The following is a 405,155-nucleotide window of genomic DNA, read 5'->3' as shown; positions in this document are numbered from 1 at the left end:
ACCCCCTCACCCGTGTATGAAGTCCGGGGCCATCTGAGGCACGGATATTGTTGGGGTGTCGGAGGGGTTTTGCTTGTGAGGCTTCAGGCAGGCAGCTGAAGCGCTCTTTGGGACTGGTTTGTGGCTTATTTGGGAAGGTCTCCAGTCTGGGGGCTAGAGAAAGCCCCAAATTTGAGCAATTTGCCCTGAGCAGACGCCCTCAGCTGTGCCACACCCGGCCCGGTCCGTCACAGAAGGCAATCAGGTTGGTCACGTATGACTTCCCCTTGGTGAATCCATGCTGACTATTCCTAATCAAGTATCAGAGGGGTAGCCGTGTTAGTCTGAATCTGCAAAAGTGGCGAGGAGTCCTGTGGCACCTTCTAGACTAACTGAAGTGTAGGAGCATAAGCTTTCGTGGGCAAAGACCCACTTCGTCAGATGCAAGTAGTGGAAATTTCCAGAATATTTCTAATCACATTCCCTTTTTCCAAGTGCTTCACAACGGATTCCTTGAGGATCCCCTCCATGATTTTGCCAAGGACTGAGGTGAGGCTGACTGGTCTGTAGTTCCCTGGATCGTCCTTCTCTTTTTGGAAGATGGGCACTACATTTGCCTTTTTCCAGTCATCCGGGATCTCTCCTGATCTTCACGAGTTTTCAACGTTAATGGCCAAAGGCTCCGCAATAACATTTGCCGACTCCCTCAGTGCCCTCAGATGCATTAAATCTGGCCCCATGGATCTGTGTATGTTTGCCTTTTCTAAAGAGTTCCTAACCTGTTCTTCCTCCACCGAGGGCTGCCCACCTCCTTCTTACACTGACTTGCCTAGTGCTGTAGTCTGGGAGCTGACCTGTCTGTAAAGAGAGAGGCAAAGAAAGCATTGAGTACTTCAGCTTTTCCCACGCCATCTGTCACTGGGTTACCGCCCTCATCCAGTAAGGGTCCTGCACCCTCTCTGCTCACCCTCTTATTGCTAACATGCCTGGAGAAACCTTTCTTGTTCCCCTTCACATCCCTTGCTAGCTGCAATTCCAATTGTGCTTTGGCCTTCCTGATAACTCTCCTACATTCTCGAGCAAAATATTCATACTCCTCCCTAGTCATCTGTCCAAGTTTCCACTTCCTGTAAGTTTCCTTTTTGGGTTTGAGCTCACGAAGGATTTCCCCGGGAAGCCAAGCTGGTCGCCTACCATAGTTGCTTTTCTTACTGCGCATCGGGATGGTTTGTTCTTGTGCCTTCAATAAGGCACAAGAAAGTGCCTTATTGTGAGCAGTTAAGCCCCTGATTTCCCCTCCTCTCCTCCAGCCAGGGCAGAGCAGGGCAAGGGCCCGGCCGGCCACAGGGATGGAGTCAGCTCCCTGCTGGGCACGGGGCTGTCCCTGCCTCCTGAGAGGAGATGCCCAGGCCCAGCCCCTGAGGAGCCAGCTGCACTGCAGGGGTAGGACCAGGCTATGGGGAGCATCTCTGAGTCATGAGCTCTAGCTGCTCCTTATTGAGTGAGGCTGAGTCTAGGCTGCAAGTTTTTGCAGCAGAGAGTATGCTAATGACTCATTAGCATGAATTGCGATGTCATTAGCATATTTCGTGCTGATGCTTTTTGCACAAGGGGTTTTTGCGCAAAAAGGAACAGCGTAGCCACTTCCGTTTTTCGCCATAAAGCCCTTTTGCACCAGATCCGGAGAGGCATAAGGATCTTGTGCAAAAAGGAGGTTTTGAGCAAAACAGAAACGAATACCCTGCTTCTTTTTGTGCAAACACCCCCTTGCGCAAAAACCATCAGTCCCTCATTAGCATACTCTCTGCTGCAAAAACCTCTTGGCGTAGACAAGCCCGAGAGCAGTAAAACCAGCAGCAAAAGAAGAACAGAAGCAGCAGCAGAAACAGCAGCAGCAGAAGGCGGCGGAGCAGCGGAAGGAGCAGAAGTAGCATCAGCAGAAGAATCAAAAGAGGAAGAAGCAGAAGAAGTAACAACAACAGAAGGTACAGCAGAGAGAGGAACAACAGGAAAAGAAGCTGCAGTAGCACAAACAAAAGAAGAAGAAGCATGAAAAAAGCAGGGGCAGAAGAAGTAGTAGAAAAAGAATAGTAGAAGAAACAGGACGTAGTAGCAGAAGAAGAAGAAGAATTAAAAGAAGCAGCAGTGGCACAAGAAGAAAAGTAGCAGCAGCAGGAGAAAAAGCAGAAGAAGAAGGAACAGAAAAAGCATCAGTAGCAGAAGAATCAGTAACAGATTGAAAGGAAGCAGAAACAGGACAGAAACAGCCACAGAATCAGCAGCAGCAGCAGCAGCAGAAGAGACAGCAACAGATTGAGGCAAAAGTGGCAGCAGCCAGGGGCAGATGACCGTTTTGCGGGGCCCCAGGCAGCATAATTTCGCGGGGCCCCCCCTTTGCCACAGCGCATGTGCAGTAATGCCATGCGCATGCGCGGTGGCGCCACGGCGCATGCGCGGGGCTTTTTGAAGCGCGGGGCCCAGGGCGGCTGCCCCGTTCGCCCTGCCCTATATCCGCCCTTGGCAGCAGCAGTAGCAATACTAGAAGAAGCAACAAAAAGGATAGAGGAGCAGAAGCAGATGAAGCAGCAGGAGAAATATAAGAAGAAGCAGTGGCAGCAACAGAAAAGCAGCAGCAGTAGAAGTTGCAGCAGAATAAGAAACAGAAGAAGCAGCCTGAAAAGAAGTTGGGGCAGGGAAAGGTGCAGGAACAGAAGCTGATGAAGCAGCAGCAGAAACATTGGGAGAAGTAGCAGAAGAAATGTGGCAGGAGGAGAAGAAGAAATAGCAGAAGAAGGAGAAACAGGAGCACAGGAAAAGAGCAGAACAAATAGGCGGTAGCAGCTACAGCAGTAGAAGAAACTCAGCAGAAGAAGGCAGAAGAAGAAAACTAGCAGCAGAATAAGTAGTAGCAACAAAGGAAGGAGGAGCAAAAGCAGCAGCAGAAGAATCAACAAAAGAAACAACAGAAGAAACAACAGCAGCAGAAGAAGAAAAACCAGCAGCAACAGAAGAAAAGAAACAGATGAACAAGAAGCAGAAGCAGAAGAAGCAGACACAGTGGAAGAAGCAGCAGCAGAAGTAGCATGAGCATCAGAAGAAGAGCAGCAGCAGGAGAAGAAGGCAGAGCAGCGGAAGGAGCAAAGAAGCAGCAGCAGAAGAATCGAAAGAGGAAGAAGCAGAACGGCTGTGTCTAGACTGCATCCCTTTTTCATAAAAGGGATGCAAATTAGACATATCGCAATTGCAAATGAAACAGGGATTTAAATCTCCCCCGCTTCATTAGCATAAAAATGGCTGCTGCTTTTTTCCGGCTCGGAGCTTTGCCGGAAAAAAGCGCCAGTCTAGACGCGGATCTTTCGGAAAATAAAGCCTTTTCCGAAAGATCCCTTATCCCTCTTCTCCATTTTCTGGCAAAGCTCCGAGGGAGAAGGGATCTTTCAGTGTCTTCTTTATGACTCGGCCGTGGCACAATCTAGTTATTTCGCGGGGAGGGGCAGGTATCTCACAATACTGAAAGCCCCAGGCCCCCCGCCACTCTGGGTCCCAGTCCAGGCTATTGGATTCTGCACCTGCTGCCTAACTCTCTTCTCCATTATTAAGGGCAAAGCAGCAGAGACAACACCAACAGCTGCCCTTCATAGCTCAGCCGGCAGCGTGGAGAGCGGTAGTGGGGTCACAGCAAGTTATCCTGACGTGGCTGGTTCGGCTTGAAGGAGAGTTTCTTTCCCCTCCCCTGGCTGAGGCAGGGCAGGGGAAGGAAGGCAGGGCATGCTGGGCCCTAGGGGGAGCAGCAGGGCAGGCAAGGTGCTTCCAGAGAGCTGCTGAAGGGCAAGAATTCTCCGCAGGCCAGGGGCACAGCTGTGATGCTGTAAAGAGCCCAGCCCTAGAGGGTCAGGGGAGAAAGAGCCCAGCCAAGCCCCGGGACTTAAGCAGGGGCCTTTTGCTCTTCTAACATGGGCCCAACTGAGCTACCTCAGCAGGAGCTTCCCAGGTGCTTTGGTCACCACCTCAGGTGACTGGGGGAGTCTCTCCACCGTAGCACACAAGGAAGAAGCTGTTGCAAGGGGCCCTGTGAGGCAAGATGAGTTTTGCCTGCTTCCCTCAGCTTGACTCGCTTCCTGCCTCATTCCTGCCTGGGGTCACCGGACCTGGAGATCATGGGTTTAATTCCACCTGGAGTAAAGACCTGCATTTCCCCCTGTCTACGGCAAAGTAAAGTGACGATTGAAGTGTGTGAAGCATGTTCCCCGAAAAGCAGAGAGTCCGGAGCCCACAGCAGCCAGCTTAGCAAAAATCACCCCCCCCACCTCTGTGAATTTCTGTTGTCACCCGCTGGTACCCAGCACGCATGGAGGAGAAGGGACAGAGCTAGGTCAAGGGAAGGTTCTGCCTCCTGCCTCCCTTCCCAGTAGCTTTCCAGTATGAACCAGCTGTGGGTGTTAGCGCTGCCCCCTGCCTGGCCGTGCGATGGGATGAGTTACCTGGGCGGGGGGTGTCTCTGTGTGGAGGCCTGAGTGTATTGTGATGTCATGTGTGACAACAACAAAGAATGTGGCTGCAGCATTCTTGTCCTGCCTCCAGTCCAACTGGTTGGCAACGGCTGGTGCCCAAGGATCTGAGAGACGTGAACTGAGCCTCTGTCAAGAACCTCAGGAAGCCGCTGTCCCCGCGGGCGTGAGAGAGGATGAGTCTGTACAGAAGGTAATTCCCGGAGTCTTTCCCTGCCCCCGAGAGCCCACCTTGGAGATTGGAGCCTCCTCGGCCTAGGACGGGTGGGGGCAGAGGCTGCAACAGTCAGTTCCCAACACTCCGTTTTGATTTGACTCGGGGCATCTTCCCCTCTCCTTCTGCTTCAGCCTTTCCCGTGCTCCTGAGGCAGATGGGGATGATTTTCCCTCCCTGCCGACCAGTGGGGGTGAATTTCCATGTTTCTTACTTAAAGGGAACGTAGCAAAACTTGAGTAGAATTTGTGTTTATTTCTCCATGGAGCTTATTCCTCTTGGAGGTGCCCCTAAGGCATCCCCTGCCTTCAGGATGGGTAGAGAAATGTTTGGTGTCAAGTAATGATTGTCCAATATCGATGTGTTCAGACAACATCCAGCTCAGAATGTACAGAATTAGAATAACAAAGTGCTATTTGAATTATATTGAAAGTGCTACAGCTCCATAGCCAGTCCCAAGCTCTCATGTGGGTGCTTCTCTCAGAAATTCAAAACCCCATATGAATTCTCCTGTACCCCCTCCAGCCTATAAAATATCTGTGTAAATTCCCTCTGACATTCCATTCCAGGTAACGGGTTGAAATAAACTGCTACCTCATTTTGTCACGAGTCTCGGTGTGTTTTCTTTGTAACTTTTTGGTGACCTCAGTTCTGATTCGATCTTCTAAATAGTGTGTAAAACTCTTCATTGAATGCTCACTGGTTCTTTTCCCCCTGCTAGCAAAATCCAGATTTTGAAATACTTGACAGGAATTAAACACATTTGCAGCTGATACTCTGTCCTTCCAGTGCTTCAACCCCGCTACTTAACAATCTTTTGTTCCTTTTACTGGGTTTGATGGGAACAGAGGGTTCCTCATTTTCAGCTTGGCCCCTATCTGTAGCCAGAGTCCCAACATTCTGAGCACAAAGCTGTGGGGTTTGAGAGAAGGCCCAGCTGAGAATCATAGAAAATAGATGGGACCAGTGATCCCTCTAAGATTCTCCATCCACGAGTTTTGTCTTGTGCACCAAGAATGAGGTCGTGTGAGCTTGTTTGGATTTGTGCCACTGTGGCATCAGCAGTTACTAACAAATACCTTAGATATATTTAAAATGTTATGGAAGAAAGAATACTACAACAAGGGATCGTTGGCAAGGTGCCTGACTTTAAATGTTTGTTTACTATGAAATCAAATACGTTGTTTTCAGCAGCCATTTGGCATCTTACAGGTGTCCTGTTCCTCTGAGGCATAACACAAAACTGCTATTTCTTGGCATAGCAAACAAAATCTGTTATCATTTGTACTGACATATTAAATGAAAAATGTGTTACAGTTTATGCTTGAAATTAAAGATTATGTCTCTTGGCTTGATGCACATGAAAAAAACTTTCTACAGGCAAAAGTGTTAGAGAGTCTCTGTTGTTGTGACTTGTGAAACAAAAACTAAATCATTTGGTTTTAACACAAAAAATCACTTCATTTATTTGCTGTATGTAGAAGAGCACTAATCACAGTTCTTGTCTGTCTGTCATGTGATTTTCAATTGGACCCTCATGAGCACGTGCCGACCGCCCCCACCAGCTCCTGCAGCAGCTCCTGCAGGCATGTGCATGTGTGTGTGTGTGTGTATGTGTGTGTGTGTGAGAGAGAGAGAGAGAGAGAGAGAGAGAGAGCTCACCGTGAGTTCTGGGTGTGTGAGTGATACCACTGTGGCCTGCAGAGTGTGTGTGGGGGGGCTGCCCTAGACTAACTGCCACCAACTGGCGCCCTAGGAGATCAATGCAGTAGGCGCCCCCCCACCCCAAAGGCAGATATTGACTGAGGGTTTTGGTTCTGTGCTGGGGAGAGGGGGGTTGGGGATGGAGTTCTGTGGCTGGGGGCCTGGAGGTTGGGGTTGGGGGGTTGGGGATGGAGTTGGAGTGCTGGGGCTGGTGGCTGCAGGCCTGGGGATGGAGTTTGGGACCTGGGGGCCGTGGAGAAGGAACAGGGTGCCAGCCGGGGGACAGAGTACCCTGCACTCGCCTCCTCCCAAGATCCCACCCACCCCAGAGAGAAACCCCCCATGTTCCTCCTCCCCCGGGACCGACCCCCCCGCATCCCTTCTCCCCTGGGGATGACCCTTTCTGCGGCACAGGGGAACCCCCCGCCCCCACGCGTTCCTCCTCCTCCTCCACCCTTCCACGGCACAGGGGAAACACCCCCACCCCACCCGTGCACTCCCACTCCCAGGACTTTCCCCTCCTGGCCGCAGGGCAGCCATGCTCCAGGTAAGGCACAGCAAAGGGAATGGGAAATGGAAGGGGCAGAGTTTAGAATTTGGCGCTCCATGCAGCTTGGCACCCTAGGCAGCTGCCTAGTATGCCTATAGGCACGGGCTGTGTGTGTGTGTGTGAGTGAGTGAGTGAGAGAGAGAGATCATGGTGTCCTGCAATGTGTGTGTATGTCAGTATGCTTGTGAGATCACTGTGGCTTGTAGAGTATGTGTGTATGTGATCACTGTGTGTGTGTGACAGATATCGATCACTGTGCGGGGTGTGGGTGTGTGTGTAAGTGATCACCGAGGCACACTTAAGACCAAAATGACAAAAGTTTATGCAGAGATAGTTTGGATATTCTAGAGAAGACTAAAGCCAGGCTCACAGACAGCACTGGAAGTTTGAAATGTTGCCCGTGTATCCACTAGTTGTGACACTGCATTGCATTGTGTGACGTAGTGGGGGTACCTGGCTGGTTTCTATGCTGCTGGCTCTGGGGTAACCCCCACTGGCTGCCGTGGGTACCACGACCCAGCAAAACAGGATGAGTCACTATGCAAACCAGTGGCCAGACACCCCCCATGGAGAGGAACAAAGGAAGGTGGAATGCTGCCCTGGCTGGGGGGCAGGGCTGGAAGGGAGTTCGTTAGTTGCTGGCTGTCTGGGAGCATGGAGGAGACAGCCTAGGGAAAGGGGCTGGAGTTTAGGGGCCCAGTCTCCCCCATCTCAAGGGGGCCTGAGGCATCCTAGCCCAGCTCTGTGACCAGATTACATCTGTGCTGTGCTGTATCCTGGAGAGGCAATAAACTTCCTCTATTCCACCGGCTGGTGCAGTCTGTTTGTGCCATTTCGGGGTGCAGGAGACGGGGGACCCCCAACGCGCCGTCACACATTGTCCTACATTCTGTCACCATAAAGTCCCCATTTCCTGCAAATTTGTCATGAGCTTTGCTTCATTATGTCTCTGCAATGATTTATTTGTAACCCTTGTTCTGGTTTGCAATGAACTCCTTCTCCTCCTCTGTGGTCTTTCGGCTGATGATTTCACTTGACTACTGCCCCAAATTGTTCTGTATTTGTTAGCTCGCTTGCTAATGATTTCAGTGCCAAATTCATCCCTGAATTGATGTGTGGAAAGTGAGGCAAAGCTGCCCGTTCATTTAGTCCATTCTCTGGAAACCTCTTATGCAGAGGCTTACACAGCAGGGAGATGAAACATAGAACAGGTTCACTGCAGAATGTTCATCGGTTGTGCTTGATTTGGTTCGATTTTTCACACTGTTGCTCCAAGAGACTGTTTTACCGAGATCCTGCCCTCTCATCCTGTGGATCTGAGCCCTTGCTAATTTTACAGCTTCACTTGTTGTTAAAGCTTCACTTCTGCCAGCGTCTGGTCAGTTCTGCTAATTTGCATGAGACATCATTTAATACAGCTGCAGTGACGTGGCAATTAGTGTCAGAGATCTTATTCAGGCAGCACTTTGTTAATGGGTCATTATTTCCTCAGATTTCTTGTTCCAAATATTTAAGAAGGGGCTCATAATTACACAGCAAAATGTCTAGCTAGCCACCGTTCTTCAGTTAGAGGTTTCAACGATACAGTCTCATTTTCTGTGACATTTGCTCTTTCCTCAAATTGTCCTCCTTGGACTGAGGAGCTGCAAAAGACCCTATAAACGGTCTTAAAAAGGATCTCTCCTTTCTTCAGCATTGGCACTTGGTTCCACGCATCCGCTAAACCCAGGTCTTCTCGATGTGCCACTCAGGGTTGTGCTGTTAAATATGGGATGCCCTGCTTGAGTTGTGTGGCAACACCATTGTTTTTCCCTAGTATGACTGACGTGAACATCACTGTTTCATCACATCCCGCTTATTCAGGCTGTCAGAGGCTTAGACAGCAGCTGTAACAGCTTGTGCATTACAAGCAGATCATTGACTAATTCCACCAAACAGTCTTCTGCCCTGCCCATGCTACACCTCTGAACTTGAAGCAAATGATAAGCAAGTTGGTGACAGGAATCGCTGCACTTTCATCAGTAATAAGCGTATGGTAGCAAGACAGGTGAATAGCTGTCACGATTCGGAATGGACAATGATGTCAATTGACTCCAAAACCTCAAAAGCAGAGTTTTTTCTGTGCCAGCTTGTACATGCTGGTGCGTTCCCATGTGGAGCTGTTCATTTGTATTGGAAGCAGAAAATTATCCATGAGAATTTTTATTTCTTCTGGCTTTAAATGTTTTCTTTCCTTCAGTTCCAGTCTCTTCTGTTTCTCATTCGAGGTTTCTAAGAGCATAATTCACAGGTCAAATCCCAGGGGATGAGAATTTCTGCTCCTAAGAATATGTACAGCAGATTCACGACTTTGGCTTGCAAAATCCTCCTCTTGTAGTTCAACGGCCTCTCCATTCCCATTTGTGGCCTGGGGAGAAGAAGCTGGATATTGTAGCCTTAGCACAAGTTTAGAAGGTCAAGTCCACATCAGCACTGTACAGGAACATGTCTCTCCTCTGTACACAGATCTTGCCTTTAGATCATTGAGATTCTGCTTCATCTCTTTCATTCAGCCATTCTCCTTTGAGCGTGGGGCAGCATTTCTTAGGGTTTCCCGCTATGTTGGTTGATGCTCTTTGCCTTCATTTACAAATGACTGTTATATGCTCCATTATATTTCCTGGCATAGAAGTTAAGCCGAGTGGTCTCCACTTTCTTGGGTTGTTCCTACTTCCCCTTTTATAGATAGACACTGTATTTGCCCATTTCCAGTCTTCTGGTATCTCTCCCAACCTTAATGACCTTTCAAAGACGATAGCTAAAGGCTCAGATACCTCCTCTATCAACTCCTTGAGCATTCTAGGATGCGTTTCATCCATCCCTGGTGACCTGAAGACATTTAATTTTTCTTACTAATTTTTCATTTCTTTTGTTTTTTAGTTTAACTTCTAAACCTCCCCCATTCCCACTAGCATCCACTACCTTAGGCATCTCGTGGTCATCAAACTTGTTGGTGAAAACTGAAACAAAGTGTCAGTAAGCACCTCTGTCATTTCCAGGTTTCCTGTTATTGTTTCTCCCTCCTCACTGAGCAATGGGCCTACCCTGACCTTTGTCTTCCTCTTGCTTCTCACATATTTGTAAAATCTCTTTTTGTTACCCTTTCTGTCTCTAGCTAGACTGAGTTAGTTTTGTGCATTCGCCTTTCTCATGTGGCCCTGCCTAGCTGTGTTGTTTTCTTGTATTCATCCTTTGTTATTTGACCTAGTTTCTACCTTTTACACAACTCCTTTTTAATTTTTGGATCGTGTAGGAGCTCCTGGTGAAGCCAAGGTGGACTCTTCCTGTACTTTCCATCTTTCCTGCTCAGTGGAATAGTTTGCTTTTGGGCCCTAATAATGTCCCTTGGACAAACTGCCAGTTGTCTTCCTCTCTTTTTCCTCTTCATCTTGCTTCCCATGCGAAACTTACGTACCACCTCTCTGAGATTACTAAAATCTGCCTTCCTGAAATCCACTGTCTCTATTTTGCTTTTCTCTCCTCTACCTTAGAATCGGGACCTCTATGATTTCATGATCTCTATCACCCAAGCTGCCTTCCACTTTCAAATTTCAACCAGTTCCTCTCTATTTGTTGAAATCAAATCTAGAGCAGCTTTCTCAGCCTTCTGAAATAAAAAATTGTCTCCAATGCAGTCCAGGAATGTATTGGCTAATCTGTGCCTTGCTGTGTTAGTCTCCCAACATGTGTATGGATCGTTGAAGTCCCCCATCACCACCAAATCCTGTGCTTTGGGATGTTTTTGTGAATTCTTTTAAAACAGCCTCATCCACCTAGAATCATCGAATCCTAGGGCTGGAAGAGACTTTAGGAGGTTATTGAGTCCAGCCCCCTGCCCAATACAGGAGCAACCCCAACTCAATCATCCCAGCCAGGGCTTTGTCCAACCAGGGCTTACAAAGCTCTAGGGATGGAGATTCCACCCCCTCCCGAGGTAACGGATTCCAGTGCTTCACAACTCTCCTAGTAAAATAGTTTTTCCTAATAGCCAACGTAGACCTGCCCCACTGTAACTTGAGACCATTGCTCCTGTTCAGTCTTCCATCACTACCGAGAACAGCCTCTCTCCATCCACTTTGGAATCTCTCTACAGGAAGTTGCAGGCTGCTACCAAATCCCCCCTCACTCTTCTCTTCTGTAGACTAAATAATCCCAAATCCCTCAGTCTCTCCTCATAGGCCATGTGCTCCAGCCCCCTCATCATTTTGGTTGCCCTTGGCTGGATCCTCTCCAATGTGTCCACATCCTTTCTGTAGTGGGTGGCACAGAACTGGATGCAATACTCCAGATGTGGCCTCACCAGGGTCGAATAAAGAGGAATACAGGCAGTCCCCGAGTTACGTGGATCTGACTTACGTCGGATCCGCACTTACGAATGGGGCTTTCTTGCCCCGGAGCTCGCAGGCGGCGGGACCGCCCAGAGCTCAGCGGTCCCGCCACCTCGACCTCCGGGGCGAGAAAAGCTGCTCCCGGTGCCCCTGGTCTGCTGGGGACCGTCTCCAGCAGACCAGGGGCACCGGGAGCGAAGCCGCAGCCACGGCGGGGTACCGCGCTTCTGAGGCTTGTGGACCCTGGGGCAGAGCAGCTGGGGCGCTGCCGGTTGATCCCGCAGCGCCGCTCTGGGCACTACTGGACCAACCCGGCAGCACCCCAGCTGCTCTGCCTCGGGCTTCCTGATTCAGCTGCTGATCAGTTTCAGCAGCAGCTGACTTGGGGACGCTTGGGGTTCTTTAGTTGAATCTGTATGTAAGTCAGAACTGGCGGCTGAATCTGGACGCCAGTTCCGACTTACATACAGATTCAACTTAAGAACAAACCTACAGTCCCTATCTTGTACGTAACCCGGGGACTGCCTGTAATCGCTTCTCTAGATCTGCTGGCAATGCTCCTCCTCATGCTCCCTAAGAGGCCATTAGCCTCTTGGCTCCAAGAGAAAATTGTTAACTCATACGCAGCTTCTCATCCACTGTAATGCCCAGGTCCTTTTCTGCCAAACTGCTACGTAGCCAGTCGGTCCCCAGCCTGTAACAGTGCTCTGGATTCTTCCGTCCCAAGTGAAGGACTCTACAGTCGTCCTTGTTGAACCTCATTAGATTTGTTTTGGCCCAATCTTCCAATTTGTGTAGGTCAATCTGGACCCTATCCCTGTCCTCTAGTGTATCTACCTCTCCTCCTAGCTTAGTGTCATCTGCAAACTTGCAATCCATCCCCACATCCAAGTCATTAATAAAGATGTTGAAAAAATCCGGCCCTAGAACCAATGCTTGGGGCTTTCCTCTTGAAATTGATCGCCATCCAGACATCAAGCAATTTATCACTAGCTATTGGGCCCGACAATCTAGCTCCGTGGTCCCCAACACGGTGCCCGCGAGCCCCGGGCGTGTGGCGCTTGGGGCGGGGGGTGCCGGCCCCGGCCGCTTGGAGGAGGGGGGGCGCCGGCCCCAGGCGCACGGAGCTTGGGGGGGAGAGGGCGCCAGCCCCGGGCGCACGGCGCTTGGAGGGGGGGCGCTGGTGCCGACCCTGGCCCCTGGCGCTTGGAGGAGGAGGGGCGCCGGCCCCGGGCGCACGGAGCTTGGAGGGGAGGGGGCGCCGGCCCCAGACGCGCAGCGCTCGGGGCGGGGGGCGCCGGCGCCGACCCTGGTCCCCGGCGCTTGGAGGAGGGGGGGCGCCGGCCCCGGGCACAGCTATGGGGGGGGGGCGTGCACCTATGGGGGGGGCGCGCACCTATGGGGGGGCCCCGCCCCAGTCCCCGCTCCCTGGCGCCTGGCGAGCGAACGGCCACGCCCCCAGGCGCCCGGCCACCAACACAGGTTGGGGACCACTGATCTAGCTCACTTTATATCCACATTACAGTCCATATGTTCAATCCATACTTCCTTAACTGCTGGCAAGAATATTGTGGGAGATCAAATGAAAAGTTTTGGTAAGTCAAGGTATATCACATCCACTGACTTCCCCATGTCCACGGAGCCAGTTACCTCATCATAGAAGCTAATCAGATTGGTGACGCACGACTTGCCCTTTGGGAATCCATGTTGACTATTCCTGATCACTTTCCTCTTTTTTAAGTACTTCAAAATGGATTCCTTGAGGATGCCCGCCATGCTTTTTCTGGGGACTGAGATAAGGCAGACTGGTCTGTAGTTCACTGGATTGTCCTTTTCCTCTTTTAAAAGATAGACACCGCATTTGCTTTTTTCCAGTCATCCAGGATCGCTCCAAATCTCTATGAGTTTTCAAAAATAATGGCCAGTTCTGCAATGACATTTGCCAACTCCCTCAGAATCCTCGGATGTGTTAAATCCAGATCCATCGATTTGTGTATTTTTAGCTTTTCTAAATATTTCTTAACCTGTTCATTTTCCACGGAGGGCTGCCCAGCTCCTTCCCATACTGTCTTGCCTAGTGCAATAATCTATGAGCTGACTTTCTTTGGGAAGACAGAGGCAAAGAAAGCATTGAGTACTTCAGCTTTTCCCACATCACCTGTCATTAGGTTACCTCCCTCATGCAGTAAGTGCCCCACGCCATCTCTGAGCACCTTCTAATTGCTAACATGCTGTGACGGACTGGGCCATGTCTGGGCACAGCTGAAGGCATCTGCTCAGGGTGAATTGCTCAAATTCGGTGCTCCTTACAGCCCCCAGACTGGAGACCTTCCCAAACAGTCCACAAACCAGTCCCACAGAGCGCTTCAGCAGCCTGCCTGAAGCCTCACGAGCAAAACTCCTCCGACACCCCAGCGATATCCGGGCCCCACATGGCCCCGGGCCTCATACACAGGTGAGGGGTCTTAGAACCCAATCCCACCTACCCTGAACAAGCTCTGTCCGGTTCCAATAAACCAGCCACAGATCCCTGGTCAATTTACCCTCTGGACCTTACCCACAAATCACGCTGGGCCAATCCTTTAGCATCTAACTTCTAAAGGTTTATTGCTACCAGAAAGAAAAGCATGAGAGTGAGGTTGCTAAAGTATCATACGTTCCATGCATCGAATCTCCCAGTTTTCGATGCAGGCTCTAGCAGAGATTAGAAGTCCTTGGTGCACATCCTAGGATCAGGACGGGTCCAAAGTTCTTTCTGGCTCTTCAATCCCTGCACTGCTGCCTCTGGGATGAAGTGCTGAGCTGAGTACCAAGATGGAGTGGACCACATGGCATATTTATATACCTCCTTCCTGGGCTCTTCTTGGCTGCAGCAGCTCACCTGGCATAGTATCCCTGTGTTCCCTGCTGGCAGCCCTTAGGTGTCAGGCCTCATTCTTGAGGTGTATCCTTGGCCTATTGAGTGCCATTGTTCCACACAGCCTCGCTAATTAGCATGTCCATAGGCCAGGCTCTGCCCAGTGCTCAAGCACATTCAGGGAAATATTCAGTATCCATACAAAGTACAGTAAAACTCCATTGGTCCGGCATCTGATGGTCCGGCATCTGATCGTCCGGCACTCCTGATGGTCCGGCACCATCAGGAACCCGGAAGTGCTCCGGGCAGCCGGACCATTGGAACTGGTCTGCCCCCGGCTTCCCTGATTCAGACGCTGCTGAAACTGACCAGCGGCTGAATCGGGGAAGCTGGGGGCAGAGCAGTTGGAGTGCTGCCCGGTAGGTCCCATAGCGCTGCCCCTTGGGGCTGCGGGACCAACCGGCAGCACCCCAGCTGCTCTGCCCCAGGCATCCCCCAGAGCAGCTGGGGTGCTGCCGGGTTGGTCTCGCAGCGCCAAGGGGCGGCGCTACCGGACCAACCCGGCAGCACCCCGGCTGCTCTGCTGCAGGCGTCCCAATTCAGCTGCTGCTGAAACTGACCAGCAGCGGCTGAATCGGGGATGCCTGGAGCAGAGCCCGACCATGGGAAGAGGGGGGCTAAGAGGGGTCTGGGGTGGCATCTCCCCCCATCCGACCCGTCATAGCCCCCCCTTCCAATAGTCCAGTATAGCTGATAATCCGTCATCCCCTGGGTCCTAAAGGTACCAGATTATCAGAAGTTTACTGTACATGCTTATAATTTCACACACAGACATTGTACAATCACATGAATAGCGTACATAGGATTAGCAGACAGTAAACTTCTATTCAACACCTCACATGGCCCCCTTTATACCACTTTTGGGGCAAACACACCCCCATGGGTGCAGCAGTGATCTGGCTGCTCCCCTCAAAATCCAGGAACGTGACACATGCCTGTTGAAACCTTTCTTGTTACCCATCACATCCCTTGCTAGCTACAAATCCAATTGTGCTTTTTCCTTCAGGACGACTCCCTTTTATTCTCAAGTATATTTAGACTCCTCCCAAGTCATCTCTCCAAGTTTCCACTTCTTATAAACTTCCTGTTTGTGTTTAAGATCACGAAGGATTTCCCTGCTAAGCCCATCTGGTTGTCCACCATATTTGCTTTTCTTACTGTGCATCGGGATGCTTTGGTCTTGTGCCTTCATTAAGGCTTCTTTAAAATCCTGCCAGCTCTCCTGGATTCCTTTCCCCTTCATGTTAGCACCTCAGGGAATCCTGCCCATCACTTCCCTGAGGGAGCCAAGTCTGCTTTTCTGAAGTCCAGTCCCCTCTTCTGCCTGGGTTGGTGGGCTGGAGTGGACCCCTAGCATGACATCACCCTTCTTTTTACCTCTTTTTACCTAACCCAGACACTCTTAACAAGTCTGTCTTCTACGCCTATCTCCACCTCAGCCCCATGTACATTCTTAATAGATACGGCAACACCTCCTCCCTTTTATCCCTGCCTGTCAGTCCTGGGCAAGCTGTACCCTTCGGTATCAATATTCCAATTGTGTGTATTATCCCACCAAGTCTCTGGGATACCAACTGGGTCATCCTTGTGTTTCTTTATTAGCACTTCAAGTGCTTCCTGCCTATTCCCCGTCCTCCTTGCCTTTGTACACCGGCATCTAAGATACCGATTGGATTTTGCCCCCCACTTCTGCCTTGTCCCTCCTTTCTCTCTGCTGTTATAGCCCATGCTCCCTCCCATTTCCAACCCATCTCCCAGGTCTCCATGTTTTTCATTTGCCTGTGGGCTTTGGCCACCTGTCCCCATCAAAACTAGTTTAAAGCCCTTCTCACTAGGGGTATGTCTACACTACAATGTTAGTTCGAACTAACGGACGTTAGTTCGAACTAACATTCATAGCCGCTACACTAGCGCTCCGCTAGTTCGAATTTAAATCCAACTAGCGGAGCGCTTAGTTCGAACTAGGAAAACCTCATTTTACGAGGATTAAGCCTAGTTTGAACTTACTAGTTCGAATTAAGGGGTGTGTAGCCCCTTAATTCGAACTAGTGGGAGGCTAGCCCTCCCCAGGTTTCCCTGGTGGCCACTCTGGCCAATACCAGGGGAAACTATTGACCCCCTCCCGTCCCCAGACCCCTTAAAGGGGCACAGGCTGGCTACGGTGCCCGTGCCAGGTGCAAGCCTGCCAGCACCCAGCCAGCAGACCCTGCACCTGGCACGGCACAGAGCCACCCACCCGATGTCCCCCAGCCCACCCCCTCTTCCCGGGACCAGGCTGGCGGCTCCCGGGAGCTTGCCCTGGACCGCAAGAGGCGGGCACCTTCCTGGGCTAGTGCGGACATCGTGGACCTCGTCCACGATCTCCGCACTAGGCACAGGAAAGTGGCCGGCTAGGGCAGGAGAGCTGCCAGCCTGGCCACCCAGGAGCAGGTTGGCATGAAAATCAAGGGGGTCCACTGAGACCCCCGACACTGAGCCCTGAGCTTACAATGGCCGTCCTGGGTCAGACCAAAGGTCCATCTAGCCCAGTAGCCTGTGTGCCGACAGCGGCCAACCCTAGGGACCCTGGAGGGGATGGACCGAAGACAGTGACCAAGCCATTTGTCTCGTGCCATCCCTCTCCAGCCTTCTATCCTGTCCCCGCTCCATCTCCTCTTTTGTAAGCTGAACAGTCCCAGTCTCTGTAGCCTGTCTTCATCTGGGACCTGTTCCCAACCCCTGATCATGTTAGTTGCCCTCCCCTCTCCCAGCCTTTCTCTTCCCCTCTCCCACCTCCTTTTCCCAGTCTCCCCCAGTTTTGTTCAATAAAGACAGAGTCAATGTTGGAAGAAACGTTATCTTTATTTTGTACATCAATAAGAAGGGGGGCTAGGGAAGGGTAAGTGGAAGGAGGTGAGGGAGGAATGGGGTACGAGCCCCCGATGGGGAGGACTGTGCTGGCTCTGCGGGCTTCTGGGGGTGGAAGCTCTCCTGCAGCCCCCCAATTGCCCCCTCTCCCCAGATGGCAGCCTGCAGCAAGTGCAGCCGGGCTGATGGCCGAGTGGTGTGATGTGCCCAGTGTGGGTACTCCGGGCACTCCAAGCCAGGACTGCTTTGCAAGCGGGGCACCCCTTAGAACTGTCTGTCCGGGGTGGGGATCGGGACCCTTTAAGCACAGCCCTCGGCTAGCCTGAGACAGCATCTCCACGCTCTAAGTCCTCCTCTGATGCCCTGCCAGCACTGCTTCCGGCCATCCTTAAGCCCTGTTCAGGGTCCACTCAATGTGGACTTGCTAGTTCGAATTAGCAAAATGCTAATTCGAACTAGTTTTTAGTTCTAGACGCGTTAGTTCGAATTAGCTTACTTCGAATTAACTAATTCGAACTAAGTTAGTTCGAATTAACGTTGTAGTGTAGACATACCCTAGGTTAGCCACTCTGTGACCAAATACTCTCTTCCCCTTCCTCGAAAGGTGAACCCCATCTCTGCTCAGCAGTCCTTCTTCTCGGAGCAGCGTCCCGTGGTCAAGGAGGCCAAAGCCCTCTTGGTGGCACCATCTTTACTGCCAGGCACTCACCTCCAGGATGTACCTGTCTCTGCCTGGGCCCCGAAAATTGACAGGAAGGACTAAGGAGAACACCACCTGTGCGCCAAACTCCTTCCCCTGTGCTCCCACGGCCCCGTAATCACCCTAGCTCCTCTCAAGGTCACACCTTGCAGTATCATTAGGGCCCACATGGATGAGAAGCAGGGGGTAGTAGTCAGGAGGTTGGATATTCCTCAGCAATGCCTCCGTAATATCTGGGATATGGGCCCCTGGCAGGCGGCATACCTCCCAAGATGACATGTCAGGGCAACAGATGGGTGCCTCAGGGGTGATTCCTTCTCTCCCTTATTCAAAACAACATGACAGTTCTCTGGAGCGATAGTGGAAGGGTTAGTAGCACAGGATGGAAAACACCAGACTGAAGAGAAGGAAATAGCTCATTGAGTTTTGCCACCAAAGGCAAATCAAGTATAAAACACTCAGGAGGATTTCACAAAAGCATGTTGCAAGTCTGTACAAAGCAAAACTGACTCCAAAGGGATCAGTTTCTGAGGCCCAGTGAGATTCAGAACTGCTTAAGAACAATCTATAATACATCTGATTTCACTGAACAATTACTATTTGCTGTGGTAGCTTCTAAAAGATAGTAACTATCTGGATTCCATCTGCTGAAGCCCAGAAAGGCACTACCCAGTGAATCACAGCTAGAATCCTAAATAATTCCAGTTAGATAGGCCAGTTTCTTCTGCCTCTTTGTCGACTTCCCAAAATAACAAATCCAAATCCTGTACAGTTTAGAGTAGGAATAATGTTAATTTAGTTAACCCACATGGCCCCTCCCTGGGAGCAGCTCAGAAGCCACCATGCCACCCGGGCCCCACAACCAGCACTGGGGACAGCAGAGAGATGCCAGGCTCAGTCTCCTACCCCCACTGAACCCACAACTAGCAACAGCTTCCCTTCCACCAGTAGGACGGTGACTGCAGGCCCAAAGCCGTTAAGAGCAAATGGAGGATGAACTTCAGCCACGTCTATAACTTGAGGGTCATCAGCCCCTAGAGTCCCAGGCTGTAAGGCCAGAAGGCACAGCCCTGCTCCCCGAGTCTGAGCTCCTGCACCACACAGGCCCTAGAAATTCCCCACAAGAATTCCTGGGTCACCCACAGCCCCATGTGTCTTCACTGGGTTCTATGGACCAGTTCTGGCTCTTAGAGAAGCGGATGGTTTCAATAGAGCGCTCTTGTATCTGAATCCTGGCAGATTAATGTCTTGCCTTTCCAGGGCAGAAAAACCCATTGGCTCCTTCTTTTTCTTCCAGGCTGTGTTCCTTCTTTGAAAGACTCACCTCAAGGGAGCACAGACACAGCCGAGTGCTCCGGGTGGTGGTCCGACCTGCAGCAGCCGAGGCATGCGCCGGCCTCAGCCAGCAGGAGCAGGCCTTGCCAGAGGAGCCCAAGAGAACCAGAGGCTCCTGGAAGATCCTGTCAGGCATAAGAAGACTCTGTGCCTGCAGCCAGTGTGGCAGCTCCCTGGCAGAGGCTGAGGAGGAGAGAAGAGCTTCCTCTCCCAGGCGGTGGACACGCTTCTCCCTGAAGAAGAGGAAGAAGAACTCAGCGGAGAAGCAGGAGGAGCCAGAGGAGGAGAAGCCACCGGAGAGCCCAGACAAAGACCAGCTGGATCCCACAGGTGAGGATACAACCCACCCGGTGAGAGGGGAGCATGTGAGGGACACTGACCCCAGTCACTGTACAAGCCTTGAGCATTAGGGCCGGTTCCTGGGACAGCGATGGGCTCCTCAGAGGCTGGAATCCATCGAGTGCCAGACGCTCTGGTACAGGGGGGCAGGTTCCTCCCTGAAGTGGGAAGAACAGACAATGGCAGGGCACAGCTCTCTGGGGGTCTGGCATCCCCAACCTGCAGCCCCTGTTCCCTCTCACCGGCTGTCAGACAAGGGGGTAGGAGCAGTGTTCCCGCTAAGATTTTCCAACCTTGGGCCGACTGAATTTTCTCATGTGCAACACCAATATCGCGGTGGTGTGTGGTGTGTGGACCCAAACCCGTGGGTATAAATATGTATTTTCAATAGGCCGTGGGTGTGGAAGAAAATATATTGGGTGTGAATTGGGGAGAGCAGGGGCAAAGGAGCAGGCAGAGAATAAACAGAACTGAATGAGCATCAGGGGAGTGTAACGGGAGAAAACAGGATCCCTGCTGGGCCAATTCCCCAGCGGGAGGCAGGGGAGGAGGAGGATGCGAGGGAGGCTGCTGCCCTGTTCGCAGTTCACCGCGCAGGGAAGACTTGGAGCAAAGTAGAGAAGTTGGCCTGATCTGAAGGGACCTGTAACCTCCCCAGCTTTCCCATGTGGGCGGTGGCAGCCAATGCAGCACAATTGATCCCTCCTCCCCTTCAGCATGGTCTGGGTCACATGATCCCCCAAGTACGTCCTGGCTCCCTGATTTGCTCCCCCAGCCAGTACGGACCCTGCAGGGGGCTGGGAGGGGTGGGGGGACAGGGTGGAGGCTGGAGGCAGGACCCCCTCCTCCACCACAGGAGAGCGAGTGCCCCATGTCCTTCCCCAGCCAATCAGGAAAGGGATTCGCACGCAGCTTCCAGGGATCCTTGGATGGGAGCCGAGGGGCAGCTCCAACCCCCTGCGCCAGCAGCAGCTGCTGGAGAGGAGGGAACAGAACCGTTAAAAAGGGACCAGGGGTCACCCCGTCCAAAGGTCACAGCAGCTCTCAACTGGGAACTGGGCTGGGCTGGGCCATCACTTCCTGGGGTGTCACACGGGAAACGAGGCCTGTTCCCATCACTGCAGGAAGGGGGCGAGGGCCGGGGAGAGGAGAACGCACCGTGGGAGAGACTCTGCCCCTAGGGGAGAGAAGCCCAGTGGGGAGAGCCCCCAGCTGAGAGTCATGGGAGCGGCGCTCTCTGCTCGGCCCTGCAAGCACCTTGCTGTGTGACCCTGGGCAAGTCACGTCAGGGCTCTGGGCCCCGTGTCCTGCTGTCGCCCAGGGTAACACATTCAAACCAGCGCGTCTCCTCTGCTCCAGGGGTGGAGAACGAGCTCTCCCAGAAGACGCCCAACGGGGCGGAAGGGAGCGAAGAGGAGGAGGAACCAGACCGCCGGCCCACCCCATTAGCACAGAGCAGCGCCCACATGACATTGGGAATGAGGCTTGTGACTGAGCCAATGGGAAGCATCTCCTGTGGGGCGCGTGACTATGTGCCGGAGCCGGTGTCTCAGAGGAGGACGCCCCCCCCCCCCTCCGGCTCAGGGACCAAAGGAAACACTCCTACGTGTGACCAGCTCCCTGGAGCAAAGCCGTGTAATATGGGGGCTTTCTGGGAGCACCACGCCGAGGGTGGAAGCAGGGCTCTGCAAGAGCTCTCCAAACCCTTGCCTGGCACCGGGGGAGGCTGCTCAATCAAAGGTCTCAGCAGGCTCTTCCATGCTCACTAGGCCCTGCCAGCCCCCAGGGAGCGAGTGTCCCAGGGCAGCTGCCCAGTGGAAATGCTCAGACCCTACAGGCTCTGCCCCTGTTCATTGCAGACCCTCGGGGAGCCCCCTGCCTCAGCCCAGCCCACAGCCCTGCTGCTGGCAGCCGTGAAGGCTCTGACGGCCCCCGCCCTGGAGAGCTTTCGGGCGGCGGAGGAGGCGCTGAGAGCCACCGTGTCCCAGCACAGCACCCGCATGGAGCGAGTAAGAGACGCCCGGCGAGGGGCAGGGGCGTGTGGGGAGAGGGGCTGGGAGAACTGGCTCTGAGGAAACCGGCCCTGGGGCACAGGGTCCCGATCTGGCAGGTCGGCTCAGCCCCTTTCCATTCGGTGCTGGGGTGGGCAGGTGTTTCCAGAGCTCTGCGCGCTGGAGCTTGGACACGTCCCTGGGGCCAGCCCAGCCCCACGGCAGGTGGGTCACAGCCCCGCCCTGGAGCGCGGCACTGACAGAGTCTGCCGAGGGGTCGCCACGCTGGGCTCCCGGAGCGGACGGGGTTTCCTCACGTGCCCTGCAGGGCCCTCGTGTGACCCACCGGTGCAGCAGGAACCATTTGGCTTTGCACTTTGCCCCGGTGCCTGTGATGTGTGATCCTGCTGCCCGGCCCCACCGGCTCCGGTGCCCCCCCCGGGAATTAGACTGGCGCAGGGAGGGCTCTGCCCGAGTCCATTTCTACAGCCCCTTCCTAGGAGGTGTGAGCATCAGTCACTGCCCTGATCAGTTGAGCTCCATCGCCCTCTGGGGAGGCAGGAATTTTACCCGCGTGACACGGGGACCTGGGACCAAGAGCGGCTCAGTGACTTGGTGACGTTCCTGCCCTTCTCCGAGCGCCGTCTGCCAGGAGGGGTGACCTGGCAGGAGGCCGCTCTTGGGCAATCCCCCCCCCTCAGCTTTCTGGCTGCCTCCAGGTGGGAGATGTCGTGGGAGAGATTTTCACCTGGCTGGACGACGTCGAGGACCCCAGAGCCAGAAGAGCCGCGCTGGGAACCATCGCCCTGCTGGCTCGCGCCCACCCCCGGGACGTGGTTCCAGCCTGTGTGGCCCACGCGCCGCCATGGGAGAGGTAGGGAGAGGCTGTTATCACCTCAGCCCCTGATTGCCCCTCCCTCCTCCTCCAGGGCAGAGCGCGGGAAAGGCCTGGCAGGCCACAGCGATGGAGCAAGCTCCCTGCTGGGCACGGGGCTGTCCCTGCCTCCTGAGGGGAGATGCCCAGGCCCAGCCCCTTGGAAACCAGCCCCTCCCCCTTCCCTGCCCAGAGTGCAGACGTGACAGGTCCCTGGAGAGTTCCAGCAGGCTCCTGATTTCTGTGGGTCACCCCCTTCCCGCCAGCTCCACCAGAGGGGCAGGACCAGGCTATGGGGAGCATCCCTGGGCCGTGACTCCAGCGTAAATGTCACCGAGCAGCCTTTGGTGCAGGCTGGGCTGGGTGGTGTCACGCTGTGCGCAGCCCCAGGGCAGTTACTGGAAGCAGCGGCACAGGCTGCAGGAGCAATGAGGCCTCTGGGGAAGGGAATAAATGAAGAGCTCGCGGAAGGGACTCACCCGCCTCAGCCTCCCCGCCCCCGGGCGTCTCCTCTAAGGCCCCCTTTCCCGCCGGCCTTCCCAGCCTCTCCCTGGGGACACAAGGGGGGGCAAGCAGGGACGCTCTGATTTCGGTTTCTGACCTTGCAGAGGTGCCAGGGAGCTGTGGAAGGCCTTGGGGGAAGAAGCACAGCTCTCCCGCCACGTGCTGCACCAGCTGCTGGACAAGCTCCGGAAGAGCCACCGGGAGGAGAGGAGCCGCAGCGTGTCTCTGGCCGTAAGTGAGACTGGCGCTGTCACGTAGCGAACTCGCCAGCGAACACGGAGGCCCCTCACTTGGAGCTCAACCCCGTGTGCGTCCCAATGCTCCAAATCAACCCTGCAGCTCCCTGCACACAGGGCTTAACTCCCTGTGTGCTCCAAATCAACAGGGCAGCTCCCTTCACACAGGCCTAGCAGCCAGAGGTGTGTTAGAACTCCTGGTGTGGAGGGCCAGGGGGACCCAGGCCACCCTCTCCACCGGGTCCCAGTGCACCCTGTCAGCGTTGGAGTGGGGCACCACTAGCTGGGTGGGGAATCCAGCCGAAAGACGCCAAGCACCCGGGGTTCAACTACCCGCCCTGGGCTGCTTCCTGCCAGCTTCTCTCCCATCCTGAGCGCCGTCTCTTTCCTCCAAACCGGGGCTTCTGCTGCGGTTCCCTGCTGACTGGTGACGGCGTCCGGGTGCACATGCGCTTCTCCTCGGGAGCCCCAGCGGCACCTCTGCCCCCGTAGGCCTCAGCCCTGTCTGAGCTGCTCCACCGGCCTTTCTAGCTACCCCCAGCTGGAGCGCACCCAGCACGCCTGTGGGGGTGCGACCTTCTCTGCTAGGCAGCCAGGCTTCACCTCTGCAGCCCCAGTGCAGGGTCGGGACACCACGTGCCAGGGCTGATCTCCACTCTGAGCACAGAACGTGGGGACCTGCAAGAAAACTTAAAAAAAAAAGATTCACACAGATGATGTGTAAAAGGGAAGTCAAATCCCCCGGAGCCATTGATTCCCCTATGAGGGGCACGTACAATATACATACATTGCTAATGCTTAGATATATTTGCTATTTGTATAGGAGTAAGACATGACAAAGGTCAAGGCCTGTCACAGGTAATAACTTATAATAAGGAGACGAGGGGAGGTGAAACCAGTCTTCTGTTAAGTAGAGATATGGATAGATTCCACATCCTTTAAACTTGTGACCGGCTCAAGCAGGAAAGGGAAAAGGGAAGTATGGCTTGCCCATTGTTCAGCAAGAGTGAATGAATGTAATACAGCTGTAACCGCAAAGTCAGCAAGTAGGCACTGTATTTAACCTCGTTTGGAAAATTAACCTGACCTATAGGAATGCTAAACGTCAAAAAATGAAGTAACCTATCATGTTAAGGCACCTAAACCAGGAAGGATGTGAACCCTATAAAAACCCCTGCATATGAGATGTTGGGGGTCGGCTCTGATTTGAACATTGAGTTCCTTAGCCTACCGTGGTTGCAACCAATAAACTTGAGTTGGACCCAGCCTGAAAGTGTGACTCTCTTCTTGGGGTAAATCAGACTAGCCTCCAAGGGGACGAAACCAGCAATTTATGCAACACAGAGCAATTCAAACCAGCCAAAAGTAAAGAAAAATACCCACCTGACGACTAGATTCCCTTTCCCCCTTTATTTACTCATGATCTTTTCTTACTTCATTTCATTTCCATACCCAAAGTGCAAAGGGTAACGTCTGAGCGGGTAATTTTCCATAGAAGGTGGGGAGAGTGTTCCACGTTCCCATCCACAGTGATTTTTATGAACCCCAGAGAAGTGAGCTGCCCCTGTGTCTGTGCCAGGCATAGCACTCCCCAGAGAGAGAGCCAGAGACCCCAGGGAAAAGACCTGACCTTGCTGGGAGGTTTAACCCAATAAGAACAGTTGGATGGTGTGTTTGTAAGAGGCTCGAGTGTGTGTTAAAACTACGGATGCGTTTCTTCTTATTTGACATTTGTAATTCACTTTGCTCTGCCCTTTCTCACTTGCAAACACATAAATCCCACAGCTTGTGCTTAATAAAATCACTTTTGTTCACTGTCAAGCGTTGTGTAAACAGTTGTGACCTCAGACCACAATAGACTCAATGTCTGTATAGCTCTGGGGGCGGGGGAGGGTCTCTGCTCTGTGCCTCGGCTGGGGGAGACCAGGAGACCTGGCCCAGCAGGACAGTGTAGCGAGAAGCTCTTGAGTGCCAAGAAGCGAGTGTCAGCGGCTTTGCCAGCGCTCTGGGAAACGCCCCCAAGGAGTCTTCTGTGATCGCGCCCGTGACACGGATCCTGCCGGGGGCAGGCAGGAATGGGCGCAGCGACACCGCCCGGTGCCCTCGCTGAAACTGTCTCCCTGCTTGAGGACTACGTGGCCTCAGAGGAGCCAGGGAAGCCAGACCCCAAGCCGGGGCATCTGAGAGAGTCAAAGAAGCAGCACGGTCGGGGTCCCTCTAACTGGGGCAGGAGGATTCGAACCCGACCCGGCAGAAGTTCCCATTGACCCTGGTGAAGTAGTTTGGGATCTTGGGGGGATGTTCTCCAAGAGCAAAGGAGTGACCCAACCCTCCAAGGCCTGGCAGCAAGGGGCAGACACAAGCCAGGGAGATGGTCAATCTCAGTGCTGGCCCCAGGGGTCCTGGTTTGAGATCAGCAAGGAACTTAGATCTGGTGGCACCCTTCTAGAAGAGCAGCACAAGCCATTAGTCTACCCTCCTGCTAGTGGGCTACGCTGTTATGCTTAAACGAAGCACACGAGATCTTTTATGGGGCAAAGGCAGTACGCCGCATTGATTGAGAATACAACAGTTGCTTATGCTTTTCAAACACACACCTACACACAAAACATCATGCATACACAGCTCTGCCAGATGATATAGTTACCAGTCCAGAGTCTGTGTCCATCTAGTGGCCAGGTAGATTGAGCACAGGGGGGAGCAGGGCCTTGTCGGTCGATCGATCCGATACTCCTCTCCAGATAGTGTGGCAGACGAACGCAAAGTTCCATAGCAAAGCGCCCTGCTTTATATATTCCTCCTTCTTGTTAAAATCCATGGATCTCGCTCTGTCCGCTTGTGACCGGAATGTTATCTTTTGATGTGAGTGTTCCCAGAACATCTCTCGAAGGTTCATCCTGTTGTCAATCGTCCTTTCGGGGGGCTTGCTCCGCTCTAAGGCTCGTCAATCTGCCAATTATCCCATCTTCTCATGAGTAGGGGTACTCATTGATAGTTATGGATGACTCCTCTGCAGTCAGGTTGTCTCATCCTCTGTATCGAGCTTAAGCAATGGAGGGGAAGAAGCACACTTAGTTTTTACTACAGGCCCAGAACACACAAGCAGCCCTGCACGATGGGGGAATGAAAACGAGGACCTGCAAACCATGAGCTGCTGGAAAGTCAGTCGCCGGGAGCAACGTGGGGTCTGGACTGAAACTGCATCGACCTCCCGGCATCGCCCCGGCTCCCTGCTGCTTGTGGCACTGGAGTTACTCAGGCAGCAGAGGAATCGTGGGATGCCCTGTACATGCGCCTAGAAGTTTGGGTCTCCTCATGATGGTGTCGCCCCCTCCGGTCAGGCCTGGGAAGGGGAAGGGCGAGGGCTAGGCCATGGAGAGAGATAATGGGGAATAATGTCAGCTGGACTCTTCTGATCTTTCCAAGAGGTTCCCTTCTGCGCCCATTCTAGCAATGGAAGACGGGTCAGGGGCCATCACATCTCCCCTCCCCCCGAGGAACTAACCCTCCTTCCTCAGAAGCCACAAGGATGTGAGAAACGGCACCAGCATGACAGCAAAATGCCATGGGAGCGGATGGGAGGTGGGGACAGCTCAGTGACTTTTCTGTCTCGTTCTGACTCCAGGCTATGGACACGCTCTATGAGATCTTTTTCCTGTGGGGATACCGAGAAGCCATCTTGCAAATGTTTCCCCACTTGCTCCTCCTCTGCGTCAGGCAGGTGCAGCATGTGCTGGACCTGCGCCTGCCAGGGACCTGGACGGCCAGCCAGAAATCCAGCCCTGAGGGATCCAGCCACCTCAGCCCCTTGAGGTAACGGCAGAAAGGAAGGGGAGGAACAGATTTGATCTGCTGCACCCGCAGGTCACACACGGCCCCTGCGGAGCCCAGGCGCAGTTCTGGGCAGGTCTGTCTGGGGGGAGCGGTGCTGGGCACCCGTGTGCTTGTGAGTCACGCTTGCTCCTCTGACCCCGCCCACAGGCCGGCTCCTTCCCAGCACAGGCAGGGACCACGTCGGTACCTCCCCATGCGCCACCTGCCGAAGTGTTAGGGCCTCGGCCCCACAAGGCCCCAGCCCAGGGCAGGGTCGCCAGAGCACATGCAGAGAGAGCAAGGCCGGCAGCACTGGGGCCCGGCCCGGCAGGGGGGCCGTGTCACAGGCAGGCAGGAGCAAGAGGGACCATGAAGCTGATTCCGTGTGGACTCCCCTGGGGGGAGCCGGGGAGCCCGAAGGCACCTCAGCTGCTGCAAACGGGCAGAGTTTTGCTCCCTCGCACCAACTAAGGATCTGGCCCATGTGCCCAGTGACCTGGTGCCGGCCCCAGCGAAGAGTCGGGTGTTGGACCATTGGGAGCGAGGGCACCGAGCATCTGCAGAAGCTGCAGTGTCGCCACCTGCCAAAACCTCAGTGAGCCCCGACAGGGTGCTGGGTCCATCCCGGGGGAAACCGGCTACTGCTGACCATGCCTTGTGCCCCAGGCCTTGAGCGGGTTGGGCTGCAGTAGATTTCTGACACCAGGATTTTTTTTTCTTTTTGAGTTTAGCACGTCCCTGGAGGCCGTGAAGACCCTCTTTTCCATGCCCAGATACTGGAAGGAATTTGCCAGTATCCAGTTACAGCAGGGCTGGGAAATGATCGCCTCCCGCCATCACTTCTCCCGAGGGGTGGGCTTGATCGCAAGGTAGGAGTCTCAAGTTTCCTCTTCCTGCGGCCTGTCTGGGCAATGGGAGTTGGGCGGGAGATCCTCCTCTGCCCCAGCCGGCCCTCTCAGCCCCGCAATGGGGGAGGGACTGTCTCTCCCTTTGGTAATCCCGGGGACTTTCCCTTTGCTCTTCCAGAACCATGGTCGAGCACCGGAACCCACAGGTCCCTGTGGTTCTCAGAGAGGCCATCGCCATCGTGCAGAGTCGGGAGGAGGAGGAGGCGCTGAGAGAAATCGCCCTGACTTTCTGCACCGAGGTGAGAGTCCGGAGCGGCCTGGCACACGTGGGCTTGTGCAGAGCAGCTCAGACCCCTCCTGGGCCAATAGGGGCTGGGGCCCATGGCCAGCGGTTCAGCAATCTCACAGCCAGCCAGCTCTTCTGCCCACGCAGATACTAGTGGGACTGGGCAGAGTGGAGGGGGGCAGGGTGAGATTGCTCCTGGCTGCATGCACCTCCCTGGGACCATGTGACAAGAGGAGATGTTTCTCCAGCACCCCAAGCCCGGTCCTCTCTCCTCGCCTTCCCCGGGGGTTTCTTTTTCCTCTGCCACAGCGCTCTGCCCAGGACGCTTAGCGGTCCCCAGAGAGTCCTCTGTCCCTGGAGTTCATTAGGCGCTTGTAGATTAGTTGCCCTTCTAGGAATGGACCATTTCAAACACCAGCCACTGGCTCCTTCACTCCAGAGATTTTGTGCAGCAGAAAGTGGCCAGTTGGCAAAGATGATGGAGCAGGCACAGAGCAAAGGCAGATTTCTGCTCCTTAGCCTGACGCTGATTTTCTCTTTCCAGTTTCTCCAGAGTCCTTCCATCCTCAGCACTGTCACCAAATCAGACCTCCAGGAACACCTGATGGAATGGAGCCGAGACAACAACCCTGCGATACGGAGGCTCTGTCTGCGAGGCCTGGCCAGTGTTCTCTTCTGGCCGGGGAAGGTGAGGGCGCATCTCAGGGCTTGCTGGGGTGACTGCTGGCTAGCCAGTGTGGGGAACAGCAGTGCTCTGTGTGGCTGGTTTGGTGCCTCAGAGGGAGGGCCCCAGTCGTGGGCTGGAAGTCGCCCTGTCTCTGAGGAGTTTGCCTTTGACTTGCCTCTCAGCAGTGCCCCAGGGAGCCCCGATCTGACACCAGGGGACTGAGGAAGCCTGTGGTGCTCCCAGCGCCCAGTTCCTGGGGTGCGATACTGAGCAAACCAGGCGCAAGGGGGTGTCCCTGCTCCCACGCGTTGGCAGAGCATGGTCAGTGGAGGCAGTGGGGAGGGGAAGGAGACTCAGGTCGTCGCTCAGGGCAGTGGGGGGTTGGGAGTCGGGCAACAAAGCCCAGACTTGGCAACGGCAGAGGAGTCGGGGGGCGGGGTCAGAGCTCGGTGGGCGGGGCCTGGAGCGGCTCTCAGCAGGCGACAGGGCAGGCTCTGCTCAAGGGCCAGGGGTGCAAAGCACCTGGCGGAGCGGCAGGAGAAGGACTTTCTCCCCTGCTGGGGGCTGGGCCGTCCCTGGGATCTGGCCGATGGGGAGGGAGGGTCCAGCCCCTGCCCCAGGCTGCGTCCCAGGACAGTGGGGAGCTGCCTTCTGCATTCCCACAGGGGCAGTTGATACGGGCCCAGCTGCCCGGGACCATCGCCATGTTCTGCGCCACGGACGCAAGGACTGTCCTGGAGGCCATGACGGAGGCGGCAGACGCCATCTACCTGCTCGCCGGGGAGGGGCTTGGCTCCATCTCCCAGGACATGGCAGCCAGCCTGCGCCCGCTCATTGACCACGTAAGGCTGGGAACCCCGGAGAAGCACATTCCCCCTCCCTCCTCTCCCTGCCGCCCTGCTATGTCCCTGCCCAGCCCCTTCCCCCCTCAGGCCGGCCACGCAGCACCCAAGGGGGCCCCTGCCAAGGGTGGGGCGTCTCCGACGCAGCCCCCTCCCTGGCAGAGACCTTCTGGGCCAACCTGAGCACCAAGCTCCCAGCCCTGCTGCAGCCTCCCCCCCGAACCTCCTGTCCCCAGATCCTCCCCCGCCTGCTGCTGCTCCCCAAGGGGGCAGGCGTGAGCGCCAGGCCCCAGGGCCCCGGGAGGGGAGCCCAGAGCAGCCTCTGTGGCCAGGGACACGGCCCGGCTCTCACCGGCTTCCCCGCCCCCGCGTGTCCTTGCCAGGAGAGGGGCAGTGTCCGCTCAGCCGCCATTTCCCTGCTGGGCACCATGCTGAGCGGGGGTGAAGGACCCAGACAAAGCGGCCGTGCAGCAGGAACTCACCAGCTGCCTGCTCCCGCTGCTGCTCCACCTGGCAGACGAGGAGCAGAGCGTGATCCTGGTAAGTGCCGCGCTCGGTATTTCCAGAGAGCAAAGCGCCAGAGTCCCCTGGGCCCCACCCGTCTCCAGAGCCCCTGCCCAGCCAGGGCCACTGGGGACGTGCAGGGGCCACAGGGGAGGGCCCCTGGGCTCAGACCCCTTGGGGTCCCAGAGCGGCCTGGCGCTGCCGTTGCCGTCTCTGCGCAGAAGGGCTGAGCTGTGGAGATCCCGTCCGGCTCTCGCCAGCCAGTTCTCAGCCCCTCCCCTGAGCAGCCTCCCTTTGGGAACAAGGGGCAGGAACCTCCCCTGGCAGCGAGAGCAGGAGCCCAAGGAGCAGGGAGGAGGGGACGTGCCCCAGACGCTCCCTCTCTCAGCGAGGCCCCTCGCTCTCCCCTTGTGCTGCAGAGCTGCAAAGTGACCCTCTTCCGCTGCGCCGTGTTCCTCGGCTGGGCCAATCGGAAGAGTCTCTTCTGCAGCCTGGCCTGGGACGGCTCCTCGCAGCTCTTGCCGTGCGTCGGGAAGTGCCTGGTAGGTGTGTTCTTTGGGCCCGCAGAGCAGTGAGTGGGGAGCTCAGGGAGACCTTTCTAGCCCCACCCCCGGGCACCCAGGGGGTTCTCCACCCCGCTCGTCACGCAGGGACATCAGAGGCAGCCCCTCCTAGAAGGGCTCCCGTGGGGTCCTGCCCCTTTTGCTTGTGGGGTGGGCACAGCGGCTGTGCACCCTGCTCCTGCCCTCCACTCCCCTGCTGCCCTGCAGGCCCTGTGGGGTTAGGACACTGGGACTGCTGGGCACCCTCTGCATCCGGCCCTTCCGAGAGGGGCAGCTCCATCGTCTGGGCTCCTACTGGCTCTTGCCCTGCCCTCCCTCTGAGCTTCAGCAGCCCTGGCCTGCCCGCTGTGGGCAGATCACGTTGTCTGCACTGAGCATTTCTCCCTGCTCTGTTCCTAGATGGAGAATAACGAGAGGAACATCCCCAGGCTCCTGTTCCAGGCTTTAAAGTATCTGGAAAGCTCCCAGCCGTCCATCCGACATTCTGCAGCCCTGTTCATCGGTAAGCAGAGCAAACCCACGTGAGCTTTTCCCGTGCTTCCTTCAAAGCTCTTTTTCCACTTCCCACTCCGTTCTCTGGGACCAGGGGGAATTTTCACTAGTTTCATTGAACAATCAGTTCAATAGGTTACGATGTTATCACAAACATGCGCTGCCCATCCCGACAGTCTCATCCAATCGCATTAATGGCTCTAGTCTCTCCAGCCTAACCAGCATCTCTTCCTCCTTGTCAGTTCTGGGCTTTCATTGTCTGTCATCCCGCTGAGACACATGGGCACAGACAGACATAGCCCGGATCCGATATGTTTTGTTCTCTGCTTGTGTGGTGGTGAGCCTGGGCCAGGCAGAACTCAGCTTTCCCAAAGGTCCCCCCGCTATACGTCTTTCAGTGGGCTTACAGCCAAATTAAGTGTCTCCCAAGCACAACTTAGCTTTTTGGGTCACTTGGCTTAAGAGCTGCATCACAATGCCAGTGGGAGGGGGGAAGAGGAGAGCTCCCTGCAGAAGTCGTAAGGACGCCGCACATTTAGCATTCTGGGGACACGTCTGTTTGAATTAATAAAAAATGAACATGAACCGAAAGGGGTTTCAGGACAAGCATCAGCCAGCAACTCAGGAGCCTCCTGCAACTGCAAATGTGAAACATGGATATAACATGGAAGAGTTAGTTGAATAAAATATCAGCCCTATTGTGGTTTTGTGTATGATTTAGTCCTTCCCATCCCTAACATGCTGCTTCAAGGTCTGCAGCTTAACACTGGTGATCATGTGCTATTTCCTAAATTAACAGAAGTCAGGTTATCTACCAGAATGACACACAGGGTGCTCTCTTAGCTGGTGTAAAATGCTACTCCCAGCTATAAATTACGATGTGTCACTGAGGAGATTTGCACTAGTGTTTGAAGAAATTTGAAAAGTAATACCAGTGGGAAACTTGATTTAAATCAACGCACCCTGCCTGACAAGCACCAGAATCCGACAGTGGGGATCTGCGTGTGCCAGAATTCACATTTACTGCAAGCTGGAGGGAGCCACTTTGCCATTTGGTCCCTTCCAACTTCTCCTGCCCACAACTTTTTGGCCACATCTCCAGGAAACCAGCAAGATGTAATTTCAGTCTCCTTTGCAATCGGCCTTTCAGTGACTTCTGGGGTCGGATGCTTTCTCCCATGTGCTTCGTGCCACATCGAAGGGCCGGGTATTGAATTTCCCAAGGGCTGTCTTGTGGGAATGGCTGAATCTTTAGCAATTTTCAGGGATGATGTTGAAAAGTCCTGAGCTCCGGGGTATTCCTTGTCTGTTTAGGAGAGACCATCCACCATTTCGTCTACCTGTTGGCGGAGACAGTGAGTGCAGATGGCATCTTCCGCCTGTGTGAAGGTAAGGAAACAGCTCTGGGCGTTCGGGCATCTGTGGGCAGTATGAGGCCTGAACACAGCTGCCCCAGTGTCTGTCTCTGTCTGGGGACAGTGCTTAAGGGGGAAGAATGGTCTTGCTGGTCAATGTAAGAATGGGAGTCAGGAGATTTGAGCCACCAGGAGCAACTCTGTGCCTCACCTTCCCCACCTGTAAAATGGGGATAAGAACACAAAGGCTCTCAAGGGAGGCCGCCCAGAACTGAAGATGACTAGTCAGTAGGAGGAGGAGAAGGATTCTTACCCTCTGTCACAAAAAGTTCCACCACCTGCTCCCCTCCACTAGAGAGGCTGTAGGCCAAGGACCTTCACCCAGAGTTGGGTTCTTGGCTCCTAGGCCATCCCGTGCGGGCCCCCAGGAAACACCTTTCCCTGCCACCTCTGGAGCACTGAAGGTGGCACAATTGCACAAAGGATTCGGTAGAAGTTAGGAGCCAAAACCCCTTTGTTGCTCTGCACCTAAATGCCAGAGTTACGGTTGCTGTCGTGTTCCCGTGGCAAAGGCCATTCGGAAGCAAAGATTTCCCAGCCACCTGTGACAGCAGCTCTGTGAGTTTTCCAAGCCATTTCCTCTTTCTTTCAGCTTTCCAGGAAGTGCCTTTAAGATCAGACAGGACCACAGCGATCGTCCTGAATGAACATTTTAAATGGCTGCAGAAGCTTGCGACCCTCGTGTGGGGTGCGTTTTGATTAGGGAGCGGCACCGACACAGAAGGACTCTTCATCCTGCCACGGTACGTACAACACACGGGAGCAGCTCTTTGGAGCCGGGGCTGGGCCGTGGGGTGGGTATTCACAAAGGACATCAGCTTCCGTAGCAGAGTCCAGCCCAGAGACACCTGGGAAGACGTTCCGAGACTCTCGCAAAGCCAGGGCCCTGGGCAGCCAATGGGGGTACGTCTACACTACAGCGCTAATTCGAACTAAGCTAATTCGAACTAATGCATCCAGACTAAAAAACTAGTTCGAATTCGCGTTTTGCTAATTCGAACTAGCATGTCCACATTAAGTGGACCCTGAACCGCGGTTAAGGCTGGCTGGAAGCAGTGCCGGCAGGGCATCAGATGAGGACGTAGAGCATGGAGCTGCTGTCACAGGCTAGCCAAGGGCTGTGCTTAAAGTGACCCGACCCCCACCCCGGACAGACAGTTCTCAGGGGTGCCCCGCTTGCGAAGCAGTCCTGGCTTGGAGTGCCCTGAGTGCCCACATTGGGCACATCACAGCACTCGGCCATCAGACCGGCTGCACTTGCTGCAGGCTGCCATGTGGGGAGGGGGGCAATTGGGGGGCTGCAGGAGAGCTTCCACCCCCAGAAGCCCGCAGAGCCAGCCCAGTCCTCCCCATCGGGGGCTCGTACCCCATTCCTCCCTCACCTCCTTCCACTTACCCTTCCCTAGCCCCCCTTCCTGATGTACAAAATAAAGAAAACGTGTGTTCAAAAATAGAATCTCTCTTTATTGAACAAAACTGGGGGAGACTGGGAAAAGGAGGTGGGAGAGGGGAAGAGAGAGGGTGGGAGAGGGGAGGGCAACTAAAATGATGAGGGGTTTGGAACAGGTCCCATATGAAGAGAGGCTAAAGAGACTGGGACTTCTCAGCTTAGAAAAGAGGAGACTGAGGGGGGATATGATAGAGGTCTATAAAAGCATGAGTGGTGTAGAGAGGGTGCATAAAGAAAAGTTCTGCATTAGTTCCCATAATAGAAGGACTAGAGGACACCAAAGGAAAGGAATGGGTAGCAGGCTTCAAACTAGTAACAGAAAGCTGTTCTTCACAAAGCAAAGAGTCAACCTGTGGAACTCCCTGCTGCAGGAGGCTGTGAAGGCTAGAACTAGAACAGAGTTTAAAGAGAAGTGAGATATAGTGATGGAGGTTGGGTCCATGGAGTGGTATTAGCCAGGGGGTAGGAGTGGTGTCCCTGCCCAAAGTTTGTGGAAGGCTGGAGAGGGATGGCACGAGACAAATGGCTTGGTCATTTTCTTCGGTCCATCCCCTCCGGGGTACCTAGTGTTGGCCACTGTCGGCAGACAGGCTACTGGGCTAGATGGACCTTTGGTCTGACCCAGTACGGCCATTGTAAGCTCAGAGCTCAGGGCTCAGGGTCGGGGGTCTCAGTGGACCACCTTGATTTTCATGCACACCTGCTCCTGGGTGGCCAGGCTGGCAGCTCTCCTGCCGAAGCCGGCCACTTTCCTGTGCCTAGTGCGGAGATCGTGGACGAGGTCCACGATGTCTGCACTAGCCCAGGCGGGTGCCCGCCTCTTGCGGTCCCGGGCAAGCTCCCGGGAGCCGCCAGCCTGGTCCCGGGAAGAGGGGGAAGGCTGGGGGGCATCGGGTGGGTGGCTCGATCCGTGCCAGGTGCAGGGTGTGACCGCGCGTTGGGGGTTCCCCTTCTCCTGCACCCCGAAATGGCACAAACAGACTGCACCAGCCAGTGGAATTGAGGGTGGTTTATTGCTCCTCCAGCACAGCACAGCACAGCACAGCACAGATGTAATCTGGTTACAGGAACTGGGGCTAAGAGGCCTCAGTGCCCCCCCTTGAGATAGGGGAGTCCCAGCCCCCTCCCCAGCTCCTTATTCCCTGCCTTCCAGCCAGGAACTAACTCACCCTCTTCCAGCCCTGCCCCCCAGCCAGGGCAGCATCCACCTCCCTTTGTTCCTCTCCATGGGGGGTGTCTGGCCACTGGTTTGCATAGTGACTCATCCTGTTTTGCTGGGTCGTGGTACCCACGGCAGCCAGTGGGGGTTACCCCAGAGCCAGCAGCATAGAAACCAGCCAGGTACCCCCACTACGTCACACAGGGTCTGCTGGCTGGGTGCTGGCAGGCTTGCACCTGGCACGGGCACCGTAGCCAGCCCATGCCCCTTTAAGGGGTCCGGGGCCGGGATGGGGGCAATAGAGTTTCCCTGGTGTTGGCCAGAGTGGCCACCAGGGAAACCTGGGGAGGGCTAGCCTCCCACTAGTTCGAATTAAGGGTCTACACAGCCCTTAATTCGAACTAGTAAGTTCGAACTAGGCTTAATCCTCGTGGAATGAGGATTACCTAGTTCGAACTAAGCGCTCCACTAGTTCGAATTAAATTCGAACTAACGGAGCGCTAGTGTAGCGCCTATGAAAGTTAGTTCGAACTAACGTTAGTTCGAACTAACTTTGTAGTGTAGACATACCCATAGATAGTTGGGTTTGTGATGACCGGGAGACCCGTATGGTCACTTGCCTGCCTCGTGCAAAGGTTGCAGATCTCTCGAGGCATCTACATAGACTTATGTGTAGTGCTGGGGAGGAGCCGGTGGTTGTGGTACATGTAGGTACCAATGACATAGGAAAGGGTAGGAGAGATGTCCTGGATGCCAAATTTAGGCTGCTAGGAAAGAGACTGAAATCCAGGACCTCTATGGTGGGATTCTCGGAAATGCTTCCAGTTCCATGCGCAGGGCCAGGTAGGCAGGCAGAGCTTCAGAGTCTCAATGCGTGGATGAGACGATGGTGTAGGAAAGAGGGGTTTGGATTTATTAGGAACTGGGGACACTTTTGGGAGAGGGGGAGCCTATACAGGAAGGATGGGCTCCACCTAAACCAGGGTGGAACCAGACTGCTGGCACTAAACCTTAAAAAGGCCGTAGAGCACTTTTTAAACTAAGAGATGGGGGAAAGCCAATTGGTGCGGAGATGCACGTAAATCGGAGGGAGACTTCTCTTAGAGGAGAATCCATCGATAGAGATTCTTTAAGCTATAGTCAGAAAGAGAGGAGGGGAGACGACAAACCATAGGCCAGAGCAGACAAACAACCGCATACAGAGGAATCCAATGCATCAGGGAAGGGCAGACAAATAAGCAGTGGCAAATTTTTAAAGTGCTTCTACACAAATGCTAGGAGTCTGACTAATAAGATGGGTGAACTAGAGTACCTCGTATTAAAGGAGGAGATTGACATAATAGGCATCACTGAAACCTGGTGGAATGAGGAAAATCTGTGGGACACAATCATACCGAGATATAAAATATATCGAAAGGATAGAGCAGGCCGGGTGGGTGGCGGAGTGGCACTGTATGTGAAAGATAATGTAGAATCAAATGAAATACAAATATTAAATGAATCAACATGTTCCATAGAATCGCTATGGATAGTAATTCCATGCTCCAATAATAAGAAATTAGCAGTTGGGATATATTACCGACCACCTGACCAGGACAGCGATATTGACATTGAAATGCTGAGGGAGATTAGCGAGGCTACCAAAATAGAGAACTCTATAATAATGGGGGATTTTAATTATCCCCATGTTGACTGGATACATGTTACCTTAGGAAGAGAAGCAGAGAGAAAATTTCTCAATGGCTTAAATGACTGCTTCTTGGAGCAGCTGGTGCAGGAACCCACCAGGGGAGAGGCAATACTCGATTTAGATCTGAGTAGAGTGCAGGATCAGGTCCAGGAGATAACTGTTACAGGACCGACTGGGAATAATGACCATAATTTAATAACATTTACCATGCCTGTGGTGGGAAGAACACCCCAGCAGTCCAACACCCTGGCACTTAATTTCAAAAAGGGGAATTACACAAAAATGAGGAGGTTAGTTAAACAGAAATTAAAAGGCACAATGACTAGAGCCAAATCCCTGCAAGCTGCATGGAAACTTTTTAAAGACACTATAATAGAGGCCCAACTTAAATGTATACCCCAAATTAAAAAACATAGCAAGAGACCGGTAAGTCTAACTTCAGTACCGGGCAATTTAGTCGAAACAATAGTAAAGAATAAATTTGTGAGGCATGTAGAAGAACATAATTTGTTGAACAAAAGTCAACATGGGTTCTGTAAAGGGAAATCCTGTATTACTAATCTATTAGGGTACGTTTAAACTTCATGCCTCTGTCGACGGAGGCATGTAGATTAGTTTATTCGAAAAAGGGAAATGAAGCCTCGATTAAAATAATCGCGGCTTCGTTTAAATTTAAATGGCTGCCGCGCTGAGCCGACAAACAGCTGATCAGCAGTTTGTCGGCAGATCGGGGCAGTCTGGACGCGCCGCGGTCGACAAGGAAGCCTTTGTCGATCAGCGCAGGTAAACCTGGTTTCACGAGGCATACCTGCGCCGATCGACAAAGGCTTCCTTGTCGACCGCGGCACATCCAGACTGCCCCGATCTGCCAACAAACAGCTGATCAGCAGAGCGGGGCAGCCATTTAAATTTAAATGAAGCCGCGATTATTTTAATCGCGGCTTCATTTCCCTATGCCGATCTGTCTAATCTACATGCCTCCGTCGACGGCCATCCCTAGAGAGGGATGGCAAGAGACAAATTGCTTGATCATTGCCTTCGGTCCAGCCTCTTTGGGGCACCTGGTGCTGGTCACTATCGGCAGACAGGATACTGGGCTAGATGGACCTTTGGTCTGACCCAGTACAGCCATTCTTATGTTCTTACGGCAAACAACCTTTTCACACTCTTTCCCCCAGGTTATCTGGGTAGACACCATCACAAGGTAAACATGGATCCCGTTCAGCAGTAAAGAGCGATGGTCATCACTGCAAACAATTCACAACTTATGTCCAGGGCCTAGCCAGGAGCCGCTAGAGCAAGAAGAACGTGCGGAGGCCATGAACACAGAGGTGAGTGAAACACCTGAGTGGAGATGCTAGCGGCAATCGATTCTTCTGACAGAGAGAAATGCCAGTTCTGGACCCAGGCGACAAGCAGAGACTGGCAGGACTGCAGCTATGGGACAACGACCAGTGGCTGCAAAACTTGTGCATGCATAAGGCGACTTTCATGGAGGTTTCCTTCCCTGAGGTGCAGCAGTGCCAGAATGAGACTGGCTTTGATAGTTGAGAAGCGAGTGGTAATAGCCATGTGGAAGTTAGCAAGGCCAGGCAGCTACCGGTCAGCTGGAAATTAATTCAGAGCGGAGGAATAAGACGGTGGGAGGCTGCTGTGATCCAAGCAGCCAGTGATCCAAGTAGCAACGAAGGACAGTAACTCTGGGAAACATGCAGGCCATAGTGGATGGCTTTGCTGCAATGCAGTTCCCTAATGGTGGTGGGGTGGCAGATGAAACATACATTCCTATCTTGATACCTGGCCACTATCCCAAAGAGCTCATAACTGGGAAGTGGTAGTTCTTGCTGGTGCCATGGGCTTTGGTGGATCACAAAGGCCGTTTCACTGGCATCAATATGGGATGGTCAGGAAAGGAGCATGACATGCGCATCTATAGGAACTTTGGTTTAGTCAGAAAGGTACAAGGTGGAATTTTCTTCCCACCTGGAAATCTTGCATCGGAGGCATTGAAATGCCAATTGTGATTCTTAGAAGCCCAGCCTCCCCTTCTTGCTGTGGCCCCTGAAGCAGTACGCAGGCAGCCTGGACATCAGTAGGAAGCAGCTCAGCTATAGGCCGAGCAAATGCAGAATGGTGGTAGAAAGAGCTTTTGGACGTTTAAAGGGAAGGTTTTGCCGTCTATTGACTGGGTTAGACCTCAGTATAAGCAGCATTCCCATTGTTGTAGCAGCCTCCCGTGAGCTCCCTAAAATTTTATGTCAGGGTAGGAGCATATTAAATGTGCTGACCTGTATATTTTACACAGCCCTGTCTCCGATCTGCCATGCACCACAAGCAATAACCATACTGTTGCTGAGAAATCCGGCCCCTCCCATGCCTGTACAGGCATGTCAGCCGCTCTGTTTGCTGCCTCAAGATCTGCTCCTGGGTCTTGGTTTCACATTCCATGCACGTTATCCTCTCCTCATGCTCCACGCATCTTCTGCAGCATCGTTCTCCTCTGCCCATTTAACCGCACCCTGCCCATGCGGGCGGGTTGCATTTGCTCATGGAATGTCATTCCGTTATGTTTTCGCCTTCAGATCTGTTCTAGCTGAACAGTTGGATGAGCCAGGGGAGTGGGCCTCAAGCTCACTGTTGCATCCTCTCCAAGAAAACAAGGGAAGGGCAGACGCTAGAGAAGACACATTGCAGAATGCAGAAGCTAATCTCTGAGCATAAAAGAACATTTGTCCGACACAACAGGCGTGTGTTAGTTACAAGGCAAAAGGCGTCCTTTAAGCAGGCTCCATGCAGCAGATACAGCACAGAGGTCTTAAGGGAGCTGCTGGACTTGATTTGGTGGTAGGCATGGTAGGGAACAGTTTGGGGCTCGCTCTACTAACTCTGCTTTGAAAACACGGTGGTTGAAGCTCCCATAGCTAGGCAAGGGCCTATGTGTGCAAAGGGGCCCAGAGTGGCATGGAGACAGGGAGGGAGTCTCGTGGCCACCACATGTTCAGGCGCAGGAAAGAGTCTGTTCCCCAGAGCTGAGCCCTGTGAAAGCCCCAAAGCTCGGCTCTCTCACCAACAGGTGGAAGATATCACCTCCCCCACCGAGTCTGTCTAGGGAGACCGAGAATTGTCTTGCAGCTTGGGTGGGAAAACGCCCCCTACAAACACAGTCACCGCTCCAAAATAAACCCACTAACTCATTTCTGTTGTACAGGAAAAAACTCCAGGCCCATGTGGCGACTCTGAGGGAAAGGAGAGCGAAGCTGCTGGGGTTAAAGGAGACCAGTGAGCAGAGAAGCCAGCAGTACCTGGTAGGTGTCTGTTGTTTTTCCCTGGCTGGGAGACGTAGTTGAGACTTAGGATTGTTTATTGTTAGATTTCTCTGTGGCCTTGGTGAAGGTGGGTTTATGTGAGTTTCTCCGTTCTCACGGGATAGTGTGTGCGTGTTGCAAATATTCTCTCCCTTGAAAAAATGGAAGCTGCATTTTAATGAATGAATGAATGAATTTCTATTCACTGTGACGTTCATAAACAACTTCTCCCAAAACACAAGGGTTGTTTCCCAGGAGACTAGGGCTGTGTCCAGACTCAGGGGTTTTTTCGGGAAAAGTAGCCTTTTCCCGAAAAAACTTCCCCTGCATCCAGACTCAAGCCGCGTTCTTTCGAAATTATTTCGAAAGAACGCGGCTTTTCTTTCGATGGCGGTAAACCTCGTTTCACGAGGAAGAACGCCTTCTTTCGAAAGTTCCTCTTTCGAAAGAAGGCGTTCTTCAATGTAAATAGGGCTTCCTCGAAAGAGAGCATCCAGACTTGCTGGGTGCTCTCTTTCGAAAAAGCAGATTGCTCTTTCGAAAGATCCGCCTGCAGTCTAGACGCGATCTTTCGAAAGTGGCTCTTTCGAAAGATGCTTTCGAAAGAGCCTCTTTCGAAAGAAGCCTGCAGTCTAGACATAGCCTAGGACACAGGCCCTTATGGGATATTGGGAGCAAAGTGTAAAAAAGTCCCCCCCTTGTGATGAAAACATACAGTCAAGTATCCGGCTGTGAAGGATTCAAGGTTTTGAACCCCAGTCAGGGGAGCTGACACCCTTGACAACCCCCTAAGCAAGGTGTTCATGTGTGTGTGTGGGGGGGGCGGGGGGGAGGCAGCGCCATGTTCCTGGAAGGGGACAGTCCCATATTTAAAAGCTGTTCCCAGTGTTCTGACTTTGTCCCATATTCCCCCGGAGCGGCCAGCACTCAGCAGGGTTTTGGGGGTTGGAAACCTGCAGCTTGCGGGACACCAGCAGCACACGAGCCAATTTTCTGTGGCCCCTTCCCACCGCAGAGCAGGGAGCTTGTGCTGCAGCTTCCGGCTGGGAAGGGGAAGGGGTGGGAAAGGTGCATGCGAGTCCCTGGGGCTGCCCCTGCCCAGCCTGGGGATGCAATTCCTGGGAGCCAAGGGAAAGCCCCAGCGTGTGCCTCCTCTGTGCATGACTCCCCCCTCTCCCCCGAGGAGGGAAAGCCCTGGTACACGCCTCCTCTGGAGACCCCCCCCCCACACCACACCATGCCACTCCAGTTCTCAGCACACCACAGACCTGGGGGAGAGGAGCAGCCACTGCACTTCCAGAACCCCCAGAAGTGGCGCGTGGCTGGACTCCCATCCACCTCACGGGATGCCGCCACTATCTCCATTGTCACTGGAGGTGGGCAGTGGGACTCCTTGGGGTGGGGGAAATCAGAGGGGGGCCTCCCAAACAGCTCATGAACGACTGTTCGCACCCTCGCAATTTGACCAGTTGGTCACGATTGACGGGTTGGTGACCATCGCCATAGCGACTGGGGGTCAGGCTGGGCTGGGAGTTTGCACAGGAAGCTGGAGGCTGCAGCCCTGTGGGTGTTCACGTTGGGGTGGGGGTGTCAGAGCATCCAGCATCAGGGGCTCTCTCCTGCTAAAGGGCTCTGCTCAGCCAGGACAGGGCTCCCAGCCAGCCACAGGCAACTCCCCTTCCACTGCCCTGATGCCAGGGTGAGGGGCACAGCCTGTCTGAAAGGGAAGTGTCGGGCCCTGTCACTTGTGGTCTGGGTCCCTCGCCCACAATCCCCATGAGGCAGGGGAGGAGCCAGGGTGCACAGTCCTGAAATGCAGAGTTTGTGTCCTCGTCTCCCTGTGGCACCCACGGGTGTTTGTTAGCTGGGCCTTAGCCCCGCCCCTTCACCATGAGGCCACGCCCCCTGCTCCTTCTCATCCTCCCTGGGGCCCAGTCCCTCCAACTGCCCTGACTGGCCTGCCCTGGGCTGGGGACACAGGCTAGGGACTGCTCTTGGGTGCTCCAGCCTCTGCCCAGAGCAGGTGGATGGTCCTGGACAGCCCTTGTCCAGCCTGGCTCTGACGTCCATCCCGGGGGGCGTGGGGGGTTCTTTGTGCTTTTCATTTTCACTTTTTCTTCCTGGTTTTAAATGCCTTTTGGGGCGGGGCAGGATCCCTCTTTGTTTTACTTTGGGGGAGACAGTCCAGTTTCCCGGAGTACGATTTCCCTTGTGGGTTTGTTTGTTTCTTCCCTTCCCATCCCACTTCTTTTTTTCCCCATTTCTGCTTCCTGGCCAATCAGTTTCAAAAAGAAAAGAATTTGCAAGGAGAACAGGGGGAGAAATTGTGATTTAAAAGAAATCAAGCCAGATGCTGTGTCTCCGAGGCAGCACTCAAGGCAGCAGGCGTGGGACAGAGCATCTCTAGGCCCAGAGACCGGGGCATGGGTCTGTTCCCAGGCACTTACCCACACGGCTCTGCACGATCACAGCCAAGGCCAGAGAGACGCACCCGGTGCCCAGCACCACTAGGCAGTGTCGGTACCTGAGGGGAGCAGGCGGGGGAGCTGGAACAGAGGGGTTCAGAGCACAGGGTCAGCAGCTGCCACAGCGGGATCAGAGCTATGTCACCACTAGTACTGGAGGCAGATCCACAGCTGGTGCCAACCCACCCCACAGAGCTCACAAGCAGCAGGTCAGTGGCACAGAGACTGGTTTTCTGCACTTAAAGGCTCCTCGCCCAATCGCAGGCCGTGTCAGTCAGCTGCAGCCCGACTGCCAACCCTGGGACCAGATCCAGCTGCTGGGAGTTACCTGAAGTGCTGCACTGATGTGAGAGAATTTATCCTGATTCACACCCCTTGGAAATCCATCCCTGTCAGAGTGCAGGGCACGAGCAAAGTCCGTTCTCATAACAGTGGTGGCCGCACACACCAGCTGGGATCAGGACCCTGTGGTGCCGGGCGCTGCACAGACTTGATTTGTTTTCTATCAAAGACACACAGCAGTGAGAGAGAGAGGGAGGTGCACCAAGGGAGACCTAGTGAGAGACTCTGTGAAAGAGAGTTTTGTCCTTGAGGCTACATCTTCACTGCATTCTTATTTTGGAATAAGCTATTCCGGAGGAGATATTCCAAAATATCTTATTTCAAAATAGCGTGTCTACACTACAGGGAAGCCTCACAATTAGTCCAAGGCAGGCTTCTCTAATGTGGATGCACTGTCTCGATTTAGACCCCCCCAGGAGGCACTGGGGAATAATTACTTTGTATGGCCCTGGGGAGGAGTTATTTTGAATTAGCAGCAGTGGAGCATCCACACTACCGCTATTCCGAAATAGCTATTTTGGAATCAACGTTATTCTTTATGGAATGAAGTTTACAGACATCAGAATAAGCTGTCTGTTATGTCAAATGTATTTTGATAACGGAATTGCTATGTAGATGCTATATAGGAAGCCTAATCCGAACTACCTAGTCCGTGCCGCATGTAGCCGCGGGCACGGAGTCCGAACTAGCCGGCATTTAAAAATAGCGGCGCCTGGCAAGATGCAAATGAAGCCCGGGAAATTCAAATCCCGGGCTTCATTTGCAACTTCGGTTGCCTACATTAACCACCCTAGTTCGAACTAGGGTGGTAGTGTAGACATACCCTCTGTACCTGGGAGCAAGTCACAGAATTACACTGAGCCTTAGTTTCCCAAATGTAAAATGGAGTTCATGCCTCCTTTCTCTGTACTGTTTGTAACTTTTGGGGGGCAGGGCTTGTCTCTCTATGGCTGTGTCTACATTGGCACCCTTTTCCAGAAAAGGGATGCTAATGAGACCAGTCGGAATAGCAAATGCCCTGGGGATTTAAATTCCCCCCCCCCCCCCCCCCCCCCCCGGCATTTGCATGAACATGGCTGCCGCTTTTTTCCAGCTCGGGGCTTTGCCGGAGAAAAGCGCCAGTCTAGACAGGTATTTTCGGAAAATAAACCCTTTTCCGGAAGATCCCTTATTCCTACTTAAAATCAGGAATAAGGGATCTTCCGGAAAAGGATTTATTTTCCGAAAGATACCTGTCTAGACTGCACTATGCAAATTCCATATCTGATTTTGATTGAATTTCAAAATAGGCTGTTTCGAAATTTGGTGCATCGACACAGCACCAGATTTCAAAATAACACGCTATTTTGAGACATCTCTTAACCCTCATGGAATGAGTGTGACTGGGATGCCGAAATAGCACGCCTGTTGTCTGAAAAATATTTTGAAATAATGGGCAGCTTGTTATGATGTGTGGTAGCTATTTCAGGATACCTCCAGTGTCCCAAAATAGCTGTACAGTGTAGACCTACTCTTATTCCTCGTGAAATGACGGTCACAGGAGTCAGAGTTGTAAGCAGTCCTCTGGCTGCATGTTATTTCAGCATTATCATATATATAGTAGCCCAGTGTCTGAGAGTCTATAACGCTGTAGCGTTACAAACTCGCCTCTGGGGGGTGTTCCAGACTGGTTATAGTAGCTGTAACGTTACAAACTCGCCTCTGGGGGGTGTTCCAGACTGGTTATAGTAGCTGTAGCGTTACAGACTCACCTCTGGGGGGTGTTCCAGACTGGTTATAGTAGCTGTAGCGTTACAGACTCACCTCTCGGGGTGTTCCAGACTGGTTATAGTAGCTGTAGCGTTACAAACTCGCCTCTGGGGGGTGTTCCAGACTGGTTATAGTAGCTGTAACGTTACAGACTCACCTCTGGGGGGTGTTCCAGACTGGTTATAGTAGCTGTAGCGTTACAGACTCGCCTCTGCGGGGTGTTCCAGACTGGTTATAGTAGCTGTAGCGTTACAAACTCGCCTCTGGGGGGTGTTCCAGACTGGTTATAGTAGCTGTAGCGTTACAGACTCACCTCTGGGGGGTGTTCCAGACTGGTTATAGTAGCTGTAGCGTTACAGACTCACCTCTGGGGGGTGTTCCAGACTGGTTATAGTAGCTGTAGCCTTACAGACTCACCTCTGGGGGGTGTTCCAGACTGGTTATAGTAGCTGTAGCGTTACAGACTCACCTCTGGGGGGTGTTCCAGACTGGTTATAGTAGCTGTAGCGTTACAGACTCACCTCTGGGGGGTGTTCCAGACTGGTTATAGTAGCTGTAGCGTTACAGACTCACCTCTGGGGGGTGTTCCAGACTGGTTATAGTAGCTGTAGCGTTACAGACTCACCTCTGGGGGGTGTTCCAGACTGGTTATAGTAGCTGTAGCCTTACAGACTCACCTCTGGGGGGTGTTCCAGACTGGTTATAGTAGCTGTAGCGTTACAGACTCACCTCTGGGGGGTGTTCCAGACTGGTTATAGTAGCTGTAGCGTTACAGACTCACCTCTGGGGGGTCTTCCAGACTGGTTATAGTAGCTGTAGCGTTACAGACTCACCTCTGAGGGGTGTTCCAGACTGGTTATAGTAGCTGTAGCGTTACAGACTCGCCTCTGGGGGGTGTTCCAGACTGGTTATAGTAGCTGTAGCATTACGAACTCGCCTCTGGGGGGTGTTCCAGACTGGTTATAGTAGCTGTAGCGTTACAGACTCACCTCTGGGGGGTGTTCCAGACTGGTTATAGTAGCTGTAGCGTTACAGACTCACCTCTGGGGGGTGTTCCAGACTGGTTATAGTAGCTGTAGCCTTACAGACTCACCTCTGGGGGGTGTTCCAGACTGGTTATAGTAGCTGTAGCGTTACAGACTCACCTCTCGGGGGTGTTCCAGACTGGTTATAGTAGCTGTAGCGTTACAAACTCGCCTCTGGGGGGTGTTCCAGACTGGTTATAGTAGCTGTAGCGTTACAGACTCACCTCTGGGGGGTGTTCCAGACTGGTTATAGTAGCTGTAGCGTTACAAACTCGCCTCTGGGGGGTGTTCCAGACTGGTTATAGTAGCTGTAGCGTTACAGACTCACCTCTGGGGGGTGTTCCAGACTGGTTATAGTAGCTGTAGCATTACAGACTCGCCTCTGGGGGGTGTTCCAGACTGGTTATAGTAGCTGTAGCGTTACAGACTTGCCTCTGGGGGGTGTTCCAGACTGGTTATATTAGCTGTAGCATTACAGACTCGCCTCTGGGGGGTGTTCCAGACTGGTTATAGTAGCTGTAGCGTTACAGACTTTCCTCTGGGGGGTGTTCCAGACTGGTTATAGTAGCTGTAGCGTTACAGACTTGCCTCTGGGGGGTGTTCCAGACTGGTTATAGTAGCTGTAGCGTTACAGACTCACCTCTGGGGGGTGTTCCAGACTGGTTATAGTAGCTGTAGCGTTACAGACTCACCTCTGGGGGGTGTTCCAGACTGGTTATAGTAGCTGTAGCCTTACAGACTCACCTCTGGGGGGTGTTCCAGACTGGTTATAGTAGCTGTAGCGTTACAGACTCACCTCTGGGGGGTGTTCCAGACTGGTTATAGTAGCTGTAGCGTTACAGACTCGCCTCTGGGGGGTGTTCCAGACTGGTTATAGTAGCTGTAGCGTTACCAACTCGCCTCTGGGGGGTGTTCCAGACTGGTTATAGTAGCTGTAGCGTTACAGACTCACCTCTGGGGGGTGTTCCAGACTGGTTATAGTAGCTGTAGCGTTACAGACTCGCCTCTGGGGGGTGTTCCAGACTGGTTATAGTAGCTGTAGCGTTACAAACTCGCCTCTGGGGGGTGTTCCAGACTGGTTATAGTAGCTGTAGCATTACAAACTCGCCTCTGGGGGGTGTTCCGGACTGGTTATAGTAGCTGTAGCGTTACAGACTCACCTCTGGGGGGTGTTCCAGACTGGTTATAGTAGCTGTAGCGTTACAGACTTGCCTCTGGGGGGTGTTCCAGACTGGTTATAGTAGCTGTAGCGTTACAGACTCACCTCTGGGGGGTGTTCCAGACTGGTTATAGTAGCTGTAGCGTTACAGACTCACCTCTGGGGGGGTGTTCCAGACTGGTTATAGTAGCTGTAGCGTTACAGACTCACCTCTGGGGGGTGTTCCAGACTGGTTATAGTAGCTGTAGCCTTACAGACTCACCTCTGGGGGGTGTTCCAGACTGGTTATAGTAGCTGTAGCGTTACAGACTCACCTCTGGGGGGTGTTCCAGACTGGTTATAGTAGCTGTAGCGTTACAAACTCGCCTCTGGGGGGTGTTCCAGACTGGTTATAGTAGCTGTAGCGTTACAGACTCACCTCTGGGGGGTGTTCCAGACTGGTTATAGTAGCTGTAGCGTTACAAACTCGCCTCTGGGGGGTGTTCCAGACTGGCTATAGTAGCTGTAGCGTTATAGACTCACCTCTGGGGGGTGTTCCAGACTGGTTATAGTAGCTGTAGCATTGCAGACTTGCCTCTGGGGGGTGTTCCAGACTGGTTATATTAGCTGTAGCATTACAGACTTGCCTCTGGGGGGTGTTCCAGACTGGTTATAGTAGCTGTAGCGTTACAGACTTGCCTCTGGGGGGTGTTCCAGACTGGTTATATTAGCTGTAGCATTACAGACTCGCCTCTGGGGGGTGTTCCAGACTGGTTATAGTAGCTGTAGCGTTACAGACTTGCCTCTGGGGGGTGTTCCAGACTGGTTATAGTAGCTGTAGCGTTACAGACTTGCCTCTGGGGGGTGTTCCAGACTGGTTATAGTAGCTGTAGCGTTACAGACTCACCTCTGGGGGGTGTTCCAGACTGGTTATAGTAGCTGTAGCGTTACAGACTCACCTCTGGGGGGTGTTCCAGACTGGTTATAGTAGCTGTAGCCTTACAGACTCACCTCAGGGGGGTGTTCCAGACTGGTTATAGTAGCTGTAGCGTTACAGACTCACCTCTGGGGGGTGTTCCAGACTGGTTATAGTAGCTGTAGCGTTACAGACTCACCTCTGGGGGGTGTTCCAGACTGGTTATATTAGCTGTAGCGTTACAGACTCGCCTCTGGGGGGTGTTCCAGACTGGTTATAGTAGCTGTAGCGTTACAAACTCGCCTCTGGGGGGTGTTCCAGACTGGTTATAGTAGCTGTAGCGTTACAGACTCGCCTCTGGGGGGTGTTCCAGACTGGTTATAGTAGCTGTAGCGTTACAGACTCGCCTCTGGGGGGTGTTCCAGACTGGTTATAGTAGCTGTAGCGTTACAGACTCGCCTCTGGGGGGTGTTCCGGACTGGTTATAGTAGCTGTAGCGTTACAGACTCACCTCTGGGGGGTGTTCCAGACTGGTTATAGTAGCTGTAGCGTTACAGACTCACCTCTGGGGGGTGTTCCAGACTGGTTATAGTAGCTGTAGCGTTACAGACTTGCCTCTGGGGGGTGTTCCAGACTGGTTATAGTAGCTGTAGCGTTACAGACTCGCCTCTGGGGGGTGTTCCAGACTGGTTATAGTAGCTGTAGCGTTACAGACTCACCTCTGGGGGGTGTTCCAGACTGGTTATAGTAGCTGTAGCATTACAGACTCGCCTCTGGGGGGTGTTCCAGACTGGTTATAGTAGCTGTAGCGTTACAGACTCGCCTCTGGGGGGTGTTCCAGACTGGTTATTGTAGCTGTAGCTTTACAGACTCGCCTCTGGGGGGTGTTCCAGACTGGTTATATTAGCTGTAGCATTACAGACTTGCCTCTGGGGGGTGTTCCAGACTGGTTATTGTAGCTGTAGCATTACAGACTTGCCTCTGGGGGGTGTTCCAGACTGGTTATTGTAGCTGTAGCATTACAGACTCACCTCTGGGGGGTGTTCCAGACTGGTTATAGTAGCTGTAGCATTACAGACTTGCCTCTGGGGGGTGTTCCAGACTGGTTATAGTAGCTGTAGCGTTACAGACTCACCTCTGGGGGGTGTTCCAGACTGGTTATAGTAGCTGTAGCGTTACAGACTCGCCTCTGGGGGGTGTTCCAGACTGGTTATAGTAGCTGTAGCGTTACAGACTCACCTCTGGGGGGTGTTCCAGACTGGTTATAGTAGCTGTAGCATTACAGACTCGCCTCTGGGGGGTGTTCTTGCCTCCCACCATGGTGCTCGGCTGAGTTCTGTGCCGCTCAGCTGGGCTGCGGTGGAGGAGCAAGCAGTGGAAGCGCGGCGGCCCAGATGAGCGGTACAGAAGGCAGCCGAGCGCCACAGCGGGAGGGGAAGGAGGGCGGGGCGGTGATGTACACGGCCCCACCCCCTGGCTGTGTACGTCACCCCAGACACCCTTGATCGGGGGCGGGAGGGGGGAGGGACTGGCTGGGAGAGGAGTGGGCTGGCTGGGGGGGAAGCAGATATTGGGGGGAGGGGCAGAGGCAGCAGTAGCTGGCCAGGGGAGAATGGAGCTTGGGTGGCTGGTGGGAAGCAAAGCTGGTGGGGGCTGGGGGGTGGGAGTCAGGGGCAGTGAGGCTGGCCATGGGAAATCAGGAGGAGGAACTGGCTGGTGGGAGAGGGAATTGGTTTGCGGGGAGCCGGACTCACCCAGGCGCATGCAGATCCCAGGGTGCTGTCCGCCACACTCATGCATCCCCTACAGAGACAGAGGAGAGCGGAGAGAGAGTGAGAGGCAGGAGGGGGAGAAGAGAAAGAGAGAGACAGAGAGAGGCAGAAGGCGGAGGAGAGCTGGGGGTGGGGGAGGCAGTAGGATGAGGAGAGAGAGAGAGAGAGAGACAGAGCGAGAGACCGGAGGCTCAGAAGAGAAGACCGACATGAAGGAGAGACCTGAAAATCCCGTCTTATGCCGGGCTAATTGGCTAGTCATATCTATAGTAGCCCCATGTCTGTGACTGTGTAACTCTGAAATGCTGACTGTTGCCTCTGGGTGGCGAGTTGCCTCCCTGGCTGTTCCCCAGGAGTGCTGCATGGGGAGTGCTGCATGGGGAGCGCTGGGCCCAAACAGCCACTTGCACTTATTCCCCCACGGCGGCCCGGCTGAGCAGCACAGAAGTCAGCCAAGCGCCAAGACAGGAGAGGAAGGGGGGAGGTGGCGTACACGGCCAGGGGGCGGGGCCTGGCTGTGTGCATCACTGCCCCGCCCCCGTTCGTGCCCCCCTTCACCTCCTGCCATGGGGCTCAGCTGACTTCTGCACCGCTCAGCCGGGCCGCTGAGCGGGAGCAAGTGGCGCAAGCGACCGTTTGGGCTCCGCACACCCCATGCAGCTCAGGGAGCGCGGTGCCCAAACGGCCATTTGGGCTCCATGGTCCCCCACGTGAGAGGGAGGAGGGGGAGGAGAAGAGAAAGACAGAGACAGAGAGAGAGGCAGGAGGCGGAGGAGAGCTGAGAGTGGGAGGAGGCAGTAGGAGGAGGAGAGAGAGAGAGGGATGAAGAGGAGAGACCCGAAAATCCCATCTTATGACACGCTATTGGCTAGTATTGAAATAAGGGTCTGAAGTGTAGAAATGACGCTGCTGTGTAAACATGCCCCTAGTGCAGAGTTTCTCAAACTGTGGGTCCCAACCCCCTCCCCCACCCCGGGGGGCTTGCGAGCAACTTAGAGGGTGGTTTCAGCAACTGAAAGGGGGGTTGAGAGCAACTTACAGGGAGGTCGTAGTATCACAAGTTTGAGAACCCCTGCCCTAGTGGGTTGTTTTAAGCCTATTGAAATAAATGGGAATTGGGCCCTTAAGGCCTAGGTTCCCAAATATATTGCGCTGCCCAGCACCCAAGGGAGTTAGGCACCTGGATACTGTTGAGGAGCTGGGCCGAGGTGCTTTTGAAAACCTCCCTCAGGCATTGCTGCAGTTTTAGGTGCCTAAAATCCTTGAATTATCCCATGATCCTCCCCTCCCCTGCATCACAGGGAATGTGGGCAAGAGGCAGAGAGGGGAAGTGACAGATGCCAGATAAAGTCCTAAGCAGGCAGGCTGTGCCCCTCACAGGTGGGAGCACTCGAAGGGGAGGGGCACCCATCCCAGCCTGGGAGGAAGTCTGTGAGCAAAGCAATGACTGTAGCAGCAGAGAGACCCAGGCACTCTGACCACCAGCCTGACACCCTCAGGGCTGCAGCCCAGCCCCTCAGCTTCCTGTGCGATCTCACACCCCCGCCCATGTCTCCTGGCCTTTCCTCTGAGACCCGACACAGGTGAGGAGAGCTGCACTGTATTGAACCTGCAGCCCCAGAGGGCCAGATCACATGGTCTGTCCCCAGCCTGGGATCCAGACTGGTCCTCCCTCTGTGCCTCAGTTTCTCCAGTGGTACAGTGGTGATAACGGCTCTGTGCTGTGTCTCACCTGGGGTGGGGAGGCTAAATCCGGTCAGACTCTGAGGTGCTCTGACACTGTGGAGGAGAGCGGTGAGTAACTGAGAGAGCTGCAAACACAGGCTGGGTTTGCAGAAAGGCCCAAGGGATTTAGGTATCTCTCAAGCTGATTTTTCAGTCCCAGCCACTTTTTCAGACCCAGTAGCCCAGGGGAGTCAGAAGTGATGAGGCTGAACAGACTTAGTTCTGTCTCCACAGGGCTCTGTCAGTTCTCCTGTCTAACACCCTCCTGTAACACTGACCAGTCACCATTCTCCCCAACGCTGCTTTGCAGTATCCCACCTGGCGTCAGAGAAGGGACAGATCCCGGCAGCCCCTGGGAGTGGGGACCCCAGCACAGCAGCCTGCAGCGCCTGCCTGGAGCGTGTCCGATCCCAGCTGTGCCCCCCGGCCCAGCCCGGCCCAGCAGGTAACCCCAGCTCATGTGTGTCTGAGCCGCCCACCCCCAGGCACTGCCAGAGGGAACCCAGCTGCGGGGCCAGGCCATGGGGCTCCTGCAGGGCAGGGACACGCCGCCCCCTGCTGGCTGCACTGATCTAGTGCCCATCCCCACTCAGAGCCAGGCTGGGAATGTACCTGCCTCAGCAGGGCCTGGCTGTGGGGCAGTGACACCTAGTGTCCGTGTTCTGGTATTACATGGGAAGATTGAAATAGCTGTAATACAAAGTGATCCAGGGTTTTTTCGGTGGGAGGTGGGGTCAAAACTCATTATTAGAGACACTGTCTCATGGTTCCACACACACACACACACACACACACACACACACACACACACACACACACACCATTCCCTGGCATCTGGGCCCATGTCCCCCCCATTTCACATCACCCCTTGGTTCCAGCCTTCCCTGCTAGTCTGAGTTTATCCCACAGTTACTCCAAGACCTTCTAGGCCACTCTGGCTGTGAACAGGGGTCTTAATGTGGGTACTTACCTGGTCCCAGATAGACCAGTCCTGCTGGCGTGGAGCTGCTGGAAGGGTCCCTCGCCAATGTTCCCTCTAACGTTTTCCAGCCGTGTGCAGAATGCCCTGTGCACTGAGGCATGTGTGGATGTGCACCACCAATAGACACACATGCTGCTGTCTGTGCGCGCTCTGCTAATCGGCTGGGCAGCATTTGAATGTCTCCTGGGTGCTCACCCAAAGGCTCAGCTTACAGGAACCCTGCGCAACAGCCTCTTCCCAAGTCCCACAGTAGGGGCAGAGCAGGGTGTGTGGCTAGAGCACAGTGCACCATGGGAATTCTCTGCTCTCCAGGGCCCAGATGGGAGCAATGGGTTAGGCAGAGCAGCCCCAAGGCTCCTTTGACCATCCCCCTGGAGCCAGGCAGGGCCCAGCCCCCGATTGCAGGGAGCACAAAGGGGATTCAAGGGGAAAGTACAAACTGGAGATGGAAGAGTGCAGTCGATCAACCGACAGGCAAAAGCTTATAGGTGAATGCTCTACACGACACGCATTTCCCCCTTCGTTTAGCAGGATGCCCAGCAGCCCGGCTCAGTTCTGGCTCATGCAGGGTCCAGGACCTACCCCCGTTGCGGCTCTGCTTTTAAAGAGTATTAGGAGCTGGGTGTGCAGGCAGCTTGCACCAGGTCCAGGAGCTCAGATTCCTGCCATGCCCCCAACCCCTGGACAGGGGCTGCTGCTGTCCCAAGAGGAGAGCTGGTTTTTAAACGGGTTCCCCTTGCAGACCTGCTCCCGCCTGGCACCTCTGCTGCTGCCTCTGATACAGAGGCAGCAGGGTGGGTGGGCAAGGGGCTCCTCGGGAGTGGGGCTGGAGCGCACTGGCGGCTGACTATAGAATAATCGAGTAAGGGATACGAATTCATGCAGTTACTCGACTGTTCAGTTAACCACTATGGAACATCTCTAATTCAAACCCATTTATCCCCATCCCTGCCCGTCACAGGAAGGGGGTAGCTGGGAATGAGCCTCAGAGCACTAATGGTGCCCGTGTCTTTGCAGGGGGCGCCGGGCGCAGTCCCAGGGCTGAAGGGGAGGCAGATAGCAGGGGCCCCAGTCTGCTCTGCTCGCCAGGCTCCTAGAAGCATGACTTGGGGAAAGGGCGGAGTCACCCCCTCACACACACACCCCCTGGTCGCTGGTACCAAGAAGCAGTTGGGAACTGGTGGAGCCATGTGGTCTGGGGAGGGGTCGCTTCGCTGCTGGTTACTAAGGGGGCAGGCTTGACTCCTGCTGCTATTCTGGTGCTACTAAGCCCCCAGGCCATTTCAAAAAGTGGCCTGGAATGGGGGCAGGAAGGGTGGAGAAATGGGGCCAAGATGCTGGGGAGCTCAGCATCCCCCAGTAACGGCCCTGCTGGGTGCAGCTTGTAAGAGGTCAGCTGGAGCTGGGGCTACCATTTACGTGCCATGTGGCTGCCTAGAGCACCATGAAATCAGGGGCAATTTGGTGCCACAGGTTTCGTGGTGCCCCACATGGCTGTGTAGCTTGCGTATTGGTAGGGGTGGCCCAGGAGAGAGGGAGGGGGAAGAGAGATGCAGGTCAGGGCTACACGTCCTGTAGGCCACATGTGGCCCGCAGCCTGTTTGTTTGTGGCCCGCAGTGTAGTTTGTGTTTACGCAGAGCTCAACGTGTGGCCCACAGGAGGAAGCCAGAACAAAGAAGTAATCGATGTCATGCTGTTCTGCAGCTGCGTATTTTCGGAGTTAAATTCCTGGACTGTCATTGCTCAGTGAAAGTGCTGCCATAGGGGTGGAAATTGGGTAATTGTTGCATTTTGTTCATATCAGCAGAACTGACTTAACTGGGGCCTGCGTGTTGTGTAGTCTTTGTGTTCATGCCTGTCGGTGTGAAAAAAGGGATTTGCATGTCTATGAACCACGCTTAAGTTGTGGCCCTCAGCACGTGCTCGGAGCATCACTGTGGCCCCCAGGGCTTCCAAAGTTGAGTAGCCCTGATGTAGGGGGACGGATGGAGGGAGGGTCTACATGGGGATTGCCAGGCTCACAGCCCCATAATTCTGGTGCTGGACTTGATGATGACTTGGACACGAGAGAACATTCAGGTCACCAGGTGCCTGTCACACTCCCTGCAGGAGGCCCTCCAGGACCTGACGCAAGGCCCCTCTCAGCTCTGGGTGGGACTGTCCCACCCCTCCCCGGAGAAGGCCTGGACCTGGCTGGATGGATCCCGGCTGGATCAGACCCGGTGAGAGATTCCTTGAGTCACTTTCCCTGTGTGGGCAGAAGGGGACAGGGACGGGGAGGGCAGAGGAGGAGCAGGGATGTTCAGGGTGAGGTGACGCTGAGGTTGTCCATTGACAGTCTGTGGAGGGAGCAGAGCAAAGGGGTGAGGCCGGAGCCCTGGGGATCCCCAGAGAGGGGGGCAGGAGAGGGGCAGACATGGACCAGCCAGAGGCAGGAGGGGACCAGGAGGGGCAGCGTCGGCACAGCCCGGCAAGGAGGAGCCGTGGGGAAGGAGAGAGATGGGCAGGGCCTAGCGCAGCAGGGAGGAGGGAGCTGGAGCTGGGCTTGGGCCAGGGAGAGGCCGTTAGAGCCCCTGGGCTGGCCCTGGCAGTGGTGGGGAGGGGCAGCCCCAGGGCAGAGCTGGACGGGAGAACAGGGCAGCTGCGGATCCTGTTAGCACAGGGAAGAGCCGCTGCCGAGTGAGTGTGATGGGCCCACAGGTGCTGACAGGGGCCTTTCCTGTGTGTCGCAGGCTCCCGGTGTCAGGCCCAGCTGAGGGGAACAGCTGTGGGATGATGAAGGGGAATCAGATTCATTCACAAGGCTGCAGCTCTGCACATCAGTGGATTTGCCAGCGAGACGCCGTCCCCCTCTGAGCAGGGTATGGAGGAGACCTCAGAGCACGGCTCCATTATCCCCGTGTCACACCTGGGGAAACCGAGTCACAGACACTCACCTGCCCAAGATCACACCGAGAATTGGTGACAAAATGGAAAATGGAACCCAGGAGTCCTGGCTCCCAGCCCTCCCTCAGTCTGTAGAAGCGAGTCCAAGTTCCGGTTTTGTTGTTCCAACAGGGCTAGGCTGAGGGGTGTCACGCTGTGCTGAGCCTTGGGGACGGTTATCTCTAGTCCTCTCCCCTAGTACTGGGGAGAGAAGAGTCTGCCCCAGATCCCCAGCTCACGTAAATCAGCCCAGATCCAGAGTGTCCCAGCTGGGCATCTGGCCAGTGACTCCAGGGGAGCTTCGGCTCCATTGGCACCAGCTGGGGATCTGGGTTTTCCCCTCTATTTCACCCCTTTTCATTTCCTGGCACCTCTGTCAGGTCCCACTCTCAGCTCTGTTCCCCGGCCCCTCCATTGCTGCCATCAAGCCTGTGACCTGACACCCCTCTGCCCATCCTGCCCTAACCGATCGTTAACTCCTGTCACTAGGCTGCTGGATAGGATGCTAAACACCTGCTGGGTGACTAAGACACTTTCCCTCTCAGTGCCTCAATTTCCCCATCTGTGAAATGGGGATAATCAAACTGACCTGGCTGCAGCATTTCAAGATCTCCTGCAGCAGCCCCTCAGTCAGCAAGAAGCCATGGGGGGCAGGGTGTTTTCACGGGCAGGCCAGCTTTGGGACTCTGCAGTCCAAGGGCCCAGCCCCACCCTTTCAACACACTCAGCTCAGAGCTGGAGGGAACATTTTTAGGTTTAAACTTTGTGAAACTTCAGAGCCAGAAGGGAAAGTAACAACCCAACCTATCCCCCACCGCACTCCAGCAGCCACAGGGTGCATCTACATGGCAGGGTTTTTATGCAAAAACAACACTTACGTCCACACTGCAATTGCGTTCTTGTGACAGGTAGAACAGAGGGTTTTTTCTGACAGTAGTAAACCTCATTCCAGAAGGAAGACGCCTTTTTCAGAAAAAGACGTGTGCGGACAAGGAAGAGGGAGTTTTTTTGAAAGAAGAGGTCTCCAGGAAAAAGCATAGGTGCCCTGGTGGCCACCCCGTCCACAGTAATCACAATGCGAGAGTGTCCAATCAGTGTGGATGCTCTCTGTTGAAAAATCAGATGGTTGTTTTGATGCACTTTGGCCATGTGGACCCGCTCTTTTGAAGAACACATTTGCGCCGTAGGTCTAAATCAGTGTTTCTGAAACTTTTTAAGACCGAGAAACATCAATCATTTTTTTTAATGAGGAACACCAAGATCTGCAGGAAAATATGCAAATGAGATTGTGGCTCATGCAAATGAGTCCCTTATTAGTATATTTTTTGCAGAGAAAACTCGTAGTGTAGACATGGCCACAGTGTATGTGTCTGGCTTTATAAAGCAGATGCTCACTGCTTCTCTAGTATATTCTCAATTAACACAGTGTGTTGCCTTCTCCCCTGAAAAAGATCCCGTGTGCTTCTTATAAGCATAACTAGCTTCATCCGCTGACACCCCTGCTCCCTCTGTGCTGTTGGTTTGTATTGTGGGAACAGGTCAATCCCACTTCTCTAGCCACGTGTTTCTGCACCTTTCGTTCTTTGCTAGACGCCCCTCAGATCCCTTGGTAGCTGCCTCGTCCCTAAGCTGGGCAGCCTGATGCTCTTAGTTGCTCCTCCTATGGACCCATTGCCTGGGCTTTGTCATCCCTGGTCCCTGGCTCTGAATGTTTTCCTGTTCCTCCAGGGCCCTTTATTATAAGTCACCAGCCTCTAGATGCTGAAGAACCCATGCTCAGAGGGACACTAATATGGTACTTCCTGATCGAGGGGTACATGTCCAGCCCTGGATTGGGATTCAACAGACCTGGGTCTACCACTTTCCAGTGGGGTGACTTTGGGCAAGACACTGTCCCTTTCTGTGACTCAGTTTCCCCATCTGCCGAATGGGGATAATGAACCTTCTTTCCTTTGGAAAGTAGGTTGAGCGCTGCAGATGAGACAAGCTAGAGGCGCTTTGCCAATGTATCAACTGTCGTTAATGTGGGGGAAGGAAAAAACTACCAGGGAGTCGGTCCCACCCGTGTGAAAGAGTTTCTAGCAGGAGCTGATTCCAGCTCAGGACCAACATTAAAGTCTAGGAAGAGAAGGGTCCATGCTAGTGCTTACACCAGTCCTGTTAACAATTCCCCCCTCCCCCAGTTACAGTGGCCTAATGTCTGAGGTGCTGAGGGAGGGGCAACCTCTACTGACCCACGAATGGGCTTGTCTGGCCTTACACTCTGCTAAGGACCGACAAGCTGGGTGGGGCCGAGGGAGCAGCCCCTGGGGCATTAGTGGCCAGCCGGCTCGGCCCCAGACCCAGCTGCCATTCAGTGGGGCTCCAGGGGAACCCCTCAAACACCCAGAGGGGCCGGCCAGGGCCAGGTCATCAGCCTTGCAGGGGAGGGGGTGGTGGAGCAAAGGCCTGTGGCAGGACCACAGCCCATCGGGGACAGGGATGACCTCACAGAGAGACTCTGACAACAGCCACTCAGGACAGAGGCGCAAGGCCGGGGCAAGCTCAGAGATTCCCGCGGTTTGGCAGCAGCGCGGCCCCTTCCCAGGGTCTCTGCGGGGGCCAGATGGAGAATTGGGACCGAGGGGCGGGGGCAAGAGGAGCCTCATCGGCCTTTTCTACTTCCCTGCGGCCGGCAGTGCCGGACCCGGAGAGACAGTGGGAGCCTCAGAGAGGTTTGGAGCCTGCTCAGTTTGGTTCCCCTTTGCCCCCTCCCCTCCCCTCCCTCTGTCTCGCCTTCTTCGGGCTTTTCCCCCCTTTCCCTGCCCCACCAAGCACGGTGGGTGGGTGTTGGGGCGGTCGGAGGCCTCACTCAGAGCTGAGCTGGCAGAGCGCTGGGAGCCAGAGGTGACCTGGCCTGTCCTTTCGGACATCTGTTGAGCCCTCTCCCCTCCCCCTGCTGCCTCGGAGCTCCAAGTCTCGCTGCGGATTGGTCGAGTGGGTGGTTACTGACAGGGGAGACTCGCGGCCTTTTATTCTCTTTAAAACTGTTCTCGGTGAGTCGTTATTAATAGTTCCCAGCCATGCTGGAAGGGCCTAACACGTGGGGCTCTGCAGGGGTCTGTTCTGGGACGGCTCTCTTCAATCTCCATCAGTGATTTAGATATTGGCATGGAGAGGGCGCTTATTAAGTTTGCAGATGATACGAAGCTGGGAGGGGTGGCAAGTGCTTTGGAGGAAGGGTCAGAATTCAAAGTGATCTGGACAAACTGGAAAAATGGTCTGAGGTAAATAGGATGAAGCTTAATAAAGACAAATGCAAAGTGCTCCACTTCGGAAGGGACAATCCACGTCACACACACAGAACGGGAAGTGACTCTCTAGGAAGGAGTCCTGCAGAAAGGGATCTAGGGCTCAGAGTGGACCACAAGCTAAATAGGAGTCAAAAGTGTGACACTTGCAAAAAAAAGCAACCGTGATTCTGGGAGGCACTACCAGGAGTGTGGTGAGCAAGACAGGAGAAGTCAGAATTCCGCTCTGCTCTGCGCGGATTAGGCCTCACTTGGAGTCGTGTCTCCAGCTCTGGGCACCATGTTTCAGGAATGAATTGGAGAAATTGGGGAAGGCCTGGAGAAGAGCAACAAAAATGTGGAACAGTTTAGAAAACATGAGAGTGAAAGAACTGGGCTTGTTTAGTCTGGAAAGGAGAAGACTGAGAGGGGACATGAGAGCGGTTTTCACGTACCCAAAAGGGTGTCCCAAGGAGGAGGGAGACAAACTGTTCCCCTTGGCCTCTGAGGACAGGACAAGGAGCAATGGGCTGAAACTGCAGCAAGGGAGGTTTAGGTTGGACATTAGGAAAATGTTTCTGCCAGTCAGAAAAACTTCCTGTCAGGGGGGTGAAACACTGGAACAAATCGCCCTTGCAGGCTGTGGAATCTCCATCACTGGGGATATTTCAGAGCAGGTTGCACAGACACCTGTCAGGGATGATCTAGACGGTGCTGGGTCCTGCCGTGAGGGCAGGGAACTGGACTCGATGGCTTCCCGAGGTTTCTTCCTGTTCTACTGTTCTGTGATTCTGTGATTCCCAGACCAGACGGATCAGTCCCAGACCAGCAGGGCTGGCGGGGAAGGGGAGGGGTGGTGGTCAAGCTGTTTCTCTACCGTATCTATCTCTGGGCAGTTCCTGAGTCTCTAAGGGCAGGGCCCATGAGCAGTGGTTGGGCTGTGGCTGGTTGTACAGCTCTGGGCTCTGATTGTCCAAATGCCCCAAGGGGCTGGCTGGGGGCAGGACACCAGCCGTGTGGGGGGAGGGGACGGTGATGCCACAAAGGCCTGGGGGGGAAGGAGCTGTGGGGGGCCGAGCTCATGGAGATTCCCTGACATCAGCTGCAAGGCAGGGCAGCCTCAGAGACACCCCCCTCCCCAGCCCTTTCTGGCTGTGTGGGAGCCCCCCAAAGAGGCGGGGCTGGAATCGCTCTGAGACCGACCCCTCGGGGGTGACCTGGGCCAGCCCTTGGGACGTCCCCTGAGACCTCTCGCCCGCCCCCTCTCCCAGTCTCACTGCTGTTTGGCTGAGCAGGGGGCCATGGCGAGGGAGGAGGTTTCCCAGCGGTGACCCCGTCTCCTCTTCCTTTGCAGGCTCCGCACGGCGGGGTCTGGCCTCGGGCCGGCCCTGCGGGGGGACCTGCGGGCAGAGCCCCACACGGGCGCGCAGACAGCGGGGAGGTGAGCATGGGCGAGCAGGGGGAGGCTGTTTTCCTTTAGCACTGGGGGGGTGGGGGCGGGGAAGGGGACACTGGGGACCCTTGGGCAGGGCTGTGTTGGGCCCTTCCCCCTCCAGGGTCAGGGCTGGGAGTGGAAGTTGATCTCAGGGCCTGGCTGGTTCTGGGAACAAGAACCTCAAATCCCATCCCCTCCCCCTCACAACTGCCCCCTCCCCCACTATGGGATCCATCCACATTGTCCTAGTCTGGAGAGACAAGGCCCTTCCCAAGAGCCAGGCCCCATGGATCCGACTCGCTCCCCTGAGCACCAGGGCCCAGCCCCGGGGATGGGGATGGGGGCTCGTTGGCACAGCCTGGGCTCGGGTCTATTGACCTGCCCCCCCCTCTCCTCCCAGCGTGTCAGCTCCTGCATCGCGCCCAGAGTGTCCCAAGGGAGCCAAGGCCCCAGGGAGCAGCAGAGCCCGGTTGTAATTGCCCCCCCGCACCCGGCATGGGAGGTGAGTGACCTCTGAGCCTCTCTGGCCCGGGGGTGAGCAGGCGGCTCCCACAGGCTGCAGGGCGGCAGCGGCAGGGCTGTGGGCTGGGAGTGACCCCTGGGGAGGACAGAGTCAGAGCCGGGCCTGACCCAGACTTGGGTCCAGCTCATCTTCTCCTGGCTCAGGGGAGACCCGGGGACGATAAGGACCCATGATCCGGCCTGGGCTCCAGCCAGGTTCCTTTCTGGCCCTGGGCCCTCCTTGTCCCCTGGTAGGGTTACCAGATGGGTTTGAAAAACCTCCCAGACACACGTGATCTCAGAACGGGAAGGGGGGACTGGCTGGGAGGGGAGTGAGGCTGGGATGGGGCTGGGGGAATGGAGCTGGCGCGGGGAGATCGGGGGCGGGGAAGACCAGCCAGTGGGAAGCAGGGCTGGCTGGGAGGAGATTGGGAGGAGCAGGGCTGACGAGGGGAGAACTGGGAGCGGGGAGGGCAGGGAAGGGACCATTGGGGCTAAATGGGATGGAGTTGGGGGGAGGGGGTCTGGCCAAGGGGGGAACGGCCAGTGGGGAGCGGGGCTGGCCCAGGTGCACACAGATCCCGGGGCGCTGCCTGTCCCGTGCCCCTCTCCCAGGCACTCCCCCTACCCCGCCAGGCTTCCGTCGGGTGTCCAGCCGGAAAACCAGAAAACACTGACCTTGCTCATGTCCGGTGAGTTCTGACTGTTCTCACCGGGCAGGGGGCCCAAAAACTGGACTGTCTGGTCGAACACCGGACACCTGGGACCCTGAATGGGAGCCCTGGGGCAGCCGGTTGCTGTGGGGAAACAGCTGGCATGGGGGAGGGGGGGAGGCGGTAGCAGCTCCTGCAGTGATAGGCCAGAGGGGTCTGGCCCTGGGGGCCCTAGAGAGGCGCCGCCCAGGGCCAAGCCCCCACTGCCCCCTGGGTCCCGGGCCCCGCATATGACAGGCCCTTGCTGTCTTGGGACAGGAGGAGCCCGGCCACGGGGATGCACCAGCTCCCCCACCCCCAGCTTGGCTCCAGGGCCGGTGTTGCCTGCAGGGAAGGAGCTGCCAGCAGGAGCCGGAGCATCAGTCGGAGCTTTTCCTGCTCACGCCGGGACTGGAGCCACGGACATGATCTGGCCCTGGGCCGGGAGCCAGGAAAGAAGGAGGAGCTGCCCCTCCCCCCCGCGGGGGATAGAACCTCCTCTCCCCCACTCCTGTCCCTGGACAGAGGCCTGCACAGCCCAGTGAGTCAGGGCCAGCTTATGGACTGTAGCCATTGGGCTGCACAGCCCTGACTAAAGGGGCAAGGTACCGACACTGGCCATTGGGCCACACTGCCCTTGGAAAAGGGGTAAGGTACTGACACTGGCCATTGGGCCACACTGCCCTTAGAAAAGGGGCAAGGTACTGACACTGGCCATTGGGCCACACTGCCCTTGGAAAAGGGGCAAAGTACTGACACTGGCCATTGGGCCATACTGCCCTTAGAAAAGGGGCAAAGTGCTGACTCTGGCCATTGGGCCACACTGCCCTTGGAAAAGGGGCAAAGTGCTGACTCTGGCCATTGGGCCACACTGCCCTAAGAAAAGGGGCAAAGTACTGACTCTGGCCATTGGGCCACACTGCCCTTAGAAAAGGGGCAAAGTGCTGACTCTGGCCATTGGGCCATACTGCCCTTAGAAAAGGGGCAAAGTACTGACACTGGCCATTGGGCCACACTGCCCTTAGAAAAGGGGCAAGGTACTGACACTGGCCATTGGGCCACACTGCCCTTAGAAAAGGGGCAAAGTACTGACACTGGCCATTGGGCCACACTGCCCTTGGAAAAGGGGCAAAGTGCTGACTCTGGCCATTGGGCCACACTGCCCTTAGAAAAGGGGCAAAGTGCTGACTCTGGCCATTGGGCTAAACTGCCCTGAGAAAAGGGGCCAGTTACAGACTCCAGCCACTAGGCCGCCCTGCCCTACGGGAAGCTCTGCCAGAGGGGAGTTTGGAGCCCACAGGCTTTGAGGCGGGAGAAGTTGCCGTCACCTCAGAATCAGGCGCAGTCTGGATCCAGCGACCCCACAGAGAAGATTCCAGCCCCAGGGACGGGTGTCACGGCGTAGACTGAAGACTGAACAACCCGCCCAGCAGACAGGACCAGGCGAGGTCACACACGGGACCAGGGCAGCGAAGGAGGAAACCGGCCGGCCAGGGCAGAGAGGCCAGACGGGGGCTCACCTCGGGGACCTGCTGAACCTCGGGGACCTGCTGAAGCTGGAACAGACGAAGGGGCCTCCCCGTCGCGCCGCTTCCCCCAGACCCGAGCTCGGGTTACCGGTGCCTTTCAGCCAGGACGCCGGGCAGAGAAGCCACAGAAACCACGGCACCTCGCAGCCCTGCCCTGGGCGTCGGAGGCCTGGCCAGGCCCTTCCCACCCAGTGCAGATCCCTACGGCGGGGGGGGGAAACCTTAGGTGTGGGGGCCGGATGCAGCCCCGGCTTGCGGGGATCCGGCCCCTGAAGGTCGGGGCTCCCCCCTGCATTGGGGGCCCACGCTGGGGAGAGGAGGGGGGCTGTTTCTCACTTGTGGGCAGCCCCCCATAGATTTCTCTGTGGGTCAGTAGCCCCGACCCAGCAAAGGTTCCCCACCCCTGCTCTGTGGGGGGTAAAGGTCCCTGGGAACCTGACTAGGGCCCCACCCATTTCACAGCCAGGAGACGTGCAACGGGGGGAGAGGAGGGGATGGGGGAATGGCGAGGGGAGTCTGAGCTCCCCATGTGACGAGGGGCCTGGGGCACCAGCTGCTCCCTGACCTGGCTGGGATGGTACAGGAGTTGTCCTGCCCCGACACGGGCACTCGCGGAGGGGGCAGATCAGAGCCACCCTGAGGGGCAGGGAGAAGTGAGGGTGGAACGGCTCTAGCTCTGCCCCACAGACTGCTGGGAAGTGAAATTGGCACTCTTGGGGCGCCCCACCCCCATTGCACACTATCCTAGTTTGGGCCAGGACCCGGCCGGTCAGAGAGCCGGGAAATTTCCCAGGGAAGCCCCTGGGAGTGTGCCAGGGAGCAGCGTGGACACGGTCTGGCTGTGAAATGGGCGAGGTTGCAGGGGGACGCGATGGGGCCCTAGTTCCGGCGTATTCCCTGGAAGTTGTGGGAAAGGGTCTGCCAGAAACTCCTGGCCCTGTTGGTCTCCAGGGTCATTGGGGAATCCCCTAGTGCAGCCTTTCTCCAGCTGGGGCTCCCCACCCAAAAGGGGGTCCCAGGGTCAGGGGAGGGGGCTCGCGAGCAGGGTCACTGGCCGCCTGGGTTTTCCCAGCCATGACCTTGTCTTCAGGCCCCAAATCTTCCTCTGGGCAGATGTTTGGAAATATTAAAATCTGTCGGATTTCTCCCGGCTTTCCCAGCTGAGTGGCTGGAGAGCAGCGGCTACTGTCTGGCCATCCGGTTTGGGGGCAGCCCCATTGACAGCAGCAGCACAGGAGGAAGGGAGGCCAGGTCCGGTGTTGCCACCCTTCCTTCTGCACTGCTGCTGGCGGGGGGGCTGCCTTTCCATCTGGGTGGCTGCAGAGCAGCGGCCTCTGGCAGGTCACCCAGCTCAGAATTCAGCGCCAGCACCAGCTGCAGCGCAGAGGGAAGGGGGCATGATAAGGTCTTGCCTCCTCCCCTTCTGCACTGCTGCAGGGTGTGGGGCTGCCTTCTGACCCGGGTGGCTGGAGAGCAGTGGCTGCTGGCCAGGGGCCCAGCTTAGACGACGGCGCCCTGCCAGCAGCAGCACAGAAGCAGGGTGGCTCCGTGTTGTGTCACTCCTACTTCTGCACCACTGCTGGCGGGGGCCCTGTCCTCCGAGCTGGGCGCCCCAGGAGCAGCCACGACTCTCTGGTCACCCGCTCGGCCGTCAGTGCTGCCCCAAGAGCGGTGCAGCAGGAAGTGCAGGAGGGGCGGGATTGCAGCACTTCCTTCAGCACCGCGGCGGGTGTCAGCCCTGCCTCCCACACCGGGTGACCAGAGAGCGGGTGCCACTGGCCAGGGGCTACCTCAGAGGGCAGCGCCGATACCAGCAGCAGCACAAACTAGGGGTGTCAACGTGTGTAGCTGGCTACACGATTAACCGATACGTCTGGGCTTATTGGTTAATCCTGTCGCCTCCACACCCCCCTCCCCCGGCTGCCTCAGGAACAGAAGCAGCAGGGGGGGGGAAGGTGGGAGCTGGTGTCTGCGGGGATCCAGCTATTAAGCTGCCTCCCCATGAGCACCAGATCCCATGGAGCTGCCTGGCCCGCGCCATGGGCTGCTGCCTCTCATAGAGATGCAGCAACACGGAGGGTGAGGGAGTCAGGCAGGAGCTGGTGCACACGGGAAGCAGCTTTTAAGACAGCTCCCCATGTGTATCAGCTCCTGTGGAACCACGTCTCACCCATCCCCCTCCACTGCTGCCTCCCTATCAGCGTGGGGGCAGGGCAGACATGAGATGAGATGTTCGGGGAACTATCTTCTAAGCCGGCTCTCCACACAGGCCAGCTCCATGGAGCCCCCTTTCCTCCCTCGCTGTCTCACATAGAGGAGAGGGGGGTGGGGGGTTGCTCGAGGGGAGCTGACTTAAAATCTAGTTCTCCGTGAGCACCAGTTCTGCGGAGCTGCCTGCTCCTCCCTCTCTCACTCCAGAGGAGGCTGCTGCAGAGCAGCCTCTGTCCGGGGCTGGCACAAGCTCTCGTCGCACAGAGGCTGCTGTGTGGGATGCTGGTGCAGCCTCCGTCTGCTGTGTGGGATGCCGGTGCAGCCTCTGTCTGCTGTGTGGGATGCCGGTGCAGCCTCTGTCTGCTGTGTGGGATGCCTGTGCAGCCTCTGTCTGCTGTGTGGGATCCTGGTGCAGCCTCCGTCTGCTGTGTGGGATGCCGGTGCAGCCTCCGTCTGCTGTGTGGGATGCCAGTGCAGCCTCTGTCTGCTGTGTGGGATGCTGGTGCAGCCTCCGTCTGCTGTGTGGGATGCCGGTGCAGCCTCTGTCTGCTGTGTGGGATGCCGGTGCAGCCTCTGTCTGCTGTGTGGGATGCCGGTGCAGCCTCTGTCTGCTGTGTGGGATGCCGGTGCAGCCTCCGTCTGCTGTGTGGGATGCCGGTGCAGCCTCTGTCTGCTGTGTGGGATGCCGGTGCAGCCTCTGTCTGCTGTGTGGGATGCCGGTGCAGCCTCTGTCTGCTGTGTGGGATGCCGGTGCAGCCTCTGTCTGCTGTGTGGGATGCCAGTGCAGCCCCTCATTGCTGACTCAGGCACCAGGGACTATCGAATAATCGTGGAATTGCTACAGTTTGATGCAGTGACATGATTGTTCAGTGACTCCCTGTCTGACATCCCTAGCAAACAGGGAGGGGGGCCCTGGACTGTGCTCCCCTCGTCCTTCTCTGCCATCGCTGGCAACAGCGCCGCCACTCCCGCCGGGCAGCTGGACAGTCCGTGCTGTCTCCGGTAACAGTGCAGAAGGCAGGTGGGCTGCTGCAGCTTTGCCTCTCTGCCTTCCGTGCCGCTGCTGCTGGGTAAGGATGTTAAATAACGATTCACGGACAAGTTGAGGAGTCGATGGAATTTCCATTGGCTACTCGACTAGTCGATGGGCACTTTCTGCACTTTGAACTGGACAAGGGCCCCAGCAGGGCCTCCTGTGCACTTCAAAACGGGAACTCCGTGTGCAGCCCGGGGCCAGCAGGAAGTCCCACTGACTCGGCTTTACGAGGGTCCTTCCGCTTTGAAAGGCTCAGGATCCTGGAGGCTCTTGTGCATTTCTGAGTGGAAGCACCTGCATGGAGCCTGGAGTCAGTGGGGGACTCAGACCCCTGGCATCCCCGAGGTCCATGTGGCGCTGCTCCTTTGGAGAACCCCCTTTTCACACCTTTTCCCATGAGCAGGCAGCGCCAGCACCACCAGCAGCGCAGAAGGGAGGACGGCCTGGTGTGGCGGTGCCTCCCTTCCCTCTGCACTGCTGCGGGCAGAGGCTCTGCCTACTAATGGGGAGGCTGAGGAAGTTATAAGGGGTCAGGTGCCCAACCTGGATGGCAACCCCACCGCCAGCAGCAACGCAGGAGGGAGGGGAGCTGGTCTGGTATCGCCACCCTCCCTGCTGTGCCGCTGCTGGCCGTGCCTCTCCCTTCTCAGCTGGGCAGCTAGAGAGCGCAGGCACCATGTGCACAAGGCCGCCTGACCCAGCAGAGCCACCCTCCCTTCCGTGCCACTGCTGGGGGCAGCCCTGCCTGCCACACTGACGCTACGTCTAGACGACAGGCTTTTGTCCACAGAAGTTTTGTCGACAGATACTGTGGACAAAGCTTCTGTCAACAAAGAGCATCTAGACTACGTCCAGTTCTGCAGACAGAGCAAGCCGCTTTGTCAACATGCCAGTGTAGACGCAAAGGGCAGTGGAGATGCAATAGCGCCTTCTGGCGACAGAACTCTCTCGACAAAAGGCGTCATTCCTCGTAGAACGAGGTTTACAGCTGTCGACAAAACAGCGGAGTCAACAGAACTCAGCAGCAGTGTAGACGCAGGTATAAAAGTCCACTTTTGTCGACAGCACCCTGTAGTCTAGACACACCCTGAGTGGCCTGCGAGTGGCCCATGCTGGCAGGACTCCCAGCTGCAAAGTCAGCGCCAGCAGCAGCGCAGGAGGGAGGGAGGCCTGGTCTGGTATCTCAGCCCTTCCTTCTGTGCCGCTGCAGGCGGTGGCGCTGCCTTTGGACCTGGGCGGCAGCAGAGCAGCGGCTGCTGTTGTGGGGCCCAGTTCGGAGGGGGCCCCACTGAGCAGCGAGTGAGGGGTGGTCACTGACGGGTCCCCCAGCTCAGAAGTCAACGCCGCCCCAGCAGCAGCGCAGAGGCAGGGTGGCCTGGCATGTTGTTGCCACCGTTCCTTCCGCACTGCTGCTGGCAGGGCTGCCTTCTCTGCTGGGGACCACAGAGCAGGGGCCACAGGGGAGGTGCCCAGCTCGGAGGGCAGCTCCGCTCCCAGCAGCAGCGCAGAAGGAAGGGGGAGTGGCTGCCATTGCATCCTTCCCTCTTCCCCCTGCTGGGGGCATCGCTCCCTTCCAAGCTGGGTGGCCAGAGCGAGCGGGATCCCAGTGAGGTCAGTGCCAGCAGCAGCAGCAGCGCAGGAGAAGTGGAGGCAGCGATGCCGTTGCCACCCGTCCGTCTGCGCCGCTGCTGGCCAGGTTGGGGGCAGAGAGCAGCTGCCCCTCCAGCCGCCCAGCTGGGGAGGCCAGGAGAGATCAGGGACATTTCTTCTTATTTCCAAACTCCGCCGGGATGGGGACCTGGGGACTGAACACGAGGCCACGGCTGGGAAAGCCCAAACGTCCGGTGCCCCCGTGAGCGACCCTCCTGCCCTCGCCTTGCCGCCCCCTTCTGGGCAGGGACCCCCAGGGGGAGAAACGCTGCACTAGGGGATTCCTCTACGACCCCGAGGGCCCCCACGGCCAGGAGTTCCCGGCAGCCCCTTTCCCACCACTTCCACGGAGGAGGCGGCAGGTTCTCAGGGGAGGTTTCCCCGACTCAGAGATCTGCCTGGATGGAGAGTGGAGGAGCAAAGGGAGGGCCTGGCCAGGATCGCCCAGGGCCAGGGCAGGGCTCACACGGCAGCACCCGCGGCAGGGAACCTGTTGCTCAGCCAGGCCCAGAACTCTGTGTCTCCCGGCCACTGGGGCCAGCCCAGATGTATCCAGCCTCCTGATGACTTGAGAGTCCCAGCTGCCTCTTCCTGTGTAGCCTGGAAGAAGAAAAGCAACTCGAGACCTCCAAGAGATGCTCCCTCGATGCCAAAATCTCCACCCAGCTCAGGGGTAGCAACAGCAGGAGCCAAATAAAAAATTGTGAGATTGATTTAAAATAAATACATTACAGAGAAATACACAAATTATGTTTTTATGAGCTTTGCTTTCTGGGCCCTAAGCGCACGCTTGGGTCCGTCTCAGCCATTCCCTGCAAACCGGAGGACTTGAAACACTTTTCCCATGACAGCCGAGGGGGCGGCTACACCCCAGGGCCTGTGGGGACAGAGCGGTGCCAGGAGAGCCCCCTCACTGGGATGCAGCCCACAGGCACAGCAGGGGTGTTTCCGTTGCCACGACAACAGCCCCTCCCCAGGGAAAGCCCTCCCAGACTTCTGGCTGGAGCAGTCATGCCTAGCAGTCAGAGCAGGGGCTGTGGGTCAGAGCTGGGCCCAGGAGTCCCTCAGCAGCTGAAAGGCCGGTCTCCTGGGCTCAGACTTGAAGGGCCGAAGGGACCATCATGAGCACCTGGTCTGACCCCTTGCACCTTGCAGACCCTAGAACCTCACCCACCCCTCCGGTCCAGACCCAGTCTCCCTGGCTGTGTTACTGACGCCCTCACGTCACGGCTCAGCGATGGGGAGGGATGGAAAATCCCCCATTGACACGACTTGATCCCAGCCTGGGACCCTGCCCCACACTGCAGAGGGAGGCAGCCTCGTCCACCCTGCCCCCATGGGCTCTGCACATCTCCCCCTTGACAGTCCCTTCCCACCCCCAGACACGGGATCAGTCGGCGCAGGCGTGTTCTGGCCGGAGCCCCCAGCCACACGGCGGGGAAAGAATTGTCTGGAGCCGCTCAGCACGGGGAGCCCACGTTTCCCTCTGCGGAGCGCGGGGCAGCCGGTCCAATTCCTCCCACTCACGTGAGTTCAAGGGTCGCGGATGGGAGCTGGGCAGCACAGACGCTCACACTGACTCCCAGTTGCCTGAGCCCCCGTGTCGGGGGCACAGCCGGGGGGTGGCTACCCCTCGAGATGAGCCCTTCCAGGGGCGTTGTGCTGCCTTTACTCCAAGGCTGTGCCCTTTCCCCACACTCAGTGTTAACCTGGCTGGTCAGCCACGTCTGGAGGGGTGTCTGCTAACACCTATGTGACTCCGCGGCCTGGCACCCAGAGGGGTCCCCTCGGTTAGAGGCTCCCAGGCCCAGAGGCCTCGTTGAGAAGTGAGTCTCCTCTCCCTTCTGAGACATATGGCCAAGAGGTCCAGTCCATAGGTCAGTCCCTTCTATCAGGAGCAATAGGGCCTAGCTCAGAGGTGAGTGCAAACTTCCAGAGAACTCTCTTGCTACGGGTAGTGGGGTTAGCTGGACCCGGGCCCTCCCGCTACCCTGGGTCCAAGCCCCGGGCTCTGTTGGCCGTTGAGCAGGGACTCCGACCGCCACACGCTGAGCTTGCGAGGAGCAATCCCCGCCTTGGGCACCTTCGCACCAGCTCTGGCGCATCTCTCCTGTCGTGCAGCCTCTGGGCAACGTCCGGCTGCTGCTGGAGTCTCCCGCCGCCCCGTTACACCGAAATCCTGCCTGGCTGCAGATGAGCACTCATAGTTTCCCCCTCCTGAAATAGCATTTTCCAAGGGCCGGGACCCTTTGTGGAAGCCTCCCTATCCCCAGGCTGAAATCCTATTTCAAGTGTGTTCCAGCACCAGCTGGCAGGGTCCCATGTCTCTGTGGGTCCGACCGTAACTTGGGCTTCAAGGGAAAACACAAAGCCATTTCCAGATTAGTGCTCTGAGCACCGGGCCGGCAAGGTCCTTACTCACCATGAATGGCTGTGTCTATAAGACCCAGATTAAAAACACAGGTATTGGGGGAGTGGGAGCCGTGTCAGTCTGTGTCTATAAAAACAATGAGGGGTCCAGTGGCACCTCAGACTAATGGATTTATCTGGGCGTCAACTTTTATGGGCAAACCCCACGTCCTTGTTACTTTCCTACGTGCCTCCAGCGTCCATCCAGGACCCATCACATGCTCCATGTCCAACGCCAAGCCCTGAGACACACCCACACGGGCTCCAGTCTGTCAGAGACAGACACCCCCAGGGTCTGGGCCAGCCATTCTGCAAACTGCACCATGCGCCTGGGGAGGGGAGGACACAGACTGACAGGACCAGACATGCACCCAGAAGTCACCTCCTGCAGGACAGACCCAAGAAGGAAACTCACAGAACACCCCAGAACACTCATGTACAGCCCCCCACTCACACCCCTCCAGACAGGCCCTGAGACAGCTCCAGCAGCCCCTCAGCCTGGTCTGTGTCGCCTGGTGACCCCCTCAGCCTCGCACCCACCACCTAACAGCTGCTCAGGACCCACAGAAACGGCATCCCGCTCCCATCACCTCCCCAGCTGGGCCTGTAGCCGGGGAGTCCAGGGACGAGGGTCTCTGGGCAGGGTCTGCAGGCAGCGCTGGAAGAAGGACACGTGCCGCCCCTTCTGGGAATCCAGCCGCTCCTCATCCCCAGAGCCCGGATCCTTCCCCGTCATCTGAGAACCCCCCTTGGGCACTAACCTGCCCCCCTCAGCCATTACCCACCCCCCCACCTCCAGCCGCTAAACCCCCAACCTCCACCATAACCTGCCTAGCCTCTAACCCCCCCTACATCAGCCATTAACCCTTCCCCCCAGCCATTGACCCCTCCAGCCACTAACCCCGCCTACGTCAACCATGAACTGTCCCAGTCACTCACCCCCTCCCACCTCTACCATGGACCTCCTTGCTGCTAACCCTCCCCCCGACTCAGCCACTAACCCCACCATCTCAGGCATTAACTTCCCTAGCTACTAACACCCCCAACTCAGCCACTGACCCCCCAGCCACTAACCTCCTCCAACTCAGCCACTGACCCCCCCAGCCACTAACCCCCTCCAACTCAGCCATTGGCCACTAACCTCCTCCAACTCAGCCATTGGCCACTAACCCCCTCTAACTCAGCCACTGACCCCCCCGGCCACTAACCTCCTCCAACTCAGCCATTGGCCACTAACCCCCTCTAACTCAGCCACTGACCCCCCGGCCACTAACCTCCTCCAACTCAGCCATTGGCCACTAACCCCCTCTAACTCAGCCACTGACCCCCCCGGCCACTAACCTCCTCCAACTCAGCCATTGGCCACTAACCCCCTCTAACTCAGCCATTGGCCACTAACCCCCTCCAACTCAGCCATTGGCCACTAACCCCCTCTAACTCAGCCACTGACCCCCCCGGCCACTAACCTCCTCCAACTCAGCCATTGGCCACTAACCCCCTCTAACTCAGCCACTGACCCCCCGGCCACTAACCCCCTCCAACTCAGCCATTGGCCACTAACCTCCTCCAACTCAGCCATTGGCCACTAACCCCCTCTAACTCAGCCACTGACCCCCCCGGCCACTAACCCCCTCCAACTCAGCCATTGGCCACTAACCCCCTCTAACTCAGCCACTGACCCCCCCGGCCACTAACCTCCTCCAACTCAGCCATTGGCCACTAACTCCCTCCAACTCAGCCACTGACCCCCCGGCCACTAACCCCCTCTAACTCAGCCATTGGCCACTAACCTCCTCTAACTCAGCCATTGATCCTTCTGGCCTCGAAACCCCAAAATCAGACATTAACCCCTCTGATCTCTAGCTCTCCCCAGTAGCCAATAAATGCCCCAGACACTTACCCCCCCCACCTCAGCCACTTTCCCTCCTGGCCTGTAACATCCCTCCACACACAAAGCACAGCTGCTAACCACTGCTAACAGCGCACCTCAGCTATTAGTAGCTCCCCACACTGCTCATTCCCCCCATTCTGTCATGACCCCCCCCAGCCACTCACCCCCCATCTCAGCCACTAACCTTCCTGGCCTGTAACCGCTCCCCCCACCCCACCTCAGCCATTAACTCCCCTGGCCACTAACCCCACCCAGGCATTATAGAATCATAGAACCATAGAGCCGGAAGAGACCTCAGAAGGTCGTCAAGTCCAGCCCCCTGCTCTAGGCAGGACCAATCCCAACTAAATCAACCCAGCCAGGGCCTTGTCAAGCCGGGACTTAAACTCCTCTAGGGATGGAGACTCCACTACTTCCCTAGGGAACCCATCCCAGTGCTTCACCACCCTCCTAGTGAAATAGTTTTTCCTAATATCCAACCTGGACCTCTCCCACCACAACTTGAGACCATTGCTCCTTGTTCCACCATCTGTCACTACTGAGAACAGCCTCTCTCCAGCCTCTTCGGAACCTCGCTTCAGGAAGTTGAAGGCTGCTCTCAAATCCCCCCTCACTCTTCTCTTCTGCAGACTAAATAGACCCAACTCCCTCAGCCTCTCCTCATAAGTCATATGCTCCAGCCCCCTAATCATTTTGGTTGCCCTCCGCTGGACCCTCTCCAGTGCGTCTGCATCCTTTTTGTAGTGGGGGGCCCAGAACTGGACACAATACTCCAGATGTGGCCTCACCAAAGCTGAATACAGGGGAATAATGACATCTCTGGATCTGCTGGCAATGCTCCTCTTAATGCAACCTAATATGCCATTAGCCTTCTTGGCTACAAGGGCGCACTGTTGACTCATATCCAGCTTCTCATCCACTGTAACCCCCAGGTCCCTTTCTGCAGAACTACTACTTAACCGGTTGGTCCCCAGCTTGTAACTATGCTTGGGATTCTTCCGTCTCAAGTGCAGGACTCTGCACTTCTACTTGTTGAACCTCATCAGATTTCTTGTGGCCCAATCCTCCAATTTGTCTAAGTCATTCTGGACCCTATCTCTGCCCTTAAGCATATCTACCTCTCCCCCCAGCTTAGTGTCATCCGCAAACTTGTTGAGGGTGCAATTCATCCCCTCATCCAGGTCATTAATAAAGATATTGAACAAAACTGGTCCTAGAACCGAACCTTGGGGCACTCCGCTAGAAACTGACCGCCATCCTGACATCGAGCCGTTGATCACTACTCGCTGGGCCCGGCCTTCTAGCCATCTTTCTATCCATCTTACCGTCCATTTATCCAATCCACATTCCCTTAACTTGCTGGCAAGAATATTGTGGGAGACTGTATCAAAAGCCTTGCTAAAGTCAAGGTATATCACATCCACTGACTTTCCCATGTCCACCGAGCCAGTTACCTAATCATAGAAGCTAATCAGATTGGTCAGGCAGGACTTGCTCTTTGTGAATCCATGCTGACTATTCCTAATCACTTTCCTCTCATCCAAGTGCCTCAAAATGGATTCCTTAAGGATCCCTTCCATGATTTTTCCAGGAACCGAGGTAAGACTGACTGGCCTATAGTTCCCTGGATCGTCCTTCTTCCCTTTTTTGAAGATGGGCACCACATTTGCCTTTTTCCAATCATCCGGGATTTCTCCCGATCTCCACGACTTTTCAAAGATAATAGCCAAAGTCTCCTCAATGACATTTGCCAACTCCCTCAGATGCATTAAGTCCGGATCCATGGATTTGTATTCGTTTAGCTTTTCTAAATAGTTCCTAACCTGTTCTTTACCCACCACGGGCTGTCCATCTTCATCCCATCTTGCGTCACTTAGCACAGAAGTCCAGGAGCCAACCTTGTCCGTGAATACAGAGGCAAAGAACGCACTGAGTACTTCAGCTTTCCCTACATCATCCGTCACTAGGTTACCTCCTTCATCCATTAAGGGCCACACACCCTCTCTGATCACCTTCTTCTTGTTAACATGCCTGTAGAAACCTTTCTTGTTCTCCTTCACATCCTTAGCCAGTCGCAATTCCATTTGCACTTTCGCCTTCCTGATAACCCCCCGGCATTTTCAAGCTATACATTTACACTCCTCCCGGGTCATTTGTCCAAGTTTCCACTTTTTGTAAGCTTCCTTTAGCAGCCCCACCCACTACCCCCCTCTGCTCAGCCAGAATGTGAGGGGGCTGTTAGCCACTTACTAAAACACAGTGGGAGTGTTTGGTTGTCCAGCTCCCAGTATCAAAAGGGGAAGGGTCCATGAGAAATCAGGGCCCTGAGACCGACAGACCCCAGGGACAATGGGAAGAGACCAATGCTCCAGGTCAGCCTCACTGACAAGTTGGACAGATCAATGAGGGAATTAGGAGGCTAAGTCCCGTCCTCCGTGTGAGCTGGGATTTTCTGGGTCTCTCTGAGGAAAGGAGAGAGAACCAAGGGGAGCAGCAAGAAGAGCAAACTGTGCTGAGGGGCAGACCTGCCGTGACAGAGCCAGGCACACACAGCCCAAAAAGTGCAGACAGCCTCCTGTTTCCTGTTTCCTCCCCTGCCCTAAGACAACAGGGCTTCTCTCTCCCCTTTGAGCTTGTGTGGAGGTGAGAAACTGGCTCAGCTGCAGGGCCTAGGCCCAGTCAGCCCAGCAGGGTGGGGTCTCTGTGGCTGGCGCCCAGGTGCAAGGTCCCCAGGTTCCACCACAATTCCAGGCCCCACAGGTGGGAGCTGGTTTGATGCTGAACCCCACAGCTCAGCAACAAGTCCTTCAAACTCCCCCTGGGCTCTGGGTTCACTGTTTGGATTCTTTTTGTGGGGGGTTCTGTTTCTGCATTAACCCTTCCATGGAAAAGGATCTGCTCAGACCCTGCCAGTGGGGGTCATGTGCCTCCACAGCCCATGTTAGAGATTAATTTGGAATATATACTGTAATTGTGCAGTATTGTAACCATCATCAACACCTGGGATTTGAACCTGGGACCTCAGGAGCTGACTCTAGGAGCTTCTACCCTCTGAGCTAGAAGCCAGCTGGCACCCAGGCCATGCTGTACAGGTCTCTTGATCTTAACTGTTGCAGTGGTCTCAGTGCCACTTGCCGTACTCAGTAACCACGCTAGGTGTGTGGGTTACAGCATGTTTAATGACTATATGTTTGTGCTTTTAATGTTCAAAAAATGTAAAACAAAATGGAGTCGGTCTCCTTAGACCCCGGGGCTCCATCTTGGGCTTTGCCCCCTCCCTCTGGAACATTCCGAGACAGTTGGGGAACCGGTTCTAACCGGATTTTCCCGCCTTGGCGAGAGTTCCGCTCCCCTCAGGTGCGCGGCCAAGCGGGCTGGGAGTGAGGCTGCTCACTGCTGCCCCCTGGGTCGTTTTTCCAGCTCACAGACAATCGTTATCAGCGCTTAAATCTGGGCTGCTGGGGGGCTCCGTGCAGGCCTGTGGTGGCTACAGAAAATAACCAGCCATTCTCTGAAGTGTCAAAAAGTTGCATAAACAGTGTCAATGTTGTACAAAGGCGAGCATGTGTCTGGGTAAAACATTTCCCTGAATCCAGCCTCCTCTAGCAGCTCAGTCCCACAGTTCAGACAGAGATGAATGTTACCCCACATTTCACTGGAGACCACCCCAGGGGTATACTAGTATGGATTTATTAAACGAGGAATTAACAATCCACTTCAGGGTTACATTCAAGGGCTATGTCTATACTACAAGATTTTGGTGCAAAAACAGGCAGAGCGTCCACACCTCAAGCGTGCTTTTGCACAAGAAAATTGACAGAACAGAGGACTTTTGCTGGTAGAGTTATTCCTCTCCCCACGAGGAATAACTCCTTTTTTGCACGACAGCTCTTGCTCAAAAAGGCAGGTATAAATGCTCTGCAGGGGTTTTTGCACAAAGCAGAAGTTCTCTAATGCCCATTTTGTGAATGGCAGTCAGAGCTTTCTTGTGCAAAAGTGTCCATGCAGTGTGGACACTCCCTTGTGCAAAAGCACATTACATTTGCAATGCACTTTGACATCTGGATGCGCGTTTGCACAAGAAGTGTTTGCATGAGAACTCTTCCACAAAAGGCTTCTTGTGCAAAAACCCTGCAGTGTAGACTAAGCAAGGGGATTGAGCTGTCATTGATTGTCACTCTTGGGTTAAACCAAAGGGGAGTGAACTATCTCTCTCACCCACACAAACACAGACTGTGATGGGACAGGGCTTATGGACATGAATATACATAACTCAAAGGTGGTTTGAGCAAATGATTTCACCTAACCTGTCCATCTTCATGTCATGATCCACTGGTTCTGTTTATCTTACTCTGTTGTATGTATCATTTGAATGTGTAAAATTAGACAGGTGGAGTGGGGAATACTTTGTGAGTTTCAAGTGTGTGAATGGGAGACATGGAGGGGGTTACCTGAAACTTCTTGATGAGCCACTGTAAAACAATCTTTTGCCCTTAAGTCTGAGCAGTGGTTGGAAGAGAGCGGCCTCAACTCCTTAACAAAAAGAGTAGGAAAGCAAAGGGTCTTTTGGCTGGGCTGTACCTGAAGGAAGAAGCCAGGCTTCATGGTGTGGAAGAGAGCCCTGGTTTAGAGTGGCATCTGGAAAAGAGGTTTTAGGGTGAGTTTGTGCTGAGGTGTCAGTGTAGAAATAGCCAAGCATTTTTGTTTCTTTTGATTGTAACTTACTTTGCTCACTTATTACAGCTTAAATCCTACTGCTTCCACTTAATAAAATAATTTTTGTTTTCTATCAAGCCCAGTGTAAGCAATTGTTACCTGGGGGGGGGGGGGGGGGATGACAACCAGTGTGCACATTCCCCCTTTCAGTGTTAAAGTTGGCTTATCTAATTTCTTGGGGTTTGATCCCATTTGGGGAGTGCTCTTGCAGGAGGCTGGGCCCTAAACTGCACTCTCCTGGGATATAAAGATGTTCAGTGTCTGTACTGCTTCTAGCTTGGGGCAGGGACCTCATCTTGGGGCTTTGGTTGGGGAGACCAGTAGAGGAACAGGGGAAATGGAGAGAGAGATGGAAAGGATCACATTGCTGTGGAAGAATGGAAGGGCTGGCATGTCCCCAGATCCTCAGGCAGCTCGGCGTGGGAAACCTACCGATGTGGAGCAGACCACGCTGAGCGTGACAGCTGGAGCTAACTAGTCAGTCTAGTTCAGGGTACATCTAGACCAGGGGTCTCCAAACTTTTCAGCCCGAGGGCCGCATTAACTATCAAACAGCAGTTCGGGGGCCGACTACACACTTGAGGTCCAAATAAAAAACAATCAAAACATGGATGTTGTTTTTAATTATTTATTTAATATTATTTTATTCAGTTATTATTTAATAACACATTGATACACTACACATGAACACCTGTATTAGTGTGAATGGTGAAATTGTTTCCTGGATGCCAAAATAGCAGACATTTCTGGCTTTAGATTTGTTGTCCCTAACATCAACAGTGACCTGAGATTATCATCGGACAAGTTTGTTCTCAAATTGTTCTTCACATATTTCATTCTTGAAAATGTTTGTTCACACAGGTATGTTGTTCCAAAGATTGAAAGGTACCTTGATGCAAAAGTTTTGACATTAGGAAAGTCTTCCTTGGGCAAAAACTGGTAAAAACCCACCAGTCCTATTTTGAACTTGTCCCTAAGGAGGTCATTTGCTTGCAATTCAATGACTTCCAGCTGCAGTTCATCTGGGCAACTAGCCACATCTGCTTCAAATGGGTTTTGAAACAATCTCACTTCTTCTGCCTTTGAATCCAAGTCAGAAAACCGCTGCTGAAACTGCAGCTGGAGGTCTTTGATGATCTCACATGCAAATGACGTGGGGAACTCAGCTGTTGCTTCAGCCATGAAGACCTTGCACTGCTGAAAGTGCGTCAAGTTGTTGGCCTGTACTTGTTCCAAAAACAAGACAAGTTTGGATCTGAAGGCCTTTAGGTGGGTGTATAGATCAGAAACTAGATTTTGCTCTCCTTGTAGTTTTAGGTTCAGAAAATTTAAATGACTAGTTATGTCTGCAGCAAAAGCCAATTTCCATACCCACTCTTCATCAGACAGTAATGGCTGTGGCTTGCCTTTACTTTCCAGGAAGTCACCTATTTCCTTTCTTAACTTAAATACTCTGCTCAGAACTTTCTCACAACTTAGCCATCTTACTGCTGTGTAATATGGTAAATCTTGTGATTCTGTGTCTGTATCTTTCAACATGTCTCTGAACTGTCTATGGTTGAGCCCATGTGACCTTATTAAATTCACCATCTTCACCACAGGATTCAGTACACTGCTAATGTCCACATATTTAGCACACAAAGCTTGCTGGTGAATAATACAGTGCAGGAACATTGGTTGTATAATGTTTCTCTCATTACACATCTGCTTCACTTGTCCAACCAAGCCTTTCTTTATGCCACTCATGTTCTTTCCTCCATCAACAGTCAGGCAACTGAGGTTAGTCCAGTCCAAGTTATAATCAGCAAATGTTTTTTTCAACTCATTGAATATATCCTCTCCGGTAACAGTGCCATACATGCTATGTAGGGAAGCCAGCTCTTGTGTTATGTTCATGTCTTCATCCACACCTCTAATGAACACAAGCAGTTGAGAGGTGGAGCAGCTGTCCAGCGATTCATCCATTGCAATTGAAAAATGGCGAAACTTGCTTGCATTTTTCGCTATTTGAGTCACAATGTTTTCACCCATGTCTGCAACACGGCGGGCAATGGTATTCGCACCCAAAGCTACGTTTTCAAATTGTTTTGACTTTTCTGGGCAAAGTTCCTCAGCCACTTCCAACAAACATTCCTTCACTACTTCACCATCTGTAAAGGGTTTGCCACTTTTAGCCAGGACGTAGGCAACTTTATAACTGGCCTTAGTTAAGGATTCATTTTCATTTGAGGATTTACTGAACAATGTCCTCTGAGATGTGAGTTGATTTTGTAATTTAGAAAATTTTTCGGCACGGACTTTACCCTTCAACTGTACATATTTCTCCTGATGTTTGCTTTGATGATGACGGCGCAGGTTGTATTCTTTCATCACAGCCACGGTTTCGTTGCAAATCACACACAATGCTTTCTCGCCGGATTTGATGAAGAAGTATTTCAAACTCCATTCTTCTTGAAATTGCCGACACTCATCGTCTATTTTTCTTTTCCTCTTCTCGGCCATCGCTGGGCACTAAAATAAAGTGAATTCAACATGAATAAATAATGAAACTGAAAGTATCTTGCACACAATATCGCTCAAAAAACCTGATTATGCGAACTAATTTTGTCGCAATAATAGCTGCAAATGACCCGAAACAATTTTTAAAAATTCTTATGATTTCTTAAGTTAAACTTACCTGAATATAGTGTGCAAATATATCCACTTAAGGTAGAGAGATTGTTGCTTTTAATGTTTCCTCTTCAGAATATTCGCCTGCGAATCCGTTTCTCCTGGAAGGGGGGGGCTTTTCCCCCTGCTCTCCCCTTCCTCTGCACGCTGTCCTCCCCTCCTGCTTGCCACCGCTCACTCCTTCCCCCCCCCGGGCGGAAGGGGTCACCTTTTTAAAGTTCCCGCCGGGGTTCACGTTCCCCCGCACGTCGCCGGGCGGGCGTTACCACCACCGCCCATCCTGCCCCCTGATTGGCCAGCTGCCCTGTCAGTCTGGGCGGGGGAACGCCGCCCGTGCTAACCCCCGCCCCTGCGCCGTTTGCCGCCGCGCGGCCGCTTGTCAGAGGAGCGGCCCGCTTCTCATGCCCCCTGATTGGCCGGCTGCCCTGTCAGTCTGGGCGGGGGAACGCAGCCCGTGCTAACCCCCGCCCCCTGCGCCGTTTGCCGCCGCGCGGCCGCTTGTCAGAGGAGCGGCCCGCTTCTCCTGCCCCCTGATTGGCCGGCTGCCCTGTCAGTCTGGGCGGGGGAACGCAGCCCGTGCTAACCCCCGCCCCCTGCGCCGTTTGCCGCCGCGTGGCCGCTTGTCAGCGGAGCGGCCCGCTTCTCCTGCCCCGGCGCGGCGTGAGTACACGCCGCACAACCCCTAACAGGGCAAGAAGGGCCCGTTCGGCGGTACCCCAGGGACGGTCTCCACGGGCCGGATGAGAGGGCCTCGCGGGCCGCATCCGGCCCGCGGGCCGTAGTTTGGAGACCCCTGATCTAGACTGCAGAGTTTTCCCAGGATATCCTGGAAAGGGTCTGCTGTGTCCAAGGACCGAGTGAGTCTGCTTTACTGAAAATTTGTTTGGAAATACAGAGGCATTTTTTTTTACATCTCTGTAAACTTCATAGTCGGAAGAAGAAGGGATGTTCTGAAGGAGGGTTTTTTCCCAGCATTTGTCCCCATGTAGACTGGCCGAATGTTGGAAAAGCCTCATTCAGAAGAAAAGCAGAAAAAGAGACACAAATTGCAATTTGCGTCTCTTTTTCTGAATTCTCTTGGTGGTGTGGACACAGCCCCTGGGGGGAGTCAAGTTCCCCTGTAACTAGAAACACTTCAGATGCACCAGACAGTCCTGCAGCACCTAAGAGGCTGACCACACATGAAGCCGGGGTGACAAGCTCTCGTGGAAGAAGCGGGCTGTGCCCACGAGAGCTCATTGTACCATCGACGTGTGTTGTTAGCCCTGCCGCACCTGAGGGACTGTCAGCCTGGGAAGGTCAGAGCCACCCAAACGCTGTGGGTCAGGCCTCAAGGGGTTTGCAATGCCTCCACCCAGAGGTGACTAGTGCACCGAGGGGACCTTTTGTGGTGCTCCAACACTGCCCCCCATCGGGCTGGGCCTCTTGCACCCCGAAATTTTCACCCCACTTCCAGGTGAGCTTCTCAGGCTTGGGGGCAGGCTCCACTCTGGCGCACAACACCCCGGGTGCTCCCTGTGGGTGCCGTAGGCACTAGCTCTCGGCCTATGTTTTGGCAGGGAAAGTTTCCCCCAGGTCTGTGTCTCTGGGACCTCCCATGGGAACAGGGGGATACTCCAAGAATACTTGCGCAAGAGGGCCAGTGTAGACAGGGAAGAATTGTTTTGCGCAAAAAAGCCCCGATGCACAAAATGGCGACTGGGGCTTTCTTGCGCAAAATCGCGTCTAGACTGGCCACGGATGCTTTTGCACAAAAGCACTTTTTGCTTTTGGGGTGCTCTTGCTGGCCCCCAACTTCTGTATTTATTGTGCCAAAGTGGGGCATAGCCCTGACAGGGGCTCCTGGAGGTGGGGCTAATCTGGGGCTGCCAGATCTGTTAGCTCCCGGGGGAGGGTCGCCCCTTGACAGGCGGTGTCCCCTCCTGTCGCTATCTCGTGTCCCGGGAAGGGGTTGGAGGTGCTGAAGCTGGAGCACTGTGGAGGGCTGGACGTGCTTGCCCAGGGCTGGGGGGTGCGGATGTCATAGGCTCCTTCCCCACTCTGGCATGATAAATGCAGAAGTGGGGCCTGCAAAAGTACCCAGAACCTGATCTCTCCAGGCTGTGGTAAAAACTTCCCCTCAAAAACTTAACCTAGATTTGGGGGACAAAATCCGCTGCCACCACCCAAGTGATGAGAAAAAAAACCTGGGGGAGAGCACTTGGGAAATCTCCCCCCTAAGGAAAAAACCAGGACACAACAATTAACCGATGCCAGGTTAATACAAAGAAACGAGAAAGAACGTTTATTATGGTGACGGCGTGTGGGGGTTCCCGATTCTGCCCCCCGTAGCAGTGGGAACAGGCTCCGCCAGCCAGTAGAACAGGGGGGCTTATTGCTTCTCCTGGGTACAGCCCAGCACAGACGTGATGTGGCTACAGGAGTCAGGGCCAGGCAGCCTCAGACCCCTTGGGGTGGGGGGTCAATCGTCCCTGGACCCTCGCCCTCAGCTTCCGTTGTTCCCTTCATGTTTCCAAGCCAGCTACTGCCCCTTCCCCCCAAAACCTCCCTCCTTTGTCCCCTCCCTGCCCTCCACTGGTCGGACAGGTTGGGTCTTGGCCTAGGAAGGTGACCGTAGGCAGCCGTCCTGCTGGGCCGTGCTACCGACACCGGCCAGTAGGGGTCACCCCCAGCCCACACCGCCACCAGTGGATGTCCCAAGGGTACGGCTGCCCAGTGCACCACAGTCATCACCACAACACTCCTGTTGCAAGCAGAGCGACCAGCTAGAAAAGTCCCACAGTGATGTCCCCATGGAGGGACCCGCCCCGGGCCAGGGCTGGGTTACAAAGGCGAGCGCGGAGCTTTGGCGCTGAGCAGGCTGGAGCGAGGGGAGAGTCCAGAGCCCGGCAGGAGATTCAGTCGGGACCCTCCGCGGCTGCAGGGCCCACGGCTCCGTCAGACATTAGGAACTGGGCAGGGAGAGGCAGGGTCAGGCGGGCAGGGCCGGTCACACTGTACGGCTCACGGGTGCTCAGGGGAGGGGGGGCTCTGACCGGGGCCCACGTGGAAGGGAACGGACCCCGCAAGCCGGTCACCCACCACCGCGCTGTAGCCACCCTGCTCCCGGTGCCGGCGCCATCTCCCGTCCAAGCCAGACACGCCCCCACCACCACCCCATAGCCTCTCCTGCCTGGGACCCGCCAGTCTCTGGCCCTGACCCCCCCCGGTCCCTCGTGCCAGCATCCCTCTGCCCCAGGGTGGGTGTGAGGCTGCCCCAGGTGAGAGGCTGCACTGAGCCCTGAGGTGTGGGGCGACGCAGGGAGGTGGCGGAAGTCGGGGGAGTTACACATGGGGCTGGTACCTGCTCCCTGGGCTAAGACCCTGCACCACCCCAAGACTGGGCACATGGGGTGGGGCTTTCAGAAGCACCTTGGGGACTCAGGAGCCCAAACCCCAGTAAATCAGTGGGGCTGAGGCTCCTGCCTCCCTCCCCCTCGGTGTAGGACACGTCCCACCAGTCCCCAGCCACAAGGCCAGGAGCCAGGCTAGACACAAGCCAGACACCCCCAGAGCCACAGCTGGCCAGATGCAGCCGACGGGAGGGGCGGGGGGCAGACTGCTGAGCCCCAGAGCGCACAGTGAGCCGCACAGGGATGGGGGAACGACTCAGCACTTACCTGCGGCTTGTCTGCGGCAACCTCTCTACTTCCCTGCGGAGGGAGACAAGGCAGAGCAGTGAGTGCGGGGAGTCTGGGGAGTCCCAGCGTCATCCCCAGGGCGCAGGAAGCTGGGGGCAGGTCCGGGTGCCACAGAACAGACAACAAAGCCTGTCCAGCCATCCTGCTTTGGGGGGTCCTGTCTGTGGGGCTGGGCCCAGCTCCCCGCTCTGAGCCCTGCGACTGGGCACAGCAGGGAGAGGAGAAAGAGCCTGAAGCAGGAGCCTGTCGCGAGGCCTGAACCCAAGTGAGCAGTAATTGTGCTAGGAGCAGGAAGTCGGCGCCTGGGACGTGAACTCGGCCCTAGCCCGGCTAAACCGCACAGACGTGCAAACGCCTCCCGCCAAGAAGGGCCCCATGAGGGAGAGGAAACGCTGCTGGGGTGTCTCCCCTGGGCCTACAGCTTCTCCCCAGGGAGTCCTGGGCCAGTGCTGGGGACGTTGCTGTGGGCTCAGTCCCTGGCCCGACTGCAGAGCTTGGTGGGAAGGAACACGCCAGGGCCTCCTGCCACTCCTGCATCTGCAGCCACTTTGTTGCGGAAAACGTGTTTCCCAAACATAGCCCATGTACACGGGGCCAAAGTTTGGGAAAACCTGTTCTGTTGGAGGGGTGAAACCAGGCACAGCAGCTCCCCTCCCGCAGTCCCTCTGAGCCCCTCAGAACCTCCTCCATGGGCGCCGCGCCCTCGGTCTGGTCCCAAGTTCACACCCCCAGCCCCACCGGGAGTCCATTTGAGCCCTCTCCTAGCCTTGCACGCAGCCCCTCTGCACAGCTGGTGTTCCACTCAGACCCCCCGCTCGAATGCCCCGCACTCACCCCCGCTCTGGCTGAGGGGCTTACCCCTGGTCTTTCGGTCACTGTCCACTTTGGGCTTGTCCTGGAAGAGTTTGCAGATCCCTGTGTCGAGAATGCAGGGGGGTATCAGGAAGGCAAAAGCACAATTGGAATTGCAGCTAGCAAGGGATGTGAAGGGGAACAAGAAAGGTTTCGACAGGCATGTCAGCAAGAAGAGGGGGATCAGAGAGGGGATGGGCCCTTCCTGGATGAGGGAGGAAACCTAGTGACAGACGATGTGAGGAAAGCAGAAGTACTCAAGGCTTCCTTTGCCTCTGTCTTCTCAGACAAGGTCAGCTCCCAGATGAATGCACTAGGCTAAGCAGTATGGGAAGGCAGAGGACGGCGCTCGGTGGGGAAAGAACAGGTCAGGAACTATTCAGAAAAGCTAAACGTATGTAGCCCTTCTGCCGGGTAGGCCTGGCAGGAACCAGGGCTGGGTTCAATATCTTGGGGTCAATCTCACAAAGAACCGGCTCGAGCCCCCACCCAGTGATCTGGGAAATTCACGCACCCCTGGGCGCCTCTGAGAGGCAATGCTTCCCCACTCGCAAGCACTGAGTCTGAGTGTAGGAAAAGAACATTTAATGAAACAGAGGAAGAATTCATACGGCATTAGCTTGGGGAAAACACCACAAACAGAGTTCATAACCCAAACATGAGCCCCCACCCCGGCCAAGATTCGCCCGAAGTCCACCGACTCCCCAAAAGTCTCTGTCCCCACAAGTCTCTGTGCCACCCAGAGTCCCAAAGTTCACCTGCAGGGTTTCACCTCCCAACCTGGGTAGAAATGGGGGTGGGGAGATAGATAGGGGGCACCTTATACGAAACTCCGCTACGCTTCACCAGCTGTCTCGTCCCACACCTCTGGACGCTCCGCTGGGCACCTGTCGCCGCTTCTCGCCTGCCGCCGCTCCATGCCACGCCACTGGTCGCCGCTCCTCGCCTGCCGCCGCTCCACGCCACGCCGCTGATGGCCGCTCCTCGCCTGCTGCCGCTCCACACCACGCCACTGATGGCCGCTCCTCACCTGCCGCCGCTCCACGCCACGCCGCTGATGGCCGCTCCTCGCCTGCCGCCGCTCCACGCCACGCCGCTGATGGCCGCTCCTCGCCTGCCGCCGCTCCACGCCACGCCGCTGATGGCCGCTCCTCGCCTGCCGCCGCTCCACGCCACGCCGCTGATGGCCGCTCCTCGCCTGCCGCCGCTCCACGCCACGCCGCTGATGGCCGCTCCTCGCCTGCCGCCGCTCCACGCCACGCCGCTGATGGCCACTCTTCGCCTGCTGCCGCGCCACGCCACGCCGCTGATGGCCGCTCCTCGCCTGCCGCCGCTCCACGCCACGCCGCTGATGGCCGCTCTTCGCCTGCTGCCGCGCCACGCCACGCCGCTGATGGCTGCTCTTCGCCTGCCGCCGCACCACGCCACACCGCTGATGGCCGCTCTTCGCCTGCCGCCGCGCCACGCCGCTAGTCGCCGCTCCTCGCCTGCTGCCACTCTACTGGTTGCAGTAGGTCTGGCTCTCAGCCAAACCAGTGATTTCAGCTTAGTGATTTCAACTCTCAGCCAAACCAGTGATTTCAGCTCTCAAATGAATCCAGCTTTCACTGGACTAGCAAACAAAAAGACTCCTCAGGGAGTCTGCTTTAGGTCTGTCCTTAAAACAAAGGGGGAAAGGTGCAGGCTGGGCCAGTCTTCTAGCTCACACCTGGTAGGTGTGAAGCAGGCTGACTCAAGTCCTTTAACCCTTTCCCCCAGCTCTGCTCTCTCTCAACTCTGGAAGGGGGGAGGCTTGTTCTTCCGAGACCTCTTACCATGATGGTGGTGTCTCTCCTGCAAGCACTGGTGGCATGTTTGACAGTTCCCACATTTAGGGGTAGCATGATTAGTGACCCCCACAACAGTCCCAAATTATATACAATTCTCCACATTCCATTCCAACACTGACCCTCCATCAGCCCTGGCTGAATGGGATTTACATAGCCACACCTTGGATTCTCTCCTGAGCAGTATTTACATGTCAACAGTTAACAGTTAATTACCTTGTAGAGCTAAACAACTGTAGTGGGCACACCCACCCCTCCTTTCAGCTGGCTGACAGCAAGCAGCAGTTCAGCCCCTGCTTACACATACACAAATCCATGCGCCCGGATTTAATGCATCCGAGGGTACTGAGGGAGTTGGCAAACGTCATGGCGGAGCCTTTGCCCGTTATCTTTGAAACATTGTGGAGATCGGGAGAGATCCCGGACGACTGGAAAAAGTCAGATGTAGCGCCCATCTTTAAAAAAGGGAAGAAGGACGATCCAGGGAACTACAGGACTTCCGCTTCCAGCCCGGCAGGCAGCCGTGCCCTGAGCCCAGTGTGTTGCTTCCCAAGCCCCAGGGCTGTTTGCGCCATTTCTGGGAACTATTTGGGCTTGTCCCCCCTAGGGGGCGACTTTGGACCCAGGGAAGTTTGCCCCCAGCAGCAGCTCAGGCGGGGGGCTGCTGACAGACCCCAGGTCCCACACGTCCCCTGCCAGGAGTGCACCAGCAGCGCAGGAGGCAGGGGAGAGGTGCCAGGCAGCCGCAGCGGGCGCTGTTTTGCCTGAGCCGCCATCACCCCTCCCGCACGAGCTCTGCTCTGTCGGAGGGACTGTGGGGGAAGAGGAGCAGCCCAGCCCCAAAGGGCCATGTCCCTGGTCCAGCTGCAACGCGCGGCTCTGCTCTCACCTGCGCTCTCCAGAGCATTCAGGAACAGCTCCATGTCTTCAGGTGACCAGCTGACCTCCCCCGCTCTAGGCTGCCTGCACAGGAGCTCTGCCGTGGCCTTGCGTTAGGCTGAAGGGAGACGGGGGGGTCAGAGCCACCTGCTCCAGGACCCCGCATCCCTTCTCCCCCCCTTCCCACCCCCGACATCGCCCCCTGCACCGCCTGGGCTACAGACCTGGTCTCAGAACAGACCCCGAAGGGAACCCGGCAGAGCCTGGAATCCCAAGACCAGCTGTTCGGTGCACACAGACCCGCCCCCTGCTTCCACCGGGCCCCGCCCCCTGAAGAGCCATTGAACACTGATTGGGAGAGAAATTTAGAGGGCAGGACCAGACCTCCTCCCGCCCAGGCCTGGCTCCCCACGCCCCTCCCCCCAGCAGTGCCCTCGCCAGGCACAGGAGCTGGTCCCAGCCACTAATGCCCAAGCAATTAACACCCTGCTGGGGCTCCCCCCACTCACCCACCGCCCGGCGCATTTAGTGTGTGGGCAGGGGCCCCATGGTCCTGTCTGTGCCCAGTCTGGAGACCTGCCACCCCCGTGTGGTCACTGCCCCCCACACCCAGAGGCAGGGAAAGACCCCAGGAATCCTGGCTCCCAGCCCCCTGCTCTAACCACTGGCCCCCACTCCCCTCCCAGAGCCGGGGGAGACCCCAGGAGTCCCGCTCCCACCCGGCAGACAGCCATGCCCAGACCCCAGTGTTTGGCTTCCCAAACCCCAGGGCTGTTTGCGCCATTTCGGGGAACTATTTGGGCTGGTCTCTCCGGGGGGTGGCTCTGGGCCCGGGGCAGTTTGCCCTGAGCAGCAGCTCAGGCTGGGGGGATGCGGGTCCCAGGCTCTGTCTGCCCTGCAGACTTTCTCCAGGGGGGTTTCTGCCGTGTCCAGGGAACGCAGCTGCCCCCCACTTGCCGGGGGAGGTGCGGGGGGGTCGGGTGACCTCTGAGCGAGGGGTGTCCCAGACAGGGAAACCAGGGGAGGTGGGCCAGACACGGACCAGTTGGGGTATGTCTACACTACAAAGTTAGTTCGAACTAACGGATGTTAGTTCGAACTAACTTTCATAGGCGCTACACTAGCGCTCCGCTAGTTCGAATTTGAATCGAACTAGCGGAGCGCTTAGTTCGAACTAGGAAAACCTCATTTTACGAGGACTAAGCCTAGTTCGAACTAGCTAGTTCGAATTAAGGGGTGTATAGCCCCTTAATTCGAACTAGTGGGAGGCTAGCCCTCCCCAGGTTTCTCTGGTGGCCACTCTGGCCAACACCAGGGAAACTCTATTGCCCCCCTCCCGGCCCCGGACCCCTTAAAGGGGCACGGGCTGGCTACGGTGCCCGTGCCAGGTGCAAGCCTGCCAGCACCCAGCCAGCAGACCCTGCACCTGGCACGGCACAGAGCCACCCACCCGATGTCCCCCAGCCCACCCCCTCTTCCCGGGACCAGGCTGGCGGCTCCCGGGAGCTTGCCCTGGACCGCAAGAGGCGGGCACCTTCCTGGGCTAGTGCGGACATCGTGGACCTCGTCCACGATCTCCGCACTAGGCACAGGAAAGTGGCCATCTAGGGCAGGAGAGCTGCCAGCCTGGCCACCCAGGAGCAGGTGTGCATGAAAATCAAGGGGGTCCACTGAGACCCCCGACACTGAGCCCTGAGCTTACAATGGCCGTCCTGGGTCAGACCAAAGGTCCATCTAGCCCAGTAGCCTGTCTGCCGACAGCGGCCAACCCTAGGGACCCTGGAGGGGATGGACCAAAGACAGTGACCAAGCCATTTGTCTCGTGCCATCCCTCTCCAGCCTTCCACAAACTTTGGGCAGGGACACCACTCCTACCCCCTGGCTAAGACTACTCCATGGACCCAACCTCCTTGACTTGATCTCACTTCCCTTTCAACTCTGTTCTAGTTGTAACCTTCACAGCCTCCTGCAGCAAGGAGTTCCGCAGGTTAACTATTTGCTTTGTCAAGAACAACTTTCTCTTACTAGTTTGAAGCCTGCTACCCATTCCTTTCCTTTGGTGTCCTCTAGTCCTTCTTTAGGGGAACTCATGAAGAACTTTTCTGAATGCACCCTCTCCACCCAACCCCTGCTTTTAGAGACCTCTATCCTGTCCCCCCTCCGTCTCCTCTTTTCTAAGCTGAAAAGTCCCAGTCTCTGTAGCCTTTCTTCATCTGGGACCTGTTCCCAACCCCTGATCATGTTAGTTGCCCTCCCCTCTCCCAGCCTTTCTCTTCCCCTCTCCCACCTCCTTTTCCCCGTCTCCCCCAGTTTTGTTCAATAAAGACAGAGTCAATGTTGGAAGAAACGTTATCTTTATTTTGTACATCAATAAGAAGGGGGGCTAGGGAAGGGTAAGTGGAAGGAGGTGAGGGAGGAATGGGGTACGAGCCCCCGATGGGGAGGACTGGGCTGGCTCTGCGGGCTTCTGGGGGTGGAAGCTCTCCTGCAGCCCCCCAATTACTCCCTCTCCCCAGATGGCAGCCTGCGGCAAGTGCAGCTGGTCTGATGGCCGAGTGCTGTGATGTGCCCAGTGTGGGCACTCCGGGCACTCCAAGCCAGGACTGCTTTGCAAGCGGGGCACCCCTTAGAACTGTGTGTCCGGGGTGGGGGTCGGGACCCTTTAAGCGCAGCCCTCGGCTAGCCTGAGACAGCATCTCCACGCTCTAAGTCCTCCTCTGATGCCCTGCCGGCACTGCTTCCAGCCATCCTTAAGCCCTGTTCAGAGTCCACTTAATGTGGACTTGCTAGTTTGAATTAGCAAAACGCTAATTCGAACTAGTTTTTAGTTCTAGACGCGTTAGTTCGAATTAGCTTAGCTCGAATTAACTAATTCGAACTAAGTTAGTTGGAACTAGCGCTGTAGTGTAGACGTACCCTTTGGTAGTGCGGGGGACTCTCAACTGTGTACGATGGGCCCACATGCCAGAGATGGCCCAGGGCACCGCTGGAGGAGAGTCTGGCAGTGCGGGGGTGAGGACACACCCGCCCCACGGCCCCCACCTGGCTAGAACTGGAAGGCGCCGAGTGGCATCGAGCCCAAGGCCCTGGTGTGGGCAAGGGCAGGATTGGGGCCTTACAGCCCTGGGGGAGGGGAGATTTCCAGAAAGGGCCCCGTGAGGCAGAGGGGACACTGGGGCATCTGCCCTGGGCCAGATGGGCCTGGATCCAGGCACGAGGGTCCAGGGGACACGTCCCAGACCGGAGGAAAAGGACCAGGCAGGTCTGTGGCCCGGTAAGCACAGAGCCCCCCCGCCCCACTGCCCTCCTCCCCTGCCTGCCTGGGGAGGGAAGAGGGAGCAGCCATTCGCTGGGACGCACTTCCACTGCCGGGCAATGGGCGCAGCCGGAGGGGGGAGTGACGGTGACTCGCCGGGGGGGGAGGGGCTGGAAAGTGGCCAGGCCTCAAAGGCCATTTCCCTGTTCCTCCCCCCTCCCCGGGCCTGCTCTCACCCCCGCTCTGGCCGAGCCGCTCCCACAGCTCCTCCAGGGTGTGCTCGTTGTCCAGGGACTTCAGGACCGAGGCGACAGCCTTCAGGGTGGCCTCGTCCGGCAGCGGGAAGATGAACTGGAACTGGGGTTGCTGCTCCCCACGCTGCTCCGCTCCGCCCTCCCCACCAGCAGGCCGCCGGCACAGACAGCCCGGCTTGAGCATCACTGGGGGGGGGGGGTCAGAGTCACCGGCCCCCCACGTCCCTTCCCCCTGCACCTCACGTCCCTCCCCGCGCTGCCCCGACTCACCAGCGTAGCCCCCCCGCAGCGCCAGGGCCATGTGGCTGCCAGCACCAGACGCTCGTAGCTGGCAGGCCCATGAACGCTGATTGGGGGAGAAAGTTGGAGGGCAGGGATGAATCCCCCCCTCCAGCCGCTGGCTCCCCACAGCCTCCCCCCAGCCCTGCCCTGGCCAGGTACAGGAGTGGCAGCCTGGCACAGCCATTAACATCCAAGCAATTAATGCCCTGCCCGGCCTCCCCTCTCCCCCAACCGGTGGATTTTCTGTGTGGGCAGGGGCCCATGGTCTTTTTTGTGTCCCGCCATCCCCATACTGGACACCTGCCACCCGTGTGATCACTGTCCCTCTGCCCCAGAGCCAGAGGAAGAACGCAGAGGAGTTCCTATCCCAGCTCCCCTGCTCTAACCACTGGCCCACACTCCCCTCCCAGAGCCAGGGGGAGACCCCAGGAGTCCCATTCCCACCCGGCAGGCAGTCGTGCCCTGACCCCAGTATTTTGCTTCCCAAGCCCCAGGGCTGTTTGCGCCATTTCTGGGAAGTGTTTAGGCTGGTCCCCCCTGGAGAGCAGCCGGCCCCGCCGGCGAGGGGAGAGGACCAAGCCCGGGCAGGTTTGGCAGGACGGGGGGGGGGGGGGGGGGGAGGTCCCTCCCATTGGCACGATGGGCCCACGCACCTGAGCTGGCCCAGGGCACCGCTGGGGGAGAGTCCGGCAGCGCAGGGGTGAGGACGCACCTGCCGCACGGCCCCCACCCGGCTAGATCCGGAAGGGACTGAGCCCAGGGCCCAGGAGCAGCTGGGGCAGGATTTGGGATCTTACAGTCCTGGGGGAGCGGAGGGGAGGCTGCCGGGGGGGGGGGGCTGCTAAGAAGGGCCCCGTGATGCAGAGGGAAGGCTGAGGCCTCTCCCCCGGGCCAGATGGGCCTGGATCCAGGTGCGAGGGCCCAGGGGACACGTCCCAGGTTGGAGGAGAAGGACCAGGCAGGGCTGGGGCCTGGTGAACACAGACACCCCCCTCCTGTTTCCCCCTCCGCCCGCTTGGGGAGGGAGTTGGGAAAGCGTCCGGACCCCAAAGTCAATTTCCCTGCCCCCCCTCCCCGCGCCCCCCGGGGCTGCTCTCCTCTGCGCTCTGGCAGAACTGCTCACCCGTCTCCTTCACCGTGCTCTCGGGGCACTGGACCTCTTGATCCGCAGGCAGCCTGTACAGGGATCCTGGCTTGAGCGTCACTGGAGGGGGGGGTCAGAGTCACCGGCTCCGGGACCCCACGTCCTTTCCCCCCGCACCTCACGTCCCTCCCTGCGCTGCCCCGACTCACCGGCGTAGCCCCCCTGCAGCGCCAGGGCTGTGTGGCTGCCAGCACCAGACGCTCGCCGGATCCCCCCAATGCTGCCCTGGCCAGGCACAGGGGAGGCAGCCTGGCACAGTCATTAACGCCCAAGCAATGAACACCCTGCCCAGCCTGCCCCCGCATCCCCGGCCTGTGTATTTACTGGGTGGGCAGGGGCCCCACGGACCCTTCTGCGCCCTGCCCCCCATATGGTGGGGCTGCGGCTGGCATCCAGGTGAGCACCAGCCCCCCCCCCCCCCAGGTCTGGGGAGAAAAGGGAAAAATCTGCTTGCGGGGATGTGCTTCTGCTGCTGGGCAGTGCACCCACAGCTGGCAGGGAGGGGAGGGGGAGGGGGAGAGGGAGGAGCCGGGCCTCAAAGGGGCATCCCTGTTCCCGCTGCCCCCACCCCCCGGACCTGCACTCACCCGAGTCTTGGTTGAAGGACTCGTGCTGGGGCTGCAGGACCATTTCGCCTCTGGGCCACTCCAAGATGCGATTGCTAGCAAATAATCCACTTGGATTTACTTAGTAAATGCTGCAAGCCATAGTTTCAGCTTGTCTGCCACTGTTATTACTTGACAATGTCCGACTGCGATAGCTTTCTTTGATGGGATAACGAGTCTTGTGGATAAGGGAGAGGCGGTGGACGTGTTATGTCTAGACTTTAGTAAGGCGTTTGATATGGTCTTGCGTGATAGTCTTATCAATAAACTAGGGAAATACAACTTAGCTGGGGCTACTATAAGGTGGGTGCAGAACTGGCTGGATAACCGTAGTCAGGAAGTAGTTATTAATGCTTCTCAATCCTGCTCGAAAGGTATAACAAGTGGGATTCCGCAGGGGTCTGTTTTCGGACTGCTTCCCTTCAATATCTTCATCAGCGATTTAGATATTGGCATAGAGACGATTCTTATTAAGTTTGCAGCTGATCCCAAGCTGGGAGGGGTTGCAACTGCTCTGCAGGATAGGGTCAGAATTCAAAATGATTTGGACACACTGGAGAAATGGTCTGAGGTAAATAGGATGAAGTTTTATAAAGACAAATGCACTTAGGAAGGAACAATCAGTTTCACACATGCAGAATGGAAAATGACTGTCTAGGAAGGAGTACGGCAGAAAAGGATCTAGGGGTTATAGCGGACCACAAGCTAAATAGGAGTCAACAGTGTCATACTGTTACAGAAAAAGCAAACATGTTTCTGGGCTGCATGAACAGGAGTGTTGTGCGCAAGACACGAGAAGTCATTCTTCCGCTCTACCCTGAGCTGATTAGGCCTCAGTTGGAGTATTTTGTCCAGTTCTGGGCACCGCATTTCAAGAAAGATGTGGAGAAATTGGAGAGGGTCCAGAGAAGAGTAGCAAGAATGATTAAAGGTCTAGAGAACATGAGCTATGAAGGAAGGCTGAAGGAATTGGATTTGTTTAGTTTGGAATAGAGAAGATAGCAGTTTTCAGGTATCTAAAAAGGTGTCATAAGGAGGAGGGAGAAAACTTTTTCATCTTGGCCTCTGAGGACACGACAAGAAGCAACGGAGTTAAACTGCAGCGAGGGAGTTTTAGGTTGGACATTAGGAGAAAGTTCCTACCTGTCAGGGTGGCTAAGCACTGGAATAAGTTGCCCAGGGAGGTTGTGGAATCCCCATCTCTGGAGATATTTAAGAGTAGGTTAGATAAATGCCTATCATGGATGGTCTAGACAGTATTTGGTCCTGCCATGAGGGCAGGAGACTGGACTTGACCTCTCGAGGTCCCTTCCAGTCCTAGTGTTCTATGATTCTATGATTCTTAACCCGTGAGCTGAGATTTGACATAGATTCCTCTAAGATCTCTTCCTGTGTTGCCTGGGTAGGGAGGGAAGTCAACAGACAGGATGGGAGGCTTTCCTCCTTGCAAAGCATGCTAATCCAGGCTGCCCTGCTGCCCTGGGGATGAGAGCCTGTGTTGCTCCCCAGTACTGAGGAGTTGGGGAGCAGCAGAGGGCCCAGCAGGGCTGGATTTGGAAGGAGGCCTGCAGAGCTGGGAAAACATGATGTCCGGGGGGGCTTGGTCTGGGGTGACCATTAAACAGTCTTTCCATGCCTCCTCAAAACCTCCTCGCACACAGCCTGGGTGCACTCTTCCCTCGGGGGATCCAGTACTTGACTGAGCACAAGGAGCTGACCTCAGACTTGGGAGAGATCGCCAGGTTCCTCTACAAGGGAGAGGGCCTGAACAAGACAGGCACTGGGGATTATCTGGGGGCAAGGTGAGCAGGAGTGTAGTGAGGATGTTACGTGCCCAAGGGCAAAGAAAACATTTAGGCACCCCCCTCCCCCCGCGCGCCATGTGACACGGCCCTGAATCTGGTGCACAGCTGAGGAGAACTTCTACTGCATCTTCCCCCACCCTCTACAGCAGTGGTTTCCAACCTTTTTATACCCAAGATCACTTTTTAAATGACAGACCAAGCCAAGAGCTACTGCCCCGCCCCTTCCTTGAAGCCCCGCCCTCTCTATTCTCCTCCTCTCCATCACTTGCTATTCCCAATCCTTATACTGCTACTTTAAAAAAAATTCCCACCATTCCTCGCAGCTACTCACCTGTGCTGTTGCTCGGTGAGTAGCTGCTCCTCAAATGAGGAAATCTAATGTAAATGTACTGCGCAGGCGCACAGTTCAGAGAGGGCTCAGCAGCTACTCTTAGAGCCTCCGAGATCTACCGGTAGATCGCGATCGACTGGTTGGTGACCACGGCTCTACAGTTTGAGGCCGGGCTCCCCCATGCACTAACCAGCCAGTGGAGATGGAGGAGGGTCGGGCTTAGAGCAAAGAGGCAGGGAGGAGGCTCCAGGTGCCGGTGGCAGGCGGAGTAGGAGCACGTGAGCTCAGGGACGACAGGGGGAGCAGAATGGGATTAAATTGGTGCCTCCCTAGCATGGTGCCCAGGGACAACTGACCCCTCTGGCCCCCCCTCTATGCCACTGTCCCCACCCCCTGCAGATCTATCATCTTATGCATGTGCAAGATCTGTGAGAGCGTCCCCTGAATCTGCAGTTAGTGTCTGTGGCGCCTGCTTCTGGGTGGTGTCTCAATGCTGCCACATTCACCTCCAAAGAGGGGGCTTCCCAAAGCAGGCCCTTGCTGCTGACCCCCAAGGCATCCACAGGTCCAGTCTCCTTTCAATGGGCCCACTTCCCAGGGCTCATTGATCTTGGATCTGGCTTCCATCCCCTCTCCAACCTTTGCAACTGCCCAGAGGTGCTCACCTTCTGCCTTATCCCTTCCCACCTCATTCACCCTACAGGGACAGTCTTTGCCTCACTTGTCTTGTCCTAGGGACTATTCTACCAAGACGTAATACAGAGTTTCCATGTAAAAGTACTCCCTGCAAAGCTAAACATTTCAATGAGAGAATGATTAATACAGAGATGTGTCTACATCTGCCACAGGGAGACACCTCTGCCTGCCTCCACCCCTCTTCCCCCAGAGTCTACAGCCCCATTGCAAAGCAGGGGAGGAGAAGGAAAGAGGCTGAGGCCCATCAATGACACTGAAGCAGTCACAAGCAAGCCATGCCGGGAGCCATTCTCCTGTTCATTGTACATCAAGAAGAGGGGCTAGGGAAGGGTAAGTGGAAGGAGGTGAGGGAGGAATGGGGCACGAGCCCCCGATGGGGAGGACTGGGCTGGCTCTGTGGACTTCTGGGGGAGGAAGCTCTCCTGCAGCCCCCCAATTGCCCCCTTTCCCCAGATGGAAGCCTGCGGCAAGTGCAGCTGGTCTAATGGCCACGTGGTGTGATGTGTCCACTGTGGGTAGTCCGGGCAATCCAAGCCGGGACTGCTTTGCAAGCGGGGCACCCCTGAGAACTGTCTGTCTGGGGAAGGGGTCAGGACCCTTTAAGCACAGCCCTCAGCTAGCCTGAGACAGCATCTCCACGCTCTAAGTCCTCCTCTGATGCCCTGCCGGCACTGCTTCCAGCCATCCTTAAGCCCTGTTCAGGGTCCACTTAATGTGGACATGCTAGTTCGAATTAGCAAAATGCTAATTCGAACTAGTTGTTTAGTCTGGATCCGTTAGTTCGAATTAGCTTAGTTCGAATTAACTAATTCGAACTAAGTTAATTCGAACTAACGTTGTAGTGTAGACATACCCGGAGGAAGGCTGGCTCGCCCTCTCCACATATGTTCCATGAGTCACTGCTTAGCACCTGCCAGTTTCATGGAAAAAGTCTTTGTAAGACTTTCTACCCAGCCCAAGTGGTTACCCCTGCAAGGTGGCCTGGAGGGCAAGAGAGAGCAGGTGTGAGTCCCAGGATCTCTCTCTCTCTCACACACACACACACACACACACACACACACACACACACACCCCTCATTGCTGCATTGTGCAGACTCAGGAGGAACTGGAGTCCTTCTGGTGCCTCTCTGGTACATTTCCTCCTTTCTCCCTGCGCTACCTTTCTCACCCCCCTTTCCTCAGCCTCTCCCTCCCTCGCCATCCCTGTGTGCCTGGCTCCATCCTCTCAGCAGAGAGGGACGGCAGGTTTATGGGGCCGGTGAGGCTCTCCCGGGGGGAGGGGAAGCAGAGGTGCACTGCTCTGAGGAAGTTGTTGTGGGAGCTGCCCCTCCCCCCCCCCCGCCGCCTGCCCCGCCTGTGACGGCGATTGCCCCACCCAGCGCCCGCCCCGTGCTTCGGGCAGGGCCACTATCAACGGAGGCGCCGCCGCTCATCTTAGGGTGCAGCTTGGACAAGTGCATCTGTGTGCAGTGATGGGGCAAAGTAGGAAGACTTGGGGGGTGGCAGGAGGAGGGCATATAAGAGGTTTCCGAGGGGGGCAGGCTGGGAGCCGGGACTACTGGGGTCTCTCCCGGGTCGGGGAGGAGAGTGAGGGCCAATGGTTAGAGCAGGGGGGCACTGGGAGCCAGTACTCCTGGGTTCTCTCCCGGCTCAGTGCGGGGAGTGAGGGCCAGTGGTTAGAGCAGGGGGGCACTGGGAGCCAGTACTCCTGGGTTCTCTCCCGGCTCAGTGCGGGGAGTGAGGGCCAGTGGTTAGAGCAGGGGGGCACGGGGAGCCAGTACTCCAGGGTTCTCTCCCGGCTCAGTGCGGGGAGTGAGGGCCAGTGGTTAGAGCAGGGGGGCACTGGGAGCCAGTACTCCTGGGTTCTCTCCCGGCTCAGTGCGGGGAGTGAGGGCCAGTGGTTAGAGCAGGGGGGCTTGGAGCTTCCCGGCCAGTGGTGGCCAAGGGGATCCCGTGTGATTTCAGCCTATTGTCCCTTCCCTGCAGGCACCAGCAACAGCGGCAAAATCATTGGCAGCATCATCGGCAGCAGCAACACCCACAACACCATCGTGGTCCTGGCGGCGCCATGCCCCAGCTGTGAGCAGTGGGGGGCGGGGAGGTGATGGGGTGTCTCCGGCGGCGCCGCTGACTCCCCGGCTCTCCGCAGTGTTCCTGGGCTCTTCCCACCCGGGGCTGACGGCCGACCCGGAGCAACTTGCCTCTTGGAGCGGCCCAGAGGAGACATGGGTCCTGCAGCCCCAGTCCCGCAACCAAGACTCTGGTGAGTGCAGGTTCTGGGGGCGGCAGCTGCAACAGGGACATGGCCCTTTGAGGCCCGGCTGCCTCCCCACAGACAGAGCAGCGAGTGTGTGGGCAGGGGCTCTGCTCCGCTGCCTAACGTCACTTCCCCCCCCCGCCCCACAGTGGCGCACTGCCCGGCAGCAGAAGCTTCCTCTTCTCTCCCCTGGCGCGGGGGGTGTGTGTGTCTGTGCTCACCTGGATGCCCAGCCACACCCCCGGCTCCTCTTCTGCCCTGTGACATTTCCCCTCCCCCCCTCCCCCAACCTGGACCCAGGCCCAACTGGCCCGGGGGGAGATGCCTCACGGGGCCCTTGGCAGCCCAGCCTCCCCTCCCCCCCAGGGCTGTAAGGTCCTCTTTCCTGCTCCCAGGCCCTGCACTCGGTGCCCCTCAATCCCTCCGGGTTCCAGCCGGGTGGGGGCTGTGGGGCGGGGGCGTCCCCACCCCCGCGCTGCCGGACTCTCCCCAGGCGGTGCCCTGGGCCAGCTCTGGCATGTGGGCCGCTCGTGCCGGGGTGAGGTGGCCCCCACCCTGCGGACCCCACCCATGCCTGGCCCCTGCCCTCACCAGCTGGGCCGGCTGCTGCCCAGGTTGGGACAACCCTCGCTCAGCAGGCCCCTGGCCCTGCCCCTCCCCTGGCAAGTGGGGGGCAGCCACGTTCCCTGGCCATGGCAGAGACCCCCCGGAGAAAGTCTGCAGGGCAGACGGAGCCTGGGACCCGCTGGGGGCAAACTGCCCCTGGACTCAGAGCCACCTCTCAGGGGGGACCAGCCAAAATAGTTCCCAGAAATGCCGCAAACAGCCCTGGGGTTTGGGAAGCAAAACACTGGGGTCAGGGCAGGGCTGCCTGCCGGGTGGGAGCGGGACTCCTGGGGTCTTCCCCCGGCTCGGGGAGGGGAGCGTGGGCCAGTGGTTAGAGCAGGGGGCTGGGAGCCAGGACTCCTCAGGTTGTCCCCTGGCTGTCAGTGAGGGGTGCAATGCCCACACGGGGGGCAGGTGTCCAGCATGTGGGTGGCAGGGCGCAGAAAGAACCGTGGGGTCCCTGCCCACCCAGTAAATACACAGATCAGGGGTGCGGGGGCAGGCTGGGCAGGGTGTTCATTGCTTGGGCATTAATGGCTGTGCCAGGCTACCGCCCCTGTGCCTGGCCAGGGCAGCATTGAGGGAAGGGGGGTGGGCAGCCAGGGGCTGGAGCTGGGGGGGATCCAGCGAGCGTCTGGTGCTGGCAGCCACACAGCTCTGGCGCTGCAGGGGGGCTACGCCAGTGAGTCGGGGCAGCGCGGAGAGGAACGTGGGGGGGGGGGGGGAAAGGACCTGGGGTCCCGGAGCCGGTGACTCTGACTCCCCCTCCCTCTCCAGTGATGCTCAAGCCGGGATCCCTGTAGCAATGCTTGGGAATCTTACTCCCCATGGGCTGGACTCTGCACTTGTTTCACCTCATCAGATTTCTTGTGGCCCAATCCTCTAATCTGTCCAGGTCACTCTGGACTCTATCCCTGCCCTCCAGCATATCTACCTCTCCCCAGATTAGTGTCACTCCGCTAGAAACCGACTCCCAACCTGACATCGAGCCGTTGATCACTACCCGCTGGGCCCGACAGTGTAGGCAGCTTTCTATCCATTTTACCGTCCATTTATCCAAACCACATTCCCTTAACTTCCTGGCAAGTATATTTCGGGAGACCGTATAAAAAACCTTGCTAAAGTCAAGGTATATCACATCCGCTGACTTTCCCATGTCCACAGAGCCAGGTACCTCATCATAGAAGCTAATCAGATTGGTCAGGCAGGACTTGCCCTTGGTGAATCCATGCTGACTATTCCTAATCACTTTCCCCTCTTCCAAGTGCCTCAAAATGGATTCCTTGAGGATCCCTTGCATGAGTTTTCCTGGGACTGAGGTGAGGCTGACCGGTCTGTAGTTCCCTGCATTGTCCTTCTTCCCTTTTTTAAAGATCCAGTCATCCAGGATCTCTCCCAATCTCCACCACTTTTCACAGATAACAGCCAAAGGCTCCGCCATGACATTTTCCAACTCCTTCAGTACCCTCGGATGCATTAAATCTGGGCCCACGGATTTCTGTATGTTTAGCTTTTCTAAATAGTTTCTAACTTGTTCTTTCCCCACCAAGGGCCATCCACCTCCTTCCCATACTGCTTAGCCTAGTGCATTTATCTGGGAGCTGACCTTGTCTGAGAAGACAGAGGCAAAGGAAGCCTTGAGTACTTCTGCTTTCCTCACATCATCTGTCACTAGGTTTCCTCCCTCATCCAGGAAGGGCCCATCCCCTCTCTGATCCCCCTCTTCTTGCTGACATGCCTGTCGAAACCTTTCTTGTTCCCCTTCACATCCCTTGCTAGCTGCACTTCCAATTGTGCTTTTGCCTTCCTGATACCCCCCTGCATTCTCGACACAGGGATCTGCAAACTCTTCCAGCAGAAGCCCAAAGTGGACAGTGACCCAAAGACAGGGGTTAAGCTCCTCAGCCAGAGTGCAGGTGAGTGCGGGGCCTTCGAGCGGGGGGTCTGAATGGGGCACCGGCTGTGCAGGGGGGCTACATGCAGGGCTAGCAGAGGCTCAAAGGGACCCCCAGTGGGTGGGGTGGGGGTGTGTGGTGGTGTGAATGTGGAACCGGACCGAGGGCGCGGTGCCCATGGGGGAGGTTGTGAGGGGCTCAGAGAGGCTGGGAGAGGGGATGTGAGGTGCCTGGTCTTAGCCCTCCAAGAGAGCAAGTTTTCTCAAACTTTGGCACCGTGTACATGGGCTACGTTTGGGAAACACGCGTCCCTTCCCACCAAGCTCTGCAGTCGGTTCAGGGCCTGAGCCCACAGCAACGTCCCCAGCACTGGCCCAGGACTCCCTGGGGAGAAGTTGTAGACTCAGGGGAGACACCCCGGCATTTCCTCTCCCTCACGGGGCCCTTCTTGGCCGGAGGCGTTTGCACATCCGCGTGGTTTAGCCAGGCTAGGGCCGAGTTCACGTGCCAGGGGCTGAATTCCTGCTCCTGGCCCAATTCCTGCTCACTTGGGTTCAGGCCTCACCCCAGTCCCCTGCTTCAGGCTCTTTCTCCTCTCCCTGCTGTGCCCAGTCGTAGAGGTCAGAGCGGGGAGCCAGGCCAAGCCCCATGGACAGGACTCCCCAAGGCAGAATGGCTGGACAGGCTTTGCTGTCTGTTCCATGGCCCCTGGACCTGCCCCCGGCTTCCCGCACTCTGGGGATGGTGCTGACCACGTCTCCGTTTGCACCTGGCCCCTGAAATGTTGCGGGGTGGGACTCCCTAAACTCCCTTACAGCTCCGCTCACTCCACGTATTCCCTCCTCATCTCCCCTCCCTATGAGCTCTTGGTCTGGGGCTGCTCAGGCGCCCCACTCCCCAGCCGGTCAGCTGAGCTCCCTGCCATTGTGGGTGCTCTGAGCCTCTGGGAGGAGCTCACTAAACAGCTGTGCAGCCACGCAGCTTCCAGGGCACTTAGCTGTCACCTCCCTTGGGATGGGCCGTGGGCATGGAATGAAGCTAGGTCCTGTCCCGGGAGTCTCCACGCTCACTGCTCTGCCTTGTCTCCCTCCACAGGGAAGTAGCGATATCACCGCAGACAAGCCGCGGGTGAGTGCTGAGTCGTTCCCCTGTCCCTGTGCTGCTCACTGTGCCCCCTGGGGCTCAGCAGTCTGCCCCCCACCCCTTCCGTCAGGTGCATCTGGCCAGCTGTGGCTCTGGAGGTGTCTAGCCTGGCTCCTGGCCTAGTGGCTGGGGGTTGATGGGACATGCCCGACACTGACGGGGGTGTGGAGGGGGGAAGCAGGAGCTTCAGCCCCACTGATTAACTGGGGTTTGAGCTCCTGAGTTCCCAAGGTGCTTCTGAAAGCCCCATCCCCGTGTGCCCAGTCTTGGGGCAGTGCAGGGTCTTAGCCCAGGTAGAAGGTATCTGCCCGATGTGTAACTCTGCCGACTCCCGCCAGCTCCCAGCGTCGCCCCACACCTCAGGGCGAAGTGCATCCACTCACCTAGGACAGCCTTACACCCACCCTGAAGCAGGGGGATGCTGGCACGAGGGACTGGGGGGTCATTGCCAGAGACTCTAACGCCAACTTGCCCTTCGCCCACCAGGCAGTAACCAGGGTGCAACCCCAGCACTCAGGGGAAGTGAGGGGGGAACGGAGGGGGGGAGACACAGGAAGAGCCCGGGTCCCTTTCCAGAGTCCCCCAGGCCCTGCCCCTCTGACCTGCCAGCTGGGGAGCCAACCCCTGGTCGCCCACAAAGACGGGTTCCAAGAGGGTGGCTGCTGCACGGGGGTGGGTGACCGGCTTGCGGGGTCCGTTCCCTTCCACGTGGGCCCCGGTCAGAGCCCCCCCTCCCCTGAGCACCCGTGAGCCGTACAGTGTGACCGGCCCTGCCCGCCTGACCCTGCCTCTCCCTGCCCAGTTCCTAATGTCTGACGGAGCCGTGGGCCCTGCAGCCGCGGAGGGTCCCGACTGAATCTCCTGCCGGGCTCTGGACTCTCCCTCGCTCCAGCCTGCTCAGCGCCAAAGCTCCGCGCTCGCCTTTGTAACCCAGCCCTGGCCCGGGGCGGGTCCCTCCATGGGGACATCACTGTGGGACTTTTCTAGCTGGTCGCTCTGCTTGCAACAGGAGTGTTGTGGTGATGACTGTGGTGCACTGGGCAGCCGTACCCTTGGGACATCCACTGGTGGCGGTGTGGGCTGGGGGTGACCCCTACTGGCCGGTGTCGGTAGCACGGCCCAGCAGGACGGCTGCCTACGGTCACCTTCCTAGGCCAAGACCCAACCTGTCCGACCAGTGGAGGGCAGGGAGGGGACAAAGGAGGGAGGTTTTGGGGGGAAGGGGCAGTAGCTGGCTTGGAAACATGAAGGGAACAACGGAAGCTGAGGGCGAGGGTCCAGGGACGATTGACCCCCCACCCCAAGGGGTCTGAGGCTGCCTGGCCCTGACTCCTGTAGCCACATCACGTCTGTGCTGGGCTGTACCCAGGAGAAGCAATAAGCCCCCCTGTTCTACTGGCTGGCGGAGCCTGTTCCCACTGCTACGGGGGGCAGAATCGGGAACCCCCACACGCCGTCACCATAATAAACGTTCTTTCTCGTTTCTTTGTATTAACCTGGCATCGGTTAATTGTTGTGTCCTGGTTTTTTCCTTAGGGGGGAGATTTCCCAAGTGCTCTCCCCCAGGTTTTTTTTCTCATCACTTGGGTGGTGGCAGCGGATTTTGTCCCCCAAATCTAGGTTAAGTTTTTGAGGGGAAGTTTTTACCACAGCCTGGAGAGATCAGGTTCTGGGTACTTTTGCAGGCCCCACTTCTGCATTTATCATGCCAGAGTGGGGAAGGAGCCTATGACATCCGCACCCCCCAGCCCTGGGCAAGCACGTCCAGCCCTCCACAGTGCTCCAGCTTCAGCACCTCCAACCCCTTCCCGGGACACGAGATAGCGACAGGAGGGGACACCGCCTGTCAAGGGGCGACCCTCCCCCGGGAGCTAACAGATCTGGCAGCCCCAGATTAGCCCCACCTCCAGGAGCCCCTGTCAGGGCTATGCCCCACTTTGGCACAATAAATACAGAAGTTGGGGGCCAGCAAGAGCACCCCAAAAGCAAAAAGTGCTTTTGTGCAAAAGCATCCGTGGCCAGTCTAGACGCGATTTTGCGCAAGAAAGCCCCAGTCGCCATTTTGTGCATCGGGGCTTTTTTGCGCAAAACAATTCTTCCCTGTCTACACTGGCCCTCTTGCGCAAGTATTCTTGGAGTATCCCCCTGTTCCCATGGGAGGTCCCAGAGACACAGACCTGGGGGAAACTTTCCCTGCCAAAACATAGGCCGAGAGCTAGTGCCTACGGCACCCACAGGGAGCACCCGGGGTGTTGTGCGCCAGAGTGGAGCCTGCCCCCAAGCCTGAGAAGCTCACCTGGAAGTGGGGTGAAAATTTCGGGGTGCAAGAGGCCCAGCCCGATGGGGGGCAGTGTTGGAGCACCACAAAAGGTCCCCTCGGTGCACTAGTCACCTCTGGGTGGAGGCATTGCAAACCCCTTGAGGCCTGACCCACAGCGTTTGGGTGGCTCTGACCTTCCCAGGCTGACAGTCCCTCAGGTGCGGCAGGGCTAACAACACACGTCGATGGTACAATGAGCTCTCGTGGGCACAGCCCGCTTCTTCCACGAGAGCTTGTCACCCCGGCTTCATGTGTGGTCAGCCTCTAAGGTGCTGCAGGACTGTCTGGTGCATCTGAAGTGTTTCTAGTTACAGGGGAACTTGACTCCCCCCAGGGGCTGTGTCCACACCACCAAGAGAATTCAGAAAAAGAGACGCAAATTGCAATTTGTGTCTCTTTTTCTGCTTTTCTTCTGAATGAGGCTTTTCCAACATTCGGCCAGTCTACATGGGGACAAATGCTGGGAAAAAACCCTCCTTCAGAACATCCCTTCTTCTTCCGACTATGAAGTTTACAGAGATGTCAAAAAAAATGCCTCTGTATTTCCAAACAAATTTTCAGTAAAGCAGACTCACTCGGTCCTTGGACACAGCAGACCCTTTCCAGGATATCCTGGGAAAACTCTGCAGTCTAGATGTACCCTGAACTAGACTGACTAGTTAGCTCCAGCTGTCACGCTCAGCGTGGTCTGCTCCACATCGGTAGGTTTCCCACGCCGAGCTGCCTGAGGATCTGGGGACATGCCAGCCCTTCCATTCTTCCACAGCAATGTGATCCTTTCCATCTCTCTCTCCATTTCCCCTGTTCCTCTACTGGTCTCCCCAACCAAAGCCCCAAGATGAGGTCCCTGCCCCAAGCTAGAAGCAGTACAGACACTGAACATCTTTATATCCCAGGAGAGTGCAGTTTAGGGCCCAGCCTCCTGCAAGAGCACTCCCCAAATGGGATCAAACCCCAAGAAATTAGATAAGCCAACTTTAACACTGAAAGGGGGAATGTGCACACTGGTTGTCATCCCCCCCCCCCCTCCCAGGTAACAATTGCTTACACTGGGCTTGATAGAAAACAAAAATTATTTTATTAAGTGGAAGCAGTAGGATTTAAGCTGTAATAAGTGAGCAAAGTAAGTTACAATCAAAAGAAACAAAAATGCTTGGCTATTTCTACACTGACACCTCAGCACAAACTCACCCTAAAACCTCTTTTCCAGATGCCACTCTAAACCAGGGCTCTCTTCCACACCATGAAGCCTGGCTTCTTCCTTCAGGTACAGCCCAGCCAAAAGACCCTTTGCTTTCCTACTCTTTTTGTTAAGGAGTTGAGGCCGCTCTCTTCCAACCACTGCTCAGACTTAAGGGCAAAAGATTGTTTTACAGTGGCTCATCAAGAAGTTTCAGGTAACCCCCTCCATGTCTCCCATTCACACACTTGAAACTCACAAAGTATTCCCCACTCCACCTGTCTAATTTTACACATTCAAATGATACATACAACAGAGTAAGATAAACAGAACCAGTGGATCATGACATGAAGATGGACAGGTTAGGTGAAATCATTTGCTCAAACCACCTTTGAGTTATGTATATTCATGTCCATAAGCCCTGTCCCATCACAGTCTGTGTTTGTGTGGGTGAGAGAGATAGTTCACTCCCCTTTGGTTTAACCCAAGAGTGACAATCAATGACAGCTCAATCCCCTTGCTTAGTCTACACTGCAGGGTTTTTGCACAAGAAGCCTTTTGTGGAAGAGTTCTCATGCAAACACTTCTTGTGCAAACGCGCATCCAGATGTCAAAGTGCATTGCAAATGTAATGTGCTTTTGCACAAGGGAGTGTCCACACTGCATGGACACTTTTGCACAAGAAAGCTCTGACTGCCATTCACAAAATGGGCATTAGAGAACTTCTGCTTTGTGCAAAAACCCCTGCAGAGCATTTATACCTGCCTTTTTGAGCAAGAGCTGTCGTGCAAAAAAGGAGTTATTCCTTGTGGGGAGAGGAATAACTCTACCAGCAAAAGTCCTCTGTTCTGTCAATTTTCTTGTGCAAAAGCACGCTTGAGGTGTGGACGCTCTGCCTGTTTTTGCACCAAAATCTTGTAGTATAGACATAGCCCTTGAATGTAACCCTGAAGTGGATTGTTAATTCCTCGTTTAATAAATCCATACTAGTATACCCCTGGGGTGGTCTCCAGTGAAATGTGGGGTAACTTTCATCTCTGTCTGAACTGTGGGACTGAGCTGCTAGAGGAGGCTGGATTCAGGGAAATGTTTTACCCAGACACATGCTCGCCTTTGTACAACATTGACACTGCTTATGCAACTTTTTGACACTTCAGAGAATGGCTGGTTATTTTCTGTAGCCACCACAGGCCTGCACGGAGCCCCCCAGCAGCCCAGATTTAAGCGCTGATAACGATTGTCTGTGAGCTGGAAAAACGACCCAGGGGGCAGCAGTGAGCAGCCTCACTCCCAGCCCGCTTGGCCGCGCACCTGAGGGGAGCGGAACTCTCGCCAAGGCGGGAAAATCCGGTTAGAACCGGTTCCCCAACTGTCTCGGAATGTTCCAGAGGGAGGGGGCAAAGCCCAAGATGGAGCCCCGGGGTCTAAGGAGACCGACTCCATTTTGTTTTACATTTTTTGAACATTAAAAGCACAAACATATAGTCATTAAACATGCTGTAACCCACACACCTAGCGTGGTTACTGAGTACGGCAAGTGGCACTGAGACCACTGCAACAGTTAAGATCAAGAGACCTGTACAGCATGGCCTGGGTGCCAGCTGGCTTCTAGCTCAGAGGGTAGAAGCTCCTAGAGTCAGCTCCTGAGGTCCCAGGTTCAAATCCCAGGTGTTGATGATGGTTACAATACTGCACAATTACAGTATATATTCCAAATTAATCTCTAACATGGGCTGTGGAGGCACATGACCCCCACTGGCAGGGTCTGAGCAGGTCCTTTTCCATGGAAGGGTTAATGCAGAAACAGAACCCCCCACAAAAAGAATCCAAACAGTGAACCCAGAGCCCAGGGGGAGTTTGAAGGACTTGTTGCTGAGCTGTGGGGTTCAGCATCAAACCAGCTCCCACCTGTGGGGCCTGGAATTGTGGTGGAACCTGGGGACCTTGCACCTGGGCGCCAGCCACAGAGACCCCACCCTGCTGGGCTGACTGGGCCTAGGCCCTGCAGCTGAGCCAGTTTCTCACCTCCACACAAGCTCAAAGGGGAGAGAGAAGCCCTGTTGTCTTAGGGCAGGGGAGGAAACAGGAAACAGGAGGCTGTCTGCACTTTTTGGGCTGTGTGTGCCTGGCTCTGTCACGGCAGGTCTGCCCCTCAGCACAGTTTGCTCTTCTTGCTGCTCCCCTTGGTTCTCTCTCCTTTCCTCAGAGAGACCCAGAAAATCCCAGCTCACACGGAGGACGGGACTTAGCCTCCTAATTCCCTCATTGATCTGTCCAACTTGTCAGTGAGGCTGACCTGGAGCATTGGTCTCTTCCCATTGTCCCTGGGGTCTGTCGGTCTCAGGGCCCTGATTTCTCATGGACCCTTCCCCTTTTGATACTGGGAGCTGGACAACCAAACACTCCCACTGTGTTTTAGTAAGTGGCTAACAGCCCCCTCACATTCTGGCTGAGCAGAGGGGGGTAGTGGGTGGGGCTGCTAAAGGAAGCTTACAAAAAGTGGAAACTTGGACAAATGACCCGGGAGGAGTGTAAATGTATAGCTTGAAAATGCCGGGGGGTTATCAGGAAGGCGAAAGTGCAAATGGAATTGCGACTGGCTAAGGATGTGAAGGAGAACAAGAAAGGTTTCTACAGGCATGTTAACAAGAAGAAGGTGATCAGAGAGGGTGTGTGGCCCTTAATGGATGAAGGAGGTAACCTAGTGACGGATGATGTAGGGAAAGCTGAAGTACTCAGTGCGTTCTTTGCCTCTGTATTCACGGACAAGGTTGGCTCCTGGACTTCTGTGCTAAGTGACGCAAGATGGGATGAAGATGGACAGCCCGTGGTGGGTAAAGAACAGGTTAGGAACTATTTAGAAAAGCTAAACGAATACAAATCCATGGATCCGGACTTAATGCATCTGAGGGAGTTGGCAAATGTCATTGAGGAGACTTTGGCTATTATCTTTGAAAAGTCGTGGAGATCGGGAGAAATCCCGGATGATTGGAAAAAGGCAAATGTGGTGCCCATCTTCAAAAAAGGGAAGAAGGACGATCCAGGGAACTATAGGCCAGTCAGTCTTACCTCGGTTCCTGGAAAAATCATGGAAGGGATCCTTAAGGAATCCATTTTGAGGCACTTGGATGAGAGGAAAGTGATTAGGAATAGTCAGCATGGATTCACAAAGAGCAAGTCCTGCCTGACCAATCTGATTAGCTTCTATGATTAGGTAACTGGCTCGGTGGACATGGGAAAGTCAGTGGATGTGATATACCTTGACTTTAGCAAGGCTTTTGATACAGTCTCCCACAATATTCTTGCCAGCAAGTTAAGGGAATGTGGATTGGATAAATGGACGGTAAGATGGATAGAAAGATGGCTAGAAGGCCGGGCCCAGCGAGTAGTGATCAACGGCTCGATGTCAGGATGGCGGTCAGTTTCTAGCGGAGTGCCCCAAGGTTCGGTTCTAGGACCAGTTTTGTTCAATATCTTTATTAATGACCTGGATGAGGGGATGAATTGCACCCTCAACAAGTTTGCGGATGACACTAAGCTGGGGGGAGAGGTAGATATGCTTAAGGGCAGAGATAGGGTCCAGAATGACTTAGACAAATTGGAGGATTGGGCCACAAGAAATCTGATGAGGTTCAACAAGTAGAAGTGCAGAGTCCTGCACTTGAGACGGAAGAATCCCAAGCATAGTTACAAGCTGGGGACCAACCGGTTAAGTAGTAGTTCTGCAGAAAGGGACCTGGGGGTTACAGTGGATGAGAAGCTGGATATGAGTCAACAGTGCGCCCTTGTAGCCAAGAAGGCTAATGGCATATTAGGTTGCATTAAGAGGAGCATTGCCAGCAGATCCAGAGATGTCATTATTCCCCTGTATTCAGCTTTGGTGAGGCCACATCTGGAGTATTGTGTCCAGTTCTGGGCCCCCCACTACAAAAAGGATGCAGACGCACTGGAGAGGGTCCAGCGGAGGGCAACCAAAATGATTAGGGGGCTGGAGCATATGACTTATGAGGAGAGGCTGAGGGAGTTGGGTCTATTTAGTCTGCAGAAGAGAAGAGTGAGGGGGGATTTGAGAGCAGCCTTCAACTTCCTGAAGCGAGGTTCCGAAGAGGCTGGAGAGAGGCTGTTCTCAGTAGTGACAGATGGTGGAACAAGGAGCAATGGTCTCAAGTTGTGGTGGGAGAGGTCCAGGTTGGATATTAGGAAAAACTATTTCACTAGGAGGGTGGTGAAGCACTGGGATGGGTTCCCTAGGGAAGTAGTGGAGTCTCCATCCCTAGAGGAGTTTAAGTCCCGGCTTGACAAGGCCCTGGCTGGGTTGATTTAGTTGGGATTGGTCCTGCCTAGAGCAGGGGGCTGGACTTGACGACCTTCTGAGGTCTCTTCCGGCTCTATGGTTCTATGATTCTATAATGCCTGGGTGGGGTTAGTGGCCAGGGGAGTTAATGGCTGAGGTGGGGTGGGGGGAGCGGTTACAGGCCAGGAAGGTTAGTGGCTGAGATGGGGGGTGAGTGGCTGGGGGGGGTCATGACAGAATGGGGGGAATGAGCAGTGTGGGGAGCTACTAATAGCTGAGGTGCGCTGTTAGCAGTGGTTAGCAGCTGTGCTTTGTGTGTGGAGGGATGTTACAGGCCAGGAGGGAAAGTGGCTGAGGTGGGGGGGGTAAGTGTCTGGGGCATTTATTGGCTACTGGGGAGAGCTAGAGATCAGAGGGGTTAATGTCTGATTTTGGGGTTTCGAGGCCAGAAGGATCAATGGCTGAGTTAGAGGAGGTTAGTGGCCAATGGCTGAGTTAGAGGGGGTTAGTGGCCAATGGCTGAGTTGGAGGAGGTTAGTGGCCAATGGCTGAGTTGGAGGAGGTTAGTGGCCGGGGGGTCAGTGGCTGAGTTAGAGGGGGTTAGTGGCCAATGGCTGAGTTGGAGGAGGTTAGTGGCCGGGGGGTCAGTGGCTGAGTTGGAGGGAGTTAGTGGCCAATGGCTGAGTTGGAGGAGGTTAGTGGCCGGGGGGGTCAGTGGCTGAGTTAGAGGGGGTTAGTGGCCAATGGCTGAGTTGGAGGAGGTTAGTGGCCGGGGGGGTCAGTGGCTGAGTTAGAGGGGGTTAGTGGCCAATGGCTGAGTTGGAGGGGGTTAGTGGCCGGGGGGGTCAGTGGCTGAGTTAGAGGGGGTTAGTGGCCAATGGCTGAGTTGGAGGAGGTTAGTGGCCAATGGCTGAGTTGGAGGGGGTTAGTGGCCGGGGGGTCAGTGGCTGAGTTAGAGGGGGTTAGTGGCCAATGGCTGAGTTGGAGGAGGTTAGTGGCCGGGGGGGTCAGTGGCTGAGTTAGAGGGGGTTAGTGGCCAATGGCTGAGTTGGAGGGGGTTAGTGGCCAATGGCTGAGTTAGAGGGGGTTAGTGGCCAATGGCTGAGTTGGAGGAGGTTAGTGGCCGGGGGGGTCAGTGGCTGAGTTAGAGGGGGTTAGTGGCCAATGGCTGAGTTGGAGGAGGTTAGTGGCCGGGGGGTCAGTGGCTGAGTTAGAGGGGGTTAGTGGCCAATGGCTGAGTTGGAGGAGGTTAGTGGCCGGGGGGGTCAGTGGCTGAGTTAGAGGGGGTTAGTGGCCAATGGCTGAGTTGGAGGAGGTTAGTGGCCAATGGCTGAGTTGGAGGGGGTTAGTGGCTGGGGGGGTCAGTGGCTGAGTTGGAGGAGGTTAGTGGCTGGGGGGTCAGTGGCTGAGTTGGGGGTGTTAGTAGCTAGGGAAGTTAATGCCTGAGATGGTGGGGTTAGTGGCTGAGTCGGGGGGAGGGTTAGCAGCAAGGAGGTCCATGGTAGAGGTGGGAGGGGGTGAGTGACTGGGATGGTTCATGGTTGACGTAGGCGGGGTTAGTGGCTGGAGGGGTCAATGGCTGGGGGGAAGGGTTAATGGCTGATGTAGGGGGGTTAGAGGCTAGGCAGGTTATGGTGGAGGTTGGGGGTTTAGCGGCTGGAGGTGGGGGGGTGGGTAATGGCTGAGGGGGGCAGGTTAGTGCCCAAGGGGGGTTCTCAGATGACGGGGAAGGATCCGGGCTCTGGGGATGAGGAGCGGCTGGATTCCCAGAAGGGGCAGCACGTGTCCTTCTTCCAGCGCTGCCTGCAGACCCTGCCCAGAGACCCTCGTCCCTGGACACCCCGGCTACGGGCCCAGCTGGGGAGGTGATGGGAGCGGGATGCCGTTTCTGTGGGTCCTGAGCAGCTGTTAGGTGGTGGGTGCGAGGCTGAGGGGGTCACCAGGCGACACAGACCAGGCTGAGGGGCTGCTGGAGCTGTCTCAGGGCCTGTCTGGAGGGGTGTGAGTGGGGGGCTGTACATGAGTGTTCTGGGGTGTTCTGTGAGTTTCCTTCTTGGGTCTGTCCTGCAGGAGGTGACTTCTGGGTGCATGTCTGGTCCTGTCAGTCTGTGTCCTCCCCTCCCCAGGCGCATGGTGCAGTTTGCAGAATGGCTGGCCCAGACCCTGGGGGTGTCTGTCTCTGACAGACTGGAGCCCGTGTGGGTGTGTCTCAGGGCTTGGCGTTGGACATGGAGCATGTGATGGGTCCTGGATGGACGCTGGAGGCACGTAGGAAAGTAACAAGGACGTGGGGTTTGCCCATAAAAGTTGACGCCCAGATAAATCCATTAGTCTGAGGTGCCACTGGACCCCTCATTGTTTTTATAGACACAGACTGACACGGCTCCCACTCCCCCAATACCTGTGTTTTTAATCTGGGTCTTATAGACACAGCCATTCATGGTGAGTAAGGACCTTGCCGGCCCAGTGCTCAGAGCACTAATCTGGAAATGGCTTTGTGTTTTCCCTTGAAGCCCAAGTTACGGTCGGACCCACAGAGACATGGGACCCTGCCAGCTGGTGCTGGAACACACTTGAAATAGGATTTCAGCCTGGGGATAGGGAGGCTTCCACAAAGGGTCCCGGCCCTTGGAAAATGCTATTTCAGGAGGGGGAAACTATGAGTGCTCATCTGCAGCCAGGCAGGATTTCGGTGTAACGGGGCGGCGGGAGACTCCAGCAGCAGCCGGACGTTGCCCAGAGGCTGCACGACAGGAGAGATGCGCCAGAGCTGGTGCGAAGGTGCCCAAGGCGGGGATTGCTCCTCGCAAGCTCAGCGTGTGGCGGTCGGAGTCCCTGCTCAACGGCCAACAGAGCCCGGGGCTTGGACCCAGGGTAGCGGGAGGGCCCGGGTCCAGCTAACCCCACTACCCGTAGCAAGAGAGTTCTCTGGAAGTTTGCACTCACCTCTGAGCTAGGCCCTATTGCTCCTGATAGAAGGGACTGACCTATGGACTGGACCTCTTGGCCATATGTCTCAGGAGGGAGAGGAGACTCACTTCTCAACGAGGCCTCTGGGCCTGGGAGCCTCTAACCGAGGGGACCCCTCTGGGTGCCAGGCCGCGGAGTCACATAGGTGTTAGCAGACACCCCTCCAGACGTGGCTGACCAGCCAGGTTAACACTGAGTGTGGGGAAAGGGCACAGCCTTGGAGTAAAGGCAGCACAACGCCCCTGGAAGGGCTCATCTCGAGGGGTAGCCACCCCCCGGCTGTGCCCCCGACACGGGGGCTCAGGCAACTGGGAGTCAGTGTGAGCGTCTGTGCTGCCCAGCTCCCATCCGCGACCCTTGAACTCACGTGAGTGGGAGGAATTGGACCGGCTGCCCCGCGCTCCGCAGAGGGAAACGTGGGCTCCCCGTGCTGAGCGGCTCCAGACAATTCTTTCCCCGCCGTGTGGCTGGGGGCTCCGGCCAGAACACGCCTGCGCCGACTGATCCCGTGTCTGGGGGTGGGAAGGGACTGTCAAGGGGGAGATGTGCAGAGCCCATGGGGGCAGGGTGGACGAGGCTGCCTCCCTCTGCAGTGTGGGGCAGGGTCCCAGGCTGGGATCAAGTCGTGTCAATGGGGGATTTTCCATCCCTCCCCATCGCTGAGCCGTGACGTGAGGGCGTCAGTAACACAGCCAGGGAGACTGGGTCTGGACCGGAGGGGTGGGTGAGGTTCTAGGGTCTGCAAGGTGCAAGGGGTCAGACCAGGTGCTCATGATGGTCCCTTCGGCCCTTCAAGTCTGAGCCCAGGAGACCGGCCTTTCAGCTGCTGAGGGACTCCTGGGCCCAGCTCTGACCCACAGCCCCTGCTCTGACTGCTAGGCATGACTGCTCCAGCCAGAGGTCTGGGAGGGCTTTCCCTGGGGAGGGGCTGTTGTCGTGGCAACGGAAACACCCCTGCTGTGCCTGTGGGCTGCATCCCAGTGAGGGGGCTCTCCTGGCACCGCTCTGTCCCCACAGGCCCTGGGGTGTAGCCGCCCCCTCGGCTGTCATGGGAAAAGTGTTTCAAGTCCTCCGGTTTGCAGGGAATGGCTGAGACGGACCCAAGCGTGCGCTTAGGGCCCAGAAAGCAAAGCTCATAAAAACATAATTTGTGTATTTCTCTGTAATGTATTTATTTTAAACCAATCTCACAATTTTTTATTTGGCTCCTGCTGATGCTACCCCTGAGCTGGGTGGAGATTTTGGCATCGAGGGAGCATCTCTTGGAGGTCTCGAGTTGCTTTTCTTCTTCCAGGCTACACAGGAAGAGGCAGCTGGGACTCTCAAGTCATCAGGAGGCTGGATACATCTGGGCTGGCCCCAGTGGCCGGGAGACACAGAGTTCTGGGCCTGGCTGAGCAACAGGTTCCCTGCCGCGGGTGCTGCCGTGTGAGCCCTGCCCTGGCCCTGGGCGATCCTGGCCAGGCCCTCCCTTTGCTCCTCCACTCTCCATCCAGGCAGATCTCTGAGTCGGGGAAACCTCCCCTGAGAACCTGCCGCCTCCTCCGTGGAAGTGGTGGAAAAGGGGCTGCCGGGAACTCCTGGCCGTGGGGGCCCTCGGGGTCGTAGAGGAATCCCCTAGTGCAGCGTTTCTCCCCCTGGGGGTCCCTGCCCAGAAGGGGGCGGCAAGGCGAGGGCAGGAGGGTCGCTCACGGGGGCACCGGACGTTTGGGCTTTCCCAGCCGTGGCCTCGTGTTCAGTCCCCAGGTCCCCATCCCGGCGGAGTTTGGAAATAAGAAGAAATGTCCCTGATCTCTCCTGGCCTCCCCAGCTGGGCGGCTGGAGGGGCAGCTGCTCTCTGCCCCCAACCTGGCCAGCAGCGGCGCAGACGGACGGGTGGCAACGGCATCGCTGCCTCCACTTCTCCTGCGCTGCTGCTGCTGCTGGCACTGACCCCACTGGGATCCCGCTCGCTCTGGCCACCCAGCTTGGAAGGGAGCGATGCCCCCAGCAGGGGGAAGAGGGAAGGATGCAATGGCAGCCACTCCCCCTTCCTTCTGCGCTGCTGCTGGGAGCGGAGCTGCCCTCCGAGCTGGGCACCTCCCCTGTGGCCCCTGCTCTGTGGTCCCCAGCGGAGAAGGCAGCCCTGCCAGCAGCAGTGCGGAAGGAACGGTGGCAACAACATGCCAGGCCACCCTGCCTCTGCGCTGCTGCTGAGGCGGCGTTGACTTCTGAGCTGGGGGACCCGTCAGTGACCACCCCTCACTCGCTGCTAGTGGGGCCCCCTCCGAACTGGGCCCCACAACAGCAGCCGCTGCTCTGCTGCCGCCCAGGTCCAAAGGCAGCGCCACCGCCTGCAGCGGCACAGAAGGAAGGGCTGAGATACCAGACCAGGCCTCCCTCCCTCCTGCGCTGCTGCTGGCGCTGACTTTGCAGCTGGGAGTCCTGCCAGCATGGGCCACTCGCAGGCCACTCAGGGTGTGTCTAGACTACAGGGTGCTGTCGACAAAAGTGGACTTTTGTCGACACAATTATACCTGCGTCTACACTGCTGCTGAGGTCTGTTGACTCCGCTGTTTTGTCGACAGCTGTAAACCTCGTTCTACGAGGAATAACGCCTTTTGTCGAGAGAGTTCTGTCGCCAGAAGGCGCTATTGCATCTCCACTGCCCTTTGCGTCTACACTGGCATGTTGACAAAGCGGCTTGCTCTGTCTACAGAACTGGACGTAGTCTAGATGCTCTTTGTTGACAGAAGCTTTGTCCACAGTATCTGTCGACAAAACTTCTGTGGACAAAAGCCTGTCGTCTAGACGTAGCGTCAGTGTGGCAGGCAGGGCTGCCCCCAGCAGTGGCACGGAAGGGAGGGTGGCTCTGCTGGGTCAGGCGGCCTTGTGCACATGGTGCCTGCGCTCTCTAGCTGCCCAGCTGAGAAGGGAGAGGCACGGCCAGCAGCGGCACAGCAGGGAGGGTGGCGATACCAGACCAGCTCCCCTCCCTCCTGCGTTGCTGCTGGCGGTGGGGTTGCCATCCAGGTTGGGCACCTGACCCCTTATAACTTCCTCAGCCTCCCCATTAGTAGGCAGAGCCTCTGCCCGCAGCAGTGCAGAGGGAAGGGAGGCACCGCCACACCAGGCCGTCCTCCCTTCTGCGCTGCTGGTGGTGCTGGCGCTGCCTGCTCATGGGAAAAGGTGTGAAAAGGGGGTTCTCCAAAGGAGCAGCGCCACATGGACCTCGGGGATGCCAGGGGTCTGAGTCCCCCACTGACTCCAGGCTCCATGCAGGTGCTTCCACTCAGAAATGCACAAGAGCCTCCAGGATCCTGAGCCTTTCAAAGCGGAAGGACCCTCGTAAAGCCGAGTCAGTGGGACTTCCTGCTGGCCCCGGGCTGCACACGGAGTTCCCGTTTTGAAGTGCACAGGAGGCCCTGCTGGGGCCCTTGTCCAGTTCAAAGTGCAGAAAGTGCCCATCGACTAGTCGAGTAGCCAATGGAAATTCCATCGACTCCTCAACTTGTCCGTGAATCGTTATTTAACATCCTTACCCAGCAGCAGCGGCACGGAAGGCAGGGAGGCAAAGCTGCAGCAGCCCACCTGCCTTCTGCACTGTTACCGGAGACAGCACAGACTGTCCAGCTGCCCGGCGGGAGTGGCGGCGCTGTTGCCAGCGATGGCAGAGAAGGACGAGGGGAGCACAGTCCAGGGCCCCCCTCCCTGTTTGCTAGGGATGTCAGACAGGGAGTCACTGAACAATCATGTCACTGCATCAAACTGTAGCAATTCCACGATTATTCGATAGTCCCTGGTGCCTGAGTCAGCAATGAGGGGCTGCACCGGCATCCCACACAGCAGACAGAGGCTGCACCGGCATCCCACACAGCAGACAGAGGCTGCACCGGCATCCCACACAGCAGACGGAGGCTGCACCGGCATCCCACACAGCAGACGGAGGCTGCACCGGCATCCCACACAGCAGACAGAGGCTGCACCGGCATCCCACACAGCAGACGGAGGCTGCACCGGCATCCCACACAGCAGACGGAGGCTGCACCGGCATCCCACACAGCAGACAGAGGCTGCACCGGCATCCCACACAGCAGACAGAGGCTGCACCGGCATCCCACACAGCAGACAGAGGCTGCACCGGCATCCCACACAGCAGACAGAGGCTGCACCGGCATCCCACACAGCAGACAGAGGCTGCACCGGCATCCCACACAGCAGACGGAGGCTGCACCGGCATCCCACACAGCAGACGGAGGCTGCACCGGCATCCCACACAGCAGACGGAGGCTGCACCAGCATCCCACACAGCAGACAGAGGCTGCACTGGCATCCCACACAGCAGACAGAGGCTGCACTGGCATCCCACACAGCAGACAGAGGCTGCACCGGCATCCCACACAGCAGACAGAGGCTGCACTGGCATCCCACACAGCAGACGGAGGCTGCACCGGCATCCCACACAGCAGACGGAGGCTGCACCGGCATCCCGCACAGCAGACAGAGGCTGCACCGGCATCCCACACAGCAGACAGAGGCTGCACTGGCATCCCACACAGCAGACAGAGGCTGCACCAGCATCCCACACAGCAGACAGAGGCTGCACTGGCATCCCACACAGCAGACAGAGGCTGCACCAGCATCCCACACAGCAGACAGAGGCTGCACCAGCATCCCACACAGCAGACGGAGGCTGCACCGGCATCCCACACAGCAGACAGAGGCTGCACCAGCATCCCACACAGCAGACGGAGGCTGCACCGGCATCCCACACAGCAGACAGAGGCTGCACCAGCATCCCACACAGCAGACAGAGGCTGCACAGGCATCCCACACAGCAGACAGAGGCTGCACCGGCATCCCACACAGCAGACAGAGGCTGCACTGGCATCCCACACAGCAGACAGAGGCTGCACCAGCATCCCACACAGCAGCCTCTGTGCGACGAGAGCTTGTGCCAGCCCCGGACAGAGGCTGCTCTGCAGCAGCCTCCTCTGGAGTGAGAGAGGGAGGAGCAGGCAGCTCCGCAGAACTGGTGCTCACGGAGAACTAGATTTTAAGTCAGCTCCCCTCGAGCAACCCCCCGCCCCCCTCTCCTCTATGTGAGACAGTGAGGGAGGAAAGGGGGCTCCATGGAGCTGGCCTGTGTGGAGAGCCGGCTTAGAAGATAGTTCCCCGAACATCTCATCTCATATCTGCCCTGCCCCCACGCTGATAGGGAGGCAGCAGTGGAGGGGGATGGGTGAGACGTGGTTCCACAGGAGCTGATACACATGGGGAGCTGTCTTAAAAGCTGCTTCCCGTGTGCACCAGCTCCTGCCTGACTCCCTCACCCTCCGTGTTGCTGCATCTCTATGAGAGGCAGCAGCCCATGGTGCGGGCCAGGCAGCTCCATGGGATCTGGTGCTCATGGGGAGGCAGCTTAATAGCTGGATCCCCGCAGACACCAGCTCCCACCTTCCCCCCCCCCCTTGCTGCTTCTGTTCCTGAGGCAGCCGGGGGAGGGGTGTGTGGAGGCGACAGGATTAACCAATAAGCCCAGACGTATCGGTTAATCGTGTAGCCAGCTACACACGTTGACACCCCTAGTTTGTGCTGCTGCTGGTATCGGCGCTGCCCTCTGAGGTAGCCCCTGGCCAGTGGCACCCGCTCTCTGGTCACCCGGTGTGGGAGGCAGGGCTGACACCCGCCGCGGTGCTGAAGGAAGTGCTGCAATCCCGCCCCTCCTGCACTTCCTGCTGCACCGCTCTTGGGGCAGCACTGACGGCCGAGCGGGTGACCAGAGAGTCGTGGCTGCTCCTGGGGCGCCCAGCTCGGAGGACAGGGCCCCCGCCAGCAGTGGTGCAGAAGTAGGAGTGACACAACACGGAGCCACCCTGCTTCTGTGCTGCTGCTGGCAGGGACGCCGTCGTCTAAGCTGGGCCCCTGGCCAGCAGCCACTGCTCTCCAGCCACCCGGGTCAGAAGGCAGCCCCACACCCTGCAGCAGTGCAGAAGGGGAGGAGGCAAGACCTTATCATGCCCCCTTCCCTCTGCGCTGCAGCTGGTGCTGGCGCTGAATTCTGAGCTGGGTGACCTGCCAGGGGCCGCTGCTCTGCAGCCACCCAGATGGAAAGGCAGCCCCCCCGCCAGCAGCAGTGCAGAAGGAAGGGTGGCAACACCGGACCTGGCCTCCCTTCCTCCTGTGCTGCTGCTGTCAATGGGGCTGCCCCCAAACCGGATGGCCAGACAGTAGCCGCTGCTCTCCAGCCACTCAGCTGGGAAAGCCGGGAGAAATCCGACAGATTTTAATATTTCCAAACATCTGCCCAGAGGAAGATTTGGGGCCTGAAGACAAGGTCATGGCTGGGAAAACCCAGGCGGCCAGTGACCCTGCTCGCGAGCCCCCTCCCCTGACCCTGGGACCCCCTTTTGGGTGGGGAGCCCCAGCTGGAGAAAGGCTGCACTAGGGGATTCCCCAATGACCCTGGAGACCAACAGGGCCAGGAGTTTCTGGCAGACCCTTTCCCACAACTTCCAGGGAATACGCCGGAACTAGGGCCCCATCGCGTCCCCCTGCAACCTCGCCCATTTCACAGCCAGACCGTGTCCACGCTGCTCCCTGGCACACTCCCAGGGGCTTCCCTGGGAAATTTCCCGGCTCTCTGACCGGCCGGGTCCTGGCCCAAACTAGGATAGTGTGCAATGGGGGTGGGGGCGTCCCAAGAGTGCCAATTTCACTTCCCAGCAGTCTGTGGGGCAGAGCTAGAGCCGTTCCACCCTCACTTCTCCCTGCCCCTCAGGGTGGCTCTGATCTGCCCCCTCCGCGAGTGCCCGTGTCGGGGCAGGACAACTCCTGTACCATCCCAGCCAGGTCAGGGAGCAGCTGGTGCCCCAGGCCCCTCGTCACATGGGGAGCTCAGACTCCCCTCGCCATTCCCCCATCCCCTCCTCTCCCCCCGTTGCACGTCTCCTGGCTGTGAAATGGGTGGGGCCCTAGTCAGGTTCCCAGGGACCTTTACCCCCCACAGAGCAGGGGTGGGGAACCTTTGCTGGGTCGGGGCTACTGACCCACAGAGAAATCTATGGGGGGCTGCCCACAAGTGAGAAACAGCCCCCCTCCTCTCCCCAGCGTGGGCCCCCAATGCAGGGGGGAGCCCCGACCTTCAGGGGCCGGATCCCCGCAAGCCGGGGCTGCATCCGGCCCCCACACCTAAGGTTTCCCCCCCCCGCCGTAGGGATCTGCACTGGGTGGGAAGGGCCTGGCCAGGCCTCCGACGCCCAGGGCAGGGCTGCGAGGTGCCGTGGTTTCTGTGGCTTCTCTGCCCGGCGTCCTGGCTGAAAGGCACCGGTAACCCGAGCTCGGGTCTGGGGGAAGCGGCGCGACGGGGAGGCCCCTTCGTCTGTTCCAGCTTCAGCAGGTCCCCGAGGTTCAGCAGGTCCCCGAGGTGAGCCCCCGTCTGGCCTCTCTGCCCTGGCCGGCCGGTTTCCTCCTTCGCTGCCCTGGTCCCGTGTGTGACCTCGCCTGGTCCTGTCTGCTGGGCGGGTTGTTCAGTCTTCAGTCTACGCCGTGACACCCGTCCCTGGGGCTGGAATCTTCTCTGTGGGGTCGCTGGATCCAGACTGCGCCTGATTCTGAGGTGACGGCAACTTCTCCCGCCTCAAAGCCTGTGGGCTCCAAACTCCCCTCTGGCAGAGCTTCCCGTAGGGCAGGGCGGCCTAGTGGCTGGAGTCTGTAACTGGCCCCTTTTCTCAGGGCAGTTTAGCCCAATGGCCAGAGTCAGCACTTTGCCCCTTTTCTAAGGGCAGTGTGGCCCAATGGCCAGAGTCAGCACTTTGCCCCTTTTCCAAGGGCAGTGTGGCCCAATGGCCAGTGTCAGTACTTTGCCCCTTTTCTAAGGGCAGTGTGGCCCAATGGCCAGTGTCAGTACCTTGCCCCTTTTCTAAGGGCAGTGTGGCCCAATGGCCAGTGTCAGTACTTTGCCCCTTTTCTAAGGGCAGTATGGCCCAATGGCCAGAGTCAGCACTTTGCCCCTTTTCTAAGGGCAGTGTGGCCCAATGGCCAGAGTCAGTACTTTGCCCCTTTTCTTAGGGCAGTGTGGCCCAATGGCCAGAGTCAGCACTTTGCCCCTTTTCCAAGGGCAGTGTGGCCCAATGGCCAGAGTCAGCACTTTGCCCCTTTTCTAAGGGCAGTATGGCCCAATGGCCAGTGTCAGTACTTTGCCCCTTTTCCAAGGGCAGTGTGGCCCAATGGCCAGTGTCAGTACCTTGCCCCTTTTCTAAGGGCAGTGTGGCCCAATGGCCAGTGTCAGTACCTTACCCCTTTTCTAAGGGCAGTGTGGCCCAATGGCCAGTGTCGGTACCTTGCCCCTTTAGTCAGGGCTGTGCAGCCCAATGGCTACAGTCCATAAGCTGGCCCTGACTCACTGGGCTGTGCAGGCCTCTGTCCAGGGACAGGAGTGGGGGAGAGGAGGTTCTATCCCCCGCGGGGGGGAGGGGCAGCTCCTCCTTCTTTCCTGGCTCCCGGCCCAGGGCCAGATCATGTCCGTGGCTCCAGTCCCGGCGTGAGCAGGAAAAGCTCCGACTGATGCTCCGGCTCCTGCTGGCAGCTCCTTCCCTGCAGGCAACACCGGCCCTGGAGCCAAGCTGGGGGTGGGGGAGCTGGTGCATCCCCGTGGCCGGGCTCCTCCTGTCCCAAGACAGCAAGGGCCTGTCATATGCGGGGCCCGGGACCCAGGGGGCAGTGGGGGCTTGGCCCTGGGCGGCGCCTCTCTAGGGCCCCCAGGGCCAGACCCCTCTGGCCTATCACTGCAGGAGCTGCTACCGCCTCCCCCCCTCCCCCATGCCAGCTGTTTCCCCACAGCATCCGGCTGCCCCAGGGCTCCCATTCAGGGTCCCAGGTGTCCGGTGTTCGACCAGACAGTCCAGTTTTTGGGCCCCCTGCCCGGTGAGAACAGTCAGAACTCACCGGACATGAGCAAGGTCAGTGTTTTCTGGTTTTCCGGCTGGGCACCCGACGGAAGCCTGGCGGGGTAGGGGGAGTGCCTGGGAGAGGGGCACGGGACAGGCAGCGCCCCGGGATCTGTGTGCACCTGGGCCAGCCCCGCTCCCCACTGGCTGTACCCCCCTTGGCCAGACCCCCTCCCCCCAACTCCATCCCATTTAGCCCCAATGGTCCCTTCCCTGCCCTCCCCGCTCCCAGTTCTCCCCTCGTCAGCCCTGCTCCTCCCAATCTCCTCCCAGCCAGCCCTGCTTCCCACTGGCTGGTCTTCCCCGCCCCCGATCTCCCCGCGCCAGCTCCATTCCCCCAGCCCCATCCCAGCCTCACTCCCCTCCCAGCCAGTCCCCCCTTCCCGTTCTGAGATCACGTGTGTCTGGGAGGATTTCAAACCCATCTGGTAACCCTACCAGGGGACAAGGAGGGCCCAGGGCCAGAAAGGAACCTGGCTGGAGCCCAGGCCGGATCATGGGTCCTTATCGTCCCCGGGTCTCCCCTGAGCCAGGAGAAGATGAGCTGGGCCCAAGTCTGGGTCAGGCCCGGCTCTGACTCTGTCCTCCCCAGGGGTCACTCCCAGCCCACAGCCCTGCCGCTGCCGCCCTGCAGCCTGTGGGAGCCGCCTGCTCACCCCCGGGCCAGAGAGGCTCAGAGGTCACTCACCTCCCATGCCGGGTGCGGGGGGGCAATTACAACCGGGCTCTGCTGCTCCCTGGGGCCTTGGCTCCCTTGGGACACTCTGGGCGCGATGCAGGAGCTGACACGCTGGGAGGAGAGGGGGGGGCAGGTCAATAGACCCGAGCCCAGGCTGTGCCAACGAGCCCCCATCCCCATCCCCGGGGCTGGGCCCTGGTGCTCAGGGGAGCGAGTCGGATCCATGGGGCCTGGCTCTTGGGAAGGGCCTTGTCTCTCCAGACTAGGGCAATGTGGATGGATCCCATAGTGGGGGAGGGGGGAGTTGTGAGGGGGAGGGGATGGGATTTGAGGTTCTTGTTCCCAGAACCAGCCAGGCCCTGAGATCAACTTCCACTCCCAGCCCTGACCCTGGAGGGAGAAGGGCCCAACACAGCCCTGCCCAAGGGTCCCCAGTCTCCCCTTCCCCGCCCCCACCCCCCCAGTGCTAAAGGAAAACAGCCTCCCCCTGCTCGCCCATGCTCACCTCCCCGCTGTCTGCGCGCCCGTGTGGGGCTCTGCCCGCAGGTCCCCCCGCAGGGCCGGCCCGAGGCCAGACCCCGCCGTGCGGAGCCTGCAAAGGAAGAGGAGACGGGGTCACCGCTGGGAAACCTCCTCCCTCGCCATTGCCCCCTGCTCAGCCAAACAGCAGTGAGACTGGGAGAGGGGGCGGGCGAGAGGTCTCAGGGGACGTCCCAAGGGCTGGCCCAGGTCACCCCCGAGGGGTCGGTCTCAGAGCGATTCCAGCCCCGCCTCTTTGGGGGGCTCCCACACAGCCAGAAAGGGCTGGGGAGGGGGGTGTCTCTGAGGCTGCCCTGCCTTGCAGCTGATGTCAGGGAATCTCCATGAGCTCGGCCCCCCACAGCTCCTTCCCCCCCAGGCCTTTGTGGCATCACCGTCCCCTCCCCCCACACGGCTGGTGTCCTGCCCCCAGCCAGCCCCTTGGGGCATTTGGACAATCAGAGCCCAGAGCTGTACAACCAGCCACAGCCCAACCACTGCTCATGGGCCCTGCCCTTAGAGACTCAGGAACTGCCCAGAGATAGATACGGTAGAGAAACAGCTTGACCACCACCCCTCCCCTTCCCCGCCAGCCCTGCTGGTCTGGGACTGATCCGTCTGGTCTGGGAATCACAGAATCACAGAACAGTAGAACAGGAAGAAACCTCGGGAAGCCATCGAGTCCAGTTCCCTGCCCTCACGGCAGGACCCAGCACCGTCTAGATCATCCCTGACAGGTGTCTGTGCAACCTGCTCTGAAATATCCCCAGTGATGGAGATTCCACAGCCTGCAAGGGCGATTTGTTCCAGTGTTTCACCCCCCTGACAGGAAGTTTTTCTGACTGGCAGAAACATTTTCCTAATGTCCAACCTAAACCTCCCTTGCTGCAGTTTCAGCCCATTGCTTCTTGTCCTGTCCTCAGAGGCCAAGGGGAACAGTTTGTCTCCCTCCTCCTTGGGACACCCTTTTGGGTACGTGAAAACCGCTCTCATGTCCCCTCTCAGTCTTCTCCTTTCCAGACTAAACAAGCCCAGTTCTTTCACTCTCATGTTTTCTAAACTGTTCCACATTTTTGTTGCTCTTCTCCAGGCCTTCCCCAATTTCTCCAATTCATTCCTGAAACATGGTGCCCAGAGCTGGAGACACGACTCCAAGTGAGGCCTAATCCGCGCAGAGCAGAGCGGAATTCTGACTTCTCCTGTCTTGCTCACCACACTCCTGGTAGTGCCTCCCAGAATCACGGTTGCTTTTTTTTGCAAGTGTCACACTTTTGACTCCTATTTAGCTTGTGGTCCACTCTGAGCCCTAGATCCCTTTCTGCAGGACTCCTTCCTAGAGAGTCACTTCCTGTTCTGTGTGTGTGACGTGGATTGTCCCTTCCGAAGTGGAGCACTTTGCATTTGTCTTTATTAAGCTTCATCCTATTTACCTCAGACCATTTTTCCAGTTTGTCCAGATCACTTTGAATTCTGACCCTTCCTCCAAAGCACTTGCCACCCCTCCCAGCTTCGTATCATCTGCAAACTTAATAAGCGCCCTCTCCATGCCAATATCTAAATCACTGATGGAGATTGAAGAGAGCCGTCCCAGAACAGACCCCTGCAGAGCCCCACGTGTTAGGCCCTTCCAGCATGGCTGGGAACTATTAATAACGACTCACCGAGAACAGTTTTAAAGAGAATAAAAGGCCGCGAGTCTCCCCTGTCAGTAACCACCCACTCGACCAATCCGCAGCGAGACTTGGAGCTCCGAGGCAGCAGGGGGAGGGGAGAGGGCTCAACAGATGTCCGAAAGGACGGGCCAGGTCACCTCTGGCTCCCAGCGCTCTGCCAGCTCAGCTCTGAGTGAGGCCTCCGACCGCCCCAACACCCACCCACCGTGCTTGGTGGGGCAGGGAAAGGGGGGAAAAGCCCGAAGAAGGCGAGACAGAGGGAGGGGAGGGGGCAAAGGGGAACCAAACTGAGCAGGCTCCAAACCTCTCTGAGGCTCCCACTGTCTCTCCGGGTCCGGCACTGCCGGCCGCAGGGAAGTAGAAAACGCCGATGAGGCTCCTCTTGCCCCCGCCCCTCGGTCCCAATTCTCCATCTGGCCCCCGCAGAGACCTTGGGAAGGGGCCGCGCTGCTGCCAAACCGCGGGAATCTCTGAGCTTGCCCCGGCCTTGCGCCTCTGTCCTGAGTGGCTGTTGTCAGAGTCTCTCTGTGAGGTCATCCCTGTCCCCGATGGGCTGAGGTCCTGCCACAGGCCTTTGCTCCACCTCCCCCTCCCCTGCAAGGCTGATGACCTGGCCCTGGCCGGCCCCTCTGGGTGTTTGAGGGGTTCCCCTGGAGCCCCACTGAATGGCAGCTGGGTCTGGGGCCGAGCCGGCTGGCCACTAATGCCCCAGGGGCTGCTCCCTCGGCCCCACCCAGCTTGTCGGTCCTTAGCAGAGTGTAAGGCCAGACAAGCCCATTCGTGGGTCAGTAGAGGTTGCCCCTCCCTCAGCACCTCAGACATTAGGCCACTGTAACTGGGGGAGGGGGGAATTGTTAACAGGACTGGTGTAAGCACTAGCATGGACCCTTCTCTTCCTAGACTTTAATGTTGGTCCTGAGCTGGAATCAGCTCCTGCTAGAAACTCTTTCACACGGGTGGGACCGACTCCCTGGTAGTTTTTTCCTTCCCCCACATTAACGACAGTTGATACATTGGCAAAGCGCCTCTAGCTTGTCTCATCTGCAGCGCTCAACCTACTTTCCAAAGGAAAGAAGGTTCATTATCCCCATTCGGCAGATGGGGAAACTGAGTCACAGAAAGGGACAGTGTCTTGCCCAAAGTCACCCCACTGGAAAGTGGTAGACCCAGGTCTGTTGAATCCCAATCCAGGGCTGGACATGTACCCCTCGATCAGGAAGTACCATATTAGTGTCCCTCTGAGCATGGGTTCTTCAGCATCTAGAGGCTGGTGACTTATAATAAAGGGCCCTGGAGGAACAGGAAAACATTCAGAGCCAGGGACCAGGGATGACAAAGCCCAGGCAATGGGTCCATAGGAGGAGCAACTAAGAGCATCAGGCTGCCCAGCTTAGGGACGAGGCAGCTACCAAGGGATCTGAGGGGCGTCTAGCAAAGAACGAAAGGTGCAGAAACACGTGGCTAGAGAAGTGGGATTGACCTGTTCCCACAATACAAACCAACAGCACAGAGGGAGCAGGGGTGTCAGCGGATGAAGCTAGTTATGCTTATAAGAAGCACACGGGATCTTTTTCAGGGGAGAAGGCAACACACTGTGTTAATTGAGAATATACTAGAGAAGCAGTGAGCATCTGCTTTATAAAGCCAGACACATACACTGTGGCCATGTCTACACTACGAGTTTTCTCTGCAAAAAATATACTAATAAGGGACTCATTTGCATGAGCCACAATCTCATTTGCATATTTTCCTGCAGATCTTGGTGTTCCTCATTAAAAAAAATGATTGATGTTTCTCGGTCTTAAAAAGTTTCAGAAACACTGATTTAGACCTACGGCGCAAATGTGTTCTTCAAAAGAGCGGGTCCACATGGCCAAAGTGCATCAAAACAACCATCTGATTTTTCAACAGAGAGCATCCACACTGATTGGATACTCTCGCATTGTGATTACTGTGGACGGGGTGGCCACCAGGGCACCTATGCTTTTTCCTGGAGACCTCTTCTTTCAAAAAAACTCCCTCTTCCTTGTCCACACACGTCTTTTTCTGAAAAAGGCGTCTTCCTTCTGGAATGAGGTTTACTACTGTCAGAAAAAACCCTCTGTTCTACCTGTCACAAGAACGCAATTGCAGTGTGGACGTAAGTGTTGTTTTTGCATAAAAACCCTGCCATGTAGATGCACCCTGTGGCTGCTGGAGTGCGGTGGGGGATAGGTTGGGTTGTTACTTTCCCTTCTGGCTCTGAAGTTTCACAAAGTTTAAACCTAAAAATGTTCCCTCCAGCTCTGAGCTGAGTGTGTTGAAAGGGTGGGGCTGGGCCCTTGGACTGCAGAGTCCCAAAGCTGGCCTGCCCGTGAAAACACCCTGCCCCCCATGGCTTCTTGCTGACTGAGGGGCTGCTGCAGGAGATCTTGAAATGCTGCAGCCAGGTCAGTTTGATTATCCCCATTTCACAGATGGGGAAATTGAGGCACTGAGAGGGAAAGTGTCTTAGTCACCCAGCAGGTGTTTAGCATCCTATCCAGCAGCCTAGTGACAGGAGTTAACGATCGGTTAGGGCAGGATGGGCAGAGGGGTGTCAGGTCACAGGCTTGATGGCAGCAATGGAGGGGCCGGGGAACAGAGCTGAGAGTGGGACCTGACAGAGGTGCCAGGAAATGAAAAGGGGTGAAATAGAGGGGAAAACCCAGATCCCCAGCTGGTGCCAATGGAGCCGAAGCTCCCCTGGAGTCACTGGCCAGATGCCCAGCTGGGACACTCTGGATCTGGGCTGATTTACGTGAGCTGGGGATCTGGGGCAGACTCTTCTCTCCCCAGTACTAGGGGAGAGGACTAGAGATAACCGTCCCCAAGGCTCAGCACAGCGTGACACCCCTCAGCCTAGCCCTGTTGGAACAACAAAACCGGAACTTGGACTCGCTTCTACAGACTGAGGGAGGGCTGGGAGCCAGGACTCCTGGGTTCCATTTTCCATTTTGTCACCAATTCTCGGTGTGATCTTGGGCAGGTGAGTGTCTGTGACTCGGTTTCCCCAGGTGTGACACGGGGATAATGGAGCCGTGCTCTGAGGTCTCCTCCATACCCTGCTCAGAGGGGGACGGCGTCTCGCTGGCAAATCCACTGATGTGCAGAGCTGCAGCCTTGTGAATGAATCTGATTCCCCTTCATCATCCCACAGCTGTTCCCCTCAGCTGGGCCTGACACCGGGAGCCTGCGACACACAGGAAAGGCCCCTGTCAGCACCTGTGGGCCCATCACACTCACTCGGCAGCGGCTCTTCCCTGTGCTAACAGGATCCGCAGCTGCCCTGTTCTCCCGTCCAGCTCTGCCCTGGGGCTGCCCCTCCCCACCACTGCCAGGGCCAGCCCAGGGGCTCTAACGGCCTCTCCCTGGCCCAAGCCCAGCTCCAGCTCCCTCCTCCCTGCTGCGCTAGGCCCTGCCCATCTCTCTCCTTCCCCACGGCTCCTCCTTGCCGGGCTGTGCCGACGCTGCCCCTCCTGGTCCCCTCCTGCCTCTGGCTGGTCCATGTCTGCCCCTCTCCTGCCCCCCTCTCTGGGGATCCCCAGGGCTCCGGCCTCACCCCTTTGCTCTGCTCCCTCCACAGACTGTCAATGGACAACCTCAGCGTCACCTCACCCTGAACATCCCTGCTCCTCCTCTGCCCTCCCCGTCCCTGTCCCCTTCTGCCCACACAGGGAAAGTGACTCAAGGAATCTCTCACCGGGTCTGATCCAGCCGGGATCCATCCAGCCAGGTCCAGGCCTTCTCCGGGGAGGGGTGGGACAGTCCCACCCAGAGCTGAGAGGGGCCTTGCGTCAGGTCCTGGAGGGCCTCCTGCAGGGAGTGTGACAGGCACCTGGTGACCTGAATGTTCTCTCATGTCCAAGTCATCATCAAGTCCAGCACCAGAATTATGGGGCTGTGAGCCTGGCAATCCCCATGTAGACCCTCCCTCCATCCGTCCCCCTACATCAGGGCTACTCAACTTTGGAAGCCCTGGGGGCCACAGTGATGCTCCGAGCACGTGCTGAGGGCCACAACTTAAGCGTGGTTCATAGACATGCAAATCCCTTTTTTCACACCGACAGGCATGAACACAAAGACTACACAACACGCAGGCCCCAGTTAAGTCAGTTCTGCTGATATGAACAAAATGCAACAATTACCCAATTTCCACCCCTATGGCAGCACTTTCACTGAGCAATGACAGTCCAGGAATTTAACTCCGAAAATGCGCAGCTGCAGAACAGCATGACATCGATTACTTCTTTGTTCTGGCTTCCTCCTGTGGGCCACACGTTGAGCTCTGCGTAAACACAAACTACACTGCGGGCCACAAACAAACAGGCTGCGGGCCACATGTGGCCTACAGGACGTGTAGCCCTGACCTGCATCTCTCTTCCCCCTCCCTCTCTCCTGGGCCACCCCTACCAATACGCAAGCTACACAGCCATGTGGGGCACCACGAAACCTGTGGCACCAAATTGCCCCTGATTTCATGGTGCTCTAGGCAGCCACATGGCACGTAAATGGTAGCCCCAGCTCCAGCTGACCTCTTACAAGCTGCACCCAGCAGGGCCGTTACTGGGGGATGCTGAGCTCCCCAGCATCTTGGCCCCATTTCTCCACCCCTTCCTGCCCCCATTCCAGGCCACGTTTTGAAATGGCCTGGGGGCTTAGTAGCACCAGAATAGCAGCAGGAGTCAAGCCTGCCCCCTTAGTAACCAGCAGCGAAGCGACCCCTCCCCAGACCACATGGCTCCACCAGTTCCCAACTGCTTCTTGGTACCAGCGACCAGGGGGTGTGTGTGTGAGGGGGTGACTCCGCCCTTTCCCCAAGTCATGCTTCTAGGAGCCTGGCGAGCAGAGCAGACTGGGGCCCCTGCTATCTGCCTCCCCTTCAGCCCTGGGACTGCGCCCGGCGCCCCCTGCAAAGACACGGGCACCATTAGTGCTCTGAGGCTCATTCCCAGCTACCCCCTTCCTGTGACGGGCAGGGATGGGGATAAATGGGTTTGAATTAGAGATGTTCCATAGTGGTTAACTGAACAGTCGAGTAACTGCATGAATTCGTATCCCTTACTCGATTATTCTATAGTCAGCCGCCAGTGCGCTCCAGCCCCACTCCCGAGGAGCCCCTTGCCCACCCACCCTGCTGCCTCTGTATCAGAGGCAGCAGCAGAGGTGCCAGGCGGGAGCAGGTCTGCAAGGGGAACCCGTTTAAAAACCAGCTCTCCTCTTGGGACAGCAGCAGCCCCTGTCCAGGGGTTGGGGGCATGGCAGGAATCTGAGCTCCTGGACCTGGTGCAAGCTGCCTGCACACCCAGCTCCTAATACTCTTTAAAAGCAGAGCCGCAACGGGGGTAGGTCCTGGACCCTGCATGAGCCAGAACTGAGCCGGGCTGCTGGGCATCCTGCTAAACGAAGGGGGAAATGCGTGTCGTGTAGAGCATTCACCTATAAGCTTTTGCCTGTCGGTTGATCGACTGCACTCTTCCATCTCCAGTTTGTACTTTCCCCTTGAATCCCCTTTGTGCTCCCTGCAATCGGGGGCTGGGCCCTGCCTGGCTCCAGGGGGATGGTCAAAGGAGCCTTGGGGCTGCTCTGCCTAACCCATTGCTCCCATCTGGGCCCTGGAGAGCAGAGAATTCCCATGGTGCACTGTGCTCTAGCCACACACCCTGCTCTGCCCCTACTGTGGGACTTGGGAAGAGGCTGTTGCGCAGGGTTCCTGTAAGCTGAGCCTTTGGGTGAGCACCCAGGAGACATTCAAATGCTGCCCAGCCGATTAGCAGAGCGCGCACAGACAGCAGCATGTGTGTCTATTGGTGGTGCACATCCACACATGCCTCAGTGCACAGGGCATTCTGCACACGGCTGGAAAACGTTAGAGGGAACATTGGCGAGGGACCCTTCCAGCAGCTCCACGCCAGCAGGACTGGTCTATCTGGGACCAGGTAAGTACCCACATTAAGACCCCTGTTCACAGCCAGAGTGGCCTAGAAGGTCTTGGAGTAACTGTGGGATAAACTCAGACTAGCAGGGAAGGCTGGAACCAAGGGGTGATGTGAAATGGGGGGGACATGGGCCCAGATGCCAGGGAATGGTGTGTGTGTGTGTGTGTGTGTGTGTGTGTGTGTGTGTGTGTGTGTGGAACCATGAGACAGTGTCTCTAATAATGAGTTTTGACCCCACCTCCCACCGAAAAAACCCTGGATCACTTTGTATTACAGCTATTTCAATCTTCCCATGTAATACCAGAACACGGACACTAGGTGTCACTGCCCCACAGCCAGGCCCTGCTGAGGCAGGTACATTCCCAGCCTGGCTCTGAGTGGGGATGGGGACTAGATCAGTGCAGCCAGCAGGGGGCGGCGTGTCCCTGCCCTGCAGGAGCCCCATGGCCTGGCCCCGCAGCTGGGTTCCCACTGGCAGTGCCTGGGGGTGGGCGGCTCAGACACACATGAGCTGGGGTTACCTGCTGGGCCGGGCTGGGCCGTGGGGCACAGCTGGGATCGGACACGCTCCAGGCAGGCGCTGCAGGCTGCTGTGCTGGGGTCCCCACTCCCAGGGGCTGCCGGGGTCTGTCCCTTCTCTGACGCCAGGTGGGATACTGCAAAGCAGCGTTGGGGAGAATGGTGACTGGTCAGTGTTACAGGAGGGTGTTAGACAGGAGAACTGACAGAGCCCTGTGGAGACAGAACTAAGTCTGTTCAGCCTCATCACTTCTGACTCCCCTGGGCTACTGGGTCTGAAAAAGTGGCTGGGACTGAAAAATCAGCTTGAGAGATACCTAAATCCCTTGGGCCTTTCTGCAAACCCAGCCTGTGTTTGCAGCTCTCTCAGTTACTCACCGCTCTCCTCCACAGTGTCAGAGCACCTCAGAGTCTGACCGGATTTAGCCTCCCCACCCCAGGTGAGACACAGCACAGAGCTGTTATCACCACTGTACCACTGGAGAAACTGAGGCACAGAGGGAGGACCAGTCTGGATCCCAGGCTGGGGACAGACCATGTGATCTGGCCCTCTGGGGCTGCAGGTTCAATACAGTGCAGCTCTCCTCACCTGTGTCGGGTCTCAGAGGAAAGGCCAGGAGACATGGGCGGGGGTGTGAGATCGCACAGGAAGCTGAGGGGCTGGGCTGCAGCCCTGAGGGTGTCAGGCTGGTGGTCAGAGTGCCTGGGTCTCTCTGCTGCTACAGTCATTGCTTTGCTCACAGACTTCCTCCCAGGCTGGGATGGGTGCCCCTCCCCTTCGAGTGCTCCCACCTGTGAGGGGCACAGCCTGCCTGCTTAGGACTTTATCTGGCATCTGTCACTTCCCCTCTCTGCCTCTTGCCCACATTCCCTGTGATGCAGGGGAGGGGAGGATCATGGGATAATTCAAGGATTTTAGGCACCTAAAACTGCAGCAATGCCTGAGGGAGGTTTTCAAAAGCACCTCGGCCCAGCTCCTCAACAGTATCCAGGTGCCTAACTCCCTTGGGTGCTGGGCAGCGCAATATATTTGGGAACCTAGGCCTTAAGGGCCCAATTCCCATTTATTTCAATAGGCTTAAAACAACCCAGTAGGGCAGGGGTTCTCAAACTTGTGATACTACGACCTCCCTGTAAGTTGCTCTCAACCCCCCTTTCAGTTGCTGAAACCACCCTCTAAGTTACTCGCAAGCCCCCCGGGGTGGGGGAGGGGGTTGGGACCCACAGTTTGAGAAACTCTGCACTAGGGGCATGTTTACACAGCAGCGTCATTTCTACACTTCAGACCCTTATTTCAATACTAGCCAATAGCGTGTCATAAGATGGGATTTTCGGGTCTCTCCTCTTCATCCCTCTCTCTCTCTCCTCCTCCTACTGCCTCCTCCCACTCTCAGCTCTCCTCCGCCTCCTGCCTCTCTCTCTGTCTCTGTCTTTCTCTTCTCCTCCCCCTCCTCCCTCTCACGTGGGGGACCATGGAGCCCAAATGGCCGTTTGGGCACCGCGCTCCCTGAGCTGCATGGGGTGTGCGGAGCCCAAACGGTCGCTTGCGCCACTTGCTCCCGCTCAGCGGCCCGGCTGAGCGGTGCAGAAGTCAGCTGAGCCCCATGGCAGGAGGTGAAGGGGGGCACGAACGGGGGCGGGGCAGTGATGCACACAGCCAGGCCCCGCCCCCTGGCCGTGTACGCCACCTCCCCCCTTCCTCTCCTGTCTTGGCGCTTGGCTGACTTCTGTGCTGCTCAGCCGGGCCGCCGTGGGGGAATAAGTGCAAGTGGCTGTTTGGGCCCAGCGCTCCCCATGCAGCACTCCCCATGCAGCACTCCTGGGGAACAGCCAGGGAGGCAACTCGCCACCCAGAGGCAACAGTCAGCATTTCAGAGTTACACAGTCACAGACATGGGGCTACTATAGATATGACTAGCCAATTAGCCCGGCATAAGACGGGATTTTCAGGTCTCTCCTTCATGTCGGTCTTCTCTTCTGAGCCTCCGGTCTCTCGCTCTGTCTCTCTCTCTCTCTCTCTCCTCATCCTACTGCCTCCCCCACCCCCAGCTCTCCTCCGCCTTCTGCCTCTCTCTGTCTCTCTCTTTCTCTTCTCCCCCCCCCCGCCTCTCACTCTCTCTCCGCTCTCCTCTGTCTCTGTAGGGGATGCATGAGTGTGGCGGACAGCACCCTGGGATCTGCATGCGCCTGGGTGAGTCCGGCTCCCCGCAAACCAATTCCCTCTCCCACCAGCCAGTTCCTCCTCCTGATTTCCCATGGCCAGCCTCACTGCCCCTGACTCCCACCCCCCAGCCCCCACCAGCTTTGCTTCCCACCAGCCACCCAAGCTCCATTCTCCCCTGGCGAGCTACTGCTGCCTCTGCCCCTCCCCCCAATATCTGCTTCCCCCCCAGCCAGCCCGCTCCTCTCCCAGCCAGTCCCTCCCCCCTCCCGCCCCCGATCAAGCGTGTCTGGGGTTTTTTACACCCTACCCCAGTGACGTACACAGCCAGGGGGTGGGGCCGTGTACATCACCGCCCCGCCCTCCTTCCCCTCCTGCTGTGGCGCTCGGCTGCCTTCTGTACCGCTCATCTGGGCCGCCGCGCTTGCACTGCTTGCTCCCCCACTGCAGCCCAGCTGAGCGGCACAGAACTCAGCCGAGCACCATGGTGGGAGGCAAGAACACCCCCCAGAGGCGAGTCTGTAACACTACAGCTACTCTAACCAGTCTGGAACACCCCCCAGAGGTGAGTCTGTAACGCTACAGCTACTATAACCAGTCTGGAACACCCCCCAGAGGTGAGTCTGTAACGCTACAGCTACTATAACCAGTCTGGAGCACCCCCCAGAGGCGAGTCTGTAACGCTACAGCTACTATAACCAGTCTGGAACACCCCCCAGAGGCGAGTCTGTAACGCTACAGCTACTATAACCAGTCTGGAACACCCCCCAGAGGCGAGTCTGTAACGCTACAGCTACTATAACCAGTCTGGAACACCCCCCAGAGGCGAGTCTGTAACGCTACAGCTACTATAACCAGTCTGGAGCACCCCCCAGAGGTGAGTCTGTAACGCTACAGCTACTATAACCAGTCTGGAACACCCCCCAGAGGCGAGTCTGTAACGCTACAGCTACTATAACCAGTCTGGAGCACCCCCCAGAGGCGAGTCTGTAACGCTACAGCTACTATAACCAGTCTGGAGCACCCCCCAGAGGTGAGTCTGTAATGCTACAGCTACTATAACCAGTCTGGAACACCCCCCAGAGGCAAGTCTGTAATGCTACAGCTACTATAACCAGTCTGGAACACCCCCCAGAGGTGAGTCTGTAATGCTACAGCTACTATAACCAGTCCGGAACACCCCCCAGAGGTGAGTCTGTAATGCTACAGCTACTATAACCAGTCTGGAACACCCCCCAGAGGCGAGTCTGTAATGCTACAGCTAATATAACCAGTCTGGAACACCCCCCAGAGGCGAGTCTGTAACGCTACAGCTACTATAACCAGTCTGGAACACCCCCCAGAGGTGAGTCTGTAATGCTACAGCTACTATAACCAGTCTGGAACACCCCCCAGAGGTGAGTTTGTAACGCTACAGCTACTATAACCAGTCTGGAACACCCCCCAGAGGCGAGTCTGTAACGCTACAGCTACTCTAACCAGTCCGGAACACCCCCCAGAGGCGAGTCTGTAATGCTACAGCTAATATAACCAGTCTGGAACACCCCCCAGAGGCAAGTCTGTAACGCTACAGCTACTATAACCAGTCTGGAACACCCCCCAGAGGTGAGTCTGTAACGCTACAGCTACTATAACCAGTCTGGAACACCCCCCAGAGGCAAGTCTGTAACGCTACAGCTACTATAACCAGTCTGGAACACCCCCCAGAGGCGAGTCTGTAACGCTACAGCTACTATAACCAGTCTGGAACACCCCCCAGAGGCGAGTCTGTAATGCTACAGCTACTATAACCAGTCTGGAACACCCCCCAGAGGCGAGTTTGTAACGCTACAGCTACTATAACCAGTCTGGAACACCCCCCAGAGGTGAGTCTGTAACGCTACAGCTACTACAACCAGTCTGGAACACCCCCCAGAGGCGAGTTTGTAACGCTACAGCTACTATAACCAGTCTGGAACACCCCCCAGAGGTGAGTCTGTAACGCTACAGCTACTACAACCAGTCTGGAACACCCCCCAGAGGCGAGTTTGTAACGCTACAGCTACTATAACCAGTCTGGAACACCCCCCAGAGGCGAGTTTGTAACGCTACAGCGTTATAGACTCTCAGACACTGGGCTACTATATATATGATAATGCTGAAATAACATGCAGCCAGAGGACTGCTTACAACTCCGACTCCTGTGACCGTCATTTCACGAGGAATAAGAGTAGGTCTACACTGTACAGCTATTTTGGGACACTGGAGGTATCCTGAAATAGCTACCACACATCATAACAAGCTGCCCATTATTTCAAAATATTTTTCAGACAACAGGCGTGCTATTTCGGCATCCCAGTCACACTCATTCCATGAGGGTTAAGAGATGTCTCAAAATAGCGTGTTATTTTGAAATCTGGTGCTGTGTCGATGCACCAAATTTCGAAACAGCCTATTTTGAAATTCAATCAAAATCAGATATGGAATTTGCATAGTGCAGTCTAGACAGGTATCTTTCGGAAAATAAATCCTTTTCCGGAAGATCCCTTATTCCTGATTTTAAGTAGGAATAAGGGATCTTCCGGAAAAGGGTTTATTTTCCGAAAATACCTGTCTAGACTGGCGCTTTTCTCCGGCAAAGCCCCGAGCTGGAAAAAAGCGGCAGCCATGTTCATGCAAATGCCGGGGGGGGGGGGGGGGGGGAATTTAAATCCCCAGGGCATTTGCTATTCCGACTGGTCTCATTAGCATCCCTTTTCTGGAAAAGGGTGCCAATGTAGACACAGCCATAGAGAGACAAGCCCTGCCCCCCAAAAGTTACAAACAGTACAGAGAAAGGAGGCATGAACTCCATTTTACATTTGGGAAACTAAGGCTCAGTGTAATTCTGTGACTTGCTCCCAGGTACAGAGGGTATGTCTACACTACCACCCTAGTTCGAACTAGGGTGGTTAATGTAGGCAACCGAAGTTGCAAATGAAGCCCGGGATTTGAATTTCCCGGGCTTCATTTGCATAAAGCCGGGCGCCGCTATTTTTAAATGCCGGCTAGTTCGGACTCCGTGCCCGCGGCTACATGCGGCACGGACTAGGTAGTTCGGATTAGGCTTCCTATATAGCATCTACATAGCAATTCCGTTATCAAAATACATTTGACATAACAGACAGCTTATTCTGATGTCTGTAAACTTCATTCCATAAAGAATAACGTTGATTCCAAAATAGCTATTTCGGAATAGCGGTAGTGTGGATGCTCCACTGCTGCTAATTCAAAATAACTCCTCCCCAGGGCCATACAAAGTAATTATTCCCCAGTGCCTCCTGGGGGGGTCTAAATCGAGACAGTGCATCCACATTAGAGAAGCCTGCCTTGGACTAATTGTGAGGCTTCCCTGTAGTGTAGACACGCTATTTTGAAATAAGATATTTTGGAATATCTCCTCCGGAATAGCTTATTCCAAAATAAGAATGCAGTGAAGATGTAGCCTCAAGGACAAAACTCTCTTTCACAGAGTCTCTCACTAGGTCTCCCTTGGTGCACCTCCCTCTCTCTCTCACTGCTGTGTGTCTTTGATAGAAAACAAATCAAGTCTGTGCAGCGCCCGGCACCACAGGGTCCTGATCCCAGCTGGTGTGTGCGGCCACCACTGTTATGAGAACGGACTTTGCTCGTGCCCTGCACTCTGACAGGGATGGATTTCCAAGGGGTGTGAATCAGGATAAATTCTCTCACATCAGTGCAGCACTTCAGGTAACTCCCAGCAGCTGGATCTGGTCCCAGGGTTGGCAGTCGGGCTGCAGCTGACTGACACGGCCTGCGATTGGGCGAGGAGCCTTTAAGTGCAGAAAACCAGTCTCTGTGCCACTGACCTGCTGCTTGTGAGCTCTGTGGGGTGGGTTGGCACCAGCTGTGGATCTGCCTCCAGTACTAGTGGTGACATAGCTCTGATCCCGCTGCGGCAGCTGCTGACCCTGTGCTCTGAACCCCTCTGTTCCAGCTCCCCCGCCTGCTCCCCTCAGGTACCGACACTGCCTAGTGGCGCTGGGCACCGGGTGCGTCTCTCTGGCCTTGGCTGTGATCGTGCAGAGCCGTGTGGGTAAGTGCCTGGGAACAGACCCATGCCCCGGTCTCTGGGCCTAGAGATGCTCTGTCCCACGCCTGCTGCCTTGAGTGCTGCCTCGGAGACACAGCATCTGGCTTGATTTCTTTTAAATCACAATTTCTCCCCCTGTTCTCCTTGCAAATTCTTTTCTTTTTGAAACTGATTGGCCAGGAAGCAGAAATGGGGAAAAAAAGAAGTGGGATGGGAAGGGAAGAAACAAACAAACCCACAAGGGAAATCGTACTCCGGGAAACTGGACTGTCTCCCCCAAAGTAAAACAAAGAGGGATCCTGCCCCGCCCCAAAAGGCATTTAAAACCAGGAAGAAAAAGTGAAAATGAAAAGCACAAAGAACCCCCCACGCCCCCCGGGATGGACGTCAGAGCCAGGCTGGACAAGGGCTGTCCAGGACCATCCACCTGCTCTGGGCAGAGGCTGGAGCACCCAAGAGCAGTCCCTAGCCTGTGTCCCCAGCCCAGGGCAGGCCAGTCAGGGCAGTTGGAGGGACTGGGCCCCAGGGAGGATGAGAAGGAGCAGGGGGCGTGGCCTCATGGTGAAGGGGCGGGGCTAAGGCCCAGCTAACAAACACCCGTGGGTGCCACAGGGAGACGAGGACACAAACTCTGCATTTCAGGACTGTGCACCCTGGCTCCTCCCCTGCCTCATGGGGATTGTGGGCGAGGGACCCAGACCACAAGTGACAGGGCCCGACACTTCCCTTTCAGACAGGCTGTGCCCCTCACCCTGGCATCAGGGCAGTGGAAGGGGAGTTGCCTGAGGCTGGCTGGGAGCCCTGTCCTGGCTGAGCAGAGCCCTTTAGCAGGAGAGAGCCCCTGATGCTGGATGCTCTGACACCCCCACCCCAACCTGAACACCCACAGGGCTGCAGCCTCCAGCTTCCTGTGCAAACTCCCAGCCCAGCCTGACCCCCAGTCGCTATGGCGATGGTCACCAACCCGTCAATCGTGACCAACTGGTCAAATTGCGAGGGTGCGAACAGTCGTTCATGAGCTGTTTGGGAGGCCCCCCTCTGATTTCCCCCACCCCAAGGAGTCCCACTGCCCACCTCCAGTGACAATGGAGATAGTGGCGGCATCCCGTGAGGTGGATGGGAGTCCAGCCACGCGCCACTTCTGGGGGTTCTGGAAGTGCAGTGGCTGCTCCTCTCCCCCAGGTCTGTGGTGTGCTGAGAACTGGAGTGGCATGGTGTGGTGTGGGGGGGGGGGGTCTCCAGAGGAGGCGTGTACCAGGGCTTTCCCTCCTCGGGGGAGAGGGGGGAGTCATGCACAGAGGAGGCACACGCTGGGGCTTTCCCTTGGCTCCCAGGAATTGCATCCCCAGGCTGGGCAGGGGCAGCCCCAGGGACTCGCATGCACCTTTCCCACCCCTTCCCCTTCCCAGCCGGAAGCTGCAGCACAAGCTCCCTGCTCTGCGGTGGGAAGGGGCCACAGAAAATTGGCTCGTGTGCTGCTGGTGTCCCGCAAGCTGCAGGTTTCCAACCCCCAAAACCCTGCTGAGTGCTGGCCGCTCCGGGGGAATATGGGACAAAGTCAGAACACTGGGAACAGCTTTTAAATATGGGACTGTCCCCTTCCAGGAACATGGCGCTGCCTCCCCCCCCCCCCCCCACACACACACACATGAACACCTTGCTTAGGGGGTTGTCAAGGGTGTCAGCTCCCCTGACTGGGGTTCAAAACCTTGAATCCTTCACAGCCGGATACTTGACTGTATGTTTTCATCACAAGGGGGGGACTTTTTTACACTTTGCTCCCAATATCCCATAAGGGCCTGTGTCCTAGGCTATGTCTAGACTGCAGGCTTCTTTCGAAAGAGGCTCTTTCGAAAGCATCTTTCGAAAGAGCCACTTTCGAAAGATCGCGTCTAGACTGCAGGCGGATCTTTCGAAAGAGCAATCTGCTTTTTCGAAAGAGAGCACCCAGCGAGTCTGGATGCTCTCTTTCGAGGAAGCCCTATTTACATTGAAGAACGCCTTCTTTCGAAAGAGGAACTTTCGAAAGAAGGCGTTCTTCCTCGTGAAACGAGGTTTACCGCCATCGAAAGAAAAGCCGCGTTCTTTCGAAATAATTTCGAAAGAACGCGGCTTGAGTCTGGATGCAGGGGAAGTTTTTTCAGGAAAAAACCCCTGAGTCTGGACACAGCCCTAGTCTCCTGGGAAACAACCCTTGTGTTTTGGGAGAAGTTGTTTATGAACGTCACAGTGAATAGAAATTCATTCATTCATTCATTAAAATGCAGCTTCCATTTTTTCAAGGGAGAGAATATTTGCAACACGCACACACTATCCCGTGAGAACGGAGAAACTCACATAAACCCACCTTCACCAAGGCCACAGAGAAATCTAACAATAAACAATCCTAAGTCTCAACTACGTCTCCCAGCCAGGGAAAAACAACAGACACCTACCAGGTACTGCTGGCTTCTCTGCTCACTGGTCTCCTTTAACCCCAGCAGCTTCGCTCTCCTTTCCCTCAGAGTCGCCACATGGGCCTGGAGTTTTTTCCTGTACAACAGAAATGAGTTAGTGGGTTTATTTTGGAGCGGTGACTGTGTTTGTAGGGGGCGTTTTCCCACCCAAGCTGCAAGACAATTCTCGGTCTCCCTAGACAGACTCGGTGGGGGAGGTGATATCTTCCACCTGTTGGTGAGAGAGCCGAGCTTTGGGGCTTTCACAGGGCTCAGCTCTGGGGAACAGACTCTTTCCTGCGCCTGAACATGTGGTGGCCACGAGACTCCCTCCCTGTCTCCATGCCACTCTGGGCCCCTTTGCACACATAGGCCCTTGCCTAGCTATGGGAGCTTCAACCACCGTGTTTTCAAAGCAGAGTTAGTAGAGCGAGCCCCAAACTGTTCCCTACCATGCCTACCACCAAATCAAGTCCAGCAGCTCCCTTAAGACCTCTGTGCTGTATCTGCTGCATGGAGCCTGCTTAAAGGACGCCTTTTGCCTTGTAACTAACACACGCCTGTTGTGTCGGACAAATGTTCTTTTATGCTCAGAGATTAGCTTCTGCATTCTGCAATGTGTCTTCTCTAGCGTCTGCCCTTCCCTTGTTTTCTTGGAGAGGATGCAACAGTGAGCTTGAGGCCCACTCCCCTGGCTCAACCAACTGTTCAGCTAGAACAGATCTGAAGGCGAAAACATAACGGAATGACATTCCATGAGCAAATGCAACCCGCCCGCATGGGCAGGGTGCGGTTAAATGGGCAGAGGAGAACGATGCTGCAGAAGATGCGTGGAGCATGAGGAGAGGATAACGTGCATGGAATGTGAAACCAAGACCCAGGAGCAGATCTTGAGGCAGCAAACAGAGCGGCTGACATGCCTGTACAGGCATGGGAGGGGCCGGATTTCTCAGCAACAGTATGGTTATTGCTTGTGGTGCATGGCAGATCGGAGACAGGGCTGTGTAAAATATACAGGTCAGCACATTTAATATGCTCCTACCCTGACATAAAATTTTAGGGAGCTCACGGGAGGCTGCTACAACAATGGGAATGCTGCTTATACTGAGGTCTAACCCAGTCAATAGACGGCAAAACCTTCCCTTTAAACGTCCAAAAGCTCTTTCTACCACCATTCTGCATTTGCTCGGCCTATAGCTGAGCTGCTTCCTACTGATGTCCAGGCTGCCTGCGTACTGCTTCAGGGGCCACAGCAAGAAGGGGAGGCTGGGCTTCTAAGAATCACAATTGGCATTTCAATGCCTCCGATGCAAGATTTCCAGGTGGGAAGAAAATTCCACCTTGTACCTTTCTGACTAAACCAAAGTTCCTATAGATGCGCATGTCATGCTCCTTTCCTGACCATCCCATATTGATGCCAGTGAAACGGCCTTTGTGATCCACCAAAGCCCATGGCACCAGCAAGAACTACCACTTCCCAGTTATGAGCTCTTTGGGATAGTGGCCAGGTATCAAGATAGGAATGTATGTTTCATCTGCCACCCCACCACCATTAGGGAACTGCATTGCAGCAAAGCCATCCACTATGGCCTGCATGTTTCCCAGAGTTACTGTCCTTCGTTGCTACTTGGATCACTGGCTGCTTGGATCACAGCAGCCTCCCACCGTCTTATTCCTCCGCTCTGAATTAATTTCCAGCTGACCGGTAGCTGCCTGGCCTTGCTAACTTCCACATGGCTATTACCACTCGCTTCTCAACTATCAAAGCCAGTCTCATTCTGGCACTGCTGCACCTCAGGGAAGGAAACCTCCATGAAAGTCGCCTTATGCATGCACAAGTTTTGCAGCCACTGGTCGTTGTCCCATAGCTGCAGTCCTGCCAGTCTCTGCTTGTCGCCTGGGTCCAGAACTGGCATTTCTCTCTGTCAGAAGAATCGATTGCCGCTAGCATCTCCACTCAGGTGTTTCACTCACCTCTGTGTTCATGGCCTCCGCACGTTCTTCTTGCTCTAGCGGCTCCTGGCTAGGCCCTGGACATAAGTTGTGAATTGTTTGCAGTGATGACCATCGCTCTTTACTGCTGAACGGGATCCATGTTTGCCTTGTGATGGTGTCTACCCAGATAACCTGGGGGAAAGAGTGTGAAAAGGTTGTTTGCCGTAAGAACATAAGAATGGCTGTACTGGGTCAGACCAAAGGTCCATCTAGCCCAGTATCCTGTCTGCCGATAGTGACCAGCACCAGGTGCCCCAAAGAGGCTGGACCGAAGGCAATGATCAAGCAATTTGTCTCTTGCCATCCCTCTCTAGGGATGGCCGTCGACGGAGGCATGTAGATTAGACAGATCGGCATAGGGAAATGAAGCTGCGATTAAAATAATCGCGGCTTCATTTAAATTTAAATGGCTGCCCCGCTCTGCTGATCAGCTGTTTGTTGGCAGATCGGGGCAGTCTGGATGTGCCGCGGTCGACAAGGAAGCCTTTGTCGATCGGCGCAGGTATGCCTCGTGAAACCAGGTTTACCTGCGCTGATCGACAAAGGCTTCCTTGTCGACCGCGGCGCGTCCAGACTGCCCCGATCTGCCGACAAACTGCTGATCAGCTGTTTGTCGGCTCAGCGCGGCAGCCATTTAAATTTAAACGAAGCCGCGATTATTTTAATCGAGGCTTCATTTCCCTTTTTCGAATAAACTAATCTACATGCCTCCGTCGACAGAGGCATGAAGTTTAAACGTACCCTAATAGATTAGTAATACAGGATTTCCCTTTACAGAACCCATGTTGACTTTTGTTCAACAAATTATGTTCTTCTACATGCCTCACAAATTTATTCTTTACTATTGTTTCGACTAATTTGCCCGGTACTGAAGTTAGACTTACCGGTCTCTTGCTATGTTTTTTAATTTGGGGTATACATTTAAGTTGGGCCTCTATTATAGTGTCTTTAAAAAGTTTCCATGCAGCTTGCAGGGATTTGGCTCTAGTCATTGTGCCTTTTAATTTCTGTTTAACTAACCTCCTCATTTTTGTGTAATTCCCCTTTTTGAAATTAAGTGCCAGGGTGTTGGACTGCTGGGGTGTTCTTCCCACCACAGGCATGGTAAATGTTATTAAATTATGGTCATTATTCCCAGTCGGTCCTGTAACAGTTATCTCCTGGACCTGATCCTGCACTCTACTCAGATCTAAATCGAGTATTGCCTCTCCCCTGGTGGGTTCCTGCACCAGCTGCTCCAAGAAGCAGTCATTTAAGCCATTGAGAAATTTTCTCTCTGCTTCTCTTCCTAAGGTAACATGTATCCAGTCAACATGGGGATAATTAAAATCCCCCATTATTATAGAGTTCTCTATTTTGGTAGCCTCGCTAATCTCCCTCAGCATTTCAATGTCAATATCGCTGTCCTGGTCAGGTGGTCGGTAATATATCCCAACTGCTAATTTCTTATTATTGGAGCATGGAATTACTATCCATAGCGATTCTATGGAACATGTTGATTCATTTAATATTTGTATTTCATTTGATTCTACATTATCTTTCACATACAGTGCCACTCCGCCACCCACCCGGCCTGCTCTATCCTTTCGATATATTTTATATCTCGGTATGATTGTGTCCCACAGATTTTCCTCATTCCACCAGGTTTCAGTGATGCCTATTATGTCAATCTCCTCCTTTAATACGAGGTACTCTAGTTCACCCATCTTATTAGTCAGACTCCTAGCATTTGTGTAGAAGCACTTTAAAAATTTGCCACTGCTTATTTGTCTGCCCTTCCCTGATGCATTGGATTCCTTTGTATGCGGTTGTTTGTCTGCTCTGGCCTATGGTTTGTCGTCTCCCCTCCTCTCTTTCTGACTATAGCTTAAAGAATCTCTATCGATGGATTCTCCTCTAAGAGAAGTCTCCCTCCGATTTACGTGCATCTCCGCACCAATTGGCTTTCCCCCATCTCTTAGTTTAAAAAGTGCTCTACGGCCTTTTTAAGGTTTAGTGACAGCAGTCTGGTTCCACCCTGGTTTAGGTGGAGCCCATCCTTCCTGTATAGGCTCCCCCTCTCCCAAAAGTGTCCCCAGTTCCTAATAAATCCAAACCCCTCTTTCCTACACCATCGTCTCATCCACGCATTGAGACTCTGAAGCTCTGCCTGCCTACCTGGCCCTGCGCATGGAACTGGAAGCATTTCCGAGAATCCCACCATAGAGGTCCTGGATTTCAGTCTCTTTCCTAGCAGCCTAAATTTGGCATCCAGGACATCTCTCCTACCCTTTCCTATGTCATTGGTACCTACATGTACCACAACCACCGGCTCCTCCCCAGCACTACACATAAGTCTATGTAGATGCCTCGAGAGATCTGCAACCTTCGCACGAGGCAGGCAAGTGACCATACGGGTCTCCCGGTCATCACAAACCCAACTATCTATGGGTATGTCTACACTACAAAGTTAGTTCGAACTAACGTTAGTTCGAACTAACTTTCATAGGCGCTACACTAGCGCTCCGTTAGTTCGAATTTAATTCGAACTAGTGGAGCGCTTAGTTCGAACTAGGTAATCCTCATTCCACGAGGATTAAGCCTAGTTCGAACTTACTAGTTCGAATTAAGGGCTGTGTAGACCCTTAATTCGAACTAGTGGGAGGCTAGCCCTCCCCAGGTTTCCCTGGTGGCCACTCTGGCCAACACCAGGGAAACTCTATTGCCCCCATCCCGGCCCCGGACCCCTTAAAGGGGCATGGGCTGGCTACGGTGCCCGTGCCAGGTGCAAGCCTGCCAGCACCCAGCCAGCAGACCCTGTGTGACGTAGTGGGGGTACCTGGCTGGTTTCTATGCTGCTGGCTCTGGGGTAACCCCCACTGGCTGCCGTGGGTACCACGACCCAGCAAAACAGGATGAGTCACTATGCAAACCAGTGGCCAGACACCCCCCATGGAGAGGAACAAAGGGAGGTGGATGCTGCCCTGGCTGGGGGGCAGGGCTGGAAGAGGGTGAGTTAGTTCCTGGCTGGAAGGCAGGGAATAAGGAGCTGGGGAGGGGGCTGGGACTCCCCTATCTCAAGGGGGGGCACTGAGGCCTCTTAGCCCCAGTTCCTGTAACCAGATTACATCTGTGCTGTGCTGTGCTGTGCTGGAGGAGCAATAAACCACCCTCAATTCCACTGGCTGGTGCAGTCTGTTTGTGCCATTTCGGGGTGCAGGAGACGGGGAACCCCCAACGCGCGGTCACACCCTGCACCTGGCACGGATCGAGCCACCCACCCGATGCCCCCCAGCCTTCCCCCTCTTCCCGGGACCAGGCTGGCGGCTCCCGGGAGCTTGCCCGGGACCGCAAGAGGCGGGCACCCGCCTGGGCTAGTGCAGACATCGTGGACCTCGTCCACGATCTCCGCACTAGGCACAGGAAAGTGGCCGGCTTCGGCAGGAGAGCTGCCAGCCTGGCCACCCAGGAGCAGGTGTGCATGAAAATCAAGGTGGTCCACTGAGACCCCCGACCCTGAGCCCTGAGCTCTGAGCTTACAATGGCCGTACTGGGTCAGACCAAAGGTCCATCTAGCCCAGTAGCCTGTCTGCCGACAGTGGCCAACACTAGGTACCCCGGAGGGGATGGACCGAAGAAAATGACCAAGCCATTTGTCTCGTGCCATCCCTCTCCAGCCTTCCACAAACTTTGGGCAGGGACACCACTCTTACCCCCTGGCTAATACCACTCCATGGACCCAACCTCCATCACTATATCTCACTTCTCTTTAAACTCTGTTCTAGTTCTAGCCTTCACAGCCTCCTGCAGCAGGGAGTTCCACAGGTTGACTCTTTGCTTTGTGAAGAACAGCTTTCTGTTACTAGTTTGAAGCCTGCTACCCATTCCTTTCCTTTGGTGTCCTCTAGTCCTTCTATTATGGGAACTAATGCAGAACTTTTCTTTATGCACCCTCTCTACACCACTCATGCTTTTATAGACCTCTATCATATCCCCCCTCAGTCTCCTCTTTTCTAAGCTGAGAAGTCCCAGTCTCTTTAGCCTCTCTTCATATGGGACCTGTTCCAAACCCCTCATCATTTTAGTTGCCCTCCCCTCTCCCACCCTCTCTCTTCCCCTCTCCCACCTCCTTTTCCCAGTCTCCCCCAGTTTTGTTCAATAAAGAGAGATTCTATTTTTGAACACACGTTTTCTTTATTTTGTACATCAGGAAGGGGGGCTAGGGAAGGGTAAGTGGAAGGAGGTGAGGGAGGAATGGGGTACGAGCCCCCGATGGGGAGGACTGGGCTGGCTCTGCGGGCTTCTGGGGGTGGAAGCTCTCCTGCAGCCCCCCAATTGCCCCCCTCCCCACATGGCAGCCTGCAGCAAGTGCAGCCGGTCTGATGGCCGAGTGCTGTGATGTGCCCAATGTGGGCACTCAGGGCACTCCAAGCCAGGACTGCTTCGCAAGCGGGGCACCCCTGAGAACTGTCTGTCCGGGGTGGGGGTCGGGTCACTTTAAGCACAGCCCTTGGCTAGCCTGTGACAGCAGCTCCATGCTCTACGTCCTCATCTGATGCCCTGCCGGCACTGCTTCCAGCCAGCCTTAACCGCGGTTCAGGGTCCACTTAATGTGGACATGCTAGTTCGAATTAGCAAAACGCGAATTCGAACTAGTTTTTTAGTCTGGATGCATTAGTTCGAATTAGCTTAGTTCGAATTAGCGCTGTAGTGTAGACGTACCCCCATTGGCTGCCCAGGGCCCTGGCTTTGCGAGAGTCTCGGAACGTCTTCCCAGGTGTCTCTGGGCTGGACTCTGCTACGGAAGCTGATGTCCTTTGTGAATACCCACCCCACGGCCCAGCCCCGGCTCCAAAGAGCTGCTCCCGTGTGTTGTACGTACCGTGGCAGGATGAAGAGTCCTTCTGTGTCGGTGCCGCTCCCTAATCAAAACGCACCCCACACGAGGGTCGCAAGCTTCTGCAGCCATTTAAAATGTTCATTCAGGACGATCGCTGTGGTCCTGTCTGATCTTAAAGGCACTTCCTGGAAAGCTGAAAGAAAGAGGAAATGGCTTGGAAAACTCACAGAGCTGCTGTCACAGGTGGCTGGGAAATCTTTGCTTCCGAATGGCCTTTGCCACGGGAACACGACAGCAACCGTAACTCTGGCATTTAGGTGCAGAGCAACAAAGGGGTTTTGGCTCCTAACTTCTACCGAATCCTTTGTGCAATTGTGCCACCTTCAGTGCTCCAGAGGTGGCAGGGAAAGGTGTTTCCTGGGGGCCCGCACGGGATGGCCTAGGAGCCAAGAACCCAACTCTGGGTGAAGGTCCTTGGCCTACAGCCTCTCTAGTGGAGGGGAGCAGGTGGTGGAACTTTTTGTGACAGAGGGTAAGAATCCTTCTCCTCCTCCTACTGACTAGTCATCTTCAGTTCTGGGCGGCCTCCCTTGAGAGCCTTTGTGTTCTTATCCCCATTTTACAGGTGGGGAAGGTGAGGCACAGAGTTGCTCCTGGTGGCTCAAATCTCCTGACTCCCATTCTTACATTGACCAGCAAGACCATTCTTCCCCCTTAAGCACTGTCCCCAGACAGAGACAGACACTGGGGCAGCTGTGTTCAGGCCTCATACTGCCCACAGATGCCCGAACGCCCAGAGCTGTTTCCTTACCTTCACACAGGCGGAAGATGCCATCTGCACTCACTGTCTCCGCCAACAGGTAGACGAAATGGTGGATGGTCTCTCCTAAACAGACAAGGAATACCCCGGAGCTCAGGACTTTTCAACATCATCCCTGAAAATTGCTAAAGATTCAGCCATTCCCACAAGACAGCCCTTGGGAAATTCAATACCCGGCCCTTCGATGTGGCACGAAGCACATGGGAGAAAGCATCCGACCCCAGAAGTCACTGAAAGGCCGATTGCAAAGGAGACTGAAATTACATCTTGCTGGTTTCCTGGAGATGTGGCCAAAAAGTTGTGGGCAGGAGAAGTTGGAAGGGACCAAATGGCAAAGTGGCTCCCTCCAGCTTGCAGTAAATGTGAATTCTGGCACACGCAGATCCCCACTGTCGGATTCTGGTGCTTGTCAGGCAGGGTGCGTTGATTTAAATCAAGTTTCCCACTGGTATTACTTTTCAAATTTCTTCAAACACTAGTGCAAATCTCCTCAGTGACACATCGTAATTTATAGCTGGGAGTAGCATTTTACACCAGCTAAGAGAGCACCCTGTGTGTCATTCTGGTAGATAACCTGACTTCTGTTAATTTAGGAAATAGCACATGATCACCAGTGTTAAGCTGCAGACCTTGAAGCAGCATGTTAGGGATGGGAAGGACTAAATCATACACAAAACCACAATAGGGCTGATATTTTATTCAACTAACTCTTCCATGTTATATCCATGTTTCACATTTGCAGTTGCAGGAGGCTCCTGAGTTGCTGGCTGATGCTTGTCCTGAAACCCCTTTCGGTTCATGTTCATTTTTTATTAATTCAAACAGACGTGTCCCCAGAATGCTAAATGTGCGGCGTCCTTACGACTTCTGCAGGGAGCTCTCCTCTTCCCCCCTCCCACTGGCATTGTGATGCAGCTCTTAAGCCAAGTGACCCAAAAAGCTAAGTTGTGCTTGGGAGACACTTAATTTGGCTGTAAGCCCACTGAAAGACGTATAGCAGGGGGGACCTTTGGGAAAGCTGAGTTCTGCCTGGCCCAGGCTCACCACCACACAAGCAGAGAACAAAACATATCGGATCCGGGCTATGTCTGTCTGTGCCCATGTGTCTCAGCGGGATGACAGACAATGAAAGCCCAGAACTGACAAGGAGGAAGAGATGCTGGTTAGGCTGGAGAGACTAGAGCCATTAATGCGATTGGATGAGACTGTCGGGATGGGCAGCGCATGTTTGTGATAACATCGTAACCTATTGAACTGATTGTTCAATGAAACTAGTGAAAATTCCCCCTGGTCCCAGAGAACGGAGTGGGAAGTGGAAAAAGAGCTTTGAAGGAAGCACGGGAAAAGCTCACGTGGGTTTGCTCTGCTTACCGATGAACAGGGCTGCAGAATGTCGGATGGATGGCTGGGAGCTTTCCAGATACTTTAAAGCCTGGAACAGGAGCCTGGGGATGTTCCTCTCGTTATTCTCCATCTAGGAACAGAGCAGGGAGAAATGCTCAGTGCAGACAACGTGATCTGCCCACAGCGGGCAGGCCAGGGCTGCTGAAGCTCAGAGGGAGGGCAGGGCAAGAGCCAGTAGGAGCCCAGACGATGGAGCTGCCCCTCTCGGAAGGGCCGGATGCAGAGGGTGCCCAGCAGTCCCAGTGTCCTAACCCCACAGGGCCTGCAGGGCAGCAGGGGAGTGGAGGGCAGGAGCAGGGTGCACAGCCGCTGTGCCCACCCCACAAGCAAAAGGGGCAGGACCCCACGGGAGCCCTTCTAGGAGGGGCTGCCTCTGATGTCCCTGCGTGACGAGCGGGGTGGAGAACCCCCTGGGTGCCCGGGGGTGGGGCTAGAAAGGTCTCCCTGAGCTCCCCACTCACTGCTCTGCGGGCCCAAAGAACACACCTACCAGGCACTTCCCGACGCACGGCAAGAGCTGCGAGGAGCCGTCCCAGGCCAGGCTGCAGAAGAGACTCTTCCGATTGGCCCAGCCGAGGAACACGGCGCAGCGGAAGAGGGTCACTTTGCAGCTCTGCAGCACAAGGGGAGAGCGAGGGGCCTCGCTGAGAGAGGGAGCGTCTGGGGCACGTCCCCTCCTCCCTGCTCCTTGGGCTCCTGCTCTCGCTGCCAGGGGAGGTTCCTGCCCCTTGTTCCCAAAGGGAGGCTGCTCAGGGGAGGGGCTGAGAACTGGCTGGCGAGAGCCGGACGGGATCTCCACAGCTCAGCCCTTCTGCGCAGAGACGGCAACGGCAGCGCCAGGCCGCTCTGGGACCCCAAGGGGTCTGAGCCCAGGGGCCCTCCCCTGTGGCCCCTGCACGTCCCCAGTGGCCCTGGCTGGGCAGGGGCTCTGGAGACGGGTGGGGCCCAGGGGACTCTGGCGCTTTGCTCTCTGGAAATACCGAGCGCGGCACTTACCAGGATCACGCTCTGCTCCTCGTCTGCCAGGTGGAGCAGCAGCGGGAGCAGGCAGCTGGTGAGTTCCTGCTGCACGGCCGCTTTGTCTGGGTCCTTCACCCCGCTCAGCATGGTGCCCAGCAGGGAAATGGCGGCTGAGCGGACACTGCCCCTCTCCTGGCAAGGACACGCGGGGGCGGGGAAGCCGGTGAGAGCCGGGCCGTGTCCCTGGCCACAGAGGCTGCTCTGGGCTCCCCTCCCGGGGCCCTGGGGCCTGGCGCTCACGCCTGCCCCCTTGGGGAGCAGCAGCAGGCGGGGGAGGATCTGGGGACAGGAGGTTCGGGGGGGAGGCTGCAGCAGGGCTGGGAGCTTGGTGCTCAGGTTGGCCCAGAAGGTCTCTGCCAGGGAGGGGGCTGCGTCGGAGACGCCCCACCCTTGGCAGGGGCCCCCTTGGGTGCTGCGTGGCCGGCCTGAGGGGGGAAGGGGCTGGGCAGGGACATAGCAGGGCGGCAGGGAGAGGAGGGAGGGGGAATGTGCTTCTCCGGGGTTCCCAGCCTTACGTGGTCAATGAGCGGGCGCAGGCTGGCTGCCATGTCCTGGGAGATGGAGCCAAGCCCCTCCCCGGCGAGCAGGTAGATGGCGTCTGCCGCCTCCGTCATGGCCTCCAGGACAGTCCTTGCGTCCGTGGCGCAGAACATGGCGATGGTCCCGGGCAGCTGGGCCCGTATCAACTGCCCCTGTGGGAATGCAGAAGGCAGCTCCCCACTGTCCTGGGACGCAGCCTGGGGCAGGGGCTGGACCCTCCCTCCCCATCGGCCAGATCCCAGGGACGGCCCAGCCCCCAGCAGGGGAGAAAGTCCTTCTCCTGCCGCTCCGCCAGGTGCTTTGCACCCCTGGCCCTTGAGCAGAGCCTGCCCTGTCGCCTGCCGAGAGCCGCTCCAGGCCCCGCCCACCGAGCTCTGACCCCGCCCCCCGACTCCTCTGCCGTTGCCAAGTCTGGGCTTTGTTGCCCGACTCCCAACCCCCCACTGCCCTGAGCGACGACCTGAGTCTCCTTCCCCTCCCCACTGCCTCCACTGACCATGCTCTGCCAACGCGTGGGAGCAGGGACACCCCCTCGCGCCTGGTTTGCTCAGTATCGCACCCCAGGAACTGGGCGCTGGGAGCACCACAGGCTTCCTCAGTCCCCTGGTGTCAGATCGGGGCTCCCTGGGGCACTGCTGAGAGGCAAGTCAAAGGCAAACTCCTCAGAGACAGGGCGACTTCCAGCCCACGACTGGGGCCCTCCCTCTGAGGCACCAAACCAGCCACACAGAGCACTGCTGTTCCCCACACTGGCTAGCCAGCAGTCACCCCAGCAAGCCCTGAGACGTGCCCTCACCTTCCCCGGCCAGAAGAGAACACTGGCCAGGCCTCGCAGACAGAGCCTCCGTATCGCAGGGTTGTTGTCTCGGCTCCATTCCATCAGGTGTTCCTGGAGGTCTGATTTGGTGACAGTGCTGAGGATGGAAGGACTCTGGAGAAACTGGAAAGAGAAAATCAGCGTCAGGCTAAGGAGCAGAAATCTGCCTTTGCTCTGTGCCTGCTCCATCATCTTTGCCAACTGGCCACTTTCTGCTGCACAAAATCTCTGGAGTGAAGGAGCCAGTGGCTGGTGTTTGAAATGGTCCATTCCTAGAAGGGCAACTAATCTACAAGCGCCTAATGAACTCCAGGGACAGAGGACTCTCTGGGGACCGCTAAGCGTCCTGGGCAGAGCGCTGTGGCAGAGGAAAAAGAAACCCCCGGGGAAGGCGAGGAGAGAGGACCGGGCTTGGGGTGCTGGAGAAACATCTCCTCTTGTCACATGGTCCCAGGGAGGTGCATGCAGCCAGGAGCAATCTCACCCTGCCCCCCTCCACTCTGCCCAGTCCCGCTAGTATCTGCGTGGGCAGAAGAGCTGGCTGGCTGTGAGATTGCTGAACCGCTGGCCATGGGCCCCAGCCCCTATTGGCCCAGGAGGGGTCTGAGCTGCTCTGCACAAGCCCACGTGTGCCAGGCCGCTCCGGACTCTCACCTCGGTGCAGAAAGTCAGGGCGATTTCTCTCAGCGCCTCCTCCTCCTCCCGACTCTGCACGATGGCGATGGCCTCTCTGAGAACCACAGGGACCTGTGGGTTCCGGTGCTCGACCATGGTTCTGGAAGAGCAAAGGGAAAGTCCCCAGGATTACCAAAGGGAGAGACAGTCCCTCCCCCATTGCGGGGCTGAGAGGGCCAGCTGGGGCAGAGGAGGATCTCCCGCCCAACTCCCATTGCCCAGACAGGCCGCAGGAAGAGGAAACTTGAGACTCCTACCTTGCGATCAAGCCCACCCCTCGGGAGAAGTGATGGCGGGAGGCGATCATTTCCCAGCCCTGCTGTAACTGGATACTGGCAAATTCCTTCCAGTATCTGGGCATGGAAAAGAGGGTCTTCACGGCCTCCAGGGACGTGCTAAACTCAAAAAGAAAAAAAAATCCTGGTGTCAGAAATCTACTGCAGCCCAACCCGCTCAAGGCCTGGGGCACAAGGCATGGTCAGCAGTAGCCGGTTTCCCCCGGGATGGACCCAGCACCCTGTCGGGGCTCACTGAGGTTTTGGCAGGTGGCGACACTGCAGCTTCTGCAGATGCTCGGTGCCCTCGCTCCCAATGGTCCAACACCCGACTCTTCGCTGGGGCCGGCACCAGGTCACTGGGCACATGGGCCAGATCCTTAGTTGGTGCGAGGGAGCAAAACTCTGCCCGTTTGCAGCAGCTGAGGTGCCTTCGGGCTCCCCGGCTCCCCCCAGGGGAGTCCACACGGAATCAGCTTCATGGTCCCTCTTGCTCCTGCCTGCCTGTGACACGGCCCCCCTGCCGGGCCGGGCCCCAGTGCTGCCGGCCTTGCTCTCTCTGCATGTGCTCTGGCGACCCTGCCCTGGGCTGGGGCCTTGTGGGGCCGAGGCCCTAACACTTCGGCAGGTGGCGCATGGGGAGGTACCGACGTGGTCCCTGCCTGTGCTGGGAAGGAGCCGGCCTGTGGGCGGGGTCAGAGGAGCAAGCGTGACTCACAAGCACACGGGTGCCCAGCACCGCTCCCCCCAGACAGACCTGCCCAGAACTGCGCCTGGGCTCCGCAGGGGCCGTGTGTGACCTGCGGGTGCAGCAGATCAAATCTGTTCCTCCCCTTCCTTTCTGCCGTTACCTCAAGGGGCTGAGGTGGCTGGATCCCTCAGGGCTGGATTTCTGGCTGGCCGTCCAGGTCCCTGGCAGGCGCAGGTCCAGCACATGCTGCACCTGCCTGACGCAGAGGAGGAGCAAGTGGGGAAACATTTGCAAGATGGCTTCTCGGTATCCCCACAGGAAAAAGATCTCATAGAGCGTGTCCATAGCCTGGAGTCAGAACGAGACAGAAAAGTCACTGAGCTGTCCCCACCTCCCATCCGCTCCCATGGCATTTTGCTGTCATGCTGGTGCCGTTTCTCACATCCTTGTGGCTTCTGAGGAAGGAGGGTTAGTTCCTCGGGGGGAGGGGAGATGTGATGGCCCCTGACCCGTCTTCCATTGCTAGAATGGGCGCAGAAGGGAACCTCTTGGAAAGATCAGAAGAGTCCAGCTGACATTATTCCCCATTATCTCTCTCCATGGCCTAGCCCTCGCCCTTCCCCTTCCCAGGCCTGACCGGAGGGGGCGACACCATCATGAGGAGACCCAAACTTCTAGGCGCATGTACAGGGCATCCCACGATTCCTCTGCTGCCTGAGTAACTCCAGTGCCACAAGCAGCAGGGAGCCGGGGCGATGCCGGGAGGTCGATGCAGTTTCAGTCCAGACCCCACGTTGCTCCCGGCGACTGACTTTCCAGCAGCTCATGGTTTGCAGGTCCTCGTTTTCATTCCCCCATCGTGCAGGGCTGCTTGTGTGTTCTGGGCCTGTAGTAAAAACTAAGTGTGCTTCTTCCCCTCCATTGCTTAAGCTCGATACAGAGGATGAGACAACCTGACTGCAGAGGAGTCATCCATAACTATCAATGAGTACCCCTACTCATGAGAAGATGGGATAATTGGCAGATTGACGAGCCTTAGAGCGGAGCAAGCCCCCCGAAAGGACGATTGACAACAGGATGAACCTTCGAGAGATGTTCTGGGAACACTCACATCAAAAGATAACATTCCGGTCACAAGCGGACAGAGCGAGATCCATGGATTTTAACAAGAAGGAGGAATATATAAAGCAGGGCGCTTTGCTATGGAACTTTGCGTTCGTCTGCCACACTATCTGGAGAGGAGTATCGGATCGATCGACCGACAAGGCCCTGCTCCCCCCTGTGCTCAATCTACCTGGCCACTAGATGGACACAGACTCTGGACTGGTAACTATATCATCTGGCAGAGCTGTGTATGCATGATGTTTTGTGTGTAGGTGTGTGTTTGAAAAGCATAAGCAACTGTTGTATTCTCAATCAATGCGGCGTACTGCCTTTGCCCCATAAAAGATCTCGTGTGCTTCGTTTAAGCATAACAGCGTAGCCCACTAGCAGGAGGGTAGACTAATGGCTTGTGCTGCTCTTCTAGAAGGGTGCCACCAGATCTAAGTTCCTTGCTGATCTCAAACCAGGACCCCTGGGGCCAGCACTGAGATTGACCATCTCCCTGGCTTGTGTCTGCCCCTTGCTGCCAGGCCTTGGAGGGTTGGGTCACTCCTTTGCTCTTGGAGAACATCCCCCCAAGATCCCAAACTACTTCACCAGGGTCAATGGGAACTTCTGCCGGGTCGGGTTCAAATCCTCCTGCCCCAGTTAGAGGGACCCTGACCGTGCTGCTTCTTTGACTCTCTCAGATGCCCCGGCTTGGGGTCTGGCTTCCCTGGCTCCTCTGAGGCCACGTAGTCCTCAAGCAGGGAGACAGTTTCAGCGAGGGCACCGGGCGGTGTCGCTGCCCATTCCTGCCTGCCCCCGGCAGGATCCGTGTCACGGGCGCGATCACAGAAGACTCCTTGGGGGCGTTTCCCAGAGCGCTGGCAAAGCCGCTGACACTCGCTTCTTGGCACTCAAGAGCTTCTCGCTACACTGTCCTGCTGGGCCAGGTCTCCTGGTCTCCCCCAGCCGAGGCACAGAGCAGAGACCCTCCCCCGCCCCCAGAGCTATACAGACATTGAGTCTATTGTGGTCTGAGGTCACAACTGTTTACACAACGCTTGACAGTGAACAAAAGTGATTTTATTAAGCACAAGCTGTGGGATTTATGTGTTTGCAAGTGAGAAAGGGCAGAGCAAAGTGAATTACAAATGTCAAATAAGAAGAAACGCATCCGTAGTTTTAACACACACTCGAGCCTCTTACAAACACACCATCCAACTGTTCTTATTGGGTTAAACCTCCCAGCAAGGTCAGGTCTTTTCCCTGGGGTCTCTGGCTCTCTCTCTGGGGAGTGCTATGCCTGGCACAGACACAGGGGCAGCTCACTTCTCTGGGGTTCATAAAAATCACTGTGGATGGGAACGTGGAACACTCTCCCCACCTTCTATGGAAAATTACCCGCTCAGACGTTACCCTTTGCACTTTGGGTATGGAAATGAAATGAAGTAAGAAAAGATCATGAGTAAATAAAGGGGGAAAGGGAATCTAGTCGTCAGGTGGGTATTTTTCTTTACTTTTGGCTGGTTTGAATTGCTCTGTGTGAATCTTTTTTTTTTAAGTTTTCTTGCAGGTCCCCACGTTCTGTGCTCAGAGTGGAGATCAGCCCTGGCACGTGGTGTCCCGACCCTGCACTGGGGCTGCAGAGGTGAAGCCTGGCTGCCTAGCAGAGAAGGTCGCACCCCCACAGGCGTGCTGGGTGCGCTCCAGCTGGGGGTAGCTAGAAAGGCCGGTGGAGCAGCTCAGACAGGGCTGAGGCCTACGGGGGCAGAGGTGCCGCTGGGGCTCCCGAGGAGAAGCGCATGTGCACCCGGACGCCGTCACCAGTCAGCAGGGAACCGCAGCAGAAGCCCCGGTTTGGAGGAAAGAGACGGCGCTCAGGATGGGAGAGAAGCTGGCAGGAAGCAGCCCAGGGCGGGTAGTTGAACCCCGGGTGCTTGGCGTCTTTCGGCTGGATTCCCCACCCAGCTAGTGGTGCCCCACTCCAACGCTGACAGGGTGCACTGGGACCCGGTGGAGAGGGTGGCCTGGGTCCCCCTGCCCCTCCACACCAATCCCACCAGGAGTTCTGGCTGCTAGGCCTGTGTGAAGGGAGCTGCCCTGTTGATTTGGAGCACACAGGGAGTTAAGCCCTGTGTGCAGGGAGCTGCAGGGTTGATTTGGAGCATTGGGACGCACACGGGGTTGAGCTCCAAGTGAGGGGCCTCCGTGTTCGGTGGCGAGTTCGCTACGTGACAGCGCCAGTCTCACTTACGGCCAGAGACACGCTGCGGCTCCTCTCCTCCCGGTGGCTCTTCCGGAGCTTGTCCAGCAGCTGGTGCAGCACGTGGCGGGAGAGCTGTGCTTCTTCCCCCAAGGCCTTCCACAGCTCCCTGGCACCTCTGCAAGGTCAGAAACCGAAATCAGAGCGTCCCTGCTTGCCCCCCCTTGTGTCCCCAGGGAGAGGCTGGGAAGGCCAGCGGGAAAGGGGGCCTTAGAGGAGACGCCCGGGGGCGGGGAGGCTGAGGCGGGTGAGTCCCTTCCGCGAGCTCTTCATTTATTCCCTTCCCCAGAGGCCTCATTGCTCCTGCAGCCTGTGCCGCTGCTTCCAGTAACTGCCCTGGGGCTGCGCACAGCGTGACACCACCCAGCCCAGCCTGCACCAAAGGCTGCTCGGTGACATTTACGCTGGAGTCACGGCCCAGGGATGCTCCCCATAGCCTGGTCCTGCCCCTCTGGTGGAGCTGGCGGGAAGGGGGTGACCCACAGAAATCAGGAGCCTGCTGGAACTCTCCAGGGACCTGTCACGTCTGCACTCTGGGCAGGGAAGGGGGAGGGGCTGGTTTCCAAGGGGCTGGGCCTGGGCATCTCCCCTCAGGAGGCAGGGACAGCCCCGTGCCCAGCAGGGAGCTTGCTCCATCGCTGTGGCCTGCCAGGCCTTTCCCGCGCTCTGCCCTGGAGGAGGAGGGAGGGGCAATCAGGGGCTGAGGTGATAACAGCCTCTCCCTACCTCTCCCATGGCGGCGCGTGGGCCACACAGGCTGGAACCACGTCCCGGGGGTGGGCGCGAGCCAGCAGGGCGATGGTTCCCAGCGCGGCTCTTCTGGCTCTGGGGTCCTCGACGTCGTCCAGCCAGGTGAAAATCTCTCCCACGACATCTCCCACCTGGAGGCAGCCAGAAAGCTGAGGGGGGGGGATTGCCCAAGAGCGGCCTCCTGCCAGGTCACCCCTCCTGGCAGACGGCGCTCGGAGAAGGGCAGGAACGTCACCAAGTCACTGAGCCGCTCTTGGTCCCAGGTCCCCGTGTCACGCGGGTAAAATTCCTGCCTCCCCAGAGGGCGATGGAGCTCAACTGATCAGGGCAGTGACTGATGCTCACACCTCCTAGGAAGGGGCTGTAGAAATGGACTCGGGCAGAGCCCTCCCTGCGCCAGTCTAATTCCCGGGGGGGGCACCGGAGCCGGTGGGGCCGGGCAGCAGGATCACACATCACAGGCACCGGGGCAAAGTGCAAAGCCAAATGGTTCCTGCTGCACCGGTGGGTCACACGAGGGCCCTGCAGGGCACGTGAGGAAACCCCGTCCGCTCCGGGAGCCCAGCGTGGCGACCCCTCGGCAGACTCTGTCAGTGCCGCGCTCCAGGGCGGGGATGTGACCCACCTGCCGTGGGGCTGGGCTGGCCCCAGGGACGTGTCCAAGCTCCAGCGCGCAGAGCTCTGGAAACACCTGCCCACCCCAGCACCGAATGGAAAGGGGCTGAGCCGACCTGCCAGACCGGGACCCTGTGCCCCAGGGCCGGTTTCCTCAGAGCCAGTTCTCCCAGCCCCTCTCCCCACACGCCCCTGCCCCTCGCCGGGCGTCTCTTACTCGCTCCATGCGGGTGCTGTGCTGGGACACGGTGGCTCTCAGCGCCTCCTCCGCCGCCCGAAAGCTCTCCAGGGCGGGGGCCGTCAGAGCCTTCACGGCTGCCAGCAGCAGGGCTGTGGGCTGGGCTGAGGCAGGGGGCTCCCCGAGGGTCTGCAATGAACAGGGGCAGAGCCTGTAGGGTCTGAGCATTTCCACTGGGCAGCTGCCCTGGGACACTCGCTCCCTGGGGGCTGGCAGGGCCTAGTGAGCATGGAGGAGCCTGCTGAGACCTTTGATTGAGCAGCCTCCCCCGGTGCCAGGCAAGGGTTTGGAGAGCTCTTGCAGAGCCCTGCTTCCACCCTCGGCGTGGTGCTCCCAGAAAGCCCCCATATTACACGGCTTTGCTCCAGGGAGCTGGTCACACGTAGGAGTGTTTCCTTTGGTCCCTGAGCCGGAGGGGGGGGGGGGGCGTCCTCCTCTGAGACACCGGCTCCGGCACATAGTCACGCGCCCCACAGGAGATGCTTCCCATTGGCTCAGTCACAAGCCTCATTCCCAATGTCATGTGGGCGCTGCTCTGTGCTAATGGGGTGGGCCGGCGGTCTGGTTCCTCCTCCTCTTCGCTCCCTTCCGCCCCGTTGGGCGTCTTCTGGGAGAGCTCGTTCTCCACCCCTGGAGCAGAGGAGACGCGCTGGTTTGAATGTGTTACCCTGGGCGACAGCAGGACACGGGGCCCAGAGCCCTGACGTGACTTGCCCAGGGTCACACAGCAAGGTGCTTGCAGGGCCGAGCAGAGAGCGCCGCTCCCATGACTCTCAGCTGGGGGCTCTCCCCACTGGGCTTCTCTCCCCTAGGGGCAGAGTCTCTCCCACGGTGCGTTCTCCTCTCCCCGGCCCTCGCCCCCTTCCTGCAGTGATGGGAACAGGCCTCGTTTCCCGTGTGACACCCCAGGAAGTGATGGCCCAGCCCAGCCCAGTTCCCAGTTGAGAGCTGCTGTGACCTTTGGACGGGTGACCCCTGGTCCCTTTTTAACGGTTCTGTTCCCTCCTCTCCAGCAGCTGCTGCTGGCGCAGGGGGTTGGAGCTGCCCCTCGGCTCCCATCCAAGGATCCCTGGAAGCTGCGTGCGAATCCCTTTCCTGATTGGCTGGGGAAGGACATGGGGCACTCGCTCTCCTGTGGTGGAGGAGGGGGTCCTGCCTCCAGCCTCCACCCCGTCCCCCCACCCCTCCCAGCCCCCTGCAGGGTCCGTACTGGCTGGGGGAGCAAATCAGGGAGCCAGGACGTACTTGGGGGATCATGTGACCCAGACCATGCTGAAGGGGAGGAGGGATCAATTGTGCTGCATTGGCTGCCACCGCCCACATGGGAAAGCTGGGGAGGTTACAGGCGCCTTCAGATCAGGCCAACTTCTCTACTTTGCTCCAAGTCTTCCCTGCGCGGTGAACTGCGAACAGGGCAGCAGCCTCCCTCGCATCCTCCTCCTCCCCTGCCTCCCGCTGGGGAATTGGCCCAGCAGGGATCCTGTTTTCTCCCCTGTTCCACTCCCCTGATGCTCATTCAGTTCTGTTTATTCTCTGCCTGCTCCTTTGCCCCTGCTCTCCCCAATTCACACCCAATATATTTTCTTCCACACCCACAGACTATTGAAAATACATATTTATACCCACGGGTTTGGGTCCACACACCACACACCACCGCGATATTGGTGTTGCACATGAGAAAATTCAGTCGGCCCAAGGTTGGAAAATCTTAGCGGGAACACTGCTCCTACCCCCTTGTCTGACAGCCGGTGAGAGGGAACAGGGGCTGCAGGTTGGGGATGCCAGACCCCCAGAGAGCTGTGCCCTGCCATTGTCTGTTCTTCCCACTTCAGGGAGGAACCTGCCCCCCTGTACCAGAGCGTCTGGCACTCGATGGATTCCAGCCTCTGAGGAGCCCATCGCTGTCCCAGGAACCGGCCCTAATGCTCAAGGCTTGTACAGTGACTGGGGTCAGTGTCCCTCACATGCTCCCCTCTCACCGGGTGGGTTGTATCCTCACCTGTGGGATCCAGCTGGTCTTTGTCTGGGCTCTCCGGTGGCTTCTCCTCCTCTGGCTCCTCCTGCTTCTCCGCTGAGTTCTTCTTCCTCTTCTTCAGGGAGAAGCGTGTCCACCGCCTGGGAGAGGAAGCTCTTCTCTCCTCCTCAGCCTCTGCCAGGGAGCTGCCACACTGGCTGCAGGCACAGAGTCTTCTTATGCCTGACAGGATCTTCCAGGAGCCTCTGGTTCTCTTGGGCTCCTCTGGCAAGGCCTGCTCCTGCTGGCTGAGGCCGGCGCATGCCTCGGCTGCTGCAGGTCGGACCACCACCCGGAGCACTCGGCTGTGTCTGTGCTCCCTTGAGGTGAGTCTTTCAAAGAAGGAACACAGCCTGGAAGAAAAAGAAGGAGCCAATGGGTTTTTCTGCCCTGGAAAGGCAAGACATTAATCTGCCAGGATTCAGATACAAGAGCGCTCTATTGAAACCATCCGCTTCTCTAAGAGCCAGAACTGGTCCATAGAACCCGGTGAAGACACATGGGGCTGTGGGTGACCCAGGAATTCTTATGGGGAATTTCTAGGGCCTGTGTGGTGCAGGAGCTCAGACTCGGGGAGCAGGGCTGTGCCTTCTGGCCTTACAGCCTGGGACTCTAGGGGCTGATGACCCTCAAGTTATAGAAGTGGCTGAAGTTCATCCTCCATTTGCTCTTAACGGCTTTGGGCCTGCAGTCGCCGTCCTACTGGTGGAAGGGAAGCTGTTGCTAGTTGTGGGTTCAGTGGGGGTAGGAGACTGAGCCTGGCATCTCTCTGCTGTCCCCAGTGCTGGTTGTGGGGCCCGGGTGGCATGGTGGCTTCTGAGCTGCTCCCAGGGAGGGGCCATGTGGGTTAACTAAATTAACATTATTCCTACTCTAAACTGTACAGGATTTGGATTTGTTATTTTGGGAAGTCGACAAAGAGGCAGAAGAAACTGGCCTATCTAACTGGAATTATTTAGGATTCTAGCTGTGATTCACTGGGTAGTGCCTTTCTGGGCTTCAGCAGATGGAATCCAGATAGTTACTATCTTTTAGAAGCTACCACAGCAAATAGTAATTGTTCAGTGAAATCAGATGTATTATAGATTGTTCTTAAGCAGTTCTGAATCTCACTGGGCCTCAGAAACTGATCCCTTTGGAGTCAGTTTTGCTTTGTACAGACTTGCAACATGCTTTTGTGAAATCCTCCTGAGTGTTTTATACTTGATTTGCCTTTGGTGGCAAAACTCAATGAGCTATTTCCTTCTCTTCAGTCTGGTGTTTTCCATCCTGTGCTACTAACCCTTCCACTATCGCTCCAGAGAACTGTTATGTTGTTTTGAATAAGGGAGAGAAGGAATCACCCCTGAGGCACCCATCTGTTGCCCTGACATGTCATCTGGGGAGGTATGCCGCCTGCCAGGGGCCCATATCCCAGATATTACGGAGGCATTGCTGAGGAATATCCAACCTCCTGACTACTACCCCCTGCTTCTCATCCATGTGGGCCCTAATGATACTGCAAGGTGTGACCTTGAGAGGAGCTAGGGTGATTACGGGGCTGTGGGAGCACAGGGGAAGGAGTTTGGCGCACAGGTGGTGTTCTCCTTAGTCCTTCCTGTCAATTTTCGGGGCCCAGGCAGAGACAGGTACATCCTGGAGGTGAGTGCCTGGCAGTAAAGATGGTGCCACCAAGAGGGCTTTGGCCTCCTTGACCACGGGACGCTGCTCCGAGAAGAAGGACTGCTGAGCAGAGATGGGGTTCACCTTTCGAGGAAGGGGAAGAGAGTATTTGGTCACAGAGTGGCTAACCTAGGGTACGTCTACACTACAACGTTAATTCGAACTAACTTAGTTCGAATTAGTTAATTCGAACTAAGCTAATTCGAACTAACGCGTCTAGAACTAAAAACTAGTTCGAATTAGCGTTTTGCTAATTCAAACTAGCAAGTCCACATTGAGTGGACCCTGAACAGGGCTTAAGGATGGCCGGAAGCAGTGCCGGCAGGGCATCAGAGGAGGACTTAGAGCGTGGAGCTGCTGTCTCAGGCTAGCCGAGGGCTGCGCTTAAAGGGTCCCGACCCCCACCCCGGACAGACAGTTCTAAGGGGTGCCCCGCTTGAAAACCAGTCCTGGCTTGGAGTGCCCGGAGTACCCACATTGGGCACATCACACCACTCGGCCATCAGCCCAGCTGCACTTGCCGCAGGCTGCCATCTGGGGAGAGGGGGCAATTGGGGGGCTGCAGGAGAGCTTCCATCCCCAGAAGCCTGCAGAGCCAGCACAGTCCTCCCCATCGGGGGCTCGTACCCCATTCCTCCCTCACCTCCTTCCACTTACCCTTCCCTAGCCCCCCTTCTTATTGATGTACAAAATAAAGATAATGTTTCTTCCAACATTGACTCTGTCTTTATTGAACAAAACTGGGGGAGACTGGGAAAAGGAGGTGGGAGAGGGGAAGAGAGAGGCTGGGAGAGGGGAGGGCAACTAACATGATCAGGGGTTGGGAACAGGTCCCAGATGAAGAGAGGCTAAAGAAACTGGGACTTTTCAGCTTAGAAAAGAGGAGATGGAGCGGGGACAGGATAGAGGTCTCTAAAAGCAGGGGTTGGGTGGAGAGGGTGCATTCAGAAAAGTTCTTCATGAGTTCCCATAAAGAAGGACTAGAGGACACCAAAGGAAAGGAATGGGTAGCAGGCTTGAAACTAGTAAGAGACAGTTGTTCTTCAGAAAGCAAAGAGTCAACCTGTGGAACTCCTTGCTGCAGGAGGCTGTGAAGGTTACAACTAGAACAGAGTTTAAAGGGAAGTGAGATCAAGTCATGGAGGTTGGGTCCATGGAGTAGTCTTAGCCAGGGGGTAGGAGTGGTGTCGCTGCCCAAAGTTTGTGGAAGGCTGGAGAGGGATGGCACGAGACAAATGGCTTGGTCACTGTCTTCGGTCCATCCCCTCCAGGGTCCCTAGGGTTGGCCGCTGTCGGCAGACAGGCTACTGGGCTAGATGGACCTTTGGTCTGACCCAGGACGGCCATTGTAAGCTCAGGGCTCAGGGTCGGGGGTCTCAGTGGACCCCCTTGATTTTCATGCACACCTGCTCCTGGGTGGCCAGGCTGGCAGCTCTCCTGCCCTAGACGGCCACTTTCCTGTGCCTAGTGCGGAGATCGTGGACGAGGTCCACGATGTCCGCACTAGCCTAGGAAGGTGCCCGCCTCTTGCGGTCCAGGGCAAGCTCCCGGGAGCCGCCAGCCTGGTCCCGGGAAGAGGGGGTGGGCTGGGGGACATCGGGTGGGTGGCTCTGTGCCGTGCCAGGTGCAGGGTCTGCTGGCTGGGTGCTGGCAGGCTTGCACCTGGCATGGGCACCGTAGCCAGCCCGTGCCCCTTTAAGGGGTCCGGGGCCGGGAGGGGGGCAGACGAGTTTCCCTGGTGTTGGCCAGAGTGGCCACCAGAGAAACCTGGGGAGGGCTAGCCTCCAACTAGTTCGAATTAAGGGGCTACACACCCCTTAATTCGAACTAGTAAGTTCAAACTAGGCTTAATCCTCGTAAAATGAGGTTTTCCTAGTTCGAACTAAGCGCTCCGCTAGTTGGATTTAAATTCGAACTAGCGGAGCGCTAGTGTAGCGCCTATGAATGTTAGTTCGAACTAACATCCGTTAGTTCGAACTAACATTGTAGTGTAGACATACCCCTAGTGAGAAGGGCTTTAAACTAGTTTTGATGGGGACAGGTGGCCAAAGCCCACAGGCAAATGAAAAACATGGAGACCTGGGAGATGGGTTGGAAATGGGAGGGAGCATGGGCTATAACAGCAGAGAGAAAGGAGGGACAAGGCAGAAGTGGGGGGCAAAATCCAATCGGTATCTTAGATGCCGGTGTACAAAGGCAAGGAGGACGGGGAATAGGCAGGAAGCACTTGAAGTGCTAATAAAGAAACACAAGGATGACCCAGTTGGTATCCCAGAGACTTGGTGGGATAATACACACAATTGGAATATTGATACCGAAGGGTACAGCTTGCCCAGGACTGACAGGCAGGGATAAAAGGGAGGAGGTGTTGCCGTATCTATTAAGAATGTACATGGGGCTGAGGTGGAGATAGGCGTAGAAGACAGACTTGTTAAGAGTGTCTGGGTTAGGTAAAAAGAGGTAAAAAGAAGGGTGATGTCATGCTAGGGGTCCACTCCAGCCCACCAACCCAGGCAGAAGAGGGGACTGGACTTCAGAAAAGCAGACTTGGCTCCCTCAGGGAAGTGATGGGCAGGATTCCCTGAGGTGCTAACATGAAGGGGAAAGGAATCCAGGAGAGCTGGCAGGATTTTAAAGAAGCCTTAATGAAGGCACAAGACCAAAGCATCCCGATGCACAGTAAGAAAAGCAAATATGGTGGACAACCAGATGGGCTTAGCAGGGAAATCCTTCGTGATCTTAAACACAAACAGGAAGTTTATAAGAAGTGGAAACTTGGGGAGATGACTTGGGAGGAGTCTAAATATACTTGAGAATGCAAGGGAGTCGTCCTGAAGGAAAAAGCACAATTGGATTTGTAGCTAGCAAGGGATGTGGTGGGTAAAAAGAAAGGTTTCTACAGGCATGTGACACGTTCCTGGATTTTGAGGGGAGCAGCCAGATCACTGCTGCACCCATGGGGGTGTGTTTGCCCCAAAAGTGGTATAAAGGGGGCCATGTGAGGTGTTGAATAGAAGTTTACTGTCTGCTAATCCTATGTACGCTATTCATGTGATTGTACAATGTCTGTGTGTGAAATTATAAGCATGTACAGTAAACTTCTGATAATCTGGTACCTTTAGGACCCAGGGGATGCCAGATTATCAGCTATACTGGACTATTGGAAGGGGGGGCTATGACGGGTCGGATGGGGGGAGATGCCACCCCACACCCGTCTTAGCCCCCCCCTTCCATGATCCGGCTCTGCTCCAGGCATCCCCGATTCAGCCGCTGCTGGTCAGTTTCAGCAGCAGCTGATTTGGGACGCCTGCAGCAGAGCAGCCGGGGTGCTGCCGGGTTGGTCCGGTAGCGCCGCCCCTTGGCGCTGCGAGACCAACCCGGCAGCACCCCAGCTGCTCTGGGGGATGCCTGGGGCAGAGCAGCTGGGGTGCTGCCGGTTGGTCCCGCAGCCCCAAGGGGCAGCGCTATGGGACCTACCGGGCAGCACTCCAACTGCTCTGCCCCCAGCTTCCCCGATTCAGCCGCTGGTCAGTTTCAGCAGCGTCTGAATCAGGGAAGCCGGGGGCAGACCAGTTCCAATGGTCCGGCTGCCTGGAGCACTTCCGGGTTCCTGATGGTGCCGGACCATCAGGAGTGCCGGACGATCAGATGCCGGACCATCAGATGCCGGACCAATGGAGTTTTACTGTACTTTGTATGGATACTGACTATTTCTCTGAATGTGCTTGAGCATTGGGCAGAGCCTGGCCTATGGACATGCTAATTAGCGAGGCTGTGTGGAACAATGGCACTCAATAGGCCAAGGATACACCTCAAGAATGAGGCCTGACACCTACGGGCTGCCTGCAGGGAACACAGGGATATTGTGCCAGGTGAGCTGCTGCAGCCAAGAAGAGCCCAGGAAAGAGGTATATAAATATGCCATGTGGTCCACTCCATCTTGGTACTCAGCTCAGCACTTCATCCCAGAGGCAGCAGTGCAGGGATTGAAGAGCCAGAAAGAACTGTGGACCCGTCCTGATCCTAGGATGTGCACCAAGGACTTCTAATCTCTGCTAGAGCCTGCATCGAAAACTGGGAGATTCGATGCATGGAACGTATGATACTTTAGCAACCTCACTCTCATGCTTTTCACATGCAATAAACCTTTAGAAGTTAGATGCTAAAGGATTGGCCCAGCGTGATTTGTGGGTAAGGTCCAGAGGGTAAATTGACCAGGGATCTGTGGCTGGTTTATTGGAACTGGACAGAACTTGTTCAGGGTAGGTGGGATTGGGTTCTAAGACCCCTCACCTGTGTATGAGGCCCGGGGCCATGTGGGGCACGGATATCGCTGGGGTGTCGGAGGAGTTTTGCTCGTGAGGCTTCAGGCAGGCTGCTGAAGCACTCTGTGGGATTGGTTTGTGGACTGTTTGGGAAGGTCTCCAGTCTGGGGGCTGTAAGGAGCACCGAATTTGAGCAATTCACCCTGAGCAGATGCCTTCAGCTGTGCCCAGACATGGCCCAGTCCGTCACAGCATGTTAGCAATTAGAAGGTGCTCAGAGATGGCGTGGGGCACTTACTGGATGAGGGAGGTAACCTAATGACAGGTGATGTGGGAAAAGCTGAAGTACTCAGTGCTTTCTTTGCCTCTGTCTTCCCAAAGAAAGTCAGCTCATAGATTATTGCACTAGGCAAGACAGTATGGGAAGGAGCTGGGCAGCTCTCCGTGGAAAATGAACAGGTTAAGAAATATTTAGAAAAGCTAAAAATACACATATCTATGGATCTGGATTTAACACATCCGAGGATTCTGAGGGAGTTGGCAAATGTCATTGCAGAACTGGCCATTATTTTTGAAAACTCATAGAGATTTGGAGCGATCCTGGATGACTGGAAAAAAGCAAATGCGGTGTCTATCTTTTAAAAGAGGAAAAGGACAATCCAGTGAACTACAGACCAGTCTGCCTTATCTCAGTCCCCAGAAAAAACATGGCGGGCATCCTCAAGGAATCCATTTTGAAGTACTTAAAAAAGAGGAAAGTGATCAGGAATAGTCAACATGGATTCCCGAAGGGCAAGTCGTGCGTCACCAATCTGATTAGCTTCTATGATGAGGTAACTGGCTCCGTGGACATGGGGAAGTCAGTGGATGTGATATACCTTGACTTACCAAAACTTTTCATTTGATCTCCCACAATATTCTTGCCAGCAGTTAAGGAAGTATGGATTGAACATATGGACTGTAATGTGGATATAAAGTGAGCTAGATTGTCGGGCCCAATAGCTAGTGATAAATTGCTTGATGTCTGGATGGCGATCAATTTCAAGAGGAAAGCCCCAAGCATTGGTTCTAGGGCCGGATTTTTTCAACATCTTTATTAATGACTTGGATGTGGGGATGGATTGCAAGTTTGCAGATGACACTAAGCTAGGAGGAGAGGTAGATACACTAGAGGACAGGGATAGGGTCCAGATTGACCTACACAAATTGGAAGATTGGGCCAAAACAAATCTAATGAGGTTCAACAAGGACGACTGTAGAGTCCTTCACTTGGGACGGAAGAATCCAGAGCACTGTTACAGGCTGGGGACCGACTGGCTACGTAGCAGTTTGGCAGAAAAGGACCTGGGCATTACAGTGGATGAGAAGCTGCGTATGAGTTAACAATTTGCTCTTGGAGCCAAGAGGCTAATGGCCTCTTAGGGAGCATGAGGAGGAGCATTGCCAGCAGATCTAGAGAAGCGATTACAGGCAGTCCCCGGGTTACGTACAAGATAGGGACTGTAGGTTTGTTCTTAAGTTGAATCTGTATGTAAGTCGGAACTGGCGTCCAGATTCAGCCGCCAGTTCTGACTTACATACAGATTCAACTAAAGAACCCCAAGCGTCCCCAAGTCAGCTGCTGCTGAAACTGATCAGCAGCTGAATCAGGAAGCCCGAGGCAGAGCAGCTGGGGTGCTGCCGGGTTGGTCCAGTAGTGCCCAGAGCGGCGCTGCGGGATCAACCGGCAGCGCCCCAGCTGCTCTGCCCCAGGGTCCACAAGCCTCAGAAGCGCGGTACCCCGCCGTGGCTGCGGCTTCGCTCCCGGTGCCCCTGGTCTGCTGGAGACGGTCCCCAGCAGACCAGGGGCACCGGGAGCAGCTTTTCTCGCCCCGGAGGTCGAGGTGGCGGGACCGCTGAGCTCTGGGCGGTCCCGCCGCCTGCGAGCTCCGGGGCGAGAAAGCCCCATTCGTAAGTGCGGATCCGACGTAAGTCAGATCCACGTAACTCGGGGACTGCCTGTATTCCTCTTTATTCGACCCTGGTGAGGCCACATCTGGAGTATTGCATCCAGTTCTGTGCCACCCACTACAGAAAGGATGTGGACACATTGGAGAGGATCCAGCCAAGGGCAACCAAAATGATGAGGGGGCTGGAGCACATGGCCTATGAGGAGAGACTGAGGGATTTGGGATTATTTAGTCTACAGAAGAGAAGAGTGAGGGGGGATTTGGTAGCAGCCTGCAACTTCCTGTAGAGAGATTCCAAAGTGGATGGAGAGAGGCTGTTCTCGGTAGTGATGGAAGACTGAACAGGAGCAATGGTCTCAAGTTACAGTGGGGCAGGTCTACGTTGGCTATTAGGAAAAACTATTTTACTAGGAGAGTTGTGAAGCACTGGAATCCGTTACCTCGGGAGGGGGTGGAATCTCCATCCCTAGAGCTTTGTAAGCCCTGGTTGGACAAAGCCCTGGCTGGGATGATTGAGTTGGGGTTGCTCCTGTATTGGGCAGGGGGCTGGACTCAATAACCTCCTAAAGTCTCTTCCAGCTCTAGGATTCGATGATTCTAGGTGGATGAGGCTGTTTTAAAAGAATTCACAAAAACATCCCAAAGCACAGGATTTGGTGGTGATGGGGGACTTCAACGATCCATACACATGTTGGGAGACTAACACAGCAAGGCACAGATTAGCCAATACATTCCTGGACTGCATTGGAGACAATTTTTTATTTCAGAAGGCTGAGAAAGCTGCTCTAGATTTGATTTCAACAAATAGAGAGGAACTGGTTGAAATTTGAAAGTGGAAGGCAGCTTGGGTGATAGAGATCATGAAATCATAGAGGTCCCGATTCTAAGGTAGAGGAGAGAAAAGCAAAATAGAGACAGTGGATTTCAGGAAGGCAGATTTTAGTAATCTCAGAGAGGTGGTACGTAAGTTTCGCATGGGAAGCAAGATGAAGAGGAAAAAGAGAGGAAGACAACTGGCAGTTTGTCCAAGGGACATTATTAGGGCCCAAAAGCAAACTATTCCACTGAGCAGGAAAGATGGAAAGTACAGGAAGAGTCCACCTTGGCTTCACCAGGAGCTCCTACACGATCCAAAAATTAAAAAGGAGTTGTGTAAAAGGTAGAAACTAGGTCAAATAACAAAGGATGAATACAAGAAAACAACACAGCTAGGCAGGGCCACATGAGAAAGGCGAATGCACAAAACTAACTCAGTCTAGCTAGAGACAGAAAGGGTAACAAAAAGAGATTTTACAAATATGTGAGAAGCAAGAGGAAGACAAAGGTCAGGGTAGGCCCATTGCTCAGTGAGGAGGGAGAAACAATAACAGGAAACCTGGAAATGACAGAGGTGCTTACTGACACTTTGTTTCAGTTTTCACCAACAAGTTTGATGACCACGAGATGCCTAAGGTAGTGGATGCTAGTGGGAATGGGGGAGGTTTAGAAGTTAAACTAAAAAACAAAAGAAATGAAAAATTAGTAAGAAAAATTAAATGTCTTCAGGTCACCAGGGATGGATGAAACGCATCCTAGAATGCTCAAGGAGTTGATAGAGGAGGTATCTGAGCCTTTAGCTATCGTCTTTGAAAGGTCATTAAGGTTGGGAGAGATACCAGAAGACTGGAAATGGGCAAATACAGTGTCTATCTATAAAAGGGGAAGTAGGAACAACCCAAGAAAGTGGAGACCACTCGGCTTAACTTCTATGCCAGGAAATATAATGGAGCATATAACAGTCATTTGTAAATGAAGGCAAAGAGCATCAACCAACATAGCGGGAAACCCTAAGAAATGCTGCCCCACGCTCAAAGGAGAATGGCTGAATGAAAGAGATGAAGCAGAATCTCAATGATCTAAAGGCAAGATCTGTGTACAGAGGAGAGACATGTTCCTGTACAGTGCTGATGTGGACTTGACCTTCTAAACTTGTGCTAAGGCTACAATATCCAGCTTCTTCTCCCCAGGCCACAAATGGGAATGGAGAGGCCGTTGAACTACAAGAGGAGGATTTTGCAAGCCAAAGTCGTGAATCTGCTGTACATATTCTTAGGAGCAGAAATTCTCATCCCCTGGGATTTGACCTGTGAATTATGCTCTTAGAAACCTCGAATGAGAAACAGAAGAGACTGGAACTGAAGGAAAGAAAACATTTAAAGCCAGAAGAAATAAAAATTCTCATGGATAATTTTCTGCTTCCAATACAAATGAACAGCTCCACATGGGAACGCACCAGCATGTACAAGCTGGCACAGAAAAAACTCTGCTTTTGAGGTTTTGGAGTCAATTGACATCATTGTCCATTCCGAATCGTGACAGCTATTCACCTGTCTTGCTACCATACGCTTATTACTGATGAAAGTGCAGCGATTCCTGTCACCAACTTGCTTATCATTTGCTTCAAGTTCAGAGGTGTAGCATGGGCAGGGCAGAAGACTGTTTGGTGGAATTAGTCAATGATCTGCTTGTAATGCACAAGCTGTTACAGCTGCTGTCTAAGCCTCTGACAGCCTGAATAAGCGGGATGTGATGAAACAGTGATGTTCACGTCAGTCATACTAGGGAAAAACAATGGTGTTGCCACACAACTCAAGCAGGGCATCCCATATTTAACAGCACAACCCTGAGTGGCACATCGAGAAGACCTGGGTTTAGCGGATGCGTGGAACCAAGTGCCAATGCTGAAGAAAGGAGAGATCCTTTTTAAGACCGTTTATAGGGTCTTTTGCAGCTCCTCAGTCCAAGGAGGACAATTTGAGGAAAGAGCAAATGTCACAGAAAATGAGACTGTATCGTTGAAACCTCTAACTGAAGAACGGTGGCTAGCTAGACATTTTGCTGTGTAATTATGAGCCCCTTCTTAAATATTTGGAACAAGAAATCTGAGGAAATAATGACCCATTAACAAAGTGCTGCCTGAATAAGATCTCTGACACTAATTGCCACGTCACTGCAGCTGTATTAAATGATGTCTCATGCAAATTAGCAGAACTGACCAGACGCTGGCAGAAGTGAAGCTTTAACAACAAGTGAAGCTGTAAAATTAGCAAGGGCTCAGATCCACAGGATGAGAGGGCAGGATCTCGGTAAAACAGTCTCTTGGAGCAACAGTGTGAAAAATCGAACCAAATCAAGCACAACCGATGAACATTCTGCAGTGAACCTGTTCTATGTTTCATCTCCCTGCTGTGTAAGCCTCTGCATAAGAGGTTTCCAGAGAATGGACTAAATGAACGGGCAGCTTTGCCTCACTTTCCACACATCAATTCAGGGATGAATTTGGCACTGAAATCATTAGCAAGCGAGCTAACAAATACAGAACAATTTGGGGCAGTAGTCAAGTGAAATCATCAGCCGAAAGACCACAGAGGAGGAGAAGGAGTTCATTGCAAACCAGAACAAGGGTTACAAATAAATCATTGCAGAGACATAATGAAGCAAAGCTCATGACAAATTTGCAGGAAATGGGGACTTTATGGTGACAGAATGTAGGACAATGTGTGACGGCGCGTTGGGGGTCCCCCGTCTCCTGCACCCCGAAATGGCACAAACAGACTGCACCAGCCGGTGGAATAGAGGAAGTTTATTGCCTCTCCAGGATACAGCACAGCACAGATGTAATCTGGTCACAGAGCTGGGCTAGGATGCCTCAGGCCCCCTTGAGATGGGGGAGACTGGGCCCCTAAACTCCAGCCCCTTTCCCTAGGCTGTCTCCTCCATGCTCCCAGACAGCCAGCAACTAACGAACTCCCTTCCAGCCCTGCCCCCCAGCCAGGGCAGCATTCCACCTTCCTTTGTTCCTCTCCATGGGGGGTGTCTGGCCACTGGTTTGCATAGTGACTCATCCTGTTTTGCTGGGTCGTGGTACCCACGGCAGCCAGTGGGGGTTACCCCAGAGCCAGCAGCATAGAAACCAGCCAGGTACCCCCACTACGTCACACAATGCAATGCAGTGTCACAACTAGTGGATACACGGGCAACATTTCAAACTTCCAGTGCTGTCTGTGAGCCTGGCTTTAGTCTTCTCTAGAATATCCAAACTATCTCTGCATAAACTTTTGTCATTTTGGTCTTAAGTGTGCCTCGGTGATCACTTACACACACACCCACACCCCGCACAGTGATCGATATCTGTCACACACACACAGTGATCACATACACACATACTCTACAAGCCACAGTGATCTCACAAGCATACTGACATACACACACATTGCAGGACACCATGATCTCTCTCTCTCACTCACTCACTCACACACACACACACAGCCCGTGCCTATAGGCATACTAGGCAGCTGCCTAGGGTGCCAAGCTGCATGGAGCGCCAAATTCTAAACTCTGCCCCTTCCATTTCCCATTCCCTTTGCTGTGCCTTACCTGGAGCATGGCTGCCCTGCGGCCAGGAGGGGAAAGTCCTGGGAGTGGGAGTGCACGGGTGGGGTGGGGGTGTTTCCCCTGTGCCGTGGAAGGGTGGAGGAGGAGGAGGAACGCGTGGGGGCGGGGGGTTCCCCTGTGCCGCAGAAAGGGTCATCCCCAGGGGAGAAGGGATGCGGGGGGGTCGGTCCCGGGGGAGGAGGAACATGGGGGGTTTCTCTCTGGGGTGGGTGGGATCTTGGGAGGAGGCGAGTGCAGGGTACTCTGTCCCCCGGCTGGCACCCTGTTCCTTCTCCACGGCCCCCAGGTCCCAAACTCCATCCCCAGGCCTGCAGCCACCAGCCCCAGCACTCCAACTCCATCCCCAACCCCCCAACCCCAACCTCCAGGCCCCCAGCCACAGAACTCCATCCCCAACCCCCCTCTCCCCAGCACAGAACCAAAACCCTCAGTCAATATCTGCCTTTGGGGTGGGGGGGCGCCTACTGCATTGATCTCCTAGGGCGCCAGTTGGTGGCAGTTAGTCTAGGGCAGCCCCCCCACACACACTCTGCAGGCCACAGTGGTATCACTCACACACCCAGAACTCACGGTGAGCTCTCTCTCTCTCTCTCTCTCTCTCTCTCTCACACACACACACATACACACACACACACACATGCACATGCCTGCAGGAGCTGCTGCAGGAGCTGGTGGGGGCGGTCGGCACGTGCTCATGAGGGTCCAATTGAAAATCACATGACAGACAGACAAGAACTGTGATTAGTGCTCTTCTACATACAGCAAATAAATGAAGTGATTTTTTGTGTTAAAACCAAATGATTTAGTTTTTGTTTCACAAGTCACAAAAACAGAGACTCTCTAACACTTTTGCCTGTAGAAAGTTTTTTTCATGTGCATCAAGCCAAGAGACATAATCTTTAATTTCAAGCATAAACTGTAACACATTTTTCATTTAATATGTCAGTACAAATGATAACAGATTTTGTTTGCTATGCCAAGAAATAGCAGTTTTGCATTATGCCTCAGAGGAACAGGACACCTGGAAGATGCCAAATGGCTGCTGAAAACAAGGGTATGTCTACACTACCCCGCTAGTTCGAACTAGCGGGGTAATGTATGCATACCGCACTTGCTAATGAAGCCCGGGATTTGAATTTCCCGGGCTTCATTAGCATAAGCGGGGAGCCGCCATTTTTAAATCCCCGCTGCTTCGAACCCCGTGTAGCGCGGCTACACGGGGCTCGAACTAGGTAGTTCGGACTAGGGTCCTATTCCGAACTACCGGTACTCCTCGTGAAACGAGGTGTACCGGTAGTTCGGAATAGGCACCCTAGTCCGAACTACCTAGTTCGAGCCCCGTGTAGCCGCGCTACACGGGGTTCGAAGCAGCGGGGATTTAAAAATGGCGGCTCCCCGCTTATGCTAATGAAGCCCGGGAAATTCAAATCCCGGGCTTCATTAGCAAGTGCGGTATGCATACATTACCCCGCTAGTTCGAACTAGCGGGGTAGTGTAGACATACCCCAACGTATTTGATTTCATAGTAAACAAACATTTAAAGTCAGGCACCTTGCCAACGATCCCTTGTTGTAGTATTCTTTCTTCCATAACATTTTAAATATATCTAAGGTATTTGTTAGTAACTGCTGGTGCCACAGTGGCACAAATCCAAACAAGCTCACACGACCTCATTCTTGGTGCACAAGACAAAACTCGTGGCTGGAGAATCTTAGAGGGATCACTGGTCCCATCTATTTTCTATGATTCTCAGCTGGGCCTTCTCTCAAACCCCACAGCTTTGTGCTCAGAATGTTGGGACTCTGGCTACAGATAGGGGCCAAGCTGAAAATGAGGAACCCTCTGTTCCCATCAAACCCAGTAAAAGGAACAAAAGATTGTTAAGTAGCGGGGTTGAAGCACTGGAAGGACAGAGTATCAGCTGCAAATGTGTTTAATTCCTGTCAAGTATTTCAAAATCTGGATTTTGCTAGCAGGGGGAAAAGAACCAGTGAGCATTCAATGAAGAGTTTTACACACTATTTAGAAGATCGAATCAGAACTGAGGTCACCAAAAAGTTACAAAGAAAACACACCGAGACTCGTGACAAAATGAGGTAGCAGTTTATTTCAACCCGTTACCTGGAATGGAATGTCAGAGGGAATTTACACAGATATTTTATAGGCTGGAGGGGGTACAGGAGAATTCATATGGGGTTTTGAATTTCTGAGAGAAGCACCCACATGAGAGCTTGGGACTGGCTATGGAGCTGTAGCACTTTCAATATAATTCAAATAGCACTTTGTTATTCTAATTCTGTACATTCTGAGCTGGATGTTGTCTGAACACATCGATATTGGACAATCATTACTTGACACCAAACATTTCTCTACCCATCCTGAAGGCAGGGGATGCCTTAGGGGCACCTCCAAGAGGAATAAGCTCCATGGAGAAATAAACACAAATTCTACTCAAGTTTTGCTACGTTCCCTTTAAGTAAGAAACATGGAAATTCACCCCCACTGGTCGGCAGGGAGGGAAAATCATCCCCATCTGCCTCAGGAGCACGGGAAAGGCTGAAGCAGAAGGAGAGGGGAAGATGCCCCGAGTCAAATCAAAAGGGAGTGTTGGGAACTGACTGTTGCAGCCTCTGCCCCCACCCGTCCTAGGCCGAGGAGGCTCCAATCTCCAAGGTGGGCTCTCGGGGGCAGGGAAAGACTCCGGGAATTACCTTCTGTACAGACTCATCCTCTCTCACGCCCGCGGGGACAGCGGCTTCCTGAGGTTCTTGACAGAGGCTCAGTTCACGTCTCTCAGATCCTTGGGCACCAGCCGTTGCCAACCAGTTGGACTGGAGGCAGGACAAGAATGCTGCAGCCACATTCTTTGTTGTTGTCACACATGACATCACAATACACTCAGGCCTCCACACAGAGACACCCCCCGCCCAGGTAACTCATCCCATCGCACGGCCAGGCAGGGGGCAGCGCTAACACCCACAGCTGGTTCATACTGGAAAGCTACTGGGAAGGGAGGCAGGAGGCAGAACCTTCCCTTGACCTAGCTCTGTCCCTTCTCCTCCATGCGTGCTGGGTACCAGCGGGTGACAACAGAAATTCACAGAGGTGGGGGGGGTGATTTTTGCTAAGCTGGCTGCTGTGGGCTCCGGACTCTCTGCTTTTCGGGGAACATGCTTCACACACTTCAATCGTCACTTTACTTTGCCGTAGACAGGGGGAAATGCAGGTCTTTACTCCAGGTGGAATTAAACCCATGATCTCCAGGTCCGGTGACCCCAGGCAGGAATGAGGCAGGAAGCGAGTCAAGCTGAGGGAAGCAGGCAAAACTCATCTTGCCTCACAGGGCCCCTTGCAACAGCTTCTTCCTTGTGTGCTACGGTGGAGAGACTCCCCCAGTCACCTGAGGTGGTGACCAAAGCACCTGGGAAGCTCCTGCTGAGGTAGCTCAGTTGGGCCCATGTTAGAAGAGCAAAAGGCCCCTGCTTAAGTCCCGGGGCTTGGCTGGGCTCTTTCTCCCCTGACCGTCTAGGGCTGGGCTCTTTACAGCATCACAGCTGTGCCCCTGGCCTGCGGAGAATTCCTGCCCTTCAGCAGCTCTCTGGAAGCACCTTGCCTGCCCGGCTGCTCCCCCTAGGGCCCAGCATGCCTTGCCTTCCTTCCCCTGCCCTGCCTCAGCCAGGGGAGGGGAAAGAAACTCTCCTTCAAGCCGAACCAGCCACGTCAGGATAACTTGCTGTGACCCCACTACCGCTCTCCACGCTGCCGGCTGAGCTATGAAGGGCAGCTGTTGGTGTTGTCTCTGCTGCTTTGCCCTTAATAATGGAGAAGAGAGTTAGGCAGCAGGTGCAGAATCCAATAGCCTGGACTGGGACCCAGAGTGGCGGGGGGCCTGGGGCTTGCAATATTGTGAGATACCTGCCCCTCCCCGCGAAATAACTAGATTGTGCCACGGCCGAGTCATAAAGAAGACACTGAAAGATCCCTTCTCCCTCGGAGCTTTGCCAGAAAATGGAGAAGAGGGATAAGGGATCTTTCGGAAAAGGCTTTATTTTCCGAAAGATCCGCGTCTAGACTGGCGCTTTTTTCCGGCAAAGCTCCGAGCCGGAAAAAAGCAGCAGCCATTTTTATGCTAATGAAGCGGGGGAGATTTAAATCCCTGTTTCATTTGCAATTGCGATATGTCTAATTTGCATCCCTTTTACGAAAAAGGGATGCAGTCTAGACACAGCCGTTCTGCTTCTTCCTCTTTCGATTCTTCTGCTGCTGCTTCTTTGCTCCTTCCGCTGCTCTGCCTTCTTCTCCTGCTGCTGCTCTTCTTCTGATGCTCATGCTACTTCTGCTGCTGCTTCTTCCACTGTGTCTGCTTCTTCTGCTTCTGCTTCTTGTTCATCTGTTTCTTTTCTTCTGTTGCTGCTGGTTTTTCTTCTTCTGCTGCTGCTGTTTCTTCTGTTGTTTCTTTTGTTGATTCTTCTGCTGCTGCTTTTGCTCCTCCTTCCTTTGTTATTACTACTTAATCTGCTGCTAGTTTTCTTCTTCTGCCTCGGCTTCTTCTGCTGAGTTTCTTCTACTGCTGTAGCTGCTACCGCCTATTTCTTCTGCTCTTTTCCTGTGCTGCTGTTTCTCCTTCTTCTGCTATTTCTTCTTCTCCTCCTGCCACATTTCTTCTGCTACTTCTCCCAATGTTTCTGCTGCTGCTTCATCAGCTTCTGTTCCTGCACCTTTCCCTGCCCCAACTTCTTTTCAGGCTGCTTCTTCTGTTTCTTATTCCGCTGCATCTTCTACTGCTGCTGCTTTTCTGTTGCTGCCACTGCTTCTTCTTATATTTCTCCTGCTGCTTCATCTGCTTCTGCTCCTCTATCCTTTTTGTTGCTTCTTCTAGTATTGCTACTGCTGCTGCCAAGGGCGGATATAGGGCAGGGCGAACGGGGCAGCCGCCCTGGGCCCCGCGCTTCAAAAAGCCCCGCTCATGCGCCGTGGCGCCACCGCGCATGCGCATGGCATTACTGCGCATGCGCTGTGGCAAAGGGGGGGCCCCGCGTAATTATGCTGCCTGGGGCCCCGCAAAACGGTCATCTGCCCCTGGCTGCTGCCACTTTTGCCTCAATCTGTTGCTGTCTCTGCTGCTGCTGCTGCTGCTGCTGCTGCTGCTGCTGCTGCTGATTCTGTGGCTGTTTCTGTCCTGTTTCTGCTTCCTTTCAATCTGTTACTGATTCTTCTGCTACTGATGCTTTTTCTGTTCCTTCTTCTTCTGCTTTTTCTCCTGCTGCTGCTACTTTTCTTCTTGTGCCACTGCTGCTTCTTTTAATTCTTCTTCTTCTTCTGCTACTACGTCCTGTTTCTTCTACTATTCTTTTTCTACTACTTCTTCTGCCCCTGCTTTTTTCATGCTTCTTCTTCTTTTGTTTGTGCTACTGCAGCTTCTTTTCCTGTTGTTCCTCTCTCTGCTGTACCTTCTGTTGTTGTTACTTCTTCTGCTTCTTCCTCTTTTGATTCTTCTGCTGATGCTACTTCTGCTCCTTCCGCTGCTCCGCCGCCTTCTGCTGCTGCTGTTTCTGCTGCTGCTTCTGTTCTTCTTTTGCTGCTGGTTTTACTGCTCTCGGGCTTGTCTACGCTGAGAGGTTTTTGCAGCAGAGAGTATGCTAATGAGGGACTGATGGTTTTTGCGCAAGGGGGTGTTTGCACAAAAAGAAGCAGGGTAGTCGTTTCTGTTTTGCTCAAAACCTCCTTTTTGCACAAGATCCTTATGCCTCTCCGGATCTGGTGCAAAAGGGCTTTATGGCGAAAAACGGAAGTGGCTACGCTGTTCCTTTTTGCGCAAAAACCCCTTGTGCAAAAAGCATCAGCACGAAATATGCTAATGACATCGCAATTCATGCTAATGAGTCATTAGCATACTCTCTGCTGAAAAAACTTGCAGCCTAGACTCAGCCTCACTCGATGAGGAGCAGCTAGAGCTCATGACTCAGAGATGCTCCCCATAGCCTGGTCCTACCCCTGCAGTGCAGCTGGCTCCTCAGGGGCTGGGCCTGGGCATCTCCTCTCAGGAGGCAGGGACAGCCCCGTGCCCAGCAGGGAGCTGACTCCATCCCTGTGGCCGGCCGGGCCCTTGCCCTGCTCTGCCCTGGCTGGAGGAGAGGAGGGGAAATCAGGGGCTGAGGTTATAAGAGAACATCTCCCTCCCTCCCATTTAACACATCATTGACAGCAACAGCAGAGTGGGAAGGGCTTCCAAAGGATGTCACAGAACTAGTTTCAGAGGGGCAGCCCTGGGAGTCTGTAACTTTAAAAGACAAGGACTTGTCCTGTCGCACCTTAGGGTGTGTCTACACAGCTCCCTGAACTCAAAATAAGAGATGTGCCAAAGATACAAAGATGCTAATTCCCTTGCCCATTACAATGATAGCTTCCCCGCTCATCAGCCCCTGATTAGCCATTCATTAACAGCTATTCCCTCCCTACCTCTCCGTCACCCCACCTTCTGTACTTAATCTAATTTGTCAGGTTAATAATGTGTTCACTTTTTTTCATTCTATTCCTTTGGTGTATATGGTAATGCCAACTGTCTTCCAGAATATGATCTGAGGAAGTGGGTCTGGGCCCAAGACAGTGAACACAGAGAACCACCAACCTTAGCGAAACATCTCCTTGGGTCTGACGTACTGGCTCAGACTTGCACAAGGACAAGGACCTGAGACTCCTCCCCATCAATGCCTCTGTCCTGCCAATCGGAGAGACTGAGGGAGGGCAGTGGAACGTTCTCACCAAAGAGCCCAAAGCATGGCCACATCATGGGGGCGATCCCAGTCAGAGCACTATTTATGCCCCACCTTTCTGGTTTGACTCCTGGGAGACCAGCTCTTCATGTGGGGTGGGGAGCAGAAGAGGACAAAAGAGACAAGAAAAGAAGAGAAATGCGGGCGGGACGGAGGGAAAGAGAAACCAAACAGGAGAAACCCCCACGGCCCCAGTGGTTCTAAGGGACAAAGCCCCAGGTGGGGAATAAAATTCCGACCCTTTCACCCAGTGTTCCGTGCCTAGAATCCAGCTGGGACCAGGTGGATCAGACTGAGCAGTTCCCACCCCCTCAGAGGCTCTTACCTTCTCCGCAGGGATGTCTGAGCTGTAGGGAAATCAGGAGAAGGAGGAGGAAGCTCGACAGAGGTTCCTCCAGGTGCTCACGTGCAGGAACCAGGAAGCTCTGAGTCCTCAGAGAGACATCGCGAGACAGAGACTTGCCTTAGCAAATGCCACAGGGGTCTGCGAGGTCATCCCGGCCTTGCCCCTCTTGTGCCTGGCTGATGTCACCATCTCTGTGAGGTCACCACCTCCCCACCATCTTTGCCTAATATGGGGAGGGCCTGCCAAAGGCCTGTGTGAGGTCACGGCCGCCCCCTCCCCCCACGCTGCAGGATGAGTGTCCTGCCTCTGGCCACCCCTCGGGATGTTTGAGCCATTCCCTGTGCTCCCCCCACTCAATGCCTGTTCCTCCTAGGAAGTCAGCCGGCTGCACAGTCGCACCTCAGAAGTGTCACATTATTGGATTGTGAGGGGAGCAGCCGGGTCACTGCTGCACCCATGGGGGGGTGTTTGCCCCAAACGTGGCACAAAGGGGGCCATATGAGGGGGCAAACAAAAGCTTGCTTTCTTCTGATTCTGTATCTGCTCTTCATATATCTGTATAATGTCTGTGGTTGTGTCTAAACTGGCACCCTTTTCCGGAAAAGGGATGCAGATGAGACAAGTCGGAATTGCAAATGCAGCGGGGATTTAAATTTTCCCCGCTCCATTTGCATGAACATGGCTGCTGCTTTTTCCGGCTCAGGGCTTTGCCGGAAAAAAGCACCAGTCTAGACGGGGATCTTTCGGAAAATAAAGCCTTTTCCAGAAGATCCCTTATTCCTTTTAAAATCAGGAATAAGGGATCTCCCGGAAAAGGCTTTATTTTCCGAACGATCCCTGTCTAGACTGGCGCTTTTTTCTGGAAAAGCCTCGTGCCGGAAAAAAGCGGCAGCCATGTTCATGCAAATGGAGCGGGGAAAATTTAAATCCCCGCTGCATTTGCAATTCCGACTTGTCTCATCTGCATCCCTGTTCCGGAAAAGAGTGCCAGTGTAGACTTAGCCTGTGTGTGTAGTTAGGAATCTGTAATCTGTGTGGAGACTGGAAGTCTCTCTGAATGTGGTTGAGCAGTGGGCAGAGCCCGGCCTATGGACATGCTGATTAGTGAGGCCCTGTGGGACAACAGCACTCAATGGGCCAAGGACACGGCTCGGGAATGGTGACCGACACCTAAGGGCTACCAGCAGGGAACACAGGGATAGGCCACTGGCCAGGTGACATGTTGCAGCCAAGAAGAGACCAGGAAGGATGTATAAAGAGGCCATGTGGTGGACTCCATCTTGGTAATCAGCTCAGCACTTCATCCCAGAGGCAGCAGTGCAGGGATCGAAGAGCTAGAAAGAACTGAGGACCCGTCTTAACCTAGGATGTACAAGCACTTCCAAGCCAGCAGCTATAACATCTCTGCCAGAGCCTGCATTGAGAGCTGGGAGATGCAATGCATGTAGCGTATGATACTTTAGCACCCTTACTCTGATGCTTTTCTTTCTGGTAGCAATAAACCTTTAGATGTTAGATGCTAAAGGATTGGCTCAGTGTGATTTGTGGGTAAGCTCCAGAAGGTAAATTGACCAGGGATCTGTGGCTGGTTTCTTGGAACCGGACAGAACTTGTTCGGTGTAGGTGAAATTGGGTTCTAAGACCCCTCACCTGAATGTGAGGCCCAGGGCCATCTGGGGCACGGATATTACGGGGGTGTTGGAGGGGTTTTGCTCCTGAGGCTTCAGGCAACTAGCTGAAGCGCTCTGTGGGACTGGTTTGTGGCCTGTTTGGGAAGGTCTCCAGTCTGGGGTCTGTAAGGAGCCCCAAAGTTGAGGAATTTGCCCAGAGTGGACACCTTCAACTGTGCCAGGCTGGTCCAGTATGTCACACACCCCTTCCTGAGACATCTGTCCATTCTCAAGCTCCTGCTGCACCTAAATTCCCTCCCAGAGTTTACATCTCTCATCCCTTCCCACACCCAAATCCCCCATTCCCACCTCAGAGCCCGCACCTCCTGTCTCAACCCAGGGAGAGTGCGTAAGGGCCGGGGACAGCAAGTGATGGAGAGGAGGGGAACGGAGAGGATGGGGCCTCAGAGAAGGGATGGGTACTTGGGAAAGGTGGTGGGTGCTTGGAGTAGATCTTGGCTTGCCCTGACATTGAAGAAGGGATCTTGGGTGTAAAAAGGTTGGAGAGAACTAATAACGAAACTGAGAGGCTCATTGAATCCCTTGACTCTGGGAGCTGGGGCTGAAAAGCAAATGACAAAGTTCACAGGATGCATGAGAAAAAGATGACAAATAGCCACACAGTGTGCAGGAGGCCAATGCGAGAAGTAAATGCTCCTGTTCCAGTCACAGGGCTCTGGAGGCAGAAGGTGATTCCAACAACACCTAGAAAAGCAGAAATTCAAAGCTTGTTCCGGGAAGAATTTCATTTTGAAAAAAGGCCGTTTTTTCCCAGCTGGGTCTCCTCCTGCCTGCCCCAGGAAAGCCAAGTTCAGACACTGGGGCGATCTGTTTAGTAGCTGAGAAGCTGTTTAACGGGCTGTGATGCTTCAGGTGCAGGAGCAGTGATCTACTGTCCCCCCAACTCCTCAGCCAGTTTTCATCTCTGTCCGTGTCAGGTGGTGGGTGCCAGGCAAATGCTGCGGCTGCTTTGTCCAGTGCCAATGGGATTATTTCACTCGACATCATCAGTGGTGCCAGGGGAGGAGAATCACTTACACAGGGCTAGAGCTGTGTCCACACTGGGGGGTTTCCACTGCCCCAGCAACACTTCCTGGTGCGGACCAGGCTCAGGGTGCTGCCTTGGCCCCCACTACCATAGTGATCACCTCCTGGGCATCGCTGAACTGATCCTCTCACCTGCCTGTGAGGCAGGGCAGGGCTATTAGCCCCGTGCTACAGGTGGGGGGAACCGAAGCACGACACGACTATGGGATTCACAGAGCTGTGTAGGTGCCTGACACTGACTGACCTTAAGGGGAGTTGGGTTGGGAATCCCAGCCCAGTGACTTACCCCGAGTGTCCCAGGAACCAGGCCAGAGCAGGGAGCTGAACCCAGCTCAGTTCTCTAACCACTGAACCAGCCTTCCTCTGTCACCTGTGTCATGAATCATGGGTAGTGTGAATGGTTAGCACGAGTGCATGAGTGAATCAACAGTAAGTGAGCTGAAGAGAGGCCATGCTGAGGTCCAGGCAAGCGCCCCAGAGAATTATGGACTTGTTTGTTCTGGACAAAACCCCTGGAGGATCATGGACGTGTTTACAACTTTAAGAAGAAGGACCGTGGGAAATAAAAGAACTCTGTGTATGTGGCTGAGGCAGCGTTTCCAGCATTGCCAGATAAGAAAAAGGAACAAGAGAAGAGTCTAACCAAGGACAGACCATTGTTTCTCACTAGTGGTGAGGCAAGTGGTGCAAAAACCGGATATTTCTGGATCAGTCGTGGACACACCAGTAAGAACGGGGTGTCACTAAGGGTATGTCTACACTACCCTCCTAGTTCGAACTAGGAGGGTAATGTATGCATACCGAACGTGCAAATGAAGCACGCGGCATGCACTTGATAGTGCGAACTAGCTAGCTATTCCGTTCCACGAGGCGTACAGATAGTGGAGAATAGCTAGCACAGGGTTCGAACTAGCCGGCTTTTAAAAATGGCGCTGGCTGGCTTCATGCAAATGAAGCCCGGGAAATTCAAATCCCGGGCTTCATTTGCACGTTCGGTATGCATACATTACCCCGCTAGTATATATAGCACCCCTCTTCATCTGGTTACCTTCTTTAAGGCCAATCTCCTTACAGGTTTTGATGGAGAGGTCTGGGTTCTTCTGGATCCCGCCACCCACTCAACTTTATTTTTTCCGATGGATTTATTTGGCGGTGCCTCCACCCCCCTCACTCCTTCCTGGCAGGGTCACCAGGGCAGCTTGGGAGAAAAATTCTAATCCAGGGGAATCCCCACATACTTGCCAGGTAGTTGGAGACTCTCAGAAAATAGTACAAACACATACACTATAATAAACACAGTTATATTGAACAGGAGACAAATAGAACAGGGTAAAACACTATTTTTCAGTTCACTGGTGAGCAACAACTGTAAGGTCAGTGTCCTGTTGGTACGTGCACTTTGTTGGGGCCCTTGATGACTTTTGACCACAAAATTCTTCTCTGCAGTGGTTTAGCAGTGGGGCTGACTGGGTCCAGTACAGCGCACAGGACTCACAAGTGGGAGAAGGTGGTAAATCCCCCACAGGTTTAATATGCAGCAGGTAATAAAATCCCCAAACAAATTCCCTGAGGGTATGTCTACACTACAACGTTAGTTCGAACTAAGGGACGTTAGTTTGAACTAACTTTGATAGGCGCTACACTAGCGCTCTGCTAGTTCGAATATAAATCGAACTAGTGGAGCGCTTAGTTCGAACTAGGAAAACCTCATTTTACAAGGATTAAGCCTAATTCGAACTTACTAGTTGGAATTAAGGGGTGTGTAGCCCCTTAATTTGAACGAGTGGCAGGCTAGCCCTCCCCAGGTTTCCCTGGTGGCCACTCTGGCCAACACCAGGGAAACTCGTCTGCCCCCCTACCGGCCCCGGAGCCCTTAAAGGGGCACGGGCTGGCTACGGTGCCTGTGCCAGGTGCAAGCCTGCCAGCACCCAGCCAGCAGACCCTGCACCTGGCACGGATCGAGCCACCCACCTCGTCCATGATCTCCGCACTAGGCACAGGAAAGTGGCCGGCTAGGGCAGGAGAGCTGCCAGCCTGGCCACCCAGGAGCAGGTGTGCATGAAAATCAAGGGGGTCCACTGTGTGGGAGAAAAATCAAATAACTCCAATTGTGTCAAAGGGGGGACTGTGCAGGAAATCAAAACTCTCTAAAGAAAACTGCTGTAAGGGTTAAAAAGTTTTCCAGGCCTCTCTCCCTGTAACAGAGAGTAATCAAATTAACTCTAATCAAAGACCCTTACAAATGACTATCTCAAATTCATGGATACTCCTAGTCTGTCACAATTTGTCATGTAAACCCTTATCTTTGTCACAGTTTGCCTTGTAGACTCCTCCACTCAAGTTCTCATGTGGCTTTGTTCTGTAAAACTTACTTCTAGCACTCCTGGGGTGAACAGAAGTCTCAGAGTGCTTCTGCTGAGACTTTGATATGTTAAAGAAGAACAATCCACAACTGAACTGTCTAAGCATTCTGTATATAGGATACCTGTCAGGGCTGCTGCTTCACTCTTGGAAGTGACAGCCTGCATGCATGCATCATAAAGTTTTCCCTTCTAGGTTTCTCTCCTGCCTCACTGATTTGACCTCCGGCCTCGGACCCTTCTGGGGGCTCTGTACCCCAGGGGAGCGAGATTTCCCCCTCAACTGAGACCCCCGACCCTGAGCCCTGAGCTTACAATGGCCGTCCTGGGTCAGACCAAAGGTCCATCTAGCCCAGTAGCCTGTCTGCTGACAGCGGCCAACCCTAGGGACCCTGGAGGGGATGGACTGAAGACAGTGACCAAGCCATTTGTCTCGTGCCATCCCTCTCCAGCCTTCCACAAACTTTGGGCAGCGACACCACTCCTACCCCCTGGCTAATACCACTCCATGGACCCAACCTCCATGACTTGATCTCACTTCTCTGTAAACTCTGTTCTAGGTCTAGCCTTCACAGCCTCCTGCAGCAAGGAGTTCCACAGACTGACTCTTTGCTTTGTGAAGAAGAACTTTCTGTTGTTAGTTTGAAGCCTGCTACCCATTCCTTTCCTTTGGTGTCCTCTGGTCCTTCTATTATGGGAACCAATGAAGAACTTTTCTGTATGCACCCTCTCCACCCAACTCCTGCTTTTAGAGACCTCTATCCTGTCCCCCCTCCATCTCCTCTTTTCTAAGCTGAAAAGTCCCAGTCTCTGTAGCCTCTCTTCATATGGGACCTGTTCCCAACCTCTGATCATGTTAGTTGCCCTCCCCTCTCCCAGCCTCTCTCTTCCCCTCTCCCACCTCCTTTTCCCAGTCTCCCCCAGTTTTGTTCAATAAAGACAGAGTCAATGTTGGAAGAAACGTTATCTTTATTTTGTACATCAAGAAGAGGGGCTAGGGAAGGGTAAGTGGAAGGAGGTGAGGGAGGAATGGGGTACGAGCCCCCGATGGGGAGGACTGGGCTGGCTCTGCAGGCTTCTGGGTGTGGAAGCTCTCCTGCAGCCCCCCAATTGCCTCCTCTCCGCAGATGGCAGTCTGCAAAACGCGAATTCGAACTAGTTTTTTAGTCTGGATCCGTTAGTTCGAATTAGCTTAGTTCAAATTAACTAATTCGAACTAAGTTAGTTCGAACTAACGTTGTAGTGTAGACGTACCCTGCCTTACTAACTAAAAGATGCTGCACTCACACACTCCATGGATGAGGCTCAGGTTCAGAGATGACTCGGTCACTGCAGAGGGGCTGGTCTCTTCTGGCAGGGATCCTCTTCAGGCAAGAATCAGGCTGCTTCAATCCCGGAATTTCCCCTCACCGCAAAGGGGTGCCAGGCTCAAGGTGCAGGCCACACAACTGCACCAAAATTCAAACTATAATCTCCTAGCCCAGCATTCAGACACACACACAGCAGGCAGCAGCCCCGAACCAGCAGACGGGAAAGAGCTGAGCATGGTGGCTGGTCTCACCCAGGGAGCGGGAGAGCCAGCTCTGCCTCGCTGGGGAAGCCTCCCAGCAAACTCCACAAACTGGGAATCAACAGTGGAGACATAACACCCAGCTGAGGGATCCTGCCTTCCGGTCCCTAGAGGCTAGTTCTCAGGGGGAACCCTGCATGCAGGCCTGGGGTTCACTAGCTCCCACACAGCCAGCTTCCCCTTCCCAGGCTGGCTCCAGACTTTCCAGCCAATGGCTCCTCCTTCCCCTCCTGAACTCCCTGGGAAGGGCATCTCACTCCCTATGGGTTGCCGGGCAGACTCTGTCCCTGGTAGGGAGGGGGAGCCAAGGCAAACTCCGTGCGCCTGTCCCTGAGCTGCCAGCAGACAGAGCCCCAGGAATCTAGGTCATCTCCTTGGGGTTACAGACACATATAGGCTGTGTCTACATTGGCACCCTTTTCTGGAAAAGGGATGCTAATGAGACACTTCCGAATTGCAAATGCTGCAGGGATTTAAATTTTCCCTTGGCATTTGCATGAACATGGCTGCCGCTTTTTTCCTGTCACCATCCGGCCCCTGGGTCTAACTCGCTCCTGGTGCCGAGGGGACGACAGCTTCTCTGGCCACAAAGCCTGCAGGCTCCCAGCTTCCCTCTGGCAGAGCCCGGCATAGGGCATAGGGCAGGGCAGCCTAGTGGGTGGAGTCCGTAACCGCAGTGTGGCCCGATGGCCAGTCAGTACCTTGCCCCTTTCCTCTGGGCAGTGTGGCCGGGAGCTAACAGATCTGGCAGCCCCAGATTAGCCCCACCTCCAGGAGCCCCTGTCAGGGCTATGCCCCACTTTGGCACAATAAATGCAGAAGTTGGGGGCCAGCAAGAGCACCCCAAACCCTGCCTCTGCAGACTTCCCCAAATCCCAATACCCAGTTTTTGGGGGACCTGCTGCCACCATCAAGTGTTTGGAACCCACAAGTGGGGCAGACAATGGAAACCAACCCCGGGGCACCCCAAACTCTGTGCCCCCCAAAGAGCTTGTGAGAGGCGAGAGAAAAGCAAGCGGCCGCCTCTGGTACTGACCTCTCTGGCAGACCCCCCCCCCGTCCTCCCCCCCGAGAGCTCTTCCCGGACACAAAGTCCAGCCAACACCAGCCCCACTGAGCTGCTCCCCCTCCCCCTGCTTTTATAGCTGCCTTCCGCTGGAGCATGCCCAATAGGGATCTCAGGCGGGGACCCTCGCTCAGGGAGCCAGGTTGAACCCCTGCAGCCCCAGAACGGGGTGGGGTACTCATCACACTGCCCACGTTCCGCTCCCATGGAGCCCTGCCTGCAGGAAGCAGGACGTCCGCCCGTCTCTGGTCCACGCCCACCCACCCACCGGGGTGCTTAGAACAGACGCACTCATTGCAGCAGTGAGCATGTCATTGGGGGCAGGACAGCCAGGCCCTTAGCCTAACTGTGCCCCCTCCCTGTGCCCAGCCAGCTGGGGGCGTGGGGGTCTCCAAGCAGGCAGCAAAATCAGTCACAAGCCCCGAACTCCAGCCTGACCCCCGCTAGGGTCCTGCCGCCACCTGGTGGCCAAAGACACTCACTGCACCTGCCCTCTAACTCCCCTCCTATTCCTGCCCCTGACCCCTCTGGACACTCGCCCGCCCTCCCTCCCCTCCACCCCAGAGCCTGCTGTGACTCAGGCCTCCATCGGCTGCCAGCTGCTCCCCACAACCTGCACGCGGAGATGCAGCCACCTCTGGGGAAGAGGTGGGGCTGTTGGTACAGGGGCCCCTCGCCCAGCACTGAGAGGCAGCCGTCCCATGGGCGCAGGTGTGGGGCTTTTTAGCCAGCGTCGCTCACCTGGGACAGAGATGCAGCCACCGCTGGGGCAGGGCGGGGCGGTTGGTGCAGGGACTTCCTGGCCTGGTGCCAAATGCAGCTGTAGCTGGGGTGCAGAGCAGCAGCCACCTCCTAGACACACGGCACAGCAGTTTGGGACGGGAAGTGCAGGGGGTCCCGGCCCCACTGGTAACAGGGCCCAGGGGGTCAGGACCCAGCTGGGCAGGAGGGGCCCACGTGTGAGCGTTGTCTGTTCTGCATCAGCAGCTGGGGCCTTTGCTGCTGCACACGGGGCCCTGGCTTGTGCCAAACCAGACGGAGCCGCAGCAGCCTCCATCGGCAAGAGGAACTGGAGTCCTGGAGGTCCAGGGACCAGGCATGGGTGGGGGCGCATGGAGGATGCTGTTCAGCCCTTTTCTCCCCAGGGTGCAGGACCTGCCAGTGTCTCCCAGAGGGGCCTGGCAAGGTCAGTCCTGGGCCCAGCCCTTCCCCACGCGCTGTCTGGGCACGGGGTGTTGCCAATGCGATGGCCGCCCTGGGATGTGAGGCACAGAAGGTGGCTTCCAGGCCTGAATTTTCGGTGATAGTTTCCAGGAACGGTGTGCTTCAGTTTCCCCTCTATACTGCATTGTTCGTGGTAGGGGTGGGAATTTGCTGTAATAGTTTTCAGGAAGATGGTGTCTGCCTCAGTTTCCCCAGCATGCTACACTGTTCGTGGTGGGGGTAGGGTGGGAATTTGCTGTAATAGTTTCCTGGAGGATGGTGTCTGCCTCAGTTTCCCTGACATGCTGCACTGTTCGTGATGGGTATGTGGGTGGGAATTTGTTGTAATAGTTTCTAGGAAATCCCTGCAGGAAACATTTCAAGGACACCGTAATAGAGGCTCAACTTAAATGTACCCCCAAATTAAAACACAGTGGCTGCGTCTAGACTGGCATGATTTTGCGCAAATGCTTTGAATGGAAAAGTTTTTCCGTTCAAAGCATTTGTGCAAAAGAGCGTCTAGATTGGCACGGGTGCCTTTGCGCAAAAAGTGCTTTTGCGCAAAAGCATCCGTGGCCAGTCTAGACGCGATTTTGCGCAAGAAAGCCCCAGTCGCCATTTTGTGCATCGGGGCTTTTTTGCGCAAAACAATTCTTCCCTGTCTACACTGGCCCTCTTGCGCAAGTATTCTTGGAGTATCCCCCTGTTCCCATGTGAGGTCCCAGAGACACAGACCCGGGGGAAACTTTCCCTGCCAAAACATAGGCCGAGAGCTAGTGCCTACAGCACCCACAGGGAGCACCCGGGGTGTTGTGCGCCAGAGTGGAGCCTGCCCCCAAGCCTGAGACGCTCACCTGGAAGTGGGGTGAAAATTTCGGGGTGCAAGAGGCCCAGCCCGATGGGGGTCAGTGTTGTAGCACCACAAAAGGTCCCCTCGGTGCAGTAGTCACCTCTGGGTGGAGGCATTGCAAACCCCTTGAGGCCTGACCCACAGCGTTTGGGTGGCTCTGACCTTCCCAGGCTGACAGTCCCTCAGGTGCGGCAGGGCTAACAACACACGTCGATGGTACAATGAGCTCTCGTGGGCACAGCCCGCTTCTTCCACGAGAGCTTGTCACCCCGGCTTCATGTGTGGTCAGCCTCTAAGGTGCTGCAGGACTGTCTGGTGCATCTGAAGTGTTTCTAGTTACAGGGGAACTTGACTCCCCCCAGGGGCTGTGTCCACACCACCAAGAGAATTCAGAAAAAGAGACGCAAATTGCAATTTGTGTCTCTTTTTCTGCTTTTCTTCTGAATGAGGCTTTTCCAACATTCGGCCAGTCTACATGGGGACAAATGCTGGGAAAAAACCCTCCTTCAGAACATCCCTTCTTCTTCCGACTATGAAGTTTACAGAGATGTCAAAAAAATGCCTCTGTTTTTCCAAACAAATTTTCAGTAAAGCAGACTCACTCGGTCCTTGGACACAGCAGACCCTTTCCAGGATATCCTGGGAAAACTCTGCAGTCTAGATGTACCCTGAACTAGACTGACTAGTTAGCTCCAGCTGTCACGCTCAGCGTGGTCTGCTCCACATCGGTAGGTTTCCCACGCCGAGCTGCCTGAGGATCTGGGGACATGCCAGCCCTTCCATTCTTCCACAGCAATGTGATCCTTTCCATCTCTCTCTCCATTTCCCCTGTTCCTCTACTGGTCTCCCCAACCAAAGCCCCAAGATGAGGCCCCTGCCCCAAGCTAGAAGCAGTACAGACACTGAACATCTTTATATCCCAGGAGAGTGCAGTTTAGGGCCCAGCCTCCTGCAAGAGCACTCCCCAAATGGGATCAAACCCCAAGAAATTAGATAAGCCAACTTTAACACTGAAAGGGGGAATGTGCACACTGGTTGTCATCCCCCCCCCCCCCCCCCCCAGGTAACAATTGCTTACACTGGGCTTGATAGAAAACAAAAATTATTTTATTAAGTGGAAGCAGTAGGATTTAAGCTGTAATAAGTGAGCAAAGTAAGTTACAATCAAAAGAAACAAAAATGCTTGGCTATTTCTACACTGACACCTCAGCACAAACTCACCCTAAAACCTCTTTTCCAGATGCCACTCTAAACCAGGGCTCTCTTCCACACCATGAAGCCTGGCTTCTTCCTTCAGGTACAGCCCAGCCAAAAGACCCTTTGCTTTCCTACTCTTTTTGTTAAGGAGTTGAGGCCGCTCTCTTCCAACCACTGCTCAGACTTAAGGGCAAAAGATTGTTTTACAGTGGCTCATCAAGAAGTTTCAGGTAACCCCCTCCATGTCTCCCATTCACACACTTGAAACTCACAAAGTATTCCCCACTCCACCTGTCTAATTTTACACATTCAAATGATACATACAACAGAGTAAGATAAACAGAACCAGTGGATCATGACATGAAGATGGACAGGTTAGGTGAAATCATTTGCTCAAACCACCTTTGAGTTATGTATATTCATGTCCATAAGCCCTGTCCCATCACAGTCTGTGTTTGTGTGGGTGAGAGAGATAGTTCACTCCCCTTTGGTTTAACCCAAGAGTGACAATCAATGACAGCTCAATCCCCTTGCTTAGTCTACACTGCAGGGTTTTTGCACAAGAAGCCTTTTGTGGAAGAGTTCTCATGCAAACACTTCTTGTGCAAACGCGCATCCAGATGTCAAAGTGCATTGCAAATGTAATGTGCTTTTGCACAAGGGAGTGTCCACACTGCATGGACACTTTTGCACAAGAAAGCTCTGACTGCCATTCACAAAATGGGCATTAGAGAACTTCTGCTTTGTGCAAAAACCCCTGCAGAGCATTTATACCTGCCTTTTTGAGCAAGAGCTGTCGTGCAAAAAAGGAGTTATTCCTCGTGGGGAGAGGAATAACTCTACCAGCAAAAGTCCTCTGTTCTGTCAATTTTCTTGTGCAAAAGCACGCTTGAGGTGTGGACGCTCTGCCTGTTTTTGCACCAAAATCTTGTAGTATAGACATAGCCCTTGAATGTAACCCTGAAGTGGATTGTTAATTCCTCGTTTAATAAATCCATACTAGTATACCCCTGGGGTGGTCTCCAGTGAAATGTGGGGTAACATTCATCTCTGTCTGAACTGTGGGACTGAGCTGCTAGAGGAGGCTGGATTCAGGGAAATGTTTTACCCAGACACATGCTCGCCTTTGTACAACATTGACACTGTTTATGCAACTTTTTGACACTTCAGAGAATGGCTGGTTATTTTCTGTAGCCACCACAGGCCTGCACGGAGCCCCCCAGCAGCCCAGATTTAAGCGCTGATAACGATTGTCTGTGAGCTGGAAAAACGACCCAGGGGGCAGCAGTGAGCAGCCTCACTCCCAGCCCGCTTGGCCGCGCACCTGAGGGGAGCGGAACTCTCGCCAAGGCGGGAAAATCCGGTTAGAACCGGTTCCCCAACTGTCTCGGAATGTTCCAGAGGGAGGGGGCAAAGCCCAAGATGGAGCCCCGGGGTCTAAGGAGACCGACTCCATTTTGTTTTACATTTTTTGAACATTAAAAGCACAAACATATAGTCATTAAACATGCTGTAACCCACACACCTAGCGTGGTTACTGAGTACGGCAAGTGGCACTGAGACCACTGCAACAGTTAAGATCAAGAGACCTGTACAGCATGGCCTGGGTGCCAGCTGGCTTCTAGCTCAGAGGGTAGAAGCTCCTAGAGTCAGCTCCTGAGGTCCCAGGTTCAAATCCCAGGTGTTGATGATGGTTACAATACTGCACAATTACAGTATATATTCCAAATTAATCTCTAACATGGGCTGTGGAGGCACATGACCCCCACTGGCAGGGTCTGAGCAGGTCCTTTTCCATGGAAGGGTTAATGCAGAAACAGAACCCCCCACAAAAAGAATCCAAACAGTGAACCCAGAGCCCAGGGGGAGTTTGAAGGACTTGTTGCTGAGCTGTGGGGTTCAGCATCAAACCAGCTCCCACCTGTGGGGCCTGGAATTGTGGTGGAACCTGGGGACCTTGCACCTGGGCGCCAGCCACAGAGACCCCACCCTGCTGGGCTGACTGGGCCTAGGCCCTGCAGCTGAGCCAGTTTCTCACCTCCACACAAGCTCAAAGGGGAGGGAGAAGCCCTGTTGTCTTAGGGCAGGGGAGGAAACAGGAAACAGGAGGCTGTCTGCACTTTTTGGGCTGTGTGTGGGCTGTGTGTGCCTGGCTCTGTCACGGCAGGTCTGCCCCTCAGCACAGTTTGCTCTTCTTGCTGCTCCCCTTGGTTCTTCTGCAATTTTTGTGCAAAAACCGGTGGAGCATCCACACCTCAAGTGCTCATTTCACAAGGCGTAACGGTAGTTCGAGCTAGGAAGCCTAGTTCGAACTACCTAGTTCATGCCTCGTGTAGCCGCGCTGCACGGGGTTCGAACCAGCGGGGTTTTAAAAATGGCGGCTCCCCGCTTATGCAAATGAAGCCCGGGAAATTCAAATCCCGGGCTTCATTTGCAAGTGTGGTATGCCTACATTACCCCGCTAGTTCGAACTAGGAGGGTAGTGTAGACATACCCTGACAGACTGGAGCCCGTGTGGGTGTGTCTCAGGGCTTGGCGTTGGACATGGAGCATGTGATGAGTCCTGGATGGACGCTGGAGGCACGTAGGAAAGTAACAAGGACGTGGGGTTTGCCCATAAAAATTGATGCTCAGATAAATCCATTAGTCTGAGGTGCCACTGGACCCCTCATTGTTTTTATAGACACAGACTGACACGGCTCCCACTCCCCCAATACCTGTGTTATTAATCTGGGTCTTGTAGACAAAGCCATTCATGGTGAGTAAGGACCTTGCCGGCCCAGTGCTCAGAGCACTAAGCTGGAAATGGCTTTGTGTTTTCCCTGGAAGCCCTAGCTGTGGCACAGAGACATGGGACCCTGTCAGCTGGTGCTGGAACACACTTGAAATCTGATTTCACCGTGGGGATGGGGAGGGTTCCACAAAGGGTCCTTGGAAAATGCTATTTCAGGAGGGGGAAGCCATGAATGCTCATCTGCAGCCAGGCGGGATTTCTGTGTAACAGGAGGTGGCGGGAGACTCCAGCAGCAGCCACGGAAGCCCTCGGACGGGATGCTGCCCAGAGACTGCACGACAGGAGAGATGCACCAGAGCTGGGATTGTTCCTTGAGAGCTCAGCGTGCTGCAGTCGGAGTCGGAGTCCCTGCTCCACGGCCAACAGGGCCCGGGGCTTGGACCCAGGGTAGCGGGAGGACCCGGGTCCAGCTAACCCCACTACCCGTAGCAAGAGAGTTCTCTGGAAGTTTGCACTCACCTCTGAGCTAGGCCCTATTGCTCCTGATAGAAGGGACTGACCTATGGACTGGACCTCTTGGCCATATGTCTCAGGAGGGAGAGGAGACTCACTTCTCAACGAGGCCTCTGGGCCTGGGAGCCTCTAACCGAGGGGACCCCTCTGGGTGCCAGGCCGCGGAGTCACATAGGTGTTAGCAGACACCCCTCGAGACGTGGCTGACCAGCCAGGTTAACACTGAGTGTGGGGAAAGGGCACAGCCTTGGAGTAAAGGCAGCACAACGCCCCTGGAAGGGCTCATCTCGAGGGGTAGCCACCCCCCGGCTGTGCCCCCGACACGGGGGCTCAGGCAACTGGGAGTCAGTGTGAGCGTCTGTGCTGCCCAGCTCCCATCCGCGACCCTTGAACTCACGGGAGTGGGAGGAACTGGACCGGCTGCCCCGCGCTCCGCAGAGGGAAACGTGGGCTCCCCGTGCTGAGCGGCTCCAGACAATTCTTTCCCCGCCGTGTGGCTGGGGGCTCCGGCCAGAACACGCCTGCGCCGACTGATCCCGTGTCTGGGGGTGGGAAGGGACTGTCAAGGGGGAGATGTGCAGAGCCCGTGGGGGCAGGGTGGACGAGGCTGCCTCCCTCTGCAGTGTGGGGCAGGGTCCCAGGCTGGGATCAAGTCGTGTCAATGGGGGATTTTCCATCCCTCCCCATCGCTGAGCCGTGACGTGAGGGCGTCAGTAACACAGCCAGGGAGACTGGGGCTGGACCGGAGGGGTGGGTGAGGTTCTAGGGTCTGCAAGGTGCAAGGGGTCAGACCAGGTGCTCATGATGGTTCCTTCGGCCCTTCAAGTCTGAGCCCGGGAGACCGGCCTTTCAGCTGCTGAGGGACTCCTGGGCCCAGCTCTGACCCACAGCCCCTGCTCTGACTGCTAGGCATGACTGCTCCAGCCAGAGGTCTGGGAGGGCTTTCCCTGGGGAGGGGCTGTTGTCGTGGCAACGGAAACACCCCTGCTGTGCCTGTGGGCTGCATCCCAGTGAGGGGGCTCTCCTGGCACCGCTCTGTCCCCACAGGCCCTGGGGTGTAGCCGCCCCCTCGGCTGTCATGGGAAAAGTGTTTCAAGTCCTCCGGTTTGCAGGGAATGGCTGAGACGGACCCAAGCGTGCGCTTAGGGCCCAGAAAGCAAAGCTCATAAAAACATAATTTGTGTATTTCTCTGTAATGTATTTATTTTAAATCAATCTCACAATTTTTTATTTGGCTCCTGCTGATGCTACCCCTGAGCTGGGTGGAGATTTTGGCATCGAGGGAGCATCTCTTGGAGGTCTCGAGTTGCTTTTCTTCTTCCAGGCTACACAGGAAGAGGCAGCTGGGACTCTCAAGTCATCAGGAGGCTGGATACATCTGGGCTGGCCCCAGTGGCCGGGAGACACAGAGTTCTGGGCCTGGCTGAGCAACAGGTTCCCTGCCGCGGGTGCTGCCGTGTGAGCCCTGCCCTGGCCCTGGGCGATCCTGGCCAGGCCCTCCCTTTGCTCCTCCACTCTCCATCCAGGCAGATCTCTGAGTCGGGGAAACCTCCCCTGAGAACCTGCCGCCTCCTCCGTGGAAGTGGTGGGAAAGGGGCTGCCGGGAACTCCTGGCCGTGGGGGCCCTCGGGGTCGTAGAGGAATCCCCTAGTGCAGCGTATCTCCCCCTGGGGGTCCCTGCCCAGAAGGGGGCGGCAAGGCGAGGGCAGGAGGGTCGCTCACGGGGGCACCGGACGTTTGGGCTTTCCCAGCCGTGGCCTCGTGTTCAGTCCCCAGGTCCCCATCCCGGCGGAGTTTGGAAATAAGAAGAAATGTCCCTGATCTCTCCTGGCCTCCCCAGCTGGGCGGCTGGAGGGGCAGCTGCTCTCTGCCCCCAACCTGGCCAGCAGCGGCGCAGACGGACGGGTGGCAACGGCATCGCTGCCTCCACTTCTCCTGCGCTGCTGCTGCTGCTGGCACTGACCCCACTGGGATCCCGCTCGCTCTGGCCACCCAGCTTGGAAGGGAGCGATGCCCCCAGCAGGGGGAAGAGGGAAGGATGCAATGGCAGCCACTCCCCCTTCCTTCTGCGCTGCTGCTGGGAGCGGAGCTGCCCTCTGAGCTGGGCACCTCCCCTGTGGCCCCTGCTCTGTGGTCCCCAGCGGAGAAGGCAGCCCTGCCAGCAGCAGTGCGGAAGGAACGGTGGCAACAACATGCCAGGCCACCCTGCCTCTGCGCTGCTGCTGGGGCGGCGTTGACTTCTGAGCTGGGGGACCCGTCAGTGACCACCCCTCACTCGCTGCTAGTGGGGCCCCCTCCGAACTGGGCCCCACAACAGCAGCCGCTGCTCTGCTGCCGCCCAGGTCCAAAGGCAGCGCCACCGCCTGCAGCGGCACAGAAGGAAGGGCTGAGATACCAGACCAGGCCTCCCTCCCTCCTGCGCTGCTGCTGGCGCTGACTTTGCAGCTGGGAGTCCTGCCAGCATGGGCCACTCGCAGGCCCCTCAGGGTGTGTCTAGACTACAGGGTGCTGTCGACAAAAGTGGACTTTTGTCGACACAATTATACCTGCGTCTACACTGCTGCTGAGTTCTGTTGACTCCGCTGTTTTGTCGACAGCTGTAAACCTCATTCTACGAGGAATAACGCCTTTTGTCGAGAGAGTTCTGTCGCCAGAAGGCGCTATTGCATCTCCACTGCCCTTTGCGTCTACACTGGCATGTTGACAAAGCGGCTTGCTCTGTCTGCAGAACTGGACGTAGTCTAGATGCTCTTTGTTGACAGAAGCTTTGTCCACAGTATCTGTCGACAAAACTTCTGTGGACAAAAGCCTGTCGTCTAGACGTAGCGTCAGTGTGGCAGGCAGGGCTGCCCCCAGCAGTGGCACGGAAGGGAGGGTGGCTCTGCTGGGTCAGGCGGCCTTGTGCACATGGTGCCTGCGCTCTCTAGCTGCCCAGCTGAGAAGGGAGAGGCACGGCCAGCAGCGGCACAGCAGGGAGGGTGGCGATACCAGACCAGCTCCCCTCCCTCCTGCGTTGCTGCTGGCGGTGGGGTTGCCATCCAGGTTGGGCACCTGACCCCTTATAACTGCCCCCAGCCATCCCGTTAGTAGGCAGAGCCTCTGCCCGCAGCAGTGCAGAGGGAAGGGAGGCACCGCCACACCAGGCCGTCCTCCCTTCTGCGCTGCTGGTGGTGCTGGCGCTGCCTGCTCATGGGAAAAGGTGTGAAAAGGGGGTTCTCCAAAGGAGCAGCGCCACATGGACCTCGGGGATGCCAGGGGTCTGAGTCCCCCACTGACTCCAGGCTCCATGCAGGTGCTTCCACTCAGAAATGCACAAGAGCCTCCAGGATCCTGAGCCTTTCAAAGCGGAAGGACCCTCGTAAAGCCGAGTCAGTGGGACTTCCTGCTGGCCCCGGGCTGCACACGGAGTTCCCGTTTTGAAGTGCACAGGAGGCCCTGCTGGGGCCCTTGTCCAGTTCAAAGTGCAGAAAGTGCCCATCGACTAGTTGAGTAGCCACTGGAAATTCCATCGACTCCTCAACTTGTCCGTGAATCGTTATTTAACATCCCTACCCAGCAGCAGCAGCACGGAAGGCAGGGAGGCAAAGCTGCAGCAGCCCACCTGCCTTCTGCACTGTTACCGGAGACAGCACGGACTGTCCAGCTGCCCGGCGGGAGTGGTGGCGCTGTTGCCAGCGATGGCAGAGAAGGACGAGGGGAGCACAGTCCAGGGCCCCCCTCCCTGTTTGCTAGGGATGTCAGACAGGGAGTCACTGAACAATCATGTCACTGCATCAAACTGTAGCAATTCCACGATTATTCGATAGTCCCTGGTGCCTGAGTCAGCAATGAGGGGCTGCACCGGCATCCCACACAGCAGACAGAGGCTGCACCGGCATCCCACACAGCAGACAGAGGCTGCACCAGCATCCCACACAGCAGACGGAGGCTGCACCGGCATCCCACACAGCAGACAGAGGCTGCACCAGCATCCCACACAGCAGACAGAGGCTGCACCGGCATCCCACACAGCAGACGGAGGCTGCACCAGCATCCCACACAGCAGACAGAGGCTGCACCAGCATCCCACACAGCAGACAGAGGCTGCACCGGCATCCCACACAGCAGACGGAGGCTGCACCGGCATCCCACACAGCAGACGGAGGCTGCACCAGCATCCCACACAGCAGACGGAGGCTGCACCGGCATCCCACACAGCAGACAGAGGCTGCACCAGCATCCCACACAGCAGACGGAGGCTGCACCGGCATCCCACACAGCAGACAGAGGCTGCACCAGCATCCCACACAGCAGACAGAGGCTGCACTGGCATCCCACACAGCAGACAGAGGCTGCACCGGCATCCCACACAGCAGACAGAGGCTGCACCGGCATCCCACACAGCAGACAGAGGCTGCACCGGCATCCCACACAGCAGACAGAGGCTGCACCAGCATCCCACACAGCAGACGGAGGCTGCACCAGCATCCCACACAGCAGCCTCTGTGCGACGAGAGCTTGTGCCAGCCCCGGACAGAGGCTGCTCTGCAGCAGCCTCCTCTGGAGTGAGAGAGGGAGGAGCAGGCAGCTCCGCAGAACTGGTGCTCACGGAGAACTAGATTTTAAGTCAGCTCCCCTCGAGCAACCCCCCGCCCCCCTCTCCTCTATGTGAGACAGCGAGGGAGGAAAGGGGGCTCCATGGAGCTGGCCTGTGTGGAGAGCCGGCTTAGAAGATAGTTCCCCGAACATCTCATCTCATGTCTGCCCTGCCCCCACGCTGATAGGGAGGCAGCAGTGGAGGGGGATGGGTGAGACGTGGTTCCACAGGAGCTGATACACATGGGGAGCTGTCTTAAAAGCTGCTTCCCGTGTGCACCAGCTCCTGCCTGACTCCCTCACCCTCCGTGTTGCTGCATCTCTATGAGAGGCAGCAGCCCATGGTGCGGGCCAGGCAGCTCCATGGGATCTGGTGCTCATGGGGAGGCAGCTTAATAGCTGGATCCCCGCAGACACCAGCTCCCACCTTCCCCCCCCCCCTTGCTGCTTCTGTTCCTGAGGCAGCCAGGGGAGGGGGGTGTGGAGGCGACAGGATTAACCAATAAGCCCAGACGTATCGGTTAATCGTGTAGCCAGCTACACACGTTGACACCCCTAGTTTGTGCTGCTGCTGGTATCGGCGCTGCCCTCTGAGGTAGCCCCTGGCCAGTGGCACCCGCTCTCTGGTCACCCGGTGTGGGAGGCAGGGCTGACACCCGCCGCGGTGCTGAAGGAAGTGCTGCAATCCCGCCCCTCCTGCACTTCCTGCTGCACCGCTCTTGGGGCAGCACTGACGGCCGAGCGGGTGACCAGAGAGTCGTGGCTGCTCCTGGGGCGCCCAGCTCGGAGGACAGGGCCCCCGCCAGCAGTGGTGCAGAAGTAGGAGTGACACAACACGGAGCCACCCTGCTTCTGTGCTGCTGCTGGCAGGGACGCCGTCGTCTAAGCTGGGCCCCTGGCCAGCAGCCACTGCTCTCCAGCCACCCGGGTCAGAAGGCAGCCCCACACCCTGCAGCAGTGCAGAAGGGGAGGAGGCAAGACCTTATCATGCCCCCTTCCCTCTGCGCTGCAGCTGGTGCTGGCGCTGAATTCTGAGCTGGGTGACCTGCCAGGGGCCGCTGCTCTGCAGCCACCCAGATGGAAAGGCAGCCCCCCCGCCAGCAGCAGTGCAGAAGGAAGGGTGGCAACACCGGACCTGGCCTCCCTTCCTCCTGTGCTGCTGCTGTCAATGGGGCTGCCCCCAAACCGGATGGCCAGACAGTAGCCGCTGCTCTCCAGCCACTCAGCTGGGAAAGCCGGGAGAAATCCGACAGATTTTAATATTTCCAAACATCTGCCCATAGGAAGATTTGGGGCCTGAAGACGAGGTCATGGCTGGGAAAACCCAGGCGGCCAGTGACCCTGCTCGCGAGCCCCCTCCCCTGGCCCTGGGACCCCCTTTTGGGTGGGGAGCCCCAGCTGGAGAAAGGCTGCACTAGGGGATTCCCCAATGACCCTGGAGACCAACAGGGCCAGGAGTTTCTGGCAGACCCTTTCCCACAACTTCCAGGGAATACGCCGGAACTAGGGCCCCATCGCGTCCCCCTGCAACCTCGCCCATTTCACAGCCAGACCGTGTCCACGCTGCTCCCTGGCACACTCCCAGGGGCTTCCCTGGGAAATTTCCCGGCTCTCTGACCGGCCGGGTCCTGGCCCAAACTAGGATTGTGTGCAATGGGGGTGGGGGCGTCCCAAGAGTGCCAATTTCACTTCCCAGCAGCCTGTGGGGCAGAGCTTGAGCCGTTCCACCCTCACTTCTCCCTGCCCCTCAGGGTGGCTCTGATCTGCCCCCTCCGCGAGTGCCCGTGTCGGGGCAGGACAACTCCTGTCCCATCCCAGCCAGGTCAGGGAGCAGCTGACGCTCCAGGCCCCTCGTCACATGGGGAGCTCAGACTCCCCTCGCCATTCCCCCATCCCCTCCTCTCCCCCCGTTGCACGTCTCCTGGCTGTGAAATGGGTGGGGCCCTAGTCAGGTTCCCAGGGACCTTTACCCCCCACAGAGCAGGGGTGGGGAACCTTTGCTGGGTCGGGGCCACTGACCCAAAGAGAAATCTATGGGGGGCTGCCCACAAGTGAGAAACAGCCCCCCGTCCTCTCCCCAGCATGGGCCCCCAGTGCAGGGGGGAGCCCCGAGCTTCAGGGGCCGGATCCCCGCCAGCCGGGGCTGCATCCGGCCCCCATGCCTGAGGCTCCCCACCCCTGCCATAGGGATCTGCACTGGATGGGAGTCTCCCTGGGAAAGTCCTGGCCAGACCACGAGCGCCCAGGGTAGGGCTGCGAGGTGCCGGGTTCGCGGTGGCTTCTCTGCCTGAGCTTGTCTTCCGGGGGGAAGCGGCGCGACGGGGAGGCCCCTCCGTCTATTCCAGATTCAGCCGGTCCCCGAAGTGCAGCCTCCATCTGGCCTCTCTGCTCTGGCCAGCCGGTTTCCTCCTCCGCTGCCCTGGTCCTGGCCTCTGGGTGAGTTCTTCAGCCTTCAGTCTGTGCCACGACACGCCCCATCCGTGGGCTGGAATCGTCACCATCCGGCCCCTGGGTCCAACTCGCGCCTGGTGCCGAGGGGACGACAGCTTCTCTGGCCACAAAGCCTGCAGGCTCCCAGCTTCCCTCTGGCAGAGCCCGGCATAGGGCAGGGCAGCCTAGTGGGTGGAGTCCGTAACCGCAGTGTGGCCCGATGGCCAGTCAGTACCTTGCCCCTTTTCTAAGGGCAGTGTGGCCCAATGGCCAGTGTCAGTACCTTGCCCCTTTTCTAAGGGCAGTGTGGCCCAATGGCCAGTGTCAGTACCTTGCCCCTTTTCTAAGGGCAGTGTGGCCCAATGGCCAGTCAGTACCTTGCCCCTTTTCTAAGGGCAGTGTGGCCCAATGGCCAGTGTCAGTACCTTGCCCCTTTTCTAAGGGCAGTGTGGCCCAATGGCCAGTCAGTACCTTGCCCCTTTTCTAAAGGCAGTATGGCCCAATGGCCAGTGTCAGTACCTTGCCCCTTTCCTCTGGGCAATGTGGCCCAATGGCCAGACACCACCTTCCCCTTTTTCTAAGGACAGTGTGGCCCAATGGCCAGAGTTAGCCCCTTGCCCCTCTCCTCTGGGCAGTGTGGCCCAATGGCCAGTCAGTACCTTGCCCCTTTTCTAAGGGCAGTGTGGCCCAATGGCCAGTGTTTTGCCCCTTTAGTCAGGCAGTTCAGCCTAACGGCTGTAGTCCGTAAGCTGGCCTTGACTCACGAGGCTGTGCAGGTCCCTGTCCAGAGACAGGAGATGGGTGGATGGTTCTATCCCCAGCGGTAGGCGGGGGGAAGCCCCTCCCTCTCCCCGGTGCCCGGCCGCAGCTGCGGCTCCACTCCCAGCGTGAGCAGGGAAAGCGAGGTGCTGATATCGCAGGCGGCTCCCTCCCCAGCTGTCGTCACCTGCCCTGGGGCAGCCCCTGCCGAGCTGCAGGCACCTGGGGCCAGGGTCAGCCCAGGGGAGCTGGCGTGTCCCCGTGGCCGGGCTCCTCCTGTCCCAAGAGAGCAAGGGCCTGTCAGACGCGGTGCCTGGGAACCAGGGGGTAGAGGGAGCTGGCCCTGGGATGGGCGTAGCACCTCTCTAGTGCCCCCCAGGGCCAGACCCCTCCTGGGCTATCAGTGCAGGAGCTGGTGATGCCCCTCTCCCCCGAGCTGTTCCCCTGCAGCGTCCAGCTGCCCTAGGGCCCTGGCTGGGGCTGGGTTCCCAGCGGGCTGCATCCCTGGCCCCACAAAGAGCAGGTGCCTTGGGGCCTGGGGAGGGGCTGGTCCTACATGGAGTGTGGGGGAGGGGAGAGAGACAGACTCACCCTCCGTGGGGCTGGTCCCAGAGGGTCTGGTGTGTAGCAACCAGGCTCCCATTCCCGGGGGGGGGGGCAGGATCATGGGGCTACACTTCAGCAGGGCCCCCGGCCTGGCGTCTGTCGGTGTCAGTGCTTGGGGGCCCGTTGCCCAGCGGGGTCCCTCACCTCTGGTGCAGCAGCAGTGGGCACAGGGGTCAGGACCCTCCCTGGCCGGCCGGCCGGTGTCCTCGGCTGGGCCCCTGAGGGACAGTCCCAGCTGGGCCCCAAGCTCCCTAGTGGAGGCTGTGCTGAGCTGGGATGGAAGGGAGGAGACGGGGCCCATCAGTGCCCTGCTGCCAGCTAGGGATGGCAGGTGTCCAGTTTTCTACTGGAGAGTCTGGTTTTTGCAGTCCTGCTGCCAGCTCTCAACCCCCCTGGGCCAGGCGCCTCCCTCCCCACATCCCTCCGCTGAAGCCACTGGGGAGAGGAGCTAACGAGACCCCCAGCTCCTGGGGCAAAGAGCGGTGGGCAAGGCCCTCCAGGGGGATTTGCACCCCCAGATGCTCCAGGGGGACAAGGAGGGACCCAGGTCGGGGCAGGAGTCTGGCTGGAACATGGGCCCCTAACATCCCAGGGTCTCCCCTGAACTGGGCCTAAGTCTGGCTCAGGCCTGGGTTTGCCAGATGGTCTCAACAAAACTACTGGACACACTTGACATGACATCACAATCGACATTCCGTCTCCCCAGGGAAATCCCGCCCATTCCCATTGTCTCATTTCTATTGTCTCCATTTCTTTCCCACACAGAAACCTCAGATTCTGGCCTGTCCGGTTCCAAACCGGACACTGGCCACCTTGCTCAGGCCCGGCTCGGATTTGGCCCTCCCCAGGGGTTGCTGCCAGCCCGCAGCCCTACCGCTGCCGGCCCTGCGGGAGCCTCCTGCCCACCCCAGGGTCCGGGGCCGGCTCAGAGGTCACTCGCCTCCCATGCGGGAAATGGGGGGGGGGGTTACAACCGGCTCTGTTGTTCCCTGGGCCTTGGCTCTCCCCTAGGACACCATGGGCGTGATGCAGGAGCTGACGTGCTGCGGGGGAGAGAGGTAGAGCCGGGTCAATAGACCAGTGCCCAGGCTGTGCCAACAAGCCCCCCCCCCCCCCCCCGCCAGGTGTATGGGATTTGAGGGTCCCTATCCCAAAGCCAGCCAGGCCCTGACTTCAACTTCCATCCCCTTCACCTGTCCCAGATGGAGAAAAGGCCCAACACAGCCCTGTCTTGCCGGCCCTGCCCCAGGGTCCCCATGCCCCCCTACCCCAGTGCTAAGGGAAGACTGCCCCCACACCCCTGCTCATGCTCACCTACCAGCTCTCCTGGCACCTGTGTGGGGCTGTGCCTGCCGGTCCCCCTGCAGGGCCAGCTGGAGGCCTGGACCCCGGCCGTGCAGAGCCTGCAAAGGAAGGGCAGGGGGGTCACACCTGGGAAACCTCCTCCCTGTCCGTGGCCCCCGGCTCAGATTGGGAGAGGGGGGCGGGCGAGAGGTCTCAGGGGACGTCCCAAGGGCTGGCCCAGGTCGCCCCCAGCAGGGTCAGTCTCAGAGCGATTCCAGCCCCTCTTTGGGGGGCTCCCACACAGCCAGAAAGGGCTGGGGGGTGTCTCTGAGGCTGCCCTGCCGTGCAGCTGTCAGGGGATCTCCATGAGCTCAGCCCTTCCCTAGCCCCTCCCCTCCATAGGCCTTTGTGGTGTCATTGCCCCCCCAACCCCAGTCAGGCTGATGTCCTGCCCCCAAGCACCCCCTTAGGACACAGAGAGGCCTTCCAACCGGCCACAGCCCAGCCACCACTAATGGGCACCAGCCATCACGGATCATTGGGTCCAGCCCCCTACCCTTCCGGCAGGACCAAGCACCGTTAGAGCATCCCTGACAGGTGTCTGCTCTGAAATATCTCCCGAGTGTAACCCCCCTCACAGGAAGTTTTTCCTCATGTCCAGCCTAAACCTCCCTTGCTGCAGTTAAGCCCATTGCTTCTTGTCCTCTCCTCGGAGGCCAAGGAGAGCAATTTATCTCCTCCTCCCTATAACCCCATTTTAGGCACTTGAAAACTGCTCTCGTGTCCCCTCTCAGGCCTGGTATATACTGCTGTATCCCAGAAACACGCCCCCCCCCCCCCCCCACACACACACCTGCCCATCCCCGCCCCCGCTACATCCAGGGAACACGTTTGCTCAGCTGGAAGTGGAAACCTACTCTTTTGGAAGCCCAGTCTTCCTCCTCCCATCAGGAAGAAGGGAGCTTCTGAAAGAGGGCTTTTTGTGACATTTGGCCCCAGAAATGCCTCTTCAAAAAACAAAACAAAAACAAAACCCCACCCCGGAAGAAAGGTATTCAAATTACGGTTCACAGTTTCCTTTTTTTCCCCTGGAAGTAGAACACGCTCTCTTGAAATGCAGTGCCCAGAACTGCACACAAAACTCCAACAGAGGCCTAATCAGCAGCGAGACTCCAACTGAGGATTAATCAGTGCACAGTAGAGCAGAAGAATGACTTCTCCAATCTTGCTCACGACATGCCTGTTAACGCCTCCCAGAATCATGTTTGCTTTTCTTGCAACAGTGTCACACTGTTGACTCCTGTTTCGCTTGTGGTCCACTCTGACGCCCTAGATCCCTTCCTGCAGGACTCCTTCCTAGCCATTCAGCATGTGTGAAATGGGTGGTTCCTTTCTAAGTGGAGCGCTTTGCATTTCTCCTCATTAAACTTGATCCTGTTTACTTCAGCCCATGTCTCCAGTTTGTCCAAAGCAGTTTGAAGTATGACCCTGTCCTCCAAAGCACTTGCCACCCTTCCCAGCTTGGGGTCATCTGCAAACTTAATAAGCAGACCCCTGTGGAACCCCAGGTGTTAGGCACTTCCCGCATGGCTGGGAACTGTTAATAATGACTCCCCGAAATCGGTTTGAAAGAGAACGAAAGGCTGCAAGTGTCCTCCGTCAGTAACCACCCGCTTGGCCATTCGGGAGCAAGACTCTGGGAGCTAGGAGGTGGGGGGTGGGTCTCAGCACACGTCCAAATGGAGGGCCAGGTCGCCTGCTCCGAGAACTCTGCCAGTCTGAGTTCTGTGTGAGGCTTCCCACTGTCCCAACTCCCCAACACCTCCTCCTGCTTGGTGGGGCAGGGAAAGGGAAAAAGACGCAGGAGAAGGCGAGACAGAGAGAGGGAATGGAGCAAAGGGGAACCAGACTGAGCAGGCTCCAAACCTTTCCGAGGCTCCTACCTTGTCACCTGGGACGACAGGACCAGCTGCAGGGAAGGAGAAAATGTCGACGAGGCTCCTTCCTCCGCCCCTCGGTCCCACTTCTCCATCCGGCCCCTGCAGAGACCCTGAGAAGGGGCCATGCTGCTGCCAAGCCGCAGGAAACTCGGCGTTTGCCCCGGCCGTGCACCTCTGTCCTGAGTGCTTGTTGCCAGAGACTCTTTGTGAGGTCATCACTGTCCCCCAATAGGCTGTGGTCATACAATAGGCCCTTTGTGATGTCACTGCCACCTCCCACCCATCCTCTGCTAGGCTGGTGTCCTGGGCCTGGCACCCCAGAGGCTGCTCCCCATCCAGCTTTATTTCCCGAAAGATCCCGTCTAGACTGGCGCTTTTTTACGGCAAAGCCCCGAGCAGGAAAAAAGCGGCAGCCATGTTCCTGCAAATGCCAAGGGAAAATTTAAATCCCTGCAGCATTTGCAATTCGGAAGTGTCTCATTAGCATCCCTTTTCCAGAAAAGGGTGCCAATGTAGACACAGCCTATATGTGTCTGTAACCCCAAGGAGATGACCTAGATTCCTGGGGCTCTGTCTGCTGGCAGCTCAGGGACAGGCGCACGGAGTTTGCCTTGGCTCCCCCTCCCTACCAGGGACAGAGTCTGCCCGGCAACCCATAGGGAGTGAGATGCCCTTCCCAGGGAGTTCAGGAGGGGAAGGAGGAGCCATTGGCTGGAGAGTCTGGAGCCAGCCTGGGAAGGGGAAGCTGGCTGTGTGGGAGCTAGTGAACTCCAGGCCTGCATGCAGGGTTCCCCCTGAGAACTAGCCTCTAGGGACCGGAAGGCAGGATCCCTCAGCTGGGTGTTATGTCTCCACTGTTGATTCCCAGTTTGTGGAGTTTGCTGGGAGGCTTCCCCAGCGAGGCAGAGCTGGCTCTCCCGCTCCCTGGGTGAGACCAGCCACCATGCTCAGCTCTTTCCCGTCTGCTGGTTCGGGGCTGCTGCCTGCTGTGTGTGTGTCTGAATGCTGGGCTAGGAGATTATAGTTTGAATTTTGGTGCAGTTGTGTGGCCTGCACCTTGAGCCTGGCACCCCTTTGCGGTGAGGGGAAATTCCGGGATTGAAGCAGCCTGATTCTTGCCTGAAGAGGATCCCTGCCAGAAGAGACCAGCCCCTCTGCAGTGACCGAGTCATCTCTGAACCTGAGCCTCATCCATGGAGTGTGTGAGTGCAGCATCTTTTAGTTAGTAAGGCAGGGTACGTCTACACTACAACGTTAGTTCGAACTAACTTAGTTCGAATTAGTTAATTTGAACTAAGCTAATTCGAACTAACGGATCCAGACTAAAAAACTAGTTCGAATTCACGTTTTGCTAATTCGAACTAGCAAGTCCACATTAAGTAGACCCTGAACCAGGCTTAAGGATGGCCGGAAGCAGTGCCGGCAGGGCATCAGAGGAGGACTTAGAGCGTGGAGATGCTGTCTCAGGCTAGCTGAGGGCTGTGCTTAAAGGGTCCCGACCCCACCATGGACAGACAGTTCTCAGGGGTGCCCTCCTAGCAAAGCAGTCCTGGCTTGGAGTGCCCTGAGTGCCCACACTGGGCACATCACACCACTCGGCCATCAGCCCGGCTGCACTTGCCGCAGGCTGCCATCTGCGGAGAGGAGGCAATTGGGGGGGCTGCAGGAGAGCTTCCACCCCCAGAAGCCCGCAGAGCCAGCCCAGTCCTCCCCATCAGGGGCTCGTACCCCATTCCTCCCTCACCTCCTTCCACTTACCCTTCCCTAGCCCCCCTTCCTGATGTACAAAATAAAGGACAATTGTGTTCAAAAATAGAATCTGTCTTTATTGAACAAAATTGGGGGAGACTGGGAAAAGGGGGTGGGAGAGGGGAAGAGAAAGGCTGGGAGAGGGGAGGGCAACTACAGTGATCAGGGGTTGGGAACAGGTCCCATATGAAGAGAGGCTAAAGAGACTGGGACTTCTCAGCTTAGAAAAGAGGAGACGGAGGGGGTACAGGATAGAGGTCTCTAAAAGCAGGAGTTGGGTGGAGAGTGTGCATCCAGAAAAGTTCTTCATTAGTTCCCATAAAGAAGGACTAGAGGACACCAAAGGAAAGGAATGGGTAGCAGGCTTGAAACTAGTAAGAGAAAGTTGTTCTTCAGAAAGCAAAGAGTCAACCTGTGGAACTCCTTGCTGCAGGAGGCTGTGAAGGCTACAACTAGAACAGAGTTTAAAGGGAAGTGAGATCAAGTCATGGAGGTTGGGTCCATGGAGTGGTATTAGCCAGGGGGTAGGAGTGGTGTCCCTGCCCAAGATTTGTGGAAGGCTGGAGAGGGATGGCACGAGACAAATGGCTTGGTCACTGTCTTCGGTCCATCACCTCCAGGGTCCCTAGGGTTGGCCACTGTCGGCAGTAAGCTCAGGGTCGGGGGTCTCACTGGTCTCCCTTGATTTTCATGCACACCTGCTCCTAGGTGGCCAGGCTGGCAGCTCTCCTGCCCTAGACGGCCACCTACTGTGCCTAGTGCGGAGGTCGTGGACAAGGTCCACGATGTCCGCACTAGCCCAGGAGGGTGCCCGCCTCTTGCAGTCCCGGGCAAGCTCCCAGGAGCCGCCAGCCTGGTCCCGGGAAGAGGGGGAGGGCTGGGGGTTATCGGGTGGGTGGCTCGATCCGTGCCAGGTGCAGGGTCTGCTGGCTGGGTGCTGGCAGGCTTGCACCTGGCCCGGGCACCGTAGCCAGCCCGTGCCCCTTTAAGGAACCCGGGGCCGGGAGGGGGGCAGACGAGTTTCCCTGGTGTTGGCCAGAGTGGCCACCAGGGAAAGCTGGGGAGGGCTAGCCTCCCACTAGTTCGAATTAAGGGTCTACACAGCCCTTAATTCGAACTAGTAAGTTCGAACTAAGCTTAATCCTCATGGAATGAGGATTACCTAGTTCGAACTAAGTGCTCCGTTAGTTCGAATTAAATTCGAACTAACGGAGCGCTAGTGTAGCGCCTATAAAAGTTAGTTCGAACTAACGTCCGTTAGTTCGAACTAACTTTGTAGTGTAGACATACCCTCTGGGTATGTCTACACTAGAAAGTTAGTTCGAACTAACGGACGTTAGTTCGAACTAACTTTCCTATGCGCTACACTAGCGCTCCGCTAGTTCGAATTTGAATCGAACTAGCGGAGCGCTTAGTTCGAACTAGGTAAACCTCATTTTACGAGGACTAACGCCTAGTTCGAACTAGCTAGTTCGAACTAAGGGCTGTGTAGCCCTTTAGTTCGAACTAGTGGGAGGCTAGCCCTCCCCAGGTTTCCCTGGTGGCCACTCTGGCCAACACCAGGGAAACTCTATGCCCCCCTCCCGGCCCCGGACCCCTTAAAGGGGCACGGGCTGGCTACGGTGCCCGTGCCGGGTGCAAGCCTGCCAGCACCCAGATAGCAGACCCTGCACCTGGCACGGCACAGAGCCACCCACCCGATGCCCCCCAGCCCACCCCCTCTTGCCGGGACCAGGCTGGCGGCTCCCGGGAGCTTGCCCTGGACCGCAAGAGGCGGGCACCTTCCTGGGCTAGTGCGGACATCGTGGACCTTGTCCACGATCTCCGCACTAGGCACAGGAAAGTGGCCGTCTAGGGCAGGAGAGCTGCCAGCCTGGCCACCCAGGACCAGGTGTGCATGAAAATCAAGGGGGTCCACTGAGACCCCCGACACTGAGCCCTGAGCTTACAATGGCCGTCCTGGGTCAGACCAAAGGTCCATCTAGCCCAGTAGCCTGTCTGCCCACAGCGGCCAACCCTAGGGACCCTGGAGGGGATGGACCGAAGACAATGACCAACCCATTTGTCTCGTGCCATCCCTCTCCAGCCTTCCACAAACTTTGGGCAGGGACACCACTCCTACCCTCTGGCTAATAGGACTCCATGGACCCAACCTCCATGACTTGATCTCACTTCCCTTTAAACTCTGTTCTAGTTGTAGCCTTCACAGCCTCCTGCAGCAAGGAGTTCCACAGGTTAACTATTTGCTTTGTCAACAACAACAACTTTCTCTTACTAGTTTCAAGCCTGCTACCCATTCCTTTCCTTTGGTGTCCTCTAGTCCTTCTTTATGGGATCTCAGGAAGAACTTTTCTGAATGCACCCTCTCCACCCAACCCCTGCTTTTACAGACTTCTATCCTGTCCCCCCTCCGTCTCCTCTTTTCTAAGCTGAACAGTCCCAGTCTCTGTAGCCTCTCTTCATCTGGGACCTGTTCCCAACCCCTGATCATGTTAGTTGCCCTCCCCTCTCCCAGCCTTTCTCTTCCCCTCTCCCACCTCCTTTTCCCAGTCTCCCCCAGTTTTTTTCAATAAAGACAGAGTCAATGTTGGAAGAAACGTTATCTTTATTTTGTACATCAAGAAGAAGGGGGGCTAGGGAAGGGCAAGTGGAAGGAGGTGAGGGAGGAATGGGGTACGAGCCCCCGATGGGGAGGACTGGGCTGGCTCTGCGGGCTTCTGGGGGTGGAAGCTCTCCTGCAGCCCCCCAATTACTCCCTCTCCCCAGATGGCAGCCTGCGGCAAGTGCAGCCGGGCTGATGGCCGAGTGGTGTGATGTGCCCAGTGTGGGCACTCAGGGCACTCCAAGCCAGAACTTCTTTGCAAGCGGGGCACCCCTTAGAACTGTGTGTCCGGGGTGGGGGTCGGGACCCTTTAAGCGCAGCCCTCGGCTAGCCTGAGACAGTATCTCCATGCTCTAAGTCCTCCTTTTATGCCCTGCCGGCACTGCTTCCGGCCATCCTTAAGCCCTGTTCAGAGTCCACTCAATGTGGACTTACTAGTTCGAACTAGCAAAACGCTAGTTCGAACTAGTTTTTAGTTCTAGATGCGTTAGTTCGAACTAGCTTAGTTCGAATTAACTAATTCGAACTAAGTTAGTTCGAACTAGCGCTGTAGTGTAGACGTACCCTCTGTTAGTAAGTCAGGGAATTTGCTTGGGGATTTTATTACCTGCTGCATATTAAACCTGTGCGGGATTTACCACCTTCTCCCGCTTATGAGTCCTTTGGGCTGTACTGGACCCAGTCAGCCCCACTGCTAAACCACTGCAGAGAAGAATTTTGTGGTCAAAAGTCATCAAGGGCCCCAACAAAGTGCACGTACCAACGGGACACTAACCTTACAGTTGTTGGGCACCGGTGAACTTAAAAATAGTGTTTTACCCTGTTCTGTTATATTTGTCTCCTGTTTAATATAACTGTGTTTATTATAGTGCATGGCTACGTCTACACTGGCATGATTTTCCGGAAATGCTTAAAACGGAACAGTTTTCCATTATAAGTATTTCCGGAAAAAGAGCATCTACATTGGCAGGATGCTTTTCCGGAAAAGCCCTTTTTCCGGAAAAGCGTCTGTGGCCAATGTAGACGCGCTTTTCCGGAAAAAAGCCCTGATCAACATTTTCCCGATCGGGGCTTTTTTGCAGAAAAGACTACTGTGCTCTCTACACTGGCCCTTTTCCAGAACAGTTTTCCGGAAAAAGGACTTTTGCCCGAGCGGGAGCAGCATAGTTTTTCCGGAAAAGCAGCTTATTTCTTACATTAGATCGTCAGTGCTTTTCCGGAAATTCAAGGGGCCGGTGTAGGCAGCTCGCAGCTTATTCCAGAAAAGCAGCTGATTTTCCGGAATAAGTGGCCCAGTGTAGGCACAGCCTATGTGTTTCTGGGAGTCTCCCACTATCTGGCACATACATGGGGATTACCCTGGGTTAGAATTTTTCTCCCAAGCTGCCCTGGTGACCCTGCCAGGAAGGAGTGAGGGGGGTGGAGGCACCGCCAAATAAATCCATTGGAAAAAATAAAGTTGAGTGGGTGGCGGAATCCAGAAGAACCCAGACCTCTCCATCAAAACCTGTAAGTAGATTGGCCTTAAAGAAAGTAACCAGGTGGAGAGGGGCGCTACATGTATATTTAGTACTAAGCAATTAAAACAACAATACAAGGCATCACAAGCATTAAAAGGCATTAAAAGCAATATTTGAACGGAATAACAATCTACATCTACTCCTTAACCCAATTTAGCAGCTTAATTCTTAATTCAGTTTAACACACTCACACACACTCACCCTCTGGGGCTGGCCAGACCCCAGGGAATGTTGGGTAATTTGGTTGAGGTGGAAGTCCAATGTGCACATCACCCCAATATGCCGAATCGATGGACTCCAACTCCTGGGGGGAAATGGTGTGGTACATATCCCCTCGGCAGGGGCCAGGCCGGTGGCATGCATCCACTGGCTGCTCACAGTCCAGGTGGGGTGATGTCCGTTAGTGACACCCCCTTCTTCTTACTGGTGTGTCCACGACCGATCCAGAAATATCCGGTTTTTGCACCACTTGCCTCACCACTAGTGAGAAACAATGGTCTGTCCTTGGTTAGACTCTTCTCTTGTTACTTTTCTTATCTGGCAATGCTGGAAACGCTGCCTCAGCCACATACACAGAGTTCTTTTATTTCCCACGGTCCTTCTTCTTAAAGTTGTAAACACGTCCATGATCCTCCAGGGGTTTTGTCCAGAACAAACAAGTCCATAATTCTCTGGGGCGCTTGCCTGGACCTCAGCATGGCCTCTCTTCAGCTCACTTACTGTTGATTCACTCATGCACTCGTGCTAACCATTCACACTACCCATGATTCATGACACAGGTGACAGAGGAAGGCTGGTTCAGTGGTTAGAGAACTGAGCTGGGTTCAGCTCCCTGCTCTGGCCTGGTTCCTGGGACACTCGGGGTAAGTCACTGGGCTGGGATTCCCAACCCAACTCCCCTTAAGGTCAGTCAGTGTCAGGCACCTACACAGCTCTGTGAATCCCATAGTCGTGTCGTGCTTCGGTTCCCCCCACCTGTAGCACGGGGCTAATAGCCCTGCCCTGCCTCACAGGCAGGTGAGAGGATCAGTACAGCGATGCCCAGGAGGTGATCACTATGGCAGTGGGGGCCAAGGCAGCACCCTGAGCCTGGTCCGCACCAGGAAGTGTTGCTGGGGCAGTGGAAACCCCCCAGTGTGGACACAGCTCTAGCCCTGTGTAAGTGATTCTCCTCCCCTGGCACCACTGATGATGTCGAGTGAAATAATCCCATTGGCACTGGACAAAGCAGCCGCAGCATTTGCCTGGCACCCACCACCTGACACGGACAGAGATGAAAACTGGCTGAGGAGTTGGGGGGGACAGTAGATCACTGCTCCTGCACCTGAAGCATCACAGCCCATTAAACAGCTTCTCAGCCACTAAAACCATCGCCCCAGTGTCTGAACTTGGCTTTCCTGGGGCAGGCAGGAGGAGACCAGGCTGAGAAAAAACGGCCTTTCTTCAACATGAAATTCTTCCCGGAACAAGCTTTGAATTTCAGCTATTCTAGGTGTGTTTGGAATCACCTTCTGCCTCCAGAGCCCTGTGACTGGAACAGGAGCATTTACTTCTCGCATTGGCCTCCTGCACACTGTGTGACCATTTGTCGTCTTTTTCTCATGCATCCTGTGAACTTTGTCATTTGCTTTTCAGCCCCAGCTCCCAGAGTCAAGGGATTCAATGAGCCTCTCAGTTTCGTTATTAGTTCTCTCCAACCTTTTTACACCGAAGATCCCTTCTTCAATGTCAGGGCAAGCCAAGATCTACTCCAAGCACCCACCACCTTTCCCAAGTACCCATCCCTTCTCTGAGGCCCCATCCTCTCCGTTCCCCTCCTCTCCATCACTTGCTGTCCCCGGCCCTTACGCACTCTCCCTGGGTTGAGACAGGAGGTGCGGGCTCTGAGGTGGGAATGGGGGATTTGGGTGTGGGAAGGGATGAGAGATGTAAACTCTGGGAGGGAATTCAGGTGCAGCAGGAGCTTGAAAACGGATAGATGTCTCAGGAAGGGGGGTGTGACATACTGGACCGGCCTGGGCACAGCTAAAGGTGTCCACTCTGGACAAATTGCTCAACTTTGGGACTCCTTACAGACCCCAGACTGGAGACCTTCCCAAACAGGCCACAAACCAGTCCCACAGAGCGCTTCAGCTGCTTGCCCTAAAGCCTCATGAGCAAAACCCCTCCAATCCCCAGCAATATCCATGCCCCAGATGGCCCTGGGCCTCACATTCAGGTGAGGGGTCTTAGAACCCAATTTCACCTACCCCGAACAAGTTCTGTCCGGTTCCAAGAAACCAGCCACAGATCCCTGGTCAATTTACCTTCTGGAGCTTACCCACGAATCACACTGAGCCAATCCTTTAACATCTAACTTCTAAAGGTTTATTGCTACCAGAAAGAAAAGCACGAGAGTAAGGGTGCTAAAGTATCATACGCTACATGCATTGCATCTCCCAGCTCTCAATGCAGGCTCTGGCAGAGATGTTATAGCTGCTGGCTTGGAAGTCCTTGTACATCCTAGGTTAAAACGGGTCCTCAGTTCTTTCCAGCTCTTCGATCCCTGCACTGCTGCCTCTGGGATGAAGGGCTGAGCTGATTACCAAGATGGAGTCAGCTACATGGCATTTTTATACCTCCTTCCTGGTCTCTTCTTGGCTGCAGCAGGTCACCTGGCCAGTGGCCTATCACTGTGTTCCCTGCTGGTAGCCCTTAGGTGTCGGTCACCATTCCCGAGCCGTGTCCTTGGCCCATTGAGTGCTATTGTCCCACAGGGCCTCACTAATCAGCATGTCCATAGGCCGGGCTCTGCCCACTGCTCAACCACATTCAGAGAGACTTCCAGTCTCCACACAGGTTACAGATTCCTAACTACACACACAGACATTATACAGATATGTGAAGAGCAGATACAGAATCAGAAGAAAGCAAGCTTTTGTTTGCCCCCTCATATGGCCCCCTTTGTGCCACGTTTGGGGCGAACACCCCCCCATGGGTGCAGCAGTGACCCGGCTGCTCCCCTCACAATCCAATAATGTGACACTTCTGAGGTGCGACTGTGCAGCCGGCTGACTTCCTAGGAGGAACAGGCATTGAGTGGGGGGAGCACAGGGAATGGCTCAAACATCCCGAGGGGTGGCCAGAGGCAGGACACTCATCCTGCAGCGTGGGGGGAGGGGGCGGCAGTGACCTCACACAGGCCTTTGGCAGGCCCTCCCCATATTAGGCAAAGATGGTGGGGAGGTGGTGACCTCACTGAGAGATGGTGACATCAGCCAGGCACAAGAGGGGCAAGGCCGGGATGACCTCGCAGACCCCTGTGGCATTTGCTAAGGCAAGTCTCTGTCTCGCGATGTCTCTCTGAGGACTCAGAGCTTCCTGGTTCCTGCACGTGAGCACCTGGAGGAACCTCTGTTGAGCTTCCTCCTCCTTCTCCTGATTTCCCTACAGCTCAGACATCCCTGCGGAGAAGGTAAGAGCCTCTGAGGGGGTGGGAACTGCTCAGTCTGATCCACCTGGTCCCAGCTGGATTCTAGGCACGGAACACTGGGTGAAAGGGTCGGAATTTTATTCCCCACCTGGGGCTTTGTCCCTTAGAACCACTGGGGCCGTGGGGGTTTCTCCTGTTTGGTTTCTCTTTCCCTCCGTCCCGCCCGCATTTCTCTTCTTTTCTTGTCTCTTTTGTCCTCTTCTGCTCCCCACCCCACATGAAGAGCTGGTCTCCCAGGAGTCAAACCAGAAAGGTGGGGCATAAATAGTGCTCTGACTGGGATCGCCCCCATGATGTGGCCATGCTTTGGGCTCTTTGGTGAGAACGTTCCACTGCCCTCCCTCAGTCTCTCCGATTGGCAGGACAGAGGCATTGATGGGGAGGAGTCTCAGGTCCTTGTCCTTGTGCAAGTCTGAGCCAGTACGTCAGACCCAAGGAGATGTTTCGCTAAGGTTGGTGGTTCTCTGTGTTCACTGTCTTGGGCCCAGACCCACTTCCTCAGATCATATTCTGGAAGACAGTTGGCATTACCATATACACCAAAGGAATAGAATGAAAAAAAGTGAACACATTATTAACCTGACAAATTAGATTAAGTACAGAAGGTGGGGTGACGGAGAGGTAGGGAGGGAAGAGCTGTTAATGAATGGCTAATCAGGGGCTGATGAGCGGGGAAGCTATCATTGTAATGGGCAAGGGAATTAGCATCTTTGTATCTTTGGCACATCTCTTATTTTGAGTTCAGGGAGCTGTGTAGACACACCCTAAGGTGCGACAGGACAAGTCCTTGTCTTTTAAAGTTACAGACTCCCAGGGCTGCCCCTCTGAAACTAGTTCTGTGACATCCTTTGGAAGCCCTTCCCACTCTGCTGTTGCTGTCAATGATGTGTTAAATGGGAGGGAGGGAGATGTTCTCTTATAACCTCAGCCCCTGATTTCCCCTCCTCTCCTCCAGCCAGGGCAGAGCAGGGCAAGGGCCCGGCCGGCCACAGGGATGGAGTCAGCTCCCTGCTGGGCACGGGGCTGTCCCTGCCTCCTGAGAGGAGATGCCCAGGCCCAGCCCCTGAGGAGCCAGCTGCACTGCAGGGGTAGGACCAGGCTATGGGGAGCATCTCTGAGTCATGAGCTCTAGCTGCTCCTCATCGAGTGAGGCTGAGTCTAGGCTGCAAGTTTTTTCAGCAGAGAGTATGCTAATGACTCATTAGCATGAATTGCGATGTCATTAGCATATTTCGTGCTGATGCTTTTTGCACAAGGGGTTTTTGCGCAAAAAGGAACAGCGTAGCCACTTCCGTTTTTCGCCATAAAGCCCTTTTGCACCAGATCCGGAGAGGCATAAGGATCTTGTGCAAAAAGGAGGTTTTGAGCAAAACAGAAACGACTACCCTGCTTCTTTTTGTGCAAACACCCCCTTGCGCAAAAACCATCAGTCCCTCATTAGCATACTCTCTGCTGCAAAAACCTCTCAGCGTAGACAAGCCCGAGAGCAGTAAAACCAGCAGCAAAAGAAGAACAGAAGCAGCAGCAGAAACAGCAGCAGCAGAAGGCGGCGGAGCAGCGGAAGGAGCAGAAGTAGCATCAGCAGAAGAATCAAAAGAGGAAGAAGCAGAAGAAGTAACAACAACAGAAGGTACAGCAGAGAGAGGAACAACAGGAAAAGAAGCTGCAGTAGCACAAACAAAAGAAGAAGAAGCATGAAAAAAGCAGGGGCAGAAGAAGTAGTAGAAAAAGAATAGTAGAAGAAACAGGACGTAGTAGCAGAAGAAGAAGAAGAATTAAAAGAAGCAGCAGTGGCACAAGAAGAAAAGTAGCAGCAGCAGGAGAAAAAGCAGAAGAAGAAGGAACAGAAAAAGCATCAGTAGCAGAAGAATCAGTAACAGATTGAAAGGAAGCAGAAACAGGACAGAAACAGCCACAGAATCAGCAGCAGCAGCAGCAGCAGCAGCAGCAGCAGCAGCAGCAGAGACAGCAACAGATTGAGGCAAAAGTGGCAGCAGCCAGGGGCAGATGACCGTTTTGCGGGGCCCCAGGCAGCATAATTACGCGGGGCCCCCCCTTTGCCACAGCGCATGCGCAGTAATGCCATGCGCATGCGCGGTGGCGCCACGGCGCATGAGCGGGGCTTTTTGAAGCGCGGGGCCCAGGGCGGCTGCCCCGTTCGCCCTGCCCTATATCCGCCCTTGGCAGCAGCAGTAGCAATACTAGAAGAAGCAACAAAAAGGATAGAGGAGCAGAAGCAGATGAAGCAGCAGGAGAAATATAAGAAGAAGCAGTGGCAGCAACAGAAAAGCAGCAGCAGTAGAAGATGCAGCGGAATAAGAAACAGAAGAAGCAGCCTGAAAAGAAGTTGGGGCAGGGAAAGGTGCAGGAACAGAAGCTGATGAAGCAGCAGCAGAAACATTGGGAGAAGTAGCAGAAGAAATGTGGCAGGAGGAGAAGAAGAAATAGCAGAAGAAGGAGAAACAGCAGCACAGGAAAAGAGCAGAAGAAATAGGCGGTAGCAGCTACAGCAGTAGAAGAAACTCAGCAGAAGAAGCCGAGGCAGAAGAAGAAAACTAGCAGCAGATTAAGTAGTAATAACAAAGGAAGGAGGAGCAAAAGCAGCAGCAGAAGAATCAACAAAAGAAACAACAGAAGAAACAGCAGCAGCAGCAGAAGAAAAACCAGCAGCAACAGAAGAAAAGAAACAGATGAACAAGAAGCAGAAGCAGAAGAAGCAGACACAGTGGAAGAAGCAGCAGCAGAAGTAGCATGAGCATCAGAAGAAGAGCAGCAGCAGGAGAAGAAGGCAGAGCAGCGGAAGGAGCAAAGAAGCAGCAGCAGAAGAATCGAAAGAGGAAGAAGCAGAACGGCTGTGTCTAGACTGCATCCCTTTTTCGTAAAAGGGATGCAAATTAGACATATCGCAATTGCAAATGAAACAGGGATTTAAATCTCCCCCGCTTCATTAGCATAAAAATGGCTGCTGCTTTTTTCCGGCTCGGAGCTTTGCCGGAAAAAAGCGCCAGTCTAGACGCGGATCTTTCGGAAAATAAAGCCTTTTCCGAAAGATCCCTTATCCCTCTTCTCCATTTTCTGGCAAAGCTCCGAGGGAGAAGGGATCTTTCAGTGTCTTCTTTATGACTCGGCCGTGGCACAATCTAGTTATTTCGCGGGGAGGGGCAGGTATCTCACAATATTGCAAGCCCCAGGCCCCCCGCCACTCTGGGTCCCAGTCCAGGCTATTGGATTCTGCACCTGCTGCCTAACTCTCTTCTCCATTATTAAGGGCAAAGCAGCAGAGACAACACCAACAGCTGCCCTTCATAGCTCAGCCGGCAGCGTGGAGAGCGGTAGTGGGGTCACAGCAAGTTATCCTGACGTGGCTGGTTCGGCTTGAAGGAGAGTTTCTTTCCCCTCCCCTGGCTGAGGCAGGGCAGGGGAAGGAAGGCAAGGCATGCTGGGCCCTAGGGGGAGCAGCCGGGCAGGCAAGGTGCTTCCAGAGAGCTGCTGAAGGGCAGGAATTCTCCGCAGGCCAGGGGCACAGCTGTGATGCTGTAAAGAGCCCAGCCCTAGACGGTCAGGGGAGAAAGAGCCCAGCCAAGCCCCGGGACTTAAGCAGGGGCCTTTTGCTCTTCTAACATGGGCCCAACTGAGCTACCTCAGCAGGAGCTTCCCAGGTGCTTTGGTCACCACCTCAGGTGACTGGGGGAGTCTCTCCACCGTAGCACACAAGGAAGAAGCTGTTGCAAGGGGCCCTGTGAGGCAAGATGAGTTTTGCCTGCTTCCCTCAGCTTGACTCGCTTCCTGCCTCATTCCTGCCTGGGGTCACCGGACCTGGAGATCATGGGTTTAATTCCACCTGGAGTAAAGACCTGCATTTCCCCCTGTCTACGGCAAAGTAAAGTGACGATTGAAGTGTGTGAAGCATGTTCCCCGAAAAGCAGAGAGTCCGGAGCCCACAGCAGCCAGCTTAGCAAAAATCACCCCCCCCACCTCTGTGAATTTCTGTTGTCACCCGCTGGTACCCAGCACGCATGGAGGAGAAGGGACAGAGCTAGGTCAAGGGAAGGTTCTGCCTCCTGCCTCCCTTCCCAGTAGCTTTCCAGTATGAACCAGCTGTGGGTGTTAGCGCTGCCCCCTGCCTGGCCGTGCGATGGGATGAGTTACCTGGGCGGGGGGTGTCTCTGTGTGGAGGCCTGAGTGTATTGTGATGTCATGTGTGACAACAACAAAGAATGTGGCTGCAGCATTCTTGTCCTGCCTCCAGTCCAACTGGTTGGCAACGGCTGGTGCCCAAGGATCTGAGAGACGTGAACTGAGCCTCTGTCAAGAACCTCAGGAAGCCGCTGTCCCCGCGGGCGTGAGAGAGGATGAGTCTGTACAGAAGGTAATTCCCGGAGTCTTTCCCTGCCCCCGAGAGCCCACCTTGGAGATTGGAGCCTCCTCGGCCTAGGACGGGTGGGGGCAGAGGCTGCAACAGTCAGTTCCCAACACTCCCTTTTGATTTGACTCGGGGCATCTTCCCCTCTCCTTCTGCTTCAGCCTTTCCCGTGCTCCTGAGGCAGATGGGGATGATTTTCCCTCCCTGCCGACCAGTGGGGGTGAATTTCCATGTTTCTTACTTAAAGGGAACGTAGCAAAACTTGAGTAGAATTTGTGTTTATTTCTCCATGGAGCTTATTCCTCTTGGAGGTGCCCCTAAGGCATCCCCTGCCTTCAGGATGGGTAGAGAAATGTTTGGTGTCAAGTAATGATTGTCCAATATCGATGTGTTCAGACAACATCCAGCTCAGAATGTACAGAATTAGAATAACAAAGTGCTATTTGAATTATATTGAAAGTGCTACAGCTCCATAGCCAGTCCCAAGCTCTCATGTGGGTGCTTCTCTCAGAAACTCAAAGCCCCATATGAATTGTCCTCTATCCCCTCCAGCCTATAAAATATCTGTGTAAATTCCCTCTGACATTCCATTCCAGGTAACGGGTTGAAATAAACTGCTACCTCATTTTGTCACGAGTCTCGGTGTGTTTTCTTTGTAATTTTTTGGTGACCTCAGTTCTGATTCGATCTTCTAAATAGTGTGTAAAACTCTTCATTGAATGCTCACTGGTTCTTTTCCCCCTGCTAGCAAAATCCAGATTTTGAAATACTTGACAGGAATTAAACACATTTGCAGCTGATACTCTGTCCTTCCAGTGCTTCAACCCCGCTACTTAACAATCTTTTGTTCCTTTTACTGGGTTTGATGGGAACAGAGGGTTCCTCATTTTCAGCTTGGCCCCTATCTGTAGCCAGAGTCCCAACATTCTGAGCACAAAGCTGTGGGGTTTGAGAGAAGGCCCAGCTGAGAATCATAGAAAATAGATGGGACCAGTGATCCCTCTAAGATTCTCCAGCCACGAGTTTTGTCTTGTGCACCAAGAATGAGGTCGTGTGAGCTTGTTTGGATTTGTGCCACTGTGGCACCAGCAGTTACTAACAAATACCTTAGATATATTTAAAATGTTATGGAAGAAAGAATACTACAACAAGGGATCGTTGGCAAGGTGCCTGACTTTAAATGTTTGTTTACTATGAAATCAAATACGTTGGGGTATGTCTACACTACCCCGCTAGTTCGAACTAGCGGGGTAATGTATGCATACCGCACTTGCTAATGAAGCCCGGGATTTGAATTTCCCGGGCTTCATTAGCATAAGCGGGGAGCCGCCATTTTTAAATCCCCGCTGCTTCGAACCCCGTGTAGCGCGGCTACACGGGGCTCGAACTAGGTAGTTCGGACTAGGGTGCCTATTCCGAACTACCGGTACACCTCGTTTCACGAGGAGTACCGGTAGTTCGGAATAGGACCCTAGTCCGAACTACCTAGTTCGAGCCCCGTGTAGCCGCGCTACACGGGGTTCGAAGCAGCGGGGATTTAAAAATGGCGGCTCCCCGCTTATGCTAATGAAGCCCGGGAAATTCAAATCCCGGGCTTCATTAGCAAGTGCGGTATGCATACATTACCCCGCTAGTTCGAACTAGCGGGGTAGTGTAGACATACCCTTGTTTTCAGCAGCCATTTGGCATCTTCCAGGTGTCCTGTTCCTCTGAGGCATAATGCAAAACTGCTATTTCTTGGCATAGCAAACAAAATCTGTTATCATTTGTACTGACATATTAAATGAAAAATGTGTTACAGTTTATGCTTGAAATTAAAGATTATGTCTCTTGGCTTGATGCACATGAAAAAAACTTTCTACAGGCAAAAGTGTTAGAGAGTCTCTGTTGTTGTGACTTGTGAAACAAAAACTAAATCATTTGGTTTTAACACAAAAAATCACTTCATTTATTTGCTGTATGTAGAAGAGCACTAATCACAGTTCTTGTCTGTCTGTCATGTGATTTTCAATTGGACCCTCATGAGCACGTGCCGACCGCCCCCACCAGCTCCTGCAGCAGCTCCTGCAGGCATGTGCATGTGTGTGTGTGTGTGAGAGAGAGAGAGAGAGAGAGAGAGAGCTCACCGTGAGTTCTGGGTGTGTGAGTGATACCACTGTGGCCTGCAGAGTGTGTGTGTGTGTGGGGGGGGGCTGCCCTAGACTAACTGCCACCAACTGGCGCCCTAGGAGATCAATGCAGTAGGCGCCCCCCCACCCCAAAGGCAGATATTGACTGAGGGTTTTGGTTCTGTGCTGGGGAGAGGGGGGTTGGGGATGGAGTTCTGTGGCTGGGGGCCTGGAGGTTGGGGTTGGGGGGTTGGGGATGGAGTTGGAGTGCTGGGGCTGGTGGCTGCAGGCCTGGGGATGGAGTTTGGGACCTGGGGGCCGTGGAGAAGGAACAGGGTGCCAGCCGGGGGACAGAGTACCCTGCACTCGCCTCCTCCCAAGATCCCACCCACCCCAGAGAGAAACCCCCCATGTTCCTCCTCCCCCGGGACCGACCCCCCCGCATCCCTTCTCCCCTGGGGATGACCCTTTCTGCGGCACAGGGGAACCCCCCGCCCCCACGCGTTCCTCCTCCTCCTCCACCCTTCCACGGCACAGGGGAAACACCCCCACCCCACCCGTGCACTCCCACTCCCAGGACTTTCCCCCTCCTGGCCGCAGGGCAGCCATGCTCCAGGTAAGGCACAGCAAAGGGAATGGGAAATGGAAGGGGCAGAGTTTAGAATTTGGCGCTCCATGCAACTTGGCACCCTAGGCAGCTGCCTAGTATGCCTATAGGCACGGGCTGTGTGTGTGTGTGTGAGTGAGTGAGTGAGAGAGAGAGATCATGGTGTCCTGCAATGTGTGTGTATGTCAGTATGCTTGTGAGATCACTGTGGCTTGTAGAGTATGTGTGTATGTGATCACTGTGTGTGTGTGACAGATATCGATCACTGTGCGGGGTGTGGGTGTGTGTGTAAGTGATCACCGAGGCACACTTAAGACCAAAATGACAAAAGTTTATGCAGAGATAGTTTGGATATTCTAGAGAAGACTAAAGCCAGGCTCACAGACAGCACTGGAAGTTTGAAATGTTGCCCGTGTATCCACTAGTTGTGACACTGCATTGCATTGTGTGACGTAGTGGGGGTACCTGGCTGGTTTCTATGCTGCTGGCTCTGGGGTAACCCCCACTGGCTGCCGTGGGTACCACGACCCAGCAAAACAGGATGAGTCACTATGCAAACCAGTGGCCAGACACCCCCCATGGAGAGGAACAAAGGAAGGTGGAATGCTGCCCTGGCTGGGGGGCAGGGCTGGAAGGGAGTTAGTTAGTTGCTGGCTGTCTGGGAGCATGGAGGAGACAGCCTAGGGAAAGGGGCTGGAGTTTAGGGGCCCAGTCTCCCCCATCTCAATGGGTCCTGAGGCATCCTAGCCCAGCTCTGTGACCAGATTACATCTGTGCTGTGCTGTATCCTGGAGAGGCAATAAACTTCCTCTATTCCACCGGCTGGTGCAGTCTGTTTGTGCCATTTCGGGGTGCAGGAGACGGGGGACCCCCAACGCGCCGTCACACATTGTCCTACATTCTGTCACCATAAAGTCCCCATTTCCTGCAAATTTGTCATGAGCTTTGCTTCATTATGTCTCTGCAATGATTTATTTGTAACCCTTGTTCTGGTTTGCAATGAACTCCTTCTCCTCCTCTGTGGTCTTTCGGCTGATGATTTCACTTGACTACTGCCCCAAATTGTTCTGTATTTGTTAGCTCGCTTGCTAATGATTTCAGTGCCAAATTCATCCCTGAATTGATGTGTGGAAAGTGAGGCAAAGCTGCCCGTTCATTTAGTCCATTCTCTGGAAACCTCTTATGCAGAGGCTTACACAGCAGGGAGATGAAACATAGAACAGGTTCACTGCTGAATGTTCATCGGTTGTGCTTGATTTGGTTCGATTTTTCACACTGTTGCTCCAAGAGACTGTTTTACCGAGATCCTGCCCTCTTATCCTGTGGATCTGAGCCCTTGCTAATTTTACAGCTTCACTTGTTGTTAAAGCTTCACTTCTGCCAGCGTCTGGTCAGTTCTGCTAATTTGCATGAGACATCATTTAATACAGCTGCAGTGACGTGGCAATTAGTGTCAGAGATCTTATTCAGGCAGCACTTTGTTAATGGGTCATTATTTCCTCAGATTTCTTGTTCCAAATATTTAAGAAGGGGCTCATAATTACACAGCAAAATGTCTAGCTAGCCACCGTTCTTCAGTTAGAGGTTTCAACGATACAGTCTCATTTTCTGTGACATTTGCTCTTTCCTCAAATTGTCCTCCTTGGACTGAGGAGCTGCAAAAGACCCTATAAACGGTCTTAAAAAGGATCTCTCCTTTCTTCAGCATTGGCACTTGGTTCCACGCATCCGCTAAACCCAGGTCTTCTCGATGTGCCACTCAGGGTTGTGCTGTTAAATATGGGATGCCCTGCTTGAGTTGTGTGGCAACACCATTGTTTTTCCCTAGTATGACTGACGTGAACATCACTGTTTCATCACATCCCGCTTATTCAGGCTGTCAGAGGCTTAGACAGCAGCTGTAACAGCTTGTGCATTACAAGCAGATCATTGACTAATTCCACCAAACAGTCTTCTGCCCTGCCCATGCTACACCTCTGAACTTGAAGCAAATGATAAGCAAGTTGGTGACAGGAATCGCTGCACTTTCATCAGTAATAAGCGTATGGTAGCAAGACAGGTGAATAGCTGTCACGATTCGGAATGGACAATGATGTCAATTGACTCCAAAACCTCAAAAGCAGAGTTTTTTCTGTGCCAGCTTGTACATGCTGGTGCGTTCCCATGTGGAGCTGTTCATTTGTATTGGAAGCAGAAAATTATCCATGAGAATTTTTATTTCTTCTGGCTTTAAATGTTTTCTTTCCTTCAGTTCCAGTCTCTTCTGTTTCTCATTCGAGGTTTCTAAGAGCATAATTCACAGGTCAAATCCCAGGGGATGAGAATTTCTGCTCCTAAGAATATGTACAGCAGATTCACGACTTTGGCTTGCAAAATCCTCCTCTTGTAGTTCAACGGCCTCTCCATTCCCATTTGTGGCCTGGGGAGAAGAAGCTGGATATTGTAGCCTTAGCACAAGTTTAGAAGGTCAAGTCCACATCAGCACTGTACAGGAACATGTCTCTCCTCTGTACACAGATCTTGCCTTTAGATCATTGAGATTCTGCTTCATCTCTTTCATTCAGCCATTCTCCTTTGAGCGTGGGGCAGCATTTCTTAGGGTTTCCCGCTGTGTTGGTTGATGCTCTTTGCCTTCATTTACAAATGACTGTTATATGCTCCATTATATTTCCTGGCATAGAAGTTAAGCCGAGTGGTCTCCACTTTCTTGGGTTGTTCCTATTTCCCCTTTTATAGATAGACACTGTATTTGCCCATTTCCAGTCTTCTGGTATCTCTCCCAACCTTAATGACCTTTCAAAGACGATAGCTAAAGGCTCAGATACCTCCTCTATCAACTCCTTGAGCATTCTAGGATGCGTTTCATCTATCCCTGGTGACCTGAAGACATTTAATTTTTCTTACTAATTTTTCATTTCTTTTGTTTTTTAGTTTAACTTCTAAACCTCCCCCATTCCCACTAGCATCCACTACCTTAGGCATCTCGTGGTCATCACACTTGTTGGTGAAAACTGAAACAAAGTGTCAGTAAGCACCTCTGTCATTTCTAGGTTTCCTGTTATTGTTTCTCCTTCCTCACTGAGCAATGGGCCTACCCTGTCCTTTGTCTTCCTCTTGCTTCTCACATATTTGTAAAATCTCTTTTTGTTACCCTTTCTGTCTCTAGCTAGACTGAGTTAGTTTTGTGCATTCGCCTTTCTCATGTGGCCCTGCCTAGCTGTGTTGTTTTCTTGTATTCATCCTTTGTTATTTGACCTAGTTTCTACCTTTTACACAACTCCTTTTTAATTTTTGGATCGTGTAGGAGCTCCTGGTGAAGCCAAGGTGGACTCTTCCTGTACTTTCCATCTTTCCTGCTCAGTGGAATAGTTTGCTTTTGGGCCCTAATAATGTCCCTTGGACAAACTGCCAGTTGTCTTCCTCTCTTTTTCCTCTTCATCTTGCTTCCCATGCGAAACTTACGTACCACCTCTCTGAGATTACTAAAATCTGCCTTCCTGAAATCCACTGTCTCTATTTTGCTTTTCTCTCCTCTACCTTAGAATCGGGACCTCTATGATTTCATGATCTCTATCACCCAAGCTGCCTTCCACTTTCAAATTTCAACCAGTTCCTCTCTATTTGTTGAAATCAAATCTAGAGCAGCTTTCTCAGCCTTCTGAAATAAAAAATTGTCTCCAATGCAGTCCAGGAATGTATTGGCTAATCTGTGCCTTGCTGTGTTAGTCTCCCAACATGTGTATGGATCGTTGAAGTCCCCCATCACCACCAAATCCTGTGCTTTGGGATGTTTTTGTGAATTCTTTTAAAACAGCCTCATCCACCTAGAATCATCGAATCCTAGGGCTGGAAGAGACTTTAGGAGGTTATTGAGTCCAGCCCCCTGCCCAATACAGGAGCAACCCCAACTCAATCATCCCAGCCAGGGCTTTGTCCAACCAGGGCTTACAAAGCTCTAGGGATGGAGATTCCACCCCCTCCCGAGGTAACGGATTCCAGTGCTTCACAACTCTCCTAGTAAAATAGTTTTTCCTAATAGCCAACGTAGACCTGCCCCACTGTAACTTGAGACCATTGCTCCTGTTCAGTCTTCCATCACTACCGAGAACAGCCTCTCTCCATCCACTTTGGAATCTCTCTACAGGAAGTTGCAGGCTGCTACCAAATCCCCCCTCACTCTTCTCTTCTGTAGACTAAATAATCCCAAATCCCTCAGTCTCTCCTCATAGGCCATGTGCTCCAGCCCCCTCATCATTTTGGTTGCCCTTGGCTGGATCCTCTCCAATGTGTCCACATCCTTTCTGTAGTGGGTGGCACAGAACTGGATGCAATACTCCAGATGTGGCCTCACCAGGGTCGAATAAAGAGGAATACAGGCAGTCCCCGAGTTACGTGGATCTGACTTACGTCGGATCCGCACTTACGAATGGGGCTTTCTCGCCCCGGAGCTCGCAGGCGGCGGGACCGCCCAGAGCTCAGCGGTCCCGCCACCTCGACCTCCGGGGCGAGAAAAGCTGCTCCCGGTGCCCCTGGTCTGCTGGGGACCGTCTCCAGCAGACCAGGGGCACCGGGAGCGAAGCCGCAGCCACGGCGGGGTACCGCGCTTCTGAGGCTTGTGGACCCTGGGGCAGAGCAGCTGGGGCGCTGCCGGTTGATCCCGCAGCGCCGCTCTGGGCACTACTGGACCAACCCGGCAGCACCCCAGCTGCTCTGCCTCGGGCTTCCTGATTCAGCTGCTGATCAGTTTCAGCAGCAGCTGACTTGGGGACGCTTGGGGTTCTTTAGTTGAATCTGTATGTAAGTCAGAACTGGCGGCTGAATCTGGACGCCAGTTCCGACTTACATACAGATTCAACTTAAGAACAAACCTACAGTCCCTATCTTGTACGTAACCCGGGGACTGCCTGTAATCGCTTCTCTAGATCTGCTGGCAATGCTCCTCCTCATGCTCCCTAAGAGGCCATTAGCCTCTTGGCTCCAAGAGCAAATTGTTAACTCATACGCAGCTTCTCATCCACTGTAATGCCCAGGTCCTTTTCTGCCAAACTGCTACGTAGCCAGTCGGTCCCCAGCCTGTAACAGTGCTCTGGATTCTTCCGTCCCAAGTGAAGGACTCTACAGTCGTCCTTGTTGAACCTCATTAGATTTGTTTTGGCCCAATCTTCCAATTTGTGTAGGTCAATCTGGACCCTATCCCTGTCCTCTAGTGTATCTACCTCTCCTCCTAGCTTAGTGTCATCTGCAAACTTGCAATCCATCCCCACATCCAAGTCATTAATAAAGATGTTGAAAAAATCCGGCCCTAGAACCAATGCTTGGGGCTTTCCTCTTGAAATTGATCGCCATCCAGACATCAAGCAATTTATCACTAGCTATTGGGCCCGACAATCTAGCTCACTTTATATCCACATTACAGTCCATATGTTCAATCCATACTTCCTTAACTGCTGGCAAGAATATTGTGGGAGATCAAATGAAAAGTTTTGGTAAGTCAAGGTATATCACATCCACTGACTTCCCCATGTCCACGGAGCCAGTTACCTCATCATAGAAGCTAATCAGATTGGTGACGCACGACTTGCCCTTCGGGAATCCATGTTGACTATTCCTGATCACTTTCCTCTTTTTTAAGTACTTCAAAATGGATTCCTTGAGGATGCCCGCCATGTTTTTTCTGGGGACTGAGATAAGGCAGACTGGTCTGTAGTTCACTGGATTGTCCTTTTCCTCTTTTAAAAGATAGACACCGCATTTGCTTTTTTCCAGTCATCCAGGATCGCTCCAAATCTCTATGAGTTTTCAAAAATAATGGCCAGTTCTGCAATGACATTTGCCAACTCCCTCAGAATCCTCGGATGTGTTAAATCCAGATCCATAGATATGTGTATTTTTAGCTTTTCTAAATATTTCTTAACCTGTTCATTTTCCACGGAGAGCTGCCCAGCTCCTTCCCATACTGTCTTGCCTAGTGCAATAATCTATGAGCTGACTTTCTTTGGGAAGACAGAGGCAAAGAAAGCACTGAGTACTTCAGCTTTTCCCACATCACCTGTCATTAGGTTACCTCCCTCATCCAGTAAGTGCCCCACGCCATCTCTGAGCACCTTCTAATTGCTAACATGCTGTGACGGACTGGGCCATGTCTGGGCACAGCTGAAGGCATCTGCTCAGGGTGAATTGCTCAAATTCGGTGCTCCTTACAGCCCCCAGACTGGAGACCTTCCCAAACAGTCCACAAACCAATCCCACAGAGTGCTTCAGCAGCCTGCCTGAAGCCTCACGAGCAAAACTCCTCCGACACCCCAGCGATATCCGTGCCCCACATGGCCCCGGGCCTCATACACAGGTGAGGGGTCTTAGAACCCAATCCCACCTACCCTGAACAAGTTCTGTCCAGTTCCAATAAACCAGCCACAGATCCCTGGTCAATTTACCCTCTGGACCTTACCCACAAATCACGCTGGGCCAATCCTTTAGCATCTAACTTCTAAAGGTTTATTGCATGTGAAAAGCATGAGAGTGAGGTTGCTAAAGTATCATACGTTCCATGCATCGAATCTCCCAGTTTTCGATGCAGGCTCTAGCAGAGATTAGAAGTCCTTGGTGCACATCCTAGGATCAGGACGGGTCCACAGTTCTTTCTGGCTCTTCAATCCCTGCACTGCTGCCTCTGGGATGAAGTGCTGAGCTGAGTACCAAGATGGAGTGGACCACATGGCATATTTATATACCTCTTTCCTGGGCTCTTCTTGGCTGCAGCAGCTCACCTGGCACAATATCCCTGTGTTCCCTGCAGGCAGCCCGTAGGTGTCAGGCCTCATTCTTGAGGTGTATCCTTGGCCTATTGAGTGCCATTGTTCCACACAGCCTCGCTAATTAGCATGTCCATAGGCCAGGCTCTGCCCAATGCTCAAGCACATTCAGAGAAATAGTCAGTATCCATACAAAGTACAGTAAAACTCCATTGGTCCGGCATCTGATGGTCCGGCATCTGATCGTCCGGCACTCCTGATGGTCCGGCACCATCAGGAACCCGGAAGTGCTCCAGGCAGCCGGACCATTGGAACTGGTCTGCCCCCGGCTTCCCTGATTCAGACGCTGCTGAAACTGACCAGCGGCTGAATCGGGGAAGCTGGGGGCAGAGCAGTTGGAGTGCTGCCCGGTAGGTCCCATAGCGCTGCCCCTTGGGGCTGAGGGACCAACCGGCAGCACCCCAGCTGCTCTGCCCCAGGCATCCCCCAGAGCAGCTGGGGTGCTGCCGGGTTGGTCTCGCAGCGCCAAGGGGCGGCGCTACCGGACCAACCCGGCAGCACCCCGGCTGCTCTGCTGCAGGCGTCCCAATTCAGCTGCTGCTGAAACTGACCAGCAGCGGCTGAATCGGGGATGCCTGGAGCAGAGCCGGATCATGGAAGGGGGGGGCTAAGACGGGTGTGGGGTGGCATCTCCCCCCATCCAACCCGTCATAGCCCCCCCTTCCAATAGTCCAGTATAGCTGATAATCTGGCATCCCCTGGGTCCTAAAGGTACCAGATTATCAGAAGTTTACTGTACATGCTTATAATTTCACACACAGACATTGTACAATCACATGAATAGCGTACATAGGATTAGCAGACAGTAAACTTCTATTCAACACCTCACATGGCCCCCTTTATACCACTTTTGGGGCAAACACACCCCCATGGGTGCAGCAGTGATCTGGCTGCTCCCCTCAAAATCCAGGAACGTGTCACATGCCTGTAGAAACCTTTCTTGTTACCCACCACATCCCTTGCTAGCTACAAATCCAATTGTGCTTTTTCCTTCAGGACGACTCCCTTGCATTCTCAAGTATATTTAGACTCCTCCCAAGTCATCTCTCCAAGTTTCCACTTCTTATGAACTTCCTGTTTGTGTTTAAGATCACGAAGGATTTCCCTGCTAAGCCCATCTGGTTGTCCACCATATTTGCTTTTCTTACTGTGCATCGGGATGCTTTGGTCTTGTGCCTTCATTAAGGCTTCTTTAAAATCCTGCCAGCTCTCCTGGATTCCTTTCCCCTTCATGTTAGCACCTCAGGGAATCCTGCCCATCACTTCCCTGAGGGAGCCAAGTCTGCTTTTCTGAAGTCCAGTCCCCTCTTCTGCCTGGGTTGGTGGGCTGGAGTGGACCCCTAGCATGACATCACCCTTCTTTTTACCTCTTTTTACCTAACCCAGACACTCTTAACAAGTCTGTCTTCTACGCCTATCTCCACCTCAGCCCCGTGTACATTCTTAATAGATACGGCAACACCTCCTCCCTTTTATCCCTGCCTGTCAGTCCTGGGCAAGCTGTACCCTTCGGTATCAATATTCCAATTGTGTGTATTATCCCACCAAGTCTCTGGGATACCAACTGGGTCATCCTTGTGTTTCTTTATTAGCACTTCAAGTGCTTCCTGCCTATTCCCCGTCCTCCTTGCCTTTGTACACCGGCATCTAAGATACCGATTGGATTTTGCCCCCCACTTCTGCCTTGTCCCTCCTTTCTCTCTGCTGTTATAGCCCATGCTCCCTCCCATTTCCAACCCATCTCCCAGGTCTCCATGTTTTTCATTTGCCTGTGGGCTTTGGCCACCTGTCCCCATCAAAACTAGTTTAAAGCCCTTCTCACTAGGGGTATGTCTACACTACAATGTTAGTTCGAACTAACGGATGTTAGTTCGAACTAACATTCATAGGCGCTACACTAGCGCTCCGCTAGTTCGAATTTAAATCCAACTAGCGGAGCGCTTAGTTCGAACTAGGAAAACCTCATTTTACGAGGATTAAGCCTAGTTTGAACTTACTAGTTCGAATTAAGGGGTGTGTAGCCCCTTAATTCGAACTAGTTGGAGGCTAGCCCTCCCCAGGTTTCTCTGGTGGCCACTCTGGCCAACACCAGGGAAACTCGTCTGCCCCCCTCCCGGCCCCGGACCCCTTAAAGGGGCACGGGCTGGCTACGGTGCCCATGCCAGGTGCAAGCCTGCCAGCACCCAGCCAGCAGACCCTGCACCTGGCACGGCACAGAGCCACCCACCCGATGTACCCCAGCCCACCCCCTCTTCCCGGGACCAGGCTGGCGGCTCCCGGGAGCTTGCCCTGGACCGCAAGAGGCGGGCACCTTCCTGGGCTAGTGCGGACATCGTGGACCTCGTCCACGATCTCCGCACTAGGCACAGGAAAGTGGCCGTCTAGGGCAGGAGAGCTGCCAGCCTGGCCACCCAGGAGCAGGTGTGCGTGAAAATCAAGGGGGTCCACTGAGACCCCCGACCCTGAGCCCTGAGCTTACAATGGCCGTCCTGGGTCAGACCAAAGGTCCATCTAGCCCAGTAGCCTGTCTGCCGACAGCGGCCAACCCTAGGGACCCTGGAGGGGATAGACCGAAGACAGTGACCAAGCCATTTGTCTCGTGCCATCCCTCTCCAGCCTTCCACAAACTTTGGGCAGGGACACCACTCCTACCCCCTGGCTAAGACTACTCCATGGACCCAACCTCCATGACTTGATCTCACTTCCCTTTAAACTCTGTTCTAGTTGTAACCTTCACAGCCTCCTGCAGCAAGGAGTTCCACAGGTTGACTCTTTGCTTTCTGAAGAACAACTGTCTCTTACTAGTTTCAAGCCTGCTACCCATTCCTTTCCTTTGGTGTCCTCTAGTCCTTCTTTATGGGAACTCATGAAGAACTTTTCTGAATGCACCCTCTCCACCCAACCCCTGCTTTTAGAGACCTCTATCCTGTCCCCGCTCCATCTCCTCTTTTCTAAGCTGAAAAGTCCCAGTTTCTTTAGCCTCTCTTCATCTGGGACCTGTTCCCAACCCCTGATCATGTTAGTTGCCCTCCCCTCTCCCAGCCTCTCTCTTCCCCTCTCCCACCTCCTTTTCCCAGTCTCCCCCAGTTTTGTTCAATAAAGACAGAGTCAATGTTGGAAGAAACGTTATCTTTATTTTGTACATCAATAAGAAGGGGGGCTAGGGAAGGGTAAGTGGAAGGAGGTGAGGGAGGAATGGGGTACGAGCCCCCGATGGGGAGGACTGTGCTGGCTCTGCAGGCTTCTGGGGATGGAAGCTCTCCTGCAGCCCCCCAATTGTCCCCTCTCCCCAGATGGCAGCCTGCGGCAAGTGCAGCTGGGCTGATGGCCGAGTGGTGTGATGTGCCCAATGTGGGTACTCCGGGCACTCCAAGCCAGGACTGGTTTTCAAGCGGGGCACCCCTTAGAACTGTCTGTCCGGGGTGGGGGTCGGGACCCTTTAAGCGCAGCCCTCGGCTAGCCTGAGACAGCAGCTCCACGCTCTAAGTCCTCCTCTGATGCCCTGCCGGCACTGCTTCCGGCCATCCTTAAGCCCTGTTCAGGGTCCACTCAATGTGGACTTGCTAGTTTGAATTAGCAAAACGCTAATTCGAACTAGTTTTTAGTTCTAGACGCGTTAGTTCGAATTAGCTTAGTTCGAATTAACTAATTCGAACTAAGTTAGTTCGAATTAACGTTGTAGTGTAGACGTACCCTAGGTTAGCCACTCTGTGACCAAATACTCTCTTCCCCTTCCTCGAAAGGTGAACCCCATCTCTGCTCAGCAGTCCTTCTTCTCGGAGCAGCGTCCCGTGGTCAAGGAGGCCAAAGCCCTCTTGGTGGCACCATCTTTACTGCCAGGCACTCACCTCCAGGATGTACCTGTCTCTGCCTGGGCCCCGAAAATTGACAGGAAGGACTAAGGAGAACACCACCTGTGCGCCAAACTCCTTCCCCTGTGCTCCCACAGCCCCGTAATCACCCTAGCTCCTCTCAAGGTCACACCTTGCAGTATCATTAGGGCCCACATGGATGAGAAGCAGGGGGTAGTAGTCAGGAGGTTGGATATTCCTCAGCAATGCCTCCGTAATATCTGGGATATGGGCCCCTGGCAGGCGGCATACCTCCCCAGATGACATGTCAGGGCAACAGATGGGTGCCTCAGGGGTGATTCCTTCTCTGCCTTATTCAAAACAACATAACAGTTCTCTGGAGCGATAGTGGAAGGGTTAGTAGCACAGGATGGAAAACACCAGACTGAAGAGAAGGAAATAGCTCATTGAGTTTTGCCACCAAAGGCAAATCAAGTATAAAACACTCAGGAGGATTTCACAAAAGCATGTTGCAAGTCTGTACAAAGCAAAACTGACTCCAAAGGGATCAGTTTCTGAGGCCCAGTGAGATTCAGAACTGCTTAAGAACAATCTATAATACATCTGATTTCACTGAACAATTACTATTTGCTGTGGTAGCTTCTAAAAGATAGTAACTATCTGGATTCCATCTGCTGAAGCCCAGAAAGGCACTACCCAGTGAATCACAGCTAGAATCCTAAATAATTCCAGTTAGATAGGCCAGTTTCTTCTGCCTCTTTGTCGACTTCCCAAAATAACAAATCCAAATCCTGTACAGTTTAGAGCAGGAATAATGTTAATTTAGTTAACCCACATGGCCCCTCCCTGGGAGCAGCTCAGAAGCCACCATGCCACCCGGGCCCCACAACCAGCACTGGGGATAGCAGAGAGATGCCAGGCTCAGTCTCCTACCCCCACTGAACCCACAACTAGCAACAGCTTCCCTTCCACCAGTAGGACGGCGACTGCAGGCCCAAAGCCGTTAAGAGCAAATGGAGGATGAACTTCAGCCACTTCTATAACTTGAGGGTCATCAGCCCCTAGAGTCCCAGGCTGTAAGGCCAGAAGGCACAGCCCTGCTCCCCGAGTCTGAGCTCCTGCACCACACAGGCCCTAGAAATTCCCCACAAGAATTCCTGGGTCACCCACAGCCCCATGTGTCTTCACCTTTGACTGGGTTCTATGGACCAGTTCTGGCTCTTAGAGAAGCGGATGGTTTCAATAGAGCGCTCTTGTATCTGAATCCTGGCAGATTAATGTCTTGCCTTTCCAGGGCAGAAAAACCCATTGGCTCCTTCTTTTTCTTCCAGGCTGTGTTCCTTCTTTGAAAGACTCACCTCAAGGGAGCACAGACACAGCCGAGTGCTCCGGGTGGTGGTCCGACCTGCAGCAGCCGAGGCATGCGCCGGCCTCAGCCAGCAGGAGCAGGCCTTGCCAGAGGAGCCCAAGAGAACCAGAGGCTCCTGGAAGATCCTGTCAGGCATAAGAAGACTCTGTGCCTGCAGCCAGTGTGGCAGCTCCCTGGCAGAGGCTGAGGAGGAGAGAAGAGCTTCCTCTCCCAGGCGGTGGACACGCTTCTCCCTGAAGAAGAGGAAGAAGAACTCAGCGGAGAAGCAGGAGGAGCAAGAGGAGGAGAAGCCACCGGAGAGCCCAGACAAAGACCAGCTGGATCCCACAGGTGAGGATACAACCCACCCGGTGAGAGGGGAGCATGTGAGGGACACTGACCCCAGTCACTGTACAAGCCTTGAGCATTAGGGCCGGTTCCTGGGACAGCGATGGGCTCCTCAGAGGCTGGAATCCATCGAGTGCCAGACGCTCTGGTACAGGGGGGCAGGTTCCTCCCTGAAGTGGGAAGAACAGACAATGGCAGGGCACAGCTCTCTGGGGGTCTGGCATCCCCAACCTAATCCGGCACCTCCCTCCCTTCCAGATACCCTACCCCAGCCGGCTCCTGCACCTTCCCTCCTGTTCAGACCTCACCGCCTCCAGCACCCAAAGTCCCAGGCCACTCCAGCACCCTACCCCCCACCCACACTCCCACCCTTACTCCCTCCTGCGCCACTATCCTTATCCCATGCCCTGGCAGCCACCTCCCGCACACCGAACCCCTCATCTTGGACTCACCCCAAAAGCTAGGGCAGGTCATACAAATCTACTATCACGGGTATGGAAAAGAGGTAATCTGGCCCATAGGAATCCTTGAACTCTGGTCCTCTCTTGTCTCCCTCCGCTCTCCAAGCTAGAGGCGCTTTGCCAATGTATCAACTGTCGTTAATGTGGGGGAAGGAAAAAACTACCAGGGAGTCGGTCCCACCTGTGTGAAAGAGTTTCTAGCAGGAGCTGATTCCAGCTCAGGACCAACATTAAAGTCTAGGAAGAGAAGGGTCCATGCTAGTGCTTACACCAGTCCTGTTAACAATTCCCCCCTCCCCCAGTTACAGTGGCCTAATGTCTGAGGTGCTGAGGGAGGGGCAACCTCTACTGACCCACGAATGGGCTTGTCTGGCCTTACACTCTGCTAAGGACCGACAAGCTGGGTGGGGCCGAGGGAGCAGCCCCTGGGGCATTAGTGGCCAGCCGGCTCGGCCCCAGACCCAGCTGCCATTCAGTGGGGCTCCAGGGGAACCCCTCAAACACCCAGAGGGGCCGGCCAGGGCCAGGTCATCAGCCTTGCAGGGGAGGGGGAGGTGGAGCAAAGGCCTGTGGCAGGACCTCAGCCCATCGGGGACAGGGATGACCTCACAGAGAGACTCTGACAACAGCCACTCAGGACAGAGGCGCAAGGCCGGGGCAAGCTCAGAGATTCCCGCGGTTTGGCAGCAGCGCGGCCCCTTCCCAAGGTCTCTGCGGGGGCCAGATGGAGAATTGGGACCGAGGGGCGGGGGCAAGAGGAGCCTCATCGGCGTTTTCTACTTCCCTGCGGCCGGCAGTGCCGGACCCGGAGAGACAGTGGGAGCCTCAGAGAGGTTTGGAGCCTGCTCAGTTTGGTTCCCCTTTGCCCCCTCCCCTCCCTCTGTCTCGCCTTCTTCGGGCTTTTTCCCCCTTTCCCTGCCCCACCAAGCACGGTGGGTGGGTGTTGGGGCGGTCAGAGGCCTCACTCAGAGCTGAGCTGGCAGAGTGCTGGGAGCTGGAGTGAAGATGTGCCACACTCCTGGGTGGGGGAGCAGACGCCCTACAGAGGCTGAACCTCCGACCGCACCCTCACGTGGGGAGACGAGTCTCTCCAGGGGCACGAGCGTGTGCAATTCTGGCCACCAACTGCCCATTGTGTAATGGGAACGACAGCCAGTCAGTCAGCGATCTGACCCAGGGATGCAATAGCTGAGTCAATTAACCGAGAAGCAAAAGCTTATTGGTTCATGCTTCAGATTACAGGCATTTCCCCACCTCTCTTGCCAGTACACTTGTTAGCAGACTGGCCAGCAGCCGGGCTTAGTCCCACCTTGCACCGGGTTCAAGACCTACCCGGGCTGTGGGCCTGCATTCCACGTGTGTTACATGGTGGTCCCAGTGCCCTGGGTGAGAGAGATGTGCCTGTAACTCCCTGCTGTGAGCTTGGGCCCTGCCCTGCCTGGTGGGGGAGGGGACAAACACAAGCCAGTTGACAGGGGCTGGTTCAATTCCCAGTCAGGGAAACTGTCCTCAACTTTCACATAACAGTTCCCTTGCCATTTTTCTCACCGCATGTTACAGCAGCTGTGACCCAAAAGGTTAACTCAGGTCCTCTTTCCCACCTCTCCCTCACTGCTAAGACAGCACTTGCCATTTTCAGAAGGGGCAGAATTGATGACTCAAATTGCCCCTCCCCTCTCCCATGTGGGCAGCACTGGAGGAAGCTCTGTGGCACACACAGCACTAGCCCAGCGGTTCAGCTTTAGTTGTTGAAGGAGACAACCCAGAACTGGCTCCAGCCCCCACTCAGTAACCTGGGGAAATGCCCCACCAGGCCTGGGCCCCTTGGAGAGGCAACGATTCCCCACTGGCCAGGGCAGAGCCTCCCTCTGACACAGTCCTGGAGCCTTCTCCCCCTGGTCCTGCCTCCCCCTTCACGCAGCTCTCACTGCTCGGTGCTGCCAGGGAGGGGCCTCACCGTGAGAGCCGCCTGGGCAGGTTCCTGCCACAGAGACACGTCCCAGAGCAGGACGGATGCTCAGACCGACACTGAGTGTTGCTCAGCGCTGGGGTGAGACAGGGAAGGACAAAAGGGTCTAACGGCGCCTGCAGCCTTTCAGAACAGCCCCCAGCCCCACCCCCAAGTACCTTCCCTCTGCCTCTGCTGGGCTCCACTGGACACTGCCTGGACTCAGGGCTCCCCAGTGCCAGCCTAAGGGCTCTGGAGAGGACAGGGCAGCTCCAGGGGCAGAGTCCTTTTTTCTGCAGGGCTACGTCTACACTGGCCCCTTTTCCGGAAGGGGCATGTAAATTTCACCAGTCGTCGTAGGGAAATCCGCGGGGGATTTAAATATCCCCCGCGGCATTTAAATAAAAATGTCCGCCGCTTTTTTCCGGCTTTTAAAAAAGCCGGAAAAGAGCGTCTACACTGGCCCCGATCCTCCGGAAAAAGTGCCCTTTTCCGGAGGGTCTTATTCCTACTTCAAAGGGCACTTTTTCCGGAGGATCGGGGCCAGTGTAGACGCTCTTTTCTGGCTTTTTTAAAAGCCGGAAAAAAGCGGCGGACATTTTTATTTAAATGCCGCGGGGGATATTTAAATCCCCCGCGGATTTCCCTACGACGACTGGTGAAATTTACATGCCCCTTCCGGAAAAGGGGCCAGTGTAGACGTAGCCCAGTAGTTTAAACCCAGCCCCTTGGTTCGAATGAACATTACCCCTCATTTTTGCCTTCTGTGCCTCCCCCGCCCAACACACCCCCTTCCCACTTTCCTCTCCCCCTCCCCCTCCCGTAACACAAACAGGACTTTTCCCTGTTGAAAGAACAAACTCTCTGGTTTTTATGTGGGGAATGTAGAACTGGGCAGGGGCTGGGGAAAGACCCTGGGAGGGGGAGGAGGCTGGGAGGAAGGGCTAAGGCTGGCACCTTCCTCTGGTGGTCCCACTGCCTCATGTCAGGGGCCTCAGCAGCGCTGGGGGGGTGGCTCCAGGGGGAGAAGCTGGTTCAGGGGAACTTGAGCTTCTGGGCCACTGAAGCAGGCCCCCAGCAGCAGCCTCTGTGCAGGGCTCACACGCTCCAGGCCTCCCGGTCATATTGAGTCTCCCCGTGTGGCTTGGGCTCCAGAGCCTGCCCCCCAGCTGGTGCCTTGAGGTAGCCACTGCAGCAGCAGGAATTTGGGCATCAGTTCCCCTGCTTTTGGGGACAGGAAGCCAGGCCCAGGCCTTTTTAGCCACTGGAGCTGTGCAGATGTTTCAGAACAGCAATTTATTTGTTCTTGTGTTATTGGCCGTAAAGTGTTGTTTCTGGGTCGTTTGCCTAAGATCGAGCGCTTCTGCCTTCCGGAGAGCCATGTCACAGCATAAGCCCCCAGAGACCCCTCCAGGGACACATCACAGGACCAAGCAAGGGGCAGAAACACTGGGCACTGTCAGTGTCTGGGCCAGAGATAAAGACCCTCTTGGAGCTGTGATCCGAGGGGGAGTCTCTGCAGGCCCGGCAGTCCAGGAGGAGGAACGTGGACATTGTGAACATATGAACATCAGAACGGCCATAGTGGGTCAGACCAAAGGTCCATCTAGCCCAGTGTCCTGTCTGCCGACAGTGGCCAGTGCCAGGTGCCCCGGAGGGGGTGGACTGAAGACAACGATCAAGCAATTTGTCTCCTGCCATCCCTCTCCAGCCTCTGACAAACAGAGGCCAGGGGCACCATTCCTACACCCTGGCTAATAGTCTTTTATGGACCTAACCTCCATGAAATTATCTAACATATGGCCCAATGGCTGCTGGCCTTGCAGAGAAAGGCCACCTCCCCCCTCCTGCATCCTAGCCCAAGTCAGACCCAAGGTCAATGAATTGCGGGAGGGGTATGTGAGGGCCCGTGAGGGCAGGTCCCGCTCTGGGGAAGCACCGCAGCACTGTGCATACTGTGAGGAACTGGACCGAATCCCGGGGTGTGGGGAGCCCCTGTCTCCAGGGATAGTTGTGGAGTCTGGGATGGAGATACCTGGGAAGCAGCGGCTGCAGCTTCAGGATGACAACGCTGATGACCTGCAGCGCCAGGAGACGCAGGAGGACTCCCAAACGGCTTCAGACAGCGGGGAGGGAACATCAGGTGAGTGCTGGGAGGTTGCAACACACAGGACATGTCGACACTTGCAGTCCCCTTCAGGAGAGGGATGCAAATGGAGACATTTGAAATTGTAAATGAAATTGGGATTTAAATATCCCGCGCTATATTTGCATAATCACGGATGGGCGCTGTTTCAAAATACTTTATTATGAAATAAAAAACACCATTTAGATGCAGTTATTTGGGGAGAAAACCCTTCTTCCGAAATAACCCTTAAACACTCCCCTCTGGTCTGGACCTAACAGCAGTGTCAGCGTTTGCTACTCGGGGCTCTGGACAGCACCTGCACAGAGGGAGATGGCAACTGCGGGACGCTCTGGCCAACTGTCCCAATGTCTCACAGCAGAAAAGAAAACAAAAGAGGCCAATGCAAACAGCCCCCTGGCAGCGAGGGAGTCAGCACGTCGGTGGGTGGGGCAGGGAGCTGGGGGCAGAGCTGGGCTCTAACTCGCTGGGTGACCTTGGCCCATTCAGTGAATCTCTCCCTGCCTCTATGGCCCTGTCTGTACAGCAGGGACAGCAACACTCACAGGCCCTACAGGAGGGGGCTGGTTTGATGCTTCACCCCATGGCCCAGAAATGAGCCCCCCCAACTCTCCCTGTTCTCGGGGAACCAGGTTTGCTGTGTGAATTTGGTGGGGGAGGTGACGTCAGGGCTGGGCACTGGGATTAGTTACCCATTTCCCTGGCCCTGCGGCATTACTGACCTCACAGCTGTGATGGCCGAGTGGTTAAGGAGTTGGACTAGAAATCCAATAGGGTTTCCCTGCACAGATTCAAATCCTGCTCACAGTGAGGCCTGTGTTTTGGCCACACCCCTAACCAGGCAACAAACTGCACAACCCCTGAGCCACTCTCCCTGCCCCCAGTTACTCCCTTTCTGCGCCTTCCGAGAGATGTGGGGCCTGGTGCCTCATTATGGGTCTCTGAGCTCTAGGGAAACTCTCAGCTCCTGCAGCCTCTGCCCCTTGCCCAGCACCCCGTGGCTCAGCCCTACCCCTGGGGGCTGTCCTGCTCTAATGTGTGACAGGAGTTGAGAGGATGGAGCGTCTGGGCCTGCCCCCAAAGGTCCATCCATGAAGGGCCGAAATGCTGGGGATATGATGTGGGTCACTCCTCCCGAGGCACACAGCCCCTCCCCCCCCCCCCCCCCCCCCGCTCTGTGTTGGGAGCAAAGGGTCTAGAGAAGTATTGGGGGAGGGGGTCTTGTTCCCTGCTCTTGCTCTGCCTTGGGCAAAGAATTAGTAACAGAATATTTGTCCAAGTTTATGTACAGAAAAAAACTGACAAGCATGTTTCTGTCCCATGTTTCTGTGGGGTGGTGGTTATCATGTTTGCTTAATATGCAAAAGCCTCCAGGTTCAAAGCCAAGCAGAAACAGAGGTGAGGGGGTTCTGCTCTTATTGTGGCTCCCCAGGTAAACACAGCTCCTGCTGCTTGGGAAAAGCCCAACTCCCAGGCTGAGTAAACCAAGGAACAGCAGGAGCCCTGCCCTAGAAAGGGGCCAGTGTGTGTGAGTGCATGGCCCAGACAGACAGCCCCCAGGCTGGGAGGACAGAGCTGCCTGACATCTCTAGTGCTCCTCAGGACCACAGGGACACATGGGTGTTAACATGCTCATGTGGTGCCATGTTCCAGCCAGGCCAACAGGAAGTGTTTCTTGTGGCATCACCTCGAGGCTTCCAAAGTTGAGTAGCTCTGTATTAAGGGCTCTTATTAATGTCAAGAACCTCAAGCAATGTAAAGCCAGATTGCGATGGAACTGGAAACAAAAATATCGCTAGTAGAACTTTTTCCAAGGGGGCACTTGGAGGGCACTTGGAGTTGAACCAAGGACCACTTGATCTGCCATCAAAAGCTCTATCATTGAGCTACACCCCCATGAAAGTAGACAGCTGCAGCCAGTGTTGGGAATTGGGCAGGAAACGAAGCTTTTGTGTGACTCACATCTCAGGTGGAAGGGACCCTCACGGACCCCAGAGTGTGACTGGTGCTAACAAGGGATTTGCCCTGAAAGCAGCAGAGCTGGGGCAGGACAGAGACTCCTGAGCCATGAAGGGGCTGGAGGGAAGCCAGGAGAAGAGGCCAGCCTGAGAGCTGAGAGGCCCAGGTGCCCCCGTGGGCTGTCAGCTGTAGGTGCCATGGTGCAAAGGGCAGCACTCGGGACTCTGAATCCTCCAAGATGAATGTAAGTCTCAGTGGGACTGGCTGGGCTGGTTACTGCAAGGTCCTCGCGCTTCACGTGCTTTGGCTTCCTTGTCCTTAGGGACAGTGGAGACAATTTTGTTCCTCCTGCTGGGTGTCTGAGGCCACTGGAGCTTGGTCTCCAGACTGAGCAGGCGGGAGGGGGGGTCTGATGCTGTCACAGCTGCAAGACAAGTCACCCACCTGGCCCCTGAGCTCAGCATGTGGGCGACAGCCAGACAGTGTGAGTGGAACAGAGGGTCGGTGGGGTGGGGGGGGGGGGAGCAGGATTCATATATTTGGGGAAGGGCCCTGAGTCCTGGCTCCCAGCTACACGCCTTGGAACAAAGACCAATGGCCCCTGCACAAAGTGCCTTGTGGGAATAAGAGTAGGGGCAGCAGGAAAGGAGATGACCCCTCAGCACCAGCAAGTAGGTGGGAGAAGATGGGAGTGAATCCTGCTACCTCTCACTTGCAAAGGCAGCACTTTTCCAATGCAGCTAATTCTGCCCCACCTGCAACCTGTCTCCAGTGCTCCTGCCACTGCCTGGCCCAGGAGGGCTGGTGTCCAGCAGCTCTCTGCCCCAGCGTGGCTGGCTTTTGGGGACAGCAACTAGGAAGTTGTGGGGCTACTGGAGCTACTTAGCCCCCTGGCTGGCTCTGCCAGTAAAAAGTCAAACAAGGATTTCTCCCAGCATTGATCCCTCCACCTCTTACATGCTAACTGAACACACTGCCATTTGAGCTAATACCCCTGCAGGGCTGTGTCTAGACTGGCCAGTTTTTCCAGAAAATCAGCCGCTTTTCCAGAAAAACTTGCCAGCTGTCTACACTGGCCGCTTGAATTTCCGCAAAAGCACTGACTTCCTACTGTAAGAAATCAGTGCTTTTTGCAGAAATACTATGCTGCTCCTGTTCGGGCAAAAGTCCCTTTTGCGCAAAACTTTTGTGCAAAAGGGCCAGTGTAAACAGCTCAGATTTGCAAAAATGGCAATCGGGGCTTTTTTGCGGAAAAGCGCGTCTAGATTGGCACAGATGCTCTTAGAGTGAGTCCCTGGTCTGTTTGGAGAGAGAACTTTCACCCTTCCAGCACTCCAAGTACCACCAGGATGGCCGAGTGGTTAAGGCATTGGACTTAAGATCCAATAGATGTTTGTCTGCGTGGGTTCAAACCCCACTCCTGGTAGTTTCCTATTTTGGACAGACATCCATCTGGATGGTGCTTTGTCCTGCTGTGAGGCAGGGGACTGGACTTAATCTCTGAAGGTCCCTTTGGCTATGTCTGCACTGGCGGTATCTTGCGCAAGGGTTCTTATGCAAGAACACGTCCACCCTGCCAAGTGGGAGATGTGCTTTTGGGCAACAGCATCCATGGCAGTGTGGACGCTCTCTTGTGCAAGAAAGCCCTGATGGCCATTTTAGCCATAGGGCTTTCTTGCACAAGAAACACCTGTCCCATGTCCACACTGCCCTCTTATGCAAGAGCTCTTGAGCAAGAGGAATCACACCTGTTAGAAAAGAGCGTAGCTCTTATGCAAGAAGCCCTTTCTTACCACGCTTTACTGTAAAATGTCTTGGCTACGTCTAGACTACATCCCTTTTTCAGAAAAGGGATGTAAATTAGATGTATCGCAATTGCTAATGAAGCGGGAATTTAAATCTCCCGCGCTTCATTAGCATAAAAATGGCTGCCACTCTTTTTGTAGGAGAAAAGCGCCAGTCTAGACGCTGATCTTTCAAAAAATAAAGCCTTTCCCAAAAGTGCAACCTCTGCAGCTCCTGCAACCGTGGAGAGTGACTCTCGTCCCCCCTCCCTTGGGATGGGCAATGGCAACAGGTGGAGGAGCTGGGAGAGAAGTCCCATAGAGCAGCCCCATGACTAAACTGGCCAAGCAGCTGCTGGGTATGGGGGAGGCGAAGGAGGCAGCCCCCCAGTGGTGCCTGGCCAATGTGTCTGCTATTCCTGCCATCCCTCCCTACGTAGCTGGAGTTGGCCATGTCCCCACAGCAGGAAGCCGAAGGGGGCAAAGAGCAGAAGTGCTGGAAGCTGGTGGAGGTGGCCTCTGGGTTTGATTTAGTGAGTCTTAGTTGGACTTGCTAAATCAAACGCTGTCAGATGGATTGTGGCCATTCATCCCCAGCTGGACCTGGTCCTTGTTCTTCTGCAGGACACGGCCAAAGGAGAGTAAGGACAAGCCAATGGGCATCCAGATCAGATCACACCCTTGTTGAATGGATGGAAACAGAAACCAGACACACACACAGAGCCGGTTTGAATTGGTTCCAGCTGAGGGACGGGTTTGTCTGGTTTATGTGCATTGGCACTAGAGCACGTGAGGGGTTTGTGGCCATTTGAAGAATCCCTGTTCAATAGAAATCCAAAGTGTGACACAGCTGGAGATGTAAAAGTTTCATTTCAATTGATGAGCTTTTTAAGGGGGCACTTGTTACACCCCCAGAGCAACCATGTGTTTGCATCCAGTGTTGGGAACGGAGCAGGAAACGAGGCTTTTGTGTGACTCACATCTCAGGTGGGAGGGACCCTCACGGACCCCAGAGTGTGACTGGTCCTAACAAGGGATTTGCCCTGAAAGCAGCAGAGCTGGGGCAGGACAGGGAGTCCTGAGAGATGAAGCAGCTGGAGGGAGCTGAGAGTCAGAGGTGCCCACTGCACTATCACACCCCGGGTCCTATGGTGTAAGGGGCAGCACTCAGAACTCTGAATCCTGCAATCTGAGTTCAAATCTCAGTGGGACCTGCTGGAGCTCAGCTGGCTGTTACGTGGTTCAGGTGCTTCCGCTTCCATGTACTGACTTTCAAGAAAGAGAGTTTTTTTCCTCTCGCTGGGTGTCTGAGGCCACTGGAACTCCATCTCCAGACTGAGCAGGCGGGCAGGAAGGGCCTGATGCCCTCACAGCTGCAGGGCAGGTCACCCACCTGGCCCCTGAGCTCAGCCTGTGCTGGAGGCAGCCAGACAGTGTGAGTGGGTCAGATTGGGGGAAGGGTCTTGAGTCCTGGCTCCCAGCAATACACCTTGGCACAAAGACCAACGGCCCCTGCACAAAGTGCATTGTGGGAATAAGAGTTGGGGCAGCAGGAAAGGGGCCGGCCCCTCAGCACCAGGGCGCAGGCAGGAGAAGATGGGAGTGAATCCTGCTACCTCTGCCATGGCTTAGCCTGGGAGGGCTGGGGTCTAGCAATTTTTCACCCCAGCTTTGTGGGAAGCCAAGTAGGAAGGGGCCATTGCAGATGCACAACCCCCTGGCCTGCTATGTCTGTGGGAAGGGTTCAAGCCCCTTGCTGGGTGAAGCCCTTCGGGTATGTCTACACTAGAAAGTTAGTTCGAACTAACGGACGTTAGTTCGAACTAACTTTCCTATGCGCTACACTAGCGCTCCGCTAGTTCGAATTTGAATCGAACTAGCAGAGCGCTTAGTTCGAACTAGGTAAACCTCATTTTACGAGGACTAACGCCTAGTTCGAACTAGCTAGTTCGAACTAAGGGCTGTGTAGCCCTTTAGTTCGAACTAGTGGGAGGCTAGCCCTCCCCAGGTTTCCCTGGTGGCCACTCTGGCCAACACCAGGGAAACTCTATGCCCCCCTCCCGGCCCCGGACCCCTTAAAGGGGCACGGGCTGGCTACGGTGCCCGTGCCAGGTGCAAGCCTGCCAGCACCCAGCTAGCAGACCCTGCACCTGGCACGGCACAGAGCCACCCACCCGATGCCCCCCAGCCCACCCCCTCTTGCCGGGACCAGGCTGGCGGCTCCCGGGAGCTTCCCCTGGACTGCAAGAGGCGGGCACCTTCCTGGGCTAGTGCGGACATCGTGGACCTCGTCCACGATCTCCGCACTAGGCACAGGAAAGTGGCCGTCTAGGGCAGGAGAGCTGCCAGCCTGGCCACCCAGGACCAGGTGTGCATGAAAATCAAGGGGGTCCACTGAGACCCCCGACACTGAGCCCTGAGCTTACAATGGCCGTCCTGGGTCAGACCAAAGGTCCATCTAGCCCAGTAGCCTGTCTGCCAACAGCGGCCAACCCTAGGGACCCTGGAGGGGATGGACCGAAGACAATGACCAAGCCATTTGTCTCGTGCCATCCCTCTCCAGCCTTCCACAAACTTTGGGCAGGGATACCACTCCTACCCTCTGGCTAATAGGACTCCATGGACCCAACCTCCATCACTTGATCTCACTTCCCTTTAAACTCTGTTCTAGTTGTAGCCTTCACAGCCTCCTGCAGCAAGGAGTTCCACAGGTTAACTATTTGCTTTGTCAACAACAACAACTTTCTGTTACTACTTTGAAGCCTGCTACCCATTCCTTTCCTTTGGTGTCCTCTAGTCCTTCTTTATGGGAACTCATGAAGAACTTTTCTGAATGCACCCTCTCCACCCAACCCCTGCTTTTAGAGACCTCTATCCTGTCCCCCCTCCGTCTCCTCTTTTCTAAGCTGAACAGTCCCAGTCTCTGTAGCCTCTCTTCATCTGGGACCTGTTCCCAACCCCTGATCATGTTAATTGCCCTCCCCTCTCCCAGCCTTTCTCTTCCCCTCTCCCACCTCCTTTTCCCAGTCTCCCCCAGTTTTTTTCAATAAAGACAGAGTCAATGTTGGAAGAAACGTTATCTTTATTTTGTACATCAATAAGAAGGGGGGCTAGGGAAGGGCAAGTGGAAGGAGGTGAGGGAGGAATGGGGTACGAGCCCCCGATGGGGAGGACTGGGCTGGCTCTGCGGGCTTCTGGGGGTGGAAGCTCTCCTGCAGCCCCCCAATTACTCCCTCTCCCCAGATGGCAGCCTGCGGCAAGTGCAGCCGGGCTGATGGCCGAGTGGTGTGATGTGCCCAGTGTGGGCACTCAGGGCACTCCAAGCCAGAACTTCTTTGCAAGCGGGGCACCCCTTAGAACTGTGTGTCCGGGGTGGGGGTCGGGACCCTTTAAGCGCAGCCCTCGGCTAGCCTGAGACAGTATCTCCATGCTCTAAGTCCTCCTTTTATGCCCTGCCGGCACTGCTTCCAGCCATCATTAAGCCCTGTTCAGAGTCCACTCAATGTGGACTTACTAGTTCGAACTAGCAAAACGCTAGTTCGAACTAGTTTTTAGTTCTAGATGCGTTAGTTCGAACTAGCTTAGTTCGAATTAACTAATTCGAACTAAGTTAGTTCGAACTAGCGCTGTAGTGTAGACGTACCCTTCTTTAGCTCACATTCTCAGTTTGCAAACAATTCACCTTCAGCTTTCACCAGGGTTTTAGAAAGAAAAAGTCTAGTCCTGGGGTCCAGCTTTAGTAGAACCAGAGAGAGAACCAACTGCAATTTCCATCTTCTGAGGGGAAGGGAAGAGGATTTTCTTCTAAGTTCTGTCCACATTAGCCCAGGGAGGAGAAAAAATAACCCTCCGCCCGCTGATTGTCCCCTGTCAGCTTCTGTAGCTTCACCTCCTTCCACAGCAGCTCCAGCTTTGAGCTCCAAATCTCAAGGGGCTGGTGAGGAAATGAGGAGCTGGCAGCTCGGGTGAGTCGCTTCCCTGAGAACAAGAGGTGGAGTGTTCACAAGGTGCAGAGCAGGGTGCTAGAAAGTTTTGAAATTTGCGTAGCTTTTTGCAGAAGAACAGTGCAGTGTAGACACAGCCTGAGTGTTGTTCAGCACTAGGAGACAGGGAGGGAGAAAACGATCTAACGGCACCTGCAGCCATTCAGAATGTCAGGGACTCTAACCCAGACGGCTCGGTTCGTTGTCTGACCGCAAAGAGACAGGCAACACCAGCAAAGTCCAATCACAAGCTCTTTATTGAAGAGTGCACACAACAATAGAGAGCGGCCCGTCTCCAAAGAGAACCAGCCCCGATTTTAGTAACAGGTAGGCTTATAAAGACAGTTCCGTCGCGTCATAAGCTCTTCACCCAAGCCACTTACCCCCCTTTCTAGAAACTTTTAATATCTATGCCTATCTTAGCCAACTATACATTGTGGCCAAAAGCGCTTCATAATGCATCAGTAACTTTCTTATCAATCACAAAAGGCAGGTACCAGGAACAAGGAGACAAAAGAGTCGGGTACAAACAAAGGGCAAAAATAGGGAGGTAAGATTAGCGAAGAGGAACAAAAACAGGGAGTTACAGACCAGTTCCCAAAGCAAGCCATTCTACTTACAGTAGGTACAAATATATAATTTATCACTCATCTTACTTTATAACCTAAGCCAGCATGGAGGGTGCGCCTCTGTTTGAACCACATTTCTGCTTCTGGTCAAAAATACCCAGAGGCCTCCGTGATTAGCCTTTGCTAACTTTCCTTAGCATAACGTTGACCAGGCCTTGTTTTCCTGGTCCCAACAATCCCCCCTTTGTCCCTGGAGTTCCCTATGGGACTCCTGGGACACCCAGAATAATCGGTACCTACTTTTTAATGGTACACAATTTGGTACCAATCCAGCATCCACAGCGGATCATAACATACAGCACAAGTAACCCACAAATAATAACTACAGCACTACGAATCAAATTATGGAGCCAGCCCCCTATGTTTGGAAACCAGTTAAATAAGCTACTCCACCAGGAATCTCCTTTTTCTCCTCCATGATCCCTCGCCACTTGCACAAGGTGCTTTGCTCTGTCCCAGGTCGCGTTATAGACATCAGGAATGTACACACAACACTCTTGTCCTATCAAGGCACATGTTCCTCCCTGAGAGGCTAGCAGAATGTCCAGCGCTAAGCGATTCTGGAGAACCATTTGCCGGATTTTTTTCTGTTCAGTAGCCAAATCAGTTAACGCATCAGCAGTGGTATTTGCCATTATTTCCAGAATCCCTTGAAGCCTCATTATTCCCTCTCCTAACCTCCAGGTGGCTCCCCCACAAGCAAGGGGGAATCCTGCACAGGCCCCTGTCCAATCATTTAATGCTCGCCAAGTAAGAGGGCGAGATTCCTTAGCATCGGTCTCTGCATCTCGCATGTTTCTGATCTTTCCTATGGGGAGGTGAGACCGATATACTATTGGGGGCTCTAACCACGCTAGGTAGCAGGATCCAGTCCAGGAGTGGGGGAGAATCAGGTAGGCCTTATCTCCACACACCCAGTATACTCCAAATAAGGGAGTGTTCCATGGTGCCCAACTACGAGGAGCAACTGGTGCTAGGAGACTATCAGGAAAATAACAAGCACAAAGCAATCGGTGACCAGGTCCCTGATCACAGTGAGTGCAATTTAAGGGAGAGCAGTTATAAGAGTAATTTGCCTGAGTCGGGACACACAAGGAAGGGTCTATTGTCATCCATGTAGGGAGAAGTGAAATAGAGATTCCATTGAGGATCAGATATTTTGATTTCTTTCTTTCAACCTGATTCCCGTGACGGGAGATATTGTATTGTATTTCTATCCTTTTAAATTGGTACCCAATATGTGAGGTATTATAATAGATTTCACACTGACTTTCACCAACCCATAAAGTATTGAATGTAGGGGATCCCCGAAGGAGGCACCATTTACCGGGTCGTTGCCAGACCAACAGGTAGTTACCGGTATGGATTCCGGCATTTGCCCAAGTTATATTCTGAGTGCCTAAGGGATCTTTCCATGAAGGAGTCCAAGTCATATTTGCTGCGCTAAGGGCAATGGGAATCATGAGAAGGCCCTTTTGACTATCGGTTGGCATTAAGGAGCATACCCAGCAAGATAAGTTATATAATGCAGGCATGCGAGTTTTCATTTCATGAGCAAAACGTAGGAAGGTATTAGCCTCTGATACCCTTATATTCCATACCACCAAAAGAGCAAGGCAACAAATAAAAGACAAAGTAACACACAGAGGACCCCGTAAATATAACCATGCCATTTTTCAGCAAAGGGGCACCACCGATCTAAGTCCTTTTCAGCTGAAGCTTCAGGTCGCCCAAAGGGGTGGCAGTCCATTTGCCTTGGGAGCTAAAATCGTCTGCTTCTGGTTCACCCATTTCGCGGTGGGGTGAACTAGCGCGGCTCCTTTGATGTCCGACGTCGTCTGCTTCTGAGGAACCCTTTACCTGGTCAGATTCCCTGGCGGTGCTCCTCTTGACCCTGGTATGATGAATCCAGGTGGGAAGTTCTTTAACCCGAATGGCAGTACGGCTTACCAGGAAAGTCTCAAAAGGACCAAACCACTGAGGCCGAAGCGGAGTCTTATACATTTTTACCCACACAGAATTACCTTTATCACTGGAGATCACAAGGTGTATTCTTCATAATGGGATGTAATGATTTAGAAGTTTCTTTGCCACTGTGATGGCATCAGTTTTCCTGCAGGGAATAAGCTTTTACCCATCCCCAAAACAAGCAAACAATCACCAGCACATATGCAAAAGATTGACATTTAGGCAGTTGAACAAAATCCATTTGTAAATTTAGAAATGGTCCCAAAGGCGGAGGTCTGGTTGCCAAAACTGTCTTTACAGGTCTACCCTTGTTGTGGGCTTGGCAGACAGGGCAAGCCAGACAATAATCCTTGGCTGCTTGGGAGAATTTGAGAGCAAACCAATTTTGTTTTACCTTTTGCCAACGTACAACAATTTATGGCGCACGGAGGCAAGGTGAGGTAGCAAGACCACTGGGGCAACAATGTGGCCATCAGAGCTGCACCAGTAGTGGTCTGGGTGCAAGGTGCACCCTGCCAGTCTCCACTCCTGCTTTTTCGACTCTGGGCTTGGTCTTGCAGGAGGGCCAGTTCTGAAAGAGATGGCAAAGGAGCTGGCAATCATAGGAGAGAAGGGAAAAAACAGCAGGTAGAGGAGCAGATTCCACTACGTTCCAGACAGTACAACCTGCAGAGCCTGTTACCAAAACTCCACTAAAATTATAGAAGCAAAAAACCATTTGTGTAAAGCACAAAGTTAAAATTATTTAAGGGACTTAAATTATTTTTTCATTAAAACAACCATGTTTGAAATACATATATCACAATTAGGACACACTACAACTTTGGATAGAACACAGAACACAAACTTATTGTGTTATGACACAGAACCATGGTTCTTCTTCACTTACTTTTTAGCAGACATAAACGCTTTTTGATTATCTGAAAGACAAAGAAAACACTTCTACCCACATTGGGGTGGTGCATTATATTTTAGAATACTTTTTCTTTACAGATTTTCTTTGTTAGTTTTGATCAGCCTGCTGTTACCCAATGGTATGCTTTTGTTTTGCACACCAGCTTCAGAGGGTTTAAGTAAATTACTTTATTGTTCAATTAAGTTAAATATGACATACCTCAGTTTTCCTTTTGTACTGCAGACCAGACTTTTTTTTTTAAATGTGTGAAGCTTCAAATGATTTACTGCTACAGAAACTCTTTCTTAGAACAAGGTGCTTGCTAGTTACTATTCCAGCAAGCAAAAAAAGTTTTGTTTTTTTTTCTTCTTGAAAAGAATCATATACAATGTTACAGGCTTACTTATGGGGGACAATGCCCCCCCCCTTTCCAGAACAGACAGGCAGTTTGCAGACACACACAACCTTGGATCTGAAAGCAAACCAGAAGTGCTATCAGCTCAGCCTTAAACGGAAACACCGTGAAGTTTCTGGGCTTGGATTTTTAAAACAGTAATTAGTTTCCTTGGAAGACAAATGCAACCGGCAGGTGTGCAGGTTTTACAAATTTACAATGTATAGATTTCATTCTTTTGTACCAATAACCAGTTAAGTTCCAGTAAAATTTCTTATTTCTTTTTAATAGATTTAAGAAATTGTCTGTAGCCAAATGTTTAAACTTGATTGTTTCTTTGCCTAGATGATTAAAAGAGGCTACAAGAAACAAGGAATCATTTTAAAGCAGGGTTCCTTTTACATATTACAACAATTGCTTAATTTCATCCACTCTCCCACAGAGTCACTTCTCACCTTCACATACCCTTTAATCACTTGACATAGTTCTTCCAAAGAAAACGTTCCTCATTCCCAATGACGCTTTAATGTTTGCTCTACCTTCCTTATTCCTTTCACTACACCTATAGGGCTCCAAACTTCTTGCCTTCCCCTTTCACATGCTTTTCCCTTCTTATGGTCCATCCTGATTTCTGCTAAATGATGTCTTCCAATGACACAAGTCTGTTCAGTATTAATTTGGTAAGGAGTGTGGACTTTCCAATTAGCCCCCCACACCTCCTGATTCCTTTCAGTTATTTTTCGTGTTTCCTCTTTATCTGTGTATGCGGCATAAAAGGGAGGGGGGTGATGTTGTGCCGAATTCCCCCCCCCCCCCTCAAGCTTGGTTGATACGGGTGTGCCAACAAAGAAATCCCTTTTTCCTACTTCTTGTGCATTATTTTTGGCACATAGGTGCTGCAGCTCTCACTGCAGGGCAGATTTTTTTTGCTTTTTCTAAGCTTCACTTTCATCCCTCAGGGCTTTAATTTTTCTCTTTTCCAATTTGTTAAATGCTTACAGGTCCTTGAACCATTATGCACATACATATAGTACGCAAGGGTGCCTTTCAGCAGTGTAGGGAAATGTTTAGACTAATCCCCACCTAAACTAACTCTACACACTCCAAAGAAAGAGTCTGCCGGGTCTAGAGTGTCAGACCTTAGCAGCTCATGAAATAAGGAGAGTTGTCACTTCCTCACATATCCGCTGAGTCTTGAGGTTCAGCTGACCCACTACCTTAGTCTTGAAATCAGGGTTTGGTCTGAAAGGACATTCCCTTTTCCAGTGTCCTGCCTTTTCACAATAGTGGCACTCATTACGACCAGGGTCACACTACCTTCACATCCTCATCCTCTTGCTATTTTACCCCTTCCTCTTCCAATAGGTCCTCCCTGGTTATTATGACTCCACCCGGGGCCCCCTCCTCTGCCTCCTGCTACAGCCACTGACAACAAGGATACTTGATCCCTCATATCCTTTTGTTTTTCTTTCCTTCTCTCTCTCTCCCTCCTTTCCTCTCTTCCATTATAAACCCGCGTCGCAATGCTAACTATTTCAGGTAGGGTTTTCCCTTGCATACCATCCGGATGTTCCCTAAACCTTTTTGCAATATCCTCTGCACACTGTGCCATAAAAACCATTTTTATCATCTCCCTTCCATGCTCTGTATCAGGATCTAAGCTACCATGCTTCCGGATCTCATTTGTTAATCGAGTACAAAAATCAGAAGGATGTTCATTGGGAAACTGAATACAAGCTGTTACTTTGCCCCAATTAGGGGTTACTTCCCCTGCCGCTTTTATTCCATGCAAAATAGCTTGTCTATAACGACTCAAATTTCCCCTTCCCCCATCATTATTAGGATCCCAAGTAGGTTCAGCACTGGGCAAGGTTCCCCATGCCTGATCTTGGTAATATGTTCTCGCCTTTTCCTTAACCTTCTGTCTCTCGTCTTCAGTGAGGAGAGTGTCTAGTAACTGATTCACATCAGCCCAGTTTGGTAAGTGGGTAGAGAAAATAGTACGGAAAGTTCTTTCCACTGCCTCCGGGTTATCCCGGAGGCGTGGCAGAGAGCACTGCCAATTTAGTAAATCAGCAGTTGAAAATGGGGCATGAGTATATACAAATGTAGCTTGCCCATTATTCTGGGGAATGGGATAAACTCGAAGCGGATACTGAGAGGACTCTCCAGCCCCCTCTGTTTTTCCCGAACCAGTCCCAGAGGAGGTCTCCCCCATTTTCCCATCCTCCTCTTGTAACCTGGGACTTTGTCTCCGTGGTATCCGCATCGGACGATACCAGTCTTCCTCCGACTGGGTCTCAGGGGCATAAGGTGGAGGGAGCTTGATAGGTCCCCCCATACTAACAGCCTGCAAGGCCACTTCCCTCTCTTTTGGGTTATAATTGTACCATACAAATAGATACGCCATTTGTCCGGGCCTAAGATTAACCAATATATCCCTAAGGGCATTCATTCTTTCTACGGAAAAGGTTCCGCAATCTGGCCAATCATTATCCGGGGACAAATGAGCGGTAAGGGAAGGCCACTGAATTTGGCATAAATCTTTCATCCTGGACTTAGCTAAACCGGTTGTTCCAGAGATACCCTTCCAATCTCTGAGTATCAGGGACAACGGGGCGTCCCCCGGGCATGAGCTGCCAGCCTGTCCCATTTCCCACGGTTAAGGGACTCTAACCCTCTAACCCGAGCGCTCACTTACCTGTCCAGGGACTCTAACCCCGAACACTCCAGGGACTCTAACCCCGAACACTCCAGGGACTCTAACCCCGAAGACCTGGATCCTACTCAACGGGTAGGTCGACGTTGCTGGATTTCTACGGGCTCTGGCTGGTTCACAGGACACGCCTTATCGCCGATGCAGGGATCAGTTCACCGGGCAAGGCTCCTCAAAACCGGAGGATGCGCGCTGCATTGCATCGGAGTCCAATCCTGCACCGGAGAGTCAGACGAGTCCCATCTGGGGTGCCAAATCTGTCAGGGACTCTAACCCAGACGGCTCGGTTCGTTGTCTGACCGCAAAGAGACAGGCAACACCAGCAAAGTCCAATCACAAGCTCTTTATTGAAGAGTGCACACAACAATAGAGAGCGGCCCGTCTCCAAAGAGAACCAGCCCCGATTTTAGTAACAGGTAGGCTTATAAAGACAGTTCCGTCGCGTCATAAGCTCTTCACCCAAGCCACTTACCCCCCTTTCTAGAAACTTTTAATATCTATGCCTATCTTAGCCAACTATACATTGTGGCCAAAAGCGCTTCATAATGCATCAGTAACTTTCTTATCAATCACAAAAGGCAGGTACCAGGAACAAGGAGACAAAAGAGTCGGGTACAAACAAAGGGCAAAAATAGGGAGGTAAGATTAGCGAAGAGGAACAAAAACAGGGAGTTACAGACCAGTTCCCAAAGCAAGCCATTCTACTTACAGTAGGTACAAATATATAATTTATCACTCATCTTACTTTATAACCTAAGCCAGCATGGAGGGTGCGCCTCTGTTTGAACCACATTTCTGCTTCTGGTCAAAAATACCCAGAGGCCTCCGTGATTAGCCTTTGCTAACTTTCCTTAGCATAACGTTAACCAGGCCTTGTTTTCCTGGTCCCAACAAGAACGACCCCCAAACCCAACCCCAAGAACCAGCTCTTTCCTCCATCCTCACTGGGGTCTGCTGGGAACTGTCTGGACTCAAACCTACCCCGGTTTCACCCTAAGGATTGCCTGTTCTGTAAAAGCTGCATCCTGGAAATGAGAAAGCAGCTAAAGTGACACTCGTGGGACATGAACCCACAACTTTTGAATGGTTAGTTGGGCTCACATAGATCAGTGCAGTTTACAAGTCCAACATGCGTTCCATTGCACCACAGAGCCAGGTATCACCTGGGTCTGCTTTGCAGCATGGCAATTGCTGGGGGGAAAAGAAAGGGGAGCCAGGTCGGCCTCTTTTGGGAGAGCAGGTAGGAAGAGGAAGGGGGCCACTGAGCCCCTGACAGTGAAAATAAGAGATGAGAACAAAGCTACAGCTGGAGAATGTGGGCATCGATCCCACTGCCTCTCGCATGCTAAGCAAGTGCTCTACCACTTGAGCTAATTCACCTGCCCATGAAAGACTCTGCTAGCTCACCTACCTTGTTCCAGAGCCCGTAACGTCCCTGCAGCAAAAAAAATTCAGGACCAGACTTGAGAGAGAAACTGCTGAGCTACACTTCATCTTCAAGTTTGACACAATCAACTCAGGATTAAACAAAGACTGTGAATGGCTCCCTAACTACAAAAGCAGCTTCTCCTCTCTTGGAATTCACACCTCCAGATCAGCTGCTAGAAGTGGGCCTCATCCTCCTTGATTGGATCCACCTCGTCATCTCCAGCCTGATTCTGGCCTGCATATTTATACCTGCCTCTGGATATTTCCACTACATGCATCTGACGAAGTGGGTCTTTGCCCACGAAAGCTTATGATCCTACACTTCAGTTAGTCTATAAGGTGCCACAGGACTCCTCGCCGCTATAACGTCCCTGCGGCTGCCTAAGGCTTCTTTCTGAAAGGGCCACTTGTGAGACTGACACCCGTGGGCCGGCAAGGTCGGAGGTTTAGGACGTGGTGCTCATATCACACAGACGCGTCTTAAGAGCAAGCCCCTTATTTCAAACCATAACGGGCTCGCTATTCCGACGTCCCTGCAAACCTCATGTCGCGAGGAGTGAGGAGTGAGGGATCGGAATTGTGATTTATTTGGAAACAAGTGCTGTGTAGCCAGCGCCAAATTACAAAATAAGCTATTTCAAAATTGACTTGACTACCCAATTGCATCGCTTATTCTGAGCTATGGGACGCACCCTAGTGAGTTAGAGCCCAGCTCTGCCCCCAGCTTCCTGCCCACCCACAATGAGCTGAGGTGCTGCAAAAGTTCCTTGCGAAGGGGATTGTCCCCATCAGTGGAGAACATGGTCATCGATCCCACCCCCTCTTGCATACTAAGTGAGCACTCTACCACTTGAGCTAATTCCCCTGCTGGAGCAACAAAGCCCCTCTTGGAGGCTCTTCCCTTCTCCACAGGAATGTCTGCCTTCTAGTTCAGCTAGTCGAGGGAAAGGAGAAAACTCCAAGGAGGCTCCTCCTCACACTCGTGCTTGGGACCCTCATTCTCTCTCTGGCCTCAAGGGCAGATCTCCAGAAGGAGACTCCCTGCAGCAAAGCCATGGGGGGCTCTGAGACTCCCTGCAGCAAAGTCTCTGAGGTTTCCTCTGCCCTGCAGCCTGTCCCACCGGGCCATTGTCATGGACTCTCTGTGAGGTCATCACCTCCCAACCTCCTTTAGCCAATAAGATGAGGGGCTGCAAAAGGCCCTTGTGATGTCACTGCCACACCCACCCCTGCCCTCCAGGGCTAATGTCCTGCCCCAGGCAGCCCCTTTGCATGGCTGAGCTGCTCCCAGGGGTGAAAGTGACACATTTCTTACAGGGCCTGTTCTATTGGGCACCACCCCTTGGGCAGGGGGAGACTCAAGGCAGGAAGTTGGGGGAGGGGTTGGGATAGGACAGTACCTGTAAGAAATTACAGTGTGGAGTGGCATGTGGGAGGCTTAAGGCAGAGATCTGGGGATTGTGTGTTGGGGGTGGGTCTCAGGGCAGGGGTGAGGATGTGGGAGGATATGGGAATCAGGGCACAGGATTAGGGATGTGGGGGGGCTTTGGGCTGGGATTGTGTGTGTGTGTTGAGGGGATCAATGGGTCCAGAATCCCAGCTCCCTCTGCTCTGGGCTCCCTGAGGCCCTTTAACACACAAGAGCTTTCTCTGCAGTGCACTGAGGGGAGGAACCCCTGAGCCAGTGATGCCGCTTTGCCCAGGTTGGCAGGGACAGGAAGCAGGCTGGGTGCCCAGTAACCCCAGACAGATGTGCACATCTTCATGAGAGCAGCAGCTGTTGTGGGACTCTAGAAATCTCCCCCTAGATCTAATTCCCCACGTGCCCGGCACCAGTCAAAGCCAGGGCTCCGGGGTCTCAAGCAGAGCACTGCGGGGGGCGGATACGTGTCTATTTGAGGCAGGTTTCTCACTCCCACGTCCCAGACACGTGCTGTGGCACAAAGACCAACGGTCCCTGCACAAAGTGTGTCCCAGGGATAAGCATTAGCCCGGGAACAAGCATCACCCTGCAGAAGAGACACCCCTGGTCTGGAGCCAACAAACCCAGGAGCTGCACAACTCAGGATCCCCAAGGGCAGTGACACAGACTCCCTGGCACAGGAGAATCCCAGGCCTCAGTTCTGCCGGCCAGCAGTTTCCACTCTTCTGCTTCTTGTCAGCTCCCTGCAAAACACCTCACAAGGGTGAGTGGGGATAAACCCAACTGTGCTGTAGAGCGGCTGTTCGGTGGGGAAAGAGAGGTGCTCCTGCCGCCTCCCCGAGCAACTCACACATGTAAGAAAACTGCATTTGAGGTGTTTGTATGGGTGTCAGGATTGCAGAGTGGACTAAGGTGCCAGACTCAAGGACCTGTCTTTCTGTTTGTTGGGTGGTCTGGTCTCCAAATGGAGCTGTGGGTTCCAATCCCACTCCTGGCACATCCTCTGTTTTATATTTAGAGAGGTGACCTCATTTTCCCCTCTCCCCTGACGTTGTAGGAGCCCTTCCTCAGCATTTCTCTGAGGCTGCATCTACACAGCAGTGTTACTTGGGCATAATGGCCATTACACTGCAATAACAATGGGAGCGTCTACACAGCAATTCCATTATTCCGACGTCTGTAACGCTCCATCCAGACCAGTGGTCTGAGGAGCCAGGAGGTTTCCAGGCTGCAGACAGACAAGCCCACAGGCAAAGACAAAGCAAAGTGCCAGCCACTTCCTCGGAGCGGGAGACTCCAACCTAAACCCTGAGACCAAGGGGTTTACAAGCCAGATACTCAAAGTTTGCTCCATTTCTCCCTCCCACAACCCTGCAGAACCTCAAAGGCAACTCCACAGTCCCAGCATGTGGTAAGGAGAGTGCCATGGCTTAGCTGGCTAAAGCCCCTGCTTAGTAAACAGGAGATCCTGTCTTCAACTCCCAGTGGTGCCTTGTTGCAGCCTTTGCTCACATTTTCCCAGGTCCTTCTGGGACACAGAAGAGGCCTCCCCTGGCCACCTATGGAACTGCTGGTTCAGGAAAAGGCTGATTGGGGAGGGGCCTTGGGAAAGAGGAAACCACAAGCCTGGAGCAGGTGCCATTGGTGGTCAGGACAGGCCTCTTCTGTGTCCCAGAAGGAGCATAAGTAAATCGGAGCAAAGGCTGCAACAAGGCACCAGCAGTTACTGACCCCAGGAGCTGCCTTTTATTAGGCAAGTGCTTTAACCAGCTAAGCCACTGTGCCCTCCTCAGACCCACCTCTAAACTGTTCTACTGCGCTTCTCACCTGCGGGGCTTGCAGCTTCCTTCTGCCCAACTCTCAGGCTCTCTAGGCCCTGACCCCCTGAGGGAATCACAAGGGTGTGTGGTGTTTGCTCTCCTGTCCCGGAAATTGCAGTCAGAGCCCTGCCTTGCCAGTGCCAGTCACAGCAGCCTCTCTACCCGCTCCAGGATTGTGGTTTCCTTCTTCCCAACACTCCTCCCCAATCAGCCTTTTCCTGAACCAGCAGTTCCATGGGTGGCCAGGGGAGGTCTCTCCTGTGTCCCAGAAGGACATAAGTAAATGTGAGCAAAGGTTACAACAAGGCACCACTGGGACTTGAACCCAGGATCTCCTGTTTATGAGGCAGGTGCTTTAGCCAGCTAAGCCATGGTGCCCTCCTCCAAATGGTTTTTTAAAATGGCTCCTTATGTTTGCAGGCAACACTTTTGACCCCCAAAGTGCAGCCGTTCCCCACTTCCCTCCAGCCATCGAGCCCAGGCAGTGTCATGCACCCTGGGCCCAGAAAGCTACAGCTCGGTGGGCAGGGGCCTTTGGCTTCCTTGCCCATGGGATGCTGTTGCAGGAAGGGCTGCTCAGCAGGGGTGGGGTTCGCCTGTGGAGGAAGGGAAGAGTATTTGGGTGCAGACTGGCTAACCTAGTGAGGAGGCTTTAAACTAGGTTTGATGGGGGCAGGTGCCCAAAGCCCACAGGTAAGTGAACAACATGGACACCTGGGAGATGGGGCAGAAATGGGAGAGAGCAGGGGCTGTAACCGCAGAGATAAATGAGGGACAAGGGACCACTGGGAAGCAAAATCTAATCTGTGTCTTAGATGCTGGTACAGACACACAGGACTATGGGTAATAAGCAGGAAGAAGTTGGTATCACAGGGACGTGGTGGGATAATACACTTTATTGGAATATTGGCACAGAAGGGTTCAGCTTGCTCGGGAGGCATTGGCAGGGAAAAAGGGAGGAGGAGTTTCCTTCGATATGAAACATGCGAACACTTGGCCTGAGGCGGAGATGGACACAGGAGTGGACTTTTCAGGAGTCTCTGGGTGAGGTTAAAGGGGTAAAACCCCAGGGTGATGTCACACTAGGCTTCTATTACAGACACCTCCCCAGGCAGAAGAGGTGCCTGAGGCTTTTTAAACAATTAACAAAATCATCCAAAGCACAGCTGGTTTCACACACACTCAGCCTCACCCACAGCTGGGAGGCAGTTTGCAGGGAGCTGAAAAGAAACTGCCTGGTAGAACCAAGGCTCAGGATGCTTCCGTGTCCAGATGTGCAAACAGCTGGCAGCCAAGTGCTGGTCTGTTCCTGCCCTCCCCAGGCAGGTGAATCCCCTCCTCTGGGTGTTACAGGCTGGATTTTTCCTGTCTGGCTTTTAGCCAGGGACCTTTTCTATGCCCGGCAAACATGACACCCACTGCACTGCAGAAACCAGCCCCCTGCCTTTTGCAGAAAGAGGCCCCTAGAAGCACTTAGCCCCCTTGTTGTCTCTGCCTGTAAAATAAAGGAACAAGGAAATCTCTACCACTGGAGAATGTGGGTATCGATCTCACATGCGAAGCGAGTGCTCTACCACTTCAGCTAATTCCCCTGCCCATGAAGAGTTTTCCTGCACCACCCACCTTGTTCCAGAGCCCGCAAAGTCCCGTCTGATAAACCTTCATATAAAACTCAGCAAATATCCGGAGACGTTGCTGTTCCCTTTACAAGACTCTGCACAGCTCAGTTCCAATCAGCCGGTCTTCCCTAGAGCCCAGAACATCGACTGCGGCAGCATCGCTCTTACGCCCAGTGTAGACACGGCCTGAGAGTGTCACAAACCAGCCCCGGACACATTCCTGGCTAGGACCAGTCACAGTCTGGGCTCAGTGAGGGTCCGTCCTACCTGAGACGTGTGTGACACAAAAGCCTCCTGTTCCCTGCCCAGTTCCCAACACTGGCTGCAGACCCAGCGATATTTGGTGCCTTGGCTGCTGTCCCTGCTGGCAGGGAGCTGTCCCGCACCTGCAGTTCATCCGCCTCCCGGAGAGGCAGCAGCTCTGTGAGGGGGAGAAGCCGGGGAATTTCCCTGCATGTGTAAAAACCATCACTGCCGGCCCGGGCTGGGCCAGTGCGCTGGCATCCCTCATGTCTGGAGCATCCCGCCAGGGAAAAACTGAAACCGCATCAGGAGATAAGGGGTCAGGGTCCCTCCTGGCAGGAGCTATAGGGAATGGGCTACCTCTACTTCTCCCCAGCAGGAAATACTGGACGGGGTCCCTCCACCCATCTCCAGGAGGAGCTATGGGGCCTGGGGACCCTCCACCCCCCAGCAGGAGCCAATGGGCGCCATGGGGGCTCACACACAAACAGGTGCACATGCCCTCAATATTGGTGCCCAGGGAAAAACTCGTTCCGCTCCTGGAACGGGAACAGCGACTAGCAGTGAGGTCCCTCCCAGGCAGCACCGTGTCAGATGGTTTTTTTTTGGCCTGGTGCCTCCTGAATGCCGGGAGCAGCTACCTGGCCCGAGGGGCTGCAGTTCTCTGGAGAGAGGGGCTGGGGCCGGTGGCTGCAGGAAAACCCTTGTGCTGTGTCTGTGGCTGAGCGGCACAAAGGAAGATACAAGATCCCTGGGGGCGGGGGGGGTCTTTGCCGGATGAACGTGCCTGAGGAAAGACGCTGGAAGCGCAACAGACACACAAAAGGGGACGAGGGGCAGTTTGAGTCACACACATGGCAGGTGGCGCAGCTCAGCCAGGGACCTTATCCACTCACAGAGCTTCACAGCTTCTCCACCCCGCAACCCCCCCCCCCCGGCGAACTGCCCCATGGGCCTTGCCCGCACCATGCTCAGGGCCTGGGGATTTTCTGTCAGTTTGCCAGACCAAATAACTAGCCCCCCACTGCTCTGGAGTCTCTGCCTCTCATGGGCCTTCTCATCCTCAGGCTCCTCTTTGTCCCCAGATAGACTCTGTTGTGCCACAGCCACCTCCCTCTGGCTGTCACTCCTGGGCCTTCTAGAACACAACGCACCCCTTCATTCTGACTCTGGCTTTTAGCACTCGGATCTGCACCTAACACCAGCATTGGCTAGTGAGGGGTCTGAACAGCTTCCATAGAAGGGGAGACAGCCACTGTGGAGCAGCCTTGCCAACTCTGTCAAAGAGCAGAGAAAGGTAAGTTCTTTATGACTGAAAGGAAATGATCACCCCAGGGGGAACTTGAACCCACAATTCCTGGCTTAGAAGGGCAGTGGCCACTCCTCTCCCCCTGAACCAGACATTCACCCTTCTAAATGGCCCTTCTTCAACTTATAGCTCCTGATTAAGCCCCTTTGAAGAAGCCAGATACACAGGAAGGGCTGATCTCACCCCTCTGAAAATCAGCTTTCCATGGGTATCTGTAGCTGGCTCCAAGTCATGGGCCTTGACGTCTCGTCTCCCTCCCGAAACCAGGGAAGTGTCTCATCAGGGAGCTACACTGGTGCTCACACTGCTCTTAGGGGTCCCACAGTGGCTGGGTGGGGAATGTCCGGTTGTTACTGAAGGGGAAGGACAGAACACAGCTACATTGCCGAGGGTGCGGAAGGCCGGCCTGGTGACGTCATGGGACTGCCCTGGGGGACCTCTGCAATGTGACCCAGGCTCCCAAGGCAGCAAGTGCAGAATCCCCTTCGATGAGCACAAGAGGTTCCAACTGGCCTGGTCTGAATCAGGCTGGACAGCCCCACTGCTGGAGTGTCAGAGCCAGACACTAGAGTTACAGGCATGTCTCTTGCACCCAGAAAGGTCCTGTCACAAGCTCCCTGCCACTCCCATCATGCAACAGGGGCAGATCCAGCCTCTTCTGTAAAAGCTGCTCTGGAAATCAGATAAAAGTGACAGTGGTGGGATTTGAACCCAGAATCTTTGAATGAGTGGACTGGTTCATTTCAAGCACCACTGTTTAGAGGGCTAACATGCTTATGCTTGTGCCACAGAACCCCAAAGTAAAGATAGATCCTCATCCTCTCCCTCTGCTTTGCAGCAGGGCAATTCCTGGGGTAGAAGAAAGGGAAAAGCTGAGCCAGAGGAACACACGCTCCCCCTCCCACACTCCGACCCCCCCATACCCAGCACCCTGCCCACAGTCTCAGCTGTGGCTTAACCCTGGTTCCAGAGAGAAGAGGTCAATGCAAACAGCCCCCTGGCAGTGAGGGAGTCAACACGTCAGTGGGTGGGGCAGGGAGCTGGGGGCAGAGCTGGGCTCTAACTCACTGAGTGACATTGGCCTGTTCAGTGAATCTCTCCCTGGCTCTATGGCCATGTCTGTACAGCAGGGACAGCAACACTCACAGCCCCACAGGAGGGCCCCTGGCCTAGCAATGTGGCCCCCTGAGCAGCCTCTGATGTTCCCTGCGTGAACCCCAGAACCAGCCCTGATTGACAGGGGCAGGGAGAGCAGCTCACACATGCCAAGGGGCTGGCCAGGGGCAGGACATGAGCCTGCAAGGCAGCAGTGGGTGGGTGGAGCAGGGATCTGGGGGCAGAGCTGGGCTCTAACTCACTAGGGGTGTGTCCCATAGCTCAGAATAAGCGATGCAATTCAGTACCTTATTTAGAGTCAATTTTGAAATAGCTTATTTTGTAATTTGGTGCTGGCTACACAGCACTTAGTTCCAAATAAATCACTGTTCTGAAACACCCCTTACTCCTCGTGCCATGAGGTTTGCAGAGACGTCGGAATAGCGAGCCCGTTATGGTTTGAAACAAGGGGCTTGCTCTTCAGATGCATCAGTGTGATATGAGCACCACGACCTAAACCTCCGAGCTAGCCGGCCCACGGGTGTCAGTCCCACAAGTGGCCCTTTTAGAAAGGTGCCTTGGGCAGCCCCAGAGATATTGTGGGCTCTGGAACAAGGTGGGTGGGGCAGTAGCAGCTTTTGCAGACAGGGGAATTAGCTCAAGTGGTAGAGCGCTTGCTTAGCATGCGAGAGCCAGTGGGATCAATGCCCACCTTCTCCAACTGCAGCTCAGCTCTTATCCCTTACTTTCACTGTCAGAGGCTCAGTGGCTTCCTATCTTTTCCTACCTGCTCTCCCAAACGAGACAGACCGGACTCCCCTTTCTTTGCCACCAGCAATTGCGATGGTGCAAAGCAGAGAGTGGAGCTATCAGGCTCTCTGGTGCAATGGAAAGCATGTTGGACTTTTAAGATGCAACAAAATACAGGACTATGTAGCACTTTAAAGACTAACAAGATGGTTTATTAGATGATGAGCTTTCGTGGGCCAGACCCACTTCCTCTGATCAAATAGTGGAAGAAAATTGTCACAACCATATATATCAACGGATACAATTAAAAAAACCGAACACATATGAAAAGGACAAATCAAATTTCAGAACAGAACGGGGATGCGGGGGGGAAGGTAAATGTCTGTGAGCTAATGATATTAGAGGTGATAATTGGGGAAGCTATCTTTGTAATGGGTAAGATAACTAGAGTCTTTGTTAGGACCCCGCCGTAAAGTGTCGAATTTTAGCATGAATAACAGTTCAGAGGATTCCCTTAAAAGTGCAGTTTTAAAAGGCTTTTGAAGCAGGATGCAGGTAATTAAGTCATTGAGATAATGTCCTTTCTGGTTGAAATGGCAAGAAACTGGTTTTTTTTCTGTATTTTCTTTCAGCTACCCTAGACTAACATGGCTACTTTTCTATCACTATTTTAAGCTGCAGTGATTCATGTGAGCCCAGCTAGACATTCAAAGTTTGTGGGTTCAAGTCCCACGAGTGTCACTTCAGCTGCTTTCTCATTTCCAGGGCGCAGCTTTTACAGAACAGGCAATCCTTAGGGTGAAACTCGGTTGGCTTGAGTCCAGACAGTTCCCAGCAGACCCCAGTGAGGATGGAGGGAAGGGCTGGTTCTTGTGGCTGGGGCTAGGAGTTGTTCTGAAAGGCTTCAGGCGCCATTAGATCGTTTTATCCCTCCCTGTCTCCTACCAGTGCTGAGCAACACTCAGGCTATGTCTGCCCTACACTGCTCTTCTGGGAAAAGCTACGCACATTTCAAAACCCAATTTGTGCAGCTTTTTCTTCTGCTTTTTTTTTTTTTTTTTTTTTTTTGGAAGAGGCTTTTCCAACATTTGGCCTATTACGCTGGGCAAGTCACACAAGGGAGGCAGCAGGCAGAGCCGGCCCAATGCACCAGCCTCCCAGGGCAGGGGAGGCCAAGGCACAAGCAGCTGCCTGGCCTGATTCATCTTCCTTTCCCAGGTTGGCACCCAGGGGCATTATCAGCTGACGTTACCCCCCGTCTGTCACATGAGTGCTGGGCTCATCAACAGGCTGGTCAGCAGCAGCTGCAGTTACCTGGGCACCGCAATAAGAGAAGACCCTGTGTTTCTGCCTGGCTTTGAACCAGGGACCTTTTGCGTGTTAGGCAAACGTGATAACCACTACACCACAGAAACACATTTCAAGGAGTGGAACTTGTCTGACTGTTCTGTTCCTGGCTCTTTCTAACACCCTGCTCTGCAGGGGAGGGGGATGCTCCTTGTGAACACTCCACCTCTTGTTCTCAGGGAAGCGCCTAATTTCCTCACCACCCCCTTGAGATTTGTAGCTCAAAGCTGGAGCTGCAGTGGAAGGAGGTGAAGCTACAGAAGCTGACGGGGAACAATCAGCGGGCGGAGGGTTATTTTTTCTCCCCCCTGGGCTGATGTGGCTAGAACCGGGGAGAAGAAAATCCTCTTCCCTTCTCCTCAGAAGATGGAAATTGCAGTTGGTTCTCTCTTTGGTTCTACTAAAGCTGGACCCCAGGACTAGACTTTTTCTTTCTAAAACCCTGGTGAAAACTGAGAGCCAATTGCTCACAGGCTGCAAATGTGAGTTAAGGAAGGGGGTCCATCACAGTCTGGGCTCAGTTAGGGTCCATCCCACCTGAGATGTGTGATACACAAAAGCCTCGTGTTCCCTGCCTAGTGCACAACATGGGCTGCAGGTATCTGTTTTGTGTGGGGGTGTAGCTCAGTGGCAGAGTGTTTGACTGCAGATCAAGTGGTCCTTGGTTCAAATCCAAGTGCCCCCTTAGGAAATCTTCCTTCAATAAACATTTACCTCTCCACTTCTATTGCCTCCTGGATTTCTGTTGTATGTGGACTCTTTAAATGAATACAAACCCTTAATGTTTTCTGGCACCAATACACATAAACCAGGCAAACCCGTCCCTCAGCTGGAACCAGCTCTAACCCGCTGTGTGTCTGGTTTGTGTTTCCAGCAATTCAACAAGGGTGTGATGTAAATGCCCATTGGCACGTCCTTGGTCTCTATGGGCTGGGCTGTGCAGAAGAACAAGAACCACACGCAGCTGGGGAGGACGGGCTGCCGTCAACCTTCTGGAGTTCGATTTAGTGAGTCCAACTAAGACCAGAGAGCACCTGACTAGGGGCCAGAAGTCTGCTCTTTGCTGCCTTTGTCTTCCTGCTGTGAGGACATGGCCAAGCTCAACTGAAGGAAGCTGCCTCCAGCTACATAAGGGGGGATGGTGGGAGGAGCAGACACATTGGCCAGGCACCACTGGGGGCTGCCTCCCTCACCTCCCCCATACCTGGCAGGTGCCTGGGCCTGCTTAGCCATGGGTCCGCACTCTAGGACAGCAAACACGGACACAAGGCAGGATTCTCTCATTCTAGGACCATTTGTTGGTTTTTACGCTTTCACAGCTACAGACTAGCAGGGCCTCATAGAAGGGAATGACTATGTGGCCCTCAGACCTTTTATTTGCTGTTGCCCAGGCACTGCTGAGGTGATGGCTGAGTGGTTAAGGTGCTGGACTTTAAATCCAATAGGGTTTCCCTGTGCAGGTTCAAATCCTGCTTACAATGAGGCCTGTGTTTTGGCCACACCTCTAACCAGAGCAACAAACCCCTGAGACACACTCCCCACACTCCCCATCCCCTGTCAATCCCCTTCTACTTCTTTCAGTGCCACGTCCAGACTGAAGAGGACACTCTTTCTACGAGGCAGAAGGGACGTGTCCAGAGAACAGGGTTTTCCAAAATTTGGTGCCATGTAGCAGCAGATGGCAGGAGCCAAAGAGGCTTGACAGCCTGTTCCATCCCAGCGCGCCGCCCTCCCAGCCTGCTGCTGCTGCTGCTCCAGGAGGGGGGGGGGGTGTCAAGCCATGTGCATCAGGGCGTTCATGGTGTCACGTGATACCAACACACAAAGCCCTGCCCCACCCCAGGAGCTACTGTCAGACAGGTACAGAACCTCTGTCCTTACCTTCTGCAATCAGCTGTTTCCAAGAGGGTGAGTGAGTCTGGGCAGGAAATGATTCCAGGATTCTGTTCCTGCCCTTGTGGACAGAGACACCTGGACCAAGCAGCAGCCCCAAAAGGTCCCTCCATAGCTCAGCTTATAGAGCAGAGGACTGGAGCAGCTGCCCCTCAGTGGCTGCTTTCACTCCACCTCTAAGGAGAGTTCTTTCCCCTTCCCTTGGCTGAGGGAAGGCAGACAAGGTGTTTCCAGGGGGAACAGACAGGTTCTCCACAGAGAGTCCAACTGACAGTTCAGCCACAAGGACAAGTGTTTCTGTCTAAACCTGGAATTGAACCAAGGACCTTTAAATCTTCAGTTTAACACTCTCCCCACCAAGCTAATTCAGCAGCTGATAGAAAAACTTTTCTCCACAGCAGCACACAAGAGAGCAGCTGTTGCCAGTGGCCCTGTAGGGCAAGATGAGCTTGACCAAGCCTCAAACCAGCTGGACTAGCCAGCCCACGTCACAGTGAGTCACTAGTGGCCCTGTCAGAGAAGAGCCCTTGGCAGCTGCAGCGACATCCCTGCAGCTGCCTGTGGTGTCTTTTCCAAAAGGAGCACTTGTGGGCCTGCTGGCTCAGGTGTTTAGTGCTTGATGCTAATAATGCCAAGGTTGTGGGTTCAACCCGTATGCTGGCCACAGGGGTATCTGGTTTGGTGTCTGGTTTTGTTGACAAAACTATACCTGCGTCTACACTACCACTGAGTTCTGTCGACATAACGTCGACAGAACTCAGCAGTTTTGTCGACGCTGGTAAACCTCATTTTACGAGGAATAACACCTTCTGTCGACAGAGCTCTGTCGACAGAAGGTGTTATTGCCTGTAGGGTTGCGTCTAGACTACAGGGTTTTGTCGACAAAGCAGCTTGCTTTGTCGACAGAACTGAATGTAGTCTAGACGTTCTTTGTTGACAGAAGCTTTGTCGACAGTATCTGTCAACAAAACCCTGTAGTCTAGATGTACCCTTTGTGTAGCTGCCTGCTATGGACAAGGAAGGAGAAACAAGCCCTGAGAGATGAAACAGCAGAAGGGAAGCATGGAGTGGTGTCAGCTGTCAGCCCCTCTTCCTATAGCACTGCCCATGCAGGAGAGAGAATGGGCAGTTTGAGTCACCAGCTCTGCCCCATGTGAAAATGGCAAGTGTTGTCTTACCAGCGAGGGAGAGGTGGGAAAGGGGCCTGAAGTAACCTCTTTGGTCACAGCTGCTGTAACATGTGACAATGAGGTGAGAAAAATGACTAGGCAGTGGCCATGGGAAACATCAGGCTGGTTTCCCTGAGTGGGAATCAGACCAGCAAGAGTTTTGTATCCCAGCCACGAGACCACCAGGGACACAGGACACATGCTTCTTTGCTCACCTGCACTAGCTTTTCACAGGATGAGGGGTCCCTTCTCCCTTGCCCAGAGGGGACAAGAACAGAAACCAAACAGAACATCAAGGCAGCCAGACTGGGCCATGCCAGTTGTCCAACTAGCCCAGGATCCTGTCTCAGGACAGCAGCCAATTTCATTGTCCCGAGGGAATCCTCAGGACAGACAGTTATTAAGTGATCCCTCCCGTCGCCCATTCCCAGCTTCTGGAATACACCAGCTAGGGACACCTGCCCTGTCCATCCTGGTTAAATGCTATTGATTATGGCTGCCAGGGATCCCAAAGTTGAGTAGCTCTGCATTAAGGATTCTTATTAATCTCAAGCAATGTAAAGCCAGAGTGTGATGGAACTGGAAAGGAAAATGTTTACACTCGAAGGAATTTTTTCCAAGGGGGCATTTGGAGTTGAGACAAGGACCAGTTGATCTGCAGTCAAAGACTTTACCACTGAGCTACACCCCCATGGAAGTTAACATCAGCAGCCAATGTTGGGAACTGGGCAGGGAACAAGAGACTTTTGTGTAAAACACAACCCACGTGCTACCCTTGGGCTTGGTCTGCACACTGAGCAGACGGGTGGGAGGGGTCTGATGCTGTCACATATGCAAGGCAAGTCACTCACCTGGCCCCTGGGGAGGGCGGGGGATTTGTATATTTTAGGAAGGGTCCTGAGTCCTGGCTCCCAGCCACGCACCTTGGCACAAAGACCAATGGCCCCTGCACAAAGTGCATTGTGGGAATAAGAGTTGGGGCAGCAGGAAAGGGGCCGGCCCCTCAGTACCGGGGCACAGGCAGGAGAAGATGGGAGACTCTTAATCTCAGGGTCATGGGTTCAAGCCCCATGCTGCGTGGTGCCCTTCCTTAACTCACATTCTCAGCCTGTGAGCAATTGGCTCTCAGTTTCCACCAGGGTTTTAGAAAGAAAAAGTCTAGTTCTGGGGTCCAGCTTTAGTAGAACCAGAGAGAGAACCAACTGCAATTTCCATCTTCTGAGGAGAAGGGACGAGGATTTTCTTCTCCTCAGTTCTAGCCACATCAGCCCAGGGGGGAGAAAAAATAACCCTCCGCCCGCTGATTGTCCCCCGTCAGCTTCTGTAGCTTCACCTCCTTCCACAGCAGCTCCAGCTTTGAGCTACAAATCTCAAGGGGCTGGTGAGGAAATTAGGCGCTTCCCTGAGAACAAGAGGTGGAGTGTTCACAAGGAGCATCCCCCTCCCCTGCAGAGCAGGGTGTTAGAAAGAGCCAGGAACAGAACAGTCAGACAAGTCCCATCCCTGGAAATGTGTTTCTGTGGTGTAGTGGTTCTCACGTTTGCCTAACACGCAAAAGGTCCCTGGTTCAAAGCCAGGCAGAAACACAGGGTCTTCTCTTATTGTGGGTGCCCCTGGTTCCAGGGTCTGCCCCTGGTGCAGGGCTGGGTGGCCTGTGTGCTGGCTTTCAGGAGCATGTGGGAGACAGTGAAACAGGTTAGGCTGAGATGGGAGGAGGCAGGGCTGTGAAACAGGTTAGGCTGAGATGGGAGGAGGCAGGGCTGGGGCTGAGACTTCTCAGCGGTGCCTTACCTGGGAGCAGGTCATTGCAGCCACTCAGTCCAGGGCCCACCCTGGAAGTGCCACTACTGTGGCTGTGCACATGACGTCCTGCCTCATTCCCAAACCCCAGCCACCCCGTTCCCCTCACTTTCTTCCCACCCAGCACCCTCAACTTGCTTTGACACCCTCCCTTGTTCCTGCTCCCTCTATCCTGGCCAGACACCCCACTCTGCTCCTGCATCCACGTTCCTTCTGCACCCTTTCTCCTGGCCACACACGGCTCCTTGGAGCGTCTCAAGCCAGGCCCTGCAAGGAGCCACCAGGGCAGGAACCAGCCCTTGGAGCTCGGCTTGCACCAGGTCTGGTAGTTTCCCACCACATCTCACCTGGGAAGAGGTGACTTGTTCTCCTTCCTTCTGATCTTACGTAAGGCAGAGGGGGGCAGAGGGTTTGGTTTACGTGCGGTACCCGGGGGTTGAGGGAAGGGAGGGGCTGGGGTGCCAGAGGCAGGCTCTGCCTGGGCAACTTATCTGGCTCACTCCTGGCCAGCAGCCCAGCACGTTTCTCAGGCAGCCTGCCCTGCCCCCGCACAGGCTGCAGGGGCCATGTGGGTTGGTGAATAGGAGCCTGAGTGGAGGGGGGATGGTGCTTCAAGTGGCCAGAAACCAGCCAATGGGATTGTGCCAGGAGCAGGGACACTAACAGCTTCACTCAGCTCTCAGGGTTCGTCTACACAGTGCGCTTGTTTTTCAATAGCTTGTTTCAAAGTAGCACGTCCACACGGCAGGGAAGCCTCGACTTAGAGCCCCAGGAGGCACTGGGGAGTAATGACTTTGAATGGCCCTGGGCAGGAGCTATTTCGAAATAGCTGCAGTGGAGCAGCCACTCTCCGGCTATTGCAAAATAGCTATTTTGGAAGAGGCGTTATCCCTCGGGCAATGGGGTTTACAGATTTGGAGCTAAGCCGTGGTGGCTTTTGGGGTGAGTGAGTAGGAAGAGGGAGGGGCACTGCAGGTGCTTGGCCCTCAGCTTGCAAAAAAAAAAAAATAACCTTGTGCAAGAAGCCCCTATGGGGCGAGGAATAACTCTTCTGGAAGAGGCCCTGTTTTCCGACGCTGCACTGTACATTTACTTGTGCAAGAACATGCAGGCAGTGTAGACGCTCTGTAAGCTTTTGTGCAAGAAGCGTAGACATAGCCCTGGAGCGGGATTGCAGCAGAAACCTGCCCCTGAGTGAAGACATGGCCTAATGGTGCAATTAGTTATACTCTGACACCAACAGCCCCGCTGCTGGTAACTCACAGAGGTTCTTGTTGCACTTAGAAGGGGTGTGGTCAAAACACAGGCCTTGCTGAGAGCAGGATTTGCGCAGCGAAACCCTATTGGATTTCAAGTTCAAAACCTTAACCACTCGGCCATCACAGCTACAAGCAATGACAAGCCAGGGAAACTGGTAACTAATCCCAGTGCGCAGGCCTAACGTCACCTGCCATAGAATTCACACAGCAAACCATTGCAACAGCTGTGCAGAGGAGTCCTGGCTGTTTCGGTCTTAGGCTGCCTTGGACGTGAGTTCTGCTTCAAGGTCTTCCCTCCTCCTTCTTGGTCTTCCTTTGCCTTTTCCTTCCTCTTCTCTTCTCCCCTTTTCCTTCTTCTTGCTGGTCTCCTTCTTGGACCCCAGTTTATATAGAGAAACTCAATACTGCTTAGTTCTACCTTAACCAATTATTTTAGTATAATTTCACTAACCAATCAGAACATACTGTAACAGAATTACCTAACCAATCAGACCCCACCACCTTAGCTGATTTACACCTAGCAAAATCAATTATCTAGCAGACAGAGACAGATCCAAACCAGACTATCACCTGGACAAACAACACTACTCGAGGGGGTGGCAAAATGGAATCTAGGAGGCCAGACTCCTTCGTGCTTCGCCAGGACCATGCACGGGACGGGCAGCACCCCAGGATCTGCATGCGCCAGGATCAGTCCCACTCCCCGCCGGCCAATTCTTTTCCTCCTGCTTCCCCCCTGGACATCCCCGCTCACCCCCACCCTCTGTCGGCCTGGCGGTTCTCCCCAACTTCTCCTCCTGATCTACCCCGCCAACCCTGCTGCCTCAGGTCAGTTCTCCCCCCGCATCTTTCCCAGCCAGCCCCACTGATCCCCCCTCCCCACAGCCAGCCCTGCTTCCGCCAGCAGAGCCAGAGTAATCCAATAAACCCTGCACCACCACATCGTGTACTGGAAAGAGGCTCGTTTATTTTCAGAAAGGCGACACCATCTTTGGAATTTTGTATCCATATTCTCATTCTGGATGGTGAATGCACCAGGCTCTCTCCATTCCGACACATGGCAGCGCCTTAAACCTCACTGGCACTGGCAGCAGCAGGGATATTTAAAAGGCTTTTACATTTGTATTCAGGATCTGTGCGCACCTTGATCTGTCCCACTCCCTGCTGGGTGATTCTCTCCCCCCCCCCCAAGCCAGGCCAGCATGACCCTTCTCTCCTGGCACCATCAGCCCTGCTTTCACAAGCCAGTAGCCCCCCTGCCCTGCAATATCCCCCATAGTTTAGACCTACTGAACAGCTACAGGCCTTCCAATGGGGTCAGAGAAAAACCACATTGTCACATAGGACCTTTCCAGGGCAGCAACATCAGGATCCATAAGCACAGATAAAGGAACTAAATGCAACTGTGAAGGGACTCGAACCCTCAATTTTCTGATCCGAAGTCAGACACCTTATCCATTAGGCCACACAGTCTTGACTTACAGAAGACTGGACTTCCTGCAATGTGTGGGTAGAGAAAAGTCTCGCTAGTCCAGTGGTCCCCAACGTTTTGGGGCTGCCGGGTGCCTGGGGGTGGGGCCGCTCATGTACCACACGTCCAGGGGCAGGGCCGCTCGTGGTCCACATGCCTGGGGGCGGGGCCAAGCATGCGCCACGCACCCGGGGCCAGCACCGGATTGTGCTGCGACCCCAGGCAGGGGCTTTCCAGGTGCCGTGGGCCTGCGGCCAGCACCGGCATGTGCTGTGATCCCGGGCAGGGGCCGCCCATGCACCTGGGGCTGGCACCTGCCACACGCCTGGAGGCGGGCCAGCCCAGATTGCTCCACGAGCACACATAAATGGCATAAATGGAGCGTCCACACTACCACTATTTCAAAATAGCTATTTCGGAAGAGGCGTTATCCCTCATGCAATGGGGTTTACAGATTTGGAAATAAGCCATGGCTGGCTTCTGAGGTGAGTGAGTCGGAAGAGGGAAGGGCCTCTGGAGGCACTTGGCTCACCGGCTAGCTCTGCTTGTGGGAAAAAAAATAGATACCAAATATCACTGGAGAATGTGGGTATTGATCCCACTACCTTTCACATGCTAAGCAAGTGCTCTACCATGTCAGCTAATTCCTCTGCTGTGCTACTACTGTACCTCTTGGTGACCCTTCCCTTCTTCACAGGGACGTCTGTCTTCTAGGTAGGTTAGTCAAGGGAAAGGAGAAGGCTCCAATGAGGCTCCTCCTCACACTCGTGCTTGTGACCCTCATTCCTTCTCTGGCCTCAAGGGCAGATCTCAAGAAGGAGAATCCCTGCAGCAAAGCCATGGGGGGGGGGGCTCTGAGATGGCCCCTGCCCTGCAGCAAAGCCATGGGAGGGGGGGGGGGCTCTGAGATGGCCCCTGCCCTGCAGCCTGTCCCACCTGGCCATTGTCATGGACTCTCTGTGAGGTCATCACCTCCCAACCTCCATTAGCCAATAAGCTGAGGGGCTGCAAAAGGCCCTTGTGATGTCACTGCCACACCCACCCCTGCCCTCCAGGGCTAATGTCCTGCCCCAGGCAGCCCCTTTGCATGGCTGAGCTGCTCCCAGGGGTGAAAGTGACACATTTCTTACAGGGACTGTTCTATTGGGCACCACCCCTTGGGCGGGGGGAGGCTCAAGGCAGGAAGTTGGGTGAGGGGTTGTGATAGGACAGTACCTGTAAGAAATTAAAATGTGGAGTGTGGGAGGCTCAAGGCAGGGATTTTGGGAGAATGGAGCTCAGATCAGGGTGAGGATGTGGGAGGGTACAGAAATCAGGGCACAGGATTAGGGATGTGGCAAGGCTTGGGTTGTGTGGATCAATGGGACTAGAATCCCAACTCCCTCTGTTCTGGGCTCCCTGAGGCCCATTAATACACAAAGGCTTTCTCTGCAGTGCGCTGGGGGGAGAAACCCCTGAGCCACTGACATGGACTGACCTGGGTGCAGGCGAACGACGCGGGTTTCAGTAAAGCTGAATCCAGGACTCAGCAAGGCAGGCCGGGTGCTCAGTAACCCCAGACAGACGTGCACATCCCCACGCTGTCAGCAGCTGCTGTGGCACTCTAGAAATCTACCACTAGATCTAAGTCCCCTCCCGCAATTCCCCACGTGCCAGGCACCAGCCAGTCAAAGCCAGGGCTCTGGGCTCTCAAGCAGACAGAGTGCTGGGGGTGAGGGGTTTGTGTCTATTTAGGGAAAGTTCCTCGGTCCCACATTCCAGGCACGTGCCGTGGCACAAAGACCAACGGTCCCTGCACAAAGTGTGTCACAGGGATAAGTGTTATCCCCGGGAACAAGCACCTGATGACCAACATACCCAGGTGCCCCCCAGGTCAGCATCCCCACGTGCACTGACACAGACTCCCTGGCACAGGAGAATCCCAAGTCTTGGTTCTGCCAGCCAGAGGTTCCCCTCTTCCGCTTCTTGTCATCTCCTGCAAAACACCCCACACCGGTGAGTGGGGATAAACCCAGCTGTGCTGCAGAGCGGCTGTTAGGTGGGGAAAGAGAGGGCCCCCTTGGCCTCCCCGAGCAACTCACACATGTACGAAAACTGTGGTTGAAAGTACAAACGTAGGTGGCAGGATGGCTGAGTGGTCTAAGGCATCAGGCTCAAGTTGCTGTTTTTCCCTCAGTGGGGTGGTCTGCTCCCCAAAGGGAGGTGTGGGTTGAAATCCCTCTCCTGACGCTTCCTCTCCTTTCTATCCAGAGAAGTGACCTCATTTCCCCCTCTCTCCTAACACTGTACAAACACAAAGCTTGTAAGAATCCTTGCTCAGCATTTCTCTGAGGCTGCATCTACACAGCAGCGTTCCTTGGGCATAACGGCCATTACACTGCAATAACAATGGGAGCGTCTACACAGCAATTCCATTATTCCGACATCTGTAACGCTCCATCCAGACCCGTGGTCTGAGGATCCAGGAGGTTTCCAGGCTGCAGACAGACAAGCCCACAGGCAAAGACAAAGCAAAGTCCCAGCCACTTCCTGCTCAGCCCAGCAGGGTCTCTGTGTGGCCCCTAGACTTTTTGTTTGCCATTCCCCAGGTGCAGGGGCCCAGATTCAGCAACACTCACAGGGCCCACAGGAGGGGGCTGGTTTGCTGCTTCACCCCACGGCCCAGCAATGAGCCCACAGACTCCTCCTGTGCTCGGGGAGCCAGGTTTGCTGTGTGGATTCTGTGGGGTAGGTGATGTCAGGCCTGGGCACTGGGATTAGTTACCAGTTTCCCAGACCTGAGGGGGTCCACTACCCTCACAGCTGTGGTGGCCGAGTGGTTAAGGTGTTGGACTAGAAATCCAACAGGGTTTCCCTGCGCAGGTTCAAATCCTGCTCACAGCAAGGTCTGTGCTTTGGCCACACCCCTGGCTAGAGTGACCCTTCTGCTAGGAGTGCTGGTAGCAGCCAGGGCTGGGTTTGATTTCTAGGGGTTCCTTTTCATCCCTCTCACACACAACTGGCTCTAGCACAGAGCTGCTGGGCCTCAGGGAGGCACAAGCACTAGAGATGAGTTGCAAGTGTGTTAGTGCTCCCTTCGCATGGGGGGGATTCCCTCCCACCTGCTGGCTGGTGCTCAGGGAGCGTCTTTCCTGCTGCCCCATCTCTCATTCCCACAAAACATTCTTGTGCAATGCCGTTACACCCATTATTTTCAGGAAGAACAGCATTGCGCACGAGGGTTTTTGAGGCGCAAAAAGGGGCAGTGTAGACAGCTCCTTCTGAGGCAAGAGCCTCTTCCATATATATGGTGGCTCATTAGCTATGCAAATAAGGCTTGGCAATAGTCCACGCTTAGCCTCATTTGCATATTACTCACACAAGAAGCCACAAATGTAGACATAATCATGGAGTGTGAGGACCTCACACCAATCCAGCCTGCCCCAGCAAGTCCTACTGAGAATTCATCTCAGATTGCAGGATTCAGAGTCCTGAGCACTGCCCCTCACACCATGGGACCTAGACAGGGAACCTGTGTTGGGTACCTGGGCACTCAGGTCTCAGACTGGCCTCTGCTCTCCTGGCTTCCATCCAGCTGCTTCATCTCTCTGGCTACTTCTACATGGCACATTTACTTCGGAATAGGCTATTCTGGAATAGTTATTCCAAGATCGCGTCTTTCGAAATAGCACGTCTGCACTGCAGGGAAACCTCAGAATAGTCCGAGGAAGGCTCCTCTAATATAGAAGAGTTATCTCAAGTAAGAGCTGCAGGAGGAATAACTTGCAATAGCCCTAGAGAGGGGCTATTTTAAAATAGCAGCAGTGAAGCATCTACAGACGCCTTATTTTGAAATAGCTAATTTGGAACAGGCTTTATTCTTCGTAGAATGAGGTTTGCAGAAGTCGGAATAAGCCGTCTGTTACTTCAGAATTATTTTAAAATAACGGAATTGCTGTGTAGACTCTGGGGGCTTGTGCCTGTGACATGGCTCGCCGAGAGGCAGGAAGTGCTCGATCTTAAGCAAATGGCCAAGGAGCAACGCTTTACGGCAAAAAACACAAGAACTGCTCTTGGGCTGGATCCCCAGGTCACTCAGAGCGCCCGTAGCCACTTCCCTGCCTCTCCCTTCGCTGCTCTTGCACTTAGCCCAAGAGTCGAGAAGCTGCACTCTCCCACCCAGAAACCTCTGGGACTTCTCTCCCTCCCAGCTCTTCATGTCATGGAGAGTGCAAGGAAGCCACTCCCCCCATCATCACTTCCGATCTTGTCCAAATGGCCAAGAAGTTATGCTTTACCCCAAACCACGCAGGCCCCTCTCACCTAGAGCACAAAGGTGCAGGCATGGGTGGTGCAGTGGTGAGCATTGCTCCCTTCCAAGCAGTTGACCTGCATTCAATTGCCAACCAGTGCACTCTGAGGAGGAAGCAGCAAAGCTTCTCAGGGAGGTTTCCCTTTAACCCCCCCAAAACGGGCCTGAGTGGGTCCTGCAGCTGCAGGCTGCCTTGCACAGCTTCCCATCCTCTCCTGGAGGCAGGAAGCCCTCAATCGTAGCCAAACTGCCCAGAAGCAAAGCTTTATGGCAGAAAACCTGAGCACAGCTCTTCGTCCAGATCCCTGGGCCACGCAGAGCATCCAGCAGCCGCTTCTCTGACTCTCCCTTCACCTCTCTCATCCTTCGGAACTGAGCTTCCAGCCCCACTTGTTCAATTCCACTTTATGCTTCTTGACTTTTTCAATCTAAGGACTTTGAAGAAAGACTTCAAATATCTGCTCCAGTGGCGCAATGGGTCAGCGCACAGTACTTATAAGGCAGTGCTTGTGGTAGACATGCTGAGGTTGTGAGTTCAAACGTCGCCTGGAGCAGTAGCTTTTAGTCCCCGCTGGTCTGGCCCCTTCCAGTGAACGCTGGGGGAGCTCAGAGGAGGGTCTTTGTTGCCCATTTTCTTCCCCCCACCCCCATCAGCAGCCACCGTCCCTTTCAGCCACTGGAGAAGCTCATGAACAGAGACAAGCTACTTTGTCCCATTTCCCACTTCTTTTCCCAGTCCGACCCAATAGCTGAAAGGGGCGGAGGCTGCTGATGGAGATGGGGAAGATGGTTCTCTCTCTGGTTCTACTAAAGCTGGGCCCCAGGACTAGACTTTTTCTTTCCAAAGCCCTTATGAAAGCTGAGCCAATTGCTTGCAGACTGAGAATGTGAGTTAAAGAAGGGCATCGCCCAGCATGGGGCTTGAACCAATGACCCTGAGATTAAAAGTCTCATGCTCTACCAACTGAGCTAGCCAGGCTGTGTGCAAAAAGTTTCCTAATATCCCATCACAGCATAACAAGAGCCAAGTGTTCTCCACTGCCTGACTTCAGACTCTTTTTTGCCCCTAATGTGGGGTTCTGGTCTGTGAAGAGGTTTGAACTCTAACCCCACTCCCAACACACCCACTTCTTTCCCCACAAGGAACGGCCCCATTTCCATCTCTCCAGGGACAGGGGAAGGGCTCTGGCCTGTTCTCTGCAAAATGCTCAGCCTGTTTCATTTTCTGCAGGAACGAGTGGGATCCATGCGCCCTGTCGCCAGTGAGAGGTATGTGTCCTCTTCCCCCTTTCCACAGACACAGCAGGCCAGGGGGATGTGCACTTGCAGTGGCCCCTTCCTACGTGGCCGGGAAGAAAGCAGCTTGGACTGACGGGCGAGTCTCACTTGCTGATCAGACTCCCAGGGCCTGAGCTCTGGGGCCAGCCCGGGGCGGGAGGGAGAGGGGGTGTGAAGAAATTCCAGGGGAGGGGGAAGAGGTGACCCAGCCCTCCCCCCATCAATTTTTTTTCTTTTTTGCTAAAACAAGTTTTGCTTCTATTTGGGGGGGGGGGACATGAGGGTTTTTCAAAAATCAAAAAGGGGGGAGTGATGCTGAATAGTTTGGGAACCACTGCAAGGGGACAACCCAGCAGGGTCTCAAAGGGAGTGCTGCAGGTGAGGTTTGAACTCACAACCTCAGCATGTCTCCTACAAGTACTGCCTTATAAGTACTGTGCACTGACCCATTGCACCACTGGAGCAGATATTTGAAGTCTTTCTTCAAAGTCCTTAGATTGAAAAAGTCAAGACGCACAAAGTGGAATTGAAGTTTCTGCCTGTGCCCTTGTTCTTTCTTTTCACAGGCAGAGCCGGGGGACTCCGCACATCCAGAGACCCCTCCCTCTTCCTCTCTGGTCTCTGAAATAACCCACCCTAGTGGGGCACAAAGCTGCTGGAGGCCAGAGCACTAGAGATGAGTTGCACGTGGGTTAGTGCTCCCTTTGCACGTGAGAGGTAGGAGGATTCACTCCCATCTTCTCCCACCTGCTCGCTGGTGCTCAGGGGTTGGCCCCTTTCCTGCTGCCCCAACTCTTATTCCCACAATGCACTTTGTGCAGGAACCGTTGGTCTTTGTTCCAAGGTGTGTGGCTGGAGCCAGGACCCTTCCCAAAGTATACAACTCCCCCGCCCCCGTTCTGCTCACACTCTCTGGCTGCCTCCAGCATGGGCTGAGCTGGGGGGTGAGATGGGCCTCAGGCACCTGACCACAAGTCTGCTCACGAAGCTCTAATGGGCCTCAGACAAGCAAAACCACCTTAGTGAACCTCAGGGCAAGGAAGCTGAAAAGCCTGGAGCACAAGGACCTCCCAGCAACCACCCCAGCCAGTCCCACTGAGATTTAAACTCAGATTGGAGGATTCAGAGTCATTAGTGCTGCCCCTTACACCTGGGACCTAGACAGAAGGCCTGGGGTAGACACCTGGGACACTCAGTTCTCAGTCTGGCCTCTGCTCTCCTGGCTTCCCTCCGGCTGCTTCATCTCTCAGGACTGTCTGACTACGTCTACATGGCACGTTTATTTTGGAATAAGCTCTTCTGGAACAGTTTATTTGAAAATAGCACGTCTGCACTGCAGGGAAACCTCAAAATGAGTCCAAGGAGGCTTCCCTAATGTCGACGTGCTACCTTGATTTAGAGCCCCAGGGGGAATAACTTATAATGGCCCTGGGGAGGGGATATTTTGAAATAGCAGAAGTAGAGCATGTACACGCACCTCATTTTGAAATAGCTATTTCAGAATAGGCATTTTTCTGCGTACAGTGAGGTCTACAGAAGTTGGAATCAGCCATCCGTTATTTCAGAGTTATTTCAAACTAACGGAATTGCTGTGTAGACTCTTGCATTGTTATTTTGGAATAACGGCCATTGTTCCAAAAGAACTTTTCCGTGTGGACAGAACCTCTGTCCTGCCCCAGTTCTGCTGCTTTCATGGCAAACTCCTTGTTAGGACCAGTCACAATCTAGGGTCAGTGAGGGTCCGTCCCACCTGAGATGTGTTGTCTACAAAAGCCTCTTGTTCCCTACCCACTTCTCAATACTGGCTGCAGCCCCAACTCTCACATGGGGGTGTAGCTCAGAGGCAGAGTGTTTGACTGCAGATCAAGTGGTCCTTGGTTCAAATCCATGTGCCCCCTGAGAGAGTGTTGATTTAATGCAGACATTCACCTTTCTTGGATTTCCATTATATGTGAACTGTTTAAATGCATACAAACCCTAACGTGACATCTATACTGCAGGCTTTCTGTGCAAGAACAATTGTTCTTGCAGAAAAATGTGCAGAGTATCTACACTGCACAAGCATTCTTGCACAAGTAAATTTGCACTACAGCTTTGGAAAACAGGGCTTCTTCCAGAAGAGTTATTCCTCTACCCATGAGGAATAAGCCTTCTTGCACAAGAGCTCTTCCACAAGAGGGCGGTGTAGACCGGCAACATGAATTTCCTGTGCAAGAAACCCCTATGGCTAAAATGCCCATCAGAGTTTTCTTGTGCAAGAGAGCAACCACACTGCCATGGACGCTCTTGCACAAAAGCACATCTCTTGTGCAAAGCACTTGGCAGTGTGGACGTGTTCTTGTGGAAGACCTTTTGCACAAGAACGCTTGCGCAAAACAGTTCTTACACAAGAAGGCTGCAGTGTAGACGTAGATGTCGAGTTATGATGGTGTTTAGGTCAGTAACTGGGGCCACTAAATGGAGCCTTGTGACCTGTGACCTAGGGATCCATGTTGGATCCCCTCAGGCACTGGCCGCTCAGAGACTGCTCAGAACTGGATTTTCCTGCCAACTGGCACGAGGGTTCCTGACAATAAGTGGCGGAACGGCTCTGCACAAGAGGGTTTTTTTGTGCAAGAAGGAGCAGTGTAGACAGCTCCTTCTTGCACAAAAGCCTGTGCTGCAAAAATGATGGCTCATTAGGTATGCAAATGAGGTGTGGAAATATTCATCCCCACATTTCATTTGCATATCTTATTGCGCAGCAATGCGCAGCGTAGACACAGCGAAGGAAGCCAAATACTGGCATTACCAAGGATTTGCAGCAAACCAACATCTCCCCAGCGGGTCCCACTGAGGTCATGGTGCAGGATTCAGACTCACTTGCCTACGAAGATGCTAGAATCTCCCTGCTTCACACAAAAATTTTTTTAAGCTTAGACAGAAAGCAGAAAGCAGAGGGGCCATGTTTACACTAGTGGGCTCTTGCGCAAGCAATATGCAAATATGCAAATGAAGCATGGACTATCACACTGCTCACTGCTCCTTCATGCACAAGAACCCCCCCTTGACAATAAGTAGCAGAACAGCTCTTCACACGAAGGCTCTGTCTACACTACACTGGTGGCTGGTGGCTTCTTGCTTAAGAACACAGCCACACTGGGCAGCTGAGCCGCTGACACAGGTGACCAGGTTGGCAGCAGCCCTGTGGGCTGGGCACATGCTCCAGGACATATGAAGCCTCCCTCTGTGGCTTGGGCTGGCAGAACCTGCCCCCTGCAGGGAGCCTTGGGCCAGCCACTGCAGCAGCAGGAATTTGGGAATCACATCACCCCACTGGGGTAATGGAGGGAAGAGAAGGGTTTTCCCTGCCATTAGGGAAAGCAGGCCAGGCCAAGGCCCTTTTAGCCACTGGGGCTGTGCAGGATGGAGCCTCCTCCTAACAGCTCTCTGCCCTGCTTCCTGCAAAGCTCTCAAACTCTTTCCTGTCCATAGCAGGGAGCTACAGTGTGGGTGGGAGCAATCACCACGGCAAACATCTCAGTGGCCAAGATGGGGCTTGAACCCATGAGCTTGCCATTATGAGCACCACACACTAACCAACTGAGCTAGCTAGCTTGCTAGAAATGAGCTCACAAATGGCCCTTTCGGAAAGGTGCCTCCAGCAGCGTCAGGGATGACTGCAGCTGCCAATGGCTCTTCTCTGAGGGGCCACTAGTTGTTGCATAAATTGCTGGTTTCGTCCCCTTGGAGGCTAGTCTGATTTACCCCAAGAAGAGAGTCACACTTTCAGGCTGGGTCCAACTCAAGTTTATTGGTTGCAACCAAGGTACGGCTAAGGAACTCAATGTTCAAAGCAGAGCCGACCCCCAACATCTCATAGGCAGGGGTTCTTATAGGGTTAACATCTTTCCTGGTTTAGGTGCCTTAACATGATAGGTTACTTCATTTTTGACATTTAGCATTCCTATAGGTCAGGTTAATTTTCCAAATGAGGTTAAATACAGTGCCTACTTGCTGACTTTGCAGTTACAGCTGTGTTACATTCATTCACTTTTGCTGAACAATGGGCGAGCCATACTTCCCTTTTTCCTTTCCTGCTTGAGCCGGTCACAAGTTTAAAGGATGTGGAATCTATCCATATCTCTACTTAACAGAAGACTGGTTTCACTTCCCCTCGTCTCCTTATTATAAGTTATTACCTGTGACAGGCCTTGACCTTTGTCATGTCTTACTCCTATACAAATAGCAAATATATCTAAGCATTAGCAATGTATATATATTGTACGTGCCCCTCATAGGGGAATCAATGGCTCCGGGGATTTGACTTTCCTTTTATACATCAATTCCCCCCTCAAGAGGCTTTCTCTTTCTTATACCTCATCAGTTTCTTCTTTAGCTAATCTTTGGTAATGTACAAGCATTTCATGGTTGACAGTAGTCAATACAGTGCGACGTATAGAGGCAATTATACAAGGTATAAAACAGGGCTTTAAGCATAATATAATCACAACAAAACAAAACTAAACAGGAATGTGTACCAACATAGCACAACAAGAGTTTTCCTCTTTTTCTTTGAAACAGTCGTGGTTCAGCATCATGCAGGGGAGAGGTTACTAGCACATCACCCTGTAATATTTCGATTCTTCTGGTGTCCAACAGGTGGGAAAGCAGGACCAGAAGAGAGAGGCTTATCAGCAGTCGGGGTAGGATCATTTTGCAATGGGAAGCATTGGCTAACAGTCAGTTCTTGGCACTTCACAGCGCTGATGGACATAAGAGTCTTTATTCTCTGAGCCAAAAGCCAGCTAGCTCTTTTGGAACCAAGGTTATTTCCTAGGAATGAAGCAAACCGTAAAAACAATCCCACGCGGTTGCTTGATACCAGCCTTATCAAAGTGAGGCCTTTTTGGCATGTGGTTGCCAGGGGAACCAGGGTCGCAGTTACTGCTGTAGCATACGCTTCTCAGGCTGACTTAATGATTTGAGTTTGTTAGTCCTTAGCAAGATACCATGGACTGCCTCAGTTTACTCCTATAGTTCTTTTCTCTTGACTTTGGGGTTCTTCTTAATCTACTAGGTTAAATACAACAATTTAAGGGATCTTAATTTACTTCTGGAAGTGCTGGTACAGCACTATCATTATTATAAATGTTAAAATCAAAACTCTCTACATAATTTGGCAAACACTATTCAAATCCATCCCCAAGATATTTCGTCGCCTTACTGGCACTGCCCATGATTATAGGTTTGACCTCTACTGCCTGGTTGAGTGCTGCAGAGATAGGTGTTTGGCATGGTCCACGGTGTTTCCCTATCTGTGTGTACCTCAGACGGCCAGCCCCGATATATCTTTGGGCATTGGCCACCAACTTCTTGATCTTTGCCTGCAGGGCCAGTAAACCCTCCTCTTGGTACTTACTTCCGCCATGCCACTCAGCATCTCATGTGTAGTTATCTCCACTACCAAAGTGTGATATGTCCACATTCTATTGACGGTTAGGCCGCTTGATGAGGGACTGTTATGCACACAGACGGATATACAGAGGGGCAGGATGGAGTGATCAGTCTGGGTAGTCAAACACCAGTAGGTACCGTTCATTTGGACCAGCTCGATGTTCATTTGTTTTTCTATGACAACCACATCAAGCCTAGGCAGATTCGTCATGATGTTAAATGGGCAGGTACATAAAATTTTCTTATCAAAGTGGGTGCAACAATCCCTGGGTATAGGGAGGCTCCCACACCTTCAGAATAAGCAATGCCTTCTATTCTATCTATATGCCCTTGCTTTGGTACAAGCAGGGAGGTTACCATTCTGATCTGATCTGAGTGAGGAATCCTCAGAGGGACCAAAAACAAATGGTTGTACTATGCCCTGTCCAGGTGGGCCTTTGGGTCCTCATGGATTCTCTCTTTCCCTACTCCAATGGGTAGGCACAGGGGAGATTGGGGACTCACCACCATAAGAACTAAGTGGTAGTGGCTAAAGCTTACCTTATTCTTCAATACTGGCCTTCTAATTTCTTTATTTTACTTCCAATCCAATTAGCTTCTGGTCCAAACATCAGGTTAGGTCTACAGAGCTGGACAGATCCTTCAAATTATTTAGGATCAATTGATTAGCTTGGCTGGTGTGTAGGCCTTTACGGGCACTGGATATTACTGCATTTACAAGTCTGGATTCTCATACAATTTCTGGGCTACGACATAAGTGTTGCTGATAGGGTTACCAGGCTCAAACCAATCTGCGATGGTATCTGCTAAACCTTGTCATTGCCTAATTAGGCATTTGCCAATTTGATTAGCCAGTCTAGCACACAGCTGGTCTGTACCAGTGTGGAACATCATCAAGGTAAGGACCAGTGACAGTTGTCCTGGTTCTGGAACAGGGGCCTGTTCAGGGCATGGTGCACAACTGGGAGGCTCCATTTTGTCCTTAAAGTCCTGGTTGATGATATCCAAATGAGGGCAAGTTAGCAATGGCCATTAAAACAAAACTAGTCTGGTGGGAAGGAGCTAGTCATGTCTCCCATCCTTCTGTTCACGTGATGTACTCCTTGCTTCCTTCCAGTTCTTTTTGTTCACCTGTGGAGACACTGTTAACATTCTCCTAGCCTAAACAATTTTCTATTCACAACATTTGCAATACGTATTACAATTAAGACACACAAGACAAACTTGGACAGAACACAAACTCATTATGTCATGACACAGAATCATGGCATTTTGTTGTTGTTTTTTTTCAACTGGCACCAGCGCTTTCTGATGATCTGAAAGACAAGAAAACATTTCTCCCCCCCCCCCCCCCATCGGGGTGGCCTATTATAACTTAAAATACTGCCTAAGATCTGCTAGGGGAACGGGTTACAGCTAGTTCCTTATCATTTTCATGTGCGAGTGAGCTGCAACTTTCTGAGAACAAGAGCGCTTCATCGGTACTCGTGACCTTCCACTCCCTTGAATTACCTTAGAGTTGCTAGCCCTCCCCAACAGTGGCATGGTTCTGTTTCCCTCTCGTATTGCAGACCGGGCCCTTTTTTTTTTCTTATGATCTGTCTTGATCCTGCTAAATGACTTTTCTTAATTACACAGATTTGTCTAGCATTAATTTGGTAAGGAGAGTGGGCTTTCTAATTAGCCCCCACACTTCCTAATTCTTTTCAGTATATGATTTTCATAACATCCATGCTGCAGCAGTTGAGTTATGCTGCTGGCTCTGGGGTGAATCACTTGCTCATGTAAGGAGATTTATGTTGCAGAATGTGTCTCCTTGTTAGGGCAGATTTAGTTTTTAGTGATTACATCTTCACATTCAATTTCTACTGGTTGACATTTGGGTGGCTTTTAAGTTACCTTCCCCCACGCCCTCAAGCCAATTATAACGGCGTGTGAGGGAAAGGTTTTAACTGTTTGTTATGTTTTTTCCTCTGGATGGCCCCCACTCATATGTTGTGAAACATCTTTGGGTTGCCTGCGTTTCTAGCCATAGAGGCTGTCGTTATCTATTTGCTAAGAAGGGCTTGAGAATTTCCTGAAGTTGCTTGGATTCGATCCTTGCTCAAAGCCCGCATTCCCTTTTCAATCTCATAGCTTAGGAAGGTGCATATTTGGGCCTTCTCTTGTGAAACTTTATATCCCTTCTTCCCTAGGGCATTCAACAGGGGCTCTGTTGCCCTTTTTCCCTTTTGCATATCAGGACTGGTAATCAACAAATCATCAATATACTGGAGGAGAGCTACCTCAGGGTGCTGCCCCCTCCAGTCTTCTAAGTCTTTTTGCAATGTCGTCCCAAAAATATGGGGGGATGACACAAAACCCTGGGGCAACACAGTCCACAACAGCTGGGTTTTGTGATGGGTGTCCGGGTCTTCCCATTCAAAAGCAAATAATTTCCAACTATCTTTGTGTAAAGGTATAGAAAAGAAAGCATCTTTCAAGTCTAATACCATAAACACTGTTGTGTCTGCTGGAATTTGTGTTAAGATAGTGTGTGGGTTGGGGACCATAGGATGGTCTACAAGAACTTTCTTATTTATTGCCCGTAAGTCTTGCACGAGTCTATAAGAGACGCTATCCAGTTTTGGCATCCCTAAAATAGGGGTGTTGAAGGGAGAGGAACTTTCTACTACCTAGCCATATCTTTTGAATTGTTCGATTAATGGCTTTAAGCCTATCCAGGTGGCTCTTTTTTTTTTTCTCTCAGGGGATATTGCTTTACACCCACAGAGCCTTCTCCTTCAATGAGAGGAATTCTTACTGGAGTCACAAACTTTGCTCGGGCAGGGGTCTCATCTGCCCATACACATGGATTGACTCCTTCTAAGACCTCAGTCCCTTTTGTCTCTAACAGCATCTCAGCTGCACAGAGGGCCATCTGGTAATTTGAGCCCTGTTTCACCAGCAACTGCACTACATTCTGATCACTACGGAAGAAAATTTTAGCTTGCAGCTTAATTAGCATATCTCACCCTAGCAGGGCAACTGGGCATGCAGATGAAACAACAAAGGCATGTTCCAGCATAATTTTTTTTTTTCTAATCTTCGTGAGGAGGGGTCTACATACGGGTAGCCTGCTTCTCTTTCCCTCAATTCCTTCCACTATCACATGCTTTCCACTTTCCTTAGCTGAGGGGGGTTTTACGGGAATCATAGAAAATGTGGCTCCAGTATCCACCAGAGCCTCATAGTCCCTGCCACCCACCCTTATTTTTACCATGGGATCCTTTCGAGCTTTAGCTCATAGGGTGGTGGCCTTAGATCCCGGTCCCCTTCAACTAGATTCTTCTCCGGAGGATACTGCCCGCATCTGGCGGTTCTCCGGTTGTCTTTTCTTCCCCTTTGCCTTCAATTTTTGGGCAGTCTCTCTTCCAATGTCCTTTTTCCCCATCAGTGCACACATTCATCAACTGCTACCCGTCCCTTTCCTTTCTGAGGGGGCCCCTTATGGTCCGGCCTCTGGTTGCTGGAGAGTGCTGCAGCCAGCACTGCCATCTGCTTCTGCGCTCTCTTATCTTCCCTCCTCTATTACTTCTCTAAGGGGGTACTGATGGTATGATGATCCCGGATCTGATGGGCCTTTTCGCAAGAAGTATTTTTTTGCCCGAATTGAGTAGTCCACCCTGTTGGCTCAGCCCCCCTCACTTCAGCCTCTGCAGGGGGGGCTGAAGTGAATCCAGGACCAGCAGGAGTCTGATAAGGGGGGGTAACTTTTCAGATGTAAGTTCACTTATGATTTCAGAGTTACTGTTTCCTCATGAAGTGGCAGGAGAGGAACAATTCTCATTCTCTCTAATAGGGCTAGACCCTCCTGAAGAAGAAGGGGGTTTCCTCTTCTTTCCATAGGGCTCAAATTCCTCATCACTAGAGGGAGCCAGTATTCCAGGGCTTTTACCTCCCAAGGTCTTTGCCTTTGCAGACATGACCTTACACACACCCATACTACATTTTAATATCCATTTTGGTCGATCCTGGATGTGGAATAACCAACAATCATATATGGGAAGTGATCCCACTGTCCGTCCCGCGTCACAACGCTATGTGTTAGGGATACCAGGTTTACATCAAAGGAGCCCGTATCTGGCCATCCGACACCAAAAGTAGGCCACTCAAGTTGACAAAATTTAATTAACTCATCTTTTGCCATTTTTACTCTATAGTCACTTTTAAAATTACTAAAATTCTGTAACATGCATCCCAATGGGGTTGCGGAGTTTTCTATCCAGGAACTCCCCAAATCCATGTCTATATATTTATTATACACACACATGCAGGCAACAAGCTTTCACCACGGCTCCGTGTGTCGATGGAATGACACCACACCAGCTTTTAGCGTCCGAACCCAGAGGGTCCAGCGCTTGGCTGTCTCACTAGAGACACCGGTGTGCCCTTGTGGAACCGTGACACTTAAGACAGGTCTATTAGACAGCAACAAATATAGACAAACAGGGGGCTTGGAGACTCGCTGGGTCACGAGGTTCGGCTGACCCCCCTTGCAATCAAGAAATCCTGGTCATCGGGTTTCCCCTTGCAGGATTCTTGGGGCGGCTGGAGTCAGCTTAAGTCTCAGACCTGGTCAGCGACAGTCATGCTTACACACAAACCTGTGGTTTCACAATTTAGGTTTCCAACAAATCATTAAAACAAAGAACAAGAGTACTCCTACTAAAAACAAAAGCAATCCACTGGAGTTTTCCTAACTCCTCATAACTTCCCCACGCAACCCACGGGTTCATGGTGTTCCTTCTGGGGCTTACAGAGGCTTTTACCATTCGGGTGCGACCCGCCTACCCTATACGTGTTTTCCTACCGGATACACCATGTTTATTCGAAGTTCCCACTGTCCTCGAAGGACAGTTCTCGAATTACTAACACTACCCAAAACACAGGGAATTATCGGTATACTCACTCTGTCTCCGCCCCGGCGCCTTCTCTTCGGACCTCACAGCCTAGTTGACTCGTTCAATAGAGACTCCTTTAACTTTCCGGATGTCCCGACTCACGCTTTCGGTGCCGTGACGGACTCAAACAGTCCGGTGCGCACTTCACGGTCACCTACGGCGAATCTTGTCGTCCGACTCCGGAGTAGTCCAAGGGATGTCCCATCTGGGGTGCCAATTTGTTGCATAAATTGCTGGTTTCGTCCCCTTGGAGGCTAGTCTGATTTACCCCAAGAAGAGAGTGACACTTTCAGGCTGGGTCCAACTCAAGTTTATTGGTTGCAACCAAGGTACGGCTAAGGAACTCAATGTTCAAAGCAGAGCCGACCCCCAACATCTCATAGGCAGGGGTTTTTATAGGGTTAACATCCTTCCTGGTTTAGGTGCCTTAACATGATAGGTTACTTCATTTTTGACATTTAGCATTCCTATAGGTCAGGTTAATTTTCTAAATGAGGTTAAATACAGTGCCTACTTGCTGACTTTGCGGTTACAGCTGTGTTACATTCATTCACTTTTGCTGAACAATGGGCGAGCCATACTTCCCTTTTTCCTTTCCTGCTTGAGCCGGTCACAAGTTTAAAGGATGTGGAATCTATCCATATCTCTACTTAACAGAAGACTGGTTTCACCTCCCCTCGTCTCCTTATTATAAGTTATTACCTGTGACAGGCCTTGACCTTTGTCATGTCTTACTCCTATACAAATAGCAAATATATCTAAGCATTAGCAATGTATGTATATTGTACGTGCCCCTCATAGGGGAATCAATGGCTCCGGGGGATTTGACTTTCCTTTTATACATCATAGTCACTCAGTGTGATGTGGGCTGGCTAGTCCAGCTGGTTTGAGGTGTCACGGAAATCCAGACTCAGGGTTGGAAGGAGAGAAACACTTTTATTAAGAGCTGTGGGAAGTTTCAAAAGAAAGACTTCCAAAATCAAATGTCCATGGAAACCTTATATACATTCATGGTTGCACACAAAATAGAATAGACATCACATAAGCTAGTGACAGCGTTACGATTGGCTTAATGCTTAAAGCTACTTTTATCTCAATATGCAGAGATAAACTTAGTTACATGGGTGTTAGTCTCATCCTTGCAGCAGAAAAGCTAGATCAGGCTGGTTTTAGTAGGTTCACTATGTCTCACACACAACGCAAGGTCACGTTCAGTCAGTTGCATACACACTTCACATTGTTCCTTTTAACAAAATACATTTTCCTTCTCAGAGGTTTGGTCCCGGTGGCTGGCGGCCAGCATGGTATGTCACCCCTCCCGTCACACTTGGTGCCAGAAGAACAAAGCTTGCAAAGGAGTTTGAATTCCCTCCATCTCCCCATGCTGCAGCGGTAAAAGAAATCCTGAAACCGTCCCCTTCTCCTGTCGCTGGAGAGATGGAAATGGAGCCGTTCCTTGTGGGGAAAGAAGTGGGTGTGTCAGGAGGGGGATTTGTGCTCAAACCTCCCCACAGACCAGAACCCCCCATTGGGGGCAAGAAAGAGCCTTGAGTCAGACACTTGAGAACTCTCGGTTCCTGCTACTCTACAATGGCATATTAGGAAAGCTGTTGCACTAGCCTGGCTAGCTCAGTTGGTAGCGCATGCGACCCTTAATTTTAGGGTTATGGGTTCAAGCCCCATGCTGGGCAATGCCCTTCTTTAACTCACATTCTCAGCCTACAAGCAATTCACACTCAGCTTTCACCAGGTTTTAGAAAGAAAAAGTCTAGTCCTGGGGTCCAGCTTTAGTAGAACCAGAGAGAAAACAAGCTGCAAGTTCCATCTTCTGAGGAGAAGGGAAGAGGATTTTCTTCTCCACATCAGCCCAGGGAGGAGAAAAGGTGCCTGGTCTGTAAAAGGTGCCTTGGAAATGAGAAAGCAGCTGAAGTGACTCTGGTGGGACTTGAACCCACAGCCTTTGAATGGCTTGTTGGGCTCACATTAACCACTACAGCTTAAAAGTCCAACATGCTTTCCATTGCACCCCAGAGTCTGCTAGCTAGCTGAGTCTGAAAACTCCACTCTCTGCTTTGCAGCATGGCAATTGCTGGGGGGGGGGGAAGAAAGGGGAGCCAAGTCTGTCTCTTTTGGGAGAGCAGGTAGGAAGAGAGAGGGGGCCACTGAGCCCCTGACCCTTAAAGTAAGGGATAAGAACTGAGCTGTAGTTGGAGAATGGGGGCATTGATCCCACTGCCTCTTGCAGACTAAGCAAGCGCTCTACCAATTGAGCTAATTCCCCTGCTGGGACAAAAAGAAAGCTCTCCTGCCCCACACACATTGTTCCAGAGCCCACACGGTCCCTGCAGATGCCCAAGGCTTCTTTCGGAAAGGGCCACTTGTGATTTATTTCGAAGTGCTGTGTAGCCAGCCCCAAATTACAAAATAAGCTATTTCAAAATAGGCGCATTGATTATTTTGAACTATGGGACGCACCCCTAGTGAGTTAGAGTTGAACTCTGCCTCTAGCTCAACCCACCCACGTACTGACTCCGCTTTGCCATGGGGCTGTTTGCATTGGCCTCCTCTCTCTGTAGCCAGGCTTCAGCCAGGAGTGAGGCTCAGGGGAAACCTCCCAAAGGAGATTCCAGGCAGCCAGGCCATGGGGGTCTCTGAGATGCCCCAGCCCTGCAGCCTGTCCCGCCTGGCTGTTGCCAAGGTTGCTCTGTGAGGTCACTGCCTCCCAGCCAATGAGCTGAGGTTCTGCACAAGGCCCTTGTGATGTCACTGCTGCCTTGCAGGCTCATGTCCTACCCCTGGCCAGCCCCTTGGCATGTGTGAGCTGCTCCCCCTCTGCCCCCGTCACTCAGGGCTGGTTCTGGGGCTCAAGCAGGGAACATCAGAGGCTGCTCAGGGGGACATATTGGGGCCTGTGAGTGTTGCTGTCCCTGCTGTACAGACACGGCCATAGAGCCTCAGGAGGCTGTAGCCGTGGGAGTCACTTCCCTGGTTTCGGGAGGGAGACGAGACGTCAGGGCCCATGACTCGGAGCCAGCTACCGATACCCATGGAAAGCTGATTTTCAGAGGGGTGTGATCAGCCCTTCCTGTGTATCTGGCTTCTTCACAGGGGCTTAATCAGGAGCTAAAAGTTGAAGAAGGGCCATTTAGGAGGGTGAATTTCTTTCCCTGGCAACTTTTTCTGTGCGCTGCATGGGCCTAATGGGCAAGCCACGGGCTTCCTGAGTCAGGGATTGTGGGTTCAAGTCCCAGCTGGGGTGACAGTTTCCTTTCACTGACAAAGAGTTCCTCTGCTCTCTGAAGTAGTTGGCAAGGTGATGGGCAGTTGCTGTCTCCTTCTCTACAGAAACTGTTCAGACCCCTCACTAGCAAGTGCTGGTGTTAGGTGCAGATCTGGTTGCTAAAAGCCCAGGTGTCCGAATGAAGGGGCACATTTTGCTCTAGAAGGCCCAGGAGTGACAGCCAGATGGAGGTGGCTGTATCAGGGTCTGTCTGGAGACAAAGAGGAGCCTGAGGATAAGAAGGCCCATGAGAGGCAGAGACTCCAGAGCAGTGGGGAGCTAGTTATTTGGTCTGGCAAATTGACAGACAATCCCCAGACCCTGAGCATGGTGCGGGCGAGGCCCATGGGGCAGTTTGCCTGGTGGGGTTTGGGGGGTGGAGAAGCTGTGAAGCTCTGTGAGTGGATAAGGTCCCTGGCTGAGCTGCGCCACCAGCCTCGTGTGCGACTCAAACTGTCCCTCGTCCCCTTTTGTGTGTCTGTTGCGCTTCCAGCGTCTTTCCTCAGGCACGTTCATCCAGCAAAGACCCTGCCAGGGATCTTGTATCTTCCTTTGTGCAACTCAGCCGCAGACACTGCCAGAGCTGAAAGGAAATTGCTGCACTTTGGGAGTCAAAGGTGTTGTCTGGGACCATAAAGCAGTTTCACCCAGGAACCTGAAAAGGGCACCATGGCTCAGCTGGCTAAAGTGCTTGTTTCGTAAACAGAAGATCCTAGGTTCTATGCCTGCTGGTGCCTTATTGCAGCCGGTGCTTGCATTTTCCTATGTCCTTCTGGGGCACAGAAGAGGCCTCCTCTGGCCACCCATGGAACTGCTGGTTCAGGAAAAGGCTGATTGGGAAGAAGGAAACCACAAGGGAGAAGCACCTGATGCCCACATACCCTCACTCTCCATGGCTGCAGGAGCTGCAGAGGTTGCACCCTCAGGTTCTCTGAGCACGGACACCCCCAGGGAATCACAAAGGCGTGTGGTGCTGGCTCTCCTGTCCCAGCAATTGCAGTCAGAGCCCTGCCTTGCCAGTGCCAGTCACAGCAGCCTCTGCACCAGCTCCAGGCTTGTGGTTTCCTTCTTCCCAACACTCCTCCCCAATCAGCCTTTTCCTGAACCAGCAGTTCCATGGGTGGCCAGGGGAGGCCTCTCCTGTGTCCCAGACGCTGCCAGGCTCTGACTCTTGTCCCCTTGGTGCCCCCGTCTAAATTCTCTTTTAAATTGGTCTTTATGGTCCTGCTCAGAGCGTTTTTCTCCTCAGCAGCACACAAAAGAGAAGCTGTTGTCACTGGCCCTGCAAGGCAAGATGAGTTTTGCCTGCCCCCCTCAGCCTGACTCCCTACTTGGCCCCATTCCTGCCTCTCTTCCTTGGCTGACCCAGTGACTGAAAGGCGCTGTGGCTGCTGCCGAGAGGGAAGGAGCTGGGAGGCAAGGTGCTGGCAGCAAGAGATTCCAGCTGCCTCTTTGCCCTGGGTCTCAGTGGTTGTTGGGTGGGAGAGTAGAGTTTATCGGACTTTGGGCTAACCACTAGAGCAGCCAAGGGAGAGGTGGGGAAGTGACTTCTGGATACTCTGTGTGGCCCGGGGATGCGGACCAAGAGCTGTTCTCGTGTTTGTGGCTGTAAAGTGTTGTTTCTGCGTCATTTGCCTAAGATCGAGCACTTCTGCCTTCCGGAGAGCCATGTCACAGGCACAAGCCCCCAGAGACCCCTTCAGGGACACATCACAGGCAGGGCCGGGCCGAGCCATTCCGGTGCCCCGGGCTGACAGTTCAATTGCGCCCCGGGTTGGAGGAGGGCGCATGCATGTAGCTGGCGGTGGCAGGATGCACGTGCCTGGCCCAGCCCGGCTACCGCTGCTGGTGGGCAGCCTTAGGGCACCTGGGGCAGGCTGAGCTTGGCCATGCAGGGCCCCGCAGCCATGGGGGGAGGGCGCTGCTGGCCAGCGCTGCAGGGGTTCACGTGGCCCCCACCCGGGCAGCTGCCACAGGGTGGCTGCTGGGAGCTACTGCAGCCCACAATCCGGGAGCCAGGCATGCGGCGCCTGATGGCAGCTATAAAGGGCGGCTGCCCGGCTAGCCCAGGCCTTAATCCGGCCTGGTCACAGGACCAAGCAAGGGGCAGAAACACTGTCAGTGTCAGTTTCTGGGCCAGAGATAAAAACCCTCTTGGAGCTGTGATCCGAGGGGGAGTCTCTGCAGGCCCGGCAGTCCAGGAGGAGGAATGTGGACATTTGTGAACATATGAACATCAGAACGGCCGTACTGGGTCAGATCAAAGGTCCATCTAGCCCAGTGTCCTGTCTGCCGACAGTGGCCAATGCCAGGTGCCCCGGAGGGGGTGGACTGAAGACAACGATCAAGCAATTTGTCTCCTGCCATCCGTCTCCAGCCTCTGACAAACAGAGGCCAGGGGCACCATTTTATCCCCTGGCTACTAGCCTTTTATGGACCTAACCTCCATGAAATTATCTAACATGTGGCCCAATGGCTGATGGCCTTGCAGAGAAAGGCCACCTCCCCGCTCCAGCATCCTAGCCCAAGTCAGACCCAAGGTAAACGTATTGCGGGAGGGGTATGTGAGGGTCCGTGAGGGCAGGTCCCGCTCTGGGGAAGCACTGCAGCACTGTGCATACTGTGAGGAACTGGACCGAATCCCGGGGTGTGGGGAGCCCCTGTCTCCAGGGATAGTTGTGGAGTCTGGGATGGAGACACCTGGGAAGCAGCGGCTGCAGCTTCAGGATGACAACGCTGATGACCTGCAGCTCCAGGGGACGCAGGAGGACTCCCAAACGTCTTCAGGCAGCGGGGAGGGAACATCAGGTAGGTACTGGGAGGTTCCAACACCCAGGACATGTTGACACTTGCAGTCTCCTTCAGGAGAGGGATGCAAATGGAGACGTTCAAAATTGTAAATGAAACCGGGATTTAAATATCCTGCGCTCTATTTGCATCGTGTCCGGGTGCTGTTTCAAAATACTTTATTATGAAATAAAAAACACCATTTAGATGCAGTTATTTGGGGAGAAAACCCTTCTTCCGAAATAACCCTTAAACATTCCCCTCTGGTCTGGACCTAACAGCAGTGTCAGCGTTTGCTAGTCGGGGCTCTGGACAGCACCTGCACAGAGGGAGATGGCAACTGCGGGACGCTTTGGCCAACTGTCCCAGTGTCTCACAGCAGAAAAGAAAACAAAAGAGGCCAATGCAAACAGCCCCTGGCAGCGAGGGAGTCAGCACATCGGTGGGTGGGGCAGAACGCTGCGGGCAGAGCTGGGCTCTAACTCGCTGGGTGACCTTGGCCCATTCAGTGAATCTCTCCCTGTCTCCATGGCCCTGTCTGTACAGCAGGGACAGCAACACTCACAGGCCCTACAGGAGGGGGCTGGTTTAATGCTTCAACCCAGGGCCCAGCAATGAGCCCCCAAGCTTGCCCTGTTCTGGAGCCATTTTTGCTGTGTAAATTCTGTGGGGCGGGTGAGGTCAGGCCTGGGCACTGGGATTATTTACCACTTTCCCTGATCCTGGAGCACTGCTGACTTCACAGCTGTGATGGCCGAGTGGTTAAGGCGTTGGACTAGAAATCCAATAGGGTTTCCCTGCGCAGGTTCAAATCCTGCTCACAGCGAGGCCTGTGTTTTGGCCACGCCCTAACCAGGGCAACAAGCTGCACAACCCCTGGGCCACTCTCCCTGTCCCCAGTCAATCCCTTTCTGCGCCTTCCGAGAGAGACACGGTGCATGGTGCCTCCTTATGGGTCCCTGAGCTCTAGGGAAACGCTCAGCTCCTGCAGCCTCTGCCCCTTGCCCAGCACCCCATGGCTCAGCCCTACCCCTGGGGGTGCCCTGCTCCAGTGTGTGATAGGAGTTGAGTGAGAGGATGGAGCGTCTGGGCGTCCCCCAAAGGTCCATCCATGAAGGGCAGAAATGTTGGGGATATGATGTCTGTCACTCCTCCTGAGGTGCACAGCTCCCCCCCCCCCCCCATGTTGGGAGCAAAGGGTCTAGAGAAGTATTGGGGGGGGGGGGTCTTGTTCCCTGCTCTTGCTCTGCCTTGGGCAAAGAATTAGTAACAGAATATTTGTCCAAGTTTATGTACAGAAAAAAACTAACAAGCATGTTTCTGTGGGGTGGTGGTTATCGTGTTTGCTTAATGTGCAAAAGGCTCCTGGTTCAAAGCCAAGCAGAAAGTGGGAACAGGGGGTTCTGCTGCTATTTGTGGCTCCCCAGGTAAACACAGCCCCTGTTGCTTGGGGATAAGCCCAACTCCCAGGCTGAGTAAAGGAAGGAACAACAGGAGCCCTGCCCTAGAAAGGGAGGGGCCAGTGTGTGTGAGTGCATGGCCCAGACAGACAGCTCCAGGATGCAAGGACAGAGCTGCTGGACATCTCTAGTGGCCCTGAGGGGGGGAGACATGGGTGCTAGCAACATGCTCATGTGGTGCCATGTTCCAGCACCACCAACAGGGAGTGTTTTTTGTGGTGTCACCTGATTGCCCCCAACTGTAGCCCTTGTACCTGCCCTGTGGCAGGATAGAGCCCCAGGATGCAGCTCATCTCCCCTTTTCTCCTGCAGTGCAGGTTGTGATAACAGCTCTAAGCAAAACCATCAACCTGAAGTAATTAGCCCCTATTGGAGCATGCCAAAGCCAGGAATTAAAACAGGGACCTTTAGATCTTCAGTCTAACACTCTCCCCACTGAGCTACTTTGGCTGTGAGAAGAGTCCTGTGTGGCCTGTAATTCTCTGTCCAGGATGTTTTGCCGCATGTTGTCATGCCCTGCCCAGGAAGGCCAGACTGGCCTTTCCACAGCGCCCCTCCCCCACAGCCAGAGCCAAGGGTCCCTCTACGCCAGGCCTGGGCAATACAGGCCAGCGGGCTGGATCCAGCCCATGAAGCCACCCAACATGGCAGCAAGAAGCCTCAGGCAGATTCCCTGCTCGCCCTGCCCCCACGCACAGCTGAGAGAAGGGGCTGCTGGGCCCTTTGTGTCTCTCAGCTGTAGAGGAAAAGGCTTCACGCCTGGTCCCTGCTCCCAGCTTGTGTGTGGCCAATGGGAGCTGCCTGCTTGAAGCCCTGGCCAGTCCCCACAAGCTCTTATTCACCCAGGCGTGTGACCTGTACCCCCTGTGCAGGGAAGGGGCTGCCTGAGAAATGTGCTTGGCTGCTGGGAGTGTCTCCCAGTCAGAGCCTGCCTCTGGCACCCCAACCCCTCCCTTCAGCCCACTGGCCCTCCCTGTGAGCGAAAAGGGGAAAGACTTGGCAGATTTTATGAGTGCTTTCCCTGACTGGGAATTGAACCCAGGCCTCAGCAGTGAAAGTGCTGAATCCTAACCACTAGACCATCAGGGACACATGAACATGGATCTCTCCTTAACCACCCTTGCCTTTCACAGGCCACTTTCTGTCCCCTTCAGGACATGGGTCTATTTTCCATTGGCCAGAGGGGACAAGAACAGAAACCAAACAGAACATCAGAACAGCCAGACTGGGCCATGCCAGTTGTCCAACTAGCCCAGGATCCTGTCTCACGACAGCAGCCAATTCCATTGCCCAGTGGGAATCCTCAGGACAGACACTTGTTAAGTGATCCCTCCTGTCACCCATTCTCAGCTTCTAGAATACACCAGCTAGGGACACCTGCCCTGTCCATCCTGGTTAAATGCCATTGATTGACCTTCCCTGCATTAAATTATCCAGTTCTGTTTTGGATCAACTGTCTTGGGCTGCGCAGGCCTTGAGTCATGGCAAGAGCTGGAGGGGAATGGGGAACGGCTGCAGTCTGGAATGGGAAGGGGGTGTCTGGCACCATAAAGTAGAACAGTTTCAAATCCCTTTCCAAGGAGGGCACCATGGCTTAGATGGCCTCCCCTGGCCACCCATGGAACTGCTGGTTCAGGAAAAGGCTGATTGGGGAGGGGTGTTTGGAAGAAGGAAACCACAGGTGAGAAGCACCTGATGCCCACATACCCTGACTCTCTATGGCTACAGGAGCTGCAAAGGTTGCTCCCTCAGGCTCTCTGAGCACGGACACCCCCAGGGAATCACAAGGACGTGTGGTGCTGGCTCTCCTGTCTCAGCAATTGCAGTCAGAGCCCCGCCTTGCCCGTGCCAGTCACAGCAGCCTCTGCATTCACTCCAGGCTTGCCAGTGACAGCAGCTTCTGCAGGGGCTCCAGGCTTGTGGTTTCCTTCTTCCCAATACCCCTCTCAAATCAGCCGTTTCCTGAACCAGCAGTTCCATGGGTGGCCAGGGGAGGCCTCTTCTGTGTCCCAGAAGGGCATAAGTAAATGTGAGCAAAGGTTACAACAAGGCACCACTGGGACTTGAACCCAGGATCTCCTGTTTATGAGGAAGGTGCTTTAGCCAGCTAAGCCATGGTGCCCTCCTCCAAAGCTGCTTTAAAATGGCTCTTTATGTTTCCAGACAACACTTTTGACTCCCAAAGTGCAGCCGTTCCCCACTTCCCTCCAGCCATTGAGCCCAGACGGTGTCTGACCCCTGGGCACAGAAAGCTACAGCTCAGTGGGCAGGGGCCTTTGGCTTCCTTGCCCATGGGATGCTGTTGCAGGAAGGGCTGCTCAGCAGGGACGGGGTTCACCTGTGGAGGAAGGGAAGAGTATTTGGGTGCAGACTGGCTAACCTAGTGAGGAGGCTTTAAACTAGGTTTGATGGGGGCAGGTGCCCAAAGCCCACAGGTAAGTGAACAACATGGACACCTGGGAGATGGGGCAGAAATGGGAGAGAGCAGGGGCTGTAACTGCAGAGATAAAGGAGGGACGCGGGACCACTGGGAAGCAAAATCTAATCTGTGTCTTAGATGCTGGTACAGACACACAGGACTATGGGTGATAAGGAGGAAGAAGTTGGTATCACAGGGACGTGGTGGGATAATACACTTTATTGGTATATTGGCACAGAACGGTTCAGCTTGCTCGGGAGGCATTGGCAGGGAAAAAGGGAGGAGGAGTTTCCTTCGATATGAAACATGTGAACACTTGGCCTGAGGCGGAGATGGACACAGGAGACTTGTCAGGAGTCTCTGGGTGAGGTTAAAGGGGTAAAACCCCAGGGTGATGTCATACTAGGCGTCTATTCCAGACACCTCCCCAGGCAGAAGAGGTGCGTGAGGCTTTTTAAACAATTAACAAAATCATCCAAAGTGCAGCTGGTTTCACACACACTCAGCCTCACCCACAGCTGGGAGGCAGTTTGCAGGGAGCTGAAAAGAAACAGAAGAGGGGAAACTGGAGCCTGGCAGAACCAAGTCTTGGGATTCTTCTGTGTCCAGATGTGCTAAGCAGCTGGCAGCCAAGCTCCCAAGTGCTGGTCTCTTCCCACCCTCCCCAGGCAGGTGAATTCAGCGTCACCTACAGCTGGGACGCAGTTTGCAGTGAATTGAAAAGAAACTGGCTGGTAGAACCAAGGCTCAGGATACTTCTGTGTCCAGATGTGCAAACAGCTGGCAGCCAAGTGCTGGTTTGTTCCTGCCCTCCCCAGGCAAGTGAATCCCCTCCTCTGGGTGTTACAGGCAGGACTTTGCCTGTCTGGCTTTTAGCCAGGGAACTTTTCTATGCCCGGCAAACGTGACACCCACTGCACTGCAGAAACCAGCCCCCTGCCTTTTGCAAAGAGGCCCCTAGAAGCACTTAGCCCCCTTGTTGTCTCTGCCTGTAAAACAAGGAAAAAGCAAATATCAATCACTGGAGAATGTGGGTGTTGATCCCACTGCCTCGCACATGCAAAGCAAGCACTCTACCACTTGAGCTAATTCCCCTACCTTTTATGGACAAATGATGCAATCTAGACACAGCCATTGTGTAGACACGGCCTTGGGGTGTCACTAAACTAGCCCCAAGACACATTCCTTGCTTGGACCAGTCACAGTCCTACCTGAGACGTGTGTGACTCAAAAGCCTCCTGTTCCCTGCCCAGTTCCCAACACTGGCTGCAGACCCAGCGATATTTGGTTCCTTGGCTGCTGTCCCTGCTGGCAGGGAGCTGTCCCGCATCTGCAGTTCATCCGCCTCCCGGAGGGCAGCAGCTCTGTGAGGGGGAGAAGCCGGGGCATTTCCCTGCATGTGTGAAAACCATCACTGCCGGCCCGCGCTGGGCCAGTGCGCTGGCATCCCTCCTGTCTGGAGCATCCACCAGGGAAAAACTGAAACTGTATCCTGCCAGGCGGGACTCTGACCCGCTATAGGGCTTGGGGTCCCTCCAACCCTCCCCAGCAGGTAATACCAGACCAGGAGGAGCTATGGGGCCAGGGGACCCTCCACCCCTCAGCAGGAGCCAATGGGAGCCATGGGGGCTCACACACAAACAGGTGCACACACCCTCAATATTGGTGCCCAGGGCAAAACTCACTCTGTTCCTGGAACAGTGACTAGCAGTGGGGAAGACAGCAACTGTGCAGCATCCTTGCTAACTGTTTCAGAGAGCAGAGGAGAGTAAACTCATTCCACGAGGAGTAACGGTAGTTCGAACTAGGAAGCCTAGTTCGAACAACCTAGTTCGTGCTGCGTGTAGCCACGCGGCACGGGGATCGAACGAGCGGGGATTTAAAAATGGCGGCTCCCCGCTTATGCAAATGAAGCCCGGGAAATTCAAATCCCAGGCTTCATTTGCAATTGCGGTATGCCTACATTACCCCACTAGTTCGAACTAGCGGGGTAATATAGACATACCCCCAGATACACAGGAAGGGCTGATCACACCCCTCTGAAAATCAGCTTTCCATGGGTATCTGTTGCTGGCTCCAAGTCATGGGCCTTGACATCTCGTCTCCCTCCTGAAACCAGGGAAGTGTCTCCCACCGCTGCAGCCTCCTGAGACTCTATGGCCGTGTCTGTACAGCAGCACAGCAACACTCACAGCCCCACAGGAGTGTCCCTGGCCTAGCAATGTGGCTCCCTGAGCAGCCTCTGATGTTCCCTGCATGAGCCCCAGAACCAGCCCTGAGTGAGGGGGGCAGGGGGAGCAGCTCACACATGCCAAGGGGCTGGCCAGGGGCAGGACATGAGCCTGCAAGGCAGCAGTGACATCACAAGGAACTTTTTCAGCACCTCAGCTCATTGGCTGGGAGGCAGTGACCTCACAGAGCAACCTCAGAGACCCCCATGGCCTGGCTGCCTGGAATCTCCTTTGTGAGGTTTCCCCTTGAACTCACCTCTAAGCCAGATCCCTGGTCAATTTACCCTCTGGATCTTACCCACAAACCACGCTGAGCCAATCCTTTAGCATCTAACATCTAAAGGTTTATTACTACAATAATACAATATAGGACACAGGACACATGCTTCTTTGCTCACCTGCACTAGCCTTTCGCAGGATGAGGGGAACCTTCTCCCTTGCCCAGAGGGGACAAGAACAGAAACCAAACAGAACATCAAAGCAGCCAGACTGGGCCATGCCAGTTGCCCAACTAGCCCAGGATCCTGTCTCACAACAGCAGCCAATTTCATTGTCCCGAGGGAATCCTCAGGACAGACAGTTATTAAATGATCCCTCCCGTCGCCCATTCCCAGCTTCTGGAATACACCAGCTAGGGACACCTGCCCTGTCCATCCTGGTTAAATGCCATTGATTATGGCTGCCAGGGATCCCAATGTTGAGTAGATCTGCATTAAGGGATCTTATTAATGTCAAGAACCTCAAGCAATGTAAAGCCAGAGTGTGATGGAACTGGAAAGGAAAATGTTTACACTCGAAGGAATTTTTTCCAAGGGGGCACTTGGAGTTGAGACAAGGACCAGTTGATCTGCAGTCAAAGACTCTATCACTGAGCTACACCCCCATGGAAGTTAGCATCAGCAGCCAATGTTGGGAACTGGGCAGGGAACAAGAGGCTTTTGTGTAACAAACAACCCAGGTGCTACCCTTAGGCTTGGTCTGCACACTGAGCAGACGGGTGGGAGGGGTCTGATGCTGTCACATATGCAAGGCAACTCACTCACCTGGCCCCTGGCGAGGGTGGGGGATTTGTATATTATAGGAAGGGCCCTGAGTCCTGGCTCCCAGCCACGCACCTTGGCAGAAAGACCAATGGCCCCTGCACAAAGTGCATCGTGGGAATAAGAGTTGGAAAGGGGCCGGCCTCTCAGTACCAGGGCACAGGCAGGAGAAGACAGGAGTAAATCCTGCTACCTCTGCCATGGCTTGGCCCAGGAGGGTTGGGGTCTAGCAGCTTTTCACCCCAGCTTTGTGGGAGGCCAAGTAGGAAGGGGCCTCTGGAGGCTCATAGCCCCCTGGCCTGCTGTGTTTGTGGAAAGGGGGAAGAGGACACATATCTCTCACTGGGGAACAGGGCGCATGGATCCCACTCGTTCCTGCAGAAAATGAAACAGGCTGAGCATTTTGCAGAGAACAGGCCAGAGCCCTTCCCCTGTCCCTGGAGAGATGGAAATGGGGCCGTTCCTTGTGGGGAAAGAAGTGGGTGTGTCGGGAGTGGGGTTCGAGTTCAAGCCTCTCCACAGACCAGAACCCCACATTAGGGGCAAGAAAGAGCCTTGAGTCAGGCAGTGAACACTTGGCTCTTGTTACCCTGAGATGGGATATTAGGAAACTTTTGCCACACAGCCTGGCTAGCTCAGTTGGTAGAGCATGAGACTCTTAATCTCAGGGTCATGGGTTCAAGCCCCACGCTGCGTGGTGCCCTTCCTTAACTCACATTCTCAGCCTGTGAGCAATTGGCTCTCAGTTTTCACCAGCATTTTAGAAAGAAAAAGTCTAGTCCTGGGGTCCAGCTTTAGTAGAACCAAAGAGAGAACCAACTGCAATTTCCATCTTCTGAGGGGAAGGGAAGAGGATTTTCTTCTCCTCAGTTCTAGCCACATCAGCCCAGGGGGGAGAAAAAATAACCCTCCGCCTCCTGATTGTCCCCCGTCAGCTTCTGTAGCTTCACCTCCTTCCACAGCAGCTCCAGCTTTGAGCTACAAATCTCAAGGGGCTGGTGAGGAAATTAGTCGCTTCCCTGAGAACAAGAGGTGGAGTGTTCACAAGGAGCATCCCCCTCCCCTGCAGAGCAGGGTGTTAGAAAGAGCCAGGAACAGAACAGTCAGACAAGTCCCATCCCTGGAAATATGTTTCTGTGGTGTAGTGGTTATCACGTTTGCCTAACATGCAAAAGGTCCCTAGTTCAAAGCCAGGCAGAAACACATGGTCTTCTCTTATTGCAGTGCCTAGGTAACAGCAGCTGCTGCTGACCAGCCTGTTGATGAGCCCAACGCTCATGTGACAAGGGGGGAGGGGGGGTAACGTCAGCTGATAATGCCCCTGGGTGCCAACCTGGGGAAGCCAGATGAATCAGGCCAGGCAGCTGCTTGTGCCTTGGCCTCCCCGCCCTGGGGGGCTGGTGCATTGGGCTGGCTCTGCCTGCTGCCTCCCTTGTGTGACTTGCCCAGTGTAACAGGCCAAATGTCAGAAAAGCCTCTTCCTGGCCCCCCAAAAAAAGCAGAAGAAAAAGCTGCACAAATTGGGTTTTGAAATGTGCGTAGCTTTTCCCAGAAGAGCAGTGTAGGGCAGACAGAGCCTGAGTGTTGCTCAGCACTAGTAGGAGACAGGGAGGGATAAAACGATCTAATGGTACATGAAGCCTTTCAGAACAACTCCCAGCCCCAAGCTCAAGAACCAGCCCTTCCCTCCATCCTCACTGGGGTCTGCTGGGAACTGTCTGGACTCAAGCCCACCCCAGTTTCACCCTAAGGATTGCCTGTTCTGTAAAAGCTGCGCCCCGGAAATGAGAAAGCAGCTAAAGTGACACTCGTGGGACTTGAACCCACAAACTTTGAACGTCTAGGTGGGCTCACATGAATCACTGCAGCTTAAAATAGTGATAGAAAAGTAGCCATGTTAGTCTAGGGTAGCTGAAACAAAATACAGAAAAATACCAGTTTCTTGCCATTTCAACCAGAAAGAACATTATCTCAATGACTTAATTACCTGCATCCTGCTTCAAAAGCCTTTTAAAACTGCACTTTCAAGGGAATCCTCTGAACTCTTATTCATGCTAAAATTCGACACTTTACGGCGGGGTCCTAACAAAGACTCTAGTTATCTTACCCATTACAAAGATAGCTTCCCCAATTATCACCTCTAATATCATTAGCTCACAGACATTTACCTTCCCCCCAGCATCCCCGTTCTGTTCTGAAATTTGATTTGTCCTTTTCATATGTGTTCGGTTTTTTTAATTGTATCCGTTGATATATATGGTTGTGACAATTTTCTTCCACTATTTGATCTGAGGAAGTGGGTCTGGCCCACGAAAGCTCATCATCTAATAAACCATCTTGTTAGACTTTAAAGAGCTACATAGTCCTGTATTTTGTTGCAGCTTAAAAGTCCAACATGCTTTCCATTGCACCAGAGAGCCTGATATCTCCACTCTCTGCTTTGCAGCATGGCAATTGCTGGTGGCAAAGAAAGGGTAGCCAGGTCTGTCTCTTTTGGGAGAGCAGGTAGGAAGAGGGAGGGGGCCATGGAGCCCCTGACAGTGACAAATTAGGAGTAAGAGCTGAGCTGTAGTTGGAGAATGTGGGCATCGATCCCACTGTCTCTCACATGCTAAGCAAGCGCTCTACCACTTGAGCTAATTCCACTGCTGTATTTATAGAGGCCTTCTTGGAGGCTCTTCCCTTCTCCACAGCGACGTCTGTCATCTAGGTCAGTTAGTCGTGGGAAAGGAGAAGGCTCCGAAAAGGCCTCAAGGGCAACTCTCAAGGAGACTCCCTGCAGCAAAGCCATGGGGGGGGGGGGGGGGCTCTGAGATGGCCCCTGCCCTGCAGCCTGTCCCACCTGGTCACTGTCATGGACTCTCTGTGAGGTCATCACCTCCCAACCTCCTTTAGCCAATAAGATGAGGGGCTGCAAAAGGCCCTTGTGATGTCACTGCCACACCCACCCCTGCCCTCCAGGGCTAATGTCCTGCCCCAGGCAGCCCCTTTGCATGGCTGAGCTGCTCCCAGGGGTGAAAGTGACACATTTCTTACAGGGAGTCCTGGGAGATGAAGCAGCTGGAGAGAAGCCAGGAGAGCAGAGGCCAGCCTGAGAGCTGAGAGTCAGAGGTGCCCACTGCACTTTCACACCACAGGTCCTATGGTGTAAGGGGCAGCACTCAGGACTCTGAATCCTGTAAGCTGAGTTCAAATCTCAGAGTGGGATCTACTGAGACTCAGCTGGTTGTTACAAGGTTCAGGTGCTTTGGCTTCCATGCCCTGAGGTTCAATAAAGAGAGTTTTGTTCCTCTTGCTGGGTGTCTGAGGCCACTGGAGCTCCATCTCCAGACTGAGCAGGCCAGCGGGAAGGGCCTGATGCCATCACAGCTGCAGGGCAGGTCACCCACCTGACCCCTGAGCTCAGCCTGTGCTGGAGGCAGCCAGACAGTGTGAGCAGGTCAGAGGCGGGATTGGGGGAAGGGCCCTGAGTCCTGGCTGCCAGCCACGCACCTAGGCAGAAAGACCAATGGCCCCTGCACAAAGTGCATTGTGGGAATAAGAGTTGGGGCAGCAGGAAAGGGGTCGGCCCCTCAGTACCAGGGAACGGGCAGGAGAAGATGGGAGTGAATCCTGCTACCTCTGCCATGGCCTGGCCCAGGAGGGCTGGGATCTAGCAGCTTTTCACCCCGGCTTTGTGGGAGGCCAAGTAGGAAGGGGCCTCTGGAGGCTCATAGCCCCCTGGCCTGCTGTGTCTGTGGAAAGGGGGAAGAGGACACATACCTCTCACTGGGAAACAGGGCGCATGGATCCCACTCGTTCCTGCAGAAAATGAAACAGGCTGAGCATTTTGCAGAGAACAGGCCAGAGCCCTTCTCCTGTCCCTGGAGAGATGGAAATGGGTCCGTTCCTTGTGGGGAAAGAAGTGGGTGTGTCGGGAGTGGGGTTCGAGTTCAAACCTCCTCACAGAGCAGAACCCCACATTAGGGGCAAGAAAGAGCCTTGAGTCAGGCAGTGGAGAACACTTGGATCCTGTTATGCTGTGATGGGATATTAGGAAACCTTTTACACACAGCTTGGATAGCTCAGTTGGAAGAGCATGAGACTCTTAATTTTTAGGTTGTGGGTTCAAGCCCCATGCGGGGCGGTGCCCTTCTTTAACTCACTTTCTCAACCTGCCAATCTCAACCTGCAAGCAATTGGCTTTCCGTTTTCACCAGGGTTTTAGAAAGAAAAAGTCTAGTCCTGGGGTCCAGCTTTAGTAGAACCAGAGAGAGAACCAACTGCAATTTCCATCTTCTGAGGAGAATTACGGGTCAAATGTGTCAGCTAAAGTAGCTCACTTGGGAGAGTGTTAAACTGAAGCCCTGAAGGTCCCTGGTTCAATCCCAGCCTTTGCCAGGTGTTAATAGGTAATCCTTTCTAAGGTTCCCCATTATTTAATGATCATTTCACCCTTTTTGGCCACAGCTGGGCCTGACAAACCATGTTTGTGTGACTGGCCCCTGTTCCTCCCAGCCCTTCCTGAGAGTTGCTGCTTCCTTGGCTAATGCCCACCCAGCGCTGGCACAAGGGCTGTGGCTCAGGGTGAGGTGCTGGTGTGGGCACATTTGACTAGTCTCGTGTGAGCTCCTTGGAGCCAGCCAGCTGAGCAGGAGGAGAAACCCAGCAACCAGCTCAAGCAGGGTGGGAGGACAGAGACCCTCTCTCACCTGGACACTGCAGGCAGCAAGAATTGGAGTCATCAGTGGAGTGGTGACAATGGGGGCAAGACACAGACATCTTCTCCTCCCCCTGAGGAAGGGGGCTGGGCCCGGGATCCAAGTCCCTTTCAGCCCCCAGGAGAAGGGAGCTGAGAGAGAGGGGAGGGAAGGAGGTGGCCAGAGCCTCCTCCCAGCAGGCTGGGTCTGTGGGAGCAGGGGTGAGGGAGCCTGGACCTGCTTTCCTGCCCCCTTCTCACACTGGTCTCAGAGCGTCAGCAGCCGCCCGCTATCTGGTGGGTGGGGCCTTCGCTCAGCGTTTGGCAGCCAGAGGGCTCTGCATCCATACGTAGGCCTGGCCTGCCCCCCTCTTGCCCTGCCTCGGTTGCTCTGTGGCTTCTGAGCCTTCCCTTGGAGCTGTCAGCACCAGCCCCCCCCCCCCCCCCCCGCCCGTGCTCAAGGTGCCCACAGGAGGAAAGGGGATCTGGGCTCCAGTCTGAGGCTCTTCCTGCCTCCTGCTTTCCCCTGGTTCCTGCCTGGCCCTGGGCCTCTTTCCTGCCAGCCCCACGGGGGGCAGGGGAAAAGCAGGGGGGTGGGTACAAGGGCCACATTTGTGGGCATCAGGTGGCACCAAAAGAAACGCTCCCTGTCGGCCTGGCTAGAACATGGCGCCACATGAGCAATTTGTTGGCACCAGCGTGCCCCCCTGGCCAGTCTGAGCGGGGAGCCAGGGACGGTCCCTGCAAACCTGGGGCCATTGGCCAAGGCTGCTGCTCTTGTGTCTGTGCTGGGACCCCCTGGGCCTCAGGAGCGCTAGAGATGTGGGGCAGCTCTGTCCTCCCAGCCTGGGGCTGCCTGTCTGGGCAACGCCCTCACACACGCTGGGCCCTCCCCTCCTGGGACAGGGCTCCTGCCGTTCCTTGGCTACTCAGCCTGGGAGTTGGGCTTATCCCAAGCACAGGCCAAGCAGCAGGAGCTTAGCTGGGCATTAAGGGAAGCTTCAATAAGAGCGTAACTGCCTGGCTTTGAACCAGAGGCCTTCTGCGTATTAACTAAACACGCTAACCACTACCCCACAGAAACATGCTTAAACCACTTTTTTTCTGTACATAAACTTGGACAATAATTCTGTTACTAATTCTTTGGCCAAGGCCTGGGGGCAGAGGCAGAGCAAGAGCAAGGAACAAGACACCCCTCCCCCCCCACACACACGATACTTCGCTAGACCTTTGCTCCCAACACAGGGTGGGGGGGGGGAGGCTGTGCGCCTGGGGAGGGGTGACCCACATCATATCCCCAACATTTCTGCCCTTAATAGATGGACCTTTGGGGGCAGGCCCAGACGCTCCATCCTCTCACTCAACTCCTATCACACACTGGAGCAGGGCAGCCCCCAGAGGTAGGGCTGAGCCATGGGGTGCTGGGCAAGGGGCAGAGGCTGCAGGAGCCGAGAGTTTGCCTGAGAGCTCAGGGACCCATAACGAGGCACCATGTCCCTTATCTCTCTTGGAAGGCACAGAAAGGGATTGACTGTGGATGGGGAAAGTGGCTCAGGGGTTGTGCAGCTTGTTGCCCAGGTTAAGGGTGTGGCCAAAACACAGGCCTCGCAGTGAGCAGGATTTGAACCTGCGCAGGGAAACCCTATTGGATTTCTAGTCCAACACCTTAACCACTCGGCCATCACAGCCACAAGTGCAGTAGTGCCCTGGGGCCAGGGAAACTGGTAAATAAGCCCAGTGCCCAGGCCTGACTTCACCTGCCTCTCAGAATTGACACAGCAAACCTGGCTCCCAGAGCACAAGGGGGCTAATCTTACAGCACGTCTGGGCCCTGGGTGTTTCTCTGCCTCCTGCTTTCCCCTGGATCTAGCCTGGCTCTGGGTGTCTTTCCTGCCAGCCCCACGGGGGCCAGGGGAAAAGCAGGGGGGCGGGTGCAACGGCCACGTTCATGGGCATCAGGTGGCACCACAAGAAACGCTCCCTGTCGGCCTGGCTGGAACATGGCGCCACTTGAGCATGTTGTTAGCACCAGCGTGCTCCCCTGGCCAGTCTGAGCGGGGAGCCAGGGACGGTCCCTGCAAACCTGGGGCCATTGGCCAAGGCTGCTGCTCTTGTGTCTGTGCTGGGACCCCCTGGGCCTCAGGAGCGCTAGAGATGTGGGGCAGCTCTGTCCTCCCAGCCTGGGGCTGCCTGTCTGGGCAACGCCCTCACACACACTGGCCCCTCCTTCCCCTCCTGGGACAGGGCTCCTGCTGTTCCTTGGCCAGTCAGCCTGGCCTGATGCGCATTCCCTTGAGCACCACGGGGGCAAGAGGCAGAGCCTGGCACCTGCTGGGACCAAACAAGAGGGCATCAGGGGCAGCAGCAAGAAACATGAAACCTCAGCACCCTGCAAGCCCAGGGTCCCAGCACATCCCAGCCACCCACTGAGCAGCAGACACCCAGCGTGAGGTAAGAAATGGTCTCATGAACCTAAGGGGAAGGAAGACAAAGCAGTGGAAGTGGAAGGGTTCTGCAGCCAAACAGTGGCAGGTCCCAATGAGATCTGAGCTCAGCTTGCAGGACTCCCCAGGCCTAAGGGCTGTTCCTTACACCATGGGACCTACACCAACCACCACTCCCTCAGCTGGAGCACCAGCTCATGCCCACTGGGACCAGCTTTGCTTGTTTTCTTTCCACCCAGAGCCCCCTTTTTCTCCTGGGCTGCAAGGAGCATCCCTGGGACACTGTGAGACAGACACAGGACTCTGCCTCCCCACAGCCAGCCCCACCCCACAGGATTTGGCAGAACAAGGGGCAGGACTCTTCTCTACCATTGACTCCCAGAGCTTCTGGTCTGCCTCCCTCAGCTTGGCTTCCATTCCTGCCTTGCTTCCTCCTTGGGCCAGCAGGAAGAGCTGACCCCATACCTAGCCTCCCAGGCACAGGTTGGGCAGCAGGAGCTGTGCTTTCCTGGTCACCAAGGGGAGCTGCGCTGAAAGCAGACACTCTGTTTCTGCCTGGCTGTGAACCAAGGACCTTTTGCATGTTAGACAAACATCGTACCCACTACACCACAGAAAGCCACAAAAGTGCTTAAACTTGGCTAACTATTCTGTTACTAACTCTTTTTCCAGCACCATGATGGGGAGGGGAAAACACCTTTTCATGAAAAATTGCTGTGAGCTCTGAGTCTGGCAATTAATCCGTATAATTAGTATAAACAATTAGTAACACACATACTAAATGGAAACAAATCTGCCTACAACAAGTCACAGCTGGAGAGCTCTCTAAAAACATCCACTCCATGTAGAGCCACAAATGGGATGTCAGAAATTATTTTAAAAGGCCTTGACAATAAGACAGTGACTATCATATTACATCTCTGTAAATCCATGCTGTGCCCACAGCTTGAGCACTGACTGGAAATGTGGTTGCCTTACCCCCCCCCCCCCCCCAAAAACCCATACCTTGGCATTGGAAACTTCAGACAAGCACAACAAAAATGATGAAAGGTTTGGATCAGCTGCCACATGAAGAGAGATTGGGACTTTTCATCTTAGAAAGATGGAGACAGAGTGGAAATAAAATAGAGGTCTATAAATCATGGCTGTTTTGAGACTGTAAATAAGCAAAGGTATTTTTCTTGTTCCCATAATAGAAGAACTAAGGGGCTGTGTGACGGACCGGGCCATATCGGGACACAGCTGAGGGCATCCGCTCAGGGCAAATTGCTCAAATCCGGGGCTCCTTACAGCCCCCCTGACTGGTGACCTCTCCAAATAGGCCACAAACCAGTCTCACAGAGCACTTCAGCAACCTGCCTGAAGCCTCCCGAGAAAAACCCCTCTGACACCCCAGCAATATCCATGCCCCAGATGGCCCCGGGCCTCATACACAGGTGGGGGGTCCTAGCACCCAATCCCACCTACCCTGAACAAGTTCTGTCCGGTTCCAAGAAACCAGCCACAGATCTCTGGTCAATTTACCCTCTGGACCTTGCCCACAAATCACGCTGGGCCAATCCTTTAGAATCTATATCTAAAGGTTTATTATTACAAGAAAGAAAAGCCTGAGAGTAAGGTTATTAAAGTACAGTACGTTACATGCACCGAATCTCCCAGTCCTCGATGCAGGCTCTAGCAGAGGTGTTGCAGCTGCTGGTTTAAAAGTTCTTATTGCACATCCTACGATCAGGATGGGTTCACAGGTCTTCCGGGCTCTTCCATCCCTGCAATGCTGCCTCTGGGATGAAGTGCTGAGCTGAGAACAAAATGGCATCGACCGCATGGCCTCTTTATACCCCCTTCCTGGCCTCTTCTGGTCTCAGCCGGTCACCTGGTCCTCAGCCTCTCTCTGCTGGCCGCTCTTAGGTCTCCGCCCTCATGCTTTAGGTGTGTCTTTGACCCATCAAGTGCCATTGTTCTACAGGGCTTCGCTACTCAGCCTGTCCATAGCAACGCTTAACCTATTCCAAGAAATATTCATCTTCCACACAGATTCCTATCTACACACACAGACATTATACACTCACATAAACAGTGTACCCAGGATCAACAAACAATAAGCTCCCATTCAATACCCCACATGGCTCCCTTTTATACCAATTTCTGGGGCCAATACCCCCACCTAGGGGTGCAGCAGCGATCTGGCTACTTCCCTCCAATTCAGTAATGTGACAGGCATGAATTTCCGGAAATGCTTAAAACAGAATAGTTTTCGTTATAAGTATTTCCGGAAAAAGAGCGTCTACATTGGCAGGCTGCTTTTCCGGAAAAGCCCTTTTTCCAGAAAAGCATCTGTGGCCAATGTAGACGCGCTTTTCCGGAAAAGAGCCCCAATCGTCATTTTCGCGATCGGGGATTTTTTCCGGAAAAGACAACTGGGCTGTCTACACTGGCCCTTTTCCGGAACAGTGTACCGGAATCAGGACTTATGCCCGAGCGGGAGCAGCGTAGCTTTTCCGGAATAGCGGCTGATTTTGTACAGTAGAGAGTCGTTGCTTTTCCGGAAATTCAAGGGCCAGTGTAGACAGCTCACAGCTTATTCCGGAAAAGTGGCTGATTTTCCGGAATAAGTGGCCCAGTGTAGACACAGCCAGGATGCGCCATGATATTAGCAGGTTGAAAACAAACAAAAGGAACAATTTCTTCACACAACGCACAGTCAACCTGTGGAACTCCTTGCCAGAGGATGTTGTGAAGACCAGGACTATAAGGGCATGTGTATACTTGGAAACTATTTTGAAATTGCTTAAATCAACATAATAACTTCCAGTCTAAGAAAATAGAAATAGTGTGTCCTCAGTATGGGGAAGCCTCAGATTTAGTCCGAGGCAGGCTCTGTTAATGTTCATTTCTGGGGGCATGGAATTAAAAACAGAGATGCAAGGCTGGGAGCAGCTGAAGCCAAGAGCCCTGTTCTACTGTGTCAACAATCTCTGAGGTGACATGAAATCCCCTCTCCCACTTCTAACCCTGAAATATCATCAACTTTATTATGTCATTCCCAGCTTCTTGATACAGCCTTTGAACTCTGACTGCAGATATTGGCCTGCCAGATATGGAGAGATGCCAAAACAGACTAAGCCACATTGACTAAGGCTTCTGTCAAAGCCCGGGATTGAACCAGGGACCTTTAGATCTTCAGTCTAACGCTCTCCCAACTGAACTACTTTAGCAACTGCTGCAAGCTTTTTGAGGCCCATGTTTCTCTCAGGCATATTTTTCTCTCAGCAGACTACACGAGAGATGCTGCTGCCAGGGGATCTGCAAGGCAAGATGAGCTTTGCCTGCCCCCCTCAGCCTGACTTGCACTTGGCCCCATTCCTGCCTCTCTTCCCGGGGTGTCCCAGTGGCTGAAAGGGACTGTGGCTGCCAATGCAGGGAAGAAGATGGATAGGGGGGCCGTGTTCCCTCTGAGATTTTCCATCCATGGGTGGAGTGAGTTTCATAATGTGCACCACTAGTGAGGTCGTTTGCGCTTGTGCGGATGTGGGCTACTGTGGTACCCGCCAGTTATTCACAAACAGCTTAGCTAAATATAGCTTTATAATTTTATAGAAGAAAAAATACTGAAACAAGGGATGTCATTCCTGGACACTTGGTACAGCCTTTGAACTCTGACTGCAGGGCTAGGTCTACAAGGGGAGGTTCTTGCGCAAGAAATCCTGAAACCGGCCCCTTCTCCTGTCCCTGGAGAGATGGAAATCGGGCCGTTCCTTGTGGGGAAAGAAGTGGGTGTGTCAGGAGGGGGATTTGAGCTCAAACCTCCCCACAGATCAGAACCACCCACTGGAGGCAAGAAAGAGCTGAGTCAGGCAGTTGAGAACACTTGGCTCCTGCTACCCTGTAAAAGGGTATGAAAATACTTGTTACAGCCCGGCTAGCTCAGTTAGCAGAACAACATAAGGCTCTTAATCTCAGAGCCATGGCTTCAAGCCTTATGCTGGGCAATGACTTCCTTTAACTCTCAGTCTACAAGCAATTCACTCTCCGCTTTCATCAGGGTTTTAGAAAGAAAAGTCTAGTCCTGGGGTCCAGCTTCAGTAGAACCAGAGAGAGAACCAACTGCAATTTCCATCTTCTGAGGAGAAGGGAAGAGGATTTTCTTCTCCTCAGTTCTAGCCACATCAGCCCAGGGAGGAGAAAAAATAACCCTCCGCCTGCTGATTGTCCCCTGTCAGCTTCTGTAGCTTCACCTCCTTCCACAGCAGCTCCAGCTTTGAGCTACAAATCTCAAGGGGCTGGTGAGGAAATGAGGAGCTGACAACTCAGGTTAGTCGCTTCCCTGAGAACAAGAGGTGGAGTGTTCACAAGGTGCATTCGCCTCCCCTTTTAGAAAGAGCTAGTAACAAAACAGTCATCCAAGTTCCACAAGCACCCAAGTGTGTTTCTGTGGTGTAGTGTTTATCACATTTGCTTAATATGCAAAAGGTTCCTGGTTCAAAGCCAAGCAGAAACACAAGGCCTTCTGTTATTGCTGCTTCCCCTGGGTGCCCAGGTACATGCAGCTGCTGCTGAGCAGCCTGTTCCTGGGATGAGCCCAACTCCCATTTGACAGAGGAGGGTGATGTTAGCTGAGAATGTCCCCTACGGTACGTCTGCCTTCTAGGTCAGTTAGTCCTGGGAAATGAGAATTCTTCACAAGGGCAACACTAAGGGTACGTCTAGACTACTGCGTTTTGTCGACGGAAGTTTTGTCGACAGATACTGCCGACAAAACTTCCGTCGACAATTTGCGTTCAGACACATGGAGTTCTGTCGACAAAGCTGCTTTGTCGACAGAACTCCATAGTCTGGACGCAATGTTACAGGGAATAACACCTTCTGTCGACAGAGTTCTGTCAACAGAAGGTGTTATGCCTCGTAAAATGAGGTATATCAGTGTCAACAAAACTGCTGAGTTCTGTCATTATGTCGACAGAACTCAGCGGTAGTGTAGACGCTGGTATAGTTTTGTCGACAAAAGTCCACTTTTGTCGACAAAACTAGGTAGTCTAGACACACCCTTAGTGCCAGCCTGGGAAGGGGAGATGAATCAGGCCAGGCAGCTGCTGGAGGCTTGTGGCTTGGCCTTCCCTGCCCTGGGAGGCTGGTGTATTGGGCTGGCTCTGCCTGCTGTCTCCCTTGTGTGACTTGCCCAGTGTAACAGGCCAAATGTCAGAAAAGCCTCTTCCAAAAAAAGCAGAAGAAAAAGCTACACAAACTGAAACTAGGTTTTGAAATGTGCGTAGCTTTTTCCAGAAGAGCAGTGCAGTGTAGACATAGCCTGAGTGTTTCTCAGCACTAGTAGGACACAGGAAGGGACAAAAGGGTCTAACGGCACCTGCAGTCTTTCAGAACAACCCCCAGCCCCTACCCCAAGGACCAGCCCTTTCCTCCACCCTCACTGAGGTCTGCTGGGAACTGTCTGGACTCAAGCCCACCCCAGTGTCAGCCTAAGGATTGCCTGTGTCAGTGACATCACAAGGGGCTTTTGCAGCACCGCATCTTATTGGCTATAGGAGGTTGGGAGGTGATGACCTCACAGAGACTCCATGACAATGGCCAGGTGGGACAGGCTGCAGGGCAGAGGCACTCTCAGAAACCCCCCATGGCTTTGCTGCAGGGAGTCTCCTTCCAGAGGGTGTGTCTAGACTACCTAGTTTTGTCGACAAAAGTGGACTTTTGTCGACAAAACAATACCAGCGTCTACACTACCGCGGAGTTCTGTCGACATAATGTCGACAGAACTCCGCGGTTTTGTCGACGCTGGTATACCTCATTTTACGAGGCAAAACACCTTCTGTCGACAGAGTTCTGTCGACAGAAGGTGTTATTGCCTGTAACGTTGCGTCCAGACTACAGAGTTCTGTCGACAAAGCGGCTTGCTTTGTCGACAGAACTCCATGTGTCTGGACGCAAATTGTCGACGGAAGTTTTGTCGACAGTACCTGTCGACAAAACTTCCGTTGACAAAATGCGGTAGTCTAGACGTACCCTTAGTGTTGCCCTTGTGGCCTTTTTGAAGAATTCTCATTTCCCAGGACTAACTGACCTAGAAGGCAGACGTCCCCGTGGAGAAGGGAAGAGCCTCCAGGAAGGCCATGCTTTGTATAGCAGGGGAATTAGCTCAAGTGGTAGAGCGCTTGCTTTGCATGCGAGAGGTAGTTGGATTGATACCCACATTCTCCAGTGTTGGGGGAAATCCCTGTTTTCCTTTTTACTGGCAGAGCCAGCCAGGGGGCTAAGTGGCTCCAGTAGCCCCCTCCTCCCCCTCACCATTTCCTACTTGCTGTCCCCAAAAGCCAGCCACACTGGGGCAGGCAGCTGCTGGACACCAGCCTTCATGGAACTTCTTCTCAGCTGGGGAAAGGGACAAGCAAGGGGCGATGGGACAGAGGTTTATGCGATGACGACAGGGGTGCAGAAAGCAAATAAATTATTTTTTCTCCTACTCAAGAACCAGGCTGACAGAATGAAACTGATCAGTAACCAAGTTAAAAATAGATCAAAAGGGAGCATTTTTGCACCCAGTGGAACTCCTTGCCAGAGGATGTTGTGAAGGTGAAATCTACAAGAAGGTCCAAAAAAGAACTGGATAATTTAATGCAGGAAAGGTCAATCAATGGCATTTAACCAGGATGGACAGGGCAGGTGTCCCTAGCTGGTGTATTGCAGAAGCTGGGAATGAGTGACTGCATGAAAACATCAGGATCAGGACCAGAGCAGTTCGGCTATGTCTACATTGGCAAAATTTTGCGCAAAATCTTGCCGCCCATCTACTCTGGCTGTGAGTATTTGTGCAAGAACACTGAGTTTGTAATGTACAATATCAGTGGTTCTTGCGCAAATACTCTGACGCGCCCACTCACGGATAAGCCCTCTTGTCAAGTATTCTTGCGCAAGAGGGCCAGTGTAGACAGCAATGTTAATTTCTTGCGCAACAAAGCCCAATGGCTAAAATGGCCATCGAATCTTTCTTAAACAAGAGAGCATCTACACTGGCACGAATGCTTTTACGCAAAAGCACATCTCTTGCGCAAAAGCACATGCTAGTGTAGATGCTCTCCTGTACAAATGCTTTAACGCAAAAATTCTTGCATTAAAAGTATTAGTACTATATCATACCAGTGTAGATGTAGTTGACAAGTAAATACAGGAATTAAACAAAAGCCAAGACAAAACAATAAAGTGAAATCCCCCTTCCTCTCTACTGCAAAACTAATTTTGAACTGTTTTACAGTAGCCAACCACTCAGCTTGTGCTCTCTTCTTCCAGCTTCCCAACTGGAAAGAAGAAACAATCATCAACAACAAACAGCAATGACATTAAAGCAACACTGTCTGCTTGCTTCATGCTCAGAAGAGAACACTGTCACTCATCCTCATGGTTAGCAAGACAAACCACTATCAGCTGCATTTCTCGAGTTACCAACTATAGAAATGATCCCTGAAAGTACAGTCTTATTAGCACCCACTTTCCTACACACCCACACTCATGTGCATTCACTTTCTCCTCATGAGGAATGTTTTCACACAACACTTGTGTGAAACAGAAATAATCTCAGCAAAGTGCTTGTCCCATTCAAACACACTCCACCAGGTTTAGAAATCTGCATATTAGAATATGCTGCATGTCCCTGTTTACAGAAACACGCCTCCTGATTAGCATGTGGAGCACCTGGCAGCCAATCAAAATCTCCTGCTGTTTCTTCCTGAAACTGCAGTTCCTGGGGCTCCTCTAAGTCAGTGGTAACAAACTGCCAGTCCACAGACCAGCAAGGGGCCAGGAACCCCTGCCTGCTGGGCTGAGGTGGAAAATAACTGTCCCCATTCCCCCTGGGACAGAGGCCCCTGTGGAAGCCCTGTGGGGGGAGGTGGGGCAGGCTGTGCTGGAAGAGGCTGGGGGTGGGCGGCTGAGGGGGGTGGGGATTGAAGAGGCGTCTGTGAGGGCAGTTGGGCAGCCAGTTCGTCAGTGAGCAGCAGAGCACACGGGCCCGTCGCCCCCCAGCCGAGCCCCCCAGCTGCTCTCCCAGGGCTGTGGCCGACCAGCCTGCACTGCTGCCAGCCCGGGCTCAGCTCTGCCAGGGACCTGCCCAGCCGCCTCCCTGCCAGGGGCTGCAGACGTGTCTGCCGGGGTAAAGAGGAGGGACGTGTCTGCCCAGCCAATGTGATGGGTGAGCCTTTGGGACAGAGAATTTCTGTCCCATCTCATTGTTTCTTGTCTGGCCCCAGTGGCCTAATGGACAAGGCACTGGCCTCCGGAGCCAGGGGTTGTGGGTTCAAATACCACCTGGGGTATAGAACAGTGACCTGGGGTTGGTTGGGAAGCGTTGCTTTGCTTTTCCGCATGGGAACTGAGAGGTGGTTCCCCAAGAAGTGCCACATCCCATAGGACAGCAGGTGTCTAGTCCCACCAGCTCCAGGAGTGACTCAGACAGAGGGAGGGGGCTGGAGCAGAGCAGGGTCTGTCTGGTGACAGGGCAGAGCCTGAGGAGGGGCAGCTCTGGCAGAGGCTCAGTAGGAGCAAGGGGGGAGCTACTTTGGCCTGGCCCTTTTACAAAGCCCTTGAGCATGGGGCTGGCATTGGGGGAAAGTTCCCTCAGTGATGGGATGGGGAGGAGGCTGGGCTAGGAAGGCGCCGTTCTCCCTGCTCTTGCCCCCAGACGACATGCCCGCCAGGCCTGGGTGCGGGCAGACTGGCAGTTGCTGCACCAACACGGGCAGGAGGCCCCACTGATGTCGGGGGAGGCAGCCCCACCAGCAGGCAGAAGGCTGGGCCAGCATATGGGGGGAGGTGTTCGACTGCGTTTCCCTGCTGACGTGGAGCTGGGTTACCAGGTGTCCAGTTTCGAACCAGACAGTCCAGTATTTGAACTTTCTGATCAGGAAACAAACTGAGACAATAGAAATGTCCATTAATTTCTCAATAATGTCAATTGTGATGTCATATCAAGTCAAGTGTGTCCGGTATTTTTGTAGAAACCATCTGGCAACCCCACATGGAGTCTAGAGGGACAGGACACCTCCCAGTACTCACTGCTGCTAGCAACACCCTCACACCACTCCTCACAGCTCCCCCCACCATGGGGCAGGCAGGAGGGGATTGTTCCCCCCAACTGACAGAGGGAGGGACAGAGGCTGAGAGGCAAAGGGCCTTGTCTGACCTCACACAGCCAGTCTGGGGCAGTGCTGAGCACAGGACCCAGATGCTGAAACTCCCCCTCAGTCTGGAGTTTCACACCCTGACTGATCAGAATAACGTGACCTCCAGTGAGATACAGCCCCACAGCCCAGCCTAGGGATGGCTCAGCCAGTGGGGTAGAAGCACCGGGACACAGAGAGACTCAGGAGCTGCTCAGAGACAACCACTGACAAGAAGCAGAACAATTCCCCGAGCAGACGATACGTTCTGGCTCATTTGCTGGGACTTAAGGAGAACAACAAAGTCCTGAGTCTCCTCCCTGTGACTGGCCCCGGCTCAGCCAATCAGAACTGAGACTAGAGGACTAGACCTGGAAGAGACCTTCAGAGACAAAGTCCTGTCGCTTACCCTTGTAGCAGAACAAAGCACCATTCAGATCGATGTCTCTCCAAAACAGGAAGCTACCAGGAGTGGGGTTTGAACCCACGCAGACAAACATCTATTGGATCTTAAGTCCAACGCCTTAACCACTCGGCCATCCTGGTGATGCTGTGGGGATGGGTGGGGCCAAGAGGGTGAAAGGTCTTTTGACAGCCAAACCCATTCACAAACTTTTCCCAGACCGGTAACATCACATTTACATATCTGCATATCCATTATGCAAATAACAAATCTGCAAATATGGAAATAAACTGTTGCCAGTCCCTACAGATCAGTGTTTGCAGGTATCTACTCTTCAAAAAATCACAGAAACAATTCCCCTCGGGCTGCTGGAGGGGGCAGCTCCTCCCCCGGGGGGACTGGAGCCTGCAGAGGGAGGGGCGCAGGGAGAGGCACCCACAGAGGCAGGGGGCATTTGGGACACCCTGGTTATAAACTTCAGAAATGTTGTCAGGGCAGAGGATCTGGTGCCCCCCAATGCTCCCACCCATCACCTCTGCCCATGGGGGTGGGGGAGCTGCATTGTATCTTTCCCCATCTCCTTCTGTGCAAGCCCTGCCCTGTGTCTCCCCTTCCCCAGCCAGGCTGCTCTTGCTCCCCCTGTCTCCTCTCAACCTCCCCTGCCCCCTTTCCCTTCCTGTGACCCCCAAGTTTCCATCCATTGCACCCCTACTCCCAGCCACCCCCTGACTGGCATGATCCCCCCAACCTCCCTTCAGCACCTCCTGCCTCCCCTTCCTGCCCCTGCCCCATCTCACATGTCCCTGATTCCCTTCACCTCTCTTATCTGCCCCACCCCTCTTGATCCCCCTCCCCACCCTCTCTGGGATGGCTCCCCCTGCCCCGCACGAGCTGGTAGCAGCTTCCCTGGCCCCAGGCTGGGATCACAGCCCCCTCTGCTGAGAGCAGCCCTGGGCCAGATCCTCCCTCTGCAGCTCGGAGGGGGGCTGCTCTCTGGGAAGGGGAGGGGGGGTCTCTCTTACCTGCCCCCCCGAGCGCTGCCCACCCTGGGGCGGGGGCTGGGCCGGGCAGGGACTGGCCAGGCTGGGGGCTCTGCCGTGGGAAAGGTTCCCAGGGAGCAGCTTTCTACATCCCACCGGCCCTGCAGGAGATTCCCCCTCCTGGCTGCAGCCCGGGCTCTGGGGGCCCAGCAGTGCTGCACCCAATGCTGGGGCTCAGGGGATCTGCTCGGAGCCTGCCCCCAAAGGTCCTGCAAGCAGAGGGCAGGAAAGGAGCCAGGCTGAGGCTTTGCAGGGAGCAGGCCGGGGACCTGCAGGAGGAGGCTCCAGCGAGCACAGAGCCTGCGCAGGGCCAGCCTGCTGGGAGGGGAGCAGGAGCATCCAGCACCATTCAGGCCAGCGGCAGCCGACACTGGGGAGCTCTGAGACTCCAGGGCAAAGGCCTCCAGCCCCCAGCCCCGGGATTAGGTGGCCCTGGAACCAGGCCCCGTGGAGTAGCATTGTGGCCGGGGGGCTCTGACCCACAGGGGGGCTGGCCCCATAGCCAGGGCCTGGGAGTCTGGTCAGCAAGTGAGACTCGCCCGTCAGTCCAAGCTGCTCTGTCCCGGCTGCCGTTCCTGCCTGTTCCGTGCCAGCGCCGCACGCAGGCCAGTGGGGCAGGACGGGGGGTGTCGGTGGGGCCCTGCTCTCAGTCCGTCCCTCACAGGCCCTGTGGGCTGCTCGAGGGCTGAGCCCGTCGCCCAGGCCTGGCGCGGGGATGGAACATGGGGCACGTTTCCCCCTGTGAGCGTGTGCGGGGGCAGGAGGGAGCCACATGGGCCCTGCTGAAGGTTTTGTGCTGGGGCTGGAGGCTTGAGCCCGAGCTGTCGGCCTCAGCGGGACTTGCTCCTCCCCCCTCTCCTGCCTTGCTGCCTCCTTTGGCCGCAGCGCTCAGGGGCAGCCGGGAGAGCCGGCACCAAGGGCAGAGGAGGCCGAGGCACAAGCCCCTCAGAGGGGACAGGCCTGAGGCCTCTGGCTTGCCCAGGCTCACGCCAAGGGGGTTTCTGTGGTGCCGGGCGGGGGAGGGAGGCCAGGCCCAGGCCGGTGGGAGAAGGGGCAGCGCCTGCCAGGGCAGCAAGGGGAGCTGCAGGGAGCGAGACGCGGCGTTTCTGCCTGGATCACTCAAGGGTCCTTCTGCGGGTGAAGCGCCTGTGACACCCCTGTGCTGCTGGGTTCCTCTGCCCCGCCCCTGGGAGGCCGGCCCCATGGGGGGGGCTCTCGCCCTGACACTCATCCAAGGGCCACCTGGGCAAAGCAGCCTGCCCCAGGCACCTTCCATAGCTCAGCTGGCAGAGCAGAGGCCTGTAGCGGGTGCTTGGCAAGTGTCCTTAGGTTGCTGATTCAACTCCAGCTGAGAGGAGAGATTCTTCTCCCTCCCCCTGGCTGCAGGCCCGGCCTTAGGACCAGGCGGCTGCCTTGGGTCTGTCCCTTTGGAGCCTGGTGCTACAATTGACAAACAGGTTTTGGATACCAGCTGCCCAGCTAATGTCTTGGGCTGCGCAGACCTTGAGTGCAATTTTACAGGTGCTTTCAAGGAGGGCACCATGGTTTAGTTGGTTAAAGCACTTGCCTCGTAAGCAGGGGATCCTGGGTTCAACTCCCAGTGGTGCCTTGTTGGCAAGTCAATGGGTCTTTTCTTCCCACCATTTTTCAACATGTATCTGGAGTTGGTTTTACCTTCAGCTGAGCTTGGTGGTGCCCTCACAGTGGGAGTAGGACAGTAGCAAAGAGCAGGAGGTGCTCTAGGGGTTTGATTTAGAGAGGCTTAGCTAGACTTGCTAAATCAAGCTCTGGAAGATGGATTGCAACAGCAATCTCCATCTGAGTGAAGACATGGCCTAATGGTGCAATTAGTTAGATGCCGACACTAACAGCCGCACTGCTGGTAACTCACAGAGGCTACATCTACACTAAGGCTGTGTCTAGACTGCATCCCTTTTCCGTAAAAGGGATGCAAATTAGACACATCGCAATTGCTAATGATGCGGGGATTTAAATCCCCCCCCCCACTTCATTTGCATAAAAATGGCTTCCGCTTTTTTCTGGCTCGGAGCTTTGCCGGATCTTTCAGAAAATAAACCCTTAAAATAAGGATTAAGGGATCTTTTGGAAAAGGTTTTATTTTCTGAAAGAGCCGCGTCTAGATTGGTGCTTTTTTCCAGCAAAGCTCTGAGCCTGCGTGTTGCACAGCACTGGTAGGAGACATGGAGAGTCTATTGGCACCTGCAGCCTCTCAGAACAACCCCCAAGTACCAACCCTTCCCTCCACCCTTACTGGGGTCTGCTGGGAATTGCCTGGATGCCAGCCCACCCCAGTGTCAGCCTAAGGATTGACTAGTCTGTAAAAGCTGCATCCTGGAAATGAGGAAGCAGCTAAAGTGACTCTGGTGGGACTTGAACCCACAACCTTTGAATGTCTAGCTGGGCTCACATTAACCAATACAGCTTAGAAGTCCAATGTGCTTTCTATTGCACCACAGAGCCTGATGGACTGCTGGTGTTGATATCTCCACTCTCTGCTTTGCAGCTTGGCAATTGCTGCGGGAAAAGGAAGGGGAGCCAGGTCTGTCTCTTTTGGGAGAGAACGTAGGAAGAGGGTCACTGAGCCCCCAGCAGTAAAAACTAGGAAGCAGGACAAAGCTGCAGTTGAAGAACATGGGCATCAATCCCACTACTTTTTGCACACAAAGCAAGGGGTTTCCCATTTCAGTTAACTCCCTGCATATGAGCACCTCACCTGCCCCACCCACCATGTTCTAGACCCCACAAGGTCTCTGTGGCGGCTTGAGGCTCCTTTCTGAAAGGGCCACTTGTGGGACTGACACCCGTGGGCCGGCTAGCTCGGAGGTTTAGGTCGTGGTGCTCATATCACACATACGCGTCTCAAGAGCAAGCCCCTTGTTTCAAACGATAACGGGCTCGCTATTCCGACATCCCTGAAAACCTCATGGCAGGAGGAGTGAGGGGCATTTCGGAATAGCGATTTATTTGGAACTAAGTGCTGCGCAGTCAGCACCGAATTACAAAATAAACTATTTCAAAATTGACTCGAAATAAGCTACACAATTGTATCGCTTATTCTGAGCTATGGGACACACCCCTAGTGAGTTAGAGCCCAGCTCTGCCCCCAGATCCCTGCTCCACGCACCCACATACTGACTCCCTCGCTGCCATGGGGCTGTTTGCATTGGCCTCTTCTCTCTGTCGCCAGGCTTCAGCCTGGGCTGAGACTCAGGCAGGAGAATGTGACCCGGCTCCCTGCACCTGGGCCCTGCATTTCTCATCCCTTCAGAGACACTTGCTAGTGGAGGAATCAATCACAGTCACATGAGTGTAGATTATGAAACTTTGTAGTTGTTGTTGCCTTGGAAACTCCCCACAGACCTTCCCCTGGGGTCCCGGGCAGCCGCTCACATTGCACAGCTCACTTCGAGGTGAGGGTGCTGTGTAGACGTGCCCGTCCTGTTGAGGGCCAGCCTGCTGGGGGGAGGCTCTGTCCACTTCCTTTCCTTGTCTCTCTCAGGGTGTGTCTACACAGCAGGGCTACGTCTACACTGCAGGCTTTTTGTGCTAGAGCAACTGCTCTTGTGTAAAAACTTGCAGAGCGTCTACATTGCAGGCAGGTTCCTGTGCAAGTAAATTTATAGTGCAGTACCAGACAACAGGGCTTCTTGCACAAGAGTTATTCCTCTCCCCATAACGAATAAGCCCTCTTGCACAAGAAGGCAGTGTGCACAGGCAAGAGGGATTTCTTGTGCCAGAAACCCCTATGGCTAAAATAGCCAAAAGAGCTTTCTTGCACAAGAGACTGTCCATGCATGTTCTTTGTGAGGATATATAGCACCTCATAGAGCTGGGAAGAGCCTTGAGAGGTCAGCTAGTTCTGTCTCTGTGCTCATGGAAACTCCAAAGAACCATCCTTGACAGATTTGCCCCAGATTGCTAAATGGTCACCTCAATGATTGAGCTCATAACTCTGGGTTTAGCAAACTAATGCTCAAACTACTGAGCTATTCTGCCCTTTTGGGTGAGAGCACATGGCCGTGTGGATGTGCTCTTGCACAAGAACGCTTGCCCAAAACCGTTCTTGGGCAAGAAGCCTGCAGTGTAGATGGAGCCTAAAGTTTTTCATATTTTTTGTTTTAAAAATATTTCAAACAATTGTTCAATGTGCCCCAGGCCTGGAATTGTGCTGCAGCCACCTCCCTCGCTACAGTCGCTGGCTCCTGGAGCACGCTAAGGATAACAAAGAGACAGAAATTCCCTCTTCCGAATGCACATTCCTCAATTTTAGGTGCCAGATTCAAGCCCTTGGAAGGAGTCAGAAAGACAGGAAGGACTGATCACACCCCTCTGAAAACCAGCTCTCAGGAGGCACCTCCAGCTGCCCCCAGAGTGTGGGTCACCCCACACTAGCCATGGGTGAAACTCAACACCTGGACATTTTGTCTCCCTCCCAAAGCCAGGGGCTTGTTCCCACAGCCACAGCCTCAGCAGGGAGCCGCACTAGCGCTCACTGCTCATAGGGAAGGGAGCGGGTCCCACAGGATCTGGGGCTGGTGGGGAATGGCTGGTTGTCACTGAAGGGGAAGGATAAAACGCAGCCACGTTGCCGAGGGCAGGGAGAGTGGCTGTGGCTGGCCTGGCGGCACCGTGGGACGTCCCTGGGGGAGCTCTACAATGTGACCCTGGCTCCCAAGGCAGCAAGTGCAGAATCCCCCTTGGCGAGCGCAGGAGGCTCCGACCGGCCTGGTCTGAATCCATCTGACAGGCTGGACGACCCTGATGCTGGAGTGTCAGAGCCCCTGTCAACCGGCCCTGTGTTTGTCCCCTCCCCCACCAGGCAGGGCAGGGCCCACACTATCAGCAGGGAGTTACAGGCATGTCTCTCACACCCAGAGCCCTGGGACGACCATGGAGCAGGACTCACTGGCCAGTGTGTGGTACCCAGGGACTTACAGCGGGAGTCAGAGCCCTGCCTGGCCAGTGCCAGTCACCTCTGCACCCGCTCCAGGCTTGTGGTTTCCTTCTCCCTAACAAGCTTCCCCAATCAGCCTTTTCCTGAACCAGCAGTTTTATGGGTGGCCAGGGGAGGCCTCTTCTGTGTCTCAGAAGCAAATAGGAAAATATGAGTAAAGGGCACAGCAAGGCACCACTGGGAATTGAACCCAGTATCTTCTGTTTATAAGGCAGCTAAGCCAGGGTGCCCTCTGCAGTCTTACTGCTAAAACTGTTCTATTCTATGGACCCAGACAACACCTTTGACTCCCAGGCTGTCTACACTCGTGGCTTCTTGCACGAGTAATATGCAAATGAGGCTAAGCGTGGAATATCGCCGAGCCTCATTTGCATGCCACCATTTTTTTCAAAAGAAGCTTTTGCACAAGAAGGAGCGTCTACACTGCCCATTCTTGCGCAAGAAAAACCCTCTAGCGCAATGCCATTACACCTATTATTTTTCAGGAAGAACGGCATTGCGCAAGAGGGTTTTTCTTGTGCAAGAAGGGGCAGTGTAGACACTCCTTCTTGCTCAAGAGCCTCCTCTGAGCTCAGGGGTAAGGTGGGTGACCTGCCCTGCAGCTGTGATGGCATCAGACCCCTCCCACACGCCTGCTCCGTCTGGAGATGGAGCTCCAGTGGCCTCAGACACCCAGCAAGAGGAACAAAACCCTCTTTGTTGAACCTCAGTGCATGGAAGCCAAAGCACCTGCACCTTGTACCAACCAGCTGAGCCCCAGCAGGTCCCATTGAGACTTGAACTCAGATTGCAGGATTCAGAGTCCTGAGTGCTGCTTACAGCATGGGACCAACAGCTAATACAATGGGTGTGACCTGTGGTGTGAAAGTGGCCCCCCCACCACCATCCTGCACTTCTGCTGGTTGTCCCCTTCGGCTTCCTGCTGTGGGGACATGGCCAACTCCGGCAACGTAGGGAGGGATGGCAGGGAGAGCAGACACATTGGCCAGGCACCACTGGGGGCTGCCTCCCTCACCTCCCCCACACCCAGCAGCTGCTTGGCCAGCTTAGTCATGGGGCTGCTCTCTGGGACTTCTCTCCCAGCTCCGCCACCTGTTGCCATTGCCCATCCCAAGGGAGGGGGGACGAGAGTCACTCTCCACAGTTGCAGGAGCTGCAGAGGTGGCACTTGCAGGGTCTCTGGGCCCTGACACCCCCAGGGAATCACAAGGGTCTGTGGCGCTGGCTCCCCTGTCCCAGCAATTGCAGTCAGAGCCCTGCCTTGCCAGTGCCAGGCACAGCAGCTTCTCAGGGGTTAGGTTGGAGTCCCCAGGCTGGGGCCGGGCCTCCTTCCGTTTGGTCCCTTCCTGAGGCCACAAAACTGACAACAGGGAATTCCTTTGCCCTGCAGCAATCTCTGTTGGCCAAAGGGTTAGCAACCGAATATTTGCCCAAGTTTAAGTGCAGCAGCAGAAACCCCTTTTACGTGTGTTTGTGTGGTGTAGTGGTTCTCACATTTGCCTAACCCGCAAAAGGTCCCTGGTTCAAAGCCAGGTAGAAACGCAGGGTCTTCTCTTATTGTGGGTGCCCCTGGTTCCAGGGTCTGCCCCTGGTGCAGGGCTGGGCAGCCTGTGTGCTGGCTTTCAGGAGCATGTGGGAGACAGTGAAACAGGTTAGGCTGAGATGGGAGGAGGCAGGGCTGGGGCTGAGACTTCTCAGAGATGCCTTGCCTTGGACCAGGTCATTGCAGCCACTCAGTCCAGGACCAACCCTGCAAGTGCCACTACTGTGGCTGTTCACCTTTGGCGCAGTGTGGCTGGTGCTTTTGCCGCACGGGGACACAAAACTACATAATGTCCTGCCTCATGCCCAGGCCCCAGCCACCTCGTTCTCCTGGCTTTCTTACCACCCAGCACCCCCCGCTTCCTTTGACACCCTCCCTTGTTCCTACTCCCCCACCCTGCTCCTTCAGCCACGTTCCTTCTGCCCCCTTTCTCCTGGCCACACACGGCTCCTTGGCGCTTCTCAAGCCAGGCCCTGCAAGGAGCCACCAGGGCAAGAACCAGCCCTTGGAGCTCGGCTTGCAACAGATCTGGTAGTTTCCCACCACATCTCACGTGAGAAGAGGTGACTTGTTCTCCTTCCTTCTGACCTTACGTCTCCGCTCCCTTTAAAGGTCTCTGCTGCCTTGGGACCCGCCTCCTCAGGGCGCTGCCCCTCTGCCACTGGGCTGGGAGTGGGAGACTCCACAGTCTCTGCACTTGGGCTGAGAAGTCTCACGGGGACTCGTCTGTTGATGGGTTAGTCAGCCCGATGGCCAGCCGGATCCATTCCGTAGCGCTGCCCGAGAGGGAGCTTTACAAGTGCCCAGTGTCCATTGGTATTTTCTGGGGCTCTGTGTAGGGGATTGGTCTCGGCCATCTTTGCCACAGGAAATGCCTCTTTTTTGGAACAGCAGCTCCCAGGAGTTCATGGAACTCCTTCTTCTCAGCTTGGGAAAGGGACAAGCAAGGAGGCGACGGGACAGAGGTTTACATAACGATGACAGGGGTGCAGAAAGCAAATAAGATTTTTTTTTCTCCTACTCAAGATCCTGGGTGAGAGAATGAAACTGGTAAGTAACCAAATTAAAAATAAATCAAAAGGGAGCATTTTTGCGCCCAGTGGAACTTCTTGCCAGAGGATGTTGTGAAGGTGAAATCTACAAGAAGGTCCAAAACAGAACTGGATAATTGAATGCAGGAAAGGTCAATCACTGGCATTTAACCAGGATGGACAGGGCAGGTGTCCCTAGCTGGTGTATTCCAGAAGCTGGGAATGGGCGACAGGAGGGATCACTGAACTATTGTCTGTCCTGAGGATTCCCACTGGGCAATGAGATTGGCTGCTGTTGTGAGACAGGATCCTGGGCTAGTTGGGCAACTGGCATGGCCCAGTCTGGCTGTTCTGATGTTCTGTTTGGTTTCTGTTTTGTCCCCTCTGGGCAATGGAAAATGGACCCGTGTCCTGAAGGGGACAGAAAGTGGCCTGTGAAAGGCTAGTGCAGGTAAGGAAAGATGGTTATTCATGTGTCCCTGGTGGTCTAGTGGTTAGGATTCAGCACTTTCACTGCTGTGGGCTGGGTTTGATTCCCAGTCAGGGAAACCAGTCTCAACTTTCATGACAACTCCCCACTCATTCATCTTACCTCATTGTTCCACCAGCTGTGACCCAAGAGGTTCACTCAGGGCTCTTTCCCAATGTCACCTACCACAGTATTCACACAGCAAACTGTAGTGCAGAGGAGTCCTGGCTGTTCTGGTCTTAGGCTGCATTGGAGGTGAGTTCTGCTTCAAGGTCTTCTCTTTTCCTTCTTCTTGCTGGTCTCCTTCTTGGACCCCAGTTTATACAGAGAAACTCAATACTGCTTAGTTCTTCCTTAACCAATTATTTTAGTATAATTTCACTAACCAATCAGAACATACTGTAACAGGATGACCTAACCAATCAGACCCCACCGCCTTAGCTGATTTACACCTAGCAAAATCAATTATCTAGCAGACAGAAACAGATCCAAACCAGACTATCACACAGACAAACAACACTACTCGAGGGGGTGGCAAAATGGAATCTAGGAGGCCAGACTCCTTCGTGCTCCGCCAGGACCATGCACGGGACGGGCAGCGCCCCAGGATCTGCATGCGCCCGGATCAGTCCCAAACCCCGCCGGCCGATTCTCTTCCCCCTGCTTCCCCCTGGACATCCCCGCTCACCCCCACCCTCTGTCGGCCTGGCGGTTCTCCCCCACTTCTCCTCCTGATCTACCCCCGCCAGCCCTGCTGCCCACACCAGCCCTGCTTCCTCCCATCAGTTCTCCCCCCCATCTTTCCCAGCCAGCCCCACTGCTCCCCCCTTCCCCCAGCCAGCCCTGCTTCCACCAGCAGAACCAGAGTAATCCAATAAACCCTGTACCACCACATCGTGTACTGGAAAGGGGCTCGTTTATTTTCAGAAAGCCGACACCATCTTTGGAATTTTGTATCCATATTTTCATTCCGGATGGTGAATGCATCAGGCTCTCTCCATTCCGACACATGGCAGCGCCTTAAACCTCACTGGCACTGGCAGCAGCGGGGATATTTAAAAGGCTTTTCAATGTTTATTCAGGATCTCTGTGCCTTGATCAGACCCCCTCCCTGCTGGCTGATGCTCCACCCCCCGGGGCCAGGCTGCCACTTCTCTCCTGGCACCACCAATCCTGCTTTCACAAGCCAGTAACCCCCACACCCCGCAATTTCCCCCATAATTTAGAACTACAGGCCTTCTAATGGGGTTATAGAAAAACCACATTGTCACATAGGACCTTTCCAGGGCAGCAACATCAGGATCCATGAGCACAGACAAAGGAAGGTAAACGCAACTGTGAAGGGACTCGAACCCTCAATCTTCTGATCCGAAGTCAGACACCTTATCCATTAGGCCACACAGTCTCGACTTGCAGACAACTGGACTTCCTGCAATGTGTGGGTAGAAAAAAGTTTCCCTAGTCCAGTGGTCCCCAATGTTTTGGGGATGCTGGGTGCCTGGGGGCAGGGTCGCTCACGCACCGCGCCTCCAAGGGCGGGGCCGCTCATGGGCCATGTGCCTGGGGGCGGGGCCAAGCATGTGCCACGCGCCCGGAGCCAGCACCAGATTGTGCCATGACCCCGGAGCCAGGGCTGGCACCAGCATGTGCTGTGACCCCAGGCAGGGGCTTTCCAGGCACCGTGTGCCTGGGGCCGGCACCGGCATGTGCTGTGACCCCGGGTAGGGGCCGCCCATGCTCCTGGGGCTGGCACCTGCCGCATGCCCGGGCCAGCCCAGATTGCTCCGCAGGCCACATAAATGGCCCAGCCGGCACCATGGCGCCTGCGGGCACCGCACTGGGGACCACTGCCCTAGTCCATCAGGTTTTATTATTTTCCTTATTTGGCGGATTAGAAATCACGTCTGAGCTGGTGAATTATTCTTATTGTGTGTAACTAAGAATTGCAGCCCAGGGATTGTTCCTGAGTCTATGTCACTTCATGGCTCTCTACCCCCTAGGCTATCTCCATACTGCATCTCTCCTCCGCAAAACCTCATGCAAATGTAGCACAGATTAGCATATTGCCATGTTCATTTGCATAATTAATTGGGGTCCGTTTTTGCACAAAAGGCTTTTGCACAAAAAGGAGCTGTATAGACTGGGGATCTCCCTGCTTCCTGCTTCCCCTGGCTCTAGCCTGGCCCTGGGCCTCTTTCCTGCCAGTCCCATGGGGCCGGGGAAATGCAGGGAGCCATTTCAGAGTCTGGTTGGGGGCTGTGACCTGTCCATGCCGTGATGGGGGGGGGGGGAGAGTGTCACACGGCTTCTACTAGAGCTGGTACTTAAGTTAAAGCAAAAATAAACAAGCAGCTGGGATGGGGCAGCTGGAGGGAGCCGGGAGAGCAGAGGCAGCCTGAGAGCTGAGAGCCCCAGGTGCCCACCAAAAACATCAGCTGTTTGTCCCATGCTGCAAGGGGCAGCGCTCAGGGCTGTGAACTTTGCAACCTGAGTTCAACTGTCAGTGGGATTTTCCTAGGCTGGTTGTTGCAAAACCCTCCTGCCTTAGGTTTCTTGTTCTCAGGCTGGTGAGAAGAGATTTTTGTGCCTTCTGCTGGGTGTCTAATGCCCACTGGGGCTCGGTCTCTCATCTGGCTGGCTCAGATGAGCTGGGGCCAGGAAACCTACCAGCCTGGCTAGAGACGCAGGGGGCTGAGTTTGTGTTTCTTGCTCCTTCCCCTGATGCCCTCAGATCTGGTCCCAGCAGCTGCCAGACTCTGCCTATTGCCCCCTGGCCTCTGCTAACCCATCCATTGGGTGTGGAGCTATTGTCTTGGGCGTAGGAACAGTCTGGGAGAGGGAGCAGCACAAGTGAGAGGCTGGACCAAGATGCACTCGACCGGTTTGGTTCTTTTGGGTCTGCCCCTTCTGCACCCCTGGAGACATTGAAACAAGAAAAGACCCATGAGAAGAACCCAGCTATTTTACTTTTGCTGTGATGTGAATGGATCTAGCTCAGGGGTCCTTCTGCATGGGAAGCTCCCCTGTGCTCCTGGGTTCTTCTGCGATGCCACTCGCTTGGGGGAGCACTGGCCCTGACACTTGTAGACGGGCCAACATGGACAAACCAGCAGCACTCAGGCCCCATTCTACACGGGCCCAAATGCGGGGAAAACCTCCTCTTTCAGAAGAGTCCTTATTCCTAATAAAATGAGGAATACAGGGCTTCCGAAAGAACACGCCCACTTTTTTGGAAACTGATCTGAAAAAGTTGACCTGTTCCATGGACAGGGCAGAGTTTTTCCCAGATACAAAAGTTATCCTGGAAAAGTTCTATAGTGGGGAATGTAGTCAAGAAGGGCACCATGACTTAGGTGGCTAAAGCATCGGCCTCGTAAGTAGAAGATCCTGGGTTCAAATCCCAGTGGTGCCTTGTTGTAGCCTTTGTTCATGTTTTCCTGTCCCCTTCTGGGAGACAGGAGAGGCCTCCCCTGGCCACCCATGGAACTGCTGGTTCATGAAAAGGCTGATTGGGGAGGAATGTTGGGAAGAAGGAAACCTGGAGCAGGTGCAGAGGCTGCTGTGCCTGGCACTGGCAAGGCAGGGCTCTGACTGCAATTGCTGGAACTCCGGCAGTGCCAAGTGCCCTTGTGATTCTCTGGGAGTGTCAGCGCCCAGAGACTCTGTGAGGGATGCAAATGTAGACACTCAAAATTGTAAATGAAGCTGGGATTTAAATATCCTGCACTTCATTTGCATATTCACAGACCGGTGCTATTTCAAAATACTTTATTTTGCAATACAAAACGCTGTTGAGATACGCTTATTGTGGAAGAAAACCCTTCGTCAGAACTAACCCTTAAACCTCATTTCATAAGGAGTAAGGGTGATTTTGAAAGAAGGGTTTTCTTTCCAAAGAACTGTGTCTAGACAGCGCCTGTTAGTTCAAACTAGCATATTTCGAAATAGCGGCCAGACATGATTATGCAAATCCCCACTTCATTTGCAATGTCACTCAGCTGAATTTGCATTGCTCTCTGGGAAGAGGAATGACGTGTAGACAAACCCTCACATGGGGAGATGCAGAGATCAGAATTTCCCACCTCCCTCAGCTTGTCTGGCTCCTTTGTCCCATTTCCTGCCTCCCTGCCAGAGCTGACCCAATGGCTGAAAGGGACAGCATCTGCTGCTGATGACAGGTAAGGGGAGAAGATGGGCAACAAGACCCTGGAGACCACTTGGCCTTAGATCCTGGCCACCCACCATTCACTCTGATGAGGCCATAATCTGTGAAGGGGGAATTTTGACTGACAGTCTCCTCTGAGTTGGAATCCCAGCTCCTACAGAGTTCAATGGAAGGGGACAGCCCAGTAGGGACTGAAAACCACTGCTCCAGGTGAGGTTTGAACTCACATCCTGAGCATGTCTCCTATGCGCACTGCCTTATAAGTACTGTGCACTGACCCATTGCACCACTGGAATAGAGTTTTCTCCAAAGTCCTTACATCGAGAATGTAGAATTGAGTGAGAGGGGCAAGAAGATCAATTCTCAAGGATTGACACAAGCCAACATTTCACTAGCAAGCCCCACTGAGATTGGAACTCAGCTTATAGGACGTAAAATCCGGAACCCTGCCCCTTCCACTATGGCACCATCACACTGCCACATGCTTGAGGTTCTCAGCTGGTAGCTGACACTCTGCTCTCCTTGTTTCTGCCATTCAGCTGCGTCACCTCTCCAGACCCTGCCCCAGCTGTGTGTGGGCTCATGGCAATGAGCTGGCTCCCTCCCCGGCAGAGGAAGGAGAAACGTTGCCCTGTCCCTCCTGCTTAGCTGGCTGGCCCCAGGTAAGGTCACATGAGATTATCCAAACACATCTGTAACCCCAAGGAGATGACTTAGATTCCCAGGGCCTTGTCTGCTGGCAGCTCAGGGAGAGGCTCTGAGTTTGCCTTGGCTCCCCCTCCCTACCAGGGACAGAGTCTTCCCGGCAACCCATAGGGAGTGAGATGCCCTTCCCAGGGGGAAGGAGAGACCATTGTGGGCGGGAGTCTGGAGCCAGCCAGGGAAGGGGAAGCTGGCTGTGTGGGAGCTAGTGAACCCCAGGCCTGCATGCAGGGTTCCCCCTGAGAACTAGCCTCTAGGGACCGGAAGGCAGGATCCCTCAGCTGGGTGTTATGTCTCCACTGTTGAGTCCCAGTTTGTGGAGTTTGCTGGGAGGCTTCCCCAGCCAGGCTGAGTTGCTGCACTCACACACTCTATGAATGACCTCAGGTTGAGAGATGACTCGGTCACTGCAGAGGGGCTGCTCTCTTCTCGCAGGGATCCTCTTCAGGCAGGAACCAGGCTGCTTCGGTCCCAGAATTTCCCCTCACCACAAAGGGGTGCAGGGCTCAAGGTGCAGGCCACACAACTGCACCAAAATTCAAACTATAACCTCCTAGCCCAGCATCCAGACCCACACAGCAGGCAGCAGCCCCGAACTCACCGCTAGAGCTGAGCTGACCATGCGGTGACTCCTCTCACCCAGGGAGCAGGAGAGCCGACTCAGCCTGGCTGGGGAAGCCTCCCAGCAAACTCCTAGGATGCCCTAGGCTGTGAGCTCCCACCTGGGGGAGAAAGTTGGAGGGGAGAGAGTTGGGAGCCAGGGGGCTCTGAGAGAAGAGGTACGGGGGGGTGGGAGGGCACAGCCCCAGGAGCAGCTGCACCGCAGCCCAGCTCCAGCCCTGGGAAAGTGTTGGAATTAGTCGTTGGAGCAGCCTCCCCATCCCCCCACCCCTGGCCTTGGTGGAGGCCTCCAGCCACCAGACCAGGGCCCTGGCTGCCAGAGCAGATCCTGCCTACCCCATCCGTATGCTACATGACTGCAGCAGGCCCTCAGATCAGGCTGTGGCCCCCACTATGTGGCAGGCCCTGGCTCCCCACTGGAGCAGCCTCCCCCCAGCCACGTGGCAGTGGCCAGCTCCCAAAGCAAGCCTCAGCCTCCAGAGCAAGCCCTCCTCACCACGTGGCCTCGGCACAGGCCCTTTCCCCACCTCCCCCTGCCATGTGGCCACAACATGCAGGATGTTACCAGAGAAAGCCCTGCACCCCCCACGGCACCCTCTCCAAGAGACCAGAGCAGGCCCCACCCACCAGAGCACGTCACTCACCTCTGTGGAGGTGGGGTGGGTGGGTCATTTTTTGTGTGTGGCTGTACTGGCGCACACCTTAGAGGGAACGCTGCCCGGCATTTTTCAGCGCTGTCCCTCGGCCAGGGTAGACCACCCCTTCGAGTGCAGGGTATATTTTCTGAGGACAAGTAAATCTCATTGTGGCCCTTGCAATAACCAGCTCGGCCTCGCCTACCCTGGCCTGTGACTGCGCAGTGAATTGGATCCCACGCCTCTAACGCCTGAGGTGTCCACACTGGCCTAGCAAACCACCACCATGAGAGACACGGTCCCCCTAGGTCGACATTACTTCAAAATAACGGCTCGCTGTTGCAATGCGCGTGTTATTTCGAAATAAAGTCAGTTATTCTGAAATAACACTGCTGTGCAGACATCCCCTAAATGTATGACAAACAAAAATATCATCTTTTCAGTTGCTTTATGCCTGGGAAGAAAGCTTCACCACACTCCATGTTATGAGTCAGTACATGCCAGCGCCGTTAATACAATTAAGTTAATCTGTGAAGACTCGGTAAAAGGATCCCTTCTCTGTTTCTTTACCAAACTGTATTTGTTGTGTTTTTAAAACCAAGGACATGAAGAGCCCAATGCTGCTCTGAAATCAACAGTGGACACTGACTGCAAATAATATTTCTACAGAAAAATAAACAAAAGAGGATATTGCAGCAGAGATTTCTATGGCGAGGAAGGCAGGATGGCAGACTGAGGAAGGAGTGATATTAAATGATGCAGGAGCAGGGAGGGGCTATATCTTGATTACCAATGATATGTGGCTAGAAAGTTGAAAATCGCAGGAATTAATGCAGCCAGAAGTTCAAAGAATGTTACAAACGAGATTGGTTAATTCGTTCTATGTTTTTTCACCTATGAATGTTCAAAGGTGCAGCGCTGTATGGGGTGTATGTGCTCTGCTGTCTAGAGAGAGCCAATCAAGATGAGAGTGAGGGAGAGTCACACACATGTGTCGCTGTGCTGGTTATGACACATGGACATTGTCACTGAACAGTTGGACAATGCCATAATGAATTGGGTTCAGTGAAATGTTTTGGATTTCTTCAAGTGCCACAGCTGAAATACACACGATATATACAAATGTAAACCTGTCAGATGTTGATATAGACATGAGGGAAGAAAAAGGTCAATAATTCCATTTCTAAAAATTGATTTTTAATAAAAAAAACTGTTGAAATTTAAAGGAAAATGTTGTGCTGACACCTTGTTACAGTGACAGGCTTCTAAATTAGAAGACATTTTTTCTTTCATGTTTGACATTGAGATTTCACAGCAGTAGAAAACAGAGAAGTGAGGTCCCCTCCCCCGTCCCGTACCATCTGCGCACCCTGGCCCAGGGGATGGGGCAAGGTGAGGGCAGCAAACCCCACCCACTGTCTGGCCGTGTTTCTTACCAGCCTCACCCTGTGCTTGGGTGCAGTAAACCCGGGACAGGGGATGGAAAGCAGCCTTGGCTCCTTCCAGCCAGGGGGTCCCATTCACCCAGCCTGGGCTGGGCTGCCAGGTGTCCGGTTTTCCAGTGGAAGCTCCAGTTGCAAAGGGAAAGGGGCAGTGACTGGTTGGCACAAAACATCCAGGTACCTGCAGTATCCAAGCCCTGCCCCTGGGAGGAAGGGCCAGTCGGTGCCGCAGGGTCACTGTCAGGGGCAAGGATTCCCTCCCGCCAGGGCCGGCACCGGGCAGATGGTCAGGGGAGCCGCGTTGGTGCCCCCGGCGTTGAGACCGGGACAGAAGAAAGGGCGCAGCGTCCCAGAGAAGGTGCCGGTGAAGGTGAAGAGATGGGACCTGTCAGTCACATTGTAAAACAAGACCTCACCCGCCTCGTAGTTCAAGAAAACCCCCACCCGCCTAGGCCTGGTGCTCACGGGGAGGGGGGTCGGGGAGGAGATGCAGGCCTTGTATCCCCCGTCCCTCAGCCACACGGCCCAGTATCCGTTCCCAGGTGTGAATATGACCTTCCCCTTCCTGTTCACAGATTCCCTGCAAACCCCCAGAGTCCAGCCTGTCTTGTCTCCCACCTCCACCTCCCAGTAACACCTCCTGCCTATGAAGCCTGCAGCACCCAGGACAAAGATACAAGGGTCAAATCTCTCGGGGTTGTCGGGCAGATCCTGGTGCGTGTCTCCAAGTCTCACACTTTTCCGATCCTCAGACAGGACGAGTTTGGAATTTGCCGTGTCTGGATCCAGTGTCACGTCCACTGGGGAGAGAGTCACAGAGTCAGGGCCGGGGGCAGGGGCGGGTCCCTGGGGTCAGGGGGAAATTAACCTGCCCCCCCCCCCCCCCCCGTTAATCGCTGTGCGGGGGGGTGTTATTGTCTGAGGGGAGTCAGGGCCCCTCTGCCGGTGATGAGACAGAGTGGGAAAAGGGCAGGAGGAGCGGGGGAGGGATGGGAAGCTGTCAATGAGGGGAGAGGCAGGGTAATGCTGGGAGAGGAAAGGGGAGGGGCAAATGATGGGGCAGAGAGCAACCATAGGGCCAATGTGGGGCAAGAGTAGCAGGCACAAGGGGACAGAAGGGTGAGGGGAGGGGCAGTCCCCAGGAGGGCTGGGGGGGAGGGGCAGATGTAAGGAGGGCAGAGGGAGGGGTGGACACCAGGGGGTAGAAGGGCACAGGGGCAGACAGAGGGGTGTGGGGAAGGGCAGGCCCTAGGGAGGCAGAGGGGGGAGGAGATGTGGGCACCAGTGCGGCAGAGATGGGGTGGGGCCTACACCACAGGACCCAAAAGGAGGCCCAGGGAGGAGACCCCCAGCAGGCCGAGGGGCAAAGGGAAGAGCAGGCACCAGGGAGGCAGATTCCTAGGAGCGCTGTGAGTGAGACACGAGGAGTCGTCCTTCCGCTCTGCTCTGATCAGGCCTCAGCTGGAGTCTTGTGTCCACATTTCAGGAGAGAGGTGGAGAAATTGGAGAGGGTCCAGAGAAGAGCAACAAGAATGATGAAAGGTCGAGAGAACATGAGCTAGGAGGGGAGGCTGAAGGAATTGGGCTTGTTTAGTTTGGAAAGGAGAAGGCTGAGAGGGGACATGAGAGCAGTTTTCAAGTATCTAAAAGGGTGTCACAGGAGGAGGGAGAAAAATTGTTCCCCTTGGCCTCTGAGGGCAGGACAAGAAGCAATGGGCTGAAACTACAGCAAGGGAGGTTGAGGTTGGACATGAGGAAAAACTTTCTGCCTGTCAGGGTGGTGAAACACTGGAATAAGTTGCCTGGGGGGTTGTGGAGTCTCCACCCCTGGAGATATTGAAGAGCAGGTTGGACACACACCTGTCAGGGCTGGTCAGGATGGTGCTTGGTCCTGCCATGAGGGCAGGGGACTGGACTCGATGACTCTCGAGGTCCCTGCCAGTTCTATGATTCTGACGGAGGTGAAGGCAGAGAGGGGCCTCAGGGAGGCAGAGAAGCAGTGACCAGAGGGGCTGGTACCAGGGGCTGGAGGGGGAAGAGAGGTGCAGGATCGGGACACAGAGGACAGGGGCAGGGGAGAACTAAGGGGAAGGTGGAAGGAGTGTGAGGGGAGGAGGCAGGCAGCAGGGGTGAGGGTGGGGAGAGGAAACGGGCTTGTGCTGAGGGGAGGGAGCAGGGCAGGAGGAAAAAGCGGAAGCACCAAGGGGAGAGCAAGGGAGAGTAAATGTCAGGGGACAGGGATGGGCAAGGCACCAGGGCAGATGGGGATGGGATGGACAGTTTGATCCTCAGTGGGTGGGGAGGTGAGGGAAGGGTGGAGCCAGGGGGCTAGAGAGGTACCAGGGGAGGGGTAAAGAATGGGGGGCAGAGGATGAGCAGACGGGCTGGCAGCAATGGGGCAGGGGGAGGAGCAGGCACCTGGGCTATCAGGGGCCAAGGGGAGACAGTGAAGGGAAAGGGCAGGAGGAGCAGGGGAAGGATGGGAAGGTGTCGGGGTGGGGGAGGGAGGGGACAGGCTGATGCTGTGAGAGGGAAGGGGAGGGGCAGATGAGAAGGGCAGTAGGGAGACCATGGGGGCAAGAGGAACAGGCACCATGAGGACAGAGGGGGGTGAAGGGAGGGGCAGGTTCCAGCCGGGATTTCCCTAGGACCCCCGGGGGGTGTACACCAGTGCTCCCTCCAACTGTGCCTAGCCGTGTGCGGAATACATTTTATGACGTGCACTGCGGCGCGCCCAGGAGACACACGGGCTGTGGCCATGTGAACGCTCTGCTGATCCGCTGGGCAGCTCCTGACTCTCCCCTGAGCGCGCAGGGCGGGTGTGTCAGCAGGGCCCGGACGAGCTCTCCCGGCTGCTGTTTATGCCGGTGGGGCTAGTCTGGCTGCCAACCCACTAGTTTGTAAGTAGGGCGAGTGAGCCTCCCACCTCCAACAGCTCGTGAGGGAGCCACCAGGCCCAGCCTGTATTGCCAGGGACACGCCTGCCCTGCCTGGGGCCTGGCCCAGAGCTGGGCTGCCCGGGATCCATTCTGCCTGGGGCTGGGCACAAACCACTGAGGTGCCATGTGGGGCCAGGAAATGTTGGGACCCTTTTAGTGTCTGAGTGACGGGCAGCAGCAGGGCTGGGCTGGGCCTGCCTGGGGGAGGGGATCTCTCAACACCAAGGCTGTGTTTACATTGGCACCCCTTTCCGGAAAAGGGATGCTAATGAGACACTTTGGAATTGCAAATTCCGCGGGGGATTTAAATATCCCCCACGGCATTTGCATGAACATGGCTGCCGCTTTTTTCCGGCTCGGGGTTTTGCCGGAGAAAAGCGCCAGTCTAGACGGGATCTTGCGGAAAATAAACCCTTTTCCGCAAGATCCCTTATTCCTACTTGAAAGGAGGGGCAGGGCAGCAGGGGATGGGAGGGGGGTGCAACTGCAAACCAATGGGCTGTTGCCAATGAGTGGAGTATGAGGGAGTGGCCATTTCTCCACTTCCTGCCCCCTTCACCTGGGGGCCAGTCCCAGTTCACACCCATGTGGTTGCACTGGGGGTTTGCACGGGGGCAGCTGCATCAGTGCAAGGGAACCCGGCTCCCACGGCCTCAGACACTGTTGTCCCGGGGCCGTGCCCCTCCCCTCACTGAGTTATGGGTCAGTAACTGCAGGTCGCTGGGGCTGGGGGCTGGACTCTGGGCAGCTGAGGCGCCCTGGACCAGTGACTGGCAGGGAGGGACTGTCCCCAGCCCCAGCCCCTTGTGGCGATGGGCAGGCTGGGCTCAGGGCACCAGCTGGACACTCCAGAGTGGCTCCCTCTGGTGGCTCCCTCACGAGCTGTGAAATGTGCCCTGGCCAGGAAAATCCCCCCAGCCCTGATCTCAGCCCACAGACCGGGCTGCCAGAGACTCGGCTCCAGCCTGAACTCTCTGCCCAGAGCGACGTGTCCCCTGGGCCCTGTGAGCGGCACAGACCCTCTGCCGCTGCCCCGGCATCTCCTAGCACCGGCACTGGCCACAGAGCCCCTCCCAGAGCCCAGGGGGGCAGCTAGCAACTGCCCCAGACACCCTCCTGGCTCCCCTCGTCCAGCCCGGAGGCAGACGTGCTGGGGGTCTCACACCAGGCTCTGCAGACATGGCAGGTTTGGCTACACAGGCGGGCAGCGCGTGCCAGAGCCGGGAGGGGCAGACACTGGTTATGGGGTTCGTGCCCCAGCACTAAATAGCCCTGAAGAGCTTGGGGGCTGTTCTCACACGACCTTCTCTACTGAGCCCCCCCAGGTATCAGGGCCTGCGCCCGGCCTGTGCTGACACAGCCACCCCTCTGTTGTGTGCTCCCCCTGGCTTGGAGACTCACTGCCCTGGGCCGAGCAGACAAACCCCTTGGCTACTGCGCTGTTTTGTGCAAGAAATATGGAAATGAGGCAAAGCATGGAATACTGCCACACCTCATTTGCATAATTAACGAGCAGCCGCTTTTTGCACAAGAGACTGTTGCATAAAAGGAGATGTTTAGATGGTGCCTTTTTGCGCAAAAACCTCGTGTGCAAAAATGAAGCTGAATTAAACAGGAGACAGGGCCCAAAGACAGACCCTGGATTTGCCTTGGGCCTAGCCCCACTGGCTGGACACGCCCGGAGTTTTCTCCCCAGGCTGCAGAGCGCCAAGGGGACCCTGCCAGGAAGCCGCTTCCTGCCCCAGACCGAGGGGGGATGAGAGGGTTCAGGTGAGAAGCGGCTCCTGGCCTTAGCTCTGGAGTCACAACCCGGCTCCATAACACCCCCCAGCCCCTCCCCAGGATCCAGCTTTGCCAGCAGGGTGTGTGAGGCCCCCCGACTCCCAGCCCCTGCCTGTGGGGTCCCTGCACTGGGGTGAGCCCAAGGGTCTGGTGTTATTGCTCTCCCAAGGGCCGGGCCATCTCCTAGGCCTGAAGCACTGGCACAGTGCCGGAGGCGGGGGGGGGGGGGGGAGGGGGGGCTTCCGGGAGCCAGTCACTCCCCAGAGCGGGAGATGGCGTCACCGACACCAGTGCAAAGCCAATTACCTGCGAATCCTCGGGCTCGCCTGAGTCCTGGAACAAGCAGAGAGGGAGAGAGAGAGGTGAGAATTCCCACCGCAGAGCCCCCCGGAGCGGGAGCAGGGATGTCCTGGCTCCTTCCACCACCCCCAGCTCTGCCCTGGCTCCCCACAGCCTCTGACTCCCCTCGGCTGCTCTGTCCCATGCTCCCCGGCTGGACTCCCCCCTGCGCCGATTCCCTCACACCCGCCCAGCCATGGGGCTTCTCCAGGTGGGGGAACAGGCTCCCAGAAGCTGCTGTGCCCGGCGCTAGGGCAGCACCCCAGGATCCTCACCTCTCTCCGCAGCCAGCGCCCCTGGAAGGGAAAAGAAAAACCCGTCAGTGGGGGGGCAGTGCCCAGGGCTCACGGCCCAGCTCTGCCCCGCGCTGCCAGAGGGTCCTGGGGAGCAAGGCCCCAGAGCCAGCTTCTCTCAGATGTTTCCACCCCCAGCCACACAGCCCCTGGGATTTCACATGCACCCCCACAGGGGTGGTGCCCAACTCCTATGGGCACCAGTGGGAGTTCGGGGCCCAAGCTGCTCCGGGGCTGCTGAAACTCCCGCCAGGCCCCTGTGTGACTCACTGGGCACCTACCCAGCTCTGAGCGTCTGGCCCAAGGGGTTCAGACACCGGGCCCAGGCGTGCGGCTGGTGTCAGTTAGGGAGGCTCCGTGAACGTCCAGGGAGCTGGGACTCGGGTCCTGAGTCTGTGACGTCGTCTCCCATGGCAACCAGCTCCCAGCGTCCCCAGAAACCCTCCCTGCCCCTGGGCTCGCGCAGGCTGGGCTGGGGGACTCTGCTTGGCAGCAGGAGGGGGCGGCCACAGGGACCGGGGCAGCGGGGGAGGCACCTTCACTTCCTGCGCCTGTTCTCCACCATCCACGTCCCTCTGGGATCCTGCCATTCTGCTCAGTGCAGCTCCCCCTGCCCAGGAACCCGCCAGCCCCCCAGGAGCAGACCCTGGGGCCTCAGGGACCCAGCTGGGCCTTTCCACGCCCCTCCCCACACCTGCATAGAGTGAGAGAGGAGCCCCCAGCAGCGCCGCCCCGTACCCAGGAATCCCGTCACGGCCCCCTGGAGACTGTTCTCTCCTGGGAAGTCCCGGATTCTCCGCTCCAGCTCCGGGCACTTGGGCGCTGGATGCGGCGACGTCGCCTCCTCGCCCCTGCAGAGACACAGGGGCGTTATTGGCCTCCTGCCTCAGCCCCTCAAAGCCAGACAGGGGAGCAGGTGGGAGCTGGGCCACAGGCAGAGCTCACAGGGCCCGGACCTTGGATGCTCAGGGGGGTTTTTCCTGCCAGGCCAGGCCTGGGGGCCTCTCTCCAGCCAGAGGGAAAACAGCCCGGGCAGCACCAGGCCCAGCTCCCACACACCTGGCCTGGCCCATGTGCCCCCCTAGGACCTGGCTGGGCCGCTCCCAGGGCTGAGAGAGGGGCCCATTCTCCAGGCCCAGACACTCCTCAGCTTCTCCGCTCAGCCCCCAGGGGCCGGGTCACTCTCCATGGGGTGGGGGCTCCGGATGAGGAAACTCCCACCTCCCCGAGGCCTGGCCTGGGACACTTGGCTCTTTCCCCACAGGCCCTCCATGGGCCATGCCAAAGCTGGGGCCGGGTCCCAGCTGGGCCGTTGGGATGACCAGCCTCAGCTCTATTAATAACCCCCCTGAACCAGCCAGGTCCCAGAGAGGTTCCCCAGCCCAGAGCTGTGGGGCAGTCCCCTCCAAGGGTGCATCACACCCCGGCAGTGGCCCCAGGGCGGTGGGTACAGAGGAGGCAGGGTTCAGAGGGTGAGACAGGCCCATTGTGGGGGGCTGGGGCTGGAGTCACTGCCTGGGCTCTGAGCCTGCTCCAGCATGACAGGGGGTGAGGGGCAGATGGAGCCCGGACGTACCTGCTCACGGCGCTTCTCACACCCTAGAGGGGAAGGAGACAGAGCAGAGAGTCACTGCCCATGGCCCAGCCCGGCCCCTACCCCTCAGAGGTCACACTGCTCCCCTGCCCCACAGGCTGCTCCCCCAGGTGGGAGACCCACTGAAGGGCTGTGCTAGGGAGAGCCAAGCCCTTTTCACCAGCTGCTTTGCACGGGGGGGAGGGGGGCAGCTTTTCACCAGTCTTCCCAATGGCTCAAACTCCTGCCTCTCTGCAGTCCTGGGGCCCCGGCCCTGAAGCCACCCCGGGCCCTGCTCCCCCCCCAGAGTTACCCTGTGAGCCCCCAGTGACTCAGGGGCACCCCTCCCTGCACTGGGCTCCAGGCGTGTCTGACCCCCCCGTCTCACCTGCAGCAATTCCAGCGCCGGCTGCCGATACTTCTCCTCCAGTTCTGAGATCAGGGCACTGAGCCGGGAAATCTCCTCGCCCAGGCGGGCGGCGTGTTCCTCCCTCCTCCTCCCAATCTCCTCGTCCAGCTCCCCCAGTCAGGCCAGCAGGAGGCGCTCTCACTCCACCAGGAACTGCCGCAGCCGCTTGCACTCCCAGCCCACCAGCTGTCGCTCCACGTCCGTCTGCCTCTGGGGGCGCAGAGCGGGCGGGGCCGAGTCACGGGTGAGTGGGGCCGTGAGAAGTGGCAGGGCCTTGTCCGAGCTGCAGGGAGCGTTTCACTCGGTGTCTTTGCCCGGCCGGCTGGGCCTGGCCCAGGGCTTGTCCCAGGGCAAAAATGTCACCGAAAATCACCCCAACCCCCATCACTGCACCAACAGACTGAGGTGCAGCCCAGGCCGTGGGAAATGGGGCCCAAGCCAGCTGCTGGCATCCCTGGAGTGTCTGACACTCACACCTGGGGGTCAGCACAGATCTCCCCTCAGCCTGACCCTGCCACATCTGGGCACACAGAGCAGTTTGACAGGCCTCACCCCTGCCCCCCATGGGAGAAAGGCAGAGCCAGAGGCTGCTCCCAGCCAGCCTGGGGTGAACTCACTGACCTCAGTGGGAACTAACACCAGCGTCCCCCAAGAGTCTGACCCAAACCCCACCGACTCCAGTGGGAACTAGCACCAGGGTAACAGAGGAGCCTGACCTGAACCCCAGTGGAGTCACTCTTGATTTATACCAGGTAGCTGTGAGCGGAGGCCGCCCCACACTGAAGTGACCCTGAGCTGTGTCCCTGCATTAACCCTGGAAACCCTTTAACCTTCTGAAGGACCCAGACACCAGCCAGCACAGAGACCCGCCTGATGCTGTCACTGCTCCTCCCCCACCATGCAAAGCGGCTGGGCAGGACCGGGCACCTACCAGGAGCCTCTCGCTCTCCTCGTCCCAGTCGGATTCCAGGCCCCGGAGCGCGTCTCTCTCCTCCCGCAGACGCTGCAGGCGGCTCAGGATTTGCTCCTGCAAACACAGACAGCGGCTCTGGGGGCTGCTTGGAGCCATTGGCTCGTGCCCAGCAAGAACAGCGCCACGGAGCAGTGAGGCAGGGGGAGCAGGCCCCCCCCTCTCCAGCCCTTGGTAACTGCCCAGCAGCACTGCTGGGCCTGGCCCAGCTCCATGTGGCTGGGTCGTGTTCCCAGGCAGGCCCCTGGCTCTACCCAGAGCAGGTCAGAACACGCAGGGGGCTCTGGCGCTGCAGAGAAATTGTCCCGTAAGTCTGGTCCCTACCTTGCAGTCTTGGGCAGCCTCCTCGATGGGCACCACCGTGTGCGCGCAGTGAGCCCGGGACCTGTCGCACACCACACAGATGGGGGCTTGATCCTCTTGGCAGAAGAGCTTCAGGGCCTCCTGGTGCCTCTCGCACCCTGGCTGCCCCTCGGGCGCTGGCCCTGACGGGAGCCGCAGGCGTTTCACCAGCTCCACGAGGTTCCCCAGCTGGTAGTTTGGCCGCAGGTGTCTCTCTGGGATAGTCTCTCTGCACTGGGGGCAGGAGAAGTTGGGCTCCGACTCCCCCCAGCACTGGCTGAGGCAGGCCCAGCAGAAGTTGTGCCCACACTCGATAGACACCGGGTCTGTGAAATACTCCAGGCAGATGTCACCTCATCCTGGAAGCTCCTGGCCAGGTTCCCAGAAGCCATGGCCCCTCTGCAACCCTGCCCTGCAGGTTGGTTTTGCTTCCCAATTAGAGGAAGCAGCGTAGCCTGTTCAAGCTGCTTTATTTTTTTCTAAGCAGGTTGTACAACTCGGAGCCAATCACACTTGCTGGATGGAAATGCAGAAATTAAAAAACCGCCACAGAAGTCAGACCCTCAGAAATGCCCCAAACAAGCACCAAGCTACCTAAGAAAACTCCCAGGCAGTTACAGACACACAGAACCTTGCCTGGTGAAAAGGGGGAGCCGTGTTAGTCTGTGACTAAAAGAAGCTTAAAAATCAACGAGTTTTCATGGGCACCGCCCACTGCTCCGTGTTTGCTGTCTGAGGCAGTGGGCTGTGCCACGGAAGCTCATGACACTCTCCAGATTTTTTGCTAGTCTCTCTGATGCTACAGGGCCAGGGGTTTCTTAGGGCACCCAGAAGCCGGCGCTGCTCCCGTTTACAGGCGTAGGCAGGAGCTGAAGGACTGTGTCCCCTACAGCAAGCAGGGACTGGGGAGGGACCCTGAAGGGGCAGTGGGATTAATCCCCCCCATTTACTCCTGTTTCACAATCAAATTCTGTTCCCCTTTGCCCCAATAATACTGGGGGGCTGCTGAGGCCCGTGACTCGCCCCCTCATTAACCATCAGCAGAGCCAGGGTCCCATTTGGGGGCCAGTGTCCCCCAGCGGCTAAGTCAGGGCTGCCCCCCCACAGGGTGTTCTACTGCCCCAGGTGGGGAGGAGAATGGGGGTGATAAGGGCCCCCCCACCCCAGGGCAGGACCCAGAGCGGCCACAGACCCTGCTCCAGGCCCTCGTGTTCCCCTCCCCTCGGGCCCCACAAGCTCAGGCCCATGGGCCCAAGGGGGCGGCTGCCCCCCTTGCTCAGACAGAGCCCCCCAGGTACCAGACTCGCTCTGTGCCCCCCCAGCTGCCCCCTTGTGACACGGGCTGTGACCCGCTTTGGGCCCCCCCGTCAGACCAAGGTCCCCGCCCCGCTCTCACCCCGGGGAAAGGCCCCGTCGGGCCGAACTCGCAGCAGCGCCCCCGCTCCGGCTCCGCGGCACGTGCGGAACCCCCCGCGTCGTGACACGCGGTGCCGGCCCCGCCCCCTGCATTCGCTGCTGCCGCCCGGCCCGGGCGCCCAATCGCGCGAGGCGGGGGCGGGGCCAGGCAGCTCCGGGTCAGAGCTAAACCCGGGCGCGGATCCCAGACCGGAGTCAGTGACCCGCCGCGCACGCGCGGTCCGACCCCTCCCCCCTTCCTCTGCCGCGCGACGGCCGGGTTTTCAGTGCGTCCCGCCCGCCGCTCCCTGCCCCGCCCGCCTGGGCGTCTGACTTTGTGGCGGGAATTCTGAAGGAGCCGTTGGGGCCGTTACTCGCCGCGCGCCTGGTTCGGCTTCCGGTCAGCGCCGAGCGGGGGGGGGCGGGGCAGGAGGACTCGGAGGCGCTGAGGTGAAGTGGGCGGGTGGAGGCGGTGACGTGTCAGATGGGGGCGGGGCAGATACATCGCTGCGGGGCAACGGCGGGAGGTTTTGCCGCCTCCCTACCCCGAACAGGTGAAGATCAACCGCCCCGCCCCTTCCTCGAAGCCCCGCCCCCTCTATGCTCCTCCTGTCCGTCACTTGCTGTCCCAGCCCCCAGCCCCCCTCTGACACACTCTATTTTTAAATTCTGCCAAACATGCCATTACAATCACGTGTTATAGCTATGAATAAATGGCCTGGTTTATCCCTGCTATTTCATCTACACTGATACATGGGGAGGGGGGGGGGGGGCAGAGCTCTGCAGCTGGGGAGCCAGCGAGTCCCTGCCTCTCCCAGGATTCTCCCCCCAGGGAAACCAGCGCCTGCCCGCCTGGGGCCAACCCCCCCCAGTGCACCCCCTGCAGGGCTGACTCCCCCCTGCACTCCACTTCTGGAATCTCCCACCGTGGCACTGAGCTGCAGGACTTCTGTCCATCCCCAGGAAGCCCACACTGCCTCCACTGTCACTGGAGGAGCAGACAGGACACCTTGCAAGCCACTGCTCACCGCCTTGCCATCAACCTGTTGGTGACCACAGCTTTAAACAGTTCACATACAATGGAAATCCAAGACAGGTGAATGTCTTCATTGAATCAACACTCTCCCAGGGGGCACTTGGGTTTGAACCAAGGACCACTCGATTTGCAGTCAAACACTCTGCCACTGAGCTATACCCCCATGCGAGAGCAGTGTCTACAGCCAGTATTGAGAAGTGGGTAGTGAACAAGAGACTTTTGTGTAACATCTCAGCTGGGACAGACCCTCACTGACCCTAGATTGTGACTGGTCCTAACAAGGAGTTTGTCCTGAAAGCAGCAGAACTGGGGCAGGACAGAGGTTCTGTCCACACGGAAAAGTTCTTTTGGAACAATGGCCGTTATTCCAAAATAACAATGCAAGAGTCTACACAGCAATTCCGTTAGTTTGAAATAACTCTGAAATAACGGACGGCTGATTCCAACTTCTGTAGACCTCACTGTATGCAGAAAAATGCCTATTCTGAAATAGCGATTTCAAAATGAGGCCTGTGTACATGCTCTACTTCTGCTATTTCAAAATATCCCCTCCCCAGGGCCATTCTAAGTTATTCAACATGGGGCTCAAAATCAAGGTAACATGTCTACATTAGGGAAGCCTCCTCGGACTCATTTTGAAGTTTCCCTGCAGTGTAGACGTGCTATTTTCAAATAAACTGTTCCAGAAGAGCTTATTCCAAAATCAATGTGCCGTGTAGACGTAGCCAGACAGTCCTGAGCGATGAAGGAGCCGGAGGGAAGCCAGGAGAGCAGAGGCCAGTCTGAGACCTGAGTGTCCCAGGTGTCTACCCAAGGCTCTGCCTGTGAAAAGAAAGAACAAGGGCTCAGCAGAAACTTCAATTCCACTTTGTGCGTCTTGACTTTTTCAATCTAAGGACTTTGAAGAAGCACTGCAAATATCTGCTCCAGTGGTGCAATGGGTCAGCGCATAGTACTTATAAGGCAGTACTTGTAGGAGACATGCTGAGGTTGTGAGTTCAAACCTCACCTGCAGCACTCACTTTTGGTCCCTGCTGGGTTGTCCCCTTGCAGTGGTTCCCAAACTTTTCGGCATCACTCCCCCCCGCTTTTTGATTTGTGAAAACCCTCATGCCCCCCTCTGGAATTTCTTCACACCCTCTCTCCTCCCCACTCCCCCCCCCCCCCAGGCTGTCCCCAGAGCCCAGCGCCCGGGAGTCTGGTCAGCAAGTGAGACTCGCCCGTCAGTCCAAGCTGCTCTGTCCCGGCTGCCATTCCTGTCTGTCCCGTGCCAGCGCTGCACGCGGACCAGTGGGGCAGGACAGGGGGTGTTAGTGGGGCCCTGCTCTCAGTCCGTCCCTCACAGGCCCTGTGGGCTGCTCGAGGGCTGAGCCCGTCGCCCGTCGCCCAGGCCTGGCGCGGGGATGGAACATGGGGCACGTTTCCCCCCTGTGAGCATGTGCAGGGGCAGGAGGGAGACACACAGGCCCTGCTGAAGGTTTTGTGCTGGGGCTGGAGGCTTGAGCCAGAGCTGTCGGCCTCAACGGGACTTGCTCCTCCCCCCTCTCCTGCCTTGCTGCCTCCTTTGGCCAGCAGCGCTCAGGGGGCAGCCAGGAGAGCCAGGACCAATGTAAGGGGACTGTTACCCCTTACTAAAACTCTGTGGGAGTTTTTTGGTTTGCCAGCTCCCAGCTTCAGAAGGGGAAGGGTTCATGAGACTGACAGACCCCAGAGACAATGGAAAGCAGTCAACACTCCAGCTCAGCCTGACTGACAGGTTGTAAATGGGGATTGTTCTGGCTCTCTCTGAGCAAACAGAGAGCTGAAAGAGTAGTGCAAGCTGTGTGAAGAAGTCCTGCAGCGACAGAACCAGACACAGACAGCCCGAGCAGTGCAAGCTGTGTGCAGAAGAAGTCCTGCAAAAGGAACAGAGAGCTGAGAGACTGCTAAGAGGAGCAAGCTGTGCTGAGGGGCAGTTTTTGCAGCAGCAGAGCCAGGCATACACAACTCAAGGAGCGCAGACCCTGTGTTGAGCAGCAGACTGGCAGTGCTCAGAGCCAAAAGGAACAGAGAAGCAACACAAGAAACTGGAGACTGACAAGGCAGCACAGCCTGCAGCTGGATGTGGTGAGCACCTGGGACCAGCAAAGTGTGGGGAAAGGCTCTGGACTGGGAGAGGGGTCTGGCCACTTCGAGCTTGAGACTGTGTGGTCACTACCAGAGCTAGCGTGTCCAGCCTGCAGCCCCCTGCAGCACATCCAGGGCCTCTAAGAAAGGGACTGTGGACTGTCCTTACACCCTGCAGACTGCTGTGTTGATGTCCCTGTGCTACAGAGCAGGGCTGTGTGTTCTCAGTTAACCATTCCCATTTTGTCTTATTCTTTTCTCTTTAATCAGTTGATGTTTAATAAATTGTATTTGCTTTGAACCTTATGAAGTGATCACTGGGCCAAGAAGGCCTGCAGTGTAAAGAGAGCACCTCGGAGTGGGGACACCCTAACTCCTGCCCCTAGTGACTACAAAGCCGGGGATTAAGCCCCAGGAAACCTGGGCCCAGCCTTGTTGGGGTTTCAAGGGCTCCGCTACTCAGGAGAGTGGCGGGGGAGCCCTCAGGATCAGAGAGCCATGGGGTAAAGGAAGTGGGAGCGGGGACTCAGATCCTTTTGCTGGTTCATTTCACCGGGGTGTATAGAATCCAGGAAAGTTCCCCACAATAGCGGGACCATTCTCCCGCTTACACATAGGGCAGAGGAGGCCAAGGCCAAGGCACAAGCTCCTCAGAGGGGCCAGAGGCCTCTGCCAAGGGGCTTTCTGTGGTGCCGAGCAGGGGAGGGAGGCCTGGCCCAGGCAGGAGAAGGGGCAGCACGACACTGTGTTTCTGCCTGGTTTCACTCAAGGGTCCTTCTGCAGGTGAAGCGCCCATTAGAGCCCTCTGTGTTGCTGGGCTCTCCTGCCCCAACACTCACCCAAGGGCCACCTGGGCAAAGCAGCCTGCCCCAGCCCCCTTCCAAAGCTCAGCTGGCAGAGCAGAGGCCTGTGGCTGGGGATCAGCAAAGGCTCTTAGGTTGATTTAAAAAAAATAATAATAATGGAGATTGCCTATCTCCTAGAACTGGAACAGACCTTGAAAGGTCATCAAGTCCAGTCCCCTGACTTCTCAGCACGACCAAGTACCATCTCTGATGAATTTCTTGCCCCAAATGGCCTGTGCAAGGATTGAACTCACCACCCTGGGTTTAGCAGGCCAATGCTCAAACCACTGAGCTATCCCTCCCCAAACATCTCTGTAGTCAGTATGGGGCTTGAACCCATGACCTTGGTATTGTTAGCACCAAGCTCTAACCAACTGAGCTAGCTGGGTTGCTTAGTCAACTACACTTGAAAGGAGAGATTCTTCTCCCTCCCCCTGGCTGCAGGCCCGGCCTTAGGACCAGGCGGCTGCCTTTGGTCTGTCCATTTGGAGCCTGGGGCTACAATTGCCAAAAAGGCTTTTGGGTTCCAGCTGCCAATCTAATGTCTTAGGCTGCACAGACCTCAAGACATGGCAGGAGCTAGAGGGGAACGGTGAACAGCTGCACTTTGGAATGGGAACAAGTTCTCTGGAACCATAAAGTAGAACAGTTTGAAGGTTGCTTTGAAGGAGGGCACCATGGCTTAGTTGGCTAAAGCAGCTGCCTTGTAACCAGAAGGTCCTGGGTTCAACTCCTTGTGGTGAGGCCAATGTGTCTCTTCTTTCCACCATATCCCAACACATATCTGGAGTTGGTTTTACTGTTTGCTGGTGTCCTAACAGTGGAAGTGGAAGTAGGATGGCAGCAAAGAGCTGGTGCAGGTGCCCTCTGGGTTTGATTTAGAGAGTCTTATCTAGACTCGCTAAATCAAACTCTGGGAGATGGATTGCAGCAGAAATCTCCACCTGAGTGAAGACATGGCCTAATGGTGCAATTAGTTAGATGCTGACCACAACCAGTCTGAGCCATTCTAGTGCTCCGCGCATGTGGCACTGCCCCCCCGCTCATGGTGCATGTGCAGCTCCACCCTGGGTGCACAGTGCATATACAGCCCCTCCCTCTCCATGCATGGAGCTTGTGGTGGCAGGATGCTCTTCTGCTGCACAGCCTGGCCCTGCCACCACCTGCATGCAACCCAGGGTCCTCTGGGGCAGGCCATGCAGAGCCCCACAGCTGCATGGGGAAGGGCACTGCTGACAGGTGCTGTGGAGGTTAATGCAGCCCCAGGGAACTGCTGCAGCCTGCCAGGAGCCAGGCAGGCAGTGCCTGATGGCAGCTGCCCCACTAGCTCAACCCTTAATCCAGTCCTGATGCCAACAGTAACAGCTCTGCTGCTGGTAACTCACAGAGGCCCTTGCTGCCCGAGGAAGAGGTGTGGGCATAACACAGACCATGCTGTGAGCAGGATTTGAACCTGCACAGGGAAACCCTATTGGATTTCTAATCCAACACCTTAACCACTTGGCCATCACAGCTCTGGTTGAAGTGGATCCACCTCTTCCTCGGGCAGCAAGGGCCTCTGTGAGTTACCAGCAGCAGAGCTGTTACTGTTGGCATCAGGACTGGATTAAGGGTTGAGCTAGTGGGGCAGCTGCCATCAGGCACTGCCTGCCTGGCTCCTGGCAGGCTGCAGCAGTTCCCTGGGGCTGCATTAACCTCCACAGCACCTGTCAGCAGTGCCCTTCCCCATGCACTGGCCTGGGGGCCTGAATTCTTGCTGCCCCTGGGTGCACCCAAATGCCCTTCTGGGGGGGCAGGTTCCCCGGCTCACACCCCTCCTGTCACACAAAGCTTGCAAATGGGGTTGATTTTCCTGCATCTCCTCTTGCTTGCTGCTGCGCTAAAAGAAATCTTGAAATCAGCCCCGTCTCCTGGCACTGGAGAGATGGCCCTGTGCTGGGATATGAGAGAGTATCCCAGTGATGCTCCTCGCAGCCCAGGAGAAGAAGGGGGCTCTGGGTGGAAGGAACCCATGTAAAACAGGTCCCAGTGGGCATGAACTGGGCACCAGCTTGGCCCAGTTGAGTGAGGGGAGGTTGGTCCCATGGTGTCAAGGGTAGCGCTCAGGACTCTGCTGCTGCTGGCAGAGAAGAAGCTGGGAGGCAAGGTGCTGGCAGCAAGAGAGTCCGGCTTCTCTTTGTCGTGGGTCTGCCGGCCGCCAGCCACCTTGACCAACCCTCAAACCAGCTGGACTAGCCAGCCCACATCACAGTGAGTCGCTAGTGGCCCTGTCAGAGAAGAGCCATTGGCAGCTTCAGAGACGTCCCTGATGCTGCCTGAGGTGCCTCTCTTGAAAGGGCACTGGTGAACTGTACTTTCGTAGGCCAGCTAGCTCAGCTGGTTAGAGCGTGGTGCTAATAACACCAAGGTGATGGGTTCAAGCCCCATGCTGGCCACAGGGGTGTTTGGTTTGCTGACTTCCCTTCCTTTAGTTGCCTGCTATGGACAGGGAAACAGACACAAGCAAAAGGCTGAGAGCTTTGCAGGAAGCAGGGCAGAGATCTGGTAGGGGGCGGCTCCATCCTGTACAGCCCCAGTGTCTAAAAGGGCCTTGGCCTGGCTTCCTGTCCCCAAAAGCAGGGGACCTGATGCCCAAATTCCTGCTGCTGCAGTGGCTACCTCAAGGCACCAGCTGGGGGGCAGGCTCTGGAGCCCAAGCCACATGGGGAGACTCAATATGACCGGGAGGCCTGGAGCGTGTGAGCCCTGCACAGAGGCTGCTGCTGGGGGCCTGCTTCAGTGGCCCAGAAGCTCAAGTTCCTCTGAACCAGCTTCTCCCCCTGGAGCCACCCCCCAGCGCTGCTGAGACCCCTGACATGAGGCAGTGGGACCATCAGAGGAAGGTGCCTTAACCCTTCCTCCCAGCCTCCTCCCCCTCCCAGGGTCTTTCCCCATCCCCTGCCCAGTTCTACATTCCCCACATAAAAACCAGAGAGTTTGTTCTTTCAACAGGGAAAAGTCCTGTTTGTGTTACCTGAGTCCAGGCAGTGCCCAGCCAAGGGGGAGGGTTTAGGGTTAGGCCCATGCTACGTCTCAGCTGCTTTAACATGTGGCAAGAAGATTGACAAGGGATATGTTTTGGGAAAGTTGCAGCTGGTTTCCCTGACTGGGAATTGAACCCACACCATAGGAGTGAGAGTGCTGGATCCTAACCACTAGACCATCAGGGACACATAAAACAAGTCTCTTTGCTCACCTACACTAGCCTTTCGCAGGCCATTTTCTGTCCACTTCAGGATGAGGGGGGGGTCCATTCTCCCTTGCCCAGAGGGGACAAGAACAGCCAAACAGAACATCAAAGCAGCCAGACTGGGCCATGCCAGTTGTCCAACTAGCCCAGGATCCTGTCTCACAACAGCAGCCAATTTCATTGTCCGGAGGGAATCCTCAGGACAGACAGTTATTAAGTGCTCCCTCCATTCCCAGCTTCAGGTATACACCAGCTAGGGACACCTGCCCTGTCCATTCTGGTTAAATGCCATTGAGTGACCTTTCCTGCATTAAATTATCCAGTTCTTTTTTGGACCTTCTTGTAGATTTCCTCTGGCAAGGAGTTCCTCTGGGTGCAAAAATGCTTCCTTTTTAACTCGGTTACTTACCAGTTTCATTCTGTCACCCTGGTTCTTAAGTAGGTGAAAAAATAATTTCTTATTTGCTTTCTGCACCCTTGTCATCATCACATAAACCCCTGTCCCGTCGCCCCTTGCTTGTCCCTTTCCCAAGCTGAGAAGAAGTTCCATGAGCTCCTGGGAGCTGCTTTTCCAAGAAGAGGCATTTCCAGCAGAGAAGATGGCCAAGCCCAATCCCCCTACACAAAGCCCCAGGAAATACCAATGGAGATTGGGTAAGCGCCCTCTCCGGCAGCGCTACGGAATGGACCCGGCTGGCCATCGGGCTGACTAACGCCATGAACAGACGAGTCCCCGTGAGACTTCTCAGCCCAAGTGCAGAGACTGAGGAATTTCCCACTCCCAGCCCAGTGGCAGAGGGGCAGCGCCCTGAGGAGGCAGGCCCCGAGGCAGAGAAGACCTCTGAAGTGAACGGAGACAAGGGAGACGTGAGATAGAAGAAGGGGAACAAGTCACCTCTTCTCAAGCGAGGCGTGGTGGGAAACTGCCGGTTCCAGTGCAAGCCGAGCTCCAAGGGCTGGTTCCTGCCCCGGTGGCTCCTTGCAGGGCCTGGCTTGACACGCCCCAAGAAGTGCCATGTGTGGCCAGGAGAGAGGCTGCAGGAGAACGGAAGGTGTTGGAGCAAGCTGGGGCTGCTGGGTCTTGGGGGATCTGGGCATCAGGGGGGAACCTTACCTGGTTTTGTGTCCCCTTGCAGCAAAGGCCACAGGTGTCCCAGAGGCTGGAGGTGCTGCCATTGGCCTTGGCCTATGTGGTTGCAATGCCCTGGTCCCTGCCAAGGCACCACTGAGGAGCCTCAACCCCAGCGGCGCCTCCTCCCATCTCAGCCTAACGTGCCTAGGGCTATGTCTATGCTCGCGGCTTTTTGCGTGAGTAATATGCAAATGAGGCTAAGCATGGAATATCGCTGAGCATCATTTGCATACCTAATGAGCCACCATTTGTTTCAGAAGAGGCTCTTGTGCCAGAAGGAGCATCTACACGGCCCCTTCTGGCACAATAAAAACCCTCTTGTGCAAGGCCGTTCTTCCTGAAAAGTAATAGATGTAACGGCATTGCACAAAAGCGTTTTTCTTGCGCAAGAAGGGGCAGTGTAGACAGCTCCTTCTTGCGCAAGAGCCTCTTCCGCAATTTCTGCTGAGATGTGTTTTAGTAGTTAAATTCCTGGATTGCCCTTGCTCATTAAAACTGCTGTCATGTGGTTGGAAATGGGGAAAATATTGAATTTTATTAACATCAGCACAACTGACTTACATAGGGCCTGTGTGTTGTGTAGTCTTGCCTTAATCTTTGTATTCATGCCCATCAGTGTGAAAGAAGATATTTGCATATATATTTGCATATACAGACAACTGTGGATAATTCCCTGTAATATTATCACTCTCCTATAACTTTGTATTAACATCTCCTTTCAGATATATCTCTAAGGCTGTGTCTACACTCACGGCTTCTTGCGCAAGATGGGGTTCTTGTGGAACAAGTCATGCGCAAGAAAACGTCCACACTTCCACATGCACGCTGTGCTTTTGTGCAAGAGCTCTCATGGCAGTGTGGACGCTCTCTTGTGCAAGACAGGGGTGAGGATGTGGAAGGTAGAGAAGTCTGGGCACAGGATTCGGGATGGGGGGAGTCTTGGGGCTGGGACTGTGTTTGTGTGTTGAGGGGATCCCTCTGCTCTGGGCTCCCCGACGCCCTTTAACACACAAGGGCTTTTTCTGCAGCGCACTTGGTGCCGTGAGAACAAAGCTTGGAGAGGGGGTTCATTTCCTCCATCGCCCCTTGCTGCTGCGCTAAAAGAAATCCTGAAACAGGCCTCTTTACCTGTCACTGGAGCGATGGCCCTGTGATGGGGGTATACTGCAACATGGAGCCTGGCTAGCTCAGTTGGGAGAACATAAGACTTTTTATCTCAAGGTCATGGGTTCAAGCCCCATGCTAGGTGATGTCCTTCTTTAACTCACATTCTAAGTCTACAAGCAATTCACTTGCAGCTTTCACCAGGGTTCTAGAAAGAAAAAGTCTAGTCCTGGGATCCAGCTTTAGTAGAACCAGAGAGAGAGGAACAAGCTGCATTTTCTATCTTCTGAGGAGGAGGGAAGAGGATTTTCTTCTCTTCAGTTCTCACCACATCAGCCCAGGGAGGAGAAAAAATAACCCTCCGCCCGCTGATTGTCCCCCATCAGCTTCTGTAGCTTCACCTCCTTCCACAGCAGCTCCAGCTTTGAGCTACAAATCTCTGTGTGTAGCCATATGGAATACTGAGTTTTCAGGCTGGCCTCTGCACTTCTGGCTTCCCTCCTTCTGCTTCATTCTTCTGGCTTCGACTACACGGCACATTTATTTTGGAATAAGCTGGTCTTGAATAGTTATTACAAAATATCTTATTTCGAACTAGCACGTCTACACTGCAGGGAAACCTCAGAATAGTCCGAGGCAGGCTCCCCAGTGTAGACGAGCTACCTCGATTTAGAGCCCCAGGAAGAATAACTTAGAATGGTCCCGGGGAGGGGATAGTTCAAACTAGCAGCAGTGGCGCAGCTACACGGGCCTTTTTTTAAAATAACTAATTGGAACAGGCGTTATTCTTTGTAGAATGAGGTTTGCGGAAGTCGAAATAAGCCATCTGTTACTTCAGAATTATTTCAAAATAACGGAATTGCTGTGTAGACTCTTGCAGTGTTATTGTGGAATAACGGCCATTGTTCCAAAAGAACTTTTGTGTGTAGAGAACCTGCGCAGCCCAAGAAATTAGATTGGCAGCTTGTACCCACAATCTTTCTGTCAATTGCAGCGGAGAGCTCTGAAGACATGGACCCAAGGCAACCACCTTGATTGCCTTCTGCTAAGGCCAGGCCAGAGGGAAAACAATCACTCCTTCGAGCTGGAGTTGAACCAGCAACCTAAGGATCACTTGCCAAGCACACACTACAGTCCTCCGCTCTGCCAGCTGAGCTATCGAAGGGAGCCTGACTAAGGGTGGCTAGTCCAGGTTGTCCCTTCTATAAGTCTCGGGGCATGTGCTCCCCCAAGTATATGGCATTGCTGATGAGGGGCAGAAGCGCACAGGTGCTGTCACAGGTGTTGTACCAATAAAAGCAAGCAGGATCTTATGAGGGGGATAAGGCAAAAAGCCACATTTATTGTAAAGATAATAATAAAGAATAAAGAAAAGATAGAAGCAAACAACGTTGTTTAACTACTTATTCCTATCACTACTTAACCCTTATAAATATATATATATATATATATATAAACATTCATTCAATCATTCATCCAGGTTCTGTGTAGTTGTTATAGTTACCAGCCTGGAAGTTGCTTGTGACAGAATACTGGCCAGGTATTCTGTATACAAGTGAGGGTAGTGGGGAGCAAAGTCCTGATCAGATGCGCATCTGAAGCTCCTGGTGGGCTGGCAGCAGAACGTTGGACTCTGACTCCATAGTCTTTTAGTCCAGTTCTTATAGGAATTTCTTCCTATGTCAGTCTATGGGAATTGCTGCATCACGTTCAGGGTGGCTGTCAGGTGCTCATCAGTGATCTCATAGGGTGGGCCTCCAGTACTTGGTTTTCTCCACTTGACACCTTTTGGTTGCCCTGGCACCTGACGCCTTCTTCAGCCCTTTGTTGCTGCATTCTCAGGCTGGCACCTCTCAAAACCATTCATTCATCGTCCAAGCAATCTCTCTCTCTTACATACATTCCCTAATTAATGTTTCCCATACAGTATTTTGTATAATAATAACTTTACATATACAAGAGTTGCAGTTACAAAAAGTCACAGGTTTCTGGGTGGCATTTCTTAAAACATTCTCTCTCTGAGTGCTGAGTTAGTTACTGTTATAGTTACAATGTTTCACTTTGCGATTAGGGTTAAGTGCTTCACAATGCTTTGAAGAGAATGGGCGTCAATTGTGTAACAATAAGTTTGAGCATGCCCTGGGACACAGAGAGGGGACCTGTTTCTGGCTACATAGTATTATATTTTTAACAGTTTTAAGTTACATGACCTAATATTACATTCCTAACAAATTATATTCTAGAGGGGCAATAATTATAAATCTAAACATTTAACAATCTTAACAAATAATAATAATAATAATAATAATAATAAATCTAAACACTTTAAGTTGTGGGGAACAAATTATGGGGAGTCACTTCCACTTGGGGGAATCATTTTTAATACATTTATATGTTATCCCTACACAGGTACTTCACATGCAGACGGACCCCTTGAGTGAAACCTGAGCTAGATCCATCCATGTCACAGCAAAAAGAAGAAAGTTGGGTTCTTCTCATGTGTCTTCTTTGTTCCAGAGTCTCTAGGGGTGCGGTCGGGGCAGGTCCACAAAAAAAAACCCACTTGAATGAACCTCGGTCTACAAACACACAGAAACACCCCTGAGGGTTTCCTTGCCTCTACTTAAATGTTGACAAAAAATTTGTTGCTAACTCCTTGGCCAAATCTGATTGCTGTGGGGTTAAGAAATCTTCTCTTGTTAATTCTGTGTCCTCAGGAAGGGAGCAAATTGAAGAAGGCCAGGCCCCCTCCTTGGGGCTCTAACCCAAACCCTAGGACCAAGGGATTTATAAGCCAGCTGATTAATGTTTGTTGTACTTTTCCCTCCCCACATCTGGGCCAAACCGCAAAGGCCACTCTACAGCCCCAGCGGCTGGGGGAGATGAGCATGTCAGAGCCTCTGCCCGCTGAGCTGTAACTTTCTGTGCCCAGGGAGCCAGACACCGCCAGGGCGGGAGGGAAATGGGGAATGGCTGCACTTTGGGAGTCAAAGATGTTGTCTGGGACCATAGAATAGAACAGTTTCACCAGACTTCCTGAGGAGGGCACCATGGCTCAGCTGGCTAAAGCACCTGTCTAGTAAACAGGAGATCCTGGGTTCAACTCCCAGTGGTGCCTTTTGACACCCTTTAATCACATTTTCCTATGTGTTTCTGGGACACAGAAGAGGCCTCCCCTGGCCACCCATGGAACTGCTGGTTCAGGAAAAGGCTGATTGGGGAGGAGTTTTAGAAAGAAGGAAACCAAAAGTGAGAAGCACCTGCTGCCCACAGACCCTCACTCTCCATGGCCGCAGGAGCTGCAGAGGTTTCACCCTCAGGCTCTCTAGGTGCTGACCCCCCTCAGGGAATCACAAGGGCATGTGGTGCTGGCTCTCCTGTCCCAGCAATTGCAGTCAGAGCCCTGCCTTGTCAGTGCCAGTCACAACAGCCTCTGCACCCTCTCCAGGCTTGTGGTTTCCTTCTTCCCAATGTTCCTCCCCAATCAGCCTTTTCCTGAACCAGCAGCTCCATGGGTGGCCAGGGGAGGCCTCTTCTGTGTCCCAGGAGGACCTAGGAAAATGTGAGCAAAGGCTACACCAAGGTACCACCGGGAGTTGAACCAAAGAACTCCTGTTTACTAGACAAACGCTTTAGCCAGCTAAGCCATGGTGCCCCCATCAGGAAGTCTGGTGAAACCGTTCTACTCTATGGTCCCAGACAACACCTTTGCCTCCCAAAGTGCAGCCATTCCCCATTTCCCTCCCGCCCTGGTGATGTCTGGCTCCCTGGGCACAGAAAGTTACAGCTCAGTGGGCAGAGGCTCTGACATGCACATCTCCCCCAGCCGCTGGGACTGTAGAGTTGGCCTTGAGATTTAGTGTTGCTGGGGGGAGGGAAAAGTGAAGCAAACATTGATCCTCTCTATTATAAACCCCTGGGTCTCAGGGTTTGGGTTGGAGTCCCTGGGACTGAAAACCACCCCTGAGATCTTATCTGCCCTGAGCAAGGGCAGCAACTGTGAGTGGGGTATGGAGAAAGTTTGGGCACGTGAGTGGGACACTTATATGGCTGGACTAACATTGCTGGCAAAGGACACTGCTCAATCCTCTTGAGCAGGGACTTACTTGTGGGTTGGTTCTGAACCCTGTTTGTGCCTAGGCCTGAGATAACCTGCCCCACAGAATTCACACAGCAAACGGGGCTCTCAGAGCACAGGGGAGTTTGGGGGCTTGTTGCCGGGCCGTGGACTGAAGCATCAAACCAGCCCCCTCCTGTGGGGCCTGTGAGTGTTGCAGAATCTGGGCCTCCTGCACCTGGACAAGAGCAAACAAAATGTCTCAGGGCCCCACAGAGACGCACCTAGACTGCCTGGGCCTGGGTCATGAAACAGGAAGTGGCTGAGGCTGCGGCCAGCCAGGGAGCTCCCTGGCCCCTGCGATTGCAGGCATTAGGGTTGCCAGATGATTCAACAGAAATACTGGACTCACTTGACAATACCTCACAATTGACATTACAGCTTATTTAGAAAATACCCGACATTTCTATTTCCTCATTTACACTTTCTCAGTTTGTTTCCCGAACAGAAAGCTCAAATACTGGACAGCTCGGTTCAGAACTGGACCCCTGGCAACTCTAGCCAGCATGGAAGCAGAGCGTAAGGCTGTGAGAGGAGGCCTCCTGTTGCCTCCTCCGGCCTGAGGCAACAGGACTTCCTCCTGTCTGAGGAGGGAGCAACAGAGACCGGGCTGAAGGTTTTCTGCTGGGGCTGGAGGCTTAAGCCCGAGCTCTCGGCCTCAGTGGGACTTGCTGCTTCTCCCTACTCCTGCCTTGCTGCCTCCTTTGGCCAGCAGCGCTCAGGGGGCAGCTGGGAGAGCCGGCCGCCATGGGCCAAGGAGGCCAAGGCACAAGCCCCTCAGAGGCAACAGGACTGAGGCCTCTAGCTTTCCCAGGCTCACGCCAAGGGACTTTCTGTGGTGCTGAGAGGAGAGGGATGCCAGGCCCAGGCCAGTGTGAGAAGGGGCAGTGCCTGCCAGGGCAGAAAGGGTTGCTGCAGAACGTGAGACGTGGCATTTCTGCCTGGTTTCACTCAGGGGACCTTCCCTTGCTGCTACGGACTCTTCTCCTGTTACTTGAGAGACTGAAATGGAGCCATTCTTGTGGTAAAAGAGGCCAGTGTGCTTAGGCCTCCCCACACAGATCAGAGCGCCCCACTGGGGACAGGACAGAGCCTTGAATCAAGCATTTGAGAACACGCTGATCCTCTATCCTGTGACAGGGTATTGGGGGCGAGACACTGCACACGGAGTGGCTAGCTCAGTTGGTAGAGTATGTGACTCTTAATTTCAGAGTCATAGGTTCAAGCCCCATGCTAGACAATGCCCTCCCTTTAGTTACACTCTCTGCATACAAAGCAATTCAGTCTTAGCTTTCTCCAGCTCTCAGGTAGGAAAAGTCTCTGATTTCTCTAGTAGGAGGGAGGACACTAACTGACATCTCCAGCCTCATAGGAGAACAGAAGCAAATTTCCCCCAAGGAGGGGGCAGGGGGAAAAAAAATACTTCAGTATCTGATTATTCCCCTTCAGCACTGTGTAGCTTCCTGTCCTTCAGCATCAGCTCTGTGATGGGACAATAAGAGCATGTCTACACTGGAGTGTTATTTGGAAATAAAGTGCCTGTCTACACAGCAAGCTGTTGTTTCAAATTAAGTACAAATTGGCAGACTTCCTACTCTGACTCCAGTAACCCCCATTTCATGAAGAGTAGGGAAAGGTCTCTTCCTGCCAAAAGCCAAGTTAAGCTACTTCAGCTACACAAATAAGTAGCTGAAGTTGTGTATCTCAGTTTGACTTTTGCCCTGCTGTGTAAACATGCCCTAAATGAGCTACTAGTTAAGAAGCTGGCAAAGGATCCCTTCCCATGGTATTATAGTGCCAGGGAAGGATACACACCTGGGCAGAAAGCAAAGCAGCTGGGGCTGTGTGAGAGACAGGAGTGGGCCTGAGGGAGCAGAGAAGGAATTGAATGGAGAAAGAGGGGGGCTCTTTCCGCCTGGGTTTGACACAGACCTTTTGCATGGCAGACAATTGGGATAACACCACAGAGCAGAAACAACAGGACAGAGGAAATTTTTAAACGAAAGCTTCAAACCCCCCACTTGCAGAAACAGTTTACATCCATCGACATTTACAAAATGCTTCCCCACAAACATCTCTCCAGCTTGTGTCTCTCTGGGAAAGATTTCTGCCAAGTCTGGTCCCAGCCCAGTGGTCAGAGCTCCCTGAGAAACAGGACACCCTCAGTCCCAGCCATGTCCCCGCCCAGGTGAGGAAGGGGAAATTAGCCACTGGCTGCTGTCCCCTGGGTCAACAGACGAGTGGGTTGACTGTTCTCAGGGACACCACAGCAATATCCCTGCTTCCCCCTCGGAGGGGGTTTCCTCAGGGCCAGAACAAGCCATTCCAGTGCCCTGGGCAGACAGCTTAATTGCACCCTAGGTTGGGGAAGGGCGCATGCATGGCCCAGCCCCCACCTGGAACGTGGGAGAAGGCGCACGGAGCTGGCAGCAAGGCACATGCCTCCTGCTGCCCGGCCACCGCCACTGGTGCTCAGCCTGGTGCCGCCGGGAGCAGGCCAAGCAGGGTCCCGCAGCCGCGGGGGGAAGGGTGCTTCTGGCCAGCGCTGCAGGGGTTAACGCGGCCCCTTCCTTGGGTGGTCACTGCAGGGTGGCTGGTGGGAGCTGCTGCAGCTTGTGATACAGACACGTGGTGCCTGATGGCAGTTATCAGCTGTAAGGGGCACACAGCACCCCTTATATCAGGCGCCCCGGGCAGCTGCCCGGCTAGCCCATGCCTTAATGCGGCCCTGGGTTTCCTGCATAGAATGACCGAAGCCCCACAGATCAGGGGAGGGGTTCCCAGCTGGGGATCTCTGGCAGCAGCCACGGGGTGGTGGGAGCCAGTTACTGCAGGACAAAGGACACCAGGGCTATGTCTACATTTGCGGCTTCTTAGCAAGTACAGCCGTTCTTGGCAAGAATCCATAGAGCGCCCACACTGCCCGCCAGCTCTTGCTCAAGGAAAGTTACAGTATGGTGTGGTAAGAGAGGGCTTCTTGCGCAAGAGCTACGCTCTTTTTTAACAGGTGTAAGACCTCTTGCACAGGAGCTCTTACGCAAGAGGGCAGTGTGGATGCTCGGCAGGGATTTCTTCCGGAAGAAAGCCCTATGGCTAAAATGGCCATCAAAGCTTTCTTGCGCAAGAAGGCATGAGTGTAGACATAGCTCATGAGTGGGACAAACTAACCATCTGCTTTATTGGCAAAGGAGAAACAAAGACAAACCCCACCCCGCTCTGCCTGGCACTTTGCACCCCCAGCCAGGGCCAGATTAAGGCAGGGGTGCCAACCTATGGAAGCACCTGATTGAAGTGGTAAGGGACGCCACATCAGGTGCCCCCATAGGTTGCCGCCATGGGACGGAAGCATGCATGCAGCATGCGCCCGCTGCCCAGGGTGCAAGAATGGCTCGGGCCGGCCCTGCCCCCAGCCCAACTCTTCCAAGCACCCCTAGAGAGCAGCACTCACACATGGGGGGCTGGAAAGTGGAGAGACTACCACTCAAAAGGAATCGCTCTGGGTAGGTCTGCACTGAGATAGCAGCCCAGTGGCCAGGCTGTAGCTGGTCCAGCTCAGCTGTACCTGGCCTGGAGGGCTTTGGTTGGGAGAATAGAAACCTGCAGACAGGGGCATCTCCGGAGGGCAGGTGGGGTATGTCACAGTGTCAGGGCAAGTGTCATGCCCCCCCATCTTCCTTTGCTCCAGCCCCACTGCTGAGAGATACTGACCATTGTCAGTGCTTAAACTGCACACAGAACTTGTGGCAAAGGCTAGCATATGGTTAAAATACAACGAACATTCTGGTAAATTATCAGAGGGGTGGCCATGTTAGTCTGAATCTGCAAAAGCGGCGACGAGTCCTGTGGTACCTAATAGACTAACTGAAGTGCATCTGACCAAGTGGGTCTTTGCCCACGAAAGCTTATGCTCCGACACTTCAGTTAGCCTATAAGGTGCCAAAGGACTCCTCGCCGCTTTTATTTTGGTAAGTTCTCATTTGTGTTGTGCTGTCTGCACATCTAACTCACCAGAGATCAAAGTGCATGACCCGAAGGACTTCACAGAGAGAGAGAACCCACAACACAGGGTAGGTTATTCAACACGTTCACATTTATAAGAGTGAAACATAAGGAATTCTTTTAAGCCTCAGAATCTAGGAAATAAATAAACTTACTCCTTTTCTTCTGCAGTGGCTAAACCTGCTTTATTTCTTGCCTCGTTACATGTCTGTGTTATAGAACTTTTTAACTATGTCATTGTACTAAAACAAAAACACAAGTTCACCTGAACAAATGATCTGGAGTAGTCCAGAAGAGCCCAGCAGGAACTATACCCAGAGACGGAACCAGTGCTCTGAGATGGGACCAATAACGCTCTGCCAGGAGGTTCATTGGGATTTCCCTGTCCACACCAGGTCTTTCTCCTGCAGCCCTCAGACGCCGGACTTAGGAACACAGAAACCACACTGGGATTCCTGAGTATGGGGAGCCCAGGCCACTGGTCAGTGACCTTTGGGGTGCATCTACACAGCAGCCTTATTTCGGAATTACAGTGCATGTCTACACCGCAAGCCGTTATTTGGAAATAACATCCACCTGGAGGACTTGGTCTTTTGGCTGGGCTGCATCTGAAGGAAGGAGCCAAAGACCCCAGGGTGGGGGAGAGCCCTGGTTTGGAGGGGCAGCTGGAAAAGAGGTTTTAGAGGGAGTTTGTAAAAGTTTGTACTGAAGTTTCAGTGGAGCATTAACAAAGCATTTTTTGTTACCTTTGAGTTTGTAATCTGCTTTGCTCTGCCTGTTCTCACTTATCACCACTTAACTCCTACAGCTTGTACTTAATAAAACCACTTTTACTTACTATCAAGCCTAGTGTAAACAATTACTACCTATGGGAGCAATCGGTGTGCACATCCCCCTTTCATTGCTAAATGGGGCTTACCCCATTCTTTGGGGTTTGATCCCATTTGGGGAGTGCTATCCTAGGAAGCTGGGCCCTAAACTGCTCTCTCCTCAGACCTGAAGAGGATCAGCATCAGTACCGTTGCTCAGAGGCGGGGGTGGGGGCGGGAATCTCAGCTCGGGGCCTTGGCCAAGGAGCTGCCCCAGCAGGACCAGGTGGTGAGAAGCCCCAGAGAGCAGAAAGGTGAGTGGCAGTGGCCAGGTCAGTAACCCAGGAGGCCCTCCCCAAGGGGGTCTTCTGGGACCACAGCCACCTAGCCAAGCAGCTTAGAGGAGAGAAACGTATATCCCGAGTTCCCTTCGTGGGTCCTCCAAAGGCTAAGAAGATTTGAGCTCTGACTGAAGCTTTCCCCTCAGTCAGAATAACTGAATGGTTTTCTCCCCTCTGTGGACTGTCTAATCTTTAACAAAGTCTGACCTGTGTTTGAAGCCTTTTCTGCAATCAGAGCTTTTATAAGGCGACTCTCTTGTATGTATTCTGATGGCTAGTAACGCAGGAGCACTGACTGAAGCTTTTCCCGCAGGCAGAGCAATTGAAAAGTTTCTTTCCTGTGTGGGTTCTCTTATGGTATAAAAGGCTTGAGCTGTGACTGAAGCTTTTCCCGCAGTCAGCAATTGTAAGGTTTCTCTCCTGTGTGGATCCTGCTATGGATAACAAGGTCTGAGTTTCTTCTGAAGCTTTTCCCACAGTCAGAGCAGTAGAAGGGTTTCTCTCCTGTGTGGGTCATCCTATGTCTAACAAGGTGTGAAATCTGACTGAAGCTTTTCCCACAGTCAGAGCAATTGAAAGGTTTCTCTCCTGTGTGGCTCCTGCTATGGGTAACAAGGTTTGAGCTTCTACGGAAGCTTTGTCCACAGTCAGAGCAGTAGAAGGGTTTCTCTCCTGTGTGGATCCTCCAATGGTTAATAAGTTCTCCATTACTACTGAAGCTTTTCCCGCAGTCAGAGCAATTGAAAGGCTTCTCTCCTGTGTGAGCCATCCTATGGATAACCAAGTGTGAGTTTGTACTGAAGTTTTTCCCACAGTCCGAGCAGTTATGGGGTGTGTCTCTTGTATGTATTTTCTGATGGTTTGTAAAGTGTGAGTGCTCAGTGAAGCTTTTCCCAGAGTCAGAGCACTTGAAGGGCTTCTCTCCCGTATGGACCCTTTGATGTTCAGCAAGAGTTTCACAGTCACTACACGTGCAGGGTGACTGTTGATGGGGGATTTCCTGTTGGACGGTTTCTGTGTTTCTTTTCTCCCCTGTGCTCCTGGAGTTACCCTGTCCCTCTCCTAGATGGTTTCCCTGCTGCTTTTCTGGGCTATGCTGACTCTCACAGCTCTCTCCGTGCTCACGTATCTGGAAAACATGTCCTTCAGATCGTCTCAATAATAGTCCACATGGAGACACTTGCTCCAGTCCTTCCTGCTGAAGACTCTTTTCATGGTTCTCAGTCAGTGTCCTGTCACCTGTTGGAATAGAGGAATGATCCACACAGGAGTTATTCTCCACGATGAACTGCAAGGAAACTCTAAAAGAGGAATAGAAAAGGGGACACATGCTCAAATAACGGTCAAATTATCATGAGCTGAGTTCATTGTCCTCCTTCACAACCCTTCCACAGAGAAGAGAACCCAGCCTTTCCTTGCCCACCACACTCTTACTGGAGTTGAAGACAAGCTGAACAGTCAGTCAGATTTCATGAAAACACACAAGTTACATCTGCTATAAGGAAACAGAAATTGGTTTCTGAGTCAGTTTAACTGATTGCTCACCTGTCTGGGTGTTGCTGATGATCTCCCCTTCCTCACAGCTCGGAGGATCTGGGACCCACAGCTCCTCCTCTCGCTCCACCCAGGAGATCACATCAGTTTCGGAGACTGGAAATGCTGTTTGAAGAGCAAAAAACCAAGTGCTGATCTTGTTCATTAAGGTCTTTGCCATTCCTGCTTTCAGAGCCAGGATCCGAGTCACCGACCCAGAGAGGCTCCTTTCCCCACCTTGCAGAGACTGGGCTCTGGCTGGTACAAGATCCCAGGACACACTCACCTGCAGTAAAGATGCATCACTCCCCCACCTTGGGAATGGCCCAGCTCATTCCCCAGGACAGCTAAGCGCTCTGCTGCACTCTCTAGGGTACAACTCAGACCCCCTCACAGCCCGGTCCATCCACCCGGAATCCCACAGTTGGACAGGAACACACTGCTCAGAAGGGGAGCTCTAGTGAGGGCATGAAGGTGTGACACCAAGTTCCCCAGGCAGGACTCAGACAGCAGCTGCCACATGGCAGGTCACTAGAACTTGGAGATGAAGGACCCAGCAGATGTCTAGCTCCCCAAGTCTCTGTCCACAAAACCCCTGGCTGGTGGGCTGGGCTTGCCCTGATCTTTGGCTCAGATGTTCTACTTGGGCCAGGAGGAGGCAGAGGAAGTTTCCTAAGCATCTAAGTGAATCCTTGGCTGCTTGCTTCACGCCCTGCTTATGTGCCACTCCTGATCCCAACTGCCTGTGTCTGGGTGGGCCCTGCCAGCTGCCCACAACAGTTGCCATTCCCATGGCTGCCCAGGGTGGCGCTGGGCTTCTGTTGGGGCAAGCCAGGGCGGAGCTGGGCCGTGCTGCTTCTCTGGTGCTTGTGGCTGTTGCTCAGCAACCCCTCTGCAACCTCCATTCTACTCTGCCAGCAGCAGCCTTTGTGTGGTTTCCCAGTCTGACTCTTGTGGCCAGCCTGGCCTTTGATTTGGTGCCCCTCCAGGGCTGCACAGAATCTATCACCTTTACACCTTGGCTACGTCTACACTGGCCCCTTTTCCGGAAGGGGCATGTAAATTTCACCAGTCGTCGTAGTAGGAATAAGACCCTCCGGAAAAAGGCGCTTTTTCCGGAGGATCGGGGCCAGTGTAGACGCTCTTTTCCGGCTTTTTTAAAAGCCGGAAAAAAGCGGCGGACATTTTTATGTAAATGCCGCGGGGGATATTTAAATCCCCCGCGGATTTCCCTACAACGACTGGTGAAATTTACATGCCCCTTCCGGAAAAGGGGCCAGTGTAGACGTAGCCCTTGTGTGTGTGTTTCCCTCGGCTTTGGCCCCACCCCTTCTTGGAACTTCATTTTCTGTTCAGAAGATCCACCTGTGACATGACCATGGAGATCACTGTGCTACTGCTGTTAAATAAGATAATCATAGTCATCACATCAGAACATTCCCATTGATGTGGCACCCAGCACACTTCGCAAAAGGTTTATTGCAGCTGTGTATGTCCATTCTTTTTTAACTAGAACAGGCTGGGCTTTGGCAGAATGGTGGAACACTGGGGACCAACTAACCAGGAAAGAACATTCCTGAGCAGGAAGAGGCCAATCAACACACATCTCCACAGTAACTGGAAAAACAGTCCTAAGAGATGGCTCAGAAAGACACTGACCCTTGTGCACAAGAGCGGGATGAGGGGATAATGGATACGGATGTTTTGTTCAAAATAAACAGGCAGGAGGCTAAGGGGTAGAACACATGGAACATGCATCTTGTTTGTGTCAATGTGTGAGAAGTCACAAGAGGGGCATGTTGATGCTGGCTGAGGGGCAGCATTCTCACTGCTGACTTATTGGTACCGTTATTGGGTTGGGACAAGTCTCACTATACCTGTGCCTAAGGAGCTGGGACACTAGCATCCTGCTCCTTTTCACAATAAACTTGGCCGAGTGCCTTAGCCTCCAAATGGAGCCTGGATCCTTCTTAGCGGCAACCCTGAACTGTGCTGCATGGATAAGCCGCAGGCTCTGTCAGTGCTGCTGGCATCAGAGCTCCAGAAAGAGCCACCCTGAACAGCAATAACAACGCTCTGCGGCGCTAGCAGCAATTCTAATGGCACTGCAGTCACTGTGGGAAGCAAAATTATCAATCACAGCAGCACCTGGGAACTCTGGTATAAATCAGGACCCCACTGTGCTAAGCATTATCCCTCTTTAATGTAGGTATCTTTCCCAGCCCTGAGAAACAGGGACACTCTATAAGAGTTATTAAAGAGAGAGGTGACTGCACACAGAGGCTGCGTCTAGACTGGCATGATTTTCCACAAATGCTTTTAACGGAAAAGTTTTTCCGTTAAAAGCATTTGCGGAAAAGAGCATCTAGTTTGGCACGGATGCTTTTGTGCAAAAGCATCAGTGCCAACCTAGACGCGGTTTGGCGCAAGAAAGCTCCGGTGGCCATTTTCGCCATTGGGGCTTTTTTGCGCAAAACAGTTTTTACCTATCTACACTGGCCCTCTTGCGCAAAAGCATTTGTGCAAGAGGGCTTTTTCCCGAGGTAGCGTCAGTGTATTTGTGCAAGAAAGCTGACAATCATACATTAAATCGTCAGTGTTCTTGCGCAAATTCAAGGAGCCAGTGTAGACAGCTGGCAAGTTTTTGCGTAAAAGCGGCCACTTTTGTGCAAAATCTTGCCAGTCTAGACACAGCCAGAGAGTCTAAGGGATTTGATCAAGGTCACACAGGAAGACTGTGATGGGCAGAGAAGTGAACACAGGTCTCCTGAGCATGAAGCCAGACATTCACACAGGAAGAAAAAGTCCCTACCCAAAGATATTTCACTCTAAAAAGACAACACAGATGATGTGATTTAGCTCCACTGCACACAGAGGCAAGTGAGCCCCAGAGAGAGTGAAGCTGAACTTTTGAAAGGAAACCCAACCTGTGCCTGAAATGCAAGGAGAGCTCTGCTCACGTTTCTCTACTACAGAGCTACCTCGGACAAAATACTCACAGAGCGTGAACTGCCTCATCCACCCTCCCTCAGCCCCAGCATCCAGCCCCTCTCACTGGCAAAAACAGCATGTCATAGAGATTAGCTACAGGCAGCTGATCAACTGTTTGTCGGCTCAGCGCGGCAGCCATGTAAATTTAAATGAAGTGGCGATTATTTAAATCGCCGCTTCATTTTACTATGTCTTGTAGCCTAATCTACATGCCTCTGGCGACAGAGGCATGTAGTCTAGACGTACCCCTAGAGACAGACATGGGTGTTCTGCAGCCTCGCAGGGCGAGAAGGAGAATTAAAGACATTTCAGAAGGGGCTTTAATCCTTTCCACACCCCCATTCTCCCCAGACTCTGTCCCTAGTGACGTGACACACGTTAAGACTCTGCCACTGTGGACAAAAGTTTTAGCCTACATATTCCATTAACAGCACACGGGACTTAGATCCCAAATCCATATTCATTTCTCTCTGCACCTGGCTTGAGTTACAAGATTACTGCATCTGCAACAATGGAATTTAGTTCTCAGCACCCAGTGTTTCTGATAAGGCACATATTCACCTGCCTGAACATAGACATAGGTTAAATGCAGGCTGTTGTATTTAAAACCCTTAGTCTTCATTCACAGATTTGCAGCACAAACATTGCTCTCATCTCACAGAGACGTTATAATCCCTTTCCAAAATAGAGAATCAGTGACGTTAAGCATCTGAATGGTGGTGTTATTATTAAATACGTGTGCTTATTATTAAACACTTGCGCTGAGTGTTTGCAGGATGAGATCTTAAGATTCATGAGATCAGAAGATATCCTCAGTCATGCAGTCTGACCCCCTCTGTGGCACAAGCCATTACACTTAGTCCAGTTACCCAGGCACAAAGCTGTTTCTCCACAGTGTATTTTCTAGAAAGTCCCCCAGTGATTTGAAGACATCAAGAGATGGGAGAATCCACCAGCTCTTTGTTCATTTGTTTCAGCAGCTAATCCGCTTCCCTATCAAACATTTGTGTCTCTCCTCTAGTCTGAAATAGTCTGGCTTCAGCTTTCAATTATTGGCTCTCACTGAGCCATATCCATTCGAAGAAGTGGGCCAAATAGAAAGTGGCTGAGAGCTGCACTTTTCCATGACATAAATGCAGGAAATGGAGGATCCGGGATGGGCACTGGGAGGAGGAGGATGCTTGGGGTAACGGTTTGGGATACACGACAGATAGAGGGGTCTAGGAGGGAGTTTGGGTGAAGGAGTCTTTCAGCCTATTTATTGTTTGAAACCAACCCCATATTGAAACTGACTGAGCAGTGAAATCTGAGCCTGAAGGTGCGGTATGTTTTGTGCTTTAACTTCAACCCTTTAGTATCACAAACCTATAGACCAGTGTTTCTCCAAATGTCCACAGGTCCCCATGCAGCACCCCTGGGGCTCCTCACTGATCACTGGGTGATTTAGGGCTCTGTGCACCGTGCTCGCTGGGTTTGGTTGGTAACTTCAATGAAAATCCCATGAAGACGTTTTCACAGGAATTCTCACGTCACTTAAAGAATTTCCACCAGAAAACTCACCCTGTCTGAAAGCTCCAAGGGACTTTCCTCTTGCTCTCTCCAGTGCAGAGGGCAGCGTGTCTAGTGGGGGAAGGGATAAGAGAGGTGAGATTCCAGGCTCTCCTATTTATAACAATGTCCCACTCTGAACTCTGTGTTTCAATTGTATCAGAGACAGATACACACACACTCAGGTATTTAGTATGAAAGAGTCTGAAACTTTTATTTCCTCTCTCTCACTCGGGCACCTCCCAGCAATGGAGCCAATATCCCTGCAGCCTCACACCTGTCCTAGGAGAGAGAAGCTGTAAATAAGATTTACTCTTCCCTCCTCACCCCCGCCCACTTGGCTTCTCACTCACTTACTGCCTCTTATCATATCCTGGAGCGGTGGTGGTGGGACACGTGGCCATCATAGTAACTTTAGCCATTTTGATCTCTGAATGGGAGGTTCAGAGTTTGCAAACCCCTGGCTCTCTCTGCATGCAGTTGGGTCTGTTCGCTCAGTGTCTCTAAGGAGAGCAGTGTGATGGGGCCGTCATTCTCCATGTGGGAATTGAGGCAGGGGAATTTTGGCTTCAGAGCCCAGATTCAATAGTCTCTGGGTATGTCTACACTACCCCGCTAGTTCGAACTAGCGGGGTAATGTAGGCATACCACACTTGCAAATGAAGCCCGGGATTTGAATTTCCCGGGCTTCATTTGCATAAGCGGGGAGCCGCCATTTTTAAATCCCCGCTGCTTCGAACCCCGTGCAGCGCGGCTACACGGGGCTCGAACTAGGTAGTTCGGACTAGGTTCCTATTCCGAACTACCGTTACTCCTCGTGAAATGAGGTGTACCGGTAGTTCGGAATAGGCACCCTAGTCCGAACTACCTAGTTCGAGCCCCGTGTAGCCGCGCTGCACGGGGTTCGAAGCAGCGGGGATTTAAAAATGGCGGCTCCCCGCTTATGCAAATGAAGCCCGGGAAATTCAAATCCCGGGCTTCATTTGCAAGTGCGGTATGCATACATTACCCCGCTAGTTCGAACTAGGAGGGTAGTGTAGACATACCCTCAGATACTTGAACCGCTTTCTCCTCCACCATCCCTTCTACGTACCTTTGAATTCCCTCAGTCTCTGACAGAGCAATCGTTTTCTGGGAGAAATCTCTGACTTGTTCTTCTAGTTCAAGGGAAATCTCTTCCGGCAGCTGGAATTGCCCAGTCTCACACCTGGACAGAAACAATTCACTGTGATTGTATGTCATTTACTGCTGGTAAGTTCTGGCTAGTAAGTCTCAGCTCTAACAAGCCTGGAGTTAGAATCCTCCAATTCTCCCAGCCTGAGAGCAGGGGCAACACATCCCATGGCCATGCAACCTTCCCCTCAAAGATCCCATTTTTGTTCTTCACTTCTGCCCTGGGAAGTCTGGCTGGGGGAGTAAAGGGGAATAGATTCTCCATGGCCAACTCACTCCTTGGCCTCTAGATGCTGAGGGACATGCGGTTCCCATGGGAAGGGCTGAAGGAATCTATCCATTAGGGATTAGACTGAGACACCAGCTCCCCTCTCCCCAGCTCCTTCCGCACAGGTCTCCAAATAGCCCTCGAGTGGGACACACTCTTGATCCCTGCTATCCTGGGCTGAATATGTTCAGTGCCCAGCAGTGACAGGCCCATGTTCCACCCCACAGTCCTGTGGCAACCAATCCCCAAGGAGGTGACATCTCAAAGAAACACTTGGTCAGACTGTGCCCTGAATGGGGAATTCCAGAGTCTAAAGTGTGAGCATGAGCCTCAGAATTAAATGCATCAGAGATATTCATGTTTAACATCTGGCTGTAGAGCTCTGGGGAGATGTGGTGCTAACATCCGCTCCAAGCCTTTTCCCTGCTCTGTGCAGTGTGAGGGGAGAGCCACGTACCTACTCAGGGTGCCTCTGACGTCCTAGAAAAAAAAAAGACAAAAAAGAATCTCAGCCCCATTGGACACACACAGGGGACCTCTGAGAAGGGATTTTGCAAACCTAGGCAGAGAGGCCCTGCCCTGGCCCCAGGAACATGGATCCCCTGAGCGAATGGGGCTTTGCCATCTCTAATAGATCTGTGCCTGTAACTCTACAAAGCACAAGAGTCATTCACATGGCAGCAATGCACAAAGTGTTACACTGAGATCTGACAACTGGGACCGAGCACTTCTGATTCAGGAGCCTCTCTTCGCTGTGTGAGGAGCTGGCATGTTTGTCCCTCAGTCTCACCTGCAGGAATTCACTTCCTGGCTTCTGACATGTCCCCTCCAGTTCCCCAATCCTCTCGCTGATACGGGAAATCTGCACAGAGAGGTTCCTGACAGTGTCAATCTGGAACCTCCCAATCTCCTCATCTAATTTCTCCAGCTGGGCTAGGAGTTGCTGCGTTTGTTCCTCCAGAAACTGCTGCAGCTGCTGAAACTCAGCCACAATCATCTGCCTCTTGGCTTGGGTCCATTTCTGTGTGAAAACAGGGAAAGGGCTGGTCAGGGGCATGGATGGAGCCCACGGCCCTTTCACAGGGAGCTGAGTGCGCAGTAGGGCGAATTTCTTGGAAAACTCTAAAGTTTGCCTCTTTGTGATTACTAGGCAGATGCATCTCTCCCAGCATCTCCTTTGCCCTATGTCCCTCTGAAAGGGATGTTCCCATGTCTGTCATGGGCAGCATCTTTTGTTATTCATGGGCTCTGGGAATTCATATCCAGAGCACCAGGAGGCAGGACTCAGCACCAGCCTGACAGAGATACCCAGGGAGGGAAAAGAAGCAAACATATAAATGCACCAAGTGAGCAGACAGTCCTACAGGGGCACATGCAGCTTCAGAGCCTCCTGGTGCTCCCCGCACACCCCGTCCCATCTTGCTCTCTCTGCTGCTTGGAAACTCAGCGGCTTGGCTAGTTCCACCACGTTTGCCAGCTGCCGGTTGGGCCGGAGGGGTCCCTGCTGCTCAGTGTCTCTGCCCTGAGGGCTGAGGGGGGCCTGGCAGGAATTGTGCCCACACTGCAGAGCGACAGGGGCTGTGAAATCCTCCAGACAGACGGGACGCGGCGCTTCCTCCCGGACACCTTCCACGGGGCGCTCTGCAGCCATGGCTGCCGCTGGGCTGGGGACCGGGGCCGGGTCACTGTCCTGAGCTCAGCAGGTCGGGGGGAGGGGGGGGGGAGGGCAGGGTTGAGGCGCCAGCACTGAGGACAAAAAAACATCAAAATTAAAAACCAAAAAAGCCCCAAAAGCTTCGCTCCCCCCTGCAGGGTCCATTGGGCCTCCCCCGCGAACTGCCCCGGCCAGAACCGCCCCCCCATCGCTGCGCCCCTCAGGCCAGGGCCCCTCCCCGCCCTGTGTTCAAATCCCCCTCCCAGCCCCGCCCGGCACCACCCAGGTCCCCCCCCGCCAGGCCAGCGCGAGCATCAGGAAGCGCCAACAGCCCGGGGGGGGGGGGGGGGGCGACCGCAGCGGCAGGTGAGGCCATTGCCCATTCGGACCCGCCCCCTCCCTGCCCCCAGCGGGCGCGCCCCGATACCCAGCGCCGGACCCACCAGCAGCGCAGGTCACAGCCCCTCCCCCCAGCGAGTAACGGCCCCAACGACCCCTCACAACGGCTCCCGGCCCAGGGAGCGCGGCGTATGGGCGGAGTAGCCCGTCAGACCGCGCATGCGCAGCAGCTCCGTGACTCCGCCCAGGCTCCAGCGCCAGGGCTTAGCTCAGACCGGGCGCTGCTTGGCCCCGCCCCCCCGGCCAGAGGCTACTTCCGCGTCTCGGAGCCCGGGCCGGCTCGCAGGTGGGGCGGGGCTTTTGCAGCGCGTGTAGCGACCCGGGGGATTCCCTCCCTGCCGGGCTGGGAGCGGGGGGCTGGCGCGCGCTGCTGGCGTTGCAGGGTTCGCCCCACGTGGCTGAGCAGGCGCGCGGGGTTGCGGCGAGTGCGCGCGCGGGGCGCTGGGACCGGCCCTTTGTTGCGGGGGCGGGGCCGAGAGAGGCCCACGTGGGCCAGTCCCGGCTTCTGCCCAGCGCGTCTGGTTGGTCCCGGGGCGGCGCGCGGAGGGGGGCGGGGGATGCTCACCTGAGAGGCGGTGCCACTGTGATCTTCTGCCAGGGCGCTGCGCATGCGCAGCGGTTCTGGCGCAGCCCTTGCCGGTCTCTCTGCTCGTGCGCGGTGAGTGTCCTAAGGGGGACGCGGCTCCACGTGGACTTGCGGGGGGCGGGGCAGATGCAGATGCAGGGGCGGGGCTAGGGTGGGCTCTGGGCAGACTCAGCGCGGGGCAGGGGGATGAGGCGCGAGTCAGAGAGTGGCCCTGGCTCCAACATTTATTGTCATCGCTTATTCACCTGGGAGGCGCGGGGCAGGCTCAGGAGGCTGCAGACCCCCCCCCCCCCCCGCACTGCGCCCGGCCCACTCGAGTGTGTGTTTGTGCTGCTGCATTTGAAAGGCGTTTGCAATGTAACAAGCATGGTATCGTCAGTTTTCGTGGGCACAGCCCACTACTGCAGATGGCCGGAGTTTTGAGTTTAGGCTGTGCAGACGTATTTATTTTGGCTCTGCACAGCCTAAACTCAAAACTCCAGTCATCTGAAGAAGTGGGCTGTGTCCACGAAAGCTCGTGATACCACATATATGTTCTGTTAATCTATAAAGTGCTACCAGACTGTTAGTCTGTACAGGATAAACTGAAAAAAAATCTCTGCTACCCCCTGAAGCTGGTATAATGTACGAAGCTGCACTCCATTCCATTAGTGTACTTATCTGTGCTTGGATAATATTTAGTGCTTTCACCAATGGGCCCATAACCATGCCATATTCTGCCAATAAAACCAGCTCTGCTACATTCAGCCTTTTGACCAGCCAATACATAATGTTAATAAAAATACAGAATGATCAGCGGGGGGGTTTTTTAACAAAAAGAAAAGCATAACGCAAAAAACTGCTTCTTGCATACTGAATGTGGAGTCCTGGGAACCCATTTCTCATGGATCTTTCTTGTTCATTCCGTATGCACCGAATTCTCTCCACAGCCATGAACACAGAGTTCCATCCTTTCTGGCATGGCCGAATGAACTGTGGCTTGCATTCTGCTTCCACCATTTTTGCTCCAATTGCTGAGTGTTCAATTTTAATTTAGTGCTTAGCATCTGGCAAAAGTGGGCCTGGCCATCTTTTTTTAGATGTCATTTAATTCTTGTACCACATCTATAAATGAAACTAGATTCTGCAAGTGGCAGGCTCAATGTTGGTGTTTTGGTACAATTTATTCACGGTTGTTATTGCTGTCAGGGACATCTTCAGTTTTCTGAAATTCAGCTTATCAACATGAAACCCTGTTGTTGAAAACACAGTTGAAACACACCTCCTCCTCCTTCCCCCCCCCCCCAAAAAAAAACCCAAGCCACATTAGTATGTCCCCCAATTGATATACCATGCTGGGAACAATAAATTGACAGGATCCTGGGAGAAGCTGTGACTCCACCCCCGAGCCAGACATCCTCTGGTCCATCCCTCTCTCCTGTCCCCTGCACTCCAGGCCACCCATCTAGCCCCCAGCTGCTCTCCACACATGAGGATTCCCCTGCCCTTGGCCCCATGACTGCACCATGCCAAGCAGTAGGGCTGGCAGTGGGGCAGCCGTTCCAGCCAGGCACTGGAGGAACTGGGTGCGAGGGGGGGGGGGGGCAGAAGGGAAGGGGCTTGGATTAAAGTTAGGGAGCCTGGTCAGATAAAGTTAGGGAGCTAAGAGCCAGATATGCCGACTCAGGGACTTTCCCCACGGGCTGCACAGGGGCTGGTAGGGAGCCTGTGGAGCCACAAACTGGGTGTTTGACAGCCTGGGCCAGTGGCGCTGCCTGGCATCTCCAGGAGCCTGCTGGGCCAGGGGCTTCCAGTCCCAAACTGGACACCTGCCTCCCTCATCCCTCCCCCTCTCGCCCTGCTCCCATCCCCTCACAGCTCCCCTCTCCCACCCCTCATAACTTCTGCTCCTCAGCTAGGGAGAGCCACTATGCAGGCACAAGTGCTGGGGTCCAGCCATCTGATCTGGGTGTAACTCAGGGTGTGCATTGCTGCCATGCGAGTGACTGTTGTGCTTTGCAGAGCTATTAGAGATGGCAAAGCCCCATTAGCTCACGGAATCTATGGCTCTGGGGTCAGGTCAGGGTGTCTCTTCTCCATATTTGCAAAATGCCTTCCCTGTGTGTGTCCAGTGCAGCTGAGATTCTTTTCTGTCTCTTCTCTAGGACGTAAGAAACACCTTGAGCAGGTAGGTGGCTCGCACTCCTGTCATATTGCACAGCACAGGGAAAGAGCTTGGAGCTGATGTCGGCACCACATCTCCCCAGGGCTCTACAGCCAGATGTTGGATAGAAATGTCTCTGGCTCACTTAATTCTGAGGGTCTCACCCTTGCACAGCAGACTCTGGAATTCCCCATTCAGGGGCACAGTCTGACTTCAGATATTTCCTGGAGCTTTCACCTACCTGGGGACTGGCTGCCTCAGGACTGTGGGACTGGAATATGGGTCTGTCACTGCTGGGCACACTTAGACCAGGGCAGCAGGGATCCGGAGTCTCAGTCTGGTTTCTAGTGGGCAGATTCCTTCAGCCCTTCATGTAGGAACATCCTGTCCCTCATCGCCTGGAGGCCAAGGAGTAAATTGGCCATTGAGACTCAATTCCACTTTTGTCCCCAGCTGGTCTCTCCGGGCCAGAGGTGAACAGCAGTGGGACCTTTCAGGGAAAGGTCCACCTGCCGGAGGAGATTTCCCCTAAACTGGAAGAACAAGTAAATTCTTTCTCCTAGATAATGACTGCACTGTCGGAGACTCTGAGGGAATTCAAAGGTACCTAGAAGGGATGGAGTAGGGGAAAGTTTTAGAAACTATTGAATCTGGCCTCTGAAGCCAACCCTCCCCTGCCTCAATTCCCACGTGGAGAATGACGGCCTCATCATGCTGTTCTCCTTAGAGGCACTGAGCAAACAGAGTCAACTGCTTGCAAATAGAGCCAGGGGTTTGCAAATTCTGAATCTCCCGTTGGTGTAAATGGATCAAAATAGGTAATGTTAATGTCATGGCAATGTCTTCCCCCAGTGCAGCTCTAGGTTATGACAAGAGGTGGTTAGTGACTGAGAGAAACCAGGTGGGAGGGGATGAGACGGGAAAAGTAAATCTCACTTTCAGTTTGTCTCCTGGGGCGGGGATGAGGCTGCAGAGATGTTCGCTCCATTGCTGGTAGGAGCCCAAGCAAGAGAGGACACGGAAGGTTTCAAACCGTTTCATACTAAACACTTGAGTGTGTTTCTGTCTGGTCTCTGATACAAGTGAAATGCAGAGTTCAGCGTGGGGACATTGTTATAAAGAGGAGAGCCTGGAATCTCACCTCTCTTATCCCTTCCCCCACTAGACACTCTGCCCTCTGCACTGGAGAGAGCAAGAGGAGAATCCCTGGGAGATTTCAGACAAGGTGAGTTTTTCATGTGGCGATTCTAAAAATGAGAAAATTCCAGCAAAATCATCTTCATAGGATTGTCATTGAAGTTACCAACCAAACCCAGTGACCACGGTGCACACAACCCTAAATTGAGATCAGTGAGGAGCCCCAAGGACACTGCAAGGGGACCTGCAGACACTTTGAGAATCACTGATCTACGAGGTGTGATGCTTAAAGGGGTGATGTTAAAGCACACAATGGACGGCATCTTCAGGCTCAGATTTCACTGGTCAGTTTCAATACGGGGTTGGTTTCAAACAATAAATAGACTGAAAGGCTGAGAGCTGACTGGCTTCCATGGTATCAGTTTGTTCATGGTGAGAAACTGCTGGATATGCAAGGGCTCTTCAGTTTAGTGCAGGCCTGGGCAAAATACAGCCCATGGGCCAGATCTAGCACGCCAGGCCATCACATCCGGCCCTCTGATGCTTGGCGAGCTATGGGCTAGTTCCGCGGTTGCCACTTCCCACCTGCAAGCCACTCAGAAAGTGAAGGTGAGCCCAGAGATAAAGCAGGAAGGCATCCACTCCCAGGCCAGAAAGGAAGCACTGTGCCCTCTCCCCTCTGGCTCATAGTTATTCAAACACACACATGGCCCCACAGCCTGTGCGAGGGTTGGGCAGGCTTCCTGTCTGCTTCAGAGAGGTGCTAGGCTGCTGGTCGGGAGTCACTCAGGTTAGTCTCCTAGGCAAAGCCTGCCTCTGGCACCCAAACCTCTCTCTTCCCCTCCTAATTCTCTGCCCCACACTCCTGCCCCCAACTCCACGTACCCAAACTCTTTGTTCTCTTCCTGCATCCAAATATGCAAGGAGCTCTTCATGGTCAGAAACCCTCAGCCCCTTATTTGTCCACTCAGTCACTTCTCTAAATTAACCTTACTTTAAATATCTCATGAGTAGTTGGTTAATCCAGTGCCCCAGATCACACCTGCTTTTTTCACCCAAACTCCTTCCCAGACCCCTCTTTCCCTCCTGCATCCCAAACCCTCACCCAAAACTCCCTTCTTCTCCCAGTGTCCATCCCATTCGCTGTATTTCCTGCTTAATGTCTTGGAAGAGTGCAGCTCTCAACCACTTTCCAAAATCTTGGCGTGCCCCCCCCACATCAAAATGAATTGCCCACCACTGGTCTAGTGGATACAGTTCAGTGAGAGTCAATAACTGAAAGATGCAGCCAGAGAATTTCAGGCTAGAGAGGAGGCACAAATATTTGATGGGTAAGAGGATTCGCTGCTGAAACCAATCAGCAAAGAACTAGTGGGTTCTCCCATCTCTTGATGTCTTCCAGTCAGCACTGGGCAACTTTCTAGAAAACATGCTGTGGGGGAAAAGAGCTTTGTGCCTGGGTAGCTGGGCTATGTATAATGGCTTGTACCGCAGAGGGGACAGACTGCATGGCTCGGGATATTTTCTGATGCCATGAATCCATGAATTTTAAGGTCTTATCTTGCAAACACTCAGCACACGTGTTTAATAATATGCATCTGAATACTCATATTAACTTCACTTCCTCTCTGTTGTGGAGAGAGTTTATAAAGTCTGTGTCAGATGAGAGAACCAAAGTTTGGGCTGCAAATCAATTCATGAAGACTAAGGATTATAAATACTGCAGCCCAAATTAAATTAAACCTATGTCCATGTTCAGGCAGATGAATATGTGACTTGTTAGCAGAAACACTGGGTGCTGAGAACTGAATCTCCATTGTTGCAGGCAAAGTAATATAACTCAAGCCAGGTATTGAGAGAAATAAATACGGCTTTCGGATCTAACTTGTGTGTGGTGTTTATGGAATATCTAGACTCAGCGTTTGCCCGAAACGGGAGAGCCCAGCATGTTTTTCACCGGGGACAGAGTCTGGGCAGAATTGGGGTGTGGAAAGGATTAAAGCCCTTTTTGAAATGTCTCCAATTCCCCTTTTCCCCCTGCCAGGCTGCAGAACACCCATGTCTGTCTCCAGCTCAGCCCCTGGCCTGCAGAGCCAGGGACAGGAAATGGCTGTGGCGGAGCCTGTGAGCTTCGAGGAGGTGGTTGTGTATTTCTCTGAGGAGGAATGGGCTCTGCTGGACCCGGGCCAGAGAACCCTCTACAGCGATGTGATGCAGGAGAATTATGAAGCTGTGAGCTGGCTGGGTGAGGATTCCTGTCCCCTTGCGTAACAGAAGCTGGGTGGGCTCTGGAGCAGCTGGGCTGGGTTTGGTTCAGGGTCCTTCATTGCCCGAACCCCCAATATTAGCAGTATCTGCCCCAGTAATCCTGGCTCCTGTGTGAGAGGAGGTTCAGTGACATAATAGCGGTGCTGCTCTTCCCACAGCCAAGGTCTCATTGTGGTTCCCACCATCTTGCCCATGTTGTGCCTTGGCCGGAGTGTCAGTGGAAGGGCCCAGGCAGGAATGGCAGGGACCAGAGTTGTGGGGCTGGGTGCAGCTGCTCTTAGCATCTGTAGGGTCCCCTTGTGCTATTGTGCTGAGCCCCTGGAAGAAAGGCGCCAACTCATAGTCCTTCCTTGCCTCTGGTAGATTCTGTGCAAGCCAGAGAGGCACCAAATGGCAGGCCCGATTGGCCACAAGAGGAGGGCTGCTGCTACTGGCAGAGTAGAATCAAGGCTGCAGAAGGGGAGCTGAGCTGCAGGAGCATCTACAAGCAGCAGAGAAGCAGCCCATCCTGTCTTCACCTTGGTTGCCCACAGGAACAGACCAGCACTGCCCTGGCTGTCTGCAGGACTGCCAGCTGTTGTGGGCCGCTGACAGGGCCCACCATGGCACAGTCAGTCAGGATCAGGAGTGTGGACCATAGGCAGGGCCTGAAGTGGCCAGCCAAGGATTCATTTTCCTCATCAGACAATTCCCCTGCTTCCTTCTGGCTCAAGTAGAGCATCTGAGCCCAAGAGCAGGGCAAGTCCAGCCCCCAGCCAAGAGCTTTGTGGACAGAACCCATAGGGCTCTAGAGCTCTGCTGGATCATTTCCCTCCCAGCCCTAGAGACCTCACATGTGACAGCTCAAATGAGAGTCCTGGCCAGAGGCATCTGTCAGTCCTGAAAGTCTTAGAGTTCTCCCCTTATGAACAGTGTATTCCTGTCCTGCCCAAGTATAGAACAGGCCCTAAGGGAGACTGAATTGTATCCAGGAGAGTGCAGCAGAGCGCTCAGTTCCCCATGGGAGTCAGCTGTGCTATTCCCAACATGGTAGTGGAGCAGGGGGAGGATGGAATTAGTGTGTCCTGGGATCTTGTACCAGCCAGAGACCAGTCTCTGGAAGGTGGGGAAAAGTCTCTCTGGGTAGGAGACTCAGATCCTGGCTTTGGAAGCAGGAATGGCAAAGACCTTAATGAACAAAATCAGCACTTGGTTAATTGCTCCCCGAATAGGATTTCCAGTCTCCAAAGGTCATGTGCTCTCCTGGGTGGAGCGAAGGGAAGAGCTGCAGATCCCGGATCTCCAAGGCTGTGAGGAAGGGGAGATCATCAGTGACTCCCACACAGGTGAGAAATCAACTAAACTGACTCAAACCAATTTCTGAGTTTGCATAGCAGATGTTGGTTTTGTGTTTTCATCAAGTCTGACTGGCCCTTCAGCCTGTCTCAACTCCAGTCTGAGAGTGCTGGGTGGGGAAAGATTGATGGGGGAAGCAGGGTGAACTCAGGTCATGATTATTGTATTTTTCCAGCCATTTTTTGGGTTTGTCCTGCATTTTCTATTCACCATTCCGAATTTTTATTTCAGCTCAGCACAGAGAATGACTCCTGTGTGCTTTCTCTGTCTATCCCAGCAGGTGATGGGATGCTGAATGAGAACAGTGAGAGGAGTCTTCAGAAGGAAGGACCTGAGCGAATGGCTCCATGTGGAGTGTTAGTAGAAAGATGTGAAGGGCATGTTTCTCAGAGTCCTGAGCAAGGAGAGACTCGTGAGAGACAGCGTAGTCTACAAAGGCAGCAGGGAAACCATCCAGAAGCAGGACAGGATAAATCCAGTCAGAAAAGGAGCAGAAGGTTGAAAACAAACACAGAAACTGTTCAAAAGGAAATCCCCCATCAACATTCACCTTGTGCTTGCAGTGACTGTGCAACTCCTATTAAACATGAAAGAGCCCAAACAGGAGAGAAACCCTTCAGCTGCTCTGACTGTGGGAAAAGCTTCAGTCAGAGGTCACAGGTTGTTATCCATAGGAGAGTTCACACGGGAGAGAAACCCTTCAGCTGCTCTGACTGTGGGAAAAGCTTCAGTCGGAGGTCAAACCTTGTTATCCATAGGAGAGTCCACACAGGAGAGAAACCCTTCAACTGCTGTGACTGTGGGAAAAGCTTCAGTGACAGGTCACAGCTTGTTATCCATAGGAGAGTTCACACGGGAGAGAAACCCTTCAGCTGCTCTGACTGTGGGAAAAGCTTCAGTCAGAGGTCAAACCTTGTTATCCATAGGAGAGTTCACACGGCAGAGAAACCCTTCAGCTGCTCTGACTGTGGGAATAGCTTCAGTCAGAGGTCACAGCTTGTTAGCCATAGGAGAGTTCATACGGGAGAGAAACCCTTCAGCTGCTCTGACTGTGGGAAAAGCTTCAGTGACAGGTCACAGCTTGTTTTCCATAGGAGAGGTCACACGGGAGAGAAACCCTTCAGCTGCTCTGACTGTGGGAAAAGCTTCAGTCAGAGGTCACAGGTTGTTATCCATAGGAGAGTTCACACGGGAGAGAAACCCTTCAGCTGCTCTGACTGTGGGAAAAGCTTCAGTCAGAGTTCAAACCTTGTTATCCATAGGAGAGTTCACACGGGAGAGAAACCCTTCAGCTGCTCTGACTGTGGGAAAAGCTTCAGTCAGATGTCAAACCTTGTTATCCATAGGAGAGTCCACACAGGAGAGAAACCCTTTAGCTGCTCTGTCTGTGGGAATAGCTTCAGTCACAGGTCACAGTTTGTTATCCATAGGAGAGTTCACACGGGAGAGAAACGCTTCAGCTGCTCTGACTGTGGGAAAAGCTTCAGTGACAGGTCACAGCTTGTTATCCATAGGAGATTTCACACGAGAGAGAAACCCTTCAGCTGCTCTGACTGTGGGAAAAACTTCAGTCAGAGGTCACAGGTTGTTATCCATAGGAGAGTTCACACGGGAGAGAAACCCTTCAGCTGCTCTGACTGTGGGAAAAGCTTCAGTCACAGGTCAAACCTTGTTATCCATAGGAGAGTTCACACGGGAGACAAACCCTTCAGCTGCTCTGACTGTGGGAAAAGCTTCAGTCAGAGGTCAAACCTTGTTATCCATAGGAGAGTCCACACGGGAGAGAAACCCTTCAGCTGCTCTGTCTGTGGGAATAGCTTCAGTCACAGGTCACAGCTTGTTATCCATAGGAGAGTTCACACAGGAGAGAAACCCTTCAGCTGCTCTGACTGTGGGAAAAGCTTCAGCAACAGGTCACAGCTTGTTATCCATAGGAGAGTTCACACGGGAGAGAAACCCTTTAGCTGCTCTGACTGTGGGAAAAGCTTCAGTCAGAGGTCACACCTTGTTATCCATAGGAGAGTTCACACGGGAGAGAAACCCTTCAGCTGCTCTGACTGTGGGAAAACTTCAGTCGGAGGTCACACCTTGTTAATCATAGGAGAGTCCACACAGGAGAGAAACCCTTCAGCTGCTCTGACTGTGGGTAAAGCTTCAGTCACAGGTCAAACCTTGTTATCCGTAGGATAATCCACACAGGAGAGAAACCTTTCACCTCCTCTGACTGTGGGAAAAGCTTCAGTCAGACCTCAACCCTTGTTAGACATAGGAAAACCCACACGGAAGAAGCTATTCACCTGCTCTCACTGTAGGAAATGCTGCTTTCAGAGTCACACCTTATTATCCATGACAACTCTCACAGGAGAGAAATCCTTTAACTGCTCTGACTTTGGGAAATGCTATAGCGAGAGTTCAAGCCTTGTTGCATATAGTTGAACCCTATAGTGGGGGTGAGCAAAATTTTCTCTTTTAGCAGAATCCAGCGTTTCTAAGACTTTCATCCTGTCTACAAGGCAGTGCCAGGCCCCACCTCAAAATGAGCATGTGCTGAGGGTGAAGGAACTTAGCCCCATCCCCTCTTCATGATTTGTAGCCATTAGAGAGGAGGCAGTGCTAGGCTGAGTCTTTGCCACCCAAACTGAGGCCGGCACTAAAAGCACTGCTGCCACTGCACTGCTGGCCTCCAGGGCCACATGGTCATTTCAGGGTTGCCTCTGGGGCTGTTCCTGGGCTGCATTGCTGCAGCAGCAACACCTCCAGTCCTGGACTGAATGGGTGCAGTAGTGGTGTCTCTGGTGTCCGGGGCTGGTCCTAGTCTGTGTGGCTGCTGCTGCAGCAGTAGAGCCTCCCTCTGGGGTGACCAGGACAGTGTGACTGGAGATGTTTCTGCAAGGGGGCCGAAAGCCAGGTAATATTTGCTATCCTTCCCAGACACTCCCTCCCAATCTCCTCAATTCCCTTTCCCCTAGCAGCCAGCACCCCCAGCTTGCACTGACACCCTCCTTTTTTCTTGCACCCTCTCTCTTGGCCACACACTGCAGCTTCCCCCAGGACAGACACCTGCCTGCTTCTGCATACCAGATCCTTCTTCAAGACCCCAACCCTTTCTTGAGGCCCCTGTCACATTATTGGATTTTAAGATGAGCTTACTCACCTTAAGATCATTGCTGTGCTCACGGGAAACTGTTTCCCCCAAATTTGGTACAGAGTGGGCCATGAGAGGTGTCAAATGAAAGCTGATATTGTGCTGATTCTATGTGTGGTATTGATGTACTTGTCTGGAGTTTGTATGGGAGTTATGACTATGGGCTCTGCTGATGCTGTGTATGGACTGCCTGTCATGAGGAAGGAATGTCCAATGAGTTACTATGGTAATCCGTATGGCTCCAAGGACAATGGTTCTCAGGGTGGCCAATACACACCCGAGGAATGCGTGTGGAAAGCTGTAAAGCAGCCAGGGCACAATGGCTGCTGGCATATGAAACAGGTCACTTGACCATGTAAATAGCTCCAGCTTGGGAGACACCAGAAATGAATATCAAATGCCATGAGGGGGGCTCCATCTTGTCTTCAGTCTTGCTAATTATCCCAGATGCAGCCTTGCTAAGGACAGAGACACGGGAAGGATTGCTGACCCATCCTGACATACGATGTACGCCAAAGACTTTTATGCTAGCAGTTTGTAACATCTCTGCTAAGATCCTGCATCAAGAATTTGCTGATTGATGTATACAATGTATTCTCCTTAACAACCTTACTCTCAACCTTTTCTTTCTTGTATTAATAAACCTTTAGATTCTAAAGGATTGGTCCATTGTGATCTGGTGGGTAGATCTAAAGTATAAATTGACTAGGGATTCATGGCTGGTTCTTTGGAACAGGGTGGATCTGTTCTGGGTTGGAGAGATTGGGCTCTATAACCCCTCACCTGTGTGTAAGCCCAAGGCTGATTGTGGTATAGGAAGAGCTGGGGTATTTGAGGGGTTTTGCTCATGAGGCTTCCTGCAGGCTGGATTGGCAGCTGAAGTGCTCAGTGTGACTGGTTTGTGGCTTATTTCAGAAAGATCTCCAGTCAAGGGCTGTCAGCAGTCCTGGTTTTGAGCAATTTGCCCTGAGTGGATTCCCTCAGCTGTGCTCAGGCCCGGTCCGGTCCGGCCCGGCCAATCACAGCCCTGCCCTCTCCAAACCTGCTGTAGATTACTGTTGCTAATGGAAACTCACTGTTAATTACATAATTAGTTAAGCCATTTTGCTAGGACTGCATCTGGGCTGTTGCATTTAAATTATTAAAGAGATTAAACCTTTTAACTTTCTCCTGTTAATTGATCAAACTTTATTTTAAATTAAGTAAAATATTTATGTCCAATACATACTGTGGAGGTAGGCCTCGCTAGCCTGGCCTAAGACTGAACCGTACACAGTGCATCCTGCATCAGAAGCGAGCTTCCTAAGCAAGTTGAGCAAGAAACCACAATGCTGTTAAACAAACAAACAAAAAATCGCACTGCTTGCAATTTGTTATCGGGTCAAGCAGAGGGTACCATTTAAGGATAAAGTGCCTTATGTTCTCTTTTCTCTGTAAATTTCCACTGTGACTTTGTAAGAAGGTATAAATATCTCAGGCATTTCTCTCAATGGACACTCTCTCAATGACTTGACCACCTGCATTCTGCTACAAAGACCTTTTACATCTGCACTTGAAAGGGAATCCTCTGAACTGTCATTCATGTTAAAATTCGACACTCTTCGAGAAGGAATGAAAAACACTCAAACTATCTTACCCATTACCAAGATAGCTTCCCCAATTATCACGTCTAATACCATTAACTCACAAACATCCCACTCTCCCCACCTCTAATATCATCAATTCACAGACACTTACCTTCCTTCCTTCCCCCCCCCCCCCCGCATCCCGCTCCTGTTCTGAAATGTGATTTGTCCTTTTCATATGTGTTCATTTTTTTTTAAATTGTATCCTTTGGTATATATGGTTGTGACTATTTTCTTCCACTATTTGATCTGAGGAAGTGGGTCTGGCCTACGAAAGCTCATCATCTAATAAACCATCTTGTTAGTCTTTAAAGTGCTACATTGTCCTGCATTTTGCTTCAGGCATTTGAGTGTGAGGAAGGGGCTTGTATTGGTAAGGGGTGACTCCCTGCCATCTGTGACAACCTCTTCCCCCACAGCTGGGTTATTAAGGTGGTTTTGTCTGTCTTGAACCCTAAAGCTAGCGTGTGTTTATTCCATGACAGCTGGGAGCATAAAATCCCCTCTCCAGTTTCTAACCCTGAAATATCATCATCTTTATGATGTCATTCCCGGCCTCTTGATACAGCCTTTGAACTTGATTGCAGAGCTATGTCTACACTGGCGGGTTCTTGTGCAAGAATCCACAGAGCGTCCACGCTGCTCTCCTGCTCTTGCAGAAGAAGATTTACAGTACGGTGTTGCAAGAGAGGACTTCTTGTGCAAGAGCTATGCTCTTTTTTTAACAGATGTAAGCACTCTTGCACAGGGGCTCTTGCACAAGAGGGCAGTGTGGACACTCGGCAGGGGTTTCTTGTGCAAGAAAGCCCTATGGCTAAAATGGACATCGGAAAGTTCTTGCACAAGAGAGCATCCACACCGCCATGGATGCTCTAGCACAAAAGCATGGCAGTGTGGACATGTTCTTGCATAGAACTTCTTGCACAAGAACCTAAAAGTGTAGACATAGCCCAGATGTTTGCTTACCAAAGATGGAGAGATGCCAAAATAGACACAGCCCTATTGAGAAAGGCTTCTACTGAAGCGAGGGATTGAACTAGGACCCTTCAGAGCTTCAGTGTAACACTCTCCCAACTGAGCTACTTTGGCAACTGTCTGCAGTTTTCTAAGGCCGACACTTCTCTCAGGCGTGTTTTTTTCTGTGGCAGTATACAAGAGAGATGCTGCTCCCTGTGGCCTTGCAAGGCAAGATGAGTTTTGTCTGCCCTCCTCAGCCTGACTCACACTTGACCCCATTCCTGCCGCTTTTCTCAGCGTGTCCCAGTGGCTGAAAGGACTGTGGTTGCCAATGGATGAAGTGAGTTTCATATTGTGCACCACTAGTGAGGTTGTTTGCACTTGTGCGGATGTGTGCTACTGTGGTACCCGCCAATTATTCACAAAGAGCTTAGCTAAATATAGTTTTATAATTTGATAGAAGAAAAAATACTGAAACAAGGAATAGTTAACAAGGTACGTGACTTCATGTATTTAGTATGAAATCAAATAAAAAGAACATTAACACTGCAACACATTCCATAGCTATTTGGTATTTTACAGGGATTGTTCCTTTGAAGCATAAAACAAAATTATCCATCTTCTTGATTTAGCAAACAAGCAATGATGATTCATTTTGTTACATGATATGAAATAGTTGTTACACTTTATGATGGAAATTAAATATTCTGTTATTTAATGGGCTCAGTTCAGAGTGCTGTTTGGATACATCTACATTTGCTACCTAGTTCGGACTAGAGATGCAAATGTAGGCGACCGAAATTGCTAATGAAGCAGAGATTTAAATATCCCCTGCTTCATTAGCAAGATCTCGCCCGTCGCGCTAGTCCAAATCACAGCTGATTTGAACCCGGAAGTGCGTGCCTGGGCGCGCTAGTTCAAACCAAAGCCCTTGGTTCGAACTAATGTTACTCCTCATTTTTTGAGTCCAAGGTGTTGTCCTGGACCATAAACCAGAACAGCCCTGTCCAGGGAAGGCACCATGGCTTAGCTGGTTAAAGCACCTGCCTTGTGAACAAGAGATCTAGGATGCAACTCTCAGTGGTACCTTGTAGTCTTTGTTCACATTTTCCTAAGTCCTTCTGGGTATGTCTACACTACCCTCCTAGTTCGAACTAGGAGGGTAATGTAGGCATACTGCACTTGCAAATGAAGCCCGGGATTTGAATTTCCCGGGCTTCATTTGCATAAGCGGGGAGCCGCCATTTTTAAAACCCTGCTGGTTCGAACCCTGTGTAGCGCGGCTACACGGGGCACGAACTAGGTAGTTCGAACTAGGCTTCCTAGTTCGAACTACCGTTACTCCTCGTGAAATGAGTTCGAACTAGCGGGGTAGTGTAGACATACCCTACGAGACACAGAAGAGACCTCCCCTGGCCACCCATAGATCTGCTGGTTCAGGAAAAGGCTGATTGGGGAAGAATGTTGGGAAGAAGGAAACCACAAGCCTGGAGTGGTTGCAGAGGCCACTGTGACTGGCAAGGCTGTGGGAGAGTTTGAACTTCCTGGATTTCGTACTGGAGCCCTGCTTAAAGCTGCAGGATCTGACTTCAGAGGCTGCTCTTAAATGCAACAGAGTTTGAGCTGCTTGCAGCTCTGCCTTTGGGACAGGGAGTTTGTACTAGAAAGAGGCAGGCTGGGTGACTAAGAACAAGAGGCTGGGCATTCCCTTCATTGAAGGGTTGTCAGATCATCGTGAGAACATTGCCCGGTACGTCACTTAAAAGATGGGGCGGCAGGGAAGAGTAGGAATGAGACTGGCAGGGGGCTGAAGCAGCAGGGTTGGAGTGACCAGGCCAGCTGTGCCAGGGGCAGGAATGTCTCCGCCTTGTTCTCACAACTATTCTGGAGGACACTTGGGGGATGTTCGACTCGCCAAGGTCCAGCCAGGGGAGCAGACAGTGGAATCTCTCTTTAAAGGGCCCGAAGGCTCCTCCACACCAATACGGGCCCTGCTGAGCCTGCCTGAGAAACAATCCTTGCTTTAGGGCTGTCCTGTGTAGGGCTTCATCAGCCCAGGGAGCAAAGGGCAGGTGGCATCCCCAACGATGCACAGGGGCAGGTCCACGTCTCTGGCCCTGAGAGTGCGGTCGGGGGAAAAGTGCTGGGAGACACCTTCTGGTAGAACCTGGAGCTGCAAAATATGCCGGCATCACGCGCCTTCGCTGAGAATGGACCCATGTCCTGAAGGGGACAGAAAGTGGTCTGAGAAGAGCTAGTGTAGCTGAGCAAGCCATGCAGCTGCTTTTGTCACTGGTGGTCTATTGTCTAGGATTCAGCACTTTTACAGCTGTGGCCTGGGTTCGATTCCCAGTCAGGGAAACCAGCCTTGTCATGAAACCTGTCTGGTGTTTGCCCTTTTCTATCACAGGGAGTGCCAGCGGGTTGAGGGAAGGGAGGTGGAGGTGCTGGGGTGCCAAAGGCAGGCTCTGGCTGGGAGACCTACCAAGCACAATTCTCAAGCAGCTCCTTCCCTGAATGGGCAGCACAGGTTGTATTCCTTGGTGAATAAGAGCTTGTTGGGATGTGCCAGGGCTTCAGCTGTGAAAAACAAAGGGCCCAGCAGCCCCTTCTCTCAGCTGTGTGTGGGGGGCAGGGGAAGCAGGGAATCTGCCTGAGGCTTCTTGCTGCCATGTTGGGTGGCTTCATGGGCTGGATCCAGTCCACTGGCCTGTATTGCCCAGGCCTGGCTGAGAGGGAACCTTGGCTCTGGGCTGTGGGGGAGGGGCGCTATAGACAGGCCAGTCTGGCCTTCCTGGGCAGGGCATGATGATGTCTATTTCGTGCAGCACGGCTACCAAACATCCCAGATAGAGAATTAGAGGCCAGAGAGCGCCATGTCCAGCAGCCAAAGTAGCTCAGTTGGCAGAGTATTATACTGAAGCTCTAAAGGTCCCTGGTTCAATCCCAGGCTTTAGCATGTGACAACATAGGGCAGGAACATATCTGCTGAGCTGGTGATATTCCTGTGTTTTATCCTTACCTTGCTGGTTATGGCCACAGCTTGGCAAAGACAAATCAAGATCATCTGATTAGCCCTGTCCCTGACTTCTTCCTGTGAGTTGTTGCCTCCTTGATTAATGCCCATCCACTGCTGGCCCTAGATATAGAATAGTGGCTATGGGGATGTGTTTGGATAATCTCATGTGATCTTATCTGGGGCCAGCCAGCTAAGCAGGAGGGACAGGGCAATATTTCTCCTTCTTCTGCAGAGAGGGAGCCAGCTCATTCCTGTGAGGCTGCATACAAATGGAGCATGATCTGGAGAGGTGAAGCAGCTGAATGGAAAAAGCAAGGACAGTAGAGTACCAGCTGAGAACCTCAAGCATAGCACAGTCTGTTGTTCCCATAGGCTACGTCTACACTGGCATGAATTTCCGGAAATGCTTAAAACGGAATACATTCCGTTTTCAGCTTTTCCGGAAAAGGAGCGTCTACATTGGCGGCGCGCTTTTCCGGAAAAGCAAAAAGCCCGGAACCATTTTGAAAAGGGCAAAGGCCACCAGACCTTTCCGGGGGCGGGGCCGGAGCTCCGTCCAGACGCGTGGTTAAAGGGGTCTCGCCGGGCAGCCGTTTGTCTCGTGCTCCCGTGCCTTGTGACCTCTGCCAGAGACTGGCACCCTTCACAGGGTCGGTGGTTGCCCTGTGAGTTTTGGGGACACCACCCTTTGGCCCCCCACCAGCTTTTCCTGGCATTTTATTTTTTCTGCTCTGCACTGTCTGCTATGGAGCCGTGGGTGGCCATGTACCTGCTCGGGCCCCTGTTAGACCTGTACAGGTGCCTGGAGCTCGTGCTGCAGGCTGGTGCCCTGGTGTTCATGTACCAGGAGGCAGAGATTGCCTTGGACTCCCTCACCAGGGAGGTCCTGGCAACCGCGTGGCATCAGCACCCAACGATAGACCGGCCCATTTGGACTTTGGAAACGAGCACCGACTGGTGGGACCGTGTGGTCCTCGGACGATGGGACGACTACCAGTGGATCCGGAATTTCCGAATGAGAAAGCGGACCTTTTTGATGCTGTGCACCTGGCTGACCCCCGCGCTGCAGAGAACTGCCACCCGGCTGCGGGCACCCATCCCCGTCAACAAGAGGGTTGCCATCGCGCTGTGGAAGCTGGCCACACCGGACAGCTACCGCTCGGTGGCACACCAGTTCGGGGTGGGAAGATCCACCGTTGGTGTTATCGTCATCCAGGTAAGTCCCAGGGGGAGTGAGATGGGGGGAGGGTGCTCCACTCCAGGCCCAGGGACACCCAAGACTCCAGGCTGGGTCGCTCAGGGGTTTCGACCGTCCCTCCCTTGCACCGGCCCACTGGTGGGGGGGGGCGTGGGGCGAGGGGGGCCCTGGGTGTGTGTGTGTGTGTGTGTGTGTGTGTGTACAGAGGGAATCAAGGGGGGGACCCAAGGGAGCGCACACTCACCCCTGGCTGTATGTAATGTGTTCCCTTGTGTTTCTCTGCACCCTTCTGCAGGTCGTCCACGCCATCAACGACGTCCTGCTGCCAAGAATCATCCGCCTGCGCAACGTTGATGAGACCATGGCCGGCTTCGCTGCCCTCGGGTTCCCCAACTGCGGGGGAGCCCTGGACGCCACCCACATCGCCATCCGGGCCCCGGAGCATCGAGCAGCCCACTTTATGAACAGAAAGGGGTACTGCTCCATCGTCCTGCAGGCCCTCGTGGATCACCGGGGCCGCTTCCTGGACATCTACGGCGGCTGGTCCGGCCGGGCACACGACGCCCGCATCCTCCGGAACTCTGGACTGTTTCAGAGGTTGGAGGCGGGCACCTACTTCCCCTGGCGGGACTTGACTGTCGGGAATGTGCCAATGCCCATCTGCATCGTCGGGGATGCGGCCTACCCCCTGATGCCCTGGCTCATGCGGCCCTACATGGGGCAGCCGGACCAGAACCGGGCCCAGTTCAACGACCGCCTCAACCGGGCCCGAAACCCAGTGGAGCTGGCGTTTGGACGGTTAAAAGCCCGCTTCCGTTGTTTGCTCACCCGTCTCGACATGGGTGAGCAGAATGCAACGGAAGTGCTGGCCGCGTGCTGCGTGCTCCACAATATTGTGGAGCGCAGTGGGGAGGCCTTCCTCCCTGCATGGGTGGCAGCTGAGGCACAGACCTTGGACCAGCCCGACACAGCTGCCATCCGCCAGGAGCGCCAGGAGGCGGTGCGCATTAGAGAGGCCCTGGTGGACATGTTTGCCCAAGCCCCGTAGCAGGGTCGCTTGGGTCACCCCAGAGTACTCCGTCCCAGCTCCTACCCTTCCCCACCTCCTCCCCTTACCTCCCCCCCCCCCATAGTATAGTAAAGCGTCGGGTCACAGCACATCGCGGCCGTCATCGAGTCTGTTCGTCGGGTGTGTCGGGTGTAGTTAGGGTTTTTCTTTTAAGTTAGGCTAGGGTTTAGGCCACCATCGCCGTCCTGAGGAACAGCCAACAGGATTTGGGACTTGTGTGGAAGGCTTACATCAGTGCCATCTTCAATGGATCTCCTGGCTGTTCCTCTCCTGAGGCCCGGAAGGACCAAAGGATCGAGGTGGCCAGCAACACCACAATCGTCCTCCCTGCGCCTAACTTATGTTTTGAATCTGTACTGTACTGCATATTGTAACCATTTTTTTCTGCTTGTTTGTTGCTATGTAAATATAGTTTCTGGTTTACATCTTTACTGAAAAGTCTCAGTATTTCTTTATGCGCCGCGAACCAATGACCACTGAAAAAGGCCCCCCCCCCCCCCCGGTGATAGAGTCATGAATTTGTTGTCCACAGTTGTAACCCTCTTAAATTGAAGTGGCTAATTGGCATCTCACATAATTTCTGTACAGTTACTAGAGGAACACAATAACCACACAAGATTGAAATGAAAACAGAACTTTTTATTTACAAAGGGGGGGGGGAGCTTTAACTGCGAGAAGGACGGGGGGGACCTTTAACTGGGAGAAGGAGGGGGGGACCTTTAACTGCGAGAAGGAGGGGGGGACCTTTAACTGCGAGAAGGGGGGGGCAGTTACTGGGACGGGTGGCCCCTGCGAGTGCCCCTCTGGGGGCGGACCTGCCCACGCTGGGCAGACCGCGTTGGGGCAGCCTGCACGCTGAGGTGCCCACGAGTAGGAGCACGAGTAGGAGCACGAGTAGAAGCACGAGTAGGAGCACGGTCTTCAGGGTCAGGAGCAGGAGCAGGAGCAGGGTCAGGAGCAGGAGCATGAGCAGGGTCAGGGTCAGGAGCATGAGCACGGTCAGGGTCAGAAGCATGAGCAGGAGCAGGGAGAGGAGCAGGAGCTGGGAGAGGAGCAGGGATAGGAGGGGGCATGGGCTGTGCTCCCGGAGGGATGGCGGGGGCATGCGGTCCGGCCATGCCATAGTGGATGGCATGTATTAAATGTGCCGTCAGGGTGCCCATTGTGGCACGCATCTCGCGGCATTCCTCCAGGAACGCAGCCCATCCCTCCTGCCGCCACTCCTGGTCCCCCTGCACACGCTCCACAATGGAGGTCTGGATCCCCTCCACCGCGGTGACATGACGCCGAAGCAGCTGGTCCCGGTGTCGGAGCCTGGTCCTCCGGGCTTGGGCAGCTGGGGGTGCCGCTGCTGCTGGAGTCGCTGGTCTGGTGCTGGGTCCCACTGCAGGGAAGAGAAGAAAGGACGGGTCAGTCAGGCAGGCCATCCACTGTCCCCACACCTCCATGCCCTCCACCCCAGAGCCCCAGGTGACCGCACAGTTGTGGCTTGGGCCCACTCAGTTCCCCTCCTGCTCCCGGGGGGTGTTGTATGTTGGCAAGAAGGACCACCCCTGGGAGTAGGGTCCTCCCTGCAGTATTGTAAGCACCGGTCTGTATCCTGGCTCCGTGCAGGGCAGGAGGGTGCTTGTGCTGCGTTCACCTGTGGAACTCCCTGCCGGTGGACACTGTGAAAAGCTTAGGGCTAATCACTGGTGTTTGACAGGGAGCGAGATGCATCCCCACACAGTGCCTGGGAGCACACCTGTCAGTGGCGGTCTGGGCTCTCAGATCCCATTGCGTGCGATATCTCCTGGTCAGAACCAGAAAGGGTGACTGGGTGGGGGGATGTCCCATCCTTGCAGCAAAACTCAGGGGCCCATCTCCCTCCCACTATCCCTCCCGCAAGCCTGGTAGCCCAGGGACAGGTGTGGCCGCAGTGGGGACTTCCCTCGGGGAACCTGCCAAGGCACTGGGAGCAGGTGAGCGGCTCAGTGGCGGTCCACGGTCACAGGACTGTGACGCTGCACTTATCCCAGGAGCAGCTGGCTGTGCCTCACAGCCAGGCCTGGGACAGTGTGCCATTCCCTGTGCTGCACCCCTTGGTGGAGCAGCAGGCTCTGGGCTGAGTCCCTCGGGCCCTGGCCGGTTCCAGCCGGCATCCACCCTTCCCCCTGATCCTGCTGAAATGTGTGTGAGAAGCACGGTCCCAGCCGTGCCCGCAGCTGCCTGCCACGGCCACCTGCCGCTCAGTCACCAGGCTGCACGTGGTTGCACGTGCTGCTAACTGCCACATGCTATGCAGCGTGCAGCTCACGTGGCCTGAGTGACATGCTCTCCCCTTCCCCCCTCCGGACACTTGGGTCTCGCTCCCCCCCGCCCTCCGCCCCCCGCCCTTTGGGAGTGTAACCTTCAAAGACTCACCAGTGGGTTCCTCCCCGGCCACAGAGGAGCTGCTGGAGGGGGCCTGCTGGGTGGCAACGCTGGCCTCCTCTCCCGAAGCGCCGCCGCTCTCGTCTTCCTCCTCCGGTTCGGTGGGACGAATGATCGGGGGGTGCTGGCAGGTGTCAACGGGGACAGCTGGGCCTTGCGGGGCTGGCTCACCCAAAAATGAGTTCAGCTGCTCAAAATAGGGGCAGGCATCAGGCCCTGCTCCCCTCCCCTCCGTGGCCCGCACGTACCCCAGCCGCAACTCCTTAACCTTCGAGCGGACCTGCTCGCAGTTGCGGCTGGGGTGCCCTTGCTGGGCAAGGTTCCGGGCCATCCGGGTGTACAGCTCAGCATTCTGGCAGCGGGACTGGAGGTCATGGAGACCCTCCTCCTCCTCCCACAGGTCCAGGAGGGCCTCCAGCTCCCTGGGGGTCCAGGATGGGGCCCTGCGCTTCCGGCCCCTGGGGGCTTCCTCCTCTGCTCCGGGTGACGGTGGCTGACCACCTCGAGCTGCCATGCCTCCGCTGAGGTGGCTGGGCAGCACACTTGCCACGTCGCAGAGCTGGGAAGGGAGGTCTCTGGGGGCCTCCTGCCACGTGCGGCCAGTAGTGTGCGTGCTCTTTAAGCCCTCGGGTAATGCGGAAGTCCGTGGCTTCTACGGGGTCTCCCGCCGTCCAAACCGCTTTTTTACGTTTCTTCTGCTTTTCCGGAAAAGCTGTCTACACTGGCCCTTTTCCGGAAAAGCTTTTCCGGAAAAAGGACTTATGCCCGAGCGGGAGCATCGTACGGTTTCCGGAATAGCGGCTGATTTTGTACAGTACAGCATCGTTGCTTTTCCGGAAATTCAAGGGCCAGTGTAGACAGCTCGCGGCTTATTCCGGAAAAGCGGCTGATTCTCCGGAATAAGTGGCCCAGTGTAGACACACCCATAGAGTAAGGGGCAGGGTTCAGGAGTTTGAATTCTATAAGCTGAGTTCAAATCTCAGTGGGCCCTACTGGGGAAATGTTGGTTTGTATAAATAAATCCTTGAATAGTGATCTTCTTGCCTCTCTCACTCAGTTCTACTTTGTGCTTCTTCACTTTCTCAATGTAAGGACTTTGGAGAAAACTCTCAAACATCTGCTCCAGTGGCGCAATGGATCAGCACACAGTACTTATAAGGCAGTGCGCATAGGAGACATGCTGAGATTGTGAATTCTAACGTCACCCAGAGCAGTGGTTTTCAGTCCCTACTGGGCTGTCCCCTTCCAGTGAGCCCTGTGGGAGCTGGGATTCCAGCTCAGAGGAGATTCAGTCAAAATTCCCCCTTCACAGATTATGGCCTCATCAGAGTGAATGCTGGGTGGCTAGGATCTAAGGCCAAGTGGCACAGAAAGAGTTGGACCTTGGTCCTTCTTGCTTCCAGGGTCTTGTTGCCCATCTTCCCCCCGCCCCGCCCCAACCAGTCAGCAGCTGTTGTCCCTTTCAGCCATTGGGTCAGCTCAGGCACGGAGGCAGGAAATGGGGCAAAGGAGCCAAACAAGCTGAGGGAGGCGGGAAATTCTGATCTCTGCATCTCCCCTATGTGAAGGTTTGTCTACTCGTCATTCCTCTTTTGAGAGACAAATGCAAATTCAGCTGAGTGACATTGCAAATGAAGTGGAGATTTGCATAATCATGTCTGGCCGCTATTTCAAAATGCGCTATTTAGAAAGAACAGGCGCTGTGTAGACACAGCTATTTCAAAAGAAAACCCTTCTTTCAAAAGTACCCTTACTCCTTATAAAATGCGGTTTAAGGGTTATTTCCGAGGAAGGGTTGTCTCCCGAAATAAGCATATCTCAACAGCATTTTGTATTTCAAAATACTTTATTTTGAAATACAAAACACTGTTGAGATACGCTTATTTCATATTTAATATTATATTTTCAAAATAAAGTATTTTCAAATAGCACTGGTGTGTGAATATGCAAATGAAGTGCAGCATATTTAAATCCCTCTTTCATTTTCAATTTCATGTGTCTACATTCACATCCCTGGCAGGTTCTCTGGGCGCTGACAGCCCCAGGGTATCACAAGGGCGTGTGGTGCTGGCTCTCCTGTCCCAGCAATTGCAGTCAGAGCCCTGCCTTGCCAGTGCCAGTCACAGCAGCCTCTGCACCCGCTCCAGGCTTGTGGTTTCCTTCTTCCCAACATCCCTCCCCAATCAGAAGTTCCATGGGTGGCCAGGGGAGGCCTCTTCTGTGTCCCAGAAGGGCACAGGAAAACATGAGCAAAAGCTACAGCAAGGCACCCCTGGGATTTGAACCCAGGATCTCCTGCTTACAAGGTAGGCTGTTTAGCTAGCTAAGTCATGGTGCCCTTTTTGGCTTCACCCTCAATACAGTTACCCTTCTTGGCTGTATACCAAATATCGAGCTTTTCCAGGATACCTTTTGTATCTGTGAAAAACTCTGCTGTGTCCATGGAATGGGTCAACTTTTTGAGATCAGTTTCCAAAACAGTGGGCATGTTCTTTTGGAAGCCCTGTATTCCTCATTTTATTAGGAATAAGGGCTCTTCCCAAAGAGAAGATTTTCCCCACCTTTGGGCCCGTGTAGATGGGCCAAATGTCAGAAAAGCCTCTTCTGAAAAAAGAAAAGTGTCTCCAAAAGTGTTCCAATTTATGGTCCCAGACAACACCTTTCAATTCCAAAGTGCAGCCATTCCCCATCAGTCTGGGAGGGGTCTCAAGGCCTGTGCAGCCCAAGAAATGTGATTGGCAGCTCGTACCCACAATCTTTTTGTCAATTGCAGTGCAACCTAAGGATAACTTGCTAAGCACACACTACAGTCTACCGCTCTACCAGCTGAGCTATTGAAGGGTGCCTGAGTGCCACTGGTTTATCCATGTCGGCCCATCTACAAGTGTCAGGGCAAGTGCTCCCCCAAGTGGATGGCATCGCAGGCGAGGGGCAGAAGAACCCAGGAGCACAGAGGTGCTTCACATACAGAAGGACCCCTGAGCTAGATCCATTCATGTCACAGCAAAAGTAAAATAGTTGGCTTCTTCTCCTGGGTCTTTTTTTGTTTCAGTGTCTCTAGGGGTAAAGGAGGAGCAGATCCACACAAAAAAACAAACAGATTGAGTGAATCTTGGGCCAGCCCCTCACTTGTGCTGCTCCCTCTCCCAGACAGATCCCAAGGCAATAGCTCCACACCCAATGGATGGGTTAGCAGAGGCCAGGGGGCAATAGGCAGAGCCTGGCAGCTGCTGGAACCGGACCTGAGGGCATCAGGGGAAGCAGCAAGAAACATAACCTCAGCCCCCTGCATCTCTAGCCAGGTTTGTAGGTTTCATGGCCCCAGTTCATCTGAGCCAGCCGGATGAGAGACCGAGCCCCAGTGGGCACCAGACACCCAGCAGAAGGCACAAAAATCTCTTCTCACCAGCCTGAGGACAAGAAACCTAAGGCAGGAGGGTTTTGCAACAACCAGCCTAGGAAAATCCCACTGACAGTTGAACTCAGGTTGCAAAGTTCAGAGCCCTGAGTGCTGCCCCTTGCAGCATGGGACAAACAGCTGATGTTTTTGGTGGGCACCTTGTGCTCTCTGCTCTCAGGCTGCCTCTGCTCTCCTGGCTCCCTCCAACTGCCCCATCCCAGCTGCTTGTTTATTTTTGTTTTTATTTAAATACCAGCTCTAGTAGAAGCCGTGTGACACTCTCCCCTCCCCCATCATGGCATGGACAGGTCGCTGCCCCCAACCAGACTCTGAAATGGCCCCCTGCTTACCCCTGGCCCCATGAGACTGAGAGGAAAGAGATCCAGGGCCAGGCTGGAGCCAGGGAAAGCAGGAAGCAGGGAGAGCCCCAGTCTACACAGCTCCTTTTTGTGCAAAAGCCTCTTGTGCAAAAACGGACCCCAATTAATTATGCAAATGAGCATGGCAATATGCTAATCTGTGCTACATTTGCATGAGCTTTTGCGGAAGAGAGATGCAGTATGGAGATAGTCTAGGTGGTAGAGAGCCATGAAGAAACATAGATTCAGGAAAAATCCCTGGGCTGCAATCCTTAGTTACATGAAATAAGAATAATTCACCAGCTCAGACATGATTTCTAAACCCCCAAACAAGGAAAATAATAAAACCTGATTGACTAGGGAGACTACTCCCTACTTACACATTTCAAGAAGTCCAGACCTAGTTAACACAAGAGCGTGTGGCCTAAAGAATAAGGCATCTAACTTCAGATCACAAGATTAAGGGTTCAAGTCCCTTTGCAGTTATATTTGCCTCTATTTGTCTGTGCTTGTGGATCGTGCTATCTTTGGCCTGGAAAGGTCCTATGTAGCACTGTGGTTTTTCTGTAACCCTATTGGAAGGCCTGTAGGTGTTCAGTAGGTCTAAACTGAAGACTTCTTCTGCAGCCAGATGGAAGAGCAGCAGCAATTAGCTGTAAAGCCTAGAGTCACATGCTCATATTCCAGCTATATGACATTTAAATAGTGTTACAAGGTGGGGGGGGAGTGTCTTATCCTAGTGGCACCCTCTGTCACCAGGCAGGAAACAGATCTCAAGGTGAGTAGAGAAAACTTAATACCAGCATGTTGTCTGGTAAAAGACTGCTTACCAATAGTTGTGCTTGTGCAATGGGCATTCTATGATTCTTGTCCTCACTTTCCTATTGTTTGTCTGCGTGATAGTCTGGTTTGGATCTGTTTCTGTCTGCTGTAGAATTGATTTTGCTAGGTGTAAATCAACTAAGGCGGTGGGGTATGATTGGTTAGGTAATTCTGTTACAGTGTGTTCTGATTGGTTAGCAAAATTATACAAAAATAATTGGTTAAGGAAGAACTAAGCAGTATTGAGTTTCTCTATATAAACTGGGGTCCAAGAAGGGGACCAGCAAGAAGAAGAAAAGAGGAGAAGAGAAGAGGAAGGAAAAGGGAAAGGAAGACCAAGAAGGAGGAGAGAAGACCTTGAAGCAGAACTCACCTCCAAGGCAGCCTAAGACCAGAACAGCCAGGACTCCTCTGCACAACTGTTGCAATGGTTTGCTGTGTGAATTCTATGGCAGGTGACATTAGGACTGTGCACTGGGATTATTTACCAGTTTCCCTGTCTCCCCAACACATGCAGCTGTGATGGCTGAGTGGTTAAGGTGTTGGACTTGAACTCCAATAGGGTTTCCCTATGTAGGTTCAAATCCTGCTCACAGTGGGGCTTGTGTTTTGGCCATACCCCTTCCTAGGGCAACAAGGGCCTCTCTGAGTTACCAGCAGTGGGGCTGTTAGTGTCAGCATCTAACTAATTGCACCATTAGGCCATGTCTTCACTCAGTTGGAGATTTCTGCTGCAATCTATCTCGGGGGTAACGTCTACACTGCAGGCTTTTTGCTCTAAGAAGAGCTCCTTTTTCCTTCCCTGGCAGAGGAGGGGCAGGACTTGCTGGCTCCTAGGCGGAGCAGCAGGGCAGACAAGGCCTTTCCAGGAGGCAAAGCTGGGCTTTTCGCAGAGAAGCCAAAGAAGGGATAAGCATCAAGAACAAACACTTTTGGCAAAGCCTGGGATTAAACCAGGGAACCTTCAAATCTTGAGTATAACGCTCACCCCACAGAGCTATTTCAGCAACTGACACAGGGGCTGTTCTGAGCCTGCCACTTCTCTCCCAGTATGTCCCCACTGAGCTACTTTGGCACCGCATGTAATTGCCTTCCCGCTCACCTCTCAGCTCGCCTGCCCCCCAGTATGTCTCCACTGCATGTTGTGCTTGCACAAAAACCTCCCCCTGTGCATGTGGCTGGCAGTGGTTGCTAGATGGATCTATTCACATGTAGCTTTACTGAAACCCCCCTTGTATCTGCATTGAGCCTCTCCCAGCCCAGGGGGTGGTGGGTCATTTCCCCAGGTTACTGAGTGGGGGCTGGAGCCAGTTCTGGGTTATCTCCTTCAACAACCAAACTGAACCAATGGATCTTGTGCCAACCTGACACTGCGCTGGGCTAGTGCTGTGTGTGCCACAGAGCTTCCTGCAGGGCTGCCCACGTGGGAGAAAGAAGGGGCAGTTTGAGTGACCCAGCTCTGCCCCTTCTGAAGGGCTTGTGAAAATGACAGGAGCTGTCTTGGCCCTGAGGGAGAGGTGAAAAAGGGGCCAAGAGTGAACTTCTTGGGTAACAGCTGCTGTAACAAGGAGGTAAGATGAATGAGTAGTCAGTTGTCATGTGAAAATCAAGCCTGGTTTCCCGGACTGGGAATCAAACCCAGGATTCAGCAGTAAAAGTGCTGAATTATAACCACTAGACCATCAGGGACAGATGCCTGCACTAACCTTTCACAGACCACTTTCTATCACCTTCAGGATGCGGGTCCATTTTCCATTGCCCAGAGGGGACAAGAACAGAAACCAAACAGAACATCAGAACAGCCAGACGGGGCCATGCCAGTTGTCCAGCTAGCCCAGGATCCTGTCTCACGACAGCAGCCAATTTCATAGCCCAGTGGGAATACTCAGGACAGACAATTGTTAAGTGATACTTTCTGTCGGCCATTCCTAGCTTCTAGAATACACCAGCTTGGGACACCTGCTCTGTCCATCCAGGTTAAATGCCATTGATTGACCTTCTTGTAGACTATACCTTCACAAGATCCTCTGGCAAGGATTTCCACTGGGCGCAAAAATGATTCCTTGTGATTCCCTGGGGGTGTCAGGGCCCAGAGACCCTGCAAGTGCAACCTCTGCAGCTCCTGCAACCATGGAGAGTGACTCTCGTCCCCCCTCCCTTGGGATGGGCAATGGCAACAGGTGGAGGAGCTGGGAGAGATGTCCCTTGAGAGCAGCCCCATGACTAAGCTGGCCAAGCAGCTGCTGGGTGTGGGGGAGGCAAGGGAGGCAGCCCCCAGTGGTGCCTGGCCAACGTGTCTGCTCTCCCTGCCATCCCTCCCTACGTAGCTGGAGTTGGCCATGTCCCCACAGCAGGAAGCCGAAGGGGGCAAAGAGCAGAAGTGCTAGAAGCTGGTGGAGGTGGCCTCTGGGTTTGATTTAGTGAGTCTTAGTTGGACTTGCTAAATCAAACGCTGTAAGATCGATTGTGGCCATTCATCCCCAGCTGGACGTGGTCCTTGTTCTTCTGCAGGACATGGCCAAAGGAGAGTAAGGACGAGCCAATGGGCATCCAGATCAGATCACACCCTTGTTGAATGGATGGAAACAGAAACCAGACACACACACAGAGCCGGTTTGAATTGGTTCCAGCTGAGGGACGGGTTTGTCTGGTTTATGTGCATTGGCACTAGAGCACGTGAGGGGTTTGTGGTCATTTGAAGAATCCCTGTTCAATAGAAATCCAAAGTGTGACACAGCTGGAGATGTAAAAGTTTCATTTCAATTGATGAGCTTTTTAAGGGGGCACTTGTTACACCCCCATAGCAACCATGTGTTTGCATCCAGCGTTGGGAACGGAGCAGGAAACGAGGCTTTTGTGTGACACACATCTCAGGTGGGAGGGACCCTCACGGACCCCAGAGTGTGACTGGTCCTAACAAGGGATTTGCCCTGAAAGCAGCAGAGCTGGGGCAGGACAGGGAGTCCTGGGAGATGAAGCAGCTGGAGGGAGCCAGGAGAGCAGAGGCCAGCCTGAGAGCTGAGAGTCAGAGGTGCCCACTCCACTTTCACACCACAGGTCCCATGGTGTAAGGGGCAGCACTCAGGCCTCTGAATCCTGCAATCTGAGTTCAAATCTCAGTGGGACTTGCTGGGCCTCAGCTGATTATTACAAGGTCCTCTTGCTTCAGCTTCCATGCACTGAGGTTCAAAAAACAGAGTTTTGTTCCTCTTGCTGGGTGTCTGAGGCCACTGGAGCTCCATCTCCAGACTGAGCAGGCGGGCAGGAAGGGCCTGATGCCCTCACAGCTGCAGGGCAGGTCACCCACCTGGCCCCTGAGCTCAGCCTGTACTGGAGGCAGCCAGACAGTGTGAGCGGGTCAGATTGGGGGAAGGGTCTTGAGTCCTGGCTCCCAGCAATACACCTTGGCACAAAGACCAACGGCCCCTGCACAAAGTGCATTGTGGGAATAAGAGTTGGGGCAGCAGGAAAGGGGCCGGCCCCTCAGCACCAGGGCGCAGGCAGGAGAAGATGGGGGTGAATCCTGCTACCTCTGCCATGGCTTGGCCCAGGAGGGCTGGGGTCTAGCAATTTTTCACCCCAGCTTTGCGGGAAGCCAAGTAGGAAGGGGCCACTGCAGGTGCACAACCCCCTGGCCTGCTGTGTCTGTGGGAAGGGTTCAAGCCCCTTGCTGGGTGAAGCCCTTCTTTAACTCACATTCTCAGTTTGCAAACAATTCACCTTCAGCTTTCACCAGGGTTTTAGAAAGAAAAAGTCTAGTCCTGGGGTCCAGCTTTAGTAGAACCAGAGAGAGAACCAACGGCAATTTCCATCTTCTGAGGAGAAGGGAAGAGGATTTTCTTCTCCTCAGTTCTAGCCACATGAGCCCATTGAGGAGAAAAAATAACCCTCCGCCCGCTGATTGTCCCCTGTCAGCTTCTGTAGCTTCACCTCCTTCCACAGCAGCTCCAGCTTTGAGCTCCAAATCTCAAGGGGCTGGTGAGGAAATGAGGAGCTGGCAGCTGGGTTAGTGGCTTCCCTGAGAACAAGAGGTGGAGTGTTCACAAGGTGCAGAGCAGAGTGCTAGAAAGTTTTGAAATGTGCGTAGCTTTTTGCAGAAGAACAGTGCAGTGTAGACACAGCCTGAGTGTTGTTCAGCACTAGTAGGAGACAGGGAGGGACAAAAAGATCTAACGGCACCTGCAGCCTTTCAGAACAACCCCAAACCCAACCCCAAGAACCAGCCCTTCCCTCCGCCCTCACTGGGGTCTGCTGGGAACTGTCTGGACTCAAACCTACCCCGGTTTCACCCTAAGGATTCCCTGGTCTGTAAAAGCTGTGTCCTGGAAGTAAGAAAGCAGCTAAAGTGACACTCATGGGACTTGAACCCACAGCCTTTGAATAGCTAGCAGGGTTCACATGAATTGCTGCAGCTTAAACATCCCACATGCTTTCCATTGCATCCCAGAGCCTGGTATCACCATGCTCTGCTTTGCAGCATGGCAATTGCTGGTGGCAAAGAAAGGGGAGCCAGGTCTGCCTCTTTTGGGAGAGCAGGTAGGAAGAGGAAGGGGGCCACTGAGCCCCTGACAGTGAAAATAGGAGATGAGAACAAAGCTACAGTTAGAGAATGTGGGCATCGATCCCACTGCCTCTCGCATGCTAAGCTAGCGCTCCACCACTTGAGCTAATTCCCCTACCCGTGAAAGCATCTGCTACCTCACCTACCTTGTTCCAGAGCCCGTAACGTCCCTGCAGCAAAAAAACTTCAGGACCAGACTACAAAGAGAAACTGCTGAGCTCCACTTCATCTTCAAGTTTGACACAATCAACTCTGGATTAAACAAAGACTGTGAATGGCTCGCTAACTACAAAAGCAGCTTCTCCTCTCTTGGAATTCACATCTCCAGATCAGCTGCTAGAAGTGGGCCTCATCCTTCCTGATTGGATCCACCTCGTCATCTCCAGCCTCATTCTGGCCTGCATATTTATACCTGCCTCTGGATATTTCCACTACATGCATCTGACGAAGTGGGTCTTTGCCCACGAAAGCTTATGCTCCTACACTTCAGTTAGTCTCTAAGGTACCACAGGACTCCTCGCCGCTATAACGTCCCTGCGGCTGCCTAAGGCTTCTTTCTGAAAGGGCCACTTGTGAGACTGACACCCGTGGGCCGGCAAGGTCGGAGGTTTAGGACGTGGTGCTCATATCACACAGACGCGTCTTAAGAGCAAGCCCCTTATTTCAAACCATAACGGGCTCGCTATTCTGACGTCCCTGCAAACCTCATGGCACCTTCCCTTGCAACAAACCCCGTTGCCAGCTTTGTCCACATATTCATTCTGCTGATACCATTATTGGACCTAACCAAGTGAGTTATAAGATCAAGAACACATATTCCTGCGCATCCAGAAATATAATCTATGCTATCATGTGCCGAAAGTGTCCGTCTGCTATGTACATTGGACAAACATCTCAGACACTTCGCCAAAGGATTAATGCCCACAAAACAGATATCAGACAAGATCACAAAGAGAAAACAGTTTCTTGCCATTTTAACCAGAAAGGACACTCTCTCAATGACTTGACCACCTGCATTCTGCTACAAAGACCTATTACATCTGCACTTGAAAGGGAATCCTCTGAACTGTCATTCATGTTAAAATTCGACACTTTCCAAAAAGGACTCAACAAACATTTGAACTATCTCACCCATTACCAAGACAGTTTCCCCAATTATCACCTCTAATACCATTAACTCACAAACATCCCACTCTCCCCACCTCTAATATCATCAATTCACAGACACTTACCTTCCTTCCTTCCCCCCCCCCCCCGCATCCCCCTCCTGTTCTGCAATGTGATTTGTCCTTTTCATATTTGTTCATTTTTTTTAATTGTATCCTTTGGTATATATGGTTGTGACTACTTTCTTCCACTATTTGATTTGAGGAAGTGGGTCTGGCCCACGAAAGCTCATCATCTAATAAAACATTTCTTAGAGGGACTGTTCTATTGGGCACCACCCCTTGGGCTGGGGGAGGCTTAAGGCAGGAAGTTGGGGGAGGGGTTGTGATAGGACAGAAAGTACCTTATAGTACCTGTAAGAAATGACAGTGTGGGAGGCTCAAGGCAGAGATCTGGGGATTGTGTGTTGGGGATGGGGCTCAGGACAGGGGTGAGGATGTGGAAGGGTAGAGAAGTCAGGGCACAGAATTAGGGATGTGGGTGGGCTTGGGGCTGGGACTGTGTGTGTGTGTTGAGGGGATCAATGGGACTAGATTCCCAGCTCCCTCTGCTCCGGGCTCCCTGAGGCCCTTTAACACACAAGGGCTTTCTCTGCAGCGCACTGAGGAGAGGAACCCCTGAGCCAGTGATGCCACTTTGCCCAGGTTGTCAGGGACAGAAAGCAGGCCGGGTGCCCAGTAACACCAGACAGATGTGCACATCTGCATGCAAGCAGCAGCTGTTGTGGGACTCTAGAAATCTCCCCCTAGATCTAATTCCCCACGTGCCCGGCACCAGTCAAAGCCAGGGCTCCAGGATCTCAAGCAGAGCACTGCGGGAGGGGGAGGGGGAAGGTGGTGGATACATGTCTATTTGAGGCATGTTCTTCACTCCCACGTCCCGGACAGGTACTGTGGCACAAAGACCAACAGTCCCTGCACAAAGTGTGTCTCAGGGATAAGCGTTAGCCCAGGAACAAGCACAGCCCTGCAGAAGAGACACCCCTGGTATGGAGCCAACAAGCCCAGGAACCGCACAACTCAGGATCCCCAAGGGCAGTGACACAGACTCCCTGGCACAGGAGAATCTCAATCCTCAGTTCTGCCGCCCAGCAGTTTCCCCTCTTCCGCTTCTTGTCAGCTCCCTGCAAAACACCCCACAAGGGCAACTGTGGATAAACCCAACTGTGCTGTAGAGCGGCTGTTCGGTGGGGAAAGAGAGGTGCTCCTGCCGCCTCCCCGAGCAACTCACACATGTAAGAAAACTGCATTTGAGGTGTTTGTATGGGTGTCAGGATTGCAGAGTGGTCTAAGGTGCCAGACTCAAGGACCTGTCTTTCTGTTTGTTGGGTGGTCTGGTCTCCAAATGGAGCTGTGGGTTCCAATCCCACTCCTGGCACATCCTTTGTTTTATATTTAGAGAGGTGACCTCATTTCCCCTCTCCCCTGACGTTGCAGGAGCCCTTCCTCAGCATTTCTCTGAGGCTGCATCTACATAGCAGTGTTACTTGGGCATAATGGCCATTACACTGTGAAGGGTATGCATGGAGAGGCATGCTGTGGCTCACCACCCTAGCAACAGCCTGGGGGAGGCTAAGGGGAGGGAGGTGAGCTCGGCATGTGGACTGGAGAGGTGCGGGCATGTGACAAACAAAGCCATATATGGAAAGGTTGAATCTGATTGGTTTAGAAGTTTGTGTTATGTAACCTGTAACCATGTGCTATAAAACAGCAAGGGGAGGGGCTCCTTGCTCGAGGGGCTCTGGCTGATTTTAGTACCAGGGGCTCTCCCTTTGTGCACATTGAATAAAGTATTGAATTGAATTGAATCGAATTGAATTGAATTGAATTGAAGACCCTTGATTCTGCCCAGCACCTGAGTCTCTGGGAACCGCAAAATCCCAACAGTTTCTTGGCGCAGCGAGCAGGGTGAGAAATATCCTTCAGGATCAAGACCTACAATCAAGTTAGAGGGTGATTTTGTTCATTTTTCATTTGGTTGTGTGTCCCTGACCTGACTGGTGACTCTCACACCTTTTGGAGTAAGTGAAACTGGGTGTTGGAGAATTTAAGGGGTTTGTTGCAGTTTTGTAACATTTTGGTTGCAGTCTTAAGACACTGTGCTTAGTGTGGGGGCAGGTTAAGCTGTAAGTTCCTCTGACTAAGTGTTGTTGAAGTGGGAAATCAAAGAGGCCATAAGGACCAACAGTTAATGTAGGGGCAGGTATAGCCATAAGTACCTCTAGTTAATGTGTTGGCTGGCCCAGATCTCCTAAGTGCAAATTGTTATTAGTTTGTAAACAGTATTGTATTTAAAGATTTTGAGATTGGAGGCTATTTAGGTTTAAAAAAAAGGGGTAAGATGAAGGGATTTAGTGATCCACAATATGAAGAGTGTTTAATTAGTGCTTTTATCACTATTGTAGCAGTAAGTTTATTAGTTTTCTTGTTGAGATATCTTGGCTGTGTGACTGAAAGAAAGAAGGATGACCAACCCCCATTACAAGTGGGCAATACTGATTTTGTGCATAAACCACAATATTTATCAAAGGACAAATTGGCTGGCATGTGTTTAATTGTTGATTATGAACAGCTGGTTAGAAAGTGTGATATGCTAAAAGGAAGGGTAGGAGAGTTAGAAGCAGAGGTAGAAAAACTGCAAACAGAAGCAAAAAACTATAAAGAAACAGCCTTGCAGGAAGAGAGAGCTTGTCCCTCAGCACCTTTGGACCCTACATGTGGAATGTGGGGATATCAGTCTGGTTTTACGGCTCCAGTGAGAGTGCACACTGTCCCTAATCCTAATCAAGGGGAAGGGGACCCTGCTACTGTTAGTCGCCTAGAGCACACTCCTATGAGTCCATCTGACTTGCAGAGCATGTTAAAAGAATTGCCATCTTTGCAGCTTAATAACCCAAACCTACCCTTCTGGGAAAAGGTGCAGGAGTGGATGGTCGTGGGAGGCCTGCATGCTTTTGATGTTTTCACCATGGTAAAAGCAAAATGTCCTGTGCACCCTGACAGTCTATTTTGGTTTGCATTTACTGTTAAAGGGAAGCAATATACTTTTACTCGCCTAAGCCAGGGTTTTCATAACTCACCTACTTTGTTTCATAGAGCATTAGCTGATGTGCTGGCAAAGCTGCCAGACATGGCTTCTTGTGTTGTACAGTATGTTGATGATCTTCTTATCTCCTCACCAGATCGCCAAACGCACATGAAAGACTTAGAAGTGATCCTGCAGCACTTGGCAGACAGTGTGGTAAAATGTAATGCTAGAAAGGCTCAGATTGCAAAGGAG

The 405,155-nt window shown here is 54.3% G+C and overlaps 3 protein-coding genes, 1 long non-coding RNA gene, 32 other non-coding genes and 1 pseudogene across 43 annotated transcripts; 18 read left to right on the top strand and 19 right to left on the bottom strand.

Moving 5' to 3' along the window:
- Positions 1-77,104: 77,104 nt before the first annotated feature.
- On the bottom strand, positions 77,105-370,943 carry LOC142826092 (general transcription factor II-I repeat domain-containing protein 2A-like). 8 transcript variants are annotated; one of them, XM_075918518.1, is made up of 8 exons: positions 370,718-370,943; positions 369,964-370,366; positions 369,411-369,641; positions 369,078-369,100; positions 368,273-368,386; positions 367,192-367,251; positions 362,653-362,766; positions 77,105-78,989 (listed from the first exon to the last, which is right to left on the bottom strand). In XM_075918518.1, the coding sequence occupies exon 8, from the start codon at positions 78,978-78,980 to the stop codon at positions 77,175-77,177; it is 1,806 nt and encodes a 601-aa protein (XP_075774633.1). In that variant the 5' UTR covers positions 78,981-78,989; positions 362,653-362,766; positions 367,192-367,251; positions 368,273-368,386; positions 369,078-369,100; positions 369,411-369,641; positions 369,964-370,366; positions 370,718-370,943; the 3' UTR covers positions 77,105-77,174. The 8 variants fall into 8 exon arrangements, with proteins under 8 accessions (XP_075774633.1, XP_075774634.1, XP_075774635.1 ...); XM_075918519.1 differs by having other exon boundaries at positions 370,181-370,366; XM_075918524.1 differs by lacking the exon at positions 77,105-78,989 and adding an exon at positions 355,670-362,408.
- Positions 125,629-129,835, bottom strand: LOC142826101 (uncharacterized). The gene is made up of 4 exons (XR_012900372.1): positions 129,700-129,835; positions 127,388-127,527; positions 126,943-127,055; positions 125,629-126,432 (listed from the first exon to the last, which is right to left on the bottom strand). It is a non-coding gene; the product is annotated as an uncharacterized LOC142826101 (long non-coding RNA).
- LOC142826093 (maestro heat-like repeat family member 5) lies at positions 140,440-149,192 on the bottom strand. Its single transcript, XM_075918526.1, has 6 exons — positions 148,939-149,192; positions 148,400-148,555; positions 147,894-148,016; positions 147,371-147,473; positions 145,991-146,065; positions 140,440-140,492 (listed from the first exon to the last, which is right to left on the bottom strand). Exons 1-6 carry the CDS (start codon positions 149,074-149,076, stop codon positions 140,440-140,442), a joined length of 648 nt encoding a protein of 215 aa, XP_075774641.1. The 5' UTR covers positions 149,077-149,192.
- TRNAS-AGA (transfer RNA serine (anticodon AGA)) lies at positions 237,648-237,729 on the top strand. The gene has a single exon. It is a non-coding gene; the product is annotated as a tRNA-Ser (tRNA).
- On the top strand, positions 240,222-240,304 carry TRNAL-UAA (transfer RNA leucine (anticodon UAA)). Its single transcript has one exon. It is a non-coding gene; the product is annotated as a tRNA-Leu (tRNA).
- Positions 256,223-256,296, bottom strand: TRNAM-CAU (transfer RNA methionine (anticodon CAU)). The gene has a single exon. It is a non-coding gene; the product is annotated as a tRNA-Met (tRNA).
- On the bottom strand, positions 262,277-262,349 carry TRNAV-AAC (transfer RNA valine (anticodon AAC)). The gene has a single exon. It is a non-coding gene; the product is annotated as a tRNA-Val (tRNA).
- Positions 262,895-262,966, top strand: TRNAC-GCA (transfer RNA cysteine (anticodon GCA)). Its single transcript has one exon. It is a non-coding gene; the product is annotated as a tRNA-Cys (tRNA).
- TRNAV-AAC (transfer RNA valine (anticodon AAC)) lies at positions 266,857-266,929 on the top strand. The gene has a single exon. It is a non-coding gene; the product is annotated as a tRNA-Val (tRNA).
- Positions 269,803-269,875, bottom strand: TRNAR-UCG (transfer RNA arginine (anticodon UCG)). Its single transcript has one exon. It is a non-coding gene; the product is annotated as a tRNA-Arg (tRNA).
- TRNAS-AGA (transfer RNA serine (anticodon AGA)) lies at positions 272,675-272,756 on the top strand. The gene has a single exon. It is a non-coding gene; the product is annotated as a tRNA-Ser (tRNA).
- Positions 274,625-274,718, top strand: TRNAI-UAU (transfer RNA isoleucine (anticodon UAU)). The gene is made up of 2 exons: positions 274,625-274,662; positions 274,683-274,718. It is a non-coding gene; the product is annotated as a tRNA-Ile (tRNA).
- On the bottom strand, positions 275,071-275,143 carry TRNAK-UUU (transfer RNA lysine (anticodon UUU)). The gene has a single exon. It is a non-coding gene; the product is annotated as a tRNA-Lys (tRNA).
- Positions 277,269-277,340, top strand: TRNAC-GCA (transfer RNA cysteine (anticodon GCA)). Its single transcript has one exon. It is a non-coding gene; the product is annotated as a tRNA-Cys (tRNA).
- On the top strand, positions 292,633-292,714 carry TRNAS-AGA (transfer RNA serine (anticodon AGA)). The gene has a single exon. It is a non-coding gene; the product is annotated as a tRNA-Ser (tRNA).
- TRNAF-GAA (transfer RNA phenylalanine (anticodon GAA)) lies at positions 293,726-293,798 on the bottom strand. The gene has a single exon. It is a non-coding gene; the product is annotated as a tRNA-Phe (tRNA).
- TRNAE-UUC (transfer RNA glutamic acid (anticodon UUC)) lies at positions 294,366-294,437 on the bottom strand. Its single transcript has one exon. It is a non-coding gene; the product is annotated as a tRNA-Glu (tRNA).
- Positions 299,663-299,735, top strand: TRNAK-CUU (transfer RNA lysine (anticodon CUU)). The gene has a single exon. It is a non-coding gene; the product is annotated as a tRNA-Lys (tRNA).
- TRNAV-AAC (transfer RNA valine (anticodon AAC)) lies at positions 300,169-300,241 on the top strand. The gene has a single exon. It is a non-coding gene; the product is annotated as a tRNA-Val (tRNA).
- Positions 305,323-305,404, bottom strand: TRNAS-AGA (transfer RNA serine (anticodon AGA)). Its single transcript has one exon. It is a non-coding gene; the product is annotated as a tRNA-Ser (tRNA).
- Positions 309,303-309,375, bottom strand: TRNAF-GAA (transfer RNA phenylalanine (anticodon GAA)). The gene has a single exon. It is a non-coding gene; the product is annotated as a tRNA-Phe (tRNA).
- On the bottom strand, positions 313,428-313,643 carry LOC142826107 (small nucleolar RNA U3). Its single transcript, XR_012900375.1, has one exon. It is a non-coding gene; the product is annotated as a small nucleolar RNA U3 (small nucleolar RNA).
- Positions 314,406-314,478, top strand: TRNAR-CCG (transfer RNA arginine (anticodon CCG)). Its single transcript has one exon. It is a non-coding gene; the product is annotated as a tRNA-Arg (tRNA).
- Positions 315,785-315,867, bottom strand: TRNAL-UAA (transfer RNA leucine (anticodon UAA)). Its single transcript has one exon. It is a non-coding gene; the product is annotated as a tRNA-Leu (tRNA).
- On the top strand, positions 318,300-318,373 carry TRNAT-CGU (transfer RNA threonine (anticodon CGU)). Its single transcript has one exon. It is a non-coding gene; the product is annotated as a tRNA-Thr (tRNA).
- Positions 319,141-319,245, bottom strand: TRNAR-UCU (transfer RNA arginine (anticodon UCU)). Its single transcript has 2 exons — positions 319,209-319,245; positions 319,141-319,176 (listed from the first exon to the last, which is right to left on the bottom strand). It is a non-coding gene; the product is annotated as a tRNA-Arg (tRNA).
- Positions 324,790-324,861, top strand: TRNAE-UUC (transfer RNA glutamic acid (anticodon UUC)). Its single transcript has one exon. It is a non-coding gene; the product is annotated as a tRNA-Glu (tRNA).
- TRNAR-UCG (transfer RNA arginine (anticodon UCG)) lies at positions 326,115-326,187 on the bottom strand. Its single transcript has one exon. It is a non-coding gene; the product is annotated as a tRNA-Arg (tRNA).
- LOC102450629 (zinc finger protein RFP-like) lies at positions 331,337-341,386 on the bottom strand. Its single transcript, XM_075918517.1, has 9 exons — positions 341,348-341,386; positions 340,977-341,228; positions 340,614-340,709; positions 339,662-339,796; positions 339,277-339,299; positions 338,439-338,551; positions 337,683-337,703; positions 337,375-337,401; positions 331,337-333,147 (listed from the first exon to the last, which is right to left on the bottom strand). The coding sequence occupies exons 1-9, from the start codon at positions 341,384-341,386 to the stop codon at positions 332,588-332,590; spliced, it is 1,266 nt and encodes a 421-aa protein (XP_075774632.1). The 3' UTR covers positions 331,337-332,587.
- Positions 343,517-343,588, bottom strand: TRNAC-GCA (transfer RNA cysteine (anticodon GCA)). The gene has a single exon. It is a non-coding gene; the product is annotated as a tRNA-Cys (tRNA).
- Positions 347,809-347,890, bottom strand: TRNAS-AGA (transfer RNA serine (anticodon AGA)). The gene has a single exon. It is a non-coding gene; the product is annotated as a tRNA-Ser (tRNA).
- Positions 348,738-348,811, top strand: TRNAI-AAU (transfer RNA isoleucine (anticodon AAU)). The gene has a single exon. It is a non-coding gene; the product is annotated as a tRNA-Ile (tRNA).
- TRNAY-GUA (transfer RNA tyrosine (anticodon GUA)) lies at positions 352,917-353,006 on the bottom strand. The gene is given in 2 exon segments: positions 352,917-352,952; positions 352,970-353,006. It is a non-coding gene; the product is annotated as a tRNA-Tyr (tRNA).
- On the top strand, positions 354,886-354,959 carry TRNAT-AGU (transfer RNA threonine (anticodon AGU)). The gene has a single exon. It is a non-coding gene; the product is annotated as a tRNA-Thr (tRNA).
- A 306-nt stretch (positions 370,944-371,249) lies between the features above and the next one.
- Positions 371,250-382,238, top strand: LOC142826091 (uncharacterized; annotated as a pseudogene).
- A 4,517-nt stretch (positions 382,239-386,755) lies between these two features.
- On the top strand, positions 386,756-386,828 carry TRNAF-GAA (transfer RNA phenylalanine (anticodon GAA)). The gene has a single exon. It is a non-coding gene; the product is annotated as a tRNA-Phe (tRNA).
- Positions 386,829-396,664: 9,836 nt separating this feature from the next.
- Positions 396,665-396,746, top strand: TRNAS-UGA (transfer RNA serine (anticodon UGA)). Its single transcript has one exon. It is a non-coding gene; the product is annotated as a tRNA-Ser (tRNA).
- The last annotated feature ends 8,409 nt before the right edge of the window (positions 396,747-405,155 follow it).

Source organism: Pelodiscus sinensis, unplaced genomic scaffold (assembly GCF_049634645.1).
Source record: "Pelodiscus sinensis isolate JC-2024 unplaced genomic scaffold, ASM4963464v1 ctg46, whole genome shotgun sequence".
In the NCBI taxonomy this organism is placed as follows: Eukaryota; Metazoa; Chordata; order Testudines; family Trionychidae; genus Pelodiscus; species Pelodiscus sinensis.
This window is presented reverse-complemented; position numbering and strand designations above follow the sequence as displayed.

Bases quoted from the DNA above. Each gene is read 5' to 3' on its own strand.
- LOC142826092 (XM_075918518.1), bottom strand. From the start codon at position 78,980: ATGGCCGAGAAGAGGAAAAGAAAAATAGACGATGAGTGTCGGCAATTT.
- LOC142826093 (XM_075918526.1), bottom strand. From the start codon at position 149,076: ATGTTCTGCGCCACGGACGCAAGGACTGTCCTGGAGGCCATGACGGAG. The intron at 148,556-148,938 runs GTAAGGCTGGGA...TGTCCTTGCCAG, and splicing joins TGCGCCCGCTCATTGACCAC to GAGAGGGGCAGTGTCCGCTC. The intron at 146,066-147,370 runs GTAAGCAGAGCA...TTGTCTGTTTAG, and splicing joins TTCTGCAGCCCTGTTCATCG to GAGAGACCATCCACCATTTC.
- LOC102450629 (XM_075918517.1), bottom strand. From the start codon at position 341,386: ATGGCTTCTGGGAACCTGGCCAGGAGCTTCCAGGATGAG. The intron at 339,797-340,613 runs GTAGGTGCCCGG...CTGGCCTGACTG, and splicing joins AGGAGAGCGAGAGGCTCCTG to GGGGAGCTGGACGAGGAGAT. The intron at 337,402-337,682 runs GTGAGGATCCTG...TGCTTGTTCCAG, and splicing joins GGCGCTGGCTGCGGAGAGAG to GACTCAGGCGAGCCCGAGGA.